Source organism: Miniopterus natalensis, chromosome 18 (assembly GCF_054644295.1).
Source record: "Miniopterus natalensis isolate mMinNat1 chromosome 18, mMinNat1.hap1, whole genome shotgun sequence".
NCBI classification, from domain to species: domain Eukaryota; kingdom Metazoa; phylum Chordata; class Mammalia; order Chiroptera; family Miniopteridae; genus Miniopterus; species Miniopterus natalensis.
In genome coordinates, this window is record NC_142098.1 from 21,009,703 (window position 1) to 21,586,418 (window position 576,716).

The 576,716-nt window shown below is 43.9% G+C and overlaps 4 protein-coding genes and 1 non-coding gene across 6 annotated transcripts; 1 reads left to right on the forward strand and 4 right to left on the reverse strand.

Annotated features, from left to right (window-relative positions):
* Positions 1-128,746: 128,746 nt before the first annotated feature.
* On the reverse strand, positions 128,747-374,872 carry WWOX (WW domain containing oxidoreductase). Its single transcript, XM_087827213.1, has 9 exons — positions 374,709-374,872; positions 368,667-368,731; positions 367,756-367,813; positions 365,926-366,104; positions 329,675-329,781; positions 159,226-159,314; positions 134,205-134,390; positions 129,800-130,102; positions 128,747-129,767 (listed from the first exon to the last, which is right to left on the reverse strand). Exons 1-9 carry the CDS (start codon positions 374,813-374,815, stop codon positions 129,632-129,634), a joined length of 1,230 nt encoding a protein of 409 aa, XP_087683339.1. The 5' UTR covers positions 374,816-374,872; the 3' UTR covers positions 128,747-129,631.
* A 25,800-nt stretch (positions 374,873-400,672) lies between these two features.
* CLEC3A (C-type lectin domain family 3 member A) lies at positions 400,673-408,866 on the reverse strand. The gene is made up of 3 exons (XM_016197835.2): positions 408,677-408,866; positions 403,931-404,014; positions 400,673-402,228 (listed from the first exon to the last, which is right to left on the reverse strand). The coding sequence occupies exons 1-3, from the start codon at positions 408,789-408,791 to the stop codon at positions 401,837-401,839; spliced, it is 591 nt and encodes a 196-aa protein (XP_016053321.1). The 5' UTR covers positions 408,792-408,866; the 3' UTR covers positions 400,673-401,836.
* A 23,699-nt stretch (positions 408,867-432,565) lies between these two features.
* Positions 432,566-534,169, reverse strand: VAT1L (vesicle amine transport 1 like). The gene is made up of 9 exons (XM_016196843.2): positions 533,884-534,169; positions 518,834-518,963; positions 514,459-514,674; positions 494,808-494,950; positions 488,106-488,209; positions 485,946-486,001; positions 482,132-482,326; positions 436,889-436,972; positions 432,566-435,144 (listed from the first exon to the last, which is right to left on the reverse strand). The coding sequence occupies exons 1-9, from the start codon at positions 534,108-534,110 to the stop codon at positions 435,046-435,048; spliced, it is 1,254 nt and encodes a 417-aa protein (XP_016052329.1). The 5' UTR covers positions 534,111-534,169; the 3' UTR covers positions 432,566-435,045.
* LOC148091027 (small nucleolar RNA SNORA15) lies at positions 515,372-515,512 on the forward strand. The gene has a single exon (XR_015716085.1). It is a non-coding gene; the product is annotated as a small nucleolar RNA SNORA15 (small nucleolar RNA).
* Positions 534,170-558,506: 24,337 nt separating the features above from the next.
* Positions 558,507-567,603, reverse strand: NUDT7 (nudix hydrolase 7). Of its 2 annotated transcripts, XM_087827222.1 has the most exons (4): positions 567,521-567,603; positions 564,540-564,693; positions 560,229-560,387; positions 558,507-559,181 (listed from the first exon to the last, which is right to left on the reverse strand). In XM_087827222.1, exons 1-4 carry the CDS (start codon positions 567,550-567,552, stop codon positions 558,813-558,815), a joined length of 714 nt encoding a protein of 237 aa, XP_087683348.1. In that variant the 5' UTR covers positions 567,553-567,603; the 3' UTR covers positions 558,507-558,812. The 2 variants fall into 2 exon arrangements, with proteins under 2 accessions (XP_087683348.1, XP_087683350.1); XM_087827224.1 differs by lacking the exon at positions 560,229-560,387.
* Between the last annotated feature and the right edge of the window lie 9,113 nt (positions 567,604-576,716).

The following is a 576,716-nucleotide window of genomic DNA, read 5'->3' on the forward strand; positions in this document are numbered from 1 at the left end:
TTTGCCTGCCGATTTTTCCATGTCTCCAAACCAGGAGACACAGGGGTCTAAGATGTTACCTACCAGGAGATAGCCTGGTTAAGGTATCCATGGGTCCTCAGAGTCTCTCCCCAGAGTGAGACCCCTCACCTGGGAAGAAATCTCTGGCTGTTTGCTGAAATAGATCAGAGCAAAATGAACCAACATGCACTGGGGCACAGGAAGGGAGACGTGAAGTTAATAATACCACATAAATTCAATTTGCATTCCCCTCTTGATTTTCACCCAATCTACATGAGCTCTCCCAAATAAGCAGTCATCTGAAATCCTCCCACGTGACAGACAGTCCTAAGCATTTAAAAACACCATCCCTTTAATAAACCAAACCTCACAATGTGGTTTTAACTGGTTCTAGAATATTCTGATAGTGAAATATTTTCTGTTTCTGGGCCAGAACTGGTCATTTCTTCTTGAGAATATGATGTTTGAAAATCAGTTCCTCCTATTATAGATTTCTCCCTCAGCTTGTAGAAAATCCATGATTCCCTAAACATTGGTCTTTGAAAGCACATTGACTAAAATCTTCATGCTTAATTCATGAAGCGCAGTCTGGAGATTAGTGGAGCTGGACATAGACCAGGAATACTTTATCATATTCTAATAAGCAGAGGCTGAAAATTGCATTTCTAAAGCTACAGTATTAAAGGGCATACCGCAAAACATGACCCAAACATAACTCAGTAGTTTTACAGTGTCTGAAAAGGCTTTGATATGATAAAGTATGCTGACGGGAGGAATAAACACAAGTAGAAATTTCTGAATTTAAAAAGGAAAAAAAAAGGGAGGGGGGCTTGGCAAACATTCAGTATATTCGTGGAAAAATATATATAATACACTCATCCACTGTGATTCCTATTAAACAAGTATTGACTGTCGAGTCGTGCTATAGAAGATCGCTATAGCACCGCAGTTGCGAGGGTTGGAGAGCATAAAAGCCTGAGAGATGAAAGAAAATAAATAAAGCTAGCCTAATGAGGTTAATTCGAAGGCTTCCAGAAAAACCTAAGTGCTGGCTTTTCAACCTTTCTTAAAATGGGGTCACCAGCATTGATTATGAAGGCAGAAAGCGTATGGGGGACAAATGCTTGACGGTTCATCAGAGACGGGGCTCAGAAGTGGTTCGGGGTAGAAGCTCTCGCTCATGCAGGCAATGTGCTGCAATGTGTCAGAGCAACCACAGAATCCCAATACATCCATCAGTGGTGCACACGGCACCGAGTCCAGTGCCTGGCGCACAGTAGGTACCAATAAGTGTCTGTCTGATTGACTGATTGATTGACTACAGTGTGAGGGAGAAAGAAAGCAAGGAAAACAGGTCCCATGCACACCACAAGAGCTCCTGGAGGCTGCTGGACTTACTCTAAGGACTACTCCCTAAGCCGTTTTCCCTTTACAAAGGCAGGTGTTGATCAAAATAAACAAAGCATTAGGGCCCATCACTGCTCAGATCACAGCAGAAAGATCAGAGCAGCGGAACCCTGCTGCTTTTTACGCATTTCTTTTCATGGGTGTGCACTCACCATGCTCCCCTCACTCACCTAATGAAGCAGGGTTTGTCCTCTTACTTTCTACCGGGTCCCATTTGCCTCCCAACCAAGTCTCCCTGCCAGTCTCCGGGGACACAGCCCATGCTTTCCCCCACACAGACCGTCAGTGACGTCAGTGCTCGCCAGCAGTGTCAAAGGTCTGGGTCTCCTCCTCTTCTGCTGCCTGGTCCTGTGCATTCTCCATGTCTCCATGGGCCTCTTCTGGAAGCCACTTTACCACCCCTAGTGTGCCCACCCCTGGCTGGGCCAGCTATTCCTGCTCTGGGTTTCCACAGCACCCCATGTCATCCCCACCATAACTCTGATGACAACTTAATTACTGCACCCCTCCCCCATCAGACTATACATTCTCAAAGGCCCAGCATCTTGACAAGTAACCCACCACCTCCCCAGGCCTAGCACAAAGCCTGGCAATGTAGGATCTCCAAATAAATAAAATAGAGTTATTGCATGAAACAAATGAAGGTGGTGAATCCAAACTATCCAACACTAAAGGGGGAGTGTGGGTTCCATCCTTTGTTTTATACTCACTTTCACATTTAAAAACAATAAAGCCTATTGTGTCTGGGACATATACATGCCAGATATGACCACAGAAAATCTGAATATAAAAACTGAGACGAAAGAACACAGTATGGAAAACTAACCCCCTTCCCACCATTTAGTATTTTCTTCACTTTGAGTACAAATGTTACCCCCTTTGAACCCTGAGGTTCTCCTCTACTCTGCCAAGTTCAGATTTCTGACAGAGGCTCCCCGATGAGCCACTCCGAAGCGGTTCTGAGCATGGTTCTCGCATGAAGCCGTCTTCACTGGCTGACCAAGAAGCAGGTGGCCCCGTCTGCTCTATCTTAAGCACACTGTTGACTTCTGAGAGGTAAACGGGGCCGGGGGTAGAGACTGAGGACACCACCATTGAGAGTGTGGCCTCGTACACAGACACCTGAAGTCATGAGTGGACGTGTTTGTTGCAAAGACATGGGCAGGGTCCCAACAAAAACTGCAAATCGTGGGCTGGAGGGAGGCAGGAGTCACGCAGCTGTCAGCTGTGGGGATCAGAACCACGAGAAGACTCTCAGATGTGAGCCCGGAGGAAAGGGCTTTGGTTCCAATTTGAGGGAAGAGGAGAAGATACATTTCTAGTTGCTGTCCTTGCAGCTTCCCTTGTCCCATTACTGCCGGACCTTCTGCTGGGAGTACGATATCTGACTCCAAATCTATTTCTGCAGCAGCTGCTGGCAATGGAGCATGTGCCTCCCCATCCTCGGTGGCTGCTTTTAAGAGGACTGCAATGTCTTCTCCTACAACTGACGCGGTTGCAGCAGCCCCATCTGCACTGCAGGCTCTAGCCAGCCCTCCTCCCCCACCGCCCCTGGGCCTCAGGACAGAGCACTCTCTCCCTGAACAACTCCGATGCCCTGGGCCAGCTTCCTTTCCCAAAAAGGGGCCCTGGATGGGGTTATTGTGAAAAGAACTCACGATTTCCCTAAGAATCCAGCCATTCTTGTTTTCCGTTCATTGTAATTCTTTACTTGAAATATGTATCAACTGCTATTTAAATCAACAATGGGGGCTTTCAAACAGAGAAACTATGAAAATGAAATTGCTTTTAATTTATATCCCAAGAGACAGAGGCTGTAGAGTTCTTTGAATGCCAAGCAAATTAATAAATAAAAACATAAATAAATGTTCTCAGTTGGGGGTAGCCTATGAGTTGCATAAGGGGACAAAGGAGCCAGTTGTGGTCCAAGACAACTTATTTAGGTGCTACGCTCTCCATCTGATGTGTGGGGTTCCTCTAAATGTAGAATACAGAACTGCACCAGGAATACCACCCCCTTCTGGAAGGGAGGTGGGAATGCCATGGTTTATATGACCTGAGAATGATGAGTCATGGCAAGCTGAGGACTAGACTCTCCTTATGGGTTCTGGACCATGGAAGGGTCGGCAGAGTAAGCTGTGCGCCAGCTGGCATATGCGAGCCAAAAGGCAACAGGACAACTTTGGAGTCCACCCCCCGCCTTCTCGGTCAAGAATCAGGTAACATGGAGAGAGGTCAGATCTTGTTGCAGCAAATACAAAAGTATGAGCTGATTTGGGGTTCTGCTGCTGTAGAGTATTACTGAAAATAAGAGTCTAGGGAAATCTCAGGAACTGGCTTAGCAACGCTGCATGGGGAGATATGAATTGATGTACGCACATATGTATATGGGCTTGCTTCATATATGGGGTTTAAAAGGCCCCAAGGATTCCAGAAGATGAAGCTGAGGACAGGTTAAAGCATAGGCATTAATAAGGCAGGGGAAGAGCAGTTGAGAAGTGGCTTTACAATGCTCTTGCCGGGAACTTTATTAACATTATTGCACCTCATCCTCAAATGGATATTTTCCCATTTGGTGGAAGAAGAAACTGAGACTTACATATGCTTTCCTGATTACACAAGCTGGATGTAGTGACGGTGGGACTCAAATGCAAACTAAGGTCATCTGCCTTTCTCTCCAGGTGTTAGGAGGAGAAACCCAAAGATAATTTTTGTTTGCTGCAGCCGGGAAATGTACAGGCCAGCTGACCCAAGGGCTCACAGGATGTCATCAGCTTTCACTCTTGCCAGCTCTTTCTGTCTCATCTTTCCTCTCTGACTGATTCCCATTCCCCCCACTCCTTCTTCTTCTCGCTCTTTTCAATAGACAGCCTTCCCCTGTGCAACCTGGGAAGATGCTGCAGCAGGGCCCGAGGACCCCCCTAGGGGGGGTCAGATGAAGGGATGCAAAACCCTTCCCCACCAGCTGTGGCAGCAAAGTGTCAGCAGCAAAGGACATGGAGTGTTCTACTTTTTACACTGACTCAGGCCTCAGGCCAGCACTGCAGCCAGATGGGAACTGCAACTGGTCAGGCCTGGGTCACGTGCTCATCCCTACAGGGGGGTCCTGGGGGTCGTTTGAAGATCAACAGTACCATCTCCACCAAGAGATAGGTTCTTTCCAGAGAGACAGTGCACTAGAAGTAGTGCAAGTGCGATGGGAAAGATGCTGGGCAGACAACACTTTAGTTACAATAAAAAATCAGGATGAAGTCTTGTGATCCTCAAAGGAATCAGAATATAGTCTAGGGGAGAAAGTAAGATGACAGGCAGTGAACGGAAGGGTGGGGCAGTGTGCCCGGGTGTCTTCAACCATTTGGGCACCCGTAGTAGAATACGAGAGACCGGGCTGCTATAAACAACAGATGCTTATTTCTCAGAGTTCTAAGGCCTGGGATGTCCAAGATCAAGGAGCCGGCAGATTCGGAATCTAGTGAGGAGCTGCTTCCTGCTTCACGAAAGGCTGTCTTCCCACAGTGTCTCTGGGGGGTGGAAGTGGCTAGGGAACTCTATGGGGTCTCCTCTGTAAGGGCACTAATTCCATCATCAGGCTCTGTCCTCAGGACCTAATCACCTCCCAAAGGCCTCACCTCCTAATAACACTGCATTGGGGGAATAGGTTTCAACATATGAATTCTTAGGGGGACACAAACATTCAGTCTGTGGCAGCTGGTGTGGCAGAAACTTCTGGTGTGCCCCAAGTATCCCCTTTCCCTTCTCCCTTGGCTCCAGAGCCTCCATATGTACCTAGGCACAGTGAAGGCAGGAGTGAAGCCGGCATCTCCCAGCCCCTCTTCCAGCTCTGTTTAGTCAAGTGACTACATTGAGTCCACTGGGAAGGAAGCTGGGTGGGGCTTCCTAGAAGGCTCTTTGAAAGGGAGGGGTTTAGTCTTCAACCTGCCTTTCCTCCTTCATGTTGCCTGGTCGTTTTTTCGGACCAGGAGGTTACCTTTCAGGTGGAAGCAGGGTTGCAAAGCAGAGGGAAGGAAGCTGGATTGCTGATGACTTTGTGGAGTGGCCACACCAGCCCTGGGCTGCTCATTTCCTGTCTTCTTTTACATGAAAAAAATTACCAGCCTGGTTGGGTCCTGGTTACCAGCGGAGGAGTGTAATTCCTGATTTACACACCTTGGCTCCGGTCCAGGCCCACTCCGATTCTCCAGGGCTGGTTTCTAACTCCAGCTTTGCTGCTCCCTCTCTCCTCCTCCTGCCTCCGCGACCAATTCTCTCATAGTCCAGGCACTGGAGAAAGAGCCACCAGTCCTAACTATGCAAAAGCTTCCACTCTTACCGCATCTGTAATCCGTGTGCACACCTATGTCCGCACGGCTGTCATTTAACTCAGGAACTCCCGCATAACTGTATTTAGTTCAGTATCATTAAAGGACTGCATGAATGTTCATTTGTCACCATGCTACCCTTCCCCAAATACCAGCTCTCCACGGAATTTACATATTTTCCACTTGCTAAAATAGAATCTGACTTCTAAACAGTGATGAAGTAAACGCGAAACAAAATGCAACGAAAATAACACATCTCTTTTGCAAGAAGCCTCCCTGACTACCAGACCTTTTTTTTTTAATACCACAGTGTTCTTTATTTTCACATATGCACATCATATATTGTAATATGAAATGGATATTGACTACAACTGAGGCGAATATCCACATGTATTGACCGCAGAGGTAAATATTGACTGAGACAAAGGTAAAATCGATGCTTACCTTGAGGGATAATAAATCTGGATATCTATTGAAATAAGAAGTCAATAGGAGCATTGTTACAAACACTCGTGGTGATTGTCGCTGGAGCACATTTGTACAGCAAGTGGTCAGTGGTGGTTTCTAGAAAACGAGACGCCGTGGTAGCAGTTCCCACAGGCCGCGCTGACTGCCTCTTTGCCATTTCACCCCTCTGTTTTGTCGCCAGCTAGCACTGGACTAGGTAAATAACCCCAGCCCATGCCACCCAATGAAACAGTTTGGCTTCCATCTTTAGAAAGCAGCTACTGAATTAGGAATTTACATTGGTTATTTCAGTCTGTTTTCCCCATAGCAAAAAAAAAAATATGGTTATTCCCATTTTATAGCTTGGTAAATGGAGGCTCCGAGCACAGGAGAAACTCATCTAAGATTACAGAGACGATAAAATGGTGGTGCCCTGAATTCAAAATCCCGTTTTCAGGTGTTCAATTTGGTGTCTTTCTACGACATCACCATCTCCTGATAAGAAGTGTAAAGCTGGGACTCCGGGTGATAGAGATAAATGTCAGAGAAAGATGAATGCAGAGATGGGAGGGGGTGAGGAAAGGTCTCTCTGCTGCAGACAGGCCTTCATAAAGTTACAGTAACAACCTCTTTGCGAAAGGGGCCAAAACACTTTTGCGTGACCCACTTCCCATTACTGCTGTCCATCGTTACCATTACAGCCAGATTGAGGTGCACTGTGGACGTGTGCCGGGTACTATGTAAAGTGTCTGACAGTCCCTACTTTGATGAGCTCTCATAGCACTATGAGGTCATGTAGGAGATACATGATCATCTATCCAATATCCATTCTCTGTTTCTCCCTTGATGGCCGAGCTCAATTTTGTTCAGCTTTCTCCCATCCACTGTATGACTAAAACTAGGCCGTGGATCTTCAATGGCCTAAACTCCCACTCATGGCAGGTCCAGATGGTTCACTGGAATCTGTTTAGACGTAGGCATTTGATGCAATTCTGTCCGACAAGATGTCAGGGTAAGTCTGTTGAGGGGCTTTGGAGAAAGGTCCCCTTGTTTCTGAGAAGGTGCCTTTGTCCTCTGGCATTATGCTCTCTGGCTGTGATGTGCAAAATCGCTGCAGTCGTCTTGAAAATGTGAGAGAGACTCCACCTGAGGTTGAAGCTGGTAGAGAATCTCAAAGAAGCAGAGCTAGGTCACCATGTGCCACCTCTTTGACCACCCTGCACCTGGACTTCAGATTTGGTGGGGTAACACCTTCCTATCCTATTGAAGCCACCGTGAGTCGAGTTTCCTGTTACATGCAGCCCACAGCATCGCAACTGATACAAAAGGTGGCGGCAGATCACATCCCTCCTTCTCACAGGGAGAAACTCCAGCTTAGGAATGTTAAATGTTACATGAGCCAACTAGTACTGTCTAATCCAGAGTCCGAGTTCTTAACCACTTCTCTGCAATCATTCCAGGCGTGCCTCCCACTTGAGGCTTATACTACGATCTAGTGGATATAAGGCCCTGCAAATGAAACCCGCCAGAACTGTCATCAATCCCCTCTAACTCCTTGTGACTCCTTTGTGTAAGTATCGTATAAGATGCACCCTGTCCTCAGAGGCCCTGGCTTCCAAAACTGTTTCACTAAGTTACACAACATTTCTCTCTGTCTTACCATACAAATCACAGAACTTTGTCATTTCTGCTCAACACCTAGTGCTGCAACTTATCAAAGAGCTGTAGCTCAACAAAACACTGTGTTCTATCAATTCTCCTTGTCCAGCCTATTCCCTGTCCTTGTCCTTCCCTCTTTCCCAACCTAGATAATCCTATTTATTCTTCAGTTAACAGCAAAAATGATAGTGCAGTTAAAGGGTGATTCCTTCACCCTTCTTGACCATCACTGCCATCTTGGATCTGTCTTCCATACCAGTAAACACCTAGATGTACCTCTTAGAAGAGTAGTCAACATGCTGGATGCCTTCACTAATCCTAGTATCTTCCAGGCATTGCTAGCTTTTCCCTATACTATGTGTTTCTCTCCTTAAAGACGTGAATTATACTTCATTTTATTTCTGTAACCCTAGGACCTATCACAATGCCTGAAACATAGGAAAAAGCTAAGAATTTGCTAATAATGATAGACTTCAGGTAGGATACGAGGTCACACAGAGGATGAAATCCTTTTGGAAAATGCCAATGAGTACCAACTCCTTGTGGGACGACCCTTTTCCCTAGACTTTTCCATCTTTTTTTTTAACTTTCCAGCTAGGAAGCAGCAGCATGGTTAATGCCCCATGTTTCTTATTCTACACAAAGAAGGGAGGGGGAGGTAAGCCAGCAGACAGGTTATTAAACGGTTAAACTAGGAAAAGCCAAAAGAAAGTAAAGAGTCACACACTGTAAGTTTCATTTTTTTACCCTCATTAAGTCTGTATTTTTATAGGAAATCAGGAAACTTTATCATCCAATTATTGGTTATCTTTATGCCATTACCAGAAACTCAAGCTTAAGCAACTACCTCTCTACTGTAGCTTCTCCAGTGTCCAGGGGCCCTAGTGATGGGCACATTGGGAGAGGCACCAAAGGGTCCATTCCATTGAGGGCCCAAAGAGAACAAAAATACACAGAAGATGAGGGGCTGGGGATCCGTTCTCTCTTCCTGAGCTGGGACACCCATCTTCTCCTGTCTTCAGACATCAGATCTCCAGCTTCTCGGGACTTCAGCTTCCAATTTACCCATGCACCATCCTCCCTCCCTCCCTCCCTCCCTCCCTCCCTCCCTCCCTCCCTCCCTCCCTCCCTCCTTCCCTCCCTTCCTTCCTTCCTTCCTTCCCTCCTCCTCTTGGTTTTGTTTCTCTGGAGAACCCTAATATAATTGATTGGGTCAAATGAAATGAATGTTTCAATATGGTGGTCATGTTCCCAGAAAGAGGCACTGCAGAGTGGCTACTAAACGGGACAGATAGGAGACAGATGAGGGAGTGGTTGCATCTTCCTGAGAAGGCCAAGGTACCCCTCCTCCACCACCACTATCACTGCACCACCAGAAACCTGTGCTTCTCCTAGGGGCCATTCCGCGTGTATCTCTTTCTTCCCAGCATCTTGCCCAGTGCCTGGTCCATGATAGGGGCTCCATCAATTGATGTTAAATGCATAAGAAATTAAAGTCATTAAGAGTACCCAGCACACCTCGGCAGGAAGGAACCCAGACAAGGACAGAATGGCCTCGCCTTCTCTGAACCTCCATGCCCTCATGTAGAAAAAAATGGATCAACTGGTCCTGCAAGGGGCTTTTGTAAGTTCCATGAGAGTCCAAGCAAGGTGGGTTTTGCTGCTGAGCAAGAGCTTCCTGGGAGCCCGTCTCACTGGGTACAGAGTAGCCCCATCCTGTCCCCCAGGATAGCGACTAAGCATTTCACCAGCGGCAGCCTCGGGAAATCAGGCTGCTAATTTAATGCAATGGCCTGAATCTTCATTATCTGTACCCAAAAACCATGAGTCAGGTCTCCTGTTTGCCAAATGTCACAACCTGTTCGAGCCTGGTGCTATTATCACCTGGAGAGTCTTTCAAGGACTTCAGCAGGAGCTTTAGAGCCACCCAGGGAAAACCTAGCCATTTGTCTCACCAATACGGGCCCTCCCTGCACCCATGCTGGCCAAGGCGGGCCAGCCTCAGCACAAGGGTAAACGCCACGGGGAATTACCAGCAGAACCGCAAGGGAAGCAGCCAGATACACTGAAAGTACTTGCAAGGTCCTATTAGTGTTTTAGCTCATTGCCACAACTACAAAAGAAGGGGTTAAATCCCCGGGAAAGGCTAATCATCTCCAAGAAAGAGGCCCGCTTGATTTACATAACCACAAATAAATATGCAGAAAAAGTATGTCACTTAAGAGACTTACTGTTTCTGACAGCAGTGAATTGGCATTCATTGGGACACTCGGCACATTTACCAGGGAAGAGCCCTGGCACAAGGGCGTGAAGCAGGTCTAGACCACATTAACCCACCAGGGCATGTTCGTCAACAGCTCCTCAAATACGAGGCCGCGGCCATGAGCAAGCACCGCTCTGTCTGGGCCACTTCACTCCTCTGCTCCCCGCGCCAGGGCCTCAGGAGGCCCGACGGCTTCCTCGCCAAAGAAAACGACATTGCTTCTGATCAACGTCTCTGTTTACGGTAAGCAGGGGAGGGCAGTGAGCTAGTCTCAGGATGCCAAGCGATCGCTTGTTTTCAGGATAATCAATAAGACACTTATCGTGAAAGATTCATGCAACTTTGGAATCAATTATGAATGGGATGATAAAACTCAGAGAGTCGCTGGATTTTTTTTTAGTACTTATCAGAGTTATGCTCCCTTTTGTTGGTTTCTCCGAAATGTTATACAAATTTTAAAAAGAATATTCCCTACACTATGCCATTATCAAGTAGCTGGATCATGGCACGATATAGTAGAGGTTTTCAACTTCAGATGCTGTAGATCTTGGGTTTAAAAAACGGGGGAAGGGACTCCCCATCGAGTGTATGAAGGGAGGCAATATCGTGTACAGTAGGAATGCATAGATTTTAGACCTAAAATCTGAAAGTCAGGCTCCATCAATTATAGATTGATGACCGTGGGCACATTACTTAACCTTCCAAAACCAGAATTCCCCTTTGTCAATTCATTGGCATCACCGTAGAGTTATGGTAAAGATGAAATGAGACTATGTAAATGAAAAGTTTAACACAATCCCAAATATGCAATGGCACTCAATAAATGTTAGTTATTCCTGATATTAAAATTCTGACTTGGTCTCCTTGAGCAAGTTCCTTAATCTTTCTGAGTCACCATTTTCTCATTCCTAAAATGGAAATAACAAGTATGCTGCAAGGCAGTTAGGGAGTTAAATGAGATAATGAGTAAAATAGCATCTAAACCTACAACTGGTACATGGGAGGTACTGAAAATGGCAAAACAATCATATGGGGAAAACTCACTGTTTTTCCTTTCCTCACACTCATAATACTTCTGATGCCAGATGTGTGGGGCTTTCCCACACTGACCCATTCTCTGACACGAGCAGTGGGAGTCCCACAACTCAACTCACTTCTGACACTAACCAGAGTTAGGGCAAACACCACAGGTTAACAGCTCAGTCTCACAGGAATGCCTCCAATGCAGATGCCAATCTCAAGTAGTGGGACCCCCAGGACACCCACAACTTCTGTCTGACTTGGCTACAAATCCAAGGTTCCCACGACCTCCTCCTCAGGTTCAATAATTTGCTAGAGTGGCTCATATAACCAAGGAAAACAGTTCACTTAGTCTTGCCATTTATTACAAAGGCTATCTTAAAGGACACAAATGAATAGCCAGATGAAGAGATACATAGGGTCAGATCTAGAAGGCTTCTGAGCACAGAAGCTTCTGTCCCTGTGGAGTTTAGGTGTGTCACACTGTCACACACACCGCCCCCCGGCCCAGGTTTGTGGATGTGATCAAACCTAAAAGTTCTCACAACACCATAATTTAGGGATTTTTGTGGAGGCTTCATAGGTATGATCGATTATTAACGCAATCTCCAGACCCCTTGGAGGACGGTAAGCTTTTAATCATGCTTGGTCTTTCTGGTGACCAGCTCCCACCCAGGAGTCTACCATCAGTCACCTCATTAGAACAAAAGATATCCTGATCCCCAGGAAATTACAAGGGTTTTAGGAGCTCTGTGTCAAGATCCATGATCAAGGACCAAATATTAGCAGGAGCCAGGGGCAGAGGCCAACATATATATATTCCTTATTATTTCACAAAAATGTTCAACTAGAAAAGCAAAATTAAAACAAGCAAAAAATCTAATCTTACCTTTTAATTTTACAAATAATGACACTGAGGCCTAGAAGCCTTATCTTGGCTCAAGTTACCGAAGCACTTATTTCATAGGTAGGCCTGGAATCAAACCTCTTGAGAGTAAGGAAGATCGGCAGTGTGGATGGGAGCACAGGACAATAGGAGATCCCAGAAGGTGAGCCGTAGGCGGCGCCACTGGGATCAGACCAGGCTGTGCAGTAACTGGCAACGTACACCTGCCTGGGGGCTACTGGGGAAGGGAGATGAGCTAGGCAGGAAAGGGCTGTGGTGTGAAGTGACTCTAAAGAGGGTGCTAGTTAAATGAAGGCATCGTGCTGGGACCACCATCGCAAAGAAGAGAAAGAATGCAGAAAACAGGGAGCCTGGGGAGCCGGGGCTTGTCTTGACTTAATGCCAAGCACCCCTGGTCAGTGGAGACCAGCTGAGGGCCCATCAGTGGATGCAGTTTTGAGCAGCTGATCAAACACTGTATGAGTAAACCCCATAACTAAGAGGCTGGTCCGCAAAGAGACAGAAGGCTAAGGAACTCCCAGTTTCCTGGCTGACAGTTGTGGCAACGGTCTCCATTCAGTTTAGGATCTTACCACAGAAAGAACAGCTGCCAAGGCCTGGTCTCCTCTTGGCCCTAAATAGACCAGCATTTGGCCTGAGCTTGCAGATGACTTTTTATGGGCCACACCATTTAAGCTGTCCCTGTGGTCAGAAATAGCCCGGGGGTGGTCAGAACCACAACATTATAAACCTGATGCTATAATTAGTTCACATGGACATGACTGGAGAGTGTCTTTTTTGGTTCAGTTTTGAGTAATGGATCCATAACTGCCTGTGAACAGGTCTCAGCAGAACCTGGGAGTAGGCCAAGTGGTCATCTCAGCCTTCCTCCACCACCACCATCCGGCCCTCAGGCACCTGGGCTGCTGGAGAGACCTACTTTGTGTTTTGACTGAGGCAGGAGGAAAACCCTCTCGGAGAATGGAAAATTCTCTCAAATAATATCTTTTGAGGTATTGTTTGCATGCACTAAAGGGCACAAAAGTTAAGTATGCAGCTGATGAACTTTTACATGTGTACACATCCATGGAATCATATCACCAGATCAATATACAGAACACTGCCCAGCACCTGGAAGGCGCCCTCTTGCCCCTTCAAGATCACTGTCCCTCAGACAGGTAACTGCTTTTCTGACTTCATTCACATGGAGAAGTCTTGGCTGCTTTTGACCTTGACATAAATGGAATCATGGCATGGACTCCTTCTTTCAGTCAACAGTATGCCTCACTCTCACACTTTACAACATATATATATATATATATATATATATATATATATATATATATATATATATCACCTCCGCTCACTTGTCTTGGGCTCCCATTGTGTGCTAGGCTCAGAGCAATCCTCATGTTTAAACCTCACTGCAAACTTGGCAGATGGGAATTTTTAGTCCAGTTTTACTGATGAGGAAATGTGAGCATCGAGGGATTAAGGGACAGGGTGTAAAATCCCAAGGCTGGAAATCAGCATATCGGGCTCATGGGTTCTAGTGTTTGGACTCCAAAATCCATATTTTCTACTCTTGGCCAGTTTGCTTTTGACTCTTGACTCTGAGGTTGGGAATAATTCATGTAAAGCCCTTTTCACAGTGCCTGACATGCTGTACATGGCAATCAAAATTAGCTGTGGAGATGATGAAGGTAAAGGGTTAATGATTATGCAGGGCATCATATCAATGCTGGGGAAGCAGAAAGGACAGAGACACGCATGGTCCTGGGCCTCATGGATCTTACCGCCTGGTCTGAAGGACATATCATAGACTCATAAATAGCTCCATAATGACGAATTTGGGCTGTGTAGGGAAGGGACAGATTGCTTTGGGCCACCGTGCACGGCAAGGCTTAGACAACACTCCTGAAATGACACTTTTCCCCTTGAACTGCTGGAGAACGAGAAGGCCGCAGACCTTCAGCAATGTCATGTAACAGTTCTCGAAGGCGCCTACAATATTCCCCCAGTAGGTATGCAACACTAACCAGCTTTGCTCTAATAAAGCTCTTCACCTGAGAGGCTCAATTACATCTGCAGTGGACTCTTCAGAAAGAGCATTTAAAAGGCAGCTTTGCCCTTGACTCTTGATTCTGTGTGTCAAAAGCACTTAACTCAAAAACCTCTGGATTACCAACACCAATCAAGGCATCTGCTCCCAGGCCAGACCACCCCCTGCCTGATGCTCTGACACCGAAGGCACTTGTATTATCATTGTATTATCATTGAGTCACTTGCGCCCTGGGAAGATGAGCTTGGGGCCCTGATATTTCCAGACCTCCTTTCAAGGAATTGCTGCCAAGTACCTCTTCCCAGGAAACCTGCAATCCATATTCCATTTTATGACCTGAGATTCTGCTTCAGAAAAAACACACACAACTCCTCTTAATGGATTTGCTGTGATTCTACGTCCCTTTGAAGATGCAAGAAGGGCATCTCTTCTTACACTGGCTAGGCTAGGGTCTGTAGTGGGTGCACAGAGCACATTTGAATATTATCTGAATGACTCCTGATGTGCCAAAATGTCCTTTGGAGCTGCCTCGGGAGGACCAAAAGAGCCAGTTGTGGCTCTAGCACCAGCTCAGCCTCATTCCTTTGGTTGAGCCACCAGATAAATAAGGCACCTGCCTGGGTTTATAGAGCAGGTTATTACAGAACATGGATCTTTAAACACTTCACATGACAAGATGCTCCCACTAAGAGACTTGCAAAGACAAAGACGTCAAAGAACAAAAGATTCCCATCTTCTTCAAGACCTTGGTCAGTGAGGGGAAGGGAGACATTCACCAGCACTGTGGGAATCCCTGTTTGTTTTGTCTAAAGTTGAAACTGAGTAGGTTAACTGTGTACTGGACGGCATGCACTGAACTTCTGGCTTAAGGCTGTGAGATGTCAACGGCCAAGTTCTTCTTTTCACTATCTCCATGTCCTCAGAACTAGCAGAGCTCCAACTCACAGTAGGCTCACATTCAACAGCAATGGAATGGCCTCTCATAACTCCCCTCCCAAGTAATAGGTTACCAGGATACTGTGCAATAAGGGAAGAGAGAAGGATCCTTGGATGGAAGTGGCTGGGAGCCACAGTTCAGCTCAATTTGGTGAACTTCTCTCTAATAACTGTAACTTGGCATAGTAACAAATCTACTGTTAAGCTGGGCTCCTTAGTCATCTGCTAGAAAGGATATATCAGGCTAAGGTTTAACTAATCAACAACCAATGAACCAATGACATTTTTGTGAAGCTGCCATTGGTCAAAAAAGAATTAGAAATGTTAGGATCACACCTAGTTTTTCATAAAATTAAATGTATCCAAATTTTTATACTGTCCTTACACACCAAAAGACACTATTGGCAAGCCCATCCACTATCAGCTCATGAAGGATATGTATTTTTGGCAAAATAAATCTCAAAGGTAAGCAAACATTAATACTTCCTATTTATAAAAAATATCCTTCGATGCCACAGTTTCATCTACATTAATATAATTAACTTTTTGTTTTATCTACATCCAACAGTCACCACAGATGACAAGCATAACATAACCCAATGGCAATTGCTATCAAAAGTATAGATCTTACTTTATTTTTACCTTCGTCTGACATACTTTAGCCGTATATTGACCACTTAGGAACATTCTTCTGGCCGTAAATCCAATCAATAATTCACCCGTGCAGAACATATAACTACATTTTCTGCTCATACAAACCCATTGATAATGAGTGCTGATTATAGAGCAGAGAAACCAAAGGTGTTCAGGTGCTGAGCGCTCCCTCTCAGAGGACTAACCTGAAAATGCTCCTTGTCTTGCCTACAAATGAAATATTTAAAACAATGTTTTGATGCCCCGAGTTATACCTGACATATTTGTCGATTTTCACAGACGCCGGGAGTGATTAGATTTGGGGGTCAGTTACTTTAAGGTCATCTGAAGACCACACATTTTAATTTCAAATAGAGGGTGACAAACCTGATAAGCAAAACTTTATAAAATAAAAGGATATGAAATCAACTTACTCTGCTAGTTGGTATGGGGAAAACTTTCGTATTAAGTCCTGTCGCCTAAAGGAAGGGGACCTGGTGTTACAAGAGATAATTTTCCTGACAAATAACCTTGATAAGTTAAGGCACCCAGAAAACGTACTGTAATAAACTACTGTAAACCATAGGTAGTATTTATTCTCAGTGAGGAGGGAAGCAGAGGGCAAGGGGACTTCGGTTTCATTCCAGAAATTTATTTGTAAAGAACACATTCTTAGGGGTTCACAATAAATCTACAAAAATCTTTACAATGAATGTGTGAGATAGTGAGACTAGCAGGCGGTCACAACTGCAAAGGGTTAAACTATAAAGACAATGGAATGGCCTAGAAGTGCTTTAAAACTCAATTAAAATAAAACCAGCCCCTGTTAGTTTTACCAATCCAGATTTAAGACTCATTCTGCATTATCTATGCATATGAAAAAGGGTACAGCAAGTGAATTTTGAATTATGCTAACCCATTTTCTCAGCTATAGAAAACGCTGGCTTCCAGCCCAATGAACACAATAGCCACATGCTCAAGACCCTTAATTATCTAATTAATGTAGTGTCATTTTAGCAATTAGTTCAAATGACCATATGTAACTTTTTTCTTTATAAGATCAAAATTGTAAATGTTTTTAAAATACTTGTGATACCATGCCATTTCCTGTGCATTAAGGGGTATACAACAGCAGTTAAAACAGAAAATGACTAAGAAAGCTTTTAAATAATAATAATTGTTTTTAAAAAAACCACCAAACCGGCTCTAATATGGGCAATAGCTGATTTCCATATGATTAAACTCATGTGATAGCTTGACAGACATCCTTTAGATATCTCCTAAACTAGACTTACCACCAGGAATTACCCTGGGAGTGGGCAGATATTAACTAAAGGAAAATATAAGGCATGCTTGGGATGAGAGGTGTTAGGAATTCATTTTAATGAAGGCCCTAATAAATGACATTATAAAATGAATAATAATTAGAAAACTCTTCACAGAACATTTCTCTTCCTCCACATTTTCTCCCTACTGCCACCGTGGAGCTGAATTTTAACTTCAAATTCTTCACGTACTCTGCAAACCAGATAGTGTCGCAAGTTGCTCCTCTAAGTCACTGATACCAAAGCTTTCAGGTTATAAAGCTAATGTTGTAGAAAAGCGTACTCAAGCAAAAGAAATTATTTCTGTGCTATTTGTTCGGTCCTTTCATTTGGCAGTCTGTCTGTGATAGGATCACTGGCCAACACCTTTGGACGTTTGTCAAGGATCCCTCGTTTCTGATGGGCCAACCCAGTTCCAAGGAGGTGTTATTTATTTGGGACCACAGAGATAATCAATTTGTAATTGGTGCTCAGCCTTGATTGAAATCCCCTGTTGGCAAAGAAAACAGCAAATACGGCCCTTGCTTTTTTTTCTTAATGCTCACCCAAGGATATGTTGTGGGTTTTTTATTTTTATTCTTATAGAGAGAAACAGGATCTAAACCTGAAACCTAGGTATGTGCCCTGGCCTGGAATCGAACCCGAAACCTTTTGGTGTACAGGACGATGCTCTAACCCACTGAGCCACCGGGCCAGGGAACGGCCCCTGCTGTAAAGGGCTTGCGGCGTGATGGAGGAAGCCAGCACCCGCGGGCACGCGAGCGGGAGCGCAGAGGTCTTGCTCGCCACTACTGTGCCTTAAACACTGTGCGTTATTTAGAAGATTCCTTCCCAAAGCCCTGGAGTTTTAACATTTTGAACTGAAGTTTATGGTTCGGAGTGAAATGGCGATGCTTTCCTTGGGTCTCCGGGAGTCTTCAAGGCAGGCTAACTCAATTAAAGGGAACATATTTTTCAAGCACTGTTATGGTCCAGATATCACTGTGAGGGGTTTAAAGATATTATTGACTTATTTCATCTCTCACAGCTACCTTACAAGGTATTTGTTTTCTGAAAAGGTGGAAACTCAAATATTTTCCAGTCTGTTTCTCCATCTGTGGCAGAGACAGAGGATCTCCCAGACCCCATCAACTCGTATTCTGCATGTGACGCCTTAGGGATTGCCTGGGTGGGCTCCTCTTCTAAATTGAATTCCAGCTGCACGTCCCCATCATTGCCCATCACTGCACATCACCTGCGGCCCTGCTCCCATGCCAGCCTCCTTGGCTGCTGCTTCCTACGCCCTGGTTTATATTTGATTGAGAGTAAATATCTGCACTGCTCTGAGGACCCCACATGCTTCCCTTCCTCTGATAGTTCTGCCTGGGGTGGCGGTGGGGGGGCCCTTCCTTCCTTTGCCCGCCTGGTGAGCTCCGTTCACCCTTCGTCTTAGCTGCCTTCATATCACCTCGCCTTCGGAGCCCGCTCTGCCTCCCTCTCCTACGGCTTAGTCTATGTCGTCCATAACTTGAACACATTTCTGTCACACTCGGTTGCAATTTACTTAAGTATCTATCTCCTTGACTTAGCTAGGAGTTTCTTAAGAACAGAGCAAAACCTGGCCTTTATCCCTAGTGCTTAAAAAAGTAACATCCACAAAGCAGGAGCTTCATAATTATTGCTGAATCATTAAATGGATTTTTAACAGCTCCAGAAAGTAGAAACAGAAAGAAAAACAGAACTGGGGATGAGAGAGTGAACATGATGGAGTGACTGACAACATGAAAGAAGAAAGAAAAAAATCCAAAAAGGGGGGGCGGGGAAATGCGGTAGAGGTGTGATGTAACCTTATCATTGTTCTTACTTCTTTTGTGCTCTAGGTTTCTCAAAAGGAAGACATGTCATAATATTAACAACCAGCAAAGCTATAACAGCATTAGAAATGATACTCATTTGTAAGGATGTACCCTCACCATTAAACCAGTTCCCAAACAAGCATTCTGCAGCAGATCAAACAAGATGTAGGTGTCAGAGACACAATTCTGAAAGCCACACAGAAAACCAGGCTTTCGGAAAACCACGCGGTTGCATTCATTTTCATTTACTTGCAATGTTGACGTATAATATTGATCTTTTTGCAAATGACCCATAGCTGGAAATGAATTTCTTTCACACAGTTCTTAACAACTACGTAACTATCTATCCATCCATCCATCTTAACTATACTTTTGTATCTGATGTATATATACACCTTACCACTGAATGGCCAGAGACTAATCCAAAGATGTAAGATTATTTTTAATCATTGAAAAGGAAGAAAAGAAAAAAGAAAAAAAAAAAGCATGAGCAATAGCTTAATTTTCTTGTGTCTAAGTACTTTAATATAGGCAAAATTATGTATGCCTAAAATATTATAAAGTTTCTATAAGAACAAACATTCCATATGGTTTTTTCCTTCCAAATCTATGCCCAATGACAAACGTTCTTGTGAAAATATTAATTAACAAATCCCGGTTGTTTGAAAGAACTGTTGCTATGAGGGCACAAATGCTAGAGAGCAAAAACTGTATGTGAATACATTCCATCTAAGTAAGGTCCTGACACTGAATTACCAATGGCACAGGCCCACACGAGGTCACCTGTGCATGTGCTAAGTTATAAGTTATACCACTGGCATTCCCTAGCAACAGATTCTTCACGAAGCGGCAGCTTCCACAGGACTGCTAGGATGCTGCAGTCAAAGGGAGTGCCAGCACACGGCGCGCGGGCTCGAGGGACTGCGGAGTTATCCGCGATGTCTTCGTGGAGGCACAAAGAATGAACACAGGTACAGCCACCAGCCCACTTAAATGATTTCGTGACCGAAGCCCAGAAAGGTTAAGTAAATCGTCCAAGGTCACAACGTTGGGAAGTGGAAGAATGTGTAGTTGAACTCTAGCTGGTCTGGCTCCAAAGTGGAGAAGTTCCTTCTTGGTGAAGTCGATGTCGGAAGAAAGGGGAGCCAGCTAAACAATGAGCCGGGGGTCAGGGCACCCTTACTCCTGGAGGCAGGGCTGGAAGAGTGCTGGAGGTTAAAAGCTGAAGAAAGCGGAAATCTCAACATGCCTTTACAGTCTGAGAAAGATATAAAAACATTTGCCTTTCATTTTATAAAAATATAATGTACAGTTAAAATATAATGATATATAAACCATATATATGTAGATAGATACATAGATGGGTGGATTGTAGATGGATGGATGGATAGATAGACAGATATCCAATAAAGCCAAAAGACTAAATAGAAAGCCTATTGAGCAAAAATTCACTTCCTATCCTCCCACCTCCTTGGAGGGTATAAACCTCCCCAGCTGTAGCTGGGCTCAGCCAGATAACTGGCTTTGGCCAGTGAAATGTGTGTAAAAGTGATGGGCTGGCTGCATCTGAATGGAGCCCCTCTGGGGCACTGGAAGCTACTGATTTCCACCGTGGGGGGGACGCGCCCTAACGCACCACGTTCACCTGAGCTCCAAAATGTGACCGGTGAAGCAAGAGCAGCGCAGGCAACCTGCCATCAGATCGGTCTGCACGGGGGTGGGTTGTTACGCAGCAACTGCGCGGGGTGGAAATGGGATGGAAAAAACAACGGTCAAACCACAAGAGAATGAGCTGCTGGGAGCCTGTGCAGAGCGGCACAGACGGGCAGAGCCTGCATGGGTGCTTGAGAAAGCACCCCAGGATGCCCAAGCCGGCAGGCCCGTGTGGCTCCCGACCTCACGGCTGCGCAGCTTCGCCATGCGCACGTAAAGGGGCTCAAGTGGAGCGACATCGGCCTCATGCAGAAGGGAGGGTACTGGGCCCCTTTCAAGCCCAGTGGCTCCAAGCAAGGAAAACGTACAGAAAGAATGAGCAGAAATCACGAAGCACTTCGACTGCTGGGCGTGCATTTCGGACAAAAGAAAGAAAACTGGACATTTCGTGGGTTCTGGAAAACCATGGAAGCATTATTTGTTGCAGAAAAGGTTGGTGAAACACAGAAGCATTCGAATGGGGGCCATTTAAAAGGTTCCTCAAGATTACGGCGATTACCTCTTCCCTTTCAAATGCAGAGTATATTGAAGTTTCTTTTAAAAATTCATACAGGAGAATCAGTCTCTGCAGCTGTAAGAGGGAAACTGTCAGACAACATTCCCAATTCAATATTATATTGTGCTTCAAGAAAAGATTTCCATATATTCTAGATTAAAAAAGCCTCATAAATAAATGATAATCCAGTGCATGCTGTGAAAAATGAAAAAAATAATTTTGTGTTTGCATTTTACTCCACCGAGTAAAATTTAATCTCTCTTTTAATATAGCATGTTTTATATACAGAGGTAAAAAGATGTAACCTTATGAAAATTGATTTTTTTACATGTTTAAAAATGTCCCTTGCGGTACTTATCTAGGCATTTTCCATCTGGGAGTACAGAGAGGCATCGCACGTTGAAAACTTCACCATGTGGGGTTAAAAGTAAATGCAGTTATTGTGGTTTGATTTAATGAACATTTTCTTTGCAGTGTGAAAAACAATCAGGACCAGACAGTGGTTTCATCGGTGTGCTGTCCGTCATTCAGGTTACGCTTTCAGAAGGGCATCAAGATCTGTAACGGTGGCAAGCACTTGGTAGGCGCTTACTAAATATTTGTCAAAAGCAGGACTTAAGGGAAGCAACGGAGACAATCAGCGGCCCCAGTCCGAAGCTGATGCCACAGGCTATTAGGATGGGGTGAAATCAGACCACCTGGGTCTTCTTGCAGAAATGTTCTTGGTTTTCTGAGCATCTCTCAGTGGCTCTATAAGTATAGGATTGACCCCGTGCCCTCTGGACAGCTGACACTGACGACAAGCTCACAGTCTACTGCCTTCTAAACAAGTATGTCCTAAACCCCTATTAAGACCAGTATTTGAGAGACCCTATCTTCAAGGGTCTAACAGCTCTTATTTGAAAAGAAAACAAACAAGCAAACACCAGTTTTGAGGACTGCCAGGACCCCCTCCCCTCCAGGGGTGCACCTAGTCTCTGTTGACATCTTGCCTGAGGAAAACATGGGAAGTGATATTGCCCCCTGTGACTCTAATTTCTCCAATACGCCAGTCTGTACCATCAGATGCATCTACCTAAAATTCTGTCTTTCCCATGCCTCTCCTCTGTTCAAAAACACAAAATAAGAGGTCATGCTTCCCCAGGTGTAGGGTGGGGTGGGGTGGAAAGGTAGTCATCCTATTTATCATTATTTAAAATATACATAAATTACTTATGTGAACTCTTGTGATGTATGCAGACTGCATAATATTGAAAATTAAAAAATGCTCTGGCATCTTAAGACTGATGGCTCTTTTGTTTTTTCTCATTTTGTGTTTTTCACTCGCTTTTCTTTATAGTTTGAGCACATATCCTATCTTCAAGTGATTTGTTTAGTTCTGTCTATATTTTGAACTTTATATAAGTTAAATCATACTGTGTATAGTCTTTGTGTAACTGCTTTTTAAATTTCACATTATGTTTTCGAGGTTCTTCTATATTGATTCGGGTTGTGGTAATTCATTTATTTTTAGTGTTTGTAGTACTCCACTAAATGAATATAGCCTCATTTATTTTCCCCCCTTTAATACGGATGCCCTTTAAGAAGTGTTGAGTTTCTTGGCTCCCAAATCTGTTATGACCTTGGACAAGTCATTTACCTTTCTAAGCCCTAACAGATACACAGAGAGCTATATAACTGACACAATCAAACACACACACACACACTCACAGACAAAGGAAACATTACCTATGTTCCTAGCACTTAGAAGCTGCACTGCCCCTTTCTCCCTTGCTGAGAGCACAGAAATGTACATTTCTCTTCTACTTTGAATACATACAGCTTTCCCAACCCACTTAAACCCAAGGAATGGATCAATATCTCATAGACCTCAAGTCTAAATTTAAAAGTCACAGGACACATGAACAAGCCCTCTGGTCAGTGCTATCTCTTCAGCCGTGCATAATGCTTGTCTGGACAGGGCACCCTTACACATTTGGTTCCTTCTGCCCGGAACACTTTCCCTCTGGCTCTTTCCATTGCTGGCTCCTTCTCACCTGTGAGGCCTCAACATAGTCTCACCTGGCCATGGCTTCTGGAGCACCCCTCCCTGACCTTCCTTCCTGGCACAGTGCCACGTTTGCCTGCTAAGCAACTCGTGTCACTATTGGAATATATTTTACCCAGTCATTCACTTGTTTCTTGCCAGGTTCTCTCACTGGAAGGAGAATCCTGTGAGGGAGGCCAACTTTGGTTGGTCTGGAGATTCACCTGTGTGTCCTTAGCACTGGGCATCTCATAGGAGGGTGGTAAATAGATAATTGATGCATTATTTCATCTACCACTGTTTCAAAAGGGACTTCGTGGAAGAACTGGAGATTTATATGTGAGTTTATATGTAAATAAAATACCCAGCTCTTTCTCTGCACCGAGGCTTGCATGCACAGGTCAGTGTCTAGCAAGGCAAACTGGGCCATGGGTCTTTCCTTCCCCTTCAGTGTAAGCCTCCGATATAAAAGTCATATGAAAAGGAGTCAACAAAAGAATGCATTTTCTTTATCTTTAATCCACCTGATTGTTTTAGAGTTTCAATCTCACCAATAACCATCCCGTGGCAAGCTCTTAAGGATGGAAACCATCTCTTCTCATATTTGAAATTCAAAGAGGAAGCTCAGAGAGCACCACGCGACCAGAGGCATGGATATTTATGGCCGAGGAAGATGCTGGGCTAGAAGCAGCCGCCTGTCGATGAGGTCACATCATATTACGAATATGGTTTATTACCAGCTCCCAAAGACATGCCCTCTCTTTGGTCAATAAGAAACGGATAAAAGGTTCAAGATAAGGAAGAGGCACTTTATAAATGAAAACGTTCGCTAATGAAATTAGTATCGTTATTGCAGGAAGTGCTAATTTTCCTCCTCACTGAGAGTTTAATAAAAATGTTATGTCTACTCTATAACTGTGATTAATCAGGGTGGTATTGAGAAGTGCAGAGATCCTTTTTCGACAAGGCAATTTTCAAAATCTGAAAAGGTGCAAATTTCATGCAAATTGCTTCGTAATCATATATATACAAAACGGAGCTGACAAAATTGCAGTTAGGAAAGGAATCATTAACATTTAACTTTTTTAATTCTTCTTTCCAACTGCTCCCTGAAAGGTCTATTGCAAATGAGAAGGTATGACCCAGTGAAAAGCATATGGGTGCATGTCAACAAAATGGTAGCGTTAAACTCGAACTTGGATGTCGAGTTTGACCAGCAACAAGAAGTAGGAGGCTTTATAAAGGAACTATTGCTTTAATGCAATGAAAATGCTCCCACTTGTTTTAATCACAATAGAGAGAGACAGCGAAGCATGTTTCTATTTCTGACTCTTCTCAGTGGGAAACAGTACATGTCTGCTAAAGAGAGTCACATTCTGCTCACATGATTCCTTTTGAAAAGGTCCCAAGGCCTCTTGTAATTTAAAAAAAAAAAACAGTTTGCAGACCTGAAGCCTCCTCACACAGATGAAGCAGCCTATTTGGTGACCCGCCTCACTGGGATGGCTTATCTGGGACATGCTCCCCTCCCCATAATGAAGGAGCCTGAGAGGCTGACACCAGAGGCCTCCAGCCTCACTGTGCTTGGAATCCGCAACAGCACTATCTGGGTAAATCCAAAGCACGTTACTCATCTGTTTACATGGCTAAAGGGGGGATAATAAGACCTCAAGTGTAAATACAACAGCGTTGAGATTATCAGACGCCTTGACTGATGGCCCTTAAAACTTGTAAGACACAAGCAGAAAACAAAGCTAAATATCCTGGCAGACACCAGTATGAATAGTGTGACATGTAACTAACAGCCAGCTGTTTCTGGAGTTTTAGGAGTCGAAAGCCTTTTCTTATGTTTTAATATATAACTTAGAAAGCAGTGGTTAGCAATTTCTGGGCAATAACTCACAGCGATTCTAAATGGTCTAAGTATCGCCACGGCTCCTTGCATTGGGCGGGTTTTTTTTTTTTCTTTCTTTCAAGCAGGCATTCGGAGGGACAATGTAATGATAAGTAGGACGCATTTTCCTCCCTCGTCTTCACCCCATACCTCATACATTTTCTAAAATTATGGCCCTACTCAAGGCAGTTATTATGCACAGTCAATGTTCTTCAAAGGAGTTTTTCAGAGGATGGTTTTTGGTTAAAGTGGCATATTTTAGAACCATCTGGTCACATGCATTAATGCATACTTTCAAATCCCGCATGGATTTTTACGACGAGGTTCTTCTGCCCTGTCTCCCCCACGCACCGCTTGTAAATAAGACAAAGACTCCTGCTGCCTTCAATCCACCGAGCAGTGAGCAGCGGCTCCAGGTTGAACGACGTAGCAATGCGTTTTCCATTACACACTAAGATTAATAAACCTCGCCGAGCCCCGGACAAGCCACTGGAAAACAAGGGCAGTAAGGTGCTCGTTTCTGTTCCATTAGACACGGGACGCGCAGGCGCGCCACAGGCTGTCACTCCCCCTGGTAATGGGCCCTGCGCGAGACCACCCCGCAGCCGGCTGCGCTGAACTTTCTCGCCGCTTTCCCCTGACTCAGCCGCAAAGGCAGCCCGGGCCAGGTGGAACTTTCCACTGTCTGGGCGAGCACCTGGTTGGTTCTCTATGTCCTAGTTCTGCAGCAAAGGGCACCCTTTAAAAATACATCCGTTCTGGGACGGTGGCAGGAGGAGGGGGGAGCTTGGGGACCTTTCCACTTCTTGGCGGTGAAAGAGGACAGGCTCTGGGAGCCACCACAGCCTTGAGAAAGGGTGAGGCGTTAGAGGCTCAAGTAGGGCCTTTGCCAATCATGCCCTTCACCGAGGTGGAAAGTGTGGCAGTCACCGGGCACTCTGACCCTCAGTTTCTTCATCTGAAACTGGGGGTGATGAGCATCCCTACCTCAGAGTGTGGGATAAACAAATAATGAGTCTATAACTCTAGCCTAGTACCTGGCACATGGAAGGGACACAATAAATGGGAGCTTCTTCTATGGTAACACTGGTCATTGCTATGCTACTGCTACTGCCATTCAGAGACGTAACCCCTCCGATCTTCAATCCCCTCGAGGTAAACTGAAGACAGCCTTAATCTCTCTGAGCAATAAAATCAAGCACAGAAAGCCACCCACGCATTCCTGAAACACCCCTGGTGCTCAGTGAACGGCAGGTCTTCACCTTTGTGGCAGGAAGAATATTCTAGGGAAAGAAAGTAAATTCCACTTGGCTGCCACTAAGATCCTCTGATTTGCTACCTGTAATATTGGCTATTTGAAACCATATCCTAAAAGGCACTTGGCTATAGGGGAGAAGGGGCTGTGCAATCCAGGCACTTGGAAACCATGACTACCTATAGCAATCGGGGCCAGCAGTTTGGGCTGGGCTCAGCCTGGCAGATGTCCACTGTAAGCCAGGCAGCTCTGCCCCCAGGGGTGGGCTGGCTCCTGGTTGGGGCAATGCGGCAACATGACTGGGTGTCTGTCAACACCCAGCAGGCAAGCCTGGGCCTGTCCACGCCTGGAAGCGGAAAGCCTCTAAAAGCAGCACGTGGGCACGTTTCCAGGCAGGAGCACTTGTCAGTCTTCGGCTTGTGTCACCTTTACAGATGCTTCCATGGCCAAAGCAAGTGCCAGGACGCATGCTGATTTAAGGGGTGGGGAAACAGACTCCGCCTTTGGAAGGGAGAGCAGCACTTCACAACACAAGGGCACACATGCAGGAGAGACGGGAGAATCGGTGGCCCAGTTTATAATCTACCATAGGTGGTCATGACCGTTGCCTTTTGTGGATTTAATATCCGTCAACCAGAACACAGAGATAGTACCAAAGACCATGGCGTATTTCTGTATCAGATAACTAATCAGTTATCTTGGATGACTTACTATAGTTTAACCCAAAGGTACATGGGCAGAAGAGAGGTGGCCTCCTAAATGTCTTTTGGTTCTAAAAATCCATCTTTAAGCTTTCTTTCAAGAGAATTTTTTTTTTTAAATCCAGAGAGAGAGAAAGAGAGAGAGAGAGAAACATCGATCGGCCACCTTCTGTACATCCCCAACCAGGGATCATACCGGTGACCCAGGCATGTACCCTGACCAGGATCAAACCAGCAACCCTTTGGTGCAGCAGACGACACTCCAACCAACTGAGCCACTCTGACCAGGCTCAATAGAACTTATTTTAAAATGTGTGCATGTGTGTGTGTGTTTACACATATGTGTGCATCCTAAATACACTGTATCTTCCAACTCTTTCTTCCACATTGGTATCTTTTAGTCTTTGGCATGACTGCCTGACAGTCGTGTGCCTGGACCACCCCACGTCGCCTGGAGCTGAAACTGCCTCAGCGATATTCAGAGTGTTAAAAATAAATAAATAAATAAAAAAAGGGGAAGTTTCAGAAGGCCAGCACTTACCCCATTCATAGGAAAACAGACTGAAAGGAAAGTATTGTCAGAGTGTTTTGCAAATGACATTTCCAGCAACATAAATTACGATTTATTTCCCCATGTAATCATCTTGATTGCAGACATCCTTTTGGAGAAATCGCACTGCTCTGGGCTAGCTTTTTAAAGCCTCACAAGACAACTTTCAAACCTGATTAGTATGTATGCTGGGAAATCAGATACATTATATTTAGCTTGAAGTGCAGAGCGCCGTGGGTGCAAAGAAAGAAAGACAGGCGGAGGGATTTATAAAAAAAAAAAAAGAACATCTGTAATCCTTTTCAGAGGGATCTGCACGGCACATGCCAGGGCAGGGAGCGGAGCTGTGGAGCTAGCTCAAGTTGCCCCTATGTAATTAACTGCTTGTGCATTGCTCCTTTACCCTGCATCCCTCAAAGCACGAAGCTGCGTGATGTGAGGACCCTGTGCACAGGACAGGCTCATGCTTTCCCATGACGGCATCTGAGGGCTCACCACTTCCATCACCACGGGCTTCCCTGTGTCAGAGGCTGTGACTCGTGGCCCCACGCTGCTCCTCCTCGCAGTGGAGCTCTCAGCTGGTCAGGGGGCACAGGAGGCGGGTTGTGACTCGACTCGGCCTGGCTCTCTAAGAAGGAGCTGTGCTCCGTACCAGGCTCCTCCAGCTGCGGTGTGTGGTGTGTATGCCGAGCAGCGTGGGGCCGGGGGGCTGTCTGGGGAGAACGTGGCAGCAGTCGCACAAGCTGAGGGTCCAGCAAGAACAGGATGGCGCCTGCAGGAGCCCAGGAGGGCATGTCTCCTTCAATGGACGCCTTAGGTGTCCGGCTTCCCTGGTCCTGACCCTGACACCTGAGAAGCAGCAATAAAAGAGAAACGCACACTCCCCTGGGATATGAATGTAACTGGTAAGTAGCTGAAACGCTAGTTCTTGGAGTGGTACAATGTTGGCTATATTAAGAACAGGGTGCAGGATTTGCATGGAGATTTCAGAGGACTTCTGTGTGTGGGGAGGGAGTTTGAGGCAACACTCCCAGGCTCCTCAAGGCCCATATTCCCTTTCCTCTGCCTGTTAGGCAGTCACCACGGAAAAATCTGAGAAGTCTGTAATTTCCAGAGTGCCTGGATCAAATCTAGGGTTTACCATCTAATCTAATTTGACAATTCCAATCAAAGAAAGATGGAAGGGGGTCTCTGCTGAGTGCCTGCCGTATTCCTGAACTGGGCAATAACCGAATAGTCAATTGTCGCTGCCTGACCATCGCAGCAATCCCGAGCATTAACCCATTCTGGATGGGACACTGAGGCACAGGGAAGACAACAACCTGAATCAGGTCATATAAGAGACCAAACTTTTTTGACTCAGCTGCATCTGCTGGTAACTGAACATCTTGAGCCACATAATCCCCTTTCCCCAAGCCCCGTCCCACCTCCTCGGGCAAAATCATGTGCTTGGCACACAAGGCAAACACTCTGAGGATCAAATCTCTGACCCCCATCTAAGGGGCTCTCTACCCTAACTTCCTTTCTTTGTGTTTTATATCTCCCTCGAGGAGCTCCCTTCTTTTATATCAAACTTCCTGCCTCTAAGAAGTCTTTGAAAAGATATCAGCTTTGTTTTCTGTTTGTTTGTTTATTTGTTTGTTTGTTTGTTTGCTTTTTTAATGCGACTTTGGTAGGCAGAGTTCTAAGTTGGCCCCAAGATTCCTGTCCTTTCCAATTATTCCACCAATCACTAATCTAGGTCCTGCTGTAAAGGGTGACGCCGATGTTAATTAAGATTCCAAATCAGTTGACCTTAAGATAAGGACACTATCCTAGTCACATGAGCCCTTTAAATCTGAGTCTAGGTTTCGGAGTCAAGGGGAGTCCGAGACTCGAAGCACAAATAAGATTCAGTGTACAAGGAGTCTCCACCGATGGCTTTGTGGGTGGGAGGAGCCATGTGGCAAGAAACAGGGGTGGCCTTAGGAGCTGAGACTGGCCACCAGATGGCAGAGAGAAAGGAGACAGTGGGCCAAGGCTTACAACTGCAAGGAAGTAAATTCTGCTGCCAACTGGAATAATCTTGGGAGTGGATTCTTCTCCAGGGCCCCCAGAAATGAATGGAGACTCAGCCGACACCTTGAATCCATCTTGGTGAGACCCTGAGCAATGAACCCAATCATGCTGTGTCCAGACTCCTGACCTACAGAGCTGTGAGCTAAGAACTGGGTGTTGCTTTGAGCTGGGGTAATCTGCTATGCAGCAGTCCAAAACAAATGTAGCAGATACAATAATCCCAGCTTCTTAAAAAACAAAACAACACACACTTTCTTCTATTTCTTTGGCCTTCACACTCACTAAGCCTTCGGAGTATAAAACTCTTAACATAGAAACTCAATCACCATAGCTATATTACTGTTTTTAAATTAATCACTAAAGTACTGGTTCCAAAACACTATCACTAGTCTTACTCATGATAGTAACATGATATCGCAGCCAGAGTAGATCTAGATCGGCAGCTACTGAAATTATTTTTCTATGACATGTTTTACACAAAGTCAGGGAAGAAAAACTACAGATCCTGGCAGAGCTCAGAATTCATTCTACAAAAGATAACTGTTTCGGTAGCACTGGCATATTCTAAGCGACTGCATAGAAAAGGGCCCTGCCATGGGTATTTATGTTATCAAATCTCACTGTAATATAATCTTCCAAACTACAGAGATAAGAAAGAAAGAAAGAAAGAAAGAAAGAAAGAAAGAAAGAAAGAAAGAAAGAAAGGAAGGAAGGAAGGAAGGAAGGAAGGAAGGAAGGAAGGAAGGAAGGAAGGAAGGAAGGAAGGAAGGAAGGAAGGAAGGAAGGAAGGAAGGAAGGAAGGAAGGAAGGAAGGAAGGAAAGAGACCAGCTGTGTAAATTTCTTTTTATAACCAAAATTACGCACACACACAAAAGATGAGAGCCCTTCGATGTCCCTAATTTTTTCTGAAGCAATGTAACGGCAAACTCCTGAGACCTTGGCTGTTTCAGACAACACGGGGAAATGCAGATTCCGGAGGGCGCTGGGGAGCCGGGCATCCTGCAGCAGACTGTGCGCCAAGTCATACATTGAGGTCAAGCCTGAGATTAAGCGGGGGAAAGGGGTGGGGGCTGAGGTTTTGTGCCCGTACACTTGGGGTCTATAAGATAAATGGGCTGCGGATTTTCCTGTCCGTTTTTGCTATACATTCAGACGATTCGAGTCGTTAGTTAGAACACTCTACCAAGAATCCTGCAAGAAGGGGGTTTCCCTTGAGGAGGGGAATTAAAAAGAAAGGCAAAGAAAATCCACGCGGGATACACCGTAATGCACGCACACTAAAATGCAAGCCGGGGCGTGCGGGCCAGCCGTGCTGCTTCCGAGTCGGGCGCTGCCCTCAATGAGGCCGCTGCTTTCTGAATGCTCTGATAACACACCCTGCTGCCAAGGCGACGCGGGTGATGTTTGGGGGGAAAGGGGGGGAATCGGAGTGAAGTTACTTTCGTAAATCCGTTGGCTGGACAATGTCTTACTCCCCCTTCTCCACACTAGGACTTCGTCTGCTTGCCTCTCTATGCCCAATCAATAGCCACCTCTTATTTCTTCACCCAGTCCTGGATCTGGCCTCCACAGTGTCTTGTCTGGACCAGTCTAAGGGCCCACCTGCCCTTAGTCAGTTTTGGAAAAAAAAAAAAAGACTCTTCTAAGCAGCAGGATCTGCACATACGAGGCCTGGCCTTTCAGAGCGCCATCAGGTCTGGGACTGAGGGGCCAGGATGCTGGTTGGCTCAATGCAGCAGAGATCTAGAATCAAGGAGAGGTCACCGCGATAGCCAGGGGGAGTGGAGGGCCCATGAATTATTGCGCTTGCCATGCAGGGGTGCAAAAGTCAAAGCCTAGGAAGCCAGGCCATCTCTGTAACAAGGGCAGTGGGCCTGAGGGGCACTAATGAAAACCAGAGGGCACGTGCCCCAGCTAGAGAGGGGCATTGAGGCCCAAGTCCAGCCAATGGGTACCGCTCAGGACTCCAGGCAAATCACTCCGGCTCTGCTCGTCCAAGAGAGGCGGGAAATCCCGACTGCAACAGGAAGTCTCCCAAGTGTTTTTAAAATATTGGCAGCTAATTTATTTCATTAAGAAAACAAAAACCCAGCAGTTCCAACAGAGGACATCTGCAAGCCACCAGTTTGCAACTTCTGGGATAGGAGTTGGAAACAGGGATGGAGGCTCCAAGTTCTGGAAGATGTTCTGGATTCTTATCCAGGGATTGGAAAGCAAGAGCGTCCAAAAGCAAGCTGATCTCTGGGGCGACAGAAGCAGCCGGGGGCCAAAGCTGCTCAGGGGTGAAAGCGAACTGCTCTGGGGGATGGGAACGAGGCCGGTCACACATCCATTAGTTCATTTAGTGAACAGACATTCGTTGAGGGCCTACTATGTGCCAAGAGCTGTCCAAACTGAAAAAGCAGCAGTGGGCAAAACAGACAAAACCCTCGCCCTAGAGGAATGCACTTTTTTTTTCCTGTTTCGGAGGAAAATGAGAAGCGGAACAATTTCCATTGCTTTTAGCAAAGGCTCCAACAGACCTGAGTTCACACTTTTCAATTCCAGTCCTATTCCCTTTATTGAAAACCACACAGGACTAGCCACCTGGACGTGAAGGAGGTCCCAGAGGCCCAGGGCTCCTGCTTTCCAGAACAGAGGAGCAAAGGGCTTGCCTCCCTTGTTCCCCGCTGTATCCCCAGCATCCAAAAGAGTGCCTGCACGTAGCCGGCGCCAACCAACATCTGCTGAATATATTTTACAATTCAGGACTCAGAGGCATTACTGAGATCCCAGGGAAAAAAAAAATCACTAAAGTTGGAATTAGTTTTTGCACATTAAAAGCATTTCTCTTTTGCTTCCAGATCTCTTTGTGATAGTAAATAGGTAGAACAGGATCTTACGGTGAAGCAATATAATAAGTTGTCCTTCCTTGTGAACAAGATTAGGTATTCAGAAGTGGGCAGAGTCAAAACCTAAGAGCCCACCTCAAAAAACATGCAAGAAAAGGAGACGTGTAGAGTTCAGACAACCCCCCATCCACAGTTCCATCTCTGCCCCTTATGACAACTCCCTTCCTCTTGATTTTACTGTCCTATGTTTCAAATGTTGCCAATCCCAGGGAAAACAAACAGAAATCAGTGTCGTGCAAGAAAACACTTATGTGCGGTTGGTTAGTTGAATTATTTCCTAAACACGGACACCAGCTAGCAGAGGGCAATGGTGGCCCACCAGCTGTCAGTGTGGCTTTCTACTTCCATCGATTTCAGGTACCCTTCCAGTTGTAGATACTTTGCAATTGTATCTTCATGCCAGAGCAGTTCAGCTCGCACGGAGATAAATGAATCGGCTCAGCTGTGGGAACAGACCGCTCCATCACAGAAATCCCCTGCCCGTGCCTGGTGCTCTGACCCACAAGAACTCTGCTCCCCACAAGACTCGGGGATAAGATCCCCTCTGCCTCGCTTGAACCAGAGCCTGACAGCGAGTCATATGTCAGCAAGAGCCACCCGCCTCCCTTTTTCGATGTTGGTTTTATTTTTATTTATTTTTATTCTTCCTTTCTTTTTAAAGAAGGAGGGGGGGGAAGTATCCTGTTTATTTCCAAACTCCCTTGCATCCAATGTGCAAGAGGCTGGCATTTGCTGTTAAAGCAAAAAATTATAAAGAGGGCCTAATTGACCCTCCTGTGTCTTTGAAAAAGCCTGTCTGTGGTCTCTAATTGACCCTCTAGGTACCTATGGAACAATGAATGAATCTTCAGGAAATAATGGAGGGCGATGATTAATAGCCCGGGTCTGGCTGGACCTCTGTCTCTCGCAGCTCTTCTCCCAGCACTTGCCTCCCTCCCTCCATGACACTTGAGTCCCTGGATTTCATAAGGAGCGATTTATTATTATCGCTGAATAATAAATGCCCTGTGGCCGACGCTGTAAAAAAATCGGACGCATCACGATTCTGCAGAGATCGGGATAACGTTTATTTAAGCTGCCACTCTCATTTTCTCCTTGGCAATGCTCTGAAGAGTCTTCCTCTGGTGTCTGTGGGCAAAGTCAAAACAGGAGGCTTCTCTCCAGTTTTCAGTAAAACCACTCCAAAAGTGAAGTGCGATGGGGTTCTGAGGTTTTTCCCCTATTGCACAGAGTGAATACTCCCCATTCCGCCTTGTTCTGGTGAGGAAGGAGCTCCTCAGGGGAGCAGAGTGACAGTAACGACAATGCCGGTGGTAATAAGTGATGCTCCTTCACTATAATGTGTGCGATGGCCCCTCTCACACGTTATCGTGAGGACGGACTGCTCACAAAAGCCCCGAGATGCAGCCAATGCTATTGTCCCCATCACCCAGGTAAATAAGCTGAGGTGCGGAGCAGAAGTAATTCGCCCCAAGTCACAAGGTCCAATGCCTCACAATATTCAACAATAACTGTGCCAAAAGTACGAGATTAAGGCGAAAGTTTTTGAAAGTTTTTGAGTAAGAGAGTAAAAGGGAATACCTTTCCTTTCTTTTAGTTTGGCTTAAAAACGCTTCCTTTCCCCACACAGGGTAGGGGAGTACATTTAAATTTAGAAATATACATCTCTCTAGAGGATCACAAAAAGACAGAGGGCTTTGGGGTTTTTTTTGGAACTTCATAGCATTAGCTATATTTATAATTAAGAATCATTGAAAAGAAAGGAAAAAAAAGGAAGAAGAGAAGGAGGGCGGGAGGAGGGAGGGAGAAGAAAGCCACTGGAACGCCCCTTCTGAACTCTCCTCCGCTGCTGCGGTCTCCACCTTCCTCAGGACCTTCGATGGCAAGGGAGCCACAAGCTGTCAGCCAGGCCCTGCCGCGCGCTGGGCCCTTTTTCTCCTTAGTCAGTGTTTCGTGGGAGAACAGGTTGCCTATACAGCAGAATTACTGCTTGGGTAAGGATTACAGGTTCTGTGAAACGCACGGATCCTCTCCTGCCTGAGGTCCCACCTCTGCCGTCGGAAAGCCCCGGGCCACCATGCAGAGTCTTGGGCTCTGGGTGAGCGGCGGGCTTCTGGGGGCCATCAGATCTGGGGTTCACTTCTGGGAGTGACTCAGAAACAGAGAAGAAGGGAGTTGAATAACCAATTCTGTGTGCACTGGAGGACTGTCTCACGTCACCCCCACGGTCCCATTCAATGGTATGATTTTAAAACCAAACAAGATTGACCTGGGGATTTTTGTCCAAAGGCAGAGCCCTCCCAGGGTTAGTAAATTCCTAGAGACAGGAAATGACTCATCCATGGACACACTTTTCGAATGCAAACCAGCTGCTCCAGAGCCCTCACCCAACTGCTTCCATCACTGGGCTCTCAAACTCTAGGCCACCGTCCACCTGCCCCGATCACCCCATGGCCAGGTACCAGACGAGCAGGGGCAGCCCCGGAGCCTCAGGGCCCACTGAAATTATTCAAACAGCCAACCCTAAACCTGCTCACCCTGCTTCCCCGGCCCTCCCTGCTGAAACCACAACAGAGGCTCTTACCCACAGTCCCCCATCCCTCTGACAACCCTGGCACTTGCGCATGTCCCCTGTCTCCTGAGATCTGGGGGCACAACAAACCACACTCAGATAACACTAAAACTTATTACAACAAGAAGTCAAGGAGGGGTGGAAGGAAGGACAGAGGGACTAGAGGGACAGAGGGAGGGAGAAAAGAAAACAAGGAATGAAGAAGGAAGAAAGAATGACCGAATCATACTCAATTTAAAACCTGTTTTCATTTTGAAGAGAAATAACTAATCGGGCCGAAATAACTAATCGGGCCGTAGAAGAAATCTCCCACCTGGGCTGGGGATGGGCACATTGAAGACGGGTGTGGAGGCCGCGTGTGCGGCAGCTCCTGACGGGAAACCCGACCTCCTGTCCAATCCTCAGCGCTCAGTGGGCTCCCAGGCCCTCCCCGCTGCTTCTCTGATCACGGCCACCCTAAGTCAGGAAACCGGCGCGGAATTTAATTTCCTTGTATGACAGCATTCATCCACCGTGGAGCTGGATTATAAAATGGTATCAAACTATAAATGGAATCTTACTTGTCCCTTTTAAATAACTGTCAGTGCTTTTATTCATTAAGATTCAGATGCTATGGAGGGTGCAGATGTGCCTTCTCCCTTCCTGGATCCCAAATAACACACCCCATATGGAAGCAGATGGCTTTGTATAAATCAGATGACAGTTTACAGGGTGAGATGGCTTCATCGGAACAGTATTGCAGTCTAATCTTTGGGGAGGGGGACAGGGTTAAACATATCCAGCTTTAATCAGGGGTCACACTTACATGTGAAAGTTCAGGTCCATTTAAGGAGTGCCTTGGTCTTTGTGTCACCCCACCAGTGACCTCTCCATCATTTCCTTCCAGAGGGAGCCCCAGGAAATGGGTAAGAAAGTATATTAGGAAGCCAAGGATGGCTAGGCCCCCTACTAAGAGCTGGTTCCAGTAACAGCCAAGAGCCCTCCCTCGCTGGATTCTCAAAATCTCCCTGTGCTTGCTGCCACATGAAAAGGGGGTGGTTTTGCTGATTGCAAACTGCAGGACTGAAACAACACCTGCTTGGGCACTTAACCCTGGAACGGGAAAGGTTTTGAAAGTGGTTTCTGTTTATTTTGATCTCAAGCGTAAAATGGAGAGCAATCACGTTGGCCTGATGGAAGAAGACAGCCGGCTGGGGCGCTAAGTGTTTCTCAGCCTGTCAAGACTGAGGAGTGGCGGCTGGAAGTGGCTGCCTCATGCTTACTGTAGTCACCATTCAAAGCAGAGGTGCAAGGAGCAGTTACCAGGCACGCTCACCTAGCTCCCCGGTATGCCTCTGCTTTGAAAGAGTGACATTAACAGACCACCTTAGCCCTGCCTCCCTGGAACATTGCAACACCTGCAATAAGCAAGAGGAATGTCTTTGTCTCCAAGAAAGCAGGGAGACACTCTCCCATTTCCTTACTATACCAGGTCAATTTTAGGATTAATATTTTAAATAAATATAAATAAATAAGAGTTCGAATGACCACTGGCCCTCTTTTGTTGAGAAAAGTCAGACATTGATACACAAGTGTTTATGAGACAAGCCACTTAAATAACACCCAGGGAAAAGACAGGGAGGGTCCTGTTTTCCTTAGGTTTCTTCCAAAACCAGTAGTATGATTCCTTAGTAATTGGATCATGGAATATATTGTTTGTTCTTCATAATCCTCAAAAGGCTCTGTAACACACCCTTAGAGTCATCTGTGAGCTCTGAGCCTCCAGCCAAATAAGAAGGCATGTCATCTCCCCTATTCCTTTCTTTCCTCTTTATCCTTAAAAAATGTCAGCCCTTAGCCTTTTTGTTCCAAATCCTCATTCCAAACTCTTGACATTTTCCCAAGTTTGGAAAGTAGCATCTCCAAGCTGGCTCCTGCCTTCACATCCAACCATTCCAGCTCAGAGGCCATTCCCAAAAGAGCCATTTGACAAGGGTCAGGGTTAACAAGAAATCCCAAAGCAAGGGGCTTCAAGTTACGTCAGGAAGAAATAAAAATTCAAAAGATGAGCACTCATTCATGGTTGAAATATCATGCTCTTAAACCAAGGAAATCAAACAAAGATGATTTCTGAAATTACATCTCCTAGACATGTGCTCCATGGGCAGCACAGTAAGACCCACAGGCCAAATCTCACCCATCACCAGTTTTTGTAAATAAAGCTTTATTGGTACACAGCCATTATTTTTGAAATTAAAAAAATTGATTTATATCCAGTAACTTAATTCAACCACAAATATTTATTTAACAGGTACCATGTAGCTGGTGTTTTCAACATGGGTATTTTCATTGATTGTGAGAAAAAATAGCTCGGTTCTTCCTTCTGCTTTTCTTTCCCTTTTCTTTTTGTTTGTTTGTTTGTTTTCAATCCACTATGCCCTTGTTTACTCTGCCTGGTCAAATGAAAAATGCTTTACAAGGTCCCCATCTCTGATAGGCATCCTGCTCGACATAGATTATGCCTATGTGTTTATAGGTATTTGGGTAACTCAGGTCATCTAAGAAGTTCATTTTATCCCTAGGCTTGATATCTAAACTGTGGGATTAAGCCATTTAGAACATACTTGATTCCTATAATATGTAGTGATTTTGCTAATGTTGTTCAGTTTTACTTCCTTGCCCAGAATGATTTCCATTAGCTGGTTTGCAGATTAGCCGTCTAATCTCCTAACAAGAGCTCTTCGATCAAATGGTCTGAAGTGGCCCCGTGTCCTGCCGCTGCCAAGTGACTGATTTAAGAGATGGACAAAAAGTAGACACACAGAAGTCCAGATAGTGTGATTAATGGTCGATCCAACTTTCTCTGAACCACATATCATGACTTAATGGGAAACCCTGAAGAGATTAAAGGGGGGAATTACATTACCATGAATAATATAAAAAAGTGATATTCTGTCTAAAAAGCTTTTGAGTGCAAGTGACTCGAACAAATATATTAACAGAGCTTACAGCAGATTCAATCAGGTTGAACGTTCCCCAGAATTTATTTTGAAACAAGCTTTCTATATCCGAGATGTGAAGAGTGAATCTGTTGGTGACTGGCAGGAAAGCTATTAACATGCAGATTTTAATTCTGCCTTTGATTCTGCAGAGGTGCTATTGTCCCTCCCTCACTACCTGCAACCTCTCCCAGCTAGATACAGCGCGCTGCCACAGCTCATAATGCCACAATTACGCTCTAGTGAGCTAAAATTTATTTCCCTCACTTTATTCTAACTCCTAAAAATCAGTTCAAATCTGCAATGACCAAGGCACCACTAAAGCTATTATGTGTAAAAGTATGAGTTATATCACTCCGATCCATCCGTCTGTTGGAAAGACCAATTCAGGGGTATATTTGGGGGGCAAAACTTGGCAGTTAAGATACAAATCTGCCTTACAAAAACTAGGTGCACATTAACTTACAATTATGCTGTGATGTTAATGAGGTTACGGTGTGTGACAGGTTAACGGGCTGCAGCCAAAAGGCAAATATTGAGACGAAGGCGTTTATTTTCGAACCAACAAACCTGAACCGAACTATTACAATAAGTCCCATTAGCATTCCAGTTATTGGGCAAAATAATTTCATCTCCAAAATTAATTAAATAAATTAGAATGACCTGGAATCGTTTCTGTGGCCGGCGGACGGAACAGCACTGCATGAAAGGCAAACTCATTTGGAGTCAACTGGCCCATCAATTCCTTGACAGATTATATTTAAGTTGATGGGAAGTGAAAGTTAAAAATATGATTCATCCAATAAGGCAGTGACATGCTCTGAAGGAGTTGCAAAGGAATTTTTAAAATAAATTCTATTTTATTATTCTTTTTTTAAAAATTTAGGAACAGGATGCCTTTAGATTGTGATACAAACTATGATGAAAGTTCATCGTTTAGAAGATTTTGATTCTGTCCTGAGCTGTCCATATTTTTTTCTCTAAGCAATCTGGATATTTTAGCAATGAAGATTAATAAAAAAATATAGCACAAGTGGAAGGAACGGTGAGGTTCAGGGCTATTGCTAGGTTTTTGAAGAGAATCAACAGCAGACCCTTTGTTCAAATCAGATCCACAACCCAAGACTTTCTGGATCACCTGATGAATAAGTCACACTATGTGCAGCACAGAGTCAGGAACGTATGATCAGAAGGGGCTATGCAAATATTAGCTGGTTTCTATACCTCAAAAGCACATGCACTGCAGGGCCATGGAAGCTTGGTGTTTGGGTGCCTACTCTGTCACTTACGAGCTGTGTGACCCTAGAAATGCAACTAGTCTCTGTGTCTCACTTTGTTCTTCTGTAAAATGGAGAGACTCACAGTGCCCCACTGTTTTATTAAATCGAAAGGGCTGATATGCACAGAGCATTAACTAGAGTGTCTCCCATATAGAGGCTCAATAAGGCTAGTTTCACCCATCTCCATGGGTTGAATCTGGCAGACGTTCCAACAAATCTGGTAGTTCTCTGCAAGTACTGTTACACTTACCTTTTCTAGGGTTTTCTAAGAGACACATCAGCATCTTGTCCCTTCAGACCTGGCTTTCTCAAAGTGTGTTCCATGGGCCTCCGCACCAAAAGGACCAGGAGTGCCTGTTTAACATACAGGTTCCTGGACCCCATCCTGGATCTATCAAATCAGAATCTCTGGGGAGTGGGGACCAGGAACTGATATGTTAAAATAAGTTCCTAACTGAGTCTTGGGGACCCTGAAGTTTTAAGAATTGCTTATGTCAACAAACAGAGTGTAGACAATGGAACCACAAACCATCTTTTCTTGAGCAAGTTAATTGCAATTTCATAGCATTAGATATGATTACAAAGTGATGCAACTATGGATCCAGCATTCACTTGCACAATCCCTTGCTTCTGTTTTCTAGGCACATGCCATGCAAGCTGCCTTTCCGTTCCTGGAACTTGCTGTATAAAGTCCTGGTCACACCTACAGTTTGCTCTCCTCTGGGTTGAAGCCCTTCCCCTGCCTAACCTCCTCCCCTTCTCCCTTTCCTGCCTCCATTCTAGCCTCACTTCCTCAGGGAAGCCTTCTCTACCCTCTAGACTAAGTCAGAGTCACCTGTTCTAAGCTGAGCTAGTACTTTACACTCTTTCTATATCATTAATCATCTTGCAATTACTTAGGTGATTTTTTTTTTTTTTAAAGTCTTCTTTTTCCTGAAAATTGCTGTACGATAGGGACTGTTTCTTCTTTATCCAGCATAGCATCCCTCATGCCCAGCACTGGATCATACTATTAATTGAACTGTGTCTCTCTCAAATTCACATGGTAAAGGCCTAACCCACAATGTGACTGCATTTGGAGATGGGCTCTTTAAAGAGGTAATTAAAGTTAAATGAGGCCATAAGGGTAGATAGAGCCCTAATCCAATATGACCTATGTTCTCATAAGACGGGGAAGAAACACGAGGGATGTGCCCAACAGAGGGTCCCCCATGTGAAGACGCAGGGGACAAGGTGGTCATCTGCAAGCTAAGAGGAGAGGTCTCAGGAGAAACCAGCTCCACCACCACCTTGATCTGGGACTTTCAGCCAGCAAAACAGTAAAGAAATAAATTCCTGTGGTTTAAGCCACCCAGTCTGTGGTGTTCTGTTATGGCAGTCCTAGCAAACTAATACAGAGCCTGTTCCAGAGTGGGGACCCAATAACCCTTCCACGACCAACCACGGCTATTAGGCATCACTTTGTTCTCTCGCTATATCTGCAGAAATGAGACTGTTGAACTCACTTATAAGCAGGCTAAAAGAAACAACCTGAAGACATTCCAGGAGCAGAAGGCCATGATGGCCATGTAGTTAGCAGAGCTTAGAACTAACATAGCATCCCTTAAGCTGGGACCTGGGCCATCACTTAGTAAAAACAGCTTTCCTTCTACAAAACGTCTGACTCTTAGAAAGTCACAGGCTGCATGCTGCCTGCCAATGGGAAGGAAGTCACCACCTAATCAAACCCCTCTGCAGTCCCGGAGAGCCAAGACTAAGTCTCCCCAGGGAACTAGAGTATGCTCATGATTCCTGGGTATCGGCTTAGAGAGAGAGTCTTTAAAATGAGAGTGAAAACTGAACTCACATTGTATTTGCTGTCTCTTTCTTAACCTCATTTTTAATCATCTCATTTGAAGCCGGTGTGCGCTGTGCTGAGTTGGAAACTGGCTTTGGTGCCACATGGCTCTGTTTTAATTACAGCTGTGCCACTTACGGGCTCTGTGGCTTCAGCAGTCACTTAATTCAGTCAGCCATGGTTTCCTCATCAGCAAATGAGGAAATATTTACTTAATAAAATGTAGATGATATCTACTTAATAAGGCTGTTGGAGGGAGCAAATAAGATAAGGGATGCAAAGTGCTCGGCCAGGTGCTCTCAATAAATCATAACTATGATTGCATTATTATTGAGTCAGACTTTATTATTAATAATTAATATAATAAATGTTAGCACTTATTGAAAGATGTTAACTGTTTAACAATTGTAATCAAGGACAATACTAGTATGTATCAGTTCTCTGTTTCTTTACCAAAATATTTGCTCTCAAAACTCATTTTTTTATTCATTGAAAAAAGCTTGTGCTAGGTCTTGGTCAAAATATGCAAGTCAATTAATCCATGGATATTTTGAAAGTAGGAAGCATGGGTTTTTTGCTTGGCGTGGCTTTTCTTATTGTAGTAACCTCCAAGCCCTACTGCTGGAGGCTTTGAAACTGAGGGATGTAAGTCTAGGCAGAGATTATCTTTCATCACAGAGTACTAATAATAATCTCTTCTTTGACAAGAAATTTATGGCAGGCTGCTGAAACATTAGTTTATTGATGATTAAAGTATCAACTGTCCTTGATACAAGTAAACAGGATTTTGGAATCATAAGCAGTGAGACAGGATCCCTACCAGGCCCTGGGGACTGTGCAATTTATGGGCATTCAATTTCCATCAATGTATTGTCAGTATATCCGAGGCAGCTGACAGGTTCCTTTTTCAAGGATGGATGTTCTTTCCACAACCCAAGGAGCACAAAAGTTAAGGTCTTGGCCTTATAGACTTGAAGCCTCATCATCATCCAGGATTTAATATTATGAACTGCCCTTGGCCCCAGATTTTTCTATTCCCGGTCTTTCAGGATTTGGTACATTCAATATTGTAGTACTTATGACAGGGTTTGGCAACTGCCGAAAAATTTCCACATCAGGGTCCAGACCTCTGTTGGAAGTGCTGGATGGAAGTTCCAAAGACCAAGCAATGAACCCGAAAGTCAATGCTAGAGAGAAACACTGTTCTCACATGTAGGGGACTGATTGCCAATATGGACACCATTGAGGACCCATAGCAAAGGCTGTTGGCTGCCTGTTCAACAGCCATCATTCCTCCTTTCACCCTTGCTAACAAACTCCAGGCCACTCCTCAGCCCAAAAAAGAATTCTTGACTTGCAAGAGACAGTCATGGCGCTCTCATTTCCCTCGCTGAGGCACAGGCAGGGATGTGATGCCATTCTGGCCAATGCATCATGAGGGGGGTTCGACTGGCAGAAGTGTCCGGGACGATGTTCTTCACTCATTAAAGGCTGTATGAGATAGGCATGTTTTATCTCCTTCTACCTCTGGTCATTGTTATCTATCGGTGATTCCTGGGACTTGGCAACCATTTTGTGACCATGAGATGAGACTGCCTAAGAGGACAAACCAATGTGAGAGGGAAAGCAGAGCAGAAAGTCAGAGATAACCTAGGTTCTTGATATTTTTAACCAAGCATGAAACTGCTTGACCTCCAGGCTTTTTTTTTTCTAATACATTTTTACTAATTTGAGAGAGAGAAGAGAGAGGGAAAGGGGGAGGGAGGGAGGGAGGGAGGGAGGGAGGGAGGGAGAGAAAAACATCGATGTGAGAGAGTAACATGGATTGGTTGCCTCTCGAATGTATCCTAAATGGGGATCCAACCCACAACCCTGTCATGTGCCCTGACCAGGAACAGAACTGGTGATGTTTTGGTGCATAGGACAGTGCTTGACCAACTAAGCCACACCAGCCAGGCACCTCCAGACTTCTTTTCTGTGAGATAATATAGGTTGCTCTTGAAGAAGCTACTTCTAATGGAGTTTTCTATTATTTATAAGCAAAAACTACATTTCTTAAAGTGACTCCATCTTTCAAGACTGAAAATACCCTCTCTTTTAGCCTTATACCTGAAATTACACAGAATACTCACTGTCTCAGTGGAAGATGCCCATGTATGAGCATCCTAATTTAACTAGGTTGCATTTTACTCTTTTCTTCTTATCTGAAATCACTGGGATAAACTGAATAAAGGAGAAATAAATGGCAAGTTGGGAGCATAGATACTGTCGGGAGAGCAAGCCTGGCAGGCACTATAGCATAGGCCTTGGGAATGGCATGACTAGATTGCTGGGAAGAACCCAAAAAGTAGAACAGAGGTATACAAAGTCTGGACAGAGGTACCAAAGATAAACTTCCTCTACTTTTCATCTCTGTGGATAGATATCTGGGAATCTTTTGTGAGAGGGGTAGGAGGAGTTCATTCTCAAGGGGAGTGGGCAGCCAGGTGGGGGGCAGCTCTTGAAACAAGTAGCAAGCAGATTCTTCTGAAAGGCACAGCAGTAAATGGAATGTAAAATAGTCACCCCCCCCCCAACTTTTCCTTAGTATTAGAAGGCTAATGTTAAAATGGACTAACACCCTCAAGTAAAATACACAACAAAATGGTGCTTCCCAGCCTCTCTTGCAGTTAGATGTGGCCACGGTACTCGGTCCTGGCCAATGAGATGTTAGTGAGCACCAAACTGTACTCCGGGAAACAACGTCAGGATGCTTACTGAGCTAGGAGGCTCATTCTTCCTGCCTCCCCATTCTTCCTGCTTTCTGCGGCTTGAAACTCAAATGGAACTTAATGGGGGAGTTCCAGGGGGCCATTCTGGATCAAGACGTGAACTTTTGGGGACAGAAGCCAAATATCTGAGAATGGTGGAATGGTACGACTGCAGGCATCCCTGATGACCTAATGGAACTATCAAGTTGGTCCTGGATTAGCTACCTAGCCACTGCCTTATTTTAAGTGAGAAAATAAGCCCTTTAAGTGTTTAAGCCAATGTTGTCTTGGGTTTCCCGTTTTATGTAGCTGAACCAACCACTAACTGAAATAATGACGTTTTTGCTATCTAAGGCGTCTGCTGTAACAGTGACTGTAATACTGGTTTAAAATGTCTATAAAATGTCTTTAAGACATTTTAACTCTTATTTTTCTGCTAAAAGCCTATAGAGTCCAAGTTCAAGCATTTATTTTACTTTAATGGGAACTCGTAATGTGTAAGACCAAGGAAGTTATACTGAGCCAGACCCCACCCATCAACCAACCCTAGTTTTCATCTGCAGCACCAAGAAACCCTTTGTGGGAAGACATGTTTTTCTTCCTTGGATACACCTCAAAAGATCAGGAACATAATCACAATCATCCCACTGCAAACCTACCACTCATAAATTTACCATCATTGTATTCAAAAGTTATTTCTCACATATCTTTTTGAAGTACAAGTTTCCTAAGTTCACTACTCCCAGCATACAGTGGCATTTCCTTTGATTTGTTACAAATAATACCCTAGGTCTAGTGTAATGGGGTTTAGTCAAAAGCCTGCCTTTTGCTCTGTTCCCAAGTTTGGTGATATCAAACAAGAACATAGCCCCTTTGTTCTTTTCTTTGTAGGAAAAAAGTATCATTTTCATAAATATTTAGATTGTGCACACACATCTGGTTTCCTTCTCCTTCTAGGCCCATGGGGAGATTATACAGTCCCGCCCTCTGCAAGGTCATGTGATTGGGCCTCATCAATAGGCTGTTGAGTAGAAGTGACATGTGACATTCCAAACCAAAGCATAGAGTTGCTGTTGTGACTATTTCCACTGGTGAAGAAGGTCACATATGCCAGATGGTGCAGCTAGGAGACAATGGAGACAACATCAACCTGGGTCCCTGAGTGACTGTATGTGCAATGATCCTACTACCCCACCTCAGTTACATAGTGTAAGAAATACAAAATGTACACTGTGCTAAATAGCATTCTTTCCCCCATTCTACATACATGCAACATACACATACACCCATATACCAGGAAAGATTAAAAAAAAGTTTGCTATTTTGCTTCTACTACACTATCACTTCACTATTTGTTCTGGCTACAGAAAGAGATTGAGCTAATGTCCTCAGGGATCAGACAGAGATGACTCCCAGGCTCCTCAATCTGGGTTTTAACTGAGAGTCCCATCTCGATTTTCCCTGCATTAGGAAAGAAAGACAGAAAATGCAAGCACTAGGAGCTTATTATCTTTGCTCCTTGCAGAAATGCCTTCACTGAATTATGATTCAGGGTTATGCCAGTTTAGGAGGCTGATACAAGAATTGTGTATTTGAAATACATTTCTGTGTCTTTTATAAAATCACAGTTGAACACAACTTTGCTCACTGGCTTACCAAAGGCCTCACATGTGGACCTGTGAAGTAGGCACCTGATGAATTTCAATACCAGGAAAATGTTCGCCTCTGCAGATTGACTTGTGCTACAGAGTTTTCATTCCCTGACAATAGTGAGCAATGTGGTTTGCTTCCCAACTTAACTCTCAGGACACCGAGGACCCAATTCAAGGGCCACACAAGGAAACAGGCTTATTCTAAGTTCCTGCAACATCCACTCCTGCCTTCTTCAGATTGCCCCTCTTTTTTCTTCCTAATATTCATAGTGTATGTAATAATTTATGTTTTCCAGCTTCTAGAACACAGAGCCTATCACTTCATACAAAATGGGGAGTTCCATCCTTACCCAAGTCCACGCTCAGGCAAATGGCACCAGGAGATCACAGCATAGGATCGTCTGTCTAGCCAGTATCATTTATGGAAGGCCTGAGATGCACCAATAGATGATTTCTGTTAGCTTGCATTTCACATCCTAAAGTGTTTAGGGCTGAATAATTTGGGGAGATTTCTCTAGGAAGCATTACTTTAGAAAAATCATGAAAAGTAAACCCAGGAGGGAAGCTGGGGTCTGCCTAATTCACACTTTTTCTACCCTCTGTTTAGAGAGGCACTCTCAAAACTGGCTTCAGGTAAGACACCAATCCATGAAAATAGTCCCACCAGTCCTTGGCTGATCCTTAAAAACTTATCAAAATCTTTAACTAATTTATAGTTTTCATAATACAAAAACAACCCACATCCACTAAAGGACAAAAGTGAGAAAAGGAGGGAAGAAGAAAGCAGAAACGGTAATAAATGACACTGGCAAATTTTCTGAGTTCCTAGATCTGTGCCTGACTGATGTGAATAAAACCCTGGAAGGCAGGTCCTGTTATATTTGTCACTTTACAGATAAGAACTTGGAGGTGAACCAAGGCCAAATTGCTTACCCAATGTTGCACCTCTCAGCCAATCAGTGATGGAGGCAGAATTTGAATCCACGGCTTTTTGACAAAGTTCATTAACTTAACCTTGAACAACTAAATTATGTCTAGCCAGACAGCACCACTGTAGATAGCTCGGAATCTTTTTCTATATGTATACCTATGAGTGTGTCTTTGTAACAAAAGTAGATTTATACAGTACATGCGATTTTGTAAACTGCTTCTTACACTTAAAATAAATTGAGGTTCTCAAAATACGTTAAGTTCTTTGAACATTTTCAAAGGCCTCTCAAATGTCTAAATTTGTTAAATCTACTCACCCCCCCGACCCCAACTTAGCAGACAAAGATCACCTGTGTAATAGTGGGGGACATAATTCTCATAAAATTCTCCTTTGGATGAAATAAGTAAGAGCTCATAGGAACTCACAGAAAGTCACTGCTCAGACAGGGACTAATCACTGAAAGCCCAGAGTGTAGCCACTGTAGGCAGATGTGGACCAGGCACATTCCATAGTCAGAGAGCCATAGTGAAAGTCAGCATTAATGCACAGTTGGCAAGTGATGTTTTGTTTGTATGCCAAAACCAAAGCTAATTCTTTCCTTCTTTTATCCCAAGTCAGTGGTTTTCGTGAACACCCATGTGCAAGGACTAATATAGTTGCAATCAGCAAATGTGTTTTAATATCACACACTACCTGTATGTAGGAGAACCAAGGTCCAAATAACACCACCGTAGTGTCTGCAACCAAAGAATCAAGATGGTACTTAAATAAATAAATGATCACCCTTAACAACTGACATATACAAAGCCCTTGGGCTTATGATTCTGTCTTTTATTCTGCTGTTCCTTGCTGTGGGACATTAATCCTGCCCAGGTTCTGTTGTTACTCTTGGCTTTGTCAACCATATCTGAATATATGAATATGCCACTCTCTCAGACAGACACTGACCGTAGATCAGAAGCCAGAAAATTGTGCTGGTGGAAACAGAAAGAACTGTTGATTCTACTTCTGAGATAGTTGTGTGGCTTGGAGAGTGTGTGTGTGTGTGTGTGTGTGTGTGTGTGTGTGTGTGTGTGTGTTGAAAATGGGAGCCAGAAAGACTGTGAACTAGGAAAATGCCTGTATTTAAATGTAAGTGTGGTATTTTAAGTTTATATTGGATCTGATCCTATCTATGGAGAGTAAATTGCTCAGCCGAGGTGGATTAATAACAAGATAAAGAAAAGGAGCACATTCTAACATCAAGTACAAATGCTCTGGGGGTCACTGTCTGTGCTGGATTATCCACTGCACCTCACCCCAACATTAGCATTAGTAATTACCAACTGGCTCTCTTTGGAGGGAACACGTGCCTTGGTGAAGTGCAGAGATTGCATTTCCCGGACGGCCACTGCAAGTGCAATCTGTACAGATAGTGCATGTGCAAATCTGCCCGTGCATGTTAGTTTGGAAATTTTTAAAAATGCATCTGTGTGCACCTTAAAATATAACGCCTCTAAACCTGAAGTCCTACTTCTGTCAACATGAATTAACTAAATATTTTGCACTTTTTCTGTGCCCACTTCTTATCAATACAGAATTGCTTACTGGAAGAGAAACACATTCTTTAAAATTCTGCATAAATTCTCCCCCTAAATAATGCCATAGGTTTCCTTTCTAGAACAACAGTCGGTTCGGGGACAAGAGTGTCTACCACATGCCAAGCAGACAGGCAGAATGCTGGTTCTTTTTTGTGAGTTATCTCAATTAATCCTCAGAAATGAATTCCTATATCATAGAGCTACCATCATTCAGTCTATGCACCTAATTACCAACCTAAAAGTCACAGTTCAGTTCAACACATATTAATTGAGCATCTACTATGTGCCGAGCACTGAGAAGCTAGAGGAGAAGCAATGAAACAATTTCAATAAAATGCAGTTAAGTGGCTATGAGAAAGGCAGATATGAGATACTAGTTATACAAATTCCTTAAATACAAAATGATAAGTCCTGTCTGGGGAGGCTCCCGCGGTCTCCAAACTGCTTCCTTACCAAGGCTCCTTCCCCATCCACCCTCTAGCTATGAAAGGGCATTGCTTTGCTTGCTGTCCAAAGCGACTATTTCAGGTAATGGAAGAAACTGCAACGGAAGAAACATATAAACAAGATAAGTTTTCAAATGCATCTCTCAGGTACTATTCAGGACAAAATGAACAGAAATAAACAATCCTCCAATATCAGGTGACATATTTTATACTTTTCCGCCCTGCGTTTTAGGAAGGTAGCAGAAAGAAAAACACTCCTAAATCAGGGTTTCAAAATCAGATGCTGGTATTAGAAATAAGATTAGCCCGGTCCCTTAACAATCAAATTTATGACGAGTAAAGGGTTATGAAAAATTCTACCTCGATGTCAAGACGTAGGAAACGTGGTCTTTGGAGGCATATAATGATAAACTGCAGCTTGAGCAATACGCGTGGGGAGGGAATGAGCAGTTCAAGAGTTCAGAACATGTTCTGTGGAAAGGTGTTCAGTGAAAGAGAAGGGCTGGCTCCAGACAAAGGCACGGAAAGGTCATCCTTATAGTCATTTCATCTTCATTACAATGGGGAAGCCTGTAGCCAAAGTGCACACACCAGGCCTCCATGAGTACACTGCCCAGAAGCTCAAGGCTTGCGGGGAAATTTATGTACTAAACAGAAGTAAACACAGAGTGCTAGCAGCAATGCCTAGACATCGCGATCGGGGCTTCCGAATGCAGCCCCAGCTGCCCAAAATAAATGTGATATGAACAACCTCCCCCCTTTGCCCTGCATTTTTTTCTCTCTTTTCTTTTTTTGGTGTGAGTGATAGATTAATTAAAGATTACAATCTATCTTCTTCAGAAGGCCAGGGAATTGGACTTGCAATCAGCAACTTAATTTTCTTTCAGGTAGCTGCCAAACTTAAATTTTGTTCTACCAAATAAAATGATTTTCCCCCATCCGTGCAGCTCCAGATTCCACGTGCCAGTGACGGTGTTCGTGATTTGCCCTGCAACTCAACCCTCATCTTTCAGTTTTCAGGACCTGGGGGGAAGGTGAATTTCATTTACTGATTATCAGCAGGCTGCCTGAGAGATGGGCTAGGGCTCTAGTAATGGGAAAGGGGGCTCTGACTCGCCTTGGACAACCTTCCTGAGAAGGCCAAGGTCATTGGTTTTCCATTTTGGAGTGTGGTCCACATGGGCAGGTAGTTCTACCCTCCTACCTGCCCCCTCTCCAAACTCCCACAAAACCAGCTGCCCTAATCTAGCCTCCTCCCCACTCCAAAGGGAACCATGCTCCATCCCTGCCTACCCCAATCCCCCAAACGAACTGACAATGGGGACCCGGATTCTAATTCCAGTCCCCAAAACAGTTGTAACAACAACAGTACAACTAAACTCCCTGTTCCTGCCTGTGATTGAAATTGGGTTTTAATAGATGGGTTTGTTTCTAGTAGCAAGCAACATGGTGTGCTCTCCCTTGCTCGTGTCCTATTCAGACGGCAAGACACAGGAGAAAACGTAAATGGCACAGTGGTGATGAGGGGGATGGAAATGACAACTACAATTTGTTGGGTTGAAAGGCAGTATTCATAGTCAGTGAGGAAACTAACTCCTCCACTTAGGGGCCGCGTGACTTAGGACAGGTTCCATTCCCCTAAACCTGCACCCACCCACCTGAAAAATGTACGCCGTACATCCTTGGGGTGTCTGGGGATTAAAGACTAAGTTGGGTGATAGATGAATAAATAGATGGATGATGAGTGGATGGATGGGTAGAGGGGTGGAATGCTAGAAAGATGGACGAGTGGAAAGAAGGAAAGGAGAGAAATTGACGTTAATAAAGACTTGGTCCTCAGCTAGCACATAGTGAGTGCTTTTGTTGTTATGCTGAAAATTCTGACCAGACAAATAACCAAGGAAATTGAAACAATCCACATAAACTTAGAGGTAAGTCGCCTTCTGTTCCTCGCCATTTGCCATCACGGCCTTCTTCCCCCCACCCTTTCCCATCACCGCGACCAACATTAGAAACCACAGCCCCGTGCCTGCCTGGTTCTGCCTGGATTCGCTGCTGAGGCTTAATGGGGAAGACTTGAACAGCACTGTCCTTGGCCACGTCTGTGCTGGGATACGTACTGGCAGCTGGAAGTGGCTGAAAGACAGAAAGAATCAGAGCAGGCCTGAAGTAGAGAGTGCGAGGCACGCACAGTCCAGTGGGCAGAACTGCATTCAAAACTCATTTGAGCAGCAGCCAATTCCTCACATGATGAAAGGTCGCAACCTCCCAGACCAGCCTGCGATATGGGCCCACTGGGGGCAGCTTCCGTCTCATGGGACTTGATCACCCCTGTCCTCAATGGATTCAGTGGTTATGAACTCATTTGGCTGAGAACCTCAGACCCTGAAATCAACTGTCAGTGAAAATAACAGTTCCATGAAGGATATGACACTTACCCTAAAAGCTAAATTTAGGTAGGGGCAGAAGAAGGGAGCCAAACTCTACCTAACAACATTTTCAAATGCCTGTATAAGCCATGGCAGGGGGGGAGGGGACAACGCATTGTCTAATGACAATGTTTTATGTCATGCTGCATGTATTTAAACTAGGATACTAATGCTAGCCAGCATTTAATAAGGGCCTAGTGGATACAAGGCACAGTTCACAAACACTAGCTCTAAACTTCCAAACGACTTCATCAGGGTTCCGCTGCCATTGCTGACACCAAGAATACGGAGAGCTAACATTTTCTGAATTCTCAGTGTGCTTCGGGTGCTATGCTGGACACTCTGCATGTGAGATTTGGCCTGCAGGACCTCCCGGCCCACTCACAATTACCCGCCCCACTTTACCACTGAGGGAACTGAGTCCTAGACAGCCTACATTTCTTGCTCAGTGTCACACCTCCCAGAAGTTGTAGAGATGGGTTCCCTCCAATCCATGTCTGATTCTGTTCTTTCCCTGCCATGGCTGCCAAAGGAAACCGCACTCTCAGAATTTCTGAAGGCGTTTCTGTTACAAAGACTATACACTCAGTGATTACGGGAAAAAAGAGATCCTTTTAATCTCCCTACTCAAGAGAGTCAGGATAAACCAGCCAAGGTAGGCTTTCTCTTCAAAAATGGTTCAGAAGTCCGTGGCATCAGACACAAACAAAATCTCATTACTGAGAGCTCACCAGTGTCCACTTCCCCTCCGTTTCAAGGTGGGGTGGGGGCAGGAGGTGTGTGTGAAACAGCCACAGGGCTCTTTGAACACTGGCTTCCTCTCCTGGCTTCTCTTTGGAGAAATGGAATCCTACAATTAGCTCCCAAACAATAAAAGTGAGTAGTTAGAGCTTCAGTAAGGAGATGGAGAGAAGATAAGGCAGGGAGTGATTACCCATATCATCCATCACCCGGACTCGACTCGGGAAGAGGGGCCACGGGAGACCTAAGCCAGCCTTGGTCCCCATCACTGATCACTCAGCTCTGATGGCGGAGGCAGAATTAGCAGGTGATGTTATCTCCCCGAGCAGACCCTGTCCATCTGCAGCCTCTGCTCGTGGTGCAAGGAGAAGCTCCATGCAGTGTCGTTTCAACGCAGGGACAGGCTGACCGGGGAGGAGGGACAGAATGAGGCATAAACTAGCTTTGCCCTTTTTCCTAGTTGACATGAACTTGGGGGTTAGGAGGTATCTGTCTTCAACCACAATATAAATCAATATTTCAGGGCATTCTTTTAATACATGTAGTTTTGAGAGAGTCACTATTTTAGATTAAAAAACAAGAGATGTGTGACTTGCACACAGGGTCATTATCCTCTGTTTCACCTGTGTTTCCTTCTAAGATTCAGGGATGCTCTTCTTGCCACGTGCCATGCCCCCTTCCACCCTTGGGTCCAATCATGCCCAAACTATCATTTTTATTTTTAATGGTGGAAGTTAAATGGTGTGAATATCTAAATCAAAATTAACTTTCAAGGAAGTTACAGTTGTCACCTTTCACCACGAGTCTCTTCATGGTTTTCAGTTGGTTGCTTCAGGGAGCCATCAGGATTTACAAATGCAAGCAGAATTTGCAATAACAAAGAACAGCTAGTGTTTATTGAGCACCTATATTGCACCAGGTACCATGCAAGCTGATCTGTTCTGATTGGTTAACCTAATCTTCATAATCCTCTGAGGAAGACAGGATTTTTCCATTTTGGATACATGAACAGATGCAGAGAGGAAGCTTCCTGCCCAAAGCCGCACAGCCAATAGATCTAGGTTGTCCCCACTTCAGGTAAGGAACAGCCAGCTAGTTCAATATTTCTTTTTAAACTTGAGGATTCAACGACTTTAATATCCATTTTCCCCCTAAGACTTGAATTATAACAATGGCTTATATCCATCTTTCTAAGAACTCTCTTAGCATTCATCTTTTAATTTTGGCACATCTTCACAGGGTTACTGTTTTGTATCTGGCCTTATGCTCCTTAATGGGGGTCCAACTGTTAACAAGACTGATGTGTGTCTGACCTCATGGGGTTCACGGAGAAGACAGACATGTAGACAAACATGACGATCAAATGTGCTAAAAGCGATGGGGATCTAGGAAGTTCTGAGGGAACATTCAGGCGCAGCATCCAACGCAGTCCTTCCTCTAAGGCCAGGAAAGACTTTCTAGAGGAAGAGCATTTAAATGCAGACCTGAAGGATGAGCTGGAGTTAGACCTGAACACAACGCAGACTGAAGGACAACCTTCAATGAGCCAAAAAGCCACAGTTCTGACATTTAGAAGAGCCTGTGATTGTGCCTCACTCTCACACTAGAAGTCTTTCAACGCTCACACTCACCTTGGAGACTCTTAAAAATTCTTCGGAATCTCAAACACCAAATTCACATGATGAGAGCCCTCTGTCTGTTCAACGGGGGAGAAATGACAAATGCTGCTGGTAGGGCCAGCTCCGTGTCACTAGCCAACCAGCTCTCAGCCAGTGAGGCCACTGGGGCCACTGGACCCACAAATACCTCACCCACAGCTCAGGGACTTATACACATTAACCCCAGGAAACCGACATGCCACCAGAGAAATGGCACTCCTTACTTCTGCCCTCTCGCTCCTTCATTTCCATTAGAGTTGATGAGATAATAACCAGTGTTGAGTCCAAACCATGTGGTTCAAGTATCCTGTTTCCTGGATGCTCTTCTCTGTTCTCTAGTTAAATTTTAGATTATAAAAAGAAGTGCATGGATTCTCTATGAGTAAAGCAAACGTCTGCTCAGTGTTAGAGAGCAGAGACCTGAAGTTATAGCTCCTGGCAAGGACCCCCAGTGCAGATACTCTCTGTTGCCAAATTCGCACAGAACCCATGAGCATTTGGCAACCAGATGAACGGAGGGACAATTAATATCCTCTTAAGAAGATTAAAGAAGCTAAGCCTCTTTGATTGCACACCCATCACTTCAGGAAGTGTCCAAATGATGTGTCCCTGGGTGAGGCAAAGATTTCCCAAAATTTTATGCCAGAGAGCAGATCCTCATAAACTCAGGGTGGCTGCAGAATCACCTGGTGAGATTTGAAAAAGTAGATAGCTGACTTCCAAGACCAGAGATTCTGTCTCCAGAAATCCAGCGTAGAAATCTATGTGTCTAGGAAGCACACCCAGGTGATTCTGACTTAAATACAAGTTTAACAGACAAGCCAGAGTTCAAGGTCATTTTCTTTGAAGGGTGGGGCAATGCTATTCTTTGCACTTTTAAGTATTCTTCTGATTAGCATGTATTAATTTGATTGTATGTGAAAGCATTTATTTTTTAAGTGTTTAGTGTGTATGCCCATAATTTATACAGGGGTGGACACAAGTAGGTCTACAGTTGTTAATATGGAAAAAGACATGCAGGTTATGATTAGTGTAATAGCTTTATTAACTCTGCGTTTCCCATACTCACAATTATAAACCTACTTTTGCCCACCCCTGTAGTATGATTCTGGGCACCTGACACTTCACAGCATTTTCTTCTCAAACAAAATAACCTTAAGAAGCCTCTTCCTCTTTCCACAGGCAATGCACACAAAGATCCCAGCCTTCCCTGACTGACCACTAACACAGGTCTTGCCTATTGTTACCTATGGTAACTTCTGCCAAGTGTTCTTTACCTTGTTACCATGGGGACTGACTGGCTGGTAGATCAATATATTACACTGGCCCTGCTGCATTCCTCGGAGAAAGGGACAATGTGTTTTGAAAACATAAAAATGCGTAACAATAAAATCAGAGGCCTGAAGACCTGGATGACGTCCTTTTGAAATCAGGTAGTAAACATTCGAGTATATTCCCTTGGCAGTTTTGTCCAAAGAAATACCTGTAAATGGAAACCCTAACTGAAATACATTACTTGATTTTGCCAGAGAGTTAACAAGAGCAGATAGATTGTGGACAAGAGACCGAAAAAATTACTGTAAGTGGCAAGTTCAAACAATTTCTAATTAGCAAAAGTCATACATTTGGGGGGGGGGACTAAAAGAATGGGTAGCAAAATACAAAAGAATATTTTTGGTGTAAGATTATAATGTATTAGATGGTAATGGCAATAAACAGATTCTTACTCTACAAGTGTTCTAACCAAAAAGGCTGCACAATTTAATCAAAGGAACCGCCCTAACCTGAGGGAGGACCGCAAAACGGCCCCACTCCCTTCCTTCTCACCCTAAGGAAAAACCAAAGGAAACACCCATGGAACTAGCAGTCTTGGGCAATGGAAACACTGCCCTTGCTTTCGCTGTCCCTCAAGGCAAACTCCGGGATTGCTGAATGTGGGAGTTTACATTTAGGCTGGGAACCCAAACTGAGATCTTGGACTTAGTTTGCTTAATTTCTGGCTATCAGCATCCTGAGACCTAGGAAGTTTTTTCTAACAAACATATGCCAAGACTCATAAGAAGTAAACCACTCCAGAGAACCTTACCAAATACAAATGTGATAAGCATTCATTAAATAAAGACTATTCCCTGAGAAATGATTAAAACTGTGCACTGATTTGAAATTCCAGTTCCAAAGTCGGGTTGTAACTGTCATTTCTCTGAGCCTAAGTTTTCTCACCCATCAAATGAGCATAGCCTACCCTCTAAAGACATGACGATTAAATGAGATAATGTGCTGTAGAATGTTGAGCACAGCTACTAGAGTATCGGAAGCAGTCTATGAATATTAGCAATTATTATCACCACCTCTATCGGCAGCCGGATGCAGAGCTTACCAGACTGAATTCCACAGGGTGAAGAATTTCAGATGTGAACATAGAACCATCCACAAAACTTCTAGAGAGTTAGATTCCTAAAACTAGGATTAGCACCTCATGCTGGTTTTGCTTCAATACATGCCTTGGGGTCACAGATAGAACCATATTTAAGTATAGCTGGTGCCTTGATAATCCTAGGTATTTTATAGTATACGTTTAAAACCAGTCTGAGATGGCTTCATCGGGCTGTCATGGGACAAAAATACAAAAAAAGCAAACGAAATATAAAACAAAACAGAACCAAGCGTACCTACGCACACCCAAAACAGGAGACCTGGCCTCTGAGGCTATCCTAGATGCATTCAGTGAGGAGCCACTTATATCACTGATTCGTATGAAGAAAGGTCCTTTTCTGAACCACCAATTCTTCACCCATGACGTGAGGAAGCTGGCAGTGGAGCATCTCCCAGTCCCCAGGTTGACTGACTTCCTCTGCTCCCTAATGCTAAATGTGAAGAACCAGCTGCTGAAAAACCAACAGGCCTTCCCGTTCTCCTCAAACCTCTAACTAAAGTTCATTTTCACAAACTAAATTTAAAAATCAATTAATAAATTACAACCGCCAAAGAATGTTAAAAAGCCCAGAGGCACCTAAGAAGTACTTGGGAGAAACAACAAAGCATTAAGCGGAGATAAATGGGGTAGCTGTGTGTTTACTGCAGTGTTGACTTAGTATCCCAAAGCAAAAAAAAAAACAAACCAAAAACACGCTCTCACCTCCACTTACCGCTGCTTTGTATGATAATAGCAGCATTAATTTTAAAAATGATCATGAATCAATCATGAAATCTGACTCTTGTTTTTACTGGCAACAAAACGCTCTAATTAGCACCTTGAATAAAGAGTGCTTTCTAGATGGGCGTGGGTGAGAGCGATTTCTGCTGTTAATTCTTTGCTAATTACCCATAGTAAAAGGGGTTGAAATACTATTAAGCTGTGTTACAATCTCCACCCCTCCCAATTACCAGCCCAGTGACACAACCACCTTGAGTCTTTCATGACTGGACAGAGTAGAGCTTCTCAACCTTGGCACGATGCTAATGTGAGGTGGGGGCTGTCCTGTGCACAGCAGGATATTTAACTGCATCCCTGGCCTTGAGCCACTAGATGCCAGTAACATGTTCCCTGCCCTCCACCCCCGCCCCCAGATGTGAAAATCACAAATGTCTCCACACTGCCGCATGTCTCCTGATGGACAACACTGTCCTCAATTAAGAGCCACTGGACTAAATAATACCCTCTGTATTAAGTTATAAAGATTAAATGTAATAACATATTTCTTAGAAGGCCTAGCATGCTGTCAGGTGCAGAGTGGACCTGGAATATACGTAAACATAGTTAAAACTGGTCCATCTCAGAATCCAAACCAAATGGAGGAGATGCTTCTGCCACCAACCAGGGAGAATGTGTCTGCTCAAGGCTCTCCTTAGGTCCCGCTTTCTTTCATCCCTACGGAGCATTTTCTTTAAAAATCAACTTTTTGTTGAAGAATAACTTCCATATAATGAAGTGTGTGCTCTTCACGTGTTCTGACAAATGTGTACACCCATGTCACCTAACAACCACACCAAAGGTTTTTATCTGTTTCAAACTCACTTTGAAATAAGAGGCCACGTATTACACTCTATAGCAAAAGCTTAACCATTAAATTCACAAGCCTGTGATCTAGCCTCTTGGAAGCCATTTGTTGAAAATGGTCCCAATTAGCCCTCTATGGGGTGTGAGTTTTCCTGGGATCCAGGACAGGCTTCATGAGGTGAGACCCCTTGCAGTAGCACAGGCCCCGTGCTTGGGGCTGAACCCTAAGCAGTTGCCATATTGTAATTCTTAATAATGATACGTCTGGCCCGGCCGGGCGTGGCTCAGTGGTTGAGCATCGACCTAGGATCCAGGCGATCGGGGTTCGATTCCCGGTCAGGGCACAGGGCACATGCCCAGGTTGTGGGCTGGGCAGCTGATCAATGACTCTCTCATCATTGATGTTTCTATTTCTCTCTCTCTCCCCCTCCTTTCCTTTCTCTGAAATCAATAAAGATATATTTAAAAACTAATAATAATAATAATAATAATAATAATAATACGTCTGAATCTGCACTGTGTAAGTGAAGCCCAGTGGGGCACTGGAGCATGTCCTGGGGGCTTGGAGTCTCAGCTCACATGTATGTTGCCCAGTCCCCCAACCTTGCCTCCCTAGGATGGATTCTTGGCCACCTGCTCTCTGCCCACTGGCATCCTGGGCCAGGGCAGGCTTTCCCTCCCAGCCCCCACCTTGAGACCACTGTCACCCTCAACCCAGGTTTCCTCAGCAGGGAGCACCCACATCCCCCTCTGCCCTCTACTCCCCGTGGGAGCCTGGGCATGGATGTGAAAAGGGCAAGAGGTCATAAGAGGCTGCAGCTTTGGCCCACCCTGAGCTGGTAGGATCTTAGTGTGTTGGACTGGTGACAGAAAAGGGACTCTAGCTCTCTGTGATCTGGGTCGCAGGGATGTCCCAGAGCAGAGAAATCCTTTGAGGGAATACTTATCCACCCAAGTTTGGGATGGCAGGCCCATGGAAGGGTGAGATGAACTTCCCTGCCCCTGGACTGAGCCCCACATTCTCACTTTGCACTGGGTCTGGCGCATTCCACAGTCTTGCTGGGACCGTCTCTATTTCAGTGTATACCTTTGGGGAGTGATTTGCATTAGAATCCTTGCTCATGACTGTCAGAGGAAAGATGGCTTAGGGCCACCACGCTTCCGGACGTAAAGATCGGAACCACTGGCACCTTCCAGGCCGTCAGATAAACGAGGGGCCTGGAGAAATGAGCAGCAGCCGCCCCGGGCCCTGCCCGGGCTCTTGCTCCTGGTTGTTTTCCTCCACTCCCCACTTGCACTGCCGATGGACGGGAGCCTCCCTCGGGGAGCTCGGACCTCCACTCCTCCGTCCGTGGCCCTCCAAGACGCTAATGGCCAGGGCTGTGCATGCACACACCAAAACACTGCTGTGCAAGCCCTTCCACCAAAACTGCAGAAGCCAGAACCGCTCACCGCACGGCAGAGGCAGATCTGATGACGCACAAGCTCTACGCCCATAAAACTGAATGTTCCAATCACATGGTAAATCGCGCTTGAAGGACTGTCGCACCTCCATTTAGAAGGAAAAGAGTCACACTTTTCCCTCAGACGTTTTTGTAAAGCAGTGCTCATCTTTCTAAAACTTCTGGGGAGTCCTAAGGCAGACACCCTGTGTCACAGTCCACACAACGGTGGACAGACTGGGGCAGAGGAAAGAAAAAGAGCTGGAAGAAAGCATTTGTAGCTTGTGACAATTTGCAGGCAGTTAAATGCTCTCCCCAGCACACCCCTGCCCTCACCCCCTCTTGGGTCTAGGGGTGGAGAAGACTCTCTAAAAAGAGAGAAAATATTGTTGGCATTTTCTTCAATCCTGGCCGAAAAGTAAGAGCCACAGGAACTATTTCTCCCAGGCAGATAGTTTCTATTTGGCCTTCTAAGAAAACATATGTACTGTCAAAAGAAATTAAATCATTAATGCATTTTAATCTCCATTACTACATATTAAGTGTTATTTATTAAATTGCTAGTAACTCATTAGTTAAAAAACAAATGTGAAATCTCTAATCCATTAAATGTTACTAATTAAGTTGGATTTTAATGGTGGAGGTAGTGAAGTGGTATCTAATGGAAAATAATTTTAAGCAACAAAACGGCATTAGCCATGGTTACAAGATCCATAGTCGCTGTCTGGTTCCCACGTCAGGTGCATCATGACAATTTCCCTTAAAAACCAACAATAACAGCACCTTCACAATAAGAACAGTAACTTCATAAAGAGAAGAGAGCACGGAGCAGGGAATCAGCCCGAATGCACCAGAGGTTTACAAAGTGAGGTTTGCAGGCTAACGCGCGGTCCACGTTATTTGATGCTGACTTGATAACCACACAAATTGGAATTGCCACAATTTAATGAAAGTTCCCGTGTGATACACAAGAAACACAAACCTAAGTGAATTGTGCTCGAGTACAGAAGCAAATGTTAATAAAATACATGGGGAAAGAAAAAAAAAAAAAAAATCCACGGACGTTTCTTAAAACATGCTGTGTTCTTAACCTGCCATTTCTTACCCTAAAAACTCTGCTCATGGCTGGATTCTGGGCCTCCCGCAAGAGCCTGGCCAGGATCCTGCAGGGACTGTGTGTGTGCCCAGCTGCTTCCTGAGGCCCTGGGGGTCATGGTCCCATCAATTAGACGCCCCAAGCTGGACACCATATAGGAGGGAAAATGTAGCATCTTTCTACAAGGAAGCCTGACTGGGATGTGCCGAAATCATTTCCATTTACTGAAGGCCAGTCCCCACCACATCAAGAAAAACAAAGTCTTCTCACCCATGATAAAGAAAAATAAATGTGAAAGGACGACTCTTTTTTTTTTCCCCATCAGACTGCCCAGTGGGAATTAAAATACCCAGATACAAAAGACAAGCATTTAAAATGCACAAGGACAGACCCGAGTTGCCACTAAGCCCGTGACCTTCAGCTCCCCAAACGTTTATGATTCGGTAATTACCGGATGGTATTATTACTGATGGCTACACTACTTCCTCTCTTTTACAACCATTTGGATACACTAGGGTAAGTAGAATTCTCATCATTTGCTGGGTATTGCAGTATATCCAGCACACAGCTGTCCACTTAAAAACCTTGAACTTATGCATAATGGTACTACAAAAAAATTAACATTTTAGTTCCTTATACACGTGGCTTTAAATGGAGGTAGTAATTGATAGTACTATTATTACTACCTTCAATGGATATAGGTTGGTAAGCCACTGATCAAAAAAAGAATTTATGGTGCTTGATTTTTGCTCACACCAGTGTGAGATTTTAACCCGACCAGATATTCAATGCAGACACCTGATTTTATTATCCTGAGCTCTTCACTTGTAACCTTGCCTGTACGTTTTACCAAAGCTAGCAGGAGCAGCTCTCGTCTGCTCAATTACTTATTAGTGTTGCTATAGAATACCATTTCCTCTCGAGGCTGATAAAATATTAATCAAAAACAGGAACTGAGCGATTTCCCAGTGTAGATGTCTTCTAATGGTAATACAGGGAGTCAAAGAGAGATCTGGAGGTCACATAATAGCTTCTGAAGAAGGCAGAGAGGAGTGACACCAGAGAGCGAGAAGAGACTGCAGGCAGAGCCAGGAGTTGGGTGAATTATTACCATTCAACGCAGGAGAAAACTTCCAGAGGTGTGGATGGAAGTGACCTGTGGGGAAAATCTAGGTCTAAGGAACACTTGGAGAATGAGACTTTTTTCTTCTTCTTTGACATAGAGCAAGCTTTCAATAAACCAGAATGGTGTCTTGATTTAACCAGATTCTTAAATATTTTTTTAACATTCTAACCCACATTTGTCATCTACTTCCAGATTTCATGAATCTACTTCCTGCCTTAATAGAGGAGAGAAGTGAATGGATCTCAAATCAACTTCTGAACTTCAAACAATACCTTCTATCTCTTCTCTTTCCCGCCACAGTCGTGTGTGGAAAGAACATATGCTTTAGGTATACACAGCTGTGGGTTTGCAGCCAGCCCCACCACTCACTACAAGGTGACTCCCTGGAAGACCACTTTCTCTCTCTGGACCTTAGCTCCTTGAAAATTTGCAAAATGAGTCTCAAATGCTCACTTTCCCCGCCTCCGGTATCAAAACTATAAAATTCAGAAAAATATCCACCACACCCTAAAAACTAAACACACACACACACCAATCAATTGCATTTTCTTGGGGGTTTACTATACTAAAAAAAGTGGTTTTGTTCTTAATTTTTTTATTTCTTAAAGCACTGACTAAATATTACCTAATACTTTGAGAACTAATATTCTTTTCAATACCAGTGAAATAAAAGGACACTTGTAAGGTTGGCGTCTTGATAACGCCAACAAACTATGACCGTCCCATTCCTTTGGTTAGCACCTGCTCAGAATTTACTTTACAGGTATCCGCACGCCTAATTCATGAACCTGCAGAGAAGTCCTGTGATATAAGTAAAATTCTGCTCATTTTTCAGAGGAGGAGGCCTGAGTGGATCCGCCCAATTTTAGGCAGCTGGTAGTAGCACTGTAACTGGAACTTGGGCCAGGCCTTTTAAAACGATCTCTGCCTCTCCCACACTCCCCCAATGACACTCCCCTGAAATAACCCCGTCACCACCCATGCGCCCCATGGGGGAGTAACATCTAAACGCAGAGAAGATACGCAAAGTATCTCCTGAGGACTCGCCAGGCTCCAACGGGATCGAGAATTGTTATATACGTAAACTGTTAAAAATTTTAAGCTGCAGGAGCCGTTTTAGGGCTGTGAAGTAAGCAGAATGAACCCGGTTCTGGTCCGGGACTAGGGACACGTTTTGGGCAGGGCCCACAGGCACTCTCCTTCGCCCTGCAGAGTCAGTCCCTCGCCAGTTCTGTTCCCCCGGTGGCCCCCTAACTCCACTATCTACAACAAGCTCTTGGTCCTTGTTGCTTGTCAACTCCATGGCAAAAGGCAAACTCACAGCTCCCCTCTCAGATGCCACGAGGACGCCTCCGGCTCAGAAATGCCGGGCCTCCAGAGGACTTGCGTAAAAAGGCAGTGCCTTCCCGGTGTTCCCTGATCTCCCCGAGATTCCCAAGGGGGAGCGCTCACCCTGCTAAGGGGCAGCCAGCACGTGGCTCTGCGTGGCTTTCCTCACACATCCCGTCCTTCTTAACCAGAGCTACCAACCACCCGGGGTCCCGCTGGTGCCCCCAAGCGCCAGCCTGCACTAGGCCTCTGCGTCCTTTCCCCGGGACAATTCGGATAGCAGCTGCTCCTTTGTATTTGGAATCAAGATGATACTTCCTAGCATTTTTTTGTTCTACAAAGAAATACTAGCAAAGGTAAGTCAGCTACTTTCTAATACGCGTGTGCAAAATATGTGTGCACAGCTGCTGGAGTGTCCACCGGCTCCTTCGCCCTCCAATACTGAAAGGAAATTAACCCAGATATTAGAATCAATTAATAGTGTGATATGCTGGTCAAGTTGCCGTCTTTAATGTGTGTACTCTTAATCACCATCCACTTTTACATCTTAAAAAAGCACTCTAAGCTAAGTCTTTCAAGATTTTGGCTCCCTTCAGCACAATCCATTAGATTGATAAAAAATCCATTTTAAAAATGTATCATCTGGCCCGGCAATCCCACACCTGGGAATCCATCCCACAGAAATGAAAGCATCAGTCTGACATAGGAACAAAGATGCTCATTGTATCACTATTTGAGGCCGAGCGAGCGTGCGGGGAGAAACCTTTGGAAGCTAAAGAAACGCCCTTCGCTGTGTTCAATTTGGGGAATGACTGCATAAATCATGGTATGTCCACATCATGGGATATGATTATGCTATGGTTGGATGAGAAAACAGGCACGGAACAGTGTGCATAGAATGATTCCATATTCTATGGAGCGAAACTACCAAAAAGAAAACATTTCAAAAACTCTAAATATAGATGTGTTTCTGTGTGCAAATCCATATGTAGGCTACGTATGAAATATGCCCACAGATGTCATCTTATGCACAGTTAAATCACGGACAATGTTTTCCTCCATCACCCCACTAAGGGAAATTTTCCCTGGAAGCCAAACCCCTTGCAGGAAGCCAGCATGTTCTGGCAAGATGGAGAACTCTCTGCAGGCTGGGGACATGCTTGTCTTTCACCAGAATCCTTCTCACTGACCAGAGAACTTGTATCCACTCCTCTGGAATGTGACCTCCGTGAGAGTGGGGACCTGCCAGGCTGCTGTCTCCCCGGGGCCTAGCACCGTGCCTGGTACACAGTTGGCCGTCGGTAAATATTTCTTAAATGAGTGAATTCTAGGTGCTCAGAAAGACCTGTTGCTAATGCTAAAATGATGAGTTTCCACTGTGTGAAAATGGAAAATAATTACCCCTAAGGGAAATGGGTGTGTTTTCTGTAAACATAACATGAATGGTAACAACAGCAAAAACAGCACATATTAAGCTCCTACTTAACAGGCACTTGCTAGACCCTTTGTGTATGCACTGCATGTGAATCTTACAAGAATACTGGAAAGTACATGTTGTTTGTTCCCGTGCAACTTGAGAAAACTGCAGCTCAGAGTGTTTAATTACCTGGTTCAAGCGCATACAGTGAATAAGGGAGGCACCAGAATTCGAACTCGGGACCATCCCTTCTCTTTTTTCTCCACCTCTGTGCTCTGCACATATATGCACAATAGCTCACAAAGACTAAACAGGAAGGTATTCTAGTCACTTCATTTAAAGTTAGGCACGCTGCCCTGGCCGGTGTGACTCAGTGATTAGAGCATTGGCCTGCACACCGAAGGGTAGCTGGTTCAATTCCCAGCCAGGGGCATATATCTGGGTTGCACGTTCGATCCCCAGTCCCAGTTGGGGCTCATGCAGGAGGTAACTGATCAATGTGTCTCTCTCACATCGATGTCTCTCTCTCTCTCACTGTCCCTCCCTCCTTCCCACCCTCTCTAAAAACAATAGAGGAAAGATCCTCTCCTCGGTTAAGAATTAAAAAAAATAATAAAGTTAGGCATGCAGAATAAGAAAAAACTTAACGGCTAGACAATATTGTTCTTAATCCAAAGTAAAGCAAACCCAAAGCCAAGTTAAGCGCCTCTCAAACGTGACTCATGTTTGATTTTTAACACCTGCCCCGACAGGTACTCAATGCAGCCTCACACTTCAACAGACAAGACTCGCCCAGAGTGCTGAGATGCTTGACAGATGTGTTAACGCTGGGGGATATTTCGGTTTCCGCCCTCTTCGGACCACAGCATGGCAGTTACAGAATTCAGATCCATTTGTATCCCCCATTGAGTCCCACACAATTCAGCAGACATTCATTATGATGCCATAATGATATCACACTGCCATAAATACATATGCTATGAGTCGAAAAAGACATTCATATTTAAACATAGCGGGAAATAATTTCAGTTCTGGTGATTTTCTATTGCTCATTCTATTACTTTTCTCTGGATGCTTAAGATGTTAAAATACAATAGGAAACCAAGAATTACAATTATAAAGGTGTGTGTGTGCGTGTGTGTGTGTGTGTGTGTGTGTGTGTGAGAGAGAGAGAGAGCTTCTGCTTTAGCAAGAAAAGGAATCTGGGTATCAAGTTACATCTGATAAATATTTTGTTTGAGGAAAAGGTAATTTAATAATAGATGAGAAGTTCCTTGATATGTCAATTTCAGAAGACTCATTCACACGGCTCTACATGCAAAGCCAGAAATTAATATTTTGCGATATCTGCTGCATATTAAAAAGATGATTGCCCTGGTTCCACAAATAAGAAATGCGTGTAAGACTTTTTCACAAAACTTTAAAAAATATGTAAGGCGAACAAGTGCTGCAGCTAAAATTAAAACCACTTTCAATTCACTATTCCTGAAGATGAGGGAAAGGATGTCTCAGGAATCAGACCCCCGCCTCCAGGAGGGAGCAAACAGATAGCTCACATAACATAACACCAACAACGAGGATGTTAATCTTCATCTTTTTCTTATACTTCTCAATGCAGACAGAATAACACAGTTTGTCTTCAGCCTCGATGATGTATCCATTAACAGCTCTCTTCCCCTAGTATTCAGACACCTTTCGAGGGATTTCTGAATTATTTAAATGGAAGTAGCATTAGAAAACCCTCATGTTTAAATTATGCTAAATAAGTATCCTTTCAGCTGAACTTTTGCCTGTGCAAAAAAAATGCATATTCTGCAGGCATGTAGGAAGAGCTCAGAGGAATAGGAGGAGATGGCACATGTGCAAAATGGAAAATGATGTCTGGGGAACATGAGTGTCAAATAAGTGGAGGGTCCAAGACACTGTAAATACTCAGACATCCTGAAGGGAATTTGAGTCTGTATGCTGACAGAAATGCGGTCAATATTCTAAAATGCTTCCAAATGTCCATAAAGCTCCAAACATGAGAACTGAAAATGGATGGATGTCCAATTGCAATAAATCAGGAAACATCCATACTGTGGAATATTATGCAGCTATTAGAAGAAATGAGTTTGCTCTTTTATCTATGGACCTGGGGGGACGTCCACGGCCTACTGGTCGGGGAGATGAGGGCCGTGCGCAGAGCATAAACAGGGCAGGATCCTTGCAGAAGCCAACAGAAAGGCCTCCCTGTGTTTGCCGCGGACGTCACCTTAGGAGGAAAAGAGCGGAGGCCCGTGTGAAGGACTCCTGGCGGGCTGTCGGTTGCGGTCACTGGGCAGAGGGTATGGCTGGGGGACTGGGAAAGAAAAGGGGAAGTGGGGAACTTTGTTTCTTGCTGTTGCTTTGCATGGTTTCACTGACTGTGGTGAGCACATGCTGCCATTTAATTTGTGAGAAAACTTTAATAAAAGGGGGTGGAGGGGAGGCAGCAAAACCGGAGACCGAAGGGGAGAGGGGAAAAATGCTAACAAAGCAAAAAGCTCCTGCTGGCCAAAGATGGTTCACCATCAGGAGTCTTTGTACTGTGCCAGAATGCCAAGATCGGAGACGTTTATTCTTTCCTTTCCTTTTCTTTTCTTTCGTTCTTTTTTTTCCCCTGAAGTGAATGTGCTGACTTACTTGGAAGAGGCACTCTTCGCCCTCTGTAAAGCCACCTTTACGGAAGACACTGTTGCTGAAGCGCTGAGCGTGCAGGCTGGGTGCGGGGGCAGCCGGCAGGTGCGACTGCAGGTGCGGGAGGGAGCCGAGGCGGGGCGAGGGGGAGAGCGGGGCGTGATCACGCTGACGAAGTTTGCCATCACACCCAGGTCCTGCGGGATCCAGGCTGAGGTGGGCAGGTGGCGCTGCTCGGTGCCAGCAGTGGTCCCCCCAGGAAGCCCCCAGGTGATGGGCCAGTCACCCATCCCTCCCCCAGGGCACTTCCAGGGAAATGAATAATCCCTGGGCCAAACGAATCATTAAAAAACTAAAAGTTAAGAGAGCTGGTGTTTTATCTCAGAGTTGCTTTCAAATGCAAATACATTCCATTTAACTGGTGTGTACTGAGCCCCTACTATGTGCAGAGCCTTAGGCTTATACAATGAAATGATATCACAAACTTCAACACACAAGTTGAGGGGTTTTTTCTGATTATAAAAATGAAAACTTCATTTCAAAAAATGCTCAGCTATAGGAAAATATTTTTTTTAATGATAAAATTGCCTATAATTTCCAAAACACAGATACGACCATCTTGTTATAGGCTATATTCCCAGCACCAGCACGGTAAGTGGCACATAATCGATATCTCATCAATATTTGTTGAGAAAAGGGAGGCAGGCAAATAAGTTATAGTAACATTATTTATGTAAATCCATTTTCTATGCCTACATTTTTATATAACAAGGAAACCACCCTATACATACTGGTTTTTAAACTACTCATTCCAATTAATAATATATCACAGGGCTTTAGCCAACATTAAATGCATTTCTTAAATGCATCGGAAAACCCTGGCTATCTGGCCCTGGGCGGGCAGTAACCTGGTGTGTGTGAGGTGGGCAAGGATGGTGTTGTCCCCACCAACGGCCCAGAGGGAGACGATGACGCTTTCTCTAAATCTGCCAGGGTGGCCGTGAGTTTTGTTACTGTGTTCACTGCACTGTTCCTTACCTCCACACGTGGAAAAAAAATAGTGAAAACATGCCAAAGAGAAACATTTCACAAGCCTAATAGTGAACTCACACAATTTTTCCAAGTTGTACACACACTCATACACTCAACTGGAGCTGCTGCACATAATTAATGTGCTAATTATACATAATTATCTAATTACTAAAGGAGGGAGTCAGAGCAAGTGCTTTAGTAAAGGTATTGAAACTGGCTCCTTCTGGGATACCCTGCCATATAAACTACCTTGCTATTTCCAAAAGTCACTGTAACTTTTTGTCCAATATTTGAGGGCTCTATAAATAGAGAAGAGACTTTACAAATGCTTCAGTGATATCACGAGCCAGACGATTTTAGTCACTCCATTAACAGGATTAAAAAAACATTATATGGAGGGGGAAAATGTGTCATATAACAAATCTTCACAGTGTTCTGTGAACCAGGACGGGTAACAGACTCCTGTGAGTAAAGAAAGTTTCCCAGTGGATGTTCCAAAGAAGGCCGGTCCCACAAAATGACAAAAAGGGGAAAGAGTGGAGGCTAAGTGGTAATATAAATGTGGAAAACTATCTATTCCCTGGGTTTTCCACATAATGCTGTCCCACAGAATTAAAATGAAAAAGCATGAGGGTAAGTGATAAATGGTGCTGATACAAATTTGGAAAATATGGTTATTCTTCCCCCTTCTTAGAGAGGAATAGGATACATTTGCATGTAAAAGGCTCTGATAAGTACTGCATTTCTGAAATAGTTTTGACTGCAGAATCCTTTTTCTTTCACCTTCTCTGTGCACCTATAAATTCCAGTGGAATTCATAGACAACCCATATTCGAGGCCAAGGGACTATTTTACTTCCTCCAGTGGACCACTAATTCATCATAAAGTGAAGTTTCATTCTGAATTTGAACCCAAGGCTGCAGCCTTATAATAACATACTTGAGAATCTAAAATAAATTCTTGGATGAGCCACAAAAAGTGCCATTTTCTACTCATTGTCTCTCTCATAACCATTCCCACCAGGGCTTTGAATGTACTATCTCGATATCTATTTTCTGTGACCAAATAATTAAATCTTTTATCAAACGTTACCCATAGTATTTCTTGAGAATGTTACAGGCACCACAAATTTATTCCACATCAGAAAAAGAAGAGCCACCTCTTTACATAGGAGATATAAATTAGCATCTTTGGAGCATATGTTATTGTATTAATTTGTTAATTCACACTGTGTCTCCTTCCAAAAATAATTGGAGGCATCTTTTTTATTTTTAACGCTATCATCAAAAATCAATGGGCCATGGCAAATGGAAAGAATGAAAATACAAACTGGTTGGATCCTCCAAAGGCACATCTTCATTACTTTTACTATTTAACTTTAACTTTTAATCTTGGGCCATAAAAACTGTTCTAATAAAAGACCCATAAATATCTCCAGAATGTGCAAAGGAGCGACTTTGATGACCGACAAGCATATGCTGGGCTCTTTCACTGAAGGGCCTTGGTACCTGTGACTGCCTGAGACCGAACGCTGAGCAAGATGCAGACTCCAATCCTTCCTGGAAGCAACTCCTTGTAGCTGGTTACATTCGGGAATAAAGGGAACTGCTTCTGTTTTCATTTTTAAATTTCATTTCAAAAGCAATGAAACTATATTTATTTTCAAGGCAGTTGGGCAGATTTTGGCATTACTAGTTCAAGCATTTAAAAAAAATATATGTCTTTATTGATTTCAGAGAGGAAGGGAGAGGGAGAGAGAGAGACAGAAACATCAGTGATGAGAGAGAGTCATTGATCAGCTGCCTCCTGCATGCCCCCTGCTGGGGATCAAGCCTGAAACCTGGGCATGTGCCCTGACCCAGAATCGAACCATGATCTCCTGGATCCTAGGTCGATGCTCAACCGCTGAGCCATGCCCGCCGGGCTAGTTCAAGCATTTCTGAAAAATTAATCATACACCACTTATACATATAACACCACCACAAACCAGGACGTGGGTCTCACTGAATCCCCACCTAGAAATCTCTTTCTACGTCGTAGGGACTCGATTCCTGTTTGCTCCGTGAATGAAGGCATGCATTCCATCTGCATACTGCTCTTTTAAATCCCATTTCTAATCACACACTGAATTCTAAAGTAAATACAATTAATCGCCAAATGAGTAATTTTTGATATAAAATGGGCTTTCTCGAACACGTTTAATTCAGCTGAACAACACATTTTTAAAATGAAAGACACTCAAAACTCGACACTATTTTCCCCTCAACCCTTTTGAAAATTAAACTCTGAAAACAAATATACTTTTAAAATTATATTATCATGGTGCGTTTCTGCATGAACAATACATAAGGATAATGGCTTTTATAATGTGATGCATGGATGCAAGTTTACAGGAGCCAGCAATTTATATTATTAAACACTGGGTTTTTCCCCCACTTATATGGCTTTATTTTTTTTCCACTACCCACTATTCTAAGGAAACGCTGTAAGGCTGTGAGACTTCATTACACTATCTTGATTACCATTATTTTTCTAGCTTTCTTAAATTAGATGCAAGCAGCATTTCTAAGTTTAGAATATTGAATAGAGCACCCAGTGTTTGAAGCCAGTATTTCTAAAACTATTTCTTATGCCCAGCAAGTTTTATGCAACTTCTTTTCATATGTAAAGCAGGTCTATGGGATCCTATCTTGCGCGTTCTTTTGGTGGAGAGGGATGCGTAAAAGAGCGGTGGCTGTGTGTTTGAGCACTCAACGAATAATCTGTCATAAATAGCATGCTGTAGTTAATATTCAGATCAAGACATCTCTGTCTCATCCTAGCAGACCCTCCTGACAAAAGCCATCCTACGTCTGCCAGGAGTATCGAGTCCAGCAGAGGACAAATTTCAAGACGAACCTGAAATCAATTTGCCATCAAATTTTCATGCCTCTCCTAGACTATCTGTGGCATTTTAATTACAAGCACCCAAGGCGGGGGGTACTACAGATATTGACACTTTGCTCCTACAATAAACTTTATTGGCAACCTCTGTCTGAATGCAGCACTCAGCTGGAATAACAAGAGATACATGAGGATATGGGAGCGAGGAGGTGCTGCAGTCACTCTGAAATCATCTCCTTCGGCGGGCCTGGGCATTTCTTAGGCAGCAGGCTGGGGAGGCAGGACGCCTGGCTCTCAGGAGTACAAATGACCTTCCGATTAGACGGGCCTGCAATGTCTTGGAGCTCAGCAAGGTCTGGATATTTTTCCACAGGACAGCAAGGTGTCCTCGTGTTCCCTTTTTGTGTTCAGGTGGATATTTCTGGTGTGCATCACTTCGCAGCTCTGAAAAAATTTCAAATCCTTCCTGAAAGGTCAGGGTGTCTGAGCAGAAGGCACCCCTGTAAACTCTGCTGAAAGGCTTGATTTAAGGAGACAGAAGGGGTCCTCGATTGGATGTGGAGACAATGCATGTGTCGGGGGGGAGGTGGGAAGTAACTAGCTGTCTTTACATGAATCGTTGCCTTTCCTGGTCTCTTCCCGATTTTAGTACAGGCTGCTGGAAGGGCTGTAAATAGCAAGACATTGGGGAGGACGTACAATTTGCTAGCCACAAAAGAGTCTTGCTCTCTGAAAATTAACAATGTGGGACTACAGGCGTGCAGTTTTAACCAGGTGCAACGAGAAGCCCATCATGCTGGGTGAGTCTACTATGGGGCACGCTGTTCGGGCATATGCCATCCCGCCCCCTGCGACAGTAACCAGGGGTGGAAACGTGCCTACCACACTGCCATTGCTGTGGCTGTGTGCAGGCACTGGAGCAGGCACGTCTGCACAGGCCAGCCCAGTGAGTCCCCAAACACTCTCACGAGGCTGCAGCTGACAGAGGGAGTCCAGTGTTCTAGTAAAGGTTTAGCACTGGAGCTCCAAAAATGAACGCACGCCTAAAAATAGACACCCCCCACACACGATTATCACAACGTTATTGATATAAAAGACACTAGCATACAATTTACAAGTAAAAACGCACTATTATAAATTCCATAGAACCAACTGATTCTCACCCAGTCCTTTCACTGATTTCTGCCGACCCCCTGCATCCACACCCAGATGCAGTTGGTGAGCCAGTGATGCCAGGTGTAAATGCTGGCGGATTGTGAGTTAGCCAGAAAGATGATGATGAAACAATAAAGACAGACATCTTCTGGAACTTCACGCATTTCATTCCTCAGTGGCATAAGCGATCTCTTTGCTGAATTGGATTATAGTTTCCCTCTTGTGCTGAAGGACCATTTCCTTATTTTTAAATAATGTTCATAACGTAATGACTCCAGACAGGATATTCTTAAATTTAATCAGCATTATTAACATTGTAATTACTTTCTTAAGCCAAGACAATATAAAGAAAACAGTCAGTCAAACACTGCCTATTCCATGGTGTAAATACTCCCACCACAGCCACTTTCAAGTGACCGAGGTGATGTCACTGAACGCAGGTTTGGGGAGAAACGTGCAGCTACACGCCATTCTAGATACAACAGATCTAGATAAACCTCAAGAGCACAGATAGTAGTAGTAAAAGGTAGAAAAATGACTAGGAAGCACTGAGGTTTGAGTATTTAATAACTTGGTTTTGAATATCATTTGTTTAATTGTAAGCTTATATAATTTATGTTTTCACAGTGTCTGTGTTTAACAACTGGGTCACGGAATCCCTGCCAGCTCCAGCACACTGCCGAGTCCCAGGTCGACATGAGGGGAGGGCTTTGCCGCACACTGGAAACGGGGCCAGGGAGCACGCAGGCCCGAGTGCACACGCACACAGGCATGCACACACGCGCGCGCGCACACACACACACACATACACACACACCCTTTAATAGGAGACCCTGCTGGCAAAATTCCCTCTTTCCTAGAGAGGGAGATGCTTTTGAACGCAGCCGGGAGACCCATGATTGAGGAGTAAAGGCGGCAGATAATTAAATATCTGTGTTCCTGAAAAGAGCTGGAGGCTTGACAGAGACAAAGGAGACAGAGGGGCCAGCATTCCCCCTTCCAGCGGGGGAACCGCAGCGAGGAGACCAGCCCTGTGGAGAGAGACCCCGGCCGTTGCTGAGCAGCCAGAGCCGCCCAGGCCGACTCCCTCTCGGCACCTGCGCCCCGCTCTCCACCCTCCACCTCCCTGGCCCGGACACCAGCTCTCCTTCTGCCCCTTTCACGCGAAGGGCAGGGCCGCCTTTCAGTTGCTTCTGAGAGATGAGCAGCTCTAGTATCCTCTGAATCTTGTTGCTGTTTGTGGGGCAAACACTGATTTGAGAAATGAAAACGAGAATGGGGGCGGGTGTGGTTGTAGAAAACACACAGACGCGCTGATGTGGAGGCGAGGCTAGCCAGCCCTGGTCTGCGGAGCAATTAGCTGCGTCCTGCAGCGAGAGGGCCTGTCACTTTGTTTAGCCTGAACAGGTGAGAACTCAGAGGCTCCTGCACGCATTATTAAGCGAGTGGGGACAGCGGGAGCCACGGCAGAGGCGGCTCTGCTCCCTGGGCAGCGGGGAGCAGCAGGCTGTGTCCCCCCTACAGTAGTATAATTCACACGGGCCCCAAACAGTCGAGGGCACATAGCAAGAGGTGCAATGCTAATGTGGCTGGAGGCAGCACCGAGATATTTCTCAAAGGGTGCCCGGGGTGGGGGTGCTTCTCGAATGACATTGATTCTTCGCGCTGTTCCCTCAAGGATAAGACACCTAATACCACATGCTGTGGGCTTCCCTGCATGTATTTTCTAAACATAAAAACACAGACGGCTTTTTATGGACAGGCCGGACTAGAAGTATTCCAAAGTGGTCCCTAGGAATGCCAGGACTGTAAAATAGCTGTGAGATATAAAATGGAATATCCCATCACTTGTCAGTACCACGGTTGGTTGGTTTCTTTTTTATTTTTTATTTTGATCCCTGAGGGTCGGCGGCTTACAATAAACATCCATGGCTCCTAAGCACAACTTGCATTTTGAATGTGAAATCTAATCTAGGGTGCTTTGGGCAGGAAAAAAAAATATTTATATTTATTCATTACTGTTAGCCTTGTCTTTAGAAAAGAGTCGCCACACAGAAATCACTCCTACGCTCGCTCCTGCAGACAGTCCTGGTCCCGCTGCTGTGCTCCTCTGCTGCTGGCTGCACACAAGGGCACTGGAGTGCCTATCACTCACTCCAGACAGCGCTGCCCATGTAGAAAAACCTTGCTCCGCCAGTGCTCAAAACAGCCCAGGTCAGACGGCACCTGGTCTGCAGGAACCGGGCTCAGCACACAACAGGCCCTGGGTGAGACTATCACTCAACACAAGCTCCACCGGGGCCCACGCTCCAGGCTCTAGGCTCTTCCCAGCCGGTCCGCGCGGGCTTCGGGGACCCTGGCACCAAGCAGGTGCGGAAAGGGACATGCACTCTCTCGCTTGCCCCTAAAAACATTTGGGTGGGTGCGCACATTTTTGGATATTCCAGCTACACCTTCTGGAGGCTCTGGGGTGGTGGGAATCAAGAACGAGATCGCTCAGACCCTCGTTGCTTTTTTGTTTTGTTTTTTCCCTTCTCTTTCTTAGGTTAAGATAAAATGTTGTGCGCGCCCGAGCGCTGCTCTTCAATTTTATAGAGTGGCTAAGTCACTGCCCAGACTCGTTTCTGAGGCGAACGCGATATAGGATGCCGGCGTGTGCCAAGAACGGGCTTGGGCGCTGGGCCAGGAGAACGCGGCCTGCCTGTCTACGGGGGTTGCCCGGAGGCCAAGTGATGGTTGCAGGGACGTCTCCTGTCTCTGATGTAGTCTTTTCAGTCTACAGAAGCGCCCCCCACCCCCCCAATTGAAGCCAGTAGCCTCTCTAGGAAGCCCCTGCCTGGCCAAGTGACTGTATCTTTTGGGCACCAAGCAATGGGACGCCTAGCAGAAGGCCCAGTAGTGTAGGGGGTCTGAACGGGGCTGACCGGACGTGGTGTGCCTTCCCTCTGGATTGTTCCTCTCCTCTGGATCTCGGCCAAGAAAATGTGGGTTGCCGAGCCAACCTCCCGCCTCTCTCTCCAAATCGCATTGCTCATGATTAGGGAAAGGCCGAATCTTCCTCCTTGGCCCTGGAGTCCTCTCCACCCACTCCCTATACAGAATCAGTTCATCTGGGTAATTTTAAAAGCGCAGTGCTTGGGCCAGCTGGAACCTGTTCCTGGCCAAGTGCTTGGGGTTTCTTCCAGCCCCAAGCCTACGTGCTCCGTGTGCTAGCGAGAGCGCGGGGATATAGCCAGGACTGGGAATGAGGGATCTGCTAACCAGACTTCCCAGCAACTTCCCAGGTTTGGAGCAAGCAGAAAGCCTAATTTTCTGGTGAGTTTGCTTGGCCCCAGAAGGCAGGTCACTGGGCTCTGTAGTCCAGCATTCCAACCCTCTGAAACCTGGGAGGACCTGGGTATCCGGCCCTGGACCAGGCTCTCAGGCTGCCCAAGCCAAATCTGTGTCCTCTCCCTTACCCAAGCAAGATGGTTTTCATGGGGAAACGGATTCGCTTTATTTGCTTTGGTCTCTTCCAGCTCAGGAGTGGCCTGAGTGCCGCTGAGAGGGCCTGGGGGACTCTTGATTTTACTCTGGAAACTAGGCTAGTTAAATAAGGCATTGTCAAGCCAGAAGCTGCCTCGGACTCTTGGCAAGTGTGTGAACTCAGTATGAAATAATATAAACAGAAAAGAACAATATTCCCTGTTTTCTCCCTCCAAGCGTTTTAGAGGCTGGGAATCAGAATCCATTTGGGATGAGCCAAACACTTTCAAAAATAAGTTCTGTGTATTTAAAAGATCTTTAGATTTGAAGTTCTGAAGAACGAGTGGGGTGGGGTGGGGTGGGGTGGGGTGGGGGTGGAGGGGTGGGGGTGGAGGGGTGCTGCCTGATGTGAAGGTTCCAAACAGCACCTATTGTGCTTTGGGGGGCTCAAACGAATTCAAGAATAATAACAGTCCTCCTTAGTGGAGAGAAGGGATTGTATAAAACACACCATTTGCCTCCTTTCAGGCACAAAAACGGGCACATAAGCATATACAGAAAACATATGCATTTCTACACCCTTCTTCTGGGGGCCCTGAAATACTTCCCAGCCATTACTCATATTAATTACTGTGTGTTTTGTTTTCTAAACTGCTCAGCTTAAGAACTCCAGTTGAGATTTTCTAGAAACCGTGCCCAGCTGTGCCCGCCACAGAGGGCCCCCGGGCATGCACACGAAGGCCTCCGGCAGGGCGACGGGTTTCTTTGTGTCCGGGGCAAGCGTGCGAGACCCTGGCGAGGCTCACACTTGCTCTTTGGAAACTGGAATGAATTCTTCTACCCCCCGCTCCTCACAGAGGTGTTCTGAGGATGGACCAAGTCATAGTTAATGAATTCTGGGTGCGGAACGGAAAGAAAGAAAGTGTTCCTGAAACACCGTCACCGCTATTCCCACTTCTGGGAGCAGCTGGTCCTGTGAGCATTTATAAAACAACAAGACAGCGGGGTGCTTTCCATGTCACATGAGCCCAGAAAGTAAACTCTGAGGAGAAACTGAGAAATACTTGAAAATCCGTACAGAGATTTTTTTTTTTTTTTTTTTTAAATCTGAAATGGAGCAATAGATTCCAAGAGAACAACCTTGCTGATAAATACTGGTTAACAACATAATTTAATTTACATATGTGAGTCGTGGAGAGTAACTTTCTCCTAGGATTTTCTTTTAAAAAACACACAACAACCACCTTCTTTAGTTCACTGTTTTTAAACTTTTCCCCCTCTTTGGGGATACTTGAGACTTGCCAAGGAGCCGTTTCCTAATACATCCCAGAGAATATATGATTTCATTTTTCCACAGATGCACTGTCATACACCTGGTATTTCAGTTATTTATTAACCATGCCTCGTTTTGTGGTTTCTAGCTTTATATCTTTAAAGTCATTAAAACTTAATAGGAGAATTAATCATAAAAGAAATCTATCAAACAGTTGCCAGGCACTTTTTTATTTTTTCTGACTGACATCTTTAAAATGTATCGGAATGTTATTTATTTCATCACATCCAGGAAATAAAAAAAAAATAATAATAATAACTTGCAGCTTCCAAGTTCAGAGAAAGCATAAAAATGTGATTTACTATTTATTGTACAGTTAGGCACATGCATATTATATATTGCATGTTAATCTTCAACTGGCTAAGTTTAGCAAATTTGACAACACTACTGTTTGCTAGTGAGCATAAAGAATCGACATCTGTTCTCTTCCAGATAGGATTCCTTCTTGGAAGGAATCAGAAATACGTCCAGGCCTTCTATTTTCTGGGTAAACTGATAGAAATGCAGGCTGTTTAAATGACGGTCAAACCACAATGCCCCCTGGTGGTCAAAACATGCATAAACATAAGTGAGTGCGTTCAGCACCTTGCGAATATTTTTAAGAGAAACCGAATTTTTAATGATGTGGAAATCTTCTTTTGTTTTACAAATGTAAATACAAAGAGCGTAGTGCATCGATGGTGCTTTACATGAAAAATAAAGAGTTGCTTTGTTGTTAGTAGAATTAGAGGCAATATTTAGTTTATTTAAACCACCTTGACAAAGTTTTTTCTTTCTTTTTTTTTTTTTTTTTACAATAAGGGATTATATTTTACTTCCACACTGAAGATTAGGAGCATGGGGGGAAAAAGAATTGCAGCACATGTACTTTTTAAACTACATTTAAAAACTGGAACCGTCAGCAGATACTTACAGGTGGACCTACGGATCTGTTAGTTTATTGCCACTTTAGTTAAACCGGAATGAGAGCAGACTCCGGATTTTACCGGGGGACAGAAGACTCCATCTTCCCATCATGCTCTCAGCAGGCGCCTCTGATAAGCAGCTTACAGGGAATTTCCTCGGGTCAGACAGGAACAGTGATTCTCAGGTTCCCTTAATCCAGACACACATCGCTTGTGAGTTAGGCCTCATAAATCTCAAAAACAGTCAGCAGCACACGAGAGGCGATGTTGTTAGAAGGCTCAAATGCATTAAATGGGAACGTCTGAAATGTGGACTCATTAATCATACAAACAATACTGACGCCTTGTAGTAATCAAGGAATGTGGCACCTTCCTTTCTCGCAGAGCAGCTCATTTTACCTCTTGCTATCTCCGGCAGCAGGGAGGCCCAGGGCAGGCGTTGTCTTACACTGCATTCCCTCTGCACCTGAGAATAGCAGTTCGAGCCATTGTAGCTCAAGGTCATATGGCAGGTGCAGGATGAAGAAGTCCCCCAAGTTCCCTGGTCTGGTTCCTGGGCTGCCTGCTTTGCTAATAATGATTTGTTTCTGATGCAAAACATTTCAAGATGCATCCCCAGTGCATAGAGGATGGAACTAAGACCTGCTACGAAAGGATACTGGAATGCAAATAGGAGTGTTCATAGCAGTAGTATTCATAATAGCCATAAAGTGGAAGCAACCCAAATGTTTATCAACTGATCAAAGGATAACTAAACGTGGTATATCCATGCAATGGAATATCAGTCGGTCGTAAAAAGAAACGGAGTACTGATAAATGCTGCAGTCGGGGGGGGGGGGCGGGTAGGGACGGTGAAAACATCCTGCTAAATGAAAGAAGAAAAACAAAGGCCACACATCACATAATTCCATTTATATGAAATGTCCAGAATAGGTAAATCCATAGAGACAGAAAGCAGATCAGGGCTGGGAGAGGGGCCAGCGGGTGATGGCTGAGGGGTATAGAGTATCTTTTTAGGTTAATAAACATGTTCTAAACTTGACTGTTGTGATGGGTGCACCAGTCTGTGAATATATTAAAAAACACTGAATTATATACTTTAAATGGATGACCTGCATGGCTGGTGCATATATCAATAAAGCTGTTGCGTGTGTTTTAAAAGGATATTGGAGGGCTAATGGCAGGCAGACCCTGCGAAACTCTGATGGGTGTAAAAGTGTCTGCCCCTGGATGAAGGAAGAAAAGGCCAGGAAGCAGGGAGGACTGCACCAGCCTCAGAGAAGGACACCAGAACCCTGGGTCTGGCTGGAATCCTCTCTCACTTCTGCAAAGGGGATTTGACTCAGCTCCACACTCCCGGGAAACTTCTACACAAGCTCCAGGAGAGAGTGTCTACCCCCCTGTAGATCTGGAAAGCTGACAATGGGGCACTTTGAATTACAGGGGTTTTCAGCCCTCGCATCCTTCCCCACCAGAGATCCAGATTCAACTAGCCTGGGGTAGCACTATTTTTAAAGAACTTCCAAGTGATTCTAATGCACAGCCGAAGCTGAAGACCACCGTTTGGGAGTGCGCCAGCAAAGAAGCCAGAGCAGAATTAGAAGGATAAGCTGAGCGAAACCGTTGCCAGCACTCTGTTCTGGAGAAAATCTCCGCTTTGCGTGTCTTCCTGTTCTCCCAAGTACGTATCTATATCTAAACCACGCCACTGCCCAGGTGTGGCCGCAGCAGGTAAAGCTGTGGTCATCTTGAGCTCTCCATCAGATGCTTTTCACAAATAGTGCCAAAATGTTTGCACAAACAAAGATATCTGAACCAACTTGTCTGCTTTCTTTCGTACAACAATACACAGGCTCTGTTCCAAGGGCTGTTTCAATATAACCCTCCCTCTGCAAAATGCATGTCAAGGGGAGGGTGTTTATGTTCAGAATTCAGAATTTCATGGGCATTAACTGAGGATTTCAGCCGCCAGCTCCCAGCGGATGCTCTGTCCTACCCAACATTCCTCACTGTGGACAAAAGCCCCTGCTTCCTCCGCCCCAGCAAGGCTGTGCATATTTCCCTGGCAGGGTTTTAATCCAAGCTAAACATCGGTAGACTCGAGTGTGGTACCTGCGTTACTTGCTGCCCAGAGAAAGAAACACTGGTTTTCAATTCTTTCTTTTGGAACTTCTCTGAGCCAGAAAATACTGGCTCCTCGCAGGCCAGGCACAGGCGTTGGTTGCTCTACGCTGCTCTCTCTGGGTCTGTGCTGATCAATGACAATTTTGGAAAACACTGCCTGAATAATTCATCACAGAAAAAAGCTTTTGGATTAAATGATATTACTGGGGCTTCCAGCACAAACATACATGTGTTCCCGAAAATCTAGTCCAGCTGGAAGGCTGCTCGGAAATCATCAAGACGACGCCCAAGCTGGGCCCCCCATTTTGTAAATTGTAACAAGTCGTCTACCCACCACCCCCATCACACAGACATGCTCAGGTGTGTCAGCCAGGTGTTCCAACAGCATGAGGCTGGCACATCTTGCCATGGTTTGCTCAACGTGGTAAAATGCTACCACGTTCAACACAGTGAGGCAGCGAGCAGTGTGTTGGGGGGGGGGGGGGAAGACAGATGAAGGAAGAAAGGAGGGAGAGAGAAAAAAGCACAAAAATGTTGGGTATGTTTTGTGCAGAGTAAAACTGAACAGCAACGGAGACAATTCAATTTAATCTGGGCAACTGGAATGGAGACTTAACACCCACAGTAAATGCCGAGCAATCCATACATGGTTTTAAAGACCCATCTTTTCCCCGCTGCACACACACACACATGAACAATTAGCATACTACTTACTGGCTGTAAGTAGTAGCATACCTAGGCTAGTAAAATTCGACACTGAAAAGCTACCCTCGGTTCCATGCACTGGCATCACACACCAAAACCCTCAACACATGCTAATGACCATCCTTGTCTGCTTTTCTGTTTCATTGTTTTTTTTCTTTCCCTGTGTGCAAAAACCAGGTTTCAACATACTTCCTCTCCATCTGTCCCTCTTACCTCCTTTTCAAAGGACTCAGAGCAGTGAGGCCTCAAAATGGGAAGGAGCATTTGGTACTACTTAATTCGAGTTAGCCCAGAGCAGGAATGTGTATTTATAGCATGTAAGGATGGAATGCAAGGGAGGGGCCTGATGGCATGAAGTTCAAGTGCTCAGCATCCAGAGGCAATGGGACCCACATTGCCTTGGTGTTATTATTTTTTTTTCCCCACAAGTTCATTCCATGGACGTAGTTTACAGGTGCAGGTGTCGAGGATATTGGAGCTACAGATAAAAACTAAGGCACAGTCCTAACTCTCAAAGAGACTAAGCCCAGCAGGGAAGACAGTCAAATGCACAAACGGTGACTACATGGTACGAGTAGAGCCCTCACAGGAGCTGGGAAGGAGCTCTGAGCCACGACGCAGGGGGCCCTTCTATAACCCAGCATCATGGACTCAAAAACAGCTGCTGAGTGACCTGCCTGTCACCAAAGGACAGGAACTCCCCAGGAGTCCCACCTAGCCATTTATAAAATTTAACAAAGGTAAAACAAACAAGGGTCAAAGGGGAAAAAAATAGAGACTACTACGAAGGGGGTTCTCCCATGGGCAAATCCCACCCAGAAAGACAGCACTGTGGGTGCCACCCTTCTATGGGGAGCAGGGCCAGGGGAAAATAATACCATGCTGATGTCTCCCTCAAGCAAAGCAATCACCATGAGGGAGGTGGCTTGAGGCTCACCCCAGACTGGACACCTTGAACTGCTCAAGGACAAGGGCTCTGGCAATTTTTCAAATGAAAAGAGAAAGGCCCAGATGGTTTTTATACTTAGTAAAATTCAGTTTTAATCAAACTCGGTTAATTATTGACTCAACAAGGATGAAACTGGAGTAAAATCATTTTTGCCTTAAGCCAAACTATTAAGAAGCCTCAGATAGTTAATAGACTAAAAGTCCTGAGAATTATTCCTTTAGCCTTCGTAATATTCAATCTTAACTCGATCATTACTGTGCTTCTCTCTCAATGCCAACGAAGGAGAGAGCACTGAGGAGGCTGCATTTATATTAAGAAAAGAGGACTATGGAAGAGCCATAAACAAATACCTCCATGCTTCTTTTGCTGAATCAGTAAAGTAACATAATGTTCCTTCTGAATTTTTCTCATCACGCATGTCATTAATTTCCCTTTAAGCCAAAGGTGTGCAGCCCTTTTTCTGTGTCTACATTATCAAGCTCGCAGCAACAGCGCTATGCGTAGCACTTCTCCGTGGGAAGGGTTTTACATGATCACAGACTTTGTGAGCAGGGCATGTGTAATTTGAAAAAGTGATCCCTCGGGCACACCTTGCCCTTAGCTGGGGAGGAGGTGGGTGTGGAGACCTGTCCCCTCCACAGCCCCACCCCATAAGCTCTGATGGCAGTAGATGAGCCCCATTGGTGACAGTGTGAAATTTACAAAGTAATAAGAATGAACCACAAAGTACCATAGGAACTCTAACCACGCTCTTTTTTTCCCCTTCATGTTGTCAATCTTGGTGATTTCTTAAAAATATCCAATTTCCACCCTGGCTGGGTGGCTCAGCTGTTTGGAGAGTAGCCCCATATCCCAAAAGGTTGCGGGTTCGATTCCCGGTCAGGGCACATATCTAGGATGTGGGCTCCATCCCCAGCTGGGTGTGTAGAGGAGGCAACTGATCGATGTTTCTCTCTCTCACATTAATGTTTCTCTCTCTCTCTAAAAAAAAAAAAAATCAATAAAACAAGTCATGGAAATGCAATGGTCATAGAGTGGCATAGACGTCTCTCACTCTCTCACATTATGATCATGGACAAGTTAGTTGAACAGACCCACAGAATGCCAACCACATGATTCCCCCCTTAAATTCCACTTTTAGCTCCTCACAGATATGAAATTTTCCAACAGGGCCACATACAATAACGACATCTTCAGCAATCTTTGTATATGCTCTGCCATCCTGACACTCATTTGTTTATAACTTTAAAAAGGCAGAACGCCAATGAAAACTACAGATATGTGCATCATTTTCTGAGACAGGAAAATGATGGGCAGTGGGGGAGAGGGCAGCCAGGGAAGCTAAAAACCCATGTAGAAAAATGGTCAAAAAGAAGTATGGCCTCAAATTGGCTAAAACTTTTGAAAGCAATAATGAAAATCCATAATTCAGCTTCAGGCACCTCAGAAGACTTTGTGGTTCCCATTTTAAAATTTCCTCTTTTGTGGAATTTCTGACCATTAGAAATAAGTTTATTGATTTTGATTTTTTAACCATATAGTAATTTGAAATTTTAAAAGTAGCCCATGCTCAGTGAAAAAAAAAAAATCTAGTGCAGACTGGTCTAAAGTCAAACAAGATTGTTTTCCTATAACTTTCTACCCAAACCCACTCCCCAGGGGTAAAACCTGATGAAAAATCCTTCTAGATCTTTTCCTGTGTGCACACAGACAAATATTTTTTAAATGATTTTTAATTAAAGACAATACAAATCAATGAACCATCTCTACTTTGCAGTATATCACATCCCAGGGGCCTGACCTCCTGGGCTCAGCCACGGAATAAGACACCTCTGTCCACCTGATGGTGGTGAGCAGGGGTTGATACAAAGTACCTAAGGAGGAAACAACAAGGCTCTCCAAGGACAGGCCTAAAACCCTCAGAACCGGCTGTCACTGCAGGATGGACATCAGCCCTTACTCAATTGACAGGCCTTCCTCCGGCTATAGGATCTTGACTGTAATTACAGGAAAGGGCATACCATAAAGATGGGGGGAGGAGCTAATTGACCAAAAGTTCAATGTGCTGACTCAAGGACCGATGGCCGAGCCTTAAATTTCTTCTCAAAAAGCCACTGATGTGCAGTCCATTAAGCCAACAGACGTGCAAACCCAGGAGAGGGAGTATTTCCAATCAAAGCACGTGTGAGCCTCACGCACTAGACGCCTGGCCTGTGCATCAGACAGCTCCTGGAGGACTACCGACAAAAGAATTTTTAAGTGGCACAAAAGTGATTTGTTGCTGGTTTTATTTTCTTTTGTTTGCTTATTGCTTTGTGTCTGTTTCATGTTTATTTATTGACCTGTCTACAATGCAAAAGGAAACACATCGCCTTGAGATGCAGACCTTCCCTAAGCCTCTGGTTCCCAACTTAGTTATCTTCCGATCATCATAAAAATCTGGAATCCTTGCCTGGCTAAGTAAGGCAGAGCTACCATCAATCTATCAAAATGGAGAGAACATTTAGGATGATCACATATTATGCAGTGGGTAAGAGCATGGAGGGTCAGACAATTATTTCAGCTGTACACTCTTGGCCTGGTTACTTATCTTCTGTGTGCCCCAGTTGTCTGATATCTGACACAGTGATAGGGCTGTGGTGAAGGGTTCGTTTATGTTAAGTATACAGAAAGAGTGTTATGTATTATTTACTTATGTATACAAGCACATGGTAAGTGAATTCTTTTTCCAATTATATAGGTATTAGCTATATTTATGTTGCTCATGTTATGTCATTAAATCAGAACTTATAAAAAAATGACTCTCTTGAAACAGCCCAAAGATATTTTACAAATAACTCAACTGACACTGTAGGGACCTCGAATGACTGAATACAATTGCTATTCTCTGCTATATGAGGGATTAAGAGACACACTAATTATCCACACAGGTAGACAGAGCTTGATGCAATAGATATGTTCCTGGAACTTCGTAAATGAAATCATACTTCCAATGCACTGGGTAAGGTGGCCACGGCAACGGATCTTGCAATGAATCCTTTTCGTTCCAGGAAAGCTTCCGGACCAGAACAATGCTACCCACCTGTCTTAACACACATTCCCCCCCCCACCCCCGCTTTATTTTCTTAAAATTTTTTTTTCAATTACAGTTTCCATTCAATATTAGTTTGTATTAATTTCAGATGTATAGCATAGTGGTTAGAAAATTATATACTTTACTAAGTGATCCCCCCTGGTATTTCCAGTACCCATCTGGCACCATCCATAGTTATTACGATATTCTTGACTATATTCGCTATGCTGTTCTTTACATCCCCATGACCATTTTGTAACTACCAATTTGTGCTCCTTAATCCATTCACCTTTTCCACCCAGTCCCCCAAGCCCATCCCCTTTGGCAACCATCAGTCTCTTCTCTGTATCTATGAGTCTGTTTCTGTTTTGTTTGTTCATTTATTTTGTTCTTTAGATTCCACATATAAGTGAAATCATATGGTGCTTGTCCTTCTCTGACTCATTTCACTTAGCACAGTACCCTGCAGGTCCACCCATGCTGTCGAAAATGGTAAAATTCATTCTTTTTTATGGCCAAGTAATATCCCATTGAGCATATGTACCACAACTTTTATATCCACTCATCTCTTGACGGGCACTTGGGTTTCTTCCATATCTTGGCTATTGTAAATAACCCTACAATGAACACAGGGGTGCATATATTCTTTCAAATTAGTGTTCTGGGTTTCTTCAGATATATACCCAGAAGTAGAATCACTGGGTCAGAAGGCAATTGCATTTTTAGCTTTTTAAGAAAACTCCATACCGTTTTTCACAGCGGCTGCACCAGTCTGCATTCCCACCAACAGTGCACAAGGGATCCCTCTTCTCCACACCCTCCCCAGAACTTGCTGTTTGTTAGTTTATTGATGGTATCCATTCTGACGGGTGTGAGGTGATAGCTCATTGTGGTTTCAATTTGCATCTCTCTGATGGTTAATTACATTGAGCATCTTTTCATATGTCTATTGGCCATCTTTAATGAACAAATTCTTAATGTGGGGCTTTTTCTTACACAGCTCCAGCTTATGGTTGGAGGGTAGGTGTGAGGCCCAGGCAGAAAATGGAAGGAGGAAACATAAGTTATTCCAATAGGTTACTGGCTTGAAGTGTTTCCACCTTCTCCCAGGAGGAAGGCCACCACATGTCATGTTAAGTCTCCACTGGCCTTTGGTTCAAGCCTTCCCCTCACCCCTAGTAAGCTGTACACACCCTGTCTGTGGAACCATCTGTTTACCTAGCTGTGGAAATGTCCCCTTGAGCTACAGTGCCACTTCGTCTTCTGGGTGTTCATTTAATTGTGATGTGCAAGCAGTCGACCTTGAATTTTCAAGGGAGAAAGCCAGGTTTCAGAAATCTAGAGACAACCCGGAAGCGCACACCCACACTCTGTGCCTTAGAGCATCTCTCAGGACGCTGAAGACATTTCAGGCTTGGGAACGATGCGAGGTGAAGATGTGACTCAGCAGCACGTGGGCTGCGGAATCTTGATGAAGGTAACTGAGTGAGGGGTGGAAGGAAGGACAATGAGAGGCGGGTGACTCTCAGGTCTCCAGAGGCATCTGTGCCCGCCCCCTCCCCAATCCTCAAATGACTGTTATTCAAAATAGTTTCATATGCTCAAATCTTCTCCAGGGATTTCCAATTCAGCTCTCATCTTCCAGCTTGCAAATAAAGAAACTCCGGGTGTGAGTCAGCGATTCCCAGTTTGATTGAATTTTATAATCACTCCCACACACAGGTGATGCAACTCTCATACTTACTGCAAACGAGACACCACGTGCAATTAGATCTCAAACACAGATCAGCTTGGGAAGGGGAGGGAACTAAATTCAACAACTGCTCACTGAGCATCTACTAGGTGCAGGCCAGAGTTAGATATGGAATAAAACACAATCCTTTTCCCAAGGGAGCATTTCATCCAGTGGAAGAGATGACTGTGCAACTGGACAATCATGACACAGAGGTGCCAGAGGTGTGGGGCAGCTGGAGGGAGGAGGCGACCAGTTGTCTAGGTGAGTAAAGGTCTGGAAAGGCTTCATGGAAGACAAGATGCCAAGAGCTGTGTTTTAAAAGATGAAAGGCAGTTTGTCAACAGATAGGTGAATAGAAGGTAGGAGGGGGAACCTGGGGAAAGGGCATGGCGGGCACAGGCGAGTCAGCCTGCTGAGCTCAGTTCAGTTTGGCTGGAACATAAACTTGGCCACTAGGGAGAAGTGGAAGCATAGGAGGCTGGGCAGTCACCTGGGGCCAGGTCAGGGGCTTGCAAGCTGAGCCAAGGAGCTCACGGCGACTTTCAGCTAGAGCTCGTTGAGAGTTTTATTTTGTGAGTTCCTGCTAGTGAGTCCTGTTTTGCAGTACAGCAAATGGTTATGGGAAAGGTTCTTCGAGACATTTCATTCGCTGAGTGGCTGAGCGCTTAGCTTGGAGATGAGAAGTGAAGACTTACTTGGTAAGGGAATGACCACATTTGAAGAGTCATCATGAGGAAAACAGGAGTCGCCTTCGTTTGCTGGGGGATACAGAACAGAGGGCGAAATGACTGGATATTCAAATGGATGCTTTTGAGTTCAAAGGCCATCTGAACAGTTAGAGGGACTATCCCTTCATTTGCCTCTGAACAATGTCAAAAGGCCCTGTCTTCTCTCTTCTCTGTCCCACAACAAGCCAGAAGTCTGAAATTAGTTCAGTGTCTGACAAGACTGAGTGTCTGTGATCTTCTTGTGGAGAGTACAAATCAATTTATAGAGACGACAGCAACGGGCACATGAGAACCGCACCAATTATGGGTGCCAATGGAGCCGAATGCGGTGACTGGAGACAAAAGGAAGCACTTATATACACTTACACTGATGCACACTTACACTGATGACAGATCAGGTCACTTTAAAATAGACTAATTATACCCCAAAGTTAGTACAATGCCACATTATTGGAATGTGAGACAATATGGAGCACTGGCAGCAGGCTTCCATTAGCTCATGGTTGATGATCTTCGTGACCATATATTACCACCTAGCTGTTGACCTTCTGTGTCCTTGATACGAAAGAGCGAACCCATGGCACAACTAAAAAAACAATTTTCCCAAAATGAACAAATCGTTTAGTGTAAAAATAAACAGAACTAGAAATTGTCTCTAATAAACTAATATTAGTCTCCCCAGAGGGTTAATTATGTCGCTCTGTGTTTTAAGAAGAATGTAAATTGCCAGTTTCAACAGATGTTCTTTTAAAAGGATTGGTTATCTGGGAAATGATGGGTCTTTGTTAGAGCTTACCCCAGTGGAATATAAACATTACAATCATCCGACTATCTGTCACCACCCCCCAACAACTGCTACCCACATCGATTCACCCTTTGGTTGTCAGCACTTCAGTGACAAGTGTTCTAGGAGAACCACTGTGGTCTCAGATACCAGACAACCTGTTCTGATGATTTCCAACCTCCCCTTCGACCACTGCAAAGACCCCAGAATGGCACCTTCCCGTCATTACCAGCCCTACTGTGGGTGCTCAGAAGATGGTCGTTTCCATCCTATTATCTTACCCTGGAGAGCGAGATGATGAGATCACAAAGAACCACGGTAAGAACTTTCTAGAAATATAAAGACCTGTCCAGATTCAGGTTAAGTATCCAAACGAGTGAAATGCATGTTAAACACACACCACACACATTAGAGCACTGACAAGGGAGGAATGGCAATTTCAGTTTCACTGGAAAAGTCAGAAGAAGAAAGAGGTCAGAGATTTCTCAATTGTTTGCTCTCAGATGGCATTTTGTGATACTGAAATGTATGTTATCAGGTTCAGAGGGACAGCTTCGGCTTGGATACTCAGCCAAGGGAAGAGAGAAAAGCCGTCGGTGTGGCAGTTCGTTATTCCAGGCTGACTGGCGGCTGCTGGCCTGGGGGTATGGAGGGAACCCGGCTCTGATGCCGCAGCCGGTCCTGGGTGTCTGGCTGCCAACCTCGCTTGACCTAACTCTTCATTCTCATCCTGCTTAGACTCACTTCACAGATAGGGAAACTGAGGCTGAGGGAGATTAATGACTCCTGCGGGAAACCTCAGAGAGTGGCTTTCATAATTGATCTGCTAGTAACAAGCATAAAAATCTCATCTCAGCCAGAAAGGTAAGCGAATAACTATTGATCTCCTTAACTGTTTCTGAAAGGGGCTGCCCAGGTAGGAGCTAGGCACTCTGAAGAGACTGGGCAGTTATATGTCCTATAGGCAGGAGGGGATAAGGCAGTCCAGTGCCATTATTTGTCGGAAAGACCTAAGTGGCAGTAGGACTAAAAGAACAGCAACGATAGATGTGGCTTACTGAAGACCTAGTTTGCCACAGAGCTGAGAAAGATGCTTAATGTTTATTATTTAACTTAATAGCTCCACTACTTTGTTATGAAGATATTGTTACGTCCGTTGAACAGGTAAAACAAAACAAAACACTGAGTCTCAGAGAGGTGAAGTAAATTGCCCCCAGGGTCACGTAGTTCCTAAGTGGCCCACAAAGAACATTCCAGGTGGGCGTGACCCAGAGCTTGCCTCCTTCCACTAGAATCGCTGTCTCCGATGATGCCTGATGGGGAGAGAACACGACACCCTCACCCCAGCAGCTCCAGAGGCTCTCGGGTCAGCTACCTGAGGACCCAGGTGCAAGGTAGGGCCAGCAAGGCATCAAACCTGTCATGCTCAGATGTCATAGGGGCAGGCCCAGCCGAAAAGTCAGAAAGGCCTGTTTGCTGAAGGAAACGGGAAGAGCTCACTCTCAGTCCTCCTGGGGCTGAAGAAAGGGCTCAGGTGTGCCGTGCAGTTAGCATGATGCAATTCCAGCGGTTGCCCTTCACCTACAGCTGAGCTGTGCTGTTGGGTGGGGGCTTATAGCATCCGCAGAGCAATCCTAAAACTCATCCTGCAGTAACTGCTCGGGCAATGCTACCTTAAACGGTATCAGGATAAAGACCCATCTCCCATATCCCCTCCATCCCCAGCCCAAAGGCAGTGGAGACCTTTGAAGTCTTCCACTGGAAGCACTCCCCAGTCCCCAGTGAAATACCTACCTGCTCCACAGTTCAGAAACTAGTCTGTGACCACTGCAAGCCACAGTCTGAGAAAAAAACAGAGCCCAGCTCCACCCACTCGGGAGACCCCGTTCCTGACACTGTCTGCAATTCTCAGGAGCCCAGAGGATTTGAAATAATGGTCCTTGGATGGAAATACTGCCTTTCTCCCTCCAGGCCAGGTCCCTGGACAGATGTTGATTTGGTGACATAAGGCTGCCTTATTCCCGAATCTCATGTTTAGGGGGTTGGAGGTTCCTGGAAGCCAGATGGAAAGGGGGCTAAGTACAATGAGACAACGGCCATGTCTCCTTTCCTGTGCAATTTAAGTGGTGAAGAACTATGGCTCTAGGACACTGATTCTGCAGCCTAGAGTAACTTTGCCCCCTCCCACCCGAGGGCACCTGGCAATATCTGGAGACATTGTTTATTAACCCTACTTCAGGAGAGGGCTTGCTACTAGCATCTAGTGGGTGGAGGCCAGGGATGCTGCTCAGCCTCCTACAGTGCACAGGGCAGAGCCCCACAACAATGAATGACCCAGCACCAAGTCTAACAGTGCCGGCGCCAAGAAACCCTGGGCTAGAAGGAGTTTCTGGATTAAGTCCCACATACATAATAACAGGTGAGCCATGACTTTGAGTTTTTCCAACCTCAGACTATAATGATCCTGATGCTATAATGCCATGCAAAGATGTCACATTAATAAGTGACTCCCTTCAAACGTGTGGGCTGGCACTTAATAGATCTCATTAGTTTGTATTAGTAGATGGGATGCGGACTTGTGGGAACCATTCCCAGAGGCTCAACTCTGCTGATGCATCTGATTTTTCTTGGGGGGCGATAACCCAATCCTTGCTTTAGTCATTCAGGGAAACCTAGCACCTGTCTATATCAACATGTTCAAGATGGGGAAAAAAAAGAAATAAATTATTTAACCAACATAAATATTAAAGAAAATTGCAAAACATAGTCTGGTGTCACCATGTTGTTGTTATAGAATCATCTCGTTATAGCTTCTGGCAAAACACTGTTGTCCTTAATATCAGTACAACAGGATCATCTGGGGTGTACCAGCCAGGGCGCCTGTGTCTGCCTGCTGTCGAGGACACTTAGCAGCATGCCAACCAGCTCATTACGACCCAGCGGAAAACTGTGCAGGGACACCCTGTTAGGAATGAGCCTGAATTAGGAGGAGATCGTGAACTTCATCGGAATACAGGAAGGAATTTAAAACTGGCAGTCAATCAAATGCACACAGGTGTATGCTGGTCGGGGGTGACCGACTAGACAGCCAACTGCTAAACTTCCAGGAATTTTGTGAACTAGTCAGACACACCCATCGTTAAATATTAAATGATATAAAGTCACGATTAAATAAACTAAACAAAAAAAGGTAAGAAATACTCAAAACTCAATACTTCTGAATAATGTTAGTATGTTTGACTATTATCTATGCTTTTGAGGCTATTTATGTCTATTGTGCCTGCATAGTGGAGATAGTGTGCGCACATGTGCGCGCACACACACCACACACGGTATGTGAAACCAGCTCTGTGTTTCGTAACTTCCTGTTGGCCACAGTGTGAGTATTTACACTACCAGCATAGGCAAACACTGCAAGTGAGAGTTTGTTGCCCTCCCCAAGAGTTTGTTGTTAACTATTTACTAGCATCCCCCCACACACACACCCACAGACATCACATATATGGTAGCGGCACACACAGAAGGTTTTTGTTTTAGAACAAAATGTCTATTACTCAAAGTTTAGTAAACTGTTTACCGCAGCTACATGGACTCCTAGGTAACCAAGAAGTTTAATATATCTGTACGGTGATAATTAAACACTGTAAATAATTTATCTGCTGAAGCTTCCTGGCTGGCCCGTTAGGCCTTTGTAGAAAACTGATCCATGCTGACATTCTAAATAAGGCTGGCAAAACAAGTGCAGGGAGGGGTGTTAGAGGAAAGTAGGTTTGCTCTCAATAATGTATGAAGCCCCATGCTGGGGAGAGGGATCCTAGGAAAAGCGGCTCCTAGGCAATCTGTTCTTTCATCTGGAGCGGCGTGGAGGCGAAGGTGCTGCCCCAAATCAGGAGCACAATTGCTCACTTGTGAGCAGATGTCCTTCACGCGGCAGGCAGCACTCTTTTAACACAGCTGAACAAATGCCTGCTGCAAGACAGGCTCCCCTCCCGGGTACCGAAGGAACACAGTATATATTAATTTAGCAGGTTGTTGAATAATGTTTGAAAGGGGGATTTATGAAGTAGAAAAATCACACGGCGAGGCAAAATGATGTTCTGACCAAATGGGGTGAAGAAAGGGGGTTCAGCCCCCAGGGAAGATGAAGTAGAAAGAGTCTGGCAGATCCCCACCCGCAAAAAGAAAGCTAAAAGGGGGCTACCCAAGGAGTCAGAAATAGCCCAGTGGGGTAAGCCCAATGCAAAGCCATAATTTAACATCTCCCACCCAAAAGATTGTTTTCAACTGAAATGTAGTTTGATTATAAGTGCTGTAGCTGGGGGAAGGTTAGCGGGGGGATATATGGGAACTCTCTGCACTGTACAGTTAATTTTGCTCTAAAAATTAAAGTTTATTAATATATATATATTTAAGTACATGTAGCCCTAAGCCCTGAATTCGGCTGTTCTGTTTGGTTTCTGCTTGGGAGTCCACAGGACAGGTCCTTCAGTGATCCTCCCAGGGTGTGGTGGGACAAACCTGGTCCCTCGGCAGCCTTACTGGGCTGTCACTCGGCACGTCCGTACTGGGTCTGTCAGCCTCACTGGAGGGCAGGTACACGACAAGCTTTGTGGTGCGAGCAGACTCCATGAAAGTCCGGGGGAAAGGACCCCCCTTCCCATGATACAGCTGTTACAGAAATGGGGACAAAGGCATGCTCCCGTTAGGCTCCCTTACCCTGCCCCATCCAGCTGCCACCGTCTGAAAGCCAGGACAGCTTTGACAAACTCAGTCACTCCTTCTGGGCTGACAGAATTTGGTCCACTGCCGATATTGCACTTTTTGGGGAAGAGAGCTATCTGTTTTTCGTAGGAAGAGTAAAAGCAGCTTCACGAGTCCCACCTTTAGAGCCCTGCATCGGCTCAGCGTCTGCACACAGACACCATTGTTTTCCACCTCGATAATTATTAAATTGTAATGTAAAACGCAACTTCTGCTTAAGTATGCGTGATTATTAGACGACAAGTCAGTTGTGGATAACACCCAGATATAAATGCAGCTAATAAGTCGTACTGTAATGATTAATCAATTTATGAATACATTATTTAAACTAATAGCTCAGGTAGGGTATCTTAAACAAGTTGCAGAGTAGATCGACCAATTCAAATACCAGCTGCTGGATCAATAGCAAACTGTAAGTAAACTCTGGGGAATAGGTACACTTGCAAAAAAAAAAAAAAAAAATCTGCAAACAAAAGGGTCTTGGATGAAGGAAATGTACAACAGTTTCAATTTTTAAGACAAATGCAGAGCACTTTAATATATGCCAAAGCTTACAGGGAAAGTTAGAAAGTGTTTTACTGCAAATGGTGCTTCTCTTTCGCCCTACTCAGTAATAATTAAGGGCAGCTCATACAAACACACATGTTTACACAAACCCTTGCATATGTCTGCAAGCAGACAGCGTATTAAAGTTCATTTCGATTCCTTAAAAAAATTACACATTGGGTTCATTTCATTGCAAGGTACCATATTTACCTATTTATCTATAAATATCCTTTTAACAGAGGGAAAAAAAAAAGTGCATCTAAAAGGTAAGATTAGCTGTTATCCTGAAAGGGGCCCATGTGCCAACTGAGACACCAGGGGACACCTAACTGGTTAGGGCCACAAAGGTCCCCCCCAACTGTTAACCACAAGAGGGTTGGTATGAGCAAAGCTTTCTCCTTTCCCCATTGTTGTTGTTGTTTTAATTAAGGATAATTAATGTGAGATTACTAAATAAACAAAAAGGGCTTGATTTCCAAAGGTGTGATATTTTATCACAGCTTCAAGTGATGCTGCATTTTTAAAAAATTAATTAGTATCCTGCAAGACCGGTCACGCATTATTGAGTATGGAACAGCAGCTAAGTGAAGCAGATGAAATATTGGTAAGTGATGCAGCCCACAGTATAAGTATGTGAAGGGGGTCAGAGGTTAATCCCTATTGATTTTCTGAGTCTGCGTACAGCACCGCTGGGAAAGGCCGGTTCTGTTGGCATTCAGCTAGCACAAATACATTATAAATCTTACTGTCCACCTTCACTGATCAGTGTCACTTACTTCCTTCGCTAAAGACCATTAAGAAACTACTGTAGAAAAAAAAAAATCTACCCAGATGCAGGCAGAAAGGAAAGCATTTTAAAGGTCTCCATGCCACAGGATGCTTTTGGAGGGATGGAGGAGTTCCCTGAACGCAGAAGCATGCTTTCTGGGAGCTGGTCTCTCTCACAGAAGGCGACATGCATAAATCCGGAGTGATTTTCAAATGACTCCGACACCAAATGGAAATGGTGGAAGCAACTCCTGCGCTTGAGTGGATGAAACAAGAACCTGAAAATGTCAAGTGCCCTCACTTAAACATTAAGAGAGACATCTCCAGCTGGATTTTGTGAAATTTTGTCCTTGACACAACCTTGAAGTTAATAAAGAGTAAGCTTTAGGGGCCTTCAAGTGCATGGGCTTCTTCAAGATTCTGCTCTGAATGTTTTACTCTTTATTCCAAAGTGGGTGCCCAACATACCTAAGCTTCAGCCCTCACACACCTGATGCCCGCCTCCAACCTGCGGGAAGGCCTATGAATGATCATTTCTTTAAAAAAAAAAAAAAAAAGTCTTGATTTCAGAGAGAGGAAGGGAGAGGGAGGGGGAGAGAGAGAGAGAAACATCAGTGATGAGAGTCACTGATCGGCTGCCTCCTGCATGCCCCCTGCTGGGGGTCGAGCCCACAACCTGGGCATGTGCCCTGACTGGGAATCGAAGCGCGATCTCCTGGATCCTAGGTCAACGATGCTCAACCGCTGAGCCATGCAGGCCTGGCCGAATGGCCATTTCTTGTTCAAGCCTTCCTTTCTTTCAACAGATTGTGCCATATACTTCCTGTGCATCTGGCACTATTGCCAGGCACAGCAAAAGAGATGATTAAGACAGGGTCCTTCCCTAGAAAAATGAAACACGTGGTCTTTGTCATACCATCAACTCTCATACAACACGGTCCTGGCAAACAGTCTTAGTACTAGTTAAATGTTCTGCCGCTAACCAGCTGTGTGACACTCAGACAATTAGCTTCTCTGAGCCCCTGTTTCATCACCATTACAAATGAGGGTAATAATAGGAGTTATGTCATGGGGTGGTCAGAAGATTAGAAATCACATGTAAAGCACTTAGTACAGGGCCCAGTAAACATTTAATAAATATTAGTCAATTAAAAAAATTGTGACATTAGGAAAAGCAAGCGACTTCTTTCAACCCATTTCCCTAATGAGGATTATAGAATTAAGGTGTAAAAGATATGGAGCCATGTGACCTGCCATTCCATCCAAATAGATGTATCATATCCACCCACTTCTCAGAGCAGACATGACAATACCAAGCAGGTTCTAAGTTATTCTTTAGAAATAGATTTTTAAGCCCTCAAAAAGCATATGAAAGCAAAAGACATTAGAAATGTAGATGTTGGGTAGCTCACCATCAACCAGAGATACAGAGTTAAGAGATCTTTGAGCAAATAAAGGTTCCCTTTCGACACTGAAATTATATATTTTATTTTAAAGCCCCAGCACCAGAAAGATGACTAGAAAAGGTTCACAGATAGGTGTTATTCCCACAGTTTTCATAAACTCAGCTCTCCTGTCACCTGCGCATTTCTCTCCCCTCCCCTCCCTTCCCCGGCCCTGAGCAAAAGAGTTGGCAAGCTTTAAAAAGTTCTAGAGAACATGGCCAGAATGCCAGGAAAAACCTCTGTCCTTGCAATGTTTCAGGCTTCTATCAATTAGGATCCGTGCAGTTATGTGATGATATTGGGATACACTTAAAACACATAAATACCTTTAAGTTAAGGGGCCAGGGGTGGGGACAGCTCTCCCACAGTGTGATGATATAAACAAGGGCATATCTAGCAAAGTTCTCGTCAAAAGTTCAGTCTCTGCCACGGCTCTTTGTTCCAATCAATGGGGTTTTTTTTCCTTACAAAATACCTTTCATTTTAGTGTTTTCAACTTTATTGAAAGGATGTTCTTTGGTAGGCAGAAGATAAACAGAGCAGGGCCCAAAGGAACAGTGAAAACCAAGACAGGCAAAGGTCACAGATTCTTCTGAAACCCTTAGAGGCTCTAGACTATTTTAATTGTGCACTTTCATCAGTTAGAAAAATTCAGGGCACATACCTCAATATGCCTACTTACAAATTATAAACTTGAATCATTCTATTAGCTGATGTCTCAAGGCATGGTTTAGAGTTAGAATGCTGTTAAAATTAGTGCATACAATTTTGCATCCTTTTGCTAATTTAGATTTTTGCTTTATGCTTGACCACTAAGATCTGATCAAATTTTCATTACTTTTGCCTTGGGACAGACGCCGGGCTCATGGCAGAAGGAGCTGAAGTGCCGAAGTTGCTATTTCCATTTTGCATGCTTGTGTTCTCACCGTATTATCTTCAAACCCTGGTCTCTTCGGCAGAAGTCTTTTTAAGCCTTTTGTTCGTTTTGTGAGGGATGCTTTAGTTCAAACCAGATAATCTAATGTCTCAATCCACGTAACTGAACACGCATGAGAAACGACAGTGCAGTTTCCAATGCTGGGAGGAAGTCCACAGGAAACAGCGGCTCCACCACGGCCTCTCCACTTGGGGAAACAGCCAGCCTTACTCCACAGCACCTTGCATAGCACACACGGCCCCCAACCAGCTGAGGACTGGAGGGGGGCACCGTGGCAACGCATCTCTATAATATTTGTAAAGATCAAAGCTTCTTAATGGAGAGCCAATCTCATACAGCGGTTAACAGTGAGGACCCTGGAGCCGGACCACCTGCGTTGGAATCGCAACTCTGCCCCCTCCTTTACTCAGATGCCCTGTGCCCTCAACTGTAAAACAGGGATAGTAATAGCACTACCTCAGTGCATATGTGAAAAGATATTTGAAAGGGTGATATGTATAAATATAGGAAGCACTTAAAACAGTAGCACCTGCCACCTGATAAATGTGTTGGGATACTTAAAACAAGTGGAAGAGTTTAATGGATAAGTGCAAGTGGTAACGTTATCTCCTGGAACCCAGCAGGTCATCCTTCACACTTTGGAGACTTCTGCTTTAGAGCAGCACAATCCAACGCAGTGCTCCGCTAGGATAGAAATATTCTTTATCAGCGCTACCCAATGTGGTAGCCGCTAACCACATGTGGCTATTGAGCTCTTTCCTGTGGCCAGTGTGACTGATACCCTGAATTTTTATTTTAATTATTTAAAATTTAAATAGCCACATGTGGCTGGATGCTACCATATTAGACAATGAATCTCTAGAAAATTATCTATGCCTGATACTCTGTAAGATGGAGCTCAATTTTGTAACCCATCGACTTGCCTCAAGGAAGGTATGGATGCTTAAATGAGATCAAGGCAAGCCTGTTTCTGGGCTCTGAAGCCAAGAGAAATTATCAGTTCTTCTGTCTCTAAGATGCTCAATTTCTTTGTTACTGGCTGCACTGTCCTCAGAAAGGGCCAGTGACTGGGGGCACCACTGTGTCAGCATTATTGGAGACCTCTAATTTGTGCTGGCTGGGCTTTTCCTAGCTCAGCTTGGCTTTTATTTCTGGTTTGGGTCTTGTGTCTTGGCTAAAGAAACTCTGAATCCTGCCTGTCCAAGCTCCCACATCACATCCGTGGACCACTTTATTTGGTGCCCTGGCCCCCATTCTCAACTTTCAAGTGATTTCCCACATTCTACAAATGGACCTCTGTGTTGACCTTCCCTGTGACAGTGGCCACATAATTCTCTGAGAGCAACCAGACCAATGCCAATTAGAGAGAATGGGAATCATCCCTATGTTCACTATGTAAAACATGTTCTTGTATGTGGTCTTGCCACAAAAAGACTTCATTCTAAAACAGTGATCTCACAGCATTCAATATCATGGTAGTTACCTCCAATAGGATTTGTTTTATAAATTATAAAGTCCAAATAAACTACAGTCATAAGTAAAAAAGCTTTTTACATTATAATGAGTCTTTTCTAACCTGAGGCTGAGCTATGTCTCTGTGTCTACGTGTTAAAATTATTTGCATATGCCTTTGAAATTCAAATGCTCACTGTTCGAAGTAGTGCCTGACACATAGTAGGTACTCAATACATACTGGATGGATGGATGCGTAGCTGGATGGATGGGTGGATGGAGCCATGTGCTGCTGAACTGCATGTTGATCCAAATAGAGAGAAAGGAAACAATTCGAATATTTTCCCCAGGTGCTTTCTCTTTTTGTTTTCCAAATATTCTTAACTTACAAGAAACAAACAGAGCATTGCTAAATCCTACGTATATTTCAGGAAGGCGGGATACCCAAGTCCGTGACTCCTAGAGCCACGGAATGTGCTCCATCATTCACGACAGGCTAGTGACTTCTACAGAAGTGACACGGTGAAGGAAAAAAGAGGCCACGAAGGAAACATCAAAACCAGATGAAATACTGAAAATAAGTTAATGAAATTACATTACAGATTCAGCTCATTCGGAAAGGACTTGTTCAAGGGAAGGAGAAGGGGGGGGAGAGGAAAAAAAGCTCACCACCAGAACCAGCTGTCTCGTTTGAACTGCTAGATTGCTGAGCACACACCGTATGCATATTCATAGGTACCACAGGAAATTAAGCACCTTTGGAACCAGCATTAAAACTCTCTCCTGCCAGTGAGTGAAGTGAACCAATAACTCCACAGCCCCCTTGTGGCCTGGAAGAATTAATGCAGCTTCTGAAGGTGTGAGGGTTCTCCTTGGGGTGGGGTGGGGTGGGTCATGGGCAGTGGGCAGGGAGCCCTGTGAGAGGAGGGGGGTGAATGCTGAACTACTTGTAAAGGTGTTAGAGTTGGCCCTGCTTTGTGGAGGGAGGACAGTGCATCACGATCAACACTTTCTTTTCTTTCTAGAGTCTGAAAGGGAACCCAGTGTACACGCCCATTCAAACTAATGTGTGCTTAAAGAAAAAAACGATCAAATGAGCTCAGTATTTCCATTTAAAAATATCATTTAAGGGAATTTTAAGCTGTCTGAGGAGATGGATACACTGTGTTTGTTTTCTACATTAATGAGCTATAAAAAGAATGGAATAGGCCATAAATACAGTATTTTGTAACAGCCTTTACTAAAAATGCTACTACTTGTGTTTATCATTTATATCCTTGTATACAACCTCAAAATTGATTACACTTTAAACCGTACATAACTTGCTGTGTTTTTCATTTTGTGCTATACTACGAACATTTTTATAACTCGGTTAATATATTCCATATTTTGTGTTCTTATTGATTATGAATATTTCTTTAGGGGATTTTATTGCTTTTAAAATAACAAATGTTAGGTATTAAAAAATAGAAAAACCTATTGCAGCTTTTATATTTTTCTTTCCCCTGGTAATTCCAATACATACATTTTCGCACAACTACAGCCAGAATATCTTTCCCTGTATCTTTTATTCTCCCTCACACTAAAATAAAAAATCTACTAACATAGCGCATAGGAAAAGAATCAGATTTTTCAAAGGAAGCCCACCATTTAGTGTTTGACTTGAATCCATAATCCTTCCCTTTTACAATTAAAAAATTAAAGTGCCAAAAGATGATCCGCACGTAAAAGGGTGGTTTTACATCAAGTATATATTATCTTGCCTAATTGCCATTTCAGTTTATAGGCTAAAATATGATTTATATATCTGATATGATTTCACTATTAATTATCAAATTGAAAAAAATAAAATCTCACATTATAAATTCTCTCCTGGAAATTAGTTTTATTATTTTTTCCATAATCCTATCACACAAGCTATAAGTGCATTGCGGCATGAACACTTTAATTTTTCCAGTCAGTTTTAAGCAAGCCCAGAGGTGAGGTTTAATAAGGATCAATGGCACTTTATCTGGGACAGGGCCTCTTCACAGCATGCAAATTACACAGTAACACTTAAAAAAAGAAATAGATTTAATTAAAAAAAAGTAGAACCACAGGCTCTGGAAATTCAATTAAAGGATTTATGCAAAGGTTTGCTAGGTTTTATATGCAGTTACTGCTTACATAATGAGCTTTTCATATTAAAAATCAATAGGTAATCTAGACTAGAAGATCATCCCCTTAAATACATTTTTGAAATCAATTTGAAAAATAGTCCATCAACTGCTGTGACTACTCTCGCTGCTTCGATTACACTAAAAGCAATATTTAGATTGTAAGACGTGCTATGGAATATCTATGCTCGGATATTGCTTTCAAGGGCTCTTGTACTTCTGAGTGCCTAAGATGATCACCTAGTAACTCAAGATTGTGTTAAATGTATAAATAATTTATTTAATTACCAGCAAAAGCCCGCAGACACAACCCCATCGTATTTATAACGGTTAAGTGAAAGAAGAAGAAAGAAGAAAGGAGGAACTGAAGGGGGAAGAAGGGAAAGGAGGGAGGGAGGGACGGACGGAGGGAGGGAAAGGAGAGGGAGACAGAGGGACGAGGGCAGACAGACGACTCCTCTAAATGAGTCTCGCTCTCGCGATTGCCTGTTGTGAGTTGGCTACTTAGCACTTGGAGGTACGCATCTCACTTTAAAACTCATTTAGGTCCTCAACTACGGAAGCAATTAGCTAGCTTATGGCTGAAGCAGTCTTTCCACCCTCCCCGTGATGCTGGGGGACAGGCCTTAAAAATGAAAGCTGATGCTCCAGTTCTATCCAGAAAGTTCGCCGCATGTCTCCCAGCCAAGATGACCTGGATTTGGTAAGACTTGGACCTCCCGACGGGTGTCCACGGGCCCTGGCTGGTAAACTGGAGGATGCTCCTGGTACAGAGGGATGCACGGGGGGGGGGGGGGACCCAGGTAGGTCCAAAACTGAACTCCTCCCAGTTGTATAATGAATTAGCAAGAGAACCATTCTTGAATACTTCTTTTGCTTACTTTTATTGAAAACGTTCTTATTTCTAAAAGGTGTAGTGAGCGCTCTGTGTCCATCAAGATGAAAATCAGGCCTCTAGTTATCTTCAACCAAAATGAGCCTTGTAAAAACAGGCCTAAACTTTATAAAGGGCTAATTTATAACAAAAACAAAACGAAGTCCTTACTCTCTTCTGTAAAACTCGCGGGGGGGGGGAGGGATAAACAAAACATTTAGTAAAACCCAAATTTATCCAACTACCAAAACCTCTGCTGTTGGAAACGGTGCTACTTCAGGAAGGTGCTGATGCAGCCAGCCTGGGTGACCAAGGGGGCCCCTGCTCGCCACACACGGGACAGGATGAGCCGAAGGAGCAGCTTCCACTGTCTGCGCTACTGAGCTACTGCGTCACATTCCCTGAAGCACAACGCTGCACACACCGTGTTACCAGCCAGCCCTCGGGATGTGCCTGCCGCCCGGGGAAGGGAGGCTGCAAGGCCCCAGGGACCAGCAGTAGCTTTCTCAGCCTACGTGCGTGTACTCAGCGAGCACCTGCACACATCTCGGATGCGCTAGGCACTGCCAGTTGCCATGATGACCACAAAGATGGAGCCAAAAGATCTCGCATGCTTCAATAGGTTAAATATTCCTGTGCGCATACACATTTACTCTTTCTTTTAAATTTCATACTTAAAAAAACAACATAAAAAGAAAGGAACTGAAAAACAAGGTGGAGTGCCTTGGAAACATCCTGCAAAGTGAAAGAAGACAGCCACAAAGATCATATATTGTAAGATCCCATTTATACAAAATGCCCAGGACAGGCAGATCTTCAGAGGCAGAAAGTGGATTAGTGGTCGCCTAAGACTGGCAGAGGAAGTGGGGGTTTGGGGAGGTGATCAGAGAGGGTACAAGCTTTCTTTTGGGGGAATTAAAGGATCTAAATCTGACTGTAGTGATGGTTGTACAATTCTGTGCATATACTAAAAGCCATTAGGTTGTACACTTTAAATGAGCGAACTGTATGGTATGTGAATTATATCTCAATAAAGGTGTTATAAAAAATAGGGGCATTTATGATTTAGTCTGAATTGCAGTAGCTTTAAGGAAAAGCAAACAAAGAAATCCGAAAAGGAAGGAACCTGGTAGGAAAAAAAAAAATCTTTGTTTTTTACCCACACTAATCCAATAAAACATTTACGCTTTCTCCACCTCTGCAAAATGCCTCATGTGACGGTCAGTTTACAGAACGCATCAGGGTGAGATGCACAGACGTAACATACCGGCTTCCTGTTGAAAGGTGCTGAACTCAAAATAAGCAGAACCTTCCCATCACATGAAACGAGAGCTTCTGTATAAAATGTCCCAGGTTAGCACGATCAAAATGTCAAATGCGAAACCATCTGTAACAGTGTGAGAGGTGTTAGTAATGGAAGTTTGAACAATGTTAACACTTAAAATTTCAGCAGAACCATTTCAATCCATAAATGTATAAAAGTCATTTTACAGTGTGCTTAACGGTGAAGACCAAGGGCTGGTATAAAAGAAGACGTCCTCAATGTCACTTCATTTTCTTTTATTCTTATTATCACATTTAAATCTCTCTGTAAAAGTGGTCTTGATAGGTAACTTTATTGCACATTTCAAGACTATTCATTCTGAACAGAACTTCCTTCAAGGAATTAACAGGTAAGGAGAGGCCACTCTCCACCCATCATCCCTAAATTATGCTGTGAGTACAGCACAGCGGGATGGCAGTGTGCATGTTGCAAGGGCTGGGATTGCTGTGTCGCAGGATCTTAGAGGTGACTCTTTTTGGCCTGCAGAGAACTGCTGGTTGGTTACGGTGGTCCTTAGCTAACACCTTGCTGTTTACCTTGAAGGACCTGGGAGTAAAGAGTGGGGTAGAGAGGGAAAGTCAGGGTTGGGACTTGTTGAAGGGAAGGAATTCCAAAAAGTAGCCATCACGCCCACATCAGCATCAAGGGCAACACCACATTCTGACCCTTCCTCATTTCATCTGAGAGGGGGGCAAAAATCTCCCCTTAATCTCCTCTGCCCACAGATAAGTACATCTCCAAACTTAGGTGCTGGCAACCTTGTTGTAAAGGAGCAGGTGGCAGATATCTTCAGCTTTGCGGACCACACCTTATCTGCTGCGTTTGTAACGCTAATGCTACAGCAGCCACAGACAATGTGCAAACGGATGAGTGAGGCTGTCTTCCAATAAAACTTAACCATGGACAGATTTAAATGTCATACAGTTCCCATGGATCACAAAATACCCGTTTTCTTTAGAATTTTTTTTTTTTTTCATTTAAAAATGTAAAAAATTCTTAGCTTGCAAGCCGCACAAAAACAAGCATTAGGTCAGATTTGACCCAACAGTCACAGTTCGCTGTCTCCTACGTTAACCACAGACTAGCTGGCAAGGAGGTCGACCAGTAATTCCACCTTGACTTGGACTCACTCACCCAATACTCTGATGATCAAACGGTGTGACTTTCTTCGGTAGAGCAAGACCTGATGGCATGCCTTCCAAACTGCGTGCACCTTACAGAACAGCGAGAAGACAACTCAGTTCCTACTGACAGAACTCATATTCTAAACTCTCTGGACGTCTTCCTTCAGAAACAATTATCATCCAGGCCCCAGAGTTTTCCGTTATTCGAAAACGAACAGAGGCTTCTGGAACTGACAGCTGTGGAACAGCGCTGGACACGCGCACGGCAGCCTCGGTTGATGAGGCACGAGGCTGACCGCATGCCTGCTGGCCCCGCTTCGCAACCCCACGGTTAATGTGGCAGGTGACACGAGCGCTGGAGCTTCTGCACGGCTCGGGGTTTCACCTGAAGCACGTTCGAGGACTGATATTTATAGTGTGGCTTGTCTGTCTTTCAACTTTGACTTTCCACCCACCTTTTGACCACGGCAAGCATAGGGAGCCCAAGAAAAATATGTGCAGAAATTGGTATCGTGATAAATAATGGGAATAATCAAAGGAATGGCTTTGACTGAATAAAGTAGAGAGTATAAATTATGTTACACTGATAGAGAAGTAGATCTGTAGCATTTCAAGCATGTGTAGAATAAAAAATTGGTAACAGCTTTGGTGAAGAGGGAAATAACAACCATTGCAAATTGATGTACTAACGAGCTTTAAAAGTTTCTTTAGTAAGTCATACATCTACTTCGAGGTGATATGTACACTATCCCTTGGCATGGAAAGTCCTTATTATTAATATTATTATTATTTTGATAAGGGTGAGAGAAACTGTAGTCTAGTTCGGGTCAAAAATGACACTGAGATACTAGTGTTTATATATTTTTATCTTCTAACTAATGTGGTCCAAATAAAGATTTTTAAATGCCATAAGGCAATCACCGTAATATAAATGGGCCCTCAGTTCAAAGTGACAGAGGAAAAGGGGCAATAATAGTAGGAAAGGCAAGAGGCTCAAGTCTCACTTCAGGGATTTCACGCAGGAGGCGAAGTTCTAAGATCATCACCTCCCATGTCACCACGACAGAGTGGGCTGGTGGGGACTTCCAATGGTGAAAACGTCTTCCTAATTTAAAACTGGTGGCTTTCTAGAAACGTTGTACTGAGGTGTTCCCCATTTGAAGCAAAATGTAACTATCGTTGGCGAGCATTCAAACGGACCAGTGGGGCGAGGGATGGCTATTACATCGCAAGGAACTCTCCCCGGAGAAGTGCCCAGAATCCCTCTTAAACCTGCACTCCACATCTGACCAATATGCTTATTAGTTGTTCATTAATTGGCGGGAGGGGAATGGAGAAACGTGCCTGACCCTCCTGCAGCTGCTGACTGGTCAGTGGGCCTACAGAGTGAGGGCCAGTCTCGCTGCCATTCTTTGTATCACTTTTTCTCCCATCCACTGCTTCACGTTATAGCAAAGACTGCTGTGGCCATAGCGTCCAATCTGCATTCAGAGTGGAAAGAAAGGGGAGGGAAAACATCAGCAACACCTGCCTTTTCATCCAAAAGCCAAAGGTCTCCAGTACGGCCTGCTGCAGGATTCTGGCTTTAGGTCTAGAACTGCCACGTGGCCACCCTGGGTGGCTAGGGAGGCCAGGAAGGTGAGTGCAGGATCATCCCCTCCAGTGTTTATAGTGAAAGGTAGACAAAGGCGCCTGACACAGTGCACAGTAAGGATGGGGACCTATTTTCCCAAGAGGCTGAGAGAGTGCAGGGCAGGGAGCATGGCTTATTTATCTCTGTCGATCTCCACAATCACATGAAGAATATGGGCAAAAAGGAACGGAGGATCCGAGGTGATTTAAAAAAAAAAACAAGCATAGCACATCGGCTGGGGCAAACGCTATCTGTTCACATGTTTCTTCCTCTTCCTGGGCACACAGCTAGACTACATTTCCTAGCCTCTTGTGTGTCATAGACATGTACCATTCCCACATCTGGGCCTTAAAATGCTGCACTACATGACACCCCATGTTCTTCCCCCTCCCACCAGCTTAAAGCAGACAGCCAAGCCCGCCTTGGAAGCCAGATATGGAAGACGGCTGAACCACAAGATGGAAAGAGCCTGAGTCCCCGAGTCACCACATGGAAGAGAGCGGCCGGCTAATCCAGAACAGACGCGCCAGGCCTTATATAGGCCAGAAATACATTTTGACCATGTTTGAGTCATTGTACCCAGGTGGGCTTATTTTTTACAGAAGCTAGCATAACCTTTAACAATACATCAGTCTAAAATTTACATGTCTACTAGAGTCGCTGAGAACTTCATTCACATTTTTGAGTTCTAATCCCAGGTTACCCATGTTGGTTTGTTTTAGAGTCTCTCCAGGTGTCACCTAGCATCACCTTGCCCTGGCTTCTGCAGCTCACTCAGTTGGAGGATGGCCTTTTCAGGGAAAGCTTGCCTGGTGACACTTCTGCCAACTAGTAGAGAAGAGCAGGAGTCTGTGGGCTCAAGCCCAGTTGTCCACACCGAAGCTGAGTCCACAGTCTCTTCCCCACTGTGTGTGAATTACTTGGCAGTCTGCTATGCTTTTAAAGTTCGTTTTTTTCACATCTCTTAACTAGGCTCCTTTTATCAAAAAGCCCTTCTGCACACCCCATGATATGCTCCCAGGGAAGGTCTAGCTTAATCCTGAATGGGTGATTTATAACACTATCATCAGGCTGCATTGTGGAGCCCTGTCATCTCAATTTCAGAACTCTCGTCCCTTTTCTGTTTACGTTTTGTCTGCCTTCAGCCCTTCTCCAAGTGCTATTGTGAGGAGATGCATTTTGTAGCCTAAGAGTTTGGCTTTTATAAGTTACTCTGAGCCATATTTTCCTTGTTCCCCTGCTCCTAGATGGAAAACAAATTGCATAAGGGAAATGGCTTTATAGCACCAGTCCTTAAATATTTTACAGGCAGAAATCTTGGTGGGTGGTTTGGAGGCTCAATTACCCTTCTCAGTAGAGGGTATAAATATCCCTGAGGGTTTACATAACAAAGCCGAGGAGACTGCTCCATGCCACTTAAAACTCGGTATTTACATCTGCCTCTGAAACCTAGGACTCAATGGCATTTGAGCATTCGCAAATGAGTGCGGCCAGCAGCATCGCACAGTGCTGACATCCATCTCTCCATCCATCTATCTACCGAGAGATACAATAAAGACAGATAAGTCTTTCAGAGCTATTAGGTATGAGACATAATATTGAAAGCTGCCCTCTTGAATATACTTTTTGAGGAGAAAAAGCAGATAAAAAGGGAAGTGTTGCCTACGTAAAAAGTAAGAGAGAAGAGCTGTTGTGCAGAATTAGGTGGCTGTGGGCTACTATTAAAACTCAGAATATGGATTATAAGTATAACTGCAGTCTTCTCTACTGTATTTGATCCATCACAACTCTTTGAAGTAAACACTATTGCCCCCGCTTTATAGATGAAAAACTGAGGCTTAGAGAGGTTCAGCAACCTACCCCAGGTCAAAAAGCTGGTGTATAGCAGACACAGGATTTGTACCCAGTTTTGTTTTATCCCAAGCCCAGTGCTTTTTCCACTGCACCATTCAATTTTCTCTATCAAGCCACAGGCTCACTGATGTCTACAGAGAAGGCAGGGCTGGGCATTCCTTCTAAGAGGAGCTGAGAAAGTGCCATGAGACGGCTCCTCTAGCAACTGCCTTCCACGGGCTGTGTGGAAGCGAAACGATAGACCCAGAAACTCAGCTTGAACTCTGAGGGTGCTGCTCCTATGCGCAAATCTCCCTTTTGGTTTTAATAATAGAGAAAAAAAGAATCAATCTGCCAGCAGAACTGACCAGCATTAACGAAGTCTCACAGTTTGAAGGGTATAGTGTTAGGGGCCCATTAAAAAATTTATTAAAAAAAAATTTTTTTTAATATATATATATATATATATATATATATATATATATATATATATAGGCAGCCTGGAAGAGCATTTGCAAGCTTAAGGACCAGATCTGCTCAGTAGAAAAGAGCAATTGAACAGGAAACAGGGGAAAGCCACAGTAGAGTGATCCAGTACCAAAGGAATCCTTGGGTGCCCAGAGGCCAGGGAGGCTCCAAGGGGCAATCAGGAACGACTTTCTGGGAGAGGTGAATTCTGACTAGTGGCCTAGAAAGGAGCAGGGAGAGTTTGAATTATTTTTTTAATAGAAAGGAAAACATATCAATAGACACCACCCCAACCGAACCCCCAAATCATCAATTTCTAAACAGATATTGGAAACAAACAAAAAGATAATGAAACCAAAGCTGGCAAGAGCCAGGGTGATGAGTGTCACTCGGTCTGGAGTCAGTTCACAGCCAGAAAGACAGGGCACCCAGAATATTCCAATACTATTCATAGAGTTATGAGAATTATGTTCTTCTAAATTCTAAGGAAGCAAAAAAAAAAAAGTTTCAGTGCTATATCTATTTCAAGCTTTTATCAGCACTAATTTAAGCCCCCTCCACCCTTATAATTCTGAACAGAGGGAAAGCAGACATTAATTAAGCAAAGCTTCATCTCTTTCTACTCTAATGATTAAGCCGAGTTACAGTTATATTTTTCCCCAAGATTTTTCTCCACTTAATGAAGACATTATCTCCCAGTTTTCAAAGCCACTGTACAAAAGAGCATTCAAGAGACATTAAAGTCAGTTTAAACTAAAAAGTCTTTTTGAAGTCAATAAACAATAAAAGAACAATGAAGAGAGAGCCTTTGATCGTGCCTTAGTCTAAAGTCTTTAATTTCTGTTTTAATCTACAAGATGTGTAAGTCTTGTATTCAAATAGTCTTCACCTCTAGAATACAGTAAGCTTGAAGCAAATGTGTTTTATAATCCTCTCTTAGAATATATATGAATGTGTATTAATGCATATATGGGTGTATATGTAAATACGTGTATATATGCAAACATACATGTATGGATGTACGTGTACATACACCTCACATATGTACATATACATCCGTATCTCGTTAACCTGAAGTAGGTCAGCAGGAAGTTCTTTGTTAGGAAAAGGAGAGAAGAGATTTAAAATTATTTCCATGCTACCTCTTTGAAAATTAAAAAAAAAGACAGAGAAAATGGAATCTTTGGCTTTGAAATTCATGACAAGATCAAAGACTATAATGCACATAGATTTTTCAAGGTATACATTATTAACAACACAGGCAAACACATAACTAATCAATAACATGGTCAAGGAATGATAAGGGAAGCACGAGTTTTGGGGGCTCCGTGCCTAACACCACGAAGGGCAGGGATTGGGTTCCGCCCTGAGATCTGTTTGCTTGGGCGTCGCACACAGCCCCGCCATTTCCTCCCATGCTATAATGGTTGGAGTGCCTAATAAAGATGAAAGGAAGGAAGAAAAACAGCCTAATATGCCCCATGTGCCAAAAGTCGTTCCTATGTGTTAACCACATTTTCTCTTTATTCAGGTGAAATTCGTATATCATAAAATCAATAATTTTAGAGTGTCCAATTCAGTGGGATTTAGTACATTCACACTGTTGCACAACCAACACCTCTGTTGAGTTCTAAAATGCTTCCATCACCTCAACAGGAAACCCCATGCCCACAAGCAGCAGTCCCCATTCCCTGTCCCCGCAGCCCCTCGCGACCACCAATCTGCACTCTGTCTTTCTGCGTCTGCCTAGTCTGGATGTTCTATATAAATAGAATCATATAATATGTGACCTTTTGTGTCTAATGTGCTAGCCTCTTTTAACTCAAAAATAAATTAAGTCCATCTGAATACAGCTCTGATTTGAAAGATCCATTCTTCAAAAAGAAAAGAAAAACCCATGAAATGTAAGTATTCCAAAAATATAGATTACAGCCCTGGTGCCCTCTGATGAGGGGTATTATTTCCAAGGTGCATTTATATGGGGAGTTTATTTCCAAAATGGATTGTGTTAAGTGGAAAATATTAACACCTTGCCAGAAAGCATGTTAACTAAAGAGACTAGGGTCCATGGGCTTATTACAGAAGAGGCACATTACTCAGAGATACTGCCCCAATCTCTGAGCTTGGGGTCCTGGGATAAAACAGACAGTTCTTTAACAAACCTTCCCTCAGAGCCACACAGGGAAATGACAGCACAGGCTCGGTGATTTGTAGGTTTATGTCAGTATAATTTCCAACCCAGATTATTCATCCACATTAGAAATGGGGATTTTTATAATTCTATGTCTTTCCCTGATCTCTTCCTCCCTTCCCTTCCTTTCCTTCCTTCTCAGAAATGAAAGGAAGGGGTTGCTTGTCAGACCTTTAGAGAAACAAAGCCTCCCCAGGACGAATGGGCAGGAGCACATTAAAGTAGGGCAGTGTTTCTATTTTTGCACACAAAAGGGAAAGTAAAGGCAGATCTGGGTTCAAATCCTGCTTTGCTTCTGCCATAGCCTCTACATAGCAGCTTTGTCCTGTAGAAAACGGTGATTGCCATTAAGATTAAATGATATGCAGGCAAATGGTTAGCACTCAACAAATTCTAGTCCTTTGAGACTGTCATTTCTATTCAGTCAAGTTACTTTGTACGGACTATAGGTAACAGTGAGTATGACTTTTGAGTATGCTGTCAATTAACTCTTTCCTCCCCCCCTCCCTCCCTCCCTCCCTTCCTTTGCTCCCTTCCTTCCTTTCAATTCTGTTTAGTGTTACATATGCCAGGGTGCCCCTTGGCCACAATGCTAAGCAATGAGCCTTACATTCCAGCACTCCCTATTCCATACCTCTCTGAGCTGGATCAGTCAGAGCTGACCACATGTTCACTGAGGCTCTGATCAGCTTCACCTACTGGTCCACAGGCACTGCCTTTGTGCCCTAGGTTCTGATCTCCAGACCAACAAGCTAAGATTTCGTTCTATGGGAGGGAGACCTCCTTGATAAAACTGAACAAAACTGTTCTGAGGGCCAAAGGTCCACACTGGGAAAGTGGGAAGTTTGACCCACTCTCATCCATCACCCAGACGATCCTTTGCAGACAGGGCCCCATTATGAAACACTCCTTTAAACTCCTTACTTGACCATAAACCGTAACTAATCTAACACAGAGAGGCCCTGGGGTGAAGTAAGTGTTAGCATTTGCCCAAATTTTATGGGTTGAAGTGGGAACCCAATACTTCACCCAACAGATTCTACAACCAACTGAGGAATCAAAAAAGGTTTACTGAGAACCTACTACATGCTAGATTCCTAAAATGTGTCCGTGTACACAGTCTCATTATCTCATCTCATTGTTGCTCCTTGGCATCCCGCCAAGCTTTACCCTACTCCAAACAATACAAATGGGGCCAGTCACCTATATTTATCAATAACAATAGGTGCTCAGCATGCCTAGACAATGCTGGATGGCTTCTTCTTTGAGAAATTTAAAGGATGTGCTGCAGAGCATAGAAAAGTTTCCAGCCATGTATCAATGTGCAGTTGGAAACCTTGTTTTACAAGGCTGTCCTTTCAGCCAGCCTGGCAGTTCATGAAGCATCATAAAAGGAATTTCTTCAATTAGCCTTTCCCAGGGTAGCCTTACCTACACTGACCTGCAAGGGCACCTCAAACATGCACTTACAATTAAATTATCCCCGTGTGTCTGAAGAGCGCCACTCTCACATGCATAATTCCTCGGTGTCCTGTGTTTATTTCCCTTCACGCTTTCTTTCTGGCACGGAAAGACCAAATCTGTTACTGTGAACCCAGAACTGCAGTGGGATACGGATTTGACATGAGGCAAATACCTCCGCTTAGCAAAGGCAAATAAAACAAAAGTTCAACGAGCCTCAAAGCCAGTGTGCATAAATGTCACCGCGCCTGGAAAGCGGGGAGATCCGAGGGCGTTTATGAAATCTCGGTCCTCCCAGGGCAGTGGGGAAAGGTTACCTTGGCACGTTCCGAGGGGGCCGTTGCTGGTGCCCAAGGAAAACAGCAGGGACAGGGCGAGACCCTGGGAAGCAGCCACGGTTTGGATGCTCTCGGCGTGGCTGCCCGGGCGCCTGCTGCCTGGTTCCTCAGAGCTAATCAAGGGAAACGTAACTAGTCCAGGCGGCGGGGCGAGTTTACAACAACTGACAGTAACTATAACATACGCCAGTTTGTATTAAGATGTTATTGCACCTTTCCAGTTCTAATCACCAATTATGACTCTATTACTCCTACTTGGCAGTTCATCTGCTCCTGCCTCCGCTAAGGGCGACTTGGAGACGGACCTCTGATCTCCCGGTTCCACTTCGGTGAGCGCTCAGCACGGCGGCTGTCATCCGCAGACACTGAAGAGGTAAGGCATTGCTTCTGCTGAGATAACTGTACCTGACCTTACAACAATTTACTAAGGAAATACCTGCTTAATAGCGGTGTGAGTGCAGTTTCCTTTATGCTCGCAGCGGCGCTGCAAATTAGCGACAACAGGATAAATCTATGGCCGGCTCGCTAGACACTTCATTAAATCACTGTTCTCCTGCCTTGTAGCGCGCTAATAGAATCACAGCCCTCGTTAGCTACTGAATAAAAGATCAATCACAGGCTTTGAAAGCTCTTGCTACCAGCTTCCAGAGGAAACAAGGGGGGGAAAAGAAAGAGAGCGAGCGGGTACGAACGAGCCAGCGAGCGAGCGAGCGATATTTAGGATCATCGCAGAGATTCTGAATGGCCTCGCTGCAAGTTGCTTAAATTACCTTTTCCACGACTGACTCCAAGTGCAATACTCAGAGGAACTTGTTAAGCCCGCTTTCAAGAGCAACACTCTAATATACGACTGCTAGACCCTGGTCAAAAGTTCATAATGTGCATATGTAAAAAGGTACTAAATTGCCTGCGGGCTAAAACCAGAGGAGTTTAATTGTAGCAAAATGCTGAAAATGGTCTGTTGAGGGTCCTTCTATTGGGATACTGCTGGCTCTGGCTGATTGAAGTACGGAACATAAAAGCCTTACAACAATATTTCCTTAAATGCTGGGGAAACTGCCAGCAGTTGGTATTGCATGAATGTTGTGGTTAAAGAAAAACATTTTCCTCCCCTAAAATAAATAGAGTATTAAGAACTGCTCCAGCCCATAATTCTAAAGAATGACGGAAAAAGGGAGGGCTCAGTGATAATAAATAAGGTATAATTCACGGGGCATGTCCAATCTACTCGCAGTGTGTTTTTACATGGGGCACACTGGAGGTAGTCAGGCATGACCTGGAAGGGTTTTTGGACTGCGAATGGCTCTGATTTCGAAAACAGCTTTGCACTGAAATAACAGCTGCTCCTGGCTGCCTTGCCCATCCCTGGGTTAGATACACCCTTGTGGGGACCCTCGCAACGGGCCCTGTCTGGCTTGTCTATTTCTTCTTTCACAAAATGAGATCTTGAGTCCCAGCTACGCAGACACATATTTGGCTTGTTTAAATGGGTTTCTTGTACCCAGAATTCTCTACCTTCCCCAAATGCACTCCCAATTTATTTATTTTTTCCTTTGTGGCCTTCCTAATTAGCTCCTCATTTGGATAAATGGCAGTGCAAGAGCAGTAGATGGAGACTCAGAATGCTCGGGGGGCCTGGGTTCAACACAGGATACCCAGGAGGAACTAGCATTTGAGGTGGGCTCTCTGACTCAGGTATTTGGGAAAGTTAAAGTTTTCATGGAGCGTGAAGTACCATGTGCCATCTTAATCAGGTTTTTGAATATATCAGACATAAAATTCTGCACATTTGTTGTAGTCCCAGACTCACATAAAGGCAGAATGGTAATGACCAGATAGTTTGACAACCACGAATGTGTGAAGTACACACTCGGGCTGTCGCATGGGTTATATCTGTGGTGAAAATGTGACGAATGAAATTAGCTACATCCATATCCTTACTGACATCTGGGATCAGAACTACTATTCTCCACAGAACATACTTCTAAACTTGCAGTGGGATGCGAGTGATGCTTCCTAATAGAACAAACTAAAAACTCAACTCAAATAAAACATCCACTTAAAATTAATGTTGAATTGCTCAAGGAATCCCTCTACCCTACAGGTCTAATCCCTGCTATGACACCTGGACTGGTGTGGAATATACACATTTCGTATTTCCACAGGAGTCAAGGCTACTCTTTAGTTCTTCAAAAGCAAAGAGAGAGCTGGTCACTGGACATGCCTGTCATATGCCATGCCAGTTCTCTCTCTTACAAATTGCAAATCTGAGTTACTCAGGCCGATGTTCTACGCTAGGAACAGGGAGCTTCAGAATGGCTAGTCCAGTCTGATCTCTCTTCTATGCTCTGGAAGGGCTGGAGAAATCTGTGCACTAGGAGCACTAGTATTTGAGGAGGAAAGGAGAAAAAGGGACATAGCAGAGTACACTGGAAGATGGGCTATTAAATAAAAAACAACTAAGGAAAATATAAAGCATAAACTGTGTCCATTGCAATCAAGAGTGTTAAAATGGCAGCCCACTCATACCCCCCATTCCTTGATTATTTCCGGCCTCAGTTTGCACAACTCAAAGGGCAGGACTGAATCCATCCTTAAAAGGTGCCCAACTTCATCACCTCCTCCCCCCACACTCTGTTCCTACTCCCAGCCACTGAGGCTCCCAAACAACAGCTCCTCAGGCACTAATATCATGCTTGACCCATGAGGCCAGTCCCACAAAACCACACTCAGCCCTGGGGTTAGGGACAGAGCCTGCAGAAGCCTTGGTGAGCACCTGCTGAAAGAAGAACTGAGATGAAATGGGGAGGGTACACACCTTTCAGTCAGACACTCGGCTCTGCCATTTACTATCGCATGTGTGTGAGGCAAGTTGCTCAAGGTCTCAATTTCCTCATTTGTAAATTGGGCATAATAATTCAAAACTAAATAGGTTCCTCTAGAAAGTAAAGTGCGATAACATATAAAAAATACCTGGCCCATTGCCAGGCAATCAACAAATTCTTCTTTGCTACCCTCTTCTATCACCCATGTAGCTCCGAAAACAATCCAAAGGATGCTCAAATGAGAATACCACAGAGGGGACTGTCCTAAGACATGGTTGCAGTTTTCAATACAATTTCAATGGAAAACCATGTGGACTCTCTGGGAATCCATGTATTCCAAGAATGACGTAACCTATCTGATATTTTCACCCACACTTAAGAGTAGTTTCAAATATGGGAGCAAGTGACACTTACCACAGGCTAATAATGAATGTGTATTTAGATGCATGTTTATAAGCCGGCTACCCAGAATCTAGAGAAAGGCATGAAACTGCTATTTGTGACTCATTGCTCCCCTCCTAAGCAGTCTTCTTAAAGATAAAAAGAAGACTTGAGAATTCATGGGTAGCTTTCACTCTCTCAGGTTACTAACTGACACCACACCTATTGGGATAAGCATTTCCATTTCTAGTTTCTGCAAATAGACCCCCTGTCCCCATCACAGCTCCCTATGTGAAAAGTGAGAATGAATTCATACCAAAAAAGTCACAATGAATGTGCTAAGTGACAGCGGAGAGGCTGAAGGGGGCAAAAGGACATTCAGGAAAACGTTGGCATTCAGTTTAATTCCTGCTGAAAAGGCTGTAGTTTAATACCAGGTGTGAAAGAGTATACTAAAATATCCTAAAAATAATAATGATAATAATAAACAATCCCTAATCTTAAAACCATCAGCAAAATCCCCAGATCCAGCTGCTGCGAGGACTGGGTTTAATGGACACCAGAGAAACACGGCCTGCCCCAGGGTCACCTTCCTGGGAAGCTGCAGCCTGACTTTATGAATAGTCTGTGTCATCTCCATACTTAGGGGTCCCTGTGTTTAACTCTCAGCACATCGCAGGAGCCTGCCGTCCCACAGGCCAGCGTTTCCAGCTAAGCAAGTTAAGGCAGCAACCACACTGATTAATTCAGAGAGAGGGAAGAGGGAGCCAAAGCATATATTTAGATCTTTTCTGTGAGAAAATTACTTTGGATTTACATAGAGAAACAATTAGGTATTTCTCTCTCAAAATCTTTTTTTAACGTTTTGCTTTCTTAAATTTCCCCCGAATGTGTATGTTCCTAAAAATACGTGTACAGGGTAGGCAGGTGTCTCATAAGATGAAAAATCTACATGTGAAATTCCAGACTCTACCCCCACCGCCCACCCCCAGCACATACCCCATAGAGCTTCAGTACCAACCCTGACTAGAGGTACAGGAATTGTGCCTTTTGTCCTGGATAGACAGAAATTACTGAAACTGAAAGGTAAAGACTTTCAAAGGAAATGGCTTCTGGAGCTGAACAATGAAGATCCACGTAGACATCAAAGTAACACCCAAGTTACTATGCGGCTAAATTTTAGGTGAATTAACAAAAAAGGCACAATAAGAGCAAGCTGGTCAAGAAGATTCTGAGATGATCCAAAATCAGCTTAAGGAGCCTTGTCATGGACCAATGGGTTCAGAGAGAGCCATTCATTATTCTATTATATACAACTCCTTGGGATTTTAAAATCAAATCTTGCAGTTTTTCACTAGTAACATCAAGTCGAGTGAGAATGCAAAAAAGTCACTGATATTATTTTTAAACATTTAACTTCATTGAAACTAGAAGGTGACTTCCAAGAATATCCATGGGCAATATCAGCAGCCTTTACTAACAGCCAGTGTTTCTCAGTGGTCAGAGCATCGGCCCTCACACCAAAGGGTCGGGTTTGAGTCCCAGTCAAGGGCATGAACCTGAGTTTCAAGTTCGATACCCGCCCCGGTAGGAGTGAGTACGGGATGCAACCAATGGGTGCCCCCCCCATTAACTCCACCCCCCCACCCCAGCTTCCCTTCCATCTCTACATTAGCAGTGGAAATAAATCCTCTGAGGATTAACAAAACAAAACAAAACAAACAAAAAATAATGGCACAGACAAGTACAGAAAGTAAATCTTGCCCCATAAAAAGCCACTGATCCCTGATAGCTTACAATTAAACCATGCACCACAAACACTCACACGCACAGATTTTAAAGAAAATAAGAAGAAAAGCAAAACTGGGTGAAATGATAGATAACCACACGGGACAGAATTGTTGGAGAGGAGGGAGGAGGGAGAAGAGAATGAAGCTGCTTCCCATGATGAAAATAAAATCCTGGACCTTGGTAGCCCTTGTCACTTCAAAGACACACATGAATTCAACCTGCAACAGAATGCTTAAGGCCTAGGCTACTTTGAAACACCAGTTATGCAAGAAATAGCATTCATTCAAAACACTGGGGATGCCCGATTCAGTTAAAACGTGAAATATGTGAAAGTCTCAGGCTGCAGTGGAAACACCCTCTTTTGTTGTAAACCTGAAAGTCTCTTAACATTTCAGTGTTTAGTTTCTAAATCCTTAAACTGATGGGCTTGGTCTAGATAATCCCTAAAGTTATGACCAACAGTAGCCACCCCAGACTGCTAAAGGAAGCCTCAGTTCCTTCTGCCACTCAGGCGCTTCTGGATCAGTCCTTCCAAAGTGATCTGCTGGCCTCCATTTAGATACTGTAATCCATTAGTTTACTAACATTATCCCTCTAGGTCATAATTAATAGGAGCAGCTAACCTGGGAAAACTTCAAGTAGTCGTGTAAGTGAAGTAAATTAAATACCGAGGTGACACAGGGAATGGAAACTGTTGGAAATGAAGATGTTTTTCCTCCCCAGGCCCAGTAAGGACGTGCTAATCATTCCATTGCTCTCCCCACCCCACCCCTATATATTCATTCTACAGGCTAATTCCACCCCCAACCCACACACAGATGAGACATTGCACCACCTATTGGCAACCGCCAGTACCCACAGTTTATATATGTATTCCTGCATATGAATATATAGAGAAGTATAAACAGACATATATTATACATTTTTAAATATCAGATTGTCTTTCTTACTATTAATGCTAAAAAATTAGGTGACTTTTATTTTTTATCTTTCAAATGCTGCATAAGATTGTAATTTAAAAGGATCACATATGCTGTACAGAAAATGGTTTAACAGTTAAGACAGACAATGCTATACCAATGAATCAAAACAATTAACTGGCAGGGGAGAGTGGAATAAATACTGAAATACATTCTGTAGACCACATGCAACCAGATGAAGCTGTGTGCCCTTTATCTCTCTGAGGGGTTCCTCAGTTTCCTCATCCAGAAACAAGGGAATGTGCCCTCTAGCACGGACAGTCAAGCAAGTTCCTGAGTCCAGAAGAAGCTAACTTCATGTTCCATTTATATGTGCCCTCCACATGAATGCTGTAAAAACACAAAGTCCTATAAGAAGGGCTATTAAGATTTCTCCCCCAAAAAGCTTAGCACTGGCGGGGGGGGGGGGGGGGATTGTGAATTAAAAACAACAAATTAAAAAAAAACAATAAAGAGAGTTTTCGTATCTCTATTCACTAACTTTCACTTGCTCAGAACAAATGTGCAAGTCACGAAGCCACAGGGGCATGGTGAAGCTCTGTGACCTAAGACCTGTAATTAGCCATCGCTTCGAAAGAACCAAGAGACCAAGTGGCAAATCTGGCCTGAACGACAACACTTCCCACCGTTTCACTCAAAGTGGTGAAATGACATATTTGCAGGCCAGCTTCGGCTACCCCTGGATAATCCTGTTTTGGAAAAGTCGTTATCCCAGTTCGGAGGAAGGCCCTGGAAAAGCCTTTAATGAGAACAACAGTAACTAAACCAACAAAAATGGTTTAGTTACACACAATCCGAGGGAACGCTACCAGTCTGTCTGAACATATGCCAACTCTCCTACGTGCACAGCAAATTAAAACCGTAGGCTGCACACACACTGAATGACATTTCAGTGTCCAAGAGGCCATCCTTCCAGTGGCAGTGCGTGCGGAGACACTGCCAGCCCACAAGGGGCTGTGCGTCTCCCCTGTTCACAAGGTAGGCGGCTCTTCCTCAGGCCCATGAGCCACCGCTGTGAACGCTAACTGGCTGGTTCCCTCATCAGGTGGCATTGCAAATTTCATTACATATTTTAAATCATGTTAACGTGGTTTGTTAATGTTGGTGTTCATGAAAAGGCCACAGCTATTTAAATAATGAACAGACATGATAATTTTTAGACGTATTATGGAAGTACACATGTGGATACTCTAAATATTCCCTTCTTAGAATCTGTCTTACATCGTTTATTAAATGTTATCAACAGAAAGACATATTGAGATGTTTCTGAGACACAACAAATTCACAATTCTAGTGATTATTTATGGAAATAAACAATGCATCCATCTAAAGGAAAAATACTTCATGTTAAAATACAATCCCATATTACCTCTATTAGATATTCTTCAGACAAGAATTAAATGCCACTTCTTAAAAAAAAAAAAAAAAAGATAGGATAATCTTTTGTTAAGCACCAAATAAAACAAATATTGATATTTCCTTTGGTTTGTTTAAATATGCATACATATATAGGAACACCAAAAAGCCCATCCACACATGTATACATCCCATATATATATTCTTACCCATTTCTGTCCTATATTCAATTAAAACATTAAAAGTTGTCTAGTCTCATTCTTTTGCATGTGGCTGTCCAGTTTTCCCAACACCATTTATTGCAGAGATTGTCCTTTCCCCGTTGAATATTCTTGGCTCCTTGGTCATAAATTAATTGACAATATATGTTAATCAAGGTATTTAATTGACTTAATGGAATTCATCCTGTATTAGGCTTTCATGAAAAAAATTGATCAGTGTTGATATAGTTCTGATTAAAATGTTTTATTCATAAACACAGAGTTTTTAAAAAAGCCTCAGGATCAAAATAGCAGGATGAAATAACTGGTTTTATCTCTTTCTTCCCTCAAACAGGTTTTCTAAACACACATGCGGGTCTACATGATGTAAGAATTGGACAAAGAGAAAACATTTATTGAATACCTTCTGTCTGTACGTGTCCACGAGCACTGCTATTCTAGCTCCCGTTGTCTTTATAAATCATCTTAAATAAAGCAAATACTAAATACATTTCTCACAAAGATATATTTAAGATATAAATAACTCACTGAAAAACAACAGTGGGATTAGGGGAAAGAAAATAGTGCAGAAGTAGAAAGGGTAAGACCAAAAAAGGAATAAATATATTAATTAGATCCTTGAAGAACCGTGATTACATGTTTCTACATACAGAAACACATACATACCTGATTAAAAGATATGCCACCGGGGCAGCTAGCATACTGCTCAATAGCAGGCAATAACCAGTATTATGTAAATCATATGGAAAAAAAAGTTGCTAAAAAGGTGAAAGTTTTCCAAAATTCTGAAGACAAAATGTTTTTAATAATATATCCACTTTTTTTCAGAACGTTTTACATAAAATAATCTCTTTTTTTGAGCATGGACGATACAGAAATATGTCCAAAAGGACAGACGAAGAAGATAAAGTTGCTTTTGGTGGGTTGTGATTAAGAGATTCTGTGGGATATGCCTGCACTTCAACCTGCGTTACTTTATTAACTCATATTTGACCTGTCTCCAAAAAGGGGATCTAAGGTGACTTAAAGAAAGACCAAGTGTAGAACAAGGTAAATGAAATGTATCACCGTCGCTAAGAACTGGAAGAAGTTGATATGCTAACCATTAGCATTAATGCTTTGAAAAAGTATAAAACAGACAAAAGGCTCCAACAATGCATTATGTTATAATTTCATTATTGAGCAGACGATATTCTGGTAATTCCTCGGGGATTTTGCTTGGAGTCCAGAGTTAAAGGGTATATATCTCACATGCAGTGGCATAACTTCATATGTTTGGGGGTCATGTAATAGACAGCATCCTTGACAATAGCTTGCTCTCCATCCTTAGGTATCAGTACATTTTCAGGAAAGTTTACATTGACTGATAGGATACAAAGAAAACCAGTATTTCTTGAGTGTCTACTATCGCCCTAGGGTCGTACTGTGCCTTAATCCTCTAACAGCCCAAAGATGTGGGAGCTATTTTCTCCATTATATTAAAAAACAACAACCTCAAGGCCCAAGAGTGTGACTTGCCCGCAATTATGGGGGTCACTAGAAGGAAAGGGTGGGATTTGGTTTCTTCACCTTCAAAGCCCATGTACGGGGGTTTCCTGCTATATCACAGGGCACCTATATTTTCAACAAAACAGGTCAGCATGCTCTTCTCAGATCCTACCCACCTTGTACTGTTTGGTAGTGGACTGTGGGAAATAAATGAGTTAACACACAAAAGGTACTTAGAACAGGGCTTACTTGGCACAGGGGAGTCCTAATAAATGCGAGCTGTTGTTTTTGTTGTTAATATTAGTTGCCTTTGCCCTCTAGACCTAAGGAACATATACTTACTCAGGGAAAACCCACGGTGACTCTCCCAGACTGCATCAAACACATATCAACACTTAACTACAGAGAAACACGTGGGTTTGTCAATGGTCAGGTGGACTTTGGCAAAGATAAGCTTACTTTTTAACTTTTAAAAAATATGACTCCAACAGAGCCTTGAGCCTGGCAATGAGAGAAAGTGGCAAGGGAAGATGTGATAAATAGGCTTAAGTTAAGTTTAAGAGGAAAGCGAACCACAGCAGAGAAAAGACCCTTCCAGCCACAAGAAATCGGCCAGGTCATTCCTAATGGGTGGACCAGAGAGGGGGGAAAAAGAGAAAGCATCTATATTACTTTCAAGAAGGAGTATGCTCCAGAATCTAATTATTTTGAAATAATTTTTTTTTTTCATTTCAATGTCTTTTTGTTAAACCTATTGGGGTGACATTGGTTAGTAAAATTACCTAGGTTTTGAGTGTACAGTTCTACAACACATCATCTGTATATCGTATTGTGTGTTCACCACCCCAAGTCAAGTCTCCTTCCGTCAGTCACCATTTATCCCCCCCTACCCTCTCCTGCCTCCCCCACCCCCCTCTTCCCTCTGGCTTTTTAAATGTCTTAATGATTGCCTCCTTTATAGAAAAATGTGTTCAGGGTTAATACAGAGATTTCATCCATGCTAACTTCATTATTTGGTCTTTTATGGTTACGGAGAATCAACAAAGGGACAAATTACACAGAGCACACACAAAAGCCAACGAGAAATGCGGTGTTCTAAGAAGGAAAAACAGACTTGTGGCCTTCACCTGCCCAGGCATATTAAAATATCAAAAACTTTTTTTTCAGAGTTTCCAAGATTTTATGGTTTCTTTTTCTTTTAAAGAGTGAGAATACTAAGAAAACATTAAGCAGGTCTCAGTAGTAGATACACGGTATTTTTTTTGGACCCGGTGCATATACTTTCGGTAACGTTTCTGTGAAAGGAGGGACTTTCTAGCTCAGATTACTTGGACAGTCTGACTGTTTATTCTTCCCCTTTTCTGAGCAGTCAGAAGAGATTTCTCTCAGTACTTCAAATAAATAAGATATCCAGCTGAACAAACACCATACATTCCCGTGGATTACTCTGGCTTCTTAAAGAATATTTCACTTTCTTTTTGCAAAATGTAAATGATTAAAGAGACCCCATCATATGAAACTCGAGGATGAGATGTTTCAAGGGCTGCAGATTCCATACAAGGCGGGACGTGCAGAAGCAAAAAGCCCCAGCTCAGTAAAAGAGCTTGATATTTCACAGGGGAAATCAGAATATTACCAAATAAGATACTTTACTTATTATATATTTTAACAGGCGTGGCTTTATAACATTGACACCACACTTCAGCATTCCAAATCAGTCTCTACGATATTTTCTGAAAACAGCATAATAAAAGCGTTTCCCCCCTCCCCTTAGATTCCTACTTAATAAAACAAACCCCCAAATAACAACGACCACCACCAAAAGCCTAAAGACTATACATAGTCTGGAATAATATTCTACATGGGCTTTAAGATGACCAGTCAGCCTTAGGTACTTTTATGGCTTTAAAAAAAAGTCCAGGGTCTCTGGCCAATTTTTGAAACTCAAATCAAAACTTGGCTATGCGTGTTTCTCTAGAAGGAAAATTTGGGCCATCAGTTAGCGCGGCCCTTCCTACTAAAGCAGCATGAAAACAAATACTTGACTTTAGGAAACACAACCCACACGTTTCTTTATTCTTTTCATAAACTTTGTTATTAGAGGACTGAATCTTATCTCCCACCATGAAACAGAAAGGCATAAATATGTAAAAACAAAAGGGGTGCACCCGGGATCTCTCTGAGAGACAGGGGAGGGACAATCCAGAAAGATGCAAACAGGAGGACAGCCAGGCAAAGACAAACCTGTCAATAAGGAGCACTACGCCCTAAGGCCGGAACTAGCAAAGTCTGTGAGTAAATCTGCCACCATGTAGCCCACCAAAGGCACACACAAAAAACAAAACAAAACAAAAACCAAAGCGAACTTGTAAAGAGCGACAGGGAGCCACTCAGATGGGCCCCAGTGCTTCTGCTACTCAGGCCACTGTGAAATCCTCTCCCCGTAAACGGGGAGGACCCAGTGACTTGCTTCAGGCAAACAGAATGGGGAGAAGTAATGAGATGTCACTTCTGGGGTGAGGTGACACAGGACTGTGACTTCTGTCCTGCTGGTAGACTCTACTTCCCTCCTGGCTTACACACTCTGATAAAGTAAACTGCCATACTGGAGGGGCCTCTGCGGCAAGGAACCCAGAGAGGGGCCTCCAGCTAACCGCCAGAGAGGAACGGAAGCCCTCACTGTGCTAGGCCAACAAGCCCGTGAGCTTAGAGGCGGACCCTTCTCCAGCTGAGCCTCCAGGTGGCTACAGCCTGGCTGACACCGGTTGCAACCTGTGAGTTGACCCTAAAGCACAGGGCCCAGATAAGCCATGCTGGGTTCCACACGCACAGAAACTGTGAGATAAGTAGATGGTGTGTCATCCTCATAAAGGGGCGCAGGCTGAAACAGGTGCTTGTGAGGGGTTAGCTTGCACCCTGATTCAAAACTGTGTCACTTTGTTTCCCTTCACTCCACTAGGGACAGTCTTAATTTCACAGACAGTCTCACCCCAAGCTCCTTGTTGAACTAACTAAGATGCAATCAGCTTTACTGAAAGTTTGGTACCTGGATCCAAAGGATGCTCAGAATAATTCTGGAGCTGACACATGACCTTTGGAATCTTCTAGGTCAGGTATTCCTAAGTGTAAGCCCGGCATTTTCAACAAGGACATCAGCAACAGTGTCATTGCAACAAATGATCCCTGAAGTTGAATGTATTCATTGAAAGGATTGCTTTTGGTCCCATAATCACATCCTGCACGGGTTTTGGCATTAAAATACCTATTCTCTCATAAAGTGGCCGAGATGACTCATGTTGGAGGGTGTGTTCTTGTCCAGTTTTCAGAATAAAAAGTGTGAACCTGCGTTAGTCTCCCTATTTAACTCCCTTTTGAATTATACGGTTCTGTAAGATCCAAACCTATATGGGACAACTTACCTTGGTTAACAGATTTATTTCACAGATAAGAAAACTAAGGCCCACAGATGGTGACTTGCCCAGGGACACACCGTCCTGTACTGACAGCGGACTCTAAAATTACGTTACGTGAGACAAGACGTAAAGATGTAAGCTCATGAGCATGGAGCCTGACACTTAGTAGGTTCTCATGTAACATGAGAAAATGCCCTCTGCAGATTTTCAAAGTGTTCATTAATCGTAGTGTAATAAGGAGGGGGGAGGGTGTGGATTTTAGTTTCTGAATAATTCAGAACGCCAGATTCCAGTTCTCTTTATTGCTGCTGGAAAAACATTACCCTCCACCTCGCAAGGAAAAATCAACGTGCCCGGTGAGTTATACGAGAATCAAGGCTCATAGAAGAAACATTTCAGAAACATCATCACGGGGCAACACAAACTCCTGGCATCTGTTTGATCGTGCTGGCCTCCAGTGTCTCAGCTGCGCTGTGGCCAAAAATCACTGGAAAGAAAGTATGAAACTGGAGAAAAGGAAGCTGAAAGGGGGGGGATCAAAGAAGGCACCACTGGCTTAAAAGTAATGAAAGAGCCAGAAAGAGGGCTGGAAAGAGGGAGTGCATGACCGAAATGCCAACGGGGGCACAGAAGAAAAGAGACGGAGGAAGATAAAACTAGGAGAGTTTCAAATCTTGGTTAAATGCTCATTAAATAATTCATCACGCATATTAAGGCCAGAGAGTCGCTTTCCCCGCCCCCTCCTGGGTGCTCATTCGGGAACAAAGGCCCAACCAGACTTAAAACACTAAAAAGCCAGGCAGGGAAAATACAGCAGTGAGATGCTGGCCTCGGAGAGCAGGACGTATTTCCCTACTCTTTGTTTTTAACGAGAAAGGGCTAATCTTCCCTCGAAGCGGAGGCGTGCTGCTGGTGGGTTTCACCAAGCAGCCAGGAGGACTTGTATTATGCACTTTGGAAGCCCGCCTAACTCCAGTTTCCATGCTGAATGCCGCCTCGGTGCTTACGTAGACTTGTGCTTGATGGTTTTACGCTTACTGTTCACAGGGAGAAAGAGACCTTCTGTGACAGACGCGGAGCCCTCGTTAGAAGGGGCATCTACAAGCAATGGGAGGAGGAGCAGGCCTTTTCTTGTCTGAAACTACAATGACTAACGACAATAACAACAGTAACAGTAACGACAACCATACCAGGCCAGGAGTCTGGGGGCCCGTGGTTCTGGTCCCAGCCCTCCCAGGCACTAGCTGTGCAACTCTGGGCGGGTCCCCGGCCTCATCCATTTCTCTGTCTACACGCTCTCCACGGCAAACCTCCGCACGTCAGAGAGACTAATGATAAGGAATATGTTAATGACTGTCATTCATTAAGCACCTAATCGTCTTCCATTTATTCATTTACAAATATTTACTGAGCATTTACTTCATGGGCCAGGATATAGCAGTGTGAAGGCAAAAACAGCACTTTCAGGGGAGTGGGAGACACGCATTAAATACAAACTACAGAAATTATTTTTCTAAATTACGTTGGTGTTAAATGCTGTGAAGGAGAAATTCGGGGGCCCTTCATTCATTCATTCAGCACATGTTTATGGAGAGCTCTATAAGTCCGATAGTATCACAGGTACTGGCTCTTATGAAAGCATGTGATGGGGAGTCTTGAGCAAATCTTGATCTAATGCTCCCTTGAGTTGTAACGTTTGGATTGAGTTTTGAAAGATGAATAAACTGTAAGTAAGAGTGGAGGAGTGTTCTGGACTAAAGAAACAGTATGCTTCAACACCCTGAAGAAGGAAGGAGAACAGCCTGAAAGTGGCTAGGCATAAAACTGGTTGAGAGAGGACCACATATGGCCAAGTGCCTTCCATTCAGTCCTCACTTGCTTTCACAGTGGCCCCATGAAATGGATAGCATTCCCACTTGACAGTGACAGAACTATACACATACCTGTTCAGTCAATAGTGCCTTTTTCCTGCCATCAGATCTCGCTTCCCACCCTAGAGACACAAAACTCTAGGAAGGTACTTTCTCAGCGTCGCCTGCACCTAGGGTGGATAAGTGACTCGATCCTGGCCAGTGGGAGCTGAGAGGAAGTCTTCTGGGGAGGGTAATTCTCAGACAGAGGCAAGCAAGGAGGGGCCCCATCCCACCCATCCTGTCTTCAGACCTATCCCATAGGATACAATGGTTGGCGCTGCTGCAGCCATATTATAAGCATGAGGAAAAAGGCAAGACAATCACAAAGGGGCTGCCTATATAGTAGCCAGACACACCCCTGGCTACCTCAGGGCACCTGGATTTATGAGAAAAACAGATCTCTATTATCCCAACCACTTTTAACTGTATCTTAATAACTCGCAGTCCAAAACACATAAATTGATGTAGAAAATGAGCCTCAGAGAGGCTCAATAATTTCAAAAGTATACAACGAAAAAAGAGGGGAAACCTGAGTTTTAAATACAGGCCTAATGATTCTAAACCCTTCGCTCCTTTTCGCTCTACCATACCCCTTGGACTCGGAATTGAGCAAACACTGTAAACTGTAAAACTACGGACAGAATTGAGCCATGACTAATAAAACCAGGGCTAATGCTAATATTGGAAGTAAGAAGGATGTTGAAGCTGTGGGGAATGTGGCCTCAGCAAGGAGGAGAGCCCGGCCACCAGGACCTTCTGTGGGGGTCTGCAGGAAAGCTCGAGTGTGGCCGGACCACTGAGGAACCCTAGGAGTCTGCTTCTCTAAAGTATCTGGACTGGCAAGAGCAGGGCAGCCAGAGAATCACCCCTCACCAGGGAGTCTCAAAATATTTAGACTAATCAAGAATATGCTGAAATTTTTACTTTGAAAATCCTATTTCCTCCTCCCAACAGAAACAGGCCCCTGCTTTCTACTCCAATGTGCCAAGAATCAAATTCAAATGGGGGGGTGCCCTTGATAGTATCTAGAGTGTAGTCAGCTGCAGGTATTTAAAGAGGAGGGGGGGGAGAAGTATTTTTCTAAAATCCTAATTTAAAGAACAAATCAACATCTATTATCTCCTTCATTATGTTTTAAATTGTCCAACTATAAATCACCCAGCAGCAGGTTATTCAAGGGCAGAATTACCCGGCTTGGCTTTCCCGAAGGTTAGAAGAATGACATCTTGTGCTTTTTCTGGTTTAATTTATAACTCTGCAACAGAACCAGCATTGCAGGCCCATCCATTAGCAGGGTAGCTGCACATCTGTTAAAACTCAGCACAATGCCTGGCTTTACAGGGCCACAGGAAACGTAACCCAATCGTTTCAAAAGTTCTAGCTCTTTTTTAATGTAAAATGATTTGAAAATGCAGTTCCCTAAAACATCTGCTAAGCTCTTGCTACCCTAACACATGATATTCTTTCTACTGTTACCTGCCAACACAAATATTTGGTTGCACAAAACACCCGAAGAGGCACGTGATGGTGCTCGGCTTCAAATTTACATACCGATCCGCAAAGGGCTGGCTGGGACCTAGGAACTCCAGCTAAGCTGTTGTTTACCAGAAGTGAAAGCTTATGTGCGGGGAAGATGGAGGGGTGGAGGGTTAATTTTACGAAGGCTCTTTCAAACATGTTAAGAAGAAAACATAACTGCACAACTAGATATATGTGGCAGGGGCACTGCGGGGCACTTGACAAAGAAAGTGGACTTGGGAATAGATGGCAAAGGGTCTGAGGCTGAAATACCATTTGCCTGAACAAGCTGGGTAAGTTCTCCGTGTTTTTAATGCAAAATAAGGATATCAACTCTATCACTGCAGAAAGGCTGTGAGATACATGAAGATCTATATGATGGTATATGAAGCCTATGGTGCCTGGCTTGCACTGTGGAGCCTCATCTTACCTGAGAGGATACCAGGAATCTAAAGGAATCCCACTGGGCAACAATTGCAAATAGCCAAAATTATCCCTGAGGATACAATATGCCTGGTTTTGTGAATCAGGCCCCATACAGCAGTATGTGTGTATGAATATATCATATACACTACCGTATAATATATATTTATGAATACATATGCAAAATATAATTTTAGAATATTTCAATTGCATAAAACGAAACAGAAAGTTGCACAGAGACAGGAAAATAGACATATAACGCACACATGATGGGTGTGACTTCATTATTTAAAGGCTCCCAGCAAACTTCAGCTTCCTTGAAGGTGCTGCAAAAGCAGCTAGTTGAAGAATCCTGCATTTTTTTAAACATTAAAAAATCATATTCCCATTTTATCTACTATTGTTATTTTATCATAAATTAGAGGGTGGAGGAACACAACTCTCTCCCCAGGACCCCCAGGACTCTATCTTGTCCTCTAGACCTCAAGAGGAAGTGGTGGCAGAGACACAGCGTTACCAGTGGGGGTCGCTGTGCTGAGAATTAATCCCTATGAGTTTCTCATTAGTGATTATTATACTGCAGGCGGCCAAAATGGAAAAATTAATTAATTTCAAAGTGATAATGCATTTACAGCAACAATTAGAAATGTATAACTGTAAAAGGGCAACATTTAAAAGACAGATTACATTTAATAAAGTTACACAAGAACATCCAATTGTAAAATTACTGATCTGCAACAATATTCCTTAAAGAGGCACTTAAAATAGCCTGACTCCATGAAGGGTGACCTAATTACTGTAACTAAAATCACCATAGTCACAGCAAGTCACAGCAAATAAAAAAGGGACATTGATATTACGATACTGCTGTTTAATGCTTAAGGGAGCAGGCTATAGTGGAGAAGCAAAGGCAGGGCTTCCAAGCACAAGGCCGGGGGGTGTCTCTGATTTCCCTGACCTTGTACAATGGAATATACACTCCAGCAACACTCATGTCCAAAGGAAAACACTTTCTCTGAAATAAAATGCAGAAGAGGTGACAAAGCCCACAGAACACTAGCCATCTGGTGATCTCCCTGAGCTTCCTCCTGAGCATTTAGGGATCCAACTTTTACAAGGGGTAGGAATGGGAACGCAACTGCTTGGCCTACTTCCAAAAACGTGTTTGCATTACAACGGCGAAAGTGCACCCTTCACCCCTGAAACAAAAGTCTTCTCGCTGTAAAAGCAACAATAAGCGACAGCCAGAAGGCTGAAACACACGGTGGCTTTTCCAGTGAGCCCCGTCTGGCCCCACCAGTGGAACACAGTGGTCCCAGGTCTACATGCATGCTGGGTGCTCCTCGGAAAACAGAGTCCTAAATGCTTATGAAAGAAAAGTGCTTGCTGTGAGTTTGACAAGTAAGTCAGTCGTTCCCGCTCCACCTCTTTATAAACCTATTCATATGGAACCCTAATGGCTAGGAAATACCACCAAATACCTAAATGTGTAAAGATACTATTAGAATTTTCCTAAGTATCTAAATTTAGCTACGTATTTCATAGTCTTCCTAAGTCACAAGCTTATCTAAAAAGTACATGTGTGACTTTTTTTTTTTTTTTTAATAAATATATCTTTATTGATTTCAGAGAGAGGAAAGGAGAGGGAGAGAGGGAAATCGAAGTATCAATGATGAGATAGAATCATTGATCCGCTGCCTCCCGCACGCCCCCGACTGGGAATCGAGCCCTCAACCCGGGCATGTGCCCTGACTGGGAATCGAACCCTGATCGTCTGGATCCTAGGTCAACACTCAACCACTGAGTCTCGCCTGGCCGGGCATGTGTGACATTTTAAAGATGCTGTTTTCCAATCACTTGGAACAAGAACACGAAAAGTATACTCCAACAATGGTTTCTGCAGGCACCAAGTGTACAGGTTGGAACCAAACTCTCTTCACCTGCGTACCCTCTCCCTGGGCCTTTGGTCCCCCACCCACCACCAGCAGACTCCCAATTTACAGGGTTCTTTAGTTCCATGACCCCTATATCCATTAGCAGCAATTGCATTTTGGAAAACACTGTTCAGAACCAAAGTAATATTCAGGACAAAAATAACAACCATCATGGCAAGAAGCGCTGCATACCTACGATACAACAGGCGCTGTGCTAAGCGCATTATTTAACTGCACTTTCCAACAGGGCAGCCGCTAGGCACATGCCACTATTTACATTAAAAGTAAATCAAATCAAATAAAAATAAAAATGTAATTCCTTATCCATATTAGCTATTTTTTAGGGGCTCAATAGCCATACATGGCCAGTGGCTACCATACTAAATAGCCAGATTAAAATTTGTGGTTTAGAAAAATACTGCACCACATTTATTGTCTAAAATGTGCATTCTTCTTTTAAGTTACTTCTTACTGAAATGATTTCATAGAGGAAGTTTCTAGTTATGGTTGTTATATGACCATCAAAAACATAAAAATGTCATCGTTACCTCTGCGAACACTTCTAAATCTAACTGCAGTAGTGTGATTCACCCAAAATAATTCAGCATTGGGGAAGTGAAGAATAAAACGCGTGCCCCAGGCGAGGCTCACACCCACTAAGAAAAGAATGTAGGCATCAGATACAGATCCTCAGTGCAAACAAAGGAATCACACCAGCTGGTGGCTCAACGGCCACAAGTCCACGTGTTCCACCTACTAACGCAAGACACAGTTTCCAAGTACTGCACTTTCTGAATAATAATAAACAAAAAGTCACATCGGAAGAAAACCAATCATCACCATCAAGACTCTGAGCCATACCAACACAATATTGAAAAACTACATCTCTATCCAATCCTCTGAGACACCTTCAGAGAAACAGGTGTAATCTGAAGTCGACTGAAATGTGTTCAAGGGCCCTTTCCAATGGCTTTAATAGGCTCAATGACGTGATTAGCAAGACCAGACTCGTCACGACAAGAGGAAAGAGGCTGAAGACAACGCGCCTGGGTTTCTCTAGGACCCTTCCTAAAGGCACAGTGAGTGTGTCTGTGGCCACAGAAGCCGCTCACTTACCATGGACTTGGTGAAAGGCCTGGCCAAGGTAAACAGCAGCGTGTACACCCACCAGTTGCGATGAATGGAGGAGTACATCATGTTTCCTGGATGCACTGCATTCGACGTGACCCCTCGAGGGGACAGGCGGCGATGGAGTTCGTTGGAGAAGAGAATGTTGCAGAGTTTGGACCGGTTGTAAGCCAGCATGGCCCAGTAGTCGTTTTTAGATGGAGAGAGGCGGCTGAAGTCTAGTTTTCCCAAGGAATCATTAATATCTGTAAATCTAAAAAAAACAGAAAATATGACATGAAGCAGCCAATCTCTGACATCCGATACAGCTTCTTAATTTTTATTGGAAGTCTGCAAAACTACAAGACCACTGAAAACCCGATTGTGCAAATACTGAAACAAAGTCAACCTTAAAAACAGAGAATGGTGATTTAACCATATAAACCAACTGGATTCAAAGATAGACTAATTAAAGGCCCAAACTCCTAAATGGAGCAGTCTCAACATGCTGAACACCCCCCGTCTCTAACATATATTTCTCAAAACCTCCAACAGGAAGTTCAGGGATAATTAAATTACATGCAAAAGCATCTTTTAAAAAGGGCAGCTGCTTTTGGAAGCCAAAAGACATCACATTGCTAACCTTTGACGGGGCTTTCCTCGGTTATTTTAGCCAACGCTTGAGTCCTGTATAGTTTCATTTAAGCATCCAAGTAAATATATAGATGAGTCTCGCTGCCTCCAAGACTCTTTTCCAGATTAAAAATTAATGATTATAAAGGGGTTACAACCTTGGTGAGGTGCCATCAATAGTCTTATACGTTTAAAAGACAAATATAAACAAAGCCAAAATGAGTTCTGGCAGAGTCTAATGTTTTTAAGTATACCCATGGCATGGATACACACAAATCAAAGTAAGTAGTTGATGTTTTATAATTGGGTCTGATGGAGTCGTTAAACACCAGCTGTTTGCTTCTTTCCTTTCTTTCTTTCTTTCTTTCTTTCTTTCTTTCTTTCTTTCTTTCTTTCTTTCTTTCTTTCTTTCTTTCTTTCAAAAAAGCAACATAGAGACAAAGTAGTGACTGCCCTTTGAAAAATGGATAAAAACAAAATTTTCTGGATGACGGTCTCATCTTTGCTAAGAACCTGGTCTGCTTCATTAAATTACCTCTGGGCATCTGCACTGAGTGACAAGGAAGTACATGAGTAACCTAGATAGCTTCTCTGGGAAACAAAAGCAAAAGGTAAAATGAAAATTATGGAATGATCTGCTTATTCCTTAATATGAGCAGTGCGGTTGAGCTATGACCCAAAAAAAGAGTCCAAGGGGCACATAGTATAAACTAAATACAAAGTTAGAGAACAAACTAAGGGCCAAGCAAGTCTCCCTTATAACAAAAAACTTTATTCGAGCCTTGCTCTAAAGGCAAAATTGACCATTAGGTTCAGATCGTCTGTGTTCTTCATTAGAGAGAATGGAGAATGTGGCACTTTGACTGTGGCACTTTCGTATGTTTAGAATGAGCTCGCTGCTTTGTTTTTTTAAGAAAAATGCAGAAGTCTCATGACCAGGGGACACGATGGGTAGATTAAATTCCTAAAACGAGAGAAGTGATTCATGCACAGCCCCCAATCTAGAAACAAGGCAAACACACACACACACATACATGGAGCATAATAAGAAATTACATGGAACCAAGTTGAAGCAAGGTTTCAAGGAAGCACAGCTGCCAAATATCAGGCCCACTCTGCACACAGAGTGGACCCCTGGTTTCCTGCCCCGTCGCTCATCTCCTGGGCAGCAAACCCATTTTTAAGGCTCGATTAGCTCGTATTGACAGTGCTGCAGCAAGTGGGAAGTGTGGGCAAGGCTTTTGATTCCTCTGAGCCAGGGCAGGCTTCCTGAAAAACCACCCTACTCACCTCTCAGCTCAAGAGGCAGTAAAACAACTCTTCAAAGGCTGCCTACTCTATTTTCAAGCTGAAAAACTGACAAAGCCAAGTAATCACGTCTTAATAGAACGATCCTCCTACCAATACACTGGCGTGTTAACATTTGCTCTCTGGACATTAACACTGGCTGTTTGAGGGGACCTCTGGCTTGTACGCTTGTATTTCTATATACGCTGATCCCGTTTTTTTCTTTAACTGAGGATTTTTAAATTTCCAAACTAAAGTAATTAGGGTGGATTTTATATAGACAAAAGCTAGTATGCTGAAAGAATAAGCCTGAATTTGCATTGGAAGCTGTGTGTGTGTATGTGTGGTGTGTATGACCACACACTCCGCACAGCTGTGCCCATTTAGAGTTGTTCAGCCAGTGCCGTGCTCTTTCTTTCTATTTCCACTGTTATCTGAAATTTTTTCACAGCAAGGAAGTCAAGTTCTCATTTTCATATGATGTATTTTAGGTATGCAGAAACTCAAGTCACTCGCTCAGACTCCAGATAAGTAACAAACATACAGCGGAGACGCAGGGGGGCTCATAAATATTTTGCCTTGGGGCAGTCTGGTATAATATTTTCTGCAAACATAGGACTTTATTTTTCCCCTACCAGGGGGTCTTGACTCCAAGGAAGAGATTTCGCCAAGGTTTATGGAGGTAATTAGATATCAACACTCCCATTTTACAGCGCAGTTTCGGGCTCTGCGTCCTTGAGCTGTAAGCAAGGGCCTTCCCGGGACTGTGCACCCAGTACTGCCACTGGCTCTCCCGTGCCGTGGGGGGCAGTTAAAGTGTAAAAAACAAACCAGATTGGGGGGACGATCATTTTGCAAGAATACCCTTTAACATATACAAAGGATCATCAGAAGGCAGAAAACCAATGCCGACGACGCGACAGGAGCGAGCCTTGCATAGCACACTTCAGGACGGCCTTGCCTACAAAATCAGACGGATCAAGGCCCTTCCTTCCAATTCACCTTTTAAATGAAATTAAGATTCAGATCTCCAAGGTAGGAACGAATTACGCTGCAGTTAAGGAGAGAACAAAGACGTTCCAGGAAATACCCGTTTGAGATACAGATTTACAAAGGGGAGAGAGCAGCTGACAATTCAACGTAATCTCCCATTAAATACCAGCTCATTTAAACATATCCCATGGTGCCCTCCACATCTGGCACACGGCTGGGGCTGGCAGATTTATTTCCGGAGCGCGCTCTCCTGCGCCTGCCCCCACGGTAGCCTCCCTCACTCCTTAACAGGGCCGCTCCACTTTCTTTCGCAAACCTGATGTGATTTGCAAAGATAGTGATGTCCAGATTTTGTTACCGCTTAATTACTAGATGCTCCGTGTCTTTGAACACAGGGGAGGATTATTACTGGCATTTTCCTTTCATTTCAGCCATCATAAATTTAAAATGGGAGAAGTAAATCTCTCCGCAGCATGTCACTTACACCCTAAGCCCCTGTGTTTGGGAGTGATAAAGGCTTCAGACTAACCCTTGGCTGGTCTCTCTCTTCCAAGTCCCAGGGGTTACATTTTATGGAAGCGTGATTTAAAAAATAAGCTTCATTCTGGGTCACTAAAACATTTCAGGACTTAAGGCGGAGAAGAAGGGAAGAAAATAGGCACTTGAGCATTATTTTTTCCAGCTACTTTGCTAGGAGTGAAAGCTCCCAACCACACCAGGAAAATCTCCCCAACATGCACTAAATCCAGCCTCACCCAGCGAGTCCTTTGTCTTTCCCCAGTACTTCTCTTCAGACAAACAGTTGTTTATCCAACTCTAGAAACAAATATGCTGAAAATACGATGAAATTTTCAAATGTCTTTTTACTCAATTGAATATTCTCCTAATGGTGATAGAAAAGAAGTGCCATCTGATGTTTTAATTGAAATTTTAACCAAAAGAGGCATGGCCAGATTTCTAATATGTTCTAACTACAGTACTTCCCTTCCTACAATTACACAGCTAATGTCTGCATTGAATTCCCTAATTTCTCATTATAAAACAATTGGATTTCATCTCGCAGTCTTTAATTGCATTGTTTCTCCTGCTAGAATAACTGCACATTCTTCTTGGTGAGATGTTGAAGTTGTTGAATGACAAATCAATAAAGGTCAGGCATTCAGATTTAATCAATTATTATTCCTTCTCAAAGCAAAATCAATGAGGGGCCTGAAGTAGAGTTGTAAAAACAATCTACATAGCTATAGACGAAACCCCCAAATAATCTCCCACAATCACACACACACACACACACACACACACACACACAAAAACACCTCAAAAAATTAAGTAAGCCAGGTCGAGTGCACCCACACTTTTCAGAGTAGGACTGATGAAAATTATTTTCAGAAAGAGAGCCTTGGGAGAGTATTAGCCAGTGCGAGGAGGGCCACAAGTGAACAAAACATGGAATTCTAACCCACCTATGGGACTCCGAGGAGACCACAACGACCCGGGCTGGGGCTGAGCGGCACAAGACATCCTGCAGGAGCTGGACCAGGTAGAAGTGCCCCAGGTGATTCACCTGGAAGGTGGTCTCCAGGCCATCTTTTGTGAGGCTCCAGGGTAGAGCAAAAGCCGCCGCGTTGCACACGAGCACATGCAGAGACCTGAAAAATAAAACAGCCAGTGTTGTGCAGGCATAAACATGCTAAAGTCAGGGATAATTCATGCTCCCTCGGGAATAAACAATTCTTTGCTATCTTCAAGATTCCAGTAACTTGAAAATGGAGTGCCCCAGAATGTCGCATCTTAAACCACTCTGATGGGGAAGGGCTTGGACTTTGAGTTGGCAACTGTCTGGGGTTGCTGAGGAAAGGGGTTCCCGGGATGCAGGACTTTAAGTGCTAAAACCAGAGTCATACTGGGCAAACCAGAATGTGTTGGTCACCTTGGTTGGAGCCTAGGACCTACACCTAACTGAATCTGTGCTTCTTAATTCCATCCAATTCTCAGCCCCAGGGCAGGGGGCCATGAGTCAAAGGAGATGTCATCCATGGCATCATTTGTCTGGTTTTGTTGTTTTTCTGGGCCTGAAGCTGAAATACAACTGGAGCCTAGATTTTATCCCTAGGAGTTAATGTTTAAGGGAGTGTTTGTGCAAGGGCTTGTAATGAAGTCACATGAGGCCACTCTCTGGCCCCTTGGTCCTCCTCCGAGGGGGGTCTACCACACGACTGGTGACCTGCCAGGGGAGGAAAGGTCAGGAGAGGATAGGAACCACATGACCAGCCATATGAAAGGGCAGGGAGTCTAAATCTCTTGGCCAGTGATATGATCGGGGAGAAAAGGTCACCCTGGGGGTGAGGTCCTTGTTTTCCCAGGTCTACTAGACAAGTTTCCAAGACTCTTCCCTAAGGAAATACTCAAAATGTACATAAAGGTTTACTCATAGGATGAGTGACAATTACAAGTTAGCCAGAATTTTAAAAACCATATATGAACTAGAAGCCGCTTAAAATCCAACAACAGAAAAATGGGGAAGCAAAGCTCCGGAACCCTGCGAGGTATCTGCCAGGATAAGTCACTCTGCCCTTCCCTTCAATCCACAAGAGAACACTCTTCTAAGTTGTTTTTCCAGTGTTTCCCTGTCTTTAAGACAGGCCTGGGCACTTGGGATTTGGGCAACATAACCTTTTGATTACTACACCTTTATCCCAGCCTGCTCATTTTATCAAGAAAATGCAAACTGTATCAAGCAAAGAAACTTGCTTCCCAAAGACCTCAGCCCGGAGGCATGAACCCGTGAGGACCTGGGCCACCCCTTCCTGTTTCACCAAATTTCAATGCCCTTCGTTAATGTTAACTGCACAACACCAGAGGCAAAATATGCACCCTGTGCCTGAAACTTGTCACCTCCGTTAATTAAAAACAGGCTTATGGAATATGAAACTATAAAGTGCTAGACTTTTTTTATTATTATTAATTGTAAAGACACTTCATTGGCTTGCATAAAAGGAAAGGAATTCTTTTAGCCTTGCTTTAATGAGGTTTTTATTATTCAAATGGCAAATTTTGCTCAGTTTTGACCAAAAGCCATTGTAATTCAAAAGGCTCTGAGATGATGAATATTTACAAAATATCAAAGGAAAGAGTTCACACTATAAAGACAGAATGGAAACAAAAGTAGTATCACTCGGATAACAGTCAATGCTATTAGTCAGCACTTTCAGGGGCTGAGCATTCCCCTTCTTTGGTGGGTTCTGGTCTGTGAGAAGGGAGTGAGGACAGGACAGGCTGTCCCCCTTGTGTAGATCTGGAGGTTACAGCGGGGGGGAGTGTGCGCGTACACTCTCTGTGGTTCTGAACTACCCACGGAGCCCTGGAGAAAGCTCCTACCTGCCCTGCTCTGAGCTGCTGGGGAGCATGTGTAGAAAGTAGCACTCCCACCCTCTCGAGCCAAAACATGTCAGTGGGCCAGAGAACAACTACTCAAGAGCAAGGAGGGTGGGCCCTGGCCAGTGTGGCTCAGTTGGTGGGGCATCATCCCTTGTCATCGAAGGGTGAGGGCCCGGTCCAGGGCTGGATTCCTAGTGGGGGGAGGTGCAGGAGGCAACCAATCAGTGTTTTTCTCTCACATCGATGTTTCTCTCTCCCTCTCCCTCTCCCTCCCTCTCTCTCTAAAAATCAATTTTTAAAATCTTTTTTTTTTTTTTTTTTTAATACTGGCTGCACGTGGCTTAGCAGCTGAGCATCAACCTAGGGTCCAGGAGATTGCAGTTCGATTCCAGGTCAGGGCACATGCCCAGGTTGCTGGCTCGATCCCCAGTTGGGGTCGTGCAGGAGGCAGCCGATCAATGACTCTCTCTCATTGATGTTTCTATTTCTCTCTCTTCCTCTCTCTGAAATCAATAAAGATATATTTTAAATAAATAAATAAATAAAGGTCTTTTTTATAAATGTGATCATTATAAAAAAAAAAAAAAATTAAAGAGTAAGGAGGGTAGGATTCCAATGGCTGACCAGTGGGAAGTGCTGCTTGTCACCAATGGGAGTGACAAGTGACATAAATAAATAAAGGTCTTTTTTATAAATGTGATCATTATGAAAAAAAAAAAAAATTAAAGAGTAAGGAGGGTAGGATTCCAATGGCTGACCAGTGGGAAGTGCTGCTTGTCACCAATGGGAGTGACAAGTGGCCAAGCTTTCTGTCCAGAGTAGCCTTAAGTGATACTTCTCACAGGAACGAGCACTAAATGGTGCTAGTAAATAAAAGAGGGTCCTAGTCCAAAGGCTATAGCTTACTGGCTTCTAGACAGCAGATCTCCAAGTTTTCTTCCCATTCCTTCCTTTTGTTTCTTTAATTCAGGGATAAATGACATGCAGTACAACGTTAGTTTCTGGTATACAGCCCTCAAGATTCCCATCCATTGACTATCCCCTCTCTTTCTGGCCTTTTCAATCTCTCCCTCTCCACTCGTTCATTCTTGCTGTCTATCAGGCTAATCAGATTTTTCCGATTTTCTGACCATTTGTTGGGAGAAAATCAGGAAAGAAGGAGAGAAAGTGGAGGAAAGAGAGAGAGAAAGGAAGACAGACGAGGAGGGGGTGGCTGGAAAGGGAAAGAAAGATATCTCCTGGATATTGGGGCTCCTTTGAGGTGCACCAGCCTGCCCCTTCCACTTTATGGTCTATCACTTTGAAATACTTATCTCCACTGGCGATCTCTTTCCTGCCCACAGCCCCAGCCCTCTATCCCTCCTACGTTACAGAACCTCATTCCTACCTACCCCAAATCTAAACCCTTCATCCTGTCTCCTCAAGTCTTCCCCCGTTCAAGATGCTCTGATTCCTGCAATGGGAGATTCTCTGTAACCAGTCACGCGAGATAAACACTTAAGAAACATTTGCTATCACACCTTCTCCCAGAGTCTCTACGACTGATCAATGCCAACATCGCTAGATCTTTCAGGATCTCTATACTGTTCTGTCCAGCCCTTTACATTTCCAATGGAGTGGGCGCTATGATGTTCTGTCTTGTTCTGATTTATGAGTCCCATGTGCCCATTCCCAACTGCTATGGGCACTGATTTCTTCAGAAAATTGTCCCTGGCTGATGGGCACCGTCATATCTGGAAAGTCATGCCCCACAGCCAGGTGCTCTCCAAGAGAACCAACTCTGTATAATTATAATTCCCTCTCCAGAGATCCCTATAGGATCAGGCTGAAACCAGCTTCCAGTTGAACACAACCTGTTTCCCTCCTTCCTTTGAGAGCACTCGCCCAATAAATCATTTGAGCAAACGTCCCCATTGCAGGCTTGATCTCTAGGGAACCCAAGCTAAGACTATGACTGTTACTCCATGTGTCTCCTTCTTATGTCTTTAGATTTATCACTGCAATAGCCTGTACCTGCCTGCCACCTCTGCTTTCTCCCTTACTTGGCTATTCATGAATACTGGGGCCAAGTTAAAAACATTCTCAGAGTATAACAGAAATATTGACAAAGGCATTTTTAAAATTTATAAAACTAAATTACAAATAGCCAGTACAAGATTTAACATTCTTAAACTCCACTTCTACTAAAAATTTAAAAAGATCATTTTGACGTATCAAATTAGCAGATTTATTTATATTATTATAATATTTTTATGTTGTTATATAACACTGATTGGGATATGTATTCCTACACCCTGGATATGTGTTGTTTTAAGCCAATACATTTTTGGTAATTTATTACAACCGCAAGAGAAAACTAACAGAGTGAGGTAATAAATGTTTGCTGTTTTAAGTCACTAGATTTGGGGGATAATTTAGCAGCAACAGATAACTAATACATGCATCATGCTATGTGATAGAAGCCAAATCCAAAAACCTACACACAGAATACTTCCATTTATATAACATTCTGGAAAAGGCAAAACTCTAGGGACAGCAAAAAATCAATGGTTGCCAGGGGCTGGGTGTAAGAAGCAGGAATTACTACAAGGGGGCACAGGGGAAATTTAGAGAGGGGGGTGATGGAACTGTTCTATATCTTGATTGTGGTGAGTCCATGACTGTGTGTTTGTCACAACTCACAGAGAACTGTACAATAAAAGCAGTGAATTTTTCTACATGTAAAATGCACCTTAACTTAAAAAACAGAGAAAAACGATAGTGCTTTGTGTTTCTCCAGTGGAACTGATCACATTCCCCAGGGTGCTGCATTCAAGTGTCTGTGTACCAACCACACCCAGTAGGACTTTCAGCAACCTGGCCTCATTCATCTCCACACCTCTGGAGCGACTTGCAAAGCACCTTGCCCCTGACATGTGATTGATGTAAAACTGCTGAACTTAAACTAAACTCAGGTAAAATGTGCATGGACTGTTTACGATATGCTTTGCTCTGAGTTCCAGGGAAACAATTGAGAAAAGAATTTTAAAACTCTATTTGCAGAAAGAACAGGTAAACTGAACATCCATTGTAGACGTCAGAGAATGTTTGGCCATCTCCACAGGACTCATGCTAACTGTCTCCCTGTCCTTTCAAGAGCTAGCTCAAATCCCACCTCTCTTGTGAAATTTCCTGGACCACCCCTACTAAAAGAATGGCCCCTTATCTGAATTTGTAAAACATTTAATATCTGCATAATTCTTAGGCAACTGCTGAAGCTAGTCTTGGGAAAGATTCCCTGAATGTTCTGATCGATCATAAAAATCCTTTCTTGTATAATTTTCAGGACCTACTTCTAAGTGTTGCAACAGAAGAGGTGCAGTCCTGCAGTTCTGTCATCAAATAAAACTGACCATAAGACTTTGGTCATAGGGGATGTTCAGTACATGCCTGTTTAATTGATCACACAGGCCTAGAAAATATGAACCTAAAAAGGTCTGCCATTTTCCCTTGCTTGGGGCATTCATATGATTTCAGTCTGAGAAACCATTGTTGATAGGACTTAGTATGTCAATAGTCTATTTTAATCATCATAGCAACCCATAAGGTAGACAACATCATCCCCATTTTACAGATGAGAAAAGTAAGCTTCAAAAAGGTTTCTTGTCTGTAATTGAAGGAGTGAAAATTCAAATCCAGAACATTTACCACTGAACTCTTTTTTTAGCCATAAAAATGCACAGGTTTGAGAACAAGACAATAGGAATGCATACTACTGCAGGCCAAGGGGCTGCACACAGAGAGTGGTGTCTCTGGATGGCGCCCCTCCAGAATTGTTCAGGGCACACCCTGCGCAGCTATGAGCAGCAGTGCTATCATGAGACTAAGAAGTCAGAAGGGGATGATATGCTTGAACTTCAGCCCATCTCCAAACTGACTCTCTCCCAGTGTGATGACAGGAATGGAGCTTTCTGGACAGTATAGAAATTCATGACACTTGTATCACGTTTCTTTCTGATCCCCACTCAAACACTGTCACAATGCATTCTTGTCTTCTTTTAGTTTTCCACTTAGATGGATCTGCGAGGACCCCTCGCTCGGTCCCAGCCACCCATTTGACACGTCATGCACGACCCTCTCCATCTCCCAGGACCTACTCAGAAGGCACTTCCTTCCTCAAAGAATCCTTGTGCCTCATCTGGAAAATAAGCAATATCTCCCTCTTCTGAGGCTCCTAAACACCTTCCCTAGACCTTTACAAGGTTGGTAGTGTGACTGACAAAAAGACAGACACAACTGATGATCCTTTGACTTGCTACTGGTAGTCAGCTGCATGGGCCGGAGACCCAAGTTCCCTTACCTTCTAGTTCCTACCAATGCAACAAGCTACTAGAGATACCAGCCCAGTGGGGGGGGGGGGGGGGTCCAGGATCCCATTAGTATCCTCCACAAACGTCCATTGCCACTCTCAACCCTGTCGACTACTCTGAATGCTCAGCAGTAACTAGCAACTGCCCAACTCCAGCCTGCCGGAGTGTTTACTGAACACCAACTTCGGAGCTTCAGCATCTCCCAGAAGGCTTGGCCTTCCATTCTGCCTGGGGTGTGTCCATCCCTACATTATTTAACACTTTCTATCACGTGCTACATGTACAAATGTTGTCTCTGCCAGCAGACAACAATCAATGTCCAAGGGAAGAGAGGTCTTTGTGTTTGTCCAAGGTCTTGCATGTAGTAAGAAGCCTTTTGTGCATCCTGAATGGATACATCTGAATCAATGCTATCGTCCCAATGACATTTGGTCTATAGGCCATTACATAGCCACGTTTACAAATATATTATTCCCTAAAAAAAATAAAAAAGACATAAGGAGGAGGCAACAAGTAGCTTTGGTTCTAGCTGATAATAAGACAGAGTTATTAATGCTTTGGAGATAAGATCAGCCCATTATGACTCAAGGAACCTAAGAACCAGATGCACAATTTCAAACCTGAGAACTGAGAAGTGAACTTTAAAGAGCGTGAGGAGCAGTAGCAGCCATCACGGCATTGAGTTACAGTGAAGATTTGTAAATCGAATTGTAACATGCTCCCCCCCAAAAAACAAGGCAGACTTTCACAGGTTAAATAAACACCCCGAGGAATGTTAACACCATTGTGGCTCTTGGGAATTCCATTTCAGACACAGCAAAAGTATGAGCCAAGTAGAATGTTATATAAAGGAAAATACTTTTCAACTCCCCCCTGAAACAGAGTGTCCCACCATCTGGGGCACTTCTCAAGTGAGTAGCATGATTTCATACTACTTGGAAATATTCTGAAATTCAATAGAAAGGGCCTAAGGACCCAAAATCCCCAAAGCAACTATTTCTCAGTTTTTCCCTTGTGTTCCTCTGTCTTTTTCTCCCAGAAAAGGAAGGGGGGAAATATTATAGAATTCCAAAGTGCAGGCAGTCTGCTTAAATAACTCAGGCAGGTTTATTTTGAACTGAAATATGGCAGGATAAAACTTAACATAACCATTCTCTCCTACAGCAACCTCAAGCCCGGGGAAGGTTCTCTACACTCCAGCAATCACCAAAACTAGGACCACGGTGCCCAACATGCAGGTGATGCTACCAGTAAAACTCAAGATGACTTTAGGTGGTATACAGGCAAACTTTTTTAGAAGTGCTTATTTGCTGTAATGTACTAGAAAAAAAATGTAATTCACCTCTAGAACTCACGACGATAAAAATGATAAAAGGGAATGATAACACCCACCTTGATTGATAGTTGTGAGAATTAGAGAAAAATGGTAAGTGGCCCGGGCCGTGGCAGAGATGGGACCGTTTCCTTTTCCTAAGCTGCCTGTTTCCTAGAGCTTGAGCTACACTTTGGAACACGATACCCATCAATAATTCAGAGATATAAAATATGCATATAATTTTCTCCCACATTTATAAAATACCTATGTACTGTTTCCCATACTGTTACTCAGTAACTCTGGGAGATAAGGTCCTGGATAAAAAGGCAAGGATATTTTAAAGCAAATAACACAAGAGAAACAGGAACACATAAAACCAGCATCAGCTGAGGCGCTCAGTGACCGCCCAGCTGTGTTCCTAAATTTTAAAGGCGCCACATATTTTGAGAATGTGAGGGACATCCACCACCCAGTATTGAAATAATAATTAACCCAGAGCGCATTCTGCTGTCAAGATAGCCTGGCCGCGCTTTGTTTTCAAGTTGGAACAGAGAAAATAATCCGAGCCAATCAGCAGGAATAGAGCAGAGCCCTGGCTGTGTCCCCTGGAGACCACCAGGAATTTTTCATTTCATGCACCATTTACAACTTCTTATAGTGAATTCCAGAACATCAGTACATACACTTAACAGAAAATGGAAACGTTCTTGTTTTTGTTATTTCCTTAAATTTTTGCCTCACGTCCATTATCTCGATTATACTTTCCCATTTCATCATATGCAGTCCCGGCAGCCAACTCGCAACCTCATTGATTCTGAACGGGGGCAAATGTGTAACAGGAATACGCCACATGCTATTCTTCCAAGGGGGCTTTCTAGGGGGGGAAAATGCAATAATTTGATAATTATGCCACCAACGGCACTTAATCCAACCGGCATATCTCAAGCGCAGGTCTGATTCTTTGGTGTTACAATTCCAGGCGTTCCCATTTTTTTCCTGCCCTTTGCACTGGGACTTTACGGCCCTGGGTTCTGAGAATATTTAATAAAGTGGACAATCAATGATAAGTACAATAAAGATGGAAGGGTGGGGAGAGTAAGAATAACTTCCACTATGCTCATGACCTAGTCACCTCACTTGAACATAGCTCCCACAGATTGAGAAAATGCAAATTAACCCAAGTCTCCCTTGGCAAATTCCCATTGTGTTCATCTGACAAATGAATCATGGTCCCGTCCTAAGAAAATTCACTTGTGATGTGAAAGAAGTCTGGGGAGGCCAAATTGGAGTTTAGTAAACTCCACAAGGGAACTCAGAGAATGTGAACATCATTCATATAAATGAAAGAAGGGAAGAGGCTGGCGGATGGGGAGGGCACGGGCTGGCATGACTGAGAGCAGAGGGAATTTGTTTTTGCCATGACCCCCAGTTTCCCACACAGAAAATACAGTAAGTCACAACAGTGGACTAGAAACCTCTGAAGAACAGCCACCCCTGTGCCCCCACACCTAGCACCTTGCTTGACCTACAATAGAAGTTGTTGAATTACTGAATCCCCGAAAATTAAACATCACTTGTGAAGTTCTCTACATCTCTGTGCACACCTATTAAGTTCATTGTCACGTGTTTTTTTAAAGCATTACATGTATACAGTCAGTCCTTTTTAAAGACCCACACAGTCTCTATGTCACCATGGTCCACGATACAGTCATTTACGAGCCACTGGCCTGATTTCTGTCATACTGAAGGATGCCCTGTATTTAATTGTTGAGAATGCACTGGGAACCAGCTCCTCTCAACCCCATCCTTTGCACAAACATCTACTAAGTGGGGTAGCTCCTCTGATTTGGAGTTTTAAATTAGCATGTGTTACAACAAATAGAATACTGGCCTGTGAACATGTTAAGTGTGAATGGTGATATGTGAGCTCTGGGGAGCTGAGCCCCGTGGCTCACAGAGCTCGCGCAGTTAGGCTGCCCAGCAGTGGGAGTCACTAAACGAAAAGTCCGTGCGGCCTTACAAAACACATCCCTTACTAAGAAATTGGAATTATCCAGGAATATTACTTGGCTGTGCCTACGAAGAACGGATTTACCCTTACACCGGAAAATGTCGCCTTCTGTCTCTGCCAGGGGTTCCCTTGCGGGAAGGTTCTGGTGTCCACACCACACAGCGTCCACACAGGGTCTTGAGCATAGGGGATCCCTGGCATTTGTTGACACTTCTGTTAAAATAATGCCTGGGCACCCTCTCTAAGGAACATGTATTCCCAAAAGCATTGTACTCAGTTGGTAAGCGGGGAAAATAAAGGCGATGAGGAAATAGCTAGCCTTTCCAGAAACGCACCAGCATTCTTTCAAATTAAGTGTATTTTGTGACATGAAACAATATCAAGCATTACAAGGCGTTATTTATGAACTTCTGCCATACCATGCATGCATATATTCTGCTGAAAGAATCATGGGAACATTCATTTTTTATATGTATTTGTAGAATAGCTGTAAGTACCCAAAGATGATTTCATTACTATTATGCAGAGTTTATTTCGAACATACCTCACACAGTTACAATGAAGGGAGGGGGTCTTAATGTGGGATGGTGGAGGTGAACTTACATGGACAATAGGAAAAAAATATCAGTTGGGGGATGTGCTTAAGAGCATGGTCAAGTCACTCAAACAATAAAACATCTCATACATTTTGTAAATTTCCTTGCCTAGAGATATATGGAGCTGTAACAGAGTTCAGAAAGCCCCTGACAGCTGTGCTGCCATTCAGACCTGAAAGATTCCGTGTTATGATAAAAATTAATGTACTCTGACATCCTCTGGGACTCCCAGGGTCCTGGGAATAGCTAATGAAGAAATACAACCTTGCCAGAGAACAGCGCGCAGCTCTGGAGTTGAGGATTAATTCAGATGTGGTAGCAGTGTGGCCCCGCTGTCATCGGCTGTAAAGCAGCCAGACCCCGGGGTCAAAGGGAGCCAGCACTGATTGGTTAGAATTATTTCCTGGGTCAGGGGAGGTCAAATAAACAAAAATCTTTACAAAATAATTGAGCCCAAGTTGGATTCCGTCTGTCACTTTGTGCTAATGCTCTCTTCTTAAACCAAATAGGGGTCACTCAACATCTTGGTCTCTTGTTGGCTATGATCATAGACTTGAACGTATGAAACGTCTCGCCAGGACACGTGCCTCTCCAGTGATTACAGGACCACTGGGCATGTCCCAGTGGAAACTCCATCAAGGGGAGCTCAGAAAGGGTGTTAAGTGTTGAGACTGAAACGAATCCTGATCTCCAAAGAGAAGTTTCACTGTCCCCACCAACCTACCTTCCAACACCTTTCACCCTTAAGTATTATGATGTCTTCTAGGAGGGCAAACAATCAGAATAATTGTTCATAGCAGAATTATTTATAGTAGCCAAAAAGTGGAAATAACCTAAAAGTCCATCAACTGATGAACAGACAAAGTGTGGTCTGTCCACACAATGGGATATTATTCAGCTATAAAAAGCAATGAAGCACTGACACAGGCTACAACATGGATGAACCTTGAAGACATTGTCAGGTGAAAGAAACCAGACACAGCCCTGGTCAGGTTGCCTAGTGGTTAGCACATCATCCCAATATGCCGAGGTTTCAGGTTTGAACCCCGGTCGTCTGGACATATACAAGACTCAACTAATGAATGCATAAATAAGTGGAACAACAAATTGATGTTTCTCTCCCTCTCTCAATCTCTTCCTCTCTCTCTCAAATCAATAAATTAAAATTTTTAAAAAAAGAGAGAAGGCAGACATAAAAGAAGACGTATTGTATGATTCCATTCATCTGAAATGTCTAGAATAGGCCAATCAGAGGAGACAGAAAGTAGGTTAGTGGCTGCCTAGGGCTGGAGGGGGTGGGAGAAAGATAGGGAATGACCTCTAATGGGTACAGGTATGGGGTTTTCTTCTTGGAGTGATGCTAATGTCCTGGAATCAGTGGTGATGGTTGTACAACTCTGTGACTACACTAAAAGCCACTGAATTATGCACGTTAAAGAGATGAATTTGTAGTATATAAATTATTGCTCAATTTAAAAAAAACAAAAATCCCTGGACTCTGAGAATCCTACACTGAAACTCTCAGAATGAGTTAGGTGGCTCCCACCTGGGTTCCCTCACCCCTCACTAGAGCAGCTATTGATAACATATGTGCTTCATTAGATTAAAAAATAAAATAGCATTATTTATACATAGCACCAAAATAAATTCCAAAATAATATCAAAATAAATAAGTTTAACATTTGCCTGAAAATCATAAAGGCACTTAAACCTTTTTAAAACAAAATAGAATTAGGCAAATGTGATCATATCAAAAACCACCCCAAGAAGTCATGCACAGTATAAAAGGCAGGAGGAGAAGCTGCAGTTGAGCTGCCTGCCCAAGCAGGTGCTAAGTAGCAAACCCACCCTTCCACCAGGCTAGCAGAGAAGGGGCTGTAAATAAAACCCTGGACCGGATGCAAAACTGCGCTAAGCTTGGAAACCCTCCCAAAGAAAGGGAAAGAAGGAAGAAAGATCTGCTTTGATCCAAGACACCTGAGGGTCAGACAGGGCTGAGGAGCCTGAGATTGAAATCTGTTTTGGTATCAGGGTCTTTACGGGCCATAGCTACTTCTTGTCTAAGATCAATGTGAAGCCTTCCCTCTAACAGGGTGGCCAGTCCTGCTGTGTGTGTCAAAGCCGGGTCAGAGGAAGTTCCCCAAAAATCAGCAGAGTTACACTCAGGATCTGGGCTTCTTCTATGCAAATGAATCAAGCAGGAGGAGCCGAGGGCACCACCATCTAAGACAAGGAATGACCCGGGAAATGATAAATGAAAAGAGCTGAATGACGGCCAGTCCTTCCCGACCCCCAGTCCGGTGCTCTGCCCACTCCCTCACTACTCAGTGCCACTGAGCAATCCCACGCTTCCTCACCAGTGGAAGAAAACCTAAGATTTCTCTTCTGTCGCTGCCAGGAAGTGGTTTCTCCTCTCCATGGCTGCCATGGCCTCAGATGATTTGAAAAGCAACTGAGAAAAGAACTCTGATGACTCATAAACAGAAATCTTGCATTTTGCAATAAACATTGGACTTGAATTAATAAATGCAAGTTGTACAACTCATGCTTCAGATCTTAATACTACTGCCTAGTTTTTGAGGAAGGGGTGAGAAAAAGTTACGTGTAACCTTTCTGGAGGGTGATTTGGTTTCATAGATGATTAAAAGATATCCATATGCTTTGGCTCAGAAACCCCTCTTGTAGGAACCGATCCTAAGAAAACAAGAGATCCAAAAGGAAGTATGTGCGGAATGATCATAGTGTAACAAAAAATTAGAACTTAGCAGCCCAAAATTCAAGATAAGTTTACATTCAAATTAGAGAAATATATCTAATACCATGAAAAAGTGCCCACAGCATACTCAGTATGAAGAAAAAGACATGTCTGAATACAAAAACACACATGTAACAAAACCGCTTCATACTGACTCCGTGGCTATAATGAAGGACGGCCGTAATTTAAGTCAAAAAAAGGACCACAACAGGTGTTGGCAAGGACGTGGAGAACCTGGGATCCCCAGGTACTGCTAGTGGGAATGTAAAATAGTGCACGCAGCTGCGGAAAAGAGTTTGACGGTTCCTCAGAAAGTTAAACAGAAAGTTACTATACGATCCAGCATATGCTCAAGAGAAATTACAATGTATATCTTGATAAAAACCTAAACAGAAAGTTACTATACGATCCAGCATATGCTCAAGAGAAATTACAATGTATATCTAGATAAAAACCTGTACATGAATGATCATGGCAGCATTATTCATAATAGCCAAAAAGTATAAACAGCGCAGAGTTCATCAACCGACGAATGGGCAGAGGAACCAGGACTCGAGGCCTGCTGGCTGGGCTGTGCTCAGCGCCCCACACAGCAGCACGTGAAGATCACCCGGGGAGCTTCCGAAAGTCCAAATGCTCGGCGCACGCCCCAGAACACTTACATCAGAAAGTCTGGGGGGAGCAGCCAGGCACCAGTGACTTACAATAATCCCAGGCTGCTGCGACAGCATGGACAAGTTGAGAGCCACTGTCCCCAAGAGACAGTCCCTTGAGAGTTTGGGGAGCTGATGGGGGAACTTCAGGCACTGCAGTCCTTTTAGGCAGGACACATTCTGCCAAGATGCGTTTCCCAAAGCTGTGCTGTTTGTGAGCTTACCCATTACTTATACTTCTGAGACCAACAGAAACGTTTCTTTCTTCTTTCTGTTTTTGGTTATCAATTACTGCGTAATGTCAGCTCAAACGCCGTTTTGATTCTGAGCTGGTGACGGAGCTGTAACAGCAGTCTGAGCTTGAAAGGCAAACCGAAGGACTTTGCTGCTAATTGAGAGGATCTGTTTATATTTTTTCTAAATGACAAGGTACTGAGTAGGTTCTTACAAAATGAAGAAAAGAAAGGACTCATAGTATTAAAAACACAGTGCAGTGACAAGCAGTTCAACTAAAAATATAATCTTCCTCGGGGATTTTCAGCAGGCTGCCACAGTGTAGCACCGGTGATTTATCTCAAACGTATATTCAAGTTTTTAGGCTGACAAGAATTAGCTTCTCAACAATTTATGGGGGGGGGGGGGGAGATGGCTCCCACGTTATTAAAATGTGATTTCAGTGTGGTTTAAGCACAAGCTTCCCAACATGTCAATTATGTAAAAGTAGAACTCCAGTGTGACAATAGGGGTGGTTAGATGGTACAAGGAGAAAAACCAAGCTGCATTCGTGGGCCAACTTGGGAAATATAATTCTGAACCACAGAGGCTGAAACGCTTTTCCCAAGTCTTGCATAAACCAAGAATTCTCTGAGAGTAACCAAATGTTAACCCTAACATCACAGATTTGCTGCGCCAATGGCTGTGTAGGTGGTCTCAGTGAAGGCCAAAGGGCAGGCTGGGCAGGGCTCAGAGGTGGCAGCCCCTATCCAAGCCAAGCAATGCCAGGCTAGTTTGTTCACACGGCCCAGGCCCCAGCGGGGAAGCCGTGGCTCCTAGTGGATAAATGTGTTCACAGATTCCTAGAAGGGAACATTTGTGGTATGTGCCTAAAATAACTATTATACATTTGATTACTTCAAAATTTGTTTTCTAAGATCCATAAACATATAACCTCCATGCTACCCAAAGAGGTACTGATTCAAGAACTTTAAATGGCTGAGAACTGATACCCTAAAAGAAAAGTTTGGCCACTAAGTTTAACTGTTTCTGTGTTTGCCCTCCCTCCTTCCTTCCCTCTCTCCAACCCATTCTTCCCCTCATCCATCCGCCCATGTCCATCCACACCCTTCCTTGAGCTAACAATAAGACATTAAAGGTAAGAGTTGCAAAGGATGATGCTAGTGAAAATAACAATGATACAAGCTAAAGTTTCTTAACTGTTTATTAGGTATCAGGCACTATGTTTTAATAGCATTAATTACATTATTTAATCTTCTCAACCACTCCACAGGGCTATTACCATCCTCTCTCACTTTCAGCGATGAAGAAACTGAGGCTCAGAGAGACTGAGGCATTTGCCAAGGTCACCATCTTAGTAAGCTGTGGAACAGAGATTCAAAGCTAGGACTTAGATGAATTAGCCCAGGTTTCTGCTTCTCTGGTGCTCAGTCTAACAAAGAAAAATCAATATAGAAAAAAGCATCCCCAAAGCATTCCAAGCACCATGATTGGGCGTGTGGTCGATGACCCAAGAAGTGACCTGCCAGTTGAACCACTGTGTAGAGGAAAGAGGAGGGAACGAGGCAGGCCCTGTAGAGGACGTGAGAAAGCCATCCAGGGGACAGGCCGGAGGGGTGTGGCCCAGTCAGGAGGCAGAACTCCGAGGCAGCTCTGTGTGAGGTGAAGTACAGGGGCACAGGGTTGGGAGGACATGGCTATACATGAAGGTGGGTAAGGAGCCATATCCCAGAGGCCACGCCAGCAAGTACAGCCTTTGCAAGATCTCGCCAAAGGGTTTTCCACAGGACAGTGTCAGGCAGGAGTCTGCATTTGAGAGCAATCACTCTGGCAGCTCAGATGTGTGAATAGCAAAATGACCCTTTGGTCTTCTCCTGTCTAGCTGATCAGCATCATTATGAAGACAAGTAGGAAAAAAGGGAAATGAACACTGACATGCGGAGTAAATGTATAAATTCGACTGCAAACAAGAGTAAATAGCTGCCATTTCCGCTTAAACAGACTCCGTGGAGGGACGCCTTCTAGATATCTGGTGGGAAACAGTCTGAGCACCTTAATGGAGGGGATGAGCCTCTCTCCTGTTGGGCTAGTTTAACCGCTTTTACACATATTTCAGAAAAACAATTTCTTCTTGGTGATAGAAAATCAGCTGGAAGAAGCATCTCCTTCAACCTTGAAGTGAACTTAATAATCGTCCTAGTAGGCAAGGGTGGTCATCCATCCTATTTATGGGACAAATTTCCTCCAGAGCAACGCATCCTACATGACGCATTTCCCAAATGAGATGGATCTTTCTGATTCTCCAAACTACTGTCTAAGCTGAGTGTGAGGGCAGATTTTGAACTAAGTTCTAGTCTCGCTACCAACTAGCTAGAATAACCTTGGTCAAGGTCCTGAACCTCTTTTTAAGCCTCCATTTCTTGATCTATGAGATGTGGTTCATCATTGTATTAGGCTGAACCATAAGACAGGACCATTCTTGACCTACCCCCTGGGTCCTCATGAGGATAAGATGGGATGGCATGTGTTTAACTGTGCATGGCACATAATAAATAGGTGATAAATTTTAATAATTACCACCATCATCATCTTCATTATATGGTTCCAAGTTCCAATTAGGACTTTAGTGTATTCATTATAAATAAATAATACTTAGTTGTGGTGGTTGACCTGCCTTCCCCAAACTCACTACGGCACACGGTTCTACTCAAACTCATCTCTTTGTTCAGCCTCGAAGTATCACAGCACTTTCCACAGAGAATTAAAATTGACCATGCACACACAACAATGGTTATATATACTTATCTATCTTGACCAGTCCTAGCATAAACCATTTTCTAAGAAAAATGGCATATATTTCTCATCGTGAGACAGGATGCTAATAAAATGAGTTACATTTCAAGAGACACTGTGTTCCAGTCCAAGGACTACCAAACCACAACCATCAGACCAAATCCCAAATCCAACCCACTTCCTGTTTTTATTTTTAAATAAAGTTTTATTGGAACGCAGCCATGTCTAGTCATCCTTTACACTTTATCAGAGACTCCTTTTGTACTACAATAGTCTCATTCAACTCTCAAGATGCACTCAAGACTGACCAAGTGCTTACTAGAGATCATCTGGCTCAGAAAGACAAGATACTTATATAAATATTTATCTGATCCTTTTCGAAAAAGTTTGCTGGCTTGTGCTCTTGTCCAGTGCTTTAAGAGATCATTGCTGAACACCAGTAACAAAATTAATATTCTTTGCTAACGCTAAAGACATAACACCGGCTTATGTATGTATGCATTGGTGGGATGAGGAGTGTGGGAGGAGGCAACCTTGGCGTAATCGTATTTACCCTCCAAAGATGGGTTTTTATTCTTCCTGGAGGGGAAGTGCTTTTTTGTGTCTTCAATTAACATACATCACTTTGATTCTACGAAACATGATAGTGACGGCTGAACTTTGAATTCTGTTGGGGAATCAAAACTGTTTATTTTGCAAACATCACTGTGGCTAATTCAAACACATTTTCATGTACTCCTTAGCAGTGATGACTTTTAATGATGGCAAAAGGCTCATGGAAACTTTTTTTTTCTGACAAACTTAATTGCTAAGTGGCCCTTAATTAAATTAATTGAATAATTTTTCCTCTCTATCAAGGATATGTTTTTGAAGGTCACCGTCATGCAGAGTTATGAAGATGTCCTTAAGCTTCATGACTATTGCAAGAAAGACACAAGGTGCCGGAGAAGTGAGATGGCAACTCCATTAAGCCATGGAGATGGTTTAATCCCCGAGTCCAGCTCAGTTCCTGGTGCTGTTGTAAGCACTGAGTAAATAATGAGGGGGAGGGGAAATTTTAAAAATAAACAGAGAAGAAGTGGAGAGGGTGGCACATGGAGTAGTTTGGCATCCCAGGGTACACAAGGTCATTATCTTTAATATGTCCCACTGTACCTCGCTTATTCAAAACGGGTGGCTTTTAAGGTAACTCTGATCACCTGGAAAAGCTGCCTAAAGCCAGGGAAACAGATGTAACAAAGGCCAAGAAAACAGTCTCTCCGTTTACTCTGAATGAGAACTGAAGTAGTCTCAAGTCTACAGCTTTAAGTAACAATGAATGGGGGGGGGGGGGTACTCAGTAGAGTAATAAGTGCTCTGCGATCCTCAGTGGAGCATCACTACAGTGACAACCTATTCTGTTTGTTTCTTGTCATGCTTATCGCTCGTGGGTAACGTGAAGCTGATGTCCCCTCTTCTCTTGATGGCCACAAATCTCAAAGCTCATTCTTAGGCCCAATTTTTAATGAATGTGAAAGACCTTATGAGATAGACGACTCCTCTATGATCACCTCTTACTAGTCTACTTCTAGCCCCCTTCCCTGTTTAAGTAAATTCCTTATTTGTATTTTATCACACTATGTGTAGTCTTTAAAATTTCCCAAATCATGTTAGGATCAAGATAATAAACAAATACATATTAGTAAGTCATAGACACAGTGCACCAAGCTGTGTCTGGTTATTTCATACATCACGGCTATTCTCCTCAACAACCCTAAAAGGCGTATGTGATAATCTACTTTATATAGATCTGGAAAGTGAGACCCAGAGATGCTAAGAGTGTGCCTGAGGCCACACAGCTCGTAAGTAGCAGAGCTGGGATTTAAATCCAAGTTCAGTTGATCCCAAAACTCTGTCTTCCGTTCACTACACCAGAGGTTGGCACACTACGGCCCTCTGGCAAATCCAGCCCATCACATATTTTGATAATAAAGTTTTATTGAAGCACAGTCAGACTCATCCATTTAAATATTGTCCATGTAGCTTTCATGCTACTAAGGCAGAGCTGACTAACTGTAAGAGAGATCTTATGGCATGAAAAGCCTAAAATATTCTCTAGCGCTTTACAAAAAAGTGTATTGAGCGCTGTACTGCATCCCATGACTTCCAGTTAGCATTTTTGTTTAATAAGGAATGACAGTATATAATGTATTTTAGAAATAGTTTTAAAGAATTATATAAAAGCCATTGGCGCCAAAGGAGTTAATTCTCAGGAGATTTAAAAAAATGTACCTGTGAGGATAGCGCTCATCCCTGATGTTTCTAAATATATTAAATGTTTCACAATATGATTTTTTTTTTAATAACTTAAGATGGAAAATGTATGGGATGGCAAAAAATTAACTTTTAGACTTTAAAAATTTTTCCTTAAAAAGTCATAATTAAGATCTAGACTTAGAGGGCTCATTACAGCTAAAATCTTACTCTGTTTTTTCTTTCCTTTTAGTTCTCGCACTGTGTAGAAAAGCAAAGCAACATGATCCTCTGTTAGGCAAACCAGAAATGGATTTCTCATGTTGAGCAAAGAGCAGTGCAGAGATGTTGGCTAAAACATTATTCTTCAAGTTGAACTGAGAAGAGAAAGAAAGATTGAGCTATAATTTACACATTGGTCTGCAGGGTAATGTATCCCTCAAAATTGGGAACTTATTTATAATGTATAGCCCACCCACTTCCATAGAAGGATTTGAGACAGCAAAATTTGGAACAGGAATCCAAGAATATTATATCTGGGATTAGTACGTGCAAGTCCTGAAAGTAATTTAGTAAAAAATGAAAATAAATAAATTTGTTAAAGGTTTTTCTCCCTCAAATGTTTAAAAAGTAAAGAGGGGATAGAAAACGGTTAATCTTTTACTCTTTTCTTTTAAACATCACTATCCTATATTATTATTTTTTAATTAAGAAAGTCTAATTTCTTTAAATTATGCTGGAGACAGAAAGTTGAGAAAAGAAAGTAGAAATCTATGATCAACAATGAAGTTCTGGAAACCTTTAGAACTGCATGTATTATGTTAATATGAACTTACTATCAATTTCAATTAGTTTCCATGATGAATCAAAGCCCTTGGTCAGTATTAGAGGAGCCAACTGGTAACTGGGTTCCATGCAATGAATTTGCTATATATTACGTTCCATCACCAACTTTTAAAATTCCAGAATTGGAATCCAGGTATCCATTATTTGGGGAATATATGGAATTCAAACTATAAAACATATGAAAAAAAATATTTACGGAGCCCCTAGTTCTAGGAGCTGTGGAATTCTTCCAGGCCCTATTCAAAATGGGTGCTTCTCAGTAAACTAAGCATAGAACTAGGGATGAAAATGGGCCAAATCACCACAAACAACATATTCCAGAGCCCATCACAGGAAATCCCAGTATTTGGTCTGCATGATCGGTAAGGGCCCCAGCACTCATGCTCTGATGGATGCTTCCGCGGCCAGGCCGTGTGGAGTCTGGCTGTTATCCAGGATTGCAGATGAAACAAAAATATCCTTCAAAACTCGGTTTGGTTGAGACTTACCACAGGCTTTGGTTTGGAACTTTCCAGTAATGCCCAAAATAACTTGACCTGCAACACAGTGGCTGACCACTGCCATCACTAGCTCCTGGGAGAACTGTCTGGAAGCAGGCTGAGGCTCCCTGGGCTGACCACCCAGAAGGGTGAGTGGAGAACACAATAACTAAATGAACATGGAGGTGGCAGACAAGGAGAGAGTGGGCAGGGGAAGGGGCTGGTCAGGGTGTGCTGAGCCTTGAGAAAACTGGCTTTAGTAATCAGGCACACACATCCTCTTTCTGGGAGACTTCACCACCACCTGCAAACTATGCTTGCCAAAAAAATTAAATGGGAATCTGTTCAAGTCTCTACAGTTATCTACCATTTCACAGGAAACATGGACAACAATAGAAGAAGTTAAATGACAGCCCAGGTATGCAATCATTTTCATACTGACTACAGGAAACTCTAGAGGACAGCCTGGGCCCTTCAGCAAATACAGGGTGGGGCAAAAGTAGGTTTACAGCCGTGAGTATGGGAAACATAGTTTATTCCTCAATTATTATTAATTATTGTATTATCTTCCACACACACAACTGTAAACCTACTTTTGCCCCACCCTGTATGTTGCATTAACTTTTTTTACAGAAAAATAATTGAGGGAAAACCTACTGATTAAAATGCATTGACCTTATTTGAATCCTGATTTAAACAAACTGAAAGAGGGAGAGAGAATAGAAATATTTATTGTTTTCAATGGTTTGAAGCCATTGGATTTCAAAGTAACATATTACTCAGCAGTACTACCAATACAGAAATCCACAATGAAAAATAGGACTGGAGTGTGAGACTTAACAAAAAGAGTCGTCGCTCTGAGTTCCAACAGACTCTGATCCAAGCTTCGGAATCCACCACTTGCTAAACCAGGGAGAGTCATTTAGACTCTTTCTCTGAAAAGCTGAGGCCTTTCAATTTGTAAAATAGAGATAAAAATGACTAATGCCCAGGGTTATCATAAGAAATTAAAGACGGACACCATGCATAAGTGCTTAGCACACTGCCTTGCACAATATAAAAGAGAAAGTTCATGAGATGCTGTGATTTTGTATAATCATTTAGCATTTTTCATTCTGAAATGGCTCCCTCCCACCTCCAAATGGAGAAAAAGAAGAATATATCCCAGAATAGGTGAATCTGCATCTCCTCCCAGTAGAAGGCAGGTGGAGGGGGCTCCGGGGTACAGTGAGCCCAGTCTTCCACCACGTTTCCACTTCTCACCGGTTTCTACCTTTTTCGGTCTCAGTCTACGCAAGATGCTGCGTATCCCAGTGTGGGAAACACACTCGAACTGGAGCATGAAGCCAGGGGATACACGCAGGAGAAAGGAGCCTGAAACACTCCCGGTGTGCTCACACATAGGCCTTCAAACAATATCAAATGGGGGCATCCACATGGAATTTAAATGTAAAGGTTTTTCCTCTCCTTGGTCCACCAGCACACAAAAAGAGGCTGGCTCTGAACTGGCAGCCTTTGCTTTCATTTGTCATTATGTTTTACACACATGGAAATTTTAATGTCTAAAGATGGGAGGTGATTATAGGAATAGAGCTACACATGTTTTTTTGGCAGCCCAGTCACCAGCACTTAAATTCATTTCTGACAGTTCTCAGAATCTAAAGACCTGTACGTACTAAACTGTCATCTGTCTATCCTGGAGAGATTTCACTTTGGCAGGATTTCAAAAGTTGAAATCATTCACTTTTTTTTGTGCATATTTATGCCACCACAATATTTCTCAAAAACATGCAAAACACTGTACTCTCGAGAGACATCTAAAAAGAGGTTTGTGGTACAGGGTTTGCCGAGAGGAAAATCACCCTTGTTTCTGAACCTAGAAGTACACAAACTCAGAGTCATTTGCTAAAATCTAAGATCAGGGTAAAATGGGTGATCGCTTCTTCCAAGAAGTTGGGGCTTGGTGATTACAAAAGGCAGTTGCATTTGATGATTTTTGAACTACTTAATGGTTAAAAACTAATGGTCCTGTTAAGACTTGGAAGATGGTGCTATTATGTAACAGTTGGCTCCCTCCAGCAGCACAGCTCACTTCCAATGCGGTCTGACACGGAATGGGAGGAAGTGCAAGGAGGCAGTGCAGCTAAGCTCCAGCTCGAGCAGCATGTGTCAGCGAGGGAGCAAAAGAGGCAGAACTCGATGAAAATCCTACATCTGCTACCAACCTGCCAAGTGACCCTGTGAAAGTCACTCACTTTCTCTGATCTCTGCTTCCACCCCATGTAAAAGGAAAGACAGTTCAGCATGGCGGTGAAGCCCGGCCCTGGATGGGAGCCCCTACCATTTGGCCACCCATCCCGCATCTGTATAACAGAGATACTAAGTGTCACCTACCGCAAAGGGTTGCTTTGAGAATTAAATCAGAGAATGCATGCAAAGGGTTCTTAAGTGTGAGGCCCATGATACCCACTCAAGGAATGAGCTGCTCTGGCTGCTACTGTGGTTACTGTTGTTATTATTATTCCCTTTCAAACAACCACAAAAGCATTAGTTGGAGGAGTGAGCCATTCGCAAGAAAACAGTGCTTCCTGACAATGGAGATGACGGCTCGCTTCAGGATAACTGGGCTTCGAGGGTCACCCCTTTCTTCCCAAAGCCTGGAAAAGTGCCTGGGGCTTTGGAGACCCCCACTGCATGTGTGTTAAGTGAATGATCATGTGGATAAATGAATGATAAAGGTGTAAGGGAGCAGATGTCTTTTTTTTTAATTTATCTTTATTGTTGAAAGTTGATGCCCCCCCCCTTTTTTCCCATTGATCCCCTCCACCCCGCATCCATCCCACCCTCAAGCCTTCTCCACACTATTGTCTGTGTCCATGGGTTACGCATTTATGCATATATGTTCTTTGATTAATCTCTCCCCACCTGCTCCCCCACCCCCGCCTTCCCTCTGAGATCCCTCAGTCTGTTCATGCTTCTGTGTCTCTGGATCTATTTTGTTCATCAGTTTACTTTGTTCATTATATTCCATACATGAGTGAGATCATGTGATACTTGTACTTCTCTGCCTGGCTTATTTCACTTACCATAACACTCTCCAGGTCCATCCATACTGTCCCAAAGGGTACGAGATCCTTCTTCTTTACAGCTGCATAGTATTCCATGGTGTGAATGTCCCACAGCTTTTTTATCCACTCATCTACTGATGAGCACTTGGGCTGTTTCCAGATCTTAGCTATTGTAAATAGTGAGCAGATGTCTTAAAAGTTACTGCTGCATCCTGACTTGAGGCTCTCTGAGAGCTCTGGCCAGTGCCGGCAGCTAACATTGCCAAACACTGCAGGGAGCACACACAGTAGGGCTCACTCAGGCCTGTGGGCAAGCTGGGGATGTTATCCAAGTATTCCTATGGTTGCACAGCCTGCACTTAAGGGGACAGTGCAATTCTCACTGAGGGCTCTAACTCAGTACTTCAACCTCAAGGACTCAGGCCACTCGCTCCTGAAAGGGCTTTAGAGAGACTTCTTAACAGTCTAAAACTGCTGAGTGAGAACTTAAGGGAGACTCAAGAAAAACTGGATACTGAGCAGCCCTATGATCTCCATAGTACCATATGAATATTTGGTTTAAGACACCTCCCCTACATCCATCATCTGTTTGATGATCCTAACAGAGTCGAACCCAAAGACAGCTTGTCAAGTATCAGTGTTCTCCAAATTCAGCCACATGGGTGCCACTTGTGGAACTATCTTATCCTTGGCACCAACTGTACTATTATTAACTTAATCCTCATGTTTAATACAACCCACTGGAAAACAAATTAAATGAAGTTACTTTTTAATGAAATTTAAACCACTGTGTTAAATAAGAAGCCAGCATTGCCTGCCCTAAGAAATATGAGAGAACTGTAAAAATAAACACTTGGAAACAAAATATCACAATTAAAATGGAGCTAACCACCACTGCTTGCCTCAGCCTTGGGTTTGAGGCCTGCTCTCTCTCTGTTAGAAAGAGAGGTTAACACGTGATGGCCTAAAAATTTGCCAGCCCCGAGCGGAGGCTTCCTCTTCCGGGCATGTTGAAAGACAGAAAACAACGAAGAAAGGAGCCCTCGTCAGTTTTGCTAAGTGGTTAGAGCATCAGCCCGTGGACTGAAAGGTCCTGGGTTCGATTCCAGCCGAGGGCATATTGCAGGCTCAATCCCCAACCCTCGGGGTGCATGCGGGAGGCAACCAATTGATGTGTCTCTCTCACATCGATGTTTCTCTCTCTCTCTCCCTCTCTCCAACTATCTCTGAAAAAACAATGGGAAAATATCCTTGCGTGAGGATTACAAAAAGAAAGAATGAAGAGCGGAGTATGTTTTTCACGATGAGAGTCCATGTTTTTGGAGCTACGTTCACACACCACGTAAAACCATCCCTGGTTTGCAAAACAGTAGAACCTTCTTCTCAGGCTCAGATTCCCAGCCCCCTTGCCGTACTGGGTAGCTGCAGTTTCTTCCCGAATGCAATTAAAATGTACTTTCCCTCGACTCCCAGACTGCGAAAAATGTCTATAATCAGGATGCATCTTACAATCATCTGGCTTTTATTAGCCACTTTTAATAGTGCTTTAATCGTGTCCTTTCTTTTTATCTGGGAAGCTGTTAATAGATGGATGACGCATATCATAATGAGAGTCAAGAAAATACGGTGCACCTCAGCAGGGCCAATATAAATGAGCCTCCTGCTTGGATGCCAAGACAGCACAACAGCCTTGCATTCTCCCAATTATGTTCATCTGATAAAGACATTGCAATGGTAAGATATTATGATCTACAGCCCTCCACTGGAACACTCACACATTCTTGGCCTTGAACGCTTGAGCAAAATGCTGCACGCTGCGGAGCAGAGCGAGGTCCAGGGTCATTGCTTCCACCTTGGCTTTATGCTGGAATGAGAGAAAATAAAAGAGAGATGATAAATAACAGCAAGTTTAGTTCATGGTATCAAGTTACAGTAAATGTGTTATGGAACATGTCGGAATTCCCCTGTTTAATATTAGACGCCCAGAGAGAATATAAATCATCGGAATGAATGGAAGAACAGGGCTCTGACTGCCAAGTTTAGGGAGGATGTCAGGCTGGGACTCTGCTCAAACTCCAGGCTGGGGGCTGTGCCGCTTCACGCAGCGCACGGGAGAGGCGCCTGAGGGTCTTCAGGCTCCCGTATCTCCTCTCAGTCTGCGTCCTGAAAAACACTGGTGCGATAGGGGAACACCAGGACGCAGCCTGGCGGGGGCAAGGATTCAGCAGACAGCATTTTAATCTCAAAAGCTGCCATCCAGGTTTTGAAATGATTCCACCAAGACTGTATCAAAAAGTTAAAGGGCCCTAACTGATTTGGCTGAGTGGTTAAAGTGTTGGCCCACGGATGGAAGGGTCTCGGGTTTGAGTCCGGCCAAGGACATGTACCTCGGTTGTAGGCTCAGGCCCTGGTTGGGGCTCGTGCGGGAGGCAAACAATCGATGTGTCTCTCTCACACTGATGTTTCTCTCCCTCCCTCTCTCTCTCTCTCTTTCCCTTCCACTCTCTCTGAAAAGCAATGGAGAAAGTACAAAAGCAGGCAAAAGTCATTTATACTGATGGATCATGACTGACCTAGATCCCCTTGGTTTAGTAACCCAGAAAACTCTACAGTCAGGCGAGGCACATGCGGATAATCACAGTGATGTTAATATTGGCTATTGTCTATTCAGAGCCCACCCTGGGCTGGGCATTTACTTGCACCATCTCATTTCACCCTCACAACTGAGCAATGGGCTACATTTTCCCAATTTTCAATGTGGCATCTTGTAAGAGATCACAGAGGTAAGACGTGGGGTTAGCAAGTATTGACCTCGAGTCAATCTGATACACTCTGGGCGGCCTCCAGGCACAATTCTGGAAAGGTCCGGGTTGCCTCTCAGACGTGCCTTGTGTTGACGGGGCACTCCCCATTTTCAAGTCTGCCTGGACCCCAGGGTGTGAGATTCAGTGCTATCACTTCTTAGACTTATCTCCTCCAAAAACAGGATGCCAGGCCACCTGTCTGTGCAGGTAAGAAGAGCCCCATAGGACAAGTGTTTAACTTGGGAATTCTTATCTAGATGGTGATGCTAAAGTAAGACCAAGAAGAAGAGCAGGATTCCTCTAAGGCTATGGAGGGGATGCAAACAGCACTGCGGAGAGCATCGTCCACCCGAATTGTCTCTTTCGGGGACAGATGCAAACTGTGCCGAGATGCTCAGTGGATCTGGGGCCGTTTATCTTGGCCGCCTAGGTCCTGGGCTCTAACCCAGCTCCCAAGCTTTGAGTAACAAACACCCGGCAGAGGCGGCTGGGACGCAGGCTGACTTGGGGCCGCGTAACATTTCCGAGACTCAGTTTCCTCATTTGTAAACGGCGAGTATTAATGATGTACTCACAGAATTGTGAGGATCAGTGTAAGGCCCCTAACATCCTGCTGGGAAGAGACAAGGTATTTGGTAAATTTAACTAGAAAGAGATGACATGTCTACTGTGCCAAATCCTTTCCCTGGTGCCAGCCCGCAGTCGACGGTGGTTTGGGTGGACTCCCGTGCAGCGTGGTGGGTGACATGGTGCTAATGATAGGCAGGGTCCCCCTGAGGACCGCAGCAGGCTAGGTCTGTTACGTCCTGGAGGATCCAGGCTGTGTCTAGTCACAGCCCAGTTTGGGGGACAGCGGACATAGAGTGATCATATGACCTCCCCACACCCAACAGCTCACCAGTGGCAAAGGTGTTGGCCAACGTAGATTTACGTTCGTCAGAGAACATTGACAGACACACAAACGGGCAGGTTTCGGAAGGAGGGGAAGAAATGGGGAGAGCGGAAACGCAGTTCTTCTTAGGGTTTCCTAAGACCTGGGGTGTTCGGGCAGGAGGGTGCCCCGCTTTGCAAGGCCACGCCCCTCCCCCTAAAGAGCAGGAAACTGGCACCAGGAGAAGTGAAGGGCCCTGAGTGGGGCTGCACCCTGTGCAGACAGCTCGGGCTCCAGATGAGAGCAAAACCCCTCAGAAAACCTAAGCTTTCTGTCTGAATAACCAATATCTGAAGGTTAAGATCGGAGTGTGAAGTCTGTCAAAGGCTAACTCATTCCCCTGGGAGATTCTCGTGCCTCATAAATGCTCATCCACCTGACCTGACATTCAGAGTTAGCAATAAAGTGGCCTTTCCCTCATCCTGCCTCCCCTGGCCCCAGCCTCACGCCCTCCGAGCATGGCTCCCACGGCCACGCACAGGATCTGACAGAACGCTGACTGCACCCCACGAGGAGAGTCAGGTGTTCATCCTGTTGGGGAAGGAGTGGTCGAAATTGTTCCTCTCGGCCAAGCCCCCACAAAAGCCCCACGGGATAGTATAAAAGTGCACGTACATAAATCCGCCATAAAACAGGGAGAGCATTCCCAGATGGTGACCCCAAAGCAATTTCCCAATGATAATGATGGCACGGCCGAGCAGGCCCTTACATGCTTCTCTGTGTGTACCTGACAGTCGGTAGGCTGTCTGTTGGTCCCCCACTTTCACTTTAAAATAAAGCACGGAGCTGCCACTACCAATAAGAACAAAATCAGAACATACGCCTCCAGGGGGAACAAGGGGTCGCAAGCCATCAAGTAGTTCAACAGACTAATCCACGGGCGGTGGGTTACTGGGCTCCTGGGGACAGTGATTCAAGTCCGCACACTATTACTCAGGTAATTCTCCTGCCCTCGGTATCAGGTTTCTGTTTCTACAACCGGCCCTGAGAAGTGTAGTGAAACTGCGATACAGTAAATCCAGTGAAAGAAAAACACAGCTTCTAGAATCGGGGGGGGGGGGGGAGGGTATGTATGTGTTTGTTGGGGGGATTTGCTCTTCTGATTATCTGAGAAATTTAGCAACTTTATAAATGAGAATTGTTCTAAATGAAAATGCAGTGGCTGGTGGGCCCCAGTTTTGAGGGATATAAACTGCTGACTGCAAGGTGAAGGCAAGAGACTCGATCGGCCAATGTGAGCTTTTCTGTCAGGTCTGGCCTTGGATCTGGGACTGACCACAATTCACTTTCTTGGTTTAACTCATGAACTTTTTGTTGCTGCTGCTAACTTTGGTTTGGAAGTAATCATAGACTCTCAAGAAGTGGTACTTAGAGAGCCCGTATACCCACCTCCCAGCACCCCCCAATGGAGGCATCGCACCCAGGTATACACAGCACGTCATCAAAACCACTACACTGACACTGGCCCAGCGCGATGTAGCAGACATCAGACGTTACTAAGATGTCACCAGCTTTTCGGATGCACTTGTTTTCTTTATTTGTAATATCTTTGTGTATAATTCTGTGATATTTTTTCACACGTATAAATACATATAACCCTCACTGCATTCGAGATACAGAAATGTTCCACCGCCTCAAAGGAACCAGTGAGTTTTTATTAAGAGGTGTTAGAATTAGGACCTGCCATCTGGCCTTGTTTGGCCAGAGCCCACTCTCTGGACTGGCCCGACAAACACATATACAAAGCCCCAGCTTAAAGTCCTTCTGTAGCTTGGAACGGCCCAAAAGATATGGTCCAGATTCCTTACTGTGGCTCACACAGAGTCTCTGTGTCACTTGGGGCAAGAACAGGCCCCGACACTGAACCTCTGTGTCTTAAAACACCCGAGGACTGTTACCGGCTCATGTTCCATGTCCACCCCAGGGTGCTGGGGCCACGTTCACCATGGGTAGCCAGCGGCACAGGCAGACGGAACCCCCATCTTCTGTAACAGCATCAACTCCACAGCGTGGGGAAGGAATGTGGGAAGTTGCACAGGGGTCCCAAAGGCCTCCCCCAGCAGGGACAAGGCTGCTTCTGCTCACCTGTCACTGGCAAGGCACGTCCTGCGAATGTGCCTGGTTCTGAGAACGTGCAACCCTCCAGGTGCCCAGAAAGGAGAGAAAAGGGAATATGTAACGGAGAAGGGTAACGACTATCAGTGTCCATGACTCGCCCCGCCTGCCTCTCCAGGCTCGTTTCAGGTCACTTCCTACTTCACATGTTCCTTAGTCATAGAAAATTTTTAAAAAACCAATGAATATGAACAAAAAACAATGCATATACAATCCCACCCATCCCCAAATAAACTGTAACCCTTCCGTGTGTCTCTCTCTCCTTCCTTTCCTACCTGTCTGTGTCTCTATCTATCTATCTATCATCTATCCATCCATCCAACCACCCACTTAGCTTTAACAGAAAGAACTTCGTACTAAGAAGTTTGAATCTTAAAATGCTATGAAATGCCTCTCTCAACCCTTCCTTCAACCCTCACTCTTTTTTTCTAGTCACACCAGCACACAAGCTTATCATCTCAGGCAGAACCGGAATATAAATCTAGTTTAAATTATGTATACAGATGCTAGTACCCATCATTTTAAAACAGAGCTGCACAGGTGGCACCTCACACACGAAACATCAGGCAACTTCTAAGTAGCTGGGAGGCCCGCCTGCTCCGACACCTCGGGCTCCGCCAGAACGGCGGAGGAATGAAGCTGCCCACGTGCTCTTCTTCCATTTCCTTGGGACCCAGGGATGCTGGCTCCCTGACACCCTCGGCAGACCGAGTCTGCTTGGTTTGTTCTTTGTCGAGCTCCGGAACCCGACTCAGTGACGGCAGAGTCTGTGAGCGCGGAGCCCTTGGTGGCTGGCTCTCTCACACCACGTTATGACTATGAATTAGCCAAGTGTGACTCAGATGTGACACCGCCTGAAACCAAAGGAACCATATGGGGAGCGTGTGGTATTTAAACGAGGAAATAGAAGGATGTTGCCATCCCCGCAGCAGGAACGGCACAGCAGCACTGGCAGAGTGACCTCAGGGACGCTACCTCAATGCTCGGGGCCTCGGCTGACTTCTCTGAAAACGGGCATTTGTCTTGTGTGATTAGAGCAGACATGATGTATATATGGTACCGGGCACATACATAATAACTATTATCATTATCAGTTGGAAGGGCTCTGCTAAAACGCAACGGCTGTTGTTTTTCTGTAATAAAGCACATTTGTAATTGTGGTCACCCTTTTTTTTTTTTTATAAATCTGTTTTTATTCAGTTTAAAGAAAGAGGAAGGGAGAGGAAGAGAGAGAGACAGAAGCATCGATGAGAGAGAAACATGGATCAGCCGCCTCCTGCACGCCCCCCACTGGGGATCGGGCCTGAAACCCAGACATGTGCCGACAGGGGATTGAACCCTGGTCTCCTGGTTCATGGGCTGACACTCAGCCACTGAGCAACACCCGCCTGGCACAGTCTCCCTTCTTTATTTCATAAAACTAATACTGGTAGCTCAGAGAAAGTCTGACTAGAAACTCTGGGATGGAGGAAGGCACATCGGCCCAGAGCAGGAGGGATAAGGCTCGTGGAATCTCCTTGAGGCCATAGTTCCGCAGGTCGCAAGCTCAGTGAGTGTTTTGGACCTAGAAGGTGTTCGCTAGGCCATGGACTCAAGCTGGACCACCTGGGTCTGAATCCCCAGTTCCAGCGCTTACCAGCTGGGCACGTTACCTCCCCGTCTGGTGCATTCAGTCTTCTCTTCTGTGAAATGGCAACAATAATGGCACCTGCCGCGTCAGGGAATGAGGTGATATACATGTAAGGCACTGGGAACACTGCCTGGCGCCTGGTAAGTGGTCTGCAGTCGTCACCAAGGACTCTCAGCACTGTGACTGCTTTGTTCTTGTTTATACCATCACCATCGTCGTAACTGTCATTGTCATCATGTGCACCCAACCGCTTCACTCTCCATGGACAGGGCTGAGTGGGGGCACAGCTGGCCAGCGGCAGGGCTCTCAGAACACTGGGCATAAGAGCCCTTGCCCCACAGCAGCCCTGTGGGGGGCACTTGCCATCAACCACCCATTTCACAGACAGAGAAAGTAACTTTCGGAAAGTTACTGCACAGCTTCACCCAGACAGTAACTGGCAGAGCCACGGTTCACACCAAACCATGTTTTAATCACGATCCCAGGCTCCACAATGTCCGCGTGACCCATCCACCCTCTCGCCCATCAACCCTCCTGCCAAGCAGAGGCCCCACAGCAAGGCCAACCCCCGGGGAAACCAGCAGACCCGGAGCTGCCTCCGGCAGAGGCAGCATGCTGGCCTGCTCTCGGTCAGCAACACGAGGGACACCACCCGTGAGAGTGGGTTCATTCATTCATTCATTCGTTCATTCATTCGTTCATTCATTCATTCATTCATTCATTCGTTCATTCGTTCATTCGGTAACACTGCCTCTCAAGGTAAAGGCACATTCAAGAATTCTAACTCCTGCTTTCTATTTTGTCCCATCACTACAACAGGTAGGAGAATATCTCACATCCATACTGTGTTTACCATCAACGAAAGAAAAGGTTAGTATCTCATGGTATTTGGCCTATAGAAAACTGTATATATAATTTGAGTTACCCAGTGTATTTAAAAAAACTAACTGTTACCTAAAAACCATCCTTAATTGTAAATTGCATGCGAATTAATTAGCCGGGAACATATAGATGCGTTTTCCCCACTGCTGGCATTCTCCCTGTAATGGACCCAAAGTATTGGGTCTGAGGCCCAGCTGGTGGGTATTATGGAACAATGCCTGGCAAAACTGAGTGGGGGTAGACTTCAAAATATCCCATCTCAGCCATGAGACTTGCTTCCTCCACTCAGCTGGGCTACTTTCGACACCATCCTAGGCTAGCAGCAGGTGAGAGCAGGTCTTCGCTATGTTGCGTTGAGGGCACCATCCCCAAGTTGCTCAAAAAGAGGAGCACCCAGGACACCTGTTGGAGGTGGAAAGACGGAGACACCCCGGTGCGAAGAAGGGGCCCAGGGAGCACCGCCTTCAATACACCCAGGGGAGCTTCTCCTTCAGCTATGGGGACGTACCATGGGCAACCACAGAGGCAAGATTTAGTGTGTAAGGGGAATTAGCTAGTGTGTATTCCCACTCGAAAGTGCCAGTCTATGCAGATCGGATGGGTGAGTACCCACCCCTCTCTTACACGTATGGAAGAATTCTAACTCCTGGGTTCATTTCTGGGTTTCCTTGAAAAAAATCTCTCATTTACATGCACTTATTATTATTTAAAGGTGAAAAAAAAATGAACACCTATGATATGCGTGGCATTTATTTTTTAGTTAATAGCAATATGACATATCTTTTAAAGTATATCATGTCTCCACTTTACAGGCTAGAAAACAGAGGTTGGGAGAGTTTAAAGTACACAGCCAGGGAGACAGAGGTCCAGGCTTCCTAACGGGACGCGGCCTGTTCTGAAACTCACGCGCCTCCTGAAGGACACACTGCGCCATGTAAGCCCCTGTCCTGTTCCAAAACATGGAACACCAAGAAGCTATAAAGAAACGAACATCACCTATATATCCTTGTTTGTGTCTATTTTCTAACATATTTATTTTATACATTTGGAATTTACAAGAGAAGCCTATTGCTGAGAGAGAAAATATAATGAAGGCAATAATCTACATCCAGAGCTTATTGCTGATGGCATCCTGCAAATTCTAATCCAATGCGCCCTAATTGCATCATGCGAATGCCTCTCACCCTCCCCCCCCCCCCCACTCTACACACCCATAGCCTTGATTTTACGTTTAGAAACCTTAAATAGGAGCTGTCACATTTACAACAGCGAGAGACACTGGCGCTGAGCATGTTATTGACATGGCATTATTTACTGAACGGCGATACAGCCCTAACTAAACGGGTTTAATAATTCATCAATATCCTATGAGGGACTTCACAGAGCTCATCTCTCCAGCATTATTTAAGTGATGTTAACGGTGGCAGTGGAGGGCCGCATCCCCGCCGGGAAACACAGGAGGGAACAAACACGGGCATCAACTTTCAGCTCCTGTACCTCTCAGCGGAAGGAACCCAACCAGCATTGTGAGCAAGTCTGACGCAAAGTCTGCCCCATCTTGGCCGAGCCTATGGGTGAAAAGGGTGCCCTGGTAAATGCTCTTTCTGATAGAGCGCCCAAGGGAAAAGGAGACTTTGAGAGTCTCTCCTAGGGCTCTACACATTTGCACCAGTCTGTGTGCCACGGTGCACTTAACAAGAAAAACGCTCTCAGAGAAGATTCCACATTTCGAAATAGGAAACACCACCGAAAATGATCCTTGGTGAAGCCCTGGATATTTCTTACAGCCTTGAAGGACAGGGGCTGAGTTTGCCATTCCTGACCTTCAGATCAACCATCTAGCATCAACCTTCACTCCTGGGCTCCCACAAGTGCCCCCCAAATCTGCCCCCCTCCACCATAATACACAAATATCCCCGATAAGAAAATCATGACAACTCTTTCTTCATTATACACAGGTCAAAATTTTTGCCTTCTGTAGCTGGAACTTAATTTATAAAATAAACTGTACCAATATCTATAGGTAATTGTAAGGCCGATTCAAGAAGAAATTGCGCTGGATAACAGCTTATTTAATTTGGTATATGAGCCAGGTGCCACGTAAAGCAAAACCATTAAAAATGCTTAGACAGTAATTGGCAATATTTTGCACTCTGGATAAAAAATGCTTATCTTGCCAGAAACTAACAAGAGGGTGAAAATATTCTAAAACCGTCCAATTTTCCTCTATGCAATGCATTCAATCTGTGGCTTAGAAACAGTTTACGGAAGGACGGCAAAAGGCACAGGAGTTTGGCAGTCGACATGATTGTGCATCCAGACCTTGCTGTTGAAAAAAGAGCCCTTTTTTCAGAGTGAACTTCTCATTCTAATGTGAGGGATGATTTACGTTAACTATAGGTAAAGCATGGTTACATTCTCCTGAAGGATTGCAGGCAAGTAAAGAGGACTACAATACGCTGGAGCGTAAAAGCTTTCTCTGTCATAATATTTATTATAATGGCATATAAAATAGCTGAAATAAATAATAGATGACTAAAGGTAAATTCATATGATAAAGAATCCTTCAGCAGACACCATTACTTTGACTGCTCTAGTTTTATACACAGTTGAAGACTCTTAATAAACAGGCCCCTATATCTCATGTAAGTACTGGAAATATCAAAGATGTGCTTAAAAGGCAACACACTGGACATCAGCTAATTTACTGTATAATTACATTCTCCACAGGAACAGTCTATCTATTTTGAATATTTTAATAGATGTGTTCTTCATGAAACTTGTTAAGCATTGGAACTCCCTCCTCTAGGGAAGTTGTGGATAAAAGGAATAAAAATAAAAAAAAATCAGTGCCCCCCTCCTAGATTCAGACAGAGCTTCGCCGCTCAGAACACGGAGATCTGGGGCCTGTTGATTATCTGGTGACAGGTCAATAGCGGTTAAATTGAATAGAGAGACAAAAACAAGATTTGTCTGCTCTGGTTTCGAGGATTCTGAATTCCACATGAAGGACTTGGGAAGTCTGAAAGACTCGTAGTTGGAGGGAGATGTTTTCGTTATAGCCCTCAGGATGGAGAAAACCACACACAGAGCAGTGCTCACAGCTTCTCAGCCAGGGACATTCTGCCTGCCCGCCCCCAGCACATCTGGCAATGTCTGGAGACATTTCTGGTCCCCACAACTTGTTGGAGGGGTGTACTGACATCTGATGGATAGAGGCATCGGATGCTGCTGAACATCCCACAATGATGCGCAGAGAGCCCCTACCACTGGCGCCAGGTGTCAACAGTGCCCAGGCTGCCTGTGGGGGCTGGTGAGAGGAACACTGATTTACCCTAAATTTTCAGCTATTTAAATTTATCTTTAGTTGTAAAGCTAAAACTGGCTCATTGAAGACAGAACAAATAATGCAAAAGTGATTAATGTATCAAATGACAACATCTCCCAAATCCCACTGCCCCAAGAGAAACAGTGACATGACAGCCCTATGCAAATCCTTCCAGAGGATGTTTTCTACACTACACAAACACTGCACAACATTTCCTACAAACACAGCTCCATAGCTGTGGTTGTTTTACATCCTGGTTTTTCCTAAGTAACACATAAGTAAATGTATCTATATAGAGTTCTCCCATTAGGTTCAACCGGTACGTCTTGCCCATTGTAGGGCTTTGTGACCATTTATTCAAACTGTTTTCCCTTTGAAGGCCTTAGCTCTCCACATCCTTCACTAGCTTTATGAACTTTTACTTAAATTCTCAATGCTTGAATCTCCTCATCTATAAAAATAGAAGTAATAGAAAAACTCCTCCTTGAGCATTCAATGAAATATTATCCATGGAAAGCATCTTAATCAGACATCCTGTAATGTTTACTATTGTTCTTATTGTAATTAATATTATTTTATTATTTAGTATTTAGTTTCCAGTTTTTAGTTACCAAATGTAATGCTGCAATACTTATACTTTGTAATATATAATTTTTTTTCCTAAAGAACAAATTCCTGGAAGTAGAATCGCTAGATCAAGAGATATCTACATTTTAAATTTTGATAGATTTTTACTGGTGTCCTCCAGAAAGGTTATAGCAACTTCCATTCCCAAGAACACGGCACGAGGCTATGAAAGAAAACCAAAACACCAATAATTCACACTGACATTTATGGTAAATTAAAACACACAGTTTTATATCTTTCTCTCTAATGCCTGGTTCACAGTGAGTGGCACAGAGTAGGTTTTTAAGATGGGCTTTAATTTAGAAAATGAATGAATGAATATGTAACATACCACCAAACTTGAGGAAGATTTGTAAGTAGAAATAAAAGTAGGCTGGTGACATTGGCAACGATTATCCACAGCCGTTTGGAAAGCGAGGCACTTCTGCTGCTTTTGGCCCGCTGGCTGAGCGCCTCCCAGAAGTTGGCCACACTGTGCGATGATGGACATGACCTTGATATGCAAAGCGTGCAGTGAACATGTAACAGCACCATCATGCTGGAGGAGCGGCCACAAAGGTTATTTTTAATTTATGGATGAATCCAAAGAGAGAAATCTTTCTGAGATTCTGCAGAAGCAAGGCAGGATACTCAACAGATAAAATAGAAAAAATTTTTTTGAAAATGCTTCAGAGAAATCAGGTTTCAGGCTTAAAGTGGCCTCTGCCTAAGAGGCCTCTTAGAGGCTCCAACCAAAGTACTCATACAGGCAGGAAAAAACAAGAACTCAAAGAAATACACACACACACACACACATACACACACGGAGTCATAGTGAAGTTATCCCCAAATTCTGTGCATCCTTTACATTAGCACAGGGCCAAACAAATTACACTTAAAAAATGAATTAGTAAAAGGATTTGAAACAATAGCAAGAAAAATGTTTATGGGAGGGGGGATTTCATTGACCCAGTAAATCACGTAGGGTCTGGTTTTGTTGGTTAAATGAAGGAGACATTAAAGAACTTCATATTTTATAAAGGAAAATTTAGATATGTATATAAAAATTTCAAGAGCAACTACAGAAGGAAGAAAGGAAGGGACAGAGGGTCAGAGGAGGGGGGGAGGGAGGGAACCTTTAGCTTCCAAAGCAACATCAGGAAAACAAAAATGATGTATGGAGTGCACAGGACACAATCCAAAAATGTCCAAAAAGAGTTAGAAACAATAATGAAAACTATTTGTAGAGAGGAAACACAGAATGAAATAAAGAAATCAGTACAAATATATCCATCATTTCAAGAAAAAGAAACAGACTTACATTCACACAATAAAAGGCAGAAATCAACAGGCCAGAATTTAAAAATCACGTCTGTGTCATATAGAGAGACACACTGTGGAGAGAGAGAACTAGCTCCTCTCAAATGAATTCTCCCCTTTCCACAGGATGGGACTGTGCTGAGAAGAGACTGACCGGCAAGAACTACATTTCCCAGCCTGCACTGAGGTGGGCTCCGAGGTCTCCACCTGTGGCCTGTGAGCGGAACAGTGTGCAACCCCTGGGCTACTTTTCACAGGAACGGGGTTCCCCCAGTCTCTTCCTCCTTCCCTAAGATGAATGCAGGCTATAATAAGACCTTAGATGCTTTTTCATCAAAAGAACCAGCCACCTGCCAATCAGGGATACCCAAGTGGATCTGTGTCATACACTGGAGCTCATTTGGTAAAACTGTTCTCTGTTGTACGTGAAAGGCAGATCTAGCGCCTGCAAGAGCCTGCAGCTCAAGAGGAGAGCCAGAAGGTCCGGTGCGGTGGCTGCTCCGCGGTGCTTTTACCAAGACGATGGAAGAAGGGTGTGCTCGTAGAAGAAAAGAACTGGATGTTGGAATATTAGGCAGTTGAAAAGGTCCAAACAGCACAAAATAAGCCTGGAAAAGTCTTTGAGAGACAAGAGTGCATTATGACTAATCAATTAATTCAAACAATTCAGCCCAGTAGCATATATCAGGTCAATAATGTTACTTTCTTACTCAAGCCTGTTACTCCTGATGGCTTTACAGTAGTAGTTAGAGAGAGAGAGAGAGAAATGCGGAGAGAGAGAGAGTTGGGTGGGCTGGTGAGGTTTCCAGGGCTTGTCTGAAAGCTCAACCAGGACTCCTTTAGGAAACAAAGTCCAAACAGGAGCTGAGGGAAGGGGGCTCACGAGGAATGGAAGTGTGAGTCCAACACCTGCACACAGATTCAGTGCAGTAACTGGATGTCCGTCTGCTCGGTGCACGAAGCGTGCTGGTTTAGGCATCAGCGCACAGCAATATTCATGTCTGGCTTGCTCTGTGGTCTCCTCTCATAGCCAAAGGGGACAAATGAATCACACTGGATAGTTCTGTTTAAACCCAGCTGAGTTACAGGCTGCATCTCAGACCGCACGAGAGTGGGGAGGGGCGAGGGGGACAGCAACTTATAAATGTCCATTAGTCGGGCCTCTGGAAGGGCGTGCATGCTAAAGCAGCTTGGCCTTAGAGTGCGCTCCCCCTGCCTCTTCCATATTTATAAAGGCATCTTCCCTGCTCCCTCTGGCCTGACGACAGGAGAGCTTCTGGGCCTGCTGTACGACAGGGTGGCCCAGAGCTCTCAGCCCTGTGGGGGAAGGCCCTGGTACACTGGGACTCCATCGGGCTGCACTCCTTTCTGGGTCTACGATGCATCCCCCAGAAGGACTTGGGGGTGTTCTGGCTGAGGGTCACATTTCCCAGTGAATCCTGTGTCACACATCTAGGACTTAAGACTTTCTTCCCCTGTATAAATTTATAAAACATGAGGCAAACACTGACTGCTAATTAAACACTTTTGAGGACCCACTCTCTGGCAGATGCTATTCAAAGGAGGGACCCCTATGAACTTCGTTACCTTTTACCCTGCTGAGCCCTTCAAGGTAGACCCAATGGCCTGTATTTAATAAAGAAAACAAAGGCCGCCAAGACATGAAAAATCTGCTCAAAAGTCATATGACTCGTAGCTGGCAGTTTCAGGATTCGGTTCTCCCCCAACTCTGATAAGCCGATTCTCCTGATAAGATAGTACCAGGCTTTCTTCCCAGCACTGAAATTACCCCGAGTCCAGGAGATTGTAGTTGGGCCAAACTACACTCGCAGGAATGTTGCTCTTTCCGTGAACCCAAAGCCTTTTGCATTTTTGTTTTATTTTCACCATTAAAATTTTAACCTCATGATAACAAAAACAGCCCACTTCAACCTCTCCGGGGTCGCCATCCCCCCTCTGGATTAAGCAAGTCTGAGACTACGTCACCTGGCACTGGGGCTGCTTCCACAGCCACAGAAATAAGGTAGGAGGCTAACCACCTGCTGGTGCTGGCTTCGTGGAGCACACATTTCTTTCCAAATGGTCAGGAGTTCTTCTGGCACAGGATTCGGCAACTTTCTTCTCTAATGGGCTGGGCAGTATTTTAGGTTTTGCAGGCCATCCCCAGCCATTCAACTTTTGCGGCATGAAAGCAAAAGCCGCCACAGAGAGTGTGGATGAACGCGTGAGGCTGCGTTCCAATAAAACTTTATTTACAAAAGCAGGTGTTGGGCTGGATTTCCTCCCAGCAGAGCACAGTTTGCTGACTCCTGTCTGAGAACAAGAGCCAAGAAAGTTGGGTGTGTTTCCTGACATCTGACGGTCTTATAATTAATATTATTCAGGGATTCCAGTGAATGTAGGAGAAAATAAGAGAACATCGTGCCACGCCTTAAAGTGTGTCTTATCTTTATCACACAGGGCATTTGATGAAGACACCCAAACGGTGCGGAGAACTAAGGGTGTGCAATGGGTTTAGCACTGAACACCTGCTAACATCGCTCCTTGCAAAATGTTTCTCCTGTTAAATAATCCAAATTTCAGGAGTATTATACTTTGTAAGTATCAGCACTAAATGCTTCTTACAATTCCACACATCTGCTCGGACACAGAAATATATTTTGGCATCTTTAGAACTTTATAAATACCTGTCAGAAAATTGAAATAGGGGTTTCTAGACATTTTCCAAGTATGCTAATCCTCGGGCATTTAGGGAAAGAGGAACAGATATTTTTTTCATTGGGAATCAAAGACATATTCCCAGATCCGCTGAAGTTTCTTTTCAGAAACCTAACAACAAGCATGAAGTCACAAGCCCCCATCCTGGCCACTGCATATGTGGGCACGGTATTCCTGTCCTGTTCCTATGCATTTACATTTCAAACAAAGAACGTTGCTAATGAAAAGAGAACTACACACTTTATTGAAGAGAAGAAGAGAATTGCCAACACAGGCACAGAGGTTGGGTGGGGGGAACCACTGCAGCAAGACAGACAGAAGTACACACACAAAAACGAAAGAATGAAAAATGAACTGGAGATTGCTCATGGAAGAATTACTAATGAGGCCATTTCTTCCATTTCCTGGAACTTTTTCTAATCCAAAGAAGAGCAGTAGCTTAAAGGTGATTGACAGACTGGTGCTATTCCATAAAGTAGTAAGAACTACAGGACGCGTTGTCACTCGGGGTAGTTCAAGCCTTTCGCTGGAGAGAGCAGGGGTGGCCCCCCCAGCAGGCCTCTGGATCGCACTGCCACTGGTGATGGGTTTAAACCCCTCAGTCTTGCCAGGATAGAGTCCCAAGCCTTGTTGAGAACCACAGTCCCTTTCTGGCAGAATGCTCTCTGGGCCAGGAACCCACCAAGCACCTGATTTACAGGGATATAAATAGTTCCAAACAAATTCAAAACCCACTAACGAGAAAAGAAGGAAAACAAACAGAATCACAACCACCAGCTGCCTCGTGGCACTGGGATCCTCCAGCTGACAGTCTGAGCTTCACGGACTGAGTCAAGAAAAGCGATCGCGCCGACAATGATGAAAGCTGGTACGGCCCCACCGGTTACTCTCGGCCAGGTTCTCTGCTGGGCACTTCGCATCGACACAGGTTTACTCCTATATCCTCGGCACCTTTGAGAGACGGGTATTAGCATCTTCATTTTGTAAGTGAGAAAATGGAAATTAAGGAACTGGAGGTCATAAATCAGATGGAGCTGGAATTTTGAAACCAAGCCCAAAGCGTCTCCCACTGCTCAACCATGGTATGAACATATGAATTACTATTCCTATGACCATTACTATGAAAGGGAGAAGGAAGGTTGAGGACCACCAGAATCCTGGTAAGTGATGAAATTTCAAGTACCTAAGCAGAGCGGAGTGAGGACAAGAAAAATCAGGACAAGGCCAACAAGACCGCATGTGCAGGAAAAAGCATAGAAAACGCCCTGTTCCCCTCTCTCCCAGGTCCATAATCACATGCTACACTGTTCCCTGCAAGTGCAGACATACACAGGGTAGCACATTAATCCTTCAAACACTAACAGATGCTGGCAGGGATTTAGACTGGAATGTATTTACAAAGTGACAAATTATGTTCTGTATTATAGAGAGAGAGAAAGAGCACCCACAAACGGGCTGATAAATGTCAGCTGCAGTCACGACAAACAGTTTATTTTTATTATACTGTAACCACAAATGTTTTTTTCTTCTTGGTTGTGTTTTTTTTTCTTTTTTTTTTTTTTCAGGGAGACCCAAAGATTTATTTGTTGCAGGGAAAAAACAAGATTATATATGACACAAAGTAATAACTGTAAGATCAGTGATATTCCGGGCACCCTGCCCTCCTGGAAAGCTACATCCAGGCTGAGCAGTGCTACTAAAAATGCTACCTTCTCCGAAGCACAGTAAATGGTTAATAAATCAGAACCCATACAATGCCTTGTAATTAGATACAGCCTTAGTTCACAGACTAAGCCAATTGATAGACAATATCCAATTCCCCCTTTAGTGGCTATCAGGAGGGTAGAGTAACTATTAAAATAAATTTAATGGCTGTGACAGGTAAGAAAATATACCAGAAGCTAAAATGTAATCAGTATATCCAAACCCAAAATAAAATTATAGTCTTTGCTGCAAACAGTCCCTGGAAAGGAGGCTTATGGATGGATAGCGACATCAACAGGCCAATAAGGGCAAGGTCACTAACTCTAAGGGAATGTTCAACCTTGAAAATAAGATTGAGAGGAGGGATTTGGCCTGGGGCCAAGAGAAAATGTAAGCATTTATTATTAAGAAACCATTCTGAAGAAATCCTTTCATCCACTTGGTCAGTCGGACGTTGGTGGTAGTGACGGGCATTCTTGAGCAGGCAACGTAGCAAGATGGCAGAGAGGCCACCTGGAGTCCACACCCCTGGCTTCTCAGTCGGGCTTTTTACCTTAACTCTGTAGGTGATCCCGGCCAGTTCCTGCCTACCCCAGAGTTTCCAATGTCTCACTGAGCTACAAGGTATGTAGCTCACAGTATTGCCAAGCTCTCTTCCAGACCCCAGTTCTTTGTTCCTAATAGGTTGAGGGACCACAAATGCAAGAGGGCTAGGATCGGAAAATGGATAGTGACGGTCAAGTATATCAGTAGAAAGAGGAATGTTTTCTTTTCTGGGGCTCTCAGATGTAGATATGTTGTGAAATTATTGCAGATTAAAACTTCCCACCCTTATGCTCTCTAAAAGCAAGATTTTAGAAGGATATGAAATTGACAGAAATGCATAAATATATTTATATCTATAGATTCCATAGAAGGGTGAAGAATTATGTGTGTGTGTGCATGCACGCACAAGTACACACACGCACACACAAAGAATTCCAGTGACTACTGTATGGAAAGGTATTTTTTTTCCTGATAACGGATATAAAAGATTTTTGGGTTGTGGTGTGGATGGGGTAGCAGGCCAGAAATTTTCTCTCCTACCCCTGCCTGTGGCCGGGAGAGTCCTTTATGAAAAGGGCACAGTGACATACCCTGGGAATCAGGGGACAAGATGCAAGCTTGACCCCATCACTTCCTTCATGCATTTTGACCTCTTGGAACCCTAGACCCTCACTTTTCCCATCTGTGAAACCACAGTATTAAAATCTCCTTTGCAAGTAGGGAGATTAGATAAGATGCTGTAGGCTGTGTGGCCCAGCCCCTGCTTGGCACATAGTAAGTTGTAGATGAACTTGTCTTATTTTTAGGCTGAGGGTGCTCCCTGGAAACCCCCGTGCCCCTTTCAATTCTAAAAGAACCATGGGAGTTTATTTTTTTCTTTATCACCATTTTCCCTCGTCTCCTCTCATTATTTCTAAAGGCAAGGCGGACAAGACACAAACTCTGCACAAAGCATGCAGTGAGAAAGGAAAGTCACTCAACATGACAGTCATCACAGGAGCCAACCAGAAGAAGCTCCTAATGGCCAAAGCTGGAACAATCTGAGCAACAAAACATATAATGATAGTATTGGAGCCTAAGTCAGAGAATAAAAATATCTACTCGTGAACCCATACCAATATAAATAAAATAACTGAACAAATAAATAGACAGGGGAGAAGAGACAGCTCTTCCTGCAGAAGAATTCTAATTAATAAATGTAGAAAGCATAAGGGAAACACTAACTCATCCCCCGGCAAACACCACGGTGATGAATGCTGCAGGCGAGATGGACTCACGGGTGCTGAAAGTCAGCGTGTGAGCGTTTAAGGAGAAAGGGGGTGTCAGCATAATCTTAAAGCATCTCTTCCCAAATAGTTATCAATTATGAAGAAAAAAATTAGTAACACTTCTCGACTAGAGAAACTCAGCGGGACATCATCTTAAACAAGCGATCAAGGTTACTTCACGATTAACATCACATGGGACACGACGCGTCCGCATAATGTACTGGCTGATGCCATGCAGGAGGAAGGACACGTCGTTTCCATGATGTTCTTGCCCAAATATGCTGAAATTCAATCTAATCACGAGGAAATATCAAGCACACCAAAGTCCCAAGATCAGCAAGGACAGGGGAGGGAGGAGAAACTGTCAAAGACTGAAGGTGACCAAGAAGGCACAGTAACTGAAGATAAGCGGGACCTGGGCGGGATCCTGAGCGAAATGGGGGAGACGGAGGGCCGTCAAACCTGAGTCAGGTCGTACCGTTAACGTTAGGTACCGGGGTTCATTTCCCGGTTCTGATCATTAAGTGTGGCTAGGTAAACGGTCAAAATTAGGGGAAGGTAAGTGAAGTCCCTGGACTACTTCTGCAACTTCTACGTGAGTCTAAAATTAGAGGCCCCCCTTACCCTCGGGGGGATATGTCCCAAGCCCCACAGTGGGTGCCTGAAACCAAGATAGTACCCAACCCTATAGTATATACTATGTTTTTCCTATACGTACCTACGATAAAGTTTAATTTATAAATTAGACATAATAAGAGATTAATAACAACTGATAATAAAATGGAACAATTATGATAATACACTGTAATAAGAGACAATATACTGTAATAAGAGTTATGTGAATGTGGTTTCTCTCTTCCTCCCCCTCCCATCTCTCAAAACACCTTATTGAACTGGACTCACCTTCTCAATTAAAGGAAGCCAGCTCCACTACCCCTGTGCTCTGGGGGTGTTACTAGGTAAAGGAAAAGTTACCCGAACGCAAGCGCTGCAGAGCCACCGCGGCTGATGTGACCACCGAGAAGGCTACGCAGGAGTAACGGGCGGGAAGCGTGGACGGGGCAAGAGGGAGGTGGGCCCCCCGAGATTTCCTCCTGCTACTCAGAATGGTGCACAATTTACAACTTAGAAACTGTTTACTGCTGGAGTTTTCCACGTAATATTTTCGGACCACGGCTGACCACGGATAACTACCAAGGAAAGTGAAACTGCAGATAAAAAGCAACCTACACAGTTCAAAATAAAATGCCAATCAGGTAGAAAACGTCTTTCCTTTGGAGTCAGTGTGTATCCTCACAACGTTTGGTGTGAAAACACCCTCCCTTTTATAACGCTGACACTAGACAGGGGCACGCTGTTCCACTCTGGCGGAGCTGTGCTGCTGCTGTTGCCGTCAGTGCCCTTTCTTAGAGAAAATAAACAAAAAGCTCTTTAGCAAGCCTAAGGTGGTGTCCTCGTATTTTCTTTTTCTTTTGAAAAACTGTATTGAATCCTGACACCCATAATTCTGAGAAACACTAATTAAGCTCATTTTAAATTAGTTACTAGCGATTGAATCACAAAGCAGCGGACGTTTACAACATGAGCACGGCGCCCTTCGCGGAATACCATCGATGCTCCGGTCACAGGGCTCAGCCTCCCTGTTGCTGCAGCGTCGGGTCAAGATTAAACTCACAGTCACCTCTTCCAGGGAGTCTTCCCTGACCACCCCAGGCCAGCTGTGGCATCATGCCCCAGACCCCCACGGTTTCCTGTGGGAAGCAGGGACTGGAGAACAGAGCAGAGTCTTTGTGATTCTTACACCAGATCATGAGCTTCTTAAAATCAGGGCCCCTAAGCACATCTCTGTATTTCCTCACAGGACTGTTTTCCCCCAGTGAAAATTGAAGTTATTTTTTTTTTTTTTTTAAATCATACGCACCTCTGTAGCTTTTGAGAAAGTTAAGGCAAGTTAAATATTTTTAAATCCTGATTCAATATATAAGCTATGAAATGCTGAAGAAACTCACAGTCTAACTCATTTTAAGCCTTTCTATCTTTCAGCTCCAAGGTGGATTTAAAAGAAACAAACAAAAAGTTGTTTCATTTATTTCCTAAGTACCAACTATTGATCCCTTTTGTTTTCTAAGTGCGCTCCCTATAGCAGTTTGGGGGCCCTAATGATTAGTGCTTTAATAAAGATTAAGCACAGCAAAAAACTTCATTTGCACGCCCTACGTGAGAGATGAGCCTGGGAGCTTTCCAATTCTGTATGTGAACTGCTAAAACTTTTTGCTCAACACATTTTTAAAGTTGAGAAGAATATTGGGGCAAACTGCCGGGCAAACCCAGGCCCCTCTCTCCATAATCAATGAAACAGAGATCCGTGCTGTTTCGGCAACTAATACAGGCCACTACGAAATGATAAACGCACAGTGATGATGAGGGTGGGAGAAGACAGACCCTCAGACACTTTGGCACAAAGAATAGGAACGGGAACGACCTTTCTGAAGAAGAATGGCCAGATTGCCTAGGAAAGCCTCCATTAGCCCACGTGGACCAGCAGCGCTGCTCGTGACTGTGAAAAATTGAAAACAGGATCTGTGCCCAGCAATACAGGATTCATTTAACAAGGTAGAGTCACTAGAACTGCACTGCCAAGGAATATTTATTGACATGGAAAAATGCCCAAAATATGTTCGGTTAATCAGACTACAGCGTGACAGCAATTTTTTTAACATCTACATTTTTTTTTTCCTTTTTATTAAACTTATTGGGGTGGCAATAAGTTTAACAGATAACAAAATTATACGGGTTTCAGGTGCACAATTCCACAGCACATCGTCTGTACACTGTACTGTCTGTTCACGAGAACCAAGTCACGTCTCCTTCCTATTTGAATTTTTAAAAGATAAAAAGATACATGCAGGGTTAACAGTGATGGCTTCTGGCCCTGGCCGGGTAGCTCAGTTGGTCAGAGCGTCGCCCTGATAAGCCAAGGTTGCAGACGCTGATTCCTGATCAGGGCACATACAAGAATCAAGCAGTAGAAACAAGGAGGCGGCCTAGGTGACAGCTGTACCCGTCGCCTCCCGCAACCACATCAAAATTACAACTAAATACAGAACCACCGTCACTCAGAGCCTCCTGAGATCCGGCTGAACAGAAGCCCTACAACCAGGGACCTGAAGAAGCACCGAGAACCGTAGGAGGGGCAGAGACACGGGCGGATCGGGGCTGAATCGCAAAGACAAGGCCGCGGGCCCACACCCGGTGTTGCGGGTAAACCAGGGAGGGACATCTTGGTGGCGGGGGTTTCCCGAGGAGGGAGGGGCCCCAGCCCAGGGCTCCAGGCCGGGAAGAGACGTCCCCACACTTTGGGACTGTGAAACCAGCGGGGACTGTCGCTGAGGGTCTCGGAGGCCGCGGGAGCCCCAGCAGCTCCTCTCAAAGGGCGGCGCAGGGACTCACTCGGACGCTCCCTCTGAGCCCAGCGCCACGCAGCAGCTGGAAAGGACCCGGGACACTCGGGGAGGGACTAACCTGCCTGAAATCGGGGCGAGAGGCGGAGGGGCAGCTTCCTCCCAGGCAGAAGGGCTGGCAGAGGCCTTTGCTCCTTTGGCGAGTCCTCCCCGCACACAACCTGCAGGCAGGCGCCATATTTGAGTCATCAGCACCTGACCCACGCCTTTGGCCCCGCCCCGGGATTCCAGGAGGCCCCGCCCCTCCCCACCTGAGGCTCATCCGGGCCATTTCCAGGGGCTTTTCTCCGCAAGTGGCCTCTCCCGCCTCATGCTTAGGACTTTCCTCAAATCTCTCTAAGGGGCCGCAGGCTTGGCATTTGCGGCAGCCTGCACTGGCTCAGAGCTTGGCCTCTCCTGGACACCTCCAAGCCCAGCACAAGTAGCAGCCATCTACGGTTGCTGTGTAGCTCATGCTAGGGGGCCCTGGGCAAGGCACTGGCACAGGCTGACTTTGCACCTCCCTGGAGGCCCCAGAGACAGTGCACCTGGTGGCCAGACTCAACCACGCTGGATTACAACCCTACCACATCCACGAGTGACACACTCAAGGGGCACACTTGGTGAACACCAAAGCCCCACTGAAGTAAATCCTGCTCCAGAGGGGTGTCTCCAGCACAGCAGCTCTCTGGCTGTAGTTGCAGCTGGTCCTCACAGCTGATTGGCCTGGGGGTCAGTTCCTCCCAGGGACACCAACAGCAACCAAGGCTCAACTACAACAGGACAGTGCACACAGCCCACACAGGGGAGCACCTAGAAGGCCCAGCTCAGGTGACTGGGAAGCTGAGCCACTGGACCCTCTAGGACACCTACTACACAAAGCCACTCTACCAATTCCTTGAGACCCAGCAGCTCTACCTAATACATAGAAACAAACACCTGGAAGCAGACAAAATGTGGAGGCAAAGAAACATGTCACAAAGGAAAGAACAGGAGAAATCTCTAGAAGAGGAACTAAATGAAATAGATCCAAGCAAGCTAATAGATACAGAGTTCAGAATTTTGTTTATAAGGATGTTTAAGCAGACTATTAGGGAAATAACTGAGAAAATCGATAACATAATAAAGTACCAATTTGAAATGAAGGCTACATGAACTGAAATGAAGAATAATTTACAGGAAATCTACAGTAGAGTAGAGGACGCTGAGAATCAAATCAGCAATTTGGAACATGAGGAAACAAAAAACACCCAATCAGAAGAGCAAAAGGAAAAAAGAATCCAGGAATATGAAAATAGTATAAGGAGCCTCTGGGACAACTTCAAGAGGCCCAGCATTTGTATTATTGGAGTGCCAGAAGGGGAAGAAAGAGAGCAAGAAGTTGAAAACCTATTTGAAAAAATAATTACAGAAAACTTCCCCTACCTGGGGAAAGAAATAGACTTATAAGTCCAGGAAGCACAGAGGGTCCCAAACAAAAGGAACCCAAAGAGGCCCACAGCAAGACACATCGTCATTAAAATGCCAAAGGTTAAAGACAAAGAGAGAATCTTAAAAGCAGCAAGAGAAAAGTAAGTAGTTACCTATAAGGGAGCACCCATACAACTGTCAGCTGATTTCTCAACAGAAACCTTGCAGGCCAGAAGGGAGTGGCAAGAAATATTCAAAGTGATGAAAAACATGGAACTACAACCAAGATCACTCTACCCAGCAAAGCTATCATTTAGAATTGAAGGTCAGATAAAGAGCTTCTCAGACAAGGAAAAGCTAAAGGAGTTCATCACCACCAGACCAGCACTACAGGAAAAGTTGAAGGGTTTTCTTTAAGAAGAAGCTAATGAACAAAAGAATCTGCCGAACTAAATAGATCCAGAGACACTGACACAGGCAACAGACAATCATATTTCAGAGGACAGAGGGAAGGGGGGGTGGAGGGTGGGAAGAGATTAACCAAAGAAGTTATATGCATATACGCATAACCCATGGACACAGTCAATAATGGGGTGAAGGCCTGGAGAGGGGGTGGGAGCGAACTGGAGGGGGTCAACTGGGGAAGAAAAATGGAAGACCTGTAATACTCTCAACAATAAAGATAAATTAAAAAAAAAAAAAGAACCAACCAGTGAATGCATAAATAAGTGGAACAGCAAATCAGTCTCTCTCCCTCTCTGTCTCTTTCTCTCTCTCTTCCTTCCTCTCTCTCTCTCAAATCAATAAGTTAAAAAAAAATAAAAAGAATGCTTGCTTCTGAGACACAGGATGACTTCTTGCTCCATGTTTGTGTATGTGTAACTGTAATTGAAAAATTTATAAAAATAACTACATTATTTTTCATTCAGGAAAAAATTAATGAGCAGACCTCCAATTTATTTAAATAGATATAATTATATGTGAATATATAATATACATACATAAATGTACTTACGCTGGTGTAGGCACTGTTTTTCTCCAGAAGGATACATAAGAGGTTGTCTTTTGGTAGAAGGACTGATGTTGAACAGATGTTGGGAAGAAACCTGTCATTTAGATTTCTCTGTACTATGTAAAATTTTACATGTGCATACATTTTTTTAAAAAAAAAAAAGAACTGGTGTTAAGAATACCAGAAAGACAAGAGGAGAAAGTTATCTTGTGTGTGGTGCATGCATGTACACTCTGCCTGCCTAAATGCAGAACTCAATCCCTCAAGGAAACAAATCTCCAGGTATATGAGTGACAAAGAAAGAAGTCGGGGTATTGACCTTCTGGGGATCGATCAATGCCCACCCCCCACCTTAGGTGAGAAACCACAGGCAGAGTATTTGGCATTGGAAGGCTCATTATATTATCCTCTTTACTTTTAAATATATTTAAAATATCTATAATCAAAAGTTGTCCTTTAAAGACAGGCCATGAAGGAAAACACAGAAACGTGAAAAATAAAAACCATAAAATTAATTTAACCAAACTAGAAAGAAGCATATCAATAATTACAAAAACATTTCAATAGTGTACAATAGTTTAAGTTAGAACATGCTCCCACTGACTCAAAAAACAAAATCCAAATATTTATCATTATAAAGATATAACAATACATAATTCAGGAAGCTCACAAATAAAATGCAAAAAAAAAAAAAAAAAAAAAAAAAATGCAGTGGCTTCCTGAATATTTTAAGCATATGAAAAGTAATGGTCTCTTAAAAAATGGAAATGTTTTCTAGATGTAATTGCTGGTTTATACGGCTTTTTAATACATCATCAAAATCAGCCTCAAAATTAAACTGTAGTAATGAGGAGAGTACCAGGCTTCACAGCCATTAATGAAACCAAGTGCCTGATTCCCCCTCGAAAGTCGTTTGGCAACGTCGACGGGTTCCAGTTAAGTGGTCGCCTACCTATGCACCTGACCCCTCCACCCCAAATAAAATAAAATAAAAAAGAGTCAGCCAACCCTCTGTCTCATCCGGATGCTGAGCAGAAAGAGACGAGTCCCTTTATCTCTGGGGGGCGGGGCGGGCACCAGCCAACGTTTCCCAGCAGATGTTGACAAACAGAAGGTGCGGGATAAAAACCCCGACACAATGCCGCCTTGTCTTCCCTGGTTCACGGATGAGCCCATCGGAGCTCCTGCAAAACGCCGTCCTGGAAAACATCCAGGAATTAGAAGGTGCAAACAAGCTGCCTAATACCCCTGCGTAGACTGAATTCTTATGAAGAAAATAAAGTTTATTGTCTGGAAAGAGAGAAAGCATGAAGAAAGCACTAAAGCAATGGAGGTGAACAATTAGACAGCTGTTCGCCTAAGGAAATGAGGAGAACAGAGGCGGCCGTGAGCACGGGTTTGCGGGGAGCCGGGCTGCGGGCTCCTCCCGGCTCCTGACCTTGGGGACCGCCCGCAGGTACCGGGGGGCTCGGAGAAGGGCGAATTTCGGTGGCCCGTTCAATAAGGCCTTGAGTTGTCCTCCAGCACGAGCTGCAGGCGGTAATTCACGCAGACAGAGAGCTACGCTTCTTATTGTTAATAATATGCTCCCCCCACCCCCATAAAAGCAAAAAAAAAATAATTAAAACACCCCAAGTCCCGGCATGTCGGTAAACGTGTTCTCTCTCTTTTTAGAGCTGCCATGAGCAAAGACCAGGCTCCTTCAGAAAGATACTGGTTGGGTTGCTATTTGTGCCCCAACTGGCTCCTGTGGGCAGAGGAAGCAGAGAACGGTGACTGTTTATGGGAAAGTTCGTAGTGTCACCACTGCTGGGTGACACATCCTCATGGATGGATTCAGTGGGCTGTGTGTCTCCCTCTTCCCCTGGGACCCTCGGAGACTCCCGGTAACTCTTCAGCATCTGTTCACAAACTTATGGCCAAGATATCTGGACGGCACATTAGCCCTCGCCCCCTAATTTGCCTGATTTTCTCTTAACCCTAATATTCTCATTGGGGTGCTTTTCCTCTTGTGGTATCATGCATGGACCCTACAAAAGCAGCCTCAAGTCTTCTTTGTGAAGAGGCCATGGAAGTTTGGTTCGAGGGTTGAAAGACAAAGGGTGGACAAGGGAATGGGTAGCTGGTGGGCTGACGGGCTAGGTGCCTGGACAGGCTGCCACAGATAGAGATGAAGCCAAAACAGGCATTTTTTGATTCATCCCTCATACAAAAATCTTAGTCTTACTATTTTACAAAAGAAAAAATGGAAATAAATTATCCAATCCAGTTTCTAAGTGGCAGAAGTAAAAAATAAAAATAATAATAATTAATTTCTAAAGAATTAAAACAAACTCAAAGCTGCCATTATGATCGATCTCTTTTCTATGCTGCTATCCAATTCCTTTGTGAGGTGGACACTCAACCACCAACCAATCCAGAAAGATCTATGTACACTGGGAGGGTGCAGAAGAAACACTCCCCCCACCCCCCGCCCCAAAGATGTCCACATCCTGATCCCTGGAACCTGTGAATATGTTGGGCTATATGTCAAAGACTAATTAAAATTGCAGATGATATTAAGGTTGCTAATTAGCCAGCTTTACAATAGAGAATCATCATCAGGGTGGGCCCGAAGGAGTCAGAGGATCCTTAAAATTAGGAGGCGGCAGAAGAGAGAGAACTAGACAGGTAACACTGTGAGAAGGGCTTGACCAGCCATTGCTGACTCTGAAGGCAGAGGAGGGGGCCATGACCCGAAGGATGCAGGAAATCTCTAGAAGCCGGAAAAGGCAAGGAAATGGATTCTCTCCCTTGAGCCTACAGAAAGGAATGCAGCCCTGCCAGCACATTGGTTTTAGCCCACTGAGACCTTTATTGACTTCTGGCCTCCAGAACTGTAAGATAACAACTTTGTGCTGTGTTAAGCCACTAAGTTTGTGAAAATTTGGCATAGCAGAAATAGAAAAGGAATAGTTATGTAACATTTTTAATGGGAGATTTCACATCGCAAATCCGTATTTCTGGCTCCTCTTGAAAAGATGAAGAGAGAGAAGGTGACACCCAGCCCAGGTGCTCATAATTGGATAATCAGGTGGACTTAGTTTAAGCTGTCCTTGAGATGACCCCTACAGTTTGCCACAGTCTCCACCACTCCCTACTGTCTCCCTGACTCCAGTGCCATGGCTGATGATAAACTGATGCTATTAGATATTTGAGTTTTGGATGTTTGGTCTAAGGTTTAAGAGAGTAAAACCAAATAAGCAAACAAAGCATCCACATACAAGCAGGGCTTATACCCACCAGGTATGCAGGATAGAGCTGGCATCTGTTCTGTTTAGTCAGGACCCAAGCCATAAGTGCCTGTTCACCATTTCGAGTTAGGAGCAAGATGCTTCTGGAAACAGTCCTGCTTCTTTAAAAGTGTTTAAAACAGGCATATCTCTTAGCCTCACCTAATAGCTTATATGATACTCCCTGGGAGCTGGTCATAGTTTTAGGGCTATAGTTTTGGATAAATTGATGCCATCAGGCATCTTGTAGCTTCTCACATTCCCACAGTAGCTTGACAATGTATACTCACTTCTGAAGAATTATTCTTGCTCTTCCCAAACTCTGGTGCCACGAAAATGTAAAGGGGTTTGAAGGAAAGGTTTATGGGGATTATAACTCGGCCTCTGTATTGGGATCTGGGAGCAGTCTTCGTTGGGGATGTGAGTCACTCACTCCTCACCCTCTCCCATGATGCAGGGACCTGATCAATGGTAACCTTGTCTCTAAGACTTAGATGGTGCCTACAAAGGTCTGAAGGCCCACTTCAGACCATGTAAACACATAAAATGAACACTTGTGAATGGTGGCCATAAACCAGCTACTGCCCAGTCTCCAGGGCTTCGTGGGGAAAATGTCTCCACACGGAACCAAATAATTCAGTAGAAATTGCTCCAAATGGCCTGATAGTCCTAAATATTAAAGAATTAAAAAAAGAAAAACATCCTAGGGTACTCATTGGCCTTCTGTTTATAAAACAAAATGGGCCTAGCTCTTAACTTGCAACCAATATGTCAGTTATTAAGAATGAGGGAGGAACATCCATAATGAGGGATTAGAGGCAATCCCAAATATTAGCAAATTCTCACTCATAAGTCATTTAACAAGGATGCAGTATCTTTTCCATTATAGGAATGAGCTCATTTTCATGCCAAATCTTCCATCCCAGCCATTTCTAATCCACACACCACTGAACACTGGCTGGCAGAGGTTAGCAGGTGCCTCCCAGCAAAAACAAGAGCTCTGAGAAACTAATACGCCCACTTTAAAGAGGCTGCCAGAAGGGGACAGAGACAGTTGGTCTCAGTCTTGTAAGTTGGAGACCAAGGGTCACTCATCAAGCTCAGCGGGCAAGCACAGTCCACCTGAGTGCCTGGTGGATTCTAACGGCTTCCAGGGTAGAGAAGGACACCTGCAGGGGGTCGTGACAATCACCACCTTTGCACCTGCCCTCGGGACTCCGGTGAGATTGTTGAGTGGGAAAATCATGGTACATCCACATAGGAGAATATTGCCTAGCCACTGAAGATTCTGATAAGAAAGAAAATTAATCGACATGAGAAAAAGGTTGCAATTTATCATTAAGTTCAATAAAAATCGGGCTGTAAGAAAGAATACAGAGTATAATCTCATTTGGCTTAAAAGAAAAGCGTGCCTATATATTATATGGGTAATTATATAATATATACAAGAGTAAGAAACTCGCTTCCGTGATCCAGGTCAAAATGTTAACAGGGGTTATTTCTGGGCAATGAGACTGAGCCCTGAAAAAAAAAATCAATATAGCTCAAACTTGGGATTCATTGTTTTCCGATCACTGGGCTTACGAGAATTATTCCTATACCGTATTCCTCACCCCAAGGCATTACTAAGTCATCCATGACACCTGCACACCAAGCATATTTTCAATCACCAGGAACAAGTGCAAATCTGGTTGGCTGACGGAAAATCCGTGAAGAATGAAGAAATGCCAGAACTGCACACCACTGCACTCGTGGCACTCGAGGGCTAAACGGGGGGCAAGACTGCGAAAGTGGCCTCCAGACAGTGGGGCGGTATCAGGATATCAGTGCCGTGTGATCCCATGATCGCTGACATGACCTAGTCGGGGTGGAAAATGAGTGAGATGGGGATATAGACGCCTTCTGAAAGCCATCGTATCCCCGTGTAGGCATTAAACAGTGGCATCTGCCATAGCCTCTTCCCCAGCTGCGATGGGATGAATGGTGTCCCCCAAAATTCCTATATTGAAGTCTGTGACTGCATGTGCAGGTAGGGTCCTTAAAGGAGTGATTAAGTTAAAACGGGGCCATATGGGGGGGCTCTCACCCAAACTGACAGGTGTCTTTCTAAGAAGAGGAGATTTAGACACGAAGACAGACACCAGGGATGTGCACCCGCGGAGGAAAGAGCGTGAGAGGACGCGGTGGGAAGGCGTCTGTGTGCAGGAAAAGCAGAGTCCTCAGAGGAAACCAAATATGCTGACGGCTTGACTTCAGATTTCTAAGTCTCCAGGGCTGTGAGAAAAGTCCTTTCTGTTGTTTAAGATGCCCAGTCTGTGGTATTTTCAATGGCAGCTCTAGCAAACTCATCTACCGGCCTCAGCCTGCAGTGCATCCCAGGTCCAGCCTTCCTCTTTTCTCTTCTGCTGGGGTATCTCCCTCTCATGGCTTCTCTGATTTCTGTCCTTCTATTGCCCCATGAATGCATACTCCACACAGACACACACAGCCCAGACACAACCCTTTCTTTTGCTCTTATACTTGGGTTATAGATATCTGACCCTCTTTCCTGATTCTCCAGATCAGTGCCTCTGTGGGTTAATTTACCTCTCCGCCCCATGACCCTTCTCCTGTCCCCTTCCCGTTGCCAGCAACCTTCCTACCCACCACCAGAGCTTTCCCCTAGGATGGCTCTTTGCTGTCATCCTTTCTTGGGTGTTAAGTGACATGACAGAGGCCGCTCCAGTAGTCGCTAACCTTTTACTACTCTACTTACTCTCCTCACAAGTATAGCACATGAGATTTCTTCCACGCTTGTGCCTTGCTAAGATGAAATACAGCTACGGCACCAAAGCAAAGATATTTTCATGTGGTCTCTCGAACTTAGGGGTACAGCTCTGTCCCATTGCAGGGCAATAATAGAAGTACTGTTTCAGAGTCTGAGTTAAACCAGACTTGAGCTTTGTGAGTTAGGGGATAAAAGCAGAAAGTTTTGTCAGAGGAAGTTTTATATTCCTTTAAAACCTGGACGTGATTGTAAGAGTCTTAATCGTGTCCTTTCGGGTAAGCCTTAATACTTTTAAACAAAATGAGACCATAGCCCATACTATTTTATGAGGAATCCACTTTTAAGATACATTCAACATTTAAGGAACATTAAGAAAAAAGCGGAAACTGAATTCCATCTAGAAAAGCTTTAACTGGACATAAGAAAAAAAGGCCATAGGTTAAAAAATTTGGTAGCGACCCACGTTCTGCAACTTATGTGATTTCTACTATTGGCAAAGAGAATAGGTGGTTCAGGTGGGCGGCACGCTCTGTGCTTGTGGGAACAGAGCCTGCTAAAGATTCAATCATCCAACCAGAAACATAGAACAGGTTCATTTTGGTAACTCAGTCTTCCACGCTGAGAATTACTTGAAAACATATTATGAGCTAGATTTATATGACTCGTTTCCTTAAGTAAGTACCTTTCAATCAAAAAAGCAAAATTAATAAATGCAGATTTCAGAAAAATTAAACAATGAAGTCCTATACCAGACCACAAAGAAATGCTCATCCCCCGAAGTCCCCTGAGCCCCGCACATGCATCCATCACCCTGTCAAAATGCTGCCATTCATTCGCAAGTCCCAGCCTGTGCCCCTGCCCCTGGCCGAGGAGTAGGTGCAGTGTGGTCAGACACACGAACCACCGGCCCCCTCTGCCCTTTGGACAATGGACTTGACCGTGGCCAAGGAGAGTAACGATGGAGTGCTGGAAAATTTCTTGATAGCAAGGGACAAAAAACGTGGGGCGACGTGGGAGAAAAGAGGCAGGCATGAGAGGGGGAAAGAGTAGGTGGGGAAGGTGAGGAAGAAAGAACACGATGGAAACAGGTGTAGACTTCTCTGCTAAACCAGGGTTGTCACTGTCAACGTGGTCATCCTTGTCGTTGTCATCACCATTTGTTGCAAAATGGAAACTTTTCAAAGCCAAAATTAATGTCACACCAATATTAAAGAAGCTTAATGACAAATAATGCAAAACAAACCCTTCCTTCGCCCATTACTATGTCTACCAGAGAGAAGTAGTCCTTTTGTTCCCAAACTTCAGGAGCCAGCTCACATCCCGACTAAAGGACTGTTAAGCAGGCCCTTAGCTGAGGGCATATCCATACACAGAGATGCTCACACACGGCCCAGGAAGCCCTGTCTCCATCTCCTGTCCCTTTAAAGATCCACCTTTCGGCACCTGCACTAGATCTGCCATTATGAAAGCTCCAGGGGGCTGCACCCCAAACCATCAAGACCCTGCTCAGAGCCTCGCTTACACAGTGAGATGCGAGGAATCTGAAAACAAGGGATATACATCATTAGGTCCCACCAAAAAGGGGGCCCGCTGACAGCTGGCTGTCGGTGATGGATTAAGAATATGGAAATGGAAGAACGGGAAAAATGAGGGCCTGTGCGCCGGCCGTTTAATGTGCCTAGAAGCAGGTATCCAAGGAAAGTGGCTGTGGCTTATGAATTGGTTTACTCAGCACAGCATCCCTGGTGATGGGCAACGTGATGAAAGCTGAGGACACGCATGGGCATTAAGGAGATCTTCCACACTGAGCGTGCTCCTGAGGGCACACAGAGGACACCCAGATGGCACGCGGAGACACACAGCCATTCCGCAATCCTGGCATCCCTCTGTTGTCACATGAGGCTCCAGTCGAACAGGAAACAGCCAAACAAGATAACAGGGCAGTGGGAGCATTGCTTGGCCTACTGATGGCCATAATTTATGTCACAGGAAACATGAGTACTGGGCGTGCTGAGAAGGTTTTCACACGTGCCAAAACACCTTTCTTACCATCTGCAAGCCCCTGCTCCAAGGTGAATTTATAGCTCCAAGAAGATGCTTCAGTTTCCTGAAGTGAGCTGAGATTCTGGAGCACGGAAGGGCTCACCTGGCTCAACGTGCGAAGGACTAAGCGGCTCCACGGCTGCTCTGACACCTCCGTGTTGGTGACAGAAACAAGAACAACCTGGAGACTTGTTTTCAGATATCCATGCAAACCTCCAAGTTTAGGAAGTGATGGTGCTATCCCTTGGGTGCAAAGGCAACCAATATCGATAATATTCAATATCAAAATAAAAACAAAAAGCAAAGTACCTGGATGCCGTAAAGTAGATGTACAACTAGAGAGTGACTTTACTGATTCAAGAACGCTGAGTCTTAAACTAACAATGAGGACAGCCACTGAAACAGGCTAGGTTTCAAAAACGCATATGTACATCCCACCCTCCTTTTTCCAAAAGCTACTGGAGGATATGATCCCAAAAAACAATTAGCAAAACAAAACAGGAGAAGAAGGTGTGAAACAGGAGATAAAACTCAGGACAAAGTTAATGGGCTTTCGGGTTATGTGATGTGAGGGAAGCTCTAAGTGGAACACCAACAGACCAGGCACAGAGGGCAGTCATCTCAAATTGTGGAAGGTCCAAAGACCCTAGGAGAGATTTTCTTAAACATGAAAGTTATAGATTGCTTGTTATGGTCTCAACATTTTGAAGAGATGTATATAATCTGATGAGAGTCTGAGGTTGAATGACAGATAAATAAAAAAACTAAGCAAAAAAGAATATAAGACAAGTATTAACTCCAGGAATAATAAAGATGGGTACAGGAAAGAAAAGGCAATCTTATTATGCTACATGGCTTAGTTGTGACTATATCTACATATTCATAACAATGTAAAATTAAATTGCCTTCTTAAAAAATCATGATAGAGACAAAGGAAAGATGCTCATGGTGGTACAGGTGTAACAATGAAGAAAAGCTAAATTTTATATTTTCTTAGTGGAAAGCTTACATATACCATCAAAACTAGGATATTAAAAAGTAGCAATTTAAGTGTGATTATTAAAAATGATACACATAAAGCCCAAATGAATCCACTGAAGGAGTAATAGATGAAGAAACAGGGTTGGTATTGAGGAACGCTTCAATTTTTCATATAAAAGCTTAACAGAAAAACCTGGCACTGGTTCTAAATTTTGTGCATGTATAATTTTAACCAAAAAAAAGAGCAAGAAAATAATGGAAAAAAAACAAAACAACAACAAATAGCAGAGCAAACCAACAAAAGAAAAGAGAGAAAAGGAAAGAACAAAAGAGAGAAAAGGAAGGAATGAAGAAAGAAAGAAAAAAAAAAAGTGAGAAATTTAAATACGCACAGTCACATATTAGGCTGAAATTATGACAGAACGCAATCTGAATTCCTAACCATTTGTGTTATCCAAAAAAAATTTATGATAGATTATGGCATTATTGTCCTATGTCCAATTCTGAGTAAATGCACATTTAAAAAAAATAATTCTCTTCAGTGAAAGATTCTCTCTGGTTCATTGTAGAACCACCTGCCACATATTTTCTTTGAACTGCAGTTTTAAAAAAAATACTTGCGAATAACTTAAAATTGGGAAATATTTAAAAGAGCCAGATTTTTTTAGCCTCTAGTAAAAACAAATGAGAAATCATGGCAGCACTGCATTTGCCCAGGGCTCCAGGGAGTAGGAGCTTAGGGGCCTCTATCTCTCAGAGAGCAGGTGGGGGTTGGGTCTTCTAGTTTGACACAGGTCCTCACCACTCCCTATTGTCTTCCACAAGATCCCTTTGGTGCCTGTGTTATCAGCCTGGTAACTGCAGGCTTTGCATGTCATTGGCCACGACAAATAGCATCACTATCACTTGTGTTCCTTTTAGAAATGCAAATTCTTGGGCCTCAGCTGAGTCCCTTGGAATCAGAATGCAGGTTCTCCAACAGGAGCATGAAAGGCTTGTTACAACTCACCCCCATCTCCCTATCTCCCTGCCCCTCACTCCCAGTTTCTGATTCAGCAGGTCTGGGATGAGGCCTAAGAATGTCTGTTTCTAAAAGCTACTGAGTGAGGCTGACACTGTTGGTCTAGAGACTACTTGGAGAAGCCCTGCTTCCATCTTTGGGTATCTGCAAATAAATACCCATCTCGACTTCTGCTTCTTTAAAAAAAAAAAAAAAGTTGGCATCTCCTCAACCAATTTAATTTTTTTCTTCATCTTGTTCTGATATGATCTGTTGAGAAATTTTTCAGGGGAGAAGGATTTTCCATTTTCCTGGTGGGTGGTTCTAGCTCTTTGGAAATTTCTCCCATATGGGGGAGCATTTTGTTTAGTTAGCTATTTAAAAACAATGTGGCGTTTTCCTCTGTGGAAACTGGATCATTGAAATTAATTCTTGGATTTATAATACATGTAATTAGTTCTAAACAACATACAACTCTATGTTCTATTTGGGAATATCGTGATTACACGAATGTGAAAATAACTGACGGAACGATGGTGAGAAAAACAGCCTAAAAAGGCCCCCACCTCTGATAGCGTAGCCATTAGGCTACGAATTGCGTGGCCCCCGACGGAAAGTGCTTGCTGTATTTTTAATGGTTCGCTCATAGCTCAGAGTGAAGTCTGAACTATTTGTTGTTCGCTGTTGTTCTGTTCTGTTCCAAGGTTCATAATTTGAAAATCGACTTTGGGGACTTTTTGCTCGGTCTATTAAAATGATTCATGTTGCATTCAACATAAATTGTGCATTCACAGAGGAGGGTGAGAGCCCGTGTTCACAGCATAATAAGTAAAGTGAATTTTGTACGCGCCGCAGTTTGTGGCAGCGACGTGGTATCATTTGTCTTAATTTTTCTTTGGCATTACATTAGGCGAGTGCATTTACATTTCCAGGTATGGCTAACCACTTTAAAAACTTGGTTTTTACAGCGTGAGTAAAGGGGGAATCAAATCTGCATGTTTATGTGATGTAACATCAAATAATGCCGTTTTACTGTCTGGAGTACGTGGGGATTTACATTCCATTTACTTGACTTCACAAAGGGAACTCGGGCTAATATGCAAAGTACATGAAATATTTACCATCGATGGATCATTCGAGGCTTCTAAAAGAAGGAGAAGAGGGGAGGAGATAAAACCCTTCTGCTTTTGCTGGGTTATTCCGGGTTTTTCTTTTCACACCAGTAACTAATTTCTTAAGTGGATTAGCCATTTAAAATTCAAATGCATCTTAAATAAAACCAAACTCCAAATAACTTAAGCCAAAACTTTAGGTCACACCTGCAGAACAGTCCCCGCATGAAACGTCAGTGCATGTCTATGTATGCGATATCTATCCCTACATATATATGCACATATGCAGACATATCTGCCTCCTGCTCATGAAATATTCACCCTGGAGAATTGAAATGGAGTGCTCCCACATTTAAGATACATATATGTTTGTGCATATATCCATACATTTTTATCAGAAAAACTCTATAAATATGATAGACTGAATGCATTATTTCATTTTGATGGAAAAGTAAAAATATACCTTAAGTTCTTTCTAGCGAAGTATTTTCTTGACAGTTAATATTAAGTGTCAGGTCAGAAAAGATTATAATGCTTAATGATAAGTGCTTCTTTTTATGTAAACGTGAAAATAAAAATTGTTTTAAATGTAACACCTATACAAAATATGGTAGCTCTTCCATGCTAGAATATCTCAGTGACGAATCTTAGTTGAAAAAACTGTACTATCTGCACAAAGCTTCTGAGCAAAACAACACGGTTTATGACAATTAAACCAGTTAAGAAACAGGCAGCGGAGGCAGATCTCTGTTCGCATTCAGACCTCGCTCTTAGCTGGCTGTGTAACAGCAGCGAATTTCAATTCTCCGAGCATCAGTCTCCTTGTCTGTAAAGAGGGGACAATACTATTTCCCACGTAACCCACGAGGACAACGTGCATGAAGTTCTGAAGGCACCGCAAAGGCACGTTCAATGAGTTAGCGACCCTCACCCGTCACCGCGGTCGCCGGTATTATTGAAATCATAGTGAAGGGGATAATTTTGGCAACTGCGGAATCATTACAACCAATATTAACGACAGGCGAAAAGCAACAGTTCATTTGCAACCAAATAACACGTTGATGGGCCCATTTAATTGGACTATGTAAATATTTGGACTGGATAAACGAATGCGCTGTTGCTTGAGTGTAAGGAATAAGCTTTTGGGCTTATAGAGTGGACTCAAAAGCCTTAATGAACTCTCAGCGGGGGCTCGATTAAGGCTTCTGGAAGGAGGAGAGTTTGAGCTGAGCCTGGACGTAGTCATGGCATTCCAAGTTTTGTCTCCCTCTGCCCTGACGCAGTGTTTGAGAAGAGAGCTTTGGAGTCGGCCCACCTGCTCCAGATTCCAGCTCCCTCCTCTCTCACTGCTGGCAAATTATGTAACCTCTGTAAGTCTTAGTTTCTGTGTCTGTAAAAGGGGGATAATTATTATAGCAGGCACCTCAAAGGTTGCTGGAAGGATTAAATAAAGGAATGTATGCAAAAGCATCCGACACATGGCCAGCACACAGTAGGCGCTTTATAAAATACCATTGGTATGGACAAACCAAAGTCCATGCAGGGAGGGGCATTTAAAGATGAGCCTGTCAGAATAACAAAACTCTACCCCATCGCCATAGGCTTGTGTCATATAAGGTCATTTTATGCCCTTGGTCATGACTCCGGTGAAATTAGTAGGGACACGCAGTACCTATCACTTTCGTTTTACACAAGGGTGGTCACAGGGCTGTGCCTGCATTTATCTGGCCCACTCTCAACTCTTTTTGTACAAGAAAAATGAGGGAGAAAGAATTAGCAGTAACTGGTTATATCATGAAGATAGTCTAAGGAATCTCAGCTCCATATAAACTAGAAAATAAGGCATTGTCATGAGACTCTGGAGGGAGAGAGGTTATACATTTGCAAAAAGTACACAAATAACAAATAAATATACTGATGTTACCTTTACCCTTAACTATTATTTTGGGAAATAAGTAGGCTTCCAGCTAAACATTTTATTTAATAACAAATGCAAGAAACTCAAATAGAAATAAAACACTCTCAGTGATTTCTGCAACGGAAAGATATTTTAGTTTCAATAAAAAGCCCTTCTGAATTATGGAGACAAATCTGAATCAACATATTCAGGGACTGTAGGTGTTAAAAATAATACAGAGTATAAAAAAATCTATATTTTAATCTTTTTGGGGCAGAAACAAATTATCTTATTTACTACATGAATGGTTTCCTCAATTTAACGCCAATCCTGAGCGTCAACTTCCACCTGTCTGAATAAGCAGGTTGCACAAGAAAAGACTAGATTATTTATATTATGAGGCAGTGTTTATAAATAAAATGGAAAAATTACTTTGCCTATATTGAAAATAAGAATAACATGCATATTATCCCAGCTTACCAAAGAAAACCCTATTTTATTTTCTTCTGTTGCCAAGAGGGAGTTTGAGGAATACACATGAAGTTGTGAATTAAATTCCTCTCTAAGGGCGAGTGAAAGGAGGGGGGGGGAATCTTTACTTTTCAGACCTGTTCAGAAAAACACGCCCGTGTACAATAGGGACGAGCACGGCTCCCACTCTGTTCCACACTTGATAACTGGAAGCAGAGCATTTTGTCAGTAGTAAAATCTTTCAAAACACATTTATTTAGGATATTTGATATAGTGCTTTGGATTGTGTGGAATCAGTTGTGTGTGTTTTTAGTTTGTGGTGAAATCTACGTAACATAAATCTTACCATTTTATCCATTTTAAGTATACAGTTCAGTGGCATTAAGTGCATTCATAGCGTCATTGCTTTTTATTAAGTAAAAACAGCAATGATAAAAACAAACCTTTGTAATTAGGCAACAGCTTCGGTTTTACAGAACACAGGGCTGTAGGCAGCGCAGATAAAAATCCATAGAGATTGTCATTAGGAAAAAATAAAAAAACAAATGGATGATTCTCATTTTATGTCTTGGGCACACTGGCAAGAAACAGTGGAGGCCTCATCCCCCCAAGTGTCTCCTCTTCCCGTGAATGTATCCAGGAAACTCCTTAAACTTTACCAACGCTGCATTTGGGGACACTGCCAAATGCTGCAGAATCCACCCAGAGATCTTGCTACCAGGCCACGTGTGCCATGGTCACATGCTCCTGCAAGAGCTGCAAAGATGGGTCACACTTGCCACAAAGCCCCACAAACTATTTTTGCTGCTGTTACAGCCTTTTGGTGATGGGGTCGCCAAATGCTAAAAAGTCACTCTCTCCAGAACTTTCAAGGTAGGAGACGGTCCTAAGAAATGAAACACCTTTTCTCGCCCTTTTATCGTTTCCTACTTCTTTCAGAGTCAGTCCATCACCTCTAGGAAACCAGCGGCACTGCTCAGCCCACTGAAGCCCCGAGGTGGCCATTTCACTCTAACTATGTCTTAGGATAATTAAAAATATGGGGGTGAAGGTTAAACGCCCTGAGACGAGAGGGGGAGCCCATGGTGCTGCAGAGGGCTCCTTAGCAGAAGGTATGGGCTGGCCTCAGGCTCGGGCCCCACCTGCCTTCAAGAGCGCATTTTTCTTCTCACTAGCACCTTTCCATTACCATAGCACTGACCACCTAACTTACTCATGTGATGGTATTTCTGTATCTTGCTGTCCTTTGGGTCTCAACACTGAGCACAGAAGGCCTCGGGTAAATATTTGTTGTTTGAAAGACCCAAACCTCTACAACATTCTTATAAAATTGTTATTTCTATTGCAATCACCATCATCTCGTTCCACCTATTTGTAGAAAAATGAAAATTAAACACCTTGCCTAAGGTCAAGGCCTGTATTTCTTAATTTAAAGCCCATGGGTTGAAGGATCCTGAATTTCTTTTTTTGAGAAGCTAGAACAGTACATTGAGCGTGTATTTTTAACACCCCCAGCAGAGCCAGGACCCACACCCAGGCACCAAACATGTTAATATTTCTGCAGCAAAATATATGGACAGTCATGTAAAATGTATAACTGGGACAAATAAAGATTAGAAACCAGGCCACAATAGTTCCAATCAAGTTTTGCTGCCCCTTGAGTTTGCCACAAACTTAAGGAACATTTTCTGTTTGTTTGTCTTTAAAGGTTTTGGATTTTGGAATTGCAGATAAGGGAGCGAGTACCTAAAGAAATCAGGACTCATTCAGGTTTGCTGACTCTTAATCTCTTGCTCTTTTAGAGGTGGCTCTGGGTGCTGCAAAGAGCTTTGCTGAAGGCTGACATCCTTTGCAAAGAGCCATTTGAGATTAATTTGGGCATAGTCGGGGGTCTGCAGGAGAAGACGTTAGCTATTTGCTTGCTGTTCAGAAAAAAGTATCCCCACTGGACAGACCAGAGAACACTTTTTAAGTAAGAAACAGAAATTTGTGGAAGCCCCATTACATGCCAAAAGTGTTTTCCCAGTGGGAGTTAGAGTGGAGGGAGCAGTGATACTCCGAATGGTGGACAGAGATGGGTCGTGATTTATATTAGCCAAGTGCTCCCCGGTCTACAGGTGTGTTGAGCTTCATTCTCACTGAAGCCTTACGCCCTGCCCTGTGGACAGAGCTCTCTCCTTGGACGCTGGGGTTGTTGGAGACAGGAAAGCCCAATGGAGATGCCCCAGACCCGCCACTGGGGAGGTGGGAAGAGATGGAAAATCAGCCAGCCTTGAAACGACGCACGCTTCACACCCCCATCCAGACTTTTAGGGACACTGGCACAAACAAATTGAGCCAGCCTGTCATATAATGACAGAGTGATTTCTTTCCCAATGTGGCATATTCATTTATCATCTTTCATAAGACACACCTGGACTAAAATTTAGTCCCATCGCTACTGCTTAAATGAACTCTGGGTTCAGATGGGCTTCAACAGATTCTGCAACATGGGGTCACTTAGGGGTGCGGATGTCAAACGATCAGGATTTGAACCCAGAGGGCAACTCCTGGGGGTAGAGGGAGAGCCTAGCAATGTGCTGAAGATCTAGGAGGCCAGGGATAATTATTAATGCATGGTGTTGGTGGTAATGAGTGCCCAGAGGCTGCAAGAAAAAGCAACAAGAGAAATGTAGTTGGAAAAGTAGGATTTTTAGGTATATCCGTCATCTCTGTAGTGGGAAAGTTACACTCCACATTCAAGCAGAATACAACCGAAACAGCTTCTGAAATTGTCTTTACTGGAGAAAGACATTTTAAAAATAAAATAAAACAAATATGCCTTGGCAAGTGCAAGTTCTACCTACATTTTAAATAAGTTATGCCTTTCAATGTCTAAATGAGATAATCAAGTCCATGTCAGTAGCAAGCAAGAATGCAAAAATGTGCTGGTATTAATGATGAAACAGAAACACAAGTCATGATTTAAACATGTGCTTTATGCCAGGAACTGTGCTTCATGTCCTCCTCAGTAACACAGCCACCCCGCCGGAGACGTCCCGGTTTGCAAGGAAAACAAACCAAAGAGGTCAGAGGGGTTAAGTGACTTGTCCAAACAGGCAGTAGGCGGCAGAGGGGCTGGGACTTGAATATTTATATCCCTTCGCTAAGCCAGGCCTCCTCATGTGATAAGAGCACCCAACTGCCCGCACCTCCAGGCTGAAGATTACAGCATGGCATGCCACAGAAGGACGGGATGGGGCGGCAGAGCACAGTGGCTGGACGTGCCCCACTGGCACACGGGACGCATCCATGCCACCTACGTTTCTGCGACTGAGCACAGGTGCACTTAACATAAAGCATAAAATGCCACCGTCAGCTGCATTTTGCTCTTTGTTGGGAACCCACAGTTCAGGTCCCCCATCATGACAGGGCGCTGTGGTCTCGGTGTCTGTCCTTGCTCCCAGCGTAACGAAAAGAAGAATTGGACATTGCAGTTCAGGATGCACAGGGCCGTGAACCTCCGGAGGGGAGCCCGAAAGTCTAGAGGGAGACGCAGCATGGACTTCTTACCTGTGAACTCTCGGCCTCTCTCTGGGCCTTCGGATCTGATCTGTAAAGGGGGTCCCACTGCCTCGTGGGGCTGAGAGAAGAAAACGATTGTGCATGTGGCAAGCTCCGGGCACAGGGCCCATGGTGGGCATTCAGTGCAGGGTGTTTAATGTGATTAATTTTTATCCCCTTATCGTCCAAAGCTACCTATGGAGTATTGGAGTGAAGGCACGAAATCAAACGTCTAACTCCTGAGCCTTCCATTCCAGGGCCTGGGACCTGCTTCCTCGCCTCAAAGGCTAATACATCAGCAGTCACTCAGGTTACAGTCCCATGAAAAACACAGGGTGACAAAAGCCCCTTGCAGCAATCTCCAAGAAGGAGAAATAAATTAATCAAGCTGCCAAACGGAGAAGGCCGGGTTGACCTCCTTCTGATCTCATTACTTCTCTCTTACCCTTCTGAAAAACATCCTCTTACAGAGATCACTAATTGAAGATTATGTGGAGGGGACTCACACCTCTCCATCACGGTGGTAACTTCGCCTCATTTGTCATTCTAATAATTCACTTCTTTTCTTTCCTGAACAGACAGAGACACTAATGGACTATCATCAGTTAAAAAGGCAATTTTTCCATTTAATTGCACTCATTAAATACTGCAATAGACCAATTGGAAAAGCAATACTCTCAATATTTAATCATAGTATAGGAATAATGAAACATTGCTTCAAAATAAATCCTGGAATATTTATAAAGTCGTAAAAGAGCTGTTTTAACAACACCTGTGATCAGAGGCAACACATTTAAAATTAGACACGTGATTTTTCATTTCGCCTGAGTAGAGTTGGTAAAACGTTTGCATTGCGAAGGAGAGGATTCACACAGGAGGTTACCCTCAACAGCTCCTGCTGCCATTCGTGGCCGTGGCCATGGCCATTGTGTGACTAGCAAACCACTCCCGGGCTGTTAGAGAGATTTGCAGGCTCCTACACAACCCAGCCTTCCAGGCAAGCTTGGTCAAGGCATCTGAGAAATGGGCTTACGGGCCCACGAGCAAGTCCTGCCCTGACTGGGTTTTCTCAGAGTAAAGATTAATCACCACTCTCACATCTTCAGCAGCTTTAGTGAGATATAATTCATGTGCCATACAGTTCACCCATTTAAAGAGCACAGTTCACACAGTTGTACAACCATCATCATAGTCAATTTTAAAACATTTCATCACCTTTAGCTATTACTCTCCTATTCTCCCACACACACCCCTTCCCAACTCTAAACAGTACTACTCTAAATTTTCTCTCTATAGATCTCCCTGTTCTGACATTTCATACAAAATGGAATCATACAACATATGGACTTTTGTGACTAGCATCTTTCATTTAGTGTAATGTTGTCAAGATTCATCCACTTTGTAGCAATTATCATTACCCTATTTTTATGACTGTATAATATTCCATTGTGTAGATATACCACACTTTGTTTATCCATTTGTCCAATGAGGGACTTGGGGTTGTTCCCACCTTTGGCTATTATGAATAATGCAGCTATATATGTTCTCATACAAGTTTCTGTGTGTTTGCATTTCTCTTAGATATGGATCTAGGAGTGTCATTGCTGGATCATATGGTAACTTTATGCCTAATCATTTGAGAAACTACTAGACTGTCTTCCAAAATAGCTGCACCTTTTTACACACCCAACAACAATAGAGGAGGGTTCCTCCCTTTCTCCACATCTTCCCTTTCACATTTGAACAGTGAAGTGAGCAGTATCTAGGACCAGAGACACACAGGAGCACCCTGCAAACAGAAAAACCTGGTTCCTTGACCACTAGGGGGCTGTGTGGCGTTGGTGAGAAAGGGCTGGGTTTTAGAGTCAAGCAGACAGAGGTTCAGATCCCAGCTTTGCCATTTCTAAGCGCATTACAGCCTTGGGTGAGGCTCCTAAACTAGCTGTAAAAGGGCAAAAACAACCTTATGGGGTGAAGGAGGAAAATGCACCAGAAATTGCCCAGCGATGTTCCCATCATCCAGCCACATTTCCATCAAGGTGATTACTAAAATTCCTGATTGTAACCTGAACACCTATCCCTACCATCTCAAGCCAGCCAGCGGGCTACAAGTCACTCCTCAACACTCCTCACGTATTCACACTGCATTGCATCACCACTCTGGGCAGGCCTCTGGGTCCTTAGGAGTGCACACCCTGGGCGCCTACCCAGCCATGGACCCAACCCTAATAATCATTAAAGCAAATAGAGCGGAAGAAACAGAAAATATAATCTGAAATGACCAGGAGTGTGCAGGCTCATTTATCACAGGACATTTGGAACAGAAATATGTTTTCCTGGTTCCAAACAGGCAGACACAGAGAATGCACCCTCCCTGGTTCTTTCGTTGCCGCGCACAAGAAGGAAAGCCCCCGTGCTCAAGGCCTAGTGGTGGGGTGGCCTGCTCTGTGAGCAGCCAGCCCTTTCTTAGCTAGACCTCCTTTTTGCTGCCTGGTGTTTTCAAACTCAGGGACTTATTAGCTTAAGCCAAGCTAAAAGAAGAAGGCAGGAAAAGCAGGGGCTATTGGGTCGTCTGATAATACTTCATATTATTAATTGCACCTCATGTGCATGCTGTCCGTCTCCCTGCTATTAACAGAAGATTCTGGAAGTCCTGGAAAGCTGTCGACAAGGACTGTCTGTTTTATTATCTAATGTGTAAATATCATATTGTAAAGTATATTAATCAAAGAAGGTGTTCAGTAGCTATGTGTTGAATGAGCGAATGCATGAGCAAGTGAGCGAATCTGTACCATGAACTGTTTGGATGCACCACCACCACTAAAATTTCCATCAGTGCACAGAAAGCAACTGCAAATAAATGAACAAATCCAAGAAAAAACTGATCCTGCTCTGAGCTTCAAGACAAATCCCACAGCTTCTTCTGTCCATCCATCAGGCGGTCACCCCCAGGACTCTCCTGAGCAGACTTTCTGAAGCAGTCCCTAACTCTTTACTTGGGTTGTTATTTTCTACCGTTTCTTTATAGCAGACTTCAAACCACAGCCCACCACCAAAATCTAACACTTTGCCAATTTTTGCATGGCCTATGAGCTAAGAATAGCTTTAACATTTTTGAATGATTGGCGGGGAAAACATCAAAAGAAGAATAATATTTAGTGACATTTGAACATTATATGAAATTCAAATTTCAGTAACCATAATAATTTTTATTGGAACACCAACATACCCATCCATTTACATACTGCCTATGGCTGCTTTTGCACCGTAAAGGCAGAGCTGAATAGTTGCAACAAAGGCTGAACTCAAAGGCTAAAATACTTACGTCTGCCCCCTAAACTAATTTTATTTACATTTATAAAAATACAGAGATCGTTAGGGGCATACCATCCTGTGACTAAGAGTTACTTCAGTCCTACCTGGGTTTGGATCCTGCCTCCAACAGTCATTCACCGTGTGATGCTCTAAGCAGGTCACTCTCTGAATTCCCATTTTCCCCCACCAAAAGTGGGCTAATAGTATCTATGTCACTGGACTGTTGCAAAGTTTAAAAAGAAATGCATATGAAAGCATCTGGCAAAGATCTGGGCCACAGTAAGTGCTCAATAAATGCTAGCCATCATTATTATATACTATTACTGTACAGAAGAAACTTTAGAAACCTACAGCAACGCAGGACATTACTAAGAGAGTCAAAGTCAAAATGTCATCTCACCCCGTAAATCTGCGTGATACACAGAAGGTTTCAGAGACTTTAAAAACAATGGAACAACAAGAAGCTCTATAATCAGCACATAACCAAACCCAGATGGATTCGGCTCATGTGCTATTTTGCATTGTCTGCCCTTGTCTCCCCTAAAAGCCCCATCCCTCGGGCAGCGCAAGTGAGAAGTAAATATGCAATCATCCCATTTACGTGCAACAAAATTGAAACCATTTGGCTTTTTGTAAAATTTGGAGCTAAATGTCTAGGCAAGACATTTGGGTTTGTCCATCCAAGCTGCACTGACGCGGATTTGCGTTCTATCCACAACCTGTCTTTGTGGGTCTGTCACTTGCAATATGTTTAACAGACACTCAAAAGTGAAATCCATTCGCATCGATTTGGTATGAAGAACTAATGTCACTAAACGTCACCAGAATCAGAAGCCTCCCTAGCAGCTGCTCCCCACCTCCAAATATGTAGGACTAAGCTTCACAGCTGCAAACTCAGGCCATAAAGCTAAGACTCTGCCTGGCTGGTGTTGCTCAGTGGTTGAGCGTCGTTCCCATGAACCAAGAGGTCACCGGTTCCATCCCAGGTCAGGGCGTATGCAGGAGGCGCGCAGGAAGCAGCCCATCGATGATGTTTCTCTCTCATCGATGTTTCTATCCCTCTCTCTCTCTCCCTTCCTCTATCTCTAAAAATCAATAAAAACATTTTAAAAAAACACAAAAAACTAAGACTCTGAGTAGGCATTGGATGAACTCCTAGTCCATTGGTCTTAACTGTCCTAACAAGAGGATTCCTATAATTTACTTTTCCTGTGAGCTCTGTTGTACCACTCAAGAAAATGACAAAGTAATAACACTTAAATTCAAGCCCCACGTCTTTAATATCTGTAAGGACATCCTTTTAAGTAAGAACTACATAGTCAGTCCTACAGGGCCACAAACATCAGACAGGGATTCTTGTAGGCGACTACGAATAGGTTTCATGTCCAGTTTCAATCAGCCTTCCGATTGTTACTCTACTCCAGCTTAATTAAAATAAAAAACAACAACACATAATTGTGAGTCCTTGCTTAGGCTCAAATACAAACAACAGAAAGTTGAGGGTGGGGGGGTTATTCAATCTCCGAGATTCCTGCTCCAGACAAGATGCGCTTTCAATGGAGGCTTGTGAATTCCTATTTACACTAGAAACTTTAGGTACCAAACTTTTTCTCTACTTTAAGAAACACTGAAATGTTTAGGCAACATGCAGATTTTAGCAGTGCTGAATATCAGCATTCTTACATTGCATTTGTAAAGTTATTGGTTAAGGTGTGAATATATTATAAATAGAAGAGAGCTAGGAACAATTTAGGCTCTGACGGTACATGAGACAATTAACCTCAAATCTCTGCAGTCTGGCACTCACAGCAAGACGACAACTTCCTAAAACATGAAGCTCCTTTCCCTTTCTGCAGTGGAATCACGGTTTCAATTACAGGCATCCACCCTGTGTTAGTACATATGGGATACCATCAAAATTTTCTGCAAGTACTGTTTCTCTCTTCTGTTAGAGTAGGTATACCATCTTCTGCAAAACAGCTGGATCATTTGTCAATAATCAAGAGAAACAGATGGTGAAAAACATCCAGATACTTGAAAACATCTGGATATTTCATTCTTCATCCAGATGTTTGGCTTCCCCTAGGTGCAGCCTGTTATCTTTGGTTGAATGACTCGAAGAAGCATTCGGCCAAGAGGTAAGTTTACTTTCATCAATTACTTCTCAGGACAATTATGTTTGGCAAAAGAAGCCCGCATTCTTTGGGGAATAAAGCTGTTATTGGGATTTATTTCATTGGTATGAATTAACCAAACGATTTCTGGAAAAAGCTAAGAAATAAAAAACAAATGCGAAACTGGCCCACCGTGCAATTCGAGTTCAGTCACGTTAAACTATCTGCGTGGGGCTTCGTGGACGTGCAACTACCCCGGGACACCAGTCGGAACGGGTTTAGTGTGACAGCTCATAGAGCAGGTGATCAAAAATAAAAGACCGCTGAACAAATGTAGATGGGATTTCTCATAACACTGGTGTGCTCCTTCCATTTGAAGGTTCAGCTGTGAGTTCAGATCTGCATCTTGGATACTGTCGTTCGCTCATTCGTTCAGCAACCATGTACTTGGCTCCGACTGTCTGCTTAGTCACATACGTGTGGCTGTGAAATCAACACTGGGTAAAACAGGTACAGTTCCTGCCCTCACGGAGTTTCCAGACTAACTGGGGAGACAGACTGAACAAATACTCTCACGCACACAAACATACCATTATCCATATATCATGATAAGAGCTATGAAATAAAGAGTATAATTAGAGATTGTATTGGAAGGAGGTCTGACTAAGCTCAGGAGGTCTGAGAGGGATTTCTGAAGTCTTAAAAGATGAGGCATTAGCAAGGCAGGCAGGGCAAGGGCATCCCAGCCAGAGCGAACAGCACGAGAAGCGAAAAGAGCTTTGCTTTCTTGCAGAACAGAAGAAAGGCTATGTATGGGTGGAGGGTGGGGACATGACTCCAAAGAGAGATGGTGTCTGTGGTGATGGAGCCGTCCCATATTTTAATTGTGGTGGTGGTTACATGAACTTACACATGTGATTAAATGATAGAACCTAAATTACTTTTTCACTGCGGTGCAACAAATCACCAAAAACGTTGCGGTCTTTGAAAAGCATCTTCACGGATGTGCAGCATGAAGTACCTCCTGGTCATCCCAACCCTTTCATGGTTTTCAGCTCAGGGAAATAGACAGGTGAACATGACCATGTCCAAAAGACAGGCAACTCAGATCCTCTCCTGAGAATCTACACCTGGAAGGGGACTGGAGCTGAGTCACCCCAAGGGTGGTACCACTTTCTAGTGGTCACCATGGGGGCCCAAGCCCAAGGATGGAAACTACATACCTAGGATGACAGTCTGGGGCACACTGGGTGGTAATGCAGCAACTCTAGGCTGCCCCCTTCTGGAAAATAAGCAGTAATGTGGTGGCCTTCACGTGCAGCCAAAGTCATAACAGAAATAGTTTCATGTTTCCTTCTTAAATCATCCAGTCTTTTCTACAGTCTGCAACCAAAGCACCCTAAGATCGACAACTCCTCCGTTCATAATAGAAAGCTGAAAATTCTGTACTTTATGGACTCCGCCCCATCCCTCCATTCCCATTCCCTTCAAAACCAAAACTTTTCTGGAAATTTAAACATAAACATACCAAAAAAAAAAAAAAAAAAAATCCCCCCAGGTCTAGCCAGGTCTAGGGCTCCTAAAGGTTTTCTGTAGATGCCTCTGGGCTGCCACGGCCACAGAATGATTAGCCCCTCTCGGAAGTAGGAATCAAGCACATGTCATCTCTAACTGGGAACTGGAGGGACTCGACACCTTCCACACCACGGGGAAGTGACTCACCCCCTCGACGTTTCACAAAGGGATATTGTTAGAGCCAGCTCCCACTCCTGGAGTCTTTGTGCTCCAGGGTAGAAGCGGGCAGAGGCCCAAATGCCATGTAACCTTTCGGGCAGCCCTAAGGAAAAAGTCACTGCCACTCCGCTTTTATACGGAGGCTGCAGAAAGACCGCGGGAGGCCAGCGCGCGGGGGATTGGCGATGTCCTCCAAAGCAGAAACAGAAAATGTTTATGGGGAGTGAAAACGAATGATGATAGTCTCACTGTCCGCTCTCATTTCCTAGTGGATCAACCAAGCGCCTGGATGTCATAAACACTGACGGGGGAATAAAACGCCCTAATAAATCAGAGTGAGGGCGCTAGGAAAGGGGCCCAGGGTGAGGCGCACCTGCTGAGTCACCGACTCTCGGGACAGAGCCAACAAGCCGGGAGGGAGCTTTCGGAACTCGAGAGTGGGCAGCCTCCGAGCCGAGGTCACACGGAGTCCTCCCGCTTCACTAAGTGTGAGTGCACAGGCACCCACGCCCTGGCCTGCACACGCACACACGCGCACACACACAGGCACCCTCTAGTTCTGAGGAGGGGGGCGATGCATTCCTCTCTGCCATTCTCCTACCCCCCACTTCCCTTTACTTTAGCCCAAGATTTCTCCACTGAGCACTACTGACACCTGGGTCAGCTAATTCTTGGTGTGGGCGCGGCCTGCACGGGGCAGGATGTTTAGCAGCATCCCTGGCCTCTACCTGCTAGATGCCAGTAGCCCCTCCGTCACAGTGAAACAAACAAAAATGTCCCCAGGCATTGCCAAATGTCTCCTGCGAAGCAATAGGAGCCCCCTCCGCCCCCACTGGAAGAACAGCCGCTTACCTTGCACTGTGTGTGTGTGTGTGTGTGTGTGTGTGTGTGTGTGTTTACCCAAATACCCAGCAGTGCTCGAGTCTCTCTAAGACTTTTTTCCCATTCTTGACTCGGCTAAATGCTCTTCATCCTTCCAGATTCAACCTCAAGGAAACTTTCTCCCCAGAGCCTTAGCTGCCTCCTCTGATCCTTGGGGAAGGAAGATGCTCCTTCTCCAGGTGCCCCGATTTCCTGGACTAGGGGACCCCTCAGCCCACCCACGATGTGCTCCCTGGCCAGGCCTCACCTCTAGATTCTACCTTCCTCACAAGCAGGGAGCAAGCCTGTTTCATCTCCGCGCCCCCAGCGCTCAGGAGCGCGGTGGGTCGCATCGGATGTTCCGTGAAGGCCTGCGTGGAAAACAGATAACGAGGGAACAAAGAGACCCGGGGAGGTGTCGGCAGGAGGGGGTCACAGAGCACAGGGCGGGCTCGGCGCGGCAGAGCTGTAAAACTTTGAAAGCAACCTGGAGAAGTACTACAGCTGTGAGTCTTCTCCATGAAATGCGGCCAAAAAGGAGTTACATCACCATCCTCCCGCGGAAACAAAATTTCATGCGCTGCAAAGCTGGACAAAGCAGCAGAAAAAGCAGCAAGAAAATTAAAAAGGCCCATTTTCCAGATAAGGAAACGAAGGCTGAGAAAGGCTAGTTATCCTGCCTAAGGCACATAATGGAGAAGTGGAGGAGCTGGAACTCGGAGCCTCCAGGTCCAAGTCCAAAGCTGCCTGGCCTGTGCCACCAGTCAGTCAAGCAACGCTGCGCTCAGGGTGAGAGCTGTCCCTCCTAACAAGACGGCCAGGGGAAAGGGTTTAGGCAGAGGGCTACGTCCATCTCTTCCCAAGCTGCCAATAAGCACGTGACAAGAGAGGCAGTCGCCGTCACTGCTGGGGGGTGAAAAGCTGGGCACCATCCTCTCTGAAAGGAATCTGACAGCACGTATCAAAAGGCTGTGTGAGGGCTGAACCTTTCAAGTCCCTACTCCACTTCAGGGACTTTAGCCTAACAACACTGTCTGAGATACAAAAAAAATGCTCAGTGCACCCATGCAGACACTGTTCATTGCAGGGCCACTTGCAACAGCAAAAACACAAAACAAGAAACCTCCTGAACATTCAACTACAGGAGACTGGTTAAATAAATACAACGCTGCTCCATAAATACTCTGTTACTATTTTAAATGGTGTTTATAAGGAGGCTGTTGAAGCAGGAGAAAATTCTAACTTGGTTAGGGTGTTACAGGAAGAGAGCGAGATTCTAATTTTTATCAACGCAATCACGACTTAAACTGTGGCACAGTCACACAATGGGATATTCCACAGCCAAGAGAATGAATGATTTACAACTCTGCAGCATTAAGCATAAATCTCAGGAGCATAATGTTGAAAGAAAGAAGCCAGACACAGAAGAGCACCTACTATATGAGTCCATTCACAGAAAGTGATTCCTTTTATAGGAAGTAAAAAGAGGGACAAAACTAACCCCTGCTGCCTGAAGTTGGCACGGTGGTTACCCCTGGTGGGGGCTGGGGGGGATGACTGAATGAGGGCAGACGGGAGCTTTTGGGTCATGTTTTTGTTCTTGACCCACATACTGATTACCTGGGTGTGCTCAGTTTATTGAAATTCATCCAGCAGCAAGTATATATTATGTGCGCTTTCGTGCATGCTTGTTATATTTCCAGAGTTTTAAAACCACAGTCACAATTCCATAAAAGCAAGCTGACTCTGAGAGTCGGGAAGCAGTAAATCACAGCATCCGTGGTGGTTATCTTTAGGTGGTGAGACCATGGCAATTGTGTTGTCATCTTTCCACTTCCGTGTGTTTTCCAAATAATTCAATAATCCACACTTTTACGGGGGAAGGGGAGTGAAGGGTCCTCAAACAAAGCACTTGGCAGGATTACACGAGCAGGTCAGCAGTGTTGGCAGACTTGTGCGTGTATGTGAGTGAGTCAGTGTGAGTGTGTGTGTGTGTGTGTGTGTGTGTGTGTGTGTGTGTGTTCTACCAAGAGAAACATTACCAGTTGGAGGAAGGGGGTCCTTCTAAACCCCAGAAGAGAGTGTTGTCTCTTACTGTCAAGGCTACAGCAACTAACCACAGGGAGACAGAGTTTAACATCTTCTAGGAACCAATAAACAGTAAAAATATATTCACAATAAAAAGTCTGAAACCACATAGGCCAAGATATTGTGTAGGTAGTTTTGGTGATTTTTATTTTCTTCTTTTTATCTTCAGCTCTGTTTTTTTAAGTAATGAAAATATATTACCTATGCCTGAATTACTCATCTGAAAATGGGATAACAACAGAATATTGAGAAACTGAAAGGATTAATAAGCCCTATGTAGTGTAAGCACACACTGATATAAACATTCCTAAGGAGTGATTTTTTTCTCCTTTATCATATAATTATTTTATTATTTCATAAAATTGGCAAAGGTATCTTTACAAGAAAAAGGGGAAAGCTTTCTCTTCCAAAAAATAATGGTTCCATTTCTCATGTCAAGATTTCTAATTACTTCTGTCCCAGTGATTTTAGATACTAAACAGTTTCAAAGAAAGGTAGTTATTTTATTTTTTTTAATTTTATTCTTTAATTACAGTTGACATTCAATTTACTTTATATTAGTTTCAGGTGTACAGCATAGTGGTTAGACAATTCTATAACTTACAAAATGAGAAAGGTGGTTCTTTTGGGCAAAATTCTACTTTTACCCCCTATTTAGTGCTCTCTTAAATAAGAAAGCTTGCTTTTTCTATAGCAGATAGAAGAAAAATAAATGACATTTAAGACAAAAAAGTAGAAATAGAGAAAAAGAAGGAAAGGGAGCGGAAAGGGGGAGAGAGAAAGAGAGAGGCAGGGGAATGGAGAAATGAGGAATGGATGGGTGGATAAGTGGATGGGTAGGTGGGTGGGTGGATGGATGGGTGGGTGGGTGGATGGATAAAGACTAGAATGAAATGCCCAGAAAGACATCAAAATGCAGGAGGGATCTCTCTGCGCAATAGATGTCAACAAGAACTCCCATTCCATGCATGGACTGACTTCTCGGAGGGCCCCAGCCCCTATGAAAGTGGGAAGAGGTTGAGATGATTCATTAAATAATAGCATTAGCTGTGGAGGTGTCTGTGGTGGTTGTAGTCGGGTACTGGTGGCAGCAGGCATAAGTGTTTAAGTAGTCCTACCTATGCCCAGCAAATTTTTTAAAGTTCTATCTATTCTTTACCTGGCAAAGAGAAGCTAAGGTTGCAGAAGCAATTACGGTTGCTAATCAGTTGGTTTTAAGAAAGGAAGACTATCCTTCATATCTAGTTAAACACTGTTTTTATAGCACTTTGGCAAAAAACGGGGAGGGGAAAGGCAAAAAAGAGAACCAAAGAGATGACCATTGGAGAGGAACTCAGCCCAATGCTGCTGGCTTGTAGATGACAGAAGGGGCCAAAGGCTAAGGAATATGGCTACCTCTGTAAGTTGGAAAAAGTAAAGCAGTGGATGCTCCCCTGGAGGCTCCAGAAAGTACACAGCCCACCAATACCTTCCTATCATCCCAGGAAGACTTGAGCCAGACTCCTGACCTCCAGAAATGCAAGGCAGTAAGTGTGTGCTATTTTACATCACTAAGTTTGAGGTCAATCGCTAAGGTAGTCTGAGAAAACTGAATTATTTTTAAAATAACTTTATTGCATAAGCAATGCATGAACATAGTTCCCACTTTTTAAAAATGCAAGTATTCTGAACAAGGCTACAGGCCCTGCTGGCTCTCAGCCTTGGCCCTTTCCCCCTGCCCTTCCCCTCCTACACGGGTCATCGTCATAATAAGCTGGGTGCACACTCTGTCGGCCTCCTGGCCTGCATTTCTTCACATAATATATATGTGCCCAGGTCACAGTGCATGCTGATTCTTTCAGCAATTCCAGTCACGGAACAGTTAACGGCCACCTCCCCAGGAAGGGAAATAGCTCACAAGCCCAAGAACAGCAAAGGGGATCACAGGGTCTGCCTGGGCTCCTGAGGGTGAAGAAAGTGATAGTTTGAGTACCTTTCACATACTTTCTGTCTCCCTCCCAGTTATAAATTCTCCATTGTGGAGCTTGTGGCAGGAACTGAGTTCTCCAAGTCTGAATCTGTTAAGTATTCTCAGCTTAGAAGATCAAGAAAGGAATTTGTTTATACACATTGGGCCTGTGTTACCAAAAAAAAAAAAAAAAAAAATTAGCCTAAGACATACAGGGAACATGATCAATAGCAAAACAACCAGTCCAACCATGCTTTGCTACCAAGAGATAATGAATGACTCCGGAGCTGCCAGGAGTTGCTCAAACTACACCCTCCTCTCCCTTTTTTTAACCCTCAGGAAGTCTGGTATTTTTCACAAGTCTCTTATCTGCAACCAGGTCTTCTGGGAGACTGCTTGCTAATCACAAATTAGGTCACACTTTTAGAGCCCCTGGGTCTTAGATATCTTCCCCAAAACCACATGCAAGCAGCTGGCACTTTTGCACACGCATTGTCCATTTCTCTGGGGCTTCCTGAGTGTTCATTCTGATGCCACACCTGGCTCCTGTCTATAGGAGCAAGGGCTTCCCTGCCCTCAGAGCTGGCTCTGTTCTCCACCAGTGAGGTTCTCTGCTCTCCAGAAATGTAACAGGGCTCCCTCAGGAGCTAAACGACTGGAAAGGGGTGGAGATGGGCTGAGAAGGAAGTCAGAGCATGCAAGGAGGAGGAAAAGACCTTTCTTACCATTCCTACTCTCCCCACCTCACAGAGATACCAAATACGCCAAGACGAAAAACACACTTTTCCACTGTGACTGGCACATGGCATCCACCCAACACAGGACATGGGGGCCCAGGGGAGCTGCAGGGTTAGGACGACTGCTAGTATTATTGTTACAGATTTGGGCCCGCTTATCAGCTGTGATGGAAAGTCCTTCTGATGGACAGCCAAAGCCATCAATCCAGCGATTTTGACTCGCTCTCAGACATGAGAACAAATGAGTTCTGCCAGGAGTATGATCAGCATGTATTTGTTATTCTGTGAAAAATTAATTATTCTATCAACGAATATTGTGTGTGCTGGTGTGCACGCACTTGTGTGTGTATACACCAAATATGTGCCATGTGGTACTATACAGAGCTTAGAAGGACACTTTAAACAACTTTACTGGATTCTATGTGTAGGTTAAGGAAATCCACAAGCAGAGGGAAAGATACTAAACAAATGCTGTTAAGGAAAATGCTGTATTACTGCTGGATATGTGATCACAGAAAATACGACCCACAAATAGATTTATCATGATGAGGTGATGATGATGATGATGATGGACAAAGAAGAGGAAGACGGGGGAGGGGGAGGAAGGGGAAACAATGACAATAACTAGGATGGTCACAGCTGGGACAGTTACGAATGCTTACTAATGCTAGGCATTGTTTCCCCTCTTCTGTAGTCAAATTTCCCTCTGCTTCCCTCTGATAAAAACACGTATGGTTGTGCTGGGGGCCCACTTGGGTAGTCCAGGATACTCTCCGTGCGTCAAGATCCTCAATGTGGTCACATCTGTAAAGTCGCTTTTGCCACAGAAGGTACCATTCACAAGCTCCAGGGACTAGGATCTGAATATTTGGGGGGGGCATTACTCAGCCCACCACATTTCTCCACTCACTTACTCAACACGTATTTATTGAACACCAGGCAGTAAGCCATTATCTAGACCTTTCCATTGTAAAAAGGACCATTTCTAACAGACTCTGCTGATGTCCTTGGTGAGTCAGGCCCCATAAAGCAGCCACAGCATACAAATCCCAATGGAAAAAAAAAATAAGGGTACAGGATTTTAAAAAGTTCGAGTTAGTTATTGATTGGGTTTTACCATCATCTGACAAAGATCTGATAGAACTACCACAGGAAACTCTGAAGAAGAAAAAAAAAAAGGAAGTTAAAAATAGGTCATGAAAGAGATAATACCTGGCAGCCTAAAATGGAGAAAAGAGTGGGCAACTCACAGTCATATCATACAAGTGGGGTTCACTGGGAACTGTGGGAACAAGCCAGGTTCCCTGGGAACTGCGGGCAGAAGTAAACTTTATCACTGGGGAATTGTGGGAAGAAGTCAGGTTCAAGTTTCTTGACTTTTTGATCTGGAGTAAGAAATGCAACCTCTGACCAAATATGGAAGCAGGCCCAACACACCCAAATAACACTATAATGAGTGAATAGTTGAGGCTACAGGGGGCCTGACTTTGGGAAGGGTGCCCAGATTAGCTCTAATGTAATTTGGGGGACTTCACTGGGTGCCACAAGGCAGGATTCTGAAGTAACTATTGCCACAGGGGTAAGAAAATCTTCAGCAGGACCCTTACTGCCTGGCCAGCCAACATATGAAGACACATCTGGAAAGATCTGAACTCGCCCTTCCAGAACCTTCTACCATAAAATGTCCAGGAATATAATGCATATTATTATTCTATAATGCATTTCCCAAAACCCTTCCTACCTCATGTTTTCTTTTTGTCATTTGTTTCATTTTTGGACGAAGGTAGAAGAAAGAAGCCATTGATTCATTCATTATAAATGGACTTAAGCTACAAAACCACAAATTATTAAAAGGCAGTTCCTTTTGAAGACTTAGGCAGTGACACACAGATGCTTCTCCACAGTCTCTGTGGGCAAGTGTCTATATATAAACACAGCTCGAACCAATTGTGGGTGTACCAGCAAAAGTAGATTGGCCATGTGAAGGACATCTGTATTAGGACCTGTTCCCAATCAAAGGAGAGTAACTCTTCATGGTGGTCCAACCACTTAACTTAAACAAAAAAAACTGAGCCAACTTTCATCAATGAGCCTTTCTTCCAACCAAAAAAAAATGAGAGTTGGCTACTGGTTATGGCAATGTCGTGCCACAAGGTTAATAATGATGGGTTTCAGGTCACTGCCAATTTCTCATTTCAAACTAACTTGAACCATCAACCCTCAAGGGCTGGTTGTTTAATGTGGTCTGCATGGTACCCACAGTCCTTCTTGAACACCCACGTGGGGGGTGAGAGACATTCTGCCAGTATATCATTACTAATAACAAAAGAGGGCTGCTCATCCTGGAAATAAAAAAGTGCTCCTATATCCAAACTCCACGGAAGACCCATAGACTTGTTCAATTTCACAATGACTGGAACTTGAATGGGCTAGTAGTGACTTGTAACCAACTCATGGAATCTGGGCTCTTTCTTTTAGAGAGAACTTAGAAAGAAAAAGCTCTAAACATCCCTGCAATCATTCGGAAGACTTCGTAGCTTTTTCCTCAATATTATCAGTCACTTTTTCTTGAATGCTCATTTGACTTTTAAATGACCCAAGGATTCATCCAAAGGTTACATAGCTTTTTCCTCCTGATATTGTGAGGGTAAGCTGGAGGGATAGAAGAATGAATGAGTAAAGCTGCTTAAATTGGGAAGGAAATCAATAGGGAGCAGTGGAGACTATGGAAAACTAGAAACCACATGCCTTTCTGATGCCTTTACTAGTTCCAGCCAATTGTTGCCTCTACTTACAATTTTCAAATTTAATGGAAAAGTCAGATTTTATACAAAATCTCTCAAATTTTATATGTATTTCAACAATTTTTTTTTTACTTTTTTATTAAATATATTGGGGTGACATTGGTTAATAAAATTATATAGATGTATAATTCTATACAGATGTATAATTCTATAATACATCATCTGTACATTGTATTGTGTGCTCACCACCTCAAGGTATTTCAACAACTTTTAAAAGTCATTGAAGCCTGGCCAGTGTTTCAGTGGTGGAGCATCGACCTATGAACCAGAAGGTCACGGTTTGATTCCCGGTCAGGGCATGTGCCCTGGTTTGGGGCTCGATCCCCAGTGGGGGGGGCGTGCAGGAGACAGCGGATCAACGACTCTCATTATTGATGTTTTTCTCTCTCTCTCTCCCTCTCCCTTCCTCTCTCTGAAATCAATTAAAAACATATAAAAACAAGTTATTGAGTGGGCAAGACAAACATGTCTGTTAGTAGGCAATATCTATAAACTCAGGAGCACCTCATGAGTTTTCTCCTCTGGAAATCACACCCAAATCTATGGCTTGTCCTTGGGCTAGACTAAGAAAAGGGTCAAAGGGGGAAGCAAAGGGGCAGGAGGAAAGTCTGGGAGTGGAGGGCTAGTTAGTCCTATGGCTTTTGTAGTGATATATTTGCCTGTCAAAACCCATGACTCTGGGAGGATGATAAACACACTGAAAAACCTCATCTAATTTTAGAGTAAGTTTCTTTGATGCATGAACCAACTTGTGGGCATGTCAGCGACCTGTCTGTGACCTAAGCTATGCCAAATATCTGCCTAAAGGAGGCAGAAGAGCTCAGCTCTAAAATGCTGCTCAGCATTTGTGAGGCACAGAGGTAGGTTTGTCACCCAATGCCCTATGTTCCCTGTTGTGACAAGAGGCAGTCCTGAATCATAGGCAAACACCACTGAGGTCTTGAAGGGTTTGTTTTCTTAACCTGAGACTTGAGTCTTCCTTTCCACAACTTTTTTTGTCTTACTGTCTGCGGCACAGAGCCCAGGGCAGCCTTACTCTGCCTGAGATAAACACAGTGCACTCCCACAATCCTAATTAGCAAATATTTTTTCTCTCCTCCCAAGTTTCACCAAAGGAAATCCTTCTCAAGGTCAATCTTAGCTGGGCTGAAAGTTGAAACCAGGCTCGCACAGGTACAACACTATGTACAATAAATGCGGTTTCCTTGATAATACAAAAGTACTGAAAATTCAAGGAAAGCCTTGCTCCTGAGAAAGGAAATCAGCAGCATCCACAATCTCCAGACAGGAATATTCCCCCCAAAAAATATTCTACTTAAAACAGACCGAAAAGATACCAAACGTTATGTGCAAACCAAAAGCTGTGAAAGACATACTGGGAATAACTTGGTAAACCTAGGTATGGATGATGTATTATTTTACATTAGTGAATTATTATCAAGCTCATAGACATGATGATGATAAACGTGATGATGTAGAACAATGTCTTTAGTTTTAGGAGTTGCTAGCCAAAGTACTTAAGGGTAAAGTATGTGGACAGGTGGGTGTGTGGGTGGGTGAACAAATGGACAGACTAACAAAACATAGCAAAACATTAGCATTGGTTGAATCTAGGTAAGGAGCATATTGATGTTCAATGAAGTACTATTATATTATTTAAACTTTCTATATATTTATAATTTTCACAACCAAAAAAATTTGTGTTGTTTTCAGAACTTGAGTGTTTTAATTAACTTTTTTGAAAATATAGAGATGGCCAACAGGCATGTGAAAAGATGTTCAATATCACTGATTATTAGGGAAAATGCAAATCAAAATTATGAGACATCACTTCCGCCGGCTAGAATGGCCATGATCAAGATGAGAGGAAGTGAAGAAAAGGGACCCTCAAGCACCCATGGGGAGATTGTAAACTGGAGCAGCCACTGTGGAAAACAGTATGGAGGGTCCTCAAAAAATTAAGAATAGAACTACCATTTGGACCAGCAATTCCTCTCCTGGGCATCTATCTGAAGAATAGGAAAACACTAATTCAAAAAGATGTATGTACCCTTATGTTCACTGCAACATTATTTACAACAGCCAAGACACAGAAGCAACCTACAGATCCACTGACAGACGGAAAAGATGTGGGGGGGGGTGTATATAATGGAATACTACTCAGCCATAAAAAATACTTTTCAAAACATGTCTGAGAAAGAAGTCCTATGTGTAAAGTGGGAATAAAGTGCCAGTTACTCCAGTTAATATTGTAGAGAAGAGAGTCTAACCGCTGAGATCCTCTGCCTAAGGGTCTTTTTCAGGACACCCCTAGAACACTAAACCCACTCTTTCATCTGACTGATAAGGAAACTGAGGCTCAGGGAGGCTGGGTGACTCCCCCACCATCAAACAGCAAGTTAGTGACAGATGAAGGCACCTGTTGGGTCCCGGGGTTCCTCTCTACAATGTAGTGCAGAACTGAGTTGAATGGCCTTGCCGGGTTCATAGCCATTTATCAGGATTGTAAAGGATGCCTTAGCAACTGACTCTGTCCTTTATCCCGTGTTCCTGGGAAATGACTTTCCTCGGACGGAGTCACATACTTCAAATAAACATTCTCCTCTGTCCCGTTCACCCAATGCACTCCTTATCACACTTTTGTAAAGGGCATTATTCTGGGCACTTGGGGAAAAGCATAGACCTGCAGCTCAGGGCCCCGGCCCCGAAAGCAGACACCCTACAAGTTATGTACTGGTGAAGGGGACAAATCCCTGAGCTGTCCCCAAAAGGGTCAGCTGCTAAAAATGATTTCCAATCATTCTATCTCAGTGACAGGAGAGCAAATGTTATCTTGATAGTAAGGGATTTAAATTTATTGCATGGCTGAAAATGGTTAGTGAATTGAAATTATAAAGCAATGAATCATTTCCTGAAGAAGTCGAGATGCTAGTAATTCCATTGCAGGAAGAACTATTACTTCTGAGTGATGTGGAAAAAGAAAGGAAAGAAAAAAAAAGAAAGTTATGAAGACTCCCAGGAAATTATTCCTAAATGTATATACTTTCTAGAAGATTAAATTACTTTTCCAAAAGAAGAGAAAACTGAATAGATTTCATGATTACTGTTGAAAAAAATTAAAGCTGTCTCCTGACTCCGACTCACTGCCCCGTGTGTTGAGCACTGTCCTGCAGCGTAACCATAGGTGTTTCACAAAGCTTCCCCTCCAGACAAGGCCTCCGGATGCACTGCTTCCTGCCAAACCTCACCACAGGGCAGTGGAGAAAACATGACCTAAATCGTAGCCCGGGTTCTTAGATCGCAACCTTGCTGACCTGCTCGATAAGAAACTGGATTTCCAGCCACAGCTCAACAGACGTGGAAGAAACTAGGGCAACACTGTAAACTGATTCTCTGTGTTAGCCTGTACATTCAAGCCCAATTATTCATTCTCCTCGGCCGTTTTTACGGCTAAATGAGGGCAATCGGGGTTTTCTACGCTCAAGGAACCGAGAACATGGGTCTACCTAAGACTGTGAGAGGTACTGGGAACCCAGGCAGGAAGAGCTCACTCCTGGGATACTGAACAAGAAGGCGCCTTTCCCTGTCAGTCCACTGTGACACTAACACAGCCACCTTGCCTTACTCTCTGAGCTTCACCTTGGCATTCAGAGTCCTCCAGGCAAGAGGCTCTCAGAGAGCCATTCTTCTAGGTTCTGTGGATACCAATAAGGATATGGCTCCACCCCGGGTGGTGGAGTCTCACTAGTTAACCTAATTTCAGAATATTCTCCCACATGCCTCCCAGGTCCTATCAAACCAGAATGCTGGCTCCAACACATTGGAGGTCGTTTTTATTTTCCAGTTTAAACCTTTATTGGGGGGGGATAGGAAGAATAGTTGCAGTGTAGCAATGACAGAGGCTAACCTTTATTGAATGCTATGTCACAGAGACAGTCTTAAACAATTTGCATGCATTGTCTCGCTTAATTCTCATGATCTAGAAGGCAGAGACTATTGATTCCATTTTACAAGTGAGAAAACTAAGGCTCATCAAGATTTGCCAATTTGCCACAGATCACAGAGACAGTAAGGGGCAGAGCCAGGATTCAAACCTAAGTGAATCCAAATCTGTGACTCAGAAGTCTTATCTTCTCTGCCATATGGGGCCTCCCCTGACACTCATTGCCTGGAAAGACCTCTTCTCATCTCTGAGCACAGCATCCGGCCTAGGCATCAGAGCCCAGCTCTGTGAGCCTTTACAATCACCCCACGTGGAAACGATGGCTCCTTCTCCAGAACCCACCCCCTCGAGTCTCCTTGTACCTTGCTTGAGGCCTTTAAAGCAAGGATCTTACCCTTCTGCTAGACTGAGGATAGGTGTCATGTCTTTTATTTCCCCCACGCTTATCACACAGTTTATTGACAATAATAAATAAAAATAATGCCACACTGTGTCAGTCCTACAGTCCATCTCCGACAGAGGTATCAAGCCATGGTTTGTGGGAGGACTGAACTTTTCTGGAGATACACACACACACACACACACACACACACACACTGCATTTGCTCCATAAACATTTAATTCAGTTCATAATAGGTTGAATTTCTTCAGGCTCCAGCAGTCAACTTGAAATGATCAGATAGCCTCTTAGAAGGGAACTGAATGGCATCTCTTTCTGGCATCAAAAGAAATCACTTCTTAATAAAGTTCTACAAATGACAGACTTCAGGTCCTCCTTCCAAATTCTCCACCCAAAGTCGTGGAGGGGGCGGTGCTGTTGGAAGGCTCCCTGCGCAATGCCATAATTACCAGAAAATGGAAAAACCTGAGGAATACAGGGGCCATGGAACAGGGCTCAAGGAGTGAGGACCACTGTTGATCCATGCAAAGATCAAAGCTGTGCGGAAACCGTTCTCGGGTTTACACAGCTGCACGCTCCGTGCGAGAGCCATAAAACAAACACAATCTGGACGGGAGGGAAAGGTCTTGTGAGTGGGCGTGTGTGGGTGTCGATGAGTCCCCAGGACATCAAATGCACCAGGGGGCCCGAGAGCCACCTCACTCCAGGACTAGAAAAAGGAGCCTGTACTCTTTGCCAATCCAGGACATGTTTTTATTGGGCCAGAAAATTTCACCCATTCAGCCTTCTAAAAGGTAATTAGCAAATATAAAAAAAAGTTCTTGAGTTTAATAAACACCACCGCCAAGAACATGTTGAATTGGTCAACTCTTAATAACCTGGGGACGAGAAACTCCCCGGCCCAGCGTATCTTGTTTAGTTGCTGCGCACATCATCTGAATGAGACCCGGAGCGCTCAGAACATCTTTAGGTGCATAAATTCCTAAACCAAATAATAACAGAGCCATATGTTACCATATTTTTAGATATGAGTTGCTGTATGATGCACCAACACCACAGCAGCTCCCTGCTATCATTTGGATTCATTAAAAATAAAATCATCTCATAAGCCTGCAAATGCAGATTTTTTTTATTTTATTTTTTTTATTTTTTGCCTTACAAAACTTTCATATTTCCCCTGTGTACAGAAGTATAATTTCTTTATGTGGTTGTTCTCAATGTCTTGAACTTGATATACATGTAATATTAGGAAATGAAAATAATATATATGTGAATTTCTTGTTTCGTGTATTAGAAAACAATATGATTTGCTCATTAAAGGCGCCAATATAAATGCTATAAACCATGAAATTACCTTTGAGCCCTTCCTGAAATAACCAGTTCACAAACAAATGATCCATGCGAAAGAAGCAAGGGGAGATTACAGTAATAAGACTAAGTTACATTTCCATTTCAGGATTTTTTTTAATGTAGAAAAGTATTATTACCGCAAAACCAACGTCTGCGGCGGGTACGCCCAATTTTACAGGAAACACTGAGGGGTACAGGTAGATTGAACAAAGTAAGTTCAAAATGAGGTTTTGCATATTTTCTAATTGTGAGGCAGTGCTCCTATTTACCACAAATTATCTCAATAAAAGAATCTTACTTTTGGTTTCTCACTTTAGAGGGCTACTTTAAAGCCAGGATGGCAAAGCCTTTTACTAGCATAACTTTGGTTTCTCATACTCAGGAAGTAAGCTTCTACCCTACTAATGACTGAAAGAAGTTGTGGATGGCAGGAATTTGACCCCATGAGTGGATACTCTCAAACTGAGATTATCAGAGCCCTCAGTCCAGTGTGATCCTCTAACGAGCATCATTAGCATCATCTGGGAAATTGCTAGAAAAGCAGGCCCTCGGGCCCCTCTCCAGACATTCTGATTCAAGAACTCTGGAGGTGACGCCACAGGAGATGTGGTCTGATAAGCCCTCCAGGGGTCCTGGTACAGGCTGGAGTTTCAGAGCCAGGGCCTTAGTCTGATAACGAAAAGAACCAATGTTGGAGATAATGAGCTTATCTCCTTTAAGATCCTGCACAGAATCCCCAGTGGTGCCTCGGTAGGGCTCTGAAAGTCTTTAACATCCTGTTCTTCTCTATCCAAAAATTAAATTCAAATCGGTTGCTTTGCACATTTCTGTCTGAATTAATCCTGGCCACTGTTTCTACTCCACCATATCTCATCTATCAAGCTGTAGATGATAAGGCTTTAGCCAAAACAATATGAGATGAGACTCCTAAATTTTCTCCAGGTTCCGACCGCCAACCCTGTAGTGATGCCAACAATATTATGAAACAGGCCAGGATGAGGGCATCCTGGATAGGGGACGGCCCACACATCTGAGCAAGACCCCCGGGGGGATTTAAAGCCCACCTGTGGGAGCCCCAAGCAGAAAGCTACTTGTCTCCTTTGAGCCAGATCTTGTTAGTGACTCATTCGTTTGTGTATTTGGTTAGTGAGTCATTCACACAGTCTGTTTTTGCTTCATGCTGGGGACACAAAGCTGTATTAGACCATCTGAACTTTGTTAGAGCTCACAGTCTATTGGGGGACACACATATGCAAGTGATGGATTAGAATACAATGAGCTAAGTACAAAGTGGAAATCCACATTAGGAACATAAAGGATGGATGGATGGATGGATGGATGGATGGATGGATGGATGGATGGATGGATGGATGGATGGGGGGGCTATCTTTTTGGGGGGAGGGAGTCAGTCACACACACACACACACACACGCACACACACACCCCCCTCAGAACTGAATCTTAGAGTATGAGTAGAAGCCATCAAGGTTAGAAAGAGAACATGAGTGGGTTCCAGGCTGTCGTGGACCATGAACAAAAACACTAATGAGAGGATGGGCTTCCTAATTGCGAGCTCTTTAAGGCAAGAAGTCAACCTCGGTGTCTTCATGTCCTCAACCCCAGCACTGAGCTTGGCACAGGGATGTGAGTGAAATCCAGAGAAGACAACTGGACAAGTGGTAAAGAGCTCATCAAAGGAAGTCAACCCCTCAGGCAGGGAGGACACTTAGGGCTCCCTGAGTGATTCAGACAAGGAGAAAGGGGGAGCTGGTTTCCACTGGGATCAGCAGCAGAGGGATGGCCGAGTAGGAGGTAGAATGACCGGACTGTGTGGGGAGCCAAGTGCTAAACGTTCAAGGATCCTGAAGAAGGTTGTGAATCGCCTTCTAGAAGGGTATGAGTGAAAGCAAAGGTTCTTTTATGCTTGGATGAGGTCCTGCCATGACTGGCCGGACCCAGCTGGATGAGAGAGTGCCTACTTAAAGGCATCTGCTCTATGACCTACCTAATAATTTTCCCAGCAGTCTGGGAAGGGGCAAAGGATATTTAAATGGCCCTAATCCTGCTTAGAGGAGAAGACAACTGACCCACAGGTCACAGAACCACTGAAAGACACAGGGAAGAGAGAAGGGAGGGAAGGGACCCAGCAAGGTGTTGAGCTGTCACATGCAATACACAAGGGGCAGAGGGGATCATTTCTCTAGACTTCTGTTTCTAAAGAGGCCTGGACTCAGTTACAAAACGTGACAGGAGAGAGAGTAAAAAATAACAAATCTTTCTGGTCTGCTTATTATAGGCCAGACAGCTCCCTGGGCGGCTGCCCAATGCCCTCCTTTTTGATCTTTATAGCAACACAAAGAGGTAGGTGTGCGATCCTCATTGTGCGGCTGAATTCACTAATTTAGTGGCTCAAAGAGGTAAGGTTACTTGCCTAGAGCCACACAGCTAGTAAGTTGGGGGAAGCAAGGTTTATACTCCAGTCTGACTGCACAGTCCAGAGGGGACCTGGTCTCAGCCAGAGAGACGAAAGGCTCAGAGAGCTGGAGGGTGAGGTAGCTGGCAGGACCTTACCAGGACGTGCCCATGGGGTGGTGCTAGGGAGCGTGTCTTCATGAGGCTCTAGGATTTCCTAGCATTCTGGCAGAAAAATCTCTGGCCTACATCACTGGCCTGAAGACTCTGAATTTCATTTTCTAACCCATCCCTGAAAACCTTACAAAGTATTTTGATGAAGTGCACATTCAACGGTACAACTGAGATCTGTGTGCCTTCATCTGGCTCTTCTCTGAACCCCTTCAAATACTTTTAGGGTAAAGGCAGAACATTTAAACTTAATGGAATTTCCTGCTGTATCCTGCAGTGCCAGAATTGCTCCATCACGTAAATAAATTTAGGAAGAACTTTTTTTTTCCTTCCCTTTTTAAATGCTATAGAACATAATCTTTTAAGTAAATCCTAATTTTAAGTATTCTAAGTCCAAAAAATAATTTGGACCATATAAGTACTGCATGTGGATGTAATAGGGATTGCATGCCTAGCTATAACAAAAATACTTGGCTCTGTTATTTTCTTAAAACTGCTGTGTTGTTGTTGCCATTTTTAATGGGTTAATTAAAAGATCATAAAAATCAATTCAAACATGTTTCAAAACAGATTTTCAAGTTTTATAAACTGTGTTCAGTTGTTAGGCCAAAAAAATAAGAAAATGACAGACATCTTTGTACTCATAGCTTTGGCATGATCGTTTGTTCATTCATTCATTCATTCGCTCATTCATTCATCCAACCCAAATCCCCTACGATGGGCCAACCACTGGAACAGGAGTAACTGCTGTCCTCATCTCACCATCACCATCTCCCAGTCTGGTGGGAGACAGAAAATGAAGTACATCATGTATGCCAGTTGCCAAACTTCTTCTGTAAAGGGCCACATAGGGAGCATGCTCAGTTTTGAGGGCCATCACGTCTCAGCTGCAACTCCTGAATGCTGCCATCGCAACAGAAAAGCAGCCACAGACAATGCATAACAGATGAGAGTGGTGTGTTCCAGTGAAACTTTATTTACGGGCATTATAATTTGAATTTCATATATTTTCATGCATCATAAAATATTATTATTCTTTTCATTCTCTTTAAAAATGGTAAAACCATCCTCAACTCGAAGGTCATATAAGACACAGGGGGTTTGTGAACCCAGTTTATACTGTTACACAGGGAAAGACACCACGGTATGGTTGACCCAGTATCTAGAAAGAAGATGCTGGAATTCTTGGCCGATGAGTCCAGGGGGCCACCAAGACCATGTCAATCCAAAAGGCATGGCTAAGGAATAGAAAAGAGGAATTCCCTCATTCAGCTGCTGGCCACCAGACCTCTCTGCTCATTCCAGAGATGGCTTCTTGCTGAGTTCCAAGCAGTGGTCTTCGGTGACTCTCCCTGCTCCCTGGTGGCCTTGGCAATTGAATCCAAACTTGATAAAGTGCTAATTTTGCTTTTTACAGTTGTTGTTTAACTTTGAAAAAAAGCCAAGCCAATCCTTTTTGAAAATCTGAAGAAACGTTAACCCACAGATGGAAACCTGGGGATCCAAGTTACAACCAGGAGGCAATTTTCATGGTCAACTTCTAAAACTATCCAAACAGCGGTCTCCAACGGAAATAATGAGAAGCCTCTGTGTTATTCCTACATTCCTGGTCCTGCCTCGGTCGCTGAGTGTCAGCCCCCGGCCGGCTCAGTTATAATGACACACACACAACGCACTTGCATGCGAGTGGCCTTCGGTGGGCAAATGTTCAAGCACATTAAGGTTTTAATATAATTATAATTATAGAACATGTTCAACCAATTAACCACAAATATGCTGTTTATCTGAAAGGCTGCCAACGCTGTGAACTGCAGTCAAAATAGCATTAGGCTGTGGTCCTTAAGCAAAGAATATACAGTGAGTCAAAAGAGAGATCAGAAAGAAACGGCCAAAATAAACATTTTCTCTGATATTTTATGAATATTTCCTCAAATGTCAGATTAAAATATGTCATCTCAACTTCCCATATATTTACTTGATGAAATCAGATTGAGTTCATGACACTGTTGAAAAACATCATAAACCAGAGGGGGGGGGGGGGACATACTTTGTAAATCTTGGCAGCCAACCTCTTCTAATGCAAGCCTTAGTATAATATAAATAAGAAATGGCAATTAGAACAAGTCATATTTTTAAGGCATTTAGAAACTTCTCACTACTCCTTATATCTTTCTTAGTTTCGGCCTCTAGGAGTTTAAGCAAAATTAAACTTTGCCTCAGCAACTAAATACGATAAGCCTTCTCATAACTTTCCCCCAAGAAAGAATTAAAAAAAACAACAACAACCTCGTTGTACGATTTGTATATACACCATTTGTACTGCTGTAAAAGCATATTTTGAAAAGTGCTCCCTAAATAATTAAGCTATTCCTTTTACCATACTTCCTATATTACAGAAGTCATTTTCCCACCAAGAATCAATAAGTCATTCCTCATGTCACTCATGTTTCTCCATTTAACGGAATGGACTAAAGTCCGACACTGCAAGTTACATTACCTTTGAATTATGTGTGTAATTTAAAATTCAAAGTACTACACTAAGGAGCTTTTTAGGCTGACCACTCTACGCTCTCTTCATAAATATGGTCCCTTGCAGACCCTTCTGACAGATTTACCGAACAACAGGAGTTTGAAACAGTTACGGCTGTGAGCCCCGCAGGAAGGCCTTGCTCTCTGGAACAATGCCCCCAACAACCACTCTCTTCTCAGAGGAAGCACAAAGCAAAGGGCCATACATCACTCACCAGGAAACGACGCTAGGTTTTTAGATTAATGGCAACGCTGTTCTAAAGCATCTTAACTTTAATTACAAATAAACACGAGGGCAGATATTGACATGTCAGTTCAGAGTGCTCCCTAAGTAAAAGCTGCCAGTATGATGTTTGATTGACCAAACCTAAGGCCTCTGATAAAATTTCAGATGTAGAACCCAAAACAGGTGTGTCCTAAAGAGACTCTTTCCACCAGTCCTTAAACACATCACAGGGAGGAGAGAAAAAAAATATTGCAGGGAGGTCTATAAACGGAAATGTGTTTCAGGATGCATGCGCAATAATCACAGTTTAAAGAATTACTGTAATAAAAGTGACTTTATATACCTTGAACAGAATTCGTGGGTTGATATGCTTCTGATTATAAATGAAATACAACTACCCCATTCTGCAGGAAAATAAAACTAAAGTGACTATTAAAGATGTCAATGAATATTCTTAAATTCGTGATGTACTGACTATGCTGTAGGTTGGTAAAACTTTAAAACAACACCTGTCAGGTAAATAGCATTTCTCTCAATAGCCTATATTATTTTAATAGGCATCTCCTCAGAAGAACCAGACCCTCCTAAATGGGGTAAAAGAAAATGAGACTTTACAACACTATGTTTTCAAATATTGGGGATTTAGAAAATATAACAATAGCCTTGATTTTAGAACTGGGTGTAGGTATAAACTTGGACCTCTCATGCTTCCTTTTGTTCATGAGGCGACTCCTTTAGCTTTATGGGAATTTGGGGGCTTTCCCGTCACCTGTCACACCAGGACAATGGAATTAATACATTATTTAGGAAATCATTCCCTTGGATCCCCCAAGGTGGATGAGTTCTCAGACCAATTCACTGTAAGAGCTGGTGCCCTGTTCATTCCAACTGCCCTGTAGCCTAATCATCTTTTGTCCCCCCCCCCCACACACACTTTTTTTCATTAGTAAGGAATTCTGGTAACTGTGCACTTTCCGTGATGTGGAACAATCTTAGACCACTGGAGCCTTACTAAATCACTCTAGGACGTGCCTTCTTTGGGTCATCAAAAATCAACTCTCCTTGCCTAGGTTTTATTCTTGCCAACTTGGCATTCCCAAGACAGATCACTTAAAAACGCCTTAAAAATCATTAGCTCTCAACTTCAACATCAGCATGGCCTGAAGCGCGGAAAGAAACAGACTGGCAGAGTCACGCTGCCGGCACCAGGTAGAGCTTTCCCTGCCAGCACCGGGTCCCAGCAAGCCTTCAGCCGGAGCTCCACTCAGCCCGGCACCCCAACTCTCCCTCCACCAGCTGCCGAGGAGCCTTGTGTTAACTGAGATTTTGTGAGGAAAGCAAATCCTTCCTGCTGGGTGTTAGTTTTGCATGGCAACACTCGACAATCTCAAATTGTGAGACCCCCCAAGGATGATTTTTTTTCTTCCTACCCCCAGGATGATTTTTTTGTTTCCTTCCCAAACTTGTTGGGATTTCTTCCCACTTGAAAAATGTAGCAATCGCCATCCAACTGATGGATACTTGCTGGTAAAGTACTGTATTTGAGCAACTGGTAAACTGAGAGGGCCCATAATGATCCAGTGTGGTTACTTCAAATAAAAGGAAATTTCATCGAAGGGAACTGATGTTCTGGGAACTTTCTCTCACCTTGTTAGTAAAGGGAGATGCTGCAAGTGTACCTGGGCTCCTCCAGGACATAAAGGGCGGGTATAATTGTCCTGGCAAAGTCACCATGTGGTGGTATGCATAATCAATAAATGATGGACAAGAAATACCTTCTCCTTTGGAAAATATATATGTACTGCCTTATAAACAGGTTTGTTCTTTCCAGATGCATTTTATTAAAATGACAACCAGAACCACACGACCACAACAAAATCGGCCCAACCTAAATGAAATTGCTAGGACTACAGCTAATGCTACTTTTATTGCCATGAGGTGCTGGCCCTCATCAGGGCCTCTCAGACATTTCCCTGAGTCATTTGTCCTATCACTTTCACTCAGTAATGCATTTCATATATGTATGTGCTGCTAAAAAGCAAAAAAAAAAAAAAAAAAAAAAAGGTAAACTCATAAATAATTCAGCACAGGTCTCCTGCCAACTGACCATATATTGTTCACGTTTCACCTGCCATATTAAATATAATTTTAAAAGTATTTCCTTTTTTTTTTTTTTCATTTATAACTCCAGGCTGTAATTAGAGGTGACATACAAAGTGTCTTGAATACAGTAGGCATTGAAAAAATTATTGCTTAAAATGCACAGTTAGAAAATAATCACTAGGAATGTCCAAAGTATGGGGTGGGGGGAGTAGTTAGTTCACTTTTAGAGAAATGTTATGATGTCTCTAATGTTGCTTCACTATAAAAATCTCTATTGGGTAACATAATGAAAGGGAAAGAAAGAGCTTCCGCTCAGACTTAGGGAAACTAGGCTGCACTAGTGTCTTTGTATTCTTTAAAAACATGACATCACTGAAACACTTCTTTTCATGCCTTTGTGGGTAATGACTACTTAATCCCCATTAAAATAAAAAATATAGAAAAAAATAAGATTAGAAACCTCAAAGATTTGGCTTGGTAAGTCGAAATCAGAGGAGATGGCCTTCTGATCTGGTCTCTGCCTTATTCCCTGCGTAGTGATTGAACCCGCACCTTGTTAGGCCACTGGAAAATGGAGCACACCTACAGCCCTTAAACTGCTTTAGAGCCAAAACCAAGAAAGAGAACGACAATCATGTGACACCTGAGAGATGCACCTACTGTTGTTTTGTGAGATGGGATAACACAGTTCCTTTTGAAATAAGTTTCTCTCCAGACCAGTGATTTTCAACCGCTGTGCCACAGCAGGCACACAGGTGGGCTGCAAGAATTTTTAAAACGTGCAATACTTGACTCCTTAGTCAGGGGCACTGATCTCTTTCCCCTTAGATTGTCAAATTTTAAAAAATGACAAAAGCCAACACAACAAGAGCCATCCGGTGCGAATGAATGAAAATTATACCTATTCTTTTTACCAGAGCAGCAAAAAATTACATTATTTTGGTGTGCCACAGAATTTTAGTAATTAGTTTATGTGCCATGAGATGAAAAAGATTGAAAATTGCTGCTCTAGACCACTGGTGGATCAAACTTATGGATATTGTTTGTGCTCTACAAGATACAATTTTCTATTGACCGAGACTCAAAGGATTCAAAACTAAGTGATACCTGGTTAAAACCATGCTTTAACACTTCAGCTAATAAACACTTCTCCACCAGACATGAAGATTTAAGGAGACCCATGTATTGCTTAGGCCAGTAATTTTCAACCTTTTCCATCTCATGGCACACATAAACTAATTACTAAAATTCTGCAGCACGCCAAAAAATGTTATATTTTTTGCCTATCTGACAAAAATATATAGGTATAATTTAGATTCATTCACGCCGGACGGCTATTGTTATGTTGGCTGTTGTCATTTTTTTTATTTGACAATCCGAGGGAAAAGAGGTCAGCGCCCCTGACTAAACAGCCAGGTAGTGCATGTTTTAAAAATTCTTGCAGCACACTGGTTGAAAAATCACTGGCCTAGACAATTAGAAATTAATACGTTGCAAAAGAAAAGAAAAACAGACAAGCTAAGCCATGTGAGGCATCCAGCATCGTTCACTAAAATGGAGAAAATTATCCTATTTTCCTTATGAAGTGCATCGCCAGTCCCTACGTGTTTTCAAATTTTCATGTTGTTTCTTTGAACACCGAGGGCAGAACCACCGTATCTCGTTCTGGCACGTTATCAAATGGCTGATTTCATCCGAGTGATGAGAGAGAAAACTCGAAGCTCGGCCCCAGGAGGGCAGCGGCACAAAAGGAGGGGTGTTCGGCAGGGCAGGGAGCCATAAAATATGGACTTTCTAACAGCAAAAGGTAAGAAAACTATAAAGTGCGTTCCAAAATCTGGAGATTTTTTTATTTAAATAGAAGAGAAATTAACTATGAACATCTTGAGTGGTGCGGATCACAAAATGGAAACAGCTTAAACTTCTCTATGACACTCACATAGTTATATTTATAATGGCCTAATAGGTATGGAGCATGTCATTAAACTGTTCACTGCCTCTGCTTTGTTTTGCTGTTTCCTTTTAGCTTTAAAAGTTTGCCCAAATATATTGCTTATAGATCATACCAAAAATGCATCAGTTAAAAACCACAGTCATGTTTCTTTTTAAGGGGAAAAAAAAAATCAAGTAATGGAATCCAACTTCCACATTTTACTTAATTACAAACAAAGACATAATGCATTATTTTTCTGTATCCACAAGAGACAGGCAGACTAATTTTTATTGCATGTTAAGTTTTCACTGGATCGCAATATTATTAAGCTTTAAATCAGAGGATTGGTTCCTTCAGCTAAGTCTAACAATACTAGAAAGTAAAAGTGGGGGGGAAAAAAACCCACCTCATCTGGGGCTGTAATATTTGCTGAAAAAAATCTACTTCAAAACATTAATCAAATTTTTCGCCTACTGGGCAACCATATGGTACAGCAGCATGTGAATCTCACAAACTTGCTGATCTCCTGTAACTGGGTGCAATTAATTACGCTGGCTGCATCCATCTCTTGGATTTTCGCCTTGTGAAAAAAAAGTATTTATTGCAACAGCTTTTACAAAACAAGGGAATGAAAATCACAATTGATTAATGAGCTGAATGGAAATATTTCCGTTAGCAGATTTTTAAAATGAATAAGGCTTAATACCATGGGTGGAAATGAACACACGTGGAGATCTCCTTGTACTTGCTGGACCCCCAAAACGGTGGAGGGAGGGTGGGGAGCGGGACGGTGCTGGGAGCTCTAACATGCATAATTCACTAGCAGGCTTCAGGTCTCAAGTAATAAAGCCTTAAACCGGTGAAGTCATAAAGAGGTTGGCTTTACAAGACACTATCCTGGGAGACAAAAAGCCTGTTCTTTGATTTGAAAACACAGATATTAAACACTCAGTGGGTGAGGGACGTTACAGGCCTGACAAAGAAGGGAAAGGAAAGCGGCTCTTAGAAGGAAGGAGTCTACTTTGTCCTTAGCTATTTAGGCCCAAAGATTGCTGCACATATGGTCCGATTACTGTCTGCAGACCCCTCCATAGGAGCGAGCGTGTGAGAGTAAGTCAGAAGGGTAACACTGCTAGCTAAAGGTCCGAACTGTGCAACATCTCTCCCCACCAGTGTTCAGCCCTCATGCATTTGATTTTTCCTAACAGTCAGAACCCTTTCCGGTGCTAAACCATTACTCCTGACCTCAGGAGCTGGCTTCTTGATATGCATGGGGGTCATGATCCTTTTAGGGCTGGAGGTCTTAGACACAAGCAGAAGCAGCTGCACTTTGCCCCTTTTCAGAACTGCCCAAAGGGCCAAGACCACCTACGCGAGGAAAGCATTACTGATATCTTCACGAGCATCCTTTTTCAGGAAGATCGGTTCCATTTTCTCTAAATAGACCGCAGAGACCGGTCCCAATATTTGCCACTTGTTAAGTACTTATCTCAAGAAAACAGACCAAATACTAAACATAAGCGGAAGAGAGAGATCAAATAGTGTATCACTTTTACAATCAATAAAGGAAAAAGCTATAAAAAACAAACTTTGTAATTCAACTCTTATAACGATTTTCTGCACTGTGTCTACTGTACTTAAACTTTCACCATGAAGTTCTGCAAAGAACTTTGTTAAAGAGAATCTACTATCATTTCATTAATGTCCACACAGTGTGTGTGGCCAACATGGTGATTTCTCTCCCAGTTTTGTTTGCTTATTTGTTTTGTGGAAATGTCCAGAGGAAATAAATTCTTCTGCAATCAACTGAGAAATGAGAGCACCCAGGAATTAAACTGTACAAAGCAACGGGTTAGTAAGCAGTATTGTAAATGATGATATTTCATCGCAAACAGCTCATTCCATATGTGGTCTATGTTTATGGTAACATATAAGTTTAGAAATTGTGATGTCACAGAGGGGAAAAAGAAATTGTGCACTTCAAAGCAGCAAGGAGGCCTAGATGGGCAAGAGATTCCAAAGGCCCCCACTTAGGATGCGGAAAGAAAAACTTTAAAAGATCTTATTAAAGTCATTCCACTTGAGAATCAGAGCCACTTTATAATCAAAGGAGCCAGTTTGATGACACCATCATCTAGTGAGAAGTAGTAGGAGGTTACCAAGAAAATGTAGTTGGCTTCTGGAAGAAAAAAAAAAAAGTCTAATGGGAACTGGCTAGTCCAAGTCCTTAAACCAGTGACCCTAAAATGTACACTACTCCCGACCATCACCTCTCAGTTGATCTTTAAAGCCCTCCTACCTGCAATGGTTGTTGGCTTAAAAGTTTAAAGAGCTAACAAAATGTTTTAACGAGATACAAATCTCAGAGATCATTAATCAATATGTTCAATGTTATTTGTGATAATTCATCATGACATGATATTAATGGGTTACTGTACCCTTCAGAGGTGAGATTAATGCAAATGAGCCGCCACAATTAACTTTACTGCTCCCAACTCACAGGAATGGACAGATGATTATAAATGACAACTATATGTCAATTACAATATCCAATAAAGTGAAGCTTAGAGAACAATCCATCTCCTTTTATTGCTCTTCCTTGACGTAGCTGAATTTAGCTCAACCCACTGTTGTCACAATGTAGCCATTGTTTGGGGGAAGGGGAAAGGGTTTTACTTTTTTTTTTTGTTTCCCATTTTTTTAATATCCTAAAAAGTGTTTCCAAAATGTCCATGTTAATACATTTTCTAAAAGAGGAGAGCCGCAGGAAACCAGGAATAAATGCCACATTCATTCTACATGAGTTAAACAAAATTGTCTCCATTTTCAAATTGTAGCAGCAAGGCCAGCAAGGAAACAACCTACCCAGCTGTGTATAATATATTTACTCAATTAAAAAAAGGAAGACATTAGCTCAGCATCTTGAAAAGCCTTGAGTTTCACTAAACAAAAGTTATTGGAGGATCGTTCTGTCGAAGTAGGTCGGAAAGTAGAAAGGTAGGTCGGAAAGTAGAAAGGTAGGTATGAGGCCAAGGGCAGGAAGACAGGTTTAAATTTAGTCCGTAGACTCACATGGGAGGTGACAGTGAACCACCAAGTACAGCCCCAGCTGCAGAGGATTTCCATGCCTGTGCCCTCTCCCTTCCGCGGGTGGGGTGCTTTCTGAGAGCACTGGCTCTGGTGCAGACCAGTGCATTGTAGTGGTGCCTCCTAACCCCGGATCCCTTTACTGGGCAGGTACACCTAATGCCTCTGAGTGTGGCTGTTAACTCACAGCTACTTCACCCAGGAGGCCACCCCCTTTCCTGGCAGATGTTAGCTAATCACTGACTGCCAGCCAGCCAGCCTTGTTGTACCCTTCACACTCGAGCTCCCCAGGGCATCGGGCTCGAGCTGGCCACATCCTAGCTGAACATTTTCCCTGCCCTTTGCCTCTCTCCTCCCTCCTCTCCCCCCAGATCACTTGAACAAGAAGCCTGCCTTGGGCTCTGCCTCTGAGATAGAAGTAGGAGGGCTCTTCTTGCAGTGCAATTTATAGAGACCTGTTCTTCAATAATCATTGATGAGACCAGCTCACATGCTCCTGTGTCTGTCTAGGATACTGCCCCATGTCCCCTCTGCTGCCAATATGGAGCTCATTTTTCCATTAGGGAACAGGGCCTCCTGACTCCATGTAGGACCATGGCATATGATTCCAGCCTAGACTGAGTCCCGTTCCACGAGCCGTAGCTGGTTCAGAGGTAGATAGACGCCTGCCTAAAGCCAGGCCAATCCTGTTCTCCTTGTGGTTTCTGTACCAGGGACAGTGGGGGAAATGGCTTCTTGATACCTGGACTGCAAAACCGGGGAAGTGCCAGTCTGTCAATGGCCATCTCGATCCCCACTCAGAGAGAACATTCTCTGGGAAGAGATTAAATAGAGACAGGGCCCTGATGAAATATTTCAGCTCTGGGAAAAGCTAGACTCTAAACCAGAGCTCGGCAAACTGTGACTGCTGGGCCACACCTGGATGGCTGCCACCTGCTTTTGTGCAGCCCAGAGCTGGAAAACGCTTTACATTTTTAAGTGGCTAAAGAAAAAAGTAATTTGTGACACATGAACAATTATATGACATTCAAATCCCAGTACCCATAAATAAAGGTTTATCAGAGCACAGCCCTGCCCACTGGTTTACCAATTGCCCATTCCACTTTCCTGCTCCAAGTGAAGGTGGGAGTAGTTGTGACAGAGACCTCGTGGCCCACAGAGCCAATATTTATTACCTGTCCTAGTACAGAGAAAATGTGCTGACTCCTGCATAAAACTTTGCATTTTGTGAGCCAATAAAGACCCTCTCCACTTACGCCGGGTTGACTTTGGACTCTTTCAAGTGCAAGGGCAACATCCTGACCAATTAACTGAGTAATCTGTTCTAGGCCCTTCCCATTGTTCCTCTCACCTGATCTTCAGAAGTCATTGCATTCTTTGACGAATGTCACAATGTGTTGAAATGTCTACCTTAAAATACGAAAAACATGCAATATCAATCATTCCAACTGATAGGAGATTCTAAGCGAAGCACTGAAAGGTAAAGTAGATTAAAGTGGGGGGGGGGGATGTATGGTTTTGGTTTTCTCTAATGTACCTGAAGAGCACATTGAATGTCAGGGGAAATCCCACCACCCTGGTGAGCTGTAACGGGCTGGAACATTCTAGTCTCCGCTCAGGAAACTCAGGTGCCTGTTGAGAACAGTGTGAATTTGATGACTTTTGCAGAAGATCAGAAAGGGGGGAAATGGCTGCATTCCCTTCATTTCTGGTTTCCTGTTTTCCATTAGGAGACAGTTCTGGGTTTAAATTTCTCATCCCTTTTCCCTCTATGCTCTCAGGCCAGGAGGAGCGACCATCATGAAAACAGGTTCATGCTGCGTCCCCTGGCCCCCTGATCCCCTGGTCCCTGGTCCCCTGGTCCTCTGAAACATTAGCTCCTGCTGGTTGGCAAGGTTAGCAAAAATGGCCAAGTTACCTTCTTCTGCAAAGACACAAGAGTATCTCACTTTCATTTTAACCATATGAAGATAACTTTTGTTTCTCACTGTAACCAATCTACTGTGCTAGATTCTAGTAGCTCTATTACACTTTCCATACATTCTCCTGGCACAGGGTATAAATGGGCAGGACAGCTCTGGATCGATCACAGCTGGCAGCAAAGGCCTCTTCCTGGGAATGAAGGCTCCCGTTTTAACTCACTCTCTTTTTTGGAAACACCCAGCCACAAATGAGTCTCACAAGCTGAACAAATTGAAATTGATTTCTTAGGGTAATAATTAACCTCAGAAAATAACTATGAAAGGTTACTTATTAATTATTTTTGTAATATACTTTGGGAATATTTCTTTTTTTCATAAAAGATGGAGACAAAAGTAGACACATTTTATGATCGTATAAAGCGCTACTGAACTCATATTTTATAGGAGAGTGAAACTCAATTTGCAAAATGCTCAACACGAGAGGGAAGCCCCCTCCCTCCACACACGCTGTGTTTCCCGAGACTTCTAAATATGCTTTTTTAAAAAAATGCACTCCTCCTGTTCTTTATTTCTTCACATATAACTGCCTTAGAGTTTTTAACATGTTATGGCTATTTCAGTCTTCCATGATTTTTCTACTTATTCAAAAAAGGAGACATTTTTCATCTGAATAGCAGCTTAGAGTGAACTCTGGTGACTCCCTCACTCTTTCCTGAGAATGCCAGGAGTTGTCACCAAGAAACTTGCTATTGTCCCAAGTCATTAAAAGACAGGGAAAAGACTAATAGCATCACTCAGATAACACTGTAGAGGTGGACTAGTGTTTTGCCAGCAATTTCACACACACACACACACGCACACACACAAAATGCAAGGCAACATTTTTCCTTCAGTCACCTTAAAATTCCTACAACATGACCACAAACTAATCAAGGTACAAATTACCTGATACAAAAGAGGCTGCTCCAAGTACTGCAAGTACTACGTCTGTCAGATCACTACGAAATGCCCCAAAACAAGACGTACCTGGATAAGATTATTCAAGGTGTTTTACTTTTCCCTTCTTTGGGTGGTTGAAAAAACATTTTATTCGGCACAATTTTGGTAGAGGGGGTTATTTTGTTTTCTTTAAGAGACAGACAGACAGACAGACAAACAAAAAAGCAATTGTGTGAGATGGAGTGGCGGGAACAAGAGGAACGGTTTCCTGAAGCACACCAAATATAAGTTTTTGCTAATTAATTAACAAATTCAAGCTGGTTAAATAAAACCTCCTTCCAACACCTCCTATTTAATTGCAGTTTGGCACCAACAAATATATATCAAAATTATAGTATTTCCCCTGACAGGAAGCTCCTTCCTTCCACACACTGTTATGACTCTCCGCAGAGCAAGCCGGAATTGCTGACAACCTTGAACACTGCTACGACAATATTACTATACTTGGCAAAGAAGTGCCCTTGCGGCAAGAGAAAAGCTGTAATTTTGACTGTCACTTCACATCACACTAGATATTATTTCGCTGTGTACACACGCGCACACTCACACTCTTAATAGACTACAGTCTTAGCGCTGCCTGCCTCTCCAGTGGAAGTGGCAATGCGATGCCAGCGGGCCCACCAACGGGACCCCGGCGGGAAACAAATGTTTCGCATTATGGAAACATCGTCGGCGGGCGCCTTGGAAGGCGCATTTCATTTCCTTGTCCCCCCACTCCCGCCGTGGACGCCCCAGCATCAACGTCATGAGCTCACTGCTTTGCTTATCAAAAGTATTTCCCATTTTTTTACACCCCTGCAGGACAAGGTTATCGTTAACAAATCCTACGGTTGAAAATGTCCGTGATATGTGGCAAAAAAAGGGGGGCCCCACGCAATTCTTGATATCTTGGACACTCTTCAAGACGGATGAGACCTCTTATGCAGAATTTCCAGATTTCGAAATGTATTCCTTCTGGTATGTTTCTTGTGTGTTTCTTCTCACGGGGAGGAGTCTGTTAAAAGGCAGTGGCCACCAACCGTGTCACGGCGAAGCCAAACTGGCAAACACGAAACAGACCCACTAATCCCACAAAATCTGCACCCTGTCCCCACCAGAGAGCAGTGTCTGTCTCTGCAGAGACCGGGACACACATATGCTTCCTTCTTGCTCAGCTCACACTGAGCAGATTGGCGCAGGTTCCCCACTGTGCCCTCCCCTCACCCCCACCCCCGGCTGTGATTGACAAGATGGCATGGTATTAGTCCCTCCGTGGGTCCCAGGCAAGGGATTCTGTGGTATCAGGGGAGCGCAGAATGCAGAGCTCCCTGGGTCCCGGGCAGAGGTGAGGGGCACGAGCACACAGGTGCAGAGACCTGCAGCTCGCCCGAGGACAGGATGCTGGGAGTGGCGTGGGAAAGGGACCAAGGATTTTCACACCGCCTTTTAGGAAGCCGTCCATCCCTTACACAAACCGGCAGGAAACCCCCGGAGCGCTCGAGGAGCGGGCGGCTTGGGCAAGAGCACAGGCGCTCCTTCCTCTAGTTCATCTCTGCCATCCCCCGCCCCCTTTTTTTTTTTTTTTAACTCCTTCAAATTACAACTTTGACAGACTTAAATAAGATGTAAACTTTTCTGTTCCACGGGATCGAGGGAAAGCAACAGCAAACTCTTTGCCCTCCATTAAGAAGAGAGCGTATCGGAAACTTCACCGCGGCTGCTGACCACACCAAATTTAACAAGGCTCGCAAATGAACTAGAGTAAGTTTCCCACAGTGACACATTAATAATAAGTTCCTTATCCCATCCATCCCCAGCCATGAATATGTAATGTTAGAAAATGAGTCCTTTTCACACAACAGAACCTCAGACGTGAATAAATAAAAACTATCCATCACAGGCCCGTGAAAAATTAATGAGAGTTCCGAGACGCCAGGAAAAATGGGGACCGAGGAGAGCTGGCCGGGTTGGTAAAAGCCTCCCTAACTTTCCGACAGTAAATACCCTCGCCACGCGTCCAGGTGCGGGCGTGGGAGCCGGGGCTCCGTGCGCGGGCCGAGAGCCTCTACCTCGCAGGCTTAAAGCGGCGACTCGAGCACAGCGCCCGGAGGTCACCGCGCCACGTGCCCCACCGCCACCGTTTCCACTGCCGTCCCGGCGTGGGCAGCGGAGCCCGGGTTTATTTATTTAATTATTTATAATTCATGACCAGCTGACTTCCAGAGGGACGTGGGGCTGCACCCAGCAGTTGGGACGGAAGCAGAAAGGAGCAGGTCAAGCAAGGATAAGGCAGGTGAGCAGGCTGAGGGTCTGGCCAGCAGTTAAGCCCAGAGCTGGACACACCACAACCATCGCGCCAGGGAGAACATGCGGCCTAAGGCCAGAGGGCTAAGCTAAGAAGTAATCACTCACACACACACACACACACACACACACACACACACACACAGCACACGGACTCGAAACCCTCGCTCTGACCGGCGACACTGAGTGTGGGCTGGGCCCACCTGACCAGAATGAGATCCACGCCTGCCAAAATCCTGCAGGGCACACGGCTGCAGGAAAGAGCCAGCTCAAGGGAAATGTGAACGACGCCCAGCTCTGGGCTCCCCCCAAGCTCTGACTCCGTACCCTCGCAGGGGCCACTAGGTATGTGCAAAACGAGGAAAGGCCAACGTGAATTCCGACCTCAAGGGAGTTTACAAACCAGAAGGGGAAATCAAGGTGATTTCGGGAAACACTGTGATATACTTTTTAAAGGGATAATTGCATCAACGAGAGGAAAAGCGTTTGGAGAGGTGGAGGGGGCAGTGGTAACTCTCGGCAGAGGCAATCTCGAGATGCAATGGGCTTCAAAGCATGGGCAAGAGTTAGACTTGAGGGTATTGGAGGATGGGGTGTGGAACGGGGACTGCATTCCAAGCCAAAGGAACAGAAGCTTGGGGTGTTTAGAGAGACCAAAACTCATCATTCCTCGCCTGGGCAGCTGGAATCGTCTCCCAGGAGATCTCCCCAGCCTCGTTTCTCATGCCGCCGCCAGAATGGTCTCCTAAAAGGCAAATCTGATCATTTAACAACTCTGCGCTAAATTCCTTCTATGGCTCCCCATGGCTTGGATGTAATAAATGTTCATTGAATGAATGAGCTCTCTGAATACATGCTGTTCTCTGCCTGGCACAGGGGAGGTCAGACTTTTGTGGAAACACACGTCTGAGTCACAAAGTGTTTTGTTCTCAATTCCACACCGCCCCCAAATGCTGATCACTTGGGGGGAACTTAGGGGGTGCAGCTCTAGGGGGAATAAAGTTGAAAAAGTAGGCTGAGAGCAATTCGAGAAAGAGGCCAGGAGGTCTGACTTGATTGCTACGCGATGGGACATCATTAAGGGTTTCCTTAGGATGGAGACAACCAGAGCTGCTCTTAGAAGGCAAAGGACAAGATGAGGGGAGTGGATTTGAGATGTTAGGAGGTGGAGAAACAGTTCAAGTGTTCTGTCACTGACAAAGGCAAGATTCAATGCACAGAAGTAGAGTGGAAATGAATGAAGGAGATCACCGAGAGAAAAATGCCTGCAATCAATGGCCATTTATTGTGATGCCTCTAAATTTGAGACGGGACCCTTATGACACTCTCCTAAATCGTCCACATACCTCCTATTGAGGACTGCCTTATAGAGGTGAAACGCAAAACTGAATGCCGCCCTACTTATTAGTCAACAAAAAGTCCTTTCTGATTTCAAACAACTGGCACACGGTGCAGTGAAGTAAAAACAGCATTGTCTTTATTGTATTATCAGCTTTATTACTACAGTTGTCATTATGCACAACTGCGGAGTTGTAGACATTTCCCACTGCCTGTCTAGGGTGCTCGGTGCTCTACATAATCATCTCATTTAATCTTCAGGAAGCTTGAATTTATTCTGTAGACAATGAGGTCGGCTCACTTATCTATTGTCTCCCGGCTGGGAAGCTGTGCACAGCCCGGGTTAGAAGCTCACGCTGCCTGACCCAGTTGCACACAATGCTTATTAAGTAATCCCTGAAAAAATAAAGCCGGACAGGAGTGGCAGACTTTCCCCACGCTCTTGGGCTGGAGTGTGCGAGCAGCGCCAGCATGCCTCCCCTCTCCTCGCATGATTAACTCATCAGGGATAGTTAGGGTTGGGTGATTCTAACCTGCTCCCCTACTCCTCTCCTTCCTCCCCAGGCAGAGGCTCACGGAACTATTTTCATAGCTGGAAAGACTAAGCTCCATAATGACCAAGAAATAAAGATAAATCCAAGGACAAGAGACAGCCCCCCACCCCCCAAAGCCTCCTCCCCATTAGGGTGAACAAACACTGAACTCTTACCACTCCACAAGGTAAACAGGAAAAGGGGACCTTTAACTGGATTACTGCATGGGCTCCCTGCCTAAGTTTAGATTGTGAAGGCTCTGGAGCTCTTAAATTCTCAGGACTGGTGCCCAGGATCTTGAGAGACTTCCGATAATATCCAAATGCTGAAGCAACCCAAGGAGATGATAAGTGCGGGCATGCTCATAGGAAAAAAACAACGTGAAACTTCAGCATACTGCGGTTCATGTTTCAACGCACGAGATGCTGGGAGCAAGAGTGACTTTACATGGGCTCGTGATTTCCTCTGACAAGATACATGTGCTCATTCCTTCGACCTAAGCAAAATTCCCAGTTCTCAAACAGATTTGAGAGTCAGGTGGACAAGAAGACCATCTGTGGATGGGATAATGTATGAAGTCATCAAAAGTAATTTTTTTTTAAATATGACTTAAAATGAAACAGAATAGCATCCACAGATCTATTCTCAGTTACCTAAATGTAGGATTTAACGTAATTCGTTTCATATCCGTATGCTTTTAGAGCTCTAAAAAATAAATCTAAACATCTTCATTTGATAGAAGGCTATTCCAAATTAAACAAAAAACTATGAAGCCAATAAAGATTGATAGAAGTGTAAAATGATGAGGCCTTTCAGAGTAATTGTTTTAAGTGAACAAAAAAACAAGGAATTTGAAAGTGCATCTATTGATGCTCCCAAGGAAAAGGTGTTTGAGCTGTTTCATTCCTGCTCTTTGGTGATGGATAGGGAAGCACTGAGCACTTTAAGAGTCTTCCTCGGTTGGCTTTTATGCCCCATTTCAGCAGATACATCATCTTTAGAGGAGCCAAAGTATCTAAAGACCAGACAAATGCTCCCAAAATAAACAGGCCCATCAATGTAAAGGAAATGATTTATAACTAACATGAAGTATTAACTTAAGAAAGATGTAAAATATTATAGCTAGTCACTCTGAAAATAGGCCATTCTGCATTTGCCACAGAATCAGCTTTGGGGCCATGTGGACTTGGCTTTGAATCCCAGGACCAATGCTTATGGTGACATGACTTTGGGTAAAACTTCAGACTCATAAGAGTCTGTTTTTTAATCTGCAAAATGTCGAGTCCACTTTGGAGGCCTGTGTCGAAATTAGTCCTAAAGGGCATGGGACAATACCTAACAGGTGCTCATAAGAACTCAGTATTTTGAGTATCTGTCATAGGAAAGACCCAGAAGGTTAAGAACATGGGCTTCAGAGACTGGTAGCCAGAGTTCTAATCCTACCTCCACCATTTACCAGCTGTGTGACCTTGGATAATTTAACCAGCCTCTCTCTGTGCTTAATTTTCTGTGTGATGGTAATGAAGGTAATGGAACACTACCTCAAAGGACAGCTGTGAACAGACTTAATATGTATAAAGTATATATGGTTAATGGTATTTAAGTGTTACTGTCATTAATGTCGTGCCCACTATTTACCAGACACTGTCCTAATAGCTTTTTCTATATCAAGAGTTGACAAATTCTTTCTGTAAAGGGCCAGAGATGAACTACTTTAGATTTTAGGGCTGCCTACAGTCTCTATCACAGGGTCTTTGTTTTTACTGTTTTATGGGTTCTAAAACAAACAAACAAACAAACAAAAACCAGGCTTTGGGCAATAGTTTGTTCTTGTCTAGCTCTTTATAATCTCAATTATCAGTTAGGTAATTTTCAAATTATGATGGGTCTCAGGTTTCACCCTCTTTGCAAAGCCAAGGAGTTAGCTGCCAAGTAGCATGGAAGCCCGCAGAAAACATGAGATTTCCAGGGTCAGGTACAAGGTAGGTTACTGCTCACGGCATTAAAATTGGCGTGAGGTTCATTTTTGCATCAGTTCCAGTCACCCCCTGCCCCAGGCCCACAGGAGGAATGCAGAACAGCCCAGGTGGATGCTGTGCCCACAGCTTTGAGTCCCAGCTGGGAAACACTGAGCAAAGCTGCCTACACTTTGTCCTGAAGGAAGATATTATCTTTACATACTAGACAGTAAACAACCCAGCCCTCTGACAGTGGGAGACACTATCTCTACCTTCCAATGTTCTTGGCTATACAAAGTTCCCTGAAAAGATAGTCCCAAAGGAAAGCTCCCACTACCTCCATTCCCAAGACCTGCAAAACCATGAGAGACCCATGAAACACTGTCTCCCAACGATGACAGGGAGACAACGCCAAAGCTAACATTACCCTAATCTGAAGACTCTCTCTATGAACTCATCAAGCAGATTTATATATATTTCAAAGTGCCCATAAAAAAGGAAGTTGGCAATTCTGAGGATGAAAATGGAACGCCATCGAGATTACAAGTTGGATCTGTGACATCATACACATCATTTCTGCTGAAAAAGTGCCTTTAGTTAAAAACAGAAACCAATTTGTAAATGTGAATTAAATGCATACTCCACAAAAAATAACTGGTGAAAGGGGAAAAAAAAAAAATCCTTACGTGTAGATGTAAATGTTTCCTGACAGATGTAAATGAAAACTAATACGGTGACATTTTTCAAATTAGCCACTGGAAAACATTGTGTGTGTGCCTGTGCATTTTTTTTTTTTTTTTTAAACAGCCTAAGCATTTTTTCAGTTACGTTGGCCTAGGAAAAAGTATTTATGAAAAGGATAATAAATAATTAATTCCACTGGCTAGGGGCTGCAACTCCTTTCTGCTTCGACAATATATGTTGAAATGCTGTTTAAATTATAGGAGCAAATTGATTCAAAAGGTTTCCATTAGTGAGCTGGCAACTAGGTTTGAAGCTGGCTAATAAATTTTAGGTAAAGATATAGCCTTTGATGGGAATGGCAACCCCGAGTGCTGATCTCCAAGTCACCTGTTTGTTAAATCAGTGGCTGCGGTCTAGATTGCTCCCCGTCTCATAACTCACTGTGTTAAGCATGGGCAGAGTCGGGTCGGAGCGCCTGCCTCCTGAGCGGCAGCTGCCTTCAGGGCTGGGAACGACGCGGGGTCCGGGTTCTCGCGACTGTCCCTCTCCCGGTCTCCATTCTAGCAAGTTACAGTACAGTAATCAAAGATAACGAGAGCCACCTGTGACATAACAAGTCCCACCTAACATATACCTGGCAGCATAAAGTCACATCTGAGATATCTATGAGGAAAGATTCTTCATCGGGATCAAGGAATTATGTGTGACGCTCTTCAGCCTGTTTGGACACAGGTCCTGTAGCTGTCTGCAACCTGCTACTCCAGGTGGTGGAGTATTACATGGCTATTAAAAGAATAAAGGAAAGCTTTATGGACTGGCCTGGAAGGGAGAATCACGTAGATGACGGAATGGTGAAGTGTGCATCCTCTGGCTTTAGGAAAAGAGAGCGGAAGCTTATACATGCACAGCATGTACACTGACATGAAGCGAGATGTGCAAGCTACCCAAACAATTAACCAGAGTCTCCTGGGGGAGCGTTGGAGGGAGAAATAAAAGGGGGAGGTTTGGCTTCCCCTTGGTACAATTCTATGATTGTGAAAAAATTGTCCAAATAATCCTGCATTTCTTTTGTAATTGAAAAAAATCCAATGCCTCCCAGAGGGTGTGGATCAACCCATGATCGATCCAGTAGATCGCAGTTCGATTCCCAGTCAGGGCACATGCCCGGGTTGTGGGCTTGATCCCCAGCAGGGGGTGTGCAGGAGGCAGCCAATTGATGACTCTCTCTCATCATTGATGGTTCTCTCTCTCTCTCCCTCTCCCTTTCTCTCTCTGAAATCAATAAAAACATATTTTAAAAACTCCAATACCAAACAATCAACTAACATGAAAGCTTGTATGACTTGTACAAAATTATAAAAAAGGCAAGTTGCTTATTCTCTTAATTTATTTGTACTTGGCCATTTCCGGGAAGCTTGTCAAGGACTGATCTATCTATCCATCACCCTTCCACCGATCTAACCAATAGAGCAATCCTAGGAAACGGCGGGCTAAGAGTGCACAGCTTCGGAATCAGCTAGACCTGGAGGGAAAGCCTGGCTCCACTTGCCTGCTCCCTATGAGGCTTTGCGTCATGCTCTTGATGCCGCCCACGGGAGCTACAGCAGAACTACAGCGATGACGTCCCCAGCCGACATAGCCCCTCCCCGTGTGCATCAGGACCTCGGTGTGGCTACCTCCGAGCAGAGCAAAGCATGCTTGGCCATAACAGCGACTAGGCTCTAACACTGCAGCACATCACGGGGAACTGGCTGCAAAGGAAGTCAAATGTGTACCTTCTCAAGCTTGTACCACTTACCAACAGGGGAAAACAGAAGGATTTCTTTTTTTTTAAAGAAATACTATCTTTTCCTTTGCCTCACTTCATAAAGTAATTTTTTAAATGGAGCCACTGTATGGTGCTCCCAGACTTGGCTCTACCATGGGAAGAGTGGAATTTACAGATGAAAATCCCACAGCAGACACTTTTCCTCACTACTCGTGGATCTGAGGCAGCCCGGCCAAGGAGATGAGACCTTTGGGGCAGGTCTCTGACAGAGGACAGCCTCAGCCAGTCTGCTGCTCATCTCACGGGCTTGGTGGACAAGCTCACCTGGGTTTCCCTGCCAATGACTCTGTATTTGTCAGCTGCTCGGGATTCACAAGGCCCTCCAAGTCCTGCCTCCAGCAAGACAGGGAGAGTGCATTCTGAACACCCGCCCTCATTTAGGAATATTCATTGACACTTAACACCCACGTTCTGATTTTAATGGGCTACGAAATAAAATATCCAAATTGTGCAAATAGAGAAAATGGAGTGAAAAGTTAGTTATTCATTTTTAATTAAGTTCCTAATTATATAACAACAAAACAAGCAATTAATTTCCGCATGGCTACATTAAGCACTCCACACTTAAATGAGGCAGAAAGAACTAAAAAGTAGTTTCTCTTCATTCTAAGATAAATATAAGACACAAAATTGTGTGTGTGTGTGTGTGTGTGTGTGAGGGGGGTAGGGAGGTGTGTGGGTGGACAAAGGGAAATAAGAACTTGGATTTACTGAGCGCTTATTGTGTAGTAGGTGACGTTCAAAGAAATAAGTCTAGCTACATTAACTCAATTAATCCTTATAAAATCCAGTGCAGTGGGTACTCTCTTACTTCCATTGGACTGATAAGGAATCTGATGTATGGAGAGATCAAGGAGCTCCCCAAAATCTCCACAGCTAGTCACTGAAGACCCAAGACTGGACTCTGGACAAGAGAGCCTTGCAGTGACCACTGTACGGTCCTGCCTTTGGAGAAAAGCAACAAGAAAGGAAACAAAGGTGAAACGGGAAGCTATGGGGGAGGGTGCTACCAAACTTTCTGTAAAAGACCAGAGAATAAATATTTTATGGGCTTTATGGATGACATGTTCTCTGTCCCAACTACATAACTCTGCCGTCATGGTGCAAAAGCAGCCACAGGCAACAAATAAACGAGAAAATATGAAGCTGTGTTCCAATAAAACTTATTTACGGACACTGAAATTTGATTTTCATACAATTTTCACGTGTCACAAAACATTATTCCTTTGATTTTTTTCAAACATATAAAAATGTAAAAACCATTCTTAAGCTTGCAGGCTGTGCAAAAACACATGGCAAGCCAGATTGGCCCACGAGGCATGGCTTGTGGTCCTTGCATTAAGGCCACATGATGTAGGGTCATGTGCTTGGGCTTCAGCATCAGAGAAGCCTGGGGTTGAGCTCTGTAACCTTGGGCAAGTTCCTTAACAGCTCCATGCCTCAGTTTCTACATCTGTAGAATGGGGATAACAACATCAACCACAACATTTGGTTTTGAGAATTAAGTGAAACTACACATAGAGTGGGGCTAGCATTGTACTGGATACGTGACAGACAATTGTTTTAGGTATCCACTCACCTGACAAATCACTTATTGAGTCCCTACTCTGTGCCAGGAACTGGGGATGCAGCTGTGAGAAAAAAACAGAACTTTCTGCCCTTAGGGAGCTGACATCCTAGTGCCAAGGATCCCAAACGTGAAGGCAACCCAGCTTTCACCCTGGGTAGGCCTGGCCCGCTGCAGAATGGGTGTTGTTTGCGGCAATCAGTTCTGCCCCGTCACCCACCCACAGTGCAGCGAGAGGAGGAGCCCACAAAGATGGAAACTATGTAGGATATCAAAGAACTCACCCTATTTGGGGTAATATGTCAATAATTATGCTTCCTTGTGATCCTAGGCGCATGAGTAAAGGAAGCAATTAATGACAAGAGGGGAAGAGGAACGGCCAGGGCTAACTCCACATGTTTTAAAGGAATCACCGTGAACATGATCAGTGCTGTGGGCTGAGGGCATCCCTGCACGTGTTCCAAAGCCCCAGCTGGTCTCAATCCCTAAGGAGTCAAGGAATTCCTCTTCCTATCCTAAAAAATGAGGATAATGGGGGGGGGGATAGAAAAACAGAAAAGGCTGTCATCTGAGCATGGCTCAAGAAGGCACCATTTCTCCACAAGTATACGAATAAAACTCCTTAACTTATCTCTCAACACCTAGATGGGGCAGCCCAAAAAAGCCTTTCAGACCAGTCACCAGGAAGGAGAAGAGTTGCCCTGTAGGTTATAACTCACCTTCTCCCAAGTGGGTCCCTGGGGCCCTCCGTGATGGTGAGCAAATGAATGCCAAATGTCACTTCATCACCATCAAGACCCAGGAAGTGACCTCCATTTCTGCTTTCACAGATACACTTGAGGCAGGTGGCCAGAAACAAGCCATCCTGGGGAAATGCATATTTCACAGCTCCACAAAATAAGGTATCGCAGCCAAAGACGTATTTCTCTGCTGCATTAAGGGAAAAGTGGTGAGATGGCAGGCACCAGGTTTTTAAAGGGTGAAATACAGCAAGGCTCTGTGCACACTGCCAGGCCCAGGGAGCGTGCTGTCCAGTCCATCCCACAGAAGAGGCGACTAAAGCCTGGAAGTTGGCCTGATTGGAAGTGGGTGGGCAGGGGGAAGCTGGTATCTTTCCTACTTACTACAGAGAAGTGGCAGATAAATCTCAGGGGAGTCCTGGCTCAGGCATTCTCATTGGTAATTATAAATCTGAAAATTACGATCTACACTGGAGTGGAACAAAATGAACCAGAGGTCCTTTGTTCCTCCTCTGGGTTTAAAGCCCCTATCACCACATCTCTGCAAAGCTATGAAAGTCTCACGTTAAGTAACAAATTGGCTGGAGCCAACAGGATTCCTTAGGCGGAGTTTAATCGCTATCGGGCTATAGAGCCATGTTTTTACCTCTCCTGCGTCCATACCCCCTTCTGACAACAGCTTTCCCACTCACCTCAGGGCAACCCCCCCCCCACACACACACACACATATATCGTGCACTTCTGGGGATCCTGACCCTAACTGCTGGACCAAGAGCTGAGCACATGACCGGCTGGCCCAATCAGAAATGGCCACCATGCCCGGCTCAGAGGTGGCCTGTGACTCAGGCTGGTCCTACTGAGTGAAGCCTAGGCACTGGCTGGAAGCACTGGGAAGGGAGAATCACTGTCGATTAAGAGAACGGGACGTAAGCCCTTGGCTGCTGGCTGGCCTTCGCGTGGAGAACGGCTGCCCAAAGGAGGCCCACAAGAGAAAGCAGGGCCAGGAGACGGAGAGGCAGCCAGGCCTGAAGAAACAGTCCAACCGCCAAGTCCGGGTGGACTAAGTATTGTCTTTAGTTGTTGTGCGAGAGTTTTTCAAAAGCCCTCAGACAATAAGGCAAACAGCTTCCCGGGCTACTACGAGAATCGCATCAACGCCCACATTTACAACCAGCAGGACAGGACACCTACAAACAGCCTTTCTCCCTGCCTGCCGTCTCCCCACAGCCCAGACTGGCCTGCCATTGAAGCAGTCCCAGGGCCTATTAATCACAGGTCATCTGTCTTCTAAATATCACTCCCCACCCCATGCCCTGCCCCTTCCCCTTTGTCCAACCCTCTCCTAATGCTTTCATCCCATCCCTTTTGTTACGGGAGATTTATGCCTGATTTGCCAGATGCTGAGCATCTTGGGGACATGGATGGTAACCAGAGGCAGCCAACTGAATGGCTGAATCTGCCCCCATATAATCTTTGATTCCCCAGCACAGAGCCCAGGTTTTGCCATATACGTGGTCTCAAATATAATGTGATGAATAAATAAAAAATAAAAATAAAAAACAAGGAGATCTTCCCAAATAGACTGAAGGCCCCTTGAGAGTAAAAGTGATCTTCTATAGCTCTGGATCCTCCAACAGGGCCAGGCAGCACACTCTGTACCTAACAGGTACTCAAATATGTTTGTTGAATGAAGGTAGATGTCCCACTACCACTAACAAGCACTATCAAATTCACTTACAAACCACTGGTACTGTTTATAATTTACTGGGGAAGGTGGGAGAGAGGATGTATACTCCCTATTTCTTGATTTCTTTAAGGCCTAATCAGGTATGACGAGGCCTTGGGCTCTACTGGGTCTTCAGATTTGCATTATTGATCTGAAATATAACTTACATAGGCGAATTCTGAATGCAAATGACCAGAATTGGTAGAAAAAAACATGAGGAGTTACAACTGTGATTCTACAAGACCCTGCATTCTATCAGCGTAGAACTGAAAATACCACCACGTACAACACGCTTTAGAAACTGTGGTATCACAACTGTAGCCATCAACCTGAGGCCTGAGAACTGGGGCTCCCATAGCCTCCCTTATTCCCCAGCATGTTGTTTCAATCTAGATTTCTTTAGCATTAGAAGGCCCAGGGGTTGCAATTATGCATGTAAAAATACATATTCAGTTTAACACAAATAAAAGGCAAAACTAAGGGGGGAAATGGAATTCAGGTGACTTTCTTTTTATGTTTTTTCTTTCATACAGTTATGACAACATCTTTTAAATAAAAGCACTCCCTCTTCCACCCCAGCCACTAATTACTAGATGCTGAGTCTCTTGGGAGATTTCATTAACAGGACACCAAGTAGACGTTGCAGTTTTATACCAGGTAGACTTAGAAAAGGAAAGCTACAAATCCAGCTGCAAAGATCACGACAAAAAATGGCCCTTCACCAAGAATGACAACATGCACATCTTGGAAGCCCAGGGAATCAGAAAAGAAGTAAACTTGAGTTTAGCAAGGGTTAAACTAGACAGAGAAGGGAGCTGGGAACTTCCTAATGGAGGCATCTTTGTGCATAAACCTTGAGAGTTAGGGCCTCACAGCCACTTTTGCTGCCTTGGGTATAGGAGGAAGTTATTAGACCACGTGCATGAAAGTAGAGCCATGGGCCAAAAGCGGGCCCCAAAGATTTCAAAAGGACAAAATGATGCCACTTTTTTCAATACCGTAAGAATGTACTCGGAAGATGGTGGTGCTGATGAAGGTCCGTCGCCCCCTTCCTAGTACATTCCAACTGCTAAGGGAAGATTCAGAGCACAAACCTCACTGAAAATTCCAGGCTGTTGTCATAACTTCTTTGATTCTTAATTTCCTCCCCTGGAAAACTGAGACAATTCCACTCACCTCGTTAGAATGCCAGACTGAATAAATAAGGATCTATACAGAGAACCTAGTACAGCATCAGCACCCAGTGGACATAAAATAGTGGTAGCTATTATTACAATCATCATCACCATCAGCAGCAGCAGCGGCAAGACACTTAGGGCCAAGGTTGACTTATGACCCTCCATCTGAAGGGTGACTATCACTCTATTAATATATTAATTCCAAATAAAATAGAACCATGTTAGCCCAGGAATGAACAATTTCTCCATAATCCCCACAAATCTAGGAGCCCCCAGGAATTCAAAGATTTATAACCTTTTGACACTACTCTTTTAGACATTGGACTTTTTTCATCCACGTGCTATTTCCACAATATGTCTTTGGGAGCTTTCTGCATTAAAAGGGGGGGGGGGGGGGGAGAATAAAATAAAAGTAGCTTAGCTAAATTATCTGGTCAATCTTAAAGTTTCAACTGAGTTTCATTTTTAATTATGTTTCCTCATCAAGGCAAGACCTCATTCTGGCTAATCTGAGACTCCATGGTGTGTGAAGGATGCTAAGACAGACCATTCCAAGTCTAATGTAGCCCAGGCACTGAAGACTTGAGAAGGGGAAAAGAGGACTGACCCAGGGCCCATCCTCTGGATGGACGGCTGTTATCAGCATGGCCCAGAAAGTACAATGGTTCTGTCCCGTGGAGAGTCCGTTTTCAGGTGTGACCCAGAACAGAACACAACTCTTCTAGACAAGAGCAGTTTAAATGTCCTTCCTATTGCCCCAGTATAAGCCACTGCTGGTCAGAGCTTCCTATGCAAAGAACTCAGTGAACTTGGAACTCACTCAGCACTTACAAAAAAAGCAGGGGGCCAGCTTTATATATGATTGGGATTACAACTGGATAAGTGGAGGCTGTGGATCAGCCATAAATGACAATAAAGGATGAGCAACAAAGACATCACTAATCCAAGTAGAAACAGTGTGGAAGAAGGAATTCATGAGGCCCTTGAAAAAAGGGTTCAATAGAATCATCCAGACAAGGAACCCCAGGTAGGGCCAGAATGAGGAGCTATGTTCTGAGCCACAAAGAAGAACTCGTGTGGTGTCTTCATTAAGAGACGCTGAGAGATTTATCAGAACCCGCTGTAGATCATGCACAGTAGCTATGAACATTTATGACTAACCACAGCTCGACTGCCTTCCAAAGGGGAGGAAGTTCCAGCTGGTCCTTTTATCATTTTCACAGAGGTGAAGGACTCAGTAAGGTATTATAGGCAAAATACTGGTACCCAGGCTGAATATTCACCCTTAAAAAACGTGGGGTTCTGCTTTTCTGAGACTCACTTCTCTCTGAGCCACACATTACACAGGCCTATGGCAAATAAAGATGTTCCCATCGAATGAACCCAAGGTGATCAGCCTAGGCTGCGAGACTGACCAGACAAAATGTGCAGGAAGCCACAGTCTAGACAATAGGACATAGGATATACTTACCACATGTACTCAGATGATTGACACATAGTTCCTGCTTCCTAATGCTCATTGATTATGTATTAATAAGATCACCAGCTTATTCTAGAATGCGTTATCTCTGCCAGGTGGGATTCTAACAGATACTTAAAGAAATCGCATATATTGTGGTCACTGCAATCACCATGGAAATAAAACACGATTCAGATAGAAGTACACTTCACCCATAAGTCCCAGAGAGGAATGCAGAGTTCTTGATGGACAACACAGAGATGATAGCAAATCTCTTTCCATGACTGTAGCATCAAGTTGACACAGACATAAAAGGCTGAGTTATCATTTGAAGGGATAATTTATATGAATAGCACATGATATATGCCCTATAGTACTGAGAATAAATGTGGATATAGCAATGGACAGCAATCACATGAATGATATGTCTTTATCACTTTCCTTTTAAAATAGTTTTAATCTAAAAGAAATAAAGCAGTGGTAAATACACCACAGTGGGATTAAAAAAAAAAAAAAAAAAAAAAAGGAGTACTAAATGCTCCCAAGAAACCTCCCAATTTTAATTAGGGTACCAGTAAAATTAAATTTTCCCAATTTCTTATGCTTATCAGCTCACCAAAAATGCTAAACTTGCAATCTTTAATGTTATGCACTGAGTTATGAAGCTAAATACTCATTTATTTATATCCATGTTACTGACCATGACCCAGCCCTTTCTGGAAGCTAAAAAGGGGTAAACTGTCTCTAAGAAATTTAAGGTATTAAGAATCTCAAATGAAAAACACTGCTTCATTTTGCAAACAGTTTAATTAACAGCTAAGCAAAACCAGTTGGTCCATTTATAAGTGGATAAACAGAAAATGAAATAAAATGGGTGAACCCACACTTAACGAGGCAACCTATTAACAAAGCTTTTATGTAAAATCTAAACTTTTCTTTTGTCGTCACTTACCAAGGCACTGATCCTACGAGGAAAAGGTGGGTCTATATATTTTTTTTAAAGTAACCCCCAATTGGCCTAAAGTTGATATGGTTGAATTATAAGTTTTGAAAGTATTTAATATTTCATCCCCATGGTTAATTTAATAATGACTCCACACAATACTAGTAGATAAATCTTGTAAACATCCTATTTAAAAAAAAAAAAAACTCACTCATTAATTTCCCCTAAAAACTTCAAATTCCTAAATTAGGCATTTAAAGTCTTCCTTGAGCTGATCCCAACTCACTGTCCAAATTCCGTGCACATCCCTTAGAACATAAGCTCCAAAGAGGGGTCTGTTTCATTCACTGCTACATCCCCAATACCTACAACAGTGTCTAGAAACATTGAATGTCACATTTTGTTGAATGGCTGAATGATCATTTGAATGAATACAGTATTATCCTAGATCTAGGGAAGACGGGCCCTTGCTCTAGCCCCCAACCTTTAGAAAACACCATATATAAAACCCCCACAAAATAAATTTCTTGGAAAACACGGTGGTGCCTCCATCACTTGAGATGAGCTTCTGAGCAATGGTATGGAGCGACATGTAACCCTAAACATCTATTCCCGCGACTGAAACTCGTCAGGCCCCAGAAAATTGCGACTCTACATCTCTAATACGCGTCCTTGAAACAAAAGACCACTGCGTCTGAATGCCCTGATGGTTGGGTGTGTGCCGCTCCCAACGTCAGAAACAGAAAATGTTTCTGGGTGCCATGAGGAATTAAGTCTTGTGAGCTTTTGGATAACAGAAAAGGCAAATTAATTAACTTGTCAAATCCTTTCTCCCTGATAGACTGAATCCGAAAGATTCTTGTATCATGAAGTACTGTGTCCCGAAAGTACAGAGTATCCACTTTCTTGTGTTCCAATTCGTGAACTGAGGGACTCTTACAGGTTGGCAGGTGTCCACAACAGGCGCACGCCGTAGCCAGTACTAAGGTATTTGTATCATTTCAATTTGTATATTTGCAGGACTAGAAGTAACTTGCATTAAGCATGATACCAATTCTCTTCATTGGCCATCAGAAGGACATTCCGTGCCAGAATTACAAATTGTTCTATTTTTATAAAACTGTGATATGATTTAGTTAAATTTTCAAAAGAATATACTTTAAGTTTAAATAAACTTATGTACAGTTTTATATTCATTGATTGATAAAAACCAATTTTATTTTAATCCTCACCTGAGGATGTTTTCATTGATATTAGAGAGAGAGGAAGGGGGAGAGAGAGACATTGATGTGAGAGAGAAGCATCAATTGGTTGCCTCCTGTATGTATCCTGACTGGGGATCGAACCCACAGCTTAGGTATGTACCCTGACCAGGAATCATTCCTGCAACCTTTGGGTGTACCAGTAACGCTCCAACCCACTGACCCACCCAGCCAGGGCAAAACAAATATTTTGTGACTCAATAAAAAGGCACATAATCCTTCACGATTGCTTTAGTTTCCACTTTAAATGGAAATTGTAACTTGGAAAATTTTAAAAGAGAAACAACTTCAAAGTTAAAACAATTTGAAATTCTCAACTTCTTACATTTATTTTAGTTTACATTTTTGTGAACTGCGTAGTATTTTATGCTTTAGATCATCATGATTTAATTCAATTGTTAAATACGTTACGTTCTATTTTTTCATCGCAGAAATGATACATCTATAAACATCACTGTACATAAATTTGTGGGCATATCTTTAAACATTCCCTTAAGATGTTTCCTAGATATTAAAATCTTATGTGAAAAACAAATGTTTTCTAAAACTTCGGATAGAGATCACCAGATTAAACCTCAGAACTGAAATATTAAATTGTACATCTCTCCCACGGTATTAAAAAGGCACACTTCTGCAATACTCCAACATTTTTATTAACAGTTTAATCTTTATTAACTTTTACATGTATAAAAGTTGAATATAGTTCCTATTCTAAATTGTTTCTTCCTTGCTAATAAACCTGAATATTTTCCAAATATTTATTAGTCATTTGAATGACACTTTAGAATTTTGTAAATTGTTCTACTATTATTTGGGTGTGTTATTTTTTTTTAATTTTAAATTGTTGATTTGTAGGAGCTGTTTATTTATTAAGCAGATTAAATATCTGAACAGACAGCTAAAAAATATCCTATTACTAACTCAAACACATACGTACAGAAGTAATTCAAGGCTGTGCTTCTTTTATTAATGTGGTGCTAAATCACTTTATGAGTTCTCAAAGGTTCTTATTCTTGGCATGTGTGAAGGAAGGAATGAGAAGTTCCCTGTGTTTCCACATGTGAGCACCAGTAACAGCATTTGCAGGCCAAACACAAGCTTAAGGCAGCCGGGGAAGTGAACTCTGTAAAGTGGAGATTTGTAGAGTGTGATAATGAGGCAAGTCGTTATGTTCTAACTGGTCTTAACTGTTCCATAAATGTTTCCTTTACCCTGTAAACTTTAAGGTCAAGATAATATGAGGAGCACTTAAAGCAAAGAAAAGCCATGTGGGCCTTGGCTAGGGAGCACGCCTTTTAGGGAGGGGGCGGGGCGGGGGGGATCTGGAATACTCCTTAACTGCCATATGAACACATAAAACATTTTTTTTTTTTTCTCTAGCATGATTGCCAAAAGCTAGGTGAAGAACAACGGGGCTGTATGGTTCACCTTCCAGGTAGTTCCTATGAATTCCATTGGGGGGGGAGTCAAGCCCAAAAATGGGTTCGTTTTGTCCATCAAAGCAGAGCCCTGCCAAGTAGACCCCAAAGCACAGAATCTGACCGATAATCTAATTTTGTAAAGAGAAAGATCATCTCTGTAGGCATTCCGTTTTCACGCCATTTGTGACATGTTAATAGCAAAAAAGAGTGTGCCATTTTTAAATCTTCCAGCAAAACTATATTCAAATTATCGCCCGATTTTGTAATCCTTTTTTAATCACAGAAAATAAAGAGCTATCAACATATGGTTGAATTTACTGGTACCTCGCTGTTATTAATGCTGTAATACAACTGGCTTCTTTTTGTACAAATAGCTAATATACTTTTTTTAAAATTTCCTTCAAACATCATTAGCAAATATGAAATCACTGGGTTATTGGTTAGTGTCTAAAACATCTTAAATGTCACAAGCCGTGCCTCTGAAATAAAATAGTTTTAATTACGTGGAGGATATTTCACTAAGTGGGCAAGTCAGGATTCATCACTTACACAGTTAACAGCTTTTCCTACATCAGAATGGAAAACAATATGACCAGGAGTTACACAGAGTTCTTTTTCTTTCTTTTCTTTTTTCTAGAAAGCAAAGTTTGTGAAATTTAAGATACACTGCCTCTGATTTTTTAGGAGAATAAAAAAAGTGGAAATATATAGTCAGCGCCTGTTTCAAGAAAGAAAAGAAAAAAATCCTATGGCACAGAATGGTTATTCGTCCCAGGTCACACAGCAGGGGAGGGGCTGAAAGAACCCGAATCTAAGTCTCAGAATGCAGGGAGTCCCCCAAGTTATCAAATCACTTTCCCACTCAAAGCAGCAGAGTGTGTGATAACTGCTCTAAATCTTTCCAAAAGAACACAGAAGCTGCGATCTAATTACAAAGCCGCCCAAAGAACAAGGACTGGGGCCGAGAAAAAAGCCTGTCTGGGTGACATCATTCCATTCCTCGGTTTTAATTGCATGGTTGCAGGGGGCTGGGGGAGAGTAAACAGCAGTGCCTCCCATTGAGCTCCCTGCAGGTTCTCCTTGTAGGATTTAGATTCTTCCCTTGATTTATATGGTTTGAGACATACCATAAGAGTCTTATGTCACTCAATCCCCACTTCCATTGCTGGGCTGGCTCAGAGGAGCCTGCACCGCCTCACAGGAGCTTGTAACTGTCAAAAGGCATTCCCCAAATCCATCAATACTGCCTGCTGCCAAATATATACCCTGCTGCTCTACAGGTTGCAAATATTTCAATCACTGTACAGACCTGCAGCAGCATCTGAGCACTAACTTGGAAGAAAACTCATGCAATGCGATGGCTTTATTTACCCTTCTAACATAAGAGAAACACACAGGCCTAAACCTTCCTATTCCAAATATTTACTGGAAGATTAGAAAAACAACAGATGACAGCCATTGTGTCAGGCCAGAAGAATCACAAAAATCCTTCTTTAAACAATCTAGCAGCCAGATGAAGACCCCAGGCCAGGAAGCCCCTGTGTATGTTTAAGAAGTTCATGGGGCCGGCATTCCTTTGTGAAGAAATATAAAAAGGCATGGGGTCAAGTTCAAAGCCAAGAGTGCCACACAGAGAGACAGGCTCCCATAGTCTCACCTGAAGCACATGTATCTAAATCTGATTCTGTGAGTCAGAATGCAGGAGACCAGGGCTGTGCTGTATGGCTCCTCAGACTGTACACTGAACAACTCGATGGGTCATTGTTTACATCGGCTGCAATGCGAATGGAGTCTTCTGCAGGGCGTTGCAATCGCAGATGACAGCCTGCAGGACTGGAAAGAGGGACATCCGGGCCAGTCTACCACTCACGAATGCCCTACTCTATTCACTGTTCATTCAGAATGAAGTCATCAATCATTCGCTCACTCAAAAAAATACTCGCTGAATGCAAATGGCATGTGAATCCGGGAATCACCTTTTTGGGTAGACACTAGTCTTCCCATTTAGCAAATGATAGAACTGAGACTGAGAGAGATTGATTCGATTGTCTGGGAGGGTCACAGAGCTGTGTGTCTCCTGGGTCTCAGTCCAGTGCATTTCTCTCCTGGACTGAGTCGCCTGGTTCATTAGAGCAAAAAGTCCCTTTCTCGGTGATGAGTGTCAGAGTCAGGCTCTTGCACTGGAGAGGCGGGGAGGCAGGGTCAGGGAGTACAGAGTGAGGCAGGATGAGGCAGTGAGGGCCAGTGGGGTTCAGAAACCAGTGCTGGAGGCTGCCCGGGGGCAGCGTGCAGTCTTCTGCTCACCCTATCTGGGACAGGCATGAAGCCCCCCCGGTACAGATGACAGGCCCTGGGATTGGGAGTCAGAAAAACTGTGCTGATGTCACAGTACTATGTAGCCTTGAATTACTAATTTCTCTGAGCTTTAAGCTCTTCACCTGTAAAATGGAACTAATAAAACCGCATAGAGCTACTGTGAGGAGTAAATGTGATTATGGATTGATAGAGACTAGAAAAACGTCTGGCTGTCATAGATGTTCAATAAACTGTGGGTATCGTTATTATTTACTGCTCTGGGACGCATGATGCTTGGTCTCAAGGGTGCGCATTTTCCTAAGTGTGGTGTGCGCGTGCAGGAAGAATTTGCTCTTCTTCTGGGCCTCCTCTCCCCCGAAAGGACATCGGGAGAGGAAGTATGTCCCCACTTAGAAATATGACTTCTCTCCCTGTACTTAAGTAACAAAGAGGGAGGTGACCACAAAAGCTAATTTATCCAAAGAATTTACATTTTTCTCTCTCGGCAATATAACTTCTCAGCGTCTTCCAGGTTTTTAAATCCTTTCGTTTTATTCATGTATGTTTCTTTTTCCTGCACACTGTTTTGGAAGAAAACCTGAGAACTGAACTATAGGCTCATAAAGACAGTGAGCCAGAAATGAGAAGGTGCAGCAGGAGGTGGGGGGTGGGGGGGATCAAACGTGCCAAGACAGTTATACCCTTATTGGTTATGGCAAATGTTAAACAGTCTAGAAAATCAGAGGCCTTGGAAAAGACTTGTAAAAATAACAACATGAGAGCTTAGTGTAAAGGCGAGGAGCATGAAAGGGGAGGCTGTGGGTGGCATTTGAAACACGCTGGAGACGGTGCTGGAAACACGCCCCGAACGGCTCTTACAAAGTGAGGCTTCTTTAGCAGTCCCTCCAGGGGCCCCATAACAGGCAGGCCAAGGTGCGTCCCGCCCGTGGGCACACGCAGGGTCTTCAATACCCTGATTGGACCTGAGGAATGAGGGGACTGCACCTGATGTTTCCCAAGAGGACTGGGAGAAAGGGGAGTTGGACAGCGGCCCAAAGCAAGTGTCTCTGAATGATAACGTAGAAACAGCAGATCTCTGTGCTAGTAGACAAAATGGATTTTTTAAAATAATCAAAATAATTCTTTTTTTTAAAAAAAAAAGGTCATTCTTCATGGAAGGCATTTTGTTGTTGTTTTTTAAAAGACCGTCTCATTGAAATCTCTCGAAAGGGAGCCTAGTTGATGTGAGAAGGGTTGACCAGATGTCCTGAGCGAATGGCTGCGCGGATGGGCTTTGTATCTGCCCAACATCTGCACCATGAAATGAAAATGGCTGTTGAGCTGTGGGGAAAGTAAGGGCAGAGCTGGGAAGTCGGCTTCCAGCCCTGCCTGGCACTCAGTGCACACAGAAAGTGAGCTCCTAATTTCACCATCTTAAATTTCTCACTCCCAAGTCACCATTGCATCACGCCTACAATTAGTCTCTCGGGTTGTATTTATTAAATTCCTTTTTAGTGAAAGTAACATTGTTCATGTTGTTCTATGACTATTTAAAAAGAAAATGAAGCTTTATGTTTATGAAGTTAAAGATCTTATTTCCCTGGCTCCTAGGAAATCTGTGGAAGACTAATTTGAGTCAGCGATTGAACCAACAACTGCTCAAACACGTTCATGAAATCACGGTGTCCAGGAGTCAGGAGATGCTCCAAGGAAAGCAAAAAAGCATGAAACTTTGGGCAAATACTGGGACATAATGGTGTTTTTCATAATCTCAGCTCTGCCACTTACTAACCCTGTGATCTTGAGCAGGGTACTTAAGGCCTTAATGCCCCAGTTTCTTTAACTATAAAATGAACACAATAATAACACATATTCATAGAATTCATGTAAATACTGAAAGTCAAAACATATGTCAAACACTTAGGACAGGGTCAGCCAAAAAGAGTTAATATGTATTACACACGATTATGATTATGACTATTATCATTACGATCATTAATGAATAACTGGTTTCTGACACGCTAACAGTGTTATGTGATGGAAAGACTATGTGTGCCCTTAGAAATGTGACCTTAGGCAAATTACTTAATCCTTTTGAACCCCAATTTTCCCTCTTATAAACAGAGAGAATGACAGGGATCTCGTAGGGATTAAAGGACTCAAGAAAATAGATGCCAAATTTATCTTTGCTCTCTTGCAAAACAGAGCTGGAAAATTTAAACAATTCTTCAGATCTAAACAGAGGGTAGGGTCCGACATTTATAAAGGGCTTATGTAAATAGATGATATTACTGCCACTATTTGCGTTTCTATCGGCCGCTACGCTGAATAATCAATAATAAATGTTGTTTAAACAAATGGTGTAATTTTCCAATCTGTGCTGTTCTAAGCCGACCTTTACTCCTCATTGCCGTTTGTAACGCATGCATAATTCATTGATGAAGCGCGAGGGATAAGCATGCTCGGCTAAGTGGCCCTTTTTGGGTTGTTTTTGATGATTTGTTACAACCCTATAAATAAAACAAAACTTGTCACTGTAAATATGTATTGTGTTATCTAGGGGTATATTTAGTGGGTAAAATCATAAAAGCTAGCCTGCCTCTCCTGGAAATCTCAAGGTATAATTAATTGCTGGTAAGGTTTATTCTAGAATTTTAGAGCCCTAAAGTAGAAGGAAAAATACAGGCCACTGTCAACAGAAATGCTAAAGGAAATGCCTAAAGGGCAGAGCCATTTGCCATTTGCAGGAAGCATTTGCTGGAGTGTGGGAGGCAAAAAGGGTGATCCAGATGGTATTTTTGTTCAGGTAGAGGTGTGTGTGTGTGTGTGTGTGTGTGTGTGTGTGTGTGTGTGTGTGTGTGTAGACATATACATGTCCTTTTTAATAAATCATAAATCAAGGAGTTTACAGAGCTATCTTCTATCAACTTTTACTCCTGTGTATTATTTGTTAGAGCTCACACCTATATCTCCACCTGAACAAAAAATATACAAAAATACATGTGTACACATATACATACATAGACTCACACTTAAAAAAAATAAAAAGCACAGATGAAGAGCTTTTCAGAGTTGGCTTCGGTCAGTTCGGACTCTGGTCTATTTGTTCACCCGCACACATTCACTGCACAATAAACCCTTTCAATATGGGAGACAGGAGAGGGACGCTCCTCTGTCCCCAAAGGGCACCTCTGTGTGCTCCCTCAGATCATAGCTGATGACATGTCAATGAAACGGTGCTTGCTCTGGCCCCGGAGATCAAAATGAGGGCTTAACCTGCAATTTACTCTACAAGTCCCATGACACTTGCCAGATCTGAAGACTTCATTCTAATCTTCCCTGCTGCAAAAATAATCAAATACTCCAGCAAAGATGTATTGACAACTCTTAATTAACCATGCTAATGGAGGGAAGAGGGAGCACGATAAATGAAATCCACATGTAACCTAACACCTTCACTTGCCCATTAATTTCCACTTCTCCTTCACTAACCCTTGCCAAGGGGGGCAGGATTAATACATGCTTTAACAATAGGATTACTTGATGTCTATGTCTGTACCATGCCAGTCATCTGCTGGACAAGCTAACAAGCAAAAAAAGTGGCCCAGGACACCATGTGCTACAAAGGTATTTGGTGGTAATGTTTTTGGACCCTTTGGGTACAAGTAAATACATTTTAGGCAGCTTTTAGAATGGAGTCAGCTGGAATCATTTTGCAAGCAATAAAGGCTGGTTGATGGGGGCTTTCTGGTTCCTTACCTATTACTGCTGCTACTCCAAGGATTAGGTAGGAAGGAGAAGAGGGAAAGACAGGGGCCAGCACATGTGCACAAACAGTCAGTGCTTCGTAATGAGCAGCTGATTGCAACGGACCTTGGTTGGAAACTGGGCAAAGAAAAAAGCAGGCCCTCTCTTTCTTCTTAAAACATCTGGCACAGCCACACCAAATGGCAGGAGCCACGACTGTGGGACCTTGGGCAAGTCATTCCATCCAAGCCTCAGCTGCCTCAGTTGATCATCTCTGTACCTCTATGATAGGCAGTTAGACAGACACAAGCAGAGCCAGGACAATGGGCCAGGTACAGATGGTCATTTGGGTGGAAAGCCCCAGGTGCATAGCAAGGGACAACTGGAGGATGGGACCTCGCCCCCAGGGTGGCTTTTCCTCCCCTAGCATATTGCTATGTGGTTTGGACCCCCTGACCTTTCATCCCTAGAGATAACATCTAGGCCTCAGTTGTATTTCAACTCCAGGCCCAGAATATCAACAAAGCCAGCCACTGATGACCTCAGGACCAGCTGCATTGAACGATGGCCCCCTGCCCTGGCCCTGACCAATCAATCAGTGGAGACCACAACCTTGGAAGGACACACCTGGAAAGCTGCTGAATATTCTATTGAGATCTTCCCTAGGACTGCCCCCTAAAATCTCCACCCTTTAAGACTATTAGGACAGAAGACCCAGCGCTCTCTCCCTCCTGGGAGCATACCCTCCCAGGCATGCTTTAGCATTAGCATTAGCTTCCTCACTCCCAAGATCCAAGGGCTCTTCCTTTGCCTCTAGAACTTGTTCCCTAAGCCCATTTCTTCTAGGAATTACTTTTTCTACCTCTGTGATTTTATAAGTAAATGTTCTCTTATAGTTCGGGTCTTGGTTCTGAATTCTTTCCTAGCCAGAATCCAAGTACCAAGGTTGCTGATCCCAAGTCCAGTCTGACCCCACCGGACTAACATCCAGTGAGTTCCTGCCACCTACAACACCTCCACCCTGCCTGGCAAAGCAGAGGTACCCAGGTAAGCCATCCTTACAATACTAATAGCTCTAACTTTGGGCACCACCAATTGGCGTGGCACGTTCCATGGACCATTTTATTTCATCTTGCCTGTAAAATGTTGCCTCTTCCTATCCCTGTGTTACAGGGGAGGAAGCAAAAGACACAAAGGAACGTAAGTCTCTTGCCCAAAGTTACAAGGCTAGGAAGGAGCAGAGCTGAGAACCAAACCCGGGCCATCAAGCTCCAGAACCAGGCTCTTAATCATGACACTGGGATGCCTGTGGCTCTCTCCCTACCTGTCAGACAGACACTGTGCTCAGCACTCCCTGTGTGTTTTCTCCTTTGATCCCTGCAAGGCCCTATGAGTTGGAGATTACTACTGCTTTACAAGTCAGGGAACCAATCTTGGAGACAGAGGGGCAGTAATTTCCAAGGTCACAGAGTCAGGAAATGAAAGTGGTGTGCCCAAGGCCAGGCCTGCCCTCCAGGTGAAAGTAAAGATTCACCTGGAGTGGGCTTAAATCATTGTCTACAGCTGCTCGCTGGGGAGCTGGCCTCAGCCCTCTGATAACTTTAGGACTTTATTACTTTCTGAATTCCCTTTGCTTATCTCACTTGCCCCTTCCTCCCATTTTCCCCTTCTGGTCCTTTTCCTCCCCATCCAGGCTCTCAGCCCCCACCCCACAGCCATCTCTGCTGTGAAATGTTTGTGGAATGTTCACCATTCGAAAGCTGCATCCTGGTTTGCAGTTTGTAATTCTTGGAAAGATAGGAGCCATGTAAATAATCAAGCCCCAAATGTTGTTGAAATGATCATTTCGGTTCACCTAAGTTTATACAAACACATTTTCCGTGGTCTGATGTCCCTTGCTTGCACCGGTGGCTATGTCCAACTCCAAATGAAACTCAGAAAAGTGCTGGGGTTCCCAGTCCCTTCTCAACTGTGAACTGAAACCAGCTAACACTGCTGCCCAGTTTAAAAACTCAGCCCTGGCTTCTCCTGAAAACGTTCTTGGCCTCCGGGTCACATCCTAAAAATTAAGGAGACTAGGATAGGATTTACATTTAAAGTACAAGAAGAAACTCAAGTGAGAGCTAACGTGGCCTGCACTGGAGGCAGGGACTGTCACAGTGAGAGTTCCGGGAAGTGGGGCGGCATTAAGATAACGGGTCCCGTGGCATTTTATAAAGCAGCCAGCATGGTGCAGGAGTCCCCGGAGGAAGCAGGATGAGGCAGCTTCGTTGACCACGTGAGGCAGCTCTGCATTTATGCCTGGGGCTCTGCAGACAGACTTCCTGCATTCAAATCCACTCTCCCCCAAAGATGTATGAGCCTGGGAATGTACTTAGCCACTCCAGACTTTCTCATAGGAAAAACCAGCATACTGAGAGTACCTGCCTCAGAGGGTCGTTGTAAGAACCAACGATGTAAAACACTGAGCACAGTGCCTGGCTTGTAGCAAACACTCAGTAAATGTCAGTAAACAGCATCGCCACTGTACTGCATAGCTGGTGCTTCATGCATATCACTCCAAGATAGAGGCCGGTGCCTTGTGAGATGCTCACGTCAATCCCCACTTTACAGAGGTCTGTGATGTCCAAGGCTCGGTTTTCAGTTGGGTTTCTACACATTTTTCCTAAGGTGTGAGCCCTACATCGATGCCCATATGGGAAGGAGCATGGCTGTGTGGGGCAAAAGGAACGGGAGGAACCCACATCCAGGTGGGTACAGTGAGGACCAGAAGAACCTAACACAGTGTTGGGATCCAGGAAACAGCCCAAAGCCACAGAGGGGGTGGAAAGCCAGAGACCTAAGTGTGTGAGCTTTAACCAGGGGGTTCGCGGAACTCCCAAGGAGGACAATACAGAAGGAAGGTCTGAGCAGATCTCACTGACTCAAAGGAGCATTTCCAGTGGAAACAGGTCCAACAGGCACTGTCACCACTGGCATCCACACATCGCCTCTTGTGTTAAACAATAACTTCCTTCAGGGTTAGGACTGCACCCCGAGGGTCCCTAATGGCACCTTTGCACCCATGGCAAAAAAACGGGGTAGTGGGCAATGGAAAATAGGTCCACTCAAGGTGCAAGCAATTAAATGGGTACATTACATAGAGAATCTAAAAATAGTACTAAAATTGACCAAAGTCTGACTTTTTATCACCACCATGTTTGGCAACTCTAAACAGTGTCCAGGAAGACATATCCCTCGTTCATCGCCCCGCCCTGTTGGCACCCCACGGTTCTGTACACTGCACTCAATAAACACTCTGAAAGATTGAACCTGATAGAACGGCGCTGGGGAAGGGCAGAAATCCTGTTGATTTCTGGACAGAAAACATGTCAACTGACTGACGTTTAGATATACAAAGTACATCTTTCAAGAAAAAGCCATGCCCTCCTTTCTTCTGTGAAATAGCACATCCACACTCAAAACCCCAGTGGCACAGACTGATGTTGCCACAGGCCGACTGGAAACTTGACATTTCACAACCCTGCGGCCACAAAAGTCACTCTGGGGTCCTAGGATTTCTTTTCCTTTCTCAGGAGCCCTGGACAGATAACTAATACCCCTCATCAGCTGGTATTCCTCGCATTTACAGACTGGACCCCAGCACCCCACCCGCCGCCCTCAGAAGAAGGCTGAGAGAACAGACCCCCTGAGTGATGGTCAGAGGGGCACTGGCTTAGGAAGAGGGAGTTGAAAAATATTAAGAAATCAACGTGGGCATTTAAAAGCAAAGCCCTTTCCACACCGGAGAAGACAGCTCGCTATTCATCTTGCTCCCTGACTCTGCTTCGCCAACTTGATGGAAGACGGTTTAACTGACATAAAAACCAGCTACACGTGAATGGCCGTGATTGATGGAGCCATTCCCAGCATCAGCCAAAAAATGGCACTAAAAGATGCCTCGGGCTTCCTGTTAACTGTTTTATGAGGGGACTGATACTTCTTCCTCCTCTTGTTTAAAGAATAAATTACCAGAACAAGTACTTTCGAAAACAGAGCATGGTTACACTGAGATTTTCAAAGGAAATGGAAGGCCTGTGCAGTGTCTGCATTTGTGTGAGGGCTGTTAGAATGGCGGGAACTGGGTTCTACGGGCCTTTCTCCATAGGCCACTGTGTGGTCGCAGGGTGCTGGGTTTACCTGGGTGTTACTGAATTCCATTTTAATAGAAAACCATGCTATAAAGTAGTCTTCCTAGCAAAATGTCTCGGTGGCAACAGAAAAAAAAAATCCAGTCTTCAAGGGGAGTCTTAAAAAGAACACACAGATGCTCCAAATGAGCTGTGATAAATGAGGCGAGGGGAGAGATCACCTCCAAAAAAAAGTCAGGAAAGGCAGGTTCATATGACTGACGCCAAAGTGCAGAGCCTTTCAATTCGGGGACAATGATCCACTTGCCACGCGGTGCCTTATTCTTGGGTGTTTCTCAATAAGGGACAGGAAAGAGCCGAGGTTTCAGAAGTGCTGGCATTCTGAACTTTTGTTCTCCCGTGTGGGGGGCGGAAGGTCTCTTGCCAGCCTTTCTTCCCTCTCATTTTGAAGGTTAATTACGCCCCGGGAGCGTGGGCCGGCTGCACGGCAGGGACTGGCCGTGGAAGCACCCACATTTGGAACCCTTTTCAGAGAAACCTCGTGCCCAGTCCACCTCCCCGCGTTGCAGGGGATGGCAGACACCCACACCCATGCCCGTTGCTCTTCAAAGAGGCGCCCGTTAGCGAAGCCACCCGACTTTTACAATGAAATAAGCTGGCTCCTGAACCCATCTAAAGTTGCCAGGGCCCTGCAGCCAAGCCGAAGGCCCGCTTGCTGCCACGCTCTCCCTGGCTCTCCAGGCCATCGCGTGGGGGGCTCCTGGCCCAAGGGGACATGCAGCCGAGTTCCCGAGCACCTGTACCTTGGATCTAGGCATTCTACTGGTGGCAAGTCAGTCCCTCAGAAATCATCTTAGATGGGAGGGGCATCCGTGCTAAAGGTGTTCTTGGCTCTTTAGCAACAACCTAAAACTGCAGTGAGGAGGAGGGCGGGGAACCAAAATCGTGGTTCCTCTGGTGGGTTTACTATCATTCAGCCATTCTGCGCTCTGCGGAGACCCGTCTAGAACAACTGGGAAGAGGGAGATCTTAAGTGGGGGAAAAAAGAGCTATTGTCTATATGGCATGACTACGGCCATGTTAAAAATCACCTCTGGAATTTCTGGATGGCAGGAGCAGAATTAAGAATTAATTTGTGAGGGAAGTGATCACAAGTGTATATTGTGCCGTTACAGCAAAAAAACAAATAAAATAAAACAGCCTGTGTATCTGAAAGTAGGGGAAGAAAATGTGCCAAAATGCTGGCAGTGGATATATTGGGTTATTTTCTTCTCTTTCCGTCTCTTTTTTCAACTTTTGTGTAGTTTCCACTCTTTTAATGAGGATGTTCTTATTTCATATGGGAAAGTGCTAATTTTAAGAAGAAATGTGTCAGATGGGTACTGGACTTATCGGTGTGATCGCTTTATAAATTCTATAAATGTCCAATATTCCATGAACTCGGAGACGTTTTGGAAACCAAGCTAACGCACAGGCCACATCATTTCAGTGTTGCTACCTTAGTTTTCCGTCATTGGAGAGCTTTTGAACTTTTAACATTATTCTCAGAGCCACACAAAATTGGGCATTAAATGTTGGAGAGAACAAAACAAATCTTGTCATTTGCAGAAGGGTAAAATTTGGAAGTCTTATCGGAGTCGCAAAGGGCAACCTGCTACTTTCAATGCCTCACAAAAGCATCACCTAGAGAAAGTTCCCTTTTGCTTTCTTTCACCATCTTCAAAAAACCCCCACAAAAATCAAAAACAAAAAATGAAACTGAAACTAATATTATATTGTATGTCAACTGTAATAGAAAAATTAAATAATTTTAAAAAGAAATGAAACTCCAAGAGAAAAATAAAAGCTTGCTTTAGCTCCTGTGAGAATTCATTACATAAGGCCTGCGTGTCCTGGGCCCACCTGCTCCACGCACATGAGTCTGTAAGGCCCAGGTCAGGAGCGCCTTGGCTCTGAACCCACGTGGCGATGCGAGGCCCGCAGGAGGCACCCAGGGGGACCCGGCTAAGGAATGGGCTTCTTCCAGAACTTCACTGCTGAGTCTGATCATAGCACTTAATCTTTCCCAGAGGTGGTTCCTCAAAAGGACCCGGAAGAGTGAATTTACCAACTGACAGAGCTGACGTGACAAAGAAAGGGGACAGGAGAATCTGGGGGAGGTGCAGTGTGGCAGGGAGACGGTGGCAGGGCTGGGGGTGGACCCCTAGTCCTGACACGCTGCAGCTGCGTGACCTCAGACATGCTGCCCAGCCTCCTGGACTCTCACTTTCCGCATCTTCCACAGGAGTCCTAATAGACTGCAAGGAGGTTTAAATGAGGCAATACATGAAATGTACCATAAATGGCAATTTCTCACCGTCCAGGATCCCTAATAATAACTGGCCAGTTATATGCCAGATACTAAGCTAAGCACTCTATATGCTCTTTATCCTATAATCTTCCTACTATTATTTAATCCCCACAGGGAGGACACTGTTATTATCTCCTTGTCACCATGAGGACACTGGGGCTTCGAGAGGTGAGGTTGCTTGCCCACCACGCCAGAGCAGGAGATGTCCCCGCCACCTTGGAAACCTGCTGAGCCAGAATGAGGCACTTTCTGAGGCACAAGCCACAGAGGAAATCAAATTGCAGGGTGTAGACTGGGTCAAGAAAAAGAGCTTCCAAAATTTAAAACGCAGTAGAGCATCATGTGGTTTCCCTGAAAGAAGGGACCTAGGAGTGGGGAGAGGTTTAGTTGGGAAGAGGCTGGCATGAGACTTGTATTTCCCTTTCTCCTTCTGAGGATGTGTTTCTGCTTCCACTATCTCCTGTCCCCCAGCCCTTATGCAGCCCCCCGATGGGACAAGAGTTGAGAAGGAAGGGGGACTCGGGATGTCATCCTGCCCACCCCTGCCCCCTTTTTAACAAAACTCTTCGAACCCTGGTTCCATGTCTCCCTCACGCAAGGATTTACGTCTCATTTTCAATGGAATGCTCCATTTGGTCAGGCCACGAAGAAAAGTCCTCATTATAAACTAGGAAATGTGTGGAAAGAGAATTATTTACCCAAGGCAGCGCTCAATCAGTGTTGCCTGAATATTTATTTAGCCCACACACGGAGAAGTTGTGTTAATGTTTGCCAAAGAATGTAGCTTTATAAAGTAACTGGGTCAAAAAAGACAGCATATCATTTTACAAATAACTTTAAAATTGCTTAAGTTAAATGGCCGGGCTCTGTCAGGTTTGTCTTTTCAAAACGCTGCAGAAACAATATCCAGAATTATGTCTCATAAAATACAGGTATTACAAAGTGGCTGTTTAGCCCATTAAAGAAAATGGAGAGTGAAATCTGAATTATTTCTTCCCGAGGCAGAAGCAGACAGAGTCACTAAAATTATGTGAGGCCACCATTGCAATTCTTCAAGTCTATAGGGCAGCAGGGCTACTGGCTCCTGCGCCAACACTCTATCAGGAGGGCTGCATTTTTCAGTCAATAAGGACAGGAACTCCATTTCTCAGCCCCAAATCTAGTGTGTCTATAGGGAATTCACCCAAAATATTTGCTTTGGGTTTACCAGTGGCATTTGTCTGCTTTAAAATGCCCTGTGAGGGAGAGAGGGCTAGTAAGTGACACTGACAGAGAAGACTGCCCAAGGCATTTTACTTAATGGACACGAAGGTAAGCGATGACAACCTGAGTACAAATCCTACTGTGCCCTCTAAGAGTTGGGTAAATGTGAGCTATGATATCATATTGATCATTAATAGTAATAGCAACAATAATTGCAATAATGACCAGGGCAGACAAGGCTGAGGCACACGGGCCCTGATAATAGTGGAGGAGGGAGGAGTGGGAAAGAAACAACAATAATTATGAGAGCAACTCACATTTATTGAGCCCTTACTCTGTGCTGGGAACCGTGCTACCAACCTATGGAAACACTTTGGCAAATATCAATGGCATTTTCATCCTAAATGTTTGTAGGTCGCAATGTCTTCATCTGTCCAACGGGGACAAAGGCCGTGATGTTGGAATGTAGTGAGGGGGGTGAGAGTCGAGGGCCATGAAGGTAAAACAATAACCAGAAGCAGCTAACTAGGGTAAGAACATACCCGCAGAGACGGGTGTCACTAGGTCAACAGATTCCCAAATCACAAGTTGCCTACTTGAGATAAAGGGGTATGTGGCCTGACACTAATTCATTCTAGTCTCCCTGACCTTCAGCTCTCTGATGCAAGTTCTGAGGACAGTCACCACATGGGCCCACTTACTCAAATGTCTTCCCAACGAAATAGGGAGGACACCGTCAAGAGAATCCTATACCTGCAATGCCCAGCTCAGCCTGTCTCTAGTGGATGCTCAGTAAGTATTTACTATGAGGAAATGAATAAAGGCCTTGAGATCTCTGCTTTGAGAAGACAGCTGTGAGGGCAGGAGGCTGCTGAGACTTCTGGAAACTGTAGATCAAGAACAAGGACTTCACAAACTTACTTAGGGAAACTAGGTATATCAGTTTCCTGTGACTGCTGTAACAAATCACCACAAACTGGGCGGCTTAAAACAGCAGAAATTTACTGTCTCACAGTTCCAGAGGCCAGAGGTCTGAGATCAAGATGTTGGCAAGGTTGGCTCCTTCTGGAGGCCCAGAGGGGAAACCATGCCATGCCTCTCACCCAGTTTTGGGTGGTTGCTGGTAATCCTTGGTGACCTTTGTCTTGTAGATGTAACACTCCAATCTCTGCCTATACACATAGCCTTCTCTGTGTCGTCTTTTCTTTTTACAAGGACAATAGTCATTGGATTTTGAGCTCACACTACATCCAGGATGTCTTCATCTTGAGATCGTTGATTTATTACATCTACAAAGGCCATATTTCCAAATAAGGTCATTAAGGTCACCTTTTGAGATTGTGAGTGGTTATGAATTTTGGGGGACACTATTTAACCCTCTACACTAGGACTTGGCAGCTTGCCCACATTGAGAGTTTCTCCTTCCTTGTGCCTGCTCTCAGGGCTTAGAACTAGAGGGTGGCTTCATGCTCATGGACTTGGTGAATAGGGGGGGGGGGGGGGGGGGGAGGCAGGTGCTTTGTCCCATTCCATGGCAAGTCTTGAGGAAAAAAGGGAGCTCCAAAATCTAGAACAGCCAAATCCCTAAAGCCTTGGATAGAAAAGGAAGGGCAGAGGAAAGCAGGGCCTGGAGAGGGAGGCCTGCAGGACACTCTCCTACCATCACTGTCATACCAGCCCCACAAGCATGTAAATATTATGCCTGGGCCCAGGTCTCCAGTCCCAGCCTGAATGAGGTTCTTTCCTGGGGTGACAGGAGAGCAACCCGGCTTTCCCTGCCCTACCCCACCCCAAGAGGACACAAACCCCATCTTCCCCACCTCCCCCAGCCTCCAAGGGGGTCACACAATGGCTTAGACCAAGGGACTCTGGTCTAAGTACACTTTGAAGTCTTTCTGGGCCAAGCTGGAGGAAGCTGTGGGGAAATATGGTGAGTAAACTGTGTGAGTCAATGGTCAGCTACAGACACACTGGACATTTGAGGGATAAACACATGTGGCTGCTGCAAGACACAGGGGATGTGTGCCTGGGTTATACCTAGTTTCCCCAAGTATGATTGTGGAGTCTTTGTTCTTGATCTACAGTCTCCAGAAGTCCCAGCAGCCTCCTCCCCTCACAGCTGTCTTCCCAAAGCAGAGATCTCAAGGTCTTTATTCATTTCCTCATTGTAAAGGCCACCCTGGCATGCAGGAGGCAACAGGGAGTCCATGATATGCAAAGAGACATGCAAATCTGTAGGCCTTGGGGGCAGGAGTACAGCAAACAAGGTGCCACTGCATCTGATGTGCTTCAGGATTCAGAATCTTTCCCGTTATAAAGGTAATTTGATGCACAGACTGCATATTATGAAATGCCCCCGGCGGGGTTTGGGGTAACATCCTGTAACAGGCACATTTATATTTCTGCAGTGAAAATATGATTATTTACACTAGAGAGGAAAAACAGAGAGATGAAATCAACTAAGGTCAGGTTTCACCACCAAATGAGTTTGCTGTAAACTTACAAAAAACAAATGTGGTTTTCAGAGTTTTTTAAATTTTCAAATAGTGAGAAAGGGATTGCAGGTGGGTATCTACGAGCCCAAATCCATGCACGTTCCTAACCAAAGCAGCCTCATGCCCAGCAGGGAAGGTGGGGAGTGAGGCTGGGTTTGATGCCCAGCAAGGCTCAGACCACTACCCTACTCCAAACTGCTCCATCCTGTTCTATTTTGTAAACCTGGCTTCCCCCAAAGGCTTTAGTCTGATGAAAGAATTTGGAAGCTACAAAATAAGACTAAAAAAAAATCATTGCTGTATTTCAAGGGTTGATTATTTATTTATTTATTTTTGTAAAGAGCCAGACAGTAAATATTTTAGGATTTGTGGGCTGAGAGACAAAACTGAGGCCATTAGGGAAGTACTGAAGAGAGAAAACAAATTTCTACATATTCTTATTAATGAAATTGAAAACTTTGTTTATAAACACTGAAATAGGAATTCCATATAATTTTCATGTGTCATGAAATAATATTCTCCTCTTGATTTTTTTTCCCCATGATGATTTAAAAATGTAAAAACTATTCTAAGTTTGCAGGTGGTACCCAAAGAGGTACAGGCCATACTTGGCCCATGAGTGGGCAGTAGGTTGTGACCACTGCTCTAGGTCATTCCTGGTCAAGCAGGGTCCAGGCCCAGAGTGAACCCACTGGTGAACCCCTGAAGGGACCCAGTGAAAGCTCTTGGCTGGATCAGAGGAATACAAACCTGATAGCTTAAAACAAGACACTCTTCACCTTTGACTTACAAGTCCCCACTGGCGGCAACTGCTTTCTACTCAACTTTTCAAAACCTAAAAAAATACCAAATGTGATATGAGCCGTAAATTAGCAAAACTAGTTCCTTTAAATAAATGCTCACTTTCAAGAAAATATTTTTATAAAAAAGTCAAATGCAATGACTTTACCCTCTTAAATTGGAATGATGGCATAGCAGGCTATAAACTTCTTATTTTTATTACATATGGTCAGTGGTGCCATCATCAGTCTGAATCATATTAACAAATGCTCCACGAACATAAATCGGTCAGACTTTGATACATCCTGGCAGTCTCTGAAGGCTTGCTGTGAGCTCAGTAAGCCAGACAAGAGGACAGATACTACCATCAGGGGACAGTCCAGCCATTCCCAGATTCCAGGATGCTCTTTGATGCCCCTTGTGAATTTGAGCTCACATCAATTACCAAGAATAGGCATGCTCTTAAATATATAGGTTTCAGGGTACACTAATGTCTTATCCTGCTTGAGCCAGAACATGCAGTAGCAGATTAGACAAACCTGAATTAAAATGTACAGTCCACCCTCAAAAAGGGTTGGAGCCCTGACCAGTTCGGCTCAGTGGTTAGAGCACTGGCCCATGGACTGAAGGGTCCCAGGTTTGATTCTGGTCAAGGGCACGTACCTCAACTGGGGGCTCGATTGCTGACCCTGGTCGGGGTGCATGCAGGAGGCAGCCAATCGATGTCTCTCTCTCACATCAATGTCTCCCACTCTCTCTCTCTTTCTTTCTGTCTCTCTCTCTCTCCTCCCTCCCCTTTCTCCCTCCCTTCCACTCTCTCTGAAAAGCAATGGAAAAAATACCCTCGGGTGAGGATTTAAAAAGGGGGGTGGTGGAAATATTTACAGAGAAAGCACATGTGCATAAACTACTTAAAGGCAAACCCAGTGTTTACAATGGCAATGTTGAAGGTGTTCCCAACATGGGAAGGGAAAACCACAAAATGACCTTTAAAGCTCCGAACGTGTCTGCCAAAAAAGCAAGGCCAACTGACAAACTGAAAAATCAAAAGCGTCACAAACATCTCCTCTCCGGGGGCCTCCGATCTAGAAGAGTCTCCCCCCATCCTTTGTGCACAAGGAGGTCAGGAACAAAAACAGCATTTACTGAGAATTTACTCTTAATAATTTCACTGAACATTTTCAATAGCCATGCTCAGAAGCTATTTTCACCCCCATTTGACAGATGAGAAAACTGAGGCATAGAATTTTAATTAACTTGCCCAAGTCACAAGGTTAGCAAGAGTCAGGTCTGAGGTTCCAAGTCTGTGCTCTGCATGCTACAGCCTAATAAACCGAGGACCATGGACCAAATCTGCCTACAGCTGTTTCTGTAAATAAAGTTTTACTGGAACACAGCCATTCATTTATGTATTGTCTGTGGCTTACTTTCATGTTCCCAGAGTACGGTAAGTAGTTGCAACAGACTGTACTGCCCACAAAGGCAAAAATATTTGCTCTCTAGCCCTTTAGAGAAAAAACGCTATGGTCTAGTCTTTTGTGGCTACCTACCATGCTACAGCCCTCTGCTGGGGGAAGCACCTCCACTCACAGGTTCCCAATGAGTCCTTAGGTTCACAAACAGTCCTTAGATATTGGTGGCTCCAGGACCTCCTCCCCCACCGACCTTGACCATGCTTTCTGGACGATGGGAGCATTCATGATGTAAAAGCAGCCAATCTATGAGGTGGCCGGGCTTGAGACTTTGTCCAAAAGGCACCATGGTGACAACACTGAACCAATCAGATTTACTCCCTTGGAGAGTTTCAAGGAGGCAGCTGAGAGCAGGAAGCAGGAAGCAGGAGCAAACAGGCATAAGGAAGGGAAGAGAGGCTGCAAGGTCAGCTGAGCCACACTGACAGTCCAGACAGAAAGCTAGAGAGAAGGTCAAGTGGTCCCTGGTGCGCCCCAGGCCTGGTCTGAAGGCTCTTCCAAGCCTAGGGGCAAGGATTTCCCTCCTTCATACTTATCCAAGACCACTGGAGTGCCCCTCTGCTCCAGGCCACCAGGCCATCAGAAGACCCGGCCTAGCAGGCTGGTTTCGCTACACTAGGCAGCAAGAACCAAAAGATTAGCATAGTGATACATCCTCTCCCAAAACGATGCAAAACCAATCCAAGACCACAAGCCATGACTGACAAGCACAGACACATCTAGTTTATAGTATTCAGCTATTTGAAGAAAGGTAACATGACATGGCCCCTTCCCTACCACCAACAATAACAACAGTAATAAATATTTCATAAGTTAGAATATATACTCAATTATTTATGACATTTACCTCCATTATTATCATCACCATCATTACATGAGTGTGTGTGTGTTTCCTCATTTTGAAGCCACAGGTAAGGGATGATGGTTTCTTTTCGTTTCCCTCTTCTCTTGACAAAAAGACCCACTGTTGTGAGTTTTTAAGACCACCCAGGCAGAAACTGAAAGTTGGGTTTTTATCCTAATCCCCTGGTTTAAAAAAAAAAAGAAATCCATATTCAAGGTCCTGCTATATCAACTTCACCAGGTGTTGTGTTTTGTTTTTAAGTTAAATTTGATTTTGAAATCCCTCGGGTGATGAGACGAGTTTCTATCATTTTATTTCTATTCTTAAAACAGCAACTTGCATGTTTTCTTCCCAAATCAATCCAACAGAAAGGGAATTATGGTCAGTGCATAATAAAATCAGAGTTACCTTTTGACTTGAGAGAATTATTAGCATTTTGATTTGATGGTTTCCTGGTTCTTGGAATTCAAAAATACCTTATCGAATCCAGGACTTCCCAAAATATTGGAGTTCTACAGACTGCTCTTTTTCAATGCTTCTAAAACAAAAAGGGCATAATGGAATAGAATCTGCCTACTGAAGAACTATAAGCCCTGCAGAGATGTGCAAACATACGACTGCTCGAGCCAGTGTCCTGGTGAAAGGCAGGGGCCCAACCCTGCACATGTGAACTTCTCATGACCCTCAAGTATACTTATGTGATATATCGCAAATACCATAAAGCAGCACTGTAATTACAGGGAGCAATTGATTTTAAAAGGCCTACATCAAAATTAATACTCATAAAAATATAATCACTTGAACCAGAGAATTTAGGGATTAGAGCACTTTGAACATTATACTTCAAATTTATAAAGGCTGTGTATGAGCTAGCATCCTCAAAGGTTTTTAAAAATGGAGTAGCTATGGGCATGGTGAACTCATTATATGCATAATCCAGATATAACACAATGGGTATTAAACTGCCCCCACCTCATGCTCAGGACTAAAATCAATTAAGTTCCCTAACGTAATTAAAATGCTGGTCCCGTGACTCATGTTCCTGCGAGCAGGCTGAGAATGTTAGGGAGCACTGCATCTGCAGTGGACTAGGAGGGGTGTTCGTCACTTAGATGCGTCCGAGGTCAAGCCCTGGCGATGTCCTTTCCCACTGGAAGGAATCAGCCCAAGGAGAAGAAAACACTGGCAGATTTTGGTGGGATGGAGCTGTATCCTGGGGTGAAAACCGGATTCTCAAAGGAAAATGTTTTAAAATTTTTGCCTAAGTTGAAATGGTACATACATAATGGAATCCACTCATGGACACAGAAGCTGAAACATCAGTCTGATAGGCTACCAATGCACATTAAAAATATCCTCCAGCCCGGTCAGCGTAGCTCAGGGGTTGAGCATCGATCTATGATCCAGGAGATCATGGTTCGGTTCCCAGTCAAGGTGCATGGGGTATGCAGGAGGCAGCTAATCAGTGACTCTCTCATCACTGATGTTTCTCTCTATCTCTCTCCTTTCCTCTCTCTGAAATCAATAAAAACATATTAATATATATATACATATATATCCTCCATATGGCTGTTATAATAGAGGAAGACAAATCTTGAACAGAGATGAGTAAATCTGCATAACTATGAAATATCAGTTAAGCATGTTGGCCATTAACAAAGTTTTAGGAACATTTCAGCATGTGGAAATACAAGAAAACATAACTCTCAATGTCTGACTTTGAACTTGAACTGATTCCTGATGAAGTGACCACTTCCAGCCAAAAATATGAGTATTTCTTTATTGTCCTTCCTCCCCCAAACCTCTAAAAGATAGCATTTCTGAATGAAGGCAAGTTCTTTAGAAACAAACAAACAAATATAGACAATCACTCCTTTTGGGTTTCTAGGTAAATGATAGCGAGAATCATATTTGAGAAGCAGTTTGTATTTTTCAAAGAACTTTCATAGATCTCGTTGGATCTTCAAAAGAGACTTCCTTAGGAAAAAGTAAATTCAAGTCTAAAACAAACAATTTTATTCCTCCCGTTAAAAAGAAAAAAAGAAAAAAAAAAATTCATACCCTTGAGATAATCTCCGTTTTTCAGATTTCAAAAGTTAATTTTCCTTATCACAGCCCAAAATCTGTAGGAACAAGGATTTCTCCCCAACAGTGAGCTCCAGTTTATGAACTTCTTATCTACCAAGATTCACCTCTGCAAACCTCTGCAAATCCCTGGTTGCGAAGCCCTGATAGGAGAAGCCAGCACAAACAAGTTCAAGAAGGTTGGGGGGGAAATGCCCGGCCAGTTGCAACCAAGCAAGGAATGGAAAGTGGAGTTAATTGTACGATATCGCATATATTTATCAACTGCAGATAAATGAGATCACGCAGATACTCTCTTAAGAGAGTTCCATCTTTTTGGTTGTAATTTAATGAGAAGAAGATAAACACGTTTTGATTTTTACTTCAATCATCATACTACTACATTTCCTTACTGAAGAACTGAAATTCTCAATTGTTAAGTTTTCCTACTCTGGTGATTTTCAGAAAAGTGATTCTTACGGTTATGGATGAACTATTACATTCACTTTTTAAAACGTACACTTATTTACACTTCTGTCATCTGATATATCACGTGGTATTGCACCATATTTAACTACTATATCCTTTAGCAGAAAATCACGAGGACTGTACCTCATTCACAGGTATGCCCTAACGAACCCAGAACAGGCACTCAATTAAGACTTACTGAACGATTGAGTAAATAAATTGGATTCCATATTGTGTGTGGGGGGGAAAGTTTAGGCCTCTTAAAATATTGACATGCCTTGCAGAATGTACTTCATGGGCAAACTTGGAGAGAAGTCCAATGGGAAGGCCCCCTAAACAATGGCAGTGCAATCAAGACAGGCCCACTTCCAACCCTGAATTTCTCTGAATCAGCTACTCCTTACGTACATATACTGCTCCACTCAGCCAATGGCAATTCCGGGAGAGAGGCAATTGATAATAATTACATTTTCTGCCTTCTCTTGGGTTATGAATTTATCATGATGCAAAGGTTGAGCTATTCTGATGCCACGTTAACAATGATAAACACCATAAAGACAAAAAGAAACTAAGTTTAAGCATTTAGATTCTGCAGGGGAGTTTATTAAACAGATTAACTAAGCAAAGGCAACGCCACGCAATTATGGAAAACAGGTAGCAACACTCTGGCTGGCTATTTTTGACATCCACCTGAGGACAGATTTCAAATGCCCTCCTTTCTGCAGGTACATTATCATGTGTTTTATTGGCATTCACAGCTGCAAGTTGATTAATTTGTATTCAGAAATTCTAAGTGGCAAGTGTGCAATGCATAGTAAAACACATTTTTTTTAATGGACAGGGTGAAAACGCCTAAGCCACAGTTCATGAGTAATTCTTGCTCAACCAGTGAGCAAAATCCATAAAAGGGTTTGTAAAGGGCTTTGAAAGAGCTTGGTCTGAAAGGAAAATTACAAGAGGAAGCCTCCCTCTACTACCCCATCTCTTTAAAAAGCAAACAAACAAGCTAAGTCAGAAGAAACCCAAACAAAACAGTTGGGTAACGTCAAGCTGCCAGAACCATCAATGTTGTCAGTTCGTGTTCTTGTCTCCTTGCTCTCTGAGCATCTCCAATAAAATCCAGAAACACCAGTGATGACTCACACCAACAGCCTTGTGCACCACAGTCAGTGCTCAAATAAGGGATAGTGATATCTGCTAAATCCACTACCTAAATGCAATCACGGGAGGTTCTTGAGGATACTGAACCAACTCTCCATTTTCTGCACTAAGTAGAAAAGGAAGGCATGGATGATGGAAATGGGTGGAAAATATGTATCACTGGTTTGAGAACAAACATCCTGATCCATCCACCCCCTCCACAGCCCCCGGAGTCTATGCCCCTAGCTGGCTGATTTTCCTGATCTTGCTTCCCCTGAGTTTACATTCCCTTTCCCACTGACCTTAGAAGTAGATCCGAGACCATGCTTCCTAGCTGGAGAAAAGAATTTTCCCATTTGAAAACCTTTTCAAATTATCAACAGCTATGACAACAGGTACTCAGCAGTTGACAGTATTCTCATTGCAAAGTTTTATCATCTATCTAAGGTGACTCAAATATGCAGTAAGAGTGTTACATTATCAGGTAAGCATATTCATCAATATTACTTAAATGCACTTTGGTTTACTTTTTCTTAATTTCCCATGCTTAGAATTCCTAATTGCTTTCCCAGGCTTGCTGCCATGAACACAGCCCAACCAAAGACTAAACCAATCAAAGGCTTGCATACATCATGCCCCTGCTCATTTCCACCAGAGACAACATGGGCACAGCCAACCTACTGGACCTGACCTTTTGTAAGTTCATTATAGCATCCCAGACATGACTGTAGACCTTCCCAATATCTGTCACCCCGGAACTCAAATATTTTCCCAAACCTACCTAGCAGTATACAGCGCGTGAATTGGGAGGTACTGAACTGTGAACCAGGAAGGGAAAGAAAGGCTGAGATGGTGCTCCTGGGGCAGGGCGGGGAAAACAAAGTATCAGCTACAAGAACTCGGTGAGAAAGGTGGTTCTGATGGAGGAACTTTGCTAAGGTTTCACTAATGTAAGTCCACATGGTTATGGCTTAAATGAGCTACAGACACTGAAACAGCCCACTTAACCCAAAAACAAAAAGTATGGGCTGGGAATCTGAGACCCGCAGAGACTCTAGGAACAGCAAGGACTGTTTCCTCAGGCTAATCACGCCAAGTCCTATAAGTACACACGCAGTCCCAAACAGCTCATTTCATTATTTTAAAGAATTATTACAGAACAAACTACATTTCTAAAGGACAAGACATAAGTTAAATCATATGATGGTAATAATAAAAGTTAAGGTCTGTCCTTGAGTTTAAAAGAGAAGCAATTTGATCAAGAATCAGGAATTTGAGGTTCCTGAGGTTCCAGTCCTGGTCCTTTTTTTATTCTTTTAAAAAATATTTATGGAGTCTTGCTGAGTACTCATACTAAGATCCTTAGTTTCACTCTGCAATGGAGAATTAACATTTGCTCTTACTGGCCTATTAAATTCAACCAATGGAAGTGATTATACAGACATATGCTGGAAGAATCCTATAGACAGTGCTATATAAATGGGACACGGTAGTATTATTTTATTGAGTCAAATGAAAAGATTCTTAGCACAAACCAGCCCTGGTAAAATTCTGGACAACAGATGAATTAACGTACTGAGTAGAGGTCAGGTGACCAAGGAAATTCCTATTAAGTGTGACTTTCTATGTGAGCACCATGAAGGACTCAGAACACTTGCGTTGGAGTTTAGGGACACTTGGAACAGAAAGAAACCAGAGCCCCAGCCCGGCTGAGCATTTTCCACAACTCCAGACAGGAGAACAGTAAGTGAACGATCTGCCAGCTGACACTGAAACAATGAAAGATGAAACTTGGATGCTGTATCTGTCAACTAATGACATTCACCAAAAAGCTTGAAAAATTTGAAAGGCCTAAAACATGCATTTTTAAGGCGTCTGAGATCCTGTTTCATCTAAGAGAACAGGACTCCTATTCACTCAGCACTGCCTACCGAGGGGGCAATGATGATGCCTCTGGGGTCTTCTCCTCACTGAGGTCCACTTTCCCACGCAGTAAAAACAATGGTTCGGGGGTAAGAGAACACCCTGGACTTTGCGATGACCTTCTTGTGTACTATTACCCGCCCTCCCTCTTCACACAAAGGCTAGGGAAGATGGGCCCCTGGAGAGGGGAGAAACATCAAGGCGCCTGTGGCGCTGTCCTGCAGCTCCCTAGAATGGGATTCCTTCCCAGCCCACGCTCCCCAGGGCTCTGGGCAGAGGCTACTTGATAACCATAACTCTACTGGCCAGAGAGATGGTCCACAGGCCAAGTTGGTATGGTGTCCTGGTGACATCTTGTGGTGAAATAGGATAGAAATAAGCCTAATTTTCTACCCATGGCTGCATTTGGGTTAACTAGAACCTGACTTCACCTTTGTTTTTCTACCTGAGTAGCGTCTCACTTGACCCCTCTTTCTCTGAATAGCCCATAAACAAGAGGCATATACTGAGGTCTGATGGACACAGAGACTTAACCACGACCCAAGGCAAACACTTCCCAGAGGTGATTCCACACAAGAAAGCAGCAACTATCATTAGATAAATGACATATATTTCCAAAGAGATGAAAAGATTCTATCTTGCGTTGATCACCATCTGTTCTAATGGACTAATCAATAAGAAGGTAACAGGAAGGAACTATGGCATATCGATGAGGATGGTCAGATAACATGCACCGAGCTCTCAAGACTTCTTAAACAAAGCCTGGGGTAACATGATCAAACGTCCCCTTAAATTTGTGTGAAAAAACTGTTCTTATTCAATTACAAATTCTATAATCCTAAAGTATACAGTTCACAAAAGGTAATCTTGGCGTGTTTATCTGAGGTTAAAAAAGAATAACAGGAAAAAGATTCCACAAATAACATGATTCCGTACCTGCCCGACTGTGATCACAAATAGAGACGAAGAGATTGCATACCATTGAGGATGCTAACAGAAAAGTTAAACCACTTGCACTGAGAACTAAAAAGTACAACATAAGTGTATGTAAATGCTAATATAAATACTTCTTTGTGTCCAAAGTCATCTCTTCTTAAATGTTTAGAAGGCAAGAGGTGCATATCATGAAAGTGATATGAATCTGCCTACATGAAGTCCTTATGTCCGGGAACAGCTCATAACAGATTGGCCGAGGCAGTGGAAACACATTTCCTGTGTATGACACTCTGAAACTGTACCTTTGATAAGTGTGCCCATCAGCAGGAACCACAACACAGCCATGCCCGGCCGTCATTGCCTGTTCAGGGTGACAATACATGACACCGATGCTCACATTTGTTAGCTATTGTCTCCAAGAGCAGCAGCACAGCAGTGAGTCCTGAGCTACACAAGAAAATATAGCAGGATGGATGGAAGGAAGGAAGGAAGGAAGGAAGGAAGGAAGGAAGGAAGGAAGGAAGGAAGGAAGGAAGGAAGGAAGGAAGGAAGGAAGGAAGGAAGTTTCTAGTATTTTCTAGGCTGCACCAAGAAAAATAATTAAGATTTTTCTGGCAGAATATGCAGCCCAGAGAATGCTGAGATTTTAGACATAAGATCTGGAGATTCGTGGTGGTAAGTACCATTCCCTTAGATAGCTGGGAAGTGTCAGACTGGGTGCCATTTCCAAACTGAATTAGAACTAACTAACTGCCAATCCCAGGGGGTGGAGTTAGAGCAGGTTACCCCATGGGGCTCATTTTTGAGAGCTCAAGAGTATCAATTCCCAACCATTCACTCCACTAACTACTGAAAGATACCCAGATGCTGCTGAGTAATAGATCATTGAGCAGTATGTTTTCATTCTCAGTGAGCCAAATGCCACGTTTCTGTTTTTTGTTTTGTTTTACTTTGTTCTGTTTAGATACAGAAGTAGCAGTAAAAGCAGTGGCAGTACTAAAACTATTATTTGAAGTCTAGAATGGAGAAAATACAATATTTAAATATAACATATATGGAAGAGAGTCAAATTAGGAAAACAGAATATAATTCAAGCAAATGTACTGCTTGGAAACTAAGGGAAAAAATTAAAAAATAGGATGTCAGGGTTTTGACATGTTAACCTAATATTTTATGAATTGAGATGGAATAATTGCATTGAAGTGTCATTTTCTTAATCACGCCAGGTGTACTTACTGGGGAAGGAATAAATTATTCCAATAACTAGCGTCGGGACAACTGACTAATCAATCACCTGGGGAAAGAAGCTGGAATCTCAACCAACTCCTCATGGCCAAAAAAAAAAACCTCCCAATGAATTTAATGATTTCAAGGCCAAACACGGGAGTGTCTAACTAATAAGATATCTAAGTGGACATAATGTTACAGTGAAAGAAGGATTTTTAAAGCATAACAACTAAAAGCAGAGACCTTAGAGGACAGGCTGATGGATTTGATTACATTAAAATTAAACCTAAAATGTTTTAAAAGATTATGTGATATATACAACAAAGGGTTAATACCCTTCCTGAATACATTAAGATACAGTGAAATCAAGGACATAAATAGACCATTTCCAAAAGAAGAGATTGTTGATAAGTATACAAAAAAGGTTTAGCTTCACTAATAGTCAAGGAAACGCACAGTAAAATTAGATTCAAGTTGGCTTGGAAAATGATACTTTTTCTTGGTGAAAATACAGGCAAGTAGCCTCTCAATCTTTCAAGAGGGCAATTTAGCAATTTATCTCAACGCCTACTCTTACCCTTGGAACCAGCACTTGCAGGCACACTCAGTAATCACTCACTGAGGTATGCTGTAAAGACATTCATTGCAATTCCGTTTACAATAGAGAAAAATGGTAAATAACTTGTATGGCCAACAATAAGGGATTGGTCAGATAAATTATGACCCACTCGTATATTAGAGCATTGGGCAACTATTAAAAATGATTCTGCTGAAGGGTTTAATAGCACAGAAATACTGTTAGGCGGAAACGGGTAGTTTCCAGGACAATTCCATTTTCTTTTTTTGACCTGCCCATATTTTATAAATTTTTACAAGCAATATATGTTTGGGATATCAGAAACTATACATGTCAAACAATCACACACAAAAAACAAAAACAAAAAAAACCACAACAACCTTGTTCCACTTAATAGAGAAAGAAAAATAATGTAGATGCTGCCTCTGGTCCCTTCCTCTTCACTGACAAATCATGGGAGCTTCAGCAGTCACTTAATCCATCTGTGCCTCAGTTTCCTCATCTATGAAACGGGAATAACAACACCTTAGACAGAAAGGAGAAGGCTAATAACACAATTACATGAACATACTCTCTCTAGACACATAAGAGGCTATTTTGTTGTATTGTTGTTTTGGACACTCTGTTGTCATAACAGCTAGGTATCAACAACCTCTCAAGCTGCATTTAACAAATGTGTCCATTGAGTTGGGCTCAAATACCTTTCCACCGTAGCTCTGCAACTGAACTCAAATTCCATGCCCTTCCAGAAGCCTGGCCCAGAAACTTCACATCCTTCACGCTGGCTACATCAACCTCTTGAGGACCAGCCCAGGTTGAAAAGTGTGAAAGGGTGTGTTCCACACAACAGCAGGGTTTCTCAGCTCAGCACTGCTCACTTTGGGGCGCAGGACAATTCTTTGTTGTGGGACCGGTCCTGTGCATTGTTAGCAGCTGGCCTGAACTCACTAGATGCCAATAGCTTCCCATTTCCCCCTAAGATGTGACAACCAGAATTTGCCAAATGTCCCAGGGAAGAAGGGAATGCAGAACTGCCCCTGGTGCAGATCCACTGCACACAGTAAGAAAGGCACTGTTTTCTTCTTATGAGTGGGCACGGCCTCCAAGCAGCAGATGACCAGATCAAATAAGTGATCGTCTCAAGCATACCTCCTGGCAGGAGAGTCCATGCCTGAGCCTCAGCGAGAATCTCAGGAGACTGAACGGAAGGTGGCAGGGACCGCGTCGCTCCCCTCCTCCTTCCAGCTCCCTTCTCAGCTGTGAGCAAAAGCAAGGGGCCAGCCCCCTGAACCCGCAGCCTATCTGCATCTCCTCCAAGAGCATGTTCTGAAAGCGCTACACAGGGAGCGTGAAGATCTTTTGTGAGATTACTTATCTCGAGCGTGTGTCACTTTTTCAGCACCATAAAACTGAAATACTTGAAATAGATGTCACTACATTTGTCATGAACTGACATGGCCAATTAATATTACAAATTCACCATGGAGAAACGCTTCCAGCTCCCAAGGTATAAACTGCTGAACATCACAATTTCATCTTGTAACAATGGGCCAACCTCGCCAGGGCTATAAATACGACGGGGGAGCGCCTGATTAAATGGCAGAAAGTGCTGTTCACGGGGACTCTCTTCCCAGGCCTGACACTTGCACTGTGCCCAAAGTTAACAGGTACCCCCGGTGTCTTGCCTGCAAAATATTTTTTTTTTCCAATCTTTCTTCTGGAAAAAGTTGACTGCTGCAAACGATGTGATTTTTTTTTCTCTCCTTACAGTTAGCAACTGGCACACTCATTATACAACATGAAAGATTCTGGACACAGGTTGTCCCAAGTTATGTTGCCATTTAGCCATGTGGGCTTTTCTTTCTTGCTTTTTTTTTTTAATGAAGTGGTGTCATAGCCAAACTCTCGCCCCTAATGAGGCACAGCTGGGTGCTTGACCCTGAAGAAATACATGTTGGAAATGAACTGGAAAATGACAGTTGGCTTCCCCTTGACGTCCCGGGAGCCAGCTCTGCCCCACTCTGCCCCCTAGGAGCCAGCCAGCTTCTTTCCATTGGCCATTTTAGCGATCAGGCCAAAAAAAAAAAAGGCTGTAGCTCCGAGTCACACAGTGATTTTGGTGACTTCCAAACATTCCCCGTTCACCGCTGCGAAGGGAGGGCATTCGACGTGAAACCCACAGGATGCTTTAGGAGCTGAAAGGCCTTGACGTTCCTTTCTTGGCAGGAATTTCACGTTCCAGTCCCAGGGCTTAGTTCTTTCTATGGCTGGTTTGGAGGACAGAAAGGGCATTCAGGAAAGAGGTTGTGTATTAAGGAAAGCTAAGTAGTGGCCAATAAATTACCCAAACTGAATAAACCAAGTCAGCTTTGGAAATGAGGTCTAGGGAGGAAGGTGAGACCTATATGCATGAGTGTATGAAATCAGAGAGAAATGTGTCAAAAACAAATTACAAATCTCCCGAATACAGGATTCCACATGAATGGGTGGCAGTAATCATGCATCTGTCAAACTCAATGTGTGTACTGTGGCTTGCACTTCATCAGAGTTAGCTCTTGGGTCATTAATTAGCAACCTTGGTTCTAGGTACGAGAATATGAGGAAGGCTGTCGAGTATACTGGTCCTGCCTTGGTGCTGTGACTCACTTTCTCTACTTCTCTTTTTCTTCCCTCATTTTGCTAAAAGTGCCCTCTGAAGAAATAAGAGACTGCTTTCCTCAAAGTACACAAAGTACACTTAAAGTAATTTGCTAACTTCTTTGCATCTGATACCCAAAAAAAAAAAAAAAAGCTATAAGAAGTTTTATGCATTTTTATTAGACTTTTTTTCTTTATTCTCTCAGTAATGGAATCTTTCTGTTTTATGGGAGCTGAACCACTCCATACAAAGAGCAGTTTACTCCAAGACAAACAGAAATTATAGAAAATATAAAAATCCCACTAAACCCTTTAATCGTTAACTTTCCAAGCAGGTGAATTAATATAGAGGGCATTCGAGATTTATTTTCTTTAAGCTCCAACAGTAAAGAGTGTTTCAAAGTCATTCTCAAAGCTCTGGAGATTTTTTAAAATCCAAATGAACCAAGCTTAACTCTGTGGTGTGATATATAATAAAACCTACTCCAGGATTCACCTGCTTAAAGACATATGGTGCATTTGGAAAAGAGAAAAAGAAATTAGAGACTCTAAAAGTATAGGGAGCTAATGGTTAAACATTTTGAATAGAGATTTCTTGCTTCGAGTAATAAACCCAAGCTTCTCAGTGTATATTCTGCATCTTGATTTTAGAAAAAGCCCAACAAGAAATCACTGAGGCAAACGCCAGGTGAAGAGAAGTTATAAGCATGTTTTCCTATACTGTCCCCACCCTGTAACTGTGGGAACCGCATCACCACATGCAAGCTCAGAATGGCCATCTGGGTCCTTTTATTCTTCTTAGCCCTTGGCATACCACCCCCCATAAACTGCTTTCCTTGTTGGGGGGGAAAAAAGTGTATATGGCTTTCTTCTCCCTAAATTTCTTATGCAAGAAAACATTAAGCATATTTGAAATAAAAAATTATGACTATCAATAGTCATGTCAAAGATTAAATACCCAAGCTGAGTTAAGAAAGATCATCAATGAAACAGAAAGCTTTGATTTTCTAGTTATGATTGGAAGGTACCACTGGAGACTGTTGGGAAAGAACAGAGTTCATGTTGTTATTTTGCTTAAATGGAAGCACCCATGACATAGCTGGCCTTTGCACCACATGAAAGTCATCGATGTCGCTTATGAGGCCCAAGACACGCAACTCCCAGCTGAAGAAAACAGCAAACTAAACCCCAACACATGAAAGACAACACTGGATAAAGATTTTGAGTGAGTGTCCTTAATAAACAAACATGAGCAATTGTCGGGCATTACCTTACATACCATAGAAGGATAACCCATTTTAAATTAAATCTGAATCAAAATACACTTTAGAGAGGAATCATACTGATGATGACTCAACAGACACTTTGAACAAAAATATTACAGGTTTTTTGCGATACGGTTCACATACCAATCAATTCATCCATGTAAAGTGTACAATTCAACGGTTTTTAGCATATCCCCAGATAAGTACAACCACACCACTGCCAAGGGGGAAGGGAAAGGAGGGGGGAGGGGAGGGGAGGGGAGGGGAGGGGAGGGGAGGGGAGGGGAGGGGAGGGGAGGGGAGGGGAGGGGAGGGGACCGGGGAGGGAATTTAGAAACAGAGTAGAGAGAGACTTGGAGGCACACAATCTAAGGCGCATTCTTGCGGTATTTGCTGTTGCAGGATTTCTCACTATTTCCCACAGTAATAGAGCTCGATCTGCCTGATTGCCAAGTAAATTCCCTTCCCAAATAAACTGAGAGAGAAAGCAAAAGAAAACTGTTCATTCGCAAAACTGAGACTCACCGAGTTAAAAAATTAAGTTGTACAGATCAGAAATGTAATCATAGGAGACAAGCTCTGAGAGTTTTTCAATCACTGTGGGGCTGCATCAATTTAAAGTCATGTTACATTAAAGAGGAAAACGTCTGGGAGAGTCTCCCCGTGTCACTTTAGATTAGATTTGTTGTTGTTATCAGGCTGTGCATTTTGTCGGCTTTATTTTACATTTTAAAGACATGGCTTAATGCCTATAAATAAGAAACATATAACCTATGACTTGTTCTCAGTTGCCCAGAGATTAGCAGGCAGCACAAATGGACATGAGGAGGAAAGCACGCCATGTTCGCCCAGATTCGTATTAACATATTAACCAACTTCCCACGAGTCATCTAACACAGGGCAACTTCAAATCCAGTGTTTTTTGTTTTTGTTTTTCAACTCCGCTCCACTTAATTTAAGAGTTACACAAAAATCAATTTGTGGTCTATCTCCCTTCACCTAGTCTACCATGTAGGAGGGAATTGGAAAATTCCATCCAGTTTGTCTCAATGTCTCGTCAAGTGCGACTTCCTTCATCTCACCAAGATCTTGTTAAATTGCACATGAGTTTAGTCCTGGGCTCCGAGGACTTCCTAACATCAAGTTGCATAAAAGTGACACTTCACCAATTTAAGTGATAAGTTTTCAAATTGTGAAGCATCTAATTGCAACGATAAATTCACCTTGTTTTCCTCCATGGCCAGACATCTGTATCTTTAACAAACAAAAGTGGCAGTTTAAAAACAATTAGACTCAAAAACTCTAATGAATAAAAATCACTGTCTCCATAAATAGCACGTAAACGTGGACATACCCAGCTCAGCACACACAGCTGAGGGCATTCTGAGCCAGGAAGCAATGCCTTCTCTACGTTGAAGTCTAGGGTGGAAACCACAGTGGACATCAAAATTCTAGAGAAAGCATTAAAACCTCATGGTCATCAATGCAGCAACTTTATTATTACTTTTTTTTTTTTCTTTAGAGGAAGCAGAGTGGTCTTCGTTTTGGTGAACAATGGAATTCGATAAAAGATTGGTTGCTACCTCGTATTATCCAATCATGATGGCCACCTATAAACTGCCTCTTAATGACAAGGACGTGAAGAAGACCAAAGGCAGGAAGGAACAGGGGCAGTGAAAACTGAGGGGGTTGGATGGGGTGAGCCTCTGCTGGATGGGAAGAGGCTACTGCTGAAATACAAGAAACTGGATATGAGTTTCCAAACTGACTGAGTGGCCAAGGGCATAAAGTCTGGAAGGATCCTTGAGGGTCATTTGACTGCACTCCATTTCCAGCTTATATGCTGACTTCAGAACCTGACCTCCGCCGAAGATGAGTCTCCCAGGCCTCCCAGGCACATAGAATTATTTATCCCTGTATCCCTATATATTAAACACCCTTTCCCGTTAGGTGAAATAACTTGGCTGAATGAACGGGTGAATCCTACGTCTAACATTTCAAGCACATGCGTAACTCTTTGCATGACACCTGGCACGTAATAACTTTCAGTAAGAGACTTCTCTTCGGAGCCTCTGCTAAGCAGTTTGGTCTCTAATTAAGGTCGGAAGCTCGGATCCTGGCAGGATAGTCTGGTAAGGCTCCGATCTCATCACAAGGAGCATGGTCAACATGGCAGGGCTTTACAAACAGTAGTGTTCTATCTTTGGCCGCGCCCTAGCCTGTGCAATTATTTGGGGCCCTTTATTTGTTTTCTACTGCTCAAACACAGGCTATGTCCTCCTTGCCACGTATCTCCTTCTTGTATCTAGCTCCCCCCCGCCCCACCAAGGTTGTACCTATATAAACACTGTTTCTACCAGCCAGAAAGCGGGAGTCCAACAAATTATCCTCACTTTGGGTACCATCTAGCCACTCCATACATCTTGAGAGGCATGGAGGGAAGCTAGGATGAAACAGGAAGGAGGAGCTGGGATTTTATTACAGTGTGTGCAGGGCAATGTGCCAGCATCCTGTGGTAGACAGAGCAATGCCCCTCCACCTCCTAGAGATGTCCAAGTTCTAATCCCTGGAGTTAGATTACATGGCAAAGGAGAATTCAGGTTGCAGAGAAAAATTATGGTTGAAGAAAATAAGATGAAATTAAGGGCTGCTAATCAGTGGAACTTAAAATGGGGAGATTTCCTTGGATTACACAGGTGGGCCCCATGTAATCGTGAGTGTTCTTAAAACTAGAAGAGGGTATCAGAAGAGCATAAAAGGAAGATGTGACTACAGAAGAAAGGCCCAGAGAGATGCAATGTTGCTGGCTTTGAGGACGGGTACATAGCCAAGGACTGTGGCAGCCACAAAGACAGTGAAAGAGACCTCCCTAGAGCCTCCAGAAAGAAACTCAGCCCTGCGGACACTTAAGTTTTAGTCCAGTGTGACCTCTGTGATGTCTATTCTACAAAACTGTAAGGTAATAAATGTATTTTGTTACAGTTGTAGGCAAGAGGAAGTTAATACACCTGGATACAATGGGCATAACACATCTGTCAACCCACTGATTTTGTGATTTGCAAATGTCCAAGCAAAGTATTGATCTCCTTTAAAATAATCAAGCCAGACTTTGATTTAAAAAATATATTGCCCAGCCGGGCATGGCTCAGCGGTTGAGCATCGGCCTAGGATCCAGGCGATCAGGGTTCGATTCCCGGTCAGGGCACATGCCCCGGTTGGGGCTGCAGCAGATCAATGACTCTCTCATCATTGATGTTTCTATATCTCTCTCTCCCTCTCCCTTCCTCTCTCTGAAATCAATAAAGATATTTTTTAAAAAATAAAAATAAAAAATATATTATTACTATTTCTTTAATCATTGTTTTTATTATGATTCTTGCTTTTCAGTTGTTCACATTTAACCAACCAGAATCAAAAATTTATTAAGTGGGGGGAGGAAGGGGAAGAGGGTATGGGGGGGTATAAGTGATGATGGGGAAAAAAATAATAAAATAAAGAAATATATATATATATTGAGACAAAATGGCCCACACAAGTCACCTGCTGAGCCAGGCACCGTGCCCCTTGGGTGAGGGCACTGACCAGCCATGTGTCCTGTCTCTGATACGCCTCTTATTAGCTGCCCTATCTTGAGCCAGTTCACTTGTGTAAGCCCCAGTTTGAGTATCTGTAAAATGGAAATAATAATAGTTCCAAAATCTCAAGGACTGTCATGAGGATTATAAAAGATAAGACGCTGTGCATACAGTGCAGAACTCAGCACCTGACATGTGGTAAGGGCTCGATACAGGGAAGAAGCAGATCCATCGGATTTAAGCGATTTGCCAGAGAACACAAAGCTGCATAGCAAAGACAAACATGACGTGATCTCCTTCCCCTGCTAACACTCTTTCCCCCGTGACGCCCTGCGTCTACTACCAGACCCTTCCATGACTCAGACTGGTGGGTTTCAGTCCATATTGGCTGAAACATCAAGGATCATCCTTGTAATTTAGCCCCATTTTCATACATGTCTCTATAAAACTGTTTGAGTACGATTACCTACCATATACTGTCATACCAATGGAACTGGAATATACTGATCCGGGGCTCAGTCCAGTCCAAATGTTTAAACAGAGAACATTTATTTAGTAATCTTTATTCACTGACTGTTGGTATTCAACTTATTCTTACAAAGATAGGTGGCTCATTAACAAACAAAGACATAAAATCAAACTGTGAAACCAAAGCCACTGAGGGGCAAACTGGGTGGAGCACAGCTAGGCATACAAGTTACAGGGAAACGAAAAGCCGGCAGTGCTCTCAGCAGGCCTAGCCACCCCACCAGGGACTTGGGACGTGAATGTTAGAAAAGTGCTAGGCAGTACAGTTAAAGGGCCTAAGTGGTGGGGACACCAGTTATTCAGAGGAAGGTGCAATCCCAAGGGGCAGAGGTCTGGAAAGCAGCCTCGGGAGGTCAGGCTTGAATGGAGGGGTGACGATGATAGCAGGGCTCACAACAGCAGACAATGACTGAGTGCTGAGTGCGGGCACTGTGCTGGGTGATTGACCAGGGTCGTCACCTAGCCCTCACAAAACCCCTGAGAGGCAGCAACAATTACAAACCACATTTTACAGATAAAGGAAGGAGTTCAGAGAGGTTTAGCACTTGGCCAAAGCTCACACAGGTAGGAACTGGCAGGGCTTGGACCTGGACCCCTCAATCTGACCTTGAAAGCACTGAGATACTCCCAATACCAGGAAGAGCAGTGGCTTTGAGGGACAGGACTGTGGCATAGACAGGGATCCTGAGACCCCAGGGTCTGGGAGGTAAGTCTGAAATGTGGGAGCTGACATGGCACTGGCGATGAGCCCAGCTGTGCAGTCACAGCCACAGGCAGCAGGGTGGCAAGGTGAATCTGCCCGGCAAGGTGCCCCTGCCCTGGTGGCTGAGGGGGCACACACCACAACACAGGCTGCGTCTCATTTCAGAGCTCAGAAGAGCCAAGGCAGCCGCACTGGGGAGGCTCAGAGCAGAGTGACATGTTGATCAGCTCCTTCTCTGCAGCAGGCGGCCCGTCCCCTCACACCCCGGACAGGTCTCAGACAGCCTCCTGAAACCGCCCTGGGGGCCCCAGAGGCCCTGAGGTCTCCACAGCTTGTCACTCAGGCACCGAATACACTTAGTCTAATTGGATATTATTCCTTCTTTATGAAGCCAAGCAGGTTGTTACCTAGTTCCCTGGGTAAGACATTTGCAGCTTCATTTTGCAATTACATCTCCCTGGTATTTGTCATGGCACAGAAGTGAAATCTCTGTGTCGCTGGTCCCCAATGTCATCTTTTCCTTCTGTCTAAAACATAGGTGCTATGCCAGGTCTTTTTTAATCTGTAAGTGCTTTTCCATCCTCTAGAAAAAAAAAAATCCTGCGATATCTGACCAATTATTTTCTAACCCACATTAAAAATAAATGCCATTTCCATTGCCACTGTGGCAGTTACTAGAACTGCTCACAACTGTCCTGGCTCTTCAATTTTTTGGAGCACAAACTAGGATTGCATTCACTTCCCTGTCCTTCCAAAGTCAAGCAGGGCTGTGGACTTGTCTTGGCCAATGGACTATGGGTGGAAGTAATACTTCTAGGTGGGAGCTTTAGGAGCCAGGCACTGATTTGCCATATACCCTTCCCTCTATTGCAAAAATAACAGGTGTGTATAAGAGATGGTGATGAGGTCATCCTGGATCCCTGAGTGACTTTAAAGAGCAAACTCCTCCCTCCCTTCTCTTTGGTCAGGTATCATGAAAGAGAAATAAGCTCATTGGGTTAAATCACTGAGATCTGGGGATGTTTGTTACTGCAGCAAAACCTAATACATCCTGACTGGTAAAAGCCATTTTAACCAGTTTGAGTACCATCTTTGTGTTCCACCTCCTTGTCGCAAAGTGAGCTCTCTTTTTGGCTCCCAACATTATGGGGCTGCTCATGAGTTATCAGGGGTAGACCAGGATGGCCTCCAAGGTTGGATATCTATTCTAAGTACTGCATCCTTTTTGGTTCCTCTCTCTCTCTATGCAGCACACCATCTTTCTTGGACCTCTTCAGATTCATAGAACAAAATAGTGGACCTCAATTTTCTCACCACCTCATCTTGAAAGAGTTACAGATGGACTCCCCACATTTCAATTTCAGAATGCAAATCCAGGAAATTGGCGTATTCTACCCAGGAATTTCTAGAATCCAATACAAGCCACATGTGTAGCAAAGAAGGGGTCATTGCTTCCCTTCCCCTGGCATGTCACCAAAATTCCTAGGGCCCCAGGCCCTTTGGAAAGCCTTATTGAGTTTCCACCAAGGTTATATCTTTTCCTACCAACCAAGATTGATCAACCTCTGCCTTCAGAGGAGAAATCAACCCATTCCTTCTCCATCTAGTGGGCCTTCCTTCTGTAACAGCATCTGACACCCAAAGAAGCAGAAAACTGAAAGGTTCTCTGTTGCACTGTTGCTGAGGCCAGATGCTGCTCTCTGGAGTAAGGCTGATATCTCAGCTGAGCATCCTACTGGAAATGGGCAGTTCATAGCCTTATATTCCAAGCAGGATGCTCTCTTGCTGGCTGTTCTCACATACCTGTCACAAATACCCCAAAAAACAATATGATCAAATAAATATAGTTAGCATGATTCTGTGCTATGTCCAATCTGCAGAGCAAACTAAAAGCTCAGAGAGCTTAAAAGATAGTAAATGGCAGGTTCTGGATTTGAACCAAGTTCTTCCAATGCTAGGTTCATGTTCCTCCCACTCCACCAAACTGGTCAAATATCACTTCACCAACAAAGCCTTCCCCAACAACCCTCACAAAAGTGGTACTTGGCACACAGTAGGCTCACTATACATATCTAATGAATGAATGCATTTAAAAAGCCCTTCAAAGCCATGCCTATGGACTCCTTGTGATATGTCAGTCCCAGGCAACAGCCATGAGAAGGCTCCACTGGTTCCATCATCACCTCTCTGAAATGCAGCGTCCACCCCAGACCCACAGGAAATCGCAGCACTGGAATTGAGCCCATGGTCACCCATCTTCTTCCACTAAGCCGGGCCAAGGCCAGAATCAGAACCCAAATTAAACCCCTGTTAGCCCTCTAGCCTCTCAGTAGGAATATCTGAAGTATCTTTAATCAAACTTTAGAGGCTCAAATTGCCCACAATTTCAGAAATGCCTCCAGTTACTATGGATTTATCAGTGAAGGGAATGAAATAAAGAAAATTTGTTTCATAGTTAAAGCCGAGGCCACTTTATCCCAGATGTACTTAAATCACTTAGCTCTTAACAGAATCTTTAACTATAAATATACTAAATTTGGTAGTAGGATAGATTAACTACAAAAGGAAATTAACACTGCCTTAGAGAATGGAGATAACATATTAAACCACTGATAGGCTACTTCTGAGAATTATAACTGGGTAGACCTAACATTTTTAAATAGATATTAGAGATGATGAAATACTGCCTGGCCACCCTCTGAAATACAATTGAATTTACATTGCTTAAGGAAGAGGGGGGAAAGCTAGCATTATATGAGGCCTTACATTAAAAACTTTAAACAAGCCCGAAAATGACTCCTTAGGAAATAGGTTTGGGTGACTAAACGGTGTGTCATTAGTCCTCCGGCAACAAACTGCAGTATTTAGCTCCATTACGAATGGGCGTGTGCAGGATTTCATCTTCGAGTAAATTAACACTTGCCTTCCAAAGAGGCCGCCCGTAACAACCGAAGTTCGCAAGCCTTTGTCGCCAGCCCTGTTTGCACTCTCGAGGGCCAGCTGACAGTCTCCTGACGCAGTGCCTCGAAAGCCCTCCGTGGTATCGGTATCGACTGCCTGAAGCTGATGCTTCCCCGTTAAATACAGCACCGCTCAATTAACAGCTCTTCAATATACAATTTAATTTTTCTTTCATCTTGATCCACAGCCTGGCTCAGAATGAGGAGTGCTGGAATAGATGTACTTTGAATACTGAAGCACGTCTTTATAAATAAACCTATCACACTTGTAATGATTTCTGTCATAACACGACAAAACAGATGAAGCTCGGCGTCTGGCACTTCTGCTCACACGTCATTTTTCCAACATCACCAGAACCTACAATTTTTTTTTTTTTGGCTCTTCTCTAATACTTTTTTTCCAGTTCTCTCTGAGTGGCATCCTGCTGTTTGGGAAAGTGTGTCCCTTTTCCCCTCTTCTTCCCTGTGTGACAATTGTTCAGAAAGAACGGAGAGGATGACTATTCCGCTACTTACATGTAAGGTAAGGAATGAAACTTATAAATGAATCATGAAGGTCTTATCCTTGGAAAGACATACATATTTCATCATAAATGTGATCCGTAACACTTACTCCACATGCAGTATTTATATTTATACATGATTAGTCCAGGGTGGGTTTTTTTAAGTCTCAGCAAGCCCATACTTTCACGAGCAATTCAACATTCTCCTCTAACCTACAAGGCACAAAACAGAATGTACAAAAGGTACTCCCCATTGACCCTGCACACGGCCTCTCTCCCTGGGTGGGGAAGGTATTATGTTTACAAAGAATGCAGTGAATCGAGGGATTTCTCAAAGGCATACAGCGCAGTGTTCAGACAGCTCCCTGTGCTCGCTGCTGGTCAAAGAGGCAGATGTTTCGCTTTGGACCAAAGACAGTTTCTTCTGTTTAAACATATTCATAAAACAAACTCGACAACGCTTAATGCCTTGGCTAGAAGCAGGCTAGCACTGCCTGGGATTTCTCACAGGTTTTGTGTGTGTGTGTGTGTGTGTGTGTGTTTTGCACTAGGTGAGGAAAGAACGAGGCCCTCCCTCTATAAAGTGAATGAAGTCTCAGGGAAGACTGACTAAAACCCAGTCCCTTTCTGATGAAATCGTTCCCCTTGGTCTTTCTTAGGCTGCGGAGTCAGGTTCACTGCCAAACTGAGATCTTGGGTAACTTCACAGCCACATCACTATGACAGAGAGGCTTATTTTAAATTTACTGGTTTTATCCCAGTGTATTTGATCACATTATCATTTGTAACCTACTTTAAAAAATCAAAATACATTTCAGATTTTTCAAGTTTTTCACTACCTATTAGCATGAATAGAAATTACACATAAATGTGCCTACACACACACACACACACACACACACACACACACACTTACAACCATTCAAAATAGGAACTGACACAGCTACCCATATTTTAAACAGCTTCCTTCCATTCTTGCTCTTCTTTCCCAGATGCTATACTAGCTCCTTATATAATTCTGAGGGAACTAAACAAAAGCTGTAAGAGACTTTTTAATTGTCAGAGATAGAGCACTTAGAGTTTATAGTAATTAACTAGTCATTATTTCAAATAAGAACATTAATTGGTATGTTTGGGAAATCTGCAGCATTGCAAAATTTAAAATAAACATTACAAAGATATCATTTACAACTAATCTATATTTACCACTGAAGTGAACTTCAAACTATATTTCTTTCTATTAAGCTTTTATTGGCTACAGCACACAGCAAATGGGGTGTGTTATGCACAGCTTCCTAAACACCTAAATTTATAAAACCCAATTACATAAATTAATTAGGAATGAACGCATACATTTATGCCTTTGTTTGCAACTGGAACATATTAAACATGACAAAATTAATAAGTAGACCCTCAAACAAAAAAATAGTGCCATGTACTTATTTTCCATAACCGATTTTTTTATGAGATTTAATTTGACTTATCTAGTCCTAAGGGTTATGATTCTTAATAAATATGCAGTTTCTTGCCATTTCATATATATGTAAGGGTAGGTTGTTATGGTTCCTAAAGGACCAAGAATGTATAAATTCAAGAGCATTTATTTCCAGATGCAGAGACCGAAGGGCAAAGAATTGATCAAATGTTTTCTATCTTGCTTCTCTCCACACTGTTATCAAAGATGACTTTTTGGCAATTAGAGCAGTACACACACAAAATTAAGTGATTCACCAATACATATTTTATCATAGGAAACACGGGTCCAGTGAGGAGGCTGCAGCAAGATGCGAGAGAAGGTTAGAGGAAATGGGATTATGGAACTGGACGACAGATGGGCTGCTAAGGTCAGAGTAGAAAGGGCTGGAAAAGAGGACTCCGAAGTTTTGAGTCTGTGTGACCGATCTACATGTGTATCCACAGTAAGCAAATGATGTATGAAATTCTGAATTTAAAAACAGATGGATTCTCATACAAACAGTGAATCATTATGTTCTACACCTGAAACTAATATGTGAATTACACCACAATTTAAAAGAAAGAAAGAATAGATGGATTCTTAGTAATGTGAACGATAATTTTTCTTTGTAATTTGTGAGTTATTTGCATAGATTTCATTAAGCAGCAGCTTTTCTAATTATTGTCAGCTATGACAACACTATAATTCACCTCTCTCATGTCGGTAGCAGATATCACTAATCACAGTGCTCTTTTTCCACTGAGGGTGGTGACAGCTTCTGAATCCTTCTCAACAGAGTACTGCAGGCAAGAAAGTCCAAGAGTTTGAAACCCATTTGCCATCGAATAAGTTGTTTGGTTATTGACAGAGACGCTGGGACTAAAAATCTTCACATCCTTAAAGTGACTGGTAGTGGAATGTCAAACCAAGATGAAGATAAATAATTTTACAAATGAGCCTGTCATTGAAAAATGTACTTTATTTTCTCTTTGCAATCACCAACACAAAGTATTTTAGTTGTTGAAATAATGAAATAAAACAACAACAACCAAAAAGGAAGAGTAAGGAGAAAAGAAATATAAAGTCCCTTTCCATATTAGGGCTTCTCAGATTAGGAACTCTCAGCACTGGCCCCATTTTGGCTTTCGCTTAAAGAGAAGGGAAATAAGTCTGAGAGAGGTTTTAAAGCTGATGCTTTTCTATAACTCCTTAAAACTTGACTCACTCCCTGGAAAAGGGAGAAAACAGAAGGATGAGACATAATCTGGGGAACAACCCTTCATTCCTTCATTCACGTGAGGGGCCTCAAGAGCACATGGTCAGGGGGGGAAGGCACCAGGGGCCACCAGCCTTCTGAGCCAGCTCCCTGAGCCCAGGTTGGAAAGGAAGATGGGGCACCAGAGTGCCCGGCCTGAACTGCCAGCCAGAAGTCGCCCAGGTTTGGGAGGAGTCCAGAAGCCATGCCAAAAGTCGCCCCATACCAACTTTTCAGTCAGATTGCTAGATCAGGATGGTTATCAAAAGTTTGGGAAATGAAAGAGGAGGTCTAGAGTGAAGAACTGAGACAGAAAAGGTGGAAAGAATAAACTGAAAACCATTGAAGAAAAAATGGAAAGGAATGTCCAGTGAGTGGGGTGGAGATGGACTCAGTAGTGACTCAGAAATAATTCCTCATGGCCAGCCTGGTACACATGGCTAGACCGGTACACGTGGCGAGACCAGGATCCTGTTCCAAAAGGAACCAGGCTGTGTTACAGAACTATTAATGTTTACTTCTCTCTTGCATTTTTTTCAACCTGCTGTTAACATAAAAGACTGTTTTGGCACTGCCAAACATTTGTCATTTTATCTCTTAGCTATCAAGCCTTTGGGCTTCAAATACAGTCATAGAATAATCCAGCTCAGATCACTAGTATGTTTTCATCATGCTTTCTCCTGCTTTCAATATTCTTGTAAGCTTAATAAGTTTTCCTTATGCCCTTGGCCTTCTCCGTGTTCCCCATATAATGATGCTGTATTCATTTTCCTTCTCAAAAAATAACTGTCTTAATAAACATTTTGGTTCTTAGTTGAAATTCCTTCTCTACTTCAGTGGTTGCAGAAGCAAGCAAGCATGCTGTCAGACTAGTGGGTGCATTTTTATACCTTATGATAAAGACATTTTATCTGGGTGTTTCCCTTCCTTATTTGGGTGCAGCCCCCTCTATGCAGGGGGATTCAAAGATGCATAATTAAAAACCAGAAACAATCATACTGTTTTCAGCCCAATTTTTCTTCTAACTGCTTCAGTGAGAGGAAAGAATTGATGTCTATTTGGAAGACAGAAGTAAATGTTTGCTTTTTAATCGTAAGCTCTTCTACTGTTTGCAGTCTGCTCTGCACTCAGACCTGCTCACAAATAAAAATGGAATGAATTTTTAATAGAGCCTAAAATGAATTTGGGCAATGATGACTGTTTTCCCCTCCGGCACAACAGGTCACAACTGTGCACATGTAAAGCACTCCCATCCAGAGAAGGCACGCCCAATAGAGAGGGCAGACCCAAGACAGAGCATGGTGACGCTTTACGCATACTGTGGGCAAAGGCCACCGTGCTGTAAAATTAATCCAGCCCTTACAGATAACAAAGATCCCCTCTGGCTTTGAACATTCAAGTCCAATCTCCCAGTACATGGATTAACTGTGAAAAAACATCAAGTGAGGGCAAACCTCCCGCGGCCACCTGAGAAACCAAGTACCCCTGGAATGCGAGCACAGTTTTAAGAATGACAATAATAAAAAAATCTTGTGATGATGTATGATATAGTGGACACTCTGCTAAGCACTGCAGCAATATCACCTCAGGTCCTCACAATAGCCCTGCAAAGCAGCCATTAATGACCCTATTTCACACAGGGGGAAATAGGCTCAGAGAGGTCAAATGCCCTGACCTAACCTTTGTTTTTATTCCTTTGCTTTCTTTCTCTCTTTCTCTCTTTTTCTTACTCTCCCTCTTTCTTTCTCATTATTATTGTGAGCACAATGCTGCAACGTATACAGAAATTCACTTTAAAGGGGGGTCAGCCAGGTGAAGGCACTGACATCAAACCCAGCTAATTCAGCAGCGAGTCATGTGAAACAGAGAAGGAGAAAGTTAGAAGGCTGGAGGGGGATTCTTAAGATGCCTACTGTGCGCAGAGGAAGCAAGGTGGGAGGCAGAGGGGGTGATCACAAATACTGCCATCCATCTTTGCAGTCCTACCACGGACTCCGGGTCTAGCTATAGAAGTCTCTCGGCGGCACTCAATAACTTAAAAGAGGACATCCTAAGAAATGCATTATTTATTTCCTTCCTTGCCATCCCGACAGGCTTAAAAAGAAAAATAGGTTGCACATTGGCTACTGTGTCATTGGTGACTTTTGAAGCCACTACCTTTGTAGATCCATAAATAATACTGTTTTTCCTACTAGGAAATGGCTCTTCTTGCATCTATTCCTGTTTTCCCCCATGCCATTGATGATTCCATCCAACAGGCTGCTTAGTCTGTCAATGAATCATTCACACTGAAATATGCATGAACATATGCCCTCAGCTGCTTGACTGGAACAAGAGAGAAGAGAGATCTTTGGTCTGGGGACCAGCCTAAGCAAGACATTCCCAGATATAACTTGAGGAGGCAGGGGGAATGGAAAGAGTGGATGGCAGGTGTACATTTGTTAAGACATCTGCATAAAATACCACCTCATTGGGCTCAAAATATCAGGTGAGCGGCAGGGAGGAGCTTTGGAACCTGCCCCCTTTCTGTGTCTAAGGTCATGTCCTAAGATAGCAACTGGCAGAGCAGAGGAAAGGAGAACCCACATAAACACTGGGCTCACTGTCTAAGGGTCATGGCAAAGAACCCCAAGAGGCAGAAATGTAATGGAGGCACATTAACTGGCCCTTGGGTAAGAAATATTTACATGACCATAATGATATAAATATTTACTGTTTCTCATCTTTTAGAATCAATCCATAGAAAATGCACAAGAAGTTTAATTATGGTCACAGAATAGAACGTAAATGTTATTAACTATGACAAAGTAGAAGTGTCAGTAGCAGAACTTGGGGGTAAAGGGGAAAAGAAGAGGTGAAAGACTTGGCGAGGGTGCCAAGAGCCTCACCTAACAAGGTGCACAGGTGAGAACATCGTCCAGCATCGAAGACAAAAGTACACACACACACACGTGTGTGTGTGCAGATATATAATATTAATAATTCATGAAATACACAATATAAATACATAAATATACAAAATCTGAAGTTACAAACATAATGAGAGGAAGGGGGCATAACTATTGGAGTTGCCGTAAATGAGCGAAATCCATATCCGTAACAGCAGAAGTCCTCTGCAAGTCCCCGAAACTAACAGATGAAAAAACGGCAGCTTAAGCATTCCATTAAGACATAGAGGCAGCCAGCAGAAGCATCGAAAACAGCAACTGTTGAAAGCGGTTGCCTTTGTCCATCCCTGTAGGCCCGCATCCGAAAGAGCACCAGGCACAGAACCCGTTCTCGATCAGTATTGTCAAGCGATTGAGTGAGTGGACAAAAGTGGCGGTGAGGAGGCAGGGTAACAGGCCAGTGTTTGCTGTCATTAGCCCTTCACAATGATTTGACTTTTTCTCTAATGGTTGTAAATATTACCTTTACCTTTTTTGTGTGTAGACGGATGGGGGGGGGGGGAGTTGCTTTGTGTTTTGTTTTTATTGGGGAGGGGGAGGGGGAGGGGGTTATTTTCATTCCTCTGGTAAGAATCTGGGTCCCAGGTTCTGCAAGGATAGCCTTCTCTAAATGGTAAGAATTCCCTGCATGAAAATGGGGGGTTAGCCTGGACCGAGACACCCCCCCCCAGCCTCCTGGAAGGGGAAGGCAGCCTCAGAATAGAGGCCTGTAGTCTAACTAAGCTCGCGCAGAGATCAGAATGGCTTATCAAACACCACAAGGAGACAGTGGTAACATTTTGGTCAATAAAATACAGTTTTAGGCAAAGGAGAAAAAATTACCTTCTGTTCCACAATTACTACAAATATGCGGTAAAAAGAAAAGGAAAGGGAAGATAGTAAAGAAAAGAAAAATCACTAGTATGGGGAAGGAGGAAGAGTCTAGGACCTTGTCTGTTTGCTGTTTAGTTAAAAACGTGGGTTCTTTTTTTAAATTCTGCTCCTGCCAGGGACTCAGCAGTAGATCCTTGGGCAGGTGGCTTACCTCCTCTCACTGTCTTTCCCTCATTTGTTAAATGGGGACAGTGATACGTACTTCATAGTGTTCCTACAGGATTAAACTAGATGATGCCTGTAAACATTTGGCATTTGATAGTCCTAAAATGTCCCTTTTCCCCCTCTCTCCTTCGATGAATACTGGAAGAATACATAGCTTTCCACCACAGTATGAGTCTCCTAAAAGGATGGAATAAATGTTTCATGCTGACATTTATTAAGCTCAGATTCAAATTAACTTCAAAGCACATGAAAAGCATTTGTTAAAACCAAAACATATTTTGATGTAAAAAAATAAATAAATAAAAAATCACAAAATATAAAGTTCAGTCAGTAATTAGCTGAATTAAAAAAAAACTACATCGCATATATTATACCTGATGTGTGAAGGAGGGACTAACTTAATCACCATTGTGGTACCTGGCACATGGAGTGTTTATATTGTAGCTGGACCCTCAGTCTCCTTTCTGTAAAAAGGAGAGGACATCATAGGTCACAGAGGCACAAAGAAATGAAGAATAATAGAGGTTAAGTGCCTGGTACGAGGCCTGGCACAGGGCTGGCCCCAAATCACAATCACTGCTATCAGAGGCTATGCAATGTCACCTTTTCCTTGGGCTGAAAATTATGTATTATGCAGGTAATTTTCTCTTCCATGCAGGAAGGATTTCACTAGAACAACAGGAGATCACAATCACGTTTTGCCCTCGCTTAAAAGGCTCCACCCAGGCAGCAGGCAGTGGGGGTGACAAAATTGCCTCCTGGATCTTACCACGACTTTTGTCCAAAATGATCAGAGAGTACATTAAATCATTAGCGGAAACTTTGCTGCCTGCTGATTTTACAGTGCCGGCAATGAAATTCATTGCAGAAGCAAAATAGGGCCAATAATATAATTACAGCGCTCTGCCTATGCAGTCAGAGCTAATGCTATTATTTGACATCGAAAGGCTGTGTTTTCTCCCCAGAGTCTCCGTGGAGACAAGGTTCACCCTAATTGGTTCCAAAGCACAACCTCCCCACCACAATCCTTCCTCAGGACCAGTAATGTTAATTTCCACACGACTGTAAATAGTATTTGCAAACAATACAAACATGGTAATAAGAGGCTAGGTGGGTAATTAATGTGGTTACAAAGCAGCTTATTTGCATTTTTATTTAAAAACGGCCTTCTTTAAAAAGCAGCTCAGATTTCTCCTTGCAAAAGGAGCCTTGGTTAAAGAGTAGAGCAGTAATTACTCTCTTTAGGGGTTCTTTTATATGTCCTTCCGGGAATTAGAATGAAAAGATAAGCAGAATTATAAAGGAAATCATGTAAAATATGAAATGTACTATAAACACTTAGTAGTGTATTTACAATAAGCTAGGCCTTCCTTTTTCATTAATGAAATATTTTAACCAGCTTACAATACATTTAAATTAATCGCAGGTATGGCTAAAAGGTACAATCATCCAGTTAAACTTCTTTTTAAGGTCTAGTACTATAAGATTTCCTATGCCCTCACAGTAAACTCCACATGTTCATCTCCTGCCAGAAAGTGGCCTCACAAGACAAAGGGTTAAGTGTGGTGACCCTCGGAAATAAAGCACCGATCTGCGTTCTTCTCGAACAAAAGGAAACCAGAATGTTAGAGCAATAATTTCATCTTTTCCTTAGCTTACATCTTGAATTCCTGGGCTCAAGAAATAGGAAGTGAGGAAACAAATTCAAAAGCTGATCTGGAGTAGAATTCAGCCTTTCTCACTTCTTGCCCAACTCTTACATGTGGAAATTCACAAGAGGTGGCCCATGTCGGAACTGTTCAGCAGTTGAGGAACCTAAATTCATTTGGAGGCCATTTAAACATCACCTACTAGCCAGTCGGAGGTGAGCCAGGAATGGGGTCACCGAGATGAAAAGTCACATCTCCATCCTCAAGGAGTTCATGGTTAGTGACTGCCTGGTTTAATAAAGGATCAGGTTCCAATCAGTCTGTGAGTACTGGGAAAAGTCTGACATGGGGCACAGCGGTCAAGGAGAAGAAAGAGACTATGGTCTGAACAATGGAAGGGTGGGGCTCTGCAGGAGGAACTGCCAGCATGAACCAAGGCACTGGGGCATGGACCAGCTGTCTGGAGAGCCATATGCGGGATCTTAGTAAGCAGAAGGCAGAAAAGAAGTCGTAAGTGCAAATGTGGCCCTGCTATGTACGACATTGTATTCTACACCCACACTCACATTCTACTTGGGGGAGGGAGTCAAGAAGCAATAAATATGATCCATGAGAAAATTCAATAAAACGTCAGCATGTTATAAGTGCTAAGAATAAAAGAAAAAGGATCCAGAGTGAGGATTAAAGCAGGAGGGAGAAATAGTCAAAGGAGTGGGGAATGTGGGTGGTGTGGGCACCTGGCCTGTCTATAAAAATGCAGCTGCTACTCAGTCCCTGCCAATTATTACCATGTCTTCCAGTATTTTAAAAAGAACCTAAAAATTCAGATTCTTGAGTGAAATCTTTTTTTTTTTTTTTACATAAAAAGCAAACATATCACCCACTAAGCAGCTACAATAATCTTGTCTTGCAGAAGACCAATGTAACAAAGCCCCCTGACTTGAAAGGGGCATTATAATATTTTTTTAAAAAATAAGGTAAGTCTTTAAAAGGTATATCTTTACGCTCTTTCACACAGCCCTCCAAAAATAACAACAACAAATTACTTTTAGCTAAGACTGCCTCGCCCGGCCTGGGGTGGCTCAGCGGTTGAATGTCGACTAGGATCCAGGCGATTGGGGTTCGATTCCCGGTCAGGGCACATGCACGGGTTGTGGGCTCGATCAATGACTCTCTCATCATTGATGTTCCTCTCTCTCTCTCTTTCCCTCTCTTTTCCTCCCTCTGAAAACAATAAAGACATATTTTAAAAAATAAAAAATAATAATAATAATAAGACTGCCTCTGTTCATCTAAACATCAGTATTCATGCAGATTCCATGTTGTTGATATCTGCCGCTCCTGCCCCTGCCATCCTGTGAACATCCAAAACACGTTTTCATAGGCTGTGTAATGGTACTGCAGCTCTATAAGGCCTGACTGAAATAAGACCAGTTCTACTGGGTATTGTCTTGAAAACCTTCACCCGGCAAAATTTAGTTATACTTCAGATAGAATTCAGAGGCTATAATAATTTTTTAAATATGATTTCGAAATATTTGAGAAAGGCAGCAAAGCAATGAAGTGGAAGAGAAAGATAATAAGTTTATGACATTCAAGTAAATATATCCAGAAAACTGGGTCATTTATACCAGAACTGTAATCTTTTCTGTTAAAATATGCAAACGACAGTCTGAAAAATGGTCTGTGATTTTAAAGAAATATAGCACTACAAATGTCAGCATGAGGGAACTCAATAACACTTAATGAAACTTTGGATTTCAAATTAATTACTGATTGACTAAGGCATCTAGAGGGAAAACAGCCTCGATTAGGGAAGCCTGGGATAGGCCATAAATCTGAGGCCTCTTTTGAGGACTCTGAGCTACTACTTCCTACTCACGCCATTCATGCTAGGCTAGTGAAGTGACTGGCCACTGCAGAGACCACCAGTTTGGTTCTCAGAAAAAAGACTGCTCAATATTTTCCTGATCCTTTCAGAAGGACTTCCTTGTTTTTTTTTTACTTGTATATTTGTGGTTTTAACTGCTTATAAGAGCTTAAAAATCAAAGTGTAAACAAACTTGTGAAGTGGCATATTTTTAAAAGATAAATGGTACTTATATTTTAAAAGATCATCTTTGGTAGACTGTATTATTTGTTCACAATTTTTTTTTTTAATCTTCACCCACGGATATTTTTTCCATTGCTTTTCAGAGAGACTAGAAGGGGGGTGGGGGAGAGAGAGAGAGAAACATCAATGTGAGAGAGACACATCGATCGGTTGCCTACCACACGCGCCCTGACCAGGACTGGAGACTGAGCCTGCAACTGAGTCACGGGCCCTTGACCAGAATTGAGCTGGAGACCTTTCGGTCCATGGGCCAAAGCTCTAACCAATGAGGCAAACTGGCTAGGGCTGGTTCACAATGATTGTGCCTTCCTTGCCTCCACCATGTTTTCCTGCAGGTGGAATATACTTTCCTGCTCCAGGGATGTTGGTGTTGGCCATGAGACTTGATGCAGACACGAGGTACATCAATGTCTGACCAGAAGTCCCTTGAGCTTTTGCCCTGTCATGACAACATGCCCCACCCCTAGTAACTGCTCCTGCAGCCTGGGTCCTGGGTTAAGAAGCCAGGAGAAGCAGCTCAGGGAAGTCCAAGGAAGCTCAGCGAACAGCAGAACCACAGCCAACCTCCAGCCCTCATGTGTCACGAGCAAAGAAATACACATTTGTTTTTGTAAGTCTTGGAGAGCTTGGGGTTGCTTGTTACTGCAGCAAAAACTAATATACTATCCTTGCCAGTTAACTAGAAGATTTCTAGCATAAAATCAAGTGAGAGCTATGTTTTTCACATAAGTTATACAATTCGGAACATTCAACTATAACAACACTAGACTTGTAATAAATAATTTCTCATCCGATAAATAAAAGGTTTTTTTTAACAGTTACTATCATAAGAGCTTCAAAGTAATGAATGGTCACCCATTGGAAAACAACAGAAACAACAGCAAGAAACCAGTAACATTACTTAATGCTTCTTATTGTGTGGTGCACCGTTTGAAGTGCATTATATACACTCATGTATTTCCTCACAAAAATCTGGGATATGGGGAGTTTTTTTGTCCACCTTTGATGTATGAAGAAACTGAAACTTGCCCAAAAAATAGATGGATAGCCTTGTCTTTGTTATTCTCCATATAATTTCTGGGTTACTCCTTATCAAAGTCTAGGAATCTGTGTCATACATTCAGTATAATCAAAATACATTAATTAAAAGTATTCCAAGTACAGAAGTCTATTATGCCTCAGGAAAGTCACTCTGATGATCAAATACCCTGTAAAACCTGAGAAGCACTCTCATAATTATTCCCATTCATTTTTTCCACATAGTTGCGCCCTCCATCCCTCCTTGCACCACTCTGAAATGCTGCTCTCAAATCCCATCTCAGATAACAATCCCTTCCAAGGATCAAAAACCTGCCTTGCTATAAATCCCACCCAAAACCTTCCCCATGTGGGAAATCTATGTTAATTCGACCAAACTATAGCTATAAAACAGCAATCTTGTACAGGAAAGAAAAAAAAGAGGCTGAAACTAATAAAATGGAATTAATGTATTCATATGGGATGTTATATATAATATGCACAAAACAGGTATCCAAGGGTTTTCAATAAAGACTTCTAAAATGTTGGGACCATACTGATATGATTTTGGAGCATTCTGTTGATAGCTCAAATAAACATATTAGAAACTCATGCTATTTCCAATTGGTGGGAGTATGATTTTTCTACCTTTTCCATCTGTGATCAAAGAAAGATAATCAGTCTAGTTGATTTAACTCAACTACAATGGTCCAAGAGGCAAGATAGGCTGGGTTGTAGCTTGCACTCTATTTGCCAGGCTGTGTACCCAGCTGCTGGGGAGCTGTGGGCCACAAGAGAAGAGGGGCACCTTATCTTAATCCCCACAAAGGTGCCATGGGGCTGGTCACCCTGGTGTGTGATGGGTGATGATCCAGTGACCTGGCAGCCCCATATTACCTGATCTAGCCCTCATTACGGAGGTTGGTAAGTAAGGAAGCATGTAAAATACATTTTGTTCCACAGTTTTCTCTTCAAAAGGGAGTGAAAAATGAAACATATAACCTTATAATGCTGGTCTCCATCTTTAGTGTTGATACATTTAAGACCAAAGGCTCCAGACTCTAGTAAAGGCCCTTGAGAAAGCCACATAGTTATCAGATTACTGATGGCCTGGGTTCCAAATAAATACCAACAAGTGGTGTTTGGGGGGACAACATAAAGGGAATGAAAGTACACTAAACCTATGACATGGAAGGCACTCGGTCCTGAACTCCCCATTCATTAGCAGTCACTTCACAGTCCTATGCTGTGTCATCTCAGAGATTAATTACCTGACTCAGGCTGGACATCCATTTAGAAACAGAGCTGGGATTCAACCCAAGTGGTTATGACTCCAGGAACCAATATGTTTCCCCCTGTAGTACCAGTGTGACAATAGGCAGCCCTTGAAAATATGCAGGACCTGAGCCAAATCTCTCTATATGGGGCCCAACTCCTCCTCCTAGTGTGTTTGTAGAAAGAAATAGACTGAATGGCAAGCTGCAGCCATCATGAGGTGAGAGGCGGGGACACTGAGATTAAAAGTATCCACTAGGCATAGCCAAAGAGTCACCAGCCCTATCAGATACTATCTCACACATAAAGCGGAGTTTATCAGCTCCATAACATGACAAGGGCGGGGTGACATTGGCCAAAGGAATTCTTTTGCTCTGTGTCATTTCAGCTTGCCTTCACCTTTCTTATTCTGTCTTCTGGTAGCAGGAACCATGGCTGCTAGCGACCCATACAAACATCCCTCCAGCTCTCAGTCCCATGGACAAGAGAGCATCTTCTCCATTGACTGGCTGGGCTTAAGCCAAGTGCCCACCTTGGACCTACCACTTTGACTAAGGTGTGTTGGACCATAACTGGCCCAAACTAGTTAGTGCAAATGATTGACACCGTCACTTCCACAGTCCCCGGAATGGAGGTATTAATAAAGGGGTGGGAAGAGATGCTGGACAAGAACACAGACACAATGGGGGAGAGATGGGGGAGAGGGGAGCTCCTGAAACAAGGGAAGAGGGGTTTAGCTGCTATTACTAAATCAGCCACTGGCTGTCTACTCATTTCTTGACCCCTTCTTTTTCTCAAAAAATAGATTTAAAGGCTAGTGCCCCAATTTTATATGCCCCATGTATATCTCTGCTTGTAACCCTCTTCGCTTGGCCCTAAAGATGAACAAATGAGCCACCACTATTGCAAAGACACACAGCCTTTCCCACCCTTCATGAACTTGCACCGACAAAGAAGAGGGTGGAGATGGGGTAACCTCTGGGTTCTGGCATCAGAACAGCAAAAGAGTCAATGACTACCCACAGCAGTGGTGAAGAGCAAACCCATGGGGGCTAGGCTACCATAGGCAAGGTTCCTGGGAGGCCACCACCACACAGGTGAACCAAAGCCCTGAAGATCTTGCCCATGAACTTGTCACGACTCGCCTCTGAAATCTACCTATTCCTGGTCCTAAGAACCCAAGCTTGCTCCTGTTTCTGGCTTGGCTCAGCCCCAAACCCACCTCTTGCAACTCCATCCTGAAGATGAACTGCTTCCTCTCAGCCATAGCTTGGATCAAATAACAGCTTAAAGGAATGTCAGGAACTCTGGTGTTGACCTTGCCTCTGCCTGCCCCTCCAAATTCTTCCAGTCCCCTCACCCTGCTCTCCTTCTCTGCCACTCCCCCTCCTCCTACTTCTCTGCAAAGTTTTAGCAGGATCTAATCTAATCTTTATGGTTAGCCAAGCATGGAATCAAAACAGAAGATGTGTCATACTTCATCACACGTAGGTTCCATTTTGTCCAATGGCCCCAAGGAAGATCATTTATATGATTTCAAAAGTCATATCCTTCTCACCCCCCCACCCCAAATACCCTTTAGGGATCTTAACATCCATAGACCTACTGACACCCTTATATAAGCCAATGACTTTTCAGCATGAACCATATCATAATGGCCCATACTGTAGTGCCCACTCTATAAAGTGTAACTTGCTATGTGTTTTTCCCCCTTAATATTATCTCCTTAAAACTTCCAAATAATACTCCTACTATATTGGGATTTTTCAGATATGACCCTATTACTCCAATCTGTATCCTTTAAACTTTGTTTTTCTCAACTGACGCAAGTGATAGCTCTTCTCATCAATCTGATCATTCTAGTCAGACTGATTTAATATCCACTGATAACTAATAAATTCCTTGAAAAATAGCTAGTTGGAAAAACCATAGGATGTACTTTTAATCAACAGAATAAGAAACTAAACATTCCCAAGTTCTCACAACCCTGGTGAGGAATTACAATGAATGAAGAGATGTTATATTAATTAAATTCTTGGAATGCCTCCATAATGCTTAATGGAAATGAAAGCCTTAGGAGGCCTTAGATGCCTGGGAAACACCCATCATGTCATTTAAATCCCTAAAAACCACCCACATCTACCAAGGAATCTGCTTAAATCCAATCATTTATATCATACAAAAATAAAGACTTAGAGAGAAAAAATGGAATGAAAAGGGAAATAAATAAAAATTTATCTAGCTTCCACACATCGTTTCACTTGTTTTCTGATTTGGTTCTGCATGATTTATTACAGTTTTTTAGAGTTTCTTTCAGCCTCCAAGTAGAAAGCTAACTGAGACTTAAGAATTCAAGTTCATTCATTCATCCATTCATTCATTCACCCATTTAACAAACAGGAGAAAGAAACTGAAATGTACTCTTTCATGAGTACCCATATATGCGGGATCTTATGCTTAGAGGGTTTACCTGTTTTTATTATAATTACACAACAATCATACAGACAAAAATCAAGCTTACTGAATGTCATCTAAGTGCCTCACACTACATCAAATACTGAATGTTCGAATCTCAATGCAGTAAGTGATATGATAAATATCATTATTAGTCTCTTCAATTTGCACACGTGGAAACTGAGGCTCAAAGAAATTAGGTTTCTTGCCTATCATTACATGGGACCCTAATGGCCACTGGTTTTATGTTTAAAACTAGTATTTGTTTTAAGATTTCCAAAGTTACAACAGATCCTAAGGTGAAAAACAAGCATTGCAAATAAGGTTCCATATTTTAGGGGGAGAAAAGGCAAAACATATTCCTGGATTAATAAAGTGTACACCATGCTGTACTGATGTATGGCCTTTGGATGGATGCTTATGTCCAGCATTTTATGCCTACTTCATCGCGGCAGTGTACATCACTTGCAAATAATAGATCTAAAAGGAGTGCAGTCTACTAATGAGCTTCTAGCTGTAAACTCAACTTGAAAACATTTTGTGGCTTTGAAGACTTTTCTGCATTGTGATATATATTCCTGGAGACTGCTGCGACTCCTATCTATCCAGTTTATTATAAAGGGAAGGCAGAGTCTCATCAACTTTAAAGTGTGTGCGCAAGGCGGGTAGGAAGGTCTTCAATGCCTTTCCTGCTCCCTTCTGATTCAAAGTTGCATTAAAAATAGAATATCAGTTAAATAACTATAAAAAGACTTGGAATAACTGTGGCAAGAAGTCTTTAGAGCCATTCTCTGATACTTCAGTTCTCCACCCCTCTGTGTGCACAGAGTGGGTTTGCAGCCTCCTGGCCCTTGGAGGTGCATATGGCCAGGAGACTTGCTTTGGCCAATGGAATAGGAGATGTGGCAGCGTCCCGTCTGAGCACATGCTTGCAGAGCCAGTGCGGGGACCAGCATGCCTTCTCTTTCTCTATCACAGCACCCCGCCATGGAAGCTGTTGGTTCGGGTAGCTGAATGAGGTCCCCACCTAACAGAGCCCTCCAAGCAACTCGTGATGGAAATGTAGTTTGAACAAGATATAAACCTTTGTGGTTTTAAGCCCCAGAGATTCCGAGGCTGTTATACAGCATAGTTTAGCCTGTCCTAACCCATAATTCAGCTGTTGATTCCATACATGTGACATCAACTATTCCATCCAGGGCATCTCCCTGAATACAAGGACTTATCGCATCTGCTATATAACCCAGGCTTGGTTTTACAGTGGTTTCATTACCAACCATAAAAACTGTAACAGTGGAACTGTATAAACAAACCGAACAGTATTTTTACTGTAAAACATGAATGTAATATAAATATTTGTCTTTGCCTTCTCTCAGCATCTGTAATGAGAGCAGAAAATTCATGCCATATGTTTAGAGTATGAAGGGGGAAGAAAACAGATCTCAACGATTCATCTATGTGGGTGCCAGCTAAGCTGTTCAATATTTTTAATTCACCCATTTTTCTTCTGTGTATAAATTCTCCACAAATCATAAAACCCTTACCAGTGCCAGTTACCACATTCGCGACTATTTCTACAGAAGGGTCCTTGCTGAGGACAACGTGGTGCTATGAAGTCAGTTTCTACGACAAGATGAGAAACCTCCCAGGGAACGGCTACATTAGACCATGGCCTTTCCCAGTCCCGCTCGACAAATGTGAATGAGAAACCACTTCTCTGCAAACTACAAAAGACCTACTCTACCTCTAGCTGGAAGCACATCTGAGCATTTGGGATCCTGACAGCTCTGCTCTTTTTTTTCAATCCTCACAGGGAGAAGCACTGAACATGCTAAGTGGCTTCTGCCTTCTGTAGGGCCCTTCGATGGGGTGGGAGGGAGCCTTATTGCTACCGCCGAGGTCTGTGCCAAGCACAGACTCCAACTTCACATGCGGGGAGCAACGGGGGATGTTTTCATTTCGGAGCCGCGATGGAGTCCTTGATGTGAAGTTGCTGAAGCCTGCCCAGAGTGTTTGTGCAGCCTTTTAGGATGCGAGCCGAGAGGCACGGGGAATGATTCCATTTTCTCCAAATTGGCTCACGGACCAGAGGTTTCTGGAAACTGTCACTATCCTACAAAATCCAATACTACAGCAAGGAACCTTTGCTTGAGCATGAAGCAAATCTACCCAGTTGAGGCCCCGTCTGGCAGCCCCTTGTGGGCGGAAGAGATGCTAGTGGGAAAGGGGGAAGGTCGGAGCTCCTTAATGGGTGAGAACCCAAGATGTGCCAGGCACAGGAAGGTAGCATTAGAAGCTTTCAGTGTGGTGAGCAGCACTGGCAGGTGTTACCGAGCACAGGCACGAGCTGGGCACTGTTCTCTCTAATCCTGACAAGCATCCTATGAGGATATCCCCATTTTTCATGGTTAGACTGAGAGGTACATGGAAGAGCACTTGGCCGAGTCCACACGCTGCTGTGAGATGACACAGCCAAGATTCCAACCTTTGTCAGGCTAGTTCCAAAATCTGTGTTCGCAACCACTAACTGGAAGGTAGAAGTCAAAGAAAAACCTTCATTCCTCTACCCAACTGGTCCTACACCATCCAAAGTGATGAGAAACATTGTGTCTGCTCCTGCCCGAGTATTACTGAGCTCAGGCCATAAACCAGGTCTTGCTCTCCTCCTTCCCACCCACACACAATACACATATACGTAGTAGAGTGGCAATATCATCATCATCATCATCATTATTAATTTACATGTCTATTGCCACACCTAGACTCCTTGAAGGCAAAACAATGCCATGTATCCACATATGCTCAGAGCTTAGTGGGATACCTGGCATATAGGTAAATATCAGTAAGTGTTTGTTGATTAAGTAAGGAGACCATGGGCAAACAATCAATGCACAATGTGGATTAGTGCTGTGATAGATGCATATTTAAAAACCAAACATGGACTATAAACTCCTTGGAGGCAGGAACCTTTGCTTTCTTAGTCACTGCCATGTCCCTAGAACCTGGCTCGAAGAAGAGTTGCTGACTCTTTGCTGAAGGAAGGGGGGGCTGGGGGGGCAGGAGAGAGGGAAGAGCAGTCCAGGAAAGCTTCATGGGAGAGAACCCTGGACAGAAGTCAGCAGGATACGGAGGCATCGGTTAGGTGGACAAGCTTGGCTGAGGTCCTTCCAGGCAGAGGAAATACTCTGGACAAAGACACCGAGAGACTGAAGGGCTTGGGGACAGCAATGAGACTGATATGTGGTTGGAAGAAGGAAGAGAATGGTCAGAAATGAGCCTGACGGGCAGGAAGGGGCAGGACCGCGCTGGGACCCAAATTTGTACAGCACACATTAAGTACCCAGGTACTGTTCTAAGCACTTTATGTGCAGGACTTCAGTTCATCTTCACAACAACCTTATGATTCAGGTACTAGTATCATCCCCCACTTTACAAACCAGGAAACTGAGGCAATAAGACGGGAAGGTCACTGGGTTCATATGTGGCAGAAACAGGATTTAGGCTCAGGCAGACCAAATCCTAAGCCAGTTGCTTATACCCGTGGAAGATATTTCACAGCTCTATCCTCTTAGACTGGTGAAGTAAGCAAGTTGTAGCAAGTTTTAGCAGCCCTCCCGAAGGTGCCTGGAGCTGAACAACGACTCACTGATGCTAAGGGAATCCTTCCCAGCAGCCATTATAGTCAGGGTGGATTATTTACTCTTCTTAAATAAAGTCTTCATATACCCCCCGTTTGTCCACTTATAAATTTAAAATATATACTCTGGCTTTTAAAAAAATCTATATTTAATTATACAGTATCAGTGAAATTTCACTAGGGGAATGATAATCTAACATAAATGAATGCTTCCAATAGAAAAAGCAGTAATTTAAAATAAATTACTGCGTTGGTCAGAAAAAGAATTTACTCTCTTCATAGAAAAAAAATTGCTCTCTGGTATTAGGTAGCCCCACTCGATTAGAAAATTGCACCAATAGTAAAGAACCAAATAACTACCCTAAATTGTTCCTCTCCCCGTGTAGGTTTCACTGTTGATCCCAGCCACGAAGTGTGTGCCGCCGCTCTGGCCTGAGTTTCATTAAGGCTTAAAGTCAATTAAGCCATGAATTGGAACAATCATTCCTCCTTTGCAAAGTATTGATATTTTTTTTCCTGGCCGCTTTAGGGCTTTTCCAGCACTCACGATGAGATTTATGTTACACAATTTCCTTCTGATTAAAACAAATCATAGCTCAACAATTCTAATTTCCTCCTTTCTGAGCAAGAAATGATCACAGAAGGCTAAAAACAGTGATCAAACCCATGGTGCAGAGGCTGGTAAGATAAAGCTCCACAGAAACACTTCTGAGGGGTCGGTCTCTCTCTCTCTCTCTCCTCTCTCTCTCTCTTTCCTCTCCCCCCTCCACCCCAACTCTCTCCGTCTATCTCTCTCTGTGCCTTGATATCCCTCCTTTCTCTGGGTCTCCATCTCTCGTGTGTGTGTGTGTGTGTACAAGCGTATGTGACTTTCTGTCTTTCTGCATCTCCCTCTGTCTCATTAATTTCCCTTTTAGAACATATGTCTCTTGACAGGCTTCAGGACAATAACTGATTAACCAAAAGGGAAGAGGGACCTTAGAAGCAAAGTAAATCCAAGCTGGTTTTCTAAGCTAAGTAATGAGAATGAGAGGTTTCTACATTTACCTTCGAAAGCCTAGCATCGTCTGAGGCCTTTTAATTTTTAAAGCAGTTCCTGATTTCTGATCACCTTCTCTCTCTCGATCACATGCACTCTCAGGTTAGACCAGCAGTCTACCAGATCCATCCGCTGGCCCCTGCACATATCCCCTCTGCGCTTGGGTTCTGCCTTTTGAGCTGATCTTTCTACAGAAATGGTCCATTTTTCTGTCCTTCAAAATAGAGTTGACTTATGAGTCCATTCCTCAATACAAGTCCCACTTCTCCAGAACAACCAGGGAAGATAAGATTTCCTAAATCAGGATTAGTAATTTTCAAAGAATGGAGTGCACTATGCTTCACACAATGTCCCAAGTAGCAACTCCTTCTTTAACAAGTGAGAAGGTAGTTGAAGAATTTGGAGGCACTTTAGTAGCATGAACGTGAAAATCAACTTACATAGCTCAGTACTTTAGAAAATAATCTGGCTATTTGTCCCTCCTTCTGATCTGGTTTCCAAAAGCAAACAAACCAAACTGCCCTTTCCCACAGTGACAGGCTACTGGTGCCCGGGTTATAACCCCCAAAGCTCAACCATCAACCCTATGGTATCCTCATTCATTCAACAAACACTATTTACTAAATGCCTCCTATTGACCATGGACCATGCTACACACAGGGAAATTCCAAGAGGAATACAACAGGCCAGGCTTCTGTCTTCCTACATGATCTCTGCTGCTTATGTGCTGTGTGAGCTTGGACAAGGTCCTAAACCTCTCTGTGTCTAGTATCTTCATCTAAAAACAGGATTCATAATTTTAGCTACCTCATAGGGCTGTCATAAAGATTACCGGAATTACAGCATTTGAAGTGCTTTGCCCAGTGACTGGCACACAATGCTAGCTACCATTATAATCATTGTTGTTACTATCATAAAAATAAGGAGAATTTAACAAGTCATCCTATTAAGCATTAAGTGTTGAGTGTTTATATTCCTGCCTTACAGGCAATTCTGTTCTTTTTAAAAATAAATACACACACACACATTTTTTTTATAGTAAGCAAGTGAGTAGCCTGGTAATTTGTCTCAAAATAAGGCATAAATACCTAAGTAACATTTGACCCTCTCTGAGCCTCAGTTTTCCTATCTGTCAAGTGGCAGAGTGAAACCAGACGATCTCAGAAAGTCCTTTGCAATCCTAAAATTCTACCATTTCCTAACTATAGTATACCCAAATGTAATCTGTTAATTCATAATTTTCCCTACAAAGACAAATGACTCCACTAATTCATACCTAAACTTATCACTATATTATTCTTATATAAATTGGCTCACATCTGTACTGTATCCCCTAAAAGTAATGATTAAAAGGGTTCTGCAGGCGCAATTTACAATAGCTAAGGTCTTGAAGCAGCCCAACTGCCCATCAGTAGATGAGTGGATAAAAAAGCTGTGGGACATTCACACCATGGAATACTATGCAGCTGTAAAAAAGAAGGATATCTTACCCTTTGGGACAGCATGGACAGACCGGGAGAGTATTATGCTAAGTGAAGTAAGCCAGTCAGAGAAAGACAAGTATCACATGATCTCATTCATATGTGGAATCTAATGAACAAAATAAACTGATAAACAAAATAGGTCCAGAAACAGAGAAGCATGAAACAGACTGAGGAATCTCAGAGGGAAGGTTGGGGTGGGTGGGTGGAGAGAGATTAATCAAATAACTTATATGCATAAATGCATAACCCATGGACACAGACAATACTACGGGGAAGGCCTGGGGGTGGGGCGGACACAGGGTGGAGGGGATCAATGGAGGAAATAAAAGGGGCCATCTGTAATACTTTCAACAATAAAGATAAATTTAAAAATAAATAAATAAATGAGTTCTGCAAAACCCAATGGGTTATATATGACTAAAAAGAATTTTATTTTCAACATATACTTTAAATTATTTTTTTAATATGTTTTATTGATTTCAGAGAGAGGAAGGGAGAAGGAGGAGGAGAGAGATAGAAACAGGGATCTACTGCCTACCTCCTGCACACACCCCCACTGGGGACCGAGCCCACAAACTGGGCATGTGCCCCAACCGGGAACTGAACCAATGACCTCCTGGTGCATGGGGCGATGCTCAACCAACTGAGCCAAACTGGGAGGGCTCAACATGTACTTTAAAGTAATGTAGAATTATATCTACTTTTCTTTGAGGTCTCCCCAAAACCATCTGTGCTGGCAGGTCTGCAAGAATGCCATCAACAGTGGCTCGAGCCTGCAATATGACCGTGACCACTAACACCACTGCCAAGTACCCCAGAATTTCCACCGATAATGCAAATTTACCCAGAGCTGAAAACAAGAATTTAACCAGCTCTGTTACCCACATTTATACATCAGGCAAGCCATGAACCATCCCAAACAGAAAACAATTCAGAATGACTGCTACGTACTTATTTCTAAGTGGCATTCTTGGTAGATTCACATTCACATTGTGAAAGGGTCTGGCTGGGTCTAACTCTGAAACGCATCCCTATTCCTCAAATACCCATCATCACAAGAGAGGGGGATCCAGAAGGTTCCAGGTGGTGGATAAATGATATGGAAGGAAGGGCCTGCTTGGCCACAAAAGATCTGGAGTCTCAGTTACACTTGCAACTGTCTGAGATATAGAGACAATCTTGGGCTGGAGGCTGGCAGAGCTTTTGTGGGAATGAAAACAGTAGCCTCTGAAAAGGAAAAAAGCTAACAGCAGACAACCCAGAACTGAAGGGACTAAGGCCAGTGTGAGGCTCAAATCTGGCCCATCAGACGCCAGGCCTGACCCCTTTTGTATGGGGTCCAGCAGGCAAGTCAGTCAGGTGTAGTCTCCTTGGATTACTGGGATAATGGCTCCTAAGTACATTGCTCAGACTTCCTAGTCTTTCTCCTCATTTATGTCACAGGGATCAATCAAGGGACACTACTGAGACCATTACAGAGGTGTCCTATCCTTTCCTGCCTTAAAAGATAGCACCCTCCCAGAATACCCCCCCCCCTTTTCTTTTGTGTCTTCATATTGCTTACAATTCGGTGTAGATTTTAAGCATCCTGTAATTCATCAACTAATTCTCTCCTGGCTACACATTCCAAGTAATTAAAGTTCAGTAATAACTTATTCTTTCTGCTCCAGCACCTGCATTTCATTTGTTTATTTTCCCAGCGTTGTAAATCTGAAGGGCTGTCAAAGTGCCATAATATTAGCGCAATAATCAAAGTTAATTAGTCCCTCTCAATAAACAACAACAAAGCCATTACAAAGATGCACTGAAGTTTCTCCCAGCTACCCAGTATATAGCTCACACTGTAGTTAGAACAATGAGAACCTGACAATGGCAAGGTAGATAAATGCCATGTTCTTCAGTCACTTAAAAGGAATCATTCGCACGGATTCACTGACTCCAGGGAAGGCAGGTCAGACAGGGGCTCTGAATCTCTGGCCTGCCGAAGGATACCGAAGCAAACGGTGTTTTCCCCAGCTGCCACACCTTACCAAGTGCATCCCAAACTCCAATAATAAAAGAGGAGCAGAGGGTGCAAAGAAATGGGAAGGCCAGCCTCACTGCCAACTTTTAGCAATCTGATGTCTTCCATGACACTGGATTCATTATTTGGGGAATTTTTTTTTTTTTTAATATATCTTTATTGATTTCAGAGAGAGGAAAGGAGAGGGAGAGAGAGAGAAACACCAATGATGAGAGTCATTGATCGGCTGCCTCCTGCATGCCCCCAACTGGGGATCGAGTCTATAACCCGGGCATGTGCCCTGACTGGTAATCGAACCCTGATCGCCTGGATCCTAGGTCAAAGCTCAATCGCTGAGCCACGCCCAGCCATGCTATTTGGGGAATTTGAGAGAGGTATTAGTTGGGTTCTGATGAGGAGGTGGCCCAGAGGAACGTAGAGGTCAGAACCAGGGTAGGTGGGGAAGAGATGCTCAGAAGAAGATTCTGCCTTCAATATAAGGGGGAACTTTCTAATGAAGAGGTGTGTGGAAATAGGATGGGCTGCCTTGGGAGGGAGGCGCTTACCCATCACTGGAAAAGTTTAAGCCGAAGTCAGATAATCTCTGTCCAAGAATGTTGTTTAAGTGCTCTGCATACTGGAAAGAGGCCAGACAAGGGGATCTAGGTGGCCAATGCAACCCTAAGAACTTAAGACTCCTTGCATTTACTGGGTGATCACTGGGTGAGTGTTCTTTTAACTTACTGTCCAGTTTCTCTCAGAGACCCTTCTCCCCATGAGGCCGTGACCCATGTGTTTGTTACCCATGGCTATGTAACAAAGATCCCCCAGGTGTAGTGGCTTACACAGTCAGCATTTCGGATCTCACCAAGTGTCTACAGGTCAGGAATTCTGAGTCGTTCTGACTTGAGATCTCTCATGAGGATGCCGTCGCTGTCAGCTGCAGGCCTGACTAGGCTGGAAGATTCCTAGAGGGCTCATGCACCAGGCTTCTGGCTGGAGGCCTCAGTCCCTTGTCATGGGGCCTCTCCACATGAGGGATGTCTGAGAGTCCTCCCAACACGGCAGCTGGCTTCCGCCGAGTGAGTGATCCACGACAGTGAGAAAGGAGGAAGGACATTCCTGTTATGACCTTCCCTCCACCACTTCTGCCACATTTTTTCATGAAGGATGCCACTAAGTCCAGCCCACATTCAAGGAGAAGATTAGGCTCCCCTTCGTAAAGGGAGGAGTATCAAAAAAAACTGTGGCAGGCTTTAAACACCGCTCAGCCACTCCTAAGGCTTTCTTTTCTCAGGGTCTTCAAAATCTAGCTACATCGGCATCCCCCCAGTTGACTAAGAGGCAGGGACTAGTTCCAGGTGAGCCCCTCGGGACACAGAGTTAGTTCTGCCAGTTCCACGTCTCTCCTGCACTAACCCCAGCCTCTGTGAAAGACCAGCCAGTTCCACATCAGGACATGGGCACCGGGGACGTGGACAGTCACCTCTCTGCCCCACAGCAATGGGAGGAGCCCCCTGCTCCTTACCTCAGCTCATCTCAACACCAACTGATACACTGATGGGAAGATGAAAAGAGGCTTGGCTACTTTCTAGTTTAGTAACTCTGATCACTGGAAAAAGGAGGGAGGGAAGGGAAGGGGGAGGAAGAGAAGGGGGGGGGGAGGAGGGAGAGGAAGAAACATTTTCCAGGAAGATTTCTGAGAGTCCACCTCTGGGTTCTGTGCTGAACAACACGGCCTCTCCTGAAGCAGTTGTTTTCTGTGTCTTCACTAAGTGCCAGCTTCTGTACAAGGAAGCATGTGTGTTACTTCACTCCATCCTTATGATGACCCTTAGAGACATTATTAGCACTGTTCTGCAGATAAATAAACTAAGGTTTAAAGCAATGACTCAATTTGTCCAGGGGTACGCAGGGAGCACATGTGGGAACCAGGATTCAATCCCACGTCTGCCTGACTCCAAAGCTCGTGCTACCTCGACTCCACTGGGCTGCCTCCCTATAAATGAAAAAATTGTCTATTTTAGACATTTGCTTAAAATAAACCTTAACCAACTGCAGTGTGTGCTGCCCTGTTCTGAGACCGGCTGCCTCGCATGCAGCTGTATCTCTATTTGTCCTTATGTATGAGGTTTTATTGGCACAAAGAGTGTTTCTCCTCTCTGTTTAATCTAACACCTGCTACGTGTGAGATTCTCTGTAAATGCCCCATAATAAATATGAAAAACAGTCTCTAGCATATTTTTCCCTCTTAAATAACAGAGCCTAAATGCCTAGTGGCCAGAAGTAGGTCTTTCAGCCATTGGCTGAACACCATCTGAAGATGAAATCCGTCTCTTCAAACTATGTCAAAACTGCTTAATAAGAACTCAGGGGACCGCAATGAAAGGATGCATCTGCTTTGGATTTCACATGATTGGGAGTGATGGTTTGGAGCTGGCCACCTAGGCTTGACTTTCACTCTCAAACTCTGCGGTTAATCACAACCCTCGTTACACAAAGGTTACAGTGAATATAAAGTTTGAAAGATACCGTTCAAGACTCAGAACAGTGGCCAGAAAAAAAAAAAGGAACACACAGAGACAGTGATCAAAGAACAATGACTAACACTCAAGATTAGGTCGAAGAGAAATTTCTGCAATGAGAAATAAAAATGGAAAACTTAGAGGGTAAGTACTAAGCACACGTTTTAGGCATTCTGGAGACAGAGAAAACTCAGAATATTTTATCAACCAATTATGTCTACAAGGGGGATGAATAATTTATCTGATAAAGAATCTTTCCTGGGCCTGTGACAAGAAAGGTCAATAGCCAACTTAAGTAGAACAGTAAACACACTATACACCACTTGAAATGGAAGTCTGGGGAGGGAAGAGCTTCCTCCGATGTGTTTCATCAACTCGCTCAGGTTACAGAAAGCCACCAGGGAAGCTCTTTCCTAGGGAACCACAGGTATCCTCAGAGCATGAACAGAGAAACATCCGTATGTAAACATGCAAATCTCTGTGAATGCAATCCTGGGCTAAGTCCTTGAAAAAGAGGGGCCAGTCTTCTGAAACACTACACCTGAGTAACAAGATGGCTTTGAGGTTGGGAAAATATGGCTTCAAATCCTGGATGAACCACATTGCTCCCAGCTCCGTGAGCAAGCCTTTCTCCCTCTTCTTGCCCCAATGCTTTCTCTGCAAAATGAGTTTAAAACATAATATAAATATTTCATGGCTAAATGCTCAGCATAGTACCTAGTACAAATAGAACTACAAATACCCACCTCCACCCACCAGTGACCATAATAATATGGCATTTTGTAAATAAAAATGTCCCAAGGGAGAATTCTAGATGTTTGTCTTTACCTTTGTCTGTATGTATATGAACTATTGATTTAAGCAAGTGGTTTATACAGTTCTTGCTGGTTCGCAGACTTGTTGATATCATGCTTTATTTATTGAAAATCCAATATTATGCATAAAAACAATTTTTAAAGCAAAGAAATGAGGAACAAATCTAGCAGCTGATTTAGGATGAACTTTTCCCAATAATCTACAGCTTTTAGTAATATTAATAGTTTTTGTATTTTTGTTTATCTAAAGATTATTCAAAACAATGGGGACAAGCCCTATAACTTGTGATGTGTTGAATAGTGATGATCTTTTCCAAGACAAGTTACCAGCTTAGACGGGCATAAGGCCTGTAAATTACCCACAACACATGCTGCATGCCTCCTCCAACATACAGGCATCACATAAATAGGCATCACACCTAAGGCCTTCCATCTGAAAAGGCAAATTATGGGATTCAAGCTCTTACTATCAAAGGAGATTGGGGGAAATTCCCGCAACATCAAAGCTATCCTAGGTCACAAAGCCACTGAGGGGATTTGAGGGAGCCTACAATTAGCTGGGTTTCACCAGTTGATCTTAAAAGTACAAGAAATGTATTACTCAACGTCCTAGCCCATCACTCCTTAAGATGATGTCATGAAAACACAAGGGGGTTCGTATCTGCTAAAAACACAGCAGTGTCGAACCCATATGCCTAATGCATTGGTTGGTACCTAGCATCCCAGAGCTGAAAATAATATTGAAATTGTTATTCCCAAAGTTAATCAACAAAGCCGCAATATGACATAATACTGTCAGCTTTCCACATGCCTTCACTCCAACTAGATAAATAAACCCCGTATCAACTATATTGACAACTAGAATAATTACAGCGCTTCAGTCTCTCCGGCATCCAACTCTGTGGCTACAATCAACAGAGCATGTGCTCTCCCTCACACATGTATATTCCATTACCACTGACTAATAAATCTTTTCTCTTTACCCCTCATCTCCCTGCTTTCTCAATAACCATTTTGATATAAACCGTTGCTTGCTGTTCCTGATGACTGATCCCTTAATCATCTTTCTTAAATATATGCAAAGTGTATTTCTTTGTAAATACAAAAGAAAAAGCAATCACATAAATAATTAAGATGGCTTTTCAAATGACAGTTGAGTGCTAATATGAGCTCCACTGGAAAATACTAATCAACAAACTAAATACACATCTATTAAAATGTAGGAGTCCAGACAGATGAAGACAGAAAAATAATTCATTGCAATTCCATTGGAATCACGCTGATAAACATCCTCCTTACAGTTCCTCTTTCAACTACTCGGAGAGTTAAGAAAAGTAAGCATCACTCTGTACTCTCATGTATGAATAAGAAACTATTATTATTATTGTTGTTAGTAATAGTAGCAGCTATTTAATTGAACACTTAGTTGAACACTTAATCTATTCCCAGCAATGTGTTAAACACACATACAGTCAATGCATTTAATATGCAGTCACCTATATCTCTGGCATACATATTAGTATTTGAATTTTACAAATGAAGGAACTAAAATTTAGAGAAGTTAAGAAACTTGCTCAAGGTCATAGGTTGTATCAGATTCTAATCTTTGCCATTTTAATGCAGCACATTTTATAGCAGTTGTTATCAACTGGAGAGGATTTGCCCTCCACAAGGGACATCTGCCCAGTAGGCGTCTTGAAGACCACCCAGCCTGCCTTCTGCACAGTTCCTGGCACTCTCAGTTGGACACCCACAAGAGAACAGGAACAGCTGAGCTAGACCTCTGCTGCACTGCCCTGGCCAAAGGTATGTCACCCCGACCAGTGTCTAGCATGACTTGAAGTCTAGGCCAAATAAAAAGACAGGTCAGAAAAGACTGGGCTCGAAGTCTTTCTCAGGGACCAAACTTTCTCACCAAATTCAACATACTCTTATCAGGGAGGAATGGGTCCAAGACTTATTCTAGGGAATTAGGAGTGGGTCTCATAAAATTTTAAGGAAGGGCCACCAGCCCCTCTTGCCACACCAGTCCACTTCCACCAAACACATGTGGTTATCTCAATCCCCAGTAGATGCTAGAGCTTCCGAACATTCACTGGTCTCCGTGTTTCACAAATGGGCAGCCACACAGGTGAGCTCTCTCACACTTCTTGTATGGCTCTTTACATGTCAAGCAGATCTAGCAAAAGGGCCTGGCACAAGTGAGGCAGGCTGGGAACTCAAAACAACCCCTCCCCCCCCATTTGATGCCCCCTCCACCCCAGCCTTTTCCTCCTGCACACAACCCGTCTGCTCCAGCTCTGTTCAACCCCATTCCTTCCCAGGACCAGAAGTTTTAGACCCCGGGCTTTAGGAATCTAAAATTTAGAAACTGTAATAAGGTGAGCGAAAGGAGGAAGTGGGAGCCCCATTGAGGCCTTTCAGGAGCCCTACATTGGGACATGGGTCTTGCTGTGACTGCTTATAAAGTACATTTTAATACCTTATCAGTCTTTATATACAATGTCCCTTAGAGATCCTAGTTCTCTGCATGGAGAGTGGGACATGCCAGAAATCCATTTAAAACAACGGCAAAGCCCCACTCCGATAAATACTAATTGAGTAAAGGATTCCAAACACCACAGCACTGCAGGGATTCAGACACACCTATCAGTGTCCCAGGCTTAGAAAAGTCACATGAAATGCTAACATACACACAGTGCTGCTAAATAAAACAGAATCCACTCCATCCTGAAAATGGGAAGGTAAACTACAAATGTCAAACTCGGCCAGCTTTATGGACTCCTTGGAATAATGAAAAAAATACCAGGCGCTTGTCTTAGAGGTGAGGGACACTAGTCTGTAAGTCAGGTAAGGATCTGAATGAGGTAGGCAGTATCTCGGAGGGCGGGCCACATAACACAGGGGCAGGAACCCCACTTCCAGAGATGCTGCATTTAAATACGATTGGGGGCTGATGGGCCCATCTCCCTCCTTTTTTAATTATGTTAAACGGATGGGCCTTTTAAGAGGGTGGTTTACTTCTGCAGTGTCCATGTTATCCAATTTTAATTGTTTTCAATTCTTCTTCTATTTCCAACTTTGGAGCATCCAAAACATCTCAGCAGGAGGGCCTTTTCCCATGAAATCATTATTAGTAGCAGTAATTATATATAGGCTCTTAATATAATTCCATATGGAATGTGTTTCCACTTGAGTCACATTTTACTAAATAGCTGGATTGCCCCAAGAATGGTTTGAGAACACTATAAAGCACATTTTCAATGAAAAGGGATTGCTTGGGACAATAAGGTATGTCAGAGTAGCTTTGTCTGAGAAATAAGATTAATCCTGAAATTAATCACTCAAACAGCATCTAGCAATTTGGAAGCAAAGCCTGAAAGGTAATAAATATGTATGTTGGTAGAAAAGCCAGACCATGGGGTGGAGTAAATGGACCCTGGGTTCGGAGGACAGATGGACATGCCAGGAGCTGTGTTCCCTAGCTGTGTGACTCTGGGCAAGTCCCTTCACCCTTCCGAGCCCCCCACTGGCGCTGCTATACAATGGATAAAACCAGGCTTTTGCATCTCCTGAGTAAGGATATAGAGTGACTTGCCCGGGACACAGCACATGACAGAGACCCAATAAAATGTGGTTCTTGGGTGCCCCAAGGAGGGTGTGAGAGTAACATTCCAGGGGCTGGGAGGGAGACAGGAGTGTTCTGGAACACAGCGATTCTGGGAGTGTACAGAGAAGGGAGGCAGGAAGGGAAAGGCCAGGCAGGGGAGAACAAGCTGGGGAAGGAAGCGTGAACTCCGTTCCTGAGCCGAGCTGAGATGCCCCTGGAGCCTCGGCAGGTGCGAGCCAAAGCTGAGCTAAATGGTCTGAGCTAAAGACTTCTGAATGGGCTTTTGTGCAAAACAAAAAAAATCTAGATCATTTTGAGAATCTCCTGGGAGGTACCAATATGTTGCAGTGCAGTCCCAGTTCCGATACTGATAGGATTCATTCCAGATAAAGTGTGAATGCGTTCAAGCTGGCTAGCAGCTGGGAAACTGGAGGAGATCCAACTGACCTTGAGAAACACAAGAAGGTGGTATTTAACGACGTAACAGGTATAATCCCTTCATAGAAATGAGGTAAGGAAGGGCCTGAAGGAAACAGGACCAGCACATATGGAGGGTGGGGAGTGAGGGGAGAGCCTGAAATCCCAGCTCAGCACAGACTGCCAAGGGAGGTTCTCAGGCACTCAGTGCTGTGTGACTAGTGAACGCTATGAAAGGGTAATGACAGCTTTTGGTGCTGAATCTGAGCTTCCACCCCACAACTCAGGGGCGATGGGGAGCACGGTACAATGGGATTCACAGGGAACAAGCAAACCGATGAGAGAGGCGGTAAAAGGGTTGAGTTTCTTCCGTCTACAACCTACAAAATTTGATTGAAACGTTTCCACCACGTGAGTATTAGTTTTGTTTTCGCTCCCATTTCCTTTGCTCACGTCTCTGACAGTGAATACTCTGGGGTAATTCTTTCTGGGAGTGCTGTTTGCTGGTCGACCTCAGGTTACTACACGGTAGAATGAAACTATGCAAGGATACATTCTGTCCTCAGAAACTGATTCGCAGGTACCCAATTATGGCCTAAAATGCAAGAAAGAAAACTAAATGGGGTGGGTCTTTGAGATCAACCTTCTTCATTAGAGATGAGGAAACTGAGGCACCAAATAGGCTGAGAGACCTGCCAAAGTCCCACAGTTGATTAGGACAAATCCAGGAATTTCTGCTTCTGAGCATCAAACAATAGTTATAACGGGATCGATAACAGATGACTCTGTTCTCATGTAGAAGGAAAAAGGAACACAGTTTTTAAAATGCGTGAACTGTGTTTTAACATTATCTTCCAAGACTGCTTTAAACATTAATATTATCATATAATATGGTTATTACAGTATCACTAGGGCCCCTCGATTTGATTTTTCTAGTTTAAATATGACATCAGTGGGTAAAGTTTCACAGGTTTGACACTCTCTGGTGGTGGTGCTCTTTTACAGTGACGGTGTGGATAGAACCTGGCACAGCAACACTAGCTGACACACTGGGAAACTGCTACCAAACTTTTAGAAACTCTGAACCAGTGGGTCCGCTACTAAGAATCTGCCCGACGGGTGTACTCACTCAAGTATATATCAAGAATGCTCACTGCATCATAGTTCAGACCCAATTTTGAATAAAAATACAAGAGAGACTGAACTTTCAGACAGCATCACCTGGAATAGCAAATCCATGAAAACAACCCAAAAGTCCTCCAAAAAGGGAGACTAGTTAAATAAATGACAGCATAAGCAGACGATGGAGTATTATACAGCAGTTAAAAACAATGAGGTAGATGTATATGAGGAAGACAATAAAAGATTTATAGTATTAAGTAAAAAAAATAAAAAGCGAAGTACATCGTGTGTGTGTTTGCAAGTATAGGCAACCTTTTTCTGGAAGACTGCACAAGAAATGGTTAATAATATTTACATTCCGAAGAAGGACCGGGAGGGACTTTTACTTTTTATTTAATACCTTCTCGTTTTGTATGAAGATGCAAACCATATGCATATATTACCATTTATTCTCTTTATATAATTCTAAAAATTACTATTATACCACCTAATAGAGGTTATTTACTTGTTTAACTTTGGAGCTAGAAAGATACTAAGATAATCAGAAAATAATGGGCCCTGTTTGGGATTTTTAATTAAACCCCAAATAATGAATCTGGTGAGATTAGGCCAAGGGTTCATTTGAAATATACTGAATTTGAAATTCTGCTTGAAAATGCAGAAGCAAATCTTCCTTTTCTTGACTTTCCTAAATTTTCAGTCCAGGGCCCCAGACGTTCTCTTAAACAAACCATGGTCTATTTCTTCAGATGGCAAGAAATCTCCCATGGTATTCAGAAAATGAAGACCGTCCTGGCAAGGATGATGCAGCCCCCGTCACGCTCCACTCCCAGCCTCGTAACTGTCATCTCCTCCTCCCCCTCGCCCCCCTCGTCCCCCCATTCCCTCTGTCCAGTCTGACCTTCCTCCCACCTTCCCCCTAGTCTTCCTTGAGATCTCAGCTCAGCCGCTTCCTTCTCAGGGACTCCGAATGCCCCCACCTCCCTGGCATTATTCTCCCCATAAGTATGGAGCACCCCATACTTCACAGTACCGCTTACCATTATGTCAAGTTTATACTGACGTTTCTATGTATTTGGTTAAAGCTGCCTTCCGCTGTAAGCTAAAAGTTCTACAAAGACAGTGGTCATCTTGTTTTTCCTTAAGAGTAGGCCCCAGGACCTATGATGATGGTACACTACGTGAATATGTAAATAAATGACAACTGAATAAATGAACGCCGTCTGTCCTTCACACCGAAGCCCAGCGGCCATGTTAAAAGATGACTCAGACTGTCACTCTTGGCTCAGACCCTCAAAGGTCTCCCTCACCTTTGCCTCTGAGGCCCCTCGCGACACCTCAGAGCATCTCTGCAACCTCTCCCCCTTCCACTTGGCTCCAACCCACTAGCCTCCCTGTGATCCTTGAATCCTCCAGGTTTGTTCCTATCTCTGTGCCTTGGCACGTGCTGCTCCCATTGCTTAAGAAGTATTTCCCCGGACACTGGCAGAGGCTACTTCTTTACTGCATTCAGGTCTCGGATCGAATGTCACACCTTTAGGGGGGGTCTCTGCTGACCACCTAATCTGAAAGAGCCCACGCTGTCCCTCCTCACCCTCATGCTGCTTTATTACCTTTCACTGTATTTATAACGACCTGGCCTCATGGTCTGTTTCTCCTGCCCAGATGGTAAGCCCATAAGTGTAGGGATTGTGTTTTGTTTGATGCTACATCCTTAGACCCAAGAGCACTGCAAGCCCTCGATGAACATTTGTGCACAGATATATCTACACAGAGAGAAAAATCAATACGGGAAACAGAGACAGGGTTAAAGTCTGCTTCTCCCAAAACCTAAAAACCATAAGCATAACTAGTTGTACTCAGGGGCATTAACCACATTTTATTTTTCTTAATAAATGAACTAAATGAGTGAACATTTCTCAACTTCTGACTATAGAGCAGATGACACTGACAATGAGCTATAAACAAATGTGTGGATAACGGGCTTGCCTGTACTTTTCATTCGTAAAGTAAACAAAGTGAACATGGCTTTAAAAGTAAAGAAAACATTATTCCAAGAGCAATAAACTTTATGCACTATACTAAAACCTCCACGTGTTTATCCCAGCGTGTGTATTTGACAATTAAAAAACAGTCAAGTGCTTGCTTACCCATTCTCCTAAAATGCGTGACATGGCTTCATTGGCTCTGGTCATATTCCTACAGGCCAGGATCACATGAGCACCATGGAGGGCGAAAGACTTGGCGGTTTCAAACCCTATGGTTTAAAGGAAAGTCAATATTAGAAATCACAAATGCAAAATGCTGAGTCATGATGAATGGCCTTTACGAGCACCACACATTACCTTAGTGGTTCTCAACCAGAGGCAATTTTGCCCCCTAGGAGACAGTTGCAAATGTCTAGAGACATTTTCAGTGGCCACAGGTGGGGATGGCATTCAACAGGTATCTAGTGGATAAAGGCCAGGGATGCCACATATCCTGCAATGCCCAGGACAGTCCCCGCAGCAAAGACACCGAAAGGCTGCAGGTTTGACTCTCAGTCAAGGCACATACCTAGAATGTGGGTTTGATCACTGGTTGGGGCACCTACGGAAGGCAACTGATTGATGTTTCTCTCTCTCTCAAATCAATAAAAACATATCCTCAGGCAAGGCTTAAAAAATATATATATATTATATATATATATATATAATATATATATATATATATATATATTTTCCCCCCAAAACAAACCTGTTATTGACAAAATAACCTCTAGCAAAGGACTTTTTATTACCAGAAAGAACACATCTGACATGTTGGCAGCAATGGGCTGCGGGCATAAGTTTGCACCTGGTCTCCCTTAGATAATTCCTGACTGTGGTTATGGCTGGGCCATCTGTCCCCGTGTTGTGGGAAATTACAGTGTGGCTCTTCCATCTTCCTTATCTGAGCAACGCCTTACACGTTGCTAGTCTACTCTTAAAAGCTGCAACAGACAACTCCGTTTCCTCATGCTTTACAACTGCCTTTGGAACAGAAACAAAGCATGGATATTTCAAAAGATGATGGCTTAACAGGAAGGACCATAACATTTTTATAGTGAACCATATCTCTAGAGTGTGGAGTTTTGTAAAAAAAAAAAAAAAAGTTTAATAATGCTACCTACTGCGAAAGTCCTGGAAAAGTGCAGGAGAAGAGCATCCCTCACTCCCGTAAGACCACGGCTATGACCAGTTTAATTAGCTAAATGTAGTAATGCTAAGCCAATTCTGCACAGTGCCAAAGTTTGTGCAAAATATTGAAGGCAATGGTTTACTAAATTTAATAACCTGGTTCATCTTATAAAAAATTAACTTTATGACAATGCTTAAATTGAATCAGCTTAACTGCACAGAGGTGGCAAGAGTGTGTTCGGAAGAATATTTAAAGGTAATAGTACAAAGAAAATAAGGGAACACATTTTAAAACAACGGTAGCATCAGTTTTCCTACACTTGTTCCAGATGATCTGATCGGGAAAATGAAGAGGTCATGGAGGCTTCATATCTCTGTCTTGGGCTTTAAGCTCTGTATACAGACTTTAAAGTACCATAAAAGGTAAAACATACCAAAAATATTAAATATCTGTTTATCTTACACTAGTTTTCATTCTCTAGAATGGTGATCACAGGATAAATCAAGCCCAGGCACCTGTTTTGTTTGGCCGACCTTTGTTTCCCTCCCTCTCCCTCCCTCCCTCCCTTCCTTCCTTTCTAATATGAATTAGTTGCCAGCATTTAAAAAATCAGGGAGATCACATATATGAAAGTAGACATCCAACTTCTCAGAAAAACCTTACCACGCTGGGTCCCCAAACCCCCTTGCTGCTGCTGCAGGCTAGAGATGGGGCTTGTACCGTCCTGATGGCCAAGGCAACCACCCACACTGCTGACAAACCTGTCAGGCCACTGAAGGCCTTTGACGCTCAGATGTGCGTTATCTGGGGAAGATTCCTGCTAGAGACAATGGCTCAGGCCTTACCACAAAACAGCCTCAAACCGAATGTTCACGTCTGAACTGCCAAATCTCAAAGAATGTTTCACGTCGACCTGCTTGAGATTTTATTTAAGCCACGTCGAGTCCTACACTACCAAGCACGAGATGATCAGGACTAGCTGGGCCTGGGAAGACCTGGCGGCAGCACTCGGCTTTGCACAGAGAAACACAAGGGCGAGGACTCGACTTGGGATCTGCAGGGGCTTGGATTTACAGTGCAAGTTCCTTTACCCTCCTTCTTTGCATCTCCCAAATGTCACTGCGTAGTAGCGGGAACCCTGGACCAAGAACTATATTGGGACCAAAGGACACAGAGATGAACCAGACAAGCAATAAAGAGAGGGTGCGTGGCAAAGCAAGGCCAAGGGTCGGCGAGGGTCCCATGTGAGTGAGAAACAGGAAACGCAACAGGAGATGAAACCCTGGGCCCCAAACTAAAACCCTGGGGCGCTTTTGTACATGGCAGGCATCATGCGAAAGAACTTGGGCAGGAAGTAGCACTACAAATTATTATTATTATTATTATTATTATTTCATCCATTTAAGATGCCTCTGGTGGTCACACAGAAGATAGACTCGCTGAAGACACTGAAGCCTTGTGACCAGCCAGGAGGGGATGAGATGCCCTCTTATGCTGAACAGCTAAGGGGAAACTAGAAAACCATCTGGGAAGCAAAAATCTATAAAGCCTGAGGACTGCCCGAGTCCACTTTTGAGAGAGTACCCAAGCTCTCCAAGGATGCCAGCTGGGCGACCGGTGAGGTTGGCAATTGGTTTACCCAGACAAGGGATACAGACCAGACAGAGGGGTGGTGTATCTATAGCGCAGGGGGTGGGACAGTGGCCACACCCAATGAGACGCACTGCAAGGTTGGATGGACAGGGATAGTCACCGAGTCCTCAGGCACGAAGAACATCAGGCTGGGAACCCAGGCCCAGCAACTACTGACAGGGCCCCCACTGAAATAGGAGCTGAAAACAAGGCCATTTCTCTCCCCAACACCAGGAAGGTTCTTCTCATTTGAGTTTTTTAATTTTCTCCATATTGTGGATCTACTTGGGCAGTGTCCCCATTTACTGTAAATTATGGTTTTAATTATCATTTTTATTAAGATGCCCAAAGGAGCTGGGGCTTACGGCACCCGCAATTTCTAATGGGTTGTTATTATTAATTTATAATTGTGGAACACTGGAGACAAATGTTACTTGTAACTGTACACAATTAAAAGGCCACAGAGATGGTGATTCCCTCCCCCCCAGCACCCCACCCCCTACAAGAACAGACCACTAACGCATCTCTAGGAACCAACCAACAAGTTGCAGAATCTTCCAGCACGAGTCATCTCCCTCCCCGGAGACCCACTGCCACATATACAGCAAGAAGATAAGCTTAATGTCTTTCACCCTGAGTTAGACCTGGGGACAATTCAAGTTTGGGGTCAATTTTTGTGTTAATAAACCAGTAGCTTAAAGGATGCGAGTTTCTTCTACGTTCTCCTAAAAGTATAAGGACCCTGCTTTCCACACTGATCTGATTAATGTAAGTGAAATTACGGTGACATGACTCTGACCATGATACTGAAATCTAACTCTCCGAGGGTACTTCAGGGGAAGTTTCGGACATACATTCACCACAAGAGTAAGGCCAATGCCACAAGCACAGTAACCAGAGAATCCACAGTGCTGTTTCTGTAGTCACTTTAATTACCCAAATGATCACATTTACCTCACACACCATTTCGATTACATAGTTCTCAGTTCCAAAGAATTATAAATTGTGCTCGCTAAACACTAACCACAGCTGCCAACTCGAGAAATTACGAAACTACACAGGTCTCTCCAGGGGAAAATAAGTCATAACCAGCCCTGCTTTTAAATGTATCTGTAATATACAGCTAGCAACAAGGGGTTCCTAAATCCCCCTGATAACATAAACGGATCTCAAATATAAATACATACCAAAGAAAGATACCGATTCGAGAGATGAGAATACAGAAGCAGGGAATGGTTGGCTCAACGCGGAATATCTTTTTGAAATATCACCAGGCGGCATTCACATGCTGTGGGCAGGATAATGTTTTGTAAAGCTACATAATAAATTCCAAGTGACTTCCCGGGATCTCTCAGGAGGCGACGCTGACCCGCAGGCTGCCTACTCCTGCTGCCTCTGAGCTGGGTGAGTAAGCTCTCATCTAGCCTTCCGGGGACAGGGCAGATTCCAGGGTGTTAAGAATCACAGTGAGGCCCGGCCGGCGTGGCTCAGCGGTTGAACATCGACCTAGGATCCAGGCGATCAGGGTTCGATTCCCAGTCAGGGCACACGCCCGGGTTGCGGGCTCGATCCCCAGTCGGGGGCGTGCAGGAGGCAGCCGATCAATGACTCTCTCATCATTGATGTTTCTCTCTCTCTCTCACTCTCCTTTCCTCTCTCTGAAATCAATAAAGATATATTAAAAAAAAAAAAAAAAATGAATCACAGTGAGGAAAAGGCCCAAAGATTACAATGAGCATGGGTCTAGGCAGGCCCAGTGAAGACAGAACCTGTAAGGGCAACGAAACTGTGCAGCGTCCATGTCAGAAAGGGTACGGGGGAACCAGGCAACTGCATATATGAACAGGAGAGAAGAGGGGAGCAGAATACAAAATGTCTCAGCATCTTTGGGGGGCGATGGGGCTCTAGCTATCAAATCGCACGTGGACATGCCCTTGACCCAGCTATTCCACCATCAGTGAGGTTAAATAAATTACACAGCAGGAATAGAACAAAACACTGTGCTGCAATTTAAAAGGGTGAGGTGAAGTGAGATGGAGACACCAGAAAATATCTACATGTTACATTAGTCAAGAAGAAAAATATCAAAGTACAGAACAGCATGCAGGTATGACCCCACTAATGAAACACAAAGGTAGGAAAGGCATGTGCTTGATATGCGTGAACGCTGATTACTTTGGGCAAGAAAGCTGCTGGTCAGGGGCAAGGAAGACTGATTGTGCATTAGAGAACACCTATGCTATTTCAAGTGTTAACACATACATGTATGCCTGTTACAGAAGGAAACCAAAAATAAAAAAACTGAATGATACCTAGTTGGTAATTTATAGGCCTTCATAAATGTTAATACAGAGACATGAAGGTAAATGGGAATGGGAAGAAACCTATTTCTATGCCACACAGTACATTTTCTGAGGATCCTTAGTTTTAGAGAAGACCTCTGAAAGAATGTAAGTTGGAGGACATGGGGCATTATTACGTGTTGGGCACTACGCCCGGCGCTTTATGAAATATATTATCTCATCTAAGGCGCACTTCGCAAAACCCCCATGAAGTGTCAATGTCATCATTTCCTATATGAGAACACCTGCAATCCCAAAGGTTAAGGGACTCACAGGGGATCAGAGGGCAAAAAAGAAGGATCCCCAGGTGGTGTGGTCTGAGTTCAAAGCAGGTGGCCCCCCATTCAGCCTCCGAATCACCACTCCCCACATGGGGTTAAAGGCACAAACTCGGAGCTCCTTCAGGGCAGAAAACACCACCTGGGAACACTGCCCACCAGGCCAACTGCCTGCTAACTATATCCATTAAATGTGACTTAGAGAATTCAATGTCTATTCTTTGGGACTCTTATGGTATGTTTACATTCTTCGCATTTGTATAGTTTAAACTAAACTTACTAAGCAATTCCGTCTCCTTCTGAAGGAGACAGAAATGGTCCAAATGTAGGGGCTTCACTGTCAACAGCCAGCCAGTGCCTATTTCTTCTCTGTGTCATTAGGTCAAGGCAAAGAATTTGGGCCTCTTCAGCGACTTTATTGCATAAACATGCTTAGTTTATGGAATCCGTCCCCAGACTGTGACACATTACCAAATTATCTTCTCTCTTATTTAAAATTTCACCACGGGGCTCAGAGTGAGCACTCTATCCTTTGCTTTCACAAACATTTTCCCTCGGCGGGTGAGCCCTCTGTGTAGATAACTAATCTGCGGTAACAGTTTCTCTCCGCATTCTCCAAGGTCAATAACTTACAAGCATCCAAGGTAATTTAACTGTCTCGACGCTTCCAACCAATAAGTCACTTCGTATGGGACGCTCTTAACACCGTATCCGTTACGGATTTTGCTCGGATTCTTCTTTAATTTCTAAAAGGCTTCAGTGCCAAACATTAGAGGACTATCTTTATTAAAACTGAAGGTAAAGAGCCCCACCCCCACCCCAATAAGGCGAAAGAAGTATCATGTAGGATTTTTTAACAAAGTGTAAATGGCACTTCTATACGCTTGGCCCAGAGCCTCAGGGGGAAAGAACAGGATGAAACAGAAGAAACAAAAACAAAGGCTTCTAAGTAAAAACAAAATTTTAATCCAGCAGACTGGACATAGAGACCACTATGTCTTTTAAAGGCTCTCCACAGGATGAAGTGCCCTTCACGCCCTGGCATTAATAAGGGAAAGAATACAATGTCTCTATCATTTCAAACCCGGCACATGCTGTCTAGCCCAAGTCTATGGTCTTCAGACAGCAAGTCGGTGTAACGAACAAATCACAGGCACACATGCACATGTGCACGTACACACACACACACACACACACACGGCGGCGTCACCCCTTATAATTCCACACTCACAGCAGTATCTACTAAGAGATCCAAAGTGTTTCTGGTTTTCAGAAGTGGAAAGATTTACCCTGAAGTTAGGCCTTTTTTTCCTTTGATGGATAAATTTACAGCCACTTCAAGAGGAGCGCAGAGCGCGACGTGGACTCTGCGAGCGCGCTTGTATTATATTACGGAGCGGCTCATTGTTTTCACAGCTGGGCCAGGATTTCCTTTCAGGACTGCGGCCTCCGTTGCTCTGTCGTCTGCCCAAGATGGGGTTCTTTGATTTAGAGCAAACGGGGGCGGCCACGAAGGTCCTGCTCCCACTCTTGTCCAAAAAGAGAACCCTTTCTTTTACTTTCTTAATTACCAGTGGGGCCATGGTCAGCCTGTCTCCCAACGTATTTTCCACTCCTGTCAATTAAGAAGTGCTTAGGAAGAGATTGTTTACAATAAAAAAAAACTTCTGCATTCCACAAAGAGCTTGCAGAAGCGAAAAGCCTGTTCCAGCCTACATCGTCAATGTGACTGCCTTTCTAATTCAAGCCTACCCCCACCCCTTCTTTTTAGATCGACCTTGGCTCTCACCTTTTTAAAAAGTGGTATATGACTTTGCCTCTTAAAAAGATTAAATTATTTATGCTCCCAAAGTCATGTGGAGATACTCAAAACACCAGGCTGGGAAAATTCAACACTTCTCTCAGGCTCACTTTTAAAGTGTCCAAATTGACTTAACATTCTCCATCACATACAAACTTTGTCAGATGCAACTTCTGGGAAGTAGAACTTAAATTCAGTTGTCGAAGCTAGACACGAGGGAGAGAGTTCCATTGACGCTGTGCTCCCTTTAGGTCAGGTCCTAAAATCAGTGACTCCTACAACTCCTTAGTCAGTAACAAAATCGGTAACTGAGATTGGTTAGGAAGCGATAAAGACTGAAATGAAAGATCTGCTCAGACAAGATGTAAAGCACTTTAAAGCAAATTGAGTTAAACCTCATTAAAGGGTAAGCCTTACCTTGTAGTCATTAGGAAAAAATAATACTTGATAATCTATATAACCAGGTCACTTCTTATATGATGTATTTAATATAATCCCTTTCAGTTTTATAAAGTCTAACAGCGGTTTGGCTGTATCTCTGTTGTCACTTCGGTTTCTTAAAACACAGACACTATCTCAATTCAACTTGAAAATATATAATTTTAAAAAGCTAAATAAAATTTTAAACAATAATAAAAATTAAAATTAAACAAAATTGGGGGGGAGTGCTTGTGACTTGGAAACCTGTCTTCAAAACCAGGCTTTGCCAATCACTAGCCTGGATAACTCATCTAAATCCTCTATACCTCAGTTTCTTCATATGCAAACAGGGATGGCAACGCACCTGTGACATGAGTTTGCAGAGTTGAGTGGAAAAAAGAAAGAAAGGAAGGAAGGGAGGGAAGGAGGAAGGGAAGGACAGAAGGAGTAACGATAATTCTCTAAAAACTCTAAAACAACATCAAAAGAGACATAAGTTTCTGCTTCTGGTGAGCTCTCTTGCAGCAGTCCTGGGTGCAAGGTACCTGCAACGTTGGCTCTCAGAAGAAGTAGTAAAGAAAGTCCTCACTTCACTTCCTTCCATAGCCAGAGTGCACAGAACAAAGCACAAAGAATCGTTACACACTCAGTGATCACAGAGCCTGGGTCCCCGAGGGATCTGCAATTTGCTAAAGAAACTCTCCTTGATGAAAATCCAACTGGCTCGCAAGGGGGAGAGAAAGGAAGATTTTAGGTTTTTAGTCTGATAGCGTTTTGTTTTGGAACACCATGCCAAGGGACTGGTGAAACATGCCACTTTTAAAACCTACACCTCTCAGGAAACGTGTAATCTAACCCTCAGCTGTGATCAGGCACCTGCTTGGTGTGAATGTCAGGGAAGTGCAGAGCGCCTTCCAGGCGAGGCTGGTTTGCCTGACTCCCGGAGACTCGGCCAGCTGTGAAGTTGTGTTTGGCTCCCATCATGCAGCTGCTGCCTCTGGGCCAAGAGAGCCCCAGCAGGAGTCCCCACGTAGGTAATATGCCCAATTAGGGATTAGGCTCAACTTCCATTCAAAGAGGAGGGAGGGAGAGCTCAGAGTTGGTGAAGGCATGCGGGCCCCAACGGAGGACTCCAGCTTGCACAGAGCTTCCTTTCAAACTGTGAGCCCCGAGGGGCCTCAGCCCCCAGCGGTGGGAGTCTATGCAATCGGGGAACAGCCGCAAAGATGCTGATGGAGAATCTCCTTCCTAGATTAGATGGCTTGAGGAGGCATTCTCCACTGGATTTTTTATTTGGCTCAAACCTGCAGCCTGCCCCTCAAGCACACAGTGTTTCAAAGGCCCTGTTAGGATAAGGTACACTAGATTTTCTTCAGTGCTTTACGACAAATACAGAAAAGGAAAGAAGCATGAAATCTAAGAAATTTCTTAAAGGTAAAGCAGACTAGGAGTCATACTGATTGTTATGGACTGAACTGTGTCCTCTTAAAATTCATATTGAGTCTTAACCTGTGATGTGACTGTTTTAGAGATGGGGCCTTTAAGGAGGTGATTAAAGTTAAATGAAAATGAACAAACACAACAGAAACAGACTCATACGCAGAGAACAGACGGATGGCAGCCAGAGAGGAGGGGGGTTTGGGGGCTGGGTGAAAAAGGTGAAGGCATTAAGAAGTGCAAACTGGTAGTTACAAAATAATGATGGGATTTAGAGTATAGCATAGGAAATAGAGTCAATAATATGGTAATAATTAAGTATGTTGCCAGGTGGGTGGGTACTTGAAATGTCATGGGGAACACTCTGTAAAGTATATGACACTAATACAAAATAACACTGAATGTAAACTGTAATTGAAAAATAAAATTTTAATTTTTAAAAAAAAGTTCAATTGGGTCATAAGGGTGGGGCCCTAATCCAGCGTGACTTGCGTCCTTGTAAGAGAGACCAGGGATATGTGCACCCAGAGGAAAGACCATGGGAGGGCACAGCAAATGGGGACATCTGCAAGGCAAAGAGAGGGGCCTCAGGAGAAACCAACCCTGCTGACACCTTGATCTTGGACTCCCGGCCTCCAGAACTGTGAGAAATAAATTTCTGTTGTTTAAGCTGCCCAGTCTGCGGCAGTTTTTTTTTTTTTTTTTTCTATAGTAACCCGAGCAGATAAGACACTGGTGCTTTTGACCAGATGAGAAGAAAAGGCAGAGTCCCCTCAGCTTCTCAGCCACGGGAGTAAGATGGAAGTATTTATGTCATCCCTAAAAGAGGTAAGTAACTGAGGTGGAATAGATGAGACTTCTGTTGGAAATCTAACTTCTCCTTGGAGTCTCTCTTAAGAAAACTGAAAAACACATCTGCAAGTGGAAGAGAGATCTAGCTCCTTGCTGCTCAGACAGTGGCAGCATCCCCTGGGACCGGGTGAGACGTGCACATTCTCGGGCCCCACCCCCGACCTGCCGAGTCAGAGACTCTGGGTGTTGGGCCATCGATCTGTGTTCTAACAAGCCTTTCAGGGGACTCAGATGGTGAAGATCCTCTGGTCTTGTTAATGCCCAGAGCTCACCTCCTCTAACAACACATGCTGTATGATGCATCACACGGACACACTACTTTTACATCACAGTCCCATTTAACCCTCCTATGATTAGATCACAGGCATTTGATGTTATTATACCTATTATGCAGATAAGGAAAACTGAGGCTCAGAAAAGCCAAGGTCAAACAGCTTGCAAGTTAAAAGAATAAAAAGTGGGCTCCAGGATCTGCCTGTCAAAAGCCCCTTACAGTTTCTTCCCTGGCAAAGTCAGTTCTCTCTCTGAATGCTGTCTCCCCCTCCCCATACCTCCTCTTCCTGGCACCATCCGGTAAGGGTTACTCTTTGGAGTCAGACAGACAGACCTGAGTTAGAATCCAGCCTCTGCCGCTTTCTGGCAACCTTTGAGCCTTGAGAAGGATACTGAATGTTCTAGGTTGAATTGTGTCCCCGGCCTCAAAATTCGTATGTTCATATGTTGAAGTCCGAAAACTCTGTATCTCAGAATGCAACTTAATTTGAAGATAGGGTCTTTGCAGAGGTAATTAAGCTAAAGTGAGATGATTATACTGAGCCCTAATACAATATGATGATGTCCTTATCAAAAGAGGAAATTTGGACACAGCATACGTACGGGGAGGACACCATGTGAACAGGAAGATGGCCATCTATAAACCAAAGAGAGGCCTGGATCAGAGCCTTCCTCACAGCCCTCAGAAGGAACCAACACTGCCAGCACCTTGATTTCAGACTTCTATTCTCCAGAACTAAGAGACAATAAACTTCTGTTGTTTAAGCTACCCAGTCTGTGGGACTTTGTTACAGCTGCCCCAGGAAACTGACATACTTAACTCTATGAACCTCAGTTTTTTCATCTATAGAAGGGGAATATGAAGAAGATGTACTCTTACAGGGTTGTTAGGAAATTCAAATGAGATAACTTGCAGAGCTTTTGGCAAGTAGCAAGTTCTCAATCCATTAGGCTTATGGCTAATACAACATTAGCTAAAATGTTCTCCGTGTGATTTATATCTCAAATTCTCCTATGGAAATTTAAAAATCTGTATGGAAAACTAAATAGAATGAAACTTAGATTCTCTGGTAGCTATGCTGTTCAACAATTAATAGCTGATGAATTAATAGTTGAACTCCTTCCAAAATGTATGTAAAGCAGTATATAATAAACACCCACATACAACACAGTAATTTAAAATTACATGGAAATCGGTGGTTACCTGGAAAAAGATGGGGGGGGAGGGGGTGGCGGTGACAAGTTTCCTGGGGAAAAGGCAGGAGGGAAATTTCTGTGGAAATGTAAATGTTCTCTATCTTCATTGGGATAGTGGTTTACCTGGGTGTAGACACGTGTCAAAAGTCACCCATGTGCACCATTAAAATGTATGAGTTATATTATATGTGCCATACCTCAAAAAAGTTGCTATTTTTTCAAAAGTGAAAATTTGTGCCCATTATTAAGAAAAAAACAAACAACTAATCTACCAAGAATCTGAACTAAGCTGTTTCCCTACTTGAGTATTTACATGTTAATTCTGAGCTTCCTGGCAACAAGGTGAAGAAGGGAAATAGAATACTTTATAAAGCCTTCTTTATTAAATGAAGAAAAGCATGTCAATTCTTTAGGAGAGGTGAGCTTTGTTTAACAACTGTGAAACTTTATCAGAGGAATCCCTATATGAGAAATGTGTGTTAACAGAATAAACCATGGGTTGGCAAACTTTTCCTGTAAAAGGTGAGATATTAAATATTATGGGCTTTGAGGGCCATATGGTCTCTGTCACAACCACTCAATTCTGCTGTTTTAAAATAACATGAAAGCAACCACAGACAAGTAAATGAGTGGATGTTGCAGTGTTCCAATAAAACTTTATTTACAATAATAAGCATAGGAGGGCTGGATTTGGCACCATAGTTTGCCGAACCCTGGAATATGATGCACTTTTAACATTCAATTCTAAGCTGACCTGAAGCCAAACATGGAAACAAAACAGGGAAAGATATAAAGGTGACCTTGACCTGTAGATTTTCTATGAAAGGAAACGTTAATAATTACAACAGCCAAGTCAAGAAACCATGTGGATAACAACCACAGAAAATTTAATTTTAGATGGTTTACAAGATTCCATGAAAGCATCTATAAAGAGAATCTCGTTAAAACAAATATAAAAGAAATTTTTAAAGTATTCAATTTGCATCAAAATCTTATTACACTGTTTGTTTCACCCTGAATTTCATTCAACTTACTATAACTGCATTCATTGGCTTTTCATTGCAAAGCTGGATATTTAACTATAAACTACATCCTGCCTCTCCCTTTGTGTGTAAAATTGACAAATGTGTTGTTTTTGGATTCCAGAATTCTGGAGAAAGCCAACTTAAATGAATTAAGATGACTAATGTGTTGATTCTGTTTCCAATCCAACAAAATGTTAATGTAAGAACTCATGTCATATGATGCTATGTGTTTTAGTTCAAATTTAACATCAAATATTGAATAAGGCAGTTTCTAAGTAAATTACCAAGCTAAAAATATTCCTTCGGCGTAGCAAGAACTCCATCTTGTTTAAGTAAATGGAAATTTGAACATCTTTGCTCAGATCAGCCTAAATAAGAAATTAGAAAAATGCAAACCTCCATTACAGTCAACAGCATCGATTCCATCTTTCTGTGCCAAGTAGCACAGTCCTGTGTATCAAGGAGGAGGAGTCATTTAACGTGATTCAGCCATAATCATGACTTTAAGCAGCATTCCGCAGGCAACAAAAACTTAGGCAAAACAATGCTTTTCTGGAGTTCCAGGTGAGTAATCACATCCACGGTGCATGACCATCGAGACAGCACAGATAGAGTTGTATAACTGACGACCCAAGTGTCTTTGAACATCCAGCTACTACAGGGTGTCTGGCTTATGAGTCCTTTTGCAGCATGACGATCTTTTTACAAATGTTTTCATTGCATTTACTTAACATTTGGCAGAGGGATTCCTGTGGCTATAACATACTGCTACACAGTTTTGTTTTAAGTAAACTAACATTAGTTTTTCATCACGTGATATGGAGTAATTTCTATTTCCACAGAGGCGGTAACTATTACACTTTTAAAAACTGTTGGAAGTATTGCAAAGCCTGAATTCAATTCCATAAACATTAACCATGCACCTTCCATGAGTAAGGCACTAAATGTCAGGTCTTGGAGGTTCAGCTAATTCTAATATCAAACCTTTCCAGTTTTCATAAACTAATTATATTTGCTGACCATCAAAAAAAATAATAATTTCAATAATTACCTTCAGTGTGAAAATCAAATCTATTAAGACATTATAAAAAGAAGAAAACTGATAATTGGAGGGCCCTCTCTTTCAAAAAAAAGAAATTTAAAATTTTATAAGGAGGAATTTAGAAACCCGGGGTCTAGAAATGGAAACTACACAGAATATATGTATTTTGCCCCTAGGTTTTAGATTCGACTATGACAGGCTGTCAGTAACTGAATTTTTTTCATTATCTGCCAGTTATTTAGGAAATTTCCATTGTTTGGCAAAGGGCAATTCTGAAATCAATACTTTAGTAATTCCATGCCGATAAACTTCCATCAGATAGTGACCAATACAATTCAAAGTTAGCGTCCACATCTCTAGGCATATTTTTACTTTTAATTCTATTCAGTGATCTTTTTTTTTTAAATGAAATGATTCTCTAGAGCAAGTATATGTATTTAACTGCTACTAACAATTACGATTCGTGAAAATTATCAGGATTTTGTAATTCGGAGTCCATGGATTATCCTTCCCTCCCCCCAAAACTGCACTCAAATGCCTGGCTAGGAATACATTTATTTTCCCCCTGTGGAAAGGGGCCACAGGTCCTACATCATTCTCAAAGAAATACAGAATGGAGGGGGGGGGTTAAAATCCAGTGACCTGGAATATTTTTTTTCTAGGCAGAAAGCTGTGAAAACATTTTGTTTGTTCCTCGGAAAGATAAACAGAAAGAAGTCAAATATCGTGTACTTAAAACAGCCTCAGAACAAGTCCATCCGTGCATCCCTACCATCTCAGCGTCAGAACTGGAACCTTAACCATTACAAAACCAAACCCCGCTCAGCACCTAAATTACCCCTGCAGCATCCACAAGGAACGGCCACCCAGGCTGCTTAAAACACCTGTGTGACCGGGAACTAACTCATTTGCTCAAGGCAGCCTATTCTGTTATTGGAAAGCAATGGCAATCCCCCACTTGGTTTCTAATGGGTGATAAAAACAGGACAAAGGAACAACTATTTCCAAAAGTCATTCACCATACGAAAGTGACCTCCACAGGGGTAGGAATATTTCATTCCCTCCTGTATCCCCAGGTCCTGGAACAGTGCCGGGTACACAGGAGGCGCTCGGTAAGTACTTGTTAGAAGAATGGCTATTGAATGACTGCAATTCATCTGGGTGGCATCAATAAGAGAAGGAAACGCCTCTTTTACAGCAGGGTTCTTATGGGTTGAATTGTGTCGCTCTAAAAAATGTGGAAGTCCTAACCCCCAGAACCTCGGGATGTGAGTTTATTTGGAAATCGGGCCTTTAGAGAGGTAATCACGTCAAAATTAGATCATTGTGTCAGCGCTCTAGTCCAACATGACTAGTGTCCCTATAAAAGGGGACATTTAGACAGACACACATAGAGGAACATGATGTGAAAAGACACAAGGAGACGCCATGTGAAGTCGGAGGAGGCCGGGATGGAGCCACCACAAGCCAGGAAATAGCTGCGCCTGCTGGAAGCTGAAAGAGACAAGGAAGGACCCTTCCCCTCCAGGTTTCGGAGGGAGCACGACCCTGCCAACACCTTCAGTTTACCCTTCTAGCCTCCAGAACTTGGAAATGATGAATTTCTGGTTAAGTCACTCAGTTTGCGGTACTCTGTTTATGGCAGCCTGAGCTCACTCAAACAACAGGAAATAAGGTTAAAGCCCCAGAATTCATCACAAACTGGGGCTTATTTATATTCCTGATGGTGTTTTAACCTTATTTAAGGAGACCTTTAAGTGACGAACTGTTCTTATCAGGGCGCAAGAGATCTGAGTAACGGTGCAAGGGGTGGACTGTACTGGTTACCTGTCAAATTCAAGTTCTCCCAGCCCCGTCTTACAGCAGCTATGGCTGCAGCCACTAGGCCCATGTAGCTTTCCACCAGCTTCACACAAATGCAGTTGGACAGCCCCACTGGGGCTGCAGCGTGGATTCCTCCGTTCATTTCTATCGCGGTTTCTCTGACAATGCAGCCTGGGATGCATGCAGAAACCTGCTTGGGGCTCGTGAATGTGAGACTGCAACATGCTGAGGCCTTGGTACCTGTGGGGCTACCCTGGTCTGATGGGGACGGGACCCAGTGGGTAAATGCATCCCCCCTTCATTCTGCAGGCTGGCAGGGCTGAGGTGCACTTCATCCAGCTCCTCAGAAAATCCCTTGGGACTGAGCACCCAAGCGCTGTGCAGCGCAGTGACACATCCTCACTCATGTTCTCTGAAATCATGTCCAAAATTATCTACAGGTCAGTCTTTGTAATGGGTTCTGCTTTTGGGAGAACCAAAAAAAACCGTCTTAAGACAGCTTCAGCATGGAAAGCTTACAACCTCCGTTTCTCTAAGAGGTGATTCATTAGAAAAGTTTTCCCTCCGCCCTCATCAGCTGAATGCTGGTTGCCTGCAGTGTTGTCCATGGGTCCCAGCTCTGTCCCTGATGTAAGCCAGGATTCTTTCTCTCCTGGAGAGCTATCGCCAAGAACTAAATTGTACGGACCTTTCCTTCCACTACTCAACTAACGCAGGCTCCTAGGGCATGACTTGACAGCTTTGCCAGCCCTTGGCTTGCCTGCGCTCCATCCGGAAATGCACACTGTCTTCTAGAGGTGGTCTGATCACCGGGACTGTGTGCCTTTCTTTACAACAAGCCTTGAAGGTTCCAAACAACCAAAAGTATAAACAGGTTGTCAACACTGGAGGCTTTATCTCTGCTAATATTAAGGGTTGCGAGACGCGTGGCATGGAAGAGACACTCCTCTGAGCAGCGGTAGGTAATAGAGATGCCAAGTGACGACTGCAATTCAGAGGCCCCGCTCCCCTCACATCAGTGGAGAGGCCCATTAGCACTTAGCTCCCGCTCTCCCGCCGTGTGGAGCACGTGGCTCCCACGGGCTTGATTACGGTCGGAGGCAGCTGGGTGATTGCTGCTGAAGTCGGGCCGACGCCTGCTGACTTCTCGGAGTGGGCTCCCCCAAATGCCTTTCATTATCATACAGGGAAAAAATATGATTTTGAAAAGGACTCGATCCAGACATAAGCATTCTTACCACATCTTTATTTCTTGGAAAAGTTCAATTAAACCCAGAGATGTTTGTTCTTTCTCAACTGTCCCTCATTCTCACAGGTCAAAGGTAGGAAGACCGACACCGGTGAGGGATCTGCACTTGGCCCCGGCTGAGAAGTGCCAGATTCCTCCAGTCTTGCCTCCTTCCCGCTTTGGTTTCCACATCCTGTTTTGAGCTAACCGTGTCACGCACATCTTACTGCTTAACTAAGTTCTAATTAAGCATTGTAAAAAAATAAAGCAAATTAGTTGCATGTTTTAAACGTCCGTTGGCAAGTATAATAGCGTGGGTCTAATATGAGAAGCAAATTTAATAAAAGTAAAAAGAAATATTTCATGGAAGGCAGAATAATTAAAAGGCACGCTGTACTGTCAACAAAGCCAGGCTGGCTCCTGCGCTATTAGCAGAGGCCTGGCATTGCTGTGTGACATTTGTGACTCTCCCACAGCGCCACCAACAGGTCTCCTGAAGAGGTTGAGGGAGCCAATCTGATGGGAGTCCAACAACCATCTTCCCGGCAGAGCTCATCATTGCAGCCACTTAGAAAGCTGATCTGTTCAAAAGAATTCCCACTTTGGGGTGCTCTCTCCCTTTCACAGTGGCTCATGGGCCTGCTCTGTGTCTTTCCCTTCCTCCTGTGCTGTTCGAGATGCTCACACACTACGGAAAAGGTTTGGCTCTCAATGGACACGGAAAAGACAGACCTGCTGTAGCCTGACTGTTCCGTTAAAAGTGCGGATACAGTGCCTGTAGAGCACACAAAAGCATGGCTTTGCATAAATCCTTTTGGCTGTTCATTGGCAATTCTGCACACTGCCAAAGGGCAGTCGAATATAATCGGCAAATATTTATCAAACCCCCAAAGGAGAAGAGAGACTGGGACAACTGTGGAGCTGTCCCTCGGCAGGTCAGTCCATAGATTTCAAACACTAGTGATTTCTCCTCCCTATTTCATACAAGGGTGCATCTTAAACCAGTTCCTTTTTACCCTTTAAGGAAAAAAAGAATATTCTCTCGGTGTTGGCATACATATAGAATTGTCCACAATAAGAAGTTAAGGAAACAGATTTAACACATAGTCCCGGAAACAGAACAATGGATCAGGCGACTCATGGTGAACACGGCGCTGAGAGGCATCGCGGGAGGCCTTTCGTCCCATCTCCCTGAGCTCACAGCCCCGCGAGGCGGGCGTCACGGTACACACCGCACAGTGAGGAAACTCACACTTGGGCATTAAGGATACAGTCCAAGGCCCCAGAGTCATCAAGTTGAAAAGCATTAAAGGAAAAAAGGCAGGGAAAAAGTGTGTCCAGCTGTCCAAGAAAAGTGAGGCCTCGCAATCCAAACACTGGGTATCCGACAGTAGGTACACGTTATGTTCTAGCCTGAGTTTCTCAAGGCTTAATCATTTTAACCATGCGAATGTTTTACTGTTGGGGGGGGGGGGAGGAGGCAGCTTTCCCTTCAGATGTGTTTCCATTTGTGTTGAGGTCCCTGATCCCTGGTCCCTCCCTCTTCCCCTCACTTATTCCTGCCCACGGGAGGTGGCAGGACTTACGCGACCGGGAAATCTACCTGTAGGAACAGGTCACACGCACCCTGCCTCCCTCTCCTCTCACGGACAGTGCACACGGTTCTGCACCGCTGTGTGGGGCATGCTGCAGGGCGGGGCTCGGCCTCTGGGGAGGTCTGGGGGCACCCAGCACTGACCCATTACCCACACAGCCCACACATGTAAACCGTCTTCTCCAATATCAGCTCGATCAGTCATACGGTGGTGACGTGCTAGCCTCCCATTTGCTTTATCGTTGGTCCTAGTTCCCAATTAGCTCATACTGGGGAAGGGGAAAGAGTGTCATCTGCTGGGCCCTGCAAACCCCAACACCTCTTTCTGTGCTAATGGACCAACCTGTGCTTAGAATTCTCTCGTTAGAGCACAAAGCTCCACACTCCTCAAGCGCCTGTAGTTTGAGTGTGGCTGAACCCTAAAATTTCAGAACAGCTTAGAACTTACAAACAGATGTGATATAACAGCACATTGTTATGTTTTGTCCCAAGAACCAAAAGGGCTCAGAAAACACATGATTAAGACTAGATGTAGTGAGTTCTGAAGCGCGAGATGAGAGAGTGAACACCAAAACAGACGTGCAGGAAAGGGAGCTTTCCACCACAGCCTTGGAGTCGAGTGAGCCAATTATAATTTTGAATCGATACTACAAGCGAATACTTTTTTTCAGCTATATGTTATTCCTTGTTTCATTGTATTGCTATAATTTTTAAAGAGCATAGGCATAACCTGAAATCCCATGCTTTGTAAAAGATTCCATTATAAGAGCGATCATTATTGAACCTTTTAGCCCAGATGTAATTTCTTACGTGTTACAACAAGTTTGGCACGCATTGTGAATTTCAGCCAAGGTTGATAAAGTTCAATAACTTGGCTAACCAACCATGTGTACTACTCATTATAGAAGTAATAAATAGATTCATCAAAACGGACATGAAAAAGCCATAAGAAAATCGGATGCCATTTCCAGGCTGCCTCGTAAAAACACCTCTCGGACTTTAATATAATTTTATATATAGTTATCACACCTACCCATCCTTCAGTAACAGGCGTATATAAAACAATCATCTACCCACTGTGCATGCTGAATAAACCCCAGTTACAAAGGTGAATTCCATTCCAGAGATCTCAAAAGCCACATCGACGCGCAGGTGCTCACGTGTTCTACTCCTGAGAGAACTCAGACCAAGCAAGAAGGGAACTGGACAGACATGCCTGCAGATGTCATTTTCCTTCGCATTATCTGTTGGGGGTCAGTTTTTGGGGAAGTGTTTTATTTTCCAGTGACGCTGTCATTCTAATTATTCTCTTGGTCTACTGACAGTTGAAGGATTTAGTAGAGAGAAAAGCAAGCCTGATTTAGATCAAGGTCATGAACGGAAGAAAGAAATCTCAGTGCATAGAACAGAAGAATCTCCTGTCATCAAATGGACAGAAATCAACAGAGCTGGCCTCTAACATGCGAACACAGTTAACAAGATTTCCGTGATGGGAATCATGAAACTTGAACGACTGCATAAACATCTACACTCTCCCCACTGTACAGCCTGTCCCTCTGGGAAAGAAATCTTCCCTGCACTCGGTCGACCACAGCGGAGCTGGCAGCTTCGTGCCCCGAACCGAACACTAAACGTAAGGTGCTGCACCCTTCAGACACTGTCCCGCCGAACGCTCTTCTGGACAGGTGACTATTCCTGAGCTGTGGCACTGCGGGGGGGGGGGGGGGGCCAGCCCGGGAGGAGGAGCCGGAGGGCAGAGCCCACGCTCCCTGCTCCTCGGCCGGACATGCCTGCATTCACAGCGCGCCGTGCGGCCAGGCCGGTCGGAGCGGTGGCAGCACTTGGCGTTTCCGATGCGCCGGGGACACCTTTGCTGCTTGTGCGCTGCTTCTGCTCCCTGTGCCGCCAGCTCCACGTGTCATCAGAGACTTCATGCTTCAGCTTAATGCTTTCCTCTGGATTTCCTCTCCTGCGCTCACCTCCAGAGAGGGATCACTGCCCGACAATATTATAAATATTCTCATACTCTCCTGGTTCTTTTCACGTCTACCGTGAAGAAAAGACGTGGTCGAGCTTTCCGAAACCAGAGCTACCCTCCTAACAACAAGGAAAACAGCCCCTGCTGTTAATTACAAACGGCACCTAAATCATCACAGGCCTACCCAAAAAAAAAAAAGTGACTTTTTAACTCGGCATACGCAGAACATTACAACAGTGGAGCGCTTTATTTGCTCAAAAAGTTGGCCACTGCCAAATTCTTCCAAGAGCTTAAATACCATAATGACAGATACTGATGCACAGAAAGATTAAAGTATGAAGCTAAACAGAGAATGAAGATATGGGCCAGAGATGTGCTTTGAAGAACAGAAGTAGTGAAAAAGAAAAATCTCATACAGATTGTCATGATGAAAAAAAAAAAAAGCTTAAAGGAAACTAAGGAAAGAGGGCTTCACGGTTCCCAAAAGGCCCAGAGAGGAGGTGACGGCAGGCGCTCCAAGGACAGTGCGCTCAGGGGCGGCCTCTGCAACGCCCACACGTCATTCGTGGCGATGCCCAGCACTGAGAAGGGGGTTGACTTTCTAAATAAAGACTTCTGACGGCTGTCCAGAAATGCCGTCAGGAATAGCTGTTAGTTTTCTAACACAGGCTTTGCGACAGAGCCATGCTGCTCGCATGTGGGCTCTGAAATCCAATACTAATATTTGCGCAAACTGTAAAGTCAACATTAACGATGTTTGCTGTTTCTCATTTGTCACAGGCGCGAATTCTCCCCACCAACACGCACACACACAGGCACGCACACACGCCTGCACGCACACACGCACACGCACACTAGAAAGCCATTCTTTATGAAAAGAGTCGAGGAACACTTAAGAAAACACACATGGCTCCCTAATACCTGCGCATGACCCACAGAATCTGTTAGGAAGACAGAAGCAGTCTACTGACTGCGCAGCTGGAATCACTTATTTCTACATGGGACGACTCTGTGAGTTCGATTCCCTCCCAGCTCAGCTCAGATACCCCTTGCTTCTGTAGCTAGCGCCTCTGGGATTCGCCTCCCATGGCAAGCAGTCTGGAGCATCAGTAGTTCGATCTTTATATACATTTAAAGCCATCGGCGGTTGTTCCTCAGGGTTAGTTTGAAATTATTTCACTTTCAGGTACTTCTCTGGGACAGTTTAAACCAAAGACATGAGATGAAGGTTTTTTTAAATAAAGTATCCTTTGAAAAGTTAAACACTATTAAATTCTTCAATGCAAACAGGACCGAACTTTATAATAACTAAAATGTGAACTCTAGAAGCCATGCCTTAAAGACTGAGTGCGCCATCCTAAAATTTAAAAATTCTGAAATTCAGCTTTTAAATCTCTCACAATAGGTAATAAAAAGTCTGCTTGGACTTTGCAGATCCAAATATTATCCAAAAACGTGGCTACTTCCCCTGCAGCTTGACAGAATGTGAAATCTGAAGTTGAAGCTACAATTCTCTGTCTCACTCTCAGACACTGTGCTTTGCAGCTGCTGCACCATTTGAAGAGCCGGGAAACGGAATGGAGCAAAGAAGAATTATGGCAATTATAAAATCTCGCTGGTATACACTGTCAGATTAATAACCGGCATTAGCAGAGCTCAGCTATACCATCAGCAGCGTGAGGAGCGGAGAGCTGAGAGCTCCAGGGCTAAGGCAAAACACCAAGCACAGCACAGGCACTAGCTACAGGAGAGCCAGCCAGAGCTGTAAAAGAAATCTGTCCACACACAAAAAAAACTAAGTGTGCCATTCAAACTAACCACTAATTTTCAGCCCATACTATCTGAACAGTACATAACTGCTCAGACTATAAGCATGAACATCAAAAGATACAGCATAAGCTTTCAAAGGATCATAATACGGCTGCGTGCCAATCGCCACAAGGCAAGCAGCGGGACTGTGATTAATGTAAATTAGAGAATCCACACGTTGTTCCTCAAGTGTGGGTGACTTTTCACTCACCCCCACCTACTGCAGGTCTTGCCTTTCTTTATGGGTACTCAGAAGATGCATGACTGCAAATGAACCCTAAGGAAAGTCAGAGAGAGACTAACAGTAACACTTAAGAAAGCATCAGTGGAGATTAAAAAAAAAAAAAGAAAAAAAAGTTCTCTTTAATTTACAAGAATATATTTGGTGGTTCATTTGCAGCTATCTTCCCAAGAATGAGGGGGAAAGGCTTTAGTACCTGGGACTTTAAAATACAAATGAAGCAAAATAAAAAACAGAAATAATTAGAATCTACTCAGAGGCATACGTGTACACAGAGAAATGTGTGGTTAAAAAACCACATTATACTATAAAGAACATGGAAGTGCAAAGGTGTAGTTGCTAATGTTTTGGCTAGTGTGTAACCCCCCAAGGGAAGAGATTCTGTCTGGCTCTAACACTGAAAATGTGGCACCTAGAACTCAGTAGTGATCAAATGTTTGTGGACTGCACAAGTGACCAAATAAAGGGTGTGCCTGTGGACATGAGTCGGCCAGCCCGCACACCCTGAACAAGGTTCTAAACTCAGTCTCCAAAAGGACCAGGCAGGTAAATGTGACGTGATCATGTGAAATACTGTTGCCACCCTGCAGGGGGCGGCATGACTCAGGGTCAGTGCAATTCCGCTCGCTGGACACAGGGGCCCAGTGTTCCCAGCTCTTTGGAGTTTTTGAGAATCAGAAATCAAGACTGCTTTTAAGGAAAATATTCTGGTTTTAACATGTTGGTAAGTATTCTGAATCAAAACGAGAAACACTACAGGCCATTTTTGTGTGGCCCCAACAAACCACCCGGGGGCCAGATCGAGGCTACGAACCTCAGCTTTGTTTTGCCCTGACTGGGCAGCTCTAGTCTTGACCAGATGGCCCCCACCTAGAGCAATGAGCAAGGTGAAAATGTCCCCCTCCCTAATCACTCTCCCATGATACCAAGTTACTCGGTAGCAAGACAGTGAACATTCCAGAACCATCCTGCTCCAGACAAACTCAAAATGAAGGAAGTGAGGCAGTGGAGGGAGGGCTGCTCCCAAAAACAGAACATTGAGGCACACTAAGCTAGATTTCTTCTAGACAGAACCACTCAGCCCAAAGAACCAGTCAGGTAAGGAAGAGGTAGAGTGTGAGTGGGGGCGTCTTCAATGCTAATGTTGAAAGAGTTCTTGGGGATAATCCATCACTTTCTGCCTTGGGTTGAAGGCTGGTCCCCAAAAGAGGCCCACATCCTAATCCCTGGTACCTACGAGGGTTACCTTATATGGCAAAAGGGACTTTGCAGACCTGATTGGGTCTTGAGATGGGGAGAGTGTCCTGGCTTATCCAAGCGGGCCCTAAATGTAAGCGCACACGGGACGTGATAAGAAGATTTGACCCCACGGGAGAAGGTGATGTGACGGCGAAAGCAGGAGGTGGAGTGACGCCCTTGAAGGTGGAGGGAAAGACCACAAGCCAAAGAACAGGATGGACGCGAGAAGCATCGAAAAAGGCAAGGAAATGGATTCTCCCTGGAACCGCCAGAAGGAGCCAGCCCTGCCGACACCTTGTCTTTAGCCCCATGAAACTGATCTTGGATTTCTGACCTGTATAAAATGAATAAATTTGTGTTATCTTAATAAATAACATGCAAGGAACATGTGGATGCTGGGTGCACGTGTGTGCACTTGGGTAGGTCTGAGTTCCGGGATAATGGCTTCTTGCTAAGTCCCTCTCCCCGGTCAGGCCAACAGGCAGTAACACCCAGCAAGCTGCAGTTGCTACATCTGGTAGGAAAAAGGCGCTCATGCACGGAGACCGAGAGCTCCCAAGTCAGCTCTTCAGGCTGAGAGGACGGTGACCGTTGCCAAAAATCTGCCTCTGCTCCCTGACTGAGATGTCTCCCCGTACGGATCTGTTACAGCGCTCTCCACCTTGTCAAACACTCAATCTGGTAGCTGTACATGAGCGCAGAATTGAAACCTGCTTTGCTAATAGATAAAGTTGTAATGCTATTTTTTTCTTGCTTTCGTAATGCCAATTTGGAAAGCAGTGACGATCTCTCGGCTGATAGAAGCTTCCCCAGCCCGGCTGCTGAAGCTCCAAGCCGCGGCCGCCCGGCTGTACGACACAGTCATGCAGAAAAACTGAAGGCAGTCAGGAGACATTATAGTGAGAGATGCAAAAAGTTTTGAGATTTGATCCTCATAGCCCCTGGCAGCTGACACAGCAGAGTCTCTCCCGTTTGAAAGAGATTGATTGTTTTCATTCTTTTGCTTCGTGTGATCACCAGGAAAACGGTTTCCAGAATCGAGATGTTGCTGGCAATTTTGATGTCACATAAGCAAAAACTGGCACCCAGATCCCTCTTCCCATTTACATCTGTTTTAGCTCTGCCCTGAAAGCAGGGGTAAGGGCCTGACCAGTGGGAACTTAAGGCAACCAGGACGAAATGTACTGTCCAAGAATCAACATTTCCACCTATGAAACCTCAACACAACTACAATCCATGGCCATTTCCACCTCCGAAGGTTTCTGCTCCTGAGGATCTGCCCAGCGTCGCAGGCCGTCAGCTCTGGATAGGACAGCATCCACTAGATTTGTCTAGTCATCACCACCAAATCGACTGCCTGCTGCACAACAAACTTACCTGACGTCAGCATATCCTAATAAAAAAATCCAGAGATCCTATCTTACTCCGGCCATTGGGAATTAAACGACTCCCTTCCTCTCCCCATCTTCTTCCTTCTGTAGGAGTCTCCCTTCTGACAACTCAGGTTATTTTCCCCCAACTGCAAGCAATCATCTCTCTCCGTTACTGCATTTGCACGCTATGTTTTAGTTGATCCTTACAAAACAGTGACAGAAACTATCACTCTCTGGATTTTACAAATGAAGAAAGTAAGGCTCAAAATAGTTAAGCAGCTTGCCTTAGGTCACGTAAGTTAATGACAATCTGTCGCACAGGCCAGTCTTCTGCCTGACAAGTCCCGATAGTCTCTGGTAAAACTCAACATGCTTTTTTAAGTGCTAATAAAATTCTATTTAAACAATGGCACATTCTTTGGTATGATCAAGTAAATGGGACAGCAAAGTTGGACACTGATACTTAATACACCAGGCAGTCTTATAAACCATCACACACTCAAGGGAGCACGTGCTCTGATGCCAAACTCTCATAATAGAGATGTTACAGCAATGCATTCATTTAAGATGTAAGTTTCCCTTCCTCGTTTCCCCCCAAGTTTAATGAATCTTTTTCTTACTTGACTGCAACAAAATTAACCTTGTCCTTTTTTTTTCTTCTATTGATTCTTTTTTTTTCTGCATGAAGCTACTATCTGACTTCCAAACAAAAAATGTCTAAAATGTTTCCTTTCATACTAAGGACAAGTCAATGCCTAAAACAGTGATTTAGAAAGGTCGTTTTAGGACAGACTCACAGATATTATGGCAGACTTTTGAGGATGAAAGAACCAGGAAGCTAGGAAAATACCAAACTAATTTCAGTAACTGGATAGCCTGGCCTCCCATTCCTAAAATGACGACAGTTTATGAAGTGCCTGCAATGTTGAACAGACAATTCCCAGGGCGCCCTGGAGTTCCCATCTTTACAGAGTAGAAATAGCATCCATGTTTCACAGATGTGGAACCGGAGCTCAGAGAAGGAAAGCAACTTGCCCCAAGTCACTCAGATGGGACGTGGTTAAGCCAGGTTTCAAAACTAGGTCACGTCGGCTTCCCGAGTCAGTATTCCTTCTCTTGCACCCTGCTGCCTCTCCAGATAGAAACTCACTACCTATCAAGCTTCCCCTGACTGTCAGCAGAGCTATTTTCAGCAGTGGTACAATTTCACCATGCAGGAGCCAGGCTCATCAAATGAGATAATGCATAGAAAAGCTCTGAAGAGTTGTTACTGTCATTAATAGAAGATCTGGGGGAAATCTGCAAAACCCAAATAACCAAATGTTGCCTATTGTGTTATCTTGGGACGGAACCACCACTGGAAGCTGACCAACTGTGCATTTTCTGGGGTGCTTCCTCCTTAAATGCGGGGATTAAGCAGCAGTGCCCATGATCTGAGGTGTAGCTGGTATGATAGGTGAGACATATGTTTAAAAGTTTTTAGTGAAGCAAACTGGGAAGGTAGGCCAACTTCCTTCTCATGAATTTCCTCTTGATCACAAGATTAAATATGTACTTAAAGTAATAGACACTTTGAGATAAATTAACTTCTAAGAGAAAGGAACATTTTGAAAATTAAATTATACGACATGAATCAAGCAATCAATTAGCAATCAATACATAGCCAATAGTTACGCATAGCAGATGAAAAGGCAATTCATAAAAGAGTACATACAAATGGAGGAACATATGAAGAGCCGGTCAATCTTACTAACAATCAGAGACATGAAAATTAAAGTGATACTTTTTTAAAAATCTTAATTGCCAAGGCTGGGGAAGATGCAGGGCATTCAATTGGTATTAAGCTCCCAGGGGTGTGGTTTGACAAAAACAGCCAAGGTATTAAGGTTAGGAACAAATCCCCTGATTCAGCAATTTCATGTCCAAAAAATAAAGCTACAGAATAGTCACAGATAGGTAAAAACATTTAATTACAAAATGTTCACCTCCATTCTACAGTTGCCAAAAGCTAAAATCCACCCAACTGTGGCACAGTAAACGACTGGTTAGAACCACATGATAAAATACTATGCAACCACTTAAGATGTTGTAGAATAGTCAACAGCAGGGAAAGATGCTCATGAACCACAGTTAAGTAGAAAAATCACAAAAGAAAAGAAGGGAAAAATGCTTAGGATTATATGTGCTAAATATTAACAGCTATTTCTGGCTTGTGGGTGGTTTTTTTCTTATTAGCATTTATTTTTATTTTTACTTATCTGCATTTTCTAAGGTCCCCATGAGAAAATGTTTTATAACAATAACAAATAGTGTTTAATGATTTTATGAGAAGGCAGGTAAAGCAAATCCAGCCTAACACCTGGCATGAACAAGAACTTGACACATGCTGGCTCCCATTCCACTTTAATTCTTCCCCCACACCCATTTTACAGTGACACCAACAGGGAACTAGGTAGAGAAAGTGTCAGTGTACTGTCACAAGTACCCAGCAGTTCAGAGATCACACCTTCCTGGGCCCTCCCTATAGGCACCATACCCAGCACATAGCCTGGCACATAGCTGGCTTTCACTGATGTTAAAATGAATGCACTGATTTCAGACAGACCGAGTGAGCTGCCTGGGAAGAGCTTGGTCAGGACTGTGCACTACTCCTCGGAACAAGAAGGCAACAAGTAGAAAGGACAGGGCCTCAGACGTGGCGTCAGAAGTTCTCTGCTCTAGTTCTACAGGCACCCATTGCTCAAGAGCTGTGTGATCTCAGACAAGTTGCTTCACCTCTCTGTGCTTTCATTCTAACTGTTTCAAGAGAGCTGGGAGCACTGTGGTAAGAATTAAATAGGACGTGTACAGGACCCTTATGTATTCTAAAGAGCTATCAATATAAGATAATCTTACAGTGATCAGGTATTACTAATTATTCCAGAATAATTAAGCACATTTTAGAGGTAGGAATGATAATAAAAAATATTTTATTCATTTTAATTTGTTTCCATACAACTACATAAAAACCTTCTTTGGTTCTGATTTTGTTTCTCTTTACATGAGATAATTTGTTAATATGCAAGGACTAGCTCTATCCACCTTGCTAGTCACACCCTTCCCCCCAACCTAGGGAAAAATATTAAAACGCTGGAATGAGTTTCTTCCCCCCATCCCACCTCACACACACAAGCTCTCTCCCTCTCTCCGCCCCTCTGCCCCGCACACCCACACAGTGTTAGCTCTCCTCTCAGAGTCCAGTGAGGAAACCTGGCTTTGCTTTCAGAGACAGCACGATCTGAATGTGACTTCTAAAGGGGAGGATCCTGTGTTTAGCAGCACAGCCTGGTAAACAAATAACTCACAGGTTTGAAACAATTAGATCCAAACTATGTCACACAACTCACTAAGTAGGAGGACACCTGCTATTTACCTCATTTAGTTAGAATCATGTAAAGACTGACATTTGTGAAATGTAGTGTTATTAAGCCAAACGAAGATAATAAATCTAGGCAAGAAACTCTAGCTTTTGGAATTTGCTTTTGATCAATCTAGTGGAGCCTTAATTTAAGAGATCTCTGCAAGAAGGCCCTCCTATTGACTGAGCCCCAAATGTTATTCTGGAAAAGGTTCAGGGCTCAAATGAATCGTTCGTGTATATGCTCCAGAAAGTGCACGAAAGGACGTGGGCTGTGTCATGACAAGTAAGTGACTTCCAACATTCATCATGTCTTTTTTATTATAAAATCTGTAATAATTCCCAGAATAGCCATCTAATTTTAACAATTTTTATTTGATGAACAACAAATATATCTGTATATGAATAACCAAAGCATCCTTACTCTGGAACAATAGTTTCACAGTGTTCCAGGCATGCTCACAATGCCTTCAGGCCCTTTCACTTTCAGGAGGGAAAAAGAAAAGTAAGGTGCCGAGAGAAAGGACGACACAAATAAATGTCATGTGTATAGTGCATTCATCTAGTCCCCATTTAAAATCTGAAAATAAGCAGTTTTATAAAGCCAAAAGTGTTTTCTTTTCTGGGCAAAATTTCTGTTTGAGAACTGAAGCATGCAATTAACGGGTTGCCTCAAACTTTAGTTACGGAGCCAAAATAAAAATTACCCTCCTTAGGATCTTGTATGTGTATAGTACTGACTATTTTGTTCAAATTAAGTATTTGGTTTAATATGGCCTCTTTTATTTAAGAAATACATACTAAGCCCAAAAGGACACATTCTCTTCTAATCCAAGAACGTATCATTAATAAACAACCTAATTAAAATAAATTATATAATAGTGGGTGGTAAGGCTAGGCTGGCAGGGGCAGGGAAACTCTATATTTTAGAAAAAAGGGTAAGATCACCAAGGCATTCTACATGACCTTAAACAGAGGCATGAATATTTAAATATTAAAATTTCCACTTAGGAAAAAAAAATCACATTATTGATAGACCATCACACTCAAAACCAATAATGTCATGAAAACACATGCCCCTTGTGTAATTTGGCAGAACAGGCTGCTCCCCGAATACAATAGACCTTTTTATTAAATGGATCTCTTCATCCCTGGCATTTTATGCAAAAGAAAAAAAAAGAAAGAAAAGAAAGAAACACAAAAAAAGGGAGGGGGGCTGGAGAAAAAGAAACAAACATGACACTAGTAACAGTCTTCAGTTTGAACTCTTTCACGAAGAAGTACAAGACCTAAGAGATATGTTGGAAAAGTAAAAGACATTATTTAACAAAAATGAAAGCAAGACGGGCTGGAGGGAGGGAAGCTACAGAGACGCTCCAGCTTTTGTGTAACTAAACCAAAGAGCAACAGCGCCCTCTAGTGGAGGAAAGTATAAACACACAGTTCTCGTGCAGGTTAAGTTACAGGAAAATACGTGGAGCCCTTTCTTTCATGACAACTACTATGCCACTGTACCACGTAAAAGCAAAAGATCAAATGATTTAAACTGAGTATTAAGTAAAATAACTTCCAAATTTTCAAACCATATAAAACATTTGTAATCTTAATCAGGGTAGAAATCATAGTTTTAAATATTCTCTTTAAATTATGACTTTGAACCATTGTTATGCTGGCACTATAAAATAAATTAAAATCTAAATCTACATCAAGTATGAAATTCAACTGATCTCATGAGACAAAAAAGTTTCAGTAGCAATCAGGTGTATTATTTATGCATTATCCTACATATATTATTTATTAATATTTTTAAATAAATTTTTTACATGTGATTGCCAAATTATGAGTGAGGCTCATTAAAATATTTCAATAGGGCCCAGTTGGGCATGACTCAGCAACTGAGCAGCAACCTAAGATCCAGGAGATCAAGGTTTGATTCCCAGCCAGGGCACATGCCCAGGTTGCAGGCTCAATCCCTAGTTAGGGGGGTGGGGAGGCAGCCAATCAATGACTCTCTCATCAATGATGTTTCTATACCTCTCTCTCCCTCTCCCTTCCTCTCTCTGAAATCAGTAAAGATATTTTTTTAAAAAAATATTTCAATCAGTCCCTTTAGAAACATCTGTGTGAGTGTGTATGTACATATATAGATATATATATATAGCTTCTCAAATATTCTGATCATGTTAATTCCATGCATAGTCAATGTCTTAAGAATAGTAAATATAAAATGGTTGCTTAATTCATAAGATAGTAATTCTCAATTTTTATGTACTATTATTCAGGAACTTTTTCCAAGATTGTCAAAAATCTCAATAGCAGCCGGGCCTGTGTGGCTCAGCAGTTGAGCATCGACCTATGATCCAGGAAATTGAGGTTCGATTCCCAGTCAGGACACATGCCCAAATTCTGAGCTCAATACTTAGCAGGAGGCGTGCAGGAGGCAGCCAATCAATAACTCTCTCTCATCATTGATGTTTCTCTCTCTCCCCCTCTCCCTCCCACTCTCTGAAATCAATAAAAACATATTTTTTTTAAAAAAAAATCTCAAGTTACTCAAAACAACATAATTTCAAAATCATTTTACTTGTAATAAAGAGATATGTTTTAGCATAAAAGTGGTCACAAATGGTTTTAATTTAAAATGGGAGTTTAAATTACTAAAAGGTTACATTATTTCAGAAATTTTTCCTCTACTTAATGAGCACCAGGTTCTTAAAAAGAAGATAAATGCCAAAATCCCACTAGTTTTAAGTCTTGTTGACAATTGGAAAGGAAATTGTAATCGGGCATCTGAGGATCCCAAGTGTAATGATTGCATATGACTAAGTTTTAACCATGAAAACGACTATAAGTTAGCTTATAGCCCCAGATTTATGGGATCTTTCAGAATAACTGAAAACAAAGTCAACAGCGTCACTCAAGCTGGAAGGCAAAATTCAGTAACACTAGGTATGGAAATGAAAACAAAGAACTGAAAGTGTAGAGGAAATTAGTCTAGTTCATAATTGTGAGGTATGGGTTTTAAAATCTTAAGAATACACTTTTTTACATGAAGAGAAATAATTTTCTTGTATTACTATAGCACTGGCAGAATTTACACCAGATATGAATTCATCATGGTGATGATTTGCAGGATAAAAGACTATGGCAACTATATTTCACACTGCAACTGCAACACATGACTTGGGAATAAGACCCTGAGCTTTAACAAACGGGTTCTCTAAGCCACAACTACCAATTTCAATCTTATACTATAACAACATTTCAGGATTCCAGCACTGGAAATCTGGTACCTTGGTTGAAGGGAATAAACTTAAGCATGAATTTGATAGCTTGAACATGGACTTTTTACCTCTCAAAATATATAAATTTTGATATTTAAGTATGTGTGTATATATAGGGTGGCCCCAAAAAATGTATAGACACTTTTTTCTGATAGCTCAATTGATGTTTTCTTCTTTTCAGATTTAACCCATTGGAATGAATAATTATTCCAAGTGTGAATACATTTTTCAGGGACACCCTGTATATATATATAAACACACAAATACATGCACACACATCAGAATCCCTGTAATAAACCTTAGGAAGGTGATTAGAAAATTGATGTGTCAGTCCTAAAACACATTTTACTGGTATATACCAAGGTGTCAAGCTTGTATTTGTTCAGGGGGAAAAAGTTTTGTTCTTGTTAATGGATCCTCTGGCTCAAAAACCAAAACCAGCCCAGGCTATTCTAGATTTCAAGCCACGACATCTGATGCAGCCCCGTTAAGAAGGTTCAAAAGGTGAAAGGAACTCTTCACTCTGACTAAACTCTAATCAGGTTTTATCCACTACTGGTTTATGACTGGCAGTTAAGAAGAAAGTTTTATCATCATTACCAACGAACGTTAGGCTGAAAATATCTAATTTGCTCATAATTAATAGTTTTAAAAGGAATGTTTGACAAAATCTGGATTCCATGCCTCAAACATGATAATCATAAATCTGTCTGCTCACTGAAACAATTTGCATGAGTTTCAGCAACTGTCCCTGTAAGGAGAAATAGTGGACAGGGCAGGCGCTGTCCCACATTTAGGCATTCGATTAACCCCTCGTGAGAAGGATCCTGCCTTTGGTGAGTACATGTCAGTCCTCAGATTCAAGAAGGCAGCATTTTATACTTGACTATTTATTTGCAGAGCCAAATTAGCTTGATTTACAGGTTGTGTCTAGAAAAGAAGCTATGGGAACTTCCGTGATGAGAAATTTCCTAGCCAAAAAAATTTCTGTCTCCTGAGACTTCGCAACAATGTTCGTATTTAATGATCACCATGTTGAAGCCATTTCCATTGATTTTTACCCAGAGTCATCAAGACTCTAAACTCCAGACAGTCGTGAGACACCTGCCCCTTCCTGCTCAGTGCTATGGTGAGCACCCCCAGAAATGCGTTCCTCCCTTGCCTCTACTGGTTAGCAGTCTCGGGACTGTGGGGTCCAGGCTCTTGGTCTAGTAGAAGCTTTAGGTGAAGAGATGACTTCCCCCTGGATACTGAGATGCTGATCTCCACACAGAGAGGTCCACAAGCTACAGCTTTCAATCTACAAAGGTCTTCGGGTTCACAACGCTGGTTAAACAAAGGTCAAGGAGAGAAGAGTGTTAGTTTCTGAGGAGGCAACATCCTGATGCTTGCAGCTCCCTAAATAGGGGGGGAAACAGACTTGAGACAAGGGAAGCAGGATATTGGTGGCATGTCCCCAGCAGCTACATATGATGTGTTGCCACAATCTTCCTGTGGCCTGGGAACACCCAATATGTTTTACCTAAATTGTGTCAAATTTAGAGAATGTTGGGGTGATCTTATTTTGAAAGGTAATAGATCACCTAATGAAGGGGCTGACAAACTTTTCCTATAAAGAGCCAGGCAGTGAATATTTTAGGCTTTGCAGGCCATATGGTCTCTGCCATAATTACTAACCTCTGCTAGTAACACAAAAACAGCCACAGACAAAATGGAAGTGAACAGGAATGGTCATGTTCTAATGAAACCTGACTTACAAAATCAGGCGGCGGGTCAGATTCAGCCCATGGGCCACAGTTGGACAACCCCCAACCTAGACAGCTGAATCCAGTCAACAGTGGCACCTGGTTACAAACTTCAAATGTAAAAGCAAAGGTTTCATAAACTCATAATGCTTTATTCTGATATTTCCTAAGAATACTTCTATCTTCCAGAATCACCCTGGGTTTTTTTGGGTTTTTTAAATATATTTTATTGATTTCAGAGAGAGGAACGGAGAGGGAGATAGAAACATCAATGATGAAAGTCATTGATCAGCTGCCTCCTGCACACCCCCTGCAGGGGATTGAGACCACAACCCAGGCATGTGCCCTGACTGGGAACTGAACCTTGATCTCCTGGATCATAGGTCAATGCTCAACCACTGAGCCATACTGGCTGGGCTCACCCTGATCTTTTTAAATTAATTAGGAGTCCTTCCAATTGCCTAAGTAAAATCAAATATCAAAAATTCAAAATATGAACCTATATCACCTACAGCCAGAGGAAGAAGCTGACAAGACAAAATCTGCTTAGAGGCCACTTCAAAGGGGACAGTGTCCTAGTACAACTGAGAGTTCACCAGGGAAAGGTGACCCCTCTCACCACCTGATTATCTGCTTCCACAATAGCAATTCCAGCTAAGCAGTGCCTTGTGGGGAATTTTTTTTTTAAATCACTGGAAATATCAGATTTGTAAATCAGCCTTTGCAAAGAAAATTAGGCTACCTATGTTTTCAGTCGTAGAGTCACCAGTCTAAAAATAAATACTGCTGTGTTTTGTTCCACCTTACTCTGCCTCAGATAACAGACATACACAAGGTTAAAGATGGGCAGTAACACACAGAACACGGGCTTCCCCAAGTAGCTAAAGCACAGTGAACACCAATACCACAAAAGCTTTGATGGAAGATGATCCCTGAATGCCCAGAAGTATTGGAAGCAAAGATGCCTGCTTCACTTTGCATTCAGCTACTTGACTAGAAATGGGCAGAAATAAAGAGGTGACAGAAATTTATAAATTGGCATATTTCACAGCACAGATGGAAGGATTTTATCTAGAAGCCACAGCCTACTTAGGCAAGGACACTTTCCAAGGCAGCCATGCAAGACACAAAGGCTAACTTAGCTGCAAAGAGAAGCCCCACGCTTATCTTTGGCTTCTTTTCTGTAAGCCTGATACCACCACTTCTGCAGACTGAAAGGTATTGCAAGGAGTTGACTGCCTAGAATGTTCAATATGATATTATTTCAAAAATTAAGAATAAAAATCTTCATCACTCACCTAGATGTATGCTCCTCAAGGGTAGAGAGGGGAATTGGGGTGAGGTGGCAGCACTAAAGGCAATTTCTGAGGGCGGGTCTCCGCTGGGGAAACAGCAGGGGGTGTTTGACTAGAAAGCACTGGTCTCCCTAAGACCTTCCTCAACATCTCTTTCATTCTGAGATTTACAATTTGCCACCATATCTGTCTGTACCACAGACACCTACTTGCAGTGTCCAGAAGATGGATTATGGACATCAAGAAGGAAGTCTTCGAGGGGTAGTGGGAGCCATGAAGAGGCGCAGAGTTTGGGGCTTCCCTCAAAGAGGTCCGAGGTCCATTCTGATCAACCCACTAATCCTCCACACTTTAGAATCTCCTCCTCCTCTTCGATCATGATTAAATTTGCAACTCAACACAGCTCTTTGTATGAACCAACTCTGTTAGTCCAGGATTACAATGTCATAAGCCTGATGTTGCAAACCCGCCAGAGTTAGCCATATCCAAAGGTCTGTTATCTAACGTCGGACAAAGTATAAACAAATATGCCAAAAATCAGCAGGAGTCACATATCTAAGTAAAGAAAAAACAGTCTAGGCAGAAGATTAAAGGAATGAAATCTCTTAGTCAATTTTCTGGTTAATTAAGTGTTAAATAAAAAGAGATATTTAAGTCCATATCTTTTCTTAATTATTCTATGCTGTATTGATTGGTCAACACCCTCACATAACAGTAGTCAATGCAATGAACACGACATATTTTCTCTTGGATGGCTAAGGATCTAGCCATTATTTTTAATATAGTGTCATCAGTTTTGATTATCAATGACGACTACATAGAATTCATCCCAAAACAAGTTTAGAATATTGTGCTGAACATACTTTGAGCCCAGGTTGAGGTCTGCAAGTTGATTTTAAATAAATCCCTTTCAATTAAAAAAAACAAAAAACACTCCATTTGCCTTCACAGACAAGCGCAGTCAAAAGTTCTGCTCTGGGATTACAGTGTGTTAGTGTAGACCCTGTGCAATAATTAACCCTCTAATTCATATTTTCACCTCCTATGCACGAGCTGCTGCTCCTAGGGAATGTTTCTGGAGGTTCAAGAAGAGGCTACCGAAAATGAAAACAGATAGAGAAAGGAGAGAGTACAGGACATGCACAAAGGGGCAGGAAAGAGAAGACCAACAAGGGAGGGGCACTGGGGCTGGGAGTGGTCAAAGACAGAGAGAACTTGCCAGAAGACAGCTGAACGCAATCCCATTCTTTGTCTCTATATATTAAGATGCATACTCTTACTCAAAGCAGTTGGTTCTTACAGATTCAGATATTGATGTAAATGGACAAAAACAAAGAAAGAATAAAATCCTATGGATTTTTTATTTGCCACTGTTTCTTTAACAGCCCAAGATGCTAAGCGAAGGACACCCCCTCAAGCCACCTACCTCATGATGGTCACTGTGGTTAAATACCAGCAATTAAGAGAGTTAATGTAGAGGTTAAGGCAAGGATTAATCTTCCAACTTTATAAAGAAATAAGATCCTGTACCCAAAGGAAAATGATATTCTCAGTGACTAACTGAAACCTACAGATCCTTAGTTTCAAAGTCATGGTATGTTGTTGTTCACGATTATTCCACTACCAATCAATTTCAGTTTGAACAACCCAAGTAATTGGAAATTGTCTGTACACCACAGAGACCAGATGGAGACTGTTGTCTCTAACCCTTGAATACCAAAATAGCCATGATCTTTTGCTGAGTGTTCAGCTTTTGGAGAAGTCATGGTCGGCCCCCATGTAGCCTTTCAAGGTAACACTGGGGTTTTAAAAGAGAGCAGGATTTTAACTACACTGAAAAGGCTATAAATACATTTTTAAATTAGAGAATCACCATACAAGATTTCATTCCAGAAGTCATAATAATAATAATAATAACTGTAAGTTAATGGCCTACCTATTCCTGAATTAGCTCCAGTAACTACAACCACTTTGCCAGTGAAGTCCCGGCCCTGGAGTATTTCCATGGCTGTGGTGCTACCATCGTATCTCTGCCTGTTGGTTGGCTTTGTAGGGTTATCATCCACAGTAAATGCCAATCTTGGGTCCAAATATGTAGTTCTTTTATTTATATGGCTGCAAAGAAAAGAAGAAAGCAGTGAACCCACAGCAGTGAACACAGCATTTATAAGTGTAAGATAATGTAATAGCTTAGGCTAGGCAAACCCTATTTTTCATGTACTAAGAAGGCTTATTAAGCTTAGAAAGATCTGAAGTCCATTTAGTCTATCTTCTGGCCTCAAAAAGGATTATGTCCCCGCCTGGAAAGACAGTCATCTACCCTTCCCTTCAGAACTGCCTACGCAATACGCTACAACATACAATAACCATTGCCTTGTATCCTTAGATCTCAAAAGAAGGCTTTGGGTGTTTTTTTTAATTCATGTAAATGTGGCTATAACATCTGTCAGTCACTCTTCTCAGTAGGTTTCAATTAAATCTCTTGGCCCTGTGCAAGGGCCTAAGAAGGTTGGTAGAGAAGTAGAAAACTCAAAATAGTAAGTCTTAACAGTAAATATGAAGCTGACCAACTACTAAATTTCTAAAGATTTTCCTTTTAAAACTGTACTCAGACCTCCTACAAACACTCTAATTTTGATTTGCAGTTGGTATCAATCTTGTAGAAACAATATTAAAATATATTGGGACACATAGATTAATAGGTTACTCCTTACGTAACATTTTAAATTCCTGGGATTTGAGATTAAAAACCTCAAAATATCTTAAAAACTAGTAAGAACTTCCAGAAAGAGATGAGACTTCATGATTTGTAGTGTATGTGTGTGTGTGTGTGTGTAAACGTATAGTTTTACATCTATATCATTATCCTATAAATACTAACACCCAAGAATAATCCAACTTTCATTTTAATTATAACCACAGCTGCCAGATAAGCATATTTATTCCAATGGTACACAGACAACAAAGCAGTGCTGTGCTAGAGCTGGTTCATGCAGGCTTGCAAGAGCCCAACGCGCATATATATCTCTCCCCAATTCCTCAGTGACTTCACCTTGGGAGCTTGAAACAGGCTGTGGTGAAAGTATTTACACTGTGGAAACAAATCTGGGCTTCCCCCCCTCAGAGAGCTGTGTTAAACATTTGCCAGCACACCACTCCAGCAGGCTCAGGAAGGTAAGATGACTAGCCAGGACAGCCTGGTGGCGGCTTGCCTCCCTTGGGGCACCGTGGGGATTGAATGAGCTAATACTACAGGTATAAGGTGACTGGAATCATGGCTGGCTCACACGATGTGCTAGACAGGTGGTTACTACTGTTGTTTGTTATGGGAATTTACTCTAAACAGAGTTTTACAGACAAGAATGCTCAAAACATTATTTATAGTTACAGTTGCCCAATAATAGGAATTTAACAACACCAATGTCCACTCTCTCGACAAAATAATACTCTATAGCCATTAAATATCTTCTTGAAAAATATATAAAGATATGAGAAAATGTTGATAAAGACATTATGTGGAAAAAAACAGGCTACTAAACATTTTAAAAAGTACATTTCCATGTACATGGGGTGTTTTTTTAAAGAAAGTGTGTATATCTAAAACAGACTGGATGAATAAATGCAAAAATTGTTAAAAGTAGTTATTCCTGTTAAGATTACAGTTATATACTATGTCATATTTTTCTACAGTCAATGTATATTACTTTTATAATGAAAAACATTAAAAAGTAAAATGGCTGAAAATAGTTTCTATGTAGATACTTACTCAACAAAATACACTTGTCCATTCTCATCGGTTTCTTGTTCCCATCCATATGGCAAATCTGAAACACAGGAAAGACGGCCAGGTCCACATGAGGCAGGGGTGGGGTGCACTGAAGCAGGGTCCCCCACGTCAGGAGGAGAGGGGCTGTGCCCTTCCAGCCCTGCCCCCTGAAGCCTGTTCCACCAGACCAGTACTTAGGTCATGTGTCCCCACTGTGACAGTTGCAGAGGGCCCACTGTCCCAACCAGACTCCACATTTCTGCCTCTTGCTCAGGATAAAACTGCTTCACTTTTGATCATTCTTAAACTCTCCACTCAGCTTCAGCTCCTGCTTTTGATGAAAACCTTACAGGTTGCTCCAATCATGAATTCTCCCGTGAGTGAATTCACAGAGTGTATCTTTACAACACTTGTATGCTGATTTATGATGCCTCTTACATGATACTATGGGTTCATTTTCTTTCACAGGCACATACTGTCTCTTCAACTAGACCTTCTTACACTTCTATTCCACTTCTTCAAAAGCACCCATTAAGTCACAGTGATCTTGACAGAATCCCATCAAACACTGGAATCTTTAATTCCATGATAGGAAACAAGAACAAGTTTATAATCAGTGTAGCTATAAAACAATCTAATAAACTGTGAGTCAAAGGCCTCTATTATTTTTATACTTTTTAAGACCAGTAAGAAATCATCCTCACCACTCCACCCCAAGACCTCATCACCTCCTTCTGCCAAATCCCATAAGCTCCTCAGAGTGCGAGTCCAATTCCTGATGGTTCCCTATTAGAGGGCCTTCCTGGAATCACAGGACACAGTGACCTGTCATTTACCTGCTTGTGATGTTTTCCTATCTAATCAATGCTTTACATACAAGGTGCTTTGCTTTATGATCTCAAAATACAAACCTCCTGCTATTCGTTTTCTTTTTCCAGTTTTCGGATGTTCCCATTGAGTCTTCTCCTCAGTGTGACTATTAAAAAAAAAAAAATCCACAAAACAGTAAGTAAAAGTTACACTTCTAAAAATTAATCCATTGCATTACATTTTTTCTCTCCCAAATAATACTCTCGAGAGAGAGTAGTGAAACCAGACATTTGGAAAGTAAAACATAAATGTTACTGTTTGCATCAAGTCAAATTCCCTAGATTGCAAGACACAACCTGTGGAAACCTCCTGAAAGCCTGCCTCCACACTCTGGCCGTGGGGGAGCGGGCTGTGGGTCAACTTTAGGAAGCTAGCTCAGTCTCTCCAGATATCTAGAGAGGTGCTTTGTTTTATATTTGTTTTAACAAATTTTAGTCAAATGAATAATGCTAGTATTTAGATATCATTTAGATATAACTATAATCTTCTTAAATGTTTATTCTTTCCACAGATAAAATTTCAAAGTGTTTTTTAACTACTGATGCCTAACTGCTCCCGAGAGGTCATCAAGAACGCTTAGGGCCGGCCAGACGTGGCTCAGCGGTTGAGCATAGGCCTAGGATCCAGGAGATCTCGGTTTGTTTCCCGGTCAGGGCACATGCCTGGGTTGTGGGCTCGATTCCCAGTCGGGCGCGTGCAGGAGGCAGACGATCAATGACTCTCTCATCACTGATGTTTCTCTCTCCCTCTCCCTTACTCTCTCTGAAATCAAGATATATTTTAAAAAGAAAAAAAAAAAAAAAGAAAAAAGAAAGCTTAGGTCACTTAGCTGTGTGCCTTTGGTCAAGTTACTCAACCTTGGGGCCTCAACTTCCTCATCTGCAAAATGGAAATAATCTCAGAACTGATCTCAGGGGAATATTATGAGGATATTGTATACAAAGGGTTAAACACAGTTTACAGGAAGCCCTCAAAAGTGCTAGCTATTATTTTGAACAAATCAAATATACAAACTAGTCTGATTTGTGTCAAACTTAGTAATTCATCTGAGAAAAGCACAAAAAGTTATAATTAAAATCGTAAGCCAATAACAGACTAGAGATACCTGTCAACAGGTAATAAAGTATCAAGGAAAACATGAAATCACTTAATCAGGGAAACAGCTGCATGTTTCAAGAGTCGTTCAAAGGGGAGGATGGGTTTCCTAAGTTGACATACCCATGCCAAAGTAGAAAATATTTAGTCACTGACATCTAGATGATAAAATTTGAGTATTCCTTCCCTATCAATTATTTTAAAGAGAATAAATATGGAGAGCACAAACATGCTCTAAAATTGTATGAGTCGAAAGCAAGGTCATTTCAAGAACTGCTGGCTTCTGGTCTGTTTGTGTCAAGCCTCAGCGGACAGTGCAGGGAGAGTGTGGACACTGGATGCAGAGGCAGAAGACCTGAGCTCCTGAGCTGCCTGTATTCTGTCAGCCAGTCTCCCTGGCCACACACCATATCAAGGAGACACCAGACCTATGACAGTGAATGGTGACTGATTAAACTATTGTACAAGCAAAGAGTATCTGTAGCAAGGACTAACTCCTACCTGTTTGTACATGACCACCATCAAATCCTACTTGCAAAAAGGGAAGCCCTGACTCCCTAATAAGGATAACCTGGCCTCGCTGCAACAATATAAAACTTCCAGCTCTTGGCTTTGCTGTGCCTCATGCTCCCTCAGGCAAATTTACAGATGGGATCACATTTTCCTTTGCCTGATGTTAAAAGTACTTGTCATCCCATAGGCACGTACCAAATGAGCCTGGAACCCAGCTCCAAAACACCTGCCCTCGAGAGTGAAATGGTGACCCTCTATAGCACCCAGATGAACCCTCAGACACCCAGTCCTGTGCCTGGCCAATAGCAGGTGCTCAAATGTAAGCACGTGGAATGAATAAATGCTTTCCCAAGGAGCTGAAACATTTGCTCAGAACATTTTTTCCTATTCTGAAAAATATTTTTAAAAAATAAAAATAAATAAGCATTGTCATGCCATGTTCTTCACTTTGACAGAAACTGCCTAAGCCAGGGCTTCTTATGCTTACACTCTGGCCACATGGGGCTGGATGGTTCTTTACTGTGGGGCCATCCTGTGTATTGTGGGATGATTAGCAGCTTCCCTAGTCTCCACCCACTAGATGCCAATATGCAATTCCCTGCAGTTATGGCAACGAAAATTGTCTCCAGACATTGCCCACCGTCCCCTGCAGGGCACAGTGACATGTGGGAGGACCCTGGGCCTGAGATGAAGAGAGTATAATTCAGTTGCGAGGATTCCAGAGTCTGATGCCCACGTTTTCTGCCTCTCCCACTCACTAGCCACATGCCCTTGAGGGTTGTTTAACCTCCCTGTGCCTTGGTTTCCCCATGTAAAATGAGAATAATAATAGCACCCACTTCTTGGGGTTAAAGAGAACTGAATAAGTGAATATGTGAAGAACTAAAAACCGTGCCTTTCACCTGGAAGTACTATATTAAATTAACACATGTAAAAATTAAAAAGCGTTTTTAACTGCAACCTAAAATGACTTAATGAACAAAAAATTACGACATGTCTCCAAAGTGTTATCTTATTCTCCCTTAAACAGAACCATCTTTTATTTTTTATTTTCTTTCAATAGCATTTTATCATTTAAAAAGATAATTAACAGTGATCTTAATTTAAGCCAAAGGGATCAAAATTAAATTCATAGTATATTGCATGGATCTCACTTTCAAATATGCTTTTCTAAGGTTTCTTTTGTTGTTGTGTTTTTTTAAGCACGGTTTCTTTAATTTCACTGGGAGACCCAGAGCTGCCTGTGAGGAAAGCCAGCCCTGGGAAGAGAGAACCATCTCCCCACAAGGCAACGCAAGCTGGACCTCTGGCTGCCAAGAGGGCTTCAGAAGAAAAGGAGAATTGGGTGGCCAGCCCAGGGTGGCCCAGGTGGCTGCAGCAAAAGGCCTGTCAGCTCTCTCTGGTGGCAGAAACATCCCCTCCATGGGACCGCTGACTGGTGGCTCTGGAGCCATATGATATATGTGCCCTGAAGTCCATGAGTGCACAGGAGCCAACAGAAACCACACAACAGAAGAGGGTGAGGCTGAAAGGGGACTCCAGAAGACCCCAGGTTTCACTAGGGCTACAGCCTTTGTCCTTGGGCATAGCCCCATTCCAATAGGAGGAAGACAATTTGGAAAGAGGAACTACTCGAAGGGCAATCCTCTGATAGCCCATTGGTAGAGGTTCCCAAACCCCAAGAGAAAAACAAGCGACCCTTCCAGAGTTCGGAGGGAAAAGAAGTGCCAGGATGCTTGCAGGTCAGGAGAGATCAAGGGGACTGCCAGGAATCCAGAGTTAGGATTGGTCAGAGGCATCCTTCAGCCCTGAGAGCCAAAGAACAGAGGACTGGAAAGAGGTTCTGGAAACAGGTACCCCCGAGCTGGGAGCCAGCCAAGCCTTGTCACCAGTTTAAACATCAGGGCCAGACAGGCCAGGTTAAGGCCTAAAACAGTGGTGGAGGCTAGGGAGGTGGCTTTTCAGAGAACATATATGTGTCACTGAGTCCCCTGGCCATGGGCTCCCTGGAAGCTCTCAGAGGAGCAGGCTGGCATGTGCAGATCTTATTTCATGAAAGAAGAGCCCCAAGTCCAGACAATGGATGCCATGCAGGAAGGAAGCAGGTGGGAAAGGCCACCCAACATAGGGAAAAGCACAAGGGGAAAAGGCAGAGTGAGCACACACCAGGGAGCCTGCAGACCTAACACCAGGCTCCAGGCAAACCTGAGGGAAAGCCTGGAAACCTTTTGAGGTAAGAACAAGGACAGGCCCCACACAGAGGAGCAGAAGGAGGGCCCAGAAAGCAAGAAACGGTTGTGTGCATCTTTTCATTCCCACCTCCCCATGGAGGCCTATGACAGTCTTTCACTTTACATGAATTAATTGGCTCTTTCCGCATGTTTATTTTACAATGCTAAGCACTGGGGATACAGAGGTGAACAAGAAAGAGCCCGTACCCCGCTGAAGTTTACAATCTAGGGAGGGAGACAGAGCAATCGGGGAAGGGTAGGAATAAGAAAAGTATGAACAACACTAAGTACCAGGAGGCAGTTAACAAGGTGCTGGGAGAAGGGTGCAGCGGTGGGATAAAAGGGGAAGGTCCCTTGGGCAGTGCATTTAAGCCAAGCTCTGAGGGATAAAAAGGCCCTTCAGGAAAAGGCACAGCAAGTGCCCCTTCAGGAGCTGCCTGGAGCCCTGCAACAACCTAAGGACTCCCTGCTGCTAGAAATGTCCCTTCAGCCCAACCGGCGTGGCTCAGTGGTTGAGCATGGACCTAGGATCCAGGAGATCTCAGTTCGATTCCTGCTCAAGGCACATCCCAGGGTTGCAGGCTCGATCCCCAGGAGGGGGCCTGCAGGAGGCAGCCGGTCAATGACTCTCTCATCATTGGTGTCTCTCTCTCTCTCTCTCCCTTTCCCTTCCCCTCTCTAAAATCAATAAAGATCTATTTTAAAAAGAATTGTCCCTTCAGCTCTCCAGAGGAGAAATCATCTTTCTAAAGACACAACCCTGGCGGTACGCTCTGGCTCCAATCCTTCAGTGGACCCCTGGGTCCTGATGACAGAGCCCCAGCTCCTCCATGAGGCACAAAAGAGCCTCCATAAGCTAGGCCCTTCCTCCTCTGCCTAGATCTCATTCCTACATCACCACACAGGCCATGCTGGGGGTTGTTTTGTTTCCTCTACCTGGGCTGCCCTCTTGCCTCCTAAACCCGCCCACGTCTACCTGTGCTTTAAGGCACAGCTCAGACGCCAACTCTACAGGTCATCTCATCTAGGGTGTCCACCTACGCACACGTTCCTGCTGTTAGACACACTGCACCAGGACTACCTCACTCTGGCACTCTTCCCTGTAAGACTGGGCACTCGTTAAGGGTGACAACTGGGTCTCACTTATCTCAGAATAACCAAGGCCCAGCAAAGCGCCTGGCACATAAGATCCCAACGAGTCTTGAATGAACTGAGCAAGGTCTTATCTTGCCGTTGGTTGACAACCTTGGGTAGATCAGAATCACCTGGGAAGGTTTTACAACGTGCCAACGGGGAGGAGGGGCGAACCAATTAAGTAAGAATCTCTGGAGGTGGAACCAAGGAAAAGATATTTTTTACGTTTACCGGATGTTGAAAATCACTGACTTACATCCATGTTTCTCAAAACACAGACTTATGGAAAGCTTAAAAAACACAGATTCCCCACATTAGGTGCCTGTGAAGACCTGAAATCTGGCCTTATGACAGTCCCCGGGTGATTCTAGCATCAGGCCTGAGGAGGAGCTGTCACGGCTGCAGGCACAGCAGGAAACACTAAGTTAATGGAGCACAGAGTACTTACTGAACCTGAGCTAAGTGCTTTATGTACACTGCCTGAACTAAACGCTCATATAAACGCATGTGACAGATGAGGAAGCTGTGACCGAGAGCTCTTTCCATGGCCCAAAGTCACAGCGCAAGTGCAGGGAGAAAGGGTCTGCTAGTGTTTCTAAAACTTCCCCAGTAAGCTATAGTGAAGCTCTATTAGCTGCAGTGTCTGTGCACATACGTCGGCATGCACATTCGCATAGCTCTGTTAGGACATCTGTTAAAAACACACGCTCCTAGGTCTCCACCCAGCCCCTCCAGGGGGAGCAGGGCTCCTGCACGGTCGTTTCCGACGGGCGGGGCGGGGCAGCGGGAGCGCGACCCGAGGCGGGCTCGCCCCCCGCCGCACGGTGCAGCGCCGCCTCCTGGGCAGCAGAGGGCGCGCTCCGGCCGCTGCAGGTGACCGCGGCTCGACCCGGGCGGCGGAGCCAGGACGGGTCCCTCCTCAGGACCCCGGAGCTCCTCCACATCGCGGCCACTTCGCCCGGCCTCGCCAAGCCGGCCCGCGGGCCCGCGCCCCAACCCGCGCGGGCCGGGTTCGAGGGCGGCGCGGTGTCCCGGGCACGTGAGGCCGTCAGGTTCCAGGTGCGTCCCAGGCCCGGCGGCCCCCCGGCGGCGCCCCTGCAGCCCTCTTACTTGGCATAGTAAACCCAGCCGTCCTTGGTGGTTCTCTGCTCCCAGCCCAGGGGCAGCTCGTCCTCGCTGTCCGTGTCGTCCAGGCCGGCGTAGCGCAGGGCTGCCATGGCGGCAGAGGCGGCGCTGGGTCACCCGCTCAGTCAACCGCCCGCGGCCGGGACGCACGCCCAGGAACTCACTCACTCCCGCTTCAACCGAGCGCCGCGCGCGTCCCGACCCAAACGCTCGCGCCTGCGCACGACGCCTCCCCGAGCCGCTCAATCGATTCCGCAGCTGGAATCCAGTTTCCGGGATTTACTTTGCTGCCATCGTAAAAGGGGCGGGGGCCTGAGAAGGACGGTGGTGAAAGCGCCGAGGAGGTGGCCCGGCCGCTCGGCTGGAAGTAAAATCTGGTGAGGCTCGGTGACAGTGGAGTCGGAGCTGAGCTTCGTTGTCATCCCGGCCACAGAGAAGGGGCGTGGAAATCCAGTCAAGGCCCAGGACTCCGCCCGTTGCTGGGCGACCCGTAATCACGTCGGTATCATTCTGACCAATCCTGCAGGAGCTCTTGCAAGTGGGCATCCTGGGAAATGTAGTTCAGGCCCACCCAGCCCGGGCAGTGGAGTATAAAGGAAGGATGGCCCGATGCTGATATTCTGGACTCTAGCCTGTCCTTGTTTTAGAAGGTTAGAAAGAGTGAACGTCCCTGCTCAGGAAGCTTCCAGAGCTTTCCATCATCCAGGCTGATTCACAAACTTATGTGTATCTGTAAACACAATGTTATAAAACTTGGAGACTGTTAAAAATGCAAATTCACTCACCTGAGTAGCCAGTCTTGCAGAAGTCTCTTACAGTCATAGCATGGTTCTGTTGATAATAAAGGGCTAACCTTTAAGAATTATTTATTTAGCCAGGCTGGTGTGGCTCAGTGGTTGAGCATCAACTTATGATCCAGGAGATCGAGATTCAATTCATGTTCAGGGCACATGCCCAGGTTGCCGGTTTGATCCGCAGTAGGGGATCAATGACTCTCTCATCATTGATGTTTCCATCGCTCTCTCTCCCTCTGAAATCAATAAAGATATTTATTTATCTGCATATGCCAAACTAACCTGACAGAGCACCACATCTTATGCTATTTTCTATCACTAACAAAATGCCTAGACCAACAAGTTCATTAAATGAAGTCAGTAAATGAATGAATGAGAGTCCTTCGGTTCAGCCCTCTATAAATCAATCTAGTTTGAAACAAAGTCCCAAATTTACAAAGTGGGTGAGCTTAAGTCCTCTTGGAGCACCTACAAGTATGCTATAATGTCCTGTGTCAAAAACTGGAAGCATACCTTCAACTTGGCCTTGCCGAAGGTGTTTTCCAGAACATTCCCTCCTTGGAACTTATCCCACAGCTCAGCGTTACAGGGAAATCTACTGACCGTGATTTCCCTGGCCTACGTCAAAGAAGAATGCAAGCCTCCTTCAAAAGGACTACACATTTTAAAGGTGGGGAGGGGAAGGCAGTGTTGCTTTTTGTTTTCTTCAAGTCCTGAAACTGATACTCTTTGTGATTCTTGTTCTGCATGCTCTTTAGGGGAGAGACTCAGTTTACTTTGAAAAACCAAGAACTTAATGAAAGCATGTTTTCATTATAACAGGCCTGCTATCCCATCTCAGACCTATTGAAACACCACTCTTTCCAAATCCATGTGCATTTAAATAAGCTACCATTAAATTGCTGCTCTTCTGCTCCACCCAATTTAACCTCTTGCCCCTGTCACCCAAGCCAATTTATTCCTTTAGTAGATATGAATAGGAAATTAGATCACAAAGTCCTCTAATGGTGGGAGTGGGGGTGGGGGGTAAATGGAGTCAAACCGATAAGCCTCAGTTTCTCTCCTCATTATCTCTGCCTCTGCTCAGTTTCTCAAGGACTGACTGCTTAGATTATCTTGGGTTACCCTCACCAGAGCCTCTACTGGCACTCGCCTGTGACTTGGCACAAAGGTAGTGTTATAGTATGATATCGTCCCCAAACTGGGTAGTGGTCTCCTTGGTAGAATTCTCAACATTTGGGCCAACCCTCTGCTCTGTCCACCACTTTAACAATTCTCGCTATGCTTTTCCTGCCATGGACACCAGGGTTTTTCAACCTCAGCACTAGTGACATTTGGGGCTAGGTAACCCTTTGTTGTAGGGGACATTCCTGTGCATAGCAGGACATATAGCAGTATCTCTGGCCTCTACCTACTAGATGCCAGTATATCTCCCTTCCCACAGCTGTAACAACCAAAAATGCCTCCAGATTTTGACAATGTTCCCCCTAGTTGAGAACCACCATATGCAATGATTTTAAGTCAGAAAATTATTAACTCATGAATCAAACACTGAGATTTATTTAAGGCACTGAAGAGCCCATTTTTGGACAGAGATTCACAAGGTGGGACTCAGACATTGCTGGTTCTGATTGCCAAGTTCTCTAGCATTGTCTGAGAGCACCTACCTCTCCAATTTCTAGTTCATCCACAGGTGAGAGACATGAACTGACAGAAGTCTGGCTGTGTGGCCCAGACACCAGTAATGGTCCCAAATGGTTGTAATGACCTCATTTGATTCCTCTCTTCCTACACCTTGTGGGTAGCCTCTATCAGGTTAAAGAAATAAGGCATGAAGGCATTTGGGGACTTGTGAGAGTAGGCAGCCAGATTTTAGGATGTATGCCTTTTGGGTTCACGCAAACTGATAGTTTTAGTCATGCTTGTTTGACGGCAAGCAACAGAGACTCATTCAAAAGCTTTTGATCAGGGTGCACATGAGCTCAAGTAGAATGTTATCAGGGTCTGAGGGAGTGCATGGACAGGCCGTTTTGTTTTTTTTTCCTCTCTCGTGGGATTCATGGTCTCTTGCTCTCCCTGCTCATGGGCTACATTTTCTGCTCTCTTTTTACTGACTTTCTCTATTTACACATAGTTTCTGCACCTCTTGGACTTTAGCTTGTGTGGCACTGACTTTGGTCTTATAAGGATCTGTCAGAGGACAAGCCCTGTTTAACTTGTAAGATTATTATGGGTTTGAGGAGCCTTACGTTTGGGAATGAGCCAAGGCCTTCAACATGTACCTCTAAGAAGACTAAAGAATGGTTTGTTTTTGTAAAGTCAGCTCAATCACAGGGATTACTGGTGAGGAGCCTAAAAAAAAAAAAAAAAAAATTCACTGTGTGGTTATACAGTTGCACACCAGATGGCCCTATCTGCCCATGTTTTTAAAAGACTAAAGCCTAATTCTTGAAAAGGATTCTTTTTGACTGATCACTTCCGCAATAACTGACAATTGATGAACATAAAGTTGATCAGATAAGACTAGATATATTCCATTTAAAGTACTGTCCTTTTATTTTCTATTGATTAAAACTGTTCTTTTATTTACTTTCTGACGACCATTTTTTTCAACTTTTTTTTATGAAAGATGTTTTTCAATCATCCAGAAAAGTTGAGAGAACAGCACAATAAATACTCCTATTATCCCTCTCCATACACACACCTAGATGTAATCATTGTTAACCTTCTGCTTTAAAAAGAGAGAACCTGATTCCCTGGAGCATCAGAAGAGAGTGATTTTGTCCTAAGAATGTCCCCAGGACTGAATAGTTATGCTCAGTTTCTTGTGGGCCACAAGGAGGCACTCTCACCTGGTGAGCTCATGCATCTATTGCAGTGACTTCTGGAAATCAGACACTTAGGTTTGAAAATTACCTTTGTTTAATTTATATTTAAAGACCTCACGTTTCAATGTAGCTTTAATGTCTAATTGCTAACTTTCCAACATTCACAAAATTCTTTTTCAGCCTAACTTCATTCCAGGCTACTTTCTGCCCTATAGGGACAAGACTCACCCTCCAGGGGGGTGAGTGTTTCATGTGAGCGTTTCCCCTACTCACATGAAAATTGTGGTGAGGAGTACATTCTGTTTAAGGTCTTCCACCACTTGTTTAGAGTGCTTCCTTTGGGCAGCCAAAACTCCCAACATGCCATCCTGGTCCTCAGCGGTCACTGTCTTCCAAATGAATTCTTCCAAGGACTCCAGGCCTGGAACCCAAGATTCACCCCAGATCCTGTCAGATGTGCCCATGTAAATGTTCCAGAAGGGTGTGGGGGGGCATAAAGAAAAGATAAGATGTGATGACTAAAAAGATTTCAGCACAGTGCCAAGCAGAATAAATATTTCTTTTTCTATTACAGCTGACATTCAATATTATTTCATATTGGTTTCAGGGGTACAGCATAATAGTTACACAATTACATAATTTACAAAGTACTCCCCAATTCAGAAGTCTGCCCTCATAATATTTTTGAGAAAATTAAGCAGTATAATGAATATGCCAAACACAAGTCAGGCACTCAATAAACAATAATCATTATTGTATCTCTCTCATTCTCATTATTACCATTGCCATTATTTCAAATGCTTTATCTGGTGCTCATATCTAAAGGCCACACTAAAATGCAAATTGAAACCAAAGGACCCATGCCATGTATATATTTTGTAGCTGCACTAATCTAAAATCAACACTCATTTATTTTTTCATAAATCAAGAGAATATTTATAGTAACAGGGGATTTAACCAGCCTGATTTAGTTCCTCTGGGCAACGAAGCATGTTTTGTTGACCTAGCAGAAATAAAATGGATCATACCCCAAAAAGTCATCCCCCTGCCATCTTATTTCTTCATGGGCTAGGTACTTGGACGGACTAGGTCTATTCCTCACTGCTGTGTGTGTGTGTGTGTGTGTGTGTGTGTGTGTGTGTGTGTGTGAGAGAGAGAGAGAGAGAGAGAGAGAGAGAGAGAGAGAGAGAGAGATAGATAGATATGGAGCAGGTGATGGGGACCACGAGGGTGCATGGCTTCTAGAATCTGACAGAACTGCACTGGAACCTTCATTTCACCTCCTAGTCTCAGTGGGTGCTGGGGTGAGAATCTTAACCTTGAGCTCCATTTCTTCAGCTGAAAGCACAAGAATAATTTATTTCCTTCCTCTTTCAAGCTCCAAATCTCCTCTTTTTAAAAATGTTCTCCTGTCCTGGCCAGCGTGTCTCAGTTGGTTGAGCATCACTCAGTGTACCAAAAGGTTGCCAGTTAACTCCAGGCCGGGGCACATGCCTGGGTTGAGGGCTGGATCCCCAGTAGAGGGCGTGCAGAAAGCAGCTGATCTATGTTTTGCTCTCACATTCATGTTTTTCTCTCTCTCTCCCTTCCTCTCTCTCTAAAAATCAATTAAAAATCTTAAAAAATAAAAAAAGTTCTCCTAATCTTTTCATCCTTCCCTTCTCTGCTTCCCTGATGTTTTCTACATCTCTGATACCACTCAAAATAGCCCTCCCATGCAGCTGGAGGCAGGGTAATGGATGCTTAATGCCTGTGTGCAAATCGGCTCCACCACAAACTGGATAATCCCTTTAGACCTTACTTTCCCCATCTGGAGAATGGGGGTAATGTTAATGCCTGCCTTTTGGGTGTGAGGTAAAGACTAAATGAGATAATGTCTGTGGAGTGCTTGGAACAGAGTGCTGCATAGTAAACATAACTAGGAACAAATAATATTATTTTGCAGGCACTATGTTAAAATTTTATGTGCATTATTTATCACAAAAAACCCTATGAGACTGATGCTGTTATTTTCTCCTTTTCACCAGGGAGGTAAGGAAAGGCTAATGACTCTCCTAACTTAATCACAGATCATGAGTGATGGACCCTGGGTTTGAACCCAGGCAAACTTCCCTGACAGTCATTGCCTCATCCACTACTCCATAGCACCAATCTGAATCAGTTCTTGTACTAAAGGTACTTAACTCACTTATTAAACTTCCTTCAGTTTTTGGCATCATTTTAAATCATTAAGAAATCATTCTGTTTGTTTGCTGTGCCAAGCACAGAAAAACCTCCACAGGGTTAAAGAGATGGAAACTAATGGCCAATATTATTCAATTAATATGAAGCACTTTAGACATATTAACTCACTGAATCTCACAACCACCCTAGGAGGAGTTCACTATTAATGTTCCCATTATACAGTTGTAAAACAGAGGCTGAGAGAGGTTAAGTATTAAGTAGTAGCAAGTGGCAGAGTTCGGTGCCCCAACTTGTACCACGATGTCACACTGCTTCTGAAGATATGGTCCCTGCCCTTAAGGATTGTATAATCTGCCCAGGTAGATACACAGCACCTGGACCCTGCTTGCCCTATGTCCCTGTTCCCTCCAACCTCCCACCCCCTCTTTACTTCCATGCTCGGGGGACCATTCCAAACAAATCCTCAGAACCCGCCCTGTGCAGCAGCTCACCTGTGTGAAAAGTTAAACACTTGAGCTGCTCTCCCTCCATGGTGACCACCTTGGCTTCGCCGTAGCTGTAGGCGGCGGTGGCCAGCCTGTGGGAGAGCATGATCTCAAGCAGCTTTCTGCTGCGCTGCACCTGAGACAACTCAGAGTCCCTCGCCATGGGGCCCTATGTCCCCCTAGTAGGCACTGAACACTTGGTAGAAGATGGTCTTCATTATCTATAAGCAAAGGGCAAGCGGCTTGAGAACCTGGGTCTCTGCTTTAAGAAATCCATCACACAGTCTGATAAAAATATTTTTCAAACAAGATTTTTAACAACAAGCCAAGGAACTAAATTTCTCCTAATTGGTACCCATGGAGAACGGGAGAGATGATTGTGAGGATTTTGTTTGTACAGGTCAAGGGTTAATCATAAAGATAATGCTTAGGTCTGATCTATATTCAGTTCTAAACCTGAGACCAGGGGAAAAAAAAATTACAGCTCTACTTTGATTAGCCTCTACCTGAAGTTTAGCAGTTCCTTCCATTGTAAATGCAGCAACAGCAGCACCCATGACATTGTCTGCAATAAAAATCACGGTTATTTTCATACGACATGACAGTTGCTACAGAAACCACACAACATTGTTCATGTTTATCTTGCCTTTGAAATTAGCCAAGTTATCAGAACTGTCACTAGAACTTATTTCATACAATAGTAAAGAAGCGCATCCATTCTGTATCATAAATTCTTCAAAAATATTTTGATAATTGTATTTCAATTCCATCAGTTGTCTTTGTCATCACATGTATTTTATTTTATGCATTTAAAAACAATCCTGAGCCCGGCCGGGTGTGGCTCGGCGGTTGAGCGTCGACCTAGGATCCAGGAGATCGGGGTTCGATTCCCGGTCAGGGCACATGCCCAGGTTGCGGGCTCAATCCCCAATGACTCTCTCATCATTGATGTTTCTGTCTGTCTGTCTCTCTCCTTTCCTCTCTCTGAAATCAATAAAGATATATTTAAAAAGTAAAATAAAAAAAATAAAAACAATCCTGAGAAGATTCACCAAACTGCAGAAGCACTCCACGTGCAAAAGAGAAAAACATTTTTTTTGTAAATTTTATATAAATAAAATTGTTTCTGACTGTCCATCCTAGGAAGGAACAACCCTGTAAAGTTTGTGCTGATTTTCCTAATCCTCCTAACTGAGATGAGCTGAGATGCAGAGAGGAAAAGCAACTTTTCAAAGATCACATAATAACAGAACTTGTTTTGAAACCAGTGTCCCACTCTTAATAACAATGTGAAACTGCCCCTTAAGACGCGGTCCTGCCCTTAAAGAATTTATAATCTGCTGAGAAAGGTAAATTTGTTCTACCTGCCTTACTGCCTCCTACACACAAGTCCACGTCCTTCCCCACTCCCATCCCGAGGGAAGTTTCTCTGCTAGCACATCGCACCAAAAATAATGGTAAATGGATTTTCACTAAATTCAAATAGTGTATTGAGAATCTATCTAAGACTCTTTGGCAGAGCCTAGATGAAGAGGGCACCTACATTAACATCTTTTACATACAAATTAATTTGGCCCGGAATTTTAAAGATTTTATGGATTAGCTGGGAGATATGCTGAACATGCCCATTAATTTTCTTTTCAATTACACTTTACATTCAATATTATTTTGTACTAGCTTCAGATGTACAGCATAGTGGTTAGACAATCATATATATACCCATTCAATTTTTAGGTGATTGGTTTGAGAAATTTTCTCCTGTAAACACGGATAGACAATACTTTAGGGTACGGGGGGAGGGGGGCTCACTACACCCAATAAAGAACACATCTCTTTGTTACAGCATCAGGAGCTAAAGCAAGAAGGAAAAAAGAAATCTGGGGATAACCTGAAAATGTATGCTACAAGAGGTGCTGGCTTCTCTCCTTGCTCTGGCTCTGTTCATGGTTCCAAGGTTGCTGCCACAGTTCTAAAGTGAGAAGATAATATCCAGAGGCAGAAAAAGGGAGCCTGCCTGCCTGCCTGCCTTTTTTTCCTTTAAATTAACTCAAACCAATTAGGATTATTAGGAAGCAAGAGCACACTTTTTAAAATATTATTTTTAGAGAGGAAGGGAGAGGGAGAAAGAGAAACTTGGATGTGTGATGGAAACATCGATTGGCTGCCTCCTGCACGCCTCCTACCAGGGATCCACCCCACAACCCCGGCATGTGTCCTAACCAGGAATCAAACCAGCAACCTTTTGGTGCACAGGACTCTGCCCAACCAACTGAGCCACACCAGCCAGGATGGAAATGTCCTTTTCTTGTGTCCCTGCTCAAGAATGAGGGAAATCTTCCAGGACACCCTCACTGGCCAGAATTTGGCCATACACCATCCCTGAACTGATCATTTGAAGAGGAAACAGCATTCAGATTCTCCAGTCAGACCAGAGGAGATTCACCTGAGACCAGGGTGGGGCCCCGTTAGATCTAACTCAGAACACAGTCATGACTATATTTGCAAGGAAGAAGGCAGGGATGTGGGGATGTATGTGTCTGTGTGCTGCTCATGCACCAAGGGAAGAGTTTTATAAGCATCCAAGAATGCCTGCCACCCACCCTCATTGTACCTCCACAGGAGAAAATTCATTACAAAAAATATCAGCATCAAAATACTGTGTGCAGCCAAGAGAGAAAAGCAATTCTGAAGAAGAAAAAAAAGATCATGATACGAAACTGTTCAATAATGAATTCAGCGCCTATAAAATATTCACCCTTTACCCTCTCTTTCTCATTAACAGTACTTCTAATTTATGCTCCCCACCATCAATATCTTTTTGATTGATTGGCCTGACTGGTAGTCAACTGGAGTGAACATTTAGCAATATAATGCAAATACAATCAATGTGAATTGATTGCAAAGCAGACTTGCAAATTTTTCCAAAAGTGTGGGCTTTCATAAAATCAATACGGGTGATTTCAGAGAACTGCTTCCATCGCAGGCAAAGGAACTCACAGAAGTACGCTTGTTGACAATGGCGTTGGATAAAGGATCATGATGAGCACTTAAAAATACATTTGGGTTAAAGGGCAAGAGAAAAAGCCGCGGTTAAAAATTCATGAAGTTCTAAAATATTGTTTTTGCCAGTGAGACCTCCTTTATGTTCCTAATAAGCAGGTCTGTAACGTTATATAACTTTGCAGGAAAAATGAACCATCTCCTTCCCTTACCCAAGGATATTTTTTCCATTGATATTTTAGAGTGGAAGGGGAGGAGGGGGAGAGAGAGAGAGAGAGAAACATCCATGTGAGAGAGACACATGGATTGGTTGCCTCCCACATGCACCCTGACTGGGCCGGGGATTAAAGCTGCAACCCAGGTATGTGCCCTTGACCAGGAATCGAACCCGAGACCCTTGGGTACACAGGTTGATGCTCTATCCACTGAGTCACACTAGCCAGGGCAGTCTAGATATTTTAAAACATCCTTTTGTTTACCTCTGGGTCCCTGAACATAATGAAGGCTTATGAAATATTTTTGAATGAAAAGATCAGGGAATGGTATGAAGTCTAGCATTTTCCTCCACTCATTCACGTCTTCTGAGCAAGCCATACAGCGGTCTCCCCTTCTCTGTGTCTGTGCTTTCCTGGGTTTCAGCCACCTGCAGCCAGGCGTGGTTGAAATATATTACGTAGAAAGTTCCAGAAATAAACAATTCCTAAGTTTTAAGCTGCGCACCTTTCCGAGCAGCGCGATGACCTCCGGGCTGAGTCCCACGGCGCCGTGAGACCGCTCGCCTTCCTGAGTGGCCAGGTGAGCTCTCCGCCCGTTCTGAGTGGCGGGTGAAATCTCGCGTGGTCTCTGGCTGCGTCCCACCCCCAGCGAGAACGAGAATTATCCCTCCGTCCTACGTGTCCACGCTTCACGCGCTCCGCCGCGTTGGTTACCTAGTAGCCATCTTGGTTAAGGAGCGCGGCAGTGCTGGGGTGCAAGTCACCCTTATTTTGCTTAGTAATGGCCCCAGAGCGCAAGAGTAGTGACCCTGGCAATTCGGATGTGCCCAAGAGCAGCCATAAAGTGCTTCCTTTACGGGAAAGGTGAGTGCAGTTTAATATGGTATTTTGAGAGAGAGACCACATTCATACATAATTTATTTCTGCAGATTGTTATAATTGTTCTACTTTATTATTAGTTATTGTTGTTAATCTCTTCCTGTGCCTAATTTGTAAATTAAACTTTATGCTAGGAGTGCATATATAGGGAAAAAGCAGTACATATAGAGTATGGTATTATCCACGGCTTCAGGCATCCCTTGGGGGGCTTGAAACATCCCCCAGGATAAGGGGGGGGGGCTACTGTACATAAGAAACATTTTTCTATGCACTGTGGACACCTTATGTGACTATAAGGCTTCAGGGGAAGAAGCCAGGCTTAGCTGTCTTCGTGGGATAGTGTCTGGCAAATAGAACATGTGGAGTCTGGAAACATTTTTAAATTTGTATGTTTTGGGGGGATCTCAACCCAAATTTGGCCATTACCCACTTTTCTGGTTTTGAAAGTGTACTATGGTTATGTAAGATATTACCATAGGAGAAACTGGCTGAAGGTTACATGGGGGGGGAGGGCTGTTGCAATCAGGGGGGAAAAATTCTAAAAACTACTCCTTAGAGGGTAATAATAAAGAAATAGTTGAGAAGCACTGTTCCCAGTAGGTACTAAATGAGGGTCACTCCGAGAGTCTGAGTAGAAGACATTGCTTAAATGTGTTCAAGGCATAGTCAGGGATCTGGTCCTGTTTGTCTTTTTGAGAGAGGAATAAATTGAGATCGAGAAAGATGGGATTTGCCTCGAGCCATTCAGTGAATTTGTGGCAGGCCCAGCACCATAACTGGTAGTACTGTATCTGAGACCAAGGCTAGTTCTGCCATTTTACCCAGAGCTTCAAACAAGCATTTATCAAATGACTGTTATGCCCCTATTTTCCTGGCCATGCTCTCATTGAATCTCTACAATGTTCATTAGAAATACATAAGCACAAGCCCAAGTTGGCAAAAAGAAGCCACAGAATCGGCTCAGAGCACGTGTCCAACTTCTGAGGGACAGACATGTCTTGTTCTGCGAGCCCCGTGCCATAGCTAAGCGCTCATTCAATGTTTAAGGGACTTCAGAAGAAGGTCCTGAAAAGTTTGAGGTATGCACTGACTTGCTTTAAGAGACATTTTCATGGAAGTACTCCTAAAAGAGTGATCTTCTTTATACACTGAAATTACACAGAATTTTAAAATGCACTTATCTCTGATGGAAACCTATTACACTGGTGTGATTATCAATGATCTTCGGAAGTTCTACATATGCATTTACAGGATCTTCTTACTAGAATGAGGACAATCATTAAGAACAACCAATTGCCTTTTTGATTTGTCATATAGCTGCTATGCTAGTAAACTCAAACAGCAACTACGTAAATATATTTTTCTTTTCTTTTTAAAATTTTATTTATATTTAATTTTACTTTTTTGCCAAGTACAAATCATGCAATAGAGCAAACAGAAATATAAGGGCAGGGGGAGAAAAAAAGTTCAGTAAATACATAGAATTTTAACTGAGCAGTACTTTATGACTAACATGCAGCATACTAAATTAAATTCAAGTAGACAAAGTCCCGGGCATCCCCAAATAATAATCAGAATGGCACAAAGGCATTCATTTGGGTTTATGTTTAAATCTAAGGCTGGCAATCTACAGTCTGTAGGTCAAATCTGCCAGCTGCCTGGATTAGTAAAGAAAATTTTGCTAGTACACAGCCATGCACGCTTGTTTGCATATTGTCCCTGGTGCTTTAGCGCTGCAATTCTCTTTTGGAAGGAGATTGATAGCCCCTATTGTTTGAGAAAGGGAATATATAATCAGATCCTTTGTGATTTGAGGATTTAAAGGGGAAAGGCTGCCCAATTCCTAAACATGAATCCACTGAGAAAAAAAGAGGGGTGAGATCCAGTTTGAAAGGACTGGACACTAGAACCTACCCCGCTCCAGGGGCTGGCAGGCCCCTCAGGTGGTGATAACGAATGTGGTCTGAAAGAATTAAGCACCAAGAACTGCAACCCTGGGTGGCCTCAGAGAAGGTTAGTGCAGCTGGAGTGGGCCTGGCCTCCCTGGAGGAGCCCTGCTGGAATTTCCCAGTGGCTCAGTCTCACTCTCTATGGCGGCTGCTAAACCTCCTCTGTCTGGCTGGCTCTGCACACAACCTGGGCCCCAGCAACCTCAAAGACCAGCAGGAACAGGGGAAGAAACATGCCACTCACCCCAAATCTCCATCTGCTTGAGGCTGTAACAGTTTAGCAGGTCACTTTCTGTTCCAGAGGTGAAGCTAGAAACAGATTCTTTTTTCCGTAAAACAAGTGAAGCTCAGAGAACTCAGCTTTGTGTGGTCAAACACTGCAATCTTGAATGCCAACCCTCCTGCTCCTGAGACACAGCAGGGGAGAAAAAAAAGCTTCTTAGCCAAAAAAGAGAGTTACAGGGCTCTTACAGACAGGAAACGGTGCACCTGGGAGGAGGGGAAACTAGGCAAGCTCCTCTGACAGCTTGCAATCTTCTCTCTGAGGTTTTTTTCTAATACCCACCAAGCTTCCAACACCTTGGGGTGCCCAACAATTCAATTCTGACATTAACTACCAAGAATTTACATGGACCCCATAGCTTAAAGGCTCATTCCCACAAGAATGCCCACGCTTCAGACACCAGCCACCAACCAGTTGCCCAGGCTATTCACACTTATGCCTGACCAACTACAGATTTGGTGGTTCCCATGGCCCCATCTCAGGTTCAGTATTTACTAGAACTGTGGTAGACAGACAGGAGTGGAGCAAGGACGATGGGCCAGGTACCGAAGGTCACCAGGTTAGAAAGCCCCGGATGCCTAACTACATACAATTGTAGGGTGGAACCTTGCCCCCAAGGTGGCCTTTCCTCTCCTAGCATATCACTGGTCCTGTGTTTTGGGCCCTCCGACCTTTCCTCCCTGGAGATAACTTCTAGGCCTCAGTTGTATTTCAACTCCAGGCCCAGAAAAACAACAAAACCAGCTACAAGCTGACCCCAGGACCAGCTGCATTGAACGATGCCCCCCCCAACACTATCTCCCCACCCTTCTCCTCCCCTCTCTGGCGCCAACCAATCAGTGGAGACCACAACACTGAAAGGACACACCTGGAAAACTGAATATTATGAGATCTCTCCCTGGGACCTCCCCTAAGATTTCCAGGCTTAAAATCTTTAGGACAGAGGACCCAGCACTCTCCCTCTAGGGAGCACGCCCTTGCCCCTCCCCACCCACCCCACCCTGCCAGTCCAGTTAGCTTTAGCTTCCTCTCTCCCAGGCTCCAGCGGCCCTTCCTTTGCCTCTATAACTTGTTTCCTAAGCCCATTTCTTCTAGGAATTACTTCTTCCACCTCTGTAATTTTACTCTTTGATAAAATTTTACTCTTTGGTAAAATTACAGAGGTGGAAGAAGTAGTTTGGATCTTGGCTCTGAATTCTTTCCTAGCCAGAGTCCAAGTACCAAGGTTGCAGAACCCAGGTTCGGTCTGAACCCACTGGACTAACACCCATTGCCGTTTCAGCAGCCTACAAGAGAGCGACTCACAGAACTCTTGAAAACACTTTATTTATGTTTACTGGTGTTAAATGAATTAAACAAGGAGGCCATTGGAGTGAGGTGGTTTTCATACTGGGGCAGTCTACAAAAGCAAACCAAAATCTAAGCTTGCAAATGTTTCAAGGTTACAAAATCAAAACACGAAAGACAACTAATCACAATAGAAAACCAGGCTTTAAGCTATGCCCAATCAGTAATTGTCTTACTTTGCTTCTACCCATTCTCTATAAAAGCTTCTACCCTAGCTCCTGTGAGTGGAGAGCTCCTAACCACTTCTGGTTTGGTGCTGATTTGAATAGATTTTTTCTCAAATAAACTCTTGAAATTTTTAGTATGCCTCAGTTTATCTTTTAACAGTTCTGGTGTCAGAGGAAACCAAAGGAGACCCCCAGCAACCCTCAGGAGCAATGAACAACCAGGAGTAGGTACCTGCTAAGCTGCTTGAGCTTGCTACTTTCTTGCTGCCTCAGGAGGTGTTGGGCAAGGCCCTCTGGGCTCCCGGATCATAGCTCTGCAGCTTCGCGTTATGAGTTTCAGACTTTATGTGAGCACTTTTTTCTTTCTCTTTAATCTGAACTAGGTATGGAAACTGGAGGAGTGAGACTGGGTCTGACTTAAAAAACAGACTTGATCTGACTTAGAAATGGGACCAGACCTAGAGTCAGACTGGATCTAACTTAGAAACTGAACCACTGGATCTGGGGTTGGATCAGCTCTGACTTAGAAATGGGACTGAGTCTAGTGTGAGGTCAAAGATGAATGAAATTGTGTGTTACAATTGAACAAGCAGGTTAACCTTACCAAAGATAATTTTGAATTACAGTGGCCTCAGTGGAGAACTTCTAACCACCCTCGATAAGCTTATCCATTTGGGAGGTGCCCTCCAGAAAAAGGGGTCTTAGCCAGGCACTCACTGAAAAAGGTAAAGGGAAAATTAATTCTTCTCTACAGTTTCTGGTGACTGGGATGAGATCTGCTGGGAAACTCCACGTACTCCTCAGCCTTCAAACGGCATCCTGGGGAAAATGGCAGAAGCCGGCAAAGGGTAAGAATTTTTACCAAAGTCAGATCTCCCAAATTTGTGTCTGCGATGCCTGGTTAAGAATGGAAGTTACAATGTCGAATTGTTCTTTTCTTTCCAAATTTAGATTGGCAGGAAAAAACATTGGTTATTGATCCTTTGTCTCCTATTGTGTTTCCGATTGTCTCATTTTATGTTCTGAGAAATTGTTTTGGCAACTGTCAAGTGAGTGGTGGGGCAAAAGTATGGCTGGGTAGAAACGTGGATTGCACTCCATTTGCAGCTAGGAGTGAAGTAACTTGTCTAACGTTGAACAGCTCGTTAAGTATCAGAGTCATACTTGAACATAGCTTAAGGCCTTGGGGAGGGAATCTGATTCTGGAATCTCAAGGATCCAGAGTTTTAAAAACAAACTCTAACTAAAGCTTTAACTTCTTAGCTCGGCTTAATGAGACGTGTGTACTCTGTCTTGGTAGTCTGGGCTCACAGAATTAGTCTTTCTGATGACCTTCCCTGGTTCCTCAGCTCAGCTCACCACCAGGAGAGAGGTTTGTAAACAGTCTCTGCCCCAGCATTAATCTGTGAAATGCATAGGGTCTTCTGAACAGTTTAATAAGGACTTTTTCCTAGATTGTCAGTGGGGCAAGCATACAAATCTTGTACTCTGGGAGCTTTAAATTGTTTTTTTAGGGCACAGGTGAATCTCTGAAATCAGTGCAATTTAACTATTTGCACATGTTTTGCCAGAAGTTCATGATGGATTGACAAACATCTGATAATGGCTACAAAATTCAGACTTTAAGTTTAAATGGATTGAAATAGCGGATAGAGAGGATTCTAAAATAGAGCTTATTAGGCCCCTGAAACTGTGCTCCAAGTAGTTTGGGTATGTACATACATGTGTTTTATGGGAGGAGGGCTCATGCTTTGCTGACGGGCTTTGTGACCCTCATAAAATACAGAATCGTTAGTTTAAAAAAAAACCCAAACTTTCTTTTTTCTTCTTTTGTTACTCATAGGCCCACTTCCTTGTTTTGTCCTGATTTTGCTAAAAAGTGGCCCTAGATTGATAGTTAATATCTGTCAGGGGATTCTAGTATGTCAGGTGCATGACAGAATTGAAAAATCACCATCCATCATAAGACCATGCATCTGGCAATTGGACCGGAACTTGGTAGCCCAATTCTGTTTTTTTTCTGCTCATTTGACGTTATGTCAAGAGTTTTTGCCTTGTTTTCAAATATCTGTTTCTGTTTGAATTCATCCTGCAAATATTTCTATCATGTATTATACTGGGTTATGTGAGAGCTCTATGGCTCTATGGGGTATAGGATTATATGCACCCCTATGTTCATAGCAGCATTATTTACAATAACCAAGATCTGGAAACAGCCCAAGTACCCATCAGTAGATAAGTGGATAAAAAAGCTATGGTATATTTATACAACAGAATACTAAGCAGCCATAAAAAGAAAGAACTCTTACCTTTTGTGATAGCATGGATGGACCAACCTGGAGATTATTATGCTAAGTGAAATAAGCCAGTCAGTGAAAGACAAATACCATATAATCTCATTTATATGTGGAATCTAATGAACAAAATAAACTGACGACTATAATAGAACCAGAGTCATGGATACATGAGACAAACTGACAAATGTCAGAGGGGAAGGGGGTGGAGGGGAATGGATGAAAGAAGGTGAAGAGATTAGCCGAAGAACATATATACTTAACTCATGGACACAGACAACAGTGAGGCAATGACCAGAGGGAAGGGGGGAAAGGGGCTGGATGGAGGTGGGCAAAGGGGGGAAAATGGGGACATCTGTAACAGTGTCAACAATAAAAAAAAATAAAGTTAAAAAATTAAAGGAAAGGTATCTGTGCTCTCAATAGCCTTTTAGCTCCTTTGAGGCTTAAAATTGAAAGGTGTTCTCTCTCTCTCTCTCTCTCTCTCTCTCTCTCTCTCTCTCTCTCTCTCTCTCTCTCTCATGCCTTTCCCCACCCTATTCTCTCTCCAGCATGCAAAAAAAAAAAAAAAAAAAAAAATTAAAGGAAAGGAAGTGAACATTTAGTGAGCATTTTTTGTGTGTCAGGCTCTTGAAAGCATGCATTATCCAATTTACCTTTCACACTATGAGGTTGCTGTTGTCCATTCTATCAACTCACTATTATTGTTATTATTATTATTAAACCAGACAACTAAAGCTTAGAAAATCCGAAGAACTTATCCTTGCTCATAGAGAAAATAAGAGGTGAAGTTTATTTCATAATACCATGGATGCTTTGTTCTTGTTTATACAGTGAGGCTCTTCCTCATTTCTCTCTACAAAAAAAAAAAATCTTTGTGAATGGTCATGAAAGATGCTAGAAATCCTTTTTAACTTTAAGCATGTGAGAGGGGATGTTCCTATCTCAGGGAGAGGACTATCAAGGGGATGAGGGAAAGAAGAAAGGGCTGATGCAAGAGCTGTCCGCTGCCCACCCCCCAGTCCACTTCATTTACTTTGAAAGGAAAGGTCAACTCTGACTATCGTGGCAGAATTTTCAGAGTTGAAAGATCTGGGAAGAATACTCTAGTTAGACTCCCCCCTTTTTTTTTTCTAGGAAGAAAACCAAACCTGAGAGAAAGGGACTGACTATGAATGCCACTCAGATAATTTAATCATCACTGTACCCCTTCCTCATCTGTAGACACATGTCCAAAGCATCTTTCTGCCCATGTTGCCTCTAGTCCTAGGCTTTCAAGCCTAGGACTCTGTGAGTGACTGACTATTTGCTGTGTGATAAGCTCACATGCTGTGTTTGTAGGGATAAAATGAAGACCTTCTGCATATGATCCCACTTAAGAGATTATACTAGAAGTACCTCAAAGGTATATATGGTCTGGATAGGGAGCCCTTGGAACAGGGCTGCCCCAAACTCAGTGCCAGGAAGTAAACCAGTGCTAACTAAGCATCTGCTTTGTGTCTTACTCAACACATCCACACACCTTATTCTACTTAATCTCCAACAATAATCCTTTGAACTTGGTCAAGTATATCCAGTCTTCTTTAAAGTTTATCTCCTGTCTCTTTTTTGTAATCCTTACCTGAGGATATGTTTTTATTGATTTGTTTAGAGAGAAAAGGGGTGGGGGGGAGAGAGAGAGAGAAACATCACTGTGAGAGAGAAACGTTGATTGGTCGCCTCCCGTATGCACCCCAACCAGGGATGGAACCACGACCTAGGTATGTGCCCTGATCGGGAATCAAACCCACAACCTTTCAGTGTAGGGGGACAACACTCTAACCAGCTCAGCCAACAGGCCAGGGCAAGTATATCCAAATTTTTAAAAGAGGACACTGAATATTTGAGAAATTAAGAAGTTTGCCTTATCTCATCTGGCCATGAGTTATTGGAGGAGCCCACATGTGAACTCAGGTTGACTAACTGTTACTCTCCTCCTCTGCATCAGGCTACCTTCCAGTGTTTGTCCTAGCAGGTAAGCACACAGGATTTGGGATCTGAGAATATGGCTACAGGGCAGCTAAGAATGCTCTCCAGGGGCCTGGCTTTGATCTTGGTCCCCTTGGAGATTCTAGTATCTGCCTTCGGTGGAGAGAGAGAGAGAGAGAGAGAGAGAGAGAGAGAGAGAGAGAGAGAGTGTGTGTGTGTGTGTGTGTGTGTGTGTACAGTGTCTTCTCTACATTTGGGAAAATGTGCTCGCAGTGGGATGACACAAAGAGCAAGAATAGCAGCTAGAATTCATTGCATGCTCACAGACATCTCCTAAGAAGCCTGTGGACATTGTCTTACTCAATTCCCACAGTAACTCAGAGAGGCAGGTACTATTTTAATTTCCATCTGTGGATGAGACAGGAGCTTTGCAGATGTTAATGTGCCCCAGTTAACTCAGACAAGTATTGTAGTTAGTAAGTAAAGGGAGCTTGATTTCTAGCTGGGTCTGTCGGACCTCAAGCCTTAATTACTTTGCTCCATTGAATCTGATGTTGAGAATGATGATTCTCTTCATACCAGACAACTCAACAACTGCTAAACCACAGAAACCTTTTATTTCTGAGCACTTCAGCTGAGTAAGTTTTATTGCCGAATGACACAGCTCTTTAATTTAGAGAGCTGCCAACCTGAAGATGACCTCCCTCTCTAGTTTGTTGGAAGTTACTCCTTTATTTGGGGCTGCCATTAATTTTAATTAGTTGTTTGACCTTTGACCACTATAAAGTTGATCTGATTAAAACATATTTTCTTAACATAGAAAATTGCCAACAAATACCGAAAGCGCTAGGTACACCAAGCCAGACATGCTTGAATAAATATCCACAGAGCTCGTAAAAATGTCTGCTTTGCCCTTGGCATTTGTAAAGAGATAATTATGACTCCAACACAGTCTTTGCTGTCATTGGATTATTGCTAAACATACCAATCTTAACTTGACCATTAGCTTTGAGTTTCCATTGGCAAAAGAGCAACTTAAACTTTTCACATTTTCTGCATTACTGGTAGTTTACAGATCTTACCCCATTTAAGATACGCACACATACTTTCTCAGCAAAGAGGCTTTTAAGAGGCTAACAATATAAACACTTAGTACTCTAAAATACAGAAAAGCAACAGAAACCTTTCACAGTGTGCTGAGAAAGGGGGCTTCAAAGATAGCCGGAAGAGTGTAGATTAAACACAAAAGAGGATTTCCTCCCTCTGAAGTTGGAAAGGCCTTGTTTGCTAAGAATGTTCTCCTCTGCCTGTGTTCTTCTCTGGTAATTTAATTCAGAGAATGAATCCTTTGAATTTTTAAGTTTCCCTCCCATATCTTCTTTCCTTAAATTTCTTGGGGTCTTGTACAGATTGCTAGGGAAAACTAACTCAGTAGAAAATATATGAAAGGAGGGAAGTATAAGTACGGCATTGTTTTGCTTCTGGTCCAGATTTCCCTACAAACTTTGCACATATGTCTCCACAGACATAACCCACTCCCTACTTTATAACTTGGGATGAAAGCTGGTCTCTGGGTACTAAATCCATGTTACTCACTAATAAAAACATTCTGAAGACTTAGTCTCTGCTTCACTTGATTATTTTTCTCTTTCTCCCTCCCCCTTTCTTTGAATTGATGGACACACTCTGGCTTTTAAAAATGTCCTTGTTTTTCCTATAAAGTAGGCTACAATGTAAGTCAATGGACATCTTGGCTCCCGAAATGTTAAGCTCTCAAGTGAGTCAGTGGGGCAGTTATAAGATGTGTTTGACAAGCACCAAAGTATCAAAATAAGTTGGTCCACTTACGTATATAAAACATTTTTTATAAAAATGTGTCTTTATTGATTTCAGAGAGAGGAAGGGAGAGGGGGAGAGAAATAGAAACATCAATGATGAGAGTCATTGATCGGCTACCCCCTGCACACCTCCGACTGGGGATCGAGTCCGCAACCTGGGCATGTGCCCTGACCGGGAATTGAACTGTGATCTCCTGGATCCTAGGTCAGTGCTCAACTGCTGAGCTGTGCCTGGCTGGGCCCCATCTATATTTTTATAACTAAAAAAGCCATGGTGTTATAAGGTTAAAGGGTAGCCTGGATTTCTAAAAAATTTTATCATGCTAAAAGACAACAAATTTTAAAATTGAGACTGTTCACTCTTCAAAAGGAAACTCTAGGGCTGACTTAGATTGCTCATTCTAGCTAAATTGACACCTTGGAAAATTACTGGCATTTTAATCTTCTCATTGTTCTTTGAAGTATTCAGGAAATTTCTCTCTTTTCAGAGCCACCTGGTATTTGATTTTTGAACAGTTGTGTCTGAAACCACGAACAACCGTCCCCCCCCCCCCCCCCCGCCAGGTTCTTGGAAATCAGTTTGCAGCTGGTGATGATCATTTTTCCTTTTTCTAAGCATCTCCTACGAGCAACAGACTGTGCAGTGCCTTTCTACCCGCACTGTCTCATAATATCGTCATAAAAACTTTAATGAGGTGGGAGTATTATTCCATTTCCTAGATGTTCTCAAATATTACCTGCTGTTTACAAATGAGGAAACCAAATCATCTTGTGAATTGCTTGCTCCTGTAAAAAAAAAAAAATGCTGGTAGGATAACTTTAGCTTTGCCATTACCAGGCAAGGGGAGAAGACAGTCATGTCCATCAGTTGTTACTGGGTCTGGGTAGTCAGCTGGTGTTGGGGTTCAAGAGGCTAAGACAGGGGAGCCTCTGTTTCCCCAGACCCCTCCTCACCGTGGTGCCCAGAGAAAGACGGAAGCCAGGCGGTTGTCCCTTCCTCTCCAGGAGGCTGAGCAGGTGCTCCTGGAAGACGCCAACCCCGAGAGAAAAAGTCACCACAGCCCTCTGTGTTGTGGAAGTCCACTCCCAGTGGCCAGAGCAAGTTGATGCTGTCGGGGTCCAGTGCAATATACTGTGGACACCCCAGCAGTGCACCCCATGAGCAGGAGTCCTGCATGGTCAACTTCAGCACCTGGCCCTAGCGGACAGCGACAAGCACAGGGGCCAGCCCCACAGGCCCGGAGCCCACCACCATTACTGCAATGCAGGCTCCCAGAGGCCACAGCCATCACCACCTTGACCACCACCAGCGGCATCACGGCCCAGCGCCACACTGAGCGCCAGAGCCTGGTCCTTCTGGCCCATCGACCCTTGAGCCCATAGTCTGGAGCGTCCTTCCCCAGGCTTGGTCCCCTGGATCCTGACCTGTAGCCACTCCCTGCAGCAAGTCCTGCCCCTCTGATCTCCACACACCTCCCCCTGGGATGTCTGCCAGAGAGGAACCAAAGACAGAAAAAATTCCCAGAAGCTGTTGCTGATAAGTATGCCCCTTCATAGAGCAATTCCAGTCACCCTTGGAATCTGTCCTTTGATGTCATTTCTTGAGACCTTCTAAAACCCCTCATTGTACCCTCCTACTCTATTTAAAAAAAATACGTTTGTTGTGGTTTGTAATTACATCTTCTTTTTGTTAATTTAATGCTGGTCTCCATCTGTTTTAGTTCTTCATTATATTTCCAGTTCTTAGCAACCCTTGAATTCATGTAACCCAAGTAAATACACCAAATGTAATAATAATGTTACCTGCTGCCCCAAGGCTTCTTACCGGTACCCCCTCTCCCACACCATGCTAGTCTTTCTTAGCTTAATTGGACAATTAATATTTGTCAAATCGACCATTACCAAAAAATATTTAACTTTGTTTACTTTTAATCCTAACAATTTCCTGAGGTAAATGTGAATATTATTAGCCCGCTATGTTTTTGTTTTACTTACCAATTGAGAAAGTATTTAGTGAGGCAAAATGACTCATTCCAGGTCACAGAGCTATGTGAAACACACATATTTGCCCACTTTCTCTCTCCACCTCTCTCTCCTTCCCTCTCCTCCCCATCATTTCTCACCACTGCTTATCTTTGTTTTACTTCATTCTGCACATTGCATCCATCTGGAAGGAAAGAATTCTGCCAGAAGCTAAATTCACTTTGTCCCAGTTTAGCATCTCCAGCAGAAACAGTTTTATTGCCCCCAGTGTCAGATGGCAACCACTGCAGAAGATTCTGATTGGTTTTGCTTGGGTTATGTGTGCCTCCTGAACCAGTCACAGGAGCAGAAGTGTCAGCTGTGCTTGCTTGCATGTGTTTTTTATTATTACTGCATGCACACTCAATTTGGTATTTCTCTGAAGGAAGTTATTTAAATCATTGCCCATTTTGTGGTATAAACTAGGTAGAAATAATCTGTAAATCCACTTAACTTGCATATGTAATTAGAACTACTAATATTTTCTTTTGGGCTACAGTGGTCTTGTTCTCTCCTTCTGCATAGTAGGTTGTAACATCCTTGTGTGTAGGTATCATAACTTCCTTTCTGTCCCTCCGTGTTACCTAGCATAGTGCTTTATAGTTAGTAGGTATCCTTCAAATTTCTTACCTCATATTAAAGTATCTACTTAACCAGCTAAATTTATGGGCTTCTTCATTCATTAGACATGTTTTATTTGGTGAGGATCTGAAAGTTTTCACTAACCTGAAAATAGGATAGACTATATCTTTATTTTTTTGTTGTTTAAGAAATGCTATTCAACAGTGCTAGGGAAGAGAAAGGAACCATTGAGTCTTGTGATAAGTACTTCTTCAAGTCACTAATTTGAGTCTCTATTATTGATGTTTTCTTTAACTAATTGATTTTTACTTTGTACCTCATTTAATGGTATGGATGGAAGCATCTGTGGGAAAAATTGCTCAGCATCATTCTTCACTCAAACTGTAGATTCTTCCCTTGACCTTTTTTATTTTTATTTATTTATTTTTTAAAATATATCTTTATTGATTTCAGAGAGAGGAAGGGAGAGGGAGAGAGATAGAAACATCAGTGGTGAAAGAGTCATTGATTGGCTACAGCTTGCAACCCAGGCATGTGCCCTGACTGGGAATTGAACCCTGATCTCCTGGATCCCATGTCGATGCTCAACCGCTGAGCCACGCCCAGCCGCACCCCTTGACCTTTTTTTTTTTTTTTTAAAAAAAAAATATTCATTTCGGAGAGAGGAAAGTAGAAGGAGAGAGAGAGATAGAAACATCAATGATGAGAGAGTCATTGATCGGCTGCCTTCTGCACGCCTCCCACTGGGGATTGAGCCCACAACCGACGCACGTGCCCTGACCGGGAATCGAACCTCGACTTCCTGGATCCTAGGTCAGTGCTCAACTGTTAAGCCATGCGGGCTGGGCCTGCCCTTGACTTTTGAATTGAAGGGAAGCAAAATGGCTGGAATCCATCAAAGACTGTCTCTGGGCAAGTAACTAAAGCTTTAGGCCCTTGCTATCAGACTGTAATGTGTGGTCTGGTACTGTTGGCTTCCATTGGAAGCTTTTACAAATGCAGAATCTGGGGTCTCAACCCAGACCTATGGGATCTACAATTTAAGGAGGTTCCCAGGTGATTTGTAAGCACAGAAAAGTTTGAGAAACACTGCTTTAGAGGTCAGAATCAGCTTCTTGGTAAGACTTGTTGAGCTTTGAACGTAACTGGTAGCTGCCGAAAGCCAGGTATTTACAGTAGAGATGACAATTACGTGGTACAAACGTTGAAATCCCCCAACTATGAACTTGGGAGAAACATTGCTAATTGCTCCTGGCACTCTTTCCACCAAGCTTCAGGATGTTTCTCCACACTGTAGTCCAGGTAGCTTTCATGGGGGCAGAAAAGTTGGCCTAAGAGTAAAGACCCATTTATCAATCTTGCCTAAAGACCAATTGTTTCCTTAAGAATGCCCAACAGGCAAAAGAGACCAAAAGGAGTCTAGGTTAGTGAATCTTGTGGGTGTGGACTTTGGTTGATTGGCTAAATAATAAAGTCAAGATCCTGAGTTTGACCCTGGGCCAGCCAAATAATCCCTTAATCCACTCCTTCCAGTCTGCATCTCCCATCCATCTGCTCATTGTCTTGCTAACTCATCTGTATTTCCTCTCACTAAATTTTACCTATTTCTTTGAATTAAACTGCTTCTCTTTAGCTTTCTGATTGGGGAAGATGATATTATTTAACCCCACCTCCTAGAAACCCAAACTGACACTGACTTGTGTGAGCTGTGGTTGTCTTGATTCAGCCCTTTTGAAGCAGCCTCTGAATGCCTTATCAAGATCTCCTGTTTGCCCAAATTGCTACCCCATGAAGGAATTGGGAGAACAGGTTAGAGCCCACTTCCATTGCCTAGTTGAACAAATTTGACCTTGTCATAGCTCCCCTATAGGTAGGTGCTAAGGGTGTAGGATCTGAGCAACTTGTTAGGTTCTGGTTACAACTCCACCGCTCCCTGACATTTGACTCAGGGCAAGTTATTATATCTCTGTTCTTCAGTTTATTCTTCTGTGAAATAAAATTGTTCTAGAACCTAATTTCCAGAGTTGTTCTAGAGATTAATAATTATGCAAAATGTAGCCCAGTACCTGGAATATGATGAGAATATCCTACCACTAATGCCTGCTCTACTAATTGTGTTATCGGTGGAGAGAGCCCATGTTTCCACCTGTTGCTTATGGGAATGGGCTTCTTGCCATATTCCAAGGAAAATAATTTTCTGAGACTCACAGGAGGATGAGATGTAGAAAGCTTTCTTTCTGTGGTCTCAAACCTCCAAGTGTCCAAGGTCCCATTTCCTTCCTGCCCCCAGGGAAGAATTGTAGCTGTGGCTTCAATAGAGGCTGGAGTCAAAGCCAGTGTCCAGAGCTGCTCTTCTGCGTCTCCACAGTCCAATACATCCGGCTAGCTTGGTTTGTGTTCCTAGCTGTAGTCAACCAGTTCATTGTGTGTGGGGTTTGCAGGGCCACATTGCTCGAGAAAACACAGGTGAACACAAGGAAGCAGGGACAAGAAGGGCCCACGAGCCAAGAGCCACAAGAAAAACAAACTCCTTTGTTTGGGGGATTATGTATTTCCAAAATTTCACAGGTTTACAGTGGCCCTGCCCATTCTGGCCAGTGATCTTTGTTCCCAGGTTTGACTGACAGTCACTTTCCCTAGTCACCCCAATTTCACTGTGCATGTGTTCGCCTCCCCTTTGTTGGACCCCTTCTCCCAGTAATCTGTGGGGAATGGGCTGATGGTTCCCTGGAGAGTGTGAAATTGCAGCTTCCTGGAGAAGCTGCCCAAATGGCCATGCTTATAATGTCCGGCCTCCCTTTTGTTCTTTTCCTATTATTAACAAGTAGCTAATTACAATGGTATCGATTTCATTAATAATCTTTAAGGAGATTAAGGTTGTATTGGAATAGACAGTTGGCCAGGATCAACCAAAAATTGCAGATACAATTTTCTTTTTAAAGTTCCCCTCCTCCCCACAGACTTTTCCTCTTTATTGTCAGGTAAAATTATTTCCCTAGTACGTGTAAATCATGAGTCTGATCATGTCCAGGGTATTTCTCCCACCCCAAATTATGTCAAATTTTATATAAACCAACATAGTTTGAAAAACTATAATCAACATACAAATATATCCAGATTGATCAAAATTCAGGCTTTATTATTGTACAATGGAAAGAACCAAAACTGAATTCCAAGCACGTGTAGTTAAAGTTTGCAGAGAAAGATAATTGTTCACAAAACACATTCAATATTTAAAGGGGGGGAAAAAAAGACATTTGAAGAACAGAATAAACTTAAAATTGTTTGCTTTTAAAAAGCCCATTTCTCCCAACCCTAAACTTTGTAATTTCATAGTAAGCAATGAAGTTATTTTACACAATCTAGTTAAACAACTAAATGGGAATAGCATTTGGCAGAATAAAAAATTGCATAGACTTGTGACTCCAGAATAGTTTTATTTAAATCCAATTTTCAACCTCCAAAGATAGATTGCCCCTGATAGACTTAAATATATGATTATTGGTATACAAAGTATGTAAAAAAAGAAACTAACAATTTCATAAAGGAGGGTAGGATGCTAAAGCAAGGAAAAAGCAGAAATTTCCCTTTTTCCATTTTCTCATACAACCTGCTGCTTCTGTTCTGCCTTAAGGTTACCCATTCACATTGGAAGTGGTAATGTAATGCTGGAAGGGAAAATTGACCAAATATTCTATCTTATCATTTCCGTGCAGGTCTTGATTGAGAACTTTACCAAAAAAAAAAATTGTATGTATGGGGAAGGGGTCTTGAGGAAAAATGTTAATGAGAATCTGAGACACGTATGTTCTACCAGGAGATGAAGCAACTCATAGAAGATGTAATGGGTTAACAAGGCACTATGACTAGGATGGAACAGATTGGGCATCAGACTGAAAAGTTTTGGGATTATATAGCACCTAGAATCTCTGATTTAGAGAATTCTCATTAACAAAATATATACTAAATTGTCAAGAGAAGCTTGCTTTTCTGGCTATTGAATTTTTAATACAGACTTCATCTATACAAGTGAGAGGGACTAGGAAAGAAGGATTTTATAGCCCCTTTTGCACAAGCCACTTTAACAGTGCGTGTACGTAGCTGGATCATTATTTTCTGATCCCCCATGCCCCAAGGAGGGAAAAAAATCACAATGAAATATGGTAGCAAAATTGGCTGACTCCTGTATTCCTATGGACAATTTAACTTATTCTTGGGAACCATTAGCCTATGAATCATGACCCATCTTGCTTGGAAGACGTGTTTGAAAGCGACTTATTAAGGAATGATAAACTCGCATATGTACCTCTTGCTGCTACGACAGACTTCATCACTCCATTTGCCCTGAGCTGACTGGGAGAACAGGGCACAGTTTTCCCGCTTGCCACCATTAGGCTGTGCTCGGTCCCAGTTGAGGAAGGAGATGGCAATTCCATTGACATCAACAAACCTGCCTTCCGTGACCAGGTCATTGATGCCCAACCAAAAGTCATTGACACCCGGCAGGCTCCTTTTCCCATAGTCTCGGAGGGCGTTGATTTCGTCCGAGTTTCTGGGGATAACCAGGGTCCCTCCCTTGGAAATGCAGTCTTCATTGGCTTCATGGAAGTGCTTCGAGCCTTCCGAAGCAAGGTAGCATTTCTTGTGAACTTTTGTGCCTCGAAGACAGACTGTAAAGATGTGAAATTTGACATATTAAGATGCTTTTTTGAGTGGAATAGATCCAGGACTGAACCTGGCAAATAGCAATACATATTTGTGGAATGAATGCTATGTGATGGTGATGCTGGGTGAACATTTATTTGCTGGAGATTTTGTATGTGTTGGACCTTGGGCCAAGCATTTTACATAAATAAACTCACATAATAATCACAACAGTTCCATGAGGTGGGATTTTATTACTCTCATCATCAGGATATTGAGGCTTAGAGAAGTTGTTACTTGCAACAACTTATCATGTAAGAATATAACTTAGCATGTAAGATTACAATTACACACACCCATGTCCATCCCTCCCTTAAAACATGGCCTTTAACCTCATGCTGCTTTGATATACACATGCTTGTTATATTGTTAGTGTATATTATATTAGTGTATTGTTAAATTTCCTGGGACTTTTGGAACTGTAATGGTATTTCATAATTATTAAAAACAAAAACAAAAGCCTGATTTGCATATGGAGAGACGGTCTTTTTCTTATGCAGATAACAGCCCTGCTAATATTGTTTAGGTTATCCAGGATAAACCAAACATAAAGATGGTTTAGGGCAAAGCATTGGAGAATCGGGCCCTGACATTTACTAGCTTTGTACACCTTGGACAAATTATTCAATTTCTCTGTGCCTCAGTTTCCTCATCTGTAAAATGAGGATAATCATAATGGCATGTATCTCATAAATTAAAAGAGATTGATTAACATGTTAATGTAGATAAAGCATTAACAAAACTCTTTCCCCTTCTGCATGCACATTTGACCTTCTCTAAACTTTCTGATTCTGTTTCCCTGGAAACCTGATAATGGGAATATATTACCAGTGTTACTAGGCAGCTTGCTTATGGTAAAAAATGACCTTGAATTGGTAACATTGATGGCCTGGGAGTTATAAGTACTTGGTTGAAAGCCATAACTTCAGTCTTCCATGAAGGCTGTAACTCTTATAATTGGGCAGGTCTATTGTGGGACCCTCGACGCTCTTCTTTTGAGTTGCTATGAGAGTATTGGTTCCTGGGGGGGGTGAGCTTCGCAAGCAGGGCTGTTCCTGAACCACCCAGTGTAGCTTTCATGTCCTCATCCCTGGGAGCCTCGGTCAGTAGCTCCTTATAATGAATAGAAGCTGCGGAGAGCTCTGCTCCAGAAAGAAAGGACCACCAAATACTGCCTTCTGTTGGCAAGCTGTGGTTCTAACCAGTGTCCTTCCATGTGCATTTGATGTATGTGGCCTGAGTCCTGTGACCCTGTGTTTAGTCGAATCTCAGCAGATGTCCCAATGAATGCTTCGTAAACATCTAATAAATGCTAATTATTTAAGATAGTTAATACTTCAATTCTGTTTCATTGCCTATAAGAGAATGATGAACAGACTTAAAATGTATTATTGAAATGCCTATTTTTATTTCTATACCACCCATATATAGAGAAGGGGGTGGAAAATCAAACTGATTTCCCAAATCAATCGTCTCCTGACTTTCGGATCCTTTCTCCTGGGCACTTCCGGCTTGTCAGTATCTCTTTTAAGAAGATGTCACCTAGAACTCCACATGCACTCTAGCTATGGTTTTTTTAATTGCTGGCAAATCGCAATTGCGCACCTTCCCCTCTCCCTCCCTGCCCCATCTCCTTTGAGACAAAGCACCCATGAGATGGGGTCTTACCTGTCTGCAGGGCCTGTATTTCCTTCAGGGCATTGACTTCTCTCCAGAGCTTTTCAACTTGAGTCTTTAGATCCCCATCCTTTTCTGGGGATATTTTAGGGTGGGGTGGTGTAGGAGAAATAAAAAGCATACAATTAAAATAATATGAAAATAAAACAAAATAGAATAAAGCTTTGGAATCCAGAGCCTAAGAAGGGTGGTTTTGATGAAATGGAACCTAGTGTACGTGAAAAGTAAAGCACGAAAATAAGTTGTCTGGGAAGAATCATAGGAGTTTGGTAGGGGCGATAATACTAGAAGTGCTCCCCATCTATCTCTCCAGCCCCTTCCCATGGGACTTTCCCTCCCTCAGGCTTCAAACTCCCTGACTTTCAGTTGCGTTCCACAGCAAGCTGTCTCATTTCAGGACCCTTTCCTTTGGGTTCCTTCTGCCAGGAACACTCTTACCCATCTCTTTACTGGGTTTAAACATCTCTTCTTCTGAGAAAACTTTTTAAATTATCCTCTCCCATTAGCATCCCTCTCTGATTAATCTCTTTCTTTGAGCCTTTATTTTTCTTCAAAGCACTTTCTCCAACCTATAATTATTTTGTGTAATTTTACCTGTCTGGTTATCCGGGGCAATCCTGATGTTTAACACAATACTTGGCACATAATAGGTACTCATGATGTTTGTTGAACGAATCAACAAAATTCCAGGACTGACGGGGACTGTCTTAGAGATTAACAGTTTTGAGCTTTTCAAAGGCAGAACTCGTAATAAATCATAATAAAAATAAAAAGTGTTAAAAGCCACCATACCCTGTGCACCAAGAGCTTAATTATTTCAATATACCTGTGAGATAGAAACCATCACTATCCCCATTTCACAGAAGAAGAAATAGAGGCACAGACAGGCGAATTAACCTATGCAAGGTCAGCCAGCTGGTAAAGTACCAGTTCAGGATTTGATTCCCACTGACTCAATTTCTCTTCTCTTCCCATCCCTCCCATCTGCTCCTGCACAGTGATTGCCTTCACCTGCTTGGTCCCTAACATATGGTCTCAGACAGAGAAGATAATTAAAGCTTGATCAGAGCTGTCCCCAGATGCCTCCTCGTGGGCATGCCATATAGAGAATCTATGCCTTGTGCTGGGTTTTTCGAGACAGCCCCCAAATCCAAACATGCTAATTCACCATCCCCTTGAACATGTGTTTTGCAAGCCAGGTATTTCCACATGTAGGTTAGGAAAGTGCCTTCTGGGGCACCCAGGGGTGGCTCCCACGTCTGTTTCATTTGATACTGCTAGTCAATTCTCAAAGCATCCAATAGCTCAGCTCAGAAATACAAATAGCCCAAGGATTTCCTCAACAGGACCATTCAATCCAAAATAAATATATTCAAGAGTGCAAAACCATTGGCTGTTGGGCGCCAGGCTTGCAAAGACCTGAAGACTTTCTTGCAAGTTACAAGTTGTCAACTCTATAAATGTCATTCCCCATCCCTCTCAGCTTCCTGCTCCATTCTACTTAAATAGGTGACCGCCACAGAGAAGCTGTAAACACTGTAATTAACATAAAGACATAAGAATTAATATTAGGCCCCTGGGAGATCAGTATGGGAGTCATTATCCAGGTGGCTTGGCTTCTGCATCTATCTTCTCTGTGACAAATGTGAATGTGTTTGTCTACAATTAATGCAGGGAACAACTATTTTACTGTAAAAATTGTATTCATTACTGCAGCACGTAAGTTTTTGAGTCCTAGAAGGTAAGTGCCAGAGAAATCTTTTGTTTGGAGCTAAATCACTCGATTACCATTTTGAGGTTTTGTTTTGTGTTTTTTTAAAAAAGGCTTATTTTCATTTTATTATGTGTCCTCCAAAATAGGTACAGTATAGAAATAACGCAAAAATAATTCCCAGAAGAAATGACCAGTAAACATGTGAAAAATACCTGAGCCTCATTAACAACCTAATAAATGCAAATTTTAAAAAAGTTTTTTGTTCTTTTGGTTAGATTGGCAGGGCTTAACCTGATGGTGCAATGTTGGGTGGTCAAGATGTGTGGAGATGGCCTGGCGGGGCGGGGCTCAGTGGTTGAGCATTGCCCTATGATCCAGGAGATCACTGTTCAATTCCCGGTCAGGGCCCATGCCCAGGTTCCGGGCTTGATCCCCAGCAGGAGGCAACCAATCAATGACTCTCTCTCATCATTGACATTTCTATCTCTCTCTCCCCCTCTCCCTTCCTCTCTCTGAAATAAATTTTAAAAATACGTTTTTTTAAAAAAAAGGTGTGGAGATGGACAGGCTTAGACACTAAAGATAGATCATAGATTGATGCTATTATTTTGGGAGACAATTAGAGAGTGTGATTAACCTGAAATTTGGCTTCTAGAAATGTATCATAACATTCTAGCATGGGGATCAATATACATATAGACGGTCCCTGACAGAATGGTTTAATTTATGGCTTTTTGACTTTATAATGGTGTAAAAACCATATGCTCTCAGTAGAAACTGTACTTCAAATTTTGAATGTTGATCTTTTCCTGGGCGAGTGTTATTTGGTACCATTCTCTTTCATAATGCTGGGCAGAGGCAGAGAGCCATAGCTCCCAGTCAGCCTTGAGGGTAAAGAACCCATATTCTGTAGTATATATTGTGTTGCCAGCACTTTTTAAAATATTGTATTATGAGCACATTTAAGGTAGTTTAGGCTAAGTTATAATATTTGGTAGGTTAGGTGTATTAATTGCATTCTCAACTTAGGATATTTTCAATTTATGATGGGTTTATCAGGATGTAACTCCATCGTAAGTCAGCGAACATCTCTATATGTGTACAGAACAGTTCACTGAGGCACTGAATTAAACAGAGTGGATTGAAAACCGCACAAAAATTCACCAAGATTAAATGAGTCGTGACCCGTACACCGTGGAATATTATGCAGCTGTTAAAAGGACTGAGGTATGCCATGCATTGATAGCCACCCAAAATTTAACAGATGGAATTAGTTTGCCTTCCAGACACTTTGTATTACTAATTCTTATTTTGTTAAAAGTATCAATTATTAATTGTGCATTTAAAAAACTGGGAATATTAGCTCCCAACAGTTAATAGTGGGTAACTCTGTGGAGAGATTTGGGAGAGGAAAAATGTCTTTCATTTTGATTTCATATACTGTTATTTGCAGGTAGTTAAAATACTTTCAGTGTGTGAGAGGGTGGGGAGAGAACTGTCCTGCAAGTCTAGGCTTACCACTTCACATACTGTAGCATCTGCTGATTGGGACCGAATGGCAAAAACTAGCAAGCACTGCTTTGAGAGGATAATATTAAGATGTGTACCCAGTCAGTAAAAAAAAGAAGAAAAAAAAAAGTGTGTGTTTGTGTGTACACGTGTGTGTGTGAGTGTGTGAGCTCTCTGTGCCCTGAACTGCAATCTCTTCGGAAATAGCCACCCGGCACACTACACATTAATATATCCGTGCCCCTCCCCACATCCCTATTGGGCGATCACCACTGTGCCACTCCCTCCCATTAGTGGTGAAATCCTGGCCACCAAACTGTGCCACATCACCCAGGACCTTCTCTCCTCCTTCCCTGCCCTCATCTTCTGCAATATACTTTACCTGAGCATGGGAAATATTTCAGTCTTTCATTAAATAAAGTAACAGGGCAGTATAATTTTTATAAGGAAAAAAGATTCCACTTAAGAAACCTTGCATCAGGCTTAAATTGTATAAATAAATTCCCCTAGAAAAGCGCACTTTATAATCATCAAAACACAAGACAAGCTCCCTTTCTACCCACCAGCCATCTGTGTGGTATCAAATCAAGACTAACCTTCTTGGTATTTTTTGTGCGTTTTGTTATTAATGAAGGGCAGTTGATAAGGAAATAGTGTCATAATATTTACCTTAACATATCCTGATAACAAAACGACTCAGAGGATGAGATAAAACATTGCCCGGGTTTTCCCTCTTGCTTTGGTTTCAGCATGTGGCAAATAAGTTGCCATCACCTGTGTTCTTTGCCGCATTTATTTTTTACCTCTTAGCCTATTCAAGCCACCCAAAATATAAGATTGCTCATAGATTTAGTTTTGCATTAAAATGTCTCCAAACATTAAATGACTTTGCTAGTTAAAATATGTTTAAGTTAAAGAGAGGTTCAATTTCTCTGTGACATGAAAAAGTTTAAATATATAGTATAGACTGTCCTTGTGTTACAAGGGATATGAAAATATATATACATGGTAACCAGTGACAAAATGGAAGTCACAATTACCAATAGTTCTATCCTCTACTATACATTTAATAAGGTTATACTTATCTCACAATTATCTTTGAATAGAGTTATATAATCTCTGAGTGAAACAGTGTACTCTATAATCAATATGTTCTCCCTGACTCCTCACTCATAATACCAGATGTCCACATATCTGGGTGACTCCCTCTGAAAAACATTCTACGTCTCTAACCCCACCTGATAAAGGATATACAATATAGAAATTTTTTTTACATTACAAGAGCTTTTTTCCTCCCTGCAAAAAAAACCCCCACCTTATTACGTGACTCTTTTAAATATCAAACTCTCCAGAAAATTAAAAGGTCCCTCAGTCCCATGAAATGCCATACCCATATGATGACACGGTGCTGTCACCAGGGACTGTCTCTTGGAGGAGTTTAGAAGTGAACATGGTCCAGCCCCTCCCCACCCCGAGCGAGCCTAGTATTTTGCTGGACTGAGAAGCCCCGTTACCTTTCACTCGGCGTTTGCTGTGCTTCCTGGCTTTGAATTTGGACGTGTGGCTGGCGGTCTGGTCCAGGAGTAAGGTGATAACCAGGACGTAAATTACAAGTCCACTCTTTGCCATGGCTCCTGCGCAAGTCTGGTGGCCACTTTGCCAGCTCCTCTGAAGTAGCTAAGGGACAAGTAGACTGCACAGCCACATCTTGCTCTGGAATGCCAGGGGCCAGCTTTATAAAAGTGAGCTGGGAAGGCTGGCTGCAGTCCTGCTGACGAAATGTTTGAGTGCCTCGGCTGGCCACAGCATAAGGTGGCCCCTTGTTCTCATTCCTCATGTCAGACTTTTCTATTTTAATCTTGGGGCTACATTTCCTAGCTGACTTACCTTTTCAGAGTGTGTCAGAGTTAACGAAGGGAGGAAGTATTTTCCTTTTTTTTTTTTAAATTGAAAGTCCAGGAAGCTTGGGGGTCTCTGTGAAAACCCCAACATTTAAGTCTTTCAGTTGGAGCTCTAGTGTTCACTTAATGAATGTTCTGGCAAATATGTTTAATTCAGTTTCCAGGGCAAAAAAATGACCAAAAACTAACAAACAAACAAAAACCCCCACCCCCAAACAGGAAAGTTACTGGGGGGGGGGGGAGGAGATGCCACACCACCACCTGTGTGTCTATGCCCATTTGTACATCTACACAGCCCAAGTAGAGCTTGGGAAAGGTTTGCTTACAGGAAATAGTGGAGATGGCTGAAGTGGAGGGTTCATGATAAGGTATAAGGCCTCCATTTATCAGGGTCTTATGGATTCATCAAGAATTACATTCTTGCCCTGGCCGGGTAGCTCAGTTGATTAGAGCATCGTCCAGATACCCCAAGGTTGTGGGTTTGATCCCTAGTCAGGGGATCAAATGCATAAATGAATGCATAAATTAGCGGAACACCAAATTGATGTTTCTGTTTCCCTCTCTCTCCCTTCCTCTCTTTCTCTCTAAAATCAATAAATAAAAAAATTAAGAATTACATTCTTAGAGTGAAAAGAAAATTAAGATAGTGAATTATTTTCATAAGAATTCATGTAAAATATCAACTATAGTTATGGGGGATGCCCACAACCCAATACTTTTTTCCTTGAAACTACCCCAAACTCTTAAATAACACTTGCAAGTGAAACATAGAAATAACAGAGGAAAAATAATGAAAAACCTTAGCAATGGGCTTTAAGAACAAATACTGGGAGCCAGATAGACCTTTGTGTTAAAAGCAAAGGATTTCCATACAGGTGTGACCAAGACAGAGTGAGCTAGACCTCTGGGAAAGGCCTCTACGAACTGACGCTCCCATGCTGTTATCTAGATGACCAAGTGCAGATAGAGACTGAGGCTTGAAGATTTTGGAAGGTCTGAAGAGCCACACTTATTTCATCTTTTTTTTAGACAATACAGGAAAGATCAAGGGATGATTGATTCCTTCTGACTCCTAGTTAGAAAAACCACAGTCTAATCCATTTTCATTTTCTCCCTGCTAAAGCCACTTTTAACCTACCCACGTATTTACAACAGAGTAAGGCCACTGATGTGGGAAAGTTGGACATAATTTAGCAATGTAGGTGTCAAATAAAAAAAATAATGATTTTAATTATAATGCAAAGTCCTTATACTGACGGGCAATTTATGAGTGGGCATTTGAGAGCGTTGTGGAAACAAGCTGAGCTGGGTTCACATTCTACTTTCAGCCATTTGTCAGCTGTGTAACCTTGGGCAAGTCACTGGACCTCTCTGAGCCTTCTCGTATCTTAACGATGGGGCTAAGAATGCTTCCTTTACAGGGCCCTGGGAAGGATTAAATGAGATAAAGGGTATAAGCACTTAGCACAATGTCCAGTGCTTAATAACAATAATAATAGCTGTAATACCCTTACCATTCATTGTAATAGTATGTACTATTTCTGGAATGCCAGATCTTTTTAGTCTTCACAGCAAGTAATGGGACAAGGAATCTCTCCATTTTACAGATGATCTAAACTGACTGAGCCTCAGAAAAGTTAAGAGGATTTCGTTATTGTCACTCAGATCCCAAGGGTAGGAGTAGAAATTAAAATCTAGTTTTGATTGACCCCAGAAGACTGCTCTTTTGACCTGGGCTATAAAAAAAATGTGCTTTGATTTCAATAGGAGAAAGGATCGATGTTTTACGATTGATCTTATGATTGATCAAAAATGCTTTTTGCTGGCTTCTCAAATCCTTTATTCTGAGATTTCATGTTACAGAACACTGGTAGAAAGCTAACGATTTCTCTTGGATCTTTGATATGTGCTGTGTTCATACTGAACTTACAAGAACAAGGTGTCTTTTTTCTTCAAAATAAATCTATATTGTTTTTAAGCTCTTTTTTCTTTCCAGGGAAGCCTCTGACACTTTTGCCTGGTACTCCACAGACTCCTAGCTGCTCTAAACTCCTGCACTTTCTTCCAAAATGATCTTATGCCTTCTCATGGCTTCACATTCTGCCTGGAACTTTCCCACACGTATCTCTCAACTTAAATCTCCTTCAGTCTCATATTTCCTATTGTCCATGTGCCATTTCCAGTTGGATGTCTCAGAGACATTTCAAACTCATGATGCTTAAAATTAATTCTGGATTCCTCCCCCATTAATGTCCCATGAATTTAAAAAAGCTTCAGTCTTCCTGAATCTTCCCTGTCACAATTAATGTCTCCGTCATCTACTCAGAGGGCCAATTCCAAAACCTGGGAGTCATCTTTGAGCCCAGTACATCTAGCCTCAAGGTCCCTTCTCATGACTGTGTCAACAGCAAGTGCTTTGGTTTTCTCCCTCCACATACATTGTTCCTCTCAGATGCCATCATCTCATCCTAAGTCACCAAGAGCTCTTGTCCTAACCCAGCTCCTGCCCAGCTCAAATGAGTGCTCCACACGTCACTAAATGGCTGTTACTCTCCTACTTAAAACCATCCAAATCTTTCCAATGTACTTAAAATGAAGCCCAGACCTCCTGTCATAGTTTCTGAGGCCCTCTTACCTGGTGAGACCTCACCTGCCCCTTCCTGATGACTCTCTCCAACTGCAGAGACCTTTGCCAACTTTGAGTCATGTTTAATTCTCTCCTTCCACCACCACTATGTCTTTCCACATATTTTTTCTCATGTCACTATATCCCACCCCTTCCCAAGCTTGCACTCATGGTGTGTGTCTCAATTCATACCATTTGCGTATGACTGACGCCCTCTTGCCCTCCAGGTCTAAATTCTAAGATCACCTTCTCAGACACACACCTTCTTTATCTGAACAACCTAGGAACGTTCTGCTCTGTTTTCTTCATCACTGTATCCGGTTTTCTTTGTAGCCCTTATCATAAGTTGGTACTTATTTAAACATTTATTTACTTAACTGATTTCCTTGCTGGATTTCAGTCTCTCCGGCTGGGCTGTAAGCTCCAGAGGTCAGGGGCTCTGTCAGGTTAGCTCAGTTCCACATGTAGCACAGCACTGAGCACATAGTATTTGCTCAATAAATATTTACTATTGTGTGGCAGGACAGTTGTGCTTTTGCTTTCCTTTCTTCCTACCTCTGCTCTGAGACTCCAGAAATTTCCAAGGCACTTGACCAAGGAAATAGCAACTCAACTCACGGAAGAGTAAAGAGACCAAGACTCATTTGGCAATAGTAACACTTGGAGCCATGCTAAAAAGCCTTCGCTCTTAGCACTGGGCAAGTTCCAATGGTCCTGTAGGTGCTTGGCCCAGAGGCCAGACAGGGATGGGAACTTTCCTTTAATGTCTCTTCCTCCTGCAGAGACTCCAAGTCCAGTTTTTTCGCCTTCAGGGAAAAAAACAACAATGGAAGCTAACTGGCTGCAGGATTGGCTTGAAGAAGAGGAGGGATGTGGTAGGGGCAGAATTGGCTCTGAGAACACCCTCAAGGTAAGGGCTTTTGTACTTGTCTTCAATGCCAGTTGATACCAGACATGGCCTTCCCATCAGACATGGCCCTTTTTTTGAGGCCCCACCCCCAAAACCTCCACAGGGAAAGTAGGAAAAGAATTGGAGTGATCTGGAAAAAAAAAATCACATCGAGAGCTGCATACACATCAAGGATAATGGGGACCGGTGACCCTCCCACCTTGTCCTCAGGGAGGGCAGACCTCACCGGGTTTTCTTGGAGGCTGAACAGTCCCTTTTCTGTGCAGCAGGGTGATGTCACCAGCTCATCGCCTGGGCTGGACCTGGGCTTCTGAAAGGGCTATTTAAGAAGAAGCCCACATTTATAGGCAGGGAATAGGAACTATAAAAATATTGCCTTTAGTCAAAAAGTGTTTTGGTGAGGATTTAAAAACTGTCACCAGGGTTTTACTTTCTTTAATAAATTGCTGTTTACAACACATCCCCTGACCCTCCTGTGTAATTGGTGTATTTATTCTACCGGTTGCTATTTTAAAGTTGCTTTAAGCTGTTTTCCAGGCCAAATTCTAACAAACAAGTCCACCTGGATTCATTGCTGTCTGCCTGTTAATATTCAAGGCTGAATATGTTTGGAGGCTGTGTTCAGAGGTTCAAGGGCAGCATTTAGCAGAAGTGGTAGGACTGACCTTGAATATAGCACAAACCACCAGTTGAAATGCTCGGAGGAAAGATTGGTTTTGGTATATGGGCAAGTTGTCTGATTTCTCCTTAGGGCTGTTGCTTGTAGCTGCGAGTGGTGAATGTGTTAGGCCCTTTGAAGAGAAGGCAGGGACAGGTTTTAGGGAAGAGAGTTCAAAGACTGCTAAAATGGGGCCGCATTGAACATAGATAAGAGCAAAGACTAGGATAATTTAGGGTTAAAATTCAGATCTGTTACTTATTAGGTTTGTGACAATGGTCAGACTTTGTCACCTCTCTGAATCTGGGTGTCTGTCTTGCACAATAGTTGAGAAAATTAGAGCATGTCTGTAAGACATTCAGATCAACATCTTGTCACCGTAGGTGATCCATCAAAGGGAACTTGGGCTCAGCTGGTGTGACTCAGTGGTTGAACATTGACCGAGGGTCCAGGAGATCTCAGTTTGATTCCCGATCAGGGCACATGCCCGGGTTCTGGGCCCGATCCCCAGTGGGGGCCATGCAGGAGGCAGGCGGTCAATGACTCGTCATTGATGTTTCCATCTTTCTCTCTCCCTCTCCCTTCCTCTCTCTGAAATCAATAAAGACATATTAATAAAAAAAAAAAAAAAAGAACTTGGGCTTTCCTCACTACCATTGTACCCATACCCAGATAAGCTCCTCAGAATCACCCCACAGATTTGGTCTCATTTGCACCCACACAGAACATACTTCTATCATTCTATCATAGAACTTCTAAACATCATACACTTATTTTATATTTGTCTCCCCACATTTTAAAAAATATGTTTTTATAGAGTTTTAGAGAGAGAGGAATGTAGAGTGAGAAACATCAATGAGAGAGACATCGATCAGCAGCCTACTGCATGCCCCCTACTGGGGATCAAGCCCACAACCTGGGAATTGAACCAGGGACATCTTGGTTTATGGGTTGATGCTCAACCCCTGAGCCACACCAGCTGGGCTGCTGTCCCACATTTTTTACCATGAACATGGGTCTTGTTCTATTCTCTTCTGATTTGCTGGACCAGTGTTGTCTGACAGCGGCTAGTAGCCGTCATATTGGACAGCACAGTTTTCGTGCCTGACAAGGTGACTAATACTTAGCGAACATTTAATAAATGTGTATTACATAAAATGGTTCAAGCCTGAGGATTTGGAGTGAAGAGAGTGGCTATTTAGGTTCTATTAATCTCATCCTAACTACTGTGCTAGGATTTTCATGAAATCCAGCGAGGGCGGCATTGTTTACCCTGTTTGATGGTAGATGAAAACCACCCTTGGAGAGTGAAATGACTTAGAATTCTCAGCTTCTAAGTGTCAGTCAAACCTGCGTCTCCCACATCGGAGCTCAGCTGAGGCGAGAGGCCCAGCTGGTGGTAAAGGGGATTTGGAGCTTCATGGGCTTACCTAGCGAGGTCAGGGTAGATATTTCTGCTAAAATTGGGGTGGTGGGATCAGAACAATGGAATCCCAAGGTTGGGAGAGAAAAATCTCTGCTTTGAACACTTCCGTGATGGAGAACCCACTACCCAGCGAGGCAGTCAGTTCTAATGCTAGAAAGTTTGGCCTTACCCTGAAGACATCCCTCCTTTTCCATGTCTTCTCCCCTCTTATTGTGACCAGCTTTCTTTCTTGGCAGCCTGTAAAGAAATATTTCAGCCCCCTGACATTGCAGTGTCTGACTTGCCCTGTTCACACTATTTTCCATCATCACTCTAATTTCTTTGGGTTTTTGTTGATGTTATTATAGCGGTCTCTGCCTGAGTCTCCCTGTTTCTGCCTTAGGCCTTTGGTAGCTACTTCTCTGAACTGGTTTCTAGTATGTGGTCTCATCTTGAGCTAGCTTCCTCCCCTCTAGGATCAAGTGTTCTTCTGGCTCCATCCTACCCTGCCTTCTTGTAGGGCCTCTCAGACAGTGGCAGAAGCCACGGCATCCTTGGCTGCAAACAGTCAGACACCTCACTTAAGTCTTTGCTTCCCAGAGCAACTTGCAGTCGTGGAAACTGCACAAACGACATTAAACAGACCTGGGGTTGAATCGGGGCTCTCTCATTTGCCAGCTATGTGATCTGAGTAAACTCATTAACTGCTCTGGGCCCCACATTCCTGTAAATTGGGTGTCATAATGACTAGTTGCCTGTATTATTGTAAAGATTAAAAAGATGCCCTAAAAACAAGCAATATAGTGGCTGATACAGAAGAGATATTTCATATGTGGACTTACTATTAATAAATTAATCATCATGATCACCATCGTTGTAATAATAATAATGCCCTAGCTCTTAATGGCTTTACCATGCAATAGTTCCTCTCCAGTCACCCCACCTGGCCCATCTGCTACTCCTGTGCCCCATCCTCCAAGCACACACTGCAGTGAACAGTGCATTTTTAAAGAAAGGCAAACATTCGTTTGGTCTGTTTTCTCCAAGGGTACTGGCTTTTCAAATTTATTGTGAGTTTTGCCTGGCCCTGCTGCCAAGATAGTCTAAGAATACAAATAAGTCAGTATTCACTCCCCTTCCACCGAGAGCAAGGGCAGCCCACAGTGGAAAACCTTCATAATTCCTCTCTGTGGGCCTCCCAAGGCTGGACTTGGTGGAAAGAATTTTCGACCTTCAGGTGACAACAGTGAGGTCCTTGTTTTTCCTTGGAGTTCGGAGGCTGGCAGGCTCTGCCGGTGTTGGAGCAAGAGGACTGCAGCTTGCAGAGTGAACCATTGAGTAGGTCTGTCTTTCTGGGTGCTAACTCATTCCCAACTTTAAATCCACGATCATTTTACTGGTGAAAATTTAGTGACAGAACTACAGTCATCTTGTGTTCCCCTTGAGCTGCTCAAGTAAACAGTCAAGCTATTCCTTTTGGTTCAGATGGCATCAAAAGGGATTACCTTTGGGTCACCTTTCCAGGAAGTGCTTCCTGCCACTGAAACCTCGAATGGGGAAACTGAAATTGTCCCTAACAGGTAAACCAAGACTATTGCGTCCATGATATCTGTTTCTCATAAAGAATAGGAAATGGAGCCAAATAGTTAGATAAATTGTCTGTACAAGGCACTCCATATTTACATTTCTTTTGAATCTGAGATTAATAGAAAGAGGGAGAGAATCAGCAGGTAGGAAGGATGGAAGAATCGAAATATGTTTGGCGTCGGACAAGTTGGTCTTAAGGTACTCGTGAGACACTCAGTTGGATTTGTCTAGTTGATGATTGGTAATAATTGGACACTTGAATGAGGTAAGAAGAATTGAATGAGTGAATCAATGATTTGTTAGTAGGGAATCAATGATATATTAATAGTGGGAAACCAATGATGGGTATGAAGCCAGAATACTTACATGGAGAAAAGCAGAGGATCAGAGGCAAATCCATGGGGTCCCAGATATTTAAGGGCTAGGTGGAGACAGGAAAGGGATTGAGGTGTCAGGAAAGCTGGAGAAAAGCTACACTTCCTTTCAGCGACCCAACAAACATTTTTTGACCCTCAGACAAAGGTTCTTAGGGAGGAAGGAGAGAACAGAACTGAGAAATTACGTCAAAGAAGTCAAATAGGAAAAAGACTAAAATAAACATTGATCTTGGGAGTCAGAAAATGACTTCGAGCTACTTCTGTAACTCATTAGACGAGCAAGTGAGGCAAATAGTAAGTAGAGACTAAAAAATTAAATTTTGATAGACTATTTTTTAGAGTGCTTTCAGGTGTACTGTGAAATCGGGGAAAGTACAGGGATTCCCTCTACCCACAGCCCCTGCACATACGCTTCTGCTTGCATGGTGGGCGGGCATGGATGGGTGGGGTGTGTTTGTGGGCAAGGGGGCGGGGGAACCTGTCCCTCTGCAGTCTTTTGATCCAGTTTCTGCTGCTACCAGTTCTTTAGAGACCCAGGTCCAGACCCACGATTTTGCATGTACCTCACTCTTAATGCAGGACTGTGCTGGCCACAGGGCCACACACATCCATGGCCACAGGCTGGTGGGCAGAAGGTGGCTCCCACCACAGGCTTTGTGCTGAAATGGCTGGTGGGGTGGTGGTTACAGAGACTGGGGCTTGGGTTTCTTGGGATCAAATGTAGGCTTTGCTGCCAGATCTTGGATCATGGATCAGTCTCCCCAGTTTTGGTTTCCCCATGTGTAAAATGGGAGATAACAGTAGGACTTAAAATGTAAGGTTATTGTGAGGCTTAAATAAGTTAATGCTTGTAAAGCATTTGTAACAGTATTTAGCCGATAGTAAGCATTAATACGTAATAAATAATAAGTAATATTACTGGGCCAAGGGATGAAGATTTAAGATTCTTGATACATGTTACTGATTATATTTGATGGGTAAGAGAAGAAAGTCTGAGCTTTTCTCCTTCCCAGGAGGAGGGACTAGTGATAGATCGGGTCAGTTTTAGGACACAGATTGGGCTGCATGGGCCAGCAGGGAGGGTCATTGATTCCCAAAGGGGTTTCACATGGAATTGGCTAGTTCTTTCTCTTTGCCTCTCTCCATGAACGTTCCTGCTCATCTCTTTGCTCCTCTGTAATATGCAACTGGATGGATGGTGGTAAGGTCCTGAGATGTGGGTCTCAGCTCAGAAGCTCCTGAATTTGGGGCAATTTTCTGTGTTCCAGCCCAGTATACTGCAGAATGCTCTGTAGTGGAGTTTGAGGCACAACCAAGTCAGTCCTGTGTCCACTCATTACTGCCCCTTGTGCATGGAGCAGGAGGGTTGGGTGAGCCAAGGCAGGATTCAGGTATTTCTGTGCTCCCTGACCACAATATCATCTAATAAAGACCCAAAATGCTGCCATCACACACAAGTGTATTGAAAAGGGGCACACCCATTTTCCAACCTGGTAAAAAATATGCAAGAGGCAGCTTTCAATTTTATATCTTACTTTAGCAGTGTGGAGAGGTCCCTCAGGTTAGGGAGCAAGGTGGCGGACTTAATGGAGAGTCGTGCTGATACCTAAGAAATTCGGCTCTTTTTCTCAGAGGCGAAAGCCGTTAGGGCTTTAGAACATGAACCAGCTATTCTTTCCTTTCAGGAAACCACTAGCACATCCATTTTGAATGTCTGGTAAACAGTGAAGGAGTCAATGTTTTATGAATGTCTAGTTTTCATCTCAGGAACCTTTCTCAGCTTCTGCTTTCCTCCGACAAGCCGAGGGCCCTCCAAGTTGCATTGGATACTGTTTTTCTGCTGAAGGGTTCCTTCCAGTGGAAACCAGACAGGAAATATTCCCAGAGCTTGGCTGCTTGGTTGTGGAGACAGCAAGTCCAGGAGACAGCCTGATGTCTCTGAAAGACCCACATTCACCACGCCCGCTTCCTTCTGTAGCTCATTTCTGCCCAAGGAGACTAGGCCATCGTCCAAAATATATACCAGGGAGCTGGGATTGTTGTTGAAAACCCAGTACTTGCCTTAAGTATCCCTTATTGGAAATAAAGGAGCAAATGGTCCTGGCTTCGGTCTATTAACAATAGTTTAGAAGGAATAGGCAAAATAATTATTAACAACCAAAAATGGAAGGAGGATTACTCAAAGGGGATTAATCTCATGTTAATTAATCTTCTATGCCATCATTAAAATTCCATTGTAAAAGAATATTGGTCAACACGGGCGATTTCTAAAGGGGGAAAAGCAATCGTAAAATAGAACTTAAGGGTTGGGGAGTAACAGGTGTGTACGTGAGTATCTGCATAGATTAGGGATAGGTCAAAATAGCAATAATGGTTACTTTTAGGTGCTGAGATGATTTTTCCCCCCTTTTTTGGTTTCCTAAGTCTTCTGCATAAAACATACACCAATAACCCTGGCCCGGGTGGCTCAGTTGGTTGGGTGTTGTCCCATGCACTGAAACGTTGCTGGTTCGATTCCCGGTCAGGGCACGTGCCTGAGTTGCGGGCTCAATCCCCAGTGGGGGGCATGCAGGAGGCAGCCGATCAATGACTCTCATAATTGATGTTTCTATTTCTCTCTCCCTCTCCTTTCCTCTCTCTCTAAAAATCAATAAAAAATCTTAAAAAACAAAACCAAAAAACCAAAAAAATCATACACCAATATTTTAAATGTAAACATTTTACTGAAGTTTAACACACAGAAGCATGTCCAAACAGTAAGTATATAGCTTTCTGTTTCTTCATAAAATTTAAGTATGGTTGTGCTACTAGTACTGAGATAAAATAAGCAGAACAGAAACTTATTCCCAGCGCCCCAGAAGCTTCTTTGGGCTCTGTCCTAGGCGTTGCTCCTTAAAGGGTAAGCCACTGTGGGGGCTTCAGAAGATGTCAACTCAGCCTGGCTCAACTCTGTTTCACAGAAGCCCCTTCTCTGTGTGTTTTGGATTATGCTGAGGAACCAGCTTTCCCTACAGAACACCCACATCATCAAAGTAGGGGACAATGAGACACTGTAAGGTTCTGGCTCATGCTCATGGGTTCTAGCTTACCTTCCTTTCCTTCGACTTTACCTACCTCCATTCTCCCTTTCCCACACCCATCCCTGTGGACCTCAAGTTCTGGCCTCAGACATGAAGACCACACAGCCTTGCAGAGACAGTTTAACCAGCCTCCACAATCGCATCAGGCCAAACCCCTGTAATAAGCTCTTTAATGTGTGTATGTGTATGCACACATGTTGATCTCCTAATGGTTTTGCTTCTCTGATTGAACCCTGTCTGATAATAGATTTAGAGGGTGGGGGACGGTGGCCAGTCTTCAAGATGGCTCTCATGACTGTCCTCACTTGTGGGTGTTCACACACTTGTGTAGCCCCCTCCTATGAGCAGGGCTGACCTGTATCACTGATAGGATGTGGTGGAAATGGTGGTATGTGACTTCCAAGACTAGGGCATAAGTGCCATAAGTGATATGGCAAGACTAGGGCATGTCTTGCCATATCATGCAGACATTCAGCTGGCCCTACAAAGAGGTAGGTTCACACTGATCCAGAACCACCCAGCTCACCCGCTCTCAAATTCGTGCCTCACAAAAACTATGTAAAATAATACATGTGTATTGTTATTTTGAGTTGCTGAATTTTGGGTTCATTTGATACACAGCAGTAGAACCACAGAATTGTGAGTAGATGAAATGGTGGTTATTTAAGGCCCCTAGATTTGGGGTTGTTTGTTATCTAGCAACAGCTGTAAAAATCCTTTCTAAAATCCTGACAGTCATGGTACAAATCTGAGTAAGCTACGGGTACAATGTGGGGGGAGGGTGCTTTTTCTTACATACTAAGAAATCTAGAGGGAGGTATTCCAGCGTAGGCTCTGTGGCTCACCACTTCGGTGTTGGTTCAGTGGTCTTTGCAGTTCTCTGGGCTTCCTTCTCAGGCATAAAATGCCTGCAGTAGCTCCAACCATCATGTCTTCAACCTCACTTTGAAAGCAGTGAGCAGCGAGCTTTGTGGGACAGAACTGTGGTCCTCACATATTTTCTGTTTTTTCAGGGAAGGAAACATGCACTCAGATGTTCCCTAGCAGATTTCCCCTTCATGTTTCATTGTCCAGAATTGAGCCACAGGGGCCCTAGACAGGGGCCAGGCCCACTTTCTCTGAGATGGCAGGTGCTTTAGTAGATACTTGAACAAAACAGGGGTTCTGTTAGCAAGGAAAAGGGCAAGGGGATGGCTTTTGGATAAACAACCAGTGGTGTCTGCCACAAACTTTCTATGCCAACATCCTATGTGTATTTCAGATTTCCACCCCTTCAGGAAGAACAACTCTGACTCTTTTAAACTCTTGGGGGGTGTGAAGCATTGGGTACCTTTCTTTTTAGAACAACAATCACTGTCATTTGAATAGTTTGTTATTTAACAATGCCTACATCTCTTGCTAGACCGCACATCTCATGATTCATGCCAAAGGATGCAAGACCCTCAGTTTGTGTGGCATACATGACTCCAAGAATGTTACTCTCCTCCACCACTCTGCCTCTCTTGTTCTTCTTATTTTACTTATTTATTGTTATTTCTCTTTTTTTAAATATATCTTTATTGATTCAGAAGGAGGAAGGGAGAGGGAGAGACAGAAACATCAATGATGAGAGAGTCATTGATCGGCTGCCTCCTGCACGCCCCTGACTTGGGAATCGAGCCCGCAACCCAAGCATGTGCCCTGACCAGGAATCCTGAACCACGATCTCCTGGATTCTAGGTTGATGCTCAACCCCTGAGCCACACCCGGCAGGGCTATTGCTATTTCTGATCTATAGAAATCATTGTGAGAAGTAAGATTTTCAGTTTTCTGCTGACTTTTATTTGTATATCAACCCCAGGATGTTCAGTTGACTTGTTGGGCATCACTGTTTAGTAAAGCAAGATGTTGGCTGTTTAACAGATGTAATCAACTATGAGAAGTGCCATGATGGGGGAATTGGATTTGTTCTTTACTTTATATACCTGAAAAGGCTTGGTTAAATATTAATCGGATCCTCCTGGACCAGGGCCTGAGTTCAGTGATACGACTGGGGTTCATGTTCACAACTTAGCATCCATGCTCCTTACTGCCACCCCTGGAGTGATAATGCCGTTTCCCTCAAGGCTTGTCGAGTCAGGGAGGCTCGATAGAGGCGGGTGGGAAGATGACATGTGTCCGACTAGTTTGCTGGGCTGTGAATGAGGGAGACCACTGATTCGATTTGACTAGAATATGGTCCCATGCCCTGGATGGGTAGCTCAGTTGGTTAGAGCATCAACCCTAAGGTTGCGGATTCCTTCCCTAGTCAGGGCACATACAAGAATCAACCAATGAATGTATACGTGGAACAACAAACCTCTCTCTCTCTCCCTCCCTCCCTCCCGCCCGCCCTCATATCAATGAACAAAAAAGAATATAGTCCCTGTCTGCATCCCTATGTCAGATTTGCCCATTTGCTAAATATCAGTTGGGCCCTGCTGTGTGCCAGGAAGTGTTTTAGGTGCAAGGACACAACACTAAGCTACACAGCCTGCAAAGAGCTTAAATTCTAATGTTTTCTGACGCCTACTATTTTAAGAGCATGTATTCTCAGTTAATGCTCACAATTACCCATGAGATACAATTTATTAATCCCCATGATGAACACATACAGCTTTTTTTCTTTCTCCCAGTGTGTTTCTCTCCTAGTTACAAGACCTCTGCTGTAAGAAACATTCTTTGTGGTTTGGGTGGAGATGAACAACTCCCATTCCAGTGTTCCAGAGGTAGACAAGTAAACCAGATATGAGCGGCCAGAAAGTCTTTTCTCCAGGCCAGGCCAGAGTCCTTTCTGGGGCTTAAACACCATAACTATTAACAAGGTTCGATTTCCCATTCTGAGATTACTGAGGAGATAGTCACTAGCAGCCAAAGATGCACATACTATCCAGCCTCCCCTTCTCTCCCCTCCCAACACATAGGCACGCACTTACACACTCACTCAGACGTGCATGTTTGCGGGGGGGGGGGGGGGGATTGATTCTGGATTCAATTGTGCTAAAGTCAACTATCTTCCAGAACTGAGCCACTAACTTATTGTTTCTCTCTCTCATTTCCCTCTTTCTACTTTCCTCTCTCACTTCTCCACTTTTCAGCAAATATTTACTGAATACTGTTTTAGTTTCTTATTGCTGTGTAACAAATTGCCACAAACTCAGAGGCATTTTTTAAAATATAAACACAAGTTTATTATCTCAGTTTGTGTGGGTCAGGAGTCTGGGCTTAGCTGATCTACTGCTTGGGCTCTAGTCAACCTAGTCAAGGTATCAGCAGGGCTGTGTTTTCAATTGGGTGCTTAACTGGCAAAGAATCTGCGTCCACACTCAGATTGTTGGCGGAATTCACTTCCTCATAGCTGTATGATTGAGACTCCATTTTATGGTGGTTGTCAGCCAGGGTCTACTCTTAGCTCCTAGAGGCCACCCTCAGCTTCTGGCCATGTGGCCCACTCACAGGATCTCTCACAACATGGTAGCTTCTTCAAAACCAGCAGGATAGAGTCTTATACGATGTCACCTAATCTAGGGAATGCCATCATCACATCTGCCATATTCCTCTGGTTAGAAACAAGTCACAAGTTCTTCTGGCCCCCACTCAGGGGAAAGCATTATACAAGGGTATGGCTCATCGGGGGTCACCAATGAATGTGTCTGCCACAAATACCTACTTTATGTACTAGGCACTAAACAGCACCCTGGAGAATGCCAAAGTAAAAAAGAGATGTGGCTCCTGCCTTCTTAGAGCTTACATTCTTACAAGCTTAGAGCTTGTAAATTATATAAGCCAATAAAATGCTGTCTATTCCCCAGTTTTTTGGTTTTTTTCCCCCCTTAAGCTAGCTTGAGTTCTTGGCAGCAGAAAGAATCCTGACTGATACAACTCTGTTTTGTAGATGGAACAAGTCTACAGGTTGTAGAAGTCCAGGGTCCCATTATAGGCCTCTGGTCTTGGAATGGGGGTAAGACTTTGGGGTGAGATGCTTGGAGTGAATTGTCTTTTATCTTCGCTCCACCATTTACAAACTGCCTGATTTTAGACAGACATAGTCTCAGCTTTCTCATCTTTGAAATGAACATGGTACCTGTCCATTATAGGCCCATTTTGTATGGCTCATATGTGACAATGTTTAGAGGAATAGTTATAGACCTAGGATAGCATTGCTAATGGTATTTGGAGACGAGAACCAATATCACAGATCTATAGGACATTTTTGTGCTGAGTGGTGGTTTACCTGGATTTCTCAAAGTAAACGTCTTGATAGTGGGGACTCTGCACTCACTTAGCATCTTTGCTTCTCGGGTGCCTGACACACAGGATGTGCTAAACAAGTGCTGGTCCTTCCAGGATCTTGTGAACTCTTTCTCCAAAGTGTTTGTGGTAGGCAGAATAATAGCCCTTCAAAGATGCCCACATCCTAATCCCTGGAGACCTGTGAATGTTAGGTTACAGGGTGGAAGGGACTTTCCAGATGTGATAATGTTAAATATCTTGAGATGGAGAGATTATTCTGGGTTATCTGGGTAGGCCCAATGTCTTTATGGAGAGGGAGGAGGCAGGGTCAGAGCTAGAGGGAAGGTGATGTTATGATGGAAGCAGAGGGTAGAGTGATGCCATGGCTGGGAGGGACCACAGGCTAGGGAACGTGGGGGGCCTCTAGAAGCTGGGAAAGTCAGAGAATGAATTCTTCTCTAGAGCCTCCAGCAGACCACAGCCCTGCAGACACCTTGATTTTGGCCCATAAGAATCAATTTTGAACTTCTGACCAATAATAAATGTGTGTTGCTTTAAGCTGCTACATTTGTGGTCATTTATTATAGCAGAAATTGTAAACTAACATAGTCCTAGTCTGATGTGATATTGTGTTGTATGTATGGCTGTAGTGTGTGCAGGGATCAGCTCCCATCCACACTCCAGAACCAATCTTTAAGTATTTAGGAATTTTGCAAGCTTATTGTCAAAGTATTGATAACATGAAGTTGACCATGTTGAGATTATGATTAGAGTTTAAAAAATAATGCTGGAGAGCTCATTTGCCAGCACACACTGTGGCTGAGTGTTTGTGTGATATGGGAAGTGTAGGGGGCAACTGGGACTAAGTGGAGATGTATGTAACCGTAATTCCACAGGACAGTCTAAGGACCTTGAAGGCAGGGGCCGCGTCTGGTTCATTTCTAAAACTGTTTCTTCCTAAGCTCTGAACATTGTGGGCTCCCAATTTAAAATATATTGTACTTTAACAACCAGCCCAGACTGGAATCAGTCCTCTAGTCTCAGTGTCATGCACGGTGTTGTCCAACTAACCGCCCAGGGGCAGCTCAAGATAGCAGAAAACTATGGGATTTGAAATCTGTCAGAGCCTGAATTTGAGACCTGGCCTTGTCACTGATTAGTTATGTGACCATGAAGAATCAGCCTTTGAGAAGTCCAATTTCCTCGTCTGCAGAATGTAAGTTATGTTTGCAAACTGTCGTGTGAAGGTCACACGCAATAATGGATGTGAAGGGAATTTGTAAGCTGTAAAATGTTGTGTAAGTAGAGATCATTGTCACATAGAAAACTGGCTAAGAGCCTTGTGATATAAAACTGTGGTTTTCAACTTGTGTGTGTGTGTGTGCCTGTGTACACATAAGAAATAAATATCTGTGAAGTTTAAAAGATGTATTTACCACAAGGGAACCCATTTTAGGCTTTCTGAAAGCAAAAACTCTAGGGGTGGGCCCCTGGACAGGTGCATTTTTTAAAAAGCCCACAGGTGATTCAGACTTACAGCTCCTGTTCCGTGAAGGAAAGAGCGTTTGAGGTGACTTGTCACAGGAGTTGACATGGGACCTTCGGTAAGTCCGCCGGGGCCCCCAGGCCTCAGTTTCACCGTTGGGAATGACTTGACTTACATAAATAATTGGTAGGGTTCTTTCCAGTTCTATAAACAGTGTTGCTTTTCTTCAGAGCCCAACATAGTACCTGGCAACACCATGGGAGCTTGGCAAAAGTTGGCTGAATCAATGAATGAGAGGTCAGTGGAGGGTAAGAAAATTAATTAGCAGCGTGTTCTTGCTGACCACTAGGTGGCAGGAAGATCAAGCTCAGTTGCCCAGCTGCCCAGCTGCTCTGGGTGGGGGCCTTGAATGTGAATGTACTTCTAGGCTAGGGCTTGGCCTGGGAAGGAGGGAGGGAACCAGGAGGCCTCTCTCACGAAGGCCTCACACTTAGACAAATGAATTTATTTCCATTGTCATAGAAATTCACTGATAGGATTGAAAAAAATTCATGTAACTCTAGATCTGTATATTTTTGTAAATTTAGTGTTTCTGGAATTCTTTAAATATATGAACAGTTTCAAAACAGAATTGGCAAGCCCTTCTTCCTAGTTTCCTGTCCCCACCCTGCCCCCCCTCTCCCCAGGCCCCCGCCATGTACACACACACCTGAGAAGTCCCGCACTCCTGACCGGCAGAGCCAGGTGTAGAACAGGCCTCCTGATAGTGAAATGACACTGGACTGCTCAGCCTCAGAGCTCATTCCCACTGCAGGAGGAGCCCTGTTCTTATGCAGAGTTCTTCATAATGCAGCAGAATCACCTGGGGCTGGTGTGTATGAAAATGCAGATTCCTAGGAGCCACCAGGCTTTCTAAACAGGAACCCTGGAGTGCTTTAGTCTACAGTTACATTGGCTTTTAACAAGCTCCCTGTGATTTTCATGTACAACTGAAGTATGAGAAGCCGACCCCTAGGCTTTCTCAGGAGACTTTCTGGGCCTCTCATGGGCCTTCTCAGAGGTCTAGTGACACCTGGCCACCTCCAGTTTCACACACACACACACACACACACACTCGCATAGATACACACATACTCACACAGGTTGTTTGTTTGTTATTTCCTGATTACATGCACAGTAGTGCCAGGGACCCTCAAATTTGTATACCAACTGTGTAGATTGGCTGTGGACTGAGGATATGAAGTCTCACATATACTGTAGAGATCCACTGACATATGGCCATTTCATGAATATTTAGTCTTGTGCTCCTTAGGAAAGTAAATGTAGGAACTGCTGGGCTAAAGCTTTTCTTTTAATGACAGAAGGTGCTCGTGAACTTCTGGGAGGGGTCCTAATACTCAGTTCCCCTAGAGGCTTTTATCAGAGAATTCTGGGGAACCCTGGTCTAGAATCATGTAGTCCCATTGTTTTTTTATTATCATTCTTAATGCCTTAGTATATTTTTAAATTGAGATATAATTCACATGTCATAAAATTCACCATTTTGTATAATTCAGTGGTTTTTAGTATACCCACGAGGCTGTGCAACCACCACTATCAAATTCCAGAACATTTTCATCACCCCAAAAGGAAGCCCCACACCCATGAAGCCGTCACTCCTCAATCTCTCTCCCCACCCCATACACTGGTCTACTTTTTGTTTCTAAAAATTGTTTATTCTGGACATTTCATATGAATGAAATTGTCCACTATGTGGCCTCTTAGGCTTGACTTCTTTCAGTTAGCATAATGTTTTCAAGGTTCATTAATTGGTCTGGTTGTCCTTACATATCAGGATGCATCAGAATTCATTAGTGATCTTATCAAAATGCAGTTTCCCTGACTCTTCCCCTAATATTTCAGTGGGTCTGTGATGGGAACCAAGACTCTACCTGTTTGAAAAGTTCTCTGGGTGGTTCTGGTACAGGCAACCTGGGGACCACACTTTGAGAACCCCCCACCTAGACCAATGCTCTCATTCTGCATATGAGGAGGTTGAGGCTCAGGAAGGGGAGCAATGTCACGGAGTCACACAGGTGACAAAGCTAGGTCCAGGGCTTGTCTGGGGCTTGAGACTTGAGGCTCAGCCTTCTCTGTCTCACTCACCAGACCCAGTACTGCAGGTTCAAACCACAGACACACCTTAGTTCTTGATGATAATTATCTGTGGGATTCTTTAGGATCTTTCTAGAATTCATATACCACTCCCTCCACCCTCCCCAACCACAGTTTGGAAATGACTATGAGAGCACTGGGCATGTCGACTTCTGTGGAAGATTCCAGAAGATCCAAGCCCCACTGGTGGAGTTGAGTCCATGCCCTAATAGCCACGTGTGTTCTGAGCCAGGGGTTATAGGTGTAGGTCCTACCAAGTAGGGGGTTTTCAGATTAGCAAATCAAAACGCAGGATGGATGCCCAGTTACATTTGGTGTCAGATAGAATAAGAAATAATGTTTTAGTTTGTGTCTCATGAAATATTTGAGACATACCTTACTAAAAAGTTATTGCTTGTCAGAAATTCAAATTTAACTGGGCAGCCTGTATTTATTCTGGGAACCCACCAGCTAGGTGCCTCTTTTGTTTTTTTTGGGGGGGGGGGGCAGCACAGCTTTGTGGCTGATAGGGGTTGAACACATGGACTCTAGAAGCAGGCGGCTTGGGCCTGAATCCTGGCACCACACAGCTGGCTGTGAAACCACTTAGCTTCTCCTAGCCTCAGTTTCTTCATCTGCACAGTGAGAGCACATAGCGAGAGGATTAAATGAAATGATCCATGAAGATGCTTAACGGGGTCCTGCATTGTGGTGAGTGAAAAATAAATATTACTGAGGATGACGCTGGGAATCCCTAAACTCCCCACAGCTACAGTTAAACATTTGGTGGACATGGCTGGGCTTTTCTTTCCAGCACTCTCTGGTCCCACTAAAATTTAGCTCTTTGAAAGTACTGGGACCATTTGGGGGTGCGGGGGGCTTTGGGAGGTTTCTGTCTCCATTTTGGGACTGCAGGTGCTTGGCAGCCAGAAACGGGCTGTCGAAGAGGCTGACGGATGACCTGTCTTTCCATCCGAGTTTCCTGGTGTGGAGGAAACAAAACTTCGGTCGATGATTCATTGTTGAAGTTGGCTTTAGCCAGCACTTAAATAGAAGCGGCTGGCTGTAGAAAACATTGTCACCACCCAGAAGCAAGATCTGTTTCAAACTGTTGTGAGCAATGTGGATTTCTTACAGAGGAGACCTGGGTGTTAAATTATATGCACTGTTGAGTCTTCTCAGCCACGTGCTCATAAGAAAGTCAGCCACCCTGGCCTCCCACCTCCCCTGGCTTCCAGCTGTTCAGCAGACCAAAGCTTCTACAAGGCTGGCTTTCTTGAGAACAGGTTTCCCTAAAGCCTGGTACTTATACCGCTGGGGCACATACATGAGAGAGCACTGGGTCACACAGTGAGAAAGCTGTTCCCTTTCCAATTCTCATTAGATCCTGACCGTGGTGTTGAGGAGGCAGTTTTAATTTGATGTCGGTATGTCTTTTAAAGTCTTTCTAAAACTTGCTAATCTCTATTTTATTAACAAGATAATAAATAAGAGGAACTTGGCCTCAGGGTCCTCTGAAATGTACAAAATACTGCTCTTGTCTTGTGGGTATGTTGGCTCTACTTTTATTTTTATATTTCAAATATTTGACCATTGTGTCCCAATTAAAAACTTGGAATGTTTCCGAAATGCCTACATTTTGGCAGGCACTCTGTCTCTTACTCTGCCTTTTAATCTTTATGCACAATACAATCCTTTGCCAGGATACATGTCCTGAACTTTGGGAAATAAGAGTGTTGTACATACATGGATACAACCAGAAAGATGAACTATTCCAGTGACAACACTACCAAGTAATTCAAGGCCCAGTTCAGAGTCCCCCTTTATGTCAGGTAGGGAGGGTTCTTTAGTTGCATGCAATAGAAATCAGGTTTGGCTAGCTAAAGCTGCATGCATGGATTGCTCACATAATCTATGATAAGCCTGAAGGTCTAAGCTTGGGAAGAAAATGGAAACATGGGCAGCTTGGGGATCTGGGTAGCAGGGAGTCACAGGGAGTCTTTTCAGGGCACCACCATCGGGACGAATGGGCTCCATTCATTTTCCTGTGTTTGCATCTCCCTTCTAAAGTTTCACGTTACTAGGAGAACATCCATTTTGCCTTCCCTGGGTTATGAGTCCCATTTGGCTAGAGGACAGAGCACTTTTACTCATAGGATCCCCGACACAACATTACAGTGGGTGGGATCACTCCCCCAAAGGAAAATGAGATGCAGTTGACAAAACTCCTCCTAATTACAAGTGCTTATTCTGTGTCAGGCACTTAAGCTTTTTGCATCTACTGATTCATTTAATATATACCACAACCTGATAAAACTTTAATGTTATTGGCCCTCTTTACAGAGGAGGCAACAGAAGCCCGAAGATAAAATAACTTGTTCAAGGCCATGCATCTGGTAACTACAAGAACCAGGATTCACACTCAGGCCACCTGTCTTCAGAGTCCTGCTTTTGACCACTGAACTATAAGTAAAGGAAAGTCAATTCTTGGCAGGCAACCCCTTGAGTGTCCACCTCTCTTCCACTCCACAGAGACTGTCTTACCCTCTGTCCAAATGACACCTCTCCCGGCTTTGAACCCTAAAGCCCCATGCATCTCTCCCTGTTAGGCTGCTAGCTTTTTTCCTGGCGATTCATGTCCCTGTCTCACTCTGTCTTCTAGACCAGCGTTTTTCAACCAGTGTACTGCAAGAGGCACACTGGTGTGCTGCCAGAATTTTTAAAACATGCAATAATCCCCGACTATTTAGTCAGGGCCACTGACCTCTTTTCCCTTAGATTGTCAAATAAAATTAAAAAAATGACAACAGCCAACACCAATGACAATCGCCGTCCAATGTGAATGAATTAAAATTATACCTATTTTTTCGTCAGGTTGGCAAAAAATGTATTTTTTGGTGTGCCATAGAATTTTAGTAATTAATTTCTGTGTGCCGTGAGATGAAAAAGGTTGAAAATCGCTGTTCTAGACAGTAGGCTCCTCATTAGCAATGACCAGGCTGTGTTTATCTCTGAACCCTTTACAACACATAAAACAGGACCATGCATAGAGCCAAAGCTTAGGAAACATTTGTAGAATTGAATTTAATCTCCCTGATAACATTTAACCTTAGCAGAGATAGATAGCTAGAAAGATTGAGAAAGAGAGAGAGATAGACAGACAGACAGACAGGTCATTTGATCTTGAACGAGAAGGGGAGTTTTAATACACTCTTCATTCATCTAGTTAATAATTAAATACTGTAAGTGTCAATTTGATGGTGCACTGACTTCCTGCCTTGCTGTTTGATTAATCTCAAAGGATCGTTGTGAGATCCAGACTTCTGCCCCTGAGCAAAGACAGCCATCAGACCAGCTCTTAGCATCAGCAGTCAGCCCGAGCACTATGAGCCTGGACTCTGTAAATAGATATTTATGCTTGTTTTTGCAAAGGATGAAAGGATCAGATGTATTGTGATTGTGTGTGTTGGTCTGACTCCCTGTTGGACAGCGTAGCCTGTAACTCATCAGGGCTGCTGGGCCCCCTCCCTCTGGCCTTGGATAGAATTCTCCAGTCAGGAAAGCAGTAATAATCCCGTCTCGCTCCCCCGGTGGGCTTTGAAAAACTGAGAAGGGCTGGCCCCAGAAGTCATTTTAATTGACACTAGCTTAGCTTTTGAATAACTTTTCCAAATTGTTAAGTGGTATTATGTGTTTTCAGTGACTTGGGCATTAGAGGGTGCTTAGCTTGGTTTCTGGCACCCAATTCTGGAAACTCAGTTGCTACGTGTAGTTTTCGGCATTTTATTTAACTTCTCTGAGCTTCATTTTGTCATCAGTAAAATGGGGATACTTTATAGGGTTGTTTATGAGTATTTTGGCAAGTTAATACGCACACAAAAAATGGTATTTTTCATTTGGATTCTCCCAAAGTAGCTCCCAAGATTCAGAGTGGGGTTCAGGTAGTTTATTTGGAAGGCGGTGTTAAGCAGGAGAGGGGGAGTGGCGAGAGTGAGATAAGTAAGGAAGACAACAAAGACGTGCTAACGAGAAATTTACTACTGGGGGCGATTTAAGCTTGACCCTACCTGGGGACCCTTGAGGTACTATATGGAACATGGTTCGGAATCATGACACCAGAGGAAAGAGAGTTTGGGCGTTTATCCAGTGGCTCCCCTCCTCCATGGTTGAGGCTATAAAAATATTATCGGGCTATAAAAATATTATTAAAATTATATGTCCTTACCTCCTGACCATAACTGCAAGAAAATTTCACTTTGTATGCGGCTGGGGCAAAAACAGGTTTACAGTTGTGAGTAAGCGAAACCCGGAGTTTATAGGCATAGGATTTGCTACAAAAGCGGGACAGATTGACAGACATATCCTTGAAATCAGAGGAAACAGAATCCCCAAAGAGTATCTAGTGACCAAGGCATGGTAATTTGAAATGCATCATATGTTAACCTTATTTAAGACAAGAGAGCATGAGAGGGCAGTTAAGGGCATGAATTCTAGCTTGGTTCAAAAATCCTGGCTCCATCCCTTGCCAGCTGTGTGATCTTAGACACGGGCAAAACCTCCCTCATGCTTCAGGCACGTCACCTGTAAAATGGGCGTAATGATAAACCCCACCTTTCAGGGCTGTTGGGGAGGTAAGCGAGTTAATACATAGGTATATCGCTCTTTTAACAGCATATAGTAGGTGCCTCATAAGTGACATTGTGATTATTGTTATTTTTATTGTTGTTATATGCTGTCTTTAGTAGTTCTTTTATTGAATGGTTTTATTTTCTCTCTTGAAGAAACTTGAACATCTCTTTAAAGGCTTGTCCTCTCTCTACCCTGTATGTCCTGTACAGTCTTTAGCTCCCCATCCGGAGCCTCTTCTAGCACATGTTTTTTTTGTTTTTCCATTTCTAGTCACCTGTTTCTTACATTTCAATGTGTGTGTGTGTGGGGGGGGTGCTTTTCCAACAACGATTTATGTGGAGTAACTGATGCCAGGCAAGATTATATGCTATGCTGAATACTTTATTTATATTTTTTATGTAAACATAATTTGCTTTGTAGGCACGATATAACAAAAGCTCTAAAGCCACAAGTACATTAGACAATGTTTCAGTTCACTCCAATCAAGCTTAGATTACAGAGAAGCCTTCACAGTTCCTTTAAGGCAAACTGAGACGTGCTTTACCCCCCCTTCCAAGAGAAGGCGCTTCAGGCGGGAGTGCATTCAACAGGCCTTTCGATCCTTTCCTGCCCTTCGTGGCCTACACTGATCCTCTTGGTCAAACTAGCTGTCTCTTCCCATTCTACGAAGGAGATGAAAGGGTTTTCTCTAACCAACGGGCATTATTTGTGATGGCCGTATTCGTTTTGCTAGTTGAAAAAACAGATTTGGGGAGGAGTGGCTTTATGCTTCTCCTGTGGACGTAAAAAAGGCCACCTGGGTTCCGAAGGTGGCGTTCCCACTCCCCTGGCCGAGGAGAGGCCTGGGAAGGCCAGCGGCCGTTTGCCCCTCTGGCCCTAGGGATGCTCTTTCTGTCCAGCTCACCAGGAGCGGAACTTGGGTAGCTGGATAGAAATGGCAGAAACGGTCTTCTTAACGCCCCATTGTCAGCGTGGTTATGGGAGAAACATGACCAATACTATTAGCATTTGGCAAAGGTGTTGGGATAAAACCTCAACGTTCTCTCTCTAAATGGCACCGGGCTAGAATACTGGTGAGTCCCGGGGTAGGACGAGAGGAGGACATGGTGTCTTCTTTGAGAAACTCTCATCTTTCTGCACATCAGATGGCGGCGCCCTTTCCCACCCTCATACGTTACACGTACATTCACAACGAGAGACTCTCCCTCCAGGCCAGTATTTGGCATGAGTAGGTCATCATCACAAGCTTCGGGTGAGGGGGAAAAAAGAACATGATTAATGAGGCAACATTTGTTACAAAAGGACTTTAAAAATAAAATAGGTAATCGCTGAAATGCGCTCATTCCCATCACTTTGAGGAAGCGTTGGGTCTACCCTAAGGCTCGTTGGTGGAGAGATCGGGCAATCTGGGGACCCTGCAATACCTTCCAGGATGTAAAGTGAGTTGGGGTCTGATTGTGTGGGTTTCTTGTGTTCCCAGCTTGGTTTATGAGTGATGGGGGTCAACCCTTTGGGACAAAAGGACTGGGGGGGGGGGGAACAGGGAGCCCCCTTGTGGAGATATTGAATCTTTTTCTCTTTCTGCAGGGGAACGGTTCTCAGCCATGCCAGGGGGGTGGGTAGGGCAAAGGGCAGGGTTTCTTAAAAGTTTAGGAGCTGGAAAATTGAAAAAGTGTGTAATCAAGTAGCTTGGTCCCCAGTTCCCCCAATGCAGGGGCCCTGCAAAGAGTCTGCACCATAATTTTATATTTCAGAGGAGAGGAACCACACGTTTGGCATCTGATAAGAATGTCAACCTTAGTACCACTAGAATTTGTCACATTGTTGGAACATGCTTTGGCAAATAAAAGGATGCTCATTGATTTTTTATTTTTATTTTTTCAAATATCGTCTCCCACGGAGGTCTTCCTTGGGGGATCCACGGTAAAGGTGGCTGCTCACTACTAGGAAATGAATTTAGCAAAATTGGTCAATGCCCATAGCAAGTGTGCAAACACAGGCGAGTCTCGGGAATGATTTCCAAAATAGTCCCACACGTGTTGAGTTTTCTTAAAACTAAAACACAATATATGTGGTGGGAGAGGAGAGGATTTTGCTCATGAGATGTGGTTTCAGAGGAAAAAAATCTCTATGGCTGGTCCTCAAACTCATGCTGTTGACCCACCTTTTATCCTGAAAACTTCACATCTGTCTCCCTGTTGTTTATGGACAAGAACCAGTGAAGGGATCGAGCATCAGAAGGTGAGAGGACAGTGGTTCAGTCTTCTGACCACGACACAATTGAATGAACGTAAGGAAGCTGGGGGAGAGGGGAAGTGCTATTTGGAGAGATCCTAAATTTATGGGCTCACGAGATCGTCCGGCCTACCCTCTTTCCGCCAGCCAAGTCGGCAAGTGCTCGTATCGGAAGCATGGGTGGCTGGCAGCGAAAAGTGCCATTGGCCTGAAGGATTCTAGGATCTGGATTCGTGCTCTGTGATAACACCTTTCAATCCAAACTTGTCTCTGCCCCTGTCCGGTCTCTCAGGCGCTGGGCCTGTGGGCTTGTACTGATTAGGCTGTTCTAGAACTGTCGGGAAGGACTCGAAGACGGGTGGTTGTGAAACAGGGGAGAGGGGACAGTGTAATACACAGAGGGGGGAGGGACATAATACTGCATGGAATGGGATTGGCACTTAATTTCAAAAACAACAGTGACCAAAAGCTTTTTAGCTCAGCTGACTGCAGACAAACACGACACGCACTGGACTACAGCATTTGTTCACTGGGGCACAGAAGAGCTTTCTCAGGCGGCTCCTCGTCTTCCAAAGCACCCTCCACCCTCCCGGCTGGGTCCTGGGTTACTGGATAAAGGGCATCCGCTCCTTGTTCTCGCCGTCCCCCTCGTGGTCCTCCTCCTCTTCTCCCGCCTCGCTGGTCTCCGTGCTGTCATTGGCCATCTGCAATTCAACAGCGGACTCGTGAGAGGGCTCTGCAGCCTCACCCCCACCTTCTCTGAGCATCTGATGAGGCCACTTGGAAAGACCTCTTTAGAGGGCCGAGAGCGGGGGTTGCTCGCTTCCCCAGAAAGGCTGTGCAGTATCATCTGTCTTATGTTGGGCACCCCAAGAAGCAGTCTCTGAGCTAAGGATTTCAGTGCAAGTATTTGGAATTTGGGAGGGGATTTCTTTGAGCGTAGCCTTCCATCCAGATGGGCTGTGGCCTCCGCCCACCCCAGAGATGCTCCAGATACAGACCTGAGTGGGCCCATTGTCCATTACCTCTTTGTTGCCTTAAGTCCCAGGGTAAAAGTCCTTCTGAGATTCAGGAACAAGGGCAATGATACATGCCAAGGCAGGTTTTCAGTTCTCACCGTGAAAGGTGTGCTTTTCAGCTTCTGCTCTGGTAAGAACCACGTGTCGTTCCCCCCCCCCCCCGGCCTCCGGGGTCAAACAGGCCTTCCTGCCAGCCCTAGAGCCCAGCAGGGCCTCATGTGTAAGGAGACAGGTGGGAAGCCAGTGCCAGCTAATTGCCCTGAAAGCAAGAAGCAGTCCAGGATGCCTCTAGACCTGTCTGCCCGGTACTGATGGGGCTGAAACAGACTTGGACATGTGTTTAAAGAACACAACATAGGTGCACAGAAGCCCCAGGATCCCAGGCACCTTCTCCTCATTTACCTGGCCCCTCACCCGCCTTAAAAACACTTGTTGGCACAGTCCTGGAACTCAGTAAGCCCTTAATAAACTGCATCCATATCATTATCAGCAGCTCACTCATAGTAAAATGCCCTCTCATTTAAGCATCTTTTTCTTGAGTGAAATGGCCATCATACATAAACTACATTATAGTTATAAAAGCCCAATAAACACTTTAAAAATACACACGCTTTAAGCTAAAACATTCAAGACGTTTTAGCTCTTTCTCTTTTGTAAATGACTGATGCAGCTCCAAGATTAAACATGAGAAAGCAAAAAAACTTCCTAAGTATTTTCTTTGTCAAACTTTTCCTAGAATTTAGTGTGCACGAGACAATGTTTTATGCATATCATTCTAACTGAGAATTTATCAACCTCCAATGTACAAGACAGGGGGACAGAAGCCAGAGAGGCGAAGTAATTGTTTAGGCCACACATGGGAGCTCATAGCTGTGGACTTGGAACTGTGCAGTCTGGTGGCAGCTTCTGTGTTGACCACCACGCTACACAAGCCCCCTTCAAGTGGCCACTGCAAGAGCGTCTGGGATGTGAGTTTGACATGTTTCACTCCCGGTGAGATTGCTGGATATAAGGGTTTTATCCTGGTAAAAGAAAGCAAAATCAGTGGAATCATCAGGAGGCGTCTCAGAGGGAGTGGGCATCGACCTGTTGAGTATATGCACGAGAATTTATTAGATGCTTACCAGGAATTCCTCCTACTCGTGGCAGCCAATAGGTAGCACTTGTCATGGACCCAGGTCGATTGTTTCTGTCCTTTCCTGACTGCCCTCAGAGTGCTCTTGAAATGCTCTCACTGAAGAATTATTGTCCTTTGCTTCCCAGCATTTATCTCAGTTTCTGACATCCCCCATTGGCACAACCGTCCGATTATCGCAGGCTGCCTCTGCCAGCCCACGAGCTGCCTGTATTTCCCTCTGCCCCACCTGTGCCTGCACCTGATCAGACCCTCTTGTGTTGAACTGAACGGATCCCTCTGCTTTTGACTCACCAGTGGAGTCGGGGTCTTCTCTACATCCAGAATTAACTTGCCGATGTTCCCCCGGTCGTGGATCCGCTGCATGGCCTCCTTCACCTGAAAGATTAGGACAAAAACGGAAGCTCACATTAGGTGAGAAGTCTCCCGAGGGTAGAGGGCCTGGAAAAGCCAAGCCTCCAGACGCCACCAGGGGGCGCCGCGGTTCAAGTTTAGAGGCGAAATCTGAGATGGTTTTGGAAGTTGGGTGCAAATAAAATCTGGTTGGGTCACTCTCACACCCTGATCTTGGTCTCCTGGGTCTAAAAAAAACCAGGATGATAGCTCCTGAAATAATTAACATTTCTTTTTAAAAAGGGGATGCAGGGGTGGGAGTGGGTAAGCATCTAAGAATTGCATGCTGCAGAGTGGCAGGACATTATCAGCCAGAGTAAATTTTGACCAATAAAATTATTTTTTGAGTCATTTGCACCCTGCTTACCTAAATGTTTTATCATTCTGACTTATAGTTTGGCTAAAATGACTCATTCCCTGGGCTGAACTACATTTTAAAAAATTCCCATGATTCCTGGTATTAGGTAAAAATTTGGGGTCCAACTAAATAGACATTTCCAGAGAACTAGTATTCTCCCTAGAAAAGACGACATATTGTGTTTTTTTTTGTTTGTTTTTTGTTGTTGATGCTTTCAAATTATGGGAGCCAACAGATGTCTCCTGGGACTCTTTATAAAAAAGTGGGGTTTGACAATCTGATTTATGCTTTGGGTATTTCATTCTGTTGCAGTGTGGAAAATGAACAGTAGGGGGTGCTGTGATGATTAAATGGGATAAGAAAAGGGCGAAAGAGAGCCCAGTGCTTGGCATGGGTACATCCTTCACATTTCTTAGTGATTTCTAAATAGAAATGCAACATCTCCTGATTAAAAAAGAAGTTTCAGTAGATTCAGCCTAAATATTTTTCCTAAAGTCTTGGATTTTTAAATATCTTTGTTCATTCATTCAGCCCACAATACTCATTAATGGTTGCTTAGAGGCAAGATGCCATGTTTTAAAAAAACTTAAAAATTAAGCCAGGGTGTCTGCCTTTGAGGAACTCAATCCGAGGCTGATGGAGCAGTGTTTGCTTATATAAAAACCAAAGCCATTTTCTGATTTGGGTAAAAACTTGACAGAGCTATTAAAATGTGTGTATTCTAATTGCCTTTCCTGGGATTGTATCCTAAAAACATGATTCAGATTATGGGAAGAAAAAACTTACCACACAAAACATACTCAATCACAGCTTTGCTGTTAATGGCAAAACATTAAAGCAACTTATATGTCACAGAAAAAGGGAATGGTTAAGTAAACCATGACTCTTACATTTTTCTACTGAATGGAAATGTTACATAGCTGTTAAAGTGCTAATTATAAAGAATGCACAGCAGGGTCAAATGCCTTTCTAATACTGCTAAATGAGAAAATCAAGATGTCTATTTTTATTTGCATCCCCATAAAAACATGGAGATCCTACAATAACTAGATATATGATAAACCATTATGTAAGGGAAATGTGGGCCAAATTCTAGTCCAAACATTGTTATTTGGTAACACGTTATCAGATCTGTATTTAATATAAATTAAATGCATCTCTAAATGTAGCCTTTGGATAACCTAGCATTGGTTAGAATCAACATCTTTTGTAGACTGATAGTGTCATATGATTGTTAAGTTTCTTGACCCTAATACAGAATCCAGTAGATTTCTATTTCGGTGGTGAACATTGCTTTGCAAAGTAGTCTCATATTTGGTTATCATAATAGCAGCTACTATTTACTGAGCATCTTTAAATATCATGGCAGACAGTCTCTAACTGTCCTCACTTCCTGACACTCACACCTTTGTGTAACCCCCTCCCTGTGACTGTGGGCTAGGACTAGGGACTTGCTTCTAACCAACAGAATACAGAAAAAGTGATGGGACGTCACTTCCAAGATTAGGTTATAGAAGACTGTGACTTCTGTCTTACAGTCTCTCTCTTTCTCTGACACATGTTGCCTTGCTCTGATGACACCAGTTGCCCTATGGTGAGCTACCCTATCTCCCTAGGCCCACATGCCAATGGCCAACAGCCAGTAAGAGAGGTTGGAAGCAGATCCTTTCCCAGTTGAGCCTTGAAATGAGACCAGAACCCTGGCTGACACTTGGATTGCAGCCTTGGGAGAGATCCTGGGCCAAAGGACCCAGTTAAGCCATGCCTGGATCCCTCGCCCACAGAAACTGTGAGATCATAAATGTTGTTTTAAGCTAATAATTTTTGAGGGGTAATTTGTTATGCAGTATTAGATAACAAATACTTTCTTACCTTGCATACGTGATTCTGAACCTTACAGTGGGTATACATCATACCCATTTTACAGATAAGTACCTCAGTGCTCAAAGGGATAAGCGATTTGTCCTAAAATTCTATGGCTATGGGCGACAGACTGTGGTTCAAATTCAGGTCTGTCAGATTTCGAAACCGATGCTTTTTCCTAATTCTGCCCAGACTGTATTGCTTGATTTGATTCTCAAAGGCAGAGGAAAATGGTAGGTAATGTCTTACATAATGGGTTTCCCAGAATTCAGCTGTTTATTACCCCAGCAAGTCATTAAACACCTGGAAACTCCTTGGAGATTAGGAACAATTTTTAAGCCGCTTCTCCAATAAGATAGAACCCAGGGAAGCGAAAAAGCTGTTTTCTTGCCAGGTAATGCTTATTGTGATGCTAGGGAAAAGAAGCCCCCCTGCAGGGCTGGCTGTAATCTGCATGTTCTTTAGACAGTTCTTTGTGAAATGAACCGAGTCCTTGAAGTCTCTGTGTGGGGGGTGGAGAAAGGATTAGGAGTCTTTCTAAGAGATAACGAAGGGCCGTCTGTCCCAGTCATGCTGTTCGAGTTTACATCCTCTTAGCTGCTCTTGGAGATGTGAGAGTCCTTCTGATGATAACGTAGAAGGAAAGAAACAACCATTTTTTGATCAATTCTTTATCAGGCACAGTATGAGGCATTTTGCAGATGTTGCTTCATTTATCTGTACACCAAGCCTCTGAGGCAAGTACTGGCATTACAGTTTCACAGGTGAGAAACCCAAAGGTGAAAAGCCTAAGGAGCCTGGTCCAGGCCAGCATCTGAATGGTGATTAGAACCAGATGGGGACTGAGAGAGCAGCCGCCCCTTTTCACAACTCTGGATGGACAAAACCCAGGGCTCTGTGGTCTGCATCCCTCAAACTACCCTCAGATAACACCACTGCAGGGTAAAAATCTGCAAAAAGAAATTTTGCTCCCGAGTCGCTGGTTTACAAACCAAGGTGCCCAGGTAGGTGACAGCACCCAGGTGGTGGTGCAGCCTCCCGAAAGCTACTTGTCTCTCTTGTGGTTACCAGAGAGATTTTTCTGAGGCACACTTCTGCTTACAACTTTTTCCCACTGTGCTCAAGAGAAAAGTCTAGCGGACCAGTGTTGCCTAACACAGCAGCCACTGGCCACAAGTGGCACCAAGCACTTGAAATGCGCCGAGCACACACTGCAACGCGCTGGAGTGTAAAATCCATACCAGATGCCAAAGACTCCATAATGATAAAAGAGATCACAGACTACCTCATTGAGAATGGTTGCCACCAGTTACCTGTTGAAATGATGACATTTCAAGTGGGTTGAATAAAACATGTCACTAAAGTTAGTTTCACCTACTTTTTACCTTTCTTAATGGGACTACTATGAAGTTGAACACTTTGCATGTGGCTCACGTTAGAATTCTGCTGGACAGCACTGGACTCATTTCCAGAAGCTGATATCTCTTGGCCTTTCTGGCTTCATTGCTTCCTCTCTCACTCCTGCCACTGAGCACATATCTGAAGCTCACAGGGCCTCTCAGCCCTGTGCCTCCGTGTAGGCTGGGTTCCTTCCGGAGAGCCCAGCTCGGATTGGTCTCATGGCTGTCGATTTCCATAACTCTTCTTGCAAGCTGCTCTGCTCCCCTCACCCCTGCCTCTTGCAGTTTGGGCCAAGCCTCCTTTGGGGTCCTCTCAGCACCTCTGGCCAGCCAGTCATGTTACCCTCACCCTCTGGCTTGAAGCTAGATTTTCCAGAACTAAGGATCCTGAGCATACTCAGGCCATTTCCACTGGAGCTGGTTTCCCATCCAGACAGTGGGAGGAAATTTGAGTCATGTCATTCAAGCACCTTAAGATGCCAAGATCCTGAGTACAGAGGCCATCTGAGCCTTTTCTGACACTTCTTGTCCTTGGGAGGCCACCTCAATACCATCCCAAGTGGATAGTGGCAGGAGGCAGTGAGTACATCACTGAGTCCTAGGCTCTGCTTTGACTCAGTAATGTCATTCCAGCAAATCGCTTCATCTCTTTGTCCCTCAACTTTTTACTATCTTAAGCGATAATTGCTATTCTATCCATTCATTTATTTAGTCATTCATTCATTCATTCATTCAGTCAGTCAGTCAGTCACTCAACAGTGCCGAAACCGTATCTCAGGAACTGTATATAGAGTAATGGGTGAAACAGATATGCTTTCTCCATCCTAAGAGAATCAAAGTTTCACTTATTAAATAGGCTAATCTTAATAAGAATTTCACAGTTTTATAAGTGTTCCTGATTGTTTATTTCACCATCACATGTATCACAACCTATCAGAGTTGGTCCTGTACCATTGGTTCATGCTTCAACAAGGTCCATTGGTATTCAAGATGGCATGCAAGCATGACCCACAGGAAAAATGTAATGGGCTCAGACCATGTTTGCAGAGGAGCAGTAGTTATGATCATTTTTATTTCTGTCTGCAGTGAAACTGAAGAGGTGGGGTTTCTGGAGGCCTGGTAAAATGATAGTGAGCGAACATCTGCAAGATCCCCTGCCCTCATGAACTTTTAAAAAAATTTTATATATGTCATTATTGATTTCAGAGAGAGGAAGGGAGAGATAGAAACATCAATGATGGGAGTCACTGATGGGCTGCCTCCTGCACGCCCCCGACTGGGGATCGAGCCCGTAACCTGGGCATGTGCCCTGATCAGGAATCAAACCGCGATCTCCTGGATCCTAGGTTGATGCTCAACTGCTGAGCCACACCCGGCCAGGCCCACATGAACTTACGGGAGACACAGACTTAATCAATCCAAAAATGACTGAAATAAATGTAAGATTGCCACTTGGCAAGTCTACGATGGTGTTATGAGAATGTGGGCAGGGGGTTTGACCTGGTTGGGGAGGCTAGAGAGGGCTTCTCTAAAGAAGTGAAAAGTGGGCTGGGATTTAAACGATGAGGAGATGTACCTGAGGTGAGAAGGGAGAGAGGCTGTCCAAGCACAGGGTGAGGAATATGAAAGCGGAGACGGAAGAGAGGGCAGGGGGCATGGGGACAGAGAGCCAAAGTGAGTGTGGGGCAAGATGCTAGGAACATCGGTTGGGGCCGTTGGTACTATATCCCAAAACGTTCCCAAGGATGCAGTTGCCCACATGGGATCATGCAGCTCTAGAATATCTTCCTGTCAGTTCCTTCACCTTTGGGTAATGAGAGTTAACAGGGAACCCTCATGAGAACATAGATGAAGTCTGTGTCTCCTATAAGATCATAAATGAGAACGGTGCTCCGTTTTTGTTTGGGGTCTCGTTGACTGTTTCACAATATTCAATTTCCTTTCGAATGGCGTGTAAGGCACAAAGTCATTAGGGTACAAATGACACCACTTAATAACCAAAGCATTGGGCTTGTGTTATGAATAATAACAAGCCTCGCCACCTAAAATAGGAATAAAATAAAGATGGATTATTCCACAGATAATTGTCCCTATTAGATGATAAATTAAAAGATTTGAAAATAAGAAATGAGTAATACTGCGATTAAGAAGCACATCTACCAAAGTCACATGTGGGAAGATTACTGATAGCAACAACGGCTATCTTTGGGGGTTGTCTAAAATCCAAAGTGGGTGTTGGAAAGTAACACATACATTGCACATAGACTTGGAATCTGGAATTTCTGTGTTCAAGTAGCTGCAGGGGTTGAAAGTGAGTGAGCCCCCTAGATTTTGACCTAGGTGGAAGAGTGTCTGGAAAAGTAAAACATCAGGAATCGTGGACTGATTCACTGGAAAGGCAGAGAAAAGATTCAAACACTCCAGTTCTTCTGGACCGGTTGCATATGGGGTCTTTGCAATAATGCAGGATCCAGGAACCTCTCATGTATGTGGAGTTTCCATAAATATGTACATATCAAATTTGGCTTTATTCTCCTGCAAAAAAAAAATAATAATAATGCAAGGCATGGAGTAGGATGGGGCTAGAGACAAGGGAGCAAAGCTAAGGTGGTGTTCATTCTCAAGTGCTGGGTCAGAACCTGAAAGTAAGCACCTCCTTAAATACTGCACCCTTGTCACCTTTATTGTCCCAACCTAGTCCTGGCCCTGCAAGGATGGCCATTATTTTTAAAAGAAGGGGAACATTAAGTTTCTGTCATAAGAGAAGTATCTGCCTGGCCGCAGGAGAGTCAATGGGGATGCTCCAAGAGCACTTTAAAGGGCCATTAGTGTGAACACTGGGTTGGAAGAGGCCAGGAACTTTTGAGAGTGAGGAGAAGGGAAGGCTAGAAGCAGGACAGTAGAATCCGGATGGAGTGACTGATGCTTTTCCTCTGGGTACTGGGATGGCTGAGACTCTCTCGATCAAATACATATCGTGGTGATGCTCTGCAGAGATCTGCGATCCACAATCAAGCCAAACTACATATTTTTTTATCCTACTATATTTTGAACTATAGCAGAAGATGGGGGAAAAAAATCTAGTGAATTGCCTCCAGTGTTTGTTTTCTTTTATCTAACAATGTTTCCCCGTGTTGGATTTGGATGGTTGGATAGAATGGAAGGGGAAACTCCAAGGGTGCCTATTCCACCCTGTGAGTGAGGCCTGGGAGGGAGCACACGAAAAAGCACATGAGATGATCTCTGTTTCCTGCAGAAAAATATCTGTTGTTCAATCTGTAGAGCAGACATTTGAACTGTAGTGGGGGCGCAAAAGAGGAATTGAGGATTGGAGAAAGATGAAAGCCAGGGAAAACAATTGAGAAGAAGTGACTTTTAGTCTGAGACTTGAAGGTCAAGTGGAAGTTTGTGACTCAGCTAAAGTAGAAGGACAAATAAGTAATGTGAGTAAATATTGCTCTACTCAGACAATGAGTCATGGATGGCCACAAGCGCACTGAGGGTGATGATGGTGAGTTACCCCTTGGAAGTCCGCATGAATTGCTTAAGCTCCTCAAGTGTGCTGGACTCGGGCTAAGAAATAGCCTGAGCCCCTGCTGCTCCTGAAATTCCACAGGACAATGGCAGAACTTATGAAATATAAGTTCAGCTGGTTCTAGATTTTAATTTTTTTTCCCCCCAAATCCTCCAACCAGGGAGAGATAGTCGGTGTTTCTGCTTGAAGGGCTCTGGTTCCTTATTAATGATGTAACTACCTTTCTTCCAGATAATTTTGGTTTTACTTATTCACAGATTAGCAACTATACCATTCCATGCTCCCTGAATGTTTTCACCTGGAATTACCAAATATGAGAGTTGGTGAAAGAGGTTTAGAACTACAAGGAGCCCCAAAGACCCTTCGGTGTCTTGAAAGTCCTCACTTGGGTAGCCATCCATCCTTGGGAAAGGATGGCAGCCAGACCTGCTGACATTTAGGAAAGTCCAGTTTAGACGTCAGAGGGGATCTTTCTTTAGGCTTGGAGAGAAAGGGCTTGTTTGCAGGTGCTTGGGGCATTTTTTAGTACCTTAAGGGAACTGAGATATGTTGACTGTGTCATCTAGACATAGCTGTAATTCAGGCAGGTGCTAGAGTGCCTCAGGTACAAAATTAGAGGTGGCCAGCAGAGGAGCCATGCCTGAGACAAGTTGTCTGGGACCTGTGGAATGGTCTAAAGTAAGGAGTGGAAATAAGAGAGTGATTGTATAAGGGGCGTTTGCCAGCAGCCTGCTCCTATAGAAAGCTGGTCCTCGGCCACTTTGACTGGAGGGGGTTTTCTCATAGCTCCTCCCACGCAGAGGGAAGGATGCAGGAGGGCTGCAGGCTCTGGACCTAGGAGCACAGCGCTATGAGAGTCACCAGCCTCCCACAGGTTGCATTAGGAGAAGGTGAGAGTCTCAAAGAGTCGAATCTAAAAATCAGGTAAATTTACACCCGGCTGGGCGTGGCTCAGCAGTTGAGCATTGATCTAGGATCTAGGAGATTGTGGTTCGAATGATTCCCTGTCAGGGCACATACCTGGTTTGCAGGCTCAATCCCCAGCAGGGGGCATGCAGGAGGCAGCCGATCAATGACTCTGTCATTGGTGTTTCTATCTCTCCCTCTCCCTTCCTCTCTCTGAAATCAATAAAGATATGTATTTTTTTTTTTAAATCAGGTAAATTTAAAGGATGGAGCAGGGGTGGTGGGGAATGTAGTTCATTATCACAGCAGCTGACCTATGACGAATGCTTAGCAGGTGCTGTCACTGAGCAAAACGCCTTACATGCTTGATGTCATTGCATTGCACCAACCCTTGTGTGGTAAGTGGGAGTTTGTCAGACTGTCAATCAGAAGTACATAAAAAATATTCTCCCTTTCTTCTTGAGTTCCTGTTACTCGTGGAGGAGAGCGAGACGAAACTGAGGATTAGCAAGGTTAAATGGTGTGCCAAGGTCAAACAGTGACATACGGGGAAGCCAGGCTTCAAACTGAGCCCTGTGCAACTCCCGGGCTCGATGCACTGTTGCCAGGTATTTGAGACTAGGATGGAGCCAGGAAGGCTGAGGGTTGGGAGAGAGGAAGGAAGGCTGCAGGGCTCTGGGTCGTGCACCATAGAACCAGTAATGCATTATTTCCTCTGTACTTTCATGGGCACCTTGCTTCGTCCTTGGTTATGAGACTCATTCTAGTCTCTCTTAAAGAATTTCTCAACCTAGGGACTATTGACATTTTGGGTCACATAATTCTTGGTTGTGGGTGGCTATCCTATGCATTACAGGGTGTTTAGCAGCATCTTGTCTCTACTCACTAGATGTCAACAGTGCTTCCCAGTGTGGCAAACGAAAAGGTTTCCAGATATTGGCAACAGTCCCCCAGAAGGCATAGTCCTCCCCCATTTGAGATCTATGGTATGATAGCAGCAAATTCCCCATCTCCATCTGTGGGTTCTTCAAGGGCAGGCACCTGCCCACCTCAGTACCCACAGGACACCTTGACAGGGACTTGCCCACAGGAGATTGGGTTCTGCTCTTTCCTCAGGACTGGGAAGAGTGTGTGGTACACAACAGGTGCTCAATAACAGAAAAACACAATATGGTCTCTGACCTCAAAGTGCTCATTGGTTAGATTAGGTTTTCTTGAAGTGTGGACTGAAGGCTGCCTGCATCAACATCACCAAGTGTGGCTTTAAAAGTGATGTGCTGGCCTCACTCACCCTATACCTATTTGTTGCAACTGATTCAGAGGCTCTGAATTTTAGACCCTTGAACTTACCTGGTGTTTCATTTAGTAAATATCAATTATACACCATGAGTCGGGCACTAGGCTTGGCTGACTCATGGTGGGGACAGGAAAGGACAGGTCCCTGGCTTGGCTGACTAAGATTCCCCCAAGAAGCTGGGTTGGTATTTGGATAGGACCCACTTTAACACTTGGCTTAAATATCATTGCACCTTGGAAAGTTGCAGAGAGCCAAAGCTACAACTCCTCCCATTCTAGGGCACCGGAGAAGGAATCAGGTCTCAGCTTTGGTTCTGCACCCTTATGCAGAAATCAAACAACTTGATTTCTGCTCTGTGCACTAAGAAACCTGTAGGACATTGCTTGACCGTTAGTTAAACCCACTCAGTGTCTCTATGTGGTCCCTCAAAAGACTCAGCAGCTGAGTTTCATCTGATTATGGTTCAAGGGGATGATCTCCATGGTGGGGCTATAGGACATGTGCACATAAGTTAGAATCAGCAGGTTACCCAGGCAACCCACAAACCATGGTGTAATGAGCCAGATCTTACTGCAACGTGAGCAGAAAAATCAGCAGAGTTGCATGCTGGAAATGCAGTGGGAAGGCCTGTATCATTTTGAGGAAGGAAACAGTAGGATCTTAGTGTGAGCCAATGGCTAGTAGAGATATATACCCTCGAATTACAAAACGCAAATTAGTGCTCTGTCAAGTGAAAACCAAAAGTCCAGACATAAAACTATATTTGACCCCAACTACAATCAAGTAAATAACTGTTTGCATATGGACAAGAACCTAGAAATAATACCTTGAAAAATCACATTCAGTGTATAGCTAACGATCCTTTCCATTTCAAAAAATTACAATCCCATGGGAATGTTTGAATAGTATATTTGTTTCTTAGGGCTGGTGAAACAAGGTACATCAAACTAGGTGGCTTACAACAGAAATTTCATGCACAGTTCTGGAGGCTAGAAGTTGGAAATCAAAGTGTCAGCATGGCTGATTCCTATTGAGAGCTCTGAGAGGAATCTTTTCCATGTTTCTCTCCCAGCTTTTGGTGGTGCTGGCCATCCGTGTGTGTGTGTGTGTGTGCGTGTGTGCGCGTGTGTGTGCGCACGTGCATGATGTCTCATCTTCTATGTGTTGATCCCAGTCTCGGTCCCTACCCGGCTCCAGAACCCATCGTTCCCCCGACCAGGATGATTCTTCCAGCCTCCTGTTTGTTCTCTGAGGCTCCAGTTTTCCACAGTCCAATCGTCCCTCCTTCTGCTTCCAGAGCCCTGCTTACTGATACAGTCATATGTCTTTCATGTCACAAATGCTTGAGACCGTGCTGTAAATTTAGTGATGATAATGATAACATAGTGCTTCTGATGACTCACGCTGACCACTTAGCACATGAGCTGGGCATGGATTTTTCACAGAACAGTCCAGTGTTCCTCATTAGAACCCCAGGGTGCAAGTGTCATAATCATTCTCATCTTACGAGTCTAGGAAGTGAGGGCCAGGGAGGTTAATTAACCTGCCCAAGGTCACATATAGTAGGTAGACAGCCTAGAATTTGAACCTAGACTCTTTATGAAATTTTGGCAGATGAAATGATTAATGTCTGTGATTTGCCTTAAAATACTCCAGATAAATAATGAGGGAAGGGAGGAAACAGAGGAAACTAATTTGGCCAAAAGTAATCACTGGGGAAGCTGGGTTGATGGGTATGTGGGGATGGGGGTGGAGGTGGGGTCAGTATTCTATTGCTACTTTTGAATATGTTTGGAATTTTCCAAAAAGTTTATAAATGTGAATTTTGAACTTTGTTCAACAACAACCATAACAACAATTTCAGCACCCAAATGCTTGATTGTTACACCATTGTCTGATGCTGATGTTATAAAGAGGCGTTTGGGTTCCTTAGAGCTTGGTGCTAGAGAAGTCCAAGGTGTTATTCTCTTATCCCCAGATAGAAAAATGCATCCTTTTAACCAAATAACCCAGCTTTGTGAGGGTAATGACTTCCAGTATTGGGCTCCTACCATGTGCCAGGCAGCATTCAGGTTGCTGAACACACACGGCCTCCGCCCTGGACAAGCCCACGGGCTGCCACGGAAGGGAGGCCACTAAACAGTCAATTGCAAGAAAGCGTGGGAAGAGCTATATTCTAGGTATGAAAGAAGAGGCGTGTGAGCCCAGGGGCGGAAATGACTCAATTTAGAGAAAAGTGGCATTACGTTGGGTTTTTAAGTGTGGGGAGGCGTTTTCCAGGAAGGGAAAAAATGCATGCGCACAAGGCAAGAACAGAATCCTGACCGGTAGTGGACAGCTCATCCAGGGAACCGACAATTAGTGGGGGGGCACTGTGTGCCTGGGGGGCACCCTGTGCCCAGCTTTGTGAGCTGGGCTCCCTTCTGTGGGGGGTAGAGGGCTACAAGAGGTTTTCACTTGGACATAGTTGGATGAGTGTCTCAGGAAGATGACCCAGGTAGTGATGTTGGCAGATGGGGCACTGGTGGAGGAGACACTGGGAGGCCAGTGAGAGTTGGGAATTAGGGGTGCTGGCGCAGTGGGACGGATACGATGTGAAGGTGGAATACAGAGATACACTGTCAAACCCCACCTCGCCTGTAAGAACACTTCAGGCTGTTTGGAAGCCACATAATTCCCCGAAGGGTAGAAAGATTCTCTGAAACGACCTATGTTCTGAAAGATTCTCCATCAAACAGATGAGAGTCGAGGTAACTCGATTTATCTTCATCTGTTTTCATTAGCATTGGAAACGGATGACATGAAGCCTTCCTTATGCCAGTGTCCGTCTGACTCCGAAGTTTAATTTTTAATTACCCCTGTCCGTTTGCAGAGACACAGAGGGGAATGGGGGGGGGGGGCAACCTTTTCTTCCCTGCATCTCTCTCGCGTGTCTGTCAGCTGAGTTTTTCCCCCTAAGCACCAAGGCTAATAGCTATTGTCTTGAGGCTGTGTTGCTGTGGAAACAAGACAAAAAGCAGGCTGTTACGTCAGAGGGGAAAAATTAAGTAGATGAGGGCTCTGTTGTCTTCCGGCAACTTTTCTTCCTACTCAGGGGTTCAGTGCCTCAGCTGACCGCGCAGCATGTCGGAGACGGACAGACTGGACCACTCTTCTTCTGAACTGGGGCTCATTGGGTGGTCACAGGGGACTGATTCCCGAGGGGCAGCTTTGGACAGCTTTGCATGATAGACCCTCTGGAGTCTTGGGGAAGGGAGGATCTGGGAAGGTCCCACAACAGGCAAAGAGTTTGGGAGAAGCTGTGGAGGTGGGTGGCAATTCACTCACACTAAGACCCTGGAGTCATATCCAGAACAAGCAGTGTAGGAAATGTTCAGAGAGTCTTTCAAAGGTCTTTAAAATGCCTTGCAAAATCTTTAAAGTTCTCTGACTGGTAATTCCAATTTGGGGAATATATCCTAAGGAAGTAATCTTATATCTGAAATAATAGGAACACAAGCTTTATGCCCAAAATGTTTGTTACAGTTATAACAATAAAAATGAAATATAATCTAGCCGTCCAGGAACAGGGGAACTGTTGATACACCCATTTGTTGGAATATTATGTGGTAATGATAGTTTAAAATGCTTATGAGTCTACAGGAGGAAAAAAAAACAGTCTGCAAAATTTTTTACACAGTGTGATTATAATTTTTTTTAAATGTCAAATGCTCAAGCAAAGGAAAGCAAAACAACCCCTCGAAATGCACAAAGATAAAATATTGAGGGAAAAAACAAAATATACACAAGGGTTATTCTTGGGTGGTAAGAATATAGATTTTTCCTTTCCTTTGAAAGGCAATATATATATATATTTAACTATGTTTTAATTGATTTCAGAGAGAGGGAGGGAGAGAGAGAAACATCAGTGATGACAGAGAATCATTGATCGGCTGCCCCCTGCACGCCTCCTACTGGGGATTGTGCCCAAAACCCAGGCTTGTTCCCTGACTGGGAATCTAACCATGACCTCCAGGTTCATAGGTGGGCACTCAACCACTGAGCCACACTGGCTGGGCTGAAGGGGAATATTTTTAAGTGTGTCTATTGAGTATGTGTCACTTTTACTATTGGTAGATTTCCTAATTTAAAAAAATAATTCTGCAATCAGGAATCAGTCATATTTCCAAGTGAATGAGTCTCACCAAATGCAGATACCACAAGCCACTTACACCAGTTTTTGAAGGGGGGTGGCTCTTCTATGTGTCAGAGCAATTATAGGCATTCTGAGAGTTATGAAACCAAATGATATGGCATCTGTGCCCCCATGGATCTGAGAGACTAGGTCTTTTGGCTTTTGGATGGTAGTGCCATTGAGCTCTCTGAATGGCCTTTGGCTCAACCCAGATACTCTATAGGAACACACATCATATGGGCCTGTGTACCAGAGTCTATAATTAGCCTCATCACCCTCATTACTTGGGATTCCAGGCCATTGTTGAAGAAATGATCTCATGGATGAAGAAAGCTTGGGAGAGCGTTCAGTTTATCTCTGCGTACGTGCAGGGGGAATGGTTAGAAACCTGCCCCTGTGCAGGCCCCGTCTGCCTGGATCGGTTTCCTTTCAGTCTGCAGAGTCTTGGCACAAAGAAGAGGCAGGGATACGTGCCTGTCAGCTGCCCATAGCTGTTTAAGAAACTGAAACCGATCCAGGATAATCATGTGGACAAAATAGCTACTTGAGCTCTATTTACTGTAGGCAATATAATAGTAACAGTAATGAGGTTAACGGTATGTTTACTGAGTGTTTATAACGTGCCAGCAGAAACCAGCTAACTGGTTAAATTTTTAGGAATTTAGCAAATCACTTGACAGCACATTGGTAGGTCGAAATTGGCCACGGTGGGAACCTTTGCACCATATAAACTGGCAAATACTACAAATCCGAGCTTCCCATACTCCAAGATATGATTGTTAAAACATTCACTAGCATGCCACTAGCTAAAGCTTTCCATGCCAAGTTGAACTTGTTTAAACCTCTTTAGGCTACAGCCTTAGTCTTCTGGGGGCATCGATTCCCTTTCTCCCTCCTTGGAGAATTGTGTTGGAAAACTTGAGGTACACCAAATAACATCCTGAAGTCTGGTGACTTCATTTTCATGATTGCATCTTAAAGAAGAGCAATAGAAACCACTGCTGAGAAATTCACTCTGATTGATTACTATATATAAAGTACACCGGCAATTCTTCTTTCCGACCCATACTCTTAAAGAGCCATTTTAGTGCCTCCTCTGCTAAAGGTTTAAAATTCATAATTCCCCGGAAACTCATCAGTTTCTGAGGGTGTAATGACTATTATAAAAAAACAACAACAAACAAGAGATAAGACAATAAATTGAGGGCAGGGATTTTTCACCCTTTGTGTTTTCTCACATCACTACAGTCTGCTTTATTCCAAGCCTTTCTGTGTGTCTTTTCCCCCTCTATGAAATCACTGTCCACCAAGCATGATGAAAGGGACTCTTTTGCACAAAATTTATGAAATTGGGATATGTCTCACATAATGTGAATTCTGCACACCAGCAAATATAATAATTGACCCCAGGACTCTTCTTTCCTGCTTCCCTGATCCACCTTTTAGCAAACATCTCATGGGCCTTACTCTCCTATAGAACACAAGTTGGAAAATCCATTGTAAGCCCGGGCCATGTGGCCCAGCAGCTGATCATCAACCTGTGATCCAGGAGATGGAGGTTTGATTCCTAGTCGGGGCACATGCCTGGCTTGCGGGCTTGATCACTTGGGGGGGGCGTGTAGGAGGCAGCCAATCAATGACTCATCATTGATGTTCCTCTCTCTCTCTCCCTCTCCCTTCCTCTCTCTGAAATCAATAGATATCTTTTTTAAAAAACAGAAAGAAATCCAATGTAAAAGTTAATTCTTTGTAAGCTGTTGTTTGTTCGCAGAGGCGAAATGGCCAAGTTATTTCCTCTCTCTGGCCCTCAGATTTCTTACTATTTAAAAAAAAAAGGAACTATTGAAACAGCTGAAGCCCAGAACCTCTCCCTTCCGACCTTCTGTCATTCCATTAGTGCTGACGTCATTTCATATGAAGTTAAGCAGCTTAATGCCCATTTGCCCCCTCCAGCGGAAGGATGTCCTTATGAAGCAATAATTCTGATCTAGGAGGCAATGTACTAAAGGGATTAAGCCATGGACTTCTGGAGCAGAATGACCTCGGTTTGAATTTCAGTTCCACACCTAACCGGCTGTGTGCTCCTGAGCAAGTCACCCTTTTTTTTAGCCTCATCTGTAAAATGGGGATAATACATTGCCTCCTCCCTAGAGTTGTGAGGTTTAAGGAGATTGAATTTAAGTACTTAGTGTAGTGCTTGGCACATTGTAAGCACTCAAGAAATTATGTTGAATATATGTCTTAGGCTGGGTCAGGGTCAAGCTGGAGAGAATGAAGTGTCAGGAGACCAGCCTACCTTTCTCCATCTGTTCTTTCTAGGACAAACACACTGGACCAGAGAGAGAAGGGCACGCAATCTGCATGCTCCCTTGGATAACTCTGCAATATTTGGGCATGCCAGGAGATGTATATCTCCTGGGAGCAAGAATGAAGGGTTTTCTTAACAGTCAAGGCTTTCAGTGCTCTGGGATTAACATCATCCAAGTACTGAAAGGTGGTCCATGCCTTGCCCAGGGTTCTAGTTGGTGTAAGGGAATTTACCCTGAGATATAAATGAGACAGGAGCCCTGGGACCCATCTAGAACACTGGATCAGGATTAGGGGGGTGTTGCTGAGTATGATTCAGCAGGATGTCATCTATATGACACCCCCGGGAACTTGTCTTACCAGCCATGCCAGAAAGTCATTCAAAGGTCTGGGTCAGACTAAACTCTTGCTGGCCCTTCTCACTGTGGTGAGAGACAGAGCCAATGGATGGGGTAGGGGGTGACCACTGTGCAGAAAATAGCTGAGCAGTGCACCCCAAAGAACACCAGTAGTGGTAACAGTGGAGAAAACCTAACGGCTGTCACGGAGGCTATGCGTGGCCAGGAGACAGAGAAAATATATGGGCTGGGGTAGAATTTGGTGGTTTGTTCCAAGAATGATAAGGAATAAGGTCCCAGGAATGGGTGTTGGTAATTCATTCCAGGAATTATAAGGAATAGGAGCTGGGGGTGTTGGTATTGGTGATTCATTCTGAGAAAGATAAAGAATTTGAGCTTGGTTGGCTCAGTCCAAGGATAAGGGATATGGGTTGGAGGAGGGGCTGCGTTGGTGGTTCATTTAGAAAAGAATACAGAATATAGGCTATGGGTGTGGGCTGGAGGTTTATTTGGAAATACGGTGCCTTGTCTGGACAGGCCTGCAAGAAGCTGAGTGCATTGTGTCTCATAGTCCAGCAGCGTGGAGGGTAGGCTTTGGAACCCTTCTGCTGGCTTCAAATCCCAGTTCTATCACTTACCAACTGGGTCTCCTCAGACAATCTGCTTAACTTCTAAGTGCTTCCCCAACGATAAAATGGGGGTAATTAAGCACCTACGTCATGTCATCCTGTGAGTAGGAAAGCACGTAGTAAGGGTGAAGGTGGCCTTTGCTTCATTCTGGGAGGGGTCAAGCAAACAGTTCCTGTCTGATTCCCTGTCTGCCACCCTCTCTGTTCTGAACACGTCAGTGGTTTGAGATATGTTGACTATTTAGGAAAACGGAGCTCTTTTCTTCCACTTGGAATTGGCTTTTATATTTTAAATGTTCTCTGGAACACGTCCATGATTTGCTAGAGCTGAGAATTGCTACTAAGACTTTATTTATGAAGTATTAAACACTGAAAAAAAATTCAGCATGTCTTGAAACTCCTTAGGGAATCATAGATATACGGCCTTAGAAACACATACACACACAGGGCTCATATAACTCCTGTTTCTACCCATGTAGAAAAGTGTAGCTGATCCTTCCCTCACTAATGATCCCTGCCCGGAAGAGAGTGCCCCATTGTTCAGGTGGCACTGAGCCAAGAGACTAATTATCGAAGGAGAGGGATGGGGATTTCTTTAGACAAAGAAGGATGTTCTGTCCCATCCAACTAGAGAATTCAGAGCTCAAATAAAGAACATTGAAAGTATATCAGTACCATGCAGCATGAAAATAGTAGAGCATCCTGGTACAGCATGCTGGGAGGTTTTAAATGTTCATTTAAAAAAAGAAAGAGCCTGGCCTGGCTCAGCAGTTGAGTGTCTACCTAGGATCCAGGCGATCAGGGTTCAATTCCCATTCAGGGCACATGCCCAGGCTGGGGGTTCGATCCCCAGTAGGGGGGCGTGCAGGAGGCAGCCAATCAATGACTCTGTCATCATTGATGTTTCTATCTCTCACTCTCCTTTCCTCTCTCTGAAATCAATAAAGATATATTTAAAAAATAAAAAAGAAAGAAAGAAGAAAGAAAGAAAGAAAGAAAGAAAGAAAGAAAGAAAGAAAGAAAGAAAGAAAGAAGAAAGAGAAAGAAAGAAAGAACAAAAAACGTATTTCTCTGACTCCTCTAACAATATAAGCCATCTTGTGCTATCGTTTTTAATAAATAATTTTGGTGAGTAATATGAAACAAGTCATTCAAGAGGGGCTTGCTTTCAGATCTCACTCCCTTGATCATAACTTACTCTTTAAATGTTTCTAAGGTGGGAAGTGTGAGGTACAAATGCTTTAAGGGGAAAATGTTGGATGGAACATCCTAATAGAGGTTTCTGAGATGTCCATTATGGAACATTTAGATATCACTTTTGCCTCACATGTAATGTAGCATTATAAAAAGTCTCAACACTTGATGGTGAACTTCAAAAAGCTGAGAGACAACCTCCCTCCCCCCCTGATTCCGGCCTGCCCTTATCCACAATGGGATAATAGAGAGACATAATAGCAGTAACAGTAGTGGGATTAGTGAACAATTACTGAGTTTTTATAAGTCCTGGGCACTGTGCTAAGTGATTATATGTAATTTTTCTCATTTAGGGTTATCCACTCACTCATTTGTCAGAAAGGAGTCGGGTGATCAGAGAGATAATGGTTTTCTTGGTATCTCACTGGTAGTAAATGGTCCAGAGTCTCTGATTGGACTCAACTACATTAAAATGATCTTGTCAATAAGTCCTGCTGTGAAAATGTTCCACTGGAGCCAAAAAGACACCAAAGATACTAAATTTCTTTATTATTCTGATATTGTAAGAGGACCCATCTAGTGGTAAAAGGAAAGGATTGAACTAGAGGTCAAAGGACTTGGTTTCCATGAAAAAAAAGGGAGTCAGCACCATAGATCAGGAATGCTCATTGTAAGAATCCGAAAAGAATTTTGAAAACCTGACGGCTATGGCAATTTTATTTTCTCAACTGCAAATCAGGATTGATGCGACTTAATGGGTGTACAAAGGGTGATCATAGGGAGACAGCACAGATTCCCAGCTAAGAGCGCAGACTGTGGAGATGGACGGATTTTGGTCTTGGTTCTACCTCTGACTAGCTATTCAGCCCTCATCCAGTTAACGTTGCCAAGCCTTAGTTTCTCCATCTGTAAATGGGGACAATAGCAGTACTTACTGTATGCAAAGCCCTCCTAACCATGTAATGGGCACTAAGTTCTCAGTAAACAGCTAATAATTGTCATGCTGTATTGTCTGTTCCTAACCAGACAGGTGGAACATGTAAATGTGTCATGGTCCTTGAAAATCTGGAGGAAGCGACTGGTTGATCTGTAACTTCAAGGGCAGCCATGATGGGCCTGAGTAACCTGAGGAGCCAGAGCTGCTTTCCAGGTCACATGCGGAGGGACAAGTGTCCCCACGAAGGGAGACTGCAAGGGGAATGAGGCATGGCTGTGTCTCTGGGCTGAGAGGAAAGGCTCAGGCAGACGTCTAAGTCGGTAATTTGCACAGTCTGAAAAGCTAGTGGGCATGGGAAGGGCTGTGAAGCCAACTTTATTTTTTAATCTGATATACTTAAAAAATATATCTGACTATATTTCCATGTCCTTGATCAACTACCATATCTTTGAGTGTTCTGTTTTTTCCATTATTTTTAAATGATGGATCATTAGCAGGAAAGGACCAAAATGAGCATGCACCATTGATCATCAAAGGACCAAATAAAGCATGGAGTCAATTTCATGGTCAAGGACTTTCAAAGCAAGAAGAGGGGAGCAATTAAAGAAGAAGCTTCCTGTTTTTTATGTTTTTTTAAAGTTTTCTCAAAAGGTACTACCTTATGATCTAGCAGCGGCTCCCCAAGTCCACAGTCTATTTTACTCTCAATTTCCTTTTGTCTCCCCTCTAGACTTTTACGCCATTCGCAGTGCCGGGAGAAAGCAAAATCGATTTTAGGAAGGGGAACTCTGAAAAGTGGTTCTGGGTTAGTCTCATCACCTGCTTAGTTCATTAAAAATAATAATAATAATGAAACAGAAAATATCGGATCCAGGGAAGCTGATCTCATCCCTTTTCTCCCGGGCAGAGGAAAGTAGCATTTACTGAATGAACTGCTCTATGTATATGGTCACCTTTAATTCTCTCAAAAACTCTTTACATTTCAGGGGTATGGGTCTGATTTTATAAATAGGTGAAGCTTACGCAACTAGATTAAGTTGTGAGTATTTGGGGAAGCTGCGATCAAATTCACACCTGTCAGGTTCAAATAACCATCAAGGGCAGACAGTGTTGTAACCAGGGTCAGGGCCAGGGCAAGGCGGCATTTAAGGAGGCGCTCGCTCTCAAGGTTGTAGAGGAACCTGAGAGAGGGGCCCTCCTTAAATTTTGCATGCTGAGTGCCTCATGTGCCTCATGTAGTACTTCTGCCCTGCTGTCAGCATTGGTTGGGGATGGGGTGGGGGAATGGGCTGCTGACTTTAAGGGACCTACTGTGAATGAATGGGAGGCTGCCAGGAGCTCTGTGAAAAGCATCGCCCATGCTCTCAAATGCCTTGAGAGAGAATATACTCACCTTCAGGGTACACGTGATTAGCTAGAGACAGTTATATGCACCATAATTCCTCTTATGGACAGGATCATATGTTTGGAATAAAATCCTTTGATAAAACAAAAAGGCACAGAGAGTGAACTGGCCTTCTCTCTGCCTCAGGGCTTTGCCGATACCAAGTCTTGAGAGAAAAGAAATGACCTAGCCAGATGGAGGGAAAATAATTTGACGGTCTTGGGAGGTAGAGTTGAGGGGAGTGGGAAGAAGGGGCACTGGTGGAGGCTTAGGGAAGGCTGAGGGTTCATGCATCTTGCTGTGATTCCTATCCCCACCCTCAGATGCCCCTGAGCCTCAAGCTTGGATTGGGGCCCCAAAATCTGCATTATGAAGCTCTCAGGAATTTCGACTCAGGTGGTTCACAGACCACACTCCGAGGCGCATGGGTACAGTGCAAATCGCGTGGGTTCAGAAGTTGGGCAAACCTAGGCTAAAATCCTGGCTTTGCTCATAGTAGCTATGTGGCCGTGGGGAAGGGGCCTCATCCTTTTGTGCTTAATTAAGCTTCTCTTCTTCTTATTCCCTTTTGATCCAATTGGAAATCTGAAATTTAGTAAGAGAATTTACACAGTAAAAATATAAGAGTATTGATTATTTTTAAGCTTCTTCATGCACCAAATGGGAAGAATTTTAGGGTACGAAAGTTTAATGAGGATTTCTAAAAAGCGCATAACACAGCGCCCGGCACATAGTAGGAGCTTCATGAATGTCCATCCCTTTTTCCCTCTGCCTTGCTTTGAGAGGCTGCTTCCTCCCCTGCTGGTCCCTGGAAGCCCCGTCCTTCCCAGCACATGCCGAATCACCTCCGTCTTCACCAATTCCCGGCTGTGACAGGCCCGCAGCAGCTGCCTATCTTTTCATCATAAGGAATTAATCTTTCATTCGGAGGCCAAGGCAGGAAAAGAATGTTCCTTTCCAGCCATTAATAAGCAGCACGTTTCTGACAATGGCTTAGGCTCCCTTTGTCTGTTCCATTGAAACGTGTCAGGCTCAGCTGCCTGGATGGAACTGGCCTTGGTAATTACTGTAATTGTGTGGCTCTGGGTAGCTCAGCTTGAACACTATGCTTTTTAATTCCAAGACCTGATAAGAGCCGCATATATTTTATACATGCATGCATGTGCGCACACGCACATACACACACACGCGCGTTCGCACAATGATTCTTCATTTATCGAATACAGTGTTGCACATGCTTGAATTTTCCCGATAGTAATGCTTTGTCTCTATGGGTGCTGATGTGAAAAAAAGTTTTTCTAAAGTGCACATGATTTCCTGGTGGTTTTATATTCAAGTAGGATTTGAGATGACTTAGAAAAACATCAATGCCCAAATGTCTCAAATAAAGTGATCAAATTAGGGCAAAGGGAAAAATATTAATAAAGACATAAAGTTAAGCCAGTGGTAAGGTGAACCGGTAAAATATATACAGTAGGTCCTATGCCAGATTACAGTTGAGCCCACTCTGGCTCCCGCAGCCCCTGAAGAGGGAAACATAATTCATTGCAGGATGTGCAGTCCCAGAAGATCCGAACAACCAGTTTCTTATAACAAACACAATTCTGTCTCCCACTAGATGTCTTTCTCCCATGGGTCCTCATAAAGGGGAATCTCTGAAGTAGATCACATTCTTCAAACACCCCTATGAGATGCACACGGGATTTCCTCTTACTGCAGTATCTCTGGGTGCGAGAAGGGAAATGTCAACGCAGTTCAGTGAAAGCAGTCCTAGGAGGAGTCGGAGCTAAAGGATCCTGATTTAAAGTGCTCTTGGGCTCCTACTTGCTCCAGCCCAGAAAGCGTAGGAAGCCAGTTGCCACTCTCTTCCCTCCCACATCCCATGACGTGCACATCACCTATCAGTAACAGCCTTTCTTCCTTCTAAGAGTTGGCCTCAGCACCTTTCCCAGCACAGATTTCCAGGTAGCCACTGGCAACCCACTGAAACTGGTGTATGAGATAAAACTTGTTCGCCATTGCTGATCTAGAAGAATGAATGTCCATGTTAGCTTCTGATGGATTCCCTATATGGATGTGTGTGTTTCTGTGTGTATGGACACTAGAGTACATACACACACACACGCTATGCACATTTATAGAATACACATATACACATTAATACATATATACATACACAGACATAGTAGGTACACACGTATATTTAGGTACTCAGTCTGCTGAGTAATACATACACTTATATATCCAGTCTTAGAAGACAATGTAAGGCCATCAATGTGATCATCGGGTAATGTCTTGAACTATAACTCAGTGGGTTTTTTCAAGTGCTAATGAGGTATATGCTGAGTGTTTTGCCCCTGCTATTAATGGTGGCTGTGTTTTGGTGAGAACTTTGGACAGTGTTTTGGAAGTCTAAGTTTTTCCTCCCCACTTGCTGGTCTACTGGCTCTCACTCTGGCAGTTGTCACAGACCTGCCTCTGTCAGTGTCCTCCACCTTTTGCAGCTTCATACCCCACACCAGACCAGATGAGAAGCAGCCAAGATTTGCAGTTGATAGAACTGCATGAAAAGTCAAAGTCCCCAGGAGCTGAACTAGGTCTTGCCCGACTAGGCATATGCTTTGGGCAGCTCTGGGAGGTCCCAGCAGTAATCACTTTGCCCTTCCTTCTGGAATTCTGGCTGTGTCTAGACACGGTTTGTTTTTTGGTTAAATGAGATATATTGAGCCTGTCTTAATAGTTCCAGGTATTTCTTGCTTTCTGAACTCTTGCTCTGCAAATCCAGGAGCCAAGGTGATTTAGACAGTAAGGGATATCTTTTAAGTTCTTTTTCTTTCTCTGTCACAGTCACCTTTTCTCTATTTCACAGAGACTCACGTTAGCTCATGCTACATGAGAGCCACCACTTGAAGACATGGGATCTGAGGAGGCAGCACAAACTCACTCAAGGACACTCCCATATTCCCACATCCTAGTCCCTGTACCCCCGCTCTGTGAAGCCAGGGAAGGGGGTATTCTTCAGTTCCACACATCTTCACCTCCAATTAATTTAAATAGGCTGCCTGGCAACGGCGCTGCTGAACACTTCCCATTCCAGCTCCAGACTCTATTTCTGTTAATTGGAGAATGTTTTGTTTCAACTAATCAGCCCAGAATCCTTTCCAATCAAAACAGCATTCTAGTCTAGGTAAAACACCCATCAATGGGGCCTGATTGGGTTTGCAAATCAGGAAGCACAGGAGCTTTCTGTTTCCCTCTGGATGCCCGGGTTGCAGGCAGAGCATCCCAGCACACACTCTCACACACACACATACACAGACCCCATCACACCATCACACCATAAAAGCTCTCGAGGGACCTCGAGCCTCTCATTAGTGGCTGGTTGGTTTCAATGCCCTTCCCACTGGCACAGCCTCGACACTGAAGAGTGATGCGGATGCCTCAGCTTGTTTATCTAGTCAAGGCTCTCGAATAAACAAGAAGCTAGATAGGAAGGAATGATGGGTAACACCTGCTTCCCAAGCAACTTAAATTTTAACTAATAGCCATTCTAAACAAGGGGGGGGGGGGGGAGAGAGAGAGACAGAGAGATTATTCCGTTGAACCAACATTTCCTGGGAGCCTATCCTGGGCCAAGTATTGTGCTATATAGTCTAAACCCTGAGACGAATAAAGAAAGATTCTTTTCCCCAAAGAGCTCCAAGTTGGATGGAGGAGAAAGACAAAGTAAAAATTATGTAGAATGTGGTAAGAGGGGAGGCAGAGGAAACCCAGGGTTCCAGGGAGCATGGCAGTGGGATGGCTGGCTCTTGTTGAAGAGCAAGCAGAGAAGGCACTCTGGAGGAGGTGATGTTTGGTTTGAGTCTGCAAGAATTCCTGGTACAACAAGATTATCTTTCTCAACAGATACAGTATTAGAATAGCAATGTATTTTTTTTTTTTTTTTAAATATCTTTATTGATTTCAGAGAGAGGAAAGGAGACGGAGAGAGAGAGATAGAAACATCAATGATGATGGCCATGGCATGAAGCCATGGCCCTGTAGGATGTCGGGGGAGGGGAATGACCCAGGAGACTGTGGGAAGAAAAAAGACAAGGAGCTTCTGGAAGCTCTATACCAAGCAGACTACTTATAGACTGAAATTTAAGAAACCCTGTGCGCCGTCCCGTGGGAGGCACGATCATGACCCCCTCGGGAGGGCTGATGCATTTCCTGCCCGTTTTAAGCCTATATTTTCAGGGATGAAAAAACAATTGGAAAGGGAGATTTTTCTATACTCCCTACAGCTCAGGTCAACCAAGTGCACCCTGGGTGGCTACGGTCTCAGCAGGCATCTGGGCCTGATGTCCGTGTTGGCCACAAGGGCAGCAGGGATCGAGGGGACAGGAGGCAGGGAGACAAGTGGCCAGTGGAGAAACCTAAGGAAGGTGGTGGGTGGGCAGTAGCTGTGGGAGCGACGACAAAGAACTAGACTCAAGAGAAATTTAGAGGGAGGAGTGGACAATATATATGTTTGAATATGTGTCTTTGGAGAAGGAAGATTTCCACTGTGGCTGCCTGTGTGCATGGGAGGACCGTTAGCTGCGATGTAATGAGGACATTTCCAGATGTCTGAATCAGTAACTGGCTTACTGGGCTCGTGGTATCCCCTTTTCCCGGCCTCTGAGACAACATAAACAGCCTGCCGGGCCAGCGGGTATGAGGTCAGGGAGAGAACCTTCTGGTTTATCGAGCCAGTTAGCAAATTGCTTAATGCCTTTGCTTTGCATCCCCACAGCTCCCCATTCACACACTTACGGGACCATGAAGTTCTTCAAAGTGTATCTTTTTGACACACAAAAAGATTCAGGCTTATGTCTCTGTTCTTTATTTCCCTGCCTAGTTGGGTGCCAAATAATTGTTTCTTAGGTCGACAGGAAGGGGCTGCCTAGATCTAGGGGGTCTTATATAGCCAGAACTTCAGTGTCCGGCTTCAACTGATTTTCATTCCTGGGGCTCCCCCATGTATGAAGACAGGAGAGTTTGGGAATTCAGAATCCTTCCAAACCATGTGTCTCCCACTCAAGGAAGGACAAGTCATATACGCCCTCCTCATTACTCTTTGTATACTTCAGTAATAAGCTCTCCTACATTCCAAAAGATCCACTGGAACCAAAACAGCAACGCAGCATAGTGGAGGGACCATTAGATTAGATAGAACCTAAATCTCTCTTCACCCTGTGCCAATCTTTTTGAGCCTCGCTTCTCCTATCCGTAACCTTGTAAAGTGCCTATTAATGGAAACTAAAGACAAAGCAAACCAGAGAAAATGCCGTTAGGGTGCTGAGTTGGATTGAAAAGTGCCTTTTAAAAAAATTTTATTTTATTGGAAAAGTGCCTTCTTAATTGCAGTGATTTCAAGTTGAACAGGGATCTCTGGGACTGCGCTAGGGTGAATTTAATTATCTCTGCTAAATTTGCACTGGGACCTGAGTCCCTTTAGCAGTTTTTATTATCAAATATTAAAGATGATATGGTTCAAGGAAATACTTTAATAAAAGGTACTATCGTTGACGTGATAAAGCACAGATACGACTTTCACGCAATGCAGGACGCTGCCCCCATCTGTGGTTTCACTTTCTGGGGTTTCAGTTACCTGCGGCCAAGCATGGTCTGAAACAATGAAGTGGAAACTTCCAGAAATAAACAATGCATACGTTTTAAACTGTATGCTGTTCTGAGAATGGGATGACACCGCTCACAGTCCTGCTTCATCCCGCCTGGGATGTGAATCATTCCTTTGTCCTGCGTGTCCCCTGATGTGCAGGCTACCTGCCTGTTAATCACGTAACAGACATCTCGATCTGATCGACTGTCGTGGTATCCCGGTGCTTGTGTTCAAGTCACCCTTATTTTACTAAATAATGGTCCCAAAGTGCAAGAGTTGTGATGCTGACCATTCAGACATGCCAAAGAGAAGCAGTAAAATGCTTCCTTTAAGTGAAAAGATGAGCACTGTACAATAAGACATATTGAGAGAGAGAGAGAGACCACATTCACATAACTTTTATTACAGGATATTGTTATAACTGTTCTATTTTATTTTTAGTTACTGTTGCTGATTTCTTACTGTGCCTAATTCATACATTAAATCTTATCATCGGTAGGTATGTATAGGAAAAAACAGTACATACAGGGGTTTGGTACTATCTGCGGTTTCAGGCACCCACTGGGGGTCTTGGACTGTATCCCCCGTGGATAAGGGAGGAACTGCTCTACTTATATGTTAGCCCTCAACGCGGCTGAACCTCCCCTTTTTCATTTGTCCCAGTTTTTCTCCCCATTTCCAAGAAATTCCACCTTCCACCTTAATACTTACTGGGAAGATGAGCCTAAATTTCCTTTGAATGCTCCCTTGTTTTTCTCTCATCACCCTCCCAAATTGGCCCTCAATTAGTGAAAGTGAGGCTTCCAAGGGACACCGGGAATCTAGGTTATATTTCAGAGGCTCCATTAGGCCAAGGAGACAAATTACTCCAGACGGTCTCTTATCTAAATCTTTCAAGTGCTGGCGGACGAATAATAAACTTTGATTCACTGAAGTAATACAACAGAGATGACTTTTTATCAAAGCAGTGTCTGTTAGGCCTCTCCCAGTGGGCACGGCTGTTGCTGTGAAAATGACTAATGTCACCCTAAGTGCGAGCACCGCTAATCAGAGGGTGCTCTTTGCGCAGGATGCCAACGACAAAGTGGAGAAGTGACGGAGGTCTCTTTGAAGATGTGCCTACCTTTAAAAAAGAGAATGAAATTCAAGGTCATAAGAAGGATCCTTTTAAGAGCAGGTTAAAAAAACAACTCTGCTATAGATTCTTTTGAAAGCCTTTCTTTGAAATTCCTATGTGATAACAGTAACAAAATCCTAATGTGCAAAACACCCTCGTGTATCGTTTTAATCCTCAGAATGACTTTCTGGGGAAGGTAGTAATAGTCCCATTTCACAAGCGAGGAGAAGACAAGAACCCTCAGAATTTTATAGTCATACAGTTGCTAAGTGGCACTGGTAGGACTTGAACTCTGATCTCCTGAACCCAAGCCCCTTGCACTTGCTTCTGTACCATGTCATAGGGCTCCCATCACAGGGAAAGCTCTTGGGAAGGTAGCATTTCCAGGACACTGCTTTGTTCAACAACATACAGTGTGATGACAAAAGTAGGTGTACTGACCGGCTGGTGTTGCTCAGAGGTTGAACATCGACCTAGGATCCAGGAGATCCACAGTTCGATTCCTGGTCAGGGCACGTGCCCGGGTTGTGGGCTTGATCCCCAGTGGGGGTGCATGCAGGAGGCAGCTGATCAATGACTCTCTCATCATTGATGTTTCTCTCTCTCTCTCCCTCTCCCTTCCTCTCTCTGATAGCAATAAAGATATATGTATATATTTTTAAAAAGTAGGTTTATAGTTGTTGATACACAAAACAGGGTTTATTCTTGTAGTATTTATTATTTTCCATGTGAACAACTGTAAACCTACATTTGCCCCACCCTACATTTGCTCCAATGATGTAAGATGCCGATAATAACAATAGTAATACACTGACAGCTTTGGGAAATGGTGGTTTAATGAGGTCTCTTTAATGCAGGACTAGTATTAATGAGGTCTTTTTAATGCAGGACTTCTCAGTCTTTAAGATTCAGAATGCCTAGTGTATCCCTAAGAAGTGATATTATATGCGGAATTTCCAAAACCACCGGCATTCATGTTTGTGAAGCACACTGGGAGAAGCCCGTTTTTAGCTTTATCTCAAAATCTTTGAAACTTCCCTTCAGCAGAAGAGAACAGCTGCTGTTTCCCAGCTTTTCATGTTCCCTTCCCTTGAAGCAGCAATATTATTCATGCCCACACAGCAGCTACCAGGGCCCCCGTCAGAGCTCCAGGGAACTGAGTGGAGTTTTGGGGTGTCCCCGTTATCCATCCTCACGGGAAGAATTCACATGTTTGCAAAGAATATTCCACCTCTAATTACATTTCACCTTATTGGTCATTCTTGTTTTCCAAAAGGGATCTGAACAGGACTCTCCTAAGACTTCCCTCTCTAGCTATTCGGCTGCTGATATATTCGTGGAACACGGTTTCCAGCTGCGTTCTTCCAAGAGCCCGTGAGGCTCAGTAGGAGCCGCTCTCTGAGGAAGGACGCAGGGTAAGCCGGCAGGACCAGCTGACGGACGCGGGCAGCAGGCAGGCCGGGAAAGAAATCAGCGTGCCAGCAATGCGGGTTCGGATCCCAGCTCCTCCACTGAGTACACGCCTAGCCTTGGACGAGTCCCTGAGTCTCTCTGAGCTTCCATCTCCTTCCCTGCCAAAGTGGTTTTGGTTGTGAGTCCGCTGCATGAGAAAATACAGGTAGAGTGCCCAGCACCGAGTAGCTCAAGAAGTCTTTATAATCCTTACTGCAGAGAAGTGGAGAAAGAAAGAGCAGAAGGACGTGAGGATTGGAGGAAACGTACAATTTATTGAGAAAGAACTGTTATCGAAAATTTTCTAAAAATTAAAAGTTAAACTAAATCTTTAAAAGCTCTTCTAGAGTAAGTGGCTGCCTTATCTTTCATGTCTTCCTGAGTGACTTTAGGCAGTTACATTACTCCCCTGTGTCTCATTTGCCTTCTTGCGGAAGAGGGGTGAACAGTACCATCCGCTTCCTGTGGTCACTGTGAGGGTTAAATGAGATATGAGGCATATAAAGTGCTTGGGACAGCGCCCGGTTCATCGTAAGTGCTCCGTGTGTGTTGACGACAACGATGACGATATATTGTTGTTATTAATCATCATTCCTTGCCACATCCTTCTGTTTCCCCTTTCTTCTCTCTCAGTTCTCTCTTTTGCTTGTTTCAAGCCACTGGAAGGTCATCCCTGTCAGAGGATAACCACCTTCCCTTCTGCCAAGGGTTCCTCACTTTTTCTACACTCTAACAGCTTCCATTATCTGGGCTGTCACCGGACAATTAATTGTGGAGAACCTTCCGACGGCTTTTCCTCCGTTGTCTGAATTGTTAACTTCAATCTTTCATTGCCGCCTGATGCTTTTATTACATTCTCTGTAAACAGGCACTGAGCAATGACTACATGCTCTCTCTCTAATCACCGAGGGTGAGAAACATAGCTTCAGGCTTTTGCTTTTCATAGGAGGAAACTGCCCTGCTCATGAGCAAACACGACTCTTGGCAGGACTCAGTACTTTTCCTTGAGCGAGAGAAGAGAGCTAATAGTCGTGGTTTCAGGCACTGTGCTAATAAGTTAAATGCTGGGAATATAAAACTAAACACAATGTCTGCCCCTGCCTTTGGGAATCTTAGAGTTTGATGGGAAATGTGGACGATAAAAAGACAATATATGTCTCAGCGTTGGAAGTACAGGGTACTCGGGGCACACAGGAGGGACTTGAACCGGGGGGGGCGGGTGTCCAAGAAATGAGAGCTAAACCGAGGCAGAAATGGTCCTGAGGTCAGGGGTTGCTGAGAGAGGTTCTGCCTGGATATTGATTTTTTTTTATACAGTCTCACAGTAAAATTCTGGAATGTTCTGAGATTGTTTCTCTTAGTTATATCATCATACCAGGTGATTAGGCAGGCATACAGCCAGGGTTTTTCCACACAGCAGACCAGCAACAGTGAGTTCTATGCCTGATGGAACCCACCCTCCAAGTGATCCTATCATCAGCCAACCCATAGACCTTGAGGCCAGGAAATGTGTCCCAGGGGCTAGCTCCCACGGCGATTGTGTGCATCTTTTCCAAACTGTGCATTCAGTGATGTCATGTTGGTAACTTGATATTGGTCGTGGCGGACAGTATTTACACCATGGAAATTGGAAGGTGTGAAATATCAGGACTGTCGTTTCCAGGATTGGTTAAAACATTTACCAGCATACCATTGTGTGTACCTCCATTTGGGAGCTTTCTATGCTGCCTCTTGCAAGGTGTAACCACTTTACAGATCTCTCTATCTTATTCCACTGTGGTGCATATAATTTTATTTCCACTGTGTTGGACACCACTTGTATACCCCTTTAAATCTTCTGAGTCCCCTTCATACTCTTGCTACTGCTTCTGAGACCATACACAGGCATTGGTTGACCAGCTTCGTGCAGATGCAACCTGACATGGCCTTGGGTCCTGCCTGTACCTACGCTTCACCTTGAGGTATAGCTGATGTGACAGTGTGGAGCCCACTCGCATGCATGCACATCCCAGATGTACTGGGGAGCTGGTGCCTATAGGGCCACCTTGACTAAAGGGAGATGACAGTCACTGACAATGCTTTCCCATTTGGCTTTCCAGGAAGACAGTTCTGAGATGCGTTTTCTAAATCTCTCTAATAATTGAGCACTCTACTTGTATTTTCTCATGCAATCTGACTTTAGCAGGAAAGGAAACAAAGGCTCAGAGACACTCACTTACTTGTCCAAGATTATGCATCTGCTTGGTGGAGGAAATGAGATTTGGACCCACATCAATGGAACTCTGATTCTTTCCAAGCATGCAAATTGCCTCTGCCAGTCAACCCAGTCCTGCCAGTTGGCCCTCCTCTCCTGCCTCCTGAGGGTGGCTCCTACTGGAACACCTCAGGCTCTTGGAAGAATACTTCTGGAAACCACTTATCATAGCAGTAGCTGCCTTTGATAACACATCCTTTCTTCATTTCCAGAATTCCATCTACCTCACTCATCCTCCGTCGGATTACTTCTCACAGACATTCTTGTACACAAGCTTGTATCCCAGGCTCTGTGTTGAGAGGATCCCAGCCTAAGATGTCCTCTCAGTCTGTTGACACCTGCCTCTCATTCATATGACTGTCCTGTTGTGATACCCACAGCGATAAATAGGAAGTAGCCCAGTAACGGAGAACCAGGTCAAGTACTGCCTCCTGTTTTGAAGCTTTGCCTGGTTCCCTCAGACCTAGTCGTGCTTGTTTCCAAGAGAACTGCTTTGTACTGGAATTCATGTATTTATACATCAGATCATTCCCCTCCAGACTCTGGACACAGGGCAGTGGGATGTTGTTTTCTTCACCTTACAACATCCCCTAGCACAGGGAAGGTATCTATAATATTTTTGAAGAGTGAATAAAGAAAATACTTTGAAGAACTGGGGAAGAGCCATTCATTCAACGCCCGTCGTTGGGGGGAGATGGCGAAGTGATTTCCTGACGGCCAAGACCATCCAAAAATCACAGAGTGATGATGGTGACAGGAGACGCCAACAAGAGCAGGCAAGGAAAAGGAAAAGCTTACACCTGTAATAAATATAAGCCAGAACCTCCTAGATCCAACAAATCCTTGGAACATCAAAGAGAGAAGCAGTAGCCACTGGAATTGATGATTTTTAAAAGACTATTTTTTACAAGGCCTGTTTCTCAGCACTGTGGATCTGTGATAAGCTTATAAACACTTTAGGGGAGGCACAAACGTGGGTGATGAAAGTTACAGAGAGTGAGTCATGTTTGCAAAGCTTCCAGGCAAGATCCTGTAACACAACAAACCTAAATTGCATCTAATGATATAAACAGAAAATAATGATGCCGGGGAGCCTGCCAATCTAGACGACAGAACAAAGGAAGTCAACCTTTGAATCACAGGACAGCAGAGGACACTCAGTAATGGCAGCCCGGTGGAAACCAGAGGCAGGGAAACAATATAAACATCGATCTGGGGCTGGGGTGGGGGGGGAATGATCTCAGCAGGGGTAGCAAGGACTACTCGGTATTTGCTCTCCGAAGCTTCCTCCAGGGAACCTCTGAACAAAGCGCCTTGTCAAATTTTTAAAGGCAAAGAATAAAGGTTAGAATCTTGGCCAAAAGCCAAGGACAGTGTGCGTAGCAGTGGGTGTCTCCTCTTAGCACTTTCTCTTTTAATTCTGCTTCAGATTCTCTTCTTCCTTAAAAGAAACGAAGCCATGCCAACATATTTAATGTTACTTGGTTTTGGGTTTTTTTTTTTCCAGCCATAGGAAAATTATTTTGAGGTCTAGAGCACCTAAACATTCAATTGTCTTTATAAGGTGCCAGTAGGAGGGGTACAAATGAAAGCCCAGTTCCTTGACAGGGAAGGGGACGGTTCATAAGGGTCTTTCTTAACCACATAGCCCCTGAAGCAGAGCTGGATCCCCCTTTGTGCCATCGGTATTTCTCATGAACCTCTCCTGTTAATAAACTTGGAACACTGTATTTTAATCGTCCATTTTCATGTCCACTTTGGTGCTTTGCTTTTCTGTCTCTCTGGGGCCTAGCTCTGGCCTTGGTAAACAGCAGGTGTTTGATAAATGCAAGTTGTTTAACAAATGAATTGAAAACTACTTTGTGCCACTACACACAAGTTGGAAAAAAAATTCTTAAATTTAAAAATTGGGTGAAGGAACAGATCCATATGCAGCCCAAACAATACCGAAAGCACATTTCTTTACCTGAAATTCTTACGTTAGAAAGAAAAGACAGGAAGGATTATTTTTAGTCTCTCTAGTGAATTCAGGAAGTATTATGGGCTGAATATTTGTTTTCCCCCCCAAATTCATATGTTGAAGCCCTAACCCCCAGTGGCCCAAAGCAAACACCTCCTCCATCTTGCTGTGACCCCATGTCCCTCCTTAAACAAACATCATAACACACTCCTCAGGTACTCACGCACGCTCATGAGCAGATCTGGCACTTACTGTTGTGACTGGGGGGGAAAAGGTGTACATGAATAAAGCCAGGAGTGGCATAGCTGAACACAGTAACAGTCGTTTTGTTTAGGGTGGCACAATTATGGATGTTCTGTTTTCTATTTTCTAAATGTTGTATATTGTGGTTATATGATATATTTATATAATTTATTCTTTTAATTGCAAGAAAAAAATTATGCTGGGGAAAAAGGCATAACGAACACATAAGCAAAGTACACATATACTCACAAACACACAAGAGCTCCAGAAAAAGAAACCTGACTTGGATTCTTGGTTCTTGTACCTGGCACAAATGACCTCAGTCCCTCTTTGTAAAAATATCTGTAAAATGGGCACAATGCCACCTGTCCTACCTATCGTTGTGGGCTTACTGTGAGGTTTGGTTCCCATAAGGCAAGTAAAATGCTGTGCAAATAGAAGGTGTGGGCTGTGGCATCTGTGAACTGTCACCTCTGCACTTCCCAGCACAGCTCTTTGTGCAGTGGCTTGGATGGTAAATGTGATCGTTTGGAGCATGTCCAATTGCCAAGCAATAAAAATGCAGTAAAATATGAACCCAACTAGTTCGTAATTTGTAGTCTTTGGAGCAGGACAGAGAGGGAGGTGGTGAAACTCAAGTGCTGGCCTTGGATTCAAGGGAATTTGTGCTGCCACTTACAGGCCTGTTTTGGAGGAGGCATCAGCTCTCCCGGCCTCCATCTTCTCATCTGAGATATGGGCATAACTACACCAACTGCAGAGGCAACGTTGAAGTACGCATCACATGGCTGTCAGCTTAATCCCCACGTCCTAATCTTCACCCTATCGGTGTGTGTGGAACAAACTCACAGAGTGATGACGTGTGTGAATGTGCTCGGGGAGCTAGGAAAATGACACATGAAAATGGAAAGGAAGAAAGGAAGAAAATCTGAAGTATTAAGCACCCACTCTGAGGCATTCCTGTGCAGTATTCATGTTACAGCTCATATACATGGCTTGCAACAGACTTTAACACTGGCAGGAAAAGCAAGGCTTATCTGCCTCATTTTACAGATGCAAAAAATAGGGCCTGAGATGCAAAGTCACCTGTCTGCAATCATACAAGTTAGGAACTGATGGACCAGGGTCTTGCAAACCAGTCTTCTTCCCCTGAACATGGAAGCCTGCAATCAGGGAGATGGGGCAGGCAGAGTGAAAGGCCTGGGACAGAGTCACCCCCACTCCTGCAGAAGGGTAAAGCCGTGGTTACAGGCATGGCTTCAGGAGAGAGCCAGCCTGAGCTTCCAGTTTGGCTCCACCACTTCTTGGCTGTGTGACCTTGTCCGGGCTTCCTAACTTTCTCTCTGAGCCTCAGCCTCCTCATCTGTTAAATGGGGAAATAGTAGTTCCTTACAGGATTGCTTTAAGTCTAGATGAGCCAGTGCATGCAAAGTGCTCAGGGCAGTGCCTGGCTCGGTGTAAACACCAAACTTTAGCCACTACTGTAACTTTGTCAGTTGCCCAGGGCTCCTCAGGCAGCTGTGCATGTAGAGTTTATTAAATGACTAACAGGAGCATGGCACTCTCCTGGCGGCACCTCCCCAAAACAAGCTAACAGTTTAGTAATCAGCCAATTTAGTAGTTAGTAAGCAATGAGATGGTTGGAGGATGGGGGCTCCAAACACCAGCATGTGTTTATCATTTGTGCTGCTCAGAGCTTCTGTTCCAGGCAGCAGCTCCACAAGTGTCTTTGGAAATGAATGAAAGCATAAGGCAGGGGCACCAGTGAGCCTGGCAGTAGCAAATCAGGGAAGAAACCAGCCCTGGGAGGTTTAACTGCAAGAGGCAGAAAGACCGGGCCGCACCCACCCACCCCACCCCTTCTAAGAGGACCACAGAGGCTGACTTTATTTGTGCCAGGACACACCTGGACAGCTTTCCCCACATGGCCTCATGACATTTTCACAGCAATCCCGTAGAGTGGGCCCTGACTGCTATTATCCCCATTAAAGAGAAAGTGATTAACTGCTCAGAGGACTCAGCTATAACTGTAGGAAGGGGGGCTTGAACTATTCTAGACCCACCCCTTTAGTCCTTATGCTAAATTTTGTCTCTTCAGCCCTTTACAAATAGTTTCCCATTTTGATCTTATCTGGCTCACCATTTGGTATGGAGTGAGTTGTGTTCTCCCCATCCCCCGGCCCCCAGGAAATTCATGTTGAAATCCTAACCATCTACCCATTAGCAGTCCTTTCCAGTTTCTTCCCAAACCCCACCTGCCCAGCTTTAGCAACCACTAATCTACTTTCTAAAACAACCCTTTTCTGGACCCTGCTCCTCCTGGCTATCTCCCAACTCTTTGTTCTGCTCAGGGCTAAATGAGAGACTGACGCTGGCTGTCAGCCTACCCTACACATGCATTCCCTACCTGACCCCGTGCATTCAGACTTCTGCCCTCAACATTCTACTGAAAGGGCCTTCTGAAAGGTCAAGTTACCCTCAGGCCAAATCCAAAGGCTGTTCTGCTATGTGCTTCCTGACTTGTCAGCAGCAGCTGACACTAAGACCTGTCAGATGGTCACGATGGTCCCTTCACTGCTGACTTGTTTGTGAATGCCTCATCTTTTGCCTGTTGTGTGAAGGGGGGGCGATGCTTGGGTTCTGGCCTTAACACTCTTCTTTCTGCAGTGAGGAAGTTAATGCCCATGGCATGAACTCGAGAGCCAGGCTTTCTTGGTCTGAATGCCAGCTGCGCCATGTACCAGCTGGGTGACCTGGAGCGCCTTACCTCACCTCACCATAAGTCCATTTCCTTGTTTGTATCACAGCAGCACCTGCCACTTGGGGTTTGTGGGGAGTAAATGAGTTAATTAAGGGAACGTGCCTAGAAAAGTACTTGGCACATGCTATACTAAGTATTTGTTAATGTAATAATTTTGCTTAGTCTTTGGTTCAATGAGTTTATACAGTCATTTTTTTCAACAACTTCTATGCATTAGATTTCCCTGGGATTCAAATTTCCATTAAATTACAGTAAAAGCAGGGACCGTGGGCAAGTATAATTTCCCCAAAGCCTCATTTTTGTGACCTATAAGATGATGATAATAGTAGCTAGGTCTTGGGATTGTTGGTGCGTCTAAATGAGTTAATACATGCAAAACATAGGGCGATGACTGGCACAGAGTACACCCTCTAGAAATGTCAGTAGCCGCAGTAATTATCCAGCCCTCCCCCCTCAGTGTGACTGTGGGTTTGAATTGCCTGTGGACATCTCCACTTGCGTGTTCTACCCTAACCTTAAACTCACGTCCCACTCATCAGTTCCTCATGGCAGCTTCCAGCACAACTAGCTAACATGGTATTGCTGACACCCCACTCATTTTCCCAGATTGCAAGACCATTGGTCATTGGTCCTCTCTGACTCTTGCTTTTTTATTTCCAATTGGTCCTTTATTTCCAATTCTCATCCTTTCCAGTGACTCGGATTCACTCATTCTGTCCCATTCTACTGCCCCCCCCCCCTTTAGTCAGAGGCTTACCTATGGCCACATCTAAAACTCTGCAGTGGGCTCCTGGCCAGACTAGCTGCCCCCAGCCTATTCTCCAAACCAACGTGCACGTGATACAACACACATTGCCTGCTTTTTGGTGATTCTTTTAAAATGCTCCGCCCACCCCCAACTGTGTCTCAGAAGGGTACTCCAAATCTTTAAAGAAGGCCCATGCCAGCCGGTTGCCTTCTGCCATAATTAAGTGGAACTTTCCATGGTTCATCCTTGAGTCTTCGCCTCTTAGTTTGGGTTTGGGCACCTGTCTCAGAGGCTTGGCTTCATTCTATCTTAACTTCCCAGTCTGGTATCGAAGTTGAAATTTGTAGCTTTTTAAAAAAAAATGGGACAGTCACACACCCACTCAGCCTTGCCTCTGGGATCATTCCACCCTCCCTGTTGCTAGTTCAACATTAATCTTCCTTTTATCAAGTCATTATCTTGCTCTGGGACAGATAAGGGTCCCTTTCAAGTTCAGCATCACATTGTTTTTCCTTCATTTGTTCTTTTAGACAGACTTATCTCTGTATAGGTTTTGTGATAGCATAGAATGAAAGACACATATAATTAAACCACAGTTATTAACATGAAGGCAAAACTGTGGTGGACATATAATGAGGAATTAGGGGCACTTAAATCAAATAATGGACTGCATTTGGGCAGTGAACTTCACTGCAGCCAAGACAAAGAGAGATATACGAGGAAGGGCATAATTAACAAAATTTACTAAAAGGTAATCATGTCAGATTGCTGAAGAGGAAAAATTTTTCCTACCTTCAAACAGAAAAATGACATCATCTCATAGACCAGCTCCAATGGAATATCTGAAATGATAGGAACGTTCCTCTATCCCTGCGCAGTCCAATAGGGTAGCCACTAGCCACATGTGGCTGCTCACCACTTGAAAAGTGGCTAGTACAACTAAGGAAATGAATTTTTAATTTGACTTCATCTTAATTTAAATGTAAATAGCCACATGTGACTAGCGGTACCACCTTAGCCCAGTCATAGACCTTTATGTAAGCAATGTTGTAAAACACTACAGAAAATGCTTTTAATAGGAGATTTAAAAATTGCCAAGATCTCCATGCAACCCTGTATCAGTTTTCTAGGGCTGCCATAAAAAGTACCACAGACTAAGTAGCTTACACTACAAAAATTCATTTTCTAGCCTGGCCGGGCATGGCTCAGCGGTTGAGCATTGATCTAGGATCCAGGCGATCGGGGTTCGATTCCCGGTCAGGGCACATGCCCGGGTTGCGGGCTCAATCCCTAGTCGGGGGCGTGCAGGAGGTGGCCAATCAATGACTCTCTCATCATTGATATTTCTATCTCTCTCTCCCTCTCCTTTCCTCTCTCTGAAATCAATAAAGATTTTTTTTTTTTTTTTAATTCATTTTCTCACAGTTCTGGTGGCCAAAAGTCTGAGATCGAGGTGCCAGCAGTGTTGGTTTCATTCTGGGGTCTCCCTCCTGAGCTTACAGATGGCCTCACACAGGCTTCCCCCCTCTGTGCACCCATCCCTGGTGTCTCTCTGCATGTCCTAATCTCCTCTTCTTATAAGTACACCACTCAGCTTACCCAGAGGCCTCATTTGAACTTATTTACCTCTTTAAAGGCCCCATCTCCAAATACGATCATATTCTGAGGAACTGGGGGTTTGGGCTTCACCATATGCACTTGAGGAGGACACACTTCAGCTCATAGAAGAGCCCTCTGTGTACTTTTAAATGGCAGGTGGAAAAATACATTTTTCCTTAGAAGCTGCAGCTGTACTGTCCAGGTGTGTATCTTTCTAGCATCTTACTTGGGACCCAAATGGGCTTCCGGGAATTGGGAGGGTCAAACAGTGCATGTTGCTTAGGCCACACTCTCAAAGGGCAAGCCGCTCACTCAGAGTGTTGACTCCAGCTTCTCTGTCTGGCAGTGAAGGCCTCCAGGATTTGATTTCATTGACCCAAGCAATCCTGGTTCCTCTCGTCCGTCCTCAGTCAGCAACCTCTGCTTTGCTTAGCTTAGGCCTCTCAACCACACCTACCCCATACTCACCCCTACTCCTGTGATTTCTGCCCCTCCTGCTTATAATACCTATTTTTAACCTCAACATCATCCAAAGAATTTGCATTTTCTTCCGATCTCAACCAAGCCCCACCCCATTCTTGAAACCATCTCTGAGCATTCATTCTTCCTTAACAGCATCCTCTCTCATTTCCAGACCCACTTGCACTTGAAGCCAACTCCCCATGATCGAACCCTAAGTTATTCTTTGTTTTATAGTTGTCCCAAAAAACAAATCATAAACTCAAGGGTCAGGGGAACACATCGTCTATCCCTTCTGTAGACCGATATCCTGAAATAGATTTGACATCCTCCTAGCCCATAGTAGGTGCTCAATAATATCACTGCTGCTTGGTTGACAATCGTATTTTTCATACCTTTCCCACCTCTGAACTTCTTGGAGAGATTTTTTTCCAACTTGATGTACAGCTGCACATTTAATATCTGGAGGCAAACGTGAGGCTGCAGTGTATCCACTCTGCTTTGTGTATTAAATTTAGAGTGAAGTCAAAGACAGATGGCTGAAAAGAAACCCTCATCATCTCTGATATTATTAAATCTAGTTTGAAGGCTCAGAGAGCCCAAGAAAATTTTCTTTTAATCCCTATGGGATTTATATTCCATAGATGAAATTATAGAGCTAGCCTGAAAAGCAATTTTGTGAAATCATTTATCAAAGAGGAGGGGGGGAAATGATTATAGTCCTCCTTCTGAGGTTCACAAGTAATAAGCATGCTCTACTCTCTCCAAGCCCAGAAGAGCTGCGTGGGCTTGATAAATAGCTGAGTTTGGCCCAACTGGAGCTCTAAACAGATGTCTGTAAATATTGCAGAAAAGAACCCTCAGAAAGTTGGTGGGTGTTACTGATGAGTGCCTGTGGATGTTTTTGTTGGCAAATAAGCAGCAGCCGTCTGTCTTCCCCTCTGTGAATGACTGGCCTCGTATGGGCACTTATAATTCCTTTGTTTTCCTGGTGACAGACAGTCTTAACCAATATGGCTTTTTTTAAGGCATGGCTCTCAACTAGGGGCAATTTTGACAATGTCTGGAGCTATTTTTTATTGTCACAGCTGCTGGCATCTAGTGGGCAGAGGCCAGAGGTGCTGCTAAACATGCTACAATGCACCAGACAGCGCCCCCCTCAAACAACAGATTGTTCAGTTGAAATGTCAGTTGCGTCCAAGCTTAATCTTATTTGAATGAATCTCATTCATTCAAAAATGTTTACCGTTAAACATGGAAAGTATCCAAGTAGCCATATTTCTGTGTGTTGGTGAATTCATTAATTCATTATTCATTAATTCACTCATGCAATACAAGTTTATTATCTGCTCCATATCTACTCCATTCCAGGCACTGGGGTCTTGAGAAACCAGGGTTTCTCCTAATCTAGGGTTTACATTATAGTGAAAGGGAGAGAAGAGTCTAAACAAGTTGATGAATAAATGATTAAGATAATTTCAACCAGTGGTACATACAAGGGAGGCTATCAGACAAAGTAAAGGGGCAGAGGATGGCCCAGGCAAGGAAGGTTGTGCAGGATGCTCCCCTCAGGGTTTGGGAAGGCCTCTTTAGATAGGTCTCATTGGAGCTGAAATGTAGCGATGAGAAGGAAGCTCTGAAATCTCAAGGAGGAAAGTTCCAAAGAGAGGAAGCAACAGCTTCAGTGGCCCAAGACAGGAAAGGCTTGAGTGGGTTCAATCACCAGGGACGTGCAAGCCACTGAATCTTGGATGTAGGAGGCGCGGTGGACAGTGTGAGGCTGATGAGAGGTCAGGAGTTCAGACTGGGCAGGGCCATAGAGGCCTGGCAAAGGAACTCAGACTGGATTCCAGGTGCCATGGGAAGCCAAGGAGGGTTTTAAGCAGGATGGACATGATCTAGGTTAGGTAGTGATAAGTTCACTCAGGCACCTGGGTGCAGGACACCCTATAGAAGCCCGTCGGGAGCTCCTTACAGGAAAAAACCCCACTTGGCTACAGTGCCATCAGTGGAGACGAAAGGAAGTGCGTGAATTTAGGAAGCACTTGGAATAAAGTCCTGGACTTGCATATGATCCATCATTTAGTCGGCTACCAGCCCTAGCTCTCCCATCTCTACTCAGTGTGGGTCCTGAGAAGCTCTGCTCTGCATCCTTGGTTGACTCACTTCTTGAGCCAGTCCTGACTTAGCTCCAGCATGCATGGAGCTCCGCTTTCCCCTGGCTGCCTTACGTGTTCCAGCCGCGCCTGGTCAGAACCCCTCTGATGAGAGCTGAGCTTAGCCGGGTGCCCCCTTCCCATTCCTCAGTTGCACTGTCTCCTTTGAATAGCATCAGGCTCCTGCAGCTGGAGCCTAACAGTTTTGGTTTCTTCCCTGGTTACTAATACCCATGGGACCACGATGCAGTACCTCCTAACCCTGACATTTTAGTGGCCTCCTGTGGAACTTAGAGTAAAATCTAGATTTCGACCTGGCCCCTGATGGCCATATTCATTCAGGCTCTCCTTGAACCATCCCCTCCTTTTTTCACAACAATACAGGGAACCTGGTCACCTGAAGCCATCATGATCTTTCTTTCCTTGTCGCTTTGCTTTTGAGGGTCTCCGTGCTTTGCATGCTCTTCTTCCAGGGTTTTTGGTGTGTTTTTTTGCCTCTTTCATGTCCTATGATACCTAACCTTTCTTCTTGGAAGTCACTCTACAGCATGCAATCTCAACGGAAGTGATCCCACCCCAAAGGGGTATACACAGGTTTTTGGCAGGTGGAAAAAATCTTATTATTTTAATGTATGAAGCATAGATATATACACAGAACATAAGTAGATAGATATATGATAGGTAGGCAAATAGAAAAATATAGGTAGATGGAATACCCATGATAATAAAATTTCATAGGGGGGTTAATTAGAAAAGAAATCTAAAAAGTCTCCCTTGGGATAAAATGAAAAAGAAGTTGAAAAACACTGCTCAATGGAAACTTCCCCCCCTCCACTTACTTGCCAACATATACCCTAATCTAACTCCTTCCAAGAACTTATTACAGTTGGTATTTGTCGGTCACTTAAGTATTTGCTGCCCCTTCCCACCCCTCTGAACATAAGCTCCGTGAAACCAAGGGGTTTTGGCCGTCTGCTCGCCACTATATCCCCAGCATCGGCACAGGACTGGGCACTCAGTAGTTATTCAATACGTATTTGGCAATTCATTACCACTGTGACCAGGACTGATTCCAAGTATGAGAACAAGGAACCACTGGGCTGAGGAGATCCCTCTTGCATTTCAACCTCTGCTTAAATGCTACCAGTTTTGTTGGGTCTCTTTTGGGCACTGAGTCTACGTGTAAACCCCCGTCTTTGTCCCATGGTAAAGCTAATCTCTTATCTCTGGTCTTGACTATTCCCAGTTTTCTTTCCTTCCCGACCACTGAGAATCCAGTAATGGTGTAATCCAGCTGAACTCTGTGGCAATGAGATATCGTAGTGAATGCCATATGGATGCCTGACTCATTAAATTAAAACTTGTCAAGAAAAGTACAATGATAGGCTAACAATCTTGGAAATTAAACAGCAGAAGGAACTAATGATTATCTGATCTGATTTAGCAATAAATTGAATCACAGTGAGCATCTGTAAATAGGAAAAAGACAGGAAAGAAGCAAACCAAAATGTTAATGATGTTATCCATTTCTGGAACGTGGACTTACAGTTCATTTTCTTCTTAAGCATTTATGTCTTTTATCATAAGAAAAAAGGGATTTGGTGGTTGGGTTTTTTTAAGACCGTTCACAATACTGCAGGATCAGAGAGGCATCCTGGCCCATGGATCCAGGACCAGTCCTATTTGATTGTACAGTGACCCCCACAAAGCTTTTTGGTGGGATTTCTGTGTTTAGGGAAGCCACAGGATGTGGCCAACCTCTTCCATTAGGCAAATAACACCAGCCTTCTTGCCAGGAGGACACCCACTCTCTGTACCACAGAACTTTGTGTTTGTTAGCGTTTCAGAGGTATCCATGATTCCCAAAAGTACAAAGAAGTGTTTGTACTCTAAGGTACTCGCCCATGCAAAATGCAAACACACACACACATACAACAACGATGACAACAACAAAACACATGTTCTCATATATTTTAAAATATTCCTCAGTGGCTTCATGGCTCCCTGAAGCCAAGGGTATGAAATCCCGACTTAGGAAGATTTCTTAGTAAAATGCCTCTGGAAACCTAGGCCACATCTCTTCATTTTCTCCTCACAGGTAGCTCCTGACTGGCTTCCCAAATGTCTCAAACATTCCTTGTCCTGGAGGATTTTCTAGACCCTGCCTCCTCCTAGATTATTTCACCTGAACCCAACCAACCAGTCACACTTCAGTATCCTTAAAGGTTACATTAGGGGTTCTTAATTTTTTCATGATCAAGGAACGGCTTTTAAACACTAGAACATTTGGTAGATCAATGAATGAAAACACTCAGTCCAAGGGTAGATCCAACAATTCATCAATAATGACAGTGCCCATTGGGACCGCTGATAAGCATCCGGGCTTAGCACACAAATCATTTCATCTCTGAGCCACTGTCTGCCCTGACCTTGATCTCTTATATACCCACACGGTGACAATATCAATGACGCTGCAACAATATATATGCTCTCTTGTACACAAGATGAATCGTATACATAAAATTAAAACTTGGTGGCTTACCTGGAAAGGGTTTCTGGTACAAATGGTATGGTGAGGCATGAGGTTCAAGAACCACTACGGGGAAGATAGGATCTAAGATGGCATTGGAGTAGGTGGATGTTACTCTCACCTCCTCCCAGGACCAAACTAGAATTACAACTAAAATACAGATAGAACAAGCATCCTGAATAACCAACTGAAGAGAAGTCTCGTCACCAAGGATTTACGGAAGAAGCCGCAGCAAGACTGGTAGGAAGGGCGGAGACGCAGAAAGGGCTGGCTCCTGCTCCCACTGGCAGCAGCTTAGATTCCGGAGGGATATCTCAGCTGTCAAGGTTCCCCTTAAGAAACATGAGGTTTCAACCCCAAGTCTGGCTCACAGCCCAGAGCACCAGAGCCAGGAAGAGGTGCACACATGCATCTGGATATGAAAATCAGTGGGGCTTCTGTCCACCAGGGAGAGACAGAGTCTGCTAGAGACAGGCACCCTCTTTAAGGGCCAACACACAAAATCTTGTTCACAGCCACTTACCCTGGGCCCCAGTGGAGGGAGGGCAGAGAGGACGAGAGTACCATGAAAAAGACTAGAGTTTGTGGCTCTGGGGAGAGAGCTGAAGGGACAGCCGCCAGGATCCCTGTGCTGAGTCCCTCTCCCACCCCACAGACACCACCTTTCTTGGGTGGAGCACTCCCCTCCATATGGCATCAGCCTGCAGGAAAGCAATTGCCCCACCCTCTGGTCTCCCCGTCGCCCCAGCCTGTGGAACCTGTACCCCACTGAGGAGTCAGCTGCCTGGACTGGGGTGTGGAGGTCTGGGCAGACTCAAGGCGTCAGTGCCTGACATACAGATGGCCAATAGACATATGAAAAGATGCTCAGTGTCACTAATCATCAGAGAGGTGCAAATTAAAACCACAATGAGGTATCACCTCACACTTGTCAGAATGGCTCTCCTCAATAAATCAACAAACAACAAGTATTGGCGAAGATGTGGAGAAAAGGGAACCCTCGTGTGTTGTTGGTGGGAATGCAGATCGGTGCAGTTAACTGTGGAAAACAGTGTGGCGTTACCTCAAAAAATCACCTTAAGACCCAGCGATTCCAGTTCTGGGAATATATCCGAAGAAACCGGAAACACTGATTCAAAACAATATATGCACCCCTGTGTTCATTGCAGCATTATTTACAATAGCCAAGTGCCCGTCAGTCAATGAGTGGATAAAAGAGCTGTGATACATTTACACCATGGAAGGAAATCTTACCTTTCACAACAGCAGGGATGGACCTGGACAGTATTATGCTAAGTGAAATAAGTCAGTCAGAGAAAGACAAATATCATATGATTTCATTTATATGTGGAATCTAATGAACAAAATAAGAAACAAAATAGAAACAGACTCATAAATACAGAGAACAGACTGACAGCTGTCAGAGGGGAAGGGGTTTTGGGGGCTGGGTGAAAAAGGTTATGGGATTAAACAAAAAACACACAAACTCATGGACACAGACAACTGTGTGGGGACTACCAGCGAGAAAGAAGGGTGGGTAGAAGAGTGCAAAGGGGGGATTAATGCTGATGGAAGGAGACTTGACATGGGTTGGTGAACACACAATACAGACCATGTATTATGGACTTGTACACCTGAAACCTACACAGTTTTATTTACCAATGTCACCTCAGTAAATTCAATTAAGAATAAATAATTTTTTAAAAAAAGAACCACTAGGGAACTTAAAGTATTTCTTACATCCAAAGCACCACACTACGGCGCAGTGACTTTTAGGACTGTCGTTGAAAACAAACAAACCTGGAGAAAAATCATTTAGCAAAAAAATTGTATTTGGCTGCCCAGACCTACCTGGAAAAACAGAGATTATTTGCTGGGGAAGAACACGCTTCTTACCTCCTCCAGAGCCCACAGGGAGTCCACAACGGGCCTGATCTTCTTCTGGTTGTACAGCCCTAGGAGTTTGTCCACCACTCCTCGAATGAGGCCTGCGCGGCCCTGCTTGAAGAGCAGGTTTAAAAGGGAAAACCCCGCGATGACTTTGTTCTCTTCATAGAGCTTGATGGGGTTCACCTTCTCCACCTGCCACCACTGGAAAAAGAGGTTTCCGGTTACAGGGACTCAGTGCCCGGCTGTGTTGTCAGCACTGACTCCGGGGAGGGAATGGGCCACAGCGGCCAGACTCTAGCTGGCCGAGAGGTCGCTGGGTGGCGTGTTTCTGACAGCATCTGTTGGGGGAGCGCGTGGGGAACTACAGACGGCGATGCTTATGAGAAGAGCTCAGGGTCAAGGTGGGAGGGAGGCCTTTACAGAACAGCCCCTGGGCCACACGTAGTTGGAACGTGAAGGCCCGTGGTTAGGATTATCAGCTCTGGAGATGAATCCTGGCTGTACAACTTGCTCCCTGTTTTCCCCTGTGCTTCACTTTTCTCAGTTACATACTGCGGGAGGATATTGCCTCTGATGTTTCCTGGGAGAATTTAGTGTAAAGCACTTGGCTTAGTGAGTTGGTGGTGGTGGTGAGGGGGTTGGTGAACGGAGTGGGGTGGCACAGAGGTTTACAGAGTGTGCTGGGGACACGGTAGGGGTGATGGCATTGACTGCAGGTGCAGCTTTCCTAGGGGGGATGACAACGAGGCTGGGGAGCTGACTAGGAATGCATCAGGTAGGGAAGGGTAAGGAGGAAGGAACAGCGCGATGGAGTGAGAAAACCAGAGTGTTGGGGTTAAGACAGTGGTTCTTAACTGGGGGCAGTTTTGCCCCTGAGGGGACATTTGGTAATGTTTAGGGACATTTTTATTGTGATGACTGAATCTACTGGCCTCTAGTGTGTAGACACCAAAGATGCTGCTAAACACCCTACAGTGCAGAGGACAGGGCCTTGCAACAGATAATTATTCAGCCCCAAATGTCAATAGCACTAAACGTGAGAAACCCTGGACTGAAAGTCCTCCATGGTATACACACGAAGGGCAAATATAGCTGCCTCTTTCCTAGTCTCTCATCTCCCAATCTGATGTGAAAACAAGGAAACAGTCCACTAATAAACTGCAGAAATGGTGATCCAACTGCTTTGTTCTGATTTAATTGTGTTTCCTTGGCTGCCGGTTTGAATTTGGAAATTCCAGTTCCAGTTTCTGGAGGGTTCTGAGGGGTGAGATGGTTACTCTCAGTTTAATATTGATGGCGGAGAGGAATGTGATTGATGGGCACTTACGCGCATTTATAACATCTGTGTTATTGCTGTTTATTTACATCCTGCCTCTTTCCAGGATTGAAAAAAGATCTGATTTTTTTAAAGTGAGAAAATCATATTGTTAGGAAAGGAACTCTGAGAAAGACAGGTTTAAATAGGGATAAGCTTCACACAGAAAATTCTTTAGCAAAGCACATTCCCCGAGGGCCTGAGGGCAGCTCCAGGAGAGCCACGTATTTGACCATGAGTTACTTGCCAGAAAAATGCAAAAGAAATCATTAATAATTTGAGTCGTAGTGTATCTGCAATGCCTCAACAAATATCTGTGAAATGAATGCTTGCTGAATCTACAGTTGCTGCACAGTTGTGGTTGAATCCTAGACACAAAAGCCTGGTTTTGAATCCCAATTCTGCCACTGACTAGCTGTGCAACCTTAAGCAAGTCACTTAACGTCTCTGTGCGCAGCCTCCTTGCTGTACCTCATGGGGTCATCTTGAGGAGTAAGTGTGTTCATACAGACAAAGTGCTTAGCTCAGAGTCTGACATCTACTAGGCGCTCTATGAATGTAAGCTAGCTTTATTAGCATCTAATGCTGAAAGCGACAGTTTTGATTTAGTGAACAGGCACTCTGAAACTGGAGTCAGGCTGCTCTCTAAATGCTAACTTCACCTGTTATTAGCATCATCGTTATGGTCTGAAAGCAAATGGCACGCCTCACAAAGAGCGTGCGCAGGCCCTGTGGGAGTTTTAAGGTAGAGCATAATTAAGATAGCCGAGTGAGAAATTCCTGCGTGATTACAAAACATGCTTTAACTTCTAAGCCTTTCTTGAATGTACAGAAGAGAATTCCTTTCTAGAACCTTCCAGAACAAAGGTCTCATTCCTCTTCTTGGCACGCCCTATCTTCAGTTTGCTTCTAACTGACCAGCTGACATTGGGCCAGGCCTCTGAAAGGGAACAGCCTTCATTCTTGCCCTCCAACTAGAAAGTGTTCCGGTAACCGCCACCCTCAGTTTGGGCAGGAGAATCTCAACCTCCATCCTGGCTATGTTTTCAAGCGTGCCGTCATCGAACCTGGGCACCCTGCAATTACTTCATTAAAACTGCATGTTGGGATTGTGCATTTGGGGAAGAAAGGGAAAACACTTCTTACAATAGTATGTAATTTGGGACCGATTTGGTTACCCACAGCAGGCTGTCAGCATCACGTTAATTACAGCCACAGCAACAGAGCAGCTGTGAGTGACACAAAGCCTGTCTTCAGGGGACACGCTGCAGACAGCATCCATCATTTCACCCTTTCTGCTCCCTGTTCATTCTGTAGTTGAGATGATCCTTGACCTGAACTTTAAAGTTCAGATGTAAACAGAAGCCCTTTAATTCTAATTTCACGGGACAGGAAGCACTGATCATTCCCAGAATCAGGGAATGTTGGGGTGAAGCCTCTGGCAACCAGTGTTGGCACTTAAAGGGCACTCAAATACTCTGTAGCCACACTTAGAATGAATTTAAACGGCTTACCAGAGCTTTACCTGACTGCCTATTCAAAAGGCCTCTTGCCTGTCCTGCCATTTTCTATCTCAGCACCCTGCTTTTAGTTTCTTCAGAGCTTATGACCATTTACAATCATGCTGTTAATATGTTTTACTTATTTCAGTTGTGTTTCTCATTAGAATGGAAGAGTTACAAGGGCCTAAGATGCAACTGTCTCACTCGCTGTGATGCCCGGTGCCTGGCTCAGAGCCACAAATAGCAGGTGCTCAGAAGATACTTGCAGAGTAAGGGAAGCACCACGGAGTCTGAGAGGAGAGAAGACAAAAGCAAGCTCTTATGAGAAGCAGCAATCCCCTTTTGCTGGGGGAAAGGTGGGGATAAAATCAGAGTTCAAGGCCGAATTCTTTAATTCTAGCAAGTGTAGCTCTAGGTGAGACTGTAGGTCAAAGTAGGTTCATTATGGGGTAAATGCCCAGGGATGTGGCTTTTCCATTGTAGACAAAGTAACCACTGTATTCAGAGCATGATTATCTAAGACAATGGTTCAGAAACTTGCCCAGGTCTAAAATTCACCCCAGGAGCTTGCTCAAAAGGATCCCATCTGTGTCTCCAACTCTGTAAGATGAGGATTCAGAGAAATCTCAAGCACCTGCAGAAACCTGGTCAGAAAGTTTATTTGTTCTTCATGGGAACAAGTAAAATGCACCGATGCTAAGTTTCTTTTCAACTAATGATTAAAAACATCAACAACACATAGCAATCTCTGTTGAAATCAAAATAAAGCTTTCTGGAGTTTCACAGACACTCCCCCCCTCTCTGCCTCATTTGGGCAAAAGCAGCCCAAGCCCCAGCTCTGCCCACGTCTACTGAGCAAGGCGGGAACGCAGGCTTCACTGAAGACGATGATGCTACTGGACAAACGAGGTTTAGTTATCAGGTCAACGTCCTTAGATGGAAGAGCTCACCACATGCAAGTCACCGCACCACCACCGTTCATTAGCCATGTGTGGATACTTACTGATTTTGCAAAGCTAAAGAAGCTCTTGGTCTCTCCAGTCACCATGTTGGATGAACCTGAAAATGGAATATTCCCAAATCAAGCGACTGCTAATGAAAATCAACATCCCTCGTTACGCATGAAAGAATGGCAGTTGTTCGGTTCAGAACTGTCAAGAGCTGGAGTCAGCCTGGGGGAAATGAGGATAATGAGGGAGTGGGTGGTGTCAAGTTTACTTAATTTTAACTGCGTCAAAGGGAAGTAACATCTCTCAAGGTGACCATGTCATTACTTTAGAAAGTTAGGTGTGTGGCAAAAGTGTGATTTAAGCCAACGTTCTAATAAAATGATGAGTTGCTGAAATGTCTTGTTGGTTCTGTTCTTTGAGACTGAGAAACGAACCCTGTGAAACTCCTTTATGGTTTGAATTTGGTTCCTTGTCAAGTGAGGGGCTTGGGGCTGTGACCTGGGCAGGGCACTTAAGTGGTGGGAAGAGACTGGGCTGAGCTGGAATGTAGATAGATGGAAAAAAAAAAAAAAAGGCAGACAGAGGAGCAGAGGCGAGTGAAATAGATTCAGAATCCACGGAAATAACATGACCAATGCCTTAGCTTTCTGCCCAGAAAGCTAAAAACCACTTGAGATAAATAGCATGAGAAATTGAACTTTGCTAATTGGAATAAGCACTGTGAGTAGGAAGATGGGAGGTGAAGCTGGGAAAGACCTTAAGATGCTCCTACAGAGAGCAAAGACTCCTCTGTGGGTTCCCAGAGGGGGTAAATGAGAAGACCCTTAAAAGCTCAGATCCTATCTTGGGGCCTTTTCAAGGAGTTTCCTTCTTTGTCCCCATGGAACTAAGGGTAAGTTCTTCTCAAAGAACTGTTACTCAATGAAAAAAAACAACCCAAAAAAATGTATATTTTAAACTTAATTATTTGGCCTGTGTAAACTAGTAGCCAGTTAATCACTGCTTCTAATTTTATGTGGTGGCTACCACCAAGCATCGTGGTACTAGGCTTTAACTACTTATTAATCAAGTAATCAATGTAATGAATTAGACACTGCGAAATTTATGAAACTGGGGCAAAAGTAGAATCAGTAAATGAGTAAAAAATGAATCAGTTGCCCATCTGCATTTGACTCACGTGTTAGTCAGTCTGCATTTGACTCACATGTTCGTCATATCCAATATCCCTACATCATGCATCGATGCTCAGAGCTTCTTGTGTCAATAGTAATAATTAAAAAAAAAAAAAAAAGTCGACCTCCAAAGACTTTCAAGTACATGGCCCCTGTTGAAAATACCAACGTGCTCCAGCAATGAAAATCTGGTTCCCTCTCTTTCTTTCCTGATGATCTGAGGACAACAAAAAGGTGTTTGAATATTCACACCTCTCGATTATCTCTTTTATAAGCTTCTCAGCTAATAGCAAGGAAATAAGTATTTCGTTGAGTTATACAGAGCTAAGGCTCAATTGTACCTACAGAGCACAGAGGTACCAAAAGTCTCAAATGTTGGGTAACCAGTATCAGTCGGCTTTGCAATGGGACATCTGACTTCAGATATGCTTTTCTGACTTCGCGGAGACTAACGTTTAAATTACTTAGCGTGCCTGTGAAGGGAGAGAAGAGGGAGGGGGCTCTGGGTCTCATTCTGCTCAAGGAAACCTGTCCCCTGATGTCTTCCATAAATCCTTCCAAACCCAAGATGCAGAAGCAGATCTGTGCTCCATCTACCCAGGGCTTCTGTCTTGATTGGGGCATACAGGGGTCATTTAGAGGTCTGTTTTTTGTCATTTCACCTCCAGTACTGAAGAACCTCCTTTAAAACCCCCAGCCGCTGCCCTCCATCCTACTGTAGGTCCTTCATTCCTTCATTTCTCACCGGTGCCACTTTCTGTGGGTCAAGTCCCATCTCAGTGACTACACTGGCGTGGCTTGGTCCCTTATAGTAGTCATGGAATAAGAAGTACTCATGGGAGTGACAGGGCAGTAGGCACATATGTCGCTTGTATCATCAGAAACAACTAATGCCAATAGCAATATTTTGGAAAACATTACAAAAGGTAAAGACCCCAACCTCCTTGCCCGAACACAGCAACACATTCCATTTTTTAGAGTGTTTGTCTGCAAGCACAGGTGCAGTGGTCCTCATCAGCGAGCATGTCCCCCGCTACTCACCGTATAAAATGTAGGTTCCCAGCGGTTTGAGAAGGCTGAGGCCTTTTCCAGTGTTGTCCCCACAGAGGCAATCCAAAACAATGTCCACTCCTTCAGCAGAGATTCTAAGTGGGGAGAAGACAAAGGACAATACCTGTCAGGGACCAAACTCTCTCCTTCCCTTCCTGTGTCATACTGTTTACTCCCAGAATCAGGAAGAGGGAAAGCTCTTGGGAGTAGCAATAAATAGGGCAGATGCCCCGGAGGTGCATTTATCCTCATGGGTCCAACTATAAGAGTTTCAGACAGCTGGAGGCATCTAAGACTGGCTGGTGGCCGACACAGGGAAGCAGCCCAGGCTAGGAGGAGCATGAACATCGCAGTCCCACAGTCTATATTCTGTCCAGCTGCCTCCCTCAGCTTTTCTGTGCCTTCGCCTTCTCCTTTGTAAAGTGTAGTTAGCATGTTTCTTAGTGCTAAAAATGAAATGAGGTGACCAGTGAAATACTTGGCCCACTGCCAGCCACATAACAGTCACCCCATAGGTCGGCCAGTTGACAATTCCTGTTTGCAGGGGCCGAGTTATGCACCAAGCTCTGTCCAAGGTGCTAGAGACAGAGTGGTGAACAAAACCAAAATGCTCGTTCCCCGTCTTCACGGGGCTTCTGGTCTCGGAGGGATCGGCTTTCTTCCACTTCCACCTCCCTTTTCAGTGAAGCTATAAAAATCATGTTAAATTAATTTGCAAACTTCTGTCCAATCTTCAGGTTCAATCTAAAACACAGCCTTGTGTTTAAAGACTGTTAAAGGGTTAAATAGAGGGGATCTTCCTACAGCAATGGAAGGTTCCAGGCTAGAGAGAATCCGCCATTCGCCATTCGTACTCTATTAGGCAGCAGTCTGTTAGCAAGGAGATCCCTTCTTCCACTCACTTACTTACACCTTCACTGATTCGCTCACTCGCGCATGCATTTAACAAATATCTACTGGGCTTCCACTGTTCGAAGATATTATGCAGGCGGGAGCTCTGAAGATTGTAGGGAAAATATTTATGCCCACTGAGCACCCAACTGTGGCTGGGCCCTGATCTGCTCAGAAACGAATGGCATTTCCTCAGATATTTGAGTTTGCAGGATTATCTTGTTTTAGTACCTAGTGCAGTTTTTCTGTCCCCACCCTCTTCCCCCAGCAAAATTTAGGTACCGCTGCACATGTCAACAGCTGTGTCCATAGTGTCACTAACTGGGAATTTTATGTGCATTTCCTGGGTTCAGACACTAAATGGACAGCTGAGTCTTGATGTGAAAATTCCCTTCAAAACCCTCAAGTCGAGCCTAAAATCCATCCCATTGCAAAGGCTCATATGAAATGATCAGCTTCGCTTCCACCTAATAGAGCTCTTATCTGCACAGGTGTGTCCTTTCAAGTCCCACCTGTAAGTTTAGAACTAGGGAATTAGGCCAGTGGATCATGAACCTAAGTGTGCATCACAGTCTCCCAGAGGGCTCATTAAAACACAGATTGTAACTTGCCCACCCTCCCCCTCTCCTTCTAGCTTCAGTTGGTCTGGAGTTTGGCCCACAGATTTGCATTTCTGACAAGTACCCAGGAGATGCTGATGGTGCTGATTCAGCCGCCACACTATGAGGACCTCTGGTCTAAGCCAGTTACTCAAGAGCCAAGTCAATAATTTTTTAAATTAATAATTAATTTGTTCATTAAATATTTAGCATTGGCACTGCACTAGGCACTGGGGGATATATTGTTGAGGCCAAAGAGATCTGATTTCTCCCCTTTTGGAGTTTACATTAGGTAAACATTAACCAATAATTACACAAATAAAAGTTAAATTGAAACTGAATGGCTCTAGAGTCACAAAGGTATTATGAGACCATTTAAATAGAGGGTTTGTTCAATCAGGGTTGCCAGAGAAGAGGTCCTGGGGTAAGTGATGAGTGGAGAGTGAAGGAAATAGCTAGGTAAATAGTGCTGGGAATAGTGTTCCAGGCAGAGGGATCAGCATGTGCGAAAGCCCTATTGTGGGAGGAGCCTGATGGGCAGGAAATCTGCGAAACAGTGAGTTGTGAGGGCTGGAGCAGAGAAAATGACAGGGAGCTTGCTGTAAGCTGAGGCTGGAGAGACAGGAGGGAGGTTGAAACACACAGACTGTTGGTGGGCTCTAAGCTGGTGCCTCACACCTGGTGATCAGGTCTCCACCTTACATCATGGAATGAGTAACTGTGCTCTTCCTTACTTCTACCAGCTCCATTTTCTGCCAAGTTTGCTCATTCCTGTAGAAGTGGAACCCTGCTCTACCTCCAGCCTTCCTGGGCTGTCAAGCCCTCCCTGTGAACTCCATTTTCCCAAGACCTCTCTCTTTGCCTGCAGAATGGCTGTGCTAAGGAGCAGTGTCCCAAATGCTGGGCTGTGCACACCTTTAGGCCACTGCTCCTCCCCACACCTCTCTCAGCATTTCCATAGTTGAATCAGGTAAAACAGAGTTTGCACGTGCACAGGGCCAAATATGCCACAGATTCATTACACCCTGCTGTTGTTGCGTCCTTTTGAAGGTCATGGTGTGGTGGGGGTGAGATGAATTCTGAGGAAGAGAAGCTGGGTAGAGGCAGATATCATTCCCTGGGCCCCGAGGGTGAAGATGCTTTGGCCTTTTCTGTCGACATGTAAGCAAACATGGCTCCTTTTGAGGTTAGCAATGATCCTCATTGAAAAGAGTGCCATCCCTCGTTCAGTCATTACCAGCCCAATCCATCAACCGAACTGGACCCAGTTGGGTCTATTTAAAATGCTGCTGACCCCACAAGTAGCCTTGGGATGGGTCCTCCCTCAGTCTTGCTCACACTGAAAAGCACCCTAGCAGCTCCTTTTAATGGGATAATTGTGAGAAGCACAGAGTGAGGTTGCTTCCCAGAGGCACAGGGTCAGGCTCATTTCTTAGGCCACCAATTCCCGGGGGTGCTTGCCCTGCCTACACATATATAAGCACGATTACATAAACTTGGAGCGGGTGAGGGCAGAGAGCCAAATGCCAGGTTGCTATGTCTGCTTTCTCCTGCTGTTGTAAATCTCTCCAGATCTGAAACACAAATAGGCCCAGCTCAGGGATTCTCTGGGCCAGATTCAGCAGCAAGGTATTTTGGAATTGCTGATCCGAGACTTTTGCGTCTGTCCTTCCTTGGTCCCCAAACTCCTCACCCCTTTATTGGGAATGCCACCTCTTTGCTTCCCACCCACATGGTCAGTGAAGAATTTCTCTTGAGTGGTGGCAAGTACCACAGAGCCATTGCTGGAGAGAAACGCTTCTACTTTGCCAAGAAATTAATTCCACTTTATGTAACTTTCATTTCTAGTTGGGTCCTTGGCTCTCCCCTCGGTTCTTCTTTTTCTGAATTCCTTTCTGAGAACTCACCTATGCCATAGCTTTACCCATCACCTCCAAGCTTGTGACAGAGGGATGAGGCTATTGCAGAGTGCCTGGCACAGTACCTAGCACATAGTAGGCCTCTCACAGAGGGCTGAACACAGTGTCCAGTGCCCAGAGGGCTGAGCACAGCACCCAGTGCCCAACAGACTCTTCACATGGTTCCAAGCACAATGCCTGGCACACATCATGCTTCTTCATAAGTGTTTACTACTAATGGCTCCCACATGTACTTAGACTCTCATTAATTTTCACTAAGTCTCGGTTTCTTTATCTGTAAATGAGGAATTATCACCTTGCAGGACTGTCTGAGGCACACACACGGTGGTCTAGCTGCGATGCTCAGCAGAGTGAGTGGAGACCAGCAAAACCTGGCGCTATTACCCGCCTGGCGCTGGGCTCACTCGCCTTGCCTGGGACTCGCTCTCCACCTCCCTCTCCCTCCTGAAATCGCTCCCATCCTTCAAGCACCCCCTTAGGGGCTGTCCACCCTGGTGCTCTCTCTGGTTTTCCTCTCCTTTGTTTTTATGGCCCCTACAGACAGAGGCACATGATTCAAGGCTTCTAACTCTTGTACTTGGTTTCAAGTGTAGTCATCTCTCTCCTCCCAAACAGAAGAGGAAGTGATGAGGTTAGGTCTGTATATAAATCTTCTTTCCCTGTTCCTTTTACAGTGCCTGGCTTGGGCTGAGAATGTGTTCAGTGGAAGCTTACCAAATGACTGGCTTGTAAACGAGTTCTCATCTCAGAGGATTTTATGTTATTTTTTCTAGTTACTCAGACACACACTAGTGTAACAAATAATATCCGTGATCCAGAAGGAAAGAGAAAAATACTCTGCGTCCCCTCCTGTTGCATGTTAGTGGTTGGATTTCCTCCCCTCCTTCCTTTCATTTTATGTTCTTATGAGTCACGAATATATACAAAGCTGTGATCACAGCGTAGATGGAATTTGGCAGTCTGCTTTTTTCACTCAATATGCTACCATGGGTATTTTTTTTTCATTTTGTCACAGAGCCTCCATAATTATCTTTTCTTAGGGGCTGCATAATACTCGAATGTGTGGGTGGAGCGTAATCTGCTCAACTATTTTCCTTCTGTTGATAGCAGGGGCTGCTTCTGCATGTTCACGATTCCAGACGAGGCTCTAATTCACCCAAGGGACATATGCCGCACACCTGCAATGAATCAGAAGCAGTGCTTGGCTCTGCAGTAGGCAACTGGGGACCTGTTGCTTTTTTTGTCTTCTTTTGGATTATTTCCTGAGGATAGGATTAGTGGGACAAAGGGCATAAACGTATTTGCAGCTTCTCGGTCATTTTTAGTCTGATCATGGGGACTTTACTTAAAAACATAAGGAATTGTAGGAAGTCACACTTGAAAGAAGGTGGTGGTGAGGTGGGTCTCAGATGCTGTTAACATCAGTAGAAATCTGCTGACATCAGTAGAAGTCACTGATTCAGGGGCTAAAGGCAGTGGGTCAAGGACAGAGAGGGACAAGGATGGAGCAGCTACATGGGAAAGGGGGATGACAGGAGCTCCCTGGACATAGACCGTCTGTCACATTTTCAGAAGAGCTGCCCCTCCTGACCCGCTTCTCTTGCTACTTTCCACATCCTCCCCCTGCCAGCTGCACTGGTCACCTTCCAGATTCTGGCATTTACCAAGCCTTTTCTGATGCTGGGCCCTAGCACATGTCACTCCCCCTGATCAGAAATGCTCTTCCTTTGGCCAAATCCACCAAACCTCACTAATTATTTGATGGACAATGCGTCTGATTTCCCCATCTGCATATGTTTACTAGTACTTTGCATTTCTCCACCAGAGCACATATTGAAATTGTAAATCAGTGAATTAAAATAAAAAATGTTTGTCCCCTCTTCCCCCAGCTACATTCAAACTCCATGCAGATGGTGACTCGCAAGGTGGTCTGGCTGTATCTCCCGTTCTGGCCCAGTACCTGGCCCAACACAGATATTTAGTATTTATTAAGCAGGTCGGTACATGAATAAAAAGAAAGGTGCTCACAAAAAGATCCTTAAGAGGATGAAAGGAAAGATTATGGAAGGGACAATGGTAGCCCATTTTCCAGAGCACAGGTTGATAGATGCTAGTTAAAAGAAGGAAGAACCACCTCTGGGTTATGAAAATAGGCAAAGGTAAGTCCTGGAAGTCTTTAAAACATGCCTGCAATCTATAGTCTTCTGAGAACCAGGAGGGGAACTTCTAATATCTAGCTCTAAAACTCTCTTGTCATGCCCTACTGGAAATATTGGGACAATTTAAAATTATATGCAAATCTCTCCGTTGAAAATTTAAAAATAAATAAGAAGATTCAGACTATCAGAAGACTGTCCTTTCTGAGAAACTTTCATTACCTGGTCTCAATCTACCACCTCAGACAACCGATCTCCCATCCCTCCAGTCCTTCGATTTTCCATCTTAATGTGTGATTTGCAGGAAATCGTGATGCTACTATTAGGGAGCTAGTTGGACAACTTAATTCCTTTGTACCTTACAATTTAGTGCTGATCAATGGAAAATTAGGAAACACTGGCTCTGGGACATCCCTGAATCCCCTCAGGAGCTGTGAGTGGAGCAAAACCTGAGAACCAGCCTTGAACTCTGAGCTGCAGGAAGGCTGACATGCACAAATCATCTGAGTACACGGTGGCAGCTGGGTTTTCCACCTGAGTCCCTGTGTTGGCGTGCACATAGCCATGAGCAATAGCTTCAGGATCACAGGTGGAAATGGATCAGGTTAGAAGCCAGTGTCCCCCTGGGTGACTGCAACAGCCAGCGGACTGATCTCCTTGCCTCCAGCACACCCTCCCCCCATTCATTCTCTGCACACCACCAGTGACTGTTCAAAACCCAAATCTGATCATGTCGCCACTTTGGTCCTTTGTTGGCTCTCAGTCACACCCAGATTGGAGTCCATATTCCCTCAGGAGGTTGTGTGAATGAACAAGAAATAAACTTCTCTATGTTAAGGCCGTATTACAGCAGCTAGCATAACAGCTTTGCAAGTTATAAATTAGCTTTGCAAGGTACTTAACTGCTCCATTCCTGGGTTTTGTCCTTTGCAAAAGGAGGGTAATGGGGCTGCTGAGAGGGTTCAATGATCTAATACAGGTGAAGTATTTAGCATAGAGCTGGTCATACTAAGCCCCCAATATATATTTATATTAGTAGTATTAGCCCCCTTCTAGATGAATGCAACCATTCTTTCAGAGAGACAAGAGCAAGGGCCAACCTGGTGCTCTTTTGAGCAAACACCATACCTTTTCACTTCTTGCACGTAGTCTGCATTTCGGTCAAAGAGGTGGGTCATGGAGTCTTTGATGGCTTCATGCTTGAAAGTAGAAGCTGTTCCAAAGACAGTCACATTGGGGATCGTGGAACATAGCTGAGCCACAGCTTGGCCCTAGAAGTGAAATACAACAGACAAGTCACACACGGGGAGCTACCATCCAACAACCAGTACTGCTGGGTGTAGAACAGGATTTCTCTACCTTGTCACTACTGGCCAATTTTAGGCTGTATTGGTCTGGTTGTAGGGAGCTAAACTATGAATTATAGGATGGTTTGGCAGCCTCCCTGGTCTCCACCTACTTAGGAGCCAGTTGTGACAACCAAAACTGTCTGCAGACATTTCAAAATGTCCCCTAGGGGACAAAATCTCCCTTGGTTGAGAAGCACCGATGTAGAGGAATGTCGGCATAAGCCAGCAAAATTCCAGCAGCAAGACTTATCAGCTATTATTTAACCTCAGATTCCTCTCTATAAATTAGCAATAATGGTACCTACTCCACAGGGATCTTGGGGGATGGCTTAGTTTGGATCTCTCAGAAGCAGACACTGAGGCAAAGATGCAAGCATTAGTACTTTATCAGGAATACAACTGCAGGAAAGACCAGGGTGTCAAGAGAGAAACAGAAGGCAGCCCACAAAGGATATGTTATCAAGCCCATATCCACCCTGGGCGCCTGGAACTCAAGCCGTCTGAAGAACTCCGTGAGCAAGTGTAGAATACACTTCAGAGTTATCCCAACCAAGTGGCGATGAAGCTGGAATATTTATCCACCAGATTTCCAGCTGATATTGGTCGAGGGTTGCTTTTGCAGCAGTAACTCTTGTGCATGTCTGGCTTGTCCTCTTGGACAGCCAGACAGAAGCCCTAAGCAAGCAACCTTCAGCACGTTGAGTTGTGGTGTGGCCAGACAGTTTTGGTCAAAGACTCCATGACCCACCTCTTTGACCGAAATGCAGACTACGTGCAAGGGTGTCACATGAGGGCATACGTAACACAAGTCAAGCCCCTGGCACAAAACAGGACACAATAAATCTGAATGAGTTCCACCCTTTGGTGGCTTATTATATCCAGGGCTGAGATGTCCAGGTATGTAAGAAAAGGCCAGTACATGAGGCTTAAATATTAAATGATCCAGGAGAAATCACAAATGAAGTCAGAAATGGATGACTTTTCCATGTCCTTTTTCAGCGTGCTTGGAAATTTAAGTCATTGGACAAAGTATGGTGACCATGTGCTTTCAGAAACATTCCCCCAAAACCCAATTTGCTGGTAAATAAGATGCATTCTAAAACCAAGTACTGTCTCTCCCCAGTGTTCCATCTACTATGTTTAGGAGGCAAAAATTATTATGGAGGGAGCTTATTCTACCGAAGTCGCCTGTGATATTTATTTCTGCCTATCACTTTATTTACATGTCTTCTTCATATTGGTAGACTAAATTAGGCTGGCAGGTCAATTTGTGGAAATTTAATTCTCCCAACATTTACAATGAAAGGCAACGTTGAGAGAATCAGAATGTCAGGCTTGGAAAATCATCCAATTACCCTTTCCCACCACTGTTTATGGGTGAGAAAAGGGTGCTCAGAAAGGTGAAGGTGACCCGGCTCTTCAGAGGCAGACCTGAGATTTAAAGCAAGGTCTCCTGATTTCCAGTTATTGCCATTTTCCATTATGCCATGTTGTCAAGTTATTCTGACATTTAAGCTAAGCAGATTTTTCAGCTGCGACCTAAAATAGACACAGTACTGACACACTCACTCGGAGGTCAACATTTCAGAACATGGGTGTGAACCTGGGACACCAGAGAGGCTGTGTAGTTCTCTGTTCTAAGAATAGCTTTGATATTTGGTTAAGTTTTCTGTCCCGATTTTAGAGAACAAACAGCACTCTCCTCACTCATGAGTGTAAATACCAGCAATCAACGTAGCCACCCTCTCGGGTTCAACAGGGCTTGAGCTAACCCTGTTAGTGCTGGGATGGGAGATCAGAACGAGTTCCAGTGTCCATGCAGTCCCTCCTGCCCTCTCTCCTTAAGCAGACACAACATGGACCCGCTCAACTATTTTTCAAATTCCTATTCTGTGCTAGCCACACTGTGCTATAGATGCTAGAGTGTCAAAAATGACTGACACACTTTAATCTCCATCTCTAGACCCAAGTCCTTCCCTGAGTCCCAGGCTTGTGTATTGAACGATCACTTTGGCACCTATCTCCGCCTGGCTATTCAAAAATAACACATCGTGTAATGGGAAATTCCCCCCATCGTTTTGCAGATTGCTCTGTCCTTTAGTATTGCAGCGTGGGAATAAAGCATGGATTCAATGAACAAACCTAGTCTCTGATCCATGCAGAACTCTGCCATTTCCTTTTTTAATGAGAAAGATACATGTGGTAGTAAAATGAGATGATCTGGAGTAAATGAGTTACTTATATATTTATCTTATTATTTAACATATAACATGAGTATTATATATGTAATATGCAACACGTTGATATAAAAATATATAGTATAATCAGAATAATGTATCATATGTATATATGGATTATTAGTATATATATGTATACATATATAATTAATACCTAGTACATAATATTCCATTTATAATATATAATTAGTATGGTTATACAGTATCTCCTGTACTTATTCGCAGTTTCCCTTTCCGTGGTTTCAGTCACCTGAAGTCAACCACAGTTCGAAGATATTAAATCGAAAACTCCAGAAATAAACAACTCATAAGTGTTCAATTGTGCACTGTTCTGAGCAGCGTGATGAAATCTCCGTCAGTCCTGCCCAGGATGTGAATCATCCTTCTATCCAGCTGCATGCAGGCTGCATCCACTGCCACCTATTAGTCACTTAGTTGCCACCTCAGTTATCAGATCGAGTGTTGTGGTATCACAGTGCTTATGTTCCAGTAACTTTTATTTTATTGTTATAATTGTTGTATTTTATTATTAGGTATTGTTGTAAAGCTCTTATTGTGCCTAATGTATAAATTAAAGTTTATTGCAGGTATGTATGTGTAGGAAAAAACATGTAGAGTTTAGTACTAGCTGCAGTTTCAGGCACCGGGGGTATTGGAATGTATCCCCTGTGGGTAAGAGGAAGACTATTGTAATATAAAAATATGATTATTTTTATATATTCATACATAATATATAATATAATTAGTATAACATACAAGCATTATATATTTTATCATAATTTATATTATTATATAAATAATACCATCTGTAGAAAATACAGATTCAGTGCCCATCTACTTGCAGCAACCCACCCACCTTTTAGCTCTGTATTACTTCAGTTAGGCAATGAGAGGCCCTTGCAAGATCCTCAATGATTTTCTAAAGTAAATAATGCTCAGCATTCTATATTTAAGCAGCAAAGTGCTTCCCCTCACATTTATAGAAAATCTGTACTCTCCCTTCTCCAACTCCCCAGGTGAGTGCAGGATCAGCACCTAATTTATCCTGTTTCTCCCACATGCCTAACAAATAGCACAGACTCAATAAACATTTGTGGAAGACGGAATGAATTTTCAATAAAAAGGATTTGCAATTTACCTACAGACTCGGAACATAAAATGAGCAGGACAAGCCATTCTCCCACCAACAGCAATAATTGGAGATAGGCATGTCCTTGTTTTTAATTGATTTTCCTTTCCCCCTTTAGGAGGTAAGGGCTCTGCGGCAAGCCTCCGCTTCTCCTCCCCGTGGCCCACAATACAGCGCTCACAGCAGCTGCGGTTCCCTTGGTCTCACCATGTGCCAGGTACTGTGCGAAAGTGCTTCATTAAATTCTCAAACCACTTTTAGAGTATTTTTGTTTCCCTTTTATGCCTGGAAATGAGGATTCTGAGAGGGAAAGGAACTTGTCCAAGGTTATTCGGTTTGTAAATGACAGAGCTGAGAGTCAAACTTAGCTGCAAGGCCACCCTGCTATGAATCTTCTTACCCATCCAGCTAAGCCCTCAAGTTGCTGACATGGAACTGAAGTCTTAGAGAGAAACCATAGGTCCTTGGCATCAGCCTGGAAGGCTTCATTGAGCCACTCCTTGGAAAGCTTGGTCTCAAGTTCACATAAATGAACATATTTCAACCAGATCAGTCCTAATTCCAGGACTATCGAGGTCCCCTCAAGCAGAGCACAGACTGTGGGAAATCTAGGAACAGTCGTTACAAGAGAGCTGTTTTGCATCCCTAAAATCTGACTTGTATCAATACACTGACTGCTCAAAAAAGATCCTGTTCCAGAAAAGCTAGGCACAAGTAGACAAATGACTAGAGGAGCAAATACATCTACGTAAAAGGCTTGAGACACTGCCTGTTACATACTAAGTACTCAATAAATGCCATTTGTTACCTATAACTGCCCTGAATGTAGGACTGAGCCTGGTTGAAATTCTGGTCACTCTCTAAATGGGAATTTAGGACAGATGATCCTGTCAGTGCACTGAGATTCAGGATTCCACATCAGAGATTCAACTAAGCAAGAGGCAAAGAATGGATGGCTTAAAAAGGATTTATAATGGAGGTACTATCTATCTCCCCCACTTGTTCCTCATAATATACCAGAATTCTAGCTTTGACCATATGGAAAAATGGCCAGTCTTTCCCAGGGACCTTTGCACATGCCATTTCCACTGCTTACACCATAGAACCTTTGCACATGAAACTTCCCACTCTCTCACCACAGGACATTTGCACATGCAATTTCCACTGCTTGTAAACCTCTTCCCTGTTTTCTCTCCTGGCTGATTACTAGTCATCCTTTGAATCTCAGCTTCTCTCTTACTTCATTAAGTCATTCATTCTATCGTGATAGGGCTTTTGATGAGTGCCTCTAATAGATTAGACACTGGAAGAGATGCTGAAAATACCAAGGTGAGCAAAGTCATATATGGCCCCTGTTATCTTGTAGCTTGCATTCTAATAGAGGCAACAGATACTAATGAAATAAATATGCTATTAAAAGTACAATTATGCATCTATACCAGTAGGGTGGGAACACCAATTCCAACTACTGAACCCCTAGGCTAAGGCCACACTGGTACACTACTACATTTTTGCAAATATGCAAAAAATGAGTGGCATGCATTAAAGTCACACGGACATGTTTGGGGGAGAGACCAGATAAAGTGGGAACTTGGACTTGATGATCTCTGTGGTCTCTCCAGTTCTCTGATTCGTGGGTCACACTGACTGGTTCTTTATGTGGGCTAAAGAAGCTCCCCGAGAGAATGAAAGCTTACTCATTTCCCCAAGTTTGGTAGAAAATGAAACCCTGTATTGCTAGCTTGACCATTTCCGAGATCACTTTTAAAATAGAAATTATATGTCTCTTCCAAAAGTTGTTTTCACTTTTCAACAGCTCATGGAAACCACAGGCCATTCATGTGGTCAAAGAATGGAAAAGAATCAGCAGAATGAGCTTGTGAATGTACTGAGAAGACGCCGGGAGGAAATGGTGAGGTGAGTTGTTTGCTTCCAAAGAATTGTCAGTTTATTTTTTCATCTTCATCAATGCAAAGAGGGCTCTTGGAATAGAAAAGATAACTGAATGTTATCATGAAATCTAGTACATTCAACACCGAGCCACACTTATTACTTGCTTTACCTGTGACAAATACAAACTCCCACGCTGGGATTTAGACACAGGGTTAGAAACTTATTTTTTTTTCTGATCAGGGCTGTCATTTGCCTGTCAACAACTCAGTTGACTCGATTGTTGCAAGGAGAGGATATTCAAATCCCACTGTGTGGGCTGATCCATGTGACTGCCATGAAAGGCAGCAAAGAATATTCTCTGTTCTAGCCGAGCACACACGAAGAAGCAGTCAGCCTTTCCCTGTCTTTATCTTGCTTGTTCCTGCAAAACTGCTGAACTACACATGGCACTCCCTCTAACATACAGGTGCCGAGAATTTCAACGGCAAGAGCTCCAGGGGCACAGGGCTGAGGGGGAGGGAGAAAAGGAGGGAAAAAAGTGACGAGTGTGACAGGCATTTTTCAACTGCTTAAGATTTAAGTAGGGAAAACATTGTATAATTCAAAAATGCAGTATAGACTCATTCTTTGGGAAGACTCAGCAGACAACATCTTTTATTTCCCCCTCTTTTATTTATTATGTGGATCCATGCTGCTCAGTTTGGGGGCCAGAACAGCAGTCACATTGTCTGGAAACTTGTTAGAAACTCAGATTCTCAGGCCCCGCCCCAGACCTGCAGATTCAGAAACTCGAGGGGAGGGGTGGGGGAGTGCAGCCTGGCAATCGGAGTTTTAACAAACCTTCCAGAAGATTCTGCCGCAGCTCAGTTCTTCATCAGAGAGGATCTCCTCCAATGGCCCCCCCTTAGATGCTGAGGCCCCAAGATGCTCAGGATATCTTAATATCAGATATGTTATTTAAAACCAAGGTGGGCTTGAGTATTAGTACATATTTTATGAGTTCCTTGGGTAATTCTAATACGCAGCCAGTGCTGAGATCCAGCAACCTGTAAAGTTTTCCTTCTTCCAATTTGGTCAGTTTTGGCATTGTGACAATCTTTTTCTATTTGGGGTTGACATCACAGCATGTGGGCTTAGTATGTGGGATCCCGTAGATCGGGGCATGACTAACACAGTCCTCTGTGAGTCAGGCAAGAAGAGGAAAGAAGTCCCATCCCTGTTCGCAAAGTCCGGAGCTCTGGATGCTTGGAGGAGTTCTGCCTCCCTGCCCCCTGGGCCTCAGCTGGGCTGTTGAACCCCAGGTTTTCCCAGCCACTCACTGCTCTGCCTGTCAGCTGACAGCAAGGGTGAATATTTAAACCTTGCCCCTGCTCAGACTGCGCTGAGATCATTGCACACACACTCAGCTGAGAAGCAGCAGGGCCAAAGGGTGAAGAGTGTAGATTCTTTTACTCAACCTCATTGCACAGGTAGGGCTCAACATGCTCTAGAAACACCAGCTCTGTCGATGTGCCTAAGCACTTCCTCAGCTACTATCTTCTGCCTCCTGACCATCCTCGTGTTTTCCCAAGTGGCCCTGTGTGGCATGTTGTGCCTTTTGTCTCTAGGACCTATCACTAGAATAAATATGGTTTCCCTGACCCTCTCCTCTGTCTCCTGTGGCCACGTCTGACTGACCATCTCATAAAACAGTACAAAACAGCATCCCTTGCTTGCCCCAAGGTTGAGTACTTCTGTAGTGTTTAACTTGCCCAGCTGCACATGGTAACTCTACTAACAAGCCCTCATGGGGGTGTTACCAAGGCTCTGTCTGTCAGCAGTACCACCTTCCAGCTAACGGAGACCATGGGTGGGCACAGGGCAACCCATCATCCACGGACTCCCACGCTGCCTGAGAGCTGGACTCCAGCAACCACGTGGCTGGAATCCTAGCCAGGAAGCTAGTCCAGTCCACCAGATGGCAAAGTCCCCTCACCAGGGCTCTCAATCACGGTGGGGCACAGCCACTTCCACCCTGGCTGCCTTCCATGCAGTGTATCCGAATAAATTTCCTGGATACTATGTTTGCATAGCAGGATGCCAGATTCACATTTCCAGCCAAATTACGATTTGTACCCACAGTCTGGAGCTGTGGTTTTGATAAATGCACCTATTTCAACCAAGAACTTGTTAGGTAGGGTGATCATACAATTTATTGTCTAAGTCAGGATACTCTTTGCGAGTGGAGGGGACACTATTATTAAATTTGCTTGTTCAACAGGCATAACCTGGAAATGCCATAGATAAATTGGGCCACCCTACCTACTAGGGTGTGGCCACCCTAATATTAAGAAAAGGAACTAATAGGGTGGCCAGAGAGGAGAGCAAAAATGTAGGCATTGTGAGACTTGAATTTTGATCCCTGGATCTACCACTCATCACTTGAAGGACCGTGGGTGGCCCAATTATTCTGAACTGACAGTTGTATCTCTAAAGGTGGGATAACACGGCCTACCTCACAGGGTTGTCATGAGCGTTAAATGGACATACATAGAGAGAGGTCCTCACGGGACTGGGGCTTGGGAAGTGTAAGCTCGCTTCCCTGCTCCCGTGTTTGCCTATCGACTGCATCGCCTGAGCTCTAAACACAGGGATTTGTGAGCCAGCCTGCAACAGCACCTGGTGGATCCAGCTGCCCTTACTTGGGATGACGGTTTTCACAACTCAGTGGTCTGACTTCCCTGCCTCTGTCTGAGTGTCCCTGTTCACTGAAGGTGCCTCCTTACGGAGCCTGACCTTGGTTTCAGCACCTGTCTGACATGATCAACAACTTCACTGGAAGCACCCGCCTTGGGCATGAAACGCTCAGGCTCTCAAATCACTGCTGTCCCCTGCCAGCCTTCAGAGATCAGACATCGGGACTCTTTCTGCAACTTCAAATCCCAGGGCTGAGGTTCTGAACTATGCAGTGCAGAACACCTTCCCAGCTGGAGGGTGGCACTGAAAGCTTCTGGATGAGAGGACCATTAATACTCAGTCCTGTAGGAAATGGAAGTGCTGAGCCCGGGTCTCTAGATGGGAGTTCCTGTGAGGATGTTCAGCGTTACCTGCTGACCTTTTCTACGTCTTCATCCTCAGACCCACTTCCTCTCTCTTTTTTTAATAAATATGTTTTTATTGATTTTTAGAGAGAGAAAGGGAGAGGGATAGATTGATAGAAACACCGATGATAGAGAAACAGCAGTCGGCTGCCTCCTGCATGCCCCCCACTCGGGATGGAGCCCACAACCCAGGCACGTGCCCTGACCAGGAATTGAACTGGTGATCTCTTGGTTCATGAGCCAACGCTCAACCACTGAGCCACACCGGCTGGGCCAGACCCACTCTCTTTGAAGAGCAGCTCATTTTCCAAAGAATGTTAATAAACATTCAGTTAATTGACTTTCTTTGTAAACACAACACGTGTAAAATTACTTCACTTTTGATATTGTTTATCAGGCCATCTCTCTGACTGAAACAGTGACATCAGCAGGTCCAGTGCTCTGTCTTTAATATTTCTTTATCTGGAGTCCCTCCCTCCCTGCCCTGCACAGCACCAGGCACATAGAAGATGTCCATAAAGTGTGGGAATGAATGAATGAAAATCTCTTCACATTTTTTCTTCCTTTACACATCTCAGTAAGGCAATGCCCTGTCCCTTTCATGGTATCCTTTTTGCCGTCCTGCAAATTTTATGTATTTATTGTCCCATTCAGTGAAAATATGTGTGCCACACACAGAAATCATTGTGCTCTGTGCACATTTACTTTGTAACATGCACTATGCTATATTCTAGGAATGCTAAATGGTAGGCTCTGGACGCAGATAACCTGTGGGGTACACCTGACTACACTTACTAGCCACCTGGAATGGAGCAGGTCACATAAGCCTTCAGAACAGTCGTTTTCGCAAGCATGGTCAGGATGCCCTCCTCAGGGTGGGCGAGGGGAGTGAAGGATGAGACCTCGTAAACGAAGGACATCCTGCCTGCCTGGCACAGCTAATGCTATGGCTAAGGACTTCAACTCCTCTCTGTCTCTCCAACGAGATCTTCAGCCAGGCAGTCACCCTGGAGAGACAGGAAGGGAGAGACCTGAGGAGCGCTGAGAGCATAGATTTGCAGGCACCTAAGACCTCCACATGTTCTTGGGTCACACTCCATCTCCTTCCTGACGGAGGAAGCCTGACTCAGCTCCCTCTTGTATATTTCCAGAAGAAAAGCTAATGAGGTGAGGGCGGTGAACTAATTGCCTCCCAAGTTAGCCCCTTCTATTTTGGGGCAATTCTAATCGTTTCAAAGGTCCTATTCATATTGTGCTATGGGTAGTCTCTCTGTAGGTTTTGCCTTAGGAGGTGTGGCACACACAAAAATAGACTTGTGTGTCTCATATCCCTTATTATTACTCCCACACCCCGAATCTTCTTTTCTCCAGCCTGACCGTGTTCGATCCATTCAACTCTTCTCTTTGGCCAATGAAATCATGTCCAGTGGACAATGGCCTGTAAGGTAAAAATCCTCTTAAATGTGGCACAGGCCCTGGCTGGTTTGGCTCAGTGGTTAAAGTGTCGGCCCTTGGACTGAAGGGTCCTGGGTTTGATCCCAGCCAAGGGCACATACCTCGGTTGCAGGCTCAGTCACAGGCCCCAGTCGGTGCGCATGCGGGAGGCAACCAACCAATGTGTCTCTCTCACATTGATGTTTTTCTCTCTCTTCCCCTTCCACTCTCTCTGAAAAGCAATGGAAAGAATATCCTTGGGTAAGGATTTAAAAAAAAAAAGTGGCACAGTGGGACTGTCTCCCTCCATGTGAGCGTTAGCAGTTCTAGATATTTCGGGGTCTTCAGCCTACTTTTTTATAACAGAATTTTGGTTAGCACAACTAAATATTGTAAATCAAAAGGTGAAAATAACACTAGTAAATAGGGAAGACTATGTTGCTATTTACAACCACAGCACAGCAATTATCTTTACAGCCTGTGAAGGCAACGACAGTCATCCTACTGTTCCCTTGGTTTCACCACTTGATCTCAGAACTGCTTAGTGGCCTGACAGGCTATTTTTACATGAACGCATGAGACAAGTTTCTCGCATGGCCCAGTGAATAGGCGATCTTCCTGAGGCAACAGCTTCGATCTGAGCTGCTGCTTTTACTCACAGCGAGTTGAATGGCATGCCACAATGCATTTTAGAGCTCTCGCATGTCCACACTCTGGTGGACAGGCAGATATGCGGCCTCAGTTGTAGCCAAAGTCAGGTGTACAGGTGGGTTAATGATTGCCAAGGTTCTGAGGTGCATTGCTGGCACAGTATTAGGGCAACACAATTCAGGGGCCACAGGTTTATATGTCAGAAGCACGAGGAAACAGAGGGAGAAGTAGATGGTTTGGCTTCTGTCTCCCTTTCTCCCCCCTCACACCCATTGCTTTTGGCCACTAAATATTTATAGGCCACAATCAACAGAAGAGCTAAAGGTAAACCGCTCACAGTTCCAGAGTTTCCTGTCTGCTTCCTCATTGCCATAAAACTCTTGGTGTGGCTGAAGCTGTTACTTCCCAAAGCACAGCAGAGACTCTGAACATTTTAGTAAGCTTTCCCGATAGGTGAGAGATGAAATGCCACTTTCTGCAGTGGAAGGATCTGTTTTGATCTCTACTAAGCTCTTTTGAAAAAGTATTACTATGAGAGCAACATATGTTCATGCCAATTTAAAAGAATGAAATTTGGAAAATATAGAAAACTATAAAAATGTCAACTATAATGCCATATTTCAGAAATAAATCCTCTACAGAATATGGCTTATTTTGTTCCAGTAATTTTTCAACATGGAGAAACATATCAATATTTGGTTGTCCAAAGAATTGGAATCACACTGAAAATACCATGTGTACCCTGATTATTATATTTTTCTTTCTAAACTTATATTGTGAGCATTTTTCTGGATCATGAAAATTCTTTAACAGCATCATTTTGAATGGCTGGGAAATATTCTACTGTGTTGATATACCATAATTCCATTTTAACCAATCCCTGTTTCATAGGAAGTTAGAACGCTATGTTATTTTAAGCCGTATTTCAGTGAACATCTTGGTACATAGATCTTTATAAGTTTCAGAAGGCAGAGCCTAAATCTATTTTACCTGGTCCTGTATGTTTTGTGTTTAGCACATTGTAGGACAAAGTGTAGATGCTCAATGTTTGAATACAGACTGGCTGCCTGTTTGACTAACTCTCTGATTATTTCTTTAAAAGATATTGCCAGTGCATAGGGTTGCATCTTGTATTTTACACAGTAACCCTACCAGTATGAAATTACAAGGTCAAACAGCTTAGTACAGCTTTGAAAAGATTTGGGAGGCAAAGCAGGAATTCCAGACTCTGTGGTTCACAGAGTGATGAAGTGGAGTCTGCTGAGGGCCGTTTCTGCTTTGAAGAACGATTTTTGTACTGGGAAATCAAGCATGGTCACTGGCTTAATTGCTTACAAGCTATTTTAAGTAATGAAACTGGCTACATGTCATTCACATTTTGATGATAACATACACATTTATTAATTCCACATACTTAATAAATGTATCCACCTCTGTGTAATTAAGAACCTCATTATCATTACACAGATGCTGTCTGCCTGGAACAGGTAAAGTTCATCAATTCAATTTGATCAAACAGTTGCCAAGTACCGACTTCGTCCTGGACCCTGCGCCACATGCTGGAAGCACAGACATGCCTAAGACCTACTCTCACCTCAAAAAGCTCCATCTAGACAGGAAGGCCTGTGGACAACTGCAGCATGCTGGTGCCTGCCTGGCATATGGAGGTACTTGATACATATCTATTGGATGGGTGGATAGATGGATGGGTGGGTAGTGGGTGGGTAGAGTCTGGTGAGGGCAATATCAGTAAAACAATATTGAGGGTGTAGAGATGGGAGAGCTGGGAAGGTGTCCAAGGGGAGGTGATATTTAAATGATAAATAGGAATTTTCCAGGCAGAGAAATGAGAGCTAGCAAGAGCTGTCAGGTTGACGTGTGTGGTTGTAAGAGGAAGACAGACAGCCGCGGCTAAAGATAAAAACGTTGGTGGGGAGGAGATGATGGGGAGGGATGCTTGGGTTAATTTTTGGCTGATGGTGAATGACTTGTTCAGAGGGTTTGCTTTTCCCCAAAAGCAGACCCTAAGGTGATTTGTGTGCACATCGTTTGAGAATTGACCCCAGGAAGGGAGAAGTGGGGTAGTGAAGCAGGGAAGGCGGAAAGCCTGTAAGATGGCTTAGCCAGTGCACGGCCGGAGCTCATGTCTAGTGGCGCCCGTTTGAGAGACCATGTAGAACACACCTCACAATTCTCCCACCCAGGGGGAGGAAGCTCAGGTATTCACCCCCCAGCTCCCGTCGCTCCCTTGTTGAGGGATGCTCTTGAGGGCATTGACTCCCAGAAACTTCAGCCTGTTCTAAGCAAGGACCAAGTTGCAGAAAACGACCTCAGGTAGAGAGCTGCAGAATCTGCTGGCTGAACTGGGACCGTCTGCACTGACCTCAGGGATGGGGGGATGGTGGGTATCTGGGTGTCTGCCGCAAAGCCTAACAGCTAACAGGCTAGATCTCAGCAAGCAAACTGTGATTAGACAAGCATCGTAATCCTCTCTCAATGACTAAAGACCATCAGCACTTCCTTCCTGGGGTGTTTGCTGTTTCCTAAAGCCTGCAATGTGCTTCTTTCTTGCTTTTCCTATAATTGCCTCCTTGTCTCTGCTTAAATGTCACCCACTCAGTGAGGTCATCTTTGATGATTCAATACGCAGTGTTCCTTTCTCCCTGTTTATTCTCTGTGATAGCATCTCAATCATATAATTATCCTTTATAATATATGCATATTCATACATATTTATAAAACATACACATATACACATGTGCATTATTTATACATATATAGAATATGTGTGTGTGTGTTTATATATATATACATACACACACACACACACGCACACACACACACACACACACACACACACTTTGGTATTTATTTGGCTATGTGCCTATCTCCCTTATTTACCATTGAATGAGGCCTGGCACATAGTAGTTGTTCAATAAAGGCCTCTCGGGTGACAAATAGAGTCCATCACTTCCTCATGCACTTTGTGGCAGAGGAAGGCTGGTTTCTTCCATTGTCCTCATCTTCATTGCCCCAGTCTTCAGGGTCCTATCCCCTCACCATGCTGCAGAGTTGTGTGGCTGGGGAAGACCCCTGAGCAGCTGGGAGTAAGACTGGCCTCTGCTTGGCCTTGGGAAGGGGAGTCCATGTCTTGGCATCGAACACACAGCCATTTTCTCATCAAGGGGACGGACTCTAAAGGAAAGGGCTCCTTTTAGTCTCTTTTCTTGAGGCTTAAAATATTTGCCCTCCTTAATGCATTTCTGACTGGATGCATCTCCTAATCGCCTCAAATCCAGGTTTTCAGACTCACTAGTGTAATTAATTCCCTGAAAGGTTTAGAACGTGTTGTGAGAGACCTCGGGGAGCGCTTGGGAAGTAAGGGTTGCCAGATAAATCCATACCTGCTAAATCTGGCAAGCCTACTGGCATTGACCCTCTGCTGGGCCTCTGGAGAGAGGGGAGTCATGTGCCCATCCTCCAAGCTGGGTGCATACTCACCACCTTGCCCTGCTCCACAAGCTTCACTCCTGTCCGCCGCCCACCTGGCTCCTCAGAAGCCAGCATGACCCTATATGCCATCGAAAAAGACAGCTTGTAGCCAGGTCGCTCAGAAACTCCAAAAATAGGCAAGCAGGCAGAAGCAGTGAGCAGATGGGTGGACTTCTGCCTGCTGTCTTCTTTGTCATTTCCTGACCTACCTTAGTGGTTTTACAACACAGGCTTTGAGAAAGACCCATCCAAGTGTGAATTCTACCTCTGTCTTCTTTGCCAACCATGTGGCCTTGGATAACTGACTTCAGCAAGCCTCAGTTTCCTAGATTTCAAGATGGGTTGATACCTCATAGGGGTGTGGTAAGCATAAATAACATAACGCGTGCAAGGCACTGGCAGAATGCTTGTAAAAAATTTAGCAAAAAATTCATTTCCATGCTTAATTTCACATATACAAGTACATACTATGTATAAAATGTTTAAAATTTGAAAAAGTGAAATTTGACAATTTTAAATTTTTAAAAAATTGCTACTGCATATTATCTTGGCTCTGATTCATCTATCAATCCATCCATCCAGAGTTATAAATGAAATTCATAACTGGGAGCTGGGAGATGGGGAGGGGAAGAGTCTTGTGAAGCCGGCATTCCAGGCAGATCAGGGCTCTCATGATCTACCCCTGCCTACCTGTGTCCCTTGTCACTACCTACCCAATACTTGCAGAGCCATGCTTTCCTGGGGCTTTGTGCCATGTTTTCTGGCAACTTGGAAAACTCCTATTTATCCTTAAGAATTCTGCTGACATATCATCCCTCCCCCATGAAGAATTAAGTGTTCTTTTCCAAAGAATTATATTACTTCCATTAGTGCAGACTCCATACTCTACTTCACAGTTAGTGGCTTATCTGTCTCCTCCGGAGAACACAGAGTCCTCCCCTTGTAAGGACTGTCTCCTCCAGTCTTGTCTCCTTGGGGCACTGTCCAGTGTCAGCACGGAGTGGGCACCCGTATGTATGGCTCTATTTCAACTGGCCCTCAGGTTCATTTAGCCCCAGAAAGAGTTTTCAACATTTTCCCTTAGAAAAGAACGACCAGCCTGATTTTGAAAGCCCTTAGTAGCTTCCCCTGATGGATACAGTCTTGGGTGTCACCATGGCTTTCAGACAAAGTGGAGCCCAGACCTGTCTTTGCGGTTAGTTGAAACTCCTATTTTCACACCACATCCCAACGCCAGGCTGAGCTCAGGACAATGGCCTGCAGAGGAAGCAGCCTCCAGGCTCTTCCAGTGCCCCAAGAAGCTCTCCCCGCCTTCCCCTCTCCTGTCAGAACAGTGAAGCCCCAGCTCTGGCAGGCAGGGAGTCCAGGAGGCAGGCTGGCAGCTTGATGGAACTTTCCGTCAGCTCTCTGACATACAGGGCATTCCCGGCCCTGACTCAGCCTGAATGTGGCCCAGACATTGATGGGAGAGAACAGGAGGCAGCCGTTGAGCCCCTCCACTGCCCCGAGCTGGGTCGGCGGCTTTCACAACCTGTCATGTGCAGTGGGTCAGCGCGGAGGAAGCACGAATGGGCACACCTGCCCGGTATCGGAGTTACATAAGGGCATTTAGAAATACTCACGTTATGGTTGTAGAGGGCCTTTGATTTAATGGTTAACTTTTAAATCTGTGTGGCTTGCTTCAGGTTTGGGACTGGAGTTATTGTGACCCAATTTAACCTGATGATGAACAGGGCAAAAAAACAGTGCAAAACCAAGCATGCGTGTGTAATTTGAATTTATGCCTCCTTAAGTCCATGCTGGATAGTCTAATATCATTTCTAATAGTAGAATTAAAAATAGCTAAGTAGGTATTCTGTGCCAGATCCTGCGCTGACTACTTGATATACGTCAAATTAGTTTACGCCTTTTATCAGTGAGAATGAGGGTCAGGGTTTGAGCCCACGACTGCCACATCCAGAGCCCTAACCACTACCCCTCCTGCGACATGAGTCAACAACCTGAATGCCTGCTCCAAGCTGAGGAACAGGGACGTGAATGCCAGCCAGGTTTTATGGACACACAGTAAAAATTAAACCAAGGAGGGTAAATAGCACTTTTAGTGTCCAAATACTTGTTATGGGCTTTCTCAGCACTTTACAGTGAAGTGTGTTACTGGCACTCCCTAATTGCCAACTTTGTGCTCCAGCAAAGTCAGCCCTTTCGCCAGCTGGACGAACACACAATACAATATACAGGTGATGTGTCATAGAATTGTACACTTGAAACCTATATAATTTTATTAGCCAATGTAACCCCAATAAATTCAATTAAGAAAAAAGAAAATCCTCATCTACACTATATAATAAAATAAAAATAAAATAAAATGTTTATAGTTAGCACTGGGAAAAGGGGTAGAAACTGAACAAATATTTGTTAAATGCATGAATAAATGAATGAATGACTTAGGATCTCCCACCATTCTAGGTTGTAAAATGGAAAGAGAATAGTCTTGGGAATCAGCCAGATTAGGGTATGAATCCTAGTTCTGCTACTTGCTATGTGATTTTCTTCAGGCCTCTGGGGGCTCTCCACAGTGAAAAGGAAGGCAGCCCAGAGAAATGTCTGTATCAGTTCCCTATTGCTGCTATAACAAATTACCACAAACTGAGTGGCTGAACTGCCTCCCCCGCCCCCCACAGATTTATTATATTATAGTTCTGGAGATCAGAAGTCCAAAATGGGTCTCACTTGGCTCAAATCAAGGTGTTAGCAGGACTGTGTTCCTTCTGAAAGCTTCAAGGGGAGAATCCATTTCCTTGTCTCTTCTAGCATCTGAACGCTGCCCACATTCCTTGGCTCATGGTGTTTTCTCCAGCTTCAAAGCCACTAGTGTGGTGTCTTTAAATCTCTTTGTGACCCTCCTCCCTCCCTCTCCCATCTTTAAGGAATCACCTTGTGATTACTCTGGGCTAGTCTGGATACTCTAGGATAACGTCTCCATCTCAAGGTCCTTACCTTAATCAAATCTGCAAAAATTCCTTTTGTAAGGTATCATGCTCACAGTTGCCAGGGATTAGGACATGGATGTCTATGAGGGGGGAGGGGAGGCATTCTCCTGCCTACCACAGTAGCCATGCAGCCAGTGGCCGCACATATCAGATTTGTCCGACAGACTGGAAGCATCTCCATTCCCCTCCAGGGTAGCACAGATACTACATTAAAAGTGCTCCCAGAGAGCACCCTCCAACCCCAAGAGCAGTGACTGGTTGTCTTCTTAGAAGGAATCTATTTCTACCTGAGGGTGAATCACCGGTCTTTCCACTGTGGGGCAGTGGAATGGTCTGGGTTATCCTTAGGACCCTTTACATTTTGTAAGACAGAGTCAACTCCACCACCGCTTGGTTGAGTGTTGATACACATGTGTACTTGGCCAAAAGTCATCCCTTTAATGGTAACCTTGAGCTCAGTGCTCACACCACACATCAAATCTCGGGTGGGAGAAACACTATTTAAGGAGACCCACTGGCCTTTAAACTTGCCTCAGATTAAGCCGGACAACTTCCTTTTGGCTCCAGGATATTTGTTTTCACTCTATTTTGCTTTACTTTGGTGCTATTAGACTATACTAGAGATACACCTTAAGAAAAGCATCGAGGAAATAATGGCATTTACTGTAACAGGTTTGTCGAGGATGTTCATTACACTTCTGCATACATTTCTTATGGGAAACCACCGAGAAAAATCTCAAAACTTGGTACTAGTTACGACTCTCTGTAATAACTGGTTATTTCCATCAAGTGAATACTAGCTCACCTCGCTGGTCATTTCCCCTGTTTGCACACAGTATCAGGAAGCTAAGTCCCAAGACTGTTGCCTATCGTCAGCCAAGCTTTAGGGCATCCTGGCCTGCGTTACGTGTGCCAACTTGTCTTCCTACCCTCACTGTCTCCTTCCCCCAGTTCCTTCACCTGTTTTCCATTCCAGCTCTTACTGTTGTGATGTCAGTAAGCCCAGGATAAGGCACAGTCAAAATTTTATTTCCAGAGCTTTTTTTCTCTTTTGTGAGGCACATGCTCCTGACACATTCCTCTTTGTTCCAGAAACAAATTCAAATGAAAAAATATAAAGACATGAAAGGAAACATCATCAGTGCCAATGTTTAAACACTGACTCTCAGCAGAACTGGGTTTAGCATTATCATAAAGACTGACGCTTATGTTGATAATATGAAAACAAGTCTCCAACGCTTTGTATGCTGAGCACATTAAGATCATAAATGCCAGAATTCTAAATGGCTTGCTTGCTGTTAGCATATTAGCTGGCACTGAAATCTGTTTCTTTTCTAAGGGATGCTTAGCTTTTATTATATCTTTACTCATGGTCAAAAGACATTAGCAAATTTGCTAAAATGATTGAAGACATTCCTCTTAAGGCATTCCTAAAGTTTCATCTCTTCGCCTTCTCTTTTGTATGTGAGCTTATTTTCTCAGAAAGAAAAAATAGAAATGTGCTTTATACTAGGTAGGGTTTTGATAATGGTAGAAAGGCAATATTTTTAAAAATCAGTATTAGCATGACCTCCATTGAAAATGTCTTCAAGGTAGACACAAGCGTACGAGTTCACATCTGTGAGTTCATCAGACCACAGAATCACCAGCACTGAGAACCTCTCAAAGCCCCCTAGATGGTATATCAGGACCTTCTCTTATTAAACTCTAACCCAAAGAGTCCAGGACATACTGTGTGTTCAACAAATACTTGTTGCATTAATGAGTAATACCTCTCACTCTCAGAAAGGCTGGAGTTCTCCAACCACAGCAGACCGTGACGGGACATAGTACTTGCCCTGTGGCAGGCGTCTAGTACGTACTGAGTGATTGTCACTGAGACATGTCTAAACCGTGGAAGAAACGTCTGCCATCCCTGAGCTCCAGAGCATTAATTTTTAGGTTCATTACTTTCCCCCTTGTCAGACACACCTGACAGATGACATTCGCATGTGCAGCTACCCTCGCGGGTGTGCTGAGGTTTATGTGAAATTCCCATTGTGCTAGTACAACCTCAGCCTCCCTCTCTCCAACTCAAGAAAATACATCAGAACACAAATGAATTAGGATGTCATTAACATGGGAACCATCTCGAATTCGCGGCAATTTATTGAAAGAGTACATCATCCACCATTGTGGCGTTTCAAATAGTAGCAGCGCAGGACCGTGAGGCATCTCGCAGTGACTGACAGAAACGGCTCGTTGCAATACCAAGACTGAGAGTGCTTCTGACGGAAACCATCTCTGAGACCCGCTGAGTCCTGACATGCCATCTTGGGGACCTTCCCAAGCTCCAGAGCAGCCGTCCCTGAGGCTCACCGTATCCGCAACGCAATCATCTCTATGACCTCCTCCGCCCACGTGAGCGTCCCCAGCATGACAGAGATCATCCCTCCTAATGGAAACAGCTCACACAGGCATCTCATTGTCACTCCACTGCCACCACCATGACCTCGAGAAGAGGACTCCCAGGCAGTCCACTTACCACGCCGCCACCAGCCGAGTGCACGAGCACAGACATCCCTTCCCGGAGGTTGGCAACTTCAAAGAGCATCATGTAGGCTGTGACGAAGTTCATGGGGAACGCAGCTGCCTCGGAGAAGCTCATGTCGTCTGGGATCTTGTAGACAAACTCCACTGGCGTGCACACCACCTCTGCCCAGGCGTTATAATTGACAAATGCCATGACACGGTCCCCGATCTGGGCGTAGGGAAGCACAGGGTTAGTGGAGGTTGCTTAACCTTTATTGATGGGTTTCTCAAATACTCAATAATCTGATGAAGACTATAGATTCCTTCCCAGAAAGAACAAGCACCCAACCCCTCAAACATGCACACCCTCACCAGCCTCCCAATTTCAAGGCGAAGTTTTTGGATGCTCTGAAGCCCATCTATAAAAAATTCCCACGGGCCATGGAGACAAGCTTCTTTACTCTTCTTGAGCATAAATACACAGTGTGAAGCACATTGCACACCTTGAAGTGTTCGTGTCAGAAGGTCATTTTACTGACTCAGCCTCTCATCTAACCTCTCTGTTTTGGAGCTGAGAAAAACTGAGCCATGAGAAAGGTTGCTGGGGCAAGGCTCAGAGTAAAATCTATTCTCGTTTGTTCTCTGCCACCCCACATGGATGCCCCGACAGGCTGGTTCACTGTGGCATCACTGGTATTGGCATCAAAGGTTAGCAATGGATCACCGATCACTGTGGACATGAACGTGGTCATCAGAAGACCATGTAAATCTAAGTGGAGGACACTGAACAAGAGCTACCAGGCTTAGATCCAAATAGGAATATGCCACCAGGTGTGAGGACAACTATTATTTATGGGATATACATTATATGGCAGGAATTGTCCTAAAAACGTCTCATGTTTTAACTCAAAACCCCTATAAAGGGATGGCTGAGTACTGTGTTTTATTTATCAGTAGTTTACATAGCTAAACACCACGAGAGAAAAAAAAAGTTGTCCCTTTAAAGCGGTTACGGTGGTATGCTAAGTTTTTTTCATAGCATTTCATTACTAAAGGGAGATACAAATAACTGAACTAATACTATTATTAGTTTGTAGGAGCTGCAAAGTGCTAGCTATAGGGAACCATTCTGCTGTCTGTGTTAGTGGCTTGTACTATGACTTTCAAATGCAATATTCAAATTGCTGTGGTCATAATAAATTCTCAATAAATTAACGGCTTTCCTATATGTGTGCTTTAGTATATAGTGTGTGTGTGTATACATATGTAGTATTTAGTATATATATGTTTATCATTGACTCTACTGTTTTAATTTCTTTGTAGCTTAGCATTTCTCTTCTACCCCCTTCTCAACAAACAACAAAAGCCTCCTATGAGATGGGTTCTGTAAGAATTTCGTATTATAGATGAATGATTGTAGATTTTACAGACATTTAAATTGACGCAAAGAGAAATTCAAGCATAATCCCAAGGTCATGTATCTAGAGAGCAGCTGGGCCAAGATTTTAATCTAGGTAAACCGACTCCATATAAAATAATTAATTCATTACACCTGAGATAAGTGCTACAAAAAAGACAAAATTATATAAGGGTGTATAACAGGTGAACCTACCAAATCTGGGACTGTTACTTTAATTCTTTAAGCCTCCATGTCCTCAGCTCTCAAATGGGTATACTGTTAGGACAGGGTCCTTATGAAGATTAAATAACATAATATACATGCCATACACTAGGCAGTATGCATGTAAGAAAAGAGCAATAAATGTTCACTCTTAGAAAGGCCAGATTGGTTCCTGATCTCATGGAATTCAGTTTAATGATCAGAAGCTAACTACAGACCCATTAAACCTCATGAAGCAGAAGGAACAGCTGTCTAATGAAGAAGCCGATGGAGAGGAGAGGCTGTACCCCTGGCAATGGGTGTCTTAATCCCTGGAAGTGTTGAAGACCAAATGACGAATGTTGGGAATATCATCTTAGATGTGATGGTTTGGACCATCGGATCAATGCAGCCTAACACTGGCATCCGCTTTGACACAGAATCATGAAAACCCAAAGGTACAGACTCAGTACCCCAAAGTAGCCGACGGCCGCCAGTGTCCACATGGAGTGCAACGAGGAGTATTTCAACCACCGTGACAGTGAGGGCCACAGCCACCACGGCAGGGCTGACTGCCTCCCTCTTCTCCATTTCATTATCCAAATGGTGAAAGTGGCCAAGCCCATCAGAGTCTAGAAGTGGACAACTTTTAAAAAAAAATTCAATTTTATTTCATTATTTGATTCTGTTAAGAAAAAAATAAAAGTCCTGGATGACTGAGACCAAATTATTCTTTTACTGCTGTGCCTCTGGCAACAACTTTTCAAGCCTCTATTGCGATCGATCAACCAAGAAAGCTATTCAGTGTGCTGCTGCATGGAATTCCATCTCTAACGTGATTGAAAACCTTAGGTCAAAATTACAGAGGGAATCTTAGTGTTGGTTTTCTCCCAAATCACACCCTACTGGAAACCTGCAGGTGGTGTCTTTTATTTGAAAGTCACTGGAGGGAAGTGGAGGTGAAGGATAGGTTTGACAACATGCAAGCCAGGGCTAACTAGCAGAAGAAAGATCATATATATAAAGAAAAAGATATATAATCAAGCAGAGAAAGTCTTCCCTGTAAACCAGGGGTGGGGAACCCTTTTTCTGCTAAGGGCCATTTGAATATTTATAACATAATTCACGAGCCATACAAAATTATCAACTTAAATATTAGCTTTGAAAAAAGCTCCTAGATTTATTGAATTTCGAGTCCCGCCTGCGGTTGCCTTGGCAGGGCCAGACCAAGTGATTTCTTGGGCAGTATACGGCCCAGGGGCCAGACGTTTCCCACCCCTGCTCTAAACCAAAGCCAACAACATTCCTATCTACTGTTAGAGTCTAAAATAATGCATTACTTATCCCATGCTCAGAATTAGTAGAGTTAGTAGTATGATCTTTTCCTTTAGGACCATGTGGAGGAGTGAAGAACAGATAGTATTTCTTATATGCAGCACTTTCTGGGAGAGATGGTGCTGCCTCTGTTATATTGCTTATCTGGGGACAGAAAAAGTAGTCATACTAAAGAAAAAAAAAATCACACATATACTACTTACTCAACATCTTTCCACTATATTATCTGAAAACCATTGACAAAAAGACTAATGGGTGAGAAGGGATCTCCAGGCATTCATCGTAATGAATTTGGAGCATATTAATATGTTCAGAGTACACTGAGGCTCAGATGCACTGAGACTGAGCAACAGGCTCAAATGCAACTCCAAGGGCGCTCTGGCATTTTATAGGATTTTTCTTCCTGCGCTTAGTTTTGCGGCATTTGCGGGTTGGGAGCAAGGGCAAAGATCACAGGATAGCGAGAAGGCTCTGGTGACCTGAATCCAGGTTCTACTACTATATATACCACCTTTCGGACCTCACAGAAGATTACTGAACCTCATCTCTGAGGAGACCGTAACAATGTCTACCTCTCAGGGCTGTGGTGAGGCTGAAAAAAGATAACTTGCCTGTGTTTCTGGTTATAGTGGATTCTCAGACGTTAGCTCCATTCATGTCTCCCTGGGGAAGCACTTAGTTATAAGTGAGAGCTCTTGTACCTAATTTCCATTGGTTTTTCTGACTCCAACTACTGCAATTTTGTGTGATTGATTTGCCCACAGTTTTTCAGTTTTTATAGACCGGATTCTATTTTATTTGCATTATAGTGGTAGAAAAGGTCCTATATCTTTTCACTGTTTAAATTTTTTTATTATGGAGAATTTTGAACATGTACAAAAGTAGTCAGAATAACATAATAACCCTTTTTATCCACTGCCCTAACTCACAAATCCACCAACCCATGGCCAATTCTGTCCCACTGACAGGTACCACTACCCTGTGGCTTTAAAATTTCACCCCAAATGCCACTTCCCCAATGTCTGAAATAATGATTATAAATGATTACTTAAATGCATCAAGATAGGAATATAGAGGCTATTTCTCCCCAACTTTTGTCTTTTGTAATTGATTTTTGAGCCAGAAGTGCTGAGAAAGTGTGAACTATGGGTGGGTGGAAAGGGTGTGCACACTTTAGTTAAACCAAGGCCGAATACCCTTATTTAATTTTTATGTAACATGAATAAGGGGATGACAAGATCTCCCCTGGCCAAGAGCACCAAGATGTTACATGAGAAAGGCATGAGACATTTGGAAAGTCCTATCATTTATAAACATTGTTAATAAGACCAGACAATAAGACATCAATAACAAGACACATAATAGATTACGTCAAGCATTTTTGCATAATCTTTTATTATCTCATTGGATTCCAGATTAATATTACTCTTTCAGTCAAAAGTCAGAACATTACCTCGTATCCTTTCACGCTGTCCCCCAGAGCTTCAACAATCCCCGAGCACTCAAAGCCTGGCACCAGGGGAGTCTTGGGAGGGTTGTCGATGTTCCCTTGTCGCACCATCAAGTCAATGAAGTTTAAACCGCTGTGGTCAGCATATAAGAAAAGAGAGAACTTCAAAATGAGGTTCCAAAGCAAGCACTGGCCTGGCTTTTCTTCCCTTCCCTGCCCCACCCTTCCTTGCCCACCCCATCCCATTCCTCTCTCCTTTTTTTTTTTTCCTTTCTGGAAAAGTGTGCCTAATAGTAACATCACTTAGTTCAATGTCACCAATAAAGCAAAACTCAATTATCTCTATAGACAAAGAATGCTTTCCTGGCAGTTAAAATAGCCGTTAGAGTTTATACTCTAATTCAAAAGATAGTCCCTTTGCCCTCTCTCAGAGCCAGCTTACTCTTACTTTAAAAACACATATTGACTAGCCTGGTCATTAGCCATCTGAGCACTTAATCGTGGGTAGAAAATACACTAGGAAGGAGTTATAAGAAGACACATGGAAAGCAGCCAGACACAATGGCCATTAGCCGACTTATGAGAAAGGGAGAAAAAAGACCTGATTTAAAAGGTCTCAAAACAACCGTCACTCCTCAACCGTCATACGGATTTACATCAGCAGCGTGCCACAAACAGCACCCATATGGTGACTATGAGCCATCGGGAGACGACATGATGTCCAGCTGGAGGAGGGCGGGCTCGAAGAAGAGAGATCACAGGGATGGACCAATGGATGGGGGAGGAATGGAGGGTTCATTTCAAAATTTTTAGATATCTCTGGATGGGAGAAGTTATTCAGTGTTTTTTATTAACATATTACTTTTAAATTAAGAATATTATCATTAAAATATGTCAAAGTCATCACCTTGTAAAACCATATACTCGATTCTAATGACGCTCCAAACTATATATATTTTTTAAGAACTACGATTGGGAATTGCATTTAACACCCATTTACTAATCAAATGAGAAAACACATCCCAATACCTATGTATTTTTTTCCACCAGATGTGGTTCTAATAGACTTCCTGTTTTTATAAACCACCATCTATCTAAGGAAGACTCTGCTTATGGAAACAAAACTCCTTGGTCTGACCCAAAGCCCGGTAACATCTGACCGCAGCTGCTTTCTCAAGCAAGGCAACTTGAACTGTTAAACACAGCTTACCGATTTTTTTTCTTGGCCTCTTTGGAGACAAGGAAGCATCTAACTCCACCTGGTCTCAACTCATCAGTTTTATCCATAGAGAATGGGCATTAATGAGGAGGATGACTTCCGTAAAAGTTTCATTCAAGAATCACCATCATCTTAAGGTTTTCCTGCCCACAGTCAGGCAAGTTTCACTGGAATCCCTCTAATGTGAGCGCTCCTTGAAGGCAGCTGTGTGACTCGTGTTTCTTTGCCTCCAAAGCGCCTGGCACAGTAACATAGTAGGTACTCAAGTAACATGTGCTGAATGAAGGAAAACTGGACATTTGGAAGTCTGTTCACACACATTTTAGAAATGTGTCCATTTCTCTGAGCATCCCTTGGCCACGCTTGAAAAGTAGTATGCAAACGGCAGCATATATTTTTGAATAGTCAGGAATATTCTCTATGTTATCCTAACACCCAACTTCCTGAACGCTTTAGAGTTTCCACTTCTAAAAATCTCAAACTCTATTACCGTGGTTCTCAAACTTTATTGTGCATCAGAATTCCCAGGAGGGCTTGTTAAAGCACAGATTGCTGGGCCCCATCCCTGAGTTCCTGACTCATTAGGTCTGAGGTGAGGTCTAAGAATTTGCATTTCTAACAACTTTCCAGATGCCGCTGCCGCCGGTGGTCTGGATACCACACTTGCAGAATCACTCCTGCATCATTTCTTTTTAAGCTACTTCAAGTCCTTTTTGGAAGGAAGCTAGCTAAAAATTAATAGATGATTATTAAATAAATAAGAAAAGTAAAAGCTTTCTCATGTCCACTAGGGCAGTTGAATGTTTTATTGTAGTCCAAAGAATGATATGCACCCTTATTAAGTGTGGTCTTATTAGGTTAGGTTCATCATTCCAATCTGCCTGGCTCTTTCTTGAATCCTAAATTCTTTCATCCTTGGCTCTTTCTCCTGGATTTGTGTCCTTTGAAAATGTGTTTATCAGACCATTGACATCTATGTCCAAATTGCTGATAAAAATATTAGATGGGCTATCATGTTCCTGGTTATCGAGGGTATTTGTGAAGACTATGAAGATGTCACGGAGGGAATTTAAAATACAGGACTAGCTGACAGGTTTAAAGTTTCTTCGAATCATGAGCTCTTACGATTCTATGAACTATCTCTAAGACACTTTGAATTTACGTGTAACAAGTACTCAGTAAGACCATTTATTTATACTCAGTCTCCCCTGGGGACACAGCAGGTGTTTATTTCTAAGAAGGTTCCTGAAAAAGCTAAAATCTCTAATGCTCCATGTTAGATGTTGACCAAGTCATTGACTTCCAGTTGGTACCTGGAAGCGATTGGTTATGTAAAACATTCAATCTAATTAAATTTAAATTCAGCAGCTCCCTCCATGGTTTGGGGCTTGGCTTCGCACTAATGTTACAACAGTGACAATAACAACTCTACCTCCCGGGAGTTCAGAGATAAGCAAATAAATAACTACACAGCATGACAGTTCCCCACAGGAGGTGATACAAGGGTCAGAGGTAGCACAGGGAGGGCAGTTATTAGCTCATTTGGCAGGAACCAAGGAGGCTTCCACAGGGAAGTATCGCTTGGGAATGGCTGTGTCGTCCCCCCGCCCCGTTCCTCGACTTCTCCAGCCTCACCGCCCCCACGGAGGGGAAGAGGCACTATAAGGCAGTGCAAAGTGCTTACTGCTTGACTTCTCACTGGAGACCCAGAGGGACGGGGTCCCCGTAGAGAACCCATCCATTTTTGCTATAACATGACAGTTACCTCCTAAGTTCATGGCTGCTTATAAAAACAAACAAACAGCGTTTAGTAAAACATTTGTTTCAATAAGAAAAATGGGATGAAAAATAGGCAGCATTGTGTAAGAGGACACACATCAGTGACGGAAATGTGTGTGTGTGTGTGCTGTCCAACATGGGCCCGCTAGCCACGTGTGGTTCCAGAACATCTGAAATGTGACTAGTGTGATTGAGGGTCTGAACTTTTAATTTTAGATGACTAATATTTCAATGTAATTAGCCAGGAAGGAGGCAGTAGCAGAATCACTACCCTCCTGTCTTCCCCATCCATTATGAGCAACTCCAAGGCAGAGTGTTTTAAAACCCATTCTTTAGTGTTCATTGCTTAGCACAATCCAGTCTTGCAAACGACGATTCCTCCACTGGAGGCGTGAGTAGGGAAATATGTATGTAGAAGTGACTCAAGCTCCCGCCTTCTTTCTTCTTGCTAAAGGGAATTCTCTCTTAGCCGTGCTCGGCTGGCAGCCTTGCGTGTATGCTGGTTGTGCTCAGGGGGAGAAGGGAGACCAAAGACCTGCCTTACGGAGGTGCTTTGGGAAGAGCAAAGATTTACCCCTGAACAATGAAAGAATAGTTGTGAAAGGCTAGCAGAGACAGATGCAAGACAAGAGGTGGCAGGGCCGGGGTTGAGAGTCTGAGAGAGTTAGAAGACCACAAAGAGAAAGTCTGGAGGTAACAGGAGGCACTGGGGAGGTGTAAATGGAAAGGGAATGTTTTTGAGAAGTTTTCCTCTGGAGCATGAGTGGACCCAGCTTTTGTGTTTTCTAAAGGACCAAATAAGATTTGACGGTGCTTTTCAGGTATGTTGGCAGTTGGGCTTCCAGTCAAGAGCAAATAGGCCCAGCTACATCAAGGACACAAAAGGAGGGTGGGGAAGCACAGGAAGCGAAAAAAAGTCAAAAGAGCAAAAGCAAGAGGCTGAGTCTCCCCATAAGTGTTGCTGGCTGAGGACAGAGACGGTTGAGGCTCCCGGGGGATGCGAGGGTGAAAATTGCCTTTGCTCTTTCTTTCCCACGAAGCAGCAGTCCCAGAGGCAAAGACCGTCTCCTCTGCGGTCAGACAGAGAAGGTTCTCAAGGATCTGAAGGCAGATAAACCTGAAAGCACCGTCTCGGGAAGGTGGGCACGTTGCTAGCTGCGCTACACACCCCTGGTTCCCGTTCCGGCTGCCAAGGGTTGAGTCAGAGCTTATTCCGAGGTCCCTGATCAGAACACTTTTAGCAAGTGCAGCCAGGAGGGTAACAGAGGATCCAATCACCAAGTCGCTCGGATGAATCATAGGAACGGTAGGCTTAATAGCGTCTCATTAGCTGATTGAACTAGATGTAGCATAGATAAATGAAAAGCAATTCTTTCTCATCTTGGACAAGGGATCCTCTTTTTTTTTTTAAGAATGTCTGTAAGTTGATGGATAGCCTTTTTAAGAAGCAAGTGTGTCTGTGTCGGGAGGAAGGGGAAGGCGCTGTGTAGAGCGCAGCCTGAAAGCCTCATCAGCGTTCACTGTAGAATTCAGGCTGTCTCAGCCAGTGGGGCCCCCCCACATATATATCTATTGGCATGAAGAGCAGATAAGCCTCCTGGGGGAAAGGAAAAACAAAAACTCATCCTAACAGAGATGTGAGTTGGAGAACATAAGCCTGGATGAAGAAGCCTATGGTGATGCAGGAGGGAGGCTTGGTCGGGAGTGTGGTGTTTGCCACCAAGGAGCTTGTGTCCGGGACAGAGCAGTAAAAGGCGGGTGCAAAGTGAGTGAAAGTGTGGCCCTGGGGAGACAAGCCTGGCTTATGGCACAGCTCCCTTTGCCTTGCTAGTTGTATGTCTTTAACAAGTTCCCTCACCTCTTTAATCCTGTCTCTTCAGCTGTAAAAGTTTAGTATCATAGAATTCCCCTGAAACACTTAACCCAGTACCTGTGGCTCAATCAAGTACTCAATAAAGATCATTATGATAATAATGATAAATAATTAATGCCAAGAGTGTCATTACTATTAACTACAAACAACAGGCCTGTAACATATAAGACGTCCATGGCTTCAGGGTAAGGTAGGAGGAGCAGAACAGGGTGACAGGAGAGGGTCAGAATCAATGAGGGAACCAGGAGATATTGAGAGGTATTGAAGGGTGGGGGTGGGGGTGGGGGTCCTGAGACCTACAAAGAAAGTTAGGGATAGTCATGGACATACTCTTTGTTTTCAAATTGTCCCCTCCCTAATAGTTTGAAGTATTTATTAATTTTCAAGTTTTATTGAGATAAAATTGACATCCTGTTGGGTTCAAGTGTGCAACATAATGATTTGATAGATGCATATATTGCAAAATGATGGCCACACAGTAAGTTTTTAGGTAAGCAATGTGTTAACAGCCAGGCCGGCGGGCCCTGGGTTCCTAGGGATGCGAGCATAGAGGAATGCTTCGGTAAGCGCTCGGGGAATAGCAATCATCAGAAGCCCCACAGCGGGTCCTCTCCAGAGCCCTGGCCTCCGGCGCCCATGGAGCCGATGTCAAAAAGGAGAAAACTGACAGCATCCTGAGAGGTCAGAAGCCCACATTTGCCAGCCTAGGGAAAGCAGTTATTAGAGATGAACTCGGAGATTCAAGAGAACAGACTGTGTAAGGGAGAGGTGTAGCTCCCTGAAGACATAGCTCCTTTGGTATTCTTTTAAGTTTCCCCTAAGAGACCTGCATGCTGGAGAGGTTTAGGCCTCTTGTCAGAGAAAGCCGAGATGACAGAGGGGAGCCTGCAGCCACACTGGCTTCGAGTGGCCACTGTTTGTATTAAGAAAGTCATATTTACAAGGGAAACAGCAACTTCTGCAAAAATGTACACCTGACGTTTGGGGAAATGTCAGTAATATATTCAGTCATCCTCCAAAAAGTTACTGGGTGCCTACTGTTAACCAACCACAAGGCTTGGTGGTCATTGGTTAAATGACAATAGACAAAGTTTCTGGAATTTCCAAGACTGGAGGACAGTAAAGGAACACCAGTCGACATGGGTGGTGAACACACAATAAGTGCACAGATAATGTGTTGTAGAACTGTGCATCTGAAACCTGTGTAATTTTGTTAAACAGCGTGACTCCAATAAATTCAATGAAAAGGGGGAAAAAGAAACCTATTACGGCTTTCATATTAAGGGATGGGAGAGTGAGCATTTTTTCTGTAAACAGTGTGAGGCATTTTCTCCCCCATCCCAGTGTACTATAACTACCTTCTGCAACTGGGGAAAAAATGATGGGCCTCCAAGTTGAAAATATTACATATGTTATTTAATATGATTCAGTAACTTTGTGCTGAAAAATGTAAGGTCCCAGGATAGAGAATGGAGATGTCTTTCCCCAGTCCCCTCTCTGATTCTTCACTTTTTCTGGTAAAGAAAACCGTCTCTTATCCCCCATGACAGCTACCATTTGGATCAGTCCAGTGTGTTTCTTACTGCTCTCTTCTGGTAACAGTCCTCCATGCCTTTTAGAATATCTGTGTCCACCCCAACACACACCCATGCACACTTCATGCATTCCCGGTGGGGCTATCAATTATGATGCCCCATTCTAGGTCTGGCTAGGAGGACATGAGACACACATGTGGCCAGTCACAGCACCTCATTCCCTTGGGCCACAGAGACAGACATCCCGGGGCTGGTATGTGATTCACAAAGGGCGATCAGATTCCTTCCTTGATATATCAAAATTGGGAGAAAAAAATTCTCTTTGCCCTGGGTCTTGCTAAACCTGTACCAGGCAACTGGAGCAAAAGGCCACCATAGTTCCTAGTGCCAAGAAGAAAGCTTATAGCAGTAGGGGTGCCCGAAGCTAACTCATGAGGAGAGAAAAGATAAAAGGTGGAAGGAAAAGAAAGGGTAGAGCCAAGAAGTCCAGCAACCTGGTGGTCAGCATGGCTGAAATAAAAAGAAGTCAGGGCAGAAGTGATTGGTGTTCCTTTTGAAGATATCGAAGCTTGGCCCAGTTTCTGGCACATAGTAGGAGCACAATGCATTTGGGTTTTGTTTTCTTTCTTGTTTTTTCAGGAATTAATCTGGGTCTTCTTGCTTATGTCACAGCATAGTGGCACATCCTATCTGGACCACTTTTTTTCAATCCTCACCCAAGGGTATGGTTTTATTGATTTTTTAGACAGAAAGGGAGAGAGAGAGAGAAAGAGAGAGAGAGACGTGAGAGAGAAACATCGATTGGTTGCCTCCTGTACGCTCTCCGACTGGGATCGAACAGCAGCCTAGGTATGTTCCCTAACCAGGAATCAAACCCGCAACATTTTGATGTACAAGATGATGCTCCAACCAACTGAGCCATCTGGCCAGGGCTGGGCTACTTTTGAGTTAGGGTCTTATACCCTTTGGGGGAGATACATGGAGTCTGAATAGAAACTCCATTCAGAAAGCTTTATGAAGTATAGAGGAAGTTTCTAATATTCTTTGCATCTTTTCCCCACCATTAATATGTATTAAACAAATACTATGTGACAAAGGACTTCATTCAACAAATATTGAATGTGCCAACATCATTGCTAAGTACTTCAGATGCATTGCATTTTATAGCCACACACAAAAACTCTGCCCCATAGATATAATTATACCCATATCACAGATGAGAAAACTGAAGTTTCAAAAGACTAAACCTTTTCCTAAGGTTACACAGGTTGCTGAAATTATCAGAGCCAAGATTTGAATCCAGTTCTGTTTCATTTCCAACATTCACTATTTTGTTACCAAAAAGGATACTGCCTCCCACCCAGTTTGGGTGCATAGTCCTGTCCAAGAAATAAGTCATTACCATTATCATCATTCCTCTCACAGATATCTTGCACTAAGCTCGGAGACTACATCCGTTTAGAGAAGTCAGGAGTAAGGGGATCCAACCCTTCATCTGCCAAGGGGGTTCCTGGCTCCAGAACAATGTTGGGGATAAGGCTTGGCTAAGGGGTCAAGGGTCACTCACAGAAGGAGCTTGAGGTCAGAAGCTCACTGCCTGCTTTCATCAAGAAGATACCACACTCAAAGATGAAACAGCTCCTTTCGCTGGAGTATCTATTTTTGTCTCCTGGGCCTTCAGACATTAAATTTACTCATTGTAATACCAAGACTCCAACCAATTTTCTGTGTGAGATCACACACAGAGGGATCAAACTGATTTGAGATTACACTCCTTCTGCCCTTTCCTGTGAAGAGTCTCTTCTTGCTCCTAATTAAACTTATCTTCTATGACAAATGCCAAGATGCCAAAAAAAACCATCCTTATTAAGAGTAAGAAGTGCCACATACTTGGGGACATAGGGTGCTATTTTCCCATGCCTGGGTGAGCTGTGTTGTCAGTGGTGAATGCCAATGATGTGCCAGAAGGTCATGGATTTTGGTTCCTTTGAATGAGACTGAACCAAGGTACAGAGACTGGACTATATCTATGCACACCTTGCTATCAGAGAAATCTCTGCTACCAATCGTGGGTGGGTATGCCGGCACCTGGTGTGAGGGTAGCAATAGATCGATTCAAATCCATTCCCAACCCTGGGAATAAAACTCAGAAGCCAGCATCCTGCCCTGGCCAGTGTGGCTCAGTTGGTTGGTCACCATCCTGTGCACCAAGAGGTTGTTGGTTCAATTCCCAGTCAGGAAATTGGGTTGCAGGCTCAATCCCCAGTAGGGAGCGTGCAGGAGGCAACCGATCGATGTATTGCTCTCACATCGATGTTTCTCTCTCTCTCTCTCCCCTCTCCCTTCCTCTCTCTCTTAAAAAAAAAAAAAATTTTTTTTAATCTTTTTCAAAAAAGACATGGAACAACTGGACGGCATCCAGTGTTCATTCTGTCTTTTACAGCCCGAGTGACTTAGGAAGGAAAAGAACCTTCCTAAGCACCCACTGTATGCACGGAACAGTCAGGACTCTCGCAGGCTCTCCGCTAGCCTTCGAAACAATACCCAGATGTGGGTGTCATTACCGACGTGGCGATGTGGGCAAGTAGAAAGTGTTATTTGCTTCTGATCACACAGGCATGGTGAGGCAGGCAGGGTCCTCACTATTTGCTCTCATCGCTGAGTCCCGGTGTCCTCTCTTAGGAAGTGAGGGTAATAACCTCAAGGAGTCGTGGGGCTCAGGTGAAAGATGGACAAGAATATTAGGCTTTGTTCCTGCAAAGATGCTGCAAGTGGCGGGGAGGGGGAGCGTGATCATCAGTCATCGTCCCGGCTGCCCGTCATGAGCCACCTGCCCTTGCTTTCTGACTAGCGCCTGTGTCATTAAGATCAGGCCGCTGTTCATGGAAACCTACTACCGTCAGATGTTCTCCACTCCCCTTTTCTATAAAATAGAAGAATCACTGATTCTGGGCTTCCTTTCATCTTTGAATTGCGGGGAGACAAGAAGTGCTTCCTATTACCGGTTGAAGAGCAGACATTGTCACCACCCCCAGCCCTTGCCAGGGAATATGCAGACTTCGATGGAGAAAGAACCCTGAGGTAGCATCGTCCATCGTCACCAGTGGGGCTCAGCGTGACTCAGCACAGGCATCCTTTCCTGTCAAGCCCTGACACCTCCGTCCAACACAGTGATTCAGGACACTTTCTTCCCATCTCTGTGCCAGGGTGGCTCCTGGCTTGGGTATTAGATACACTCCAAGCAATTTCTCAGTTTTACAAACATCTGTGCCACTTAATCTCATGTACTCCATTTGTTTATTTGATAAACCCAGGGAAGATCATCTTGGCCATATTTCCTCGGATTGACCTTATCAGTGACAGTTTCATGCTGTGTTATTTGGGGACATCCTGTACTCAGGTTGCCGGTGTAGCAAAAGCCCAATTAAGGCAAATGGGGTAGAGGAAGGAAATGGCATGCCTCCAGTGGATCCAAGGAGTGGTGATTATATTTAATTAGCGTGGGCATTTGGGGTGGTCAACAGTCGTAGCAATTTGATCCTAGTGAATCCCCCAAACATCCTATACCTCAGAAATGGAGGGAGGGAAAGTGGATATGGTGCAGAATCACATTTTGGGGGGAGGGGGAGATGGCACTGGGCAATCTTGAGTCTTATTAGTTACACTTCAAATCAGCCACACACATTCATGGTTCTCTCTCTGTATTTCTGATTCCAGTCTTTGTGTCTGTCTGCCTGTCTGTGTCTCTTGGGGTCTCGGTCTCTCTCTCTCTCATGCCTTTGTCACTATGTCTCTGTTTTTCCAACTCCTAAACGTAAAGAGTCCAGGAACAAGGCAGAACTTGGATTTCCCCACCACTCTTCCACTTAGCAGTTTGTGATCTTGACATGTCTCTGAATGTCAGTTTCCCTGTCTTTAAAATGGAGATAGTAATACCCATCTTGTTGAGTTGCCATTAGGATAAAATGAAACAAAGAATATATATCAGGCAACTCAGTTCTTGGCTCATAGCAAGGGTTCAGTAAATGTTAGTTCCCTCCCCTATCTCCAATACACTTTACCCTCATGATATATCGGACCCCATCAATCTGTTGGCTTTCCTCTAGTGTGGCTTGCCCTCGGTCCATTTTCAGATCAGCCAATGGAGCCGTGACTGGCTGGAACCATTTTTCATCCAATTGGTCTCATTCCAGCAGTTTCATGAGGCCTCTTGCTGTAAATCAGTCTGGGAAAATAAACGTCCCCAATCCATTAGTGCCTTTCCACCAAGCCAATTTGAGCCACAAACCAGACAGGGCTTGTTAATGGCCACTTAAATACATTCCTGCAGCCCCACTTGGAGACCCTCTGCCTCAGCTTCCATGAGCTCCTTCCCAGGAGAAGCTCCACTGTGACAATACTGCTCACAACAAAGGCATCGATCTGATTCTTATCAGTTATGGGGGGGGAGGGACACCACGCACCTGGTTTGCCTAGGAAAATCCCACTTTGCTCCTGTAGTCCCAGAGCAATTATTTTAGTGCCCCTTTCAAAAGAGTTCCAATTTGAATGATAAACTATAGACGGTGTCTATGGAAACAAAAAAATAATCATTTAAGTAATAATAGCTATCATTTATTGACCACTTGCTATGTGCCAGGTATCATCAGAAAGGTCTTTATGTACTGTATCTCATTTAAACTCCATTACAGTGCTATAAAGGAAGGTGCTGTGATTATCTCCATATTATAGGAAACTCAAGTTTAGAGGAGTAAGCAACATGGTCAAGGTTAACCATCAGTGTAGAGGGCACACTGTTTGTGCTTCACCCATCCCCTTTACTGGGCAGTGCACCCATCCACCAGCTGCTGGGAGTGCTGGTTGCTCGCTCAGAGCAGTCCCGTTCCCTGCTTCCCCCTTTCCAAGGGGGACTGCCCTCAGTCAAACAGATGCCACCTCTGCTTGAAAGGTTCCGTGTCCTCACTCAGGAAGTAGCCCCCAGCCCAAAACTATCTGAAGAACGTGGCAAGGAGGGGGTGGTGTAGGGGTGCAAAAGGCTTCCCCCATTGCTTCTGGGTCAGATTAGTTCTGTGGTACAATTCATGCTCCGGAATTACTGATGGATCCAGCTGCAACCAAACCTTGCTTAGCTTCTTTCCCTGCCCTGCCCAGCTTCTCTTGCTCCCATTCTCCCAAAAGCACGCTCCACCAACCACTTAAAAAAGCACCCCCGTCTCAGGCTCTGCTTCCAGGGACCAGACCTCAGACATCCAGTTAGCAAGTGGCAGAGCTGGGACTCATGTCCAGGAAGGTCTCACGCGTAATCACTAAGCAGGTGTGACATGATATTGCCTACTTATAGACATGATCAAAATGATGGCCCTCAAGCTATCAGGCTGCCAAGAACTGTGTTGTATAGGCACAGTTATGACAACACCCACAACAACAGCTACTATTTATTTAGTGCCAACAGTGGGCAGTCTCTTTCTTGTATCTGATCCTCTCAACACCATGCAGTTCATATTATTATTCCCATTTTTCAGTCGAGGCATGGAAAGCTTAGAGAAGTTAAGAGAAAGGCCCACTGGCGTTACACGGATAGAAAGTGGTAGGGCTTTGGCTTCCACCCAGGTCCATCTTTCTCCAAAGGCAACATGCTTCTTCAGTTTGGCTGCTTAAATCACGTGCCGTGTAACTTGTTCAATGAATTGCTGATAAAATCAGTTCCCCATCAAAGCCAATGTTCTTGTAACAGTTTAGACAGAAAACTCTCCTATCCCGCCTATCCCACGCTCCTTGAGTTGGTTCCTTCTGAGCTGCATGTGACCATCATGTCTCTACTTTAGGGGAAAAGCCATTTTACTCTGGAAGCAGCCACCGAATATTCCCTTAAGCCAGACATAAAAAGATCAAAGGAGCTATACTCACAGAGAAAGGAAAAGAAAGCAAGCTTACACTCCAAAGGTCTGGAGAGGTAAATCACATTTCTTTACCATGGAGAGAGACAAAACAGAATAAAGGGAAACGACAGGGTTTTAAGGAGACACAGACCAGGATTCAAATCCTCACTCTACTATCTGTGTGATGGTTTTTGGCAAATTACTCAGTATCTCCAAGCCTCCATTTGCTCTGTCATTAATACCTATCTCATTGGGCTCATAAGTGAGAGGGTGTAAATGAGATATAATATGTATTTTCCCCACCCCTTTTCTCCCATATCCATAAAATTTACAGAGAAACCAACTTGGGCCTTCATTCTGGGTCTGAATACTAGTTCAGATGAACTATACTTTATCCCCAAGCAAAAAGCATATCCTATTTGATGATAAAAGGTCTCCATTAAAAATAGAGAGCAGATAAAAGAGGGACCTTCATCCAGGAGACTATCAACTGATTCATAAAAATACCGAATGAGTCATCCTGGCTCTCAAGGCTAAACTTACAATCAATGGGCATCTTTGGCCAGCCAATCTCGGCCCAGTGGAGGAGGAAGAGCCCAGCGGGCAATCTTCACAAACCTATTTCAATCCCCCCTTGCAAAACGGATGAACCCTGCTTCCAGCTTGGTGAAATGAAAATCAATCTGGGACCTTTGCAATACTGTATTCCAAATGCTCCCCCTGGCCTAGCTGGCTGTCTGAACAACTAGGGTGGGGGATCTGCAGTGGTTCCCATGTGGGTGTGGGTGTGGGTGTGTGTGTGGGTGTGTGTGTGTACGCATAGAGCCCTAATGAAGAACAGGATTGAGAGTCTGGCATTGAAAAATCAATCTCCTAGCTTTCATCTTGACATTTATTATTTCAAAATGCTTCAGTTCCTGTCAGCATGTATGCACTTAGCATAAGGCTAGAGAACCCAGACCTACTGGCACTACAGATGATATTCTTTTCTTCACAAAGTAGCTGCAACATTTTCCCTCCCTGAATACATACTCTGACAGAGTCCTAGAACCCAGTCCTTAATTTGGATGGAGAATCATAAATGACATATACACAAACACACACACACACATACACATACATAAAATATTTTTGATTGGTGGTTATGGAAGGTGAATTCTCAATACGTGGTTTTAATTTTACTAGGCAGACATTCTTCCATCAGCAAGCGGAGAAAAGTAATGACACAACAATCCCCCTCCAAGCATCTTCCCTAGATCCATTCACTCAGCAATAACTTATTTAGGATGTACTGTGCCGCGCACTGGGGATTTATCTTTGAAAAGGAAAGATGTGAGCTCTGCCCTCAGGGATCAATCACTTTGGTCCAGTCAAGAGTTAATGAAATATAACTGCATAGGAGCCCCAGTTTGCAAAAGCCTCTTCGCTTGCCTGGAATTCCCCCAGGGAGAGGCCCAAGAGTCCTGTTTAGAGTCCAGCACGACCAGCCCCCTATATGCAGAGCGAGCCAGAGACCGGCGCCTGCTTCTCTCAGCAGCTGCCTTCCAGTCTAGAGAATGAAACCTGCACCCGCTCTCAATGTAGCAAGGGCAGGGGGATCCCCTTTGCTTTCTTCTTGCCTCTAGATATGGTCCCAGATTCTGGGCTTGGGGCTCTAACCTGAGCTGGCTGCTGTGTTAAGGAGCAGTGTCTGTTGGGGGATTTAAAACATATGGATGGGCAGGGATAGGCCCACCTCACTGTGCTAACAGCAAGTTCCCCTTAGGAGCTTCCCAGCTGCTGCATACAGAGCTCAGAGTCTGGTCCAGTGAACACCCAGGTGAGCCCCTCCTCCCCCCAGAACTTCAGGGAAAGGCTCCTATAGTGACAGCAATCAGAAAGACTTAAAAACACGGGGGGGGGTCCCCGAGGAGGAGTGGGGGAAGACAAGGACAGTCAGGTTGGTGAGCTCCGTGGAAGACAGGAGCAGGAGGTCAGGGAAGATTGATCACGTTTGGGGTATTTTTCCCCCCTCTTCAGAGAAACACAGAAGAAAAGGCTTCGGTGCTTGGTACCTAACTCCATGCTTCCCAGTTCCTTTCCCCAGTCCAGCCCACAAGGAGGGACTGTGCAGGAGCGGGGGAGTGAAGGACACATTTCCCCAGCCTGCATCCTGTCCCCAGCCCCATCAGGATGTCACGTAGAGGTTACAAAGACCTATGACCAGATGCCGGCCATGGCACTCAGCGGTGGCAGGGTGATGGGCACACCACTCTCTCTGAGCCCCGGTTCCCGCACCTGTAGCGGGGGATGCTGACGGTCCCTAACTCACTGGGTCCAGGGAAGTATTAAATACGATCGCTCACATAAAACTCTCCAAACCAAGGCTGGTGCACCATAAGCCGACGGTTATTGTTATTATGTTTAACTATGTTGCCATCAAGCCTCCCGTCCCGGCAGCTTCCCCCACAGCGCAGGCATCTAGACCTGGGAGCGCTGGGCGCCACCACCCAGCCCTCGATCCCCTCCCGAGAGCCCGCGGACTCCTCGGGTCCCCTCCTAGGTCTGGCTCGGGGAGAGGAAAAGCCACCTCTCAGCATCCTCCCCAGCATCAGCCGCGGCTGGCCGCGGAGAGGCTCTGAGATCGGGGGTCAGGGCGCGGAGGGGGGCGCCCGCGGCGGGGGTCCCCGGGGTCGGCGTCTCCGCGGAGGCTCGGCCACCTCCTCCCGGGAGCGCCGAGCGCGCAGAGAGGAGAGAGAGAGAAAGCGAGAAAGGCACGGATACTGGACCAGGCTTTGACGCGGATCTTGAGCTCGCCGTCCTGCGGCTCGGGCATGGCCTTCCTGGTGACCCGCAGCTTGTTGAGCCCCCCGAAGCCGGCCAGCACCACGGCGCGCATCTCCTGGGCGTCCCCGAGTCGGTGCGCGCCGCCGCCGCCCTCCGCCGGCTCCTTGCCGGGCTCCTTCTCGATCATCTGCTCCGTCTCTTCCGCCTTCTCCACGCCTTCCTTGGCCATGGCGCTCGAGGGCGCGGGGCGCGCGGGCTGCGGCGGCTGCGGCGCGGGGGGCTCGGAGCTCCTCTCCCGCGGGCTCCTCCTGTTGAATGTGGGATGCTCGGCTGGGCAATGGCTGCAGCCGCCGCGAGCCGCGCCGCGGTCCACGGCCTCCGCCGTAATCCTCGCAAGAGCCGCGCCCACGCCCCCGCTCCCCTCCTCTCTCCGCTGCCAAACGAAGCCTCAGCTCCAGTTTCTGAACCAGTCGCCCATCAGGATCTTGATCGCAGCCCCAGAGCCAGATTTTTCTCAAGATTCGTGAATAAAACACGCAGAAAGGCCACCGCGTCCTCCGTGGTGGGCGCAGTACTTGGTTATATACGGCGCAGGCTCGGGGCCTTGAAAGGGACGGAGATGAATGTCTGGGCCTGGAGGACGCCTCCCCTCGACGGGGTCGCCTCGTCTCGCTCCCATCTGCGGACCTGCGGGAGCCAACGACGGAATGGACGGGAAATTGGGCTGTTTCCCAAACCACCCGGTCCTGGCTGGAAAGGCAGAGAGGTTCGGGAAGCGGGAGGCAAGAGATCCCGCACATCGATCTCAAAGTGTCCAAACCCAGAGCCGGTTCGCACGGGACACGCAGGGTCAGCGCAGATGCTCTTTTCCTGGCATCGCTAGGAGCGTCTTATGATGGCTCATTCTCACCACCCGCGTCATTTCGGGCCATTCCAAAAAGGGTCCTGTGCGCTCCCTCCCCAACACAGTATCCCCCCCCCCACACACACACACCAGTAACTGGCTTTATGATTTATTTTTGTTATAGAACCCTTAGAAAAAGGAATGCTAGAAAAACTTGAGTTTCCATGATAAAAACTTGGGGGGTTGCCTTGCGCCCGTTTGAAAAAGATATAGTTGAGGACTGGTCGGTGTGTATTCTAGTTACTGTGTAGCCACTGCCAGCCTTGGGATGTTGGGCGGCTCGTTCTACCTTCCTGAGCCTCAGCTCTCTCATCCAGCAAGTGGATACATTAATTTTGCTTATTTGCATTGTGCTAAGGGTTGGGGTGGGTATGACTTTTAGTGATACGTGGCTCTGACCTTTGTTGTTGTTGATCCTCAAGGGAGGATATTTTTTCCGTTGATTTTTAGAGAGGGAGGGGGGGGAGAGAGGTGTGAGAGAGACATATCATTGATTGGTTGTCTGCTGCGCAGGCACCCTGACTGGGCTGGGGATGGAACCTGCAACCCCAGCTACATGCCGGGGATGAAACCTGCGACCCTTCCACACGCCAGCCTATGTTCTAACCACCGAGCCACACCAGCCAGGGCGTGGTTCTTACTTTTGAGGACCTCATTCTGGGAGCATGAGTCAGGTATGACACAGCCCCCAAAAAGACACACAGAATGAATGGTATAAGTGCCTCTTCTCTCTCCATTTTCCACGTGCTTCTTTGCTTTAAACACCTTGGCCTTCTATCCTCAAAGAGTACTGTGTCCCCTCCTACCTCCTGTTGTACCCAGGCTTGGAACCTGTGGCCCATGCCCTTCATCTGGTGATAACTCCTACTTCACTCTCAACTCAAGTGTCCATTCCTTGCAGAAGGCTCGCCAACCCCCAGGTCAGGTCGGCATCCTTTATGGTAAACCCACGGCGTGTGTGACAAACTTTTGTACGATTTCCCGATAACGTCTGTTTCCTTTTCCCAAGTGCGATCTTCATGCATTTTCTGCTTTTTATCCAGCATGGTTTCCCCGAAACTTTGCACATGATTGGTTTAAAGTAGAATATGCTCAGAAAATGCTTGTTGAGTGAACGAATGACTCAGTGAGTGCAGATGCTACAGCGGGAGCCTGGAGGAGGAAACCACTGACTTACCCAGGGAATGGAGAAGTCTTCGTGGAGGAGGGGGCATTTGAGCCAGGCCACGAAGGATGGGCCCTGGTTCTTCAGACAGGGAAGATCACGTGCACATTCAAGCACATCAAAAGGTGGCAGGCAACAGGGCTTTGAGACAACACTGGCTTTTTCTGTGTGGGCTGAGCATCGGCTGTGTTTATCGATCACTAGAGATAAAGCTGAAAGGTTGTTAGGAACCAGCTTTTTTTTTAAAAAAAATTTATCTTTATTGTTGAAAGTATTACAGATGCCCCCCTTTTCCCCTCATTGATCCCCTCCACCTTGCATCCATCCCCGCCCCCCACCCCAGGCCTTCTCCACACTATTGTCCGTGTCCATAGGTCATACAAACATGCATCTAAGTTCTTTGATTAATTTCTCCCCCCTTTGCCCCCCAACCCCACCTTCCCTCTGAAATTCGTCTGGCTGCTCCATGGTTCTATATCTCTGTATCTATTTTGTTCATCAGTTTATTTTGTTCATTAGATTTCACATATGAGTGACATCAGCTTTGGACAGTCTTTGCATACCATGCTATACAATTTATCACATAATCGTGGAGGCAATGCACGCCGCTGAAGTCTTAAAAAAAAACAATAGCAAGGGAATGGCATTACCAAAACTGCATTTCAGGATGATGACTCTGGCAGTATGTGGGTGATGGATTAGACGTCAGAGGTACTGGAAGCATGGAGCTCATTCAGAGACTTAGGGCAGAAGAAATGAGTTAGTGAGAAGCGCCTCAGCTGAGGCAATGGCTGTGGGATGGAAGACAAGGGGTGGAAAGGAAGCTGAACAGACAAGGCTTGGTGAGTGAATTGAACATTTTACTGTAAACCCAACTGTCCAAATTATTAAGCCACTTTGCATCGTGAGTATAGGGTTAGATTGGACTTTATTCTGAAACAAGATTTTTGAGCGCCGATGGTTTATTCTGGAGGTAATCCCAGGAAGCTCCCGTCAGGAAGTAAGACAGTGAGACAGGGACGTGATAGAAGCCAATGCAGGAGCACTAATGAGCAGGTTCCTGCAGGGGCAAATGGGGCTCAAACACACAGGAGACCTCTGGGAGGCAGGGTAAGCAAGCCTCGGGGAATTGTCCTGCTCAGGGAATGAGAAAACGGATATTCACCGCTAAATGTTCCAGGCTAAGGTCTGTTCCTGGACGTGTTAACTCCCTGGCACTTTCTTCCTGCCCCATGTACCTGGGCTGAGAGACTCCCCAGGCAGGTAACTGCAGACCTTCTCCGTAGGAAGCCATTACCTGTCCAGGGAATGGTGAGTCCCAAGGGGGTAGGGGCTCAGCAGTGATAACATCTGATATGTGATATTGTTTTGGGGTGTCTACTATTCTAGACACTTTAGGTATGTTTTGCAATTTGATTTTTAGGATAACCTTATTAGGTAAGCACTATTCTCCCCACTTTTCAGAAAAGGAAAGCGAGCCTTAACATGGTGAATTATCATGCTCAAGGGAATGCAATATTCGTGGTGAGATAGATACAAAACCAACTCCAAATTGATGCTCTTAACATCTCACCATGCGTGGTTATTTGAATGGGCCAAGTCAGTGCTGCCCCTGATCGATAATATTCCATGGCATTTTTTATGTTCTCTGCTCTTTCATCGGCCCTCTCATGTCTCTGTCCCACCAAGATCCCTTGCCTTGGTTCTGAAGGTTTTCCCTTAGCATCAGTAAAGTAAATCTACTTTGTACTCAGCACACAGCATGTTTAAGAGAAAGTGTTTGCTCTATAGTATGTTAAAGGGAATATAATTGCTCTCTCCAAGGGAATCTTCTGGCTGTTTACAAATTCCAAATTATAATTGGTATGCAGTTGATTGTCACAATAACTGAAAGGAAACACACCACAGTCGGTGCTGCTTGGGGGAGGAATACTTCCTCGGAGTCCTGTATGCCACTATTTGGATGGTTAAGTATTCCCAAATCTGCTCCTCCCTAGAGGACTGTCGCAAGAGCCATACTGCAAGCCATCTCTTCAACTAAACACAATAAATCTATTTTCAATTTTTAAAATTGATTCCTTGGGCATTCTCTTTGAGCTTTAGTTGTGAAATATCTTACATGTAGGGCAGTGTCAAACAGAGCCTAACTCAATTAACTTGTACATGGCCTGGGAACGGGTGTATGTGCCTGTGAGAAGAGTGTCAGAGGGTCACATTCAGGAACCCCTCAAGGTGTTGGCCATCTGAGGGAAGTATCACCCAACAAAGGTTAGGTATTTGAATAAGGATATATGGAAAACAACTTTAGTATGATTTTAGGAATGGGTTTTAAATAACTTGGAATGGTTGAGTCACTTTCCAGAGAAATATATTACCTCAGACACTCTATGTCTTCAACTATATACTTTAATATTTTATCTATTGTAGTTTACTCAACACAAGGAGAATCATTTATTATACATATACATATATTATTTAATCTTCAAAATAATCGTGTGCCATGGGTACTATCATGTCTATTTTACACAGGTGGAAATTTAATAGGAACTGAGTAGCTTTCCCAAAGTCGCCTTCTTAGTCAGTGGCAGAGATGGGTTTTGAAGTGGGAGCCGTTTGATTCTAAAATGTGGATTCCTAACCACCATTCTACAATGTCTTTGCTGCTGTGTCTTTCAGAAATGACATAGAGTGGGTCCAGAGGAAGGAGCCCAATTTAGAAGGTCAGTGATGGAGAGAGGCAGCAGATTCTGGCCGTGAAGTACCTTAGTAAAATCCAGGGGCTCATATTACAGGCTGTGTGCTTAATTTCTTGTAGTTTGTGCTGAAGCCGTTTAAGAGACAATGGAGCATGAATGCCACGAGCACAGTTATGTTCAGAGAAGCGCTGCGTAGGTGCACCGCCCATGCCGAACCTGCCCAAATAAACTGCCCGTTTAGATCTCCTAGGCCCAGTTGTAGGCGGCGAACTCCAGACGCCTCAGAGGGGGCGAAACGTGAACTGATGTTTATCCAGCACCTCTGAAGTACTGACCTTGGGCTATTGCTAAGTACTGGAGATAGAAGGCCGAAAAAGACAAACATATTCTCAGCCCTAATGGAGGCAGTGTCCTAATCAAAGAGACACATATCAATGTAGGTTGGATTCCCCAGAGGCAGACCTTTCTTAATTAGAGCGTTTGAGTGCAAATAGTTTATTTCCATGGTGATTCCAGGAAGCAGGAGTCTGGGGAAATGAAACAGGAGAGGGAAAGAAGTCAGAACAAGGTGTATTATCTCGCAGGCTATCACCATCATTAACTCGGGTTGAATCCTGCTGGATAACTCTAGATGATTCTAGCATACAGCATACCTCAAAGGTATCCCAATCCAGAGGCCGGGGAAATGAAGTACCCATCAAATCCTGGCAGTCCTTGGTTGAGGGATGTTTCTGGAGGGCACTTCATCTGCCTCTTCGGGTCTGCCCTGTACACGGCTGTTTGAAAATTGGCACCTAAACCGAGCCGTCTTGAAAGGGTTGCAGGTATTTCCGTTGAAAGCCATTGGGCCATTGTGTGTGGCAATGGTGAGCTCCAAGAGGGTGTAGGTAGGGCAGCAACAGTCCCTGCTGCAGATATTAAACCACAAAAAATCACCTAAGTAATTAATCATTTCCTAGAATGAAAAGTGCCATAAAGAAGAAATATTAGGTGTTACCTGGAGGGCCAGGGGAGCCTTCCCTATGCAAGTGATGATAAAGTATTAGATTCAGCAACAAATCACAAAACCAAAATAAAACAGTGGTTTAAAGAAGATAGACTCCCTCAGGATGGTACAAAAGCTCCACAAATCCATCGAGAACCAATACTCCTTCCATCTCTAGGTCAACTAGATGGATCAACCCTCATTCTCATGGTTCAAGATACAGCCACCACATCCATGTTTCAGGTAGCAGGGTGGAGATGGGTGGGAGGGGAGAAAGGCCCAGCCTTCTTGTAAAGGAGACTTAAGGAGTCCCCACCACAGTATAACCATTTCACTCTCGTGGCCACATGCTATTTGCAAAGGAAACTGGGAAAAGTCGTGACAGTGTCCCAGGGAAAAGCCAGGCCTCTATAATTAATTTGGAAGGGGAGAGAGAATATTAGGAGATATAGCAGTGCCCTATAGCAGGTGCCACTTGAAGGACTTTTAACAAATGAACGTTAGACTCCGTGAAGAGTGGAGGCTAGTCCCTTGCCTCGTGAAAACACCAAATTATCCACGGGTCTCAATCTCTGGGATTCAATGCCACCCTCTCAACAACTTTTTAAAGACAGTTTTCCCTGCCCCAGCTGGGTGGCTTGGTTGGGTGGAATGTTGTTCCATACACCAGAAAGGTTGCGGGTTTGATTCCCGGCCAGGGCAGACACCTAGATGCCCTCTCTCTCTCTCCCTCCCTCCCTCCCTCCCCTCCCCCTCCAACTTTTCACCCTATTGCATTCTCTCTCCATAGGAATTCATGGGAAACCCCAATTCTCTTTCCATACCCAAAGATGCTAGTATCAAGACGCTGAGAAGCCTCTCAGCTCTTTATGAGCCTGATTGTGTATGAATAGAATTAGAAACCTTGCACCAGCTCGTATTCTCTTATCCATAAGTGGCTGTTATCCACAGAGAGATAATCTTGTCGATTGTTTAGTATCATTTGGTAAACACGGTTGCCGAGCGAGAAGGAAAATATACCACATAGGACTGAAAAAGGGGATTTAAATCAAGTAGTTTATGTTTTCGAAGTCTTGTTTATGCTACAAGATCATTTCTGAGTGATTATTTTTACCCCCTTCCCTGAATATTACCTAGGGTTTCCCCTAGTGTGCTACTCTACGATTTCTTGTATGAATCATCCCCACAATGGTGCTGTCTGCCTCTTTCAGCTGCTGCCGAGAGCTGTGTGCTCCCCAAAGCACTTTGCTATACATCATTGTGAATAATGGTAATGGGATGGAGGCGTAAAATTCAGGTTCAGAAGTAAACAAAGCATTTACTCCTAGGATGGAGTCCAGGGGAGCCAGAAAGTGGGAGAATTCCCTCCCCCATCCCATCGCCACCATTTTTTTTTTTTTTCTAAGCTGACACACACACCACACTACAAATCAGGATGAAAGAATCCTCTAGCTAACCCAGTCTCTTATTTCCCTGATGTCTCAGGTTTAGGCAAAGAGCTGATTTCCCTGAGAGTTGTGTTTCCTTTATTATTTTAATGGCCCATATCTAGTTGGTTGAGACTTTCTCAGAGTAATAACTGTGTAAACCGTAAGATTTTTTTTAATTGATTTTTTTTAGAGAGAGGGAGAGAGGGAGATACATCTATGTGAGAGAGAAACATCGATCAGTTGCCTCCCACACGCACCCCAACCAGGGATCAAACCCGAAACCTGTGTATGTGCCCTGACCTGGAATCAAACCCACCACCTTTTGGTGCATAGGATGGCGCTCCAACCTACCAAGCTATTTTTGGTTGTCACAGCTGGTGTTACGGACATCTAATGGGCAGAGAGTGGGGATGCTGCTAAACACTTTACAAAGCACAAAACAAAGAATTATCCAGCCCCAAATGTCAATAATGTCAAAGTTGAGAAATCCTTCTCTAAGCCAGGGATCCTCAGCTCCTGCAAGGGAGGCGAGGCGGCCTTTGGGTTTGACTTGCTGCCTGTGTGACTTTGGAAATGTCCTTGTACTAGGTGGCAAAAGAGGATACTTGGACTAATTGATGCTCAGGGGACTTTCAGCCTGGGGGCTGAGGTCACATTAGTCATCAATGTTGGCAGTGGCCTGGCACAAGGGCTCTCTCTGTGGAAACGACATTGATCAGAAATGATAACTGCTGAAATGACAACATGCACAAGGGGAATGTTTCCAACCCAGAATACTGTTTGTCCTTTGGATGCATTCAGAAGCCTGTTCCATGTGGGTCTCCCTCCAGACAGCTGAATAAATTTGAAGCTGCTTTTAGAAGGCTACTAAATCATGCTGGGCAATTTTGTTTTAGAGACCATTCATATTTTGTTGAAGGAGAAATCAAAGGACACGCTTTAATTTAATATACCACAGCCCTTCCAAACAGGGACCTTCTCTCGGATATTGATTTTGAGTTCTGGCATTGCCATGAGCCTGTTTATCCAGTTGGTTATCTTGAGCAAAGTTTTGTTTTTGTTTTTTTTTAATCTTAAGAATTTAACTCAATCATGTCCACAGTGGAATGGAGGCAGACTACAGGATGAGGTGCCTGGAGAGGGGTTGATTCTTTGAGCAGCACAAGCAGTAAAGGGGAGGGGCGGGGTGAACAGAAAAAGAGATTAATTGAGGGTAATGAAGACAGGAGTCTCCAATCCATAGACCCAGCTCATTACTGCTAATGTCAACTCTAACCCCATCTCTAGGCAGCGTGACTCACCACTTACTCAGGCTGCCTCCGTGTGACAGGCATCATTCCTCCTTTCCTTGACCCGCTGCAGGGTTTCTCAAACTGCGATAAATTACTAGGGAGAAAGGGCTGTGCTGGAGAGGTAGAGGCAGGGACGTTGTTTAGGGAGTCCTGGCGAGAGTCCTATCCTGCCCCCACCCAGCACTCCCTGGAGGGGGTTGTGACCTTAGTGCTGCTGAGTTTCATCCAGGAACCAGCAGAGCCAGGTGTGTGCAGCATTTGCTTTCACAGAGGCATGTGGATGTCAGGGTAAGTTCCTCTGGAATGGTGATACGAGCTCGGGGAAACAAGAGCAGCAGCAAAGCGAAACCCCAAGCTCTGGGACAGTGTCATCAGCAGGTGTGCCCGTAAGAGGTCCAGGGCCCAGACGAACTGCACCGAAACCTGCTACATCTGCCCCAATCTGGGTAGTAATCACTCTTCCAATAGCTTCCTGTACCCTTAGCTTACAGAGTTGAGAAATAAATCTAATTGTACGGCGGTGTATGAGTGGATGCAGGCAATCCCTGCCGGTCCTTAATGCGCTAGAAATGCAGGTGTCGGTACAGTGCTGACTGAGGTGCAGGTGTCTTAGGTAAGGTTTCCCCTAGAGCAGACCCTGAGACTAGGATGCGAATCCACAGTTTATTTGGGAGAGGATCCCTGGAAGCACTGGTACTGGAGTGGAAAAGTTAGATGGGGAATGAAAGGAAATGGGTAAAGGGTGCACCCTTAGGCAAGTGGTCGCCTGGGGCTCACCCCCCTCGGAAACTCCAGCAGACAGTGTAGAATAGGCTCTTCAGTGATGCCATGTGGGCACTGATAAAGCCAGGGTATTTATACACCAATAATTTTCCTTCTGTCATTTGTTGAGGGCTGCTTTCAGGAGCATCAACTTTTCAGAAATTCCAGCTTGCCCTGCTTTCCGCCAAGCAGGCTCCCACAGCGAAAGCCCTGAGGCTGGGAGTAGCGGGAGTTCGCAGCTAGCGGCCCTGGGCGTGCGTGGGTGTGAGGATGCACGGGCTGGGCAGCCCTAGCACCTGCTGCAGCGTGCGGGTTTAAACGATTACTGTCATCGCACTACTTATATGAACACAAGCCAACGGCAATACCCTTAAACTTACGTCTTTTATAAACAGCTCCAGAAAGCAAAACACACTTACGTATTACATTTTTGAGCGTGGAGTTTACAGCAGGCTGGGATTTGTGTTGCCTTGAGCACGTTGCTTAACCCGTCTCACCCTTGTTTTGCTAGGATAGTAGGGAAAACCATCCTCACCGTTTACTCCTGAACTGTAGGTCACTACGTCAATTCAGTGCGTGATGACCAACAGTTAAAAAAAAATAAAATAGAGCAGAATGGAATAGAAAACGCCGTTGTGCGTTCCACACGGGTAATTTGATGGAATGTGTACAAGCATATACGTGTATGATGTATTGCAATATAAAATGAATCTCTTAGCGTGGGTGATACTCAGCAGTATTAGGAACAGGTAAGGCAAGCGCTAGGCACCTAGTAAGTGATCAAATGGTCATTGCTGCCATCATCATCATCATCTCCATCTCCAGCCAAGCCAGGAAAATCGTTGGCTGTCTGTCTATATTGAACCAGATGGTTCACTGATCAGACAGCCCAAGGACAGCTCAGGTGGCTGGGCTGGTGCTCCTTAATTCCGCTGGCCTCAGAACTGCCTGTAGATGCCCATTCTAAAGGCAGATGACTAAGACCAGCATGAACCTTCTGAATCTAAGCACCCCGCGGGGAACAGACCGAGCTAGCCTTGAGGGAATCGAGGCGCCTTCCAGGCACGCTGTGCCAAGAGCTCTCTCACCATTTAATACCTGGCGTCCCCTCTCTAGTTAAAAGGATTGAAACAGCAACTGGCGTGTTGATTACTACTGAGCAGCTGTGTCCCCAGCTCAGATCAGGGTGGCATCTGCTTGGAACAGAACATCTTGTTATTCTCAGTCCCTTTTCCCATGGCAGTTCAAGCATAATGGGACATGTGAGAGACATTGAGCAGATATTTATCAAACGTCTACCACGAACTGAAACGTTAATTTGGTTGCACCTAGCTTTTGCAAAATAGCCTCCACACTGTCGGCAGAATGGCCTTTCTTCCACCATGCTCTCATCTTCTCGGTGTCCTGATTTTAACCCCTCAGCGATTGCCTGTTCTCCATAGGCCAGACATGGACTTCCTTAATGAGGCGCTCAAAACCCTTCCTGACGTGATCCTTACGGACTCTCTTTGCTTCATCCTCTGATCTCCTGGCTTCTTACTTACACTCTGTTTCCCCCCCGACTCCCAGCCCCTTGAATAGGCTTTGTTTTTGGTGTCTCCGTGCCATTCAAATGCTGCCTCCTCCGCTTAGAATGTCTTTCTCTGTCTCAGTCACCTGCTGAATTTCCATTCATTTTTCAGGACTCAGTTCACCTCCTTTGTGAACCCTTGAAAGTTAATTACCATTCCCATTGAAAACACATGAACTGACGAGAGATGCTCATAAATAATTATGATAAACTATAGTCAATTTATTCAGTTGCATGTCTCCATAAAGGCATCTCCTGGTGGGCATATTACTAATTATGCCATACACCAAATAAATAAAAGTGTCAACCAACCTTCAGGAAAGACCTACTAAGTGACAAATAAGAGATCCAGGTATGGTAGGCTGTATAATAGCCCCCCCCCCCCCAAATATCCATTGGAACCTGTGAATATTACTGTATATGGCAAAAGAAACTTTGCCTATGTGATTAAGTATCTTCAAATTATAATCCAGAGAGAATCCTAGATTGTCTGCAGGGTCTTAAATATAATCACAAGTGTCCTTATAAGAGGCAGCAGAGGGAGAGACACAAAGCAGTGTGAAGACCGAAGCAGGATGCTACACTGCTCATTTCAAAGATGGGGAGGAGAGCCACAGCCAAGGGATGCTGTTCTAAAAGCTGGAAAAAGCAACAGAACAGCTTCTCCCCGAGAGCCTCTGGAGGGAGCAGGATTCTGCCAACACTTTGGTTTCAACCCAGGAAACTGCTTTTGGGCTTCTGGTCTCCAGAAGCTCATGAGAATAGACTTGTGCTGTTTTAAGCCACCAAATATGTTATAATTTGTTACAGCAGCCATAGAAATCGAATACGCCAGATAGCCCGTATTAGAGAACAAGCATTACTGATGGTAATTACAGCGGATGATAAACCAGAGCGCTGCTTCGCAAACTTCAATCCGCACAAGAATCACCGGGCATGTGTTTGCGATGCAGGTTCCTGTCCACAAGGTCCCGGCAGGGCCTGAGCTTCTGCGTTTCTCACAAGCTCCCGAGTGAGGACTGTGTCGCTTGCCCAGGGACCAGGCTTTGAGTAGCAACGGACTGGAGGGCAGTGGGGTGAACACAAGTGGACTGATCAGAATGAAGAGCTCTAGAGACGCAGCTGTGGGCACATAGTTTTAGAGACAAAAACCTGATGGGCAGGAGTCTGTGCAGTGAGGGCCCTGGACTGGGAGTGTGACACCGGTGATCTCTTGGCGCCCATCCTGGTCGGGAGTCTGGGGGCTGCTCGCTCTTTCGGCCGTTTCACCCCCAGCCACCCTGAAGAGCATGCTTTGGCCAATGAGGACATGGAGTCTCCAAGGACTGAAGGGCCTTGGCCACATCAGCATGGGTCAGACATGACGGGGCCAGAACTCTAAAATAAGTGATTTTTCCTGCTCTCCCCCACCGACTTTTCTCAATCAGAGATAGTGTACACGTGCCCCTGGGCTTTGTAGAGAGAGCAGGGGTTTCCTGTTTTCCTGTAATGTCTGGGGTCCACCCCAGTGGACACCTTCAGAGCTCCCAGGGAAGCACGCTCGTATTACCAGGGATTGAAATTGGACTTGCCAAGCCCCAGGCTGGGGAGGAATGAGAGCTTTGGCCAGGGCATCCTTTTAGGTCAAGTGACCGTCCAGACGCTGAGAGGGCAGAGAGGGTCGTGCGCAGGGCGTGGAGCCGAGAGGCGGAGTAAAAGGCCCCCTCCTGCTGCTGCTGGGCAGAGGGGAGGGGAGACTGAGAGGCTCCGAAGACTGCGGTCAAGGGCGTTCAGCAAGGCCAGGGGCAGGCGGTGGGGGAAGTGGGAAGGAAAGTGCAGAGTCAAAACTAGGATGGCCCCAGGAGCCAGTCAGCTGCCACCGAGGGAGGCCGGGTCCTCTGCCCCTCCCCAGGCCTCTGGCTTCGGTGGTCTCCTCGTCATGGGAGCGGCTACTCTGGTGCTGTAGCTGGTGCGGAAGATCAGAGCTAATCTGCGCAGAGCTCCCGCTATTCTCCAGCTGTCATGAAGATGCCTGCCGCCTGCAAGCCGCCGAGCTGGAGCTGCCTGTGCTGGTCTTTATGTGATATTGGTTTTATGGGCCTGGATGGAGCCGGATGACCTAAGAGGCGCGGTTGCCACAGAGCTCCTGCATGTTCTGAATAGCCAAGTCCTGGATTAGCAAGCGTGTGTGTGTGTGTGTGTGTGTGTGTGTGTGTGTGTGTGTTGTCCTGTGTTGTCTTGATTTTTTTCTTTTTTCTAAATTTTCAGGAACATCAGAGGTTAGGAGGAGAAGGGAGAGATTAAGTTTGGGCAGAGAATTTTTAATTTTGTGGTGACACCTTTGACTGCTGGCTGATATTTGTATAATGCGTGATACAGAAGGTCCTTCCCTCTAACCCCTCTCGCACCCATCCCCTCAATTCACCTTAGAGGCTCCTATTCCAGTCCCCAAGACTATTTTTTTGTTCCCAGGCAGCAGATTTTATAGATTCTAGAGGGTGCTGGAAGTGAAGAAGGACAATCATAGGCATTAGGGGGGAAGCATTATGCAGTCATTAAGCATAATGAATTTTGCCCAGGCCAGGTTGGTTGGAGCATCATCTTGTGCACCAAAATGTTGTGGGTTCAGTTCCGATCAGGGCAATATCCAGGTTTCAGGTTCAATCCCCGGTTGGGTGTGCATGTGAGGCATTGATTGCTGTTTGTCTCTCACATCAATGTTTCTATCTATCTATCTATCTATCTATCTATCTATCTATCTATCTATCTATCTAATCTATCTATATCTATCATCTGTCTATCTATCATCTCCCTCTTTTCCTCCCTCCCTCTTCTCTCTCTAAGAAAATCAGCAAAGACATATCCTCAGGTTAAGATTTTAAAAAAAGAATAATGAATTTTTACCATTAGAAGTGGATTGAGCCCCAGCTTTAGTTGGAGAAGTTACTTGATCTTTTCTGGGTCTCTATATCTTTATTTGCAAAGTGGGACTAGAAATATTGTGGCATCAACCAATCTGATATTCTTTGTGAGGGTTAAATAGGAAAATGCTGGAAAAGCATTTAGGCCAGGGTTCAGCAAACTTTTTCTACTAAGGGTCAAGAGTAAATATTTTGCAGGTCACAGGCCTCTGTGGCCATACTTCACTCAGTAGAAGTAGCGCCAAAGCAGCCTCGGCAATATGCAAGTGAATGCCCTCTTTGGAGTGATTTGTTTTGTGGAAGGGCTGGTGGAAGGGGGGGGGGATTCTTTCCTTTGGGCTTTTACCTGACAACAGAATTCTATAATCCAAGTGTTTTAGTATTGCTTTTTTAATATGTTGGCCCCTTAATGATTTAATTTTTATTGATCAAACCTTACAGTAACTGAGGATAATTTGAGAAATAAATAATAGACACCATGGTTCATTTCTTATTAACATAGCCAAGATTCTGCCGCAGAGCTGGAGAGGGAAATTTTATAGAAGATAAAAATGAACTGCAAAATGTGAGTAGATCACGATAATCTAATTTGTTTATTTTTAGCTATCCCAAGGGTCTGAGTTCTTATAGCCAAGAGAATTTATTTAATGAGTTTGGTCCTAGAAACACAACTTTATTTCCTCCCAACTAGCAGAGCATAAGCATTAATTTAAGCGCTGCATGCCCTACAAACATCAATGGCCTTAATGAAAAAGTTCATCAGAGCTTAACTCCTGATGTGTTATTAGCTGGAAGGCAAAATTAATGAATTTTATCAGATTGCCTAGAGCAGAGACAGGAAAGGATATAACTCTTTGGTAGTCTCTTTCCACTTTGTCATCTGCTTAGTGTTTTTTCTTAGTATTACTGGTAAGGGTCTTCTGAACTTAATATTGCCTAGTACTGTATTTCCCCTGTGTCCATAATGTTCTTTAAAATGTCTGAAATTCTGATGCCCAGGCAGGAAAAAAGTCACTGGGATCTAGGACAGGAACCTCAACAGGAGTAATTGGGGAAAGTTAAAGATGTTGGCAGTTAATGGATTTGACGTTAGGGTTCCTTGGTTGCAAGGGACAGAAACCCAATTAAGACTAGCTTAAGCAAGAAATAATTGTATGGACGCATGTAGCCGGGAAGTTCACTAATGACAGATGGCCAAGGGAGATAGGAAAACATGCTGGGCAGATCGGAAACATAGCTGCTGCCGAGTCCTGCAGTAAGTACCTGATTTTTCTCCTCTTTGTCTTTCACGGGAAACTTGACGTAGGTGGAACGAGAGTGTAGGTTCTGCCGTAGTGATCCTCCGTTAAGTAGCCTTGTGTCCTTAGGAGAAAGGAGATTCATTAATAATAATGAATTTCGCTGTGGTCAGGTGGCCCAGTTGGTTGGGGCATTGTCCTGTGCACCTTACTCGCTCTGCACAACCGTTGCAGCCTTGCATATAGCATTGTAAGGACAACTGAACAAGAGGTACAGCGAAAGCACTCTGTGAATACACACAGTTGTTCAATCCATTTGTTGTTTGGGTCCTTTCAGACCCACCTGCTTCCAGTAGGAGCTGATGGAAGAGGAAGCCGTAGGGAAAGAGTTGCCTGATCCACGTGGAAAGGGGAATGAAGGTTTTCAAATTCTACACATCGCCCCAAAAGGATCTGCTCTTAATCTCATATTAAAAATCTGTGGAATGAGAAGCGTGTGACTTCTGTATGTGAAATCTCAGACTCTTTTTTAATTACAGTAATTTTTTATTTTTTTTTTTCAAATAATGACCCATGCCTGGCCATAATTTAAACCCATGTTTTCAGTTCAGGGTGCTTGTGACTGTCGAGTGGCCTTGAAATTTTGCATGATTACAAAGTATTTTTTCCCCATCTTGGTGAACTGCTCTTAGGGGATGGTCTTGAGGTAGATATACATCAACATTGTTTAAGACAAGTGAGCAGCAAGCATGTCAGAGCCCTGCAGATGTCACATGTCCAGCTCTATGAAGGTGGAGGTGTGTGCTTTCCCCTCTGAGGCTGCACACACTGTGCTCTGCTCAAGCGGCAGGGGGATGCCAGGCAGCACTGTTGATCTTGGACCATGATTTCCCTTTTAGAAAGTTCAAAAGAACTCTCTGGTTCTTCTGTCCAGCCTCAGTCTGCTATTCTAGACTTTCTTCCTTTCAGGTTGATTTTCTCCTAGAGGCCATGTGGTTCTCCTGGCAACTTGTTTACAGTGGGGTACCCCACCAAGTTCTGACATGCCAGCACATTGCTGGACCCCATTGCTGGCAAGTTTCAATTTATTTTCCCAGGACATGGTTCAGCCCCCATGTGAATGAGTTGGTGAATATTGATGCCCAAGAGAGGGAGAGGTCACAGCCTCCCAGATCTGCCTTACATTTCAAAACCTTCTCAAACTTCTCTGAGTGCTTTACACATGGCCGATTCGTAACGTGGGCACTTGAGTATAATAGACTGGGGTGCTGTTGTAGGGCAGGCAAGAAATGGAGCAGGAGAGAGAATGGAAGGGAAGATGTCCTCAGAGCCATCAGTAGTCTCTCATGGTGTCGCAGGCTTGCTTGGCCACCAGCTAGGCCACTGCAGCTTTGTCATCACCCCTGCTGAATTCTGTAGCTGAAAGTCATGGTTTCAGAGTTTAAATTTTTATTTTTTTGTCTTTTTTAAACTTAGGGATTAGGTTTGTTTTTGCTTTTGTTTTCAAAAAAACTCTCTCATTCTACTCAGACGCTCCTTATATTTTATAGTGGCTCAATGTTTTTGTTTTAAAGGCTAGTCATAAGCCCAACCTCCTTCCTGAAGAGAATTTTAAATACTTTTGTGAATATTCTTCTAAATCGAGAGGCATGGATAAAATTGTTTGACAGAAGTATATACTTTTCTATAATTTATTTAAGTGGTTCACAAGTTGTTGGGTGTCTAGGGTGTCCCCATTTTTTCCTAATGTATGCACAGATAGATCTGGGATAATTAGCTGGAGTGAATTAGACATTTAAAAACATGAACACTTTTAAAACATAATTAAAATGCATAAATGGTTACAAAATTGTCTCAGTGAAAGAAACTACCAATATTAAAAAATAATAAAAATAAATATTGAAGTGATTGGGAATGTATTTTTACCTAATCACTGCCACAATTTCATTATTGTGTTGACCTACTTCTCTGTGGCAAAATGACTTGACCATTTAGTTTTCAACAAAATTAATTCAATCATCTATTCAAGATCCATTTATTAAGTTCCTGGCAGAAAATAAAACATAATAAAAGGTTCCCATGCTCCCAGAACTTATGTTCTAGTGGGGGCAGGGTAGGAAACAAACAAGTAAATAAAAATACAAAAATATCAGATACAGAAGTGGTGTGCAGGAAATGAAAATACGGGTGTGTAACAGAGAGTGGCCGATGGCAGGACTCTCCCAGAGAACAAGGATACTGAGAACTGATGATAAAACCAGTCCCGGCCATGCAAAGACCAGAGCGAAGACCATTTTAGGGAGAGGGGACAGCTTGTGCAAAAGCTCCGTCATAGGGATGATCTTGGAATGTTTCAGGAAGAGAAAGAAGATCATATACATTTCAGTTCACTCATGAGGGCCAGAGAAGTGGTCCAGAGTGAGAGGCGTCAGAGGGAGGCAGGGTCCAGAATGTGCTGATTTCATCAGCCAGGAAAGAGGGATGAACTTTATTAAAGGCACAACTGAAAGGTACTAGAAGGTGTTAAGCCAAGAAGTGACGTGATGTTACCCACGTTTTCAAAAGATCATTCTAGATGCGGAGTGAAGGAGGGCGTACCGGGGGCCAAGGGTAGGAAGGAAGAGGAGACTGGTTGGGAGGCTGCTGTAGGTCTAGGTGGGAGGTGATGGTGGCTGGGACCAGGTGTCACAGGGGAAATGGGAAGAAATGGGTGCATTTGGGGTATGAATTGGATGCTAAATGAACAAGGCTTATTTATGGAATGCAAGTGAAGAATGCGGGGGCGGGGGGGCAGAATCAAGGACACTGCCAAGTAAACTATTGAAAAGAATAGTTATTTTGCCTAATAATTGTTTTTGGAAAAAATAGAATGTTTGGGCATTTAATTTAATACAAAGCATATTGTGCATTTTCTATAATAATAATAATAATAGTACCTTTCATTTATTGAATGCCTACCACGTGCTGGTCCGTGTTTCCCTTACTGTGTGCAGAGGATACAAAGGTGTACCTTGAACTAAATTCTGTTCCTTTCATCTCACTTACTAAATTACAAAATGACCCATGTTTTCCATATGGCCTTTGCCCCTCTGAGGATTGCATTGCCAAGGAAACAGATTGTTAAGCAGAGGCACTGTAGCTAAATCCTATTAAACATGCAATAATTCAAACAAAACACACAAAGCCAACCAGTACTTGTTTGGAATATTGGCTCCAAATGTCCCCTTCTTAATGCCTAACTATATACCTAATAAGGTTAAATGTTTAAATGCCTGTCTAATTCTACCCAGAGTTCTGTACTTGTACATTCCTGCCCCAAATCCCTGCAATGAATGTCAGAATTTTTAATTAATCTCCCCAATGGTATTTTCCCATAATGAAATCTCTGCATGCTGCTAGCTTCAAACAGTAGACAAACAGGCAATTATTTCTTTCCCTCAGTCAGATTTTCCCTCTGTAAAACATTAAGCAAACTGCTTAAATACCTCTATATGTTCAAATATCGCTGGAGAAAGTCCAGATTAGAGATTTCAGAACTAGAAGTTGTTTAGAGACCAACTAATTCAAATCTGCTTTACACATAAGGAACCCGAGGTTCAGAAAGAGGAATTGATGTCTCCAAGGTCACATCTATATTAATGGGCAACACCAGGGCCACTGCCCACTTCCCCTTGCCCATGACCCAGTATCATCCTTATTTGTTGCAAGGTTGTTTCTCTCCCCACCCCTCTTCTAAAAGTTGCCCCGACTACCCCTTCAGTATAAATCCTTCATTTCCTACTCTGTCTCACCTACATGCTTTGCACTCCAGCCTGGTCCTCACTGCTCATCTCTGTCTTTCCCTGCCCATCCTCAAATGCAGCCAGGGAAGGCTTCCCTAAGAAGCTGAGATCTGACTAATGAATAATAGTTAACAACAGGCAAAGGCAGGTGGAGAATCATTCCAGATAGAGGGATCAGCTTGTGCAAGAGTCCTGTGACAGCCATGAACTGAACCGAGGCCAGCGCCAGCGTCGTCGGAGCGCGATGAACACACAGCCTGAGGGGTAGGCAGGAGCCAGAGCACAGAGCTTACGAGTTTCCTTAGTCTTTTTCATAAAAACGTGGGACGCCATCAAGGTGTCTCAAGGAAAACAGGGTCATATTTAAATGTTGAAAAAATAGCGATAGCTGTGGAGGAAAACGATTGCAGAGCAATGGTTGCTGAGGGAATAAATCTGATTAACTGAGCTCGGGCTGGGTGCCAGTCTCTGGACAGTCAAAGGTGAAGTGTTTCCATCTTAAGCCTGAGACAGAGGGGAGAGAGCTACTCGTGGAAGGAGAGGTGGTTTCAGAAGTGGGGGGAATTAATTTTCCCTAATTTCCCCCACTTCTGATGTCACAGATGACCGCTTTAAATTACAGAAATTTATTCTCCAACAGTTCTGGGGGCCAGAAGTCCAAAATCAGGATGTTGTCAGGGCCACACGTCCCCTGATGTCTCTAGAGAAGGAGCCTTTCTTGCCTCTTCTGGCTTCTGGTGGCTCCTGGTGTTCTTTGGCCTGTGGCGGCATCACTCCAATCTCTGCCTCCCTCTCCACACGCCTTCTTCTCTGTGTCTCTGTGTCTGTGTGTCTTAAATCTCCTTTTTTCCTTTATAAGGACGCCTGTCATTGGATTTAGGGCCCACAGTAAATCCAGGATCTCATCTAAAGATCCCTAATTACATCTGCAAAGACCCTATTTCCAAATAAAGTCACATTCAGAGGTGCTCTGGGTTCAGAATTGTATGTATCTTTTGGGGGCTACTATTCAATTCAGTACAGGTCTAAGATAGATTGGTATATATTTAAAACAGGTTAGGAGTGCTAGCAAGACTGTCCTCAGTTTATCATTTGGTCTGCACTTGAGGCCAATCAGATCTATAGTCAGGAAAAAAAAATGTAGGTAAGTTCTCAGATTGCTTTATGGGCTCCACGGGATGTAGCAGATTTAGAAGAACAACTCCAGGCTGGTAGAAGGAGAGGAAATGAGCCCAGAGCAGAATCTGTTCACGAATTAATAAAGAAACACAAATGAATCAAGAAAGTAGAACAAAATAACCAGAAGGAACACTTCAAGATTCAAATGGGAAATAAGTGCAAGAGAGAAGGAGAGAGAGGGAGAGAGAGAAATAGGAAAGGGAAGTGCTGTTGACAGTCACGATGAAGTAAGGTTTAAAGGCTTGAAGATATAAAATGAAAAATGGGAAAAGTTATAGTCACGGGAGTACCAGGCCCAGGCTACACGCACAAAATAAAAATGTATGGACTTGCGTATGAGACTTTAAAAGGATCTTTACATTGCTTCAGGAACTATTTCTTCTTCTTGCTGTTGTATGCGGTGGAATCTCTAACAGGACAACTAGGGCCCAGGTCAGAGACACCCCCCCGCCAATTGTTGCCCAACGAACCTTGAAACTCTGACCTCTCGGGCTTCCTCCTAGGCATGCACGTGGCCAAAATAGTTCCCAACCACATATTATCTCCTGGCAGAGTTCTAATCCTTTGGAAAATCTAATAGACTTAGCTGAATTATTTAAGTAGAACACACGCGTCATAGATTACTGGCATCTAATGTGATGGGTTGACCTTTGATCCCTGGCCCACTCAGCACACCTCAGGGGAAGGGAGACGGAGGGGTCTCATGGTGTGCGGATCTGTCCCTTCCAGGGTCATGGCTGGAAGAAGCACAAAGCTGAACATATATTAAAGATATGCAAAGGGGTGCCATGAGGCAGTGTCCATGCTAGAAAGCAGGGGTGATTGGAGGAGTGAGCGTAGCAGAATTGACTCAAAGTCTGCGTAGTTTTCAGCAGTGGGAGGGCGCAGGGAGGTGGCTGAGGGGCGATGAATGGAGGATACGTAACGACCCCATTAGGGACCTCAGGTTTGCTCATCTAAGACAGCTGCACCTGGGATAATCACTCTGGCGATTTTATCAAGACCTTGTGCTATTCTCAGATAAGAAACCAACCGGAAACAAGAAAAAGGCTTGAATTGTGCGTAATCATCTTGTCTGAGGCATAGAGGAGAAGCTTCCCATCTCGGTTCTTTAACTGAAAAGCTGGAACCATGCACGGAGCTGTTAAATTAACAAGTATGCCAGCACTTTCATTTATTAATTGGTGTGTTCCATTTTAATTAAAATCATCCTAGCTAATTACTCATTTCACTGTGCACACCACCAGCCGACCGAGCTGGGGGACATGAGGAGGGTAAGTTTGTATTGCTTTTCCCTCCACCTGTGGCGATTCACGGGAAACATAAACGTAACCTTCTGTCCTTGCCTCTGTGCCTGTGAAATGAGCCCCGCCTTGGAGTAAATCGATATAGTAGAAAGAGTAAGGGCTCTGAAGATCGTACATGTGGCTTTGAAGCTTGGCTCTGCCATTTATGAACTGTGTGACTATGAGCAAGTGCTTAACTTCTCTGATCCTCAACTTTTTCTATCTAAAAATGGGAATAATAGAAGTACTCACTGCAGAGATTCGTTGTGAGGGTTGAGTGAAATAATGAAAGCAAAGAAGTAGATATCTAATAGTCCCCATTAGCACTACCACCATCCCACTCACCTGGGGCAGCATCTCCTTACCTGTCAAGTCTCAGCGTTGCCACCACCTCCCCCGGGATGTTTTCCCTGAGTCTCAAATCTGCAGAGGTGTCCCTCCTCTCTCTGACTATGTATTTATTCCTACCATAGGACTGTATCTGAATCTTCCATTTACTTGTGTGCCCAACTGGGGTGCGCAACTAATGGGCAATTGCGGTTATTTAAGATTGAAGTAAATACGTATTTTTCTTTAAATGTACATGCAGCATATTTTCAAACAGCTACCAAGTTAGTAGGACGTAAACACTCATTACGTTGTTTGGCTATAACAACATTAACAAAAAATTAGGTGTTTCTTTTGGCCTAGATATGCTGTGAAAAATATTACTGAGATGCCAAGGGTGCTGCTCACTGCGAACCGAGAGAGTTCAGGAACCTGTGTATAGGAAAGCGATGATGTTCTGAACTAGAGAAGGACGGCGCTTGTTATTGTTAAAGTAAATGTCATAGTTCTAATAATGCCATAACTAGTAGCGAACAGGTACTTGAGCCCATATTATTTCCTAGGCACTGTTATGAGCATCTGGGTGTGATTAATGGGGTCACATGTATTAGCTCCTACAATCTCCTCAACATCCCTAAACAGAACGTTTCTTTCTCCCACATTGTAGAAGAGGAAACGGAGGCCAACAGAGGATGAGTTGCTTGCCTGAAGTCCCTGAATGGGTTGATGCTGGAGCCGGGATTCAAATCCAGGCATCCTGACTCCACACTCAGGGATCTTAACCACCTACTCACCAAGGCTGCAGGGATGCGAAGGAGACTGAGTTGAGCTTTCTGGGTGGCAGAATCCAGTGTTTACAGATTATAGGGACTGCAGAGAATAGATGTTTTGGGATGTCCACCTAACTGGCTTCAGAAATGCTCCAACCACAGCCTGATGACTCGGATGGCTTAGGGAGATGTGTGCATTTGTGGTCCTGACTCGGACCCCTGCCCTTGAACATAGTCACAGGTTATTAGAGACCTGCCAGGTGACCCAAGCTAGGCCAAATGAAGCTTTTGCCAAGGAACCGGGGACTGAGTCATTGAGCTTCTGTTGCTTCAACATGACAGGAGGCAGAGGTGAAGAAAGTTCACAAGCTCTTGCTGTTGAGGTCACTCCCCACTGCTGTGCTTTTAGAGCCCAACTTGTTCAGTGATTTTTGTAGATTCCCTGGGATTGGTACTCTACCAATAACTTAAAATTCTTTTATTTTCTTTTATTGATTTTTTTATTGTCTTTATTGATTTCAGAGAGAGGAAGGGAGAGGGAGAGAGAAATATCAGTGATGAGAGTCATTGATCGGCTGCCTCCTGCATGCCTTGTGCTGGGGATCGAGCCCGCAACCCGGGCATATGCCCTGACCGGGAATCGAACCGTGATCTCCTGGAGCCAAGTCATGCTCAACTGCTGAGCCATGCGGGCCAGGCAACTTTTTAAAAATTTGAGCCAGATTTGCTAGACTTCTGTTCCTTTCAGTCAAAGGATGTTTAACTAGAACCCTGAACAAAGATGTCACAAAATACACCACCAAAAACAGGGGGAGGAGACAATACCTCCATCGCTAAATATTTAGCTCCTTAAATTGAGTGGCCACAAGTGACATTTAGACTGTAGACTTTGGCTGGGCCAACTCCTGTTAGACACCAGGCAGATCTGTGGAGTTCACAACAGTTCAGAAAGGCAATTTTCTGCACTGCCTGAGAGGTCAACAATTTACCCAGCAATTACACTGCTGTCGGATTGTAAATACACACTTGCAAATGCCTCTATAATTGTTCAGAAACAATGAGGCCTGTTCATGCAGGCCTAGCTACAGAATGTTAATGGGGGACCTTACCCAACATCTGCTTTCATGGTTGGAGCCAGATTTGTGCTGTTTCAACACTTACGGGTATAAAACAGCAGAACGGGTAATTTCCTCTGCCGACTCTCAGAAAATAAAAACTCAGCAGCAATGGGCAGTCGTGTGGCCGATTGATGGGTTTAGTGTGGGCATCACATTTTCAGCTATCACAGAGTCTTATTAATAATGGTTTGGCTTTCTAGAAATTTAGTAAGGCAGTAAGATGGGCAATTACCATCACACAGTTGAGGTTGTATGGCTTTGCTCACCTGCTTCCCTGACCTCGTGCAGGATAGTTAATACCATAATTAAACTAGGAAATTCCTGTTAAATATAAAGCATGATATATGGAGATGACCATGTAAAAAGCGGCAGATCTCAAGGCATGCAATTCAGAATGGTTCTTTTTCACTTCTGATGTGGGGCGTATGCTTAGAATCAGTGTTTTCCTGCTTCCAGCACCTCGAGGTGGGTAACATGACTTCTCCTGATTGGCAGGCATATGGGCCTCTCTATTCCTTCACTTCGGCTGCTCCAGATGATGACAGCCGAACCCCACCAACATCTAAGGGCATCCTGTGCCTGTCACACAACCCATGTTAAATGCCACAGCTCATCCCAAATTTTTGGGTGAATATCCATCTGGCTATTTTCACGTGTTGTGATATATTATTTAGGGTTATAGCTCTGTGCAAGCAAAGTGACTACAAATTATAGTGGCAGAAAGGTAACAGAATTTTATTTTCCTCCCACGTAACAGTCCCAGCTCCCATGTGAACAGCCCAGGGTGGCAGGTTGTTTTGCTCCACAGAGCCATTCAGAGATCCAAGCTCTTACCATCTTTTGGTTCTGCCATTCCCCCAGGAATTGTCTTCATCTATATGGTCAAGGCTGGGTTGCAGATAAACCCATGTTGTAGCTCATGGAAAGGGGAAAAAAAAAGAGTCCAGGGAAGCTGGTTTATCTCTTACATTGGAGATGACCTGCAAAGTAAATTTTCATTTATATCCCATTGGCTTAAACTAAGTTCCAGAGCCGCATTTAACTGCAAGGAATTCTGGGTAATGCTGTCTCTACCCGGGAGCTTTGGACTCAGCTTCAGCTCTACTGCCATAGAAGAAAGGGACAATAGATTCTGATGGCAAGCCAGAAGTTTCCATCACATGTAACATCAGACAGAAAGAGATATTACCTCTTATAAAAAAGATAAATGCCACATGGTCATATATTCAATTAATATTTATTAAGTGCCTACTGTGTGCCAGATACATTTTCTTACATGTGTAAGAAAAATGGTGCTAATATACTGTGGGTGAAATTATGCAATACTATAAACGTATTTTTCACTTTTGAAAGACTTTGGCTCTTTCAGATAACAGAGAGCAACTGGAAATAAGGCAAGGTTTTTATCTTCATATTGCAGGAAAAATATTTGCACCTGTAAAATTCCACCAGCTGGCAGTATTGTTGTTCTGCGGATAAGCACACACAAAGCTGCTTAGGTAGTTATTTGGATGTTGGTCTCATAAATCATAACTTGCTTGTTGCATGTTTATAAAGCTTCAGGAAGGATTCTTCAGAGGATGTTATTAGGTCGTTGAGATTAAATTCAACCTCAAAGGTGGGGTTTTCCTCCAAAATGATTAAGGCAACGAACAGGGCAAATCTTGCAGTTATTCCTTTGATGTGGTAAGTCACGCCATCTTCAGGGTTTGTGTACTCAAAGGCGTGAATAATAAGATGACGACCAGATTTTGTCAGGTGACTCTGGTGGTAGGAGTGTGGGTGCAGGAAATAGTCCAGAGGCACCAGGAACACATTCTTCACTTCATCAGGATTAGGCTGGGCCTGGAAGTCGTGGTCTATAAACCCTACAACTGGTGCTATAAATGTATTTTTCTGAAAGCAGAAAACAAAATACAAATGAGGAAGTGAAGAGATACTGTTTCAGATGCTAAAGTCATGCCACTTCCATGTAAACTAAGAAAGCAGGGGGAAGCAGTCACACATAAGGTGGGTCGGGAAGGAGGAAGCACTTGCTACCGATGTAAACTCTATGCCCCCCATCAAATGGGGGCGGGGGGTCCCTGCCCTACCTTAGGCAGCATCTGTGAGATAACTCTGAAAATATTTCATGAACATGAGTAGGTAGTCTTTTGGAATGGCAATTTGGCATTTTAAAATCGTGATCTCTCTGACTTAGCAATTGTATTTGTGTAAATATATCTGTATGATCAAGTTGTACCAGTGAGAAAAGATACAAGTACATCACTGAACTTTGTATCAATTAGCTTAGGGTAAAATTGGTTGTTATATGTTGTTTGCTTAAAGTTGCGGAACCTGTCGACAATGTTAAGGGAGGACTTACTGCACAAGACTGAAGCATTATTTGCAATAGCCCCAAATTCTAAAGTTACCACTCCTCAACTGATGGGCATTTAGGGTTGATAAATTGAGTATAGCCATAGAATGGGATTCTATGCAGCCCTTTAAAAAAAATGCCATAGCTTTCCCTATCAGTATAGACAAGAACGTGCCATCTTAGCAATAGAGGTGAGATAATATTAATTGTGGCATATTCCCATTTATGGGAAATTATATATGTATATATACACATAATCATATATGAACTATTTTATATAACACGTTTATATGTGGGAGGATTTCTATTTACAATTGCAACTGCTAGCAAGTAAGTGTAGGGTGCTGTCAAGTGAAAGATTCGACTAGGAATTTTGAGGGGAGGCCTGGGCTTTAGCGTAGAAGCCTATGCAGGGTTCCACAGCACTCAGTGAGAAAACCATAGCTGGAGTTCCCCTTTCATTTCTGGATGGGGAAAGAGGGTCCCAGACAAGAAAGGGGGCTTGCCCAGGGGGCCATCCTGAAGACAGTGGATGTACTGAGAGCTCATGTGTCTCTGAAACCCAGTTCCGTTCCAACCCTTACGTTGAGCCGATAGGGCACCAGGCGGCAGACCACGTCCACCTGCTGCGGGCGCAGCCCCACTTCCTCCTGCGCTTCCCTCAGGGCCGTGGCGGCGTCATCCCCATCCGTGGGCTCGCGCTTCCCTCCAGGGAAGCAGACTTCTCCTGGCGACATTCTCAGCTGGACATGGAGAACAGAGCGGCGCTGCGTGACTCCAGCTCTGGAGCCATTCGCTCCGCCCACAAGCATTTAATGAACACCTGTTTTGTGCTAGACTATTCTTTCAATAGTGGTAGTAAGTGGAAACACGCAAAAGAGCGCGTTTTTACCTAAATCTTTTTTAAAAAATGAACTTCAAGAATTTTTCTCACTTCTAACTTTTCTCTACTTGCCCTCCCAAAATCCCCCCCCAACACACACAGAGACTTACAATGATGGGGGTGGGGAAAGCTGAAGGAAAGGGTATTGAAAAGGCAACACTGTCAATGGATAACTTTTATCGAGTGTTCAGGACGTGTTGCTTCACAAGGGCTTTTTTTCACTAAGTCGTCAGAACAGTTTTATAAGCTGTTTTTGTTTTTTTTAAGTTTTTTGTTTTTTTTTTTAATTAAGGTGAAATTCATAACATAAAACTAAAGTGAACAATTCAGTAATATTAATACATTCACAATGTTATACATCTACCACCATCTAGTTCCAGCACTAGACCCAAAAGGAGACCGTCCCCACTAAGCAGTGGATTCCCACTCGCCCCATCTCCCTGCCCTTACCTCCGTCCCTATGGATTTACTACCCTGCACATTCCCCGTAAACGGGGTCAGACGACATGTGACTTCTGGTGTCTGATTCTTTCACTTGGCGTCATGTTTCTGAAGTTTTTCCACCTTGTACCATGTATCGGAACTTCTTTCCTTTTAATGGCTGAATAGTTTTCCACTGTATGTGTAGATCACAACTTGTTTATCTGTCTTTCCATTAAGGGACAGATAGGTTACTGTATTATTATTATTTCCACTTTTAGATACGGGAAGTAAGGCTCAGAGAGGTTAAATAGCCTGGCCAGGTTCACATAGGGTGGGGAGTGGAGCTGGAATGTAAACCAGGATTTAATTCTAAGGCCCGTGCCCTTAATCAGCACACATTACACGTACTCAGACCTTCACAGAACGTGAGTGGCCGGCGCCCTCAGCGCTGGCCTCTGTCAACACCCTAGTACCTCTGCACACACGAGTGAAGGAACAGGGGCCTCTTTCCCTGCACTGCCCCTTCCACGAGCATCCCTGAGCCCGTGCCTTCCCTTTACTTCAGAACTGCTGGTGCCTCCATTTGTGGCATCCTGAATATTTCCCCCCCTTTTTTATCTCTGTCATTTAAATGCTCTCTCTCCTGTCTTGGTGCAGAAGCACACAATCCCCAAGCTTTTCTCCTCCGTAGGACCAAACTTCTCAGCAAACGTGACCTCAGTTTCTTCTACACCCCCTCCTGCCCAGTGCCCAGCAGCCTTTCTCTCCTGAACCGTCAGGGACTCAGGGTCAGAGGAGTCCTGCGCCCGCCTCTTCTCAATGGTGTGCAACGCACAGGATGCCTGTGTGCCTCCTCCCGGGGCGTGGAGTCCGTCACGTGCGCTGGTGGCCTCAGCGCATGGCACAGGGCCTGGCCCGTGTTAAATATTTATTAACCAGAACTCATAAGGATAATTCTTGTTTTTTAATTGTTAATCCTACCCTGAGGATTTCCAATGATTTTTGTTTGTTTTTGGTTTTTTTTTTTTTAGAGAGAGTGGAAGGGAGAGAGGGAGGGGGGACAGAGAGAGAGACAGTGATGTGAGAGACGCATCGGTTGGTTGCCTCTCCCCAGGGTGGGGATCAATCTAACCACTGAGACACACCGGCCAGGGCATGTAAGGACAATTCTTAATGTTTAGAAGCTAAATTAAAAGGTCATGAAGGCATTTTTAGCACCAGAGCCAACATATCCATGCAAGAATAAACTAGATGACGCTATAAATTTTGTAATGATTTTGTAATGTCCCACAGTTTAAAGTCCCATTTGAGCAAGCTTTTTAAAAAACAAAACATTTTAGAGTTTCTCTCTGCTGATACATCAGTAACAAAAAATAAATTTAAAAAATCAGTAACAATGCAGGAATGGCTACAATACACAGAAACCTCACACATCTCCACATAAATTATAGTTATAAGCATACGTGAAAACCAAGTTGATGGACATGTTTCTACTGTCTTGACCATTTGCCACCCAAATGCATAAGAAATAGACCTAATGTTGTATCACCCCTGAAAACTTCATAGTGTTAGCTCCTTCAGCAGACAGGGAGCAGTGCCAGAGGCCCCTGCAGGGGCTCATTGGGCTCAACAGAAGCACAGACCTGATCTAATGACTACTTTAAATACTCGTAAGAAAATGTTACGCTGTTTTAAAGAAAACAGACACATTCATAAAAATGACTCGCAGACTGTCAGCATCGGAAACAGCCCTATCTAAGTACAGTTTTTTATCTTTTTTTTTTGTATACAGCATAACATTTTTATTAAATAAAGCCTTATAGAAGTCTACTCAAAAGCCAAATAAGGGTGCAGCCTAACTTCCTAAGACTTTCACCTTTGTTTTTTTCCTGAATTTTCTCTTGCTTATTTCAAGTCTTAGAGAGCTGGGAACAGAGAGAGGAAGACCGGGGGGGGGAGAAGCATGGAGAGGAGAGAGGGTGATATCCTTCACCCTCGTAACACTAGGCACTATGTTCAGTCCCATTTTAGGAATGAGAAAACTGACGCTGAGATAAGAACTTGGCTTCAGGTTCCAGAGCCAGCTGGAGAGCCCACACTTACGCAGGACAGACTGACGACAGGCACCGCGCCCCTTCCCTATCTACTGGGAGGAAATCCGTGGGCCCAGCTTGTGTGAGTCCAGGGAGGAGCCAAGCTCAGGTTAATGCCTCAGGGAATTCTTGCCCCCACAGTCACAGAGGCTTAGAGTATGATTTAATTTGATTTAATTACTTTTATGACAAAAAAAAAAAAAGATGTGACCTTTGCATATCAGACTTTATGGTCTAAGATGATTCTCACATAATAATCAACAGGCAAAGGTATTCTAGGTGAAACAGAGGCCAGAGACCCATTTTGATCTTGTCTAGATTTTCTACATTATTGTCTGATCATTCAAAAATATATTTCAGTGCTTCTGCTATGCTTTTCGGTAGAGCTGGGAACAGACTCCGGTCCCCTGATTCCGAGTTAATATCTCCCCTTGGATGCTGGACTGTCATCATCTGACCCAGACAGGAAAGAATCCACGCAAGTCTATTCCCAAATCCACAAAACTTCAGCTGATTTCTCAGCTTGCTTTTTTCCCTTGTTATTCTGCTTAGAAAGACACTTTATTACGGCCCATTTTCTTTTTTGTACTTGGATAACTTTGAAATGACTGCTTCCCAACATTTCCTCGGAAGTACCCCTAACAGCAAGGGACAGCGGCCGTACCCAGGTGCGTACTCAGGGGAACTCCATTCCCAGTCCAGCGTTTCTTTAAAGTTGAACAGTTTATCATAAAACCTCAGGCCATGTCTGCTAATCGCGCTAACGATGACAGCTGAAGCTTACCGAATCCTTACCAAGGGCCAGGCCTGTGTTAGGTGCTTTACATTTGTTACCCTGTGAAATCCTCACAGCGACCGTATTAAACAAGCGTTAAATACATTAACGTGTTTAACACGGTCCTCATTTTGCAAGGGAAGAGACTGCAGCACAGAGAGGGTAACTAAATAAGACAAAGTCACACAGCTGGCAAGGAGAGAGACTGCATTCAAACATGGGCAGCCAGCTTCAGGGCCCAGACTGTTAATTTTTGTGCTCCAGAACATTCACATTTATACCTGGGCTGGGACTGGTCTAAAACAGTGTCAAAATTGCACCCCAATCTTGTTCATGCCAGGACAGTAGCCAATCTCTGGAGACACTTGTGGTTGTCACAAAGGTGTGTGTGTGTATTACTGGCACCTAGTGGGTAGGGGCGAGGGATGATGCTATGCCTACATCCCCTAATGCACAGGGCAGCGCCCACAAGGAATTATCTGGCCCAAGTGCCAGTGGCACCAAGGTTAAGAAACCTTGGTCTAAAAGTATTTTAAATTACTTATTTTTATTTCTAAAAACTGCTTCAAAACATTCCATGTTATCCTGTGTCCCCTCAAACGTCACAATTCTGAAAGCCCATCTGGGAATCTCTGGGCCTCCACAAGTGTGCAAGTGACAAAATGTCATGGGGTTTTCCAATGTCCCGAGACTTTAATGGCAGAGCCTCTTTGTCACCTACCTTCTCTGACCGGAGGGTGAACAACAGATGGAGTTTTCCTTCTTTAGCCAACAGCAGTAAAAGGATGGAATATTTACTAGGCGGCAAGTGAGAATATTTGGTCCCAATGTCATACTTTTTTAAGCGGGCCTTAGCATCATCTATCAAACTGTTTCTAAAAGGGAAACAAACCAAACATTATAGTACCAGCATTGAGGTAAAAATCTCCTTGTCCTGCCTATGTGTCTGCTTTGTTGTGTATCTTGAGGTTTACCATTTCTGAGTCTCAGTGTACTTTTCAATAACGTGGCAGAAACAATAATTCTCAAATCGCATGATTTTTGGCAAGATAAAACGAGGCAAACACTACAGCAGCCCCCCCTTATCTGTGGTTTCACTTTCCCTGGTTTCAACTGCCCGTCGTCTACCTCCGTCCAAAAATATTAAATAAAAAATTCCAGAAATAAACCATTCTTAAGTTTTAAATTCTGCCCTGTTCTGAGCAGCGTGATGAAATCCTGCACTGTCCAGCTCCACCCAGCTGGGACATGAATCATGCCTTTACCCAGGTTATCCAGGCTACCTGCCCATGACTCACTTGGTGGCCTTCTTGGTGATCAGATACTGTTGCAGTATCACAGTGCTTGTGTTCAAGTCACCCTTATTTTACTTAATAATGGCCCGAAAGCACAGGAGTAGCGATGCTGGCAAGTCAGCCATGCCAAAGAGAAACCGTAAAGTGCTTCCTTCCAGTGAAAACGTGAGTCCAGTTCAATAAATGTTGAGAGAGAGAGACCACAGTCACATGACCTTTATTACAGCATATTGTTATAATCCTTCTATTATTGTTGCTAATCCCTTACTCTGCCTAATTTATATTTAAACTTTTTCATAGGTATGTATGTGTAGGGAAAATCATCACATGATATACATGGTTCAGTACTATCTGTGGTGTCAGGCATCTACTGGGGGTCCTGGCACGTTTCCCCCATGGGTGAGGCGGGGAACTGTGCACTAAGAACGCGGTTTAGTATACAAGTTCATTTGAAAACGAAATTAAATTTAAATTATGGTAAACTTTTTTTTTTTTTAACAATGCAAATAGTTAATGGTTGAAATCCATAATTCTATTCCGGTAAGGCACGTTAGCTGAATAAGCGATCGTAAGGTTAGACTGTCATCAAGTTAAAAGGACTTTCTCTTAACCTAGCCCTTACGTCATGCTATCAAGCATTCCATTTGCTGTCAAATATTCAACTGCCTTACCACAGTGAATCCCAAACCTCACCAGCAACAGAGTCACCAGGAGGACTTCCTACCACACAGATGGCTGGGCCCACCCAACACCCTGACTCACTAGGTTGGGGGTAGAGCCTGAGAGTTGGCATTTATACCAAACTCCCAAGTGAGGGTGATGCTGCAGATCAGGGGAACAAGCTTTGAGAAGCATTCCCTGCTGATATGACCACCAACGGTACCCTGAATCCATGACTGTGAATTTGTTTCGGTCCTTTTGAAAGGTGTATTTTGTTGCTGGTTTGTGTGGCGGGTTCAATACTGTCCCCCACAGAACTGCAAATGTGACTTTACCTGGAAAGAGAATTTCTGTAGATGTAATTAGTTTAGGACTGAAAAAAAATCATCCTGGCTTTAAGGTGGGCCTTAATTCTGATAACTGGTGTCTTTATAAAAAGAGGAGAGGACACAGATTAGATACACACACAGGGAAGGTGGCCATGTGAAGACGGGGGCAGAGACTGGATGTGACGGGGCCCTAAGCCAAAGAACACCGGGAGCCACCAGAGGCAGCAACAGGCAAGAAGGACCCTCCCCTGGAACCTTCAGGGGGAGAACAGCCCTGCCAGCACCTGGATTTACTTCTAGCTTTCAGAACTGTGAGAGCATAAATTTATGTTTTTAAAGCTGCCCGGTTTGTGGCACTTTATGGTTGACAACCCAATAAATTAACAGCTTAATTTTTCTATGGGAAAGGCAGTTGTGCATACTAGGCAAAAGCAGATGCCTCAGTCAGCGAGAACTGGCTTCAGGATGTTTAGGGATGACCTCTCTGGGTTCCCCTTCCCTCCTCTGCGACATGTTTGGAAAGGTTTACGAGGACTGGATGACATAATTCATGCGCCGTGGCTGGTACTCGGCTAGTGGCCTGGGAACGGTGGCCGCCGTCGCACATGCCCCGTCGTTAAATGAGCAGCTGTTTGCGGGAGGTGCTGGCATTTTATGCCTCTTTCTACATGGCACGGGGCTCACTAAAAGCGGTTGGATAAAGGCAGTGACCTGCAGAACCGACCGAAAGGCTTGAAAAAAGAACCACGGGGTGCTGGGGGCTCCAGGGAGCCTCCCAAGCACCCAGGCCCGCACCCAGGAGGGGAGCCTGTCCCCGCCCGGTGAGAACGGACCGGACCCCAGAACTAGGCAGAGGGTCGGCGCTGCAGAGTCTGCAAAACGCGCCTGCCCGCAGGGAGGGGCTGCTCCTCGGAGTGACCACCCTGAAAAGCACCAGCAAGTGGCAGCCGCCCCGCCCGGGCCGGGCCCCCCCCCCGCCCTGCTCGTCTCTCTTTCAGCCTCGCCCCCGCCTGCGCGGTGGGCGCAGCAGCCGGTCCAGGCCCGGGGAGGTCCCGCAACCGAGGGACCAGGTCGCGGCTGGAAGGAGCCTCGGGGACCTGAACCCCGGGTTGCCTGGCGCGGGCTTGTGGCTCCTGAGGTCAAACTCTGGGGACCCCTGGCGCAGAAGAGGTGAGCCGGGCGGGCCGGGGGAAACGCTGTGCCCTTGGGGAGGGGGTGCGAAGCCTTAGCGATGGGCGCTAGCTCCAGGGGCAAAGCGCGGCTGCGCCTCGGGCTGGGGAGGGTGCCGAGGGCCCCGCACCCTGCGGCGGCCAAGGCGGCGAGCGCGGGGAGGGCGGGCCCGGCGAGCACTGTCGCGGGGAGAGGCCCCGGCGACCCGGGCGAGGCCGGGCTCGCAGTGCCGGGGCCGGAGGCTTTACCTGACTGTCTGCGGAGGGCACGGTCCCGACATGGTTCCTGGAAACTTTGTTGCCAGCCCGAGACTCCTCCGAGGCGGCGGGCGGGCATGCGCAGAGCGGCGGGGGGCGGGGGATGGGGACGGGGCGGGGCCTAGGTCCGTGGGCGGGGCCTAAGGTCTGAGACTGGGGCGGGGCCTAGGTCCGTGGGCGGGGCCTAGCGCTGTAGGCGGAGAGTCGTGAGGGTGGGGCTGGCCAGCTCCCTGCTCCGCCTTTGGCACAACAGGCATATGAGGAATGCTGAAGTTAACAATTGTGAAAAAGGAGGGAAAGAGTGAAAATGCAGTGCTGGCGTGTTGGGAGGATTCTGACACTCGTGTTCACTGTTGCTTGGAGGTTAAGTTGGTTCAACTTTTCTGAACAGCCGTCAACTCGCATTTACTGAGCACCTACTATGCGCTGGGTGCTGATCCCACAGCTAGCAAAAAGACAGGTAGAGCTTACTGTCAAGTAGGAGAGAGACAGAGACAGGAAGCAAAAAATTACAGAGATGAAGGCAGAGACCTTTAGTTCTTGGAGAGCATCTGAGGGAGAAACGTGACCAAATCAGACCAGAGAAGGCTTACCAGAGAGAACGGAAACAGAGCAGACCTCCAAAACATCTGTCCTCCAAGTGCAGGTCAGGACCGGCAGCATCAGCACCACCGGGGTGCTGTTAAAATGCAGACTCCTGGGTCCCACCCCAGAGTTGCTGGGTCAGAAACTGGGGGTAAGGCCCAGTGATCTGTGCACAGGAGGTTTCGATGCTCAGAGAGCAACTGCTCTCAGGTATGTGTGGAAAGTGAGCAGAGGAAAGGGGCGGGGGAGAGAGTTCTAGGAAGAAGGACAAGTTTGCACGAAAACCCCATGGTGTGCAAAGACCCCAGAGGAGTGGCTGGAGAAGAGCCAGTGAGAGGGAGCCTGGTTGGAGCTGACACTTACGAGGTTTCGGAGGCTTTAGACTAGGCTGACCTCGATCCTGTACTGGAGGTGCAATGCCTGAGACCCACCATACTGTTTTAATTTTAATTTCTTTAAAAATCAGAAGAAAAGGAATATAATAATAAGCAATATAAAATAATAAATCCAGCCTAATCACACTGCTCTTTATACCAATGCAGTCATAAAATATAATCTATTGTGTTATTATTATATGGAGGAAGGGGTTCATAAAACCAAAATTGCCTAGGGCCCGTGAAGTCCACAGTGTGGCCCTGGGTTGTGGGACAGTTGGGCCACAGTTCCCATGGCCTCTAAAACCGCTGAGCTTAGATGTTCACCTGGCGCGTCTGCCAGGGCTGAGAGAGTCCAAACCAAAAGCTTGATGACCTCTGAATAATAACAGTGAGGGCTCCTCACCCACATTACTGTGCCTCATCCTCTGAGCAACGCTGTGATGTAAGGTTATTTCCATAGAGGTATTAACACCCTCGCTTTCCAAATTAGGAAATAAACAGTGTCTTGCATAAGTGCACACAGCTAGGGTTCAAGGTTAGATCGTTCTGACTTCTGAGTTCATTTGTTTTGACATCACCTCTCAGGAGCAACTGAGCTGTGAATTATAGGGCTCTGATTTTGAACGAGGGGATAAATTTACCCTTCATCCAATGTCTGTTGCATACTTACTGTGTTCTGGGCATGTCTAAAACGTGACACCTTGACCCTTAAGGCCTCTTAGTCTGTTGGGGGTGATAATAGACATGACTCAGCTCTAGCAATGCACCGTGTGTTCTCAGCTCTGTAGGAGAAGGGAAGGGAGAGTGGTTCAGAAGATTGAATTGGGGACTGAAAATTATTGTCTGGGGATTTTAATTCCTCCTCTTTTAGACATCCTTTGATTGAATCCTTGATTTGAAGAGAAGGAAACCGAGGGTCAGAGTAGTCCAGTGCCTTCCCCATGGTCACACAACAGGTGAATTGTGGAGCCAGGTGTTGATCCCATCGCATTCACGGGGCTGCAGTTGGCACTGGTGAAGGTTTTGAGGGATAGGTGGGATTTCAAGAGGCCAAAGTGGGGGAGATGACATTCTGGGCAGAGGGAACAGCAGAAGCCAAGCATGAGGGAAGAGTCTTGTTCAGAGATGCAGGTAGTGTAATGCAGCTGGAACAGAAAGGGCATTTTGCAGAACAGAGCCCTTGGAAACAGGTGAAAAGGCTTTTTTTTTGGAAGCCACAGCAACATGGAGGTTGACCTTCTTTGTAAAGAGAGAGGAATAACAGGTCTGGGTTTTCAGGAAGATCTTTGTGGAGTCAGGGTGGGCGGGTTAGAAGCAGGGAGAGACTGGAGCTAATCAGGGGGCTCTTCCAAAAGTCTCGGCTCAAAGAACCAGGAAAAAAAGATGCTTTAAACCTTCTGAAAAATCCCCATACGCCAGACATCAGAAAGTCAGAGTATAGCAGGGGATGGTCTTAATGTAAACAGCAGGATCGAGATGCTTTGCTGTGTACCAAGGGTATAGGCACAGCATCTTCTTTCAAGATCAGAAAGATTGCTGTAAAAATACTTAGTTTTTATGGGTTTTGTAAGGCTGGGAGCCATAGCACATGAAACTTCACAAGGTAAAATGCATCATAATAAGATTATATATACATGGTGTATACATACATGTATGTGTGTGTCTATATCTCCAAACCTGCAAAGCAACATAGGTTTCAAGGTTAATGGGCAATGTCTTTAGGGAAAAGAACTCGTCTCTGTAGCTTTTGTACGCAGATCTGTTGGTAATGACATAATTCTAGAAAATGTGTTGAAGAGAAGCAAAGCTATGAAAAGGTTCAGGACAGCATGAAAAGCCAACACATCACTGTGCAGTCCTCTCAGAAGAGCAGCTCCTAGGGGCCAAGGTGGACCTTATCTGCAGTCCACCCACCTGGAACCTTCATTTGAGCAGCACGTGACAGCCAAGTGTGGGTGCTGCAGAGATAAAGAAACTCCAACCTGCCTTGGAGAGCAAAGGATGTCTGGGGGAAAGACCTACAACAAACAATTAGCTTTAAAGCCAAATAAATTCTCTAACCCAGGAAAGAGACTAAGTGCTCTCGGGAGTGAGGTGCAGCAGGCAATTAATTCTGCCTGGGGGTAGATGGTGAGGTCTGGATGGGCTGTGGAGAGATGGTAAGAGAACAGGGAATACTTAGCGCTTAGCATTATTTCTAATGCTCACGGAACGTGAGTTTCCCCCATTCCTTCCTCAATTTGCAGGAGGGTCTCTGAGCTCTTGGAGGACAGTCTCAGGGGAGTGCTTTCATCTGAGGTATGGCATCCATTGGAGTATAATGGTTATGATTGCTGGGTTGGGGATTCATCTTCCATCTACTTCCCCCCAAACCAGAGAGAGCTAAGGGGGCAGCACCTTTTGAGGAGAGGAAGTTGAGGGAGTTCTTTGAGGACTAGGTTCACGTAGGAATTTCTCTACGAACAGGTCAGGGTTCCTCAACATCAAAATCATCTGGGGGATACACAGACAACTCAGTGCCCCAAATCCGACCCTGTGGGTACTTATCTCAGGGTAGAAATTCACCCAGGAATGAGCATTTCTGAGCAAACTTCTAGGTGATTCTGTTGTAAAGGTTAAAGTCACTGGTTTAAGTGCTCCAAAAAAGACATTTGATGTTGAGAACATAAGCCACCTCCTTGCCCCAGAGGGAAGGACAGATGGTGGCCACCAGGACCAGGAAGCACCATTCCTGGTGACATTGGAACAATATTTCTATCTAGTCTTGGGAGTTTGCAACTTGGGCAGGTCCATCTCATTAGAGGCTCCAGGAAAGGTGAGTGGATTGTTTTGTAGAAAATAGGCTGGAGTGGACAGACCCCTTACGTAATGTGGTCTTTGCTTTTTTTTTTTTTTTAAGGCCCATTTTAAAAAGGAAAGAACTTGTGAATTTGGGCCAGCACATTCTCCATTGATGCCCATTCATGGCCAGGCATGGAATTGGATGTTGGAAACATAGAGACACATGACAGTGATTCTTGCTCTCGAGAGATTTGTTGTCACATACAGCAGTGAGTGACTTTAGTCTGCACAAGAATCTCCTGGGGGTTGATTCCACATGTATGTTCTTGGGCTGTAGCCATAGGGATATTGATGCAGGTAGGGCCCAGGCATCTGCATTTGTAACTGGACCCTTGGATGATTCTGATATGTCTATACTTAGGGGAAGAAATGGAACTTGAATCTGAAAAAAATAAAATAGAAGAGTGGAAATCAGCCAGGTCCAAGAAGTCTAGATAGACACTTTAGCCAAGAAGTCAGTGACCTTAATTTCAGGCAGCAAGTGTGGACTGGGAACTAAAGGTTAGCTACAGATTATAGGAGAAATTATTCTAGAACTGCCCTGGATTACAAAAATGTAAATTGCTGGCAATTTACATCTGGGCACTGCAAATGTGAATTCTGAAAGTAATTCATGGTGTTTTTCATCAATGTTTAATTTTTATTGTGTAACAATAAAGCAGATATATGCTTGCGTATTAAAATGTCTTAAATCTCTGAGCTTCCATGAGTCATGCCTGCCAAAAACTGACACAAAAACGATGGGCGTGCATCCTTCACATAGTTTATACCGTGGTTGGTTCTCATTTCCGTGCACCTTTAGAATTGAGCTAAAGATTAGTTATGTTTAATTCCTTTACTGTCATGGATTCTCTGTGTAATGGAACCATCAAGTAGGCTTAATTACCAATAACAACTGTGCTGGGAAATTTGTGATCTAAATGAAGGCTCAGCCTCGGATGTACATAGTGGCGTAACTATGCCTTACAACGAGGCACAGTCTGGTCTCAATTAGCTTGTGAATTAGTTGTGAAATTGGCTTAAGGTTTTCCAGTGCATGGGGAAGCTCAGTGCCTGTGGAGGAAGCACAGACTGTGCTCCACAGGGAATTGCCCTTTGGAATTCACTCCTCAACCTTGGTAAAACTCTTGCTTTTATAGATTGGTGAGGGGAGGTGGAAACTCACATCCCTCCCCAAATCCAGACTCCACCACTTACCTGGCCTGGTACCTTATCCAACCCGTTGTTTATACCGCAAGGAGAACTGTGCCAGCTGTGCTCTGCTCACAGGGATTACACTCTGGAGTGCAGCCCCCTGGTGTATCTGGGATACTAAGTACTACCAGGTGGGCAGAGAGACAGACGGACAGACACGAGACAGAGGCACAGACCCTTTGAGAAGGATGCTGTCCATTTGCTGCTAGCCTCTGGTTTTTCCTGTGGCTGCCTCTCTGAAGGTGGCCACACAATACTCTTGTTGTGGGGGAGGGGGTGGGCATTGGTCATTGTCTGAGGTCTTTAGTAGATGCCAGGAGAGAACGTGGGCTGTCATGGAGTAACTTCAGATCTGATGGTGGAGGGTTATACTTCTTGTCCAATAGAACTTTCTGTGGTGATGGAAATTCTCTATATCTGTGCTTTCTAATGCAGTGGCCACTAACCAAATGTGGCTATTGAGCACCTGAAATGTGGCTAGTATGACCGAGGAACTGAATTTTACTTTTTATTTACTTTTAGATAATTTAAATAGCCACATGTGGCTAGTAGCTACGTATTAGCACAGGCAGTGTTGCAATTACTGAGTTTCCTTCCGTGCTGCAATTTCTTTCCTTTTTGGAAATATCAGCTCAAGACCTCCACAAATGGCACAGTATCTTCCAGGTTAAACACATGCTTTGGGAAAAATTCTTAGAGGCTTCTTCCCAGGGTATTTTTGGGGAATGGAGGCTAGAAGCAAGTGTCATTAATTCCTTGCTTTTACAACTATATAAATATGAGCTCACATTACCCCCAACAGGCACCTACTCTTATCCCACCTCCCATCACAACAGTGAGGGGTTTGAAAGAGGCCTTTAGATTTGCCCAGGACAATAAGCTGTTAGCAAACAGAAATGCTTATTTCTTTATGCTTATTACAGGGCATGAGCTGTGCTGAGTTATGTGTTGGACACAGTGATTGGATGCCATACCTGTCTTTAAAGACTTAATAATCCTGAAAGACAGGATTTCCCAAAATGTGTTCCAAGCAACCTTGGACCCGTGATGTGCCCTGTGGGAGGGCACTAACGTCAAAGACGTTTTGAGAAGGCTGCCTTTGACACTACCTCTCACAGATAGATGAGGAAGGATTTTGAGGCGCTAGAGGGGGGTGACGTTCATTCTAGAAGGAGAGACACAGAAGAATAAAAGCACGTGGAGAGTTGTGTAGAAGCTGGCATTGCTTAAAGGAAGGGTAGACACGGTAGGAGGAGGTAACGCTGCCAGGTTACACTGTGGCTCCTCGGGGAAGAGAGTGAGAGAGGGGGACTGGCTGGCTTTGTGGGAGCAACTTCTAGTGGCTGTGATGGGGCGGGGGCGGGGGCAGTGGGATGTTGGAGACCCCTTCATGGCTCTAGAGAGTGCCGGGTCCTCCACCGAGGAAGAGGCAGTGTGGGCTGTGGCCACAGTGTATTTTCTGGCATTCTGGCTAGGTTGCCAGCCCACAGCCCATCCGTTGATATATCTACACCCATGATATATGCATGCTGTCTGCTTTTAGGAAAATTTACAAGACTGTGCATTCAAAGTGAACTTGCTTCGGTTTACATGGGAGCAAAATACATAGCATAAAACATGCACAACCAGAGGCTCTCGGAGGTCGCCATCCTCATAAACATGTCCCCCCGGGACATTCATTGAGGAGGTGAGTCATCTTTCTGGGAAAGGGCTCCGGCTGCCAGACCGTATTTCCTTTCTGCTTTGTCACTGAGAATACAGATGTGCTTTAGAGGCAGGGATAAAAGGCAGAACATGTTTCCTTTAACATTGTTTGTCTTTCTTCATAGTTAAATGTACATTTTGTTCCCCAAATAGACTCTGGGCATCAAACTAGCCTAATTGTATAACCTCATGGAAAATAGATGTTTATCGTTTCAACAATGCAAGTCCCCCTCCGACCTTGTGGAGAGAATAAAACGTGGGTCCTGTTTAATGTAGGTAAAAATGTATTCCCCATCTCTTGCACCTCCGCACAGCAGCCCCAGGCTTCTGGATTTCCTTTGCTAACCCCCTGCCACAGGCACGGGAGTGTGAGGCATGGCAGGAGAGTGTGTTTACTGCTTTGCATGGTTGGGCTTAATTAATCCCCATAACCACCCTCCCAGGCAGAGATGCTTTTCTTTCCTTTTGCGGATGAGCGTGCTGAGGTAGACAGCAGATAAACAACTGAGCACCACAGAGCAGATATAAATGGAGCTAGGATTTGAATAAAAACGATTTTACTCCAATGTCTGCATACATTCTGTGGCATTTTGATTCTTATCGGGCATGATTTTTATGCTATTTATGTCTATTTTTGAAGTGACCATTTGATAGCCACTTAATATATACATACATGTGTAAGCCCTCAGATGTCCTTCATTTGTAACGCATTCTCTGCCTATTAAAATAATGGTTTAGGTGGTTTGCCTGATATTAAAACTAAAAATAACTGGAGATCATGAATCATTTACATGGAAAGGGGAGGAAATTGTACCAGAAGCTGAGGGCAAAGTGGCAAGATGTTTGCTGCAACTTAAGGTTATTGTTGAACTTCCGGGTAGAAGTTAACAAGGAGCCTTCTCTCTTTTTCATTCCATGTCTGTATTCTGCTAAATGTTTTGTGTTTTTTAAAAAAGATATGTCCGTTGATTTCAGAGAGAGGAAGGGAGAGGGAGAGAGAGATGGAAACATCAATGATGAGAGTCATTAATCAGCTGCCTCTTGCACGCCCCCCACTGGGGATGGAGCCCGAAACCAGGGCATGTGCCTGACAAAATCAAACTGTTCCCTCCTGGATCCTAGGTCAATGCTCAACCTCTGAGCCACACCGGCCAGGCCCTGCTAAGTGTTTTCAACTTGCATTTTCTTAGCAGGGTGTCCACAGACAGTGGACTCTTCTAGCCCATGTACATATAGGGGACTACTCTTCCAGCTTCCTTTGCATCTAGGCAAAGTCAAGGGGCTCATTCTGGCCAATGAAATGTGAGTGGAAGTGATGAGAGAGTGAGAAAGCCTCATCTAAGTCTTCAGATTCTGCCCTGCAGCAGTATCCTGGAGCCCCAGCTGGAGGTAACTGTGTCCCCAGGAGCTAGAGCTCTTTTAGCCTGGAGTCCTGAGTGACTGGGTGGACCAGAGCACTCCTCTCTGCCCCCCCCACACACCCTCACACACAAACACCCTCACACACAGGCGCGCGCACACACACACACACACACACACCATGCTGGACATGTAATGTGAGCATGAAAGGAAAACAAACCACTGAAAATGTCTATTTACTACTTAGCCTATTCTATCATGAGTAATACAGACTCCCAGTATCCAGAGGCAAATTTGAACAATGGAAACAAACATCTCAATTTCTATTGAAATTAAATTCAGGGCTCATAAGATCGTTATAATAATCTTGCTTTACTCTTACTGAGAAATTGCAACCTTCCGTGTAACAAATACTGAGATTCTGTTAATTAGAGTGAGATGTTTTTCTGTAATACTACACATTAAGCAGTTTTCATTTCTATTATGTTGTTGTAGTTACATTTAGATCTTGAAAATGTTTCTTATAGTCAAGTGTACATTTCACCATAAATCTATCAAGTAGTACAAAACCTACATATATATATGTGTGTGTCTATATATATATACACATATATTACATGTATAATATACACATATATACATATATATATAATATACACACACAAAGCTGTTACTATTTGATAATTTTATAGTTCAGGCTAACGGTGAATCTGGGTGAAGATGAGTCTGGGGTCCGGCCTGCAGCTTGAAGAATGCTGCCACACAATTTTTCGTCTTTGAGTTGCTGAGAGAGGATTCGTCAGAAAGGGATTCTGCACCCTTCCCGCCCCCATGTGTGCAGCAAGCACATCAGGAGTCCTTCCCTCACCTGGGAGTGAGACAGGGTCTCCAACAGAGAGCGCGCACGCACACGCACGCGCACACACACACACACACACGAGGGCGCGAAGGGAAGGCTATTCTGCTGTCCCGATGAGCAGTCCCCAGGCCTCAGCATCCATCCTCAACACCTGGAGATGTCACTAAACACAGATTGCTGGGCTCTACCCCAGATTCTGATGCAGCTAGTCTGGGGTGGGGCTGAAAACCTGCATTTCTAACAGTGCTGCTGCTGCTGTTCCAGGAAC

Coding starts and splice junctions, on each gene's coding strand:
- NUDT7 (XM_087827222.1), bottom strand. CDS start 567,552: ATGTCGGGACCGTGCCCTCCGCAGACAGTCAG. Junction 560,388..564,539: donor TCACCCTCCGGTCAGAGAAG/GTAGGTGACAAA, acceptor CTCCATGTCCAG/CTGAGAATGTCGCCAGGAGA. Junction 559,182..560,228: donor TGGTGCCCTATCGGCTCAAC/GTAAGGGTTGGA, acceptor TTCTGCTTTCAG/AAAAATACATTTATAGCACC.
- CLEC3A (XM_016197835.2), bottom strand. CDS start 408,791: ATGGCAAAGAGTGGACTTGTAATTTACGTCCTGGTTATCACCTTACTC. Junction 404,015..408,676: donor CAGCAAACGCCGAGTGAAAG/GTAACGGGGCTT, acceptor AAATATCCCCAG/AAAAGGATGGGGATCTAAAG. Junction 402,229..403,930: donor AATACAGGCCCTGCAGACAG/GTAAGACCCCAT, acceptor ACATCTTTACAG/TCTGTCTTCGAGGCACAAAA.
- VAT1L (XM_016196843.2), bottom strand. CDS start 534,110: ATGGCCAAGGAAGGCGTGGAGAAGGCGGAAGAGACGGAGCAGATGATC. Junction 482,327..485,945: donor TCTTTAGCTTTGCAAAATCA/GTAAGTATCCAC, acceptor CTCTTTTTCCAG/TGGTGGCAGGTGGAGAAGGT. Junction 436,973..482,131: donor CCCTGTGGGCTCTGGAGGAG/GTAAGAAGCGTG, acceptor CTAATCTTTCAG/GTGAAGGAGGCCATGCAGCG.
- WWOX (XM_087827213.1), bottom strand. CDS start 374,815: ATGGCAGCCCTGCGCTACGCCGGCCTGGACGACACGGACAGCGAGGAC. Junction 366,105..367,755: donor GGACAAGTGTATTTTGTTGA/GTAAGTATCTAC, acceptor TTTTCTTTGCAG/CCATATAAATAAAAGAACTA. Junction 329,782..365,925: donor TGGAGCTAATTCAGGAATAG/GTAGGCCATTAA, acceptor TTTAAACCATAG/GGTTTGAAACCGCCAAGTCT.